This window comes from Podarcis filfolensis (genome assembly GCF_964270895.1).
Source record: "Podarcis filfolensis genome assembly, chromosome: 2".
In the NCBI taxonomy this organism is placed as follows: Eukaryota; Metazoa; Chordata; class Lepidosauria; order Squamata; family Lacertidae; genus Podarcis; species Podarcis filfolensis.
The window spans coordinates 95,327,088-95,903,803 of NC_139605.1; the positions used below are offsets into that span (position 1 = coordinate 95,327,088).

The following is a 576,716-nucleotide window of genomic DNA, read 5'->3' on the forward strand; positions in this document are numbered from 1 at the left end:
GATCTCATCGCCTTATCTAATCTATCTATCACCCAGTAATAGCTGCCCTATTTCTGAAGCTGGGCCAAGGCTATTTCCTCTGTGCCGCCCCCGTAGCTCTGCCTGTTGCGGGCGGCGGCGGCGGGTCTTCGTGCCAGGCGGCAGCTCGCGCGGCTGAACGCCGTCATGTCTGTTGCCGCGGCAACCCCGGCGCTCTCGGCCCCTCCCACCACCTTTGCTTCCAACTCCTTCGTATTTAAAAGGCGCCTGACGCGGTATGAGCCGGCCGACGGCCCGTCGCCGCAATGCATTCTGGGCCTCGGCAAAATGGCTGCCTCCTTGGTGCGCTGCTGCTGAGGGGAGTTGGGCTGTCCGGCAACCCAGGACGTTTTCCTTTTAAGCTTCCCGAACCCCGCTGTCTTGGGGACTTTTCTTCACGCGAAGAGGAGCCATCAGCTGTCCCGAGACGGGGGACACGATGGGACCAAGTGGGCGCCCGTCGCGGCAGCCGGGCACAGGGCAAGTACCTCCACGGGGGTAGGACGTTCCTTCTCGGCCACCGGAGACCATAAGCTCTCGGAAACAGGCCCAGTCCCTGCTCCTGAGCCCGACTGCACCGCCAAGGGCTGGACTTTGTCGTGAGTGAGCCCCCTTTCCCCTGCATCCTCTCCGAGGATAGGGATAGCCGCGCCTGGAGCAGAGGCGACTTCGGCTAAAGCTGCAAGCTCCATCTTTGCTTCCTATTATTTTGTCTGTAATAGGACAGACATCCCGACCCCACATTCTTAAGAGTTCTGCCCTGAACAGGGTACCACGTTGTAAGCCTATCCCGCTCTGACGGTTCCCTTGTGGCAAGAATCCTGTGCTAAGAATCTCCATATTTGAATCCAAAGTAGACCCGCTGAAACTCTGTACACGCCCCTGCAAATGTTGCCTTAACGAGGACTTAGATGAACAGCAGTTCCCACAAAGAATTCCCACTGTTGCTAGAGATACAAGAGGTTCCTAATCTGATTCTCCACCCTGGATAAGAACTTTTGTCACTCAACGTCTCTTACATTGCCTGCAGTCTTTTTGTGTGGTATAAAGCGTCAACTTTAACCTAAACAAGACTACCAAACATCCTGCAACTATAGTAGTATTTACATCTTGCCCATTGATTTGCAATGTTTAGACCACTTGGCTAGATTCCCAATCATATGTCACATTCTTCTACTGAAAATAGTTCTATGCCCATCTTCTAAAACTTTCTTCTGAATGAATATTCATTGATATCATTTCTGCTGGGTTATGTCATAATTTCTGTTGTGACCAAGAACCACATATCTCCCTAATTCTGAAATAATAGTGACAGTGAACTATATCTTATTCCTGAAGAAGGCAACAACGACAACAAAGGATTTAACATACATATCTCTAACCCATGAAGCTAGAGGGTGATAATCCATTTGCTATCAGATACTGTTACTTGTCCCTTGTTTAAGGATTGCAGCACTCCTTAAATTTTCTCATCCCAGATAGGAAACCCCCAGTTGCTGAGCAGGGAATATTGCAACACTCTCTGGAACAGTAGCACTTGCAAATCCACTTTGAAAACGGCTCCTTTCCTGCATACAGCTCCTTCCCAGAAAACATCTTCTGGGAACAAGAATTGCCAGATTCCTTTGTCCTTCCAACTACTTTTTTCTGGACATTGTGTTGGAGTGGAGGTTTCTGATCCTTGGTTACATTAGTTCCTTTTCTTCTGATGGAGTCTGACATGCTGCAGTCCCCCCTCCTAGGGCTTGGGGAAGAAGATGAGTCGGACATGACTGACTGGAATCTGCCCTTGGCCTTCATGAAGAAGAGGCACTGTGAGAAAATTGAGGGCTCCAAGTCACTGGCTCAGAGTTGGCGGATGAAAGACCGGGTAAAGATATATAGTAGCAAATTTTATTTGAAAGGGAGATTCTAATTTTATTCTTTGCTTGCTTGAAGTCTGCACGTTGTCCTTGGGTACACCCCTGGACCTTTATAATTTTGTTTAGCTTTGAATACTTATAAATTGCTACAGTCATGTTGCTAAATTATGCATTTGGTTAAATAATGCTTTAAATTGTTTGTCATTTGTCTCCAGTCTTATGCATGAAAGAAACAAAGCTAGCTGTCTTGGGGGAAGTTCACCTAACAAAAACTGTCAGTGGAAGCCCCCTGAAATTGGCTCAGGGAGGTCATGAGAACCCCCAGAATATTGCACGGGGTGGGCGTGATATACTTGCACAGACAGGATATTCATTATAGTGTGATGCTGAATTCTACCCTTGGTCCATTAGAAAAAAACTCCACAGCTGGGTAATAATTAGGTTACACATAACTGTTTATTTAAATAATTAAAAATGTTGAGGTGTTGGAATCTAAAAAATAAAAGGTAGAAATAAGATGTAATGATAGTGATAGTGAGAAGGCAGATTTTTTTCTATGAGAAAATTAAAATAAAAAGGCCTTACGTGACCCACCTATTTAACGACATCATAAAAGGGACCCCTATCCCCAAAACCTGGACCTCTTCCAAAATAGACTCTATCCCTAAACCTCTCAAAGATAGCCTCAAAATAGAATCATACCACCCAATTTCATTGATAAACCAAGACTACAAGATATTCACATCAATCCTAGCTAACCGCCTAAAAATCTTTCTGCACAAACTAATCACCCCAGACCAGGCAGGCTTTGTCCCTGGTCGCAACATAACAGACCCTGTTAGGAAACCACTGAATCTGCTGGAACACGGCAAAATGATGATCATGTCCCTAGACATCCTTAAAGCTTTTGATTGCTTAGAATGGAAATATCTGTTAGCAGTATTAACTAACATGAAATTTGGCCCCAACTTCCTACAAACCCTCAAACAAATTTGCTCCCAAGCCTTAGCAAAATGTAGAATTAACTATGTGGACTCCAATACCATAGCAATCCAAAGAGGCACAAAAAATGGATACCCACTGTCCCTATTCATCTTGGCCCTGGAGCCCCCCAGCAATCTGACTCCAAGCAGCCCCAGATATGAAGAGTGTGGAAATAAAATGTAAAACCTACAAACTAGGGCTCTCTGCAGATGCCCTGATGGTCACAACACCAGACCGCATAACACAGCAACCACCCTAATTAAAGAACTCAACACATTCGCAATGGTGTCAGGCCTACAAGTAAACTTTGCAAAATCTGAGGCTATGTGCTTCAACACCCCACCCCACCACGCACACTCAAAAGGAATTCACCAGCGTCACAAAGATAAAACACTGTTGCACCAAATTCAGGTACCTAAGGGTTCAAATAACCAGGAACCTCAACAAACTCTACCTCCACAATTACAAGTCCCTGTGGTGACAAATCAACAGAGACTTGAGGAAATAAAACAACACCAACTTCACCCTTTCATACAAAATAGCTATGATCCAAATGATCACCCTCCCAAAACTAGCCTATTTATTCCAAATCCTCCCAATCTGGATTCCCCCAAACCAACTCCAGAAGTGGCAGATAAAACTACACTTGTTTATTTTCTCACACAAAAAGCCAAGAAGAAGCCCCCAATACCTGCACCTCCCTTCAGAAGGAGAATGGGGGGAATCCCCAAAATAGAATCATATTACATTGCCAACCAAGTACGCCACATAATCCCATTTATTCTAGAAGATGAGACGAAACAGTGGGTCCACTTGTAATAAAATGAATAGAAAGAGAAACTAGCTAGTTGACGCTGACATGAAACCCCATACAAAATAATATAAGCCTCATCACCCCACCCCTTCTCTCCCCAACCTTATACCGTACTCAGCACTAACGTCTCACAACAAATGTAACTGATTTGTAAGGAAGACTGTACAACCTGAAAAAAAGAGTCAGTGCATGTAGTTTTGTAAACCAAGAAAATCTTTAATAATAAATAAATAAAAACCTGAGGAGTTCACTCAGCATTAAAGATTGTGTGCTGAATGTGGTTTCTTCGTGTGCTGCAACTGCAGTGTTGTAAGTTGCCACCTAGTTGCCTGGGGGCACTTCTTGTCTTCAGTGGTCATCAGATGACTAGTTAATGATAAAGTTACATTTTCACTATTTATCTGAAAAGTATAGATTAAGCTATGGGTTCTACTGCTATAAGAAATCATTGTCATTTTTATACTACCTGAGCACTTGTTTCATTTATAAAGCACAATTTTAGTAAGCAGATTATTGTACGATCCTTTCATTCTTTGGGTAAAATTGAGGGTACCTTTCAAGTTTTGTTTAACCTTACACACTGAATCTATAGTGTGGGAAATATTTTTGTAATACAGTATAAGAAGATAAAAGCAAACAAAATTTCTTTGTAACATCAACCTGCCAGCCCAAAGAAATGTTGTTGACATTGGAACTTTGCAGCTTGGAACATGCTATCTTTATTTTGGGATATGTGGTGGGTTGTTTTGTTAGAATTTAGGTGACATCAGTGTGAATTGAGTCCACAGATGCAGTTCACTGCTGCTTCTTTTTGCATAGCTTGACTACTAGCTTGCTTCTCTGTGGATTACAGCTAATTCATTTCTGACTTTTAATTGGCATAAAGAGCCTATGATTAGGAAGATTCCCTGTATTTAGCTGTTTTGTTTTATTTCCATTGCCCTTTTATATTTCATTTTCATTGTCTTATCCTTAAGAGTGTCACATGGCAGACATTAACTATTAGTTCAGTACAGTATTTATTTTTTTTAAAAAATATTACTTTAGTCAGTCATGGGTGGATTCATGGATACAAATGCTTAGAGCTGGAGTAGAACTTTGAGTTGATTCTTGAAAACTTTGTTTCTCCTATGTTTATATCTCTGCCACCCATGTAATTGTAGCATTGTAGTTTTTTGTTGAGAAAGGGTCACAACACAGAGCTATTATATAATGGGACACATTGAAACCTATATAAGCTTTGATTTAGGAATTCTCTCTAGCCTTTAGGTTATACTTGAGCTACATTTATCTTTTAGTGAAATAATTAATATGAGACCCTGGTTATAATATTGGAATAGTTATGGGGTAATTTTATATTATGCTCTTTTGCAAGATCAAATTATCTGAGTATTGAGCTAGTTCAGGGGTTGGCAAAGTTCTTGTGGCTTGGGCTGGTTCACGGTCCCGCAGACGCTGTGGTGGGCTGGAGTCTGCATGCACGCACGCATGCACAAACGCTATTTCCGGCACTCCTTCTGGTGCAGAGGAGGCGTGCGCAGCTTCCCATTGACCACAGGAGCTTCCTGCAGCCAATGGGAAGCTGGCCAGCGTTGCAGAAGGTGATCCTCGTTCTGCTCTGCGCCGGTTTAGCGCGGTGTATGGGAGCCTACTGAGCGGGCGTGGGGGTCCATGGACCTGTTAAATGACCCCCATGGGCTGCTTGTGGCCCATGGGCCTTAGGTTGCCGAACCCTGCGATAGTTGATACATTTGGTTTTAAAAATAAGCTATATCCTATTTTTTAATTTGGAATATAATCCAGAGTTTATATAGCACCAATTTGGAAGACACCATTTTTAATTTACTACTGCCAATAATAATTTTAAAATGTTTAATGACACCACTGTTGGTGTTCTGCAGAGAGGGCAGAATACAGATTCTGGGGTTATATAAGAGGTTTTGGATCAAGTGGATCCAAAGCGCTCCTATTCCTTTGGCACACAGCCTTGATGGGGGAGACGAATGCTAGCCTTTGTTGTACTGCTTCCCCTTCTTGGCAGCTCTCTTGATTGGGTGGCTCTATGGCCACAGATTTTTCTTTGCCACCCCTCATTAGATTAATCCTTCCATATGTAATTCTGCATATATAATAGATTCTGAGTAAACCTGTTAGCGATCCAGTGATAATGCTGTAACACTAACCTCATGACAATAAATTGTAATACTTTCTTAAAATGGTGATAGTCACTTTAGCTGTGTTATTTTGCCTGACTGACAAATAACCTGAAACCTTATGGAATAAGTTTTCATTGTGCTGCTGTTTGGTGGCACAGTTCCATTTTAAGAAAAAGTCATTGATGAATCTAAACAACATAGTTAAGTATTCACTACTCTTTGCCCAGAATTCTGTAACTTAGCAGAGGGTTTGCTCTTCGTAGCCTAGATCCAAAGTATCTGTATGCGATCAGAATGACACTCCTTTGATCTATTATTTATTCAAAGAATCTTTTTTTATCACACAGAGTAGGAATTTCACTTTGAATGTGGAATTAAATCTCATAGTTCTGGTAGCAAAGACTTCATTAAAATAAAAGGGTCTTGAATGTGTTGGATTTTTACTGACAAGTTGCTACCAAAGTCAGAGCTTTTAAATTGAGCCACATTTTACTTATATTGATTTTTAAAACAGATCGGAAGCAAAAAAAATCTGGTTGTAGTGGTTTCATTTTAACAATCCCCCCCTCCCCCGCCGGTTGCCTTACTTACCTCCTAAGTAAGAATTAAAATATTCCCTTCATGGGAACAGGCAGACCGTGGGTTTCTATGGGAAAGCAAAAGAATAGAAAGGGCTGTTTTAATGGACTAATAGAGCTGACTGGTGTCTGAATGACACAACATCTTCCTTAGAGCCAACAATAATGGATAGATTTACCTGCCATTTCAGTATCAGAACTATGAATAGAAACCTTCACATTTCAAAAGATTATTGCTGAAGGTTATAATAGTCCTGCTGATTTATAGCCTGACCTTCCTTGCTGGCCAGTACAAGTCTTCCTGTTGTACCTTTGGTTGGGGTTTTTGGGCTTGTTCAAATACTGTTGGCAAGGGGGAGAGCGGTACAACATTTTGTATGGAGGAAGGCAGGTGTTTCTTAAGGATCTTAAGGTTCCTTAAGGTTTCTTAAGGAGATTATATATATATATATATATATATATATATATATATATATATATATATATATATATGGTGCTGTACTCTACCCTTCTCCAGTCAGTGATTGGATAATGCATTGTAGTGCCAGCTTTTCTTCTCCCCTGGTCATAGAATGGTACATATAGGCCACAGCCCCAAGATTAAGAGTCTCTTGCCAGTGCGGTATAGTGGTTAAGAGCGGTAGACTCGTAATCTGGGGAACCGGGTTCGCATCTCCGCTCCTCCACATGCAGCTGCTGGGTGACCTTGGGCTAGTCACACTTCTCTGAAGTCTCTCAGCCCCACTCACCTCACAGAGTGTTTGTTGTGGGGGAGGAAGGGAAAGGAGAATGTTAGCTGCTTTGAGACTCCTTCAGGTAGTGATAAAGCAGGATATCAAATCCAAACTCTATGGTGAACTTTCCTGAGCATAGTGGTTCAGTCTGTCTTTTATATTTTCAAGAATGGGCAACTTGCTGGGCAGGAGCCAGAAAATGGAAAGCATATATACAAATATAGTTTCAATATTGATTGCTTCTTCAGATAAGTGCTTGCTTAGTAAATGGTGAATCTATCAGCTTTGCCATTTATCAGGAGCAATATTTGCATTACCGTCTGTGCTTGAGCATTGCTTAGCTGTTTGTTTTGTTTTGTTTCAGTCATCTGAATGAAGTCAGGAGTTTTGGAAGGCAGTTGCACTTGGATGTCCATGATGCAATTTCCTGAAAGCTAAACATTCTGTGGAATAGGCTTGGCCGATGTATTGATATATCACCCAGGACCGGTATGGGGGGGCAGACTGTGATGGTGGTTTTGCTCAGTGGTATATCACTAGTGAAGCAGCTGCTATTGTCCCATTGCTACCAGCGCAGTGATGGTGAAACAAGCTGCAGCTGGCTGCTGGAGGCAGAGGAACTCAGAGCCGTAGAGGTAGCCCTAATCCTTCTCCTGCTAGTATGCAAGTGGGAGAAGAATTGGGGCTCCCTCAGCTGAGGAGCAGAAGGCTTTGCACTCCCAGGCTTAGGTGCGTGGATAAGACCCTGTCCTTCTGGATGGACGAAGATTTTGCTCAGAGCCTTCGTGCAGGGCCATGCCAGCAAAGATGAAGGGAGCCCTGACAATGGAGCCTGTCAGGTTCCTTCGCAGTGCTTCCTTCGTCTTGCTGGCGGGGGGTGGGGGGGGAGCAAGCGGCCTGTTTCTCCTATGAAAAGGAGGCTGATTGCTTGCTCCCCATTTCTTGCCAGTGAAGCTGAAGGAGCCCTGTGAGGCTCTGTCAGCGACGCTGAAGGAACCCTGCGAACCGAGCCTAACAGGCTCCATTCACACAAATCCTTCCATCTTCACTGGCAGGGAGGGGTTGGTGAGCAGGCGGCCTTTTTCTCCCAAGAAAAGGAGGCTGTTTGACTGCCCCTTGCACCTTGCTGGCGAAGGCGAAGGGAGCCTTGCAAACCGAGCCTGTCAAGATCCGAAGCTGTGCTCCTTCCGTCTTGGGCAGTGGAGGGCTAGCTCAGATGGGGAGTAGGAGCCTTTGTACCCCCCAGCTGAGCAGCAGGCTGGGACCAGCTGCATTGGGCCCGATTTGCAAGGTGCTGGGGTGAAAGCACCTCAACTCGTGCTGAAGCAGTTTCACCCGGGGCCTTGCAGGCTGGGGTGAAGGCAGCTCTTTCAACATCGCAGTTTATCGCCAAACCGTGATGTTTTTGCTGGTGATACACCACAATGCTGAAAACCTAATATCTCCCAGCCCTATTGTGGAATGTGGAGGTTGAAAAAGCAAACCAAGCAGTCTCAAGCAGCTGATTGAGGAATCTAGTGCACATTGTCACCATAGCCACAGTGAGAACTGACCTTTCAGGATACATGTGGCTGTGGACTACCTGCAGAGTCATGTGAATTATTAATATTTTTCATGGTTTTGTTCATTTTTTATGCTCTTATTTAATTCATCAATGCTGAAATATTCGATCTCCTTTTTCTTAAATGTTATCTAAGCCTCTTACAGATTTTTTTCAAGCTCTTTCGGAAACAACTGAGTAAAATGCAGATAGAGTTTATGTGAACATCTTTGTTAATTGAAAATACTCGTTAATGCTTTGTTAAGAATAGAATGTTGTTATTTATTTGGACCAGCATACAAACCTCTTTGACTTGAGTCAGGGCCAAATAGCACAACGTATATGTTTGCCTGATGGAATTGCCATTGTGGATAGAGAAGCCTGGGGAATGTCAGGACTTGCTGGTTTGCTGTAGGATTTGTTGATTTGTCTTGTATCGACACTTTCACTAGAATGAAATTCCTTAAGTTGGGTATAAAGCTTTGCCAAGTTAAAATGGCAGGAGTTCCCTAGCAACTCTTTGTAGTGAAAAGACCCAAGAGGCTCATGGAATGAAGATTCCTTTAAAAATTCTGTATTCTATTCCAGGGACCTCTGAGATGTTAATTATTTGGGAGGGCTGGATGGAAAAAGAGATTGGACTTTGCAGCTTCAGCAGAACCCATCCTATTTTCGCTGTCCTTTTTTTAATTCAAAAAAATAGCCCTGTCTTATGCGTTGCGATAAACTTTGTAAGCATCTTTGATATCCATTGACTGGCTTTGTGCATGGTGCCGTGAAATCATGTTAACTAGGAATTAGTGTAACAGAACTAAACTGTCAGACTTCTTATTATGGCTTGTTTGAGTTGACAAACTAATAAAAGGTATCATATGAACACTGGGGTGTTAGAAAAAAAGACTTCAGATAATTAGGCTGTAAAGAAATGAAAAGCTATGCTTTATGGAAGCCCTAGAAAGAAAGTTTTTAAAGCACACATAAGGCAATGAGGTATCAGAACACAACTAAGCCTGTGTGGTGGTTTAACCAGCAAGGGTTAAGACTGTTCCTTTGATAAAGGACAGCTATTATTTGTAAATGATGTACTGGTAACAGAGTTGGAACAAAGTAAGCGCTGCTAAATTGAGTATTCTGTTGCAAAATGAATTACAACTGGCTATCACTGTAAATAGTTAGGTAATGAACTGAGTAAAATATTAACTGACTGATTAGGTGACTTGATCACGTATTTGTTAATATATAAAAGCAAGTTTGCATTTCACCCCAATCTGATGAGGGCAAAGGGAGATAATGTGTTGGAGAGGTATAGTCTTCCTCCTTCCACTTCCAAAGGCAGCTTCTGAGTTTCAACTGTCTGTGTCCTGCCACTGCTCTGTGTTGCACACCTACTTCCCCCTTCCTTGTGTTTGTGTATCTAATACCATATACAGTGGTACCTCAGGTTAAGTACTTAATTCATTCTGGAGGTCCGTTCTTAACCTGAAACTGTTCTTAACCTGAAGCGCCACTTTAGCTAATGGGGCCTCCTGCTGCCGCCGCACCGCCAGAGCACGATTTCTGTTCTCATCCTTAAGCAAAGTTCTTAACCTGAAGCACTATTTCTGGGTTAGCGGAGTCTGTAACCAGAAGCGTATGTAACCTGAAGCGTATGTAACCCGACGTACCACTGTATAGCTATAGGTGTGTGGTGTGTATGTTTGTTCATGACACTTTGGCTATTGCCATTGCTGGCATGCAGCTCTTGGAGAGGTGCCAAACCTTCAAGTTGAGCCATGGGCTGAAGAAGATTAGTCACCCTTCTCTTAGTCAAGCCATTGTTTCTGCAGCTCCTGTCCAGATGTTGCACAGACAGCTGCTGCCTCTGCTGGAGGTTGATCATTGGTTTTGTTTTAAAAATGTAAAAAATCCATACCTGGTCCCAGCCGGATAGTTCTTTTTATTCTGCCTACGAATAATGCTTGCTATAAAAGGAATTGCATTCAGGAAGTGTTGTGTTAACAACTAACTGTAGAACCTATCCATCTGAATATGCTTTTAAGAAGGAATTTTGCTCCAGAATGTTGCCAACATTTGAGTCATAAAGTATAAATGCATTTTCTTATTTGTTAGGGCTATTATATCTGGAAAACTATTTCAGAATCTGTAAGCAGCAGCTTTCTTGTTGCCTCAGCTTGTTTCCTTGAAATTATTATATTTCAGCACCTTGGAAAAAGGAATCAGATGAAAGGATGTACGAAGTGAGTAATATATAGTGAAGCAGAACGATTTATTTTGAAGGAGTTAAATAGCTGTAGTGTGGAGTCCCATACTCTCTCTCTGTGTGTGTGTGTGTGTGTTGGGGGTGGGGAACACAGAAGGGAAATAACCCTATTAGTCTTCAAGAACAGCCAGCTAGACTATTGCTTATCCATGCCAGTTTGGTGTCAATTTTCAGCAAAAAATGCTGCTTTAAAACACATGGAACTGAGGAATAGACAATAAATACTGGCATGCACAATGCTGGTCACAGATCAGGCACTTGAAGTGAAATATTGAAAGATAAGGCAGTGTTAGGCCACAAAGGAAAAGTAGCAAATAAATGGGGGCGGAAGAAAATATTGTTTGGCAGCATACTTTCTCTAAGAAGAATTATTTGTGCTTGTCATCTGTCTCAATGGGCAGATCTGTCATGTAACAGGCAGGGTCCCCCCCCCCGCCCTTGTGAGGTTTTAAGTAGCAGTTTTCCCAGTATATTATTACTTGCAATATGCTAATATTCTCCAACAGAGTGTTCTCTTAGACTGTCTGAACTCATACCATTCTTGTTTAGCAAGATTGCTTAATAGATAAAAACCAGTACAATAAGCACTTCTAATCCTTCCTAGCAGATTGCCCAATACTTGTGTTCCACAATGCACACATGTTAACCTTTGAAATGGCTCTTGGTTTCCAGTATGATGGGTTTTATTGGTCTTTCATGACCTGAATGACTCGTCATAATGATTAATCTTTATTAACACCCTCCCTACCATGCTTGCAGTCTTTTTGCTTTGGGTTATGCTTTTCAATTATGTAAAAGAGTGCAATATAATCCTATTCTATCCATATCCGAGTACTGATAGGAATTTGCCCAACCTCCAAACGGACCGCTATGTTGGATACACAAGAGGGGATCCCCAGCAGACAGCGGAAAAACTTAGTTTGGAATGCCTCTAAGAGAGTAAGGTTTTTAAAGCTGCAGATCTGGGATCCATATAACAATTGTGATAGTATTTTGGCAGCAAAGACCTTCGCTGATCTGTGACCGTATTAATAAATTCATTCAATCCTATTCTAGGGGTGGATGGAGTAATTCTCCCTGAACTGGGTTTGTCACCTGGTAATAGGATTATTGGTGATAGTGTCCCTTGCATGTCTGGCCAGATCTGTGGAAAGGGATAGGTAGAGTCAGCTCTGCCCCCCTCCCCACTGTGATTCCTTTTAAAGACCTCAGACCTTTTTAAAACAAGTAACCTGCCTTTTGTAGTTCAAGGGTTGAAGTAGTGAAAAAGACTAGTAGTGGTGGTGGTTATAAATGAGATTTACTGAATTATTTGTATTTTTGTTTAATTTAGTAACAGAAACTGTTGCCCTTTTTAAAAATAATGTGTTGAAGGATTTTAAGAGACTTTATGGGCAGAATATAGGATCTGGGCTGCCTTTCTTTCAGTATAATAAGTCTGGTATAGTTTAGCATGGAAACTGATAAAAGGGGTGAGGATTTCCCTACTCTTGATTTGTCATCTTCACAAGACTAAAAAGTGGGATGCTAAATTGAGTCAATAATATTTGGAGGATGCCTTGGAAGTCAAAAGACATCTAGCCTGATAAGCAAAACAGTTAAACAAAAGGAACTAGTAGAGGCAGCTCACTGTGTTTCTTATCATTTGGAAATCTGAGCAGAATACAAGATTGGAAGAAATGTTGACAAAGGGTTGCTTGACAAAGGTGAGGGATTCCTGATCAGGAAGCGTTTTGCCTAGCTTTGTACAGGGAAGCAATTGTGTAGAAATGGCTTAAAGAAATGAATTGACCTTTCTTAGATGGCCTCGTGAGTTTAGTGGTGAGCAGATCTCCCAGATCCAAGACTAGCACATGTGACTCTTCTTTTTACTGTTTTCTCTTCCTTGGGCTCTCCAAACTGGTTCCAAGGTGCCTCTTTTGAGCCATGTGCTGCTGAAGGTGATGCAGATCTTCCTGCTTGCTTCAGAATTTGAATCTGATGCCTGAAGAAATACATTCTGTGTTCACTCACTAGTTTCTAACATATTTACAGTGACTGTAGCTGCATAAACTGCATACCTTCTGTTGTATCCTAAAGTTGGAAGTGCAGGTAACTGTAGAAGGCATTATAGACAGTCTGCATTTTGAAACTGACTGTGGGAGAGTAATGTTCATACTTGATCTCAGGGTGAGGAGTATGTGGTATGAAACACCAGCTAGCTGGATCTGATTCAGTTTATGTTGATCTCCAAGTGTTACATTTTTTTATTCATCTTTGGATGATGACTGTAAAATATACTCACGGAAGATGTCGTCAGAGTGGGTCATCCTTGCACATTTCCTGTTTACAATTTGCCACTGTTTGACTCAAGCTGGACAATTTTGTGTGATTAGAAGAGAATCCATGTTCTAGAATGTTGAGGTTTTATTTATTTGTGGGATTTACATCCCACCTTTTACCATGAGTGGCTTCAAGGCAGTTCACAGTGATAAAACATAATGAAAAAAGCAACAACCAGACAAATCCAACATTGCGCAAGCAGACTTCCCACAACCCTGTGGAGCAGACTATGCAGGTACATGGGGGCTGCAGGGGGAGGAGGGGACTCCAGTCATGAGACTTCACTCATGAATGAGCTTGCACAAGGACAACTTTGGATATAATAAGAATAAGCATTTAGATAATAATAAGCCACAGTCACATAGAGAACAGCAGCACACTAACAGATAAAACCTATTGCATCCATTAAATAACCATAAATACAAAGCATGAGAGAAAAGGATAGCCTTTGGAGCCTAAAAGCTTGCCTTAGGTAAGACAAGCACTAAGCTTCGTTGTGATCCAGCATTTATTAAATGCATGCTTGTTTTCCCAAGCATTTGCTGATTCTTAATATCAAGCTTTAAGTGATTCCCCCCCCCCCTACTGTGGCTTTTGTATTTATAATCTTAATGTATTTATGTTGATTTATTATAGTATATATGCCCATGTGGCTTGCTTTTTTTTAATGAAGGGCAAGATTCGAATAATTTAAATCAATAAATGGAAGTTAAGAGATGGAGTCAGGTGAATGGGTTACATAATTTTCGGTGTACCTACATAAAAGTACCGTATTTTTTGCTCTATAAGACTCACTTTTTCTCTCCTAAAAAGTAAGGGGCAATGTGTGTGCGTCTTATGGAGCGAATGCAGGCTGCGCAGCTATCCCAGAAGCCAGAACAGCAAGAGGGATTGCTGCTTTCACTGCGCAGCGATCCCTCTTGCTGTTCTGGCTTCTGAGATTCAGAATATTTTTTTTTCTTGTTTTCCTCCTCCAAAAACTAGGTGCGTCTTGTGGTCTGGTGCGCCTTATAGAGCGAAAAATACGGTAGCTTCTTTTCCCACCTACCTGAACTCAAAAGCTGATGTCTTCAGAGGCCCTTGTTCAAGTGCTATCTTAACGGGTAGGGAAGTTCATGTGGAAGAAGTCAATTCTTTGAGCATCCTCACTCCAGGCTGCTTAGGGAATTAAACTTTAAAACCAGCACTCTGAATTGTATCCAGAAACAAATTAAAAACCACTGATGATTTTTTAAAACACTGGATTTATGCTGTGGGCAGCATGTGTTAGCAAACTATCCACTGCCTTCTGCACTAGTCAATCTACTAGTGGTAGATTTAAGAGTGGCTGGGGAGGCCCAGCCAGATGGGTGGGGTATGTATGTATGTATGTATAAATTATTTATTTATTTATTTTCCGAATAAAAAGCTTTCTTAAGGGCCAAAATGGAACACCCAAAATACCATTTCCTTCATTTGAGAATTCTTTAAAAACAGCACCTCTTTCATGTCTAGAGCTTATCTGGATTTCATTACGGTTCATTGGGGCATTTCTCTATCTAAAAATCTAGGGAGGTTATAATTTTATTGCATAACATGCAGAGTATGAATGACTACCTAAAATAGTTATGCCTGTGCAGTAGACCAAAACACTTCCTTCTTTTACTTCCTAGAGAACTTTCTTGGTTTATAATTGTGTCTGCTGCTCTAGACTACAGTGAATGACCATTTCTCAGAAAGCTTTGCGCTGAAATTTGCAGGATTTTAATGAGTGGTATTCTGGATATTAATATGATTCAGGATGTGTTAGAGCTGCTTAAGCTTTTTATGAACAGTGACCTCTTCACATCCTGAAGAAAAGTTAAGTTCCTCTGCATCTATTGCATAGTAACAGTTTTTTTCTGTAATATTTAGGCACAGTTTTATACTTAGAAAACATGCAATAGACATATCCCTGACCGTAGATTATGTTGATTGAGAAGGGAAAGTTAATAGTGTTTTCAAGTATGTATACAAATGCCTTTCAAAGACATAGTCTTTGAAATATAGGGGTATGTTTTCTGCATCATGAAGTAGCTCGAAGGTCTTGAATCCTGAACACATTTATTAACTTGGAAGTAAGTTCCATGATATCAGTGAGACTGTGTGAGCAGGCTTGTGTATATACATACACCTTTTATTATCTCCTTACTGTGACATACAGTTTGATGACTTGTAGAGGAACATACGTTGACTTTTTCCATACTGTGTCCGAAGTAATATCTAGTGACTTGAAAGCTCTGTCCACAGTGCTTGATCTGCATTGACACTCTTCATACATGCAGGCCATCCCTTGATGTTGCATCCATCACATCATGAATGTGTTTCTTTGAATTTAGCAATACTCCATGGTAAATGTGTTAAGGACCAGGATGCAGGAGCTGGGATAATTAAAGTATGCTACTCTTGTAGTGGAATGACAAATTATTCTCAAGGACAGCTTGATGTTCCTGAAAGCTCATTGCTAACATGGCACCATGTTACATGGCACAAGTACTTTCTCCTGAAGTTCTCGCATTACATTCCTTGTTTCATACAAAACCTTCAGTATTAATCTGATTTCCATTTTAAATTGGCATAGCGACATAAATGAGCATTGCCATATTAAAACTTCAAGAAGAAAGGACACTGCATATGTAAGACGTTTATTTATGTGCTGTAGAATTGGAGTTATGTGATTTCCATTGTGACCTGTGATCTGAAATAAAGTATGCCTTTTTTTTTTACGGAGGCTTTGGGTATCTCAGTTCAAGTGAGCAGATGTTAGTGTCTTAAGAATATTGATTTTCATTTATATTGTCTTCCCTGAAGGTCCTCACCTGTTGGTGATAGAGATAAAAGTGAAAATGGAAGAGAAGGGCATTTGAAACAGTTGATATAGTCCTCCACCTTTATTTGACCTGAACATGCACATGAGTGTCCTCTCAATTGAACCCTAATCCTCACTCCCCTGTTCTCTGACATTTCTCTTGTTTTACTTGTTTCAGACAATAACATCTTCTTCAACACAATATACATGTACCATTTTATTCCTTTCTTCCTATTTTTACTGTAGCCTAACTTCAAGCTTCCTATATTTTCTGTTAAGGCAGATTTAGCTTCTTACTATGAAATAGCACTGCCCCTTTCTACATTTATGTGCTTAAGCTCCAGCTGATACTGATTACGGAATAGTATATGCCTACATGTGCAGTGTTATGCTATTGATACAGATTTATTGGTACAGATTTCCCCTCTTCTCAGTTTGATACAATCAGTATTCTATGCCATCCTTACTATGCTTTACAGTTTAGCTGAACATAATTTCAGTGGTGGTACCTCGTTATTTCTCTAATTAGTAGCTATTATTATCTTTGTGGTGGCTTATAAATTCCAAGCCAATTCATGGTTTGTCCTTGAAGTATCCTAACAACAACATTATGAGGCAGCTTAAGGATACTGCATTAAATTGTATAATTAGTCCTCTTCCACAATAGCATAATTTTAGGACAAGTCTATAATTTGCATTTGTTTTTGCAGTTGGTCCAACATTGATCTGTTCCTTGTTTATAGATCTTATATGATCATTCATATATAACCATTTGATAAAAAGAATTTTATAATAGTTATGTTTAAGCTGAGCCTTTGATAAAAATAAATGACACATTTCTTCTGAAATTGAAATGTAAACTGTTCCTTCACAAGTAGTTTAGAAATCTATTTCCTCTAAATTTGTCCATGGTTTGCAGTAGATAATATATTTTAGTTAACAAGCCTTTCTTTACAGCAACTTCAAAAACTATATGTAACTTCATGAAAATTACATGCAGGTAAGATGGCTAATTGGTGCAAGTCCTTTGTTGTGTTCTAATTTCCCATAATTGGCTTGTGGTGATCAATAGCTTGCTTTCCCTTACTGTATAGGATTTGATAGAAAAGCATGCAAAGGCAGTTTTACATTAACTGGAAGAGAATATTAACATTATCTCAACACTTGAATTTGTTTTACAAGTGTTTCCTTTTAGGTCTGAGAGTATGAGATAAAAAATATTGAACCATCTTCTATTGATGGAAGCATGCCAGCTTTTCATTTAAGGGGGTTCCTTTGATACACACGCAGATTCTCTGTGGCTTGAAAGTTTGCATCAGCAGGTGAAATGGGAGACTAGTTTAATAACAGCAGCATCCTGCTCTCTCTCTCACAAAACCATTGAATTCACACCTAGGTTAAGAATAATGATTCTTAACATTATTATCAAATCTAATTCGGTAATGTTGGATAAATTAGCTTTTTCTAACTTTTGGGCCATTATTAGTAATATGATTAGTATTCTATATAGCTTATATCCATGTTACTAAGAAGTTACCGTATTTTTCGCCCCATAGGACGCACCGGCCCATAGGACGCACCTAGTTTTTTTGGGGGGGGAAATAAAGGAAAAAAAGTATTTCCCCCCCCCAGGCGCGGGGCTGGGTCGGGGGACGCCCGAGCTTCCCCCGACCCCAGCCCCCAGAACAGGCAGCTCTCCGCAAGCCTTGGGAGACCGGCGCGACTTCCTGCCGGGCTCCCACGCTTGCGGATATCTGCCTGAAGCCCAAACCAGGTCGGGGAACAGCGGGATGGCGACGCTCCGCCTCCCCGCTGTTCCCCGAGCTTGTGGGGCTGGCGGTGGGGAGAAGCGCGCTTCTCCCCGCCGCCAGCCTTCAGACCAGGTCGGGGGACAGCGGGATGGCGGCTCCAAACCAGGTCGGGGAACCGAAGCCCGGGGCGCGCTGTGCGCACTGACCCCTCTCACTCTCCAGGCTTCAGCGAAAGCCTGCATTCGCCCCATAGGACGCACACACATTTCCCCTTCATTTTTGGAGGGGGAAAAGTGCATCCTATAGGGCGAAAAATACGGTACTTCTGGGATGATTCTATGGCCCAATGGAGATAGCATCTGCAGATAACTAAGAAACCACTTATAGGAATCTGGCATGGACCCAAATAACAGCTTAGGGCCTAGGTGCTTACAAAGGTGAAGAGGTTAGCTATTTCAAGGTTCCTATCACAGAGGAATTTAGAGGGTTTTTTAAATGTAAATAACTAACCGTTGTGCAATATCATAAACTACCTTTAAACTCGACCTTAAAAAAACTCCAGTTTGTGTGGTACCGGAGGAAGGAGTGACTGTTATGGAAACATTATTATTATTTATTAAATTTGTTTACCACCCTATACCTGCAGGTCTCAGGGCACTTCACAAGATGAAATCACAATATAAATGCACAAAATACATTATCAAAATAAAAACAAAAACAACCAAATAGCAACCACCCCTCCAACACATTTTAAAAGGGCATTGGATGTCAGCCAGCCAAAGGCTTGGTTAAAGAGGAATGTTTTTGCTTGGTGCCTAAAGATGTAACAACAACAACTTATTATTTATACTCTGCCCACCTGGATGGGTTTCCCCAGCCACTCTATAATGAAGATGCCAGGCAAACCTCTCTGGAGAGAGCATTCCACAAATGGGGAGCCACTGCAGAAAAGGCCCGTTTCTGTAGAAACTCTATAGGCTTTTGGGTACACAAAGCGTCTTTGGATCCTGGCCTTTGTAATGATCAGTGCCAGGCCTTTATTAAATTATTGCAGAATGTCTATGATCTCAGTAGTGTAGTTCCTAGTTTGGTAGGAATGGGGAAGCATTATTTTTTAAAAATTTGATCTATTTAACTGAATCAGTACTAAAAGAGCTAAAATAAAACTTCCTTTGTTACCTAGCAGTACCTTTTAAAAAATGAGTACACATAGTAATTTGTCCACTAATTTAAAGTAAGATTCTGATTTGCACAGAAGATAGATATTTTAGAACCAAAACTTTTTAGAAGATTTAATTTTTATCTATTAAAATGTCTTTGGGTATTTTTTGCTAGTGAATACAAGTCAGCACTGGATGTGAGACATGGTTGTTGGATTTTGCTGCTGTAATTGCATTATGTTCCTGCTGTACTAAATCACTGCAGCTCATTAGTAAAAGCAAGCCTGTATTAGTCATAGACCATCACACTTTCTTTAGTAAGAATAAACCGCCAAGTTGTAATGTACTTGAGTGTTAATTAAAAAGTGATTAAGCTATAATGTTGCTTGCCTTCTTGCTGGCTTGGGCGGGCATTGACTCTTGGGAAACACTGTAGCAAAAGAGAAAACATAATAGCTGTGGTGACAAACACTTTAAATTCTTGAACCAAGAAGTCTCAGGAAGGTTTTTAGAACCAATCTCTCAGCTGCCTCCAGAGTTTGGCATAGAATTTCAGATATGCTCTCCAGTGAATTGCCTTTCCATCTTTTTATTATTATTAAAAAAAGAGCTAACAAACTATTATTTTTTTTCAATAAATAATATTGTTTATTGATTTATAAAAGAGAAATTATGCAGGTGAATTGACGTTGCAAAATGTTCAAAACAAAGCCTTTCAATACCATACATGGTTCAACCCAACCAAAAGGTAAAGAACAGAAAAAGAATGTTAAAATGTTTTTTAAAATCAATAAATTTATAAATTTTGATTCATGTTTGATTCATTGGTGTTCCTTTAGCTAATTGTGAGCCACTTTTAGACTACAACTCCCATCAGCCCCAGCTAGCATGGCCAATGATCAGGGATGATGGGAGTTATACTCCAGCAACATATAGAGACCCATGCTTGGTACAGAGTGCATTCAAAGGATCCAAGAGTTAGTTTCAGTGTTCAAGTTCTCCTCTCTCTCTCTCTCTCTCTCTCTCTCTCTCTCTCTCTGATCTGCATTTTACTAGCAAGTCATAGGGTTGCATCAAACACGGCTGGTTCACTGGTGCAAGGAACTTTCAAGCAGTGAGACTTTTGTTTCCTCTCCTGTCCCCTCCAGCCCCCTTATGCACCCTAAAAATCAGCTATCAGCTCTGGAGGTTTGATGGATGTACAGGTGGAAGCAGAATACAGTACAATAAATGGCAATTTCTTTGCACCAATGGAGCCTGCTGGCTCAGCATTGGATACATTCCACAATCTTTTACAATCAGGTTTAGTAGATTTTTAAACTAAGTGTGACTGTGGCACAGTGATGCCTTTTACTATTGAGTTTCCAATCGATGGCAAATTAAAATTTGCATACTTGATGCAGCTATAGAACCTGCTATTATACATTTCCATTCTGGCCTTTGGAACTGAACAGCGGTTAGTTTATTATGGTGTTATTGTGCCATTACAGTGTGTTTTTTGTGTCTACAATTTAATCCCATGATTCTTGCGCCATACCTGTAATTTATAGCTGTTTTGTTCTCCTCCATGCATTTCTCTCTTTTGAGAGCAGAATTGTGGCTGTTTGTTAAATGATGGTTTTGATTACAAATAAAGCACTTGTAAAGCTCTTTCTGCAAATTTCCAGTAAGCGTAGTTGGAAACTTAATCTGTATTCTAGCAAATATTACCTTCATTTACTGTTTTGGAGAACTATATAAATGTATGCAAGAAGGTTATGAAAGTTTCAAAAAGTGTTCCTTTTTTTCTGTCAGGGCATAGCATTTGTTTGTTAATGTGACAATAGTTTAAAAGGAAAATGAAATTCATCTTTAATAATCCTGTAGTAATATATCCTTGATTTGGAAAGATCTTTCACTGTCAGCTGAGTCACTCCTTTTGATGCATCCTGCTGTGTGAGTGCATAAATGAATCAATTACATTGACATTATTAAAACAACTTTGTCACAAACTAGAGCTCATTGCAAATAAATCATAATGTGTATTTTGCCATTATTTTCAATTTGACAGTCTAGAATTAAGGCAATATTTTTAAAAATGCTGTGCAGCATGGGATCACCTTGACAGAGTGTGAAATCACAAAGGGAGATCTGCAGCTCATTCAGGCTTTTGCATGAACATGGAATTGTTTAGATGACATTTGTCATTTGTGTCTAATTTGCAATTGTTTCCATGCTAAGGTGGTGCTGTGTTGAATTGAGTATACTATTAAATTGCAAAAAGAAGGATCACATTTCTGGACATAAGTAATAAGAAACTTGTTTTCACACATTTTTGGTGCCGATATAAGAGAGGGCAATTCATAGCAATGAAAGGGCATGTCTGACTGGCTCAGGGTGGGATTTGTCTGACTGGCTCAGAGGAGGAGAGTGGAAAGGATGCTGCCAACAGGGAGGGCCTGGAGAGGACACCCTCCCCCTCCTGCTAGTTCCCTCTTCTGGAGCAAAGGGTTTCCCTTGCAGTGGGAGACACACACCCCACGGAAAAGTGCATGCGTCCAATCTCATAGGGAGAAGGAGTCTTGCAAGTGAGCGCATCATCTCTTGCCTTTAAAAGCTGGTGAGGGGAGCATGCCCATCGGTCAAGACATCATCATAGGTTTGGTTCAGTTTCAGACCCCGATGTTCTTCTTGAACACTTAGCTATGCTGCTGGTGATCTGTACCTGTACTGGTAAGCCTTGAATAAAGCTTTATCATAAATTTATAAAGCTCTGTCATTGCATTGCGATGGGAGCCAGGACGCTTTAGGGTACATCTTAAATGAGTAAAAAGTGATTATATGTCCATATGAGTCCGCTAAACACTTCAGTTGCTTATCTTAAGTTTATCAGTAGACGTTATGGGTTTGTTCACATCCATGCTGTGAAACAGCAGTAGGGTACTCTTATCAGTAATGTAGTTCTCATTAAATCAGTTGGCAGTACAGAAGTCAAGTATATGAGATGTTGGCAGTTCTGAACCATGTATGAGGAAGAACAGGATACAAAAAATTTAAAAAATAAGTAATAAGCTTTACTGCTGGAGTAAAATACAGCAGTATGAGAATATATGTCCGAACACAGTTTGATGTAAATAAATATCTTCATACCTCATACTTTTTTCCTTTTTAATCCTTGCAGTGTGGTTTCAAATTGATATGTAATCTGTAACAAGGAATGATGGTTGGTAAATATTAAGGGGCTTCAATTTTCTGGGTCATACACTTAGAGGCTCAGATCCTGTACAGACCCTGAAGTTTGTGTCACCTTGGAATCCTGAGGAAAGGTAAAGGTAAAGGACCCCTGAACGGTTAAGTCCAGTTGAATTCAATTTTGGGGTGTGGTGCTCATCTCCACTTTCAGGCCAAGGGAGATGGCATTTGTCCACAGACAGCTTTCCAGGTCATGTGGCCAGCATCACTAATTCACTACTGGTGCACAGAACACACTGATGAGTGCCAGAGTGCACGGAAACGCCATTTACCTTCTCCTTGCAGCAGTACCTATTTATCTACTCACACTGGTATGCTTTCAAACTGCTAGGTTGGCAGGAGCTGGGACAAAGCAACAGGAGCTCACCATGTTGAGCAGATTCGAACAACTGACCTTCCGATCGGCAAGCCGGTTGGTTTGGACCACAGTACCACCCATGTCCCTTCCTGAGGAAAGGGGGAGGTTATGTGTGGTGGTTATATTTTCAATATTTTTGATTGTTCCATCTGATAAACAATTATAAATTGAGGTGAAAGGATATCATTCTCTCAGGGTTCAATACACATTGGGCTATAATACGTGGGAATAATTCCCTATTTGGTGCTGCTGCTCTGCAGGTAAAGGGAATTGCCTTGCTGTCACAGGTTAGGATATGAACAGACTGGTTTTAGAATTTATCAAGGTCAACAGCCTTGCTGTGATACATTGGTTTTTGCGGTGTTTGTACCGCTGGAGGACATCTCTGTCAGGAGCCTCTCAATCTTTGGTTTTTTTCTTAGGCTTGAATTATAATCCAGGCAATCTTCTTTCTCAGAAGAAATTGCTATTCACCTTTGGGCAAGTGGCAGACTATGCAGCTAATATATTTTATCTGCAGTACCTTTTTGCTGCTGCTGCTTCCTTCATTGGACGGCTTGCTGTATGGCTGGATAATAGTGGAATACTGTACGCCTTTCATTTGTATTGCTTTCCTCACTATTGACTAAGCTACTGCTTCAATATCTTGATAGCTTGATTCTGTGGATTGTTCCCAAAGGTTTCAGTATTTGCGCAATAGTTAAATTGATGAAAAAATGTCATTCTCTTCTTTCATAGTTTCTTGATTTTTGCCTCAGGTATGTTTTTCTCTGCATTTGTTGTTGTTTTTTAAAAAATAGTTATTTGCCTAAGGAGAATGTGGTTTTGTAACTACATCGAAGATAAAATAGACAGATTTCTTATTTCTTGCTGAATGAGTTGCATATTGGAAGACAATCATTGGAAAAATCTCCCATGACACTCAAGTTTTCTAACCAAAAGTTATTACTGTAAACTGAGTGTCTAGACCATGTTTAGAACTAGAAATGCCTTCAGTCCTGAAGAGATTAGCCAGACCCAGCAGTAAATTAGTACGAAAAGGATTAATAGGGTGGTTATCCATGTTACTTTTAATACATGGGCAATAAGCTCAAAAGCTTATCAATGTGTATGCTCAGGTTGAAAAACACACTTTTAAGAGGCGTGTGAAGAACAGGTAACATTTTTGTATGGTCTGAGACTATGTGAGAAGGGCCTCTGGTAGCCCTTTAAAAAAGCCTATTCATATTCCTTCCTATTCATAGTGTTTTTCTGGTAGTTCCCTGGTACAGATCACTTAGTTGAGAAGGTTGCCACTCTTAAGGACCAGTGGGCACCTCTTGAATTTTGAGAAAGTGTCATGGATACTAGTCACAGAATGGCTCACAGGGACCAGTGGTACAACACAAAATTAGAGGGAATACAGTCATTGCTTCTTCCCCAGACAACTTCATTTTATTGTGGGAATTCAATAGGGTCCTACTTCTTCAGTATCAGAATTTAAGCATCAAATACAATTATTTAAACAGAAAAAAATATATCTAAAAATGACATAGCTGCTAAGCACGATTTGAAACCAACATAAAACCAGTAGGGAGTAATTCAGTACAAGAATCTAAATGTATACCACTTCACTTAACCAGTGAAGAACATAAAAAAACAACCATTGCTTTGAATTGTGTTCATAAAATCATAAAATCATAGAGTTGGAAGGGACCCCAAGGGTCATCTAGTCAACCTCTCCTTAAAAACCTCCAGTGTCTGAGAGTCCACAATGTCCCAAGGGAGTCTGTTCCACTGTTGAACAGCTCTTACTGTCAGAAAGTTCTTCCTGATGTTTAGTCAGAATCTCCTTTCTTTTAACTTAAATCCATTGGTCTTAGCCTTCACTGCAGGAGAAAACCAGCTTGCTCCATCTTCCATGTGACAGCACTTCAGATATCTGAAGATGGCTATTATATCTCCTCCGAGTCTCCTCTTTTCCAGGCTAAACATACCCACTCCCTCAACTGTTCCCCATAAGGCTTGGTCTCCAGACCCTTACTCATCTTTGTTCAGAAATGGGTGAGCACTTGGTGTCTGTTCCCTGCTTTTCTCTGTACCATGGTCTGGCTTCCTGTCATCTTCTGTGTGCAAGCAGCATAAGAGTTGAGCTAGTTGGGGCAGAATTTAATTCAAGACTATAGCATTTCGTTCTGCTTTACACTACCACGTGCATTCCCATAGGGCTAAATGCCTGTACATAACATACTTCACATTTATGTGTGTTAAGATAGAATCAGACTTTGTCCAATTTTTCTTTTTCTCTGTTGCACAATAAAGCTTCTAAACTGAAATACCTGGTAACTGTGAAATTGCTTTCTCCCCTTTCCTAAGGGCTGTTCAGTCCTCTGGGAATTCCTGTAAAGTGCTGATAGAAGGAACTGCTTCAGAAATCATGAAGCTTCCTTCTGCATCCTAGAAAGCATTACTTGAACCCCTTGATAACATAAAATGAGGAAATGTGAAACATGCATAACGTCCATGATAGCAATGCATTTTGATCAACAATTTGCCTTGGGATGTAGCCCCTGTGCTGACGTGTTTTGCAGCAAGCTTTTTGGATGTGGGGAGAGGGAGGAGATAGTAGAGACTGCAGGGTTTTTACTCTAAAAATACATGGGATTCTCCCTGTTTGGTCCCTCCAATTCTTTCTTCATACAGTCTCTCTGCTGTGTGCTCCAGTTTCTAGCTTTCTCTATAAATTATACATTTGTATGGCTTCAGCTTTGCTGAAAGTTTTTTTCCTGCTCTGAATCTTAATGAGCACCCCAGGGATGTGGAGATCCAGGTGGCTTTCCTCTAGAAAGGCATGGGAATGCTGAGTACTATTTATGTAAATATTTGTGAGAGGAGGTCCCTTATATATGCGACTTTAAAATAAGGAATTGTGGTAAACAACAATCAAGGAATGATGCCATCCCAGAAATAAGTTTAGGGCAACTTTAGAGTGTTATTAATGATTGATCTTTGATTTTTTTCCTCCCGCTCCTTGCCCTGGATATATCAGAATGCATGTATTTGATCCAAACTTTCTTCTGTTGCCATTGAATTAGCAGCCCTAGGCAAGACAGAGATGTGAAGCCAACTGGCAGTTCTTGACTAGACACTACAAATCTTGCTTTATTATATAATAAAGCCCATTTTAATAGCTTTTCATCTTCATAATTAAAACACTTAATGCCCGTAGTACAAATATATAGAAGAAAGGATAGCATCCAATAAATGTTCTCTATATTTAATATCTTATCACAGTGCAAACAGAATAAACTTTATAATTTTATGCATTCTTTTTCCAAAGAGAAAGGAACTACCATAGTATCCATGCAACCTGTTGTACCTCCTGTATGTTTTATGAATGGATGCAAATGCTCATATCTGATTCTGCTTTTGGGTCACATGTTTGAACAAATGGAGTTATACAAATCTATGGTAAGACTGCATTTGGAACATTGTGTACAGTTCTGGTCACCTCACCTCAAAATGTAAGTTGTAGAACTGTAAAAGGTTCTGAAAAACACAATAAGAAGAATCAAGGGATGTGGAGCAAGTCCCTTTCAAGGGAAGGTTACAGGCGGTGACCATTTTAGGCACATTGAATTGACATGTGATCGCCCATGCACAGGTCTTTTTGGACCCGGAACAGGGCAGATAGGGGGTGGTAATGGGGTTTAATGTGCTTATGCACGCTCCTTTGCTGCTTGCGGGGGCCGGGGATGGAACCCCCGTGTAAAACGTTTGCTGCCTGTACAACATTTGGAGCTTTTCCCTTTAGTGAAAATGCAAGTAAGAGGTGACATGATAAAGGTGTATAAGATTATGCATGGCATGGGGAAAGTCAGTAATATAAAGTTTTGTTTCCTCTCTTCTAACAGCAGTACTTGGGGATGTCCAGTGAAGCTGAATGTTGGAAAATTCAGGACAGACAAAATAAAGTATTTCTTTACACAGCTTGTGGTTAAAATGTAATTTGTTCTCACAAGAGGTGCAGAATGCTTTGAAAGAGGACTAGACCAATTCATGGACGATAAGGTTGCCCATGTCTATTAGCCACAATGGCAACATTCTACCTCTGGTGTCAGAGGTAGCATGCCTCTGATTACCAGTTGCTGAGGTTCACACTCATCCTGTTTGCTTTTGGGTCCTCTTTTTGAGCTTCCTATGTGGCCACTGTGAAAGCAGAGCGTTGGACTAGATCAGGCATAGGCAAACTCGGCCCTCCAGATATTTTTGAGACTACAATTCCCATCATCCCTGACCACTGGCCCTGTTAGCTAGGGATGATGGGAGTTGTAGTCCCAAAACATCTGGAGGGCCAAGTTTTCCTGTGTCTGGAATAGATGGACCTTTGGCTTCATCTTGTATTCTTATGGCGGTAGTTTATTCAGCAAAGTTTTATCACACTGGAAAAATCTAAGGAGATAGGATTGACAATTGAATTTTCTTGGTGTTCTAAAATTAGTAAAATATCCACTTTTTTGTATTCTGTATTTTATAATGGTCTTGTTCCTCGGGCTGTAATGTTACTGTTTTATTGCATGTGCTACATCATATCTAGACTGACCGCAGTAGACCTTCCCTGCAGAAACTGTTACGGTACTTGCCTTTGGTCCCTGGCGGCATCATTTAATCACACCTTTCTTGTTGGGTTTTTATTATGAAATTATGAAATGCTTTATTCCTTTTCAGCTTTTTTTGTTACACTTTATTGCTTTGGAGTTCTGTAATTCAACTCTGAGACTGTTACTGAGTCAGGTACTTTATCTTCAGTAGCTTGAGGTTTCTTGCTCAGAGGCTGTGTTTAAAAGAAGGTGAAATGTCTGGTTTGTGGAATTTCAGGCTGTATCAGCACTGAACTTGTATTATTTGTCTTTGTTCATGCTTCTTACAAAAGATTCATCATGTAACATCTTCTTCTGCTTTTTGTCTGCATGTATTGAATTAGGCCAAAGTCCCTGTGCAATTCTTTGGCCATAGTTTTCTTGTCAGTGTCCCAAATTTATATATATATATATATATATATAAGTATGTCTGCGTGTGATTATTGTATGCTCCTGTGAGACTGGAATAGCCAAGATGTGTAATGAACAGGAAAGAGTGGGGAGAAGAGGCTGTTGTAATAGTGGACTGAGACAACATGAGCCTAAGGGCATCATTAACTCTTATCATACACCACTGTAATAGAGTCCCAGAACTATTATTAGATAGCTACAAATTGAAGTGGTATAGTTTGGCCCCTGTACAGTGTGGGAGTTCTTAAAGTATAATATTTTGGAGAGCATGCAATTACCCAGTAAGAATATTTTGAAGAGCATGCAGTAAGAATATTGCGCAGATATTCTTTACCACAAGCCATGTAGTATGCTTAGAATCAAATTCCTTTCTTCAGTGATAACATGTATGGTGAAAATGTGTCTTGTGATCTACCTGCAATATATGAGCTTTATTTTAAGAGATCCAAAACACATTTAAGGCTCTTTTTGTTTATCTGGCTTCCTGAGTGGTCACTTAAGGCAAGGCATGCTATGTTGCATTATTGATTTGCGAATCTTGAATAATGTGTTTCCATTACTTTTTAATAAAGCATTTCTGTTGGACTCTGCCTAATCCATGAAGTTTGGCAGAGATCCACTGGCAATCAGTCTTCAGTGGAACTGCACTAAGGGCTTTAGAAACAGCAGCTTTAGGAATTTAAGACACATATGCAGCCCCAGGATGTGTTTTCTGAACAAAAGATAACCTGAGGCGGATTTCCCTAATCAAGAAACAGATTTGGAGATCAATACATGAATATTTAGGGTGCAACTTTGTATTTAATAGTTCCTTAGTATAATTAGAAATAGGGTCAGTCAGCAATTTGCCACAAACAACATTTGACTTTTCTCTAAAACCATGTAGAAATAGGTTTCAGCAAAAATGTTGCAATTAAATTTTTAAAATTTATTGTAAACATTTTATGCCGCCTTTTCCCTAATTTGTACGTTTCAGAATGGCAGGACCAGCTTTTCCAATAAGTCCACAAAACAAATCAGCAAACCAAGCAAACATTTGTGCTGGTGTACCCACCCATGTTCGTTATTTGTGCACATCAGTGGCCTGAAAGAAGCAGCTTTCTTTTACTTATAAAAGATTTCTTACCTATACAGCTGGAAATTGTTTTTTCTTGCCAAAGGTTACCAGGCAAGTGCCTGTTTTTAAATACTTTGTACAGATACGAGCACAAGCACTTTGGGAGTGCATTTGGGGTCTTGGGGCTATGGTGCAGAAGGCTATCCATACTTTTTGCTAACTTGTCTAATAAATTAATTTGGTTGTTATAGATGCTATAGCAGAACTGAGAAGCTTTTGTCTGCATATTAATCACAGCAATCATTGCACAGATGGAATTTCCCATTGGAGAACGGGAACACATTTTCATGCTGAATGTTGGACTCAGTTTCCTACAGTGACTGCAAGCGAAATGTCTACTTATTGTTTGACAAGCAGGTGGCTTCTTTCCATGTGCAGGCCGTTAAACTTGCTTAAATTCAGAGACAGAATTGCAGTAGAAATACCCTCCACCAGTTGTTGCTTAGAACAGAGATTAATGGCCAGAACCTTTCATTTTAGAAGCTTAAGCAATTACATTACCTGCTAATATTCTTTCAGAGGGCTATCCTACATGATGAAAAAAAATTGCAGTAAAGATGCCTTTATCTTCTCTTGTTAGTATTTATAGATATATACATGAGTTTTTAGGCTGTGTATGCTACAGCACTGCACTTCAGCTGTTGGGTCAGGACCTACTAGTGGATCGTGGCCTGATCTGATGTGGGTCACAGCAGCAGCACTACCGCCATGCAAATATATGGTAAAACAGTAAGAAACAGTAAGAAAATGTATGTTTGGTCTGAAAAAGCTAAAGGATTGTCTTAAACAATGTACTGATCATCTCTCTTCCTTTTTTCAGATGAAGACAGTTAGTGTTGCCTTAGTGTTGTGTCTAAATGTTGGAGTAGACCCTCCTGATGTGGTGAAGACAACTCCATGTGCCCGTCTTGAGTGCTGGATAGGTGAGTCCATTTGAATATTATTTGTTTAATCTTTTAACCAGCCCTGTCTTGAGACTGGAGGCAGGTAACAACACATTAAACACAAATCCTGTGTTAAAATGCAGATTAAAGCAGGTTGATTTACTAAAGGCCACACTACCTCCTCCTGGCAGCTTAATTTTAAGCCACTGAAATTCAGCCCTAGTGTAAAAGGGCTTATCTGTCTGAAAGAGATTCAGCCTCAGGCTAGCTTTGCAGGGGAGGATTGTGGAGCAGATACCAAGAACACTTCTCTGCATGGCCACTGCTATTTGTGTGAAGCCAGAAACATGCCGCTCATAGTTGATCTATTCTAGAGGATTTCAGAGGCACATGGGCCGCAACACCTTTTGGGGGCCACTTTGAATATCCTGTTATGAATAGTGTGTGATTAGTTGTACATTATAGTCCCTCTGTTGTGTATGTCCCTGGATATAACCAGAGTTAATGTATGGAAGTTTTGATACCTGCAAGGATTTGGGTGTAATAGTATGCATTTTGCGTTTCATTGTTTACTAGAAAGAGGTTTCATAATGCAGGTTAGCTATAGGTCACCAAAAACCTCAAGCCAAATTATTTTCTTACAATTTTACATTGTGATTTTTGACTGGGGAGAAGACATATTGACATGGCCGAGTGACTGGACCTTGGGGGGCAATAATTCTCAAACTGAAATGTCTGTTGAAGAAATTGCACAACCATAATTCTTTCCTTTCTTTTTGTATTAGTCCACCTCATTTTCCTGGTATCTTAATTGAGACTGGGCATTAATTCTTGTTTGCTGACAAATAGACCCTAATCGTAATTGAACAGGGGTGCTTTGTGTATGTAAATGTTTCATTAAAGCAGCAGCTCCTTGCCAGAACTTCAGTTTAGTTCAAATGTCACAAAAGCATGGGTTCTGACAAGGATCCCAGTAATTTTGATAAATTGAATTTGGTGGAGAGAGGGAGAGATAAAACTTTCTGTGCACTGCTGTTGTCTAAATGACAATTTAATGTCATTTATAATGTCACATATTCAGTATGAATGCAGTCTGTCCCCACACACATCAGGTATTTCCCAGTGCGCGTGATTTGTATGCATAATTAACCTGTTCTGTGTGGATTTCTGGCTTTCTTAAGAGCATGTATTCTAATAGACAAGCAAAATCTAGGAAATGCTGGATTGCTCCAAAATTTTGGAATATTGCAGTAAGTGGAAAGGTCTTGTCTGAAATGAACAAAAAGCCAGAGGCATTCATATTGGTATTGTCTGGGTATTTTCTTACCCTATAAAAGAGCTGCAACATCAGGTTTAATTGCTAAGAAGACAGAAGGTTTTACAAAGTGACTTCAGCATTTACTGCAGAGCTGTTAACCAAGACTTATGTTTGCATGCACATTCAGTTATGTGAAGATAAGTATGGATGATTTCTCCTTGTATTATAACAGCCGTGGTATAATGCTAGTATTTGGGATGCTACAACAACTGTGTATTTTATTTTATTTCTTAGAAATAAGTGCACTGAGTATAGGAAATAATTGTGAGGAGTCATGCTTTTCCATTTGACACAGCATGCTGGCATTCCCAACTAGCTGAGAAGACATCACACTTTTATAATCATTTCTTGTCTGCATTTTGTACTGGGGTACTCTCCACTTGCTTGCTCAGTCTGATTTGTAAGTAGCAGAGGACCAGGAAAACCCAGGCATGGTTTTTCCAATGTCCAGGAGAGCCTGAACATGTTTTGCTCCAATCTGCTGCTTACTGGCCAGAGCAGCAGAGATCTACAGAAATATTTAGGATTTCCTGCTGTAGCGCTGCTAAGAAGATGGAAGTATTGAAAGAAGTAACTCTTTGCATCTCCTTCCCCACACATGCAGCACAGCAAGCCACTGAAAGATGAATAGTGAGAAGTGATACAGCCTTTCCCCCTGCACTCTGTGTTCTAGACTCTTCTGCATATTGAGTAACTGGGAGGTAGAAGGAAGGAAGGGGCTTTGCATCCCTGCAGTGAAACAATGTAGGAATTGAGCATTCCCCGTTTTGTCACCTGGTACCACTGTGTGCGATATTTATATACGTGAGCCCCACACAATTTATACTTTTTAAAAAACACAGTGGTATTTTAATAGCCACTAAGTAATGTTTTTGCACTCTTCTCCTTTTGCTGTGCCTTAAATCTGTCTCCCTGGTATTAAAACTGGAGTGAACAAAATGCGGTTATGTTTTGAAGGTTGAGTGAAGAATAGGTGTGCATATATTCTGTAATTTGCCTTGAATGAGCTTTGAAGCACTAGTACATTCATTTTTGAGAAGATACGGTTGTTAGGTGTACTGCTTTCACTCCAGATAATAGACAGTGTTCCTGTAATATTTCCTATCTTCTCTTAGAAAAATGACACCTGTCTCTTATTTTGGTTTTGCTTTATGACCTGGCATTAAATGTCACAATAAGTGTGTAGAAAATGTCATTAAGAAAGATGAATGCCCTGTAACATTCAAAGGGGGGGAAATCTGTTTATAGCAGTAGTGTAAATGAGTTGAATACTGAATAGAAGCAACGTAATTCAACTGAAATCTCTCTGTTTATACACTGCCTAATGGAGGCAGTGCATCAAAACAAGGCAGGAAATGTGACATGGTTTGTTACAGTCCCTAGAAATGGACTAACTGTAAAACAATACTGTTTTTTTCCCCTAAGTGTGACCCGAATGCCACAATGCATCATTAAGAGTTAATTTTAGCAAAAGGGAAAACAGCAATCCCAGGACAGTTACTTCTCCACTGTATCTGGAAACCATGCCAGCCAGTAATAATGATGTATAGGTAAAAGAGATGCGGGTGGCGCTGTGGTCTAAACTACTGAGCCTCTTGGACTTGCCGATCAGAAGGTTGGTGGTTCAAATCGCCATGACAGAGTGAGCTGCTGTTGCTGTGTCCCAGCTCCTACCAACCTCCCAGTTTGAAAGCACGCCAGTGTGAGTAGATAAATAGGTACCACTGTGGCGGGAAGGTAAACAGCGTTTCCGTGCACTCTGGCTTCTGTCACAATGTTCTGTTGCACCAGAAGCTGTTTAGTCATGCTGGCCACATGACCTGGAAAGCTGTCTGTAGACAAACGCCACCTCCCTCGGCCTGAAAGGGAAATGAGCGCCGCAACCCAATAGTCACCTTTGACTGGACTTAACCATCCAGGGGTCCTTTACCTTTACCTTTAATGATGTATGACTAAATACTTGATGAAGATAGCATTTCATGTCTGGGTAACAGCAGATACAATGCATTTATTATTTCAGTACAATAAAATTAATGGTAAAGGAATCCTGTATAACCAGAACACGTGTTCTGAGGCTAACAAGAACTAGATTTTCCATTGGAGCCTTGGAGGTTCTGGCCCTTCTTAAGCAGCTGCTCTTTTGAGTAGCTATGGCAAGAACTACACAACAGCTGTCTATTTTTTTATTATTATCCCCTTCATTTTCCTTTTGATTTTGCCAGTGCCACTGTTTTCTATTTCTCCAATCTTTTCAGTCATTTGTCTGAAGTGAGCTCTTACCACTACTTTTCTTTGCTATTGGTGCCTTTGCTGGATCCTTCCTGGGCATTTTAGTGGGTCTGAAAGGATGCATGAGAAAACATCAGAGTTAAGCAGAGTTAAGAAGATGTGCTTGATAATCACTTCTGGGTCACCTTGGAGGTCTACTACAAGGGCATAGAGCAGGCTATTCCAACATTTTGATTCTGAATGTGTGACCCGAGAAACAGTGTTCCATAGTGCAACTTGCTTATCTAGACAAAACGCCAACTGCCTGAAAGTATTTGCCTCTTGATGAGAGTCACAACTGTCCTCTGAGGTAAGTTTAGACTGGTCAGAGTTCACTCCATGAATTTAGAAACCATCCTGGTGATTGGGATATACAGTATTAAACTGTATTAAGCTACTACATTTATGGATGAAAAATGTTTTCATGAAGAATGAGATTGGCTCAGCTGAGCATTGTGTTGATTGTGTAGATTACTGATTTGGGTGTTTTCTTTGTGTCAAGTCCAAAGCCAGCTTTAAAAGCATTGACTAATAGGAGATTTCAGAAAGCAAGAATTCTTTATAGTATTTTTTTGTAAAAAAAATTGAATAGGGAATATGTCTAACCCATTCTTAGTTCTTTTCACCTTAGAGCTATTGCTTCACCAGTCGATACTAGAGTTATTCTTTTTGTCCATAGTGTCAGGTGGGTTCCATTAAGCATGCAAATGTTCCTTTGGCATTCCACAAGGACATGATTCTTCCCTGGGTGGACTTGCACTGTAACTCATTAGTCTCTCTTTGCATGCATTTTTTACAAATTAATCTTGGTGCTTCAGGGAGTAATTTGGAAATGACCCAGTTTTTCAGCCCTAGCTTTGCCAAAAGCATGGTACTGTATTGGAAGGATGCTTTTAGCTCGGTTCTTAAAGAATGAGAAGGGCCTTCTGAGGAAGATACAGGCAGTTAAGTGGGGAGATGTAAGCTTTTGTCTGAATTGTGTATTCTGAGTGTCAGGAGACAGAAATGCTAGCTTACCCATTTTCTGCTTAAAAATAGGTAAGAACTTTTCATGTTGGTTTTTAGTGTTGTGGAGCAATATTCTTCTCCCCCAAATGGGGAAGCCTGTTCCTTTAATATAGGTACAGCTAGGGCTCAACACATGAGTGAATGCAAGCAGCTGGCTTACATTAGCAACATCTGGAAATGACTGTATCTGTTGTCTCGTTGGCAATGGATGGTGTTGGCTGAGGCTGATGCAAGTTGGGAGTTAACAGCATCTGGAGGGCAACAAGTTGATTGCATAAGTCTGAGGAATTGCTATTACTGGAAATCATTACTTTCTCCCCAGCTTCAGCAGTTTTTCTCCATAACTGTGTTGAGAACTTCTTTTTGTGAGTGTTCCTTTATTGAAAAGTGGGATCCATAAATGTTCAGAATACTAAATTCTACTCTGATACTCAATTCTGTGTTTGAACTGCACTAGCCTTGATAACAACTGACCACATACTTCTCCAGAAACCTCTGTTTTGATAAAAGATGAGCAGAGCAGCTGAAGGGATTACTTTTTATTTGTGTGTCTTTTGGAATATTTTGATTTGGTCTTGGACATGCATTTGCCATTTACCTATCTGTTCTTTTCTTATTTTGAAAATAAATAAATCAGCTACTAGAATAAAAATGCTAATCGCTTCTGTTGGTGATCCTCATGCCTATCAAAATCCTGATGTTCTGAAGCTGTAGTGCTGAAATATAATTTCCTATATCTCACTGCACTAAACCCTGATTGTTAGAGAACCTCAAATACAGCTTTTTAAAAGTTTTAAGCGGAGAGCACTGCTGTGTGATGATGGGCATTAGCTTTTTATCTGTGAAAAATCCTCTATTTGAGCTGAGCTCGATGGAAATTAAGGAGATATCCACCTTGATAACTTTATGCTTACCATGGGAAGACAGCTATGACCTGCTGGTCTGGATTGTGGAGATCTCTCTCTCTCTCTCTCTCTCTCTCTCTCTCTCTCACACACACACACACACACACACACACACACACATTGTTGCTGTCTAATAACAGTACGACGGAAAATATACTACATGGCCACATCATAATCTCATTTCACAGAAATCACCTAGAAGGTACCTGCACATTTTACCCCGTAACTTCCTTTCTAGGGGGGCTGTATACTAGTTTTTGCTTAAGTAAGCTTCCATGGGTGCCATGGCACCTTGCTGGGTTGATTGCCTCTGTTTTAAGGTAGCAGTCCTCAGTTGGCTGGGACAAGGCAAGACTGGTGGAAATGCTAAGCATGTTAGTGTCTCTGCACCAAGCTCCCTTTATATCAGTGTCCTAAAGGAAGCAGCTATCTCATACTCCAGGGCCTTTTATCCAGAATTTATGCAAGTTGCCTGGTTTGCTACGTTACATCCTTTGAGATTGCACAAGGTTGGTGCAAAGTAACGTTGTGGGCTATAATCTGTATTCAAATACCCTTCCCTCTATACATATTTGGCTGAAGTAGAAATTATGTGAATATTCTTGAGGAACTGATCAAAAGTCTCATGACTCTTTTATGTGTTTTAGATCCTCTGTCAATGGGGCCACAGAAAGCTTTGGAAACTATTGGTGCAAATCTGCAGAAACAGTATGAAAACTGGCAACCAAGGGTAAGTATGATTTTTGTGTTAGAGAGGAGTTCTATGCCTCCTTTTTTCCAATCAACTGTGTGTACTACTTGTACTACATGAAAAAACCCTGGTTTCAGCTTGGAGTATGGAACATCCCTTACATAACTTAATGACTTGCCAATATTCATAACTTGTCTGTCCATTCGTGTGGATAGAACCTTGCAAGTTCTCAAAAGCTATTAGGCTTTGGTTGGGTGAATTTACTTTGAAACAGGAATAATTTTCAGTCAAGATTTTTATACTGCCATTTGTATTCAACATGGCTCCCATTGATATAACTTTCTGAGTAGTTGGAATTCAGTAGTTAGTTTCTGTGTAGGTTGGGGTCTTTTCTGCACCATCAGTTTTTTGGTGAATTTCTGCAATCTTGACCGGCTCAACTATGCTGTTTATGACTGTTAGACTTTAGATTTATGGTATGGTAATTGCCAGAAACAGGGATTACACTAGCTTCTTTCCATGGAAGTGGCAATTTGTGTTAAGCCCCCACGGCTTTGGAAGTTTTAATTATGGTAGCAAAACCATGCTCAGTGAGCTTAAAATTGTTGTACCCGTGTGGGCACCTGCTACTTACAAACGTCTTCTCATATGGAAAGATTGTCACCCAGTTCCATTTTTTGGTTGTTGTGCTCCATAAACATTCTATGTCTGAAGCTGGCACATTCCATTTCTGTACGAAATAATAATTTCAAGTAATTCTGTTCATAAATATTCAGGGGGCACAGTCACTCTTTAAGTACAGTGGTATGTGTTATGTAAACTTAATTTGTTCCGGAGGTCTGGTTACGAACTTAATTCGTTCCGTCCTTAACCTGAAACTGTTCTTAACCTGAAGCACCACTTTAGCTAATGGGGCCTCCTGCTGCTGCCGCGCTGCTGGAGCACAATTTCTGTTCCCATCTTGAAGCAAAGTTCTTAACCCGAGGTACTATTTCTGGGTTAGCAGAGTCTGTAACCTGAAGTGTATGTAACCCGAGGTACCACTGTATTGTTACCACATATTGGGGATGGAAGATGTGAGCAGACTTCACATGCTCTGTCTATATCATTTTTCTGGCTTTGGTACATTTTGAAGATTCTTGATACATTGGTGACTTAAATTCAAAATCTTTAGGTTACTTAATTCTGAATCCTGCAGACTGAGCTCATTGATTTTAAATGTACATGCATGGGTTCAAACTACTCTCACCATGCTGGTGTGCGTGTCTGTTGTGTATGAGTGAACGTCCTGGTGAAAGTACCTGCAAGCTTGGAGCAAAAACTCCTTTGCACAATTAAGACGACACAATAGTTTCTGTATATGGAATGTGTGCTGTGCTTTATCACACATAGTGGTGGTTCAGGTACAAGGCTACAGTAGCTATGAGAACTGATGTACACAATGGTCCCAAGGACCATCAATCCTTTGATCACCCTTGTAACCTGAGTTCCATCTGGGGCTGCCCCTGTTGGGCATAAAACTGGAGTATGTCTTTGGCTCTTTTCTTGTCTCTCCTTTGTGTGTGCCAGTTCATGACTTCTTGGTTTGAGGAGCCATGAAAGTATGGTTTGTCTGAGCTATGAAAGTATGGTTTGTAACCCATGACCAAATGGGATTAAACTGTTAAATATAGTTTGCTCAAATCAGGAAAATGAATAGGGCATCTCCATGTGTGAGGAAAGCTAAAGGATTGTGTGAGAGGTAGGTTCAATCCAGGCTTGTGAATACAATGCCAAACTATGGTTTGATGTTGCTTCTGAACCCTTGGCTTAGGTTTAAAGCCATTTTACTGTTGAACCTAATTTCGTGTGCATATTCTAGAGGTTTCCACATGCTTTGTGTGTTTTTCTGTGAGTTGCATAAGATTTGGTAGACTATTTTTCTTTTCTTTTAAAAATCTTTATGAAACAAATGTAACAAGAAAATATTCAAAAAAATAACTACAAGAAAAATATACAATAATAAAAAGGGGGGAAATCTTATCTGTAATCTCACAAACCTTTCAAACTCCAAGGCTCTTTTTTATTCCTCCATTTTTCACCTTCAGTATTCTGATCAGTAACTGTGTTTTGGATTTCACATGCATTGTTGATTGTCAAGAGAACTCTTGTGTTTCTATTCTGTTGAACTTACAGTATTATTGTCACGTGTGCAAATACAGATAGCAATCTTCTCTGCCTGAAATCTTGATCACTGGACAGCTGTAGGGTATGCTCCAGAATTTTGAAAATCTTCTTAGTATTCTTTTTCTTTCCCAAGCGGGGAGCTCGGATGAGAACTAGCTTGTCCTGGCTATAGCAATACCTTTAGGTAAATTTATTCCTAGTCATTCTACTTTCAAGTGAAATAGGTTACACAGAGACAGGTGGCTGTTTCATCATTAATTTATTTGTTCCCGTATAATTTATAAAATCAATAAGGATAATAAATTGCCACAGCAAACATTTTCTTTGGTAACATGAGCAGAGAGAGGCAGCATCTCTTTCTGAGCAGTTCAGAATAAAATCTTTGTTGAAGCTGATTAGTTATCAGAACAGATTTAAATATGGATTTAATATCCTTGTGATGGTATGAATATTAAAGCGTGGGATGTGAATTGCTTCAGAAGCGTGCTAAAGTCGGGAGAGAGAGCTACGGGCATTACCTTTGCATATAACTTGGCTTCTCTAGTTGAAAAGGATCTTGTGTAGCAGGGTTGACAGTACTTTGACCACAGCCTGGTGAGGAATGAGGGCTCTCTTTGAACATGCATTGACTTCAGAGAATCTCAACACAACAGGGATGAACACCCTGTCCTTACCATGCCCTTTCTAGCCTAGATCTGGGAAGGAAAGTAGGAACTTGTTTACATAGTTTTCCCAGACTATGAGTGTTTGAGGACCGGGACATTCACAGGGGAACCAAAATGCTTGTTTACAAAGCTATTGTACTACCAACCTTACTGTATGCTTGTGAAACATGGACCACTTATACAGTGGTGCCTTGGGTTAAGAACTTAATTCGTTCCGGAGGTCCATTCTTAACTTGAAACTGTTCTCAACCTGAGGTACCACTTTAGCTAATGGAGCCTCCCACCGCTGCCGCGTGATTTCTGTTCTCATCCTGAAGCAAAGTTCTTAAACTGAGGTACTATTTCTGGGTTAGCGGAGTCTGTAACCTGAGGCATCTGTAACCTGAAGCGTCTGTAACCTGAGGTACCACTGTAAATACCATCTACAACTCCTCGAAAGATTCCATCAACGGTGTCTCCCAAAAATTTTACACATCACTTGGGAAGACAGGCGAACTAATACCAGTGTACTGGAAGAAGCAAAGATCACCAGCGTTGAAGCAATGATTCTTCAACATCAGCTTCGTTGGACTGGTCATGTTCTGCGGATGCCTGATTATCATCTTCCAAAGCAACTACGCTATTCCGAACCTAAAAATGGAAAGTGTAATGTTGGTGGTCAACAAAAGAGGTTTAAAGACTGTCTCAAGGCAAATCTTTAAAAATGTAGTATAAACACCCACACTTGGGAAACACTTGCCTGCTAGCAGTACAATTGGAGAACAGCTTTACCAAAGGTGTTATATGGGCTTTGAAGACACTCGAACTCAGGACACAAGACAGAAACGTGCTAAGAAGAAGCTCCTACCTGGAAAGCAATGTCCCCACTGTGGAAGGACATGTGGATCCAGAATTGGCCTCCGCAGTCACTTATGGACTCATTGTTAAAACCGTGTTTATGGAAAACAGTCTTACTCAGCTACGAGTGCTCGCCGAAGAGGAAGAAGTAACTCAGTGTGTTGTTGCTAGTAAGACTACACCACTCCTGCTTGAGGAAGGGTCACAGTTGCTGGGGAGCACAAATTTTGGGTAACTTCCAAGGGTAAATTTGCATGTGTCGTGTTCTGAGCCCTCTCAGTGGCTGCTGTCTTGTTACTGTAATTAAATCTTCATATTAAGGAGATCCTGAGCAAAGAACCACTCTGTATCAGAACTTAGGAGAGAACGTTATCGGGATAACTAAGGAATCTGCAAATTAAATTTGCATTATATTGGCATGATTATGTACATTTGCTTGTTTCTTTTCTGCTGCTGATTTAGAATTAAATCCTGTGTTTAGGGAGCAGTGACTTATGCTTCCGTTGGCACCTAAATCAGTTTCTAGCAGTTTTAAATTTAAATAATTACAGGATTGGCATCTGGGGCCAACCACCTGATTGTTTATTAAGAATAATTATGTCCTGCCTTTCCAACAGAATGCTGCTCAAGACAGCTAACAATAAAAACAAGCTCATCAAAATACAAGCTGAAATGTAAATAAAAGTATGAAAAATAACCTTAAAAATAAGTGCACAAGTCCAAAAATAAACAGCACAAGTCCAAGTTGTACCACAGCAAGACTCTATGACTACCTATAGCATGCTTCCTAAAATCTTTGCTGTCTCCTCTGTGTCTGCCTTCCGTTTGTGGATGTAAATACAGTAGTGACACCAGGTGATTTTTCCAAGATATTTATCAGTTGTCCTGCCAACAGAAAGAAAATGGAACAAGGGAGATTAATCTTTCCGGGGTGTGAAGTTAATAAATGTTATATTAAAAAGTCAGCATAAAGGCATAGCAGCATTTTTCTGATATTCTGCTGACCAAGTATGCATTTTGTTAGAATAAAACCCAAAATCTAAAGAAGCTACAGGAAATTTAGTGTGTTTATTGACAAAATGTGTTGATGCAAAATCTAATATGTTTTCTTTTGAAGAGATTAAAAATGGGCTGCCCTATAAGTGAAATCTTCAACTGTATCAAACGGTTCACCTATTTTGATACCCAAAAGTACAGTGGTACCTCGGGTTAAGAACTTAATTCATTCTGGAGGTCTGTTCTTAACCTGAAACTGTTCTTAACCTGAAGTACCACTTTAGCTAATGGGCCCTTCCGCTGCTGCCATGCCACTGCCGCACGATTTCTGTTCTCATCCTGAAGCAAAGTTCTTAACCCGAAGTACTATTTCTGGGTTAGCGGAGTCTGTAATCTGAAGCGTCTGTTACCTGAAGCGTATGTAACCCGAGCTACCACTGTAGTTCCTTTAGGGAGGACAAAAATATTCCCCCATTAGTTGCTATTTTAGCAGCATTTTATTTTAAACCAGGTCAGTCAACTCCTGCAAATAATAGTTTGTGGGATCATGTGGTGAGGATATAGGAGGCGCCATACATTCAGGTTTGCCTACATGGTAGTGACACAAGGTCAATTGAGAGCAAGAGCAATGCTTCTTGAATCAGCATCGCATTCCCTTTTGTCCCCCTTTGTAGCAACCCACCACCCCCAATCACAGGTTGGATGCCTTTTGCTGCTACTGAAATGTTTTGCAAAAGGTACCCTGTTTTAGTTAAGTCCTAGTTAATTCTTCATACTGGCATTTCCTTCTTTCAGCATGATAACTTGTTTACTGCAATTGTTTTGAAATTGATCAGTTATGGCTCAGTTTTGGATTCTTGAATTTTTTGAGGGTTCTTTTTTATTTATCTGTATTTTAAACACAAGAACTAACTACTCTTCACAGTTGTTATCATTTTCTCATGGCCTCCCCCCCCCCCAAGAAATAAAGTAGGAAATAAAAGAACAAGATGCGCCACTATATTATTAGTTTCTATTTTGATGAGCTTGGAAAGTTGCTGGAGGCTGCAGTCTCATACATACTTCCCTGGAAGTGCACCCCACTGAACTCGGTGGGGCATACTTTTGAGTAGACATGTGTGAGATTGTGTTTATAGTGATAAAAAAGGAAAGCAGAACTGAATAAGCCACTAGGTTAAAAACAAGCAAATCAGTGACTTTTTAAAAACAACAATGTGAATTCAAGGGGAGATTCGGTTTAAATACAAGCTTGATTGCATAACCATGTATCAGTGACATACTTTTTTGCATAAGAAGATAAACCATAATAAAATGTTGGTTTCTTCAGTTTTGAAACACACTTGTTGGGAGAATGGAAGTACTGAAGATAAAAGGAAAGGGTTGATACCTTCTCACTTCCACTCAAATTATTTCTGTCCAGATACAGCAGACCTGGCAATTTCTGCTGGCATATTTGGACAAATATATAGCTAGGAAACGTGATTTCTGTAAATATCTTTGTTGTAAGATTGTTGATTTCCTTAGTGGTAACATCTACGAGAGCATGAAAGGTCACAATGGTTTTTACGAGTAAAATTGCAATGATACCACATTACTGCACATACTGATGAGTCATGCAGTTTCTCGTAGCCATGCTACGTGCCATTCCAGAGCCCTTCTCTTTTCAGCAGTAACAAGAATAATGAATCCCGTGGAACACAGCCTATTGGCTGGCTGACATGAGGCTTTAACACAGCATGTGGAACCTAAGGTATAGTAAAACCTCAGGGCACAACGAAAACAAACGAGTCTCTCTGCTGTTTAATGACAGAGCCCATGGAATTGGGGGAAGAGGGTGGGTTGGGGAGGGGAGTTGGCTTCGGGTAGAAGCAGGTACTCTGCGTGTGGGCAGACCTCATGCTGCCTTGTATAGTTTGTACAAAACATGAGGCAATTACCGAGCTCAGATGTTTTGTGTGCAAGATACTTGGTTTGTAGCGGTAAATCACTGCCCTTTGAAACATTGCAAAGCTGAACACGTACTACTTGATTGCATTCAGCCAGCTTTTGAGTTTTTCCTGCAGTAATAAAGAGAGGTTGCTGGGCTATCTGCAATAAAACAATAGGAGAATGATTGAATCTCCTAGACCTTTGCTGTAAATACTAATAGACCTACTTTGGTTGTGATTCCCCCCACCCCCACCACCCCCAGACACTTGCTTAAATGGTCAATAAGGCTGAAGAGAACCACATGCCAGGGCACTGAAATAACCAGCCTAGGGACAGAGCTTAGAAATAGTTTATCATGAATGCAAGACAAGTATTGATTATTGGAAAATTGCTACTGAGTGTATGAGCTTCGTTGGAATAATTATCCAATAAGATGTGGAGTAATGAGGCTTCAGCGTTTAATGCAATCTTGCTTATAGGATTTGTTCAGTAAACACATTAGTTGAAATATCTTCTTGGGTAAGTGCAAAGATTTTAGGAAGTAATTTTGGAGGGAATCTGAGAAACAATGTTGACAGTTTCCAAAACCAACTCTGCTCCATGCTTGAATGTTATGCCTCTTTAGTTTGTAACTACTTACACGTTTTCTAAAAATTAAATATTTTTTCATGTTGCACAGCTATATAAATTCTTGTGCTGCAAGGGTGAAAAACGCTTCAACCTGTTTCATCTGCAGAATCATGCAGTTAAGTAAGCCATTTCATGCAAGGCTCAAATTATTATTGTTTATTGGGAAGCAGGTATAGAGGCTTACAAAGTTCAAACAAATTAGAGTTCTGCAATCAAGCATGAGAAATATTTCAGTGCGACACAACACACAAATATGAGAGACTATTTAGGAATACTAGTTGCCACGAAGGGGCACTAATATCTGATAATCTTGGTTGAGAAATTGTATACAGTGGTACCTTGGTTCTGAAACTTAATCCGTTCCGAAAGTCCGTTCCAAAACCAAATCGTTCCAAAACCAAGGCGTACTTTCCCATAGAAAGTAATGCAAAACGGATTAATCCATTCCAGACTTTTAAAAACAACCCCTAAAACAGCAAATTAACATGAATTTTACTATCTAACGAGACTATTGATCCATAAAATGAAAGCAATAATCAATGTACTGTACTATAAAATAAATAAGACAGTATTGTAGATGATAAAAATTAAAATTACTTTTTTTTCTTACCTGCACTGATGATAGTCATTGTTTGGATGGGGGGCTTTTGCCCATTTCCACAGTCACACAATCAATCAATCAATCAATCAATCATAAAACAAAGAACAACTCACAGTCACAAAAACGGAAAAGCCACACAAACAAAAATGCAAAAAATAGCAAAAACAAAAGACCAAACATAAGCTCCAAATATCACCTCAGAACACTGCAATCGGAAATGGAAGGCTTTGATTACAATGGGGGGGGGGCGCAAATTAGCAGTGCAACAGTGAAAACGGAAGGAAGAAGTCTTTGATTACAATGGGGGGGCACAAATTAGCAGCGCAACAGTGAAAACGGAAGCTCAGGAGCACGTTCAGCTTCCGAAGCAAAGTTTGCAAACCGGACACTGACTTCTGGGTTTGCAGCGTTCGAGTTCCAAGTTGTTCAGAAACTAAGCTGTACGAAAACCGAGGTACCACTGTATCCTCATTCCTGTGCAAAAGCCTTTAGAATTGGGAAATGTACAAATAGGCTGAAGTCTGTTCCTCAGAACTAGCTACTTTTATGTCTGAGCAATGGAAATGCAATTGTAAGTAAAGGCCTAAAGCTATGTGACTTTACACTACCATCAAAGAAGCCCACGTATTACTGGACTGTGCTTGACCTTACTATATTTTGAGAGGTCTCTTTGTTTTGGTATTTCACATGGCTCACTGTATTTACCTGAAATTTTTGTTTGATCTAAAGAACACTGAAAGGTCATAGGGACATAATTTTAAATAAGGTAGAGAGGACCCATGTGGCTTCAGGGTATTAATTGTGGTAGAGAGCATAGCTTACTTTTTTCATTAGGAGTATGACATCTAGAGGTCAAGCAAAGTGCTGAAGTGTTTTATGAAACTACTTTTGGTATTGCACTGTTTTTGTGTTCAGGTATGTTTAATATGGAGGATTATGCAGCTCTGTCTACAGAAGATTGATTTGCGGAACAATTTGCAAGAGGAGGAAGCTAGTCTAGTTTAAACTTAATGGGAGTAAATTACTATCGAAAGAGAAGATTGCCAAAGATAAAATAATAATAATGGGAAGTAGATTGGTTTTAATTTATGAAAACTTTCAATGTCCATTTAACAATTTTCTCATAAGAGTCAACAAAATTATTAGCAAACAAGGTTGAAGAGGAATCATCTTTTGGTTATATGAAATCATCAGTCAGGACTGACAGATTCAAAGCAGGTGGATCAATGAGATGACAATACAGTATTTTTCTAGCTATGCTGTACAATATAATATTAATTTAAGCCAGGATGCAGCTCCAGCTCCTATTTGAATGGGGCTCAGCCTTGTAAATGTATGGTAGTAACTAATGAAGCCCCATGTTTAAGAGGCATCGCTTGTTTTTAGGCCAGCTAAAAGCAGGTATGTATGGTTGTACTTGAGCATGAACATAAAATATAGAATTGTATATTTAGGGGTTGTACTTGAGCACTAACATAAAATATGGAATTGTCTTGAGCATTCAGTGGAGTCTAAGAGCACATACCCCTGGTTCAATCCTAGCCATCTCCAGGCAGAACTAGGCTAGAAGCCTGACTGTAACCCCGGAGTACCAATGTCATTCTGTGTTGACAAAGATGGAACCAGTAGTCTTAATATAAGGCAGTTTCCTGTGTTCCCTGACATCCATTTTGATGCCTTTATCCAAGATTACAATATATTGTAGTACAATATATTCTACTAGATTATAATTGTAGCACTACAATATATTTTACATTTTGTCTCTCTCCCTCTTCTTTGAAATGAGTGCAGAGGTTGCTCAGGGGTTCACACTTTGAATAATTTTGTTCTCCATATACGTAGTTTTTTCCGCTCTGATCTCAGCCTTCGACTTAGGTATCTGATTGCATTGTGTTTTATGTTTTTCCAGTCTCCCTTAAAAGTGGATGGATAGATTGAGGTGCAGCACGTCCTTGAAATGCAGAATAGTGTACACACACCAATTTACATTTCAGCATTTCTGTGTTATTTGAGATAAACTGTTTCAACATCTGCATTTTAGAGGCCAGGGCTTCCAGGTGGACTCTAGTCCTATTATTTCTTTCATAGAAATAAACCACTAGTCAACAGAGTCTGTTGATGGAGCTTTATTTTTGGCTTTTGCCGGTTTCGGTGAAGTCCATTCCAAGCCACGTGTCTGCCTTGTTCCTATAATAAATATTTTTTGGATGCAGTCATAATCCATTAGCATCTGTTGTATATATTTGCTGCTTGTTTCACTGGACTGTGGATTGTATTCATTGACCAGATGATAAACATAGCAGTCTGCTACAGCAAGACAAAGATTCATGTGCATTATATATAAATGCTTCTATGTTTGCAGCCTTCTTTTGAATCCTGTATACTTGGAAGTTCTATTGAAGTGGGGCCTACTCTTAGATAAAATTTTGGTTTACCCAGTTTGCTTTTTGGGTAAATTGATACAAATTTTGTGTATTCACCGTTGCCTCATTAATGTGGGGAAATAGACTCTTGCTCTTGTCCCTCTAAATGCTAGAATAACCAAATGTCAGAAATAATGAATAAAATAACATATCTTAATTTTAATAGATTAAGCTCTTTTTTGCATCAACATATTTTTGTCAGTGCTGTTGTAAATTGTCTGTACACAGCAGTTTGGTTACGTTTTCTGAAAACCATTATGTGTCTGAGGAATTGAGACACTGATTTATCTGAGGAATTGGGAACTTGCTGATTTATTTCCTGTATTGCAACAGTGTAATTGTTTACAAAAGTGTGAAAACAATTCTTGCTCCCGTATGCCCCTCCATCTGTAAACAGTCTAGTGCAATAAGAGAGGATGCTTTAGAAGGCATCCACGGGTCAGCTGAGTCTCTTTTTCATGAAAGGTACTCCTGGAGCAATGGAGTCACATGGGAAATGAAGCACAAGAGCTGCTTGGTACAGTTGTGCTTTTACATGCCAGTGTTTCATTTCCAGTATTCTGGCTTTAGAGAACACCAGCATTTTCTCTGCAGCCAGTTGGAATTGAGTTAGAGTGCCTTGTTCCAAAAAACGTTAGCTCCTCCTTCCATATTTTGGCAGTTTTAGCATGGAACCGTCAACAAAAGCTTCCCTGCTTTAGATCTTTCCCAGGGTCATTGACAGCGAGCCAAATATCATCCCTGACTCTAGTTGTAATGGTTACTTCCTGGCTTCCTTTTCCCCTGGACTCTGAGCTTTCGCCTAGTTTGTGTTGTTTATGTATTTGTGACAAACTGCAAATGAGGTCGTGTAGCCAAAGGCAAAATTGTAGGCTGGATGGCACACAGTTTACATAATTCAGAATCTGGTGTGAAGTACTTTGCAGCATATGCTCATTAAATTTGTATGAAATTAGTTCCCCCCCCCCTGCTTTTGGTTGATGATTTCACCCACCTCCAATTTCATTTTAACTCCTCATTATCCAGAATATTTTAACTGAATGATTCTGTATAAATTCACTAATAGCAGGACTGGCCCACCCATGAGGCAAGGTGAGGCAACTTTCTCAGGTGGCAGGTTCCAAAATGTCTTGGGCCAGCCCTGACTAATAGGTTTAAATATCTATCTTAAATATCTCTCTTTAGTAATCTCCCTTCCTTGTTCCTACCTGACTTGCCTTTGAGTGACACTGTGGATGTTCTCACTGATCTAACTCTGATCCTAGAACATTCCAATTCTCCCTAGTTTGATTGTTTTTATTTTATAAGAGTATTTTTAGGATGCTTCTTAGGGCATTGCCCTTACAAAGACTACAGTGATGGCAGTATGTCTTTCTGAATATAGGTCAGGTTAATTTTCCACATTCTGGTATCTGCCATTACTAGACCGATTCAGTTCTCCACCCCAGAATCTGTAGCGAGATCCTGGGAAGTGCTTCATACGAAAGGTTGTTCTGATGTCTTGAAGCATGTGGAGCAAGATGATAAAGATTACTGTGACCATTCTTTACATCCTTGGTGCCCTGTGGCAACAGTTGAAAAGCTGTACCGCTCCAGAATTTTCCCAAAGAACTTTTGAATTTGATTCCAATGGTGGTAGTTAACCCAAGCACTGACCAGGAAGGTAATTCTCAGGTCTGCAGTGGGGACAAGGTGTTGTTAATCTAGCATGTGAACGAATGGTGCGCAGCAGACCACAGGATTGTGCTGAAGACCTACGTATTAATGGAAATGATGAATGGCTGGGCAGCTTTTCTTTTGGAGACACTATAGGGATTTTGTCCTTCTTTTAATAAACTGAAACTGTATTCAGAAGTTGAATTTCCCTCTGGCAATGGAAAAAAGTTTGAGACCTATTTATTACAAAGATTATCTAGCAGCTCCAAGAGCAAAGATTTAAAAATATCCTTAGTTTGTGATTTTATAACTAGGCTTGGAATATATGCGCCAGCTTCTTGTTTGTCAGGGCTGACAGTGTGTGTATGTGTGAGTGGGTGGGTGACTAAATTAAGTGAACAGAACTTTTGTTTTTTTGAAATTCACTCCTTGTTTTTGGTTCAGCAGTTTCTAGAGTTCTTCATTTGTTTCTTTAGAACCGGAAAATATTATGGGACATTTCATTATTTTATTGCTAATTGTTATAATGCAGTTGAGCAATCAGATTTCCTTTTTGTTAAGGTGGCCTGAACAATTTTTAAAATTAAGCAGCAGCAGTAAAATTTTGTGTGGCTCATAATAATATTGGTTAGTTACTTGTCTTTTATTTGCTAGCTTTTAAAGCATTGAAATAGCTGCTATTGGTGGTTATGGGCATTTAGAATGGCAAAAAAGCAGGGGCTCCTAAAAATCTGTGCAAGATCTTATCAATAATAAAGGAGGGTTAGGCTTTTAAAAAATACTTGGCACTACGGAAGTGGGCTTTGAGATTGATGTTTCCTTGTTGGAGACAATTCAAAGTTGAACACACAACTATGCTACTAAGTATTCTTATTCTTTGGTGATCACTCATAGCCAAGGAAGATTGTCTTCCGCAAACACGGTTTTAACAATGAGTCCATAAGTGATTGTGGAGGCCAATTCTGGATCCACATGTCCTTCCACAGTGGGGACATTATACCTTGCATTTTGCACCACCATCATCTTACTTGTATACAGTGGTACCTCGGGTTAAGAACTTAATTCGTTCTGGAGGTCCGTTCTTAACCTGAAACTGTTCTTAACCTGAGGTACCACTTTAGCTAATGGGGCCTCCTGCTGCTGCCGCGCCACCGGAGCACGATTTCTGTTCTTATCCTGAAGCAAATTTCTTAACCTGAGGTACTATTTCTGGGTTAGCGGAGTCTGTAATCTGAAGCGTCTGTAACCCGAGGTACCACTGTACTACCTTTCTCTGGTAAACCACACTTAAGGTGACTCACGACATCACAATGGTTGCATAATTCAAGAGGGGTGCAAGACACAACAAAATTTAATAAGTCATGGTAGGCTAACGAAAACACCTACTTCAGATGGTGCAATGGGCCAGCCAGTCTGGCTGTTAACCAGAAGGTTTGTGGTTCACATCATCCACCCAAGAATGGTTGTGGTGTGAGCAGGATTCTTGCATTGCAGGGGATTGGACTTTACGATCCTCAGGGTCCCATCTCTACAATTTATATTAATAAATAAACAACAAAGTTAAACAATTCATAATGTGGTACAACAATAAAAATGCAAAACCATAATCCAGATAGTAACAAAAATAATACATCTCTGAAACTAAATCTAAACCCTAGCAGCAACCCCTGAATAATACGCCCCCCACCCCTGGTAGTCTCCCTGCTTTCGCTTCAGACACACACACTCGTAAATCTTTAAGATTGTTAAATCATCTGAATGTGTGGCTTGACCTATTTTCAGATATAGGTTTCATGCTGCCACTGCAAAGTATGTAGAAAGGGAACTGACTGTCCACAGCCGAAAAGCCAATCCCATCTGTGCCTTGGTTTGTTCTATGGTATGGTGCTGGCTACTTTTAAGTGGTAGACGTCATATCCTTGATTTTGGAGGAGGGTGGCTAATAATAAAAGTGTTTCAGAATAAATAATTTTGATTAGAATTTTTAAAAAGTGTTGCATCCAATAGTGTTTGAAAGTATTTTGATCCAGAGAAGACTTGCAGTAGTGGAACAGGGCTCCCTAATAGGGTCATATATCTTTGGGCGGGGGTGGCATTTGTGGCCCCAATTTGAATAATAGATGTATTTATTTTTTTTGCCAGTTAGAGCAGTTACTACCTGTAAAACAATATGGGAACATTTATTAAAATAAGGTCCTTGGATCACTGTGTAACACTGCACATTTGTATTTGAACATGCATTTTTGTGAATATTGTTTTTTAAATTGCACAATGCAGAAATTGGTTGGAATGAAATCAGAAATGATTACATGCAAAATTGAAGTGGACTAGAAATAGGCAGATTAACCTAGTGGTGAACTTGGCAGTCAGGGACTTATGTGTTTAGAGGTAGGATGCGCTGGACATCAGTTTTTGGGGAGAGGGGAACAACAGTGTAAAAAGAGCGACTACCTTAATGCCCTGGGGTTTCCCAGAAGCTGGTTGTTCTTAAGTTCTTTATTGGTACATTGAAATAGTGCCAAGTACCTGGCTAAAAACATAAATGTGTTTCCAGCACCAATAGCAGGACAGTGCCAGGTGGCTTTCTTTGGCAAAATGTTCCCTAACTGCAGAACAATAACATGAAATTACTGGCTCAGCACCTCTGCAGATCTTTTAATATGAGCCATGCATACTAACAACAGGCCTTTGCAGCTGTTTAATTTTTTACTTTTTCATTAGCCAGTCACTTTAATGATTGTCTGTATTGTTTTAATGGTGTTTTATGCCATAATGTTGTACACCACCCTGATATTTAATGGTATGGCAGTACAGAAATGCATTTATAAATAAAACTGAGTAGAATGACAAAAATTAGTTTGCAGCTAAATGGAGCATTTGTGCAGTCTATGAACATAATCCAAAATCTTTGCCCATGCAGCCCACAGGCACTACAGAACTACATCTGCTTAGGGAAAAGCAGGTTTATGTTTTGCTGACTACGTACACATACAGGGATACAAAGCACGATCACCCGATGCCTAAAGCTCAATTTTATCCACACTTATTTGGAAGTAAAAAGAGACGCAGGTGGCGCTGTGGGTTAAACCACAGAGCCTAGGACTCGCCGATCAGAAGGTTGGCGGTTCGAATCCCTGCGACGGGGTGAGCTCCCATTGCTCGGTCCCTGCTCCTGCCAACCTAGCAGTTTGAAAGCACTTCAAAGTGCAAGTAGATAAATAGGTACCGCTCTGGTGGGAAGGTAAACGCTGTTTCCATGCGCTGCTCTGGCTCACCAGAAGCGGCTTAGTCATGGTGGCCACATGACCCAGAAGCTGCATGCCGGCTCCCTCGGCCAATAAAGCGAGATGAGTGCCGCAACCCCAGAGTCGTCCACAACTGGACCTAATGGTCAGGGGTCCCTTTACTATTTGGAAGTAAGGCCCACTGAAGAAAATTAGGCTTAATTTTTATTAAACATTCATAGGATTGTTTCCTGAACTTTCTGAAAGAAAGAGCCGAGAGACCAGCACATTTTCACATAGGATGCTATCTTATATATCACCAACATCTAGAGTGCCTATATGGATGGTCTTGCACTATTGATCTTTACCTTTAAAATAGCATTTTTTTCTGCAATCTATTCAGTTCTTAAAATAAAAACAATTATCACTCTGCTAACTAAACACCATGACCATTGACTTTATATCTCATTGAGAAACAGTTCAGTAACTACAAATTCAGTAAGAAACCCGCCATTATAAATAGATCACTTACTGTGTCATAATGTTTTATCTCAGAATGCAGATATTTCCCCCATGGTTCTTTTTTTTTTTAAAAGAAAAAATGCCTTTAAGATAACGTGATGCTCATGGCTCAGTTGCAAGAAACGTGTAGGCTTGAACATGCCTTATATGAAATTCAGTCTTCATTTTCAGCCAGGTCATTATTTAAAAAGGAGTTAAGATAGTTGATAGCATGCCTCAGTTGAATTTAAAGTAGATTTGAATTAAAAGATGATACTCAACCAAGTCATACTTACAGTTAAATCCATTGAAATTAATGGACTCAAGTTATTTAAGTCCATTATTTAAGTGGGTCTACTCTATGACTAAAGTTGATAGTCATGTACCTTGATCACCTCCTAACCATCTACCAGCAGTGCCAGATTTCAGCAACTGCAGATATTCAGGATGAGTGTAATCCTGTCTAATTGCAGACAATACATAGATGATTTGACATGAAGAAAGAGTGTCAAATTAAGAAATGTTATCATAAATGCAACTTTGATGATATGGGTGTATCATTGATCATATACAAGGTTTCATCAGATATTAAATTTACAGGATCAGATGTAGAGATTGTTAGAGATGGTCTCAAGCATTGGATCAAGGGTGTGTGTGGTGTTGATCAGGGCTTTTCTCTCCAATATCTTTCAAGCTACTGTTGCCTCCTCTTCCCAACACTCCCTAGGAATGTATCTTGGGTCCAAGAAGAAGGCAAAGGCACTCACAGTTCGAGAAGAGTATATTTTCCCATGGCGGAGAGTCACAAGTTGATTTGAGGCTATATGTCCTTGCATCTTCAGTTTCTCCTCATTCCTGTGTGGGAATTGCATGTAGAAAATCATGTCATCACTTGCATTGTTGGGATTTATAGTCCTAGTCCAGTTCCTATCAGGAAAAGGAGCAATTAGAGGCATGTGCATGCATCCTTAGTATTGGGTCCTGCCATTGGACTCTTTAATATCCCATCTGCAGTCTCACACACTCATGCATAGCAGAATCCTGTTATATGTGAAATGTTGGTCAGTATGGGAGATCCTAAGATGGTACTCTTATTCGAATAATTTATTGTTACTCAAGTACAGCAGTAATATTAAATTTATTAATGGTAGCTAGAACGTTCATTGCTAAATAATAGGAAATCAGCAAAATTCCCAATTCAACAGAATGGCTGCAAAATGTCGGGAGTATAGCTATTATAGTTACAATTGCACATTTTATTCAGCTGCATGAGGGGATCATCAAACGAAAGTATGTTGGCATTTAATTGGTCCTTGTTTATTAATAACTTGAATAGGAAATACTCCATTAATTACTTGAGCAATTTTTTTTTTTTACATTTTAGTGCTTGATGGTTGTATAATTCTGATCATCATGAATAGAACATCTGAGGTTTGAGCACGCAGTTGCAGTTTTTTGAAACTACTTGTAATGTGTCTTTTAAGTACTTGCACCAAAGAATTTCAGTTCTTCATAGTGCTTCAAAAAAAGTAAACGGTGTGCTTGGTTTCTACCTGTTGTTGAAATTGCCAAAGAAAAAATTGAATCAGGCTACTGAAGAATAGTGCAAACAGAACACTGACTAATATATTAACATAATAATTTTCTTCAAGTGACAGTTCTTTATAAACTTGGCATTTTAATTATTTTAGGCTATCTTTAATCTTTATATGCATTCCTATCATCAATTATTAGGCCCATTTTACCAACTGTAATTTTTCATAACTAAATGGATAAAAACCCATCAGGATTGATGGCCTGGGTTGTACCATTCCCATTCTGCACACACATTTGCCACCTCTCTGTCCTTACCTCTCCACTCCCATGCACTACCCTGCCATTCATCACTGAATCAGTTTCCACATACTCTGCCAGGGGCCCAGGCCTTCTTTCCCAAATGTCTGCTTGACCCTCAAACTGAACATGAGGCCCTGAAAAGGTGGCACCTAAGAGGTTTCATTTGATATGGGACACTAAATTTAGTACCAGATCAGGGTGTGTGTGCTGTGTGTGGTAGGTTAGGAGTGGCATCAAACAGCTTCCTGCACTGAGCTACGTGGATGACGTGGCAAGAGAGAGAGAAGAGGAGAGAAAGGTGTGCTGCAGCACATGCTCAGTAGCTCATCCTAAAAAGAGCAATTTTGCCCTCTGTTATGCTTGGCTTATTAGAAGAGGTGGTCATAGAAAGCCCAACTTCCTTGTCCTCCCAGGAAGAGGAAGACAAGCTTTCCTGAGCTTGCAAGGAGGGCTAGGAGGCAACAGCTGTCTCCCATTGTTGCTCACCATCAGCTGGTAGGATGGGGTAGAATTCTTATAGACATTACAACCAATAGGACATGAAAGCAGTAGCTTTCTGCTTTTGTTGTTATCCAGCAATTAATATTGAGAGGTATGCTGCCTCTGATTGTGGAGGCAGCATATATCCATCATGTCATTTATGCCCAGCGGGGCTTGGACCAATAAGAAATTACTTGGTGAGAGCAATAGACTGTAGAACCTGGCTGCCTCTTGTTGTGCAAACTGCTTGTCCTTTGCTTAGATAGAAGAACACATTCGGACAATCCATTGTGGTTTGCTCAGGCAGTCCAGAGGCTAGGGCGGAGTGCTTGACCCTGATGTTTATTCCCAGCTTTACAAAACCATGGTTTATGAAACATTGAACGATCATCCAAATCAGACCATTATGGCTGGCTCATTGCTACAATAATTAGCACACTTGAAGAATGCATCCAGAAGCCTATTCATATTAGGCTAACGTTCTAATGCATTTAGAAAAATGTAAGTGCAAAAAATGGTAGCCAATCACTATGGTTTGTATTCAACTAAGTTCTACTCATGTTGTGTGGATGCCTGAGTATCATTTTCCAAAGCAACTACTGTATTCTGAACTTAAAAATGATAAGCATAATGCTGGTGGTCAACAAAAGAGGTTCAAAGACTCTCTCAGGGCAAATCTAAAAAAATGTAGTATAAACTCTGACAACTGGGAAACACTGGCCTGCGAGCACTCCAATTGGAGAACAGCCTTTACCAAAGGTTTCATGGGTTCTGAAGATGTTCAAACTCAGGACAAAAGGGAGAAACGCGCTAAGAGGAAGGCACATTTTTGCAAACCCTCACCATGATCAACTCCCACACAGAAACCTATGTCCCCACCGTGGATCCAGAATTGGCCTCCACAGTCACTTACGGACTCACGTTTAAAACTGTGTTTATGGAAGACAGTCTTACTCGACTACGAATGATCGCCAAAAAAGAAGAAGAAGACTCAGAGTAGACCCGTTGCATTTAATGAGCCTAAGTTAGTCATGCCCATTAGCTTCAATGGGTCTACTCTGTCTATGACTAGCATTGAATAGCAGATATAGCCTGCCATGTTGTGTACCCCTAAGCTGTAAGGTAAAGCTTGTTCTTTTTTCCAATATCCTGTGACAACATGTTTTGCTTTTAGGTTTTTGCTCTTAATGTGGTCATGTGCCTTGGTATAGTAGTACCATGGGAGTAGAGGAAAGCAGTGCAGACTGCCCTCTGTGGAAAAATTTGTAGATCCAGCACTGGGAAAATTGCAAACCCTACTGGCACTTTCCACTATTACTATCTGTGCAGCGAAAAAAAGTTATATATCATGTTTGTGGGTCTTTTTTTAACATTAGAGTGTTTTCTTTGTTTTGGGAAGCTACCTTCAGTAGCGTTCGAGTCTGAAATCATTTGCAGATTAATTGGTGCAACTAATCAGTTAGTTCATTCATCATAGGTTTTAAATGTGGATTTTTAATTGGATTTTAATTGATGAAGTTCAGTGCTGATAGCAGTTTCATAAACAATGTGTGTACATCCCTGAAGTCAGGCAATGTGTTTGAGATGGCTTTCCAAAGAATAAATTATTTGTCTGTGTTATTTAATCAAGAGAAACCGTTATAGTAATTAAATATCCCCAAAATATAGCCTGTGTTGAGATGAGAGAATACATTTTAGCTGGTTAATTAATTGATTGGTTAATATTATGGCAAGAAATTTTGGCAAACTTTTAAAAAAACAATGATTGCAAGTACTACCACAATCTTAAAGAGGCACTGTAGGAATAATTTACAAATCTCCAGTGTACCTTTAAATGTGTGGTGTGCTCAAGAAGCTTTATCTCATTCCCCCCACCCACCCTCCATCTTGTGACAAATATTCTTTTGACTTTATTAATGGAAATCTGAGGCTAGGAAATGTTGACTGAGTTCCAGCAGTACATACCACAGAGCTCCCAATATGGATAGACATTGGTATTCTCTTCTATGAGCCCAAGATGCTCTTTGTATCCATTGAATGATCCCTGTGGTCAACGTGAGCATTTCCATCAACATAGTAGCTATTTTATGTGTGTCGTTTGGATTGTACTATACTGTACAGGTATATGACTACAGATTTATTAGCTTGAAGTAAAACACTGTTTTAAGTGCTGCTTGTTTCAGATGTTTATAATTTTCATGCTTAAAAATATTTAGCTATATGCATGAACGCCACAGGTCTGACTTCTTACATAGAGAGGTGTAGTAAAATACAGTATATGAAGCTTGAATGACTTTAGACACGGAAAGGTGTTCTGACCTAATGAGTTGCTGAAAGGTGAAATGATTTGAAGTGCTCAGCAAGCAAGACATTGCAGTGCTCTGCTTCACAGTTCATTACTGTGTTACTCATGTGGGAAAATGATGGAACTTCCCATGCTGAATGAGTGGAAATGAACAAAAGCAGCAGGTGACTATTGCAAATGGTGCTCCAAAGATGACTCTAGCAAAGAGAGAGGTTTGAATCTGGGAGACTCTAGACTTCGGACTCAGCTATACAGCTGCAAATTAAACGCTTTAAGTGTGTTGTAAAGTGCATTATTCAAATGTGACACTAGATGGCAACGATGAGCTATGGCAAATTCAACAGATTTTTCAAAACGTTTTTACAAAAAACATTTTCACATTTTTTATATGTGTCTGGATTCCACCTTCCTATCTGCAGAAGGTGAAAGAGAATAGAAACAGTAGTACTGAAAGTCTCGACTGTGCTCTGAATGAAACCTTCTCTGCACATGAGAAAAGGCCAAGCATATCAGACATTATTATTTGTATAGCAATATTATGCCCTGTTGAGGGGAGAGGATTCTGTGTTATTTTAAAAAAAAACACACAACATTATGCTGGAGTCTTGTATAACTGATGTTTTGGTATTCCTTATCTCTTATGGCATATCAAAGAGAGAGTGGCTAAAAGCAATTGTAACATATGTCCTTTTAATTTAAAATTACTCTGTTTGTACCATGCTCAGCACTAGCATCTGCACTGCATAAACATTTGCTGTAGAAAGCGGGAGAGGTAAGTTAGATTCCTGTCTTTGGGATCTAAACACATTAAAATCTATGGCATTCCATCTTCCTCGCTGGTAACACCAGCTAGGAGCTCTGAAGGTCGTTTGTATTCTTACAGCAACTATAGCAGCAGCAATGTCCCCAATTAGTTTTAGACTCATTCTATAAAAGGACCTCGATGCCCTCATCTTAAATCTTTCAAGCCCTTACAAGATCTTTAAATATTCTTGCATTTAACATACTATTCAGATGATGTAGTTTTTGCTACTTTTGTGTGGCCGTGTTAAAGGATTTACAGTCTTAACTTACTACTGAGAAATTGAAAGTAACGTTTCAGCAGAACCAGATTAGTTCAGTCCCTCTTGGAGCACATTCATTCATGACAACCTGGTTTTAGTAAGCATGACTGGAAGGAGGCAGTGTTAAGAACTAGAAGAAGAAGAAGAGTTTGGATTTGATATCCCGCCTTTCACTACCTTTAAGGAGTCCCAAAGCGGCTAACATTCTCCTTTCCCTTCCTCCCCCACAACAAACACTCTGTGAGGTGAGTGGGGCTGAGAGATTTCAAAGAAGTGTGACTAGCCCAAGGTCACCCAGCAGCTGCATGTGGAGGAGCGGAGACGCGAACCCGGTTCCCCAGATTACGAGACTACCGCTCTTAACCACTACACCACACTGGCTCTCTAGAGGGATAGAGGATTGAAATTTGCTACTTCAGAATAAAGTTGTTTGAAGCCTGCACAGATTATTGAAGCAAGACTGCACATGTCTACATGTGCTTACTCCCAGGTACATGAGTATGGATCGCAGTCTTAATAAGCTTGCATTCTGGAACAGTTCCAGAAAGGGCTAAATGAACAGAACATTTCTATGTGGGTATGTTCTGTTCAGCTTGATCTTATATAGATTTGAATAGCTAAATAGTGCCCCTTTGCTTTTGCTGTTTGCTAACAAAAGATAGACAGGGAATATAAGAACAGAGCTGATTCATCCGGAAAGAGTGGCAGGAGCAATTATTTGGTCTGTTAGCCATCCCCCCCATCTCAAATGCATTAGTAACATACAGTGTTTTATTACAGAGATTGAATGCCTAGGAGTAAAGAAAGGAACCGAGAGAGATGACCAAGAGCTGCTTAAGAGCCGCTTCAAACAGTACTAGTTTTCTCAATGGAATGTCCTTCTGTGTAGGAAACAATGTGCAGCTAAGGTCGTAACATGATCATAGAATCATAGAATTGGGACCCTGACAATGCAGGAATCTCAACTAAGACATACATGACAGATGGCCTTACAACCTCTGCTTAAAAACCTGCAATAAAGGAGAGTCCACGACCTTCCAAGGGAGTCTGTTCTGCTGTCAAACATCTCATGCTGTCAGAAAGTTATTCCTGATGTTTAGTCAGAATCTCCTTTCTTGTAACTTGAATCCATTTGTTCTGGTCCTTCCCTCTGGAGCAGGAAAAAACAAGCTTGCTCCACCTTCCTGAAGATGGCTTTTTAAACATTTGGAAATACAGTGGTACCTCGGGTTACAAACACTTCGGGTTACAGACTCCGCTAACCTGGAACTAGTACCTCGGGTTAAGAACTTTGCTTCAGGATGAGAACAGAAATCGCTCACAGGTGGCGCGATGGCAGTGGGAGGCCCCATTAGCTAAAGTGGTAACTCGGGTTAAGCACAGACCTCCGGAATGAATTAAGTTCTTAACCCGATGTACCAGTGTACATGCTAAAAAGCAAATTTCCTTGGGTAAAGAGATTAGGAAACACAGCTGATTCTATGCCTCAGTAAATCATTGTGTGATTGCAAATGTGCATGATTTGCTGCAGATGACTATCCTGAAAAACCATATCTTATTGTTCCTTCTCAACTCATAATATGCATGTAAATGTTGTTTGTGATGCTTATGTCGCTGTTTGTTTCCAAGTGCTTTCCATGTAAGAGTTTAGTCATGTTTGAAGCAGACCCAGAGAAGCATGCCTGTACAAATCCATATTACAAAATCCATATTATAATAATCAGTTGACTAAAAAGAATGGGTAAATGCTATACAGTAAAAGAAATCTAGCTGGCAGGACTCTGAAGTGTGTGTGGCAGAGGCTAGGGAACAGGAGAGTGACCCGGGAGAGGGTACCAGTGATTTATGGGGTTAGATGCTGCCTGCAAGGCAGGAGCTAGGGGACAAGGGAGACTTGGGGCAGTCTTGAGACGGAGGTAGGTATGCCAGATGTGATGGAAGAAGAAGAGGCTGTTCAGCTGACAGACAGGCCAGTAGACTCCCCACCTTCTCCTGCCCCATTGTCTCCTGGAACCAGGAAGTCTCAGGTTATGGGGCACAACCCATCGGGGAGGGTATATAAGCTAGCAGGGAGGTGGAGTTTCCCTGTTGATGCAACTGCTCTGCGGGGCCTAGACATGCAGACATATAAGCCATATGCTAGAAGCCTATAAGCTAGAAGCGTGTGTGCATGTGTATTTGGAGCACTGTGGAAGTGGCTGTAAGTGCTTTTCTCGTCATTAAAGAGTTAACTATCAGAAGTGTTCCTTCCATGGCTGGATAGGGCCAGTTCAAAACTGTGTTGTTTATTCTCTGTAATGCGGCTCCAGTTCATACTTTGAGTGATGGGAGGTGCTAAGCATGGTAGAAGTCTTCCCTATCCATCATGCTGGGAGCTTTCACTTATTGAGACCTATGAATGCCCTGTTATGTAGATACCTGCGTTACATGTTTCTAACCTTCTATATGTTTTTAAGGTGGAGAAATTGGGCAAATGAGGTATTGGTGGAATAGGATACAGAGGGTACAGTTGGGGCCATCATACTGTTATTACAAGCATTGCCAAACCTTAATTTTTGAACCTGGTCATAGAGTTGAAATGGGAGAAAGTAAAACAACTTAATTCTTAGTATAGGAGTGAAGGTATTCGGGAGTATGTGTTACACTGTGTTTTTAGATGTGTAAACAGATCAAGGCTAATAGTATTCAGGCTTTCATTTTCTGCTGACAAGTTTTGTGGAACTTGATACAGTTAATTTCTTATGCATAAAAACCTTTTGGAAAAGCTTCCAGCTTGGCAAATGTGTTCAATTTCATACGGTTATACTTGTAAATTTTAAAATAATGTGTTTCTCAGCCAATGTCATTTGAAGTGATCTTCTCTCTCGAACTAGAATCTATTGGAAACATTCCAGATGTTCCTACCTTCAATCCTTGGTATCTCCAGGTAAAGCTGGGAAAGACTTGTGTCCGATAGCCTGAACTGCCACCTACCAGTCTGTGTAGACAATATTGGGCTAGTTCAGTGAATGGTCTGACTCTGACAGCATCCTTTGCTTTCACCAACTGAGAGCTGGTTTAGCAAAGTACAGTCATACCTCGGGTTGAATATGCTTCATGTTGAGCGCGTTCAAGTTGCGCTCCGTGGCAACCTGGAAGTAACGGAGTGTGTTACTTCCGGGATTTGCCACTCGCGCATGCGCAGACGCTCAAAATGATGTCACACGCATGCGCGGAAGCAGCGAAAAGCGACGTGCGCGTGCGCAGACGTGCTGTCGCTAGTTTGCTTCTGGATGCGAACAGGGGTCCGGAACAGATCCTGTTCGCATCCTCAGGTACCACTGTACTGAATCACAAGAGCTGTTAGCAGGGAGGTCCCTGATTTAAATCTTGCTCTGCCCTGAGTTCACTTGGTGGGCTTAGACAAGCCACAGTTCCCTAAGTCTCAGTCACCCTAGCTGTGAAAGGTAGGTAAGAAATTTCTATCTTGACAAGGTTGTTGCAGAGATTATGCGTGTGAAGCACTTTAAACAGGTGAAATGTGCTATCTAAATGCTAAGTAGCATTGTAACTCCCTGTTTCTATGAAACTCCAGTGTGTCCTATAATATGTATAAACTTGCATTGTTGCCTGCACCATGGCTCAGTGGAAATGCTTATGCATTTATCCATCAAGATATCCTCTTTGTTCCCATCTCACAAATGTTTTTTTTTTAAATTATATTTTATTAATTTTCCATACATTCAATCCACATTACAATTTCTATTAAATTTTCCATTTTTGACTTCCTTCGGCTTCTCTGCCAATCATCCAAATTCAAACTTCTTTAATTACACATTTCCAAATTTTACTATTGCCTTTATACCTACCCCCCACTTCTATTTTGCCTTTTTACAATATTTCTTATGCTGTTACAGAGCTTCTCTGAATGCCACTAGCGTTATTGCATTATCACTTATACATTCCCAGTATTCAACTAATTTTCCCCAGTCCTCGATGAACTTTTGATCTCGTAGATATCTGATCTTCCCAGTCAGTTTATCAAGTTCTGCATAGTCCATCAGCTTCATTCTCTACTCCTCCAACGTTGGTATTTGTTCTTGTTTCCATTTCTGGGCCAGTAATATTCTTGCCGCTGTTACTGCATATTGGAAAAGTTTGTGGTCCTTTCTATTTATTTCATTACCAACAATTCCTAAAAGAAAAGCCTCTGGTTTCTTAACAAATGTATATTTCAACATTTTTTTCAGCTCATTATATATCAACTCCCAGAAGCTTTTCACTTTCTTACATTCCCACCACATATGATAAAATGTACCATCTTTTTCTTTACATTTCCAACACTTCTTAGATGTTTTGTACATTTTTGCAAGTTTTACTGGTGTGATATACCATCTGTATATCATTTTCATAACATTTTCCTTTAATGCAGTACATGCAGTAAATTTAATACTTTCATTCCATAGTTTTATCCAGTCGTTAAATTGTATATTATGACCAATATCATTGGCCCATTTTATCATAACTGATTTAACTTCCTCATCCTTTGTATGCCATTCCAACAATATCTTATACATTTTGGATAGGATTTTATATTCATTATTTATTATTTCTGTTTGAAATTTAGAATCTTTCTCTGCATATCCATGTTCTTTAAAATCTTTTTTAAACATATTGTTTATTTGGAAATAATGCAACCAATCATATACCGACTCTTTCACTTCTTCATAAGGTTTCATTTTCCATTTCCCCCCTTCTTTAATAATCAAATTTCCATATGTAATCCAATTCTTTCTCATATTGATTTTTTTAACACTCATAACCTCTAAAGGGGACAACCAGTGTGGAGTTTTTACTTCAAGTAGGTTTTTATACCTCTCCCATATTTCTATTAGCGATCTTCGGAAAATGTGGTTCTCAAAACCTTTATGGATTTTCTTCTTTTCAGCCCATAGATACGCGTGCCATCCAAATCTGTTGTCAAATCCTTCTAAATCCTTCTAAATCTAACAACTCTGTATTTTCTAGTTTTATCCATTCCTTTAACCAACAAAGACATGAGGCTTCATAATACAGTTTCAAATCTGGCAAGGCGAAGCCTCCTCTTTTTTCGCATCAGTTAGTAACTTAAATTGAATTCTTGGCTTCTATGAAACTCCAGTGTGTCCTATAATATGTATAAACTTGCATTGTTGCCAGCACCATGGCTCAGTAGAAATGCTTATGCATTTATCCATCAATATATCTTCTTTGTTCCCATCTCACCAATGTTTTCTTAATATCTGAAGTAATTGAGATTTTCTTTTTTGCTTGAAGCATCTACTGTATATTGAAAAGTCACTTCCCTCCCCTTTCCGCATGTTGTCTTCTCTTGATGCTGTTGTACTCCTTATTAGATATCGGTGTGGACTTTGATAATGTTTCTGAAGTTTTGCTCTCTTGCATTTCCCCTCTCCTTCCTAATTAAGTGGTGTACTGCCTACTGTACATCAAAGGCTGAGCATTTCCTAAAGAGTAACTAGTTAAGCATGAAAGCTAATTGAACACATGACCTAATTATTGGATAGTCTCCAAGCCATTGCTTTTCCTTTATTTCTGCAGGGTTTTTGCTTTTAAAGCTATAGCAAATGCTAATTACTGTTGTAAAAGAAAGGGGGAAATATGCTGGGGAAAATGTTTCCACCAGCCTAATATTCATGGTTTGGAAATGAAATGGCTTTCTTTTCAAAGGTTTTCAGCATATACCTCCATTCTAATAACTCTCTCCCAAGGTTGACGTTTTGAATTTAGTACATGTAAGATTAAAAACTTTCAGTGCAAGGCTTGGGCAAAGCTCAGCAATTTCCCATATTGGATCACAAGTTTCCTAGTGAAATTTAAAGCTCCCAATATTTGAACTTTCAGTATTCAATCACACACGTATTCAAAAGACTCGTACTAGCTTTCGAAAACACAAGAACTAGCCTTAGTAAATGCACCATTTCTATGTCTGTCCACTATTAAGTGTTTAATATCAAATGAACAATTTAGAGTCTGATTCCTGCCGCATGAGTGTGTAGCAGCATGGAGCACTTGCTATGAGTCCCAGTGGAGCTCTCCTCCCTTAGCACGGCAGTATAGGATGTGTGCATGTGCCAACCATTACCCCAAATTTTGTGGCCCCACTCAGCCTTCTAGCTCCAGTTAGAATTTCATTTAACCCTGAAGTTCTAATCAGATTCTGTCCTATGCTCTTGATTGGAAAGCAAGGACTGGGTTGGATGGAAAATGGAAGTTCAACATTCCATTCTGGCTAATGACTAGCATGATGTACAAATGTGCCAGCAAGGTTATAGTACAGAAAAGAGCTCCACTGGGGCCTTTGGGTATCTATCTGGTTGTGTGCAGCTAGTTCTTTGAAGCGGGAAGGAGCTCTGTGCTCCCCACTCCCTTCTGGAGTGCATGGGAAGAGATTGGGAGGTTTCACTTCTAATTCCAAACAATGGTGTAGCATTGTTGTGGGAGTTGGTTCCAAGCACATGGGACAGTAACATGGAAAGAACAGTCCCTTGATGGAAAGTGGTGGAGCTGGAGGAGAGAATGCCTTGGATAGACATATCTTGAGGTATAAGAGTGGAGAGATAAAGGAGAGGGGAAAGGTATGGAGGGTTTTGAAGATAAGTACAGTGGTACCTCTAGTTACGAACTTAACTCGTTCTGGAGGTCCGTTCTTAACCTGAAACTGTTCTTAACCTGAGGCGTTCTTTCATTAATGGGGCCTCTTGCTGCTGCTGCGCCGCTGGCACACGATTTCCATTCTCATTCTGGGGCAAAGTTCTCAACTCAAGGTAACTGTTCCAGGTTAGCGGAGTTTGTAACCTGAAGCGTTTGTAACCTGAGGCGTTTGTAACTCGAGGTACCACTGTACTGGATCTGGGAGCAGACAGGAAGCTAGTGTAGAGATTTACCACAAAAATCTATGATTACTGCTGGCCTATAGTGTATGGCTTTAAAAGTGGATTAAACAAACTCATGGAGAACAGGCCGAAAAAATGGCGAAGACGGCTTGTTTGCTGGAAGCCAAATCATGGGATGAAGTGATGCAGTGACTTTTTGAAACTGTGGGATAACAGCTTCTCCCGAGACATGATGGGAACCACCAACAGTTGCAGGAATAAAGGATACAACACTATGGATGGATGGGGAAACTTGGAAAAAATTGTCACATGCAGGAAAGAATAAGGATTACAGCTAAAGTTCCTCACTTGAAACTTTATAAATTACCGACCAACACGAATTGAAATCACAAGATGGTAGCTGTTATATAAGGGATTCTTGTATCTGAATGGAATGGAAATTATTAAAATTTTGGAATGTAGAAGAATGAACTAATCAACTATTTCATGTGATGGGGCCAGTTTAATTGTATAATTTGACATTTGAATAATTGACATTAATAATATTATTTGGATAAAATTGGTATTGTTACAATGAGGCGGTTATTGGAATGATATCGGAAAATCTCTCATGTATGTATGTATGTATGTATAAAATAGCTTTTTTGATGGTGATGAGCCAGGATAGCTAAATGGAACCCAATTCAATGGCAAGATCTTAATATATTGATATTTTTAGTACTATTTCTCTGGTACTGTTTATAATTCTTAACGAAGTTAGCTGAAGCAGGGTTTCTTCCCTCTGCACGGTAATATAGTGAGGTGCTTCCAGTAACATTGGAGTTGTTATAAGAGAGAACATTTAGAGAGCATTGCTGTGTTTACATTTGTGTTTTCTCATTTGTGAAAAAGAAAGTACATGCTAGATGGGGCGAGGGACACACACACACACACACACACACACACACACTAAAATGTTGAATGTGCACTGAGAAGCACTGCTTAAAATGTAGAACTAGAAATCTTGCAATATAAGCATGCTTCCATAATCAAAAAAGGAAAGCATTTCTGGAGGGTTTATTGGAAAGAGCTGGACAAGAGTGAAATATAGCCATTGGGCTGTTGTCTGCTGCTTTTCATGCATTCTACAGCAATGATATGACATCTTAGAACCAAACCAAGAAACTTGCAAAATCATTTTAATAGGAAAATCCTCTTGGTTTTGCTGTCCTGCTGACAAATGCAAGCACTGCAGGCAAAGTGACCTTGAGATGGAAGAATCTGGGGCAAAGAGGAAGTTGGTGCCAAAGTCTAAAAGGACAGAGTGACCAATAACCACAAGTCATTGTTCTCCAGGCTCGAAAGGAGCTTTGTTTGGGGTTAGCTTTTCTGGTTTAAAAAATTGAGTATTCTTGTTAGAATTTGAAAGCTCCGTATAAGGGAACTTGGGAGGCAAGCATAATAGCATTTAAAAGGCACTTTAACGTAAACCACTAAAGTAGTTATTGGATACTCAGAACTGACCCATCTATATCTTGCAGGTGCTTTCCCTTTGGATAAAACAGCTGAATCATTACAGTGCTGAGGTTTTGAAATTCTCCAGAGTTATTTCTTAATAAAAGCTGAGGTCAAGATTGCATATATAGTACAGGTAACAGTTTAATATTTGTTGTCCAGCTGCTGGAAACCACAGGAGGGGAGAATGCTTTTGTTCTCGTGTTCTTCTTGCTGGTTTCCCACAGGCATTTAGTTGGCCACTGTGACAACAGGATGCCGGATGTGATGTTTTCTTCAACCATTTAGGCTACACACAATTACATTTGCTTTCTGGGCTAGTCTACGGGTGTCTTCAGGCCTCTGACAGCTTAGCTGGCATGGGGGTACGTGGGACATGCTTATTCTAAGAACAACTTCCAGAGACATATTAGTCTGCTGCAGCAGAAGCAAAGACTCTTGAAGCACCTTGAGGACTGTATAAGGTTTCAGGGAGCACAGTTCATTTCACCAGATACATTGGCTGAAGTGGACTCTTGTCCACAAATGCTTAAACCATAACAACTATGTTTTGTCTTTAATGTACTTCAAGTAGTCATTCTTAAAGTTCTTTTAGGTTTTTTTTATCCAGGGAAAGCGCAATAGGTTCCGCCATGCTTTCTTGCAATAGCAATCAAGTAGTTTATTGTTGTTTTTTTAACCTATAAAGCCCTAAAGAGTGGATTGTCTTCAGAGAAGGCATAATCAGGCTAGAGTAACCGTTATTTATTGTACAGTACTGTCTTCTGTCATAAAATTTGGTAATGTAAATCACAGTTTCCACTATGTACATGAAATACTCATTTCTACTGGTCTTGAGATTCTGTTTTTGTTGACCAAAGGTTGATTTAAATGTGTAAGTGGGAGGCTGCTGAGTTAAGGACCTAAGATTTCATTGTAATAAATTGCCTCATTATAAAGCTGCTAATGTGTTGTTTTTAGTGGTCAGGGACAGTGATGGATTGATATCCAATCAAGATTTTCATCTGAGAGGGCATATCTGTGTGGTTCTGCACTCTGCACTTGTGAAGACACGTGGAAAGGCTTAATATCAGAAGAACGTAGTGAAACGGTTAAGTAGTTTAAATCTGATCCACATTTTCCTGTAATTATACTCCAGCCTCTAGTGTTTTAAAACACTTTTGCTTTGTGGCAAAAGAAGGTCTTAAAGCAAACTGTGGGTGAAGTATGTATTTGGTGTGGAGCTACTCTGACTGTGACTTGTGTGGGTAATAGCCAACTAGGGTAAATGAAGCTGAATACTACTCAAATAGGAATGGGGTTCAGCACGAGAAGCTGTTTGTTTCTTTGATGCTATGAAAAATCCCAGCTAGATGTGCAGCTGATTGTTGTGTGTGTTTATTCAGAAATTAAGCCCCACTCAGCACAAGCAATTTTCTCCCCAGAAAATGTGCATGCTTTTCCTTTCTACTGTGGTTTAGCGCACTGGTCTTCAACAGATGGGCTGAGATCCATTAGTGGGTTATGACCTGATCCAAGGTGAATTACAACAGGAGCAGTACCAACATGCAAATATATGGCAAAAGATTAAGCAATGAACCCCCAAATTCATGTTTGGGTCCTCGGTCTGAATAGGTTGAATATACCTTTTTTAGAGAACTGATGAGCTCACTTAACCCAACCCTTACCCTAGAACTTGCCAAGTTGTTGCAACTGAGCCATTTATGACCAATGTCCATTCAGCTTTCCCCCAAAAGTCCTCTATAACCTTCTAGGATAATGTACATTTTGAGAGTTATGAAAGCTGACCTAAAATTCTGCTATGTTACTCATACCTTGTGATTGATTGATTGATTGATTGATTGATTTCAACAATTTATATACCACTTAACTGCAGTAATCTGTATGTGGTATGCAGAAAATACAATATAGAAAAAGTAAAAATCTGTTAAAACTATATGACCAAACTTCAGTTAGAATGCTTGCTGGAAGGAAAACAATCTTCAGTAGGCTGCAGAAATTGGGGGCCTGTCTGACCTCACCTAGAAGGGAATTCTGTTACATTGGGCCCAATACTGAATGTAGCCCCCCCCCCCCCCAATCTCGTCTGAACTGGTGTTGCACAGAGTATCCGAGGGATAGGAGGGAGAGAGCCATGTCAGGTCAAATACTTAGTCACTAAAGGCTTTAAAAATTGATTGCATTAATAGCTGTTGCTATGTTTTCATCCACTGAATTCTTTTAGCACATTGACCTCCAGTAACATTAGTCACCACTTTTGTGTACTGACCTCTGAAGTCTTACCTAATGTTTATGCTGATTTCTACTAATCTAATTGAGAAAATGGAAGCAAAGTTTGAATTATTCAGCTTCCTTTGCTTTAATAGCTCGTGAGACCCACAGTTTCCTCTGTTACCCTCTTTTGTGTTTGGGGGGGTATATTTGAAGAATATACCGTATTTTTCGCTTTATAAGACGCACCAGACCACAAGACGCACCTAGTTTTTGGAGGAGGAAAACAAGGGAAAAAAATGTTCTGAATCTCAGAAGCCAGAACAGCAAGAGGGATCACTGCACAGCGAAAGCAGCAATCCCTCTTGCTGTTCTGGCTTCTGTGATAACTGTGCAACCTGCATTCGCTCCATAAGACGCACACACATTTCCCCTTACTTTTTAGGAGGGAAAAAGTGAGTCTTATAGAGCAAAAAATACGGTAATTCCCCCCCTCTCCTGTCGCCACCACCAGATTTGTTTCTTTAAATTTGTTGTTTTATTCCGACATCAGTAATGTGCTTTTGTCTTTAAAATTCATCCAGCCTTTGCCATTCTTTCTTCTGCAGTATTGCCATGTATGAGCACTGGCTGCCCACTTCTTGCTGAGCCAGGTTCAGATTCCTTGTACTAATTTGCAAAGCCCTAAGAAACTTAGGTCCAGGGCACCCCAGGACTGCCTAAACCAGGAGTCAGCAAACTTTTCCAGCAGGGGGCTGGTCCACTGTCCCTCTGACCTTGTGGGGAGCTGGACTATATTTTGGGGGAAAGAATGAACGAATTCCTATGCCTCACAAATAACCCAGAGATGCATTTTAAATAAAAGGACACGTTCTATTCATGTAAAAATACACTGATTCCCGGACCGTCCGTGGGCCGGATTTAGAAGGCGATTGGGCCGGATCAGGCCCCCGGGCCTTAGTTTGCCTACCCATGGCCTAAACCCTTCTATCCCAGCCTCACCACTGAGCTCATCTGCAGGATTTTCATTGGTTGTCCCCTGAGCTGGCAAGGCTTATTTGACATCAATGCGAAGTACAGCCTTTAGTGTAATTGGCCCAGTTCTGTGGAATGCTCTGCCAATTGAGGATCAGCAGACACCTTTAAACACCTGCTAAAAACATTTCCATTCTGGCAAACTTATGCAAGCATATTTCCATAATAATTAGTTGAGGGTCTCTGGTTTTTATTTTTATTTTTATTGAAATAATTTGTATTGGGTTTTCAAGAATAAGTAAATACATAAGCAGAGGAAGTTATCTGTTCAATAAAGTACGTTGATACAACTGCAATGCATCATTTATACTTCCCTCACTCAGCAAACAATCATATACAGATAAACCACTATAGCAAATAAACAAATAAAATAATTGAAACAAAACTAGACCCCCTTCCCCCCCCCTGCTACCAACAGATCCTTTGAAAGCCCTGTTACTCCTCAGCAGATAAGTGTGGCAAAGAAATAACAGTTTACATACAAATCACAATGCATACCAAAATGCATGTATCAAAAGAGCAGCTTACTTCAAGACATCCAAACCATCATATAATGTGGAGGAGATAAATCATTAGTTTTAGCAGCAACAAAGGTAATAAAATCATATCACTCTCCTACAAAGTAATCATTTTTTGCTTGTCTCCTAATTACTTTCCATTTATTTGTACATTTTCCCACTATAGCTAACCTCAAGACCCTCCCATACAACTCTGTGTTTTTATTTGTATGTGTTTTTAGTATATAGAGATAATAATGTAAAATGCTTTGATATTTTATATGCTGTAGTGGTATATAAATATTTTTTATCATTTTTGCATTTTGTAGATTGCTAACACAGCTATTGTAAAATTTCTAGCATTGATGATAAGGTGCATTTTTTGAAGCAAATTCTAATTAGAAGTGTTCCTTGGTGGGGGCTGGTCCATCCTGCAGTCTAAGGAGGAAAAAATGACTCCCCGGTGAGCTATGTGTCTGCATCAAGCTGCATGCAGTCTCACAGCCTGAACTGAATCTACAGTACTGATGAGTTTACATTCAGGAAATGAGGAGCCACATGTAGCCTGAAACTTTAAAGAGCTCTTAAAATAGAAAAATAAAAGAGGAAGGGTAAAATGTCACAGCTGCGTGGCAATTATGCAGTGTACTGACTAAGAAGGTTTTAAAGTTGTGTCCTGGTGTTTACTTAAAATCCTGTTATGGTGTTTCATGTTATATGAAGGGTCCCAAATGTCTTAGGAACTAGAGAATAATGAGACAGGAGAAGTAGATTCTGTAGTTTGTCCCCCTTCCCCTGCTTGATTAAAAAGAAGGAAAGAAATATATTTATTGTGTCAGGCCTTGAAAAATGGCTTTGCTTACCAGAAGTAGAAAGGCAGGATTTGAGAGTAGCTAAGGAGAAAGCTGCAGAATCTGTTAGCTGAAGCCATACCACAGTAAACCTGGCAATAGCCCCTGACAATTCTGCATGTCATAAGGATTTTACAAACATGAATGGAATTATATAACATAATGTATTGCTTTGCTCCTTTGTTCTTCCATATCACAAAAAAGACAGAAAAATAGTTGCTACGAAAAGAGAAATTTATCATATTTGGGATGAGGATTATTGGAAGTGCCTTATTGCATGTACCATCCAGGTAACATCAATTTGTAATTTTGAATCTGAGTAAGATAAAGCAATTTATTTTTCTGCAGTCACATATGCTTTATGTCCATTTCCCACCTGCAAATGGCAGTAAATAAGAGCTCAGTTTGAATTGTTTGCACTCCTAATAAGAATTTGTAGGTGATGCCTATACACATCACATTGCTGATGTTCACAGATATCATGACTGAGACTTGGAAGTAAACTGATTAAATTTTAAGTCTCTTGGTGCTGAATTACTTGGTACACACTGCCTATTGACTTACTACCTCTTTAGCCCAATTGATCTTTTGGCCTTGATAAAACGTTAGCATGGTCTTGCCTAGAAATTACTCTGTGTTCACATATATTCAGATTTCAGGCCATATATGGCTTCAAAATCTGGTGTGGTAATCTTTCATTCAACAAGAAAAAAAATGGATTTATAGGTAGCACAAATAAAACATTTTTGGGGGACCTACAAGCTTTTCCCTATTGTTGCAGATTCCTGCAGGTTCCTGCAGGAATATCCTTTGCTCATAGAGGGAGAAATTTATCATATGAAGCAATCGTTTCAGACATGGATTCAGGGATCCTTTGTATGGGCATCAACCCAGGTCTTAATGAACTTTCCTTAACCTTTTCTATGTTGCAAATATGGTTTGTGAACTAAATAAATGGTTTTTAGCCGTGCTATTAAATCTAGACCTTGAATTCTTGAGATACAGGAATTGCAGCGTCTTTCAAGAAAGAGCAGATGAATTCTTAACACAGTGACTGCTATCAGAAGTTGTTTTTTTAAAAAATAAGGTTAGGGTATTACATTAAATACTAAAAGATGATATAGCCAAAAAGCTATGTGTGCTACCATCCATATAGATTTTTTTATTGTTTCCCATTGAATTTTGCAACAGTAATAGGCTGTCTGTTCAGTCCTACATGTGTCTTTAGCATTTCTTCAAAGCTGATGCATGTTCAAAGCCCTTTAAGCTCTTTACTGGAGACCAAAAAAAGAGGCTCTGCACAACACTTCTAGAAATTAAGTATCAATAAATCACTTTGAGAATCTTGAATTCTGAAAGAGCAGAACAAAGCTTGAACTATTTGTATGGCTCTGCATATAAGCACAAGCCTGATAGCCATTGGCAACAAGGAATCACATGTAAGCAAGTTCATGGACTGCCACACAGGTGAATGAATGAGATTTTGGAGGAGGGGTGGAACGTTTTGCCCCTTCCACTGCACCCAGCACAGAAACCAGATGGGTTTCATGCCCAACAGAGAAATGCAGCTTTAGTCTGTCGTCTGCCATCCCCCAGCTATAACTTTTGTGGGCTCATCTACAAGCCTGATTTAATGAAGCATGTCGTAACTGTAATATCCAAATCACTGTAGAGTGGCCAGCACTTTATTCATTTTTCTGTTGGTGGGAAAGGGCAGTTGTATGGGTCTTGAGGTGTTTCTGAGTCAATAGCCAAATACAATTGGTACAAATATTCAGTTTGATTGTATAGTGAAGTGGAAGCAAGTTCCTTTAGTGTTCTTTGGAACAATAACTTAAAAGTAGTGAGTTAATGAGAACTGGCTCTTATAGTCCATCACAAGATGCTATTAAGCAAGATTGGTCCGATTGATGAGTGTTCCCTATACTTTAAAATAGTACATTAATGACTTGGATTTTTTAATGAAAGTTTGAGTAGCCAGAATTGTCTTAGTAGGTATCTGAATTTGGTTACTAAATTATCCTCACATTCATAGACAAAGTCATCCAAAAAACATCCCAAATTACTTCTGTGAAGGTTATGGGGTAAACTTTTGGTAGAGGTTTGGCTGAAATGGTAGAATTTGCTATGGTTTGCCTACAGTTTGGAATAGGAGTATTTAAAACCTCATAGATAGTGTAACATTTGTATGCCCAAGGGTCAATTGAAATGTCTATTTGAAACAAAGAAGGAAAAATAGACAATGGGAGAAAACAAAACATCAGAGGAGGCAACAATGCGAGGCAAGGAAGGAGTCCTTTGAAGATGTTCAAATAAATTTGTTGTGATGCACAATGTTTGAAGGGACAGCTATAAAAGCAAGCATTTAAACAGTTCTTTAACACAAAAACTTTAAAATTTATTCCATTATAACAAATGGTTATCATTTATACTAATCTTTGTATTAATAATATTACAGATTAAATCAGTAACATTTTTTCCAAAGTAAAGGTTACACATCCTAAAGATTATTAAGATCACAAAGGGGGGGAATGCATAGTACTACATTTAATTTATACCTTGGATTATATAGAACATTCTTTTTCTATTTCTGGGAACACCAGACACCATGCCATGTAACAAATTGAAAACTGCAGCTTCCTGACCTTCAAAAGTAGTTTGACGTTTGTGATGTTTGAGAAATGCAAGCAGACTGACTCGTGAGTTCTGGCAAGATGGAGGCACTGTGGGTGAGCGATCCCCAAGTCCAGTTAATTGATCAGCTGCTTGCTTTCATTGGAGTCTTGTTCTCCTGAAAGAACAAGTTTGTAGACTGGGGTGCACCTGGATGCATCTTTGTCACAGGTGATATCAGTGTCTAGAAGTGCCCTTTACCAGTTTTGACTGGTTAATACAACTATGGAGGTTCTCTGGACTGGCTTAACCTGGCCAGCTATTTATTGTCCATCTACTGGCAAGCTCCGCATTGGATTCTGCACTCTTATTTGGGATTGTCCTTGAGATGACCTGGAAGCTGCAGCTAGTGCACAGTGTGGTGACTTGCATGCTCACTGTGGCAGAATATCACCATTATTTTATGTTGCTTTTGAGAGAATTGTGCTCACTGTCGAACAGAAATGTTTGTAAGAAAAGCTATCCCAGTGAACTTGTTCCCACTGTGTTGTAAGCTAGAAAAAGCATGTGTTTCTAGGAACGGTTTTATAATGTCGTAGTAAAGAATCAACCCTTTAAAAGAGAGATTTGGTTGACTAGTTACCTTTTGTTCTTTTACTTTCTCTTGAGCCAGTGTTGATTAAGTATATACATGTCATGACTAAGCAGTGAGGGGAAGGTCATGGAACTATATTGGATTCTGCTGTGCAAACACCTTTACTATTTCTCCTACGTATTGTGGAATAATCAATGTTTCTGGGTTAGAGAATATATCCTTACAACAAAAGTGCCTCCTTGCCTGCTTCTGTTCTATAACCATGATGTTCTGTGTGCCTAGTGAAGGGGAAAAATCCAAAGCATTTACTGTATTTCCATTGCTCCTTCTAATTTTCACTCTCTTGGATAATTAGCTTGAACTCATTTAAGCAAGATTTCCCTCTGGCTTTGGAGTCTCTGAAGGGGTGATCTAAAGAGAATTCACAGCCATACAGAAAAAGAAACTTGGTTTATTCCGTACAAATGTAGATTAATTTAAACTGTAATGTGAGATGATTGGAAGATATAACAAGTAGTAAATTTGCCTGCCTCATCCCTCAGGCACCTACAGTTTAACTCTATAATCTGGCTTAGCTACACATCTCAGTTAAACATGCAAGAAGGCATGAAACAATTGATGATTATTACCTGTATCAGTAGTATTAAAGGATAATTGTCTCCCTTAAATTAATAAGAACTTGCTACTTATAGATTGTATAAAGCTTTTTTGAAGTTCCACTTGCTTGAATTGTGTTAATACTTCTGGACTTGCATATCCAACTCTCCCTTCCCCCATTACTAAATTTAGAACTTAGTTCCATGTTTAGTCTCTTTCTAGAATGCTTTGGTATTGCACATAATTACTAATAGTATAATATTTATCTGTGTATGTTATTTCTAAACTGGCAATTATAGCACTTCTAATGCTGAGCTATAATTGCTGTTTCTGCATCAGAATTCATAATAGGCTCTCTAGTCAAATGGCAACATACCAGGCACAGTATTAAATTGGCTAATGTAGAGCATTTTCTATAAAGATTTATTTCTATTTTTGTGCCCCATTAACTATTTATTTCAGCCCTATGAAATTATATAGTGAGAATAATGACACTTTCCAAGAGCTGTTAGAAAGCACTAATAATATAAACTCATGAAAATGTGAATGAAATATTACTTAAATGTTGATGTGTCTCACTGTGGCCACAGCAAGGAAAGTTTTTCTGCTCTTCAGGGAAAGGGTGCTGACTCAAGTTCTACACATTTGTTTTATTATGGGACAACCTGATGACTTGTTTTCACTAAAAGTTACGCATTATGATGAATTATTAGTAATGAAGGGGATGATTGGCCATGTTTAATGATGCTGAAGTGATAGTGGGGAATTTAATTTTTGATGCATAAATTAAAAGTTTTTTTCTATAACTAATTGAAGATAAAATATAAGGGGGTATGGTAAAACTGTGTATGAATAACAATCACCATCATCATCATCATACCCCGCCCATCTGACTGGGTTCCCCCAGCCACTCTGGGAAGCTCCTAGCAGAAGAGTAAAAACACATCAAATATTGAAAACTTCCCTAAACAGGGATACAGTTGTGTTAGTAATCTGATCCTGTATGGTAAAGCACAAAGCATGTATGCATGAATGCAAGGTGAATTGCTTGTTTGTGGATGTTGACTGTCACCTACATAGCCTGGTAGATAGTGTTGGGAGGAGTCAGAGGTCATGGTGCATGTTGGCACCATTGGCATGGGGAAATCTGTAGCTGTGAGGTCCTGGAAGCAAAATTTAGGTTGCTGGGAAGGATGTTGAAGGCCAGGACCTCCAAGGTAGCTTTCTCTGAAATGCTCCCTGTTCCATGTGCCATCACAGCTTTGTAGTCTCAGTGCATGGATGAGACAATGGTGTCAGGAAGAGGGGTTTGGATATGTTAGGCATTGGGGACATCCTGTGACAAGCCAGGCTTTACTAATGGAATGGGCTCCACTTGAACAAAGATGGAGCCAGACTGTTGGCATTTAAAGTGTTAAAAGGTGGTAGAGCAACTTTTAAACTGATCTTGGGGGGGGGGGGGAGAGCTGACAGGAGCTGAGGAGGGTCCAGTTCGGAACAAAGTTCTCTCTGGGATGAGAGTGATAAAACTGATGAAAATGAAAATACAGAAGCGTAGAACTAGGCATGGTGAACAGTGTTAGAAACTGAGATATGAAAGCTAGCAGCTAAATGGCACCTTAAACCTAGGTTATGGGCACAACAACGGAAAGTCTAGGTTACTTTTTTATAACAAGCATGCAAAGCTGAAAATGAATGAACTGCAGCTAAAATATTATGTTCATTTTTCAAATGGTCTAGTCCTTTCCCTGCCCACCCCTCTAATATTCTTAACAGGGTCTCTTCTCCAGCCTTCAGAGAGTAGCTGGAAGTGGGGAGGCAGAAAAAGGTCCTCCTTTCCTTCCACTCTGCAGTTTTAATTTGAAATCTTAGGCATAGTACTGTGCCCAGAACTCAGAAACTGCTTGTGCTAATGATAGTCCCTGTCGCAAAATGTGCCTGGAACAATGGGAGTTCGAGCACTGATTGTGAGTACAGGGGCGCAGTACAGCAATTCAGAGAGGCCACAATCTAAGTGCCAAAGTCACTTCAAAAGAGAGACTGTATACAAGTGTTTGTATGCTAATGCTAGTAGCTTCTGGGCCAAGATGGATGAATTGGAGTGCTTAGTCTTAGAGGAAGGCATTGATATAGTGGGCATAATAGAAATCTCATAGAATAGAGAGAACTTGTGGGAGACATACTGTATAAGACTTTTTAGTCCTTGTAAACAGACATGTGACAACCTTGCTAATGCTCCCTGATAACTGTGGTGGTGGTTTAGTAATTTCCTTTACAAAGCAAAATGAGGTAGAAGTTAAGAACTTACTTCAGCATGAAAATGCTTAGAATTTTAGTGTAAGTTCCATTGCTTTCACTGGGGCTTACTCTCCAGTGCTTAGAGTTGCAGCCTTCAGAAACCGTTTAAAATTTTAGTAATCTCAGTACATTATTTATTGAAATGCTGCTAAAAACAGCAACCCTACAGCAAAGGGCGCAATCCAGCCAAGCTAAGCACCTGCATTAACTTCAGTGGGAGTGTTAAGCATTTTTAAGTTCCAGTTATTGTAATGGTAAGAGATTTAAGCTTAACAGTTTTGTAGTGCTGAACAGGAATATTTGCAACGTGGTGAAAATTTTAATGCTTCTATAGTGATCTAAACTACCAGTTATCCTGCCCCCCGCCCAATATGCAGGTTTCCTTGTTGTAAAATGATTTAGATTCATGTTAGAATAACATTACTGGCAGAATTTCCAGTTCTAAACCTACGCATGTCTCTTAAGTTTATAAATGAACAAATCTGTGTGACTTGCAAGTTTTAGTTTTGTATAAATGTGTTTATGGAATCTTGCAGTGAAGCTGCCTTATATTTCAGCAGCTCATTGGTGTGTTTAGCTAGTAATTACATACTCTTTTACCTGGCAGCAGCTTTCCAGAGTCTCGGGCATTATTATTTTTTTGTCGTCCCTGCAGTTCTTTTGAACCGCAGATGTCGGAGACTGAGCCTTGTTCACGTGAAGCTTGTAATCTGTCACAGGGAGCCTTGACTTTTGCTCGATTGGGAGTCACCTCAGTTACAATAGTGACTTTCTCCAAACATTTCCTGGAGCTTTATGGAAGTGAAAGTTCCATCTGCTTTTTTGCATTATTGCCCAACAATGATTTGGAAATATCTTCTTGGCACAAGAATCCAAATTCAATGAAAATCTTCTTTGGGTTGCGGGATGGGAAACTGACAAAACACAAAATGCTACGGACAATTCCTGAGAATAAAGGTTTTCATTACTTTTGCATTGTTTTATTTTAGTTGTTCTTTGGGGCCATTCTCCTGTTTCCGGCTAAAGCTTTAGACAGGGACATGAGGCGCCCCTCCTCTTGGCTAGATTTTTCTTGCATCCAGTGTAGGTTCCAGTAGTGGGTTAGTTCCTTCTTCCTTCTTCCTCTTTTGAAAACTGTGAAGAAGACCTTCTATTAACTCTCTTTTGTCTTAGCTGTGTCTGACAGGAAACCCGCACCCCCCAATGGTGTAATTCACCCAATACAATTCTTGGCTGGCTTTTAACACCGCCTCCCCACAAAGAGCTGTAGCACAGTAAGTCACTTTCAAGGTATGGCACAGCTGTGGGAACAAGGTCTCTTCAACAAATGGCCATGGCTTTTTGCCTCATCTTCCAGTGAATTGTATTCTGTTTGCTGAATATTCACAAAGGCAGCATGCAAGGATGGATTCTTGTATAAGCTTTTTGGAAAAGAATCCTGACCACTGCAAGGAACTTCTGTGTTGCCTCCATAAATTGAACAGAATAAGGCATTCAGAGATGCCACCAGTGGTGTCTTTAATCTTGTCTCAGAATGACATGGTACATTAAAGAAGGGTTGACGCACCCAGTGAGTAATGTTGTATGTCTAAAGAAAATAGTATTGCAAGAAAACCCATAGCTTGTAGGAGCCAACAAAGGTTTCCCTAGAAGCCTCAATTACAGGTCTGGTGCCAGGGGTTGCCATTGTGGAGCACTTCCTGAGGCCAGTATCCCAGGTGTGGGAACAGCAAGGAAAACTTGCCTTGCCTACCTTTTTGGGTTCAGTGTTGCAGATTGGATCCAAAGAGGGTAATTGAACAGAAAGCGAAAACAGTGACAGGTAGGATGTGCATGAGAGGGGCATTGAGAAGCTGGCGTGACTCAAATAATTTGAGTTAAGCAATATAGCCAAAACGTATACAGTGGTACCTCGGGTTACAGACGCTTCAGGTTACAGACTCCGCTAACCCAGAAATAGTACCTCGGGTTAAGAACTTTGCTTCAGGATGAGAACAGAAATTGTTCCCTGGTGGCCCAGTAGCAGTTGGAGGCCCCATTAGCTAAAGTGGTGCTTCAGGTTAAGAACAGTTTCAGGTTAAGAATGGACCTCCGGAATGAATTAAGTTCTTAACCCGAGGTACCACTGTATTCATAAGGCTATACCGAAGGGACTCCATGCACACTGCCCAGGCTTGCACCACAGAGAGGTCAATTTGGTGCTGCTAACATGGCAAAAACAACATGGGAGGCAGCAGTTACAAGTTACGCATCTCAGCAGTCAGAGCAGGCGCTGTGATTCTCCAGTGGTTTGACTTCACCCCCGGAAGCGCACTCCACTGTCTCTCAAGACGGATGCCAGCAACAGTACCCAAGTATATGTGTAACACGAGTCTCTCTCCCTCTCTTTGATACGAATCCCTCAGAAGATGCAAGGAAGGCATCCTTAGCACCAAAATATGCTACCTAGGTTATATTCACCTGAGATATTGGATGTGAACCTGGATGTACCTTTGAGTCATATCTCCTGTTGTGAGCTATTCATCATTTCCTGTTTAGTCATTGTGAGCTCAAACTAACACTGAGTTGAGAATTCCTCTCCACCTTTGCATGCTGTGAAAATGGGAAAGCACTTTAAAGCATTTTGTGTGGGTGAGAGAAATGCTTAAGAATTTCAGAATATCTCACTGGGAGGCAAGGGGTGCTGGCTGTTCCACCCTTTTCTGTTTTTAAACTTCATTATACTGCTTCCATAAACAGTGGTCATGTGGACCACCATGTTCTTCCACATTATGCTATGCCATAGCAACATTCAAGTGCTATACATTCCATAAATATCTGTGTGAAATTGTGGGAAGGAGGGAGGGAAGGAATGGCCACTGACCATTACAAGGAACAATGGAGCAATTAATTTTAAAACTAGAAGGAAGAGAAGAAGAAAACAGGCGCTACCACCACACGCTTTCCTTATAATTTTCCTCAATAATTTTAAGAGTTTATTTCTGTCACACTAAGAGAATAGGCTGTTTCTGCTTTCCATTTTGTTCCACTGCCCCTCAGAAAAAAAAGTGTGTGTGTGTTTCAGCTCAGATTTAGTTCATATCCCATTAGTGTACATTTGAAGTTCCTTTTTTTTTTTTTTTGCTCTGGCATGCATCAGTTCAAAGAGATCCTTTTGGAGCTCTTTGCAGTGCACTTGAGTTTTCACCAACCTGAATAATTTGTGGAGTTTGTTGCCTCCATCTCAGAGGACCATATAGAAGAGAGCACAGGAATGATTTGAGAGCATCACAAAAAGGTTCTGTAAGGTCAGTGTTTCATTCAGATCCCAGCACTGCTAGCCTGGTGTTTGTTTGTGAACTTTAGATGGCATCCCAGCAGCCCAGTCAATGTCTAGTAGCTCAAGTTATATTTTGCTTGCTCTTAACTATATCTGTGTAACACATCTCTGCCAATGTACTCAAAGTACATATTCTGAAATTATCAAAGCAAGCCCAACAGGGAGACCTTTTTCTTCTTCTGCATCCACCAGGAAGTGCTTCTGCTTCTGTTTATCTGATCCTTTTGGTAAATACTTAGGTTATGTTTTCAAGGCTTCCCCCTCAAAACCTTAATGTCTTTAAGCCTCCCTTGATTCAAATGAAAGCCGAGGGCACGTATGATGCTCCTGTGGCTGTGGGAATTATGGTAGGACGCAAAGCTTTTCCGGCACTAATCACACGTGAATGAATATTGTGGATTGACCAAGAAATCCAGATACTGCATTGAGTCCAGATTTTCTGTAAGCTTTTAGAAAGGGAAGGAAAAGGGGAAAATCATATAATTTAGTATAATGAGCTTGAAAGGGACCACACATCATTACCATTGTCTGAATTATCAGAAACAAAATGACTTCACTATAAAGAGCAATTCCCGTTTTCCTTGGGAAGTAAAATGTATAATAAGTTCAGAGCAGCTCACAATAAAATGTGCCAAGGAAAATCTGCAAACCGCCATTGGCATATTTCGTTCCCTTTTCATTTCAGGCTGTGATGTGGACACTGAAACCCTTATGTAGAGCTGCTGATCTTGATGTACTTCACTGATTCCTTGTCATCTGCAGCCCCCTGATCTACCACTATAATGTTTCACCTAAAGAAAATAAATGAAAGGGAGCATCAATCAGGAATTTAATTGCATGAAACAGTTGCATAAATTGGCGTTTGTCATCTCAGAAGAGAACACATTTATCAGCCTTTTCGCAACATCAGAAGTAAGCAGTGCTTTGTATGTAAAGCACAGTTTGTCCTCAAATGTTTTGACATTCATTTTGATTTTCTGATCAAATGGTCTTTTGATTTTAAAGAAAAAAAGTATCATCAGGGATTTCTTCCATTCTGCTCCATGCTATATCATCATAAAAGGATGCCTTTAAACTTTCATTCTTAAACAAATTTTATTTTTCTGAGAGATTTGTTTTGCATGACTGTGAGTTAAGCAGCAAGAACCTTTTGCTAAAGGAAAAACTGTAGAAGATCTTCACCTCCAACTAGCATTGATAAAGTTTTAGGGTTGATGGGAGTTGCTGTCCAACAATGTGTGGAGAGCACCACTTCCTTTACCTCTCAGCTCCAAGTGGAAAAAAAATAGGGCCAGCTGGTGCACTCTGGGTTTCTACTATGGCCCTTTTTACATGATTTTTAATAAAGAATGTGGTTTCTATATAAAGATATAAATCTGAGCCACAGCTGCTTTGAGAATCATTGAATTAGTAATTGACTCTATGTGTGTGTGTGTGTGTGTGCGCGCGCGCGCGTGCGCATGCGCGCGAACCCAGCAATACTGCTATTTGTCAAGATATGTGGAGCATCTAAAAGACAGAAAATACATATAAGAATCTTTATGCAGCTGCCCTTGAGAATGAGCTTCTGATATAAAAGCACTGATGCATCTCTCTTTTTCTTGGTCAATCTCATTAAGTCTTGCTCCTAAGTATTTCAGCACAGTGGGAGTATAAGAGGAATCCCTAAAATGACATTGAACTCACCTTAACTGGCATAAACTTTACATCTTTTATATTGGTGTTGCAGCCTGCTTTCTGGGCTCGGTGCAAGATGTTCATTTTGCTCTAGCCGTCTTGAGTCAAACATACCTTAGAGACCATTTCCTTTCATATGATCTACTCTGACCAATAATATTTTATTGGTATCTTTTAAGTATTAGCATCTATATATTGTGTTGACTCTCAGGAGAAGAGGGATAGGGTGATTGTTCACAATTATGGGACTTCTTAGTTGTGGCTCATGCACAGGCCATTATTTCAATTGACCTTTAAAAGTTCTATCTCATATATGTGCGTTACCTGTTTCTAAGCAAGTCTCCTTTGAAATAGGGCAGGGTGCAAAGGTTTATGGATAACTTGGATAATCTGCCAATAAAATATAATCCATTTAGGTTAACAGTAAACACAGTTGAGGCAATGGAGGTGGTGTTGATTACATAACATGAGAGAGAGAGAGATTGGCACCTAGTACACAATAGTGCTCAGTGCCTACCTATTGACCTGGCTGACCTACATAAATTACAGATAACAGGAGCTGTAGTGATATGATAAGTTTTCATTGGAAAAGATTTGTACTTGGACACACACACCCATTCAAGGAACTTGCCTGAAAGTTCTACCATCAAAGAACTGGAACTGTCTTCATCCTCTTCTTACCTGCATAGTTCACTTGACTTAGCACAACCATCCTAGCAGCAATATGCTACTCAGACAACGGCAGGATTGAACCAATGTCATGCATAAGAACTGAGCTGCCCCTGTATGCCGCAAGAGAAATGGGGAAGGAGAAAGTGGTTCAGGGCAGAGGCTACTTTAGAAAGCCAGCATGATGTGATCACGCAGGAATGTGAGAGTATATGTTTCACAAGACTGTTCAAAACTTTTACGTGAAATACTTTATTTTAATTTTCTGGCTACTTCCTACAAATGGAATATTGGAAGTTTAATTTGTATTACGAAAATTCAGAAGACCTGATTCTCCCCCCTTTACCAGAATTATTTTATTTTAGTAGAAATCACCTTAAAATATATATAGTAGGAACAGGCAACTAGTGCCCAAAGGGCAAAATGTAGCCCCTCAGCATATTCCTGGTCCTAAAGATTAATATAATGGAAGCTCTTTTCCCAGACAAAACACAGGAAGAAGCTTCTTTTCTCCCTCTTCCTCAGTTTTGAATAGCAAAAGATTCTCTGTTAGAGTTCTCCCTTTTCTATACACATCAGGTCTGGCTCCCAGGTGTGAGTAACTGAAGTGGCAAGGAGGGATTACTCTGCTTAAGCCAGGCATCTCCAAAGTCCATTTCAGGGGCCTTAATCCAGACCCTGTGGCAGTTTATTCCCTCAATCCTAAAAAAAGCGGCCCTTTGGTCGGCCCTCACGGCCCTTCACTTCATCAAATCTGGCCCTCTTTGAAAAAAGTTTGGACACCACTGGCTTAAGCCCTCTAACAGCATTCTCTTATAATGTCAACTCAAATTTAGGTGTCATTGAGCTCATTACTTGTGCAGGTAAGTGGGTGTAGAATAGCAGCCTAATATTGTTTGCACCATCTCCCCCAGTGTGCAAGAGACCTTTGCCTGTCTCACAGCTCGCATTCAAATGTCAATGGAGGGGCCAATCTTGCTGGCCCTTCCACAGTTCAAATTATGACCCCTGTTGTTGTTTTTTAAAAAAAGTTCATCACCAATGTTTTAGTGGTAGAGAGTTTGTTTCTACTGAAATGTTGGCACACTTCCATTAGTTGTTGTATCTGCTTTGTGGATCTTATTTTTAAAAATGAATGACAGTCCATATAGTTAGCTTAACTTCCAAATCCTTTAAAATTCAATGTTGTGACATTTGCTGTTGAGTAAAGATGAAGAGTGATATTTAAAGCTTTAATAAATGTTGTCGTTATTAAAACATTTTCTTCTGTAGAGGTCTTTCTTCTTGCAAAAGCTTTTTATTATGACAGAATATAAGGAACATATCAGTGGAGCACTCAGGCGGCAGAAATGCAAGAGGCTCTGCCCACACCACAGGGAGAAGTTCCAGTGTACGTCATTGATTATCCCCGGGGCAATTCCTGTTTCGCCTCAGGTGGCAAAACTGGATAGGCCTCCCCTGAAATGTAACATTGACACTTGCTTTACAAATTGGGAGATGGCCTTGGAGACTCTTTCTCTTTCCTCACCCTCTCCGCTCCCTAGACATTTTCCTCCCCCATTCCCTTGGCATTGTTTTACCATGGTTTAAAATTACAAATGCACCATGCCCAGCCAGAGTCAATGCTTCCCTTGTTAATGGTCATTTGAAACTATGATTTGACATGTGATTTGTTGGGAAACTGATTAGTTTTTACCATTATTAGTGTCAGTATATGAAACACAAAACATCGTAGTTAATGTCAAGGGAGAGGGGATAACATCCTTGAAGCAGTATCTCAATTTGAAAATCATGGTTTGTAGAACATCAGCATTATGTGATTTCTTAGGCGTTTTGCTTTGGCCATGTGTCAGTATAAACATTGTAAAAGATGCCTTGATCAATTCCTCCTCAAAGCAAGGGACCACATTTATTCTTGCTATTCAAAAAATACTTAGTTTTTGTTTTAAATAGCATGTGTCCCAAACGCTGAGCAAAACAGTCATGAATCCTCCTCATAGATGTTTTTACATCTTGTTACATATATTAAGTAGCAGGTAGTTCCCACAAGTACTAATTGTTTGAATTGCTGAATATTTTTCATTGTGAGATAGGGCACTATTATTCCCTCTTTGTGGATGGGCAAATGAGACTTAGAGTGAGTGCTTTGCTATTAGCCCTTATTGAAGTAGCTTCATGATCCAGGCATCCACTCATGATTGGCACGTCTATTTGCTCCCATTGTGACAGTCATACAAGTGGTTTGTTTTGGCAGCAGCCATTGCAGAAATAACATAAACCTGACCAGTTAGTGCATGTCAGAGGTGGGACTTGCATTCAGAACTGGTCCTAGTATTCATTTAGTCAATGACACTGGCCTTTGTGTATGACGTGTTACATACACACACCTCTGTACATATAACTGTGTGGTGAAGCCCTTCTGTTCCACTGAGGATTGAAAATCAGCAGTGTTCCTACATTAATTCAGTTTCTAAATTGCACTCTGCTTTAATATCATTTGTAGGACAAAATGTAAACAAGTTATATAATTCTTAGTTCAAATGATTAGCTGAGTTTAATATACAAACTGCCTCATAATAATGAGATTGACTTGATTTTAAAAAAACATTTTTTGAAGCTTTTTTGATGATGGGAAATAAAAAACAAAGTAAATGTAGGTGGATAATGTATCATAATGACAGCTAAGCTTAGATTTGGACTGTGGTCTTGACACATACATTGCAGGGATTATGACTAAGACAACTTCATCAGCATGTATTGCAGAGTCAATGTGGTGTCGTGGTTATAGTGTTGGACTAGGACCTGGGAGACCAGGGTTCAAATCCACCAGGGCCATGAAGCTCACTGGGCAACCTTGGGCCAGTCACTGTCTCTTTGCCTAACCTACCTCACATGGGTGTTGTGGGGATTAAATGAAGAGTGGTAGACCCACGTACACCACCTTGAGCTCCACTGAGAAAAAGGTGGGAAATCAATAATTAAATAAATTTTGTACCAGCAAGGCTGAAGATGCATTGCTTATACATTGGCTACCAGTTTTCCAATGACTATACCAACTTCTCTAAGGCAAATGCTATCCAAAAAAATATGATAATTTCAAATGTCTCCCTGCCCTGGTACAGGAAAGGTATCTCAGAATACAGCCTTCAAAATATACAAGTGGCTTGAAGTCATGGTCCTATTTTAAAAATTATTTTGGAAAACTTATTCATTTATAGATGTAGCCTACCCTGTACCCTGTTGAAAACTGCAGAATGTATAACAGCAGTAATACATGAAACATAATTACATGTTTAGAGAGATAATATTATAATAAATTAATGGAAAGCTGGATTTAGTATAAAAAAACTGGCAGTGATCCACCCATTGGATTGACCAAAGTTGTTGAGCTTTTAGGCTATGTATCATCTGTGACTGTTGACCATGCTGGCCAGGACTGATGGAAGTTAGCATCTGGAGAGCACCAAGTTGTAGGCTGTAGCAACCTTTCCATCAATTGCTGGCTTTTCAATAGCAGCAGTGATTAAATATGGCGTAATGATTCTCCCTTCCTCCCCCTCCTCAAAAGGTGATGTTGCCTTATTGTGGTGCCAACAATGATAAATTGGCCATTTGGCTTTGACACACTCTCGGCTGCTAAATGTGTTGCAGCCCACACAGAATATGCATGTGTGCGTTTTTATTTTCATACTTTCTGGGAAGAATTATGGCAAAGATTTATATAAAGGGATATCCCAATTTTCCTTCAAACATATTGACTGAGCAGGCCCTTAATGGACAAGAATAAGTGCTTGATCAGATGCTTCCCCCCATTCTTTGGGGTTTTGAATCAACCCATGAATACCTGTTTGCTGTCCACCAGCCTTCCTCTGGGTCTACAAATAATACAGAATAACTCGGATTCTTTCTGCTGTTTCATCACCTTCTCTGAATGTTTTTAAATAGACCTTCAAACTTACTTTGTTTCTTCTGTTTCTAGATGTTTAGGATTAGGCAACAGCCCATAAGCAGTGCCACAGAGGAGAGGAAGGAGGGATTTGAGCATCCTCCCCAGACAAGTAGTCCCTGCTCCCCATTGCTCTGATTGAAGGTTTCCTGTGATTACCTGAAGGGAAAACACGTTTCACATGCTCAGAAATGCACTTTGCCCCTGCTGTGACCTTCCCAATAGTTGCTTTCAGGTACTTCGACTGCAACTCCCTCAGTACATCTGTGGTCTAAAAAATCTAGATCTTGACATTGCCTTTCTCACATGAGAAGACAACTTCCTGCATCCCTTTGCCAGGCAGGGACAGATGTAATCACAAGTAACCAGTGGGTATATTGAGCTGCTCTTCCCACTCTTCCATGGTCCTATATCACCCTGTATTTTGTCTGAGCACTCTATTCAGTACAAGATTATCCTCAGATGAGATCCAGCAGTTGTGTTCTGTTTTCTAGGTAAATATGTTCCTTCGTCTCCTGTTCATAACTTGGTTTAAAATTAAGTTTACTTGACACACGATCCAGTTAATTACTTGTCTGCTTCTTCTCATGATGTGACACAGACAATAGGGTCTGATTATGATCCAAATGAAATCAGTGTAAGGGGAGTGTGAATCACCTCAGCTTAAAGTCTTTCTCTGTGATTGCTCACTCTATTCTGCCGTTGGATTTTGAGAGTGGTTCTGATCTTCTGGCTGGCTGTGCATGGCTCCTAGGAGTTTGCATGTTTACAGCAGTGAAACATTTCCTAGACCTCTTATCCAAGTTGAAGGTTTCTCTACCCAAAGTTTCAATCCGTAGCTCAGATTGCCCTGATGCAGAGCCTGTTGGCAGTGGCATTGCTGAAGTGTACTCTGTTCTCACTGCATCTTAGAACAATTTGCAGCACAAAGCGTAGTGCATGATGCACTGCAGCTTTTAATGGAAAGAAGGTCTGCATTATTTCAGCTGGCACAATAATTTATAACAAGTGATTAGAAGGTTCCTAGAGGTAATTATAATTAAACCACTGTGCCCTTTGTGAGTGTTCTTGCCTGCAGGTATTCATGTCCCCTTTGTGGCCTGAAGAGAACAGGACATTGTTTCATTAGAAATACATCTAGAAATCTTTATAATTGCATTTTAAAGGAGAGAGAGGTACAGTGCATATCTAATCACATTGTTGCTTGAAGAACAAGTATATTTTAATAGTGTTGATACTTTTAATAAAATTCTTTCACTGGATGGTATTGAACTAAGTTTCACTTAGAGCAGACCCATTGAAATTAATGGACCTAACTTATCATGTCCATTAATTCTAATGGGTCTCTGCTGAATACCATCTTTTAAACCAGAGTTTCCCAAACTTGGGTCTCCAGCTGTTTTTGGACTACAATCCCCATGATCCCTGACCACTGGTCCTCCTTATTTGAATTTTAGATTTGATGTGTGTTTTTTATATTCCAAATGCCCAATTTGATTTATATTTTTTCATTCATTATGCTACTAATGATTCTTATGAAATAATGCATTTCTAAAAGTGGGAAAAAATCCATGGGAAATTATAGTACTGGAGAAATTTTCACTCTACGTCATGACTTTTTGTTTTGAAAGTTATCCAATATATACCGTATTTTTCCATCTACAAGACGCCCCCTATTTTGGGGGACTCCAAATTAAGAAAACATCCCTCAGCACTACCTGTGTATAAGATGAGCCCCAATTTTAAACCTATTTTTTTGGTAAAACAAAACAAAACCCTAGTCTTATACACAGAAAAATACGGTATGTGTGTGTGTGTAAGTTGGAATGACCTATGGCTATTTCAGTTACTTAAGTGTGTGGAATGGAGTATTTCCCATGTCAGCATTTATTGTCAGGACTTGAGTCTTCACTGGGTCTTGAACTCACATCTTGAGGAATGTTGGAGAAGGACTTACCTCCTGTGCCCGTATAAGATCTTCCAGTCAGGCTGGAATTTTCCTGTTCACAAGTTTCCTGTTCATCTCCTCCTCCTTTTTTTGCCACCATCCAATCTTGATTGCATAAGAGCTGGGTCTGACATATATTCTCCTCTTCCTTGCCAGTAGCTAGTCTTACTGTTTGGAAGTTTTCCAATGACAGCTTCAACTTTGCTGCTAGTAAACGCATTGTAAGAAAAAACATTTAAATGCTTTTATAACACTAGGCAGCAGTGTGAGCTATGAGCTGGAAAGGCATGGTTCACATCTCAGCTTGGTCATGAACTTACTTGGTGATCTTAACCAGTCTACTATCCCTTGCTCTCAACCACATACCTCAAATCTGTGGCATGGGGATAAGTACGGTGCTGCTTTATTTGGTTCTTGTTAAGATTACTGAGATAATGTACTTGAAACACTTTGAATGCCTAAAGAATGCTATATAAATATTGAATGTTTTGTTTTATGTTCTAATTTTCATCCATAACCCTGACGAGCTTCTTTTTTGCATGTGATATTGATGCTTCTCCACCGTGTCATTGTTTCAATGGAGAAAATGTTGCATCTATTTGTTCCCATAGCAGTGTGAGTCTTGATAGAAGTTCTGCAGGGGACTTTCTTTTGTTTTTAAGCTTTTGGTCTTTAAATGTAATGCCCCTTGCTATGCAACACAATGTAGCTTGTACAACCCTCTGTAGTGTTTCTACTTGTTTTGGGAGGACTGAGCTCAGTCTATATGACATTTGTGATCTCTGCAGCTTTACAATGACAGAAGAAAACCACTTATGGTAAATTCCTTTCCAGTACTTGAAAACTAATCTAGCAGCTGATTGAAATGCCTGTTTAAAAAATGGAGCGATTTTAGGATGAATCACCCTGAGGTTGTTATTGTCTAAACTTTGTTTTGCACATTGCTCCAGGTCCAAGGGGAGCTTGTTTTCAGTTGTTGTTCAATGAACCTCCAATGGCTTGGCCGGTCATTTTCTTAAAAGTTAGGAAACAACTGTTACTTCTGGGCCCAATTACTGCTCCCCAAATTGATGGTTGCTTCCTCCAAATCTCCTGATGACCTTTTCCACTAACTTCATGTAGATGTTAAAAAGCATGGGGAGCAGAATGGAACCCTGCAGGACCCCACAGTTCAAGTGCCATTATGATGAGCAGTAATTCTCCAATGCTTCCTTCTGGAACTGGTTCTGCAGGTAAGAGTGGAAGCACTGGTTCATTATGCCTTCACCTAGATGCTCTGGTTGATTGTTTCAAAAGCTTTCAAGGGAACAAGGAGAAATAATGGGATTTCACTTCCCCTTTCTCTCTTATTCTCTCACTCCAAATAATCCGCATCTTCCAAATCATCCTAGGAAGGGGATATTTGCAACTAGGTGGCAGCTGTTACAGACTTTGGGGTCCGAGGAGTGGACCTTTAGGAGAGGTCACACTACTGCCTCTTTAAAGCAATAAATACCATTTCCTCATGCAAATATGTGTTCAAATCCACGTTGGACTCACCCAGTCATATCAACCAAGATGGGCAATGATTGAGGGAACTCATGGTTGGCTTGAACACCTTGTCCACATCCTCAGGCCACAAGACCCTCATAAAATCTGACCAGACAGTGCTCAGGATACCACACTTCAGAGTCAGCCAAGACATCATAATCAACATGAATGAGCAATTTTACTCTTGAAGTGTCTCACACATTTATTATAGCAGGAGCCTGATAGTTCCAAACCACACTCCATGGACTATATTACAGGGGCCCAACTGGCCTCAAGTAGAAGTCAGGCATTTAATGTTGCCAGTTCCATGTTGTGGAAAGCTTTTCTGGCAGAGATTTGGCAGGCACCCTTCCTTTTGGCATTCAGGCATCTCTTGAAGACTTGGTTTTATGCTCACAGGCTGATCTAATTGCTTTACAATTTTCTTGAGTGACCAGTCATTTTAATGATGGCTCTGCACTGCTTTTAATGTTGCTTTTAAAAATAGGTAATATTGCTGTGCACCGCCCTGAAATTCTGGGAGAGGTCAGTATATAACTGCTTGAATAAATAAATCAAGAAATCACATATCTCAATAGGTCTTTTCTGCTTGGAGCAATTCTGCTGGAAGGATATTTGAGGTTGCAATGGAGGTGAAAAAGTAAGCTTTATTTGCCACACTTGCCACCATATAGTAGACATGATCATGCGGTCTTGCTTAGCTTTGCAAATGTGCTAGCAATTTTATTGCTCCACCACTATTCAGCTATTCTTGTTGCAAGCATTATACCACTTGTACTCCAGCCCTTGTCTGGCCTGTTTTACTGTCCAGCTCTCAATTACAGACCATCAGTCATTCACCTTGTAGCAAAGACTAGATTTAAAGCATGATCCACATTATGCACTGGGAGCAGGAGTACATTGATCCTGCCCTGTAGTTGTCATGGTGGCCAGAAATGTCTAAGCCAGCCCACCCGAAGGGGCCTCTGTGTGGGTATAGAAGCCACTCAGAACAATCTGCTGGGTATTCTCCAACACCACTTAGATCACCCTTATAAGCTAGGATAGAGAGATTGCTGGCAAGCAGGGTGTGTGGTATACCAGTGACATCCCTATTCTGTCTCTCTGATTCCGTACCAAGTACTTTCAAATTTATTCCCTTATGGGCAATGATTACTCCTGCCCCTCAAGCCTGGAATGGTACTGCACTGAATTTTGGGGCAGATGCAATTGTGACAGACATGCCCCCCTATGCATCTCTTTCACCCAGGCTTCAGTGGTTCATGCTAGGTGGGTTCCTTCACCTGCAATTAAATGAATGAGAGCTGTCTTGTTATGGAATAATACTCCAACCTTCTGTATCAATGCCTCCCTCTGCCCACAATCATTGTTATAGAAGCGCTCCTGTGGCCCTCCTTGTTGTATCCCTGTAGACACAATATTGGAAGGAAGAAAACCACCCAGCACTTTCTAAACCTCAAGGGGAGTAATATGGATGTTATAGTGCAGTAATAAACACACATCCATCAACTACAGTAATTCAGTATAGCCTCTGCGCATGGTGGGGTCTCTTGATAATGTTCCAGTTCTGATAGTCTCACCAAGGATGAGTCAGGTGTAAAGCTTTTTAATGAAAGAAAACTAAAAATCACAGCCGGCTCCACTCACTTAAATAACATGGTTGTGTTGCACATGAACTCCTCTTCTTCCTGCAGAGAGCTGGGGGTTAAATGTCAAATACCACCAGCTCTGATATATTGTGCTCACTAGACGTCTCCTCTTTGAAGATCCAGATGCAATGGGCTCTCTTGATAAGCTCCCAGCCCAAGAAGTGACAACAAGGCTAAAGCAGGTGCAAGGCAATTAGCAACAATTACAGCTGGCTTAACTTACTCACTTAGATAATTGTGGTTGTGCCGTATTTTAACTCATTCTCTCTTTATTGCACCGTACAGGCATCCACACAGCGACAGAGAGCTGGAAACTAGTTGCCAAATGTGTCTGAACAGCTCTCTGATGTTTTGTCCTCTGGGCCTTCCTTTGCTCTCCGGTTTTAAGCTGTTCTGTAGCAAAAAAAAGTACGCCAAGATTGCATCCAACATTGTGTTATGGAGGACAAACTCACACAAATGATATTTTCTCTCCTTGCCACTGTAGCCTCCTGTGCCCCACCCCTGTCAGTGCAAAACAGGCTTACGGAACATTTGGGGCTGTAATTGGAGGAGAAATTTGCCCAAAATAAGGAACTTTGCCCAAGCTGTTCAAGAGTCCTCCATCTGGTTTTTTATTATCTCCCCACCCCCACTGCAGGCCTTTAAGACAGACAAGGTTCAGTAGTTGCCCTTGACCCTCTGGGGAAGCTTTTAGGGGAAACATAAAGGGGATGTATTGGCTACAATATTGAAAACATGCACATTGCAGTCCACCTTGCCTGGGAAGATTCAGCTGCTAGCTCCTTTTTTTGCCCTGCTTGGAAAAATTCTGCTGATCAGTGTCACGTGATAGAGGAAAGAATTATAGTTAACTAAGATGAATTCCTTGCAGCATTTGTAAGGTTCAGATCTACTAGACAAGCAAGAGTTGGAATAAGTTTGTCATCTTCAGTAATGGCCACATTCTTTGTCCGTTTATAACAGATGTCTCAATTTGGCTCTCCTGTGGTTTCCTTGCATCCCTTGTCAGAACAAAGTGATGGTTTTGTATCTAATAGTCTACTTAAACTTGCATTTGTTTTTCCCCACCCTAAGGCTGAGAAACGGGCATCATTTTTTTTAGAGTATTAAGACCTGGCAGCAGATCTTAATTAAATGCACTACCTCAAGATCAGTTCAGACATTAAAGGGTCTACCTGAGTGCCTCAGGGAAAAAAAGCCATAATATGTTTGGAGTGGTTCACAAGATGTACTTCCGCACTAGTCTCACACTTACCAGGCCTGCAGCTGTTTCACATGAACATCCCCTACCATGCAATAATTTTACAGGCATTTCAGCTGCACCCACTTAGAAGCTTTACCTGGCTGGGGTTGTAGCTCAGTGGCAGAGCCCACACTTTAAATGCAGAAGGTCCCATATTTCAATCCCAAGTGTGTCCAGGTATGACTGGGAAATATTTATGTCTGAAACACTGGACAGCGCCTGCTAGTCAGTGAAGGATGGCAATCCTGAGATGGATGAACCAGTGGCTTGACTTGGTATAAGGCAGATTCCTCCGAGGGCTACCCCAGAGTAAGAATTTAAAATCTAATAAGCCCATCGATTTTGGGGTTTTACACTGTATGGCCAATGAAATCAGGGGCATATCTCTGTAGTTCAGAGGTTGAAATTGCTTCCTCCTCTTTGCAAAGTACTCCTTGGTGAACTGAATGTTTCATCAACTAATTATTGCAGATGTGAATGTTTCCTTTATCTTTTGAAAGAATGAAATGCAAAGAAAAGACGGGGATGCTGTGTTGTTATGGGACATGGAGTGGCACTGCTACATTTGCTGCAGATTTTAGCTAAACCTAATCTACCAGCAGGCTGCTTTATTGCCCATTCAAGACTTTCAGCAGCTGTTTTCTCTGACCTGTTAATTGGTTTAGAAATGCTGTGTGTGGCTTCTCCAGCACAATCAGCATGATGAAATGGATGCCTGCACAAACACAAAAAGCGTCTCTCTTGAGTGAGTGAGTTGATGAAGTGTGACAGGAAATGACATGCTGTAGATAAAATATGCAGTGCCAAAACCCACAGTGTGTAATGCCATGGTGGCCCCACTTCTCTAGGGGAGGAAAGGTATCTATATTCATAGATTGGAGATATAAAAGTTACAGAGAGGCAGGTGTGATCTCCTGTGTAGATTACTTTCTTTTTCTTTTGTTTTGTCATGAGAAGAATGAAATTGCAAGTACAAGTTTAGCTTCCTGTTTCTTTTTGTTACTTTTTCTTTTGAAAGTTTTAAATAGAAGAGAAAGCAGAATTGAAATGGAAAATTAAACTTTCCAACATTTAGAGTTTGTTATTCCTGAACATTGTTCAAAATTTTATTTAAATAACTGACTTCCACATAGGAGATGTACCTCTGAGGCTTGGCAGGTGTAGGATCATGGAACTCCCATGCCAGAGTTTTCTGAAGGTGAGAGGCCAACCCTCTTATAAAAACCAAATTTTTCTATCATCGGGGACTTTAATTAGCCCAAATAATCTGAATTATTTCGGTTAATTAAAGGCAGTGATTGTAGAACAACATTCTGGCAGCAAAATCAGTACTAGAAAGGAGTTCATAATTTATATACTGAAGATTTCTAAATTGCTTCACTCTAAAGACTTTGGATGAGCACCAATTCATTGAAAACATTAAACAATAGTTAGTTAAAATGAGTGAAACAGAATGCAACAAATGTTAAAATGGATCTTCATTTATTGCATCATGTGAAATCAATTTTAAAAAGAGAAAACAGTGCTTTGAAAAGATGATTCTACAAGACAATGAGTTTCAGGGTTAAGGGGTTAGTCTTAGGAATCATAGCAGGAAAATCTGGAGAAAGTGCTCTTTTATGAAAACTGGGTCCAAACGGTTAGCATTTAGTAATGTAGATTGTAATCCTTCATTGGGTAAGTGCTTACCCCATCATACTTCTTGCTGTCAGGACAATGCACATTGCTTTGCCTCTCTTTCTTTGTTAAGACAATAGATGGTCCTGATAGCTGCTAAGGAAACCTGTTTTGGTTCCCCAGGGGTTCTATTTCATGGAGTTCCATGCACACATGTCAGCTAAAAGTAATGTGGGAAGTAACTGTCAACTTGTCTTACGCCACTTCTTGCAAGATCCTTTGCTTTCAAATAAGGTCCCTGGCTGCAAAATACATGTAGGCAAAATAAATACACAAGGCTCCCTCTCTTTATAACAACAGACAAGAGCTATCTATTCCCTGCAACATATACAGATATTATGAGATGCTAAAGTTGGGCTCCCACTTCCACGCCTTTTAAAAGGGAAATCTGCTTTTGAAAGAGACACATTCCCATCATAATTGTATTTGTGTTTTTTGCACTGAAGAGGTCCTCACTAGTGCCACATTTGGGAGTCTTAGTTTTTGTTATACAATTCTTTCTGTCTGGGGTTTGGATCTTACCATGTTCATGATTCCCTTCTAGCCCTCCAGTTTTACAGTTATGTCATAATTTGATTATGTTTTTTTCTGAGGATTAAGTCTAGTACACAATATAGTTTCTAGGATTCTGATTTGCAAAGTCTGGACTGGATCCAAATTTGTAATTGCACTTTGTTGCCATTGGTTTAACCTTGACTTAACTAAATGCAATTAACGTAGTTTGGGTCCAACCCTACAGGTAGAATCCAGTTAGTGCCCTTGTTACCATGGAAGTGCTTTTGGTCCAGTGAACAGCTCTGCTAAAAGATGAAGAGATGAATCTTTAGCTGATATTCCTCTTTCCGCCTGCAGCCCACTCTTTGCCAACCTTCCACCCTGTTCTGGAGGAACTCCTAAGTTTCCCAAGATGAGTTTCAGGAGGCTGCTGGGGGTCGTGAAATCAGCAAAATTCCCTCCCCTTTTTCTGTCAGCACAGACACCGTTTGGATTCTATCCTGTATGTTCACATGCTTTTTTCATGTTTATGATGTAGTCTTGTTCAGATCCTATATCCTGCCTAACTGAACACTGATTACCGTATTTTTCGCTCTATAAGATGCACTTTTCCCCCTCCAAAAATTAAGGGGAAATGTGTGTGCGTCTTATGGAGCGAATGCAGGCTCCATGGCTTCAGCGAAAGCAACGCGAAGCCTCCGAAGTGCAGCGGGAGCGCTCCCCCTGTGCTCCGGAGGCTTCGCGTTGCTTTCGCTGAACCATGGAGAGCGAGAGGGGTCGGTGCGCACCTGGCTTCGCTTCGCTGGAGAGGCGCTGCACAGCTTTCCCTCTCTGCGCAGCACCCCTTCAGCAAAGTGGGAGGAGAAATGGAAGGGGCTCCATTTCTCCTGCAGCTTCGCTGAAGGGGCGCTGCGCAGAGAGGGAGAGAATTTTTTTTTCTTGTTCTCCCCCTCTAAAACTAGGTGCGTTCTATGGTCGGGTGCGTCCTATAGAGCAAAAAATACGGTAATATTTATGCTGTAAGCAGGCACTTCTAAATTATAAAGCAGGATGGAGGATTCATATTTTAGATGCTGAGGACAGATGGGATGTTGTCTTTATGGCTTGTCATCAGGATAGGCTCCCTGTCATAGCACTTGGAAACAAAGGACGATTGACATGGATGTGTGGCAAACTGGGAATAAGATAAAACATTGCTGCTTGGCAATTGATTGCAGGTCTAATGCAAAATATTTCTATCCATTCAGTGAGCTAGAACTTCTCAATTACATCAATAATTGACACTGAGTGTCTGCACAGTTTACACAAATTCTTGATTTAGTGATATTGTTTAAATGTTTGAAATCCTACGGGGGGCCACTAGGTGGCGCATCGGAAGATGGCTGACAATAACATCTCTCCGACCCACACGAGGTAATTTGGAGGCTATGATGGGGGTAATTAGCCTCCTTAACCCCCCCAGGATTGTGGGGGGGGGACGGCCCTTGCCTGCTGTGCCCTATACCACCCCCGAATTTGTGGGGGTGGGGGCACTAGGCACAAAGCCCTCCTGTGGGATTCCGGCACTCCTGGATGCCTTAAGGAAACTAACAGAAGAGATCGTAAAGGAAAAATAGAAATTATATGAACAAGATATGATGTGGAAACACCAAGATAAGACTGGATAGAATTATGAACTTTGTCTGGACTGATTGGGACATTAACGCAGTAATAAGAAGATGATTTGAATCCCCCTTTGGCTCTTGAAGTATGGGTTCCCCCAACAAAATTTAAAAATTTGGCTTTGTAATTTGGAATTATGTGATGTGATTTAATTTGATGTGATTGGCCAGTTAATAAAAATTATTTTTTAAAAAAATAAATGTTTGAAATCCTAAATTAAAATAAATGTTGCATACTTTTCATTATTTTCTTTTTTTGTGCTTGACAGAAGGTAGAACCTCGGTCCTTCTCGAGGGGAAATGGTGATGCAGTTGATGAAAAACAGATTTTATGCATTGTTCAGAAGAGAACAGTGTTAGTCTATTAAAGCAGAGTTGCCAGTAATTTCTGTTGTGAACAACCACTTTTCTTAACATAGATTAGAATTTTGTCAGACTAATTTTTTATATTTTGTTGCCATTCCACCCAGTTTTTGTCTCCGGGGCCATGTCTATGTCCATGCATGCACAGGTTGAAATGAATTCTAGTTTTTCGAAAGGAAAGCATTTGCTACCACAAACCTTTTATTAATATTTAATCTGCAACAGGACTTTATTTTTTAACCCACCATATTTCTTGTAAACTTTGGTCCCCCAAGAGCCACATATAGGTAGTTGAGGGCCACATACCAGTGGGCTAGAGCCAGCTCCTAGAGGGAAGGAAACACAGCTGCTTTGCAGTGCAAGGACCGTGCTTTGGGCTGCCTTGGGATTGCTGGGGTAGGTTAAAGCCTTCACTCTCCAGTAATCTCAGTGTAATATAACAGTGGTGGACACCTATCCCCATCTCTGCTCATCTACATCCCCTTGCTTTTCTGCCCTGTCACTGCTCCACATTCTCCCCCTCGATCAGGGTGACGGAGATGGAGAAGACACAGGCAAATTCCAGAGCTCTGCTGCATATTCCTGGCTGGGAAACAAAGCTGAGAGCTCTGGCTCAATCAGGCTCCTGCTGGTTCTCACAGCCCTTAAGACAGAAGAATTGCGCACAAAGTCCGACAGGGTAGATCCCAACATTTTCTGTCTCTCTCGTGCACACAATATGCTTTATTAGCTGTGTGCAAAGCTTGGACAGTTTGGCATTTGCTTTAGGGTCCCCGTTACTCTGTTTAAGAAGGGGCAAATGGCATGCCTGCTCCGCACCAAATATTTGCTACTTTTTTTTTACCTTTGGAGAATACCTGGAAGGTAGCTTGAAATTAGACCGATGAAGTATTTTCTTAGTCTGTAATCCAAAGAAGTTAACTGCAGATGCGACCACTCTTCCATTTAAACAGCAGCTTGTCTCTTGTCCAGGGAGACAGGGGCAGCAGGAAGAGTAAGTGCTGCCTCCACCTGTATGCATAATTCTTTCCTATGTATTCATTTCACTGACTTGAATGGCAGTTTTTTGTTTTTCCAAAGGCTGAAAAAATCGTGAGCTGCTTTTCATGCCTCCGCTTGTGACAGAGGCACCTCTTGTCATCTCTCCACAGCCTTGGAAAATCTCAGTGTCAAGCGATTTCCCCCTTCATATGTTTATGTTGTTATAATAAAAAGCTTTTGGCATATCGAAACCTGCATAGGGCAATTAGAGTGGCAATGTAACACAAAAAGTCAAATTATTCTGGAAAAATAACAGGATATTATGTTAGTTATCTTTCTCATATTTTTGTCGCATTTTTAATCAAAATAAAATTGCCACAGAAATCCCTGACAGCTGTACTGGAACACAAGAGAAACAAAAGAATTGGTTATGCATATTATAATAAGGATTTGCAAAAATGGCTTCATAGTCTTGATTAAAACTCTGCAGCTTTTGGGGGGTGTTTTTTTCTTCTATTCTAAATCATAGCCAGTTAAATGCAAAAAAACTGGACTTCTACTTTTAAGTTCCTGTTGTTTTATGATTGTTTTAGATTTGGCATTCAAGTGCACAAATATAAATTTACTTAATCCTTTGTAGTGGTGTTTTGTTTTGTTGTGTTGTGTAAATAGTCACACTTGCATTTATTCCAGATTGTTTGAAGTGCTGTCTACAACTAATCAATAGGAAGAAATGAATTAATTGGTATTGTCATTATCTTTACTCAGATTTCAGATGGATGCAGTATTGAAAGAAATAAGAAGTGTTCTGTCTTAATTTTGTAAATGGAATTGAGACTGTTCCCAATTTGGAGTTCCCCAAGGCTTTTTTTGTAGACATAACGTCTTGAGTCTCACACTAAAGCGATAATAAAAATCAGATTCTCACCACCGAAGCAGCTGACTGACATCACCACCAGCAATTTCATGCTTGTCCTACGGTGCCCATCAACAAGGCATTTTGACAACTCTGAGCTTGGTGTCAGCTTTGGAATGACAGATACAGCTGAATACCATCAGCAAAGGAGCTGTAATTGAGAGTGTCCTTTCTGATAACCATAATCAGAAGGAAAGCTTTCTTGCCAAGGACCAGGCAGAAATACGGAGGGACATATTATAGAAAAAATCAAGAAGAATTTGCTAGGTCAAGTAGACTTTGCTGTAGGTACTTCTTTCCCACCCCCCCACCCCCTAGTCTGCAGCTAGTAGGTGGCAAAAAGAAGCTAGTGCAGCCTTATCCACTAAAGTTTTAATTGCTCTTTTATTACAGTGAAATGTTGTTGAAGGATTAAAAGCCAATCTATACATCTGCAGAGATGCCATTAGTTTTGCACTCATCCTCAGCTAAAGCAGATATTTTGCCTTGAAAACGTGGAACAGAAACATCTAACAGTGGAAAATAACTGACACAGACAACAAGCAGAGGATATAATGGAATAAAAAAGGCTTTATGAAAGGAACGAACACTGGCACTAAACACTTTTAATGGGAAGTAAGGAGATCAGTTTGTAGACAAAAAGAAAGGTAATAAAATTAAACATGTGGTTGTATCTGACTAACTCATAGTCAGTAGAGCCACTGAAATAAACAGAACTGTTAGCCATTACTAGCTTGTGTATTAATTTCAACAGAACTACTCAGAGTATGACTTGGATACAACCCATAATCTTGACTACATAGTGAGGTCTTTCTACTGTCAAAAAGCTATATTTAACACCAATAGAGGAAATTCATTTAGGTGTCAGTTGTTTGTGATTTAAAATAACATTTTAAAGCTAATCAACTTTAAGCACTCTCTCAGTACCTAGGAGCGATATGGTTCAGTCTACTTAATCTTAACAAAACCAATATGATCTTGTGCATTGGTGCCCTTGGTAAATCTTCGTGTGAGGAGGGTAAAGTTGTAAACCTGTCAGCTACTAGCTTGAAAGAGTGGCACAGCAAAAATGCAGGGCAGATTGGAGGAACAAGATGTGCTGCTTTGGGCCCCCAAAGCTATGTGGTCTGAAAATTAGAATGGTTTCACTATGAAATGCATCAGATTTCTTCCTTTAAGAGTTGGAATATGCAGTTTATGTGAGAGATTGGGTGTGGAGACAGAGGAGAAAAGGAATTACTCATGTGAAATGATGTGTTTCTCTCCTCTCGGTTGCTGTCATATGAATCTACTACTATGACATTGCTACCCTGTGCTAGGCCTTTCAATTTAAGGTCTCTCTAAGTTCCTTTTGAAAGTTTTGATGGTAGCCTATTTTTCCAGGTATAATGCTTACAGAGGGGAAACAACTATATTTTCAGAGCAGCAGTGGACCACTTGTGACCCACAATATGTTTTTAACTGTAGTCTTGACAAACCTATGCCCTTCTCATTTTCTGACCAGCCTCAGGCAGCATGGCCCAGTGGTCAGGGGTGATGGGAGTTGTAGTTCAGCAACAACTGGAAGGCCTCAGCTTTCCCGTTCCTTCAGTAGAGAGTATTAGATTTTGTTTTCCACATATAGTTAAGGCAACAGCAACGTTGGTTCTCTGCACACCATTCTTCTACGAATTAGAAGTTAATCTTGAGAATGTGCATTCATTCCTTTTCCTCTCATGTGAATTTTTCACTTCCTGCTGTTGTTAAGCTTAAATGTGGGCTAGCATTACAAGTACATTAATATGAACCATGGTTCCCATCTTACCCAGATGCAAGCTCATTTCAAACCTTGGTTTCAAATTCTGATTGAGAAGGGAACACTGTTTAGCATTTATCATGGTTAGCAATGGTGACAATTTTATACTAAACTATGGTTAAGATTGACAGGAGGAGGAAGAGTCCATTCACAAATTTCAAAGGAAACAGCATGCATTCCTGAAGCTGACTCCCAACTTGTGAACAGTGGTTTACAGGGATCCAGAGTTGAAATTGTACTCTCCACTAGCATTGTAGAGTAATCTGCCCATTTCAGGTTCCATGCAAGCAATTTGCTGCTTTTTGATTATATACTGCCAGCAGGATATTCTGTCTAGCGCCGATAATGGTGTTGTGGTTGACAGTGGAAGATAGCTTCTTTGCTAGAATCTGTTTCAAAGCATGTGTCAGTTTTCTGTCAATTGAAGGATCTGTTCTGATGTACCTTTTTCCAGAAGCAATTTAGTTGGCAACTCCTGTAGAAACTACTGCTTTTCTGTTTAGGGAAGGTATGCACTCTGTTTCCACTGTAATTGCTCCCAAACTGTATTGAGCAATTCTTCCTTGTGTTGCTGGGAAAAGGGCTTCCTTTTTATCTCATAATTACTCTGGAATACAATCAATCAATCAATCAATCAATCAATATGACTTTTAGAAACAATCTTGTGCTCTGGGTTTCAAGTCTTAGCAAGACATGGTCTTTCTGAAATTGTGTAGTCTTGAAGAGTGAAACGACTCTTTACAGTTGAGAAGCAAAAAGGCTGTGCACAATTTGGCAGTTCCTAACACTGCACCATGAAAAAAAATCTAAATAATTTTTACTAAGGGAACTAGAAATTAAATTTCATTGATGGACATTTCAATCCCCAAATGCACTGAGACCTACCAGTCTGTGCTTTTGTTTCTTGGAGTTTTTCTTTGATCTCTTGTTTCTGTGATAGTCCTTAGAATCTTCCCACATGTATGCAGAATGTTCCATTTTGTTTAAATGACCTATGGGACGTCTGAAACACATAGATAATCAGTTTTATGTAAATGAGACCACTGGGTACATAAGACACAGATATCATGCTGCATGTGGGGTGAGATGCATAGTGAATTCAAGTAAGTGCTTTACCATGCTTGTAGTTTAGTGCCAAAGTGAGACAGGCAGTCCACCATTTCTTCAGCCTATGTGGTTATTCTGACTAGCACCTGGGAGACAAGGCTCAAATCCTCACTCAGTCTTGAAGTTCACTGAGTGACCTTGAGCCAGTCACTGCCTCATAGCCTAACCTACCTCACAGGGATGTTGTGGGGATTAAATGAGGAGCAGGGAGAGCCATGTATGCCACCTTGAGCTCCTTGGAGAATAAGGTATAAACAAAGTAAACAAATAAAATTAAAAATAAATGTGCCCTCAAGTTGTTGTGAGCATAAAATAACTTCCGCGTCTCATGTTTTGAGTTCATTTAAAAAGGGGTGTGATACATATGTGAAAAATAATGGGAAATTCGAAGTGTGGAATCCTAAACCCGGTCACTGCCCAGCAGGGTTTAACAACATCAGGGCTACATCTCTGCCATGTATGCCAGCTGGGAAAGAAGGGAGGTCAGACAGACTACTGTATCTACCTGTAGCTGGCACAGCTATCAGGCCCAATGCCATCATGGGATCCAGTGGATCCCAGAGCAGCTCAGGTCTTCATTGCCCTTGAATGCTTAATTTTGGGTCTTTCTGTTGTCAGTGGGCTGGGCAGAGGGACACCTCCATTCAGTCCAGCACAGCTTGGAGGGGGGTTGAATTACACCCTTAGTTTGTAGAAATCTTGTAAGCATTTTGTATTGCATACTCTTTCTTGTATGCACTGAGACAAATATAATCCCCACTGCCATTTCTTCAAGATGTATTGCCTGTTCTTCATAGCTGATTTGAAGGAGGGAGGGAAGTACAGTGAGTAGGAGAAGAATAAGATCATAGGCAGTAGTTGCAAGAAATAGGTCTGATTGGGTGTTAAGACACAAAGCAACCAAAATGGCTTATGGCACAAGAGAGCATTCATTTGGAAGGAAATGCAATTTTTACCTGCAGTTTCATGAGATGAAAACAGGACAGATAGATATTTTTTTGAACACACACACACATACAAAATTTTATTTTATTTTTTGCTTATAAGGAATCTTGCATCCCGATTTACTGTTTGCACAATGTTTGTACTGTCATTAAAATGGCATAACAGCTGTGAACGCTGTCTTAGAGAACTCATTTTGACAGAATAACATCTGGGGGGAAATAACCATGAATCAAAAGAACCAAGCTGTGCTCTTCACATTGCTTTTTTTCTTTGGTGTTGTAATCACAGGGGGCATGTAAACAGTCAAAACATAAGGTTTGGTTTGCCTTCTAGAAGGGGGCAGTGGTAACATCCAGACAATCTTTAAATGATGTACCTGTGCTAGTTAATGAAACTGATAAGTGAGGCATGTGATCAAATCTTTTTAGAGACTAAATATAGAGTTGAATCTGTGGCTTAAAGAGCGAATATTTTTGATGAAATCTGAGAAGCCTGTTTTAGGAAGGGGCATAGCTTATGGTAGAACATCTGTTTTGTATGGAGAAGGTCCCAACTTCAGTCCCAGGCATCTGCTGGTAGACCTGGGGAAAACTTCTGACTGAAACTTTGAAGAGCTCCTGCCAGTCAGTGTAGATAATACTGGGCTCTTTGGACCAATGGTTTGCCTCAATATAAGACAACTTCCGATGTTTCTAAGGACAAAATTCTGAAGCTGGAATTTAGTTTTTTCCCCTGGATGGAGGCAATGCCTCATCTCTTGTGGGGCCAGTAGCATTAGTGGTCCTATAGTGATATTCTACCCAATAAATATATACATATTGAGAACATACTGTATTGGCCCGAATATAAGCCGCACCCGAATATAAGCCACACCTTTAAAATTGATGGGGGGGGGGGAGAAAAAATACTCAAATATAAGCCACTCCCTTCCTCGCTGCTCCTGGCTGCATACTGGGCGAGGGGGGGGGGAGCTGCATTGCCGGCAGCCTTTCCCCTTCTTTTTTTTTTCTCTCTCTCTCCCTTCCCAGCTTTGGGGGACAGAATTGGGAACAACGTGCAGGGCAAGTGCCCCTTTGCCGCATTCGTGGCGCTGTTTGCCCCACGCTCCTAGCTGAGTACTGTAAGGTTGCGAATATAAACCGCACTTTAACTTTTCACGGTCGGAATTTGAGGGGGGAAGTGCTGCTTATATTCGGGCCAATACTGTACTTGAACCCAGTTTGATCTAGTATCTCCACCACTAGGCAGGACATGTCAAGGCACACCGATTTCACCCACATTTGGTTTTTTGATACTGGACTCTTTGTCAGAACTAGTCCTAGCCCAGGATGATGCCAGGTCAAACTCTAAATGTCCAGCCAGTAATACTGTTCCCTGCCACTATGGAGAACTTTTACCTCACACTTTGCTTCCCTTATGTGTCTTTGTGAACCCGTTTTCATTGCTGTGAGCCCCTTTAGGAGAAAATAATTGTCTAAAAAAGTGGGATACAGATATAGGGCTATATTCAGCTTACTCTTGGTAGACCCACTGCTATTAGTGGCCATGACTACTACTCTGGAGTAAAAGGTTAGTTGAATCAGGTATGGCCTGTCCATGAGGCAAGATTAGGTGACCACCTCAAGCAGCGAAAAACCCACCTGGTAGCATTCCCGTGGGCGCTCTGCTGTCTCCAGAGAAGTGGCACCAACAGCAGCACCAGTTTCTGGTGAGATTTCATGAGATTTGGGAAAGTTTTTGCCGGAAGCTGGCACTGCTGCCAGTGCTTCGTTGGCACTGCCACACAACACAGATAAGACAGGCTTGTTGGGGGGTGGGGGCATGTTTCATTTCACCTCAAATGATGAAACTAGATGCTCTGCCCCTGAGCTGAATACAACCTCATAGCATGCAACACAACCAAACAAAGAAGAACTGGCAATATTTGCAAGCTTTTCCTTAAAGTTCTCCCTAATCACTTTCCTGCTTTTTCTCTGCTTCTCTCTAAAGGAAATATTATTACAGTGTTGTCAAAACAAAACAAATTGCTGGTTACACCTCTCATTATGGGCAACATGAATGGAGATTTGGCTTGTCTGTACATCAGAATGCTATCTAATAATAATAATAATAATAATAATAATAATAATAATAATAATAATTTATTTATACCCCACCCATCTGGCTGAGTCTCCCCAGCCACTCTGGGCGGCTTCCAATCAAGTGTTAAAAACAATACAGCATCAAATATTAAAAACTTCCCTAAACAGGAAGCGAAGGCTAAAACTCCTTGTTTGGCAGATAGGTATATAACTGCTTATTTAGTGGCTCTTTGTTTTTTCCCCTGTTTCCTCCTACTACAGTTCAGCTCTGTAAATGTGAAAGTGGTGTTCTTTGTAGAGTTCTTCTTTCCATTCACCACTATTAATTATGAACTCAGTTTAATAGCTATGCTAGGGGGATGCGACGGAGATTCCAGCAAGGAAATTGCCCCTACCCCCTCTTCAAAGTGAGAATTGAAAAATTGCCTACCACTCAAGGGCTTGGTTATAGTGTCTTGTAAATGCGCCAACAGGCAGAATGTGATTTAAGGCATGCATTTTGCAAATCAGCACCTTCATAACGGCACTGTAAGATATGATAGTGAGATAGAAGATGATGCTTGCATTAATGCAGTCTACTGTGAGCAGCATTCTTGAGTGACAGACTTTAGCAGCATCTTTCCTGCAGCTGCTTGTCTCTTGCTCATAAACACAGATGAGTGGAATGAAATATTACACTGCAAGGCACAGTTTTAACAGAACACCCTGAAATGCCAAGAACCACTATTGTGTTAACTTGCTGCTTTATTCCTGTAAAAAACCCACAAAAATGTGAAAGAAAAACAGGCAGTGAAAGGTTACTATTTCTTACGGGAAAATGCTGCAGTACCTTTTAGAAGTTTGCAAAAAATAAATAAATGTGAAAGGACACTGTACAGCATTTTCAAAAACAGTATGAAAGGACACTGTGCAAAACAGGAAATGGGGTTATATAGTATATATTTGCTTAGAAGTAGCTCTTTGCCCTTTAAACTTGTAGCTATTGCTTGGTTGTTCTCCCCTCACCCCCATTATAAACCTCCCTAATTAAGTTATTTAAAGGACGTTTGTTCTCTGTTTTGATTCAAGCTCTGCTGAAATGAATGGACTGATACAAGAACTTTGCTATGTACCAGTGTTTTTCTGCTGTTCTGCAGTAAGCGGTGGTGGGCCAAACACGAAGAAACATTACATTAAGAGTATGCGAGTGCAGAAAATGTCGGTGAACAGGCACTTGTGCTTGTGATATTCCTCTTGGGAAGAAAAATGTTGTGTTAGAATTGGCACTGCACTTTTGTTGTAGTTTCCACTAGCTTTCAGTGGCACTTGTGCAAGAGAATATCATCACAAGTGATGCCATGTGCATACCTGTCTTTTAAATTTTGTTTGTCTTCAGGTTATGAACAAATCCTTAATAAGCAAGTTCTATTATTATTTTATTGTAATAATTATTAGCTGTTTTCAAGCATTTCAGTGAGGTTTCATATTAATAGCACTGTAGATGTATAAGAAGCAACAAGTTATTGGAGAAGTGGCGGAATAAAGTTGGAGCTATCTGTGGAGGGACATGAACCTCCTGTACATACTGTGTCAATGGTAGATTTTCTGGTTTCTTACATGAAATTGGCACATAGTTTTCTTTCTAGTAGCATACATGAGTATAGGGCACAAGCTAAGTGGAACCTCTGTGTTCAGAGGCGGTATAGCACTAAATACCAGTTGCTAGGACAAAAATCAAGGAGATCTTTTGTCTTCTTGCCCTGCTTTGTGGGATTTCCAAGAGACATCTCATAGGCTGCTGTTAGATCCAGCAGAACTCAAAGGAGGGGTGAGTCTGAAAATGGTATATACCTTTTGCTTGAGCCTAAGTAGTTCTTTGTGCCCTGGCTATTGTCTGCTAGTGAGTTTGAAAAATGAATTAGGGGCTTAACTTACAATAAACTTTCATTTGAACAAGGCTTTCATCTGGGATTTCTATCTTCTTGAATGTTTAATGACCTATTGTCTAGGTCTAAATTGTTGCAGCATCTCTAGCATCTATACCCTGTAATCATTTCAGGACTGCGGATAGTTCCTTTGGTACCAATATAATTTGTAGGAGGGTTTATGCATTATGAAGAGAGAGATGCTTTTATAGCAGGTGGATATTTTAAAGTTGTCCAAGTTTATTTAGTTGTTTAATAATGAATAAGAGGCAAGAGTTCATGGGAAATTGTCAAAGGGGGCACACAAATGTAGTTTAAACATTATAAGATATATGCTGCTTATTGATTTATGTGCTCTATTTAAATGAAAGTGAGCTTCATTCCTGTATATAGGAAAGATGTCAAATTATTGTTAATTCTCATCCATATGCAAAAATAAAACAATGTAATATATTCTCTCTCTCTCCTTCTCTCTCCTTCCTCTCTCCAACCAGGCCCGATACAAGCAGAGTCTTGATCCTACAGTGGATGAAGTTAAAAAGCTATGCACCTCATTGCGTCGAAATGCCAAGGAAGAGAGAGTTCTCTTCCACTACAATGGGCATGGTGTCCCCAGACCAACAGTAAATGGAGAAATATGGGTCTTCAACAAGGTACACGATTTGCAGATGGAGTTAAATCATGGTCCCTTTCATGTCAAATTTGCTCAACACTTATCAAGAAACCAATAAAAGCGTTATTGCTAATGTTTGATTTTAGAGCTTCAGTTTGTTCACACCTTTATGTACCCTCACATTAAGTTGTTATGAACTTCTTGTAACTCCTTTTTTTGAAAGGGTACCTGCAGTCCTTCTGGAGGAGCTCTCTCTGCATTAGTGTGTGCACATAAAGAGAGCTAGATTACAGAGATAATAATGATGCTAGCTAAAATACATAATGAATGTGCATGTCCAAATTTCCTCCTGAAGAGGATTCCAGAAATTGCTCTTCAAATTCCATAAGCTAGTAAAACACTGTTACACAGTGCCAGCAATGGGCATGGTACCTTACCTTCTAAGGAAAAATACCCCCGCCCCAACACTGAACAAATCTTCAGTGGCATACCTTTTAATGCACTTGGCTTTGGTCATTGTGATCTTGCAGTGTATGCTATAAATGTAAGAAACATGAAATGCATTGCCAGGATTTTCAGCTTGCCTTTGTGGTGTTGGAAGCCGTAACCCACTTTGCATTCAGAATCCTTATTAGCCTTACTCCAGACAGCAAATCTGCCACAAGAGCTTGTACTAGACATCAAGATGTCTTCTCACTTGCATGGAGATGAGAAGTGGGTGATAGGTTATGATGATTGATTACAAGTTGCACTTACCCAAATGTGTTTTGCCTTTTAAGTAACACATTTACTACCTCCAACAGGTGACTGATAGTGAAACAGAGACTTTTATTCAGCAGTTTATTTACCGCCTTGGGGTTGCTCCTAACTGTGTTTTATAGCTGGTTCCATATAGCTGAGGGAGAGTTGCTCTTGGATGTTTATATGGTCAGTTCAGTTTCAATTTTTTTGTTTTATTGTTCCAAGTACAAAAATGTAGTTGTTCAGTTTGCAGTGCATTTTGCAAAAAGTTACCATTTCAGCCCTGTGTGGAGGAGAGGACTTAGGTTCTTTCATTCTTTCTATGGAGTAGCCTCAAAGACTTACGTCGTAGTTTACTAATGTTGCTGGCTAGTAATTTGGCAGCAAACAGATCGTGTGTTTTTCATGCAAAGTGTCCCCGTGTTCAATTCGAGTCAATTCCAGTTAAAAAGGTCCAGTAAAATAGGTGGTAGTGAATTGCCACTGTCTGCTGAAGGAAGACTATACTGGAGCATATTACCTGGTATAAGGCAACTTCCTTCCTAATAGAGCTCAGAACTCAATTAACATTCATCCCAACACAGCACCAAATATTTAATCTAGATCTGGTGTTTAAAAACAATAAAAAGAGATCTTAATGAGTTCTGAACGGTAAATAAGATAGAAATAATGTGATGCTGAATGTGCTACAAGAATGAGGGAAATAAATTACTGATGAATGAAATTTGGATGTTGTGCCAACAGCGTTATTAAGTATTTATTTATTGTGCCTTTGCCAGCTATCTTGCCTTATCAGCTGGGGTAATCTGATGAAGACTCCACTGTCTATTATTAGGAGATGTCTTAAAGATTTGTAGCCCAGGTTACGAAGGAGGACTGGATTTGCATAGGTGGAATGTGAAACATGATATATTTGCCTATCAGAAGGGGAAGTGTGCTTTCTTTCTAACAAAAACAAAAAAAAAAAAAGCAAGACAAGGGAGGGAGGAAATGCTCTTGCCCTCTGCTTCCAAACAGCTATGTTCTGTACAGCTTGAAGTTTCAAAGATTCTAATGCAGAGTAAATGCCACTGTTTTGTTTTAAGACGAATTCTAAAAAATATAACTTCTCCCAGTGGTCCTCTTAGGTAGTGCATTAAAATCCAGTGACTGCACATTCACTAGCAATTGGATCAACCTACTACGGAGTGTCCCTGAGATGCCCTTGGTGGTCGAGATATAGTTGTGACCTTTTTTTTTTAGCTGTAGAATTGTTGCTTCTGATCAGAGGCTCTGCAAATTATCTCTTTGCCCTTCAGTGGAAGACCTGTGAGTTTTCAGTGAGTCTGTGCAAGTCTAAGCACCCATCATTTTCTAGTTGTGCTATATTTATAAGAGATTAAGGATAATATATTCTGATACATAGATTAAAAAGGATAAACCCTTCAGGAAGTATTATTTCTGTCTGATTTGTTTCAGCCAAAAAGCCAGATCTCAGTTGTTTTGTTTAACTAAGCAGACTCTATTTTCCACAGGGATCCAAGTGAAAAAGGACTATGTGGCATAGTTTGAATAAGTCACTTAAAAAAAGTTAATCATTAAATTGAGTTGATCTTTTTTTAAAAAAAAGTGTGTGTGTTGGTGTCTCTCTCTGTATGTGTGTACACACACACACACACACACACACACACACACACAAACTTCACTCTTTTCTGCCATGAATCCCCCCTTAACTTGATTTTCTTTATTCCTCTTGTCATGTTTTGCATAATGTGGTGGCTAGCTTAATTTTTCAGGACTGCCTTATAAAGCAAGCCTAGTTTTTGGATGTTTAATCTAGTCTGACAGATAAAGAGGAACTTAATAAATAAATAAGCTGCAATGCATCTATGTTCACTTAGTTGGAAGGAGAACTTGCTTTTCATCCTCTGTATATTTAAGCATGAGAAAGAGAGACAATTGCAGTGTGTTTCTTCTCCTCTTCGGCCCCCAGATTATATTGCTTTGAGATGGGGCATTTAGGGATCAAAGGTACTGTTTGTCTTCAAGGACTTCACTTTGGTACAGTACTTTCAGCACATGTAGGAGGAGAGAGTACCTCAAAAGGATTTGGAGAACATTTATTGGTACATTCTTCTCCTTCCATTCACCTCTTGCTGCAACAAGACCAATGTTCCACTGCAGTATGATAAAATGATTTCCCACTCTTTTGAAGACTTGCAGTGCTCTAAATTTGCTTTGCAACTTGGCAGACAAAGGAAAGCAGCTAATGAGATGCTAATGGATTACACAGAAAAAGAAAATTGACATTCTCCCAGCCCCCTCCGCTGCTTTCTTTTATATTTTATGATTCCATTAAAATCACAATTTTTGACCGTAAAGTCAAGAAACCCTCAAAGTTGTTATTTTGGCTTTACAGTATTTCAGGTACATGCCAGTGATTTGTATATTAAAGAAAAATGGTGCACTGTACTGCCGGGGGGAGGGGACCAGAAATATTAATGGTTGCTCTTTTTCCTTGGTTGCTTTTTTTGTAATCTTTGTTAATCACTCAGAAAGTAGCCAAGCAATTCTACAGTACCACAGGTGCACAGAATTTGCAAATTAAGTTAAACTGTAAGGCAGAAATCTGTTTTATTACCATGTAAGTAACTGGAAGCTGTTCCATGTTTTCTGATAGGTTCAGCAACTTCATAGGTGATACAGTAATTTGGTTAAAAGAAGTGGGGATTCATTTACTTGCCAGAGGTCTCAGCTCTATCTTTGTGCTTAGTTTTCAAGGCAACCATAAGTTTGCAAAATTGATGACAATTCAGTGAGTCTTCTGAGATAAGATGTCTCTCGTTCATGATTCAGGAAACAATGCATTTTCCGTACAAGGATGTGAATTTATTTTGCTTAGTACAAATATGCATAGGGACATACCCAGTGTAAACAGCTAGTAATAGTTAACATATATTATTTTCACACACTGTGTTCTTGGCTCTTTTTATGACCACAATCTCTGATACATGCATTATGATAATACATAGTAAGTGACAAGTGAGCAGAATTCAGAGTAAATTTGAGAACATTTTCACACTGGATGAACTCTTGTATTACTTTATGGGATGGTAAATGATGATTCCATAGCATCATTTATTTCCATTATATTTGGAATTGTTTCTTAACCCTGAAAACAGAAGTAGCTTGTTTAATCCTTCTGAGTATTGTAGGCAAAGGCTGCTGTTCACTGTGCAGTATAATATATGTGGGTTTTTTGTTTGTTTATTTTGCAGAACTATACGCAGTACATCCCTTTATCCATATATGATCTACAGACATGGATGGGCAGTCCCTCTATCTTCGTGTATGATTGCTCAAACGCTGGCCTTATTGTCAAATCTTTCAAACAGTTTGCCCTGCAGAGGGAGCAGGAGCTGGAGGTGAGATTGTGGGAATGTGAAATTGTGAAAGAGGGCATTATTCTTTTAGACTTTAATAGGATCAAGTGGGGGAAGGACCATTGGATCACGGCTAGTCTGAGCAGATCATACTGTGCTTGATGGAAAGATACGTCTAGCAACAAACGTGTAGGAGACTGGGCTGAAAAAAGAAACTAATTTGGGAAGAGTCTTGCAGCTTTAATTTAGTTCTGATTCTGTTTGCTTTCCAACAGTATAACCATGGCCATTAATAGAACTGTTAATTAAATGATAACGTTAATAGAATCTGCTTATGCCCTAATGGTTTTTACAGAGTAGATGAATGCAAGGTTGAAGTTGGTCTATATATCTCTTACACATTGCGTACTTAGATCTGCATAGAGATCTATTACAGTATCCTTACTCTTGCAACCAAATGTGCAACCGCTAAACTAAATGCTTGAAAGAGTTACAAAGAAGGAACTTGCTGTTGTTGCCATTAATTTTGCAGTGTGAAGAAGTGCCCTGGTGTTAATAAAAGGCGACATTTTGTGGTTTTAGTATTAAATTTATTGTGGCAAATGTGAATAGCAGAAGATGAAGCCATTAAATTTAAGAAGCTTTCACTTATGCCTTTGACACTGAATTTGGCTGAATATTTTCTCTGTACTTTGTAACTGCCAGAGATGCCTTATTAGAAACCAATTTCTTATTTTTATGTTGCTAACTCCTTTCCATCTTTTAAACTCTCACTTTGAATGCTAGAAGCTGAGCCAAACAGATCTAAATGGGATTCTATCAAGGTTGTCCATGATTCTAATATTTTACTGAAACAAAACTACATTTTTTTCCAAAGCCAGTCCTTGCTAAATGTTTATTTATTGACTTCCTTGCCTTTTAATTTCTACCTAATAATGGCTGTTGTCTCCCCATAGAATTTGTAGGCATAGTGTAACAGCACTTAATGATTCTAGTGCTTCAGTCCATCACAATTTATCTATAATCTTCTTATCTGTTGGAGTTTTCCTTCTCAAATCCTTTTATAATTTAAAATACACAAAAATCTTAGAGATGTGCAGTGACTCAGGTACTTTAATAACCTCTTTGGTCTCTTGTAGAGCATTACTGTAAATCAGGGGTGGGCAACCTTCACTCTGTGGGCCAAATTTGGCCTGCCAGGTTGTTTTGAGAAAGCCATGCCCACCTGTCCATCTGTGAGGCAGGTAAGGGCAGGACTTGGCCAAAAGGGGCTTTGGTTGATCAGCCACTGTAACTAGGGAAATGTGTGCGGCCTTTGATGCTGACCTACTGTAAAGCTGGGAACAAATCCTTTCTACGGTGAGGGATAAACAATATCTATACATTGCCTGATGAAAAACATTTTAATATTAATCCACTGGTTTTTGTAAGTTGCTTTGTTTATGGAAAACCTTTGCTCTCTGGCTGCTAATCCAACATTTCCCTCTTGGTGCCTGTTTAGATTGCAATAACCTTCAGCCTTCGCATGCCAAGTATTGCTGTGGATTAACTGGCTAAGAAATGTACTTTTCAATTTCAGAGTATACTGTTTATAGGAAATGTTACATATCCTGTTAAAAATGCACACTGCAATTTTTAAAAGTGGATCAAGGATTGCACTTTTTTAAAAAAATGCCAAATGTGCAACAATGTAAAAGTGCACTATAGGTTTCATAATTAACTTAGATTTTGATCTTGGTACTTTATTTTTAATTAAAAAGAAGAAATGCCTGTCTGTCTCCGCCTCCCTCCCACCTCCCATTAGGCTTAATATTATTGGCTATTGTTCAGATGGTTGCTTGTATAAATAACGGATATTAAAAAGACAAAACATGTCCATGGTTATCACTTGTAAATATTTATTTTGGTAAATATAAATACTTCTAATTTAGATGAAGGCAGCCCATGCATGTGGAGACTGGAGGCTATAAGCTGCATTCATTCAGTGCTGTTTGAAATTTATTTTCTGTGTTCCTTTAAAAAGGGATTGACCTACTGGATTATCGACTCATGGAGTAATTTGACATACTTTTTAAAATTTTGGCCTGTGATAGTAGTAGGGATTAAGGGATTGCCAGATGGTGTGTTGAACTGGCAGTTCAGAAATAGTTGTATAAATGGTGTTTAAAAAATATGAAATAGTAGCAATGTGAAACTTATGGTATAGATTGTCCTGTTGCTTCAAACAGTCATTAATCAATGAGCTAAACTGCCCGGGAGGCCTCTTCAGTTCAGGATTCTTCTATTCATTTTAGATGTCTTCATAAGTATAGGCCAGTGTTTTCCAAACTTGTGATAGTTTAAGGCTCGCCCGCCCCCCATGTAAATGGAATATGAATTTCACTCACATATTAGCTATCGACTACACATATGTAGACCTTTCTCTCTGTTGAGAACTACATCATCTGCTATGATTCATAGGAAACAATTTTTGCATTATGGGTTTGAATTCATACCACAAGCATGTTCCTGTCAGCATTATGAAAAGAAGCTGCTTCCTCTGTGGGTGCAGGTTGGGAATGTTTGCTCTTGTCTTTAAATCTCAATGGGAAGGCTGCAATTAGGAGGAATTCTTCCTCAGCATGAATAGTGCTCCTGAGGGACAAGAAGATGAAGGGCAGAAATGCCAGTTCAGTGTTCTGAAAATGTTAAATGCCAATTCAGCTATTTTTGTACTGTTTTGTTAAACCAAAGATGAGAACATCTTCCTTGTTACTCCACTTCTAATCACCCAGAAGGGAAGACTTCACTTTTATAAAATGCCTTGTTGACTTGACAGAATCCCAGTGGACAATCCAAAGTTCTGTGTTAAGATTCTAGCAATGTTCTGACCCTAAACAAAAGATGCAATGTGCCACTCAGTGGTGTGCAAACAGTACAGACGTCTTTTTTCTTTTTCTTTTCAAGTTAATAGGACAGTAGGGCAGTGTTGCAAGAGACCAATACCTCAGATATATTTCTTCTGTCTCCGGTGATGAAATGAGCCATTGAAACAGGCAGCCAGTACCAGTTCTTGAGTGGGAAATGGTTCTGAAATTTTCTGACACCAGCAATCTATTCCTCCCCTAATAAGTAGCCTCTTGGGAGGGGAGGATGAGTAAATGAGTGATATGAGAAAGAGAAAGAGAAAGAGAGCGAGTGTGTCAGTCCATATGAGAGAGAAAAGTGACCCCTGAAGGAGTATCCTGAGAAACTGTGTCCGTCCACAGAAAAGGGTCCCCAGCCCTTCATTAAGATTTTGTGTGGATTTACCCTGTTGAACAGGGACAGTCACCATGGTGGCATCCAGGCACTGTTGGACTGCATTTACTATCATCCCTGAACATTGGCCATGCTGTCCCCGGCTCAGATCTCAAACCCACAAGAAATGGGACCATTCCATTCCAGCTGGAAATCATACCCAAAATCCTATTAGGGGGGAACTTTATGGTATCCTTGCTTATAAGCAATATATTCTACCATCAGAAGCAAGGTCAGAGACTGCTTAATTACTTCGTATTTCCATGGTTAATTTATATACCATGATGTTTGACATAGGTCGCTCATGAAACTTTGGAATTCAGATTCCAAATATTTCCAATAATCCTTTTGTCCAAGCCCTCTTGAGGTTTGGCCAATGTGCCTTGCCACCCTTGGATGGGTTGCAATTAAGAGAGAGACTATCTTTGGAATGCCTGCTCTAGGGAAGCCCACCTGGCACTTGCATCGATGTCTTTTAGGCAGGCATAGGCAAACTCGGCCCTCCAGATGTTTTTGGGACTACAGCTCCCATCATCCCTAGCTAACAGGACCAGTGATCAGGGATAATGGGAGTTGTAGTCCCAAAAAACATATGGAGGGCTGAGTTTGCCTATGCCTGCTTTTAGGCTTGAAGGATTGCTCATTTTGGGAACGTAATTGAATTGCTGCTGCTGTGGTTTTTTTGTATGTTATTTTAATATTTTCAATATTGTACTTTTATTTTATCTGATTTTTTTTACTGCCCTGGTAACTGAAAATGACTGTTGAAGCTGTGTGGTCCAATTAATAATAAAAGCAGCAGTCTCTGTTGTTAAACGTTTGTCTTGACCTCTTCCTCAGACTAATCTTGGCCATTTGAAAACCAGATTGAACTTTAGATATATGGTCTGTTCATGTTGACTCTTAGCAGTGAACACTGGCAGTTTCAGGGAATATCAGTGTTGTCTCTCAAGGCTTGACCAGACGCATGTATAAATGTATGACTCCGGGAAAGACTCTGAATCCAAGGCAGGTGCTGGGGCAGTTCAGACAATAAATAGTGCATGTGTTCCAGTCATTTGGCTGCGCTTATTGAGGACTAAAGCCACCCTGTTATAGCTCTCAATTATCTAATTAACTAGCTTCATTGAGTTCAGAGTGTGTCTGTAAACACACCATAATTCTGGATAGCTAAATGAGCTGCTCAAGTGCACTGTTGGAACAAAAAAAGGCTGCTTAATCTTCCTGTGTCATCCCACATAATTGCGTATATCTGAAATGCCTTATTACATGTCAAGAGAAGCTGGAAAGAGGGTGGGGTGGAGAATTTGTGCATATCATAGGACTTTGCTCGGGCTATATATAAATTAATAGTGACATATGAGCCTTAGGTTCTTAGTCTCCCCACATCCCCACAGCCTTATTTTCATGTCCTTTTTTTCAGTCTCTAGGGTATTTTATGTTAGAGCAGTAGAATTTCTTGTGTTTATTCCTTCTCTGTGTGGGAATTAAATGCTACTGTGGGAGTGCTTGTTCCTTTAGCCAGAAGTACGGTACATGACTAACTGCTTCTGATCAGAACTAATGAGATCAAATTTGCAGTTTTGATTTGTTTTCCGTCTTCAGCACAGATGAATCTTTGAAGTTACAGTCCAGAGCACTGTTACGATATATGTCAGTGGTGTGTGGAATTTTCCTAATCTATCATCTTCTGGAAAGAAGAAATTGTTCTCCTTTACCTTTGTTAGTACATTGACGTAGAAGATCAGGATGCTGTCGGTTCTGAGAAATCACCAAGCCGTGCCAGCATTCAGAATGATGGGAATTGTAGCCTCAAGCCTCCACGTCCCATACTTTTGACACTATCACTCCAAGGAATAAGCAATTCTTCCCTTGTTCAGAACACACAAAAACAGCACAGTAAAGCCAGTATCTAAATAGCAACAAGTGAGAGGATCTGAATGCACTTGATTTTTCTCCTAAATATGTACTGTATTGGCCCGAATGTAAGCTACACTTTTTTCCAAATTCTGACAGTGAAAAGATAAAGGGTGGCTTATATTCGCGACCTTATGCTGCCGGCAAAGCGACATGGTTACCCCCCACCCCAAGGAAGCAGTCCAGGAGCACGGGCCATGGTGTATAGCCCACCCCCTGCTCCCAAACCTCCCCTGAGCCGTCGAGGAGAAGCAGGGGAGGCTGCTGGCCAAGCAGCATGGCTCCCCCTCCCCAGAGAGGAACGCGGGGCAACGGTGCTGAGGGCGGGAGTGCTGGGAGTACCGGGAGGTGGTAGTGTCAAGATGTGGGTTCCTGCCCCCCCCCCCCCGTTCAGCCGGGAGGCGGACTGCACCCACAAATAAGCCTTGAATTTTAAAGGTGTAGCGTATTTGCGGATGCGTCTTATTTGGGCCAATACAATATACTGGTGTAGGAAAAAACATGCTCAGTTTCGTACACCAATGAAAACCATGTTCATTAATAGGTGTGGAGTCTCAGGTGTCTACTTTGTTTTTTTTGGTTTTGTTTTTTATACCGGGGGAAAAATAAAGAAGCATTGTTTGAGTCTGGTTTGTCCCTAGGCAAATAGATTTTTCTCATATTGAGGAGCCCCTGTGCTTGTTGAGTAGTTGTAGCTCCAACTGCCTGGCAGGCATAGAGCCAAGCCTATGCCACCCTTCTTCAGCTCAGAGTCACCCATTACCTTTTCTCATTAGTCAGTGGCCCTCCATAGAAAAATGTTCCTCGTGCCTGGCATACACCTGTGTAAGAACGCGCATGTATCTGTTTTGCTAAATATGCACTTGGAAAGCTGCATTTTCCAAATGTAGTGCACTTTCCTCATCAGAATACACATGTATCACCTTCACGGAGCATATTGTACACTAATGTATGTTGGTTTTGCTATACCAGTGCTTGCCTATGTGGGAAACATCATGTGTGAAATGGAGACCCTGCCTGAAACAACCCGATCCAGTCAAACTCAGCATGAAACTGAACACATTTAATAAAAGTTTAACCTGCTTTTTATGAGAATCTCCTCACCAAGCAGAGAACTGCGTACAGTAGTAATATAGACACAATATTTAAACTTTAAACACCCCAAATCCTAAGAAACAGCCAGCATTAATGTGCAAGAGTCCTTTGCAAAAATAGTAATAATAATAACAACTCCTGGACCCTAACCATAGAGTGAAGCTGTGTATGCTAGATCACTGACCCATTCACATCTCTGCTACTTGTCACTTGTAATAAATGAGATTATCAGATGTGTGTTGTGTCACTGATCTACTGATTAGCTGCCAGGCAGTCAGCTGATTAGCAAGGGGAATTGCTGCAGTCTGCAAAGTAAAAAGACTAGAGAAGCAGCAAAATTGAGGTGCAGTAGCCAAGAGTATTTAAATAGCTTTTAATTCCAATCCTATGCACAGTCTAAATAAATCTAAATGTACGTAAGTCCTGCTAGCTTCTGTGCTTTAAGCGTATAACTCCCTCCAGATTATTTCTGGTGTTTATATATTCAGAATGAAGATTGTTCTATCCAATGGAAGGCTGCCCAGACAAAGTCAACACTTGTCCTGGAAAGCTGGCGATACTATTCCCTCATCTTAGCCCAGAGCTACTCAGCTGATTTTGTTTCATCAGAAAGCCTTTCCCTCTCAGTTCAAATGCCACAGCTACTTGGCTGATTCCAGATTCTGAACTGCTAAAAACTCATCAGGTGGTAGCTTCATATTTACAAATAAGCAAGGACTTTTACTATAACAAAATTAACCTAGAAGTGCCACTCCTTTTAGTGGGGGTAGGTAATGTGTTGATTTTGTAACATGAGAGTTGCCTTTATAAAAGTGGTGCTCTCTTACAGAGCTGTATTTTGCCCCTGCCAGGCATGTGAGCAGGTTTCATATAGGCTACTTTTCAGCTAGGATTGCTATGTGCTTTCTAGAAGTGCCTTCGTGTATTGATGTTGTTAGTAGCATAATCCAGCAGTTGTCACTACAGTCTTTATGGCATGTGCTTTCAACTTCATTTTGTGTGTTAACTCATCTACTGAGCAAAACTTTTGCTCTGCATGATATCTATTGCTTGTTGTTTGGGTGAGTGAGAAAAAAAACTCAAGAATCAGGACTCCCTTGATTCAAGGGTCAAATAGTGCTAGAATTGCACAGTATTGGCTCTTTACATTATGATGGGGGATACTAATTTGCTCACAGATAAATGGATGTGTGTCCCAATTTTTATAATTACTTTCACTTGAATAATAGGATCTTGGTTAATGTGTAATAAGTGCATACACTTGTTACAAATCAGCCCTATTATGTGTCTTCTATTTCAAATTCTTCACCTTCAGATTGATCAGAACAATAATGGCCTGGCTCGTATGTAGTACTCAGCCAGGGTTATTATACCATGGTTTGTTTTGATTTTCTAACTCACGCCTAGCTGTTTAACTATGGTTTGTTAAGCACAAACAAACAATGATAATAAGTCATGGTTTATTGTTGGCATACAATTTCTGGCTTCTTTTATCTGTGGCTTATCATTATATGTAAACTGTGTGGCGTGTTCAGCCATTGCACTCAAGTTGCTCGCCGAGCTGCAGATTTGCAAGGAAGAAAGGAATGGAAAACTTAACCACTCCCAAGATGAAGCTGCTCTCTGTAGTGCTTTGCCTGAAGAAGACTTTACTCCGAACTCTGCCTAACAACAGTTGCTTTTCCCTGCTCCACTTCTCCATGACAAGCTCTTTCCCGCAAGGCAGACAGTTTCATATTGTGGTGCAAAGGGACCTCTGTCCAGCTAGCATCTATAAAAGGATGAATAAGAAAGCAGCAGTGCACAATGGAACCGTGCATAATGATAGTTAGCCAAAAGTACTTTTATTAAAAGCTGCTTAGAGGGAAATGAAGCAATAGCTTTTGGGGTGGGGGTAATTAATAATGCAGTCATTAAAACATTTAAAACTACTAAGGTTTAAAACATTTGTACTTCTGAAAGTAGCACCATGAAATCCTAGCAGGGTAAGAATAATTTCAATCAGCACCAAAGCCTGACACCTCCCCCCACCCTTCATACCCTGTTGATTACACTTTGCAACTTAAGGATAATTAGCATCTTTTTTTCAAGAACTTAGAGAACAATTCACTTGGTGCAGGGATGTCTGTTATCTGACAATCCCTCATCTGATGTTGGGGTGAGCTTTCATTTGTTTCTGGTTTTCTCAAACAGTGTTTCTATGCCACTGGTAGGGTTTTTTTGTTTTTGTTGTTTTACACACACACACTCAAGGGAACCCCAAGGACACATCAGTGAATCTCAGCTATGGCTTGTAAATACCATGAGTTGCAGACACTCTCCACGATGGATGAAGAAACCCAGTCCCTTACACCAGTGTTCCCCAACCTTGGGTCTCCAGCTGTTTTTCGACTACAGTTCCCATCATTCCTGACCACTGGTCTGTCCTCTGGCCAGACAAGGCAGACCCATTTTCCCACCCTTGGATTCTCTGGCCAAGGAGAGCTACCAATTCTGCATAGACCAACACTGCCTAACACTCCTGTCCCTCGGCATTTACAGCTCCAAGCCTTGTGCTTGTACGGTTAAAAGCAGTCCAGGTTCCCCTGGATCCTGGCTTTTCCATGCAAAGTGGACAAAGCTGCTTGGGTTGACCACGTATAGGGTGACAACATGTCTGCAGCACAAGGTTAGTCCAAGCTCTATCTCTGAGGAGATGAAGATAATACCATCAGAAGAGCAACCATCAAACAACACCATGGTTTATCAAAGGGCTCTACCACCAATAGGGTCTACAGTGTTGCTCCAGAATGAAGACTTCAGCATTCTTCTATCTTAAAAGTATGAAGAGGAAAAGTGAGATCCATAGCAGACTCAGGAGGAACATCAGCATATTTTGCTGGACTTGGTATCGGGAAGAGAGTTCAAGAAGGCAACCCACTGGAAGTACCTTACCTACAATGTGTTGGCACTTAGGATGCTGTCAGATAAGACCAACATTGGAGAACAGATGGTTGACTCAGCAAAACTTGACATCCAGCAGGCCTTGACAGACAAACCCCTTCCTCCACCTTTGGATTTGAACAGAGAGCCATTCCTGCTTTGGAGCATACTCTCTCTAGGGATCTCTCTCAAGGTAAGCTTACTTCATTCCCAATCTAAAGTCATCTTTGGGATGCTGACTGCCAGAGAAGAACTTACCATCATCTCTGAAGCACCCTCGGTTCTAATTATTTAATTATCCTCTTTCTTACAGGATCTTTAGGTATCACAGATGAACAAGAAGAACCTGAGAAGTGCACTGTCCTTGAGAAACATGCTGAAGTAGAGCTAGCGCTAGTCATGCGAAGGAGGCCCACTGACCTAGGTCAGCTAGGCTTAGGAACAGGAGGAAGGTGGATCAGCAGCAGCTTGCCAAGAATTTAGTTAAGACCACTAAGGACACTGGAAATAGAATTGCATAAACTTTTTATGGGCTTGATGACCAAAAACCTCAACAGAGATTTCAAAACTGTCAAGTTTTGTCATAGTACGCATGTGAACACATGGCTGAAACCATGGCATCAGCTGTGAGAGAATCTGATGCTGTCTTCAAGAGGTACATGGTACAGAGAGCAGCCTTAAGACTGTATAAAGGTATGCTTCCGTTGTGGAGTGCAGTGTGGGTTACATGACATAGCACTACATGCAAGTTAGCTACCACCTCACCCAAATCCCATTCTTCAGTTTCAGCAGCATCCTCTTACCACCATTAATCTCTCTCGGAACCTTGCAAAGTTGTAAATGTGGAATATTCACCATAGGAACAACTCACTTTTCATTGCGTTTGCTTTGTATTACAAGCTTAGTATGGAACAGCACTACTTGTTACTGTTTGAAAGTCAGGTTAAGGAACTATTTAAGTAAAGATCGTGCAAAGTGTGGTTGGGGTTACTTCCCTAACAGTAATATAAAAGCACATTGCAGAAAAATGCTTAATTCTTTAAGTGAGCCATTATTGAAAGTTATCTCCTTTAAATTAGCAGGTTTAATATTTACTTTTCTGTAACTGCACTGGTTTGTAATATCTACTGCTGAAAAGACAGTGGTTTAAGATGCTTACTTCTTTAAATGTATAGGGGTAATTAGAAGTTTGCTCTTCAAAATAGTTTTATACTGAAAAATATGTACTTTGGTACTTACTCTACCTTTACTGTTTAAACATGATGAGACCAAAAACATGTATGCAGTCATGTTAATGTGTTTTCTCTCTGTCTGTGGGGTGGGGACATTGATCAAGGGTGAGGAGAAGCAACCAGAGGTGGTGATGCCCACAGCTGACTCTCAAAATTCCCAGTGTGCCCTTGGGCTCAAAAATGTTAGCAGCATTTGGCCTTTGGGAAGCAGGCATAGCCACGTTGCCTAGCTTTGTTTGTTCTCAGTAACTGTTGTATTGTAGTGAAATCTGGTTGGTTGGATGATGACAGCACTGTTACTAGGATAAGAGTCTGTTTCGAACATCAGTATGTGCAAGCTGTTTGACGTTTCTGTTATTTCTGTCTCTCATTGTGGCTCAGCTTTCATGGCAAACAGGGAATGAACCGTTCTCAATTCATACCAGTGATGTCATTCAGACCTTGGGAAGCAATTTCCTGCTTTGGAGTAGTTTCACTATGTTGGCTCTTCTTCTGGTTACTGAAGTGTTAGGGACTTGCTTTGAAATTTCTCCTGTGACCAACTGCTGTGGAGTGTTCCGAAAAAACATTTTCTTTTTTCCAAGCTGGTTACCATCAAAGGCCCATTTTAAAACTGAGCTTTGAGAAAGGATCCATACAAACTGCCTACATGCAATCTTAGCAGTTAAAGAAGACCTTTCATTTCTTTTTCTCTCTGTGTATTCATTTTCCCAAAAGGATTCTTTCCCTTCTGCCCTGTTCCCTCAAGCATAATGTTTTATCTTCTTGCAATTCTCCTTTTTATTTCTAATTTGCATATGAATATGAGTAAGGGCTAGTTTATACAGACCTTTCCTAGCTAATTAATATTTCTGATCTCCATTGTGGAGGTTTGGAAGCACTATTTCAGCTCACATTTGTAATTTGGAACAATTGCTTCCCTGCAGCCAGAATTTCAACACCAGAAATCCCATGAGATACCAGAAACTTCTTTTTTTCACTCTCTCGGAGAAACACTGTGCATCAGATATAGACAGTTTCATGAAAGGCTGTTAAACTGGTTTTCAGTATGGTTTCTTTCTAAGCATTTTCAAATGATGACAGAGAAGTTTTTCTTTCATAATAATTTTCAGCCAATTAATATTTATACTGTTGAGCTACTTCAGGTTATAATAACACTATTCATGAATGAGGTGGTGATATCTACAGTAGTTCATTGAATGGCCAATTTGGTAGTCCAGTCTTTTGTTGAGCATCCCATAGAAACTTGTACTCAAGCAACGTCTTTATAATGGAAATTGGATCAAATTATCATAGTCTCAAATTAAACAAATTGATCTTGGAGGTTTTTTAAAAAAATATCAGGGTGATGAAGGAAAAACAAGTAGAGACGACATGGATTGGTCTCCATCTATGGAGGATGGAGGGTTCAAAGGATTCAATCCAACTGACTGATCTTTAAATGCTTTCCTCATTTTCCCCCTAATGCTTTCTTAATTCTTTTTTTTAGGCCTTCGCCACAACAAAATATGCAAAAACAAACAAACAAACCCAAACCCTTCTGTTAAAAGCAAAGTAAAATTAACGCTGAATTTATATTTTATTTTGTGATTTATAATATGCTGCTTTATTGTGTATTGTTGTAACTTCATAGTTTATTGTCTATTAGCCAGCTTGGGCACTGAAGATGTGTAGGTAGAATACAAAAATATTATATTAAATAACATACCACTTAAGGCACCTGAACAGCCTGTATACTAGGCTTCATTCCTAAACCCTATCTTGGTTTTCAGTTATCCGTGTGGCCGATATAGGCAGAAGTTCAGGCTGTGCAGCTCATGCAGCCACTTTCCTGCAACCACTAAGGTAGTGCCTTTGAGAAAAATGACCTGTGCCATGACTAAAGAGTATAGGAAGACATCCTTTGGATAAGCAGTTACCCTTTGGATAGGCTAGAACTATTCATTTCTGCTTTACAATCTGCACCAGTTATCATTAGTAATTTAATTGTTGATGAGTTGAATGGTTCTTTGAGCTTTGGCATCTCCTAACTAGTTTTGTTTCCAGAAGATTTTCTAGATACTGGTAGTTAATCATTAGGAAGACTTAACTGTTGTTTGTTTTAATTTCCTATGAAGGTGGCTGCAATTAACCCTAACCATCCACTGGCTCAGATGCCCTTGCCTCCTTCAATGAAAAATTGCATTCAACTGGCAGCATGTGAAGCCAGTGAGTTGTTACCGATGATCCCTGACCTGCCAGCTGACCTGTTCACATCCTGTCTTACTACACCAATCAAGATTGCACTGAGATGGTGAGTGACTTGCCTGCTATTTGGAGGAATATTGCATGTTCTATGAGCCTTGCCTGTTGGACTGATAGACTTGTTGACCCAAATACTTCAACTGCTTTAAAATATCTCTGCAGTACTAAATTAGAAGGATTGAGGTGTTCATCTGGGAGAGTATCTTATTAAGCATACTTTCACCTTCTTGGCTTTGATTATCCTTCTGTTTATTACGTTTTGGATTCTAGCTGGATATTTGGGTTTGCTCAGATTAAGGGACTTACTGTGCTGGAAATTAAAATAGTCTGCCTTTTCACAAATCAGAAATACCATATGGTACAACACAATGTTATATCAGTAGACCATTTTCCAGACAAGCTATAGTGCTGATCCTCAAGTTCTTCCACTTGTGCATATTTCGTTTATTCCACAGGAGGTTTTCAGTGGTACTACGCTTTGAGGATTGGGGTGTAAAACCCATATGTTACAAAAATGCTTCAAATAAGCTAGTTAAGCAATAGCATGGAGTACAAAAATTCGCAGGCATAAACAAAAGAGAAGATGATTTGAAGTGATGTGGCCTTCTGCTGAGGCGGAGAGAGATGAAAGCATATTCTAAGAAGTTTACACTACCAAAACAAGTGGAACACCAGATACCTAATAGCTCTGATGCACAAACAAGTTTAAAGCTTTAGTAAATAGAAAGAGTGTCCAGTGCTTTTCTTTTCCTCTTTCTGTTTTTCATGTCACCCCGCAGAATTAAGATTCTTTTGTCAGCTCTTCTGCTTTTGCAGTATTTGTGAAATTATTGCAGTTGAGTTGCAGTGTCAGTTTTGTATGCATATCCTGGCTTTCCACTCTGAACAGCTTTGCACTTTACATGACAAACCCAATTGCTTTTGGTAGCAAACTTTTAAAAGTGTGGACAACAGCATGCATGTATTTTTAAATAGTTGTGGGGAGCTCTGGTCCAGTCAGGATTCCCAGATGGCTATATTTAAGGTGAAGGTATGCCATCCACACTTAGCATATTTTCTCAGGAAATGGTGATGTAGTGCTGGTGAGCATAGAGCAATCAGGTGTGCTGTGGGGAACAGCCCTTTGGTGAAATCTGCAATGTCTATTTTCCTTAGCTGTGAAAGTCCCACATGGTAAGTTGCCAGTCTGCTATAAACAGAAGTTAAAAGCCTTATGCTGCTATGTCTTTATGTTCACTGAACTCAAAATAATTACTGTGAAGTGGTCTTAAATTCATTTGGATTTTTTTTGGGGGGGAAGTAGTTTGAGGATTAGAATGTTAAGGATGTTGAGGTCCTAAACACTTTTTAATGCTGATGTTTTTATTATGTTTTTAATTATGCTGTAAGCCTCCCAGAGTAGCTGGGGAAACCTAATAATAATAATAATAATAATAATAATAATAATAATAATAATACTATTTATTAAAAGAAACCAGTGCTTAGTTGACAAGTCCCAAGAAGAAATGTCAGAGTGTAGCTCGTTCACATGAATTAGTGTATAAACTAGCCAATGTGATGTATGTGCTGTTTTCACCATCGGTGTCAATCGTCCTATCATCTTACATTTCTGTCCTGACTTCTCCAAAAATTGTTTTTGAGGTCTCAGCATTCAAAATGTAGAAATCCATTTATAATACCTGAATAGGGTGGTTGCATGGTATATAATATATAGGCCAGGGTTTTCTTTCATGCTTTCCTATTGCTTTCCTACAATAGACCCTGATAATTTTTATGAAGCCATTCAAAATGTTAACACAATTCATATAATAGATATGTGTTAGTCATTGTTCATTATATTAATATTTTATATCAGAAGCTACTAGCTTCAATTACTTGATATTACTTCCCATATGATGCTGTGGTGCCTCTGAGTACCAGGTGCGGGGGTTTTGAGTGGGATAATGCTATTTTACTTATGTCCTGCTTTTGGACTTCCCATTGGTATCTAGTTGGCCATTGTTAGAACAGAATGCTAGACTAGATGGGACTTCTGTTCCGATTTAGCGAGTTTTTATAATATTTTAATAACAGAACAGTAAACCAGTTGTTTGCTTTTACTTAACCTGTTCAGTAGGAGGTGATTGTAGAGTGGATTGATAGACTATTACCAGCAAACGCTTTTGTCATTTTTACCATATTAACAATTCCTTGAGATAGTTGCTCAGTATCAGTCACTTTTTTGCAAGACTGTTTTTATACACCCCATCCCAGAGAGGGAAATAAACAAGGAACAATAAAATGGGTCTGTGCTTATAAGGAAATCATATATACAGTATTTTTTTTTTTTTTGAAAAGCAATTCTAGAGAGACCTTTTAAGTTATATGATTGATGTATGGGAAATTTTTCTTTTCTGTGAGGAAGTTCTTTGTATAAAGAAGGAAGGAAATTCATGGCTATATTTCTGTGGAACTCAAATAGGATGAATAAAAACCCATCTGGATTTTCTTTCCTCCAAAACCCATATAATTATCTCAAGACTTTTAGTGCACCAAATTAAGCATAAGTACAAATACAGTTCAGCAAAACCTTTGTCCCTGGTAGAAATCTGTATTTAGTGGCTTCAGTTTAGAAAAATAAATATCAATCTATATCCAAAGATGTGGCATAAATGAAATAGTGCCATAATGTTTTTAAGAAGGGATACTTCTGTGGTAGCCTTGAGTCTGAGAAATGGATTTGCATTTATTATAAATTCATGTGATTTTGTGATTGTTTCTTTGATTCTATGGCGGGGTTGATAAGGGGTTTGGGTTTGTATCATCTGAAAGATAACACCTCTAGCATCTCAGTGCCTTCAGCAACATTCTAGTACGACATGAGGTAGTCTTATGGAATGTTTTGTTCCTTTTCTGTGTCTTGTTTTGTGGTACAACCTTAATGATATTTATATAACTTCAATTTGCTTTGACATCATTCAGTGAATGAAGAGTGAGCAAATAATACTGTGTTATACACGAGAGCCTGAGTCAATACAGCACAGCAAATAAACCATGACAATTTTTAAGCCTAGTTACCATATTCATTGTTTCTAAGTCTGCAGCTTGTTTGAGCACATTTCTGCAGCTCAAGGAATACATTGGGGAGTTAGATTGTAGCTGGATTCTGCAATATTCAAAACACCCTTAAAGTCTTTGCTTATTTTTCCTGATTTATTATGGATATTGGAGCATTTTGCTTTGTATTCAATATGTGTGCAAAATCAGTGGTTGTTACATGTTATTGAGGAAGGTAAGGGGGGGTATGTCATAAATTAATTAATTTTTATCCAACCATACTTTTCTGTTAGTGCAATATATTTCTGCTTGCAGAATTGAAGTTTTTCCTCTTCTCCTTTCCCCTGTAGCTCCCTGCATGCCATCAAAATCAGTTCTGGAGGATTAGCAGACCCTCTGGAGCAGATTTGGGAGGGGTACGGAGGAGTGGAAAGGAAAGTCTCATTGTGCAAATGGACTTCTGCCCACAGAGCATTGGCTACAACTCACAATGTTTAAGTGAATAAATGAATCTCCCTTTGTTTCTTTGATGCAACAGATACTGCTTTTCTTTATCCGCTACATTTGTCTCTTGCCCTTCCTTCAAAAAATTCAAGTCCTGGTACTTGCTCTTCCCTTCCCTATTTTGACCTTTGAGCAGCTTAGGCTGGGAGAGAGTGACTTTGTCCTTGTCTTATAAGAGGACCCACCAAGAGCATTTTGCTTTGTTTAAGGGAAGTCTGCTGACTTCCTCCCTCCCAATATGTTTCTGAGCACAATTCAAATTGTTGGTGCTGACCTTTAAGGCCCTAAACCAGGGGTCAGCAACCTTTTTCAACTGTGGGCCGGTCCACCGTCCCTCAGACCATGTGGTGGGCTGGACTGTATTTGGGGGGGGGCAGATGAACAAATTCCTATGCCCCACAAATAACCCAGAGATGCATTTTAAATAAAAGCACACATTCTACTCATGTAAAAACACCAGGCAGGCCCCACAAATAACCCAGAAATGCATTTTAAATAAAAGGACACATTCTACTCATGTAAAAATACGCTGGTTCCTGGACCGTCTGTGGGCCGGATTGAGAAGGCATTGGGCCGCATCCAGCCCATGGGCCTTAGGTTGTCTACCCCTGCCCTAAACGGCTTTGGTCCTATATATCTGAAGGAGTGTCTCCACCCACATTGTTCAGCCCAGACACTGAGGTCCACCTCCAAGGGCCTTCTGGCGGTTCCCTCACTGCGAGAAGGGAAGTTACAGGGGACCAGCAGAGGGCCTTCTCAGTAGTGGTGCCTGCCCTGTGGAACGCCCTCCCATCAGATGTCAAGGAAATAAACAACTATCTGACTTTTAGAAGACATCTGAAGGCAGCCTTGTTTATTGTATTTTTAATATTTTGTTGGAAGCCGCACAGAGTGGCTGGGGAAACCCAGCCAGATGGGTGGGATATAAATCATCATCATCATCGTCGTCATCATCATCTGGGTCTTGCTCCCCACAACCCTAAACATTTAGTGCCAGCCTGTCTCAGCATTCACTACAAGAAGCATCAAGGAATGGATCAATGTCAAACAAACAGTCCTCCTTTGTTTGAAGTAATCAGTCGTTATTTGTATTGAATGTACTTGGTATATGACATAATGAAATGTAACTTTTCTTGGAATTTATAAGTTTGGGGTGGTGACGGTGGATCTGTTCTATTTAGTAATTAAGGCCTGGATTGATTGGAGAGAGGAGGATGAAGCTGTTGGCAGAAAAGTGAAATTCCCTCGTAGTGATGATAGCAGACTGAATGCTTATTTTTATTTTATGTTATTTATTAATAAATAATTAATAAACCTCGTACATCTCAAAGGAACCAGAAGGTAGGGAGTGCAGTTCCCTTGCCAGTTCTTGCTCTTCCAAACTTGAAAATGCTATAAAAGATTATTATTTGTGTAAGCGAGTTTAACAGCTATTGAGGCAAGCTGCCCACGCTCCAATCTAGGCTTTGTAGCTCACAACCAGAGGCATAGAAAGTGTCTCTGGAAAAGTACTTTTCTGTCCTTGGTATCATTGAACTGCAAAGAAATCAGGTGTTCAGAGAACAGTAAAAATAAATGTACAAACTGGACATTTTTAGGATGGGTAGAGGGGTCATAGTGCGTCTCCCAGATTAATGTGTTCATCTTTGTACAGAAGCCTAGCTTTTATTTTGAAATTGGGCTATTGTTTTCTGGTGTTGAAAGACATGCAGGGACCGAGTAACACCCAAATGAACTGTTTCTGGTAGAGAAAAGCATTCTCTTCCATATTATGCTACAGGCTCTTAATATTCAGTGCTTTGCAACAGAGTCATTCTCTGCAGGTACGGCTTGCTGTAAGGCTGGAGGTCCATTTACATTTTGCATCACTCTGAGATTAGTATATAAAGATAATTGCTTATCACATGCCTGGATGGCATGCACATTAATAACGTGGGCTACAGACCTTTCAGTAGACATTTCAAAGCATTTGGTGTTAAATTCTCACAGCATAAACTCCATCTCTACTAAAAGTAGGTCACTAAGATACTGCAGTTGTAATGGGTAATAGAGGAATGTCCTGCATACCAAGCAGTGAATGTTAAGTTTTGAAATTCCCCTCTTATTAAGTGGAAAGAATCAATCAAAATACTGCTTCCACCAAGCTGTGTGTGTCTCCATTTTCCATATAAGCGTAACATGCTGTGCTCAAAGAGCTTGAAATTCCAGCGAACTACATAATACGATCCACAAACAAGTGTGATTCATTGATTGGAGGGCTGGGCTTGGATCTTGAGAGATGTGGGTTCACACAGTGTTCTCTTTCTGAGAAAAGACTTTTCTGCTGTTTGTTATTTCTTGTGAAGCTGAAGGGGGCTACAGAAGCTGTGTTTGGCAATGAGTGAATCACCCCCTTCCCATAGTATTCCTTGGATTGGAAGATGGTTCCCTAATGCACCAGGAGATAGCTCAGCTTATTCTGCATAAATCGGAGTCAACTGTTTCTCCACTTGACAGATCAGCAGAGTCCATCACCCACCCTTTTCACAGAAGAAGCAGCGAGTAGACGCAGGTGGAGGAAGGGCCGAAAATTTGCAAGTGGGAGGGGAATTGTTCTTCTTGCCTGGTATTTGAGCCAGACATGAGTAACTGAAGTTTGCATTCTGAACTAAGCAATTATAACGCTCACAAGTATCTCCAGTTGTGGTAGAAAGAAGATGCTGCTATGTTAGTACCCATGGCTCCTCTTTTACACAATCCAGTCCCAGACACCTGACCTGCACCATGTGGGCCTAACATCATTTCTAGGTGAAGATGGGGTGGACCCATCAACCCCTTGCTCCTAAGAGGCTTTCCATATATATCTATATAGTTCTCTATAAAATCTTATTTGTTACTTGTTCAGACTAATATCTCTGTTTGTTTCCTTTTAGGTCACAAGTGACACTCCCTCTCCCTCTCCTCTCCCCTCCCCCCCCCCTTTTAAGGTGTCTTTCCAGTCCCCTAGAATTAATTCTTATTTATCAAAGGTGAATGGCTATTTACAGGCCTAGCTCCTTAGGTAGCAACCACAAGATTTGAATTGCCCAAGGAAGGCAACTTAGTATGTTTTTAGTTGTCTACCAAATTTAGGAGGTGGGCTACTGTTTTTTAGACTAGTGGAAATTGCTATATACTAGTGTGCCTTCAAGAGAAAGTCCATGTTTTTCAGCACAACTTAATGATGAGAGTGTAACAAGATTGCGAACCGATATCTTTAAGAAGTAATATAAAAGAAGTCATGTGAATAACCAATGATAAATTTTGCAATGTTTCCAGTTGCTATGATTTTGTGCATTCTGAATAAAGTGCTGTTCAGTTTCACCCTATAAAAATGCTGCAAAACTAGAAAAAAACCCCGCTGAAAGGAATGCTGTTTCCTTTAATAAGCTGCAGTGCAGGCTACAACCCTTGGGACCCAACTTCAGCAAGCTGTTGGAGCTTCACCTTGTATAGTCAGCACTGCAGCAAAAAGCAGAATTATGTTTTTTCCCCCATTATACTTACTCACAAGTCCACCCCCTGATTGTTTTATGAGAACTTTAAAATGACAGCCTGAGAGACACCTGTAGGATGTCTTCCCTTTTCAGGATTGTGTAAAATTGCTAGCATCTAATTTGGAAAAGTCCAAAATAACTCCCGCCTCATACTTAATTGCTAAGTGCCAGTAAATGTCTCTGTATGATTTGTTCGCCCCCTGGGTTTATTAGTTCCTGCTTCATAGCATGAGAATAGGAACTTCTTTAACATTATAAGAAATTGAACTTACTCCTATAAACTTTTATCAAACTTCTATGAAGAAAGAGCAATGACATGCATATGATAAGAGAAAAGCAAAGTTTTGTTACTTTTTTAGAGAATATTTCAAAGCAAGATATGTTTATCAACTTTTGAAGAAGTAACTACCAAGGGAAAATGAGTGAAAACTTGATATTCCCCTTCCTAAACAGGAGATGGCAAATTTTCAAAGGCAGATTTTATCTAAAGCAATTGCCTTGAAAAGAGTAGTTTGTGAATATCCAAGGGCAATGATTAATAGTGGCCGGGGGGAGGGGGGCAGAATGGAAGTGAAAGGACATGGGTTTGGGGTTTTGTTTTTGTTTTGTTTTTTAGTAGAATTGAGCCAAATTTTCTTTAGTATCGATTTTTGCGACAAAATATGCATGCTTGATGAGGTAGAACCTTTTGTGGAACAGTAAAGCAAACTGAACAACAAAGGTGTTTCTCTGCTTTTTACACCTCTGGAGAACAGTGCCCGCAGCACACATTTTATGGACGCTCTCAGACTTTTGGAGCAAAGGAACTGAAGCCCCCCAACTGAACTAAGCCTTAAAATGAGTCCCAGTGCATAAATCCACCCCCAGCTTATCTGACTTGGTAACAGTCCCATTCTTAGCCCTGCAGGTATTAGCATGAGTTGAGTGAAAGGGTTACGGAGGCACAGCTCAAACCATCACATTTTCCTCTCCTTTTCTATTATGTTCCCAAATATTTCTGTCTTTCCCTTCCCTCCCTCACCCTCTTGTACCTCCTTTCACCTACTAGCATTGCATTTTGTCTCCATCTCCACTTCCTTTTCCTTTTGCTCTCTTTTTTCTGCCCCGTGTCACCTTCTCTGCCACTTTAATTCACCTCTCCATGGCCCTTGCGCCTTCCTCATGTCAGCTTGCCTGAAATCAATATGAACAGGAAATCTGGGGACAGTTCATCATCCTCGGGACCTTATACTGTTGATTGTTCCTTCTTGCTCCTCTGTTGGGTGAAATTTGAAGGAACTCCTCTGATTCTTCCACACCGAAGTAACATATAGTTGTAGTTCCATAATGAAAAGTTTGTTTTAGTTTGTGAAGTCTTGCCATTTTATCATTCAACATTCCTGCCCCCACTCCAGATCAACTCTGATAGATTAAAGTTGCAGTCCTGTGCACACTTACACAAGAGTAAGTTAGAGGAAGTCCTTGCACTGGCTTCTGCTAGCCAGGCTCACAAGTTGAATTTGAGCTGAGTTTCAGTTCAATGCAATGCTTTCAGGATTTTGGACTGGTAATATAGGACATAATCCAGCCACGTTTAAGCACATCTACAGGATTTTTTATTTGTGTGCAATGCTGTATGTGTAGAACTTTTCCCATTTGGGCTGAATTTGACAGTCAGGAGAACATGAAGATTATTATAAGCTCTGTGTTATCTTAGTTTTCAGTTGCTGTTTTGTTAAGAGGGAAATTTTATTGGGATTCAGAATAGAGACAAATAAGATCCATGTATATATGTGCAAGAGAAAAGATACTTCTTCCCCTTCTGTCCTGCTGATGCTTTTTGATTATGAAAGGCCTACCAGCAATGATAGGTTTGTGCTGAGTTTTCTAGTCCTGTTTAAAATTCTTTGCAGCTCTGCAAGAACCCAGGATTAGCTGATTTCTCCTTTTACTGGCATTATGGAAGGAGAGTCGGGGCCTGGCTTTGTGCCACTAGGCAAGTTGAGATTCAAAGCTCTGCAATAACATCAGCTTCAGACCTCTTAATGACTGGTTTTGGAAATGATACATGTGAGGACATTTTGCATGGTACAGCAGTATAAAATGTACTTGAGCGGGCTGTTTAACTCCTAAGCACTGCTTCTCTCAGCATGATTCCATATCCCTGTATTTTTAAAGGGCGTCAAATCTGCGTAAGTTGTCACTTCTGATTAAAAGGGAAAGGGAGCTTATGCTGCCGTTATATTTTGTCTTTTCTTCTTTGGTGGTGCAGTGAAAATTGGTAGCTTGTTTTGTCTGCCTTTTGCAAATATATGGTGCAAATTTTTTTTTTCCAAAAAAAATTCATGCAGAAATTAAGTATAGGTTTCTGGTCATCAAAAAGAACTTGTTGGGATCAGATGTAAAGGCGGATTACTTAACTGGATCAGCCTCTAGACATAAAAACTGCAGAATTCTGCAGTACTGTACTGTGGTCAGAGTACTTGTAAAGGTAAAAAAACCAAAACATTAGTTCAAATCAAATATATTCCATTATTCATGTTACTAACTGGAATGACTAGCTGTATACCATGACTGGCTATAAACTACAGTAGGCCACCTGAACTATGGGGTAGAAAAGAGCAGTGGTTATGGTAGCAGTGGGTGGGAACAAAAACCATAAGTAAGTTTCCTTGCACAAAGTGATTTGCCTCTCTTACAGCTTTTGTTGTATTTATCATCACAGCAAAACTGTGAAATAAAATTGATTGACAGACAGAAGCCACATTCATACATAATACTAAGCCTAAAATCCTGGTTTAGTAAGCAAGGGTATGCATGAAACTATGTAAAGGTACACAGAGCTCCTTTGAAGCCTCTTTGCTCTTCCCTTTGCATGAATGGTTAAACAAGCCTGGATTCAGCACTTCACCATAGCTTCCCATTGCATGTTAACCCAGAGCTGTGATTGTTGTTGAGAGACAATGGAGTACACCTCTGGGGGGTGAAATTGAGCCACTGGAGAATCACAGCGCCCGCTGTGGCTGCAGATACTGGTAACTCGTAACTGCTGTCTCCTGCATTGTTTTCACTGCATTAACAGCAGTGGAGTGACCACTCCGGGACACACGTCTGGGCATTATGTATGGAAGTTCTGGGCTGACCAGACAACAAGACACCCCCACCTCGGCCTTGGTTGAAATGAAAGCAGAGAAATACATTTGGCAGCAACCTGGTTGCAGGAGTTGCTGAAAGGAGGTGTGCATGACTCCATCCTAGGGACTCCACTCCAGATTTGTGTAGCGTTTACTTCTTAGCCCTTTCTTCTCCCAAAGATGTCCCACAAGGCAGTGGATATAGATTTTTCCTCATGGTTTACTCCCGAAGCCTTTCTCATGAATGGGTATAACCGCAAGGCAAGCAGAGGTTTAGGGCAGGCTTCCTCAACCTCAGCCCTCCAGATGTTTTTGAGACTACAGTTCCCATCATCCCTGACCTCTGGTCCTGCTAGCTAGGGATCATGGGAGTTGTAGGCCAAGAACCTCTGGAGGGCTGAGGATGAGGAAGCCTGGTTTAGGGCCAGAGTATTCCCTCTTCTAGGTGACTGCCTCCCAAGGCTGATGAGTTCCATCTGCTCCACATTTCCCTCTACAACATGTGCCTTCTCGACCATTGGACCCCCTATTGTTTTCATCCTCTCAATCCACCAGAACTTGTCTTCGCATGCAGGGAAGTCCCTAACTCACTGAGGGTTTGAGACCCATCAGCTATCCTCACCTGGTTTAGCCAGCCGGTCGAAGCCACTTCTTGGGGTGTGGCTGCTGTTACGTGCTGGTGGCTTCTTGGAGCCACAGGTGACAGCTGAGTGCAGAATGGAGACCAAAGGTGGACAAGCTACCGCAGGAGTACGATGTGTCCCCCACCAGAGGTACTACCCCTCCTCTAACACCCTATGACCAATGACTTAAAAATAAAGCAGGATGTCAAACCATGGTTTGAAGTTGACTTACTATCCTGACTTATTTTGAAGCTGTTAACCATAGTTTCCAGGCACACATATAACAGGAAACTATGCTTAAATGCTGAATTCTGTGGTGGGAGGAACAAAGTAGCTGTCATCTGGTGTATGCCAACCATTCATATCCTGGTTTTGCATTGTGGGCAAAAGTGTACTGCATCTTCCCCAAAAACAAATAGTGAGCTTCATAGTTGAGTAGAGATTTGAACCAAGAGGTTCTGATTTCGACCCTATCTATATATTTTACTCCTGACCCTGCTCTCTGTTTCTGTCTGTCTGTCTGTGTCTGTCTGTCTGTCTCTCTCTCTCTCTCTTCTTCAGCGCTTTGACTTTTACCATTTTCTTCTTCTTTTAACTAGCCCTATTTCCCTATAGGCACTTACTGATGACTGGTAAAAAGAAGCATTTGGAATTTAATTTTTGCTGAGTGTCTGCATTTTAAAGTACTCTAGATAAGTGGTCTGAAAGGCAAGTTCTACGTTTCATTTGGTGTACTGTTTAAGAAGTTTGAAACAAAAACATTGCCAATATAGGTTTTTATCCTGAGGCCTTTCTGAGTGCTATCTCTGTGTGCGTTCCAAGACACCCATGTTTACCGTGATATTTATACAACACTTAGACCTTTTTTTTTCATCTCCTCCTGTCATGCTAGCACATCATTGTTTTATTTCATAGCTGGTTATTTCAGAAGTAGCTATGGATGAAGAAGGAACACAAGAAAAGTGTTTTGTCTTTGTTATTCTTGAGAGAAAATGCAGGGTGTCCCTAACAGAGTGGCAGGTATAAACTAGTTTGCCATGTGGAGATTTAGTCTGGAGACAGCAGGGGCTCATTAAAGGAGAGCACTAAGAGCATTTCCTCCACTAATCTATTCTGAAGTATGATAGCAGACCTGTGGCAGTTGCAGCCCTCTGAACATGAAAGCTGTGAGTGCTTGCTGAGTTTGTGCCATTATGCTGAATACCATGGTGAACTGACTATGCCCCAGAAAGGGTGTTTTCCTTACTAATCAAAAGCAGAGTGACCTGATTCATTATTATGTTTCCCTCAAGAAGCTGAAAACCCCCTTGAAATTTCTGAAGTCAGCTTTATTTACATCCTGCTCATACGCTTTTGTTCAGTGCCCTAGAGGGGCAGAACAAAATGACAGCTTTTTAATGTGCAGAGTTTGTATGAAAATATCATTGACCCCAGATGTGCACCATATTTTGAAAGAAAGAACAAAAGAAAGAAAGAAAGAAAGAAAGAAAGAAAGAAAGAGAAAGACCAAATGATGCACTTGACACATTGTCACTTTTCCCACTCCATTAGGTACATAGAGGCCTGCCACAGCTGAACCAGCAAATCCTAATCAAAAGCCTACTGAATCGAGGTATAAGTTTTGGTAGCTCATGACAAGGGCTGTCTGGATTGAGGCAGGTGGCTGCCATTCAATCCTGAGGCCCAGGAGGTATAGCTCGGAAGAGGCTGCAAGGGCCCTAATAAAAGAGAATGGAACTACAGCGGCCAGAAACTGTTGTACCCTTTTTAAAGCCATTCCATCAGATTTCAAAAGATAAGCTGAGCGAGTTAAGGTCATAGGAGACTGAAGATTTCCATGGAAATACTATGTTCCCATTGAGTCATTGACCATCAAGTAGCTGGTCTTTAACATTTGCCAGTGCCTATAGCTGCATATCAATTAGTACATCCTTGTCAACGTTGCAGCTGAATTTCAGGACACTGAACATGCATCATTTGTGATCCTTGCCAAAGGTTACCTACATTCTTTTGCTTGGTAATCTTCTCTGTAGAGAGTGGTAGGTTGAAGGCAGAAATTTAATGGATGGTGTTAGAGGAAAGCACGAATTAGATGGATGCTGGTACTGTGGAATCAGAAACCAATCAAGGAAAACTATAGGTGTGGACACAGGAAGCTGTCTTACACTGAGTCAGACCATTAGTCCATTTAGCTCAGTACTGTTTACACTCACTGGCAGCATGACACTAGGATTTCCCCCCAGCCCTACCTGGATATTGAATATGAGACCTTCTGCATGCAAAGCAGATGTTATTCCACTAAGCTATGTTCCCTTCCCTAAATGGATGTGACTTCTTGTAGCAGCCAGCCTTGGTTCTTCCTAGCCTCACTACTCATTTGTCTGCATCCTATCTCTTTCCTCTCCCAGTTTTGGCTGTCAAAAACAAAACATAAATTTTATTTTTTTTCCAAGAAATGTGTATAAATATAGCTAAAGACATAAGCAGTGTTCAAAATTAGCCAGGTGCAAGGCACATTTTGTGTCTGGCACGGGTCCAACTATGACCACGCAGATATCTCTGGATGCCAGGCTGGTGACTGGGAAAAGCAAAATGTCACTTAGAGAAGAATCTGAAATATTTTCCTTGAAGCTTGAATTTGTTTTACTTTGGATTTTTATTTATTTTGAGATTTGAGATTTGTTGTTTAAAATACTACTACTACTAGTAGTAATAATAAAAACAACAATAGCCACTGGGTGGGAAGTGGTGCCTAGAAATTCCATTGTGGTGACTGCAACTTAGGTTTAAGGTGCCATTTGAAGATCAGCTTATATATCTGAGTTTCTAAGAAACAAAATGATCTGGTGAAAGATGCACGTGGATAAGAAAATTAAAAGGTCCTATCATGTATCCTGGTCATCACTGCACTCACAAAAATGCTTTATAGCATTTCAAGGTCAGCCAGATGAGAAGGAAAATTGGAAGGGTATGGAATATATGGTCAGAGCAGGTGATATATAGTCAAAGCAGGGACAATATATTCTGCATTAATGCAAAGTAGAGACACACTTTTATAATGTACAGAAACTTATACCTCTGATGACGCAGAGAGGCTGCCACTTAACAATTTTTTTGTCTTCTGCACAGGAATGGCATTGGCTTTATGTTTTGTAAAGCAGTTAGTGCATGACTAGTGTAAAATAAACACTAAAGAGCAGAAGTAATGCTCTGATTGCTGCATTTACAGTGAAGTGAGAAATCAATATGTATATTGTAATGCAATTAGGTATTTGGCAAAGGTGGTGAAGCCGCTGGCAGTATTTGGCTAAGCTGCCCTAACATCAAACACACACAAAAGGTCTGAGCAGTCTCTAACAGAACAGACTGAGCAGACTGAGCAGTCTCTAACAGAACAGTTTTGATTCTATGGAGATAGAGGGGTATGGCAAACAAAAGGAAATAAAAGAAAACATGGGTCTTGGAAAGGTAGAAGATGAAGGTTGGGTTGGCAGCAGGCGAAAGGAAGCTGGGAGAATGGGGGGCGGGTAGAGCAATGGAGAGCTGGAACTAGAGCTTGCTTTGTGCTTCTGCTAAACCCTGAAATTTGTTTTCAGGCTTTAATCCTGGAGAATATGAAGTGAGACTAGATGAATGTGACCCTGAGAAGGTTCAGAATTCATCTTTCTCACCATTGTATGAGGTCCTCTTGGTAACAGTTGCTGTTTCCATTTGGGCTTGAACCCAGACATTTTCTTGTACTGGCTGGAAGAAGTGCCCTAGAGTAGTGAGGGCATCAGAGAAAGGCACAGGAGAGAGAGATAAAGTTAATATTGATTTGAAACAACTTGCCAAATCTTTGGCTGGAGGCCACATCTTACGTGTTTCTTGCTTGAGTCATATGGAAGCATCTGTTCACTCCCAGGGTGGTGCACTGTTGTCTGGACTGAATAGGTTAAACTGTTGAAATTGGAGGGAATAATTACAATAAATGCTCTATTGGTCCCTTCCCAGCAAACTCTTCTATGAATGGAGGTGTTTTAGCAAGGTATTGCTTTCTTGACTCATTCCCCAGTTTTTCTTCTTTCAGCATCTGTTCTCTGGGGAACTCCAGCTACCAAACCACATTACTCTATTAGTTCAGTTTTATTCAGTGCTTATTCCATGCTCCCTAGAAGTTGTGGCAAATGACCGAAACTTTCTCCTCCTCTTGCTGTCCCTCCCTCTTCCAAACTTGTCACTATGGCAGTTGAAGCGCATAGGCTTGACACTAATGATGGAAACCACTGCAGAATCACAAGTGCAGCAAATGCTCCTTCCTGTTATGCTGTAGCAAACTTTTTTTTGTTTTGTTTTTATTTTACAAAAGCATTCTAATAATGAGGAACTCAATTACTGCCATGGAACCTTTTGGGTAGCCTGTCATTATAGGTTTAATTAGCGTGATTTACTTATATACTCTCTCTTTTTTCATCTGCAGGTTTTGCATGCAGAAGAGTGTGAGACTGGTACCGGGAGTCACGCTGGATTTAATAGAGAAGTAAGCACAATTTCGGAGACCTTTAAAAACTTCTTATTTGCCCAACTTTACTTTTTCCAATTTATTTAACTGGAGATTCTCAGGTTTCTTGGAGTGTGTCCATCCATCCCATATGGCTGTTTCGTCAAAGCAACCTCACAAATACAAAGGCTGTTTTTGTAGCCAAAGGGCAGTCCCCAAAGGTCAGACACCTGCTTATTTATTTTCTGAAAGGGGCAGGGACATGAGCCAAAGCAGAGCTAGGTATCCTGAGACTAAGTAAAATAAAGAGGAAGAGATAAGCCTGATACACACCACAATTGTGTTTCTCTGTTGTAAGGCTACATTTTGTAGTCAGCATGTGGTAGTGGTGATCTGTGTGTTTTGGCCTTCAAGAAGGGCTAGGAATCACAGCACAGCTGCAGGGGTGATCCCTACCTACCTCTGCAGTCATTACCAGTATTCTTTTTGGAGGGTGGGCATAATTATGCATGGGCAGAATTGAAATGCTTTGCCAAGAAACCCTGACACCACAGTTGCTCTAACCCTCTTTTCAGTTCTCTTTATTATTGCAAAAAGAAAATGTGACTGAGGGGCGTGGTCTTCTTTTATCTGTATTTGCCCTCGGGGATGGCACACTTGTTTTGGACATGCGCTATGGTTTCATGTTGGACAGCTCTTTGGACGGCCTTTTGTCAGCGGAACAGGGACCAAGGCAATCTTCAGTGATTCACAGCTCCCAGCAACCCCAACACCACCTCTCATGCTGCTGCAAAGGGTCTCACGGACTTCTGGAGGAGATTGGCGGTTGCCTGGAGGAGCCTGTGGGAGGGGAGGGAGAACCTCTGAAATTTGCCTCTGTCCCTGTTGTGCTAAGGCTCTGCCTAGATCCAAGAGCTTTTTGTCAGCAGAGGGGCACCGATTGGATGCAACCCATTAATCCTATTGGTAGGAAAGTTTCCTAGTGCTATGGTAGCAGGAGGATTGTTTATTTGGCAACATCACTTTATTGTGTCCTGAGTATTTTTAAGGGTGGTGCCTCTCTTTGGTGAATGTGGTGAGTGACTAGCCATCCTTCCAGGTTTGTATCTGCTGCATCCAAAGGCAAATAAATCCCACAGGAAGCTCTAAGGTTCCTCTGCGGCATCAGCTTGGATTTGGCACAGCAAACTACCCATAACCTTCCACCCTGACCAGCATAAGATCCGGGGCTTGGTATACATTGGCCCTTCCTCCTTTAGAGCCCATGGCTCCTCAGCCAGGGTTAGCATTGTTCAGTTAGACTACCTCGGACTTATCAAATGTACAGAGATTCAAAATTACATACACTAGCTTGTTTGCAACTTTATTTGTCGTTTTATGTTACTACTGTAAAGTATAGCTCAATACAACATTGACCTTTTTTTTTTAAAAAAAGTGAAGCTACTATTTGTTGGAGGCCTAAACAACGCTCATAGAAGAGGTTTAAGAAAATTGAATATTTATTGTTGTTGTGTGCATTGACTTTTTTAACACAGAACTTAAAGGCGTCCATGTTGACATTAAGGAATTTGTACAAGAATTTTGCCAAAGTTTCTGCTTGCCAATCTATGGGAAATTTGTACCATATGTTCTTAGGCGATGCTCCGAAATAAATTGATTTTGGTGGGGTGACGTTGTGTTGTTTCCCTACCACATTTCTTTTAGCCTCTGGAAAATGGCCAGCCTTTAAAGTACGCAAAGGTGCCTGGAAAGTGTTAAGTAGTGAGATAGTGCAGTGTTAGTACTTTCTGAAAGCTTGGGTTAAGAAAAGCTGATATTACTGGCACTGCAGCATGCCTGCAGATGAATATGCATTGATACAGCTCTGCCCTTTATCCAGTGCTGGAGTAGCATGGCATTGCCGGAGGCCTAATGAAGTGCACTGGCATAGATCATGATGTGGGTTGCATAGCTGCAGCAATGCACAAAAGGAAGTTTGCACTGTGCTTGCTTAAGCAACGACTCTTTTCAGCCACTGCAATCATTCTCTCTTATAATGTCTAAAATTCCTCCTGCATCTTGACTATCTGCCAAAAACTTGTGAAAAGACAAACAACAGCTTATTCTTTTGCATCGGTTAACTGCACTCTTTTGGGCTCTGTAAACCTACCATCCAAGCTGTATGGTATCATAAAAACAGATACTTTCCCATTTCAAGGCAAGCTGACAAAAAACAGATATGGTTTTCTTTCCCCAAAGATGGTTTGGTTTATGCAACCCTGACCTGGATATGGAAAGGTTAAACTAAAACCTTGCGCATGTGCATTTTTGCAATGTTCCTGTAGGTTGCTTTGGTGCAGAAAGAGATGGGCTCTTTTGAATCTTGGTTCAGTGATGATTTGCACCTTTTCTCCTTATACTTCTATTTTGTATCAAAGTACAATTGAGTGGGAGCAATTAATAAGAGATAATTTGATTTTCAATATGTCTTTCCCTTAGAAGCATTCCTTGTCAAGCAAGATAAATGGGAAGAACATATTGTGTTTTTTTAAAATGATATTTATTTAGGTTTCTGATGTGCCTCTTCAAAAGCAATTAGTCTCCCCGCACCCACCCATTCCACCTATCAAGGCTAAAATTTTGTAGCAAAGACACCTAAATGCATTATAATTGTAATGAATAGGGGTGCAGGTGCATGGGCATAATTGAAATGCTTTGCCAAGGATTCCTAAGATACAACAGTTGCTCTAGCCCTCTTTCAGTTCTCTTTATTACTGCGAAAAAGAATATATTCACAGCAGAATTTGGCAGCTAATGCAAAATACCACAGTTTTCAAAGAGTTTCTGCAGGAAATAGCTGTGACTGCAACACAATAAGCACCAAGTCTCAGCAGCTGGCCCAAATCTTCCAAGACTCAGTAGCTTCGTAGCAGATAACTGGCTAGAAATAGCAGATATTTCTAAAGGGTAGTCCAAACTTTCCTGGCAATTTTCTGCCACAAAAATTGTGCTTCTGGTTTTCCCGTCCTTTCTTCTGCCACATCTGACACTATCCTGTCACCATTCTCATTCAGTTTAAAAGATTTACAACAAAGTAATATAATTGAACAAGCATGTTCTTGTTGCATAATTTAGTTCCTTGCATTACACAATCTTCTGGGTTGTTGTTTTTAAGTGTGACTTTAGAAGGTTTTGTTGAAGATTTCCACTTTAGATCATTGTTCTTGGTTTTCTAGTTAAGAGGATTCTCCAGAGCTGCAGCCACTGGCAGGCTGTCTTAATTGGTTTACCATTGCTATTTGAGATAGAGCCAGTATGGAGGAGTTGTTAGAGTGCAGGACTAAGATGTGGGAGAACAGGGTTCACATCCCTACTCAGTTATGAAGTTTGCTGGGCCTACCTCACAGGGTTCTTGTAACTATAATATGGGAAGGAGGAGAACCATGTATGCCACTTTGAGCACCTTGGAGGAAAGGCAGAATATAAATGTAATACTAAAATAAATAACAAATGTGGACCAACTTCAGCCTTGCAACAATCTACTTTGTGTTTGACTTCAACCTCAACTGAGCCAGCAACAATTTAGCTGATCGGGGGATCACAGTCATTCACAACTGAAACTGCATCTTCGAGCCATTCAGCGTGATGCTGAAGTTTGTAATGGAATACAAACCTTGGTAAGTCACTGCCTTTAACTTCATGGCTTGTGACTGCGAAGTACTACTTGCCTCCAGTTGTGGCTGCCCCTATACTACAAAGTTGAGTGGATATCCTTCTTTTTGCACCCACACCATCAGAGCTGAATTGGGTGGTTACAGAGCAGTGGGCCTTCTTGGTAGTGGCACCTCCTCCCACCGGCGTTTTAATCCTCTGTACTTTGCTATCTTGATGCTCCGTTTGTTTTTCATTCTGCTTGCTTTTAAAACTGCTCTTGCTGTGGTGTGTGAATGATTTTGTTTCCTCAGTTACAATTTTAACTCTTTGTAAGCTACCCTCGCAACCTATTGAAGGCTGATGTATACATAAAACAATAAAATAAGCAGATTGTTTCCATGGTACCTTTCTGAGACAAAAGGAAAAAAGGAAGGGGGGACGACTGCCAGACCTAGCACATTGGTGTTCTGGATTCCAGGATGTTTGCTGCAACCAAGAAACAGCTTAGGACTCGGAGCATAAAGGCAACCATAATTTTCCTGTAGCCTTGGAACCCAGCGATTGTTCTTTGTATCTGGATTGTTTGCTGCTGTCACCACCAGCGCTCATGGAGTAGAAGGTATATCCTCCTACCCCAGGATGGGTGTGTGTGTTTGTGTGTGTGAAGATCTTCCTCTCTGTAAATGCCACTGGGCACTAATTTGCCCTAGCATCACCATTCTGAGGTTGGAAGGAAGGAAGAAACTGGCACCCTACCAGGAATTCATTGGCAGTCGACCCTATAGACCACAACTAATGCTGTGCACACCTCTAAGAATGCCAGTGAAGATTGGATTGCCCTATCTAAAATGTCAAGTTCTGCCTTGCTGATTTGCTCAAGTAGATCTCTGTCGAACAATTTGTCCATTTCGTTCCAGAACAAGTTCCAAAATGGAAAGCTGTCGCCTTAATGGCTTTATCTACTTCAGTATCAGTAAATCTTCAGTGAATAGTGCTTGACAAAAATGAAGCTGTGTCAGACTTGTGCAGATTTTCAAGTGGAACCGTACTCCCATCTGAGATTGAAGGGGTACATTAAGAATAGGGCCCATGCCTGGGCCACTGTACCCAGTTTGAGCCCTGTGCCAGACCTCTTCCCTAGCCCTGCCTTTGGAGCATTCCTTTTTACTGGAGGGCATCTAGAAAGTAGGGTAAAATGCATTTTAATGGACTAGGAAATTTTAAAAACCGCATTTACAAGTATACAAGAGCTGTATGTCTGTGATGCATTCATACTTAGTTGCACAATTAAAGGTTTATATGCAAGCTGCATGTGTATGTGAGTGCATCTCTATCCCCTGCGCATCCACAAAGCCAAGAAAACGTTTGTTCACCCTTGCAGACTGGATGCTTGTAATAACATGATCATCTTCTCAAATGCAGCTTTGGAAGCCCAGCCATAACTGTTCTTTCTTCAGTATGAGAGAGCTTTCAAATTCACAGTGACTTAGATGAAACACTGTTTTTCCACCTATCACTTTGACAGCCAGTGTGCAATCTGTACCCATTGAGTAATATTTGCATGAAACACCAGAAAAGGGTAGGAAGGTCAGTCGGAAAGTGGAAAATAGTCATTCCCCCTATTGCCCTCCTTCACTCCCAAAGCAGTGTGCTGAGAATGTGTTGAGTGGCATGGCAGATGAGCAAGAAGAATAAGAAGAGGAGGAGGAGGAGGGGGAGTTTGGATTTGATATCCTGCTTTATCACTACCCGAAGGAGTCTCAAAGTGGCTAACATTCTCCTTTCCCTTCCTCCCCCACAACAAACACTCTGTGAGGTGAGTGGGGCTGAGAGACTTCAGAGAAGTGTGACTAGCCCAAGGTCACCCAGCAGCTGCATGTGGAGGAGCGGAGACACAAACCGGGTTCCCCAGATTACGAGTCTATCGCTCTTAACCACTACACCACACTGGCTCTCAGAACAGAACAACCCTTCCATTTATCTTCTCCCTTTCCCGCTTCCATATGAACACCATCTGAGAAATTAGCTGTGAAGTTTTTGACTGGGTAGATCAATATTCAAAGCAAGCTCAGGGCTTATGAATCAAAACAATCTTACATGGAATGTTTTGTCTGCTCCCAGCTGTGCTCTGCACAAAAAGAACTGGATTGGTCTGCTGTTGGATACCTAGACCTGGATTTGATACTGCATGACCTGCACAGCACAGGCTAATCTATATAACAGAGACTGCTTGTTGCTTAGTACAAATCCTGCCCAGACTGACTGAACCTGGCAGGGTAAATAAGGCTTCTTGGTAATGACAGATTATGTGGGAAAAGACAAAGAGAAATCTCTTTGGCTCGCCACATTTGAAAAAGAAGATTGCTGCTAAGTCAGGCTTGCAAATCTGTTTGGTAAAGTAAATAAGAAAAGAGGAGAGTGACTGCAGCTCTTTCATTTGTCTTGGGGACTGCTTTACATATGAACTTTGGCCCTTAACTTAAAAGCTGTGTAGATTTTTCAGGCTTTGTTTCTCTTATGCCACCACTGAGCACATCAGAATTCATTTTTCCTGCTGTTTGCAGCATGCTTCATGTATTTTTCATCACAGTAATCTAGGTCGCATACTGCATGCTCTGCATTGGTGGTTTATTCTGAAGGTTCCAGCAAATTTTTCTTTGCAATCTGTATTTCAGACTGTAGAATTAAAAGTATGTGCTGTTAAATAACTCATAAAGCTGAGCATGGCTTGAGGGAGAAATGCCTGCAATCCTGAAATAATCTGGTTTTTTAGGCAACTGATTCGTACCTCCCTTTCTTGTCTTGTGATTGAGGAGTTCAGCCAGCTCAGGGAAGGTTTTTCCAATAACCGTTAGTTGGTTTCAGTAATCATTATATCTCAGTGAGACAGCAGCTTCTGCTTCCCCATATCGGGCAGGACGTGAATCCTATGCTCAAAAGTAAGTTGCACCTATTGTCTGTAGCTCAGTGGTAGAGCATCGCCTTTGCATACAGAAGTCCCAGGTTCAACTCCTGACATCTACAAGTAGGGCTACAGAAAACCCTGGGGAGCAGCTGCTTATGTATTTTACAAAAAGTCAAAGTGGTTTACAAAAAGCTTGTCAGCATCCATACTGGATGTACGATTGATCTGACTTCATAAACCGAGGTACCACTGTAAAAATCTTCTTGTTTGTTTGGATAGGAACAGCAAGCAGGTCTTGGATTTAGACTACAGCCAGGCATTGTGTATACTGGTATTCTATGGAAGTGTTTGTTTTTTTAACAAACCTAGAATACAGCAAAGAATCTCAGCTCTCTCAAAAGAAAGAGAGAGAACAAGTTAAGAATCTAGTAAAGATGTGATTGAAACTTGCAATCTCAGAAGCCAGTGGACTTGCTGAGTAAGATTCACAGGGGGTGAGGAACAGTTTCATGCATCACCCCACTCTAGCTCCTTAAATAGCAGAAGCAGGTCTTGCAAAACAGTGAAAACAACAGAGGAAACTACACACAGGAAAAAATGTGTAAATTAATTCATTTATTTAAAATATTTATATATTTGTATCTCCTCCTGCTCAGGGTGGCTTACAACTTGTTCTTAACTAAAACTCATTAATATTAAAATCACATAATTTAATTCACCTGAATTCCATTTTGGGGGACAGAATTTAGCTCATGGTTGCATGAAATGTTGTTTGGTTAATGTTGAAGTCTCACAGCCTCAGGGATCACCAATATCCATATTGAATTAGCAAGAATTTCCCCTGAAGTCTCCTTGGCTAGAGACTTGGGATGTCTGTTTTTTCTTGTGTTATGTGGTGAGATTGCAGTACTAAATATGGTGAGCACAGGCCTGACTAACAGTAGGAAAATACATTTCATGTTTGTGCAGGGATGCCAAATTGTGTCTCTCACCTGAGGTTCTATGCATTATCTGAAGAAGAGGCGGCATGTCAAGGGCATTGTGAGAGTCAGGACCCGGGAATGGTACTGAGACTACTGTTGGCTTCAGTGCGTCTAAGTGCACCTACTCTTCAATCATGCTGGAGTTGCTCACTTGTTTGGGCAGCACCTGGGTTGGTGATGATGGAGACTGAAAGAGTTACCATTTGATTACAATATTCCTGAGGGGAAGGAATGTTCTTGCATCTGGGCAGAAGAAAGATTGATTATTAAGTATTTAGCTCTGACTCTAGAATAGTTAGCTTTAAAGTATTGGTGCCGCTGTAACAGTTTCACCTCCTTATGTATTGTTACACCCCCCCCCCAAAAAATAATCTCTGAACCACGCGAGATTCCAGGTTTTTCAAGTGCTTACTCAGGGTTCGTGTTTCCTTTTGGAAATGAGGCACAGTGGAGACTGTGGTATCTTTTTGATATATGGTTTATTTACACATACATATGACCTGAGCCTCTGATGGAGGGGTTCAAAGTATTACAGTCCAAGAGGGTGCTGTTTCTCCCATTGCTGCAGCCTTGGATCAAAGAAAGAAAGAAAGAAAGAAAGAAAGAAAGAAAGAAAGAAAGAAAGAAAGAAAGAAAAAGCTTTTTCCCTCGGTCATATCATCACCACTGGAATCCTTAAGAACTGTCCCTCTTTTGGCTCTGCTCACTATCTCCAAGCTCAGGGAACAACTCCCTCCATTTTCTGGCTGGCACAGAGTCTTTGCATTGTTAATCGCCCATTACTTTCCTTTGGTTCTCCATGATGACTCTTCTCCTAGGCGATATCCTGAGCATGGAAAAACTGGTTTGACACTGTTAAATCCAGCGTTTGGCAACCCATCTCATTAGTGCAAGCGTAGATTAAACACCCAGGAATTTAGGGGAGGATCTGGCACCCAGGAATTTAGGGGAGTCAGAAATTAGAAGGGGAGTCCAGTTACCCACAAACTCATAATAGTATGATATCAATAAAGTGAGCAGCAGTAGTTAAAAGGATGAAAGAGCTGCTTCAGAACATCTTCTTTATCTTATCTCATCCTGTCCATAATTGAAGTGCTTATCCAACTATGTGTTTTTAATAGTGGTCTTCTCTAGACAGAGGAATTGAAGGTTTTCTACGGTTTTCTCAGGGGTGTGGGTGTTGGTGTGGGTATGTGTCAGAACCAATGAAATCAACAGAAAATGTATTTGTGCAGTGAATGCTATGTAAATTGGGCAGCTTTCTTTTGCATTTTTGTGTTATAAATAGCCATTATGGTTGAAAATATTCTCAAGGCTGCCAAATGGTACATTGAGAGCAAAGAGAGGAGCTTCATCATTAAACCACCAAGTATTGATTAAGCTGTCAGGGCACTTGCCAAACTGGATTTATTGTGTAATTGGGGGACTTGCTGTATGTCCTTATGGCAGTCATCCCCCCCTTCCCTCCTCCCTCCAAAAAACCCAGAGATTGAACCAAGAAGTCCTTCTAAAACTTTTTTATTAAAACAGACAAGACTGATTTCTCTCTCCCAACATCAATTTTAGCCCACCTGGGACACTTGCAACTTCTGTTTCTTCCCAATCATTCTCATGGATGCAGCAATAGAACCTTGTTAAACAATGAAATAAGCAGTGTCAAAGTATGTTAGCCTGCATAGGAAAGCTCAGCTTTGGGAAAGGAGTGATTTTTACCTGCTACTTTTGTTTTAACCCTCGTGCAGAATTTGGGCCACTGAAGTAATCAGTGGCACCAAAACATTCCTTGAGCCTTCTCTAAAGATTAATGGAGTTAAACGGACACTATGAAAGGTTGCAGTGTTAAAACCTAATGTTAAAAGAGTCACTATGCTAGCAGTAAATCATTTTGATTTTGTACTTACATGGCTCAGCAGGTTTCAAATGCAGCATGCACTATAAGTTGTAGCTGTCCATGGTATATATTTTCCCCTAAATGCATCTAATTTAAATATCACAAAAAGCGTTTGATCGTGGAAGAATGAAATTTAAAAACAACACATCATATACAAATAGCAGCTGCCTACTTGCACAGATAGGGGAATGCACACATGGGCCCAGCCCATAGCTGTCAACTTTCAGATTTGAAAATAAGGGATCAGCAGCCTCGAAAATAAGGGATCAGCAGCCTCACCTGTCCTGGGGACAGTCTACGGGAGATCTAACAATCCGGGATAGCAGTGGGAAGCAGCAGGAAACAGCGCTGGAATAAGGGAATTTGCCACAAAAGAAAGGAAGGTTGGCAGCTATGGCCCAGCCTATTCCTGTGGCTGTAATTTGTTTCAATATTTATTTTTAAAATATTGTGTCTGTGATATGTTCGTGGATTACACACAATAAATTTAATGTGCTTGATGGTGATGATGCTTTTAAATAATAATATTTTAAAAACTGATAATTCTTAACATATACACAGTGTTAGTAGAATGGTGAAGGAACCAACCAGAAATTGAATAGTGGTTTGTTTTCCTCAGGTACAATTTGAATACCAAATCACATTAGGCTCATCAGTGGTTATCAGATGGTGTTGGAGTCACTGTCTTGCAGGTAATTAGGATTTGTTTGTATATGCTTGGATTCCAAAAAAAAGTGTAAATGAAGAAAGAAATTCAGAGGAGGAACTGCCTCTCAGTTTAGACACTACTATTAACACAAGAATGGAATAACAAAAACCATCAACAGATTCTGTGGGGCCTTTGCAAATTAAAACTAATAGTTGTAGCTTGATACAGGGAGCTGGCATACAGCTTCCAGGTCATGTGGCAAGCATGAATAAGCCGCTTCTGGTGAACCAGAGCAGCGCATGGAAACGTCGTTTACCTTTCCACCGGAGCGGTACCTATTTATCTACTTGCATTTTGACATGCTTTCAAACAGCTAGGTTGGCAGGAGCAGGGACCAAGCAACGGGAGCTCACCCCGTCGCAGGGAAGCAGCATTGTAGTAGAAAGCTAATATGGAGTGGGGGGGGGGCTTCAGGGTTAGAAGGGAAGCTTGGAAGAGCCAGCTGTTATGTTTAAGACAGGCACACTTAAGTGTTGAGCATGTTAGTCTTCAGGACAGCAGTAATGGCAGGACAGAAGACAGAAGAAGTAAATGGAATAAAACCATGTGCAACGCTTCTGCCCTTCCCAAAGTTTCTCATTTTGTTCTGATATATCTTGGAATCACTTCAGGCTTTATATAATCATTCTCTACCATGTGGTTCAGAGTTGATGGTCTCTGCTTTGCAGTGACTTTGATAATTATTTTACTCTTATTTTAGGCTTTCAAAATGGGTTTTGCTGAAGTTGATGTGTGGGGAGTCGACCTTCCCAAGATCAAAGAGCGGTTTGGCTTTTTGATCTTTTTACTGTGGCCACTACAGCCCATGGGGCATTTTCTCTTTGCTGTAGGATAGATTAGAAATCTGACTCGTCATTCAGCATATCCTTTGGACATTTCATTGAACTTTGAAGCAGTTGTTCCCAACTGTGTCTCTTCAAACATGGGGGGGGGGGGGGAATTATACACTGTTTCTGGATAAGTAGGCAACTGACTTAGTCAGAGGGACTGGGATTGAGTGAACTAAAAAAATCAAAAATTACCGGTAAGTAATTGTAGAAATTTGTATTGCCTTCACATATCCTCTGAAATCCTGTAAAGAGATAAGTGAAATGGGAATTAATGCCAGCACTGCAAATTTGGAGAAACAACCAGTCTGGCTTTACAGAAACATGAGCCACAGGAATATCAGCTGTCAGCATGATACCTTGAATGAGCCTAGACTTGTAATGCTCTCTCTGTTGCATGGAATCACGGCTAAATTTTTAGTTCTTGGGGCACCTTTCTTTCCTTTGGTACCAGTTGTAGGAAAAGTTTGTTCCTTTTGTTTTGCAGCATTAGTACCAGACAGCCAAGCTTACCTTATCTACATATCCATAGTTTGTAGTAATCAGGGCAGTAGCTTGGCAATTAGAAGCAGCCAGATCAGGACAACGTATACAGTGGTACCTCAGCTTACATATGCTTCAGGTTACATACGCTTCAGGTTACAGACTCTGCTAATCCAGAAATAGTGCTTCAGGTTAAGAACTTTGTTCAGGGTGAGAACAGAAATCGTGCTCTTGCGGCGCGGCGGCAGCAGGAGGCCACATTAGCTAAAGTGGTGCTTCAGGTTAAGAACAGTTTCAGGTTAAGAACGGACCTCTGGAACGAATTAAGTACTTAACCTGAGGTACCACTGTACTGCAGTGGTACCTTGGTTCTCCAATGGCTTGGCTCCCGGAAAAATCGGCTCCCAAACGCTACAAAACTGGAAGTAAGTATTCTGGTTTGCGACTGTTTTCTGGAAGCCGAACATCTGACACGGCTCCCACTTGACTGTAGAAAATTCCTGCAGCCAATCGGAAGCCGCCCCTTGGTTTTGAACCGTTCCGGGAGTCGAACGGACTCCCGGAACAGATTAAGTTCAAGAACCAAGGTACCACTGTAATGTAAAAAGGAGATATAGTCATTAAAAGTTGTTTGAAGTCAGCTTCCTCAAAATTTAATATGTAAAGAACCTCTTTCACCTTAATCTGTTATATGTATTAATTATAAAGGACACGTGTTTTTCTTCTTCAGTAGTCTGAAGACAAGATTTAGATTGGCAGTTAAGGCAACACATGTCTATTGTAATTTATAATTTAGCTGTCTTAAAATCTTGAGAAGGAGTTTGTTTTCCAATTAAGCTGCAGACTTTTTGAACAAATTACCTTGCACCTTCTTTGAAGAGATGAAATTTCTCATTATCCAAGCTAACCCAGAATGAGCAGAATGAGCATGTTGTTAATGCTGCCTCCGCTGCTGCTGGAGCTGCCATGTGGATTTATTTTAAGTCCTTTGGTGGAGTGACCAAAATATCCTTGTTTTTGAGATGTTGGACATTTTGAGTATTACCAGTAAAGCTTCAAACATGTTATTGCTGTCCGCTAGTTGTGTCCTTTTCTTTGCAAAATGAATTTGTGCTCGCAGCAATTCAAAACATGGGTAGCATGATATTATACCTACAATGGGCAGGCTGCAACTAACAAACCCCATCTGCAGAAGCCCTGCTTCCACTGGAACAATGAGGCATGTCCCTCTCTCCTCTCCCTGCCTGTAACCTTCTGTACCCCCTGAAATTAGCTCTGGAGGAGTAGGAATAACCCCCAGAACAGCATTAGGGGGGATTATTCCGTCTGTCAAGCTGGTATGCTTGCACTGACGTAAAGTTCAACATAGTGTAATATTGAATTCCACCCAATATTATAAACATGAGTAGTGTGAAAATCTGCCTCCATATTTTGGTCATATGGCCCACTGCTAGCTGTGTGTTAAGACCAGCAATGTCAAAGGGGAAAATAATATGTGCCTTCCACTTCCAGTTTCTAGAAGTAATTGCTGTAGGTCCCAAGGTTATATATGCAGGAGTAACTTAAGGAGCACTAGCTTTGCTGCTAGTTGTGCTATAGTCATTCATTGGGGACTTATCTAATGCTGTCAATCAGTAACTTTTTACCAGCACAAAATTCACTTTCCTAAAATTATTCCAAATAAGAAGTCTGATGCTAAAATTACCCTTTGTTTCTATTATAGCTATCATGGAGGGGGGCAAGCTGGAAATCAGTAATTCATTAATGTCTGCCAGTCACTGATAAGATGAGTAATGATTCAACAGGAGCTAATTTAGAGATGAAATGGGGAAAACAAAATCCCCAGAGATTGCACAGGAGGAACAATGTGGGTAATTGGGAGAAAATGTGAAAATCATACTGCAGTGCTACAAAATAACCAATTTCTCCTGCATACCATCAGAGGTGCTTAATTAAGCAGCATTGCTTTTTATCATAGCAGATCTGGAAGGTAGGCTGAGGGATGTCGTTGTCTGAGACCTCAGCACTTCACCTCTGCTGAATTGGATTAAAATGTATATGTGGGTGAGTTGCTCAAGCAGAGTTTGCTGGGTTCCTTCATAGCCTTTTTTTGGCACAGCAGATTTTCCTTGCAATTTGTCATTATTAGAAGCATCTTCTGGAGGGGAAGGCCAGGCACAAAACTGAATTTAAAATACCAGAACTTTTCTTGGGTTAGCTTTTGCTTTGGGTTGGTTAGCTATAAACAGTAAAATTATTGGGTAGGCGTCCATCCATCCATCAGTAAACAGAATATGCGATCAAAATTAGGAATGTTTTACTCGTGTTCCACTATATTTCTAAGTACACCTGCACTAGCCACTGCAGAGAACATTTTGTATGAGCTTTGCAAGGACAATTGTCCTCTCTGTAGTGCTAGCTGAAAAGTCCATGCATTGTGCTCAGCTGCCACATACCACTGCAGAATCAGCAGTGCTAACTACTAGTGCCTAGGGCAATATATTTTCCCCAAAGATGATTGCACAGAAGAGCCACTTGATCAATGCCAGTGGGTGGAGGTGGGGGTGAGGGTTGTTGTTGTTGTTAATGCCACTCCCGACATCCGGAGGGGGGGGGTTGCGGGCTCACGCCCCATTCACACCCTCGCGGGGCTGGCTGCAGCCCCGCGGGACCAAGGGAATCCCGGGATCATTAGTATTCATTATTCACCGCGCCAGCCAATCGGCTGGCGGCGGGGGCGGGACTAGTAAGGGGCATTTAAGGTCGGGGCAGCCCATACTCGCCCCTTTCTTTTCCTTTCAGCAGCTGCGGTTGTTGTTGTTGTTAATTTCATTTAGGCAAGACCCAACTCAAGGCAAATCACAAAAGTAAATGCAATTAACACAAACCCACATAATAGTTAAAACAGATTAAAGCCAGTGGTGTGCAGTCACAGGACTAGGGGAACTAGGCTAGTCCCCTAAATGTTCCCCTGGTGCCTCTTTCCCAAAGCCCGGGAAGCTTCTGCCCTGCTTAGGGAGGGAGGAATGATGCTCACATGTGCAATGTTCCCCTCCCCAATTGCCCTTGCAATTTCCCCTAACTGTTCCCCTACAAAAAGTTTCACCACACGCCACTGATTAAAGCCCACACAAAAAATGAGAAACACAAAGCTGAAAGATTTCCTAAAGCGGAGGGTTTTTCTTGTCTTCTAAATGACACTGCTGTTAAGTTCTTACAAGTTCCTACCAGGACATTTATGTCAAGCTCCTGCAAGATTCCGTTGAAAATAGGCTTCATGCCGCTGTAATGGGCCCCTGCCATCACAAATGGCACCTTCTTTGGAGCGGGGAGCAATTGCTTCCTTACAGATTCCAAAAGGGTCTGGGGGTAACCCTGGACTGGAGGAAGGTCTTGGATAGACCATGAGAATAGACTCTGGATATATGTCACTCCTATTGGTACGTCTTTGTCACCTTTCTTGTCACCCATTGAGTGTGCACTTCCATAGACCCCTGTAATCTAGATGCTTCTTTATTAGTAATATGTTTCCTACTAGATAATTATGTGCCTTATGCAGACTCCCCTCCCCATTTTGCAGATAAATGTAACATTCCTCAGGGTATCTAGCTATGGGATTATATTTTAATTATGCCAAAGGGTTAAGCGCTGTATATAGACAACAACATTGCAGCCCCAGGGAGCTTATTACCTTAATTAGTCATTCATACTTAAGATAAATTCAAAACCAAGTGAACTGAAATACTATTATCCTTGGGAGGGCACCTCCCTCAAGTCTCATGACTAATAAAGGGCAATTTAAATAAGCTGGTAAATTTCTTTTAAATAAAACACAGTAGAAGTTTGCCTAAACCTATTTTAGGGGTTTACATTTTGACTGCTAGGGGGGCAGTGATGGCGAATGTCCAGTGTAAAACATGCCTTGTTAATGCTTCGGGTTCAGTGGGGAGGCAGCTTTGTGGATGATGTTCTCTAAGGTTTATGTCTGGCAGTAAATCATTTTTTTTTATTGAAATGGTGCACTTAGTTTTATTGCCATTGTTACAGAGGGAGCCAGGCTCTGAGAAGAGCCTATTGTATACGCAAAATAAGGATCGCATTCAAAAAGATGGTTTTCATGGCAACACTGTTCCATTTCCTCATATAAATAAATGACATGGTTGAAAACAAGCTTTCAAGTTTGGGGCTCCTATACAATAAATACTTGGGCTACTGTGGAGCATAGATAGGTTGGGGGCAGGTTTTGAAATGCAGCCAAAATCTATTAAGGGTTGTTTATTTTTGTAGCACCCACTTTAGAGGGGAAAATGACATTAATTTGACGTTTACTTTGGGGGTGGGGGTGGTTCTTGTTATATTAATTCAGCACTGTTAGTTTATATAGGGCTTTACAGAGGTACAGAATAAACAAAAGAAGGCCACTGTCCCCAAGAGAGCTGTATGTTGACTGTGGAAAGATAAGAAAAGATGTAGGATAGACGAGAAAGGAAAAATGAACAACGAATGTCAGCACGTGAAGCTACAGGAAAGTAGGCTTTGTTTCTGGAAAGGAAAGCAATTAAGGGGTCATATTAAAGGCTTTGTACAAAAGCATGACTTTGAGGAGCGATTCTAATGAAAATAGCAAGATGGAACCACATATGTTTTACTGAAGGGAGTTCACAGCACAAGGAGAAGACAGAGAGAATGAACGAAATCATTTGAGTGTAGAAAAAAATTATGGTGTCTGTAGCTGGTGGAATTTTAGGAGTGAAGATCACATATGGGGTTGTGTCATGGAAGCACTGAAAAATGCAGAGTTTTTAAGATAAAGACAAAGCTTGTGCTGAATGCAGAAAAAAGGGAAGCTGGTGAGGCGATATGAGTAGGGGTATCATATGATCTGAACGACTAGAGAAGTAAATATTGTAAGCAGTGTTACAGATGGAGGTGAGACAACTCTGGTGTGATAAAGAAAGGCTACCATGCTTGCAGATGTCAAAGTGGGAGTTGAGCATGCACCTGTGTGTTAGCTGAATGGGCTATGGCACAAAGTAAATATGGTGAGTAAAAACAAAGGAGAAATCAGAAAGATGGTGGTGATGTCAAAGTGTAGCAGTTATTAAGGAGCGGAACAGTTGGAAGGGAATATAAGCAGTCCAGTCATACTGAATTTGAGACATCAGGGGGACATTCACACAGAAATACCTGTTGGACAGAGAGAAAACAATAGAAAGATATAGTGGGGTATTATAAGTGGTACTGAAAGCCTATCAGTTTATTGAGAGACCACCCACAGAAATAGAGGGCGAGAGTAGTGGGGGTTGAGGATACCCAGCAAAGAAGGGGAGGGAAGAGCAACTCCTTTTGTTGCTGTAAAATCAAGAAAGCCAACTGCGAACACAGTTGCAGAGACCTAAAGCATAGACTGAGCCACGGAATGTGGCATGTTTGTTAGCTTTCAAAGTATAGTTGATTAATTTCTGATCTGCTCTATGATATATATGCACTCAGTAGCTTTAATAGATCCACATTTATCCACTAAGAGTTGGATCATACGATATACTGTTTAACATATGGCCATTCTTCATTCCCATGTACAAATGGAATGTGTGAACTGAGCAATCATTGTCATGAATATAAGCTGGTACAAGTGCCCATAGGCAAAGCGGCTCTTTCCTCAGCTGTTCTGAATATAATTCCTGCTGGCCAGGTCCAAGATTGTCACAAATCTAGTCTCCCCCCTCCCCAATTTTAGGTTTGGTTTAGGTTTTCATTTAGCTGTTATGTAGCACAGTATTACTACAGAATTCTGAAGTACCTGCTTTTTGAACTCTATAGTTCAATATTTCTTGGAATCCTCCTGTGTGTTAGTAGATAAATTGGTGCTGATTTAAGTCCGGAGACAGAAGCTGCGAATATCTTATTCTTCAGCACAATTTGCAGAGAATTAAGGCTGCCTCTAGACTATAGTTGCTGTAGTACTGAACAGGAAGTGAGCTAAAAGCTATGTGTTGGGGAGTTAGAAGTAGTGTGGGCTTAGTGCTGATCTTGCTAGTCCACTATGGCCTGTGTGTATCTGGCAAAGTGCCTGCAGAATCTTAAGGACACGGCCTTATAGCACTGAGCCATCTAGCTCCATATTGTCTACACCAGGGATGGTGACTGCTTTTTCACCAGAGGGTCACATTCATCATTGGCCACCCCTTTGGAGGCCACGTGCCATTGGTGGGTATGCACACTCTTGCCCACACTGGACAAACATGTAGCCCCGCCCCCCCCCCCGCAAGCTAATCCATGCCGATCAACTAAAGGGGATTATCATCCCCTCCTCAGCCAGCAGATGATTGAATCAATAATTAAGAAGGGGGCAATTCTCAACACCGTTTTTTCTTTCTGCTGCCACCACCAAAATCACTAGGGGCTTGTTTTTTCCTAGCCCTGCCCATAGGGCTTTTTGTACATGCTCTACCACTGACCTTACCACCCTTCCCTTCTCCCTCCCTCCCCCCCTCTCTCAGTGTAGGTAGGTATCAGAGGTGGTACTGTGGGTAGTCATACCAGAATGCCATCCTAATGTTCTCTGCCCCTTAGGCCCTAAAGTTAGTTGCTGGGGCTGAAGCCTGAGGTGCCTCAGGCAGAAGACAATGCTCTGAAGGAATTTATACCAGGCCTAGTCACTCCACGGGTTTCACACTGTCTGCCAGTTGCAGTGGCTGATGTTACCCACCTGTACTTATTTGTTTACCGTCTGTATTTCCTTCTGTGCCCCCCAAGGACTTTGTGGCCTTAGTTCACATGGTCCCTGTTAGCTTACTAGCCTCAGTCCCAGAAGCCCTCAGTCCCATGACACCAGATTTCTAGTCCAAGTTTCTGAGCATAAACTGTATTGTGAATGGCATTAGGGACTGTGCAATTGTCCTAAGAGAAATGGATAAAAGTTCTAGCAGAAGGTTATTAAATCATGCACATTGCTGGGTATGGATGCATCTGATAATATTAATCAGAATAATTTGCTGGTTTGGGTTAAGTACCTCTAGCATTGTCCAACTGTTATAGTTTTATACATACAACAGCAAATGAAGTCGGGGCAATTGTGGTGTCCAGATAAAGGAAAGAAAGGTATTTTTGGTTGATGTCAGATGCTTCTACAATTATTAGTGTGAGTCATCCAAAGTTGCTAGGTTTTCAAAGAGGATCTTTTGTCTGTGACACCTGGCACAAGCTGTTCAGTGACCCTGACATTTCCATAGTTGTTACCTCTGAATGGTCTCCAACGAACTTGAGCTCTGTAGAGAGGACTGCCAGGAATACTTGCTAAAAAACGGAAGTGAAGCAGCATAATTAAAGTGTACCTTATGGCTTGAGTCAATCTGGCCTCTTTCTCCTCGTTCCATGGCCAATGCATTTTACTTGGTCTTCTGTGTCAGAAACTTTCCTGTGAATGACAAGGTAATATCTAGGGAAACAAAATCAATTCCCTTTCCTTTCCCACTCGTCATATACTTGACTAGGATGTTCTCTTTGGCTTTTCTGAATGGCTGAACTTCAAAAGTATAAGGGGGGCAGTCTGATGTTGCTTTGCAGAGGTAATTACTGTAAATCACATTTTTCAAAAAATACAAGCTCGTACAGAACTGTGACTTAAGGCTAATTCATTTTTTTAGCAGGAGCAGAAATAAGAACTTCTCATAGACATTCTCATGGTGAGAAATCAAATTAGATTACTTTTACGTTTCTCTTCTGAAGGCTGAAGTATGTCAGAATATGGCATAGATTCCAGTTGTAATTTGCTGTCAGCCTTAGACATGTAACTGTATCATGCTGTGTTTTAGAAGCAGCCATATTATTTTGCAAAACAACAACACAAAAACTTGATTATATATCTGTATCTGTATCTGTATATCTGTATCTATATATATCACACACCTTTATATGTTCAGGAATGGCTCGTATATCCAAAAGCATGGAACTGGGAAACACAAAATCAAAAGCAGAGAACATGCTAATGTCTTTGTTATCTTTTTTAACATGCCCAGTTTAAGCATGCCCAGTTCCTTTAAAAAATGTTGAAGAATCTCATGCTGTTGCTCAAAAACATCTATATCGTATTGCTCTCGTAGTAGTGAAGCCTTTGCTACAGATTAATTAAGATAGTGCAATGGTTATGTTTACATTTTCATTGTGATTTTTTTCACATATTAGTGTCTAGGCAATACAAGCTGGACACCCTAAGATGTAGGAGAGAGGGAGCTATTACGTAGATGCTGCTGGTCTAGCATGTATAAGGCAGTGGTATAACATAGAAGAAAATTGCAGAAGACAAATGGATAAGAAGGTTAGGAAAACAGTTTACATAGAAGAGACTTCCGGGTTGGCGCCTCCAGACAATGGCGGAATTCCTCTGATCGGGAGGAATTTGCTTCGTGGAAATTAGGGTCTGGCCGCCACGGTGAAGGCGGGGACCCACTAAAAATCACAGGCGGGAGAAGCCTGTGAACGTGGGTTTCGGCTGGCACCTTTTGCGCCTCCCCTACTCGCAGGGAAACCCGGTTTCAGGGATCCGGAGTGACGTGGGGTGAGTGGCGCGGTGCTTTGAATCGACTGCTTTTTTCACGGAGTGAAGCCGCATCGCTGTTGCCGGAGAGCGCTGACTTTTTCCTGTGGACAATTTGATCTTAAAACAACTACCCGTGAGCAGAACGGAAAATTGGATTTTTAAACGTCTTAATTTGGCACCGAAACGGGGAGGTTCTAAACAGGAAGTCCGCCTTCCCCTTTTGTAAATAGACTGAAGCAAAGAGGCTGCAAGCTAAAGTCTTGGAAAGTCCTTTCTAAAGGGTTAAATTTCCATCAGCTAAAATCATTAAACCCCCCTTGGGGCAGGAGAAGAGGGGGGAAATTTTGGACCGCGCAAGCCTGCAGGAGAGAGAGTGAAGAAGGTTAAATTACCACCGCTCTGAACCTGGAAACGGGCTGCTAGCAAGTTTGACGTTTTGGAAAAGTTCATTGACTGTGAACAAAACGTATGTTGACAGATAGTTAAATAAGAGAAATACATTGTTTCCATTGTTTCCTTCTGTGTTTAAAAAGGAGTAAAAGTAACTGAAAATTGAAACTGATTTTATTGCTTGAACCGTGCTTAAAAGGATTGATACAAATAGAAATTGTTTCCCTCTAGAGGGAGCCTTTGAAACTGTTACAAGAGTGGAGCTGGGGGAATCTCCAGCTGCAAGATAAAAAACCGTGAGAACCAGGGATTGACCTTGGATTGGTAAGAATGTCGACAGAAGAAGCCTTAGTGATTACATTATGCAAGATAAGTGACTCATTGGAACAGCTTCATAAGAAGACGGATGTGATGACTATCAAAATTGATAACTTGGGACAAAAAGTGAATATCTATACAGAAACTACTCAGGAATCGATACAGGAATCTACTTTGACACGGCAAATTGTGGAGAAGGCGAGGGAGAAAGTTGTTGTTGTGGAACCTAAAGTAATACAAGTGGAAAAGGAGAGAGCCCCAGCCTTACAGAGGCAATTTGATGAATATAAGTTGTTGCCTTCCATGACTGAATTTAGAGAAAGTCAGATTTTGAAGATTGGAGCCCTGCTTGGACTGGAGAAGGAAAGTTGGATAGATCCCCCCATGCAGGGATGTATTGACATTTGGGACCTGGACTTGGGTCAGGAGGAGATTGGAGTTGTGGGGACCTTCAGATTTGGATGGATTTTGAAACACGTCCTGAAATATCTTTTGGATTTTAGTTTTAACTATGGAGATTTGGCTGAACTGCCGAGAAGGAATAAAAACATTGCTAAGTCGGAGCTTCCCCGAGACCTACTCTTCAGCATCAAAGGAAGGAAATTAAGAACAAGATTAGCAGAAGACAAAGTAAAGTGCATGTATAAATATGAAGAAGATCCGCAGAAGGGACTTGGAAAAGAGTTAAGAGCCTCGGACAGAAGATCACCAGGTTGATGGACCATATGGAATTGACGGAAAGGACTGGCAAAATCTGAGACCAGGGAGAAGAGACGGTGGAAGAAGATTGGAAAAAGTTTAAAGTTTATTTATAGAAATATTGCAAAATTAATGAGTGTTAGAAAAATGTTGGAATGAAATTCCATGGCTTTAGTAGAAATGTTATAAGGAGTTAAGCATAAATAAGTATTATAGTATTAATGGAAAATAAGGTTAAAATAAGTTAAGAAAATTATATGACAGAAAATAGTGAAAGATGGACAAGAATTGCTGAAATAATTAATAGAAGTGGAATACGAAAAGGGAGGTGAGAGGAGGTCGATGAAACGAGGGAATGAAAGATAGGGCATTGAAATGGTATGATGTATGTTTTTAAATTGTTGTTGCTTTGTTTTATTTAGCCTAATGTGTTAATGTTGTGTATTGTTTATATATTGTATTGTATTGTATTAAATTTTCTTTTTTTTTTGTTTTTTTCCTCTTTTTTCTTCTCTTTTTCTTCTTTTTTGTAAGGTTTAAAAGTAATAAATATTATTTTTTTAAAAAAAACAGTTTACATAGAAGAATCCTGTGTAGTAAATGTTTGCTTAGGAATCTGGGATCAATATAAACAATGATTCCCCCACCCCCCATCTCTGCATTTAGCATTTTTATTGGCAAATGAGCATTTCACTTTAAAAGGGCAACAGGGAAGTTTTAAGATATGGAAGAAAATGAGATGGGAAAAATATACAGACTATTGAGAAAGTAAAGGACAAATTGAAGATATAGACTGTCTGGGTGCTAGGAGATCTGGAAAAATAAGATCATTAAGACTCTAAGCCATATGGAACATGTGAAGCGGCTTTTTCACAACCCTTTTATAATATACTGGTGTATGGCGATATGTAGGTAGAAATGTGTTTGACTGTGTATGTGTGAAAGATTGTGGAAAATCTTATTTTTTTAAGGTTTAGCTGTTGAATGTATATTAAGTTAAACAAAATTAAAAAGAGATGGAAGAAAGGGCAGAGGAGGAAACAAACAAATGTATCTAAAGATGGGGGAAGTGAAACAAAAGGACCCTACCCATAGAGATTATAATTTGTTGTCATAAAAACAAAAAACTAGGGAAATCAAGATAGTGAAAATGGAGCTTTAACTATACAGACCTTTGTCGGCAAGATGATGTCTCTGCTTTTTAAGATGCTGTCTAGGTTTGCCGTCGCTTTTCTCCCAAGAAGCAGGTGTCTTTTATTTTTGTGACTGCTGTCACCATCTGCAGTGATCACGGAGCCCAAGAGCCAAGATCCCAGCCCCTTCATATGAACCACAATCTATATGTAGCTAGCCTTCTTGATTTACTGACTGTGGATGTGAATGACTTCTGAATGAGATTAAGTAACACAATGCTGCATTCCCTTTGAGGTTGTTTAAAGTGTATTATGTGATACTGTATAGTCATTGAAATCACTTTAACTGATTTTACTGAAATTTCAGTGGATGGTTGACTTTTCTTGGGTGTTGCATTTTATAATTATTTTAAAGTGGGTTTTTCTGCGGGTGGCACTGTGGTCTAAACCACTGAGCCTAGGGCTTGCCGTTCGGAAGGTCAGAGGTTCAAATCCCCGCAATGGGGTGAGCTCCCGTTGCTTGGTCCCAGCTCCTGCCCAACCTAGCAGTTCAAAAGCACATCAAAAGTAGTAGTAGAAGAAGAGTTTGGATTTGATATCCCGCTTTATCACTACCCGAAGGAGTCTCAAAGCAGCTAACATTCTCCTTTCCCTTCCTCCCCCACAACAAACACTCTGTAAGACTCTGTGGGGCTGAGAGACTTCAAAGAAGTGTGACTAGCCCAAGGTCACCCAGCAGCTGCATGTGGAGGAGTGGAGATGCGAACCCGGTTCCCCAGATTACGAGTCTACCACTCTTAACCACTACACCACACTGGCTCTCAGTACAAGTAGATAAATAGGTACCGCTCCGGCGGGAAGGTAAACGCCGTTTCCGTGCGCTGCTCTGGTTTTGCCAGGCTTAGTCATGCTGGCCCTATGACCCGGAAAAACTCTCTGCGGACAAATGTCGGCTTCCTCAGCCAGTAAAGCAAGATGAGCGCCGCAACCTCAGAGTCGTTCGCGGCTGGACTTAACTGTCAGGGGTCCTTTACCCTTACCTTTTACTCATTTTAAATGTTTGCTTTCATAATCTTGTGTTCTCTCCCCCCCCCCCAAATTTTCTTGGCCCTGAACTGGAGGAACCATATTGCTTGCCAAACTGAAAGGGAGGGTGTTATAATTGTTGGAGAAAGGAACATTGTTCTTTGGCTTTTAAGAGAGTTTTGCAAACAAATGAGATTTTGCTGAAATTAAACTCTAAGAACATCTTTGTGCGATGTTTAATTGGTCCATTCGGGGGATGGTTCCACTGATTACAGTGCTATAATAGTACAAGACCAACCTATAAAGAGATTTATTTCTGACAGCGAAGTGCTTGACTGTGCCACTTTAAGCTGCAAAGCGCCAGGATAGCCTCCCATCTGCCTTTTTATTGCATTCCAAAAAGAGCCATTGTAGTGCATATTATTGTAATGAGGTAAATTTACATTGTTATCTCTGCATTCACACATTAACCAAACTGAATGCATGTTTCACATGCTTTTAGCCCTGCTAATCTCTGAGATTTTCTCAACAGAGAAAACAGTATCCAGAAAGATGCCATGCCATGTTAGCTCTGAGCCAGGTCACAAGCATTTGATATAAAAGCATGGAGCAGGTTCTGAATGAGTTTGCTTTTTGCTTTCCCATGAGAAGCAGGTTAGTGACATGAAGTATTTGGGGGAACGCAGGAGAGAGTGGACAGGATCATTAAGGCAGTGTAAACGTACACATCAACCGTTCTCTGTAACAGAGGTGGACTCCCTGCTCTTGAACCATCTGGGTGCATCCATTTAAAGAACAATCCCACAGCAAAATCTGGTGTATATTATTGCAACAATAGCCCTGATGTCATTCCATTTGATAGTCAGAAGCTTGTTGTTGTGGAACAAGACTTTTGCAAGCAACAGTCAGTTCTAGTGGAGTTGCACAGCAAAAGTAGTTGCAGCTAATCCATGCAAACTCTAGGCTGTCTCGTTTCAATTTATGGGTTGCTGAAAATGGCTTGAGCAGCTCCCTTCATGCATAAAAATAATAATAATGCGTTTAGGATGTGAGGGTGATCTGGATGCGACATCTCAGACCACTGAACATCAGAATTGATTCAGCTAGGCTAGGCTGGTGTCCCTTTCCCCTCTCACGGCTCATTCTATGTGTGTCCCTCCTGAAACTGCAGGCTTGTTGGAAGGATTAATTTGGTCAAGGTTATAGGATAGCTGCTCTCTTCTGCTACAACCTCAAAAAAAAAAAAAGTGAAGGAAGGTTGGAAGTTTCATTCAGTGGCTGCTCCCCCCAGCATGGGCTTAGAGCTTAGACAGGAGCTTGTTTTAGCTCTATGTCTATACATTAATATATATTTAAAATCTTTCTGTTAATGCAGTTTAATAAAAGTTCCATTTCTTCCTACAGCTTACTGGGATAGGTCATTATAAAATCAGTGCCTCTGTTCAGCAAAGCTTAACCTTGCTCCTGCCCAAAATGGCAAAACAGTGAAGGGAGGGGTGAACAATTTTAATGACTGACAGTGGCCTGTTTGTCCAAAAAATGTGTAGAGGTTTTTAAAGCACAGGTTTTTATTTTGTTCCCTTGAGTGGATGGAACCTGTTCTACCAGTAAAGGAGGTTGTTCATTCTGTTGCATGTGCACTTTTTGATATACAGTAGTGATTTGCAGAAAATGCACAGTCTATTAAGCATTTAATGAACACTATCTCATGATATAGCCTTTCTAATCTCCAGCAAACTAATTGCAGAATCATTGGATGCTTTATCAACTACTAAACTTACTTTGAGCTACTGTCAGTTCTGCTTCACTGACGAAAGGGTCACTGGGTAAACATTTCACTGTTTGCAGGGATTTGAATTGATTTCTTACCCCAACTGCTCAAGCTTGTGAATCTGTGCTAGTGCCGTTTCCGCCAAGCCTCAAGGGATGTGAACAGTGTGGGCTAGAGATTGTTACTTGGGAAGCTGCCAAGTTAGGAATTGATTAGTGTCACTTTGTTCTCTCTTTCTTTAAGAACATGAAATGGAGACCCATGGTAATTTTGCAGAGGTAAGGGGAGTCACTCTGGAAGTTTACTGGGAAGAGGAGAGGAGTCTCTAGACTGCATTACACCTTGCTTCTCTCTCTCTTTTTTTTACAGGGGTTGTTTTTTTTTTAATTACATGATCAGGAAATGCTACAGTCACCCTGACTGTACTTATTCAAGCCTGATTGCACAATTCTATAAATTATAATATAAGAATAAGTACATATGTTAAGGACCATCCATGATCAAAAGTTCTCTGGCTGACGAGGAGGCTTTTTGAAGCTGCTACAATATGATGCATGTAAAAATAGAAAGTTTAAAAACCAATCTCATCAGAGAGTCATTTCCATTTGTATGGTGAAATAAATAAGGCAGCAGAAGCCATTAGTTAGAAGTGGCCTCCTTAAGGAATGCTATTAAATCTGCCCTCTCCCCTTTCTTCTTAATGCCAGCAAATATCATCTTGGTTCCTGGAATATACTTCTTGGGGTTTTCCAAGTAAACCATCAGTGTATCTTCTCCCCAGGTTATACCTTTGCTTTTGTTGGCTTCTGTGTAAGAGAAACCTTTGGCCTGACCAGTCTTTCGGCCAAAAAGACCATGCAGGTCACGGCCAGTCTTGTGCTTGCCTCCCTTCTCAACTGTGTGGCACTGCGAACACTTCAGAACAAAGATCTTCTTGCCCTTCTCAACGTCTCCCATGGCCACTGCACACAAAGTAGAGGAAGGGATGCAAAGCCGCCGCCACGCATTCTCATGTCAAGAGTTCCACAGACTGAGCCCTACACCTTATAAATGAAATAGTCCAATTTGTTCCCCTTTCCTAACATCCAAAATCAGCTGCTTAAGGCAATAGTCTCATTCAGCCTAATGGTAGGGCGGTTCCTAAACCTGAAAATAATTCCACAAAGAAAAATATCGGTCAATTGACTCCCACCTCCACTTTCACAACCATCTTTTTAGTCAAGTAGTATAGAGCTGGTTATTTAAAACTTTAAATACTCCACCTTTCAGATCAAGCACGTGCACTTGCTCCTGCAATATAATTAAATACAACGTGGTAAAACACAACCAAGGGAGGAATTCAACATCGCACGGTTACAATTGTTCCATCTTTGCAAGCACTTCTGCTTGCCAGACACAACAATCTCCCCTCTCCTCCCCCAGCTTGTTCTGGGGTTTCTTCCAACTTCCCAGAGCTGATCTGAGAGGGTGTGGGGTGGAGAGGAGAGGGGTAGAAAGCCCCATTGTGCTAGTTTCCACTGGCACAACTATTCAGTCCAATTTAGCCTTAAAACAGCAGAAATATAGTAGTACAGTGGAACCTCAGTTCCCAAAAGCCTCCGTGGTCATATGTTTCAGTTCGTGAATGCCGAAAACCCGGAAGTAAATGCTTCCATTTTCTAATGTTTTTCGGAACCTGAACGTGCAACACGGCTTCCGCTGAGTGCAAGAAGCTCTTGCAACCAACGGGAAGCCACGCCTCAGTTTTCGAACGTTTTGGAAGCCGAAAGGCCTTCCAGAATGGATTTCGTTCGAAAACTGAGGTACCACTGTAAAATAATTCATATGGATTGTATTCAATTGTTTCTCTACTCATGGAAGACTCTTGGTTTCAGCAGAAGCCTCAAGGAAGGATGGTGATTTTCACAAAACCCCCCACAAAATCCTCCTCTCTCCTGCTGTGCCGTATGTCACTTCCATCTTGTTCCCTAGAGTTCCCCAAATTTCTGGAACAGATGTGGCCCTGGGAGCACAGCAGTCTGTAAAGGGAAAGGGGAATCAACAAAAATCACTGCTCTACCTACCTTCTGTCCATGGAAACCGCCACTGAATTGAAGAGCCTTCAGTGTTTGGAGGGACATAATTGAATAGAACACTATTGGTTATATCCAATGAAACCATCCCATTAGCGCAAGAACTTCCACTTGCGCAATGGAATGTCCGTACACTTTTCTCTCCCCACACTCACCCAAATATGCTCCGGAGGGTGGGGAGAACCCCCAGAACAGACGTCAGTACGTAGGCAAAAGAGAACGGGAAGTTCCACTGTGCAAGCAGAAGTCCTTGTGTTAACAAGATTATTTTGTGGATACAACCTTATCCAAGAACCAGCCAATACCAGCTGAAACTAAGTCTCATATGGGTGTATCTTCACCATCATCCTAAAACATACTGCTCCTGAAAGCTAAGCCTAATTTAAGTGCTCATCATGTTTGCTAATCATTTGTTTTGGCTTGTGTTTGGACACCAGATCTACAGTGTTAGTGTTCCAGAAGCCCTGAAGTGTTTGAGGGTTTCTTCGAGAAAAAGGAGCATTTTATATTAATCTTTGAAAGGAAAATGGGAATCTTCTGTAGAATTTGCTTTGCATCTGAAACTTGGGGAGGGGAGAGAACTGCTTGTCTTAATGAATCTAATATTTTTTAATGAATACAGTCTCCTTCATAAGATGTCCCTGATGTATTTTAAAACTTTACACATTAGTGAAGGACTTAATGTTCCAGCTACATTAATGCTTTCTAAGAGCGCTGATATCTACGATATTGAAATCCCTTAGTTGTACCTATGCCACCTTTTGAGAAATTACAGATGCAGTATGAGAAATATTTTTTTTTAGAAATTTCATTTATTACGGCCATAGGCCTATACAGGTAAAAACAACACATAAATAACAGCTTGTGCCGTAGGGGGGAAAAAAAGCAATCGCTAAAACACCACTATAACAATAAAATACTATAAAATGGAAAGGCATACTACGCCTTAATTTGCTTGTAGTGCTCCTTGGCGTCGCTTTTGGGAAAGGACAGCAACTAGGAACCTAGCCACCTTCAGGGTCGTGTGGGTATCCTTGTCCTGCAAGATTTGGGCAAGGTGGAATTTTGGTGGGGTACCCTCTAGTTTCTGTATGATTGATCCCAACAAATTTGCCCGTGGCACATTGAACAAGGGGCAAGTGAACATAATGTGCTGGAGCGACTCCGGCGTCACCTTATCACATTCGCACACGGCGGGGGCTTGGCCCTTTGAGAACCTATGTCTCAGGACATTGGAGGGAAAAACGTTAAACCTCGCTTTGGTGAATGCCAGTCTATGGGCAACAGTCGAAAGGGAGGAAAGGTATGATGGAACGCAGTAAGTTAAAGTGATACCAATGTTCTGGGGCGAACAAACACCTCCCCCCAGCGTATAATTTCACTGTAAATCGATGTCATCCAGTCTTTGGCGGATCAGTCTTTGAGCAGTGATTTGGTCTAGTTTTAGGGAATCTGAGGGAGAGATTCCATAACTCAGGAGTTTGGCATGAATTCTACTAGTCCAAAGGCTAGAGAATTCATCTCGCCATAAGCATTGGACAAGGTAATGGTTTGGTAATCTATGCCACAATGATAACCAGTAATTGAAGACTTGCTTCCACAGGCAAGTTTCTAAGGATGCGACCTTCAATTCTAGTCGCATGGCTGCGTTGCTTACGCACAGGGGGAGCATTAGGAGCCGACGTAGGAATTGGCTTTGCAGAGTCTCAAGGGGAGCAAGATCTGTCATCACGGCCCAGAGCGGGGCAGCATAAGCAAGCACGGCAACCACTTTTGCCTTGAACACCTTTAGGGCCGAGGGAACATGCAAAGCTCCGTCCGAAAAGAAGAATCGGAGGAGCGCATATGACAAGGTTTTGGCCTTATTAAGTAGGTGTTGAATTTGAGCTTTCCATCCCAAATTGTATTGAAAAATAACTCCTAGGTATTGAAATTTTAGGACTTGCTCTATTTTTGCTCCACCAAGCTTCCATTTGTATAATCTCCGGCTTCTGGAGAAAATCAGAATCTTGGACTTGGCATGGTTGATGGTTAATTGATTGAGTTGACAATACGTGGCAAAGATCTTCAGAGCTCTGGTTAGTCCAACACGTGTATAAGATAGAATTACCGCGTCGTCCGCATATAAAAGGAGTGGGCAGCGGTAATCCGCTAGTCTAGGCGCGTGTGTGGCAGGGAGCCAATATACATCCTTGGCACACTCCCTTGTTTATTGGTATCGAATTTGTAAGGTCGCCCGCTGGAGTGAATCTCACTCTGGCAAGGGTACCTTCGTGGAGCTGGCTTATGAGCCATAAGAGTCTTCTATCAATGCCCTGTTTCGCAAGTTTCTCCCAAAGAATATTTCTAGGAACGCTGTCAAAGGCTGCCTTTAGATCTAAGAAGGCAGCACAGAGGTAGCCCCGGGGGGGGGGGGGGGAGGAGTACTTCCGTGCCAGATGATAAAGAACTATCGCATGATCAGTTGTAGAGCGTTTAGTTCTGAACCCTGCTTGTTCATGGCCAATCTGGTTAGTCTCATCTACCCATCGCAATAATTTAGTCATCAAAAAGCTGGCATAAATTTTCCCTATGATCGAAAGGAGGCTGATGTTACGGTAGTTTTCCGGCTCCGTTGGAGAAATTAAATCTCCGTTGGAGAAATTAAATGTTAGTTGATTGGTCAGTTACCTACCCAGAAAAATGTTGTTATATAATCTGAATAACAGAGATGGGTGGTTTAGGAATGTGCTACAATATTCCTATCTGATCCCACCTGACACTATTTTTTAACATGCAGTTCTGCATCTGTAATTGCAAGGCATAGCAATTTGTATCTATCTAAAAATTTGATATGACCTCTAAAATACAGGTGAGAGTACCTTGGATAGCAAACTGTGTCACTTACTATTCTAATCCACACTCAACCATGAAGCTCAGTATGTGACTGTGAGCCAATCTCTGTCAACCTAACCTATTTTACAGAATATATTGTGAGGATAAACTTGGAGTGGGTAAGAATTTATGTATGCCACTCTGAGCTTCTTGAAGGAAGGATGGGATTAAAATGCAATACAGTAAATGAAATATTAAATAACTGGGGGCAATTTTTTAATTCCCTGGAGCTAATTCATTAGAACAACATACCATTGATTTCAGTGTAGCTTCCTTCAATGTCATTTTGGTTATGCATCAAATGATGTTCACAACTGGCTGCCATATTGCACAGAAAACTAACTCTTTCTTTCTTTCTTTCTTTCTTTCTTTCTTTCTTTCTTTCTTTCTTTCTTTCTTCAATCTGATCTGCAATTCTAGGATGGCTTACATCATAAATGAATACAGCAGTAAAGCAAAATTCATTCCTATACCTTAAATAAAACTAAAATTCATTAAAATAATTCTTACTAGTTGTACTACTACTACAGATATTTACAGTTGGCCTCCTTAGCAAACATTAGCAGTCCCAACTGCATCTATTAGATTTGCCTACTGGATTGTTTTTAATATCAGGGGAAATCATCACTGACCTTTAATGGAATATTTGAGTAAGGACATAGAACACTAGATAACATGAAGTTAGACCAAAGATTTGATCTTCACAAGAAGCTATTTGTTTTGGTTTGCTTTATTTTCATAAGAATAATTTGTTCAACTTTTCCTTAGGACTTTTATTGTGAAATTTTATTTTACAGGAAGATACTATGCCTCTTCATCCAGTAACTTTATAGTTGGATTATTGGAGGGATGGTTATAGTCAACTATGCCATTTCATTTAGATGTTTAGTTATGCATTGTGATTTGTTAAATTTCCCCACATTTTCTAAGCTGCTCATTTTCAAAAACTTTCACTGGTTTATTCGTCAATCCATTCAATGATTTAGTGTGTAGTTCATCCTTACTGAATAATTAGGGGTTGGGGTTGGAAAACAGATCATAAAAGTATTCCCCACTTGCTTATTAGCATTTATTCTGAAGTATCCAGGAGATTTTGCTTCCAGTAATTTTATGTTCTTTAACATAGTTCAAAATTCAAGCCTTTTTAGTTCACTGTTTGAACTGTGAGATGGCAAGAAGCCATGGGAGATGGGAACAGGGAGATGAACGACCATGTGAAAGAAAATATTCAGGGATCAACTAAGGCTGCATTCCTAACCCCACTTACCTGAGAGTAAGCCCCATTGAACGGTCTTACTTACAAGCCCATGGAGCGGCGGGGGAAGACTGGTGCACTTGCCCCAAGGCCTCAAAGGGCTAAGCTAGCTAGGGATCCATGCCAGAGACCTGACAGACTTATGCAGTCATGCCAAGAACACCCTGTGCCTCCCAGCCTACTGAGGACTTAATGGACGAAACACCCATGGCTGTCCTTATGCACCGCAAGGCTTTGATAGTAAAATATGGACCTCTGTTACTGCGTATTAGCGTGTAGTGTCAGATCAGATCAGGCAGTGGTGCCACGGCAGAGCGTCTCATGGTCAAGACTCCCGCCCCAGGTGTCAAACAAGTTCTGCGTGTGCCTGCTTACTTACAATATAACTTACTTCTGAGCAAACATAGTTAGGATTGTAGCCTAAGTCCAAAAAATGTACATTTTACATTTAGAACATAAGGATAAAGGATAGCTTCCTTTTGCAGCACTTTTGTGGGCATTGGAATAGATTAGCATGTTTCTGTTTTAACAATAGTATTTTGTTATTCCTTGCAGAATTCCTGGGAGGCTCAATGACAGAAGAACGCCTCTGGGAGAATTGAATTGGATCTTTACAGCCATCACAGATACAATTGCATGGAACGTCCTACCCAGAGGTAAAGCTATGGCATATAAGCTACAGAATTACTGGCAATATATATAGCTTGATCATAATAGAAGAGAGCAGGAGTATGAAATGAAGCACTAATGAGGGGAAATAGGAAGCAATGAGAACTGAGATACAAAAAAAGGGAGAACATTTTGAACGGATAAAGTAGGATCTTACCAAACTTCATTTCCTTGCCATGTCAAGTGTCTTTGTGTTTGTGTGCTTTGGTTTCCCCCTTTTGTTAACCCCTTGTGGTATGCTATAGTTCTGCCCTTTGACAGCTGTTCTCATTCTGGAGGCTTTAGGATATTGCATGGCAGGTATCAGAATAACGTTCAGTGGATATTATTTCCACTATTAAAACTATGCAAATAAAAAATAAATGTTGACTCCTAAGTGTAAAGTCCCAGTTGAAGGCTCATCCAGTATCTATTAGTGTGTTTTAAACCTAAATATACAACAGCAGGCCTAACTATTGCTATAATGATTCTTGCCAGAGGACATGGATTTATTCAGGTGTCCCATTTCCTCCCCCCCCATGCTTTTTATTACTTTCCAGCTCTTTATAGGTGCCATCCATCTTTCTGTCTTTCTTGCAGATCTTTTCCAAAAGCTCTTCAGGCAGGATCTACTGGTGGCAAGCCTCTTTCGAAACTTTTTATTGGCAGAAAGGATAATGAGGTCTTACAATTGCACACCTGTCAGCAGCCCTCGTCTACCTCCGACTTACATGCATGCCATGTGGTAAGTTGCTAACCGAAATTTCCCTCATGATGTAAAGGTTTTACACAGATGCTTAGGAGAAATTTCAGGTGCTGTTGTCACAAAATGTTGTTGCCTGAATCCTTTTAATGCTTTTTGTGATTAATACATGGATCAAGTATGAAAGAAGATGTGGAAACTTACTACCCATCTCCAAATGTCTTCTTTCCTAGATATGTTAGATCATATTATTAGATATGTGTCTTATTTTCCTGGTACAGATGCTCCATTTTATTGGGACTGAGATCCTGTTTTTCTGTTGTATCGGCTACTGTTGTCCTTGTGTTTTTGTTCTGGATGTAGTAAACTGTGGTTCTAAGAAAGGCCTCAGAGACATAACTTTCACTTTACTCCCTCACTTTCCAATTAAACAGAATTATTGTTGTATCCCATTTTGCTAGGTCTAAAAGTCAGGCATTCCTTAACTAGAGCAATTGCTCATGTCCAGTTGATAGACGATGGGTTGGATCCAATGTAACAATCTGCTAACAATTTGTCAGTGCAAGGATTTCCACTTACACAATGAAATGTTGTCATTCTCCCTCCCCCGCTCACCTAAATTTGTTCTAAGGTTTTCTGCAAACCCTCTGGAGCAGATTGAGGGGTTTGTGGGGTGCATAGAGAAGGAAAGAAGGTCCCACTGCACAAGTAGAAATCCTTGCCTGATGGGACATGGTCATTGAATATCACCCCTTATTTTGATAAAAGAATCACCAGAGCTTAAGCCAGTGGTGAGAATCCTGTTACCTGCTGGGCTCCCAAATCCCATTGGCCTTCCTTAAGCATAGCCAATAGCCATGCCTGAGTCCTGGTAATGGAATATGCTTTTAGACATGTGCAAAGGGTTTTCCCCTCTCCATAGTTTTCTGGAATTATAGGTGAGCAGAGGACATGAACTCTAGGAACTCTTGAACCCTGGCATCCTTCATTTCAGAAATAAAATATTGGAAGCAAATGTACACAAATAAAGGATAAATCCATTCTTTCATTCATTTTATTTCTTTGCTGCTTTTCTACCAAAAAAAAAAAGTTATGCCTGAAAGCAGCTTACAGCAAAGAAATGGGGATGCATTTCAAACAAACACTGCAAAAACTATTTCATAATGACATAGCAAAACAATAACATAACACAGCAGAGCAATGTTGTTGTTGTTTAGTCGTTTAGTCGTGTCCGACTCTTTGTGACCCCATGGACCAGAGCACGCCAGGCACTCCTGTCTTCCACTGCCTCCCGCAGTTTAGTCAAACTCATGCTGGTAGCTTCGAGAACACTATCCAACCATCTCGTCCTCTGTCGTCCCCTTCTCCTTGTGCCCTCCATCTTTCCCAACATCAGGGTCTTTTCCAGGGAGTCTTCCCTTCTCATGAGGTGGCCAAAGTATTGGAGCCTCAGCTTCACGATCTGTCCTTCCAGTGAGCACTCAGGGCTGATTTCCTTAAGAATGGATAGGTTTGATCTTCTTGGAGTCCATGGGACTCTCAAGAGTCTCCTCCAGCACCATAATTCAAAAGCATCAATTCTTCAGTGATCAGCCTCCTTTATGGTCCAGCTCTCACTTCCAAACATCACTACTGGGAAAACCATAGCTTTAACTATACGGACCTTTGTTGGCAAGGTGATGTCTCTGCTTTTTAAGATGCTGTCTAGGTTTGTCATTGCTTTTCTCCCATGAAGCAGGCGTCTTTTCTTGGGAGAAAAGCAATGACAAACCTTGACAAGATTGCTTAACATGCAGCACCCAATAGCAAAAATAACAAGGGAGCTTCGCAGTTTCAGCTTAGTCCTAGAAACACCCCTCCCATGATGTTGCTTTGAGTCCCTCTCCTGCTGCCACTTGCAAGGCTTCCAAGGGCAAAGAGTGGGGTAGCTGGAAACCTCCCATGATACTGCTTTAAAATAGTTCAAAAATGGCCCAGAGCATCTGGCTTTGTGATGCTTCTAAAACAGTCTCATGTGGGCATAAAGCAATGCAGAGTTGTCCACAGCATTTGTTTCCTGTCATCCTGCTCCTTTTTAATATGATGGATCAGAATGTAAATGGCACAGTTATTATCAAGAGTCTCTTAAATTAATTTCTATTAGCAAACACTCAGTAAATGAAAGTGTGGGGGTGATTAGATAGAGCAATTATCTTTCTGATTCCCAAGCCTCTCTAATTACAGCCATAGAAACGCAATGCTTGGACAAACCATACAACCTAGGAAAGTCCAGGCAACATGGTTGCAGTAAAATAAACTTCACAGCTCTGTCATATGCGAAAAGGTTTCTGGGCAATAAATAACACTATTCAAGGACATGCTGTTTACTTTGATTTCCAAAGAGGATTTTGATAGAATCTCTCTGACGCAGTTGTGGAGAAGAATGACAAAATTAGTGCAATATAAGCCCTGTGATGAAAAGCAGGAGGCATATCATGTGAGGCTTGATTTAATGGGGGGGGGGATATAATGAGGAATTGGTCCAGGAAAGGCTAAGGTGAGTGTCCTTAATTAATCATTTTCAGAAGGCAGCAGACAGAGAGAAATGAAAGTAAACATTAACAGAAAGCAGAGTTATTTTGATAATGAGAATGAAGGCATAAAAGCTTTAGATTTCCGGAGAAGGTGATAGTTACTATGAGTTAGTTGGCCCTTTGCCTAAGGAGCAGGGTTGGGAACCTGTTGGACAACAGCTCCCATCGTTTCTGTCCATTGGCTGTGCTTACTGTGGCTGGTAGGAGTTGGCACCCAGCAACTTTGGATGGCCACAGATTCCTCATCCCTGCTGTCAAGTAGCAGTCATATGTATGCACATTGACATGGGATCTGTTTCTGTATGCCACCGGGCGGGAAGCACATGTGAATGCTTTGGATACTCAGCCTTATATAACCAGCATGCTTAAGTCTAATTAATGTATTAAAGTAAGCTGCCCCCCTCACCTTGGAAGGAAGTCCTCTTTATACTGAAAACAAAATACCTGCAATGAAAGAAATGTGATGCTGACATTCGAGCCCTGTTTAGGGAAGTTTTTAATGTTTGATGTTTTATTCTGTTTTTGATCTGTTGGGAGCCACCCAGAGTGGCTGGGGAAACCCAGCTGGATGGGCAGGGTATAACTAAAAAATTATTATTATTATTATTATTATTATTATTATTATTATTATTATTATCATCATCATTATCATTATCAATTATCCCTTCCTGTAATTTGGAAGGAAAATATAGCCAATCCACTTTAAATTCTTTAATTGCAATGGTTCGGCAGCCAGCAATTTTTAAAGGAAACTTGCACAGTATTTATTCTTTTATTTCATTCTTTAGAGCCTTTAACTCAAGCCTTTACTACTCAGAAGTAAGTCCTGCTGAGTTCAATAGGACTTACTCTTTGGTATGTGCCTGATAATTATCACAGTTTCTACTATTATTATTATTACTACTACTATAGTCATAATGCTTCTTATAATTCCTCAAATGATCTATTACTCTCTGAGGAGATCTACTTAATCTTGAATGAAAGCCAGATAAATACACAGACAGTTTTACTATTTGGAGAGACTATCTCTTCTCCATCCTCTTTCAAACTGCTTTTTATACCCTTTATGAACAAATGTGTTGAGGGGTGTGTGTGTGTACGCAAACACACGTGGGGGTGGGGGTGACAAACTGGGTCTTTGCTCTGCATGATGGAAAGCCTAGTTTCAACCCTGCTTAAGGTTATAGTATACCCAAAATAATATATTATTCAATGTACAATAATTGGAACACGCTTGGTTACCTGCAGTGAATAAATGCTAACTTTGCAGTGTTACCTGCCTTCCCCAACCTGGCACACTCCAGATGTTTCTGGACTACAAATTCCATCATCCCGGACGATTAGCCGTGAAGTTGGACTCCACAGCATCTGGGATTGCGGTGTGTTGTGGATGGCTGCACTCAATGTTGCCTTAACTGTTTGGGCTGCCTTTTCCAGCAGGGAGAGGGAGAAATTAAGTTCTCTCGCTTCTACCTCCTTCCTTATCCCCACATTGGGAAAATATTAAACCTTATTTTTCTTTTGCTGAGTAACAAACCCAGCAAAAACAAAAAACAACCAACAGCAGCCCAAATCATGCTTGTTGAGCCCACTGCATTTTGAATGCTTAGGAGCACTGCAGGTATGCGGCTAGTTCTCTCATGAGAAACGGTTATTCTCTGCTACAGTATAAATGGGTAATTTGGTCTGACAGTTATGTTTACAACACATTAATCTGCTTTCCTTGGGGATCTGATGTAAAGATATTCTATTCTTCCTATTGCCCCCTTGCTCTTTCATGTGTGTTTATATATACAATCTTTTATAAAATAAAATATATTTGTAGATTGGAGGGTGGTTATCCCAGCATGCCTTCTTGAGTGAACTATTGTTTTCTGTCTTTGCTCTAGAGCAGGATCAGTAACACATGACCTCAGAATCATATCAGTCCTGTCAATATATTTTCCCTAGCCCACACTGCTATTATCTGGCAATTCAGTTGCAGATGAGGCATCATTTTTAGCAGCCCAGTGCTGCCTGCAGAGTCCATATGTCACCCTATCTCTGTTCTAGATTATATTCTTTTCACCTGTTCAACATCTTTCTGGTGCAGTGTTTTATAAGATCATACGGCTCTTTCTTGTATACACAAATTGCCACATCTCTTGGTAGTGCATGCCAAACCACTAATTCTGCCTCAGATGGTGTGCCTCTATTTTAACTGCATTGTCTGTTATAAGCAAGCACATCTCTACATTGCTGGAAGTGTATATTAGTGTGGGTCATGTAAGCTTTGCATTTCAAATGCGGTGAAACCAAATGCAACATCATCCTTTTGCTAATGCTGAGGAAATATGACATTGCAATTAAGCCTTGGAAAAAAATGTAGTTTATCTTTTGTTTGTTTTCAGTCTTGAGGGACCAGCATCCCTTCCCATTGAAATGGGTGGCTAATGCTCCATCACAGATACTTGTTTTGCTTTCGTCTTTTTTGCTCTTCATTCAGGGAGTGATTCATTCATTAAAAATTTAAATGATGGGCATACCTACCCATCATCTGACTTATTTCAGGGTAGTATTACAAAATGGGCTTTTCACGATACAGGTGGCACATGTTTGTTTTGCATTGGTAGGTGCCTATTTTTCACATGTTTTCACTCAGGCTCTTTTCCAGGTATATCACATTTGCCCACTATCCAGATTGCAGCATTTTTTTGCTAGAGTAGGATTCTTCCTGCAGAGAGTTGTGCTTGCTATATAAAATGACATGGCTGTGCTGGCAGTAGGGCTCTTTGAACTTTGAATGTAGTTTAACAACTCAGCTCCGCTGTGTTCCCACAACATGGGAAATTGCAAAAGGCATTGTTTCTTGGGAAGCTGCCTGAAACATACTGCAGAATTAATACACATGGGGCTTGTATAATGTCATTTTTACTGCTCTGGTGTCTTGATTTTAAATTGGATGGGGGACTGAGATTCCTGCACTGCAAGAACTTGGACTAGATGAGCCTTGGGGTCCCTTCCAACTTTACGATTCTATTATTCTATGATCCTCACCAGGACCACCAACTTCTTTCTAGCTCCTGTTTGCTCCTCCAACGCCACCTGCCTGAGTTCCAGAGCTGTGTTAGATGCTGTTTAGTAGCTTTTGTGAAAAGGAAAACATAGCACAGTTGACAGCCTATTGTGACAGTCTGCTGTTCAGCTGTGAGGGTGCTAGAGGGATGTACATATGCTGTGAATGTTTTTCCACTTGACTTGAGCATCTCTTTATCTCATGAATAATAATAGCAGCCCCCTTATAGAAGTTTGATGGAAGCCATTTCACCCTATTGTTTTTGTATATCAATATGTGCCTAAAGGGGATTATCTCCTTTCTGCTCACTCACAATGCAGAAGGGATTTCTCTCTCCACTTTCAGTACAAATCACTTGAGATTACCTTTGATGGCTTTACTTCACCTTACTTCTCAGTCCCTATTTAATAGCATGTATCCTGCCGGGAATCTTAGTTTTTGTGATTCCTTCACCATTTATAATCTTAAAACATCCTGTTCCCTAAAGCTGTTTGTTTGGGTCTGAATTGAGGAAATGGTTTTCTTCCCTAGTACAAACTCAGGATTGCCAAATTGATGATTGCATCACTACTGTTGTAAAGAGTCCCTGTGCTTACCTTGTATGCACTCTGTATGTAATTGAATTGTCAATACCTGTGTTTTTGCATTGCATTTCTCATTGCTTACAACACCCCCACCTCCACTTAGTATATTTATATCTTCAACTGAGGGTTACGCTTTATGAACAAAAGTCATCGTAAAATTTGTTAATCTTTAAGCCTATTGTTGTCTTTCTAGGCTAACGTGGCTGGAAATTCCTAAAATTATCACGACTGCCCTCTACTGCTCCTTAACCATTGTTTGCCCAAATCTGTGTGGTTAGCCACCCTTCCTGCTCAAGGGTTTTTCTGCAGGGCATGTAGCAACATAGTGGCAGGTTCAAGCATCAGGTCAAGTTTTTGGGCTGCTTGCACACTGCTGTCATGCAGGGCAGCAGCACCGTGTTTACATTGGATGCGTCAGCTGGAGGATCACTTTCCTTACTGTCTCTGTGTGAGCTGCTGGTCTCTTGGGCTCTGGAGCAATTTCCAGAGGGGTAGCTACGTTAATCTGTTTTGGCAAAAGTGACCGAGTCTTTTGGCACTTTTAAATAATAAGGTTATTAGGCATTAGCTTTCGTAGACTACAGTTTACTTCATATGCATGAAGTGTTGTCCTGAGTTACAGAAGTGTGTGGATGGATGGACTGATGGATGGGTGGATAGATGTGGGTGTGTAAGCAGTGAGGTTTCAGGGAAATGAAATGCAGAAGTGCAGATGGTGATCATTACCGTATTAATGGTGGCTATTCTCAATACAATGCTGGAGCAGGCTTCCTAAGCTACTGCTTAGGGAGGCATGACTGTAGAGTAAAAAAGTTGTTTAGTTATTATCAAAAACTTTTCATTGGAGCATTCCAGTTTTTTAGCAGACATGCTGCTCCATGGCTGGTAGAGGATACATAATAAAAAGAAAAGCGGTTGCCTGAGAGATAGAAATGCTAGTAAAAACCTCCCTGTAGAGACATGCTGGCTGCTCCCTGCACCTTGGGAAAGCTCCCATCTCCCTCCCACCTTTTCTCAGAAAGGGTGGTAAGAAAAGTGGCGTTGGAATAGCTCCTACAGCTGTGAGAGCTCCTCCCAATGAAAACACAAATTCCGATTCAGCTCCAAATAAGCTCTGCCCCTGTACAGCAGCTGCTCGAATTAGGAGGAAAAGCTGCTCTTCAAGAAGCTGTGTCAGATCAAGATGGCCTCAGCAGCATGATCTTAGCTGACCTTAACTTCCCGTGGTGGGCAGACACAGGAAAATCCAAAGGGAAACTACCTGTGTGTATAGCTTAGTTGCTGTTAAGATTAAAATGATGTTCTATGGGACACTGCTCCCTTATTATCTGCCTGTGATTCTCGCCTGCCCAGTAGACTGTGGGCCCCTGAGCACAATCAAAGTGAACAGAGCTGCATGATTTAAAAGCTGCTGCCACCACTTCCCCCAAAAGGACTCTCTCATCTCAACCTGCGCCACCAAGGGGCAAGGCCTACTGCAACAGCAAGAAGAAATGCATGAGCCATGGAAGCATCTGATTTCATGTTTATTTCTTTAGCTAACAAACTATAGGTAGCAGAGCATTCTTTTTTTCTTTTCTTGATATAGGAGCTAGATGGTTTGGAAGGGGCCATAGCTCAGTTGCAGAGCATCTGCTTTGGATGCAGAGGGCCTCAGGTTCAATCCTCAGTATCTCCCAAGTATGGCTGTGCATGTCCCTGGCCCTGAAACCCTAGAGAGTAGCTGCCGGTTGGTGTAGGCAACCCTGAACTGGATGGAACAGTGGTCTGACTCAGTATAGGGTGGTGTCTCATGTTTTTGTGATTTCCGGTAAGTCAACACAAAGGCAGCATATACATCAATTAATTAAGTGATGACAAACCTAGACAGCATCTTAAAAAGCAGAGAACATCACCTTGCCTACAAAGGTCCATATAGTTAAAGGTATGGTTTTCTCAGTAGTGATGTATGGAAGTGACAGCTGGACCATAAAGAAGGCTGATTGACACAGAATTGATGCTTTTGAATTCTTGTACTGGAGGAGATTCTTGAGAGTCCCATGGACTGCAAGAAGATCAAACCTGTCCATTCTTAAGGAAATCAGCCCTGAGTGCTCACTGGAAGGGCAGATCCTGAAGCTGAGGCTCCAATACTTTGGCCACCTCATGAGAAGAGAAGACTCTCTGGAAAAGACCCTGATGTTGGGAAAGATGGAGAGCACAAGGAGAAGGGGACGACAGAGGACGAGATGGTTGGACAGTGTTCTCGAAGCTACCAGCATGAGTTTGACCAAACTGCGGGAGGCAGTGGAAGACAGGAGTGCCTGGCGGGCTCTGATCCATGGGGTCACGAAGAGTCGGACACGACTAAACAGCAAAAACACCTAAAAATAGCAGGTGGTTTCCCAGAGATAATTCCAAACTCACTGCCTGAACCTGTTTCACATAGTTTTTAATTCCACCATCATAAACCTGAACAGAGATTTTCAGGGTTGTAAGTGTGTGCACATGCCCACAACATGATTTGCACTTATCATACCAGTATGTAATTGACCAGTTCAGGGCGGGGGGCGGGGAACCAAATAGGACAGAGCACAGATTGATTGCTGCAGAAACAACAAACATGGTAAGAACTTGTCCAGTGTACTCAGTACAGCCTGAAATGCTCGAATTCTTTACAAAATCTATCATGCAATAAGACAGACTAGTGACAATGCTCTCAGAATATAGGTTCCTTGCATTCACATTCCTGTAGCATGTACCTATTCCAGTATTCAGAAGGAAACTTAGTAGAAAACATCGGGGTAAGAAATAAGTAATTTTTTGCCAAAACATTGAGTCGGACTAAAAGCATTTTCAGAAAACTAAAGCAAAGCCACACGTATCTGCCAAAATTCGATGTGAAAGAGGGAGGACCAAAGTAAGCCTTTTTAACCATGCTTCATTTTTGAGAACATAGTAGTGTAGGTTTACAATCCGGAACAATTTACAGCCAGCATAATAAAGTGGTCTTTAAGGAAATCTAGAAGTTCTCTGCCTTCCTTTTCTTACTTATAAAGTCAAGCATTGCTGTACCTCAAGAGACTTAAACTAGAGGCAAGTTGGAGGAGATTGGGATAAATTATTCAGAAGTATATTATACTTTTGCTGTATAGAGTGAAGGAAGATGGAATTTCAGTAGGGGAAATAAACACTTTATATTTTAAAGTAAAACATTGCTGCCATTTTCTCCAGGGGATGAGTGGGGAGTTAATGACAAGAATCACAGAGGCCTTTCCATACTTTCATTTTTGATGTGAAGTCATGGGGGAATCATTCTGTCTGCCTTCTAAAATACCAGTGTTCCTTCAGAGTAATACCCTGTATTTCACATTTTCATTCACAGTGCCTTATTTGGCTGCTTAATAAGTGCAAACAGATTCCCTAGGGCTCTACTAATTTTTTGGCAACAGAAAAACCAGGCCAAAGGGGTAGGTTTCAGGAAGGAAGTTTAAGCCCCACCAAAAAATATTCCATAGGTTTTTGGGTGTCCTTTTTGGAGCTTATTCCTTCAGCAATCTGCAGTTTCTGTACCATCTTTAATGAGTTTTCCCCCGAAGTGATCATCAGTTAGTCAGATACCATATAATCAGTACAGTGACATCAAGTTGTCATGTGGCTAGTCAGATATGGTACAACACAATGAAGTCAAATTCACAATCAGGGACTTCACTCTGAACTGGCTTCCTTGTGATGTGATGTAGCCAGTCAAATTTTCTATGTGATGACACAGTGAAGAGAGTGTTTCCTACCCTCAATCTAAATAGGTGAACATTTTCACGCTAATCACAGCCTCTCCCCTGAAAAATCCCCTCTCCTCCACAAAATACTCCCTTACCTCTTTGGTGCAGCCCTAGATTTTTGTGCTTTCCTTTTGGTGTTTCCCTTAGTGTCTTCGTTCTTTGGATAATGAGGTTTTGATTTATATATTGTTTAGTGCCGGAATAAAAAAAAAGTCTATCATTGCATGAGGCTGAGGTCCTAACAGGATTTTGTGGTTTTAGTGCTTCACGTGTGAATTGGGCCCTCTGCCCCATCCACGAAAGGGTATACAAATTTGCATATACTAATTTACATGTATAGATGGAAATTTTAGAAGTTATTGTTGTTGTTGACATCCATCTGTCTTGGGAGACAATGGAGGAATTTGCCTTTGGGAATGAAGTCGAACTGTTGGAAGTTTATAACACTTGCTGTGGCTGTAGAGACCAATACAGGAGCGACATGTTTTGTTGCAGCTGGGGCAGATGAACGCGTCCGGTTGTGCTGATGCAGATGTACCATTGAGTTTCGTCTCTTTGCACTCCTCACAGCAGTCATTCCTCCTCTGGTCACTACTATGTATGCACAACCTGACTTTCCCCAGGCACTGTAGTTGTTTACAAGGGATTTCCACACAGCGGGGTTGATGTTACCAGCCTTCATGTCACATTTGCAAATGTAGAGTTGTAACATAGAGTTGGTCTGCCAACAAGCCTGGTGCCTGAAGCCAGCTTCTGACACAGGAAAAGTGCACTGCTGGAACCTTGTCGGGAGAGATCATCACAGACCACAGCAAGCAGATGCAGCAAAGGGCAGAGCACTATCAAGAACTGTACGTGAGGGGAAACATAGTCTCTCACACAGCAAACTCCAGCATTGCGACCTTCTACAAGAACCAAGGCAACCACCATGACTGTAACAACTACCATGGAATCTCCTTGCTGAGTACTGTGTAGTACTTTGCCTGTGTAGTTCTCAACAGATGACAATCACTCACTGACAGGGTCTGTCCCAAACCACAGTGTGGCTTTAAAGCTCAGAGGTCAACAGTGGACATGATTTTCTCACTGCACCAGCTGCAGGAGAAATGCTGAGAGCAGAGGCGCCTGTTGAGCGCTGCCTTCATAGACCTGATGAAGGCCTTTGACTTCGCCAGCCCAAAAGGACTCTTCACACTGCTCCAGAAAACAGGATGTCCCCCTAAGCTTCGCAAGATGTTTGTGTCCTTCCACAAGAACATGTGTGGCACCGCCCAAGGCTCATCCTCAGAAGCCTTCCCTATAAACAGTATGATACAGGGCTGTGTTCTTCTCCCAACCCTCTTTGGGAGGGTTCCCTGTTGCTCTCACATGTCTTCAGCTTGGCTGAAAACAGGTGTGTACTTCCATTCAAGGAGTGATGGGGGGCAGATTAATCTGGTATGTCTACTGTCAAGAAAAAAAATTGTCCAGTAGCACTGGAATTTTTATTTATTTATTTATTTATTTATTTATTTATTTATTTATTTCGGCTGCATCGGACCAACACGGCTACCTACCTGAATCAAGATAGATGTGATGATGGGCCCTTATCTGATAATTTAAATAACAGTGCAAGGCATCTCACCATATTAGGAAGGATTATGACCTTTGCTTTGATATGTAGAAGGCAGGGATAGGGAACTGTTGAAGTTGTCCCCATAATTGTATTTCTATACTAGAAAGGCTAAGTCTCTTAAATTTCTGCTTGCCACACAGCTGTTAAAGGCAAAGGAGCCCTGCTCTTCCCCAGTGTAACCCTAGTGCTTGCAAAGAACTATAGTTTCATAGGTTGGTTGTAAACTAGCTATATTACTGTACATTTTTCATCCATTGATCTTACATTTAAGATGTATATCTTACCAAAGTTCAAATGCCCATGCTTGAATAAATTCAGTTCTGAATTATTGAAAAGCAGATAGTATATTCTAAGAGCATATGTTGTGGTTATTTATTTATACCTCATAATAACTACAGCAGTGTTATCAGTGCAGGTCAAATAGTCGCCCTTTTCTCTTTTGAGCAAAACATATTTAAGCCTTTGACATGTATTATACCCACTCGAATGCTTGTGTCAAAGGAAAAAGTCCTCCTGTTCCCCGCCATGGGAATCACTCCCTTTCTCTCCCCCCACCATGTTCCTGCTACAGGTAACTTAACAGCCTCCAAAATTGAATTTCCCTCTTTAAAAAATGTTTTTTAAAAAATGGCATGAGTCTGGATACTACATTGCATGGTTCTCATACACTGCTCTTTCTCCTCATCACAACCTCCAATATGCAATACAAAGTACCGTATTTACTCAAATGTAATGTACACCTTTTTTGGCCAAACAACGCCGTGAAAATTGAGTCGCGTGATAGATTTTATGGCACATTAGATTCATGAGAATACGGTAATACTGAGCTACTGTTCAGGACTGGTGTAACTTATACTTCATCACCCACAATGCCCTTGCATATATGCATATGCTAATTATGGATTTCATTTGCATCAGCAGGGTATTTTTTAATGTTTACAAATGCTGAAACAATGACTGTGTGTGTGTCTGTGTGTGTGTGTGCGCGCCTGAAATTAAACCTGTGTTAGAAGAATGTCTTTGGTGCCAACTTTTTTGTGTGGACGTGCTACTTCCCAATATTTCTCGGTTGTTGCTTTTCTGGGCAGCAACCGTTTCTCTACCACGGAAGACCAAAATGATTCAGAATGTCCCTTCTCCAAAGACTGGGTGCCAGTGACTCTGCGCTGCATCACATTTGTCCTTCAGAACAAGACTATGAGGCAGCAGCAAAGACTGAAGCATGAAATCCATGATGGATACCCAAAACTTGTTGATGGACTCTCCGACGCTTTTATGCTTTCTATTTGTTGGCAAGGTATTTTAAAATAAGGTTGACTATGATTCACAACTGCAGGTATTTATTTAGGAAACTTACAATTAAAAAATAATGGAATCTTTTGTCTAGCATTCCTTATTTCTCAGGCAGTAGAAGTTAGCCTGCAAAATAATTCTACAGATCCAAACATCATCTGGCATGAGGGGAAGCTCCATTAGTGCACAGATGACTTGCAATCTCTTCCCTCCTCTGTCTGAACTGCCTGTGCCACACTGTACAATGCTCTGAAGAATTGCATATCCCTCCACAGTGATTTTATGTCTCTCTCTCTCTCTCTCTCTCTCTCTCTCTCTCTCTCTCTCTCTCTCTCTCTCTGTGTGTGTGTGTGTGAGAGAGAGACAGACAGACAGACAGACAGACAGACAGACAGAGACAGACAGAGAGAGAGAGCTCTTCTGCTAATGTATACAAGATTTTGTATCCATGCAAATGTTATGTAATAGACTAATCTAATAAAATATTATGTATTGTCACGGTCTTGCTCTTACGAAATCCTTCTGAAGTGGAACCCCTGCCTTTATCTTCTCCTTCTCCGTTAATAGAACAGTGGCTTTCCTTCCTGGCTCCTGTTTCGCCATCATTTAATTTACCTTTCACTTTTACCTTTGGGTGGAATTTGAATAGCTCTGTTCCCCTGCTCTCTTTTTATGAGTGTTTACAGTGCTTTTTCTTGGGCAGTGGCCCATTTTACTTTTGTATTTGTATAAGTATTTAACATTTGTTCTCTAAACACTAACACAGATGAAATATTAGCAAGCCGTGCCCTGCTTGCAGTGCTTTCCCCCTCCCCAACAAAGCAGGAGAAAATGTTCTTGAGGGTAGGTAGCACTGTAAGAAAATGGATTGAACAGCGCCTGTGGAGCAATTCAGGTTAATCACCGACTCGTTATATTGCTAAAGGCAGTCATATTACATTCTGATAATGGTGATTATGCTTTTCGGAAAGGATGAATAATATTGACTGATATGACCACATTGATTTTTAATGATGTGTTTGTAGAAGTAGGAAAAGAGATTTGGGCTTAATCTGCTGAAATCTCTTTTCAAATACCATTGAGTTTCTCTCTGATAAACGTTTCTTTTAAAGCGTTCCAAGATTTGACCTTGTTGGAATGGCTGCTTCTTTTCTCTTTTCTTTTTAGAAGACTTTGTGGTTTTTACCTGAAATGCCTTTGAGGAGTTAAGCATCTTAGCAACATCTGCCTCTATCGGCTAATGACCTACACTGGTGTCTCCTGCAATTTGCAAGTAGCACAAATCAAGACTGTAAATGTGTCTCTTCCCATGACCCTCCTTCACCTCTAAGCAATAAAGTATAGATAAATAGCATTCATCCCAAAGCCCTTGGTGTTATTGGCTCTCACAAACTATTGAGATATTATTCTCTTTTGCAAGCTTTTGTCCCTCCTTGTTTTCTGGCCTGAAAGTTGGGTAATATTATTAGTCCTTCGACAGAAGTTTAAAAATATTAATGTAGTAGTAAAGCCTCACAAGATTTGCAGGCAAGTTTTATTCACAGCCCCCATTTGGGACTCAGTGTGTCCAAGCCAGAAGGCAAGTGGAAGCCCGAACCCTGGAACTGAGTTTTTGTTTTATCATCCAGGTTCCTACTGCTGTCCTATTTTCCAAAGGCTATAACCAAAGGTTATAACCAAAGGCTATAACAAGAGCTATCAGAGTGGCTTGAATAAAGTGTCCGTTGCCTTCCAAGATTGTATGAGAGGGATTCCCTGGTTCTTTAGCTTAAGGATATGCTATGATTAAATTTTGCAAGCAGGAGCTGAACAAAGCCAAGCCAACATTGAGCATCGGAGACCAGATTCATTTTGCCTTTAGTAACTGGGCCTCCTCCATGGTCCTAGCTCATGGCCAGTAAAACTAGCACCCAGAAAGTAACAGCACTACTGGGTGTTTTTGTTTTAGACTGTTGCTCTAGGGAAGGAGCCAGATCTTTTTCAGGGTCATCAGTCAGCTCAGAGGTAGTAACAGCTGCTTCAGTTTCAATTCTATGAGTCTCTTGGTGGAACCTTTGGGGAGCCAGTTGTCACCACAAATTATTTTTCTATATATCTGCAGAGTGGGAACCATCCATAAAAGCATGAGCCAAGCCTCTGTTAAATGTTTTCACATCAAGTCAGCATTGCAGGCAGAGTTCAGAAATAGGATATAGATTTAATTGTAATAATTGACTTTATCTCTTGTCACAATCTGGAATAAATATCTCCCACAACTGTTCTCTATAACCATTTTGCCTGCATCCTGGGCGTTTATTGAGCACGCGGGAGCCATTTATTGCTTTTGCTTTGAAGCTGTTTTGATTATCCCCTGATTACCTCATAATTATATAGGCAGCCTATTGTGAAGGTCATTACTGAAGAAGCCATGGGGATGAGGAGGTGAGGGAGCAAATGAAACAAAGTGTATGCTGTGAATCAGTAGAGAAGAAATTGTGTGTTTTGCAAGCTGTTCCTTTATTTTGTGTGTAGTTTTTGTTTTCTATCTGCAGCCTGAATCCTGTTACTTGGCTGCTTTGCAGTAGCTAGTCTCTTGGGTGGAACACAGTTGATTAAGATTTAATGGAGGTATTCAAACAAGCAGCTAAAATCCTGTATGTTGATTATGTACTATATCAGTATGTAAAGCCTCTTGGAAATAACATTTTTTTATTTCCATGGCTCCAATCCATTGCATGTAGGTAATGCTCCCTCCCTGCTCCTTTAAAGCAAAAGGGTGATGTGTAGCTCAGAATGCTGTTACATTATATTCAGGTATGTTAAGATAACAACGAGAGCTAAGTTCATGATTGTTAGAAACAAAAGGTGGTTAAGCTTCAGTGAATATAAATACTTGTCTGGTGTACTGGCAGAACTGTTTCAATGCATTTGTAGTTAGCATTTTCATAGAATCATAGAGTTGTGAACTTTAATTAAAAGTTTGCCTGAGATTCAGAGGGGCATGTGCACTATGCAAGCATTTAAAAATTGGTGAGTTTTTATAAGAAGGGACACCCATAAAAGTACCAACCTGTTCTCTAAATCTACATGAGGAACTTTGGTTCATGACGACACCTTTATTTATAGTAGAGCCCTGGCAAGTACGTGGACACTGTTGCACATCAGCTAGATCATGTGGTCTCCCATTCCTATGTTAGCTTGGCATTTTCCTAGGCTCAGTGTTGCGCTAGCACAGCAGGAACTCTTGTGAATCTTTAATATTTTTATTAAAGATTTCTTAGTTTACAAAAATACATGCATTGTCTCTTTTTTCAAGCTGTGTTTTCTGCAGATCAGTTTGAGACATTAGTGTGGCATGCAGTACAGTGGTACCTCTGGTTATGAACTTAATTCGTTCCAGAGGTCCGTTCTTAAGCTGAAACCGTTCTTAACCTGAGGTACCACTTTAGCTAATGGGGCCTCCTGCTGTTCTCATCCTGGGGCAAAGTTCTTAACCCAAGGTACTACTTCTGGGTTAGTGGAGTCTGTAACCCGAAGTGTTTGTAATCCGAGGTACCACTGTATTAGGTTGGGAAGAAATGAAGGGGAAAGAGGGGGGTGGTGCATGGGGTTGGGTGGCAATGCTTCTATTCTTCTACTTAGTGTATGGGTGGGGTTTTGTGTCAGTGTCACTTGTGCAGGTTTTCTTTCTATTTGCTTGTTATATTTCCTTGGTGGTGAAAGTGCTTGGCCTGGGGTGTGGTTGGTTGTCTTTGGTTGGCTGTAGTGAGATTTGTTTATTGGGGGGAGGGGGGATATTGGGGTCAGATTAGCTATATTGATTTGTATGCTGTCGGCGGATTCTTCTTGTTGTCTTGTTGGGCTATGTACATGATAAAGGGTAACCATACCGTTGTGAAGGCGTCTTCTTCTATTTGTCCCCTTGTCAGTTTCAGTTTATTGGTTAGTTTTTCTTGTAAGGCTGTTTCCCATACTATTTGATACCATTGGTCCATATTTACTCCTGACAGGTCTCTCCAGTGTCTGGCTATGATGTTTCTGGCTGCTGAGAATAGGTGGGTTATTAGCTCTTTGTAATGTGAGTGGGCATTATTATCTTGGAAGATGTTCAGTAGTGCCCATTCTGGGGTGACTTCTAATACTCACTCAGTTATTTTGCATATGTATGACTGATGTCCAGAAGAGTTGGATTTTGGAACATTCCTACCACATGTGGAGGTATGTGCCTGTAGAGGTGACCCTCTCCAGAATTTTGGTGGGGCTCCTGGGCATATCCGCACTAGTTTCATGGTGTTAGGTGAATTGATCTGTAACCTGTGAAGGAGAAGTGATGTTAAGTTCAAAATTAATATATCCTAGTATATCAGCTTTCATTGTACCTTTTACGGAAGCATGTGGACTTAAACCTGTCCAGAAACCTAATACAGAGCAAACATATTTTCCTATTTTGTTTTCTTCGGTCAGTGCTACTGAACAGTGTTTGTTAATGTTACTGTGGCTGTGTAGAGAGGAAGCATCCGAAATATTTAGAAAATCAGAAAAAGCGAGAGTTCTTTATTTTCTCTTATTGCAGCAGAGAGTATTTGGAAGAGAAAGTGATTCAAATAAAAGATATTTAGAAAATAGGGCTTAATAATAGTGCAAATACCACCTTTCTTGGAAAGGTGCTTGAGACAGTTGTGCCATGACAGTTACAATATTTTTGGATGAAACAGATTATCTTAGTCCACACCTGGTTATGGGAGTAAATAGGCCTTTATCACCTTAGTGGATGACCTTTATCAAAGGGAAGAGCAACCCGGTTAGTTGACTTGATCTCTCAGTGGGTTTTTGATACCATTCACCATGATAGCCTCCTGAGATGGGTATTATGGGCACCGCTTTAGAGTAGTTCTGTTCCTATCTCCAGGGTCAGTTTCAGATAACAATATTGTGTGATTAACCTCTTAGCCCCCTGGCAGTTGTGCTATCAAGTGCCATCTTGTCCCCAATGTTGTTTAGTATCTACATATGAAGACTTCAGGAGTGGACATTAGGAGATTTGGAGTGAGGTGTCATCGTATGCTGATGATACCCAACCTAGTTTATCTAAATCAGGAGAGGCTGTGCAAGCCTTGGACCAGTGCCTGGACTCTGTGGTGGACAGGATGAGGCCCAGTAAACTGGGAAGGCAGAGGTGCTGTGGGTGGGTGGATTCTGAGTCCAGATAACTGGTCAATTGCCTGCTTTGGATGGGGTTGTACTCCCCCGAAGGAGCAAATTCACAGCCTGTTGCTAGAGGCCCAGGTGACCTCAGGGGCTAGGAGTGCCTTTTTGGGTTGGCGAGACAGCTGCAGATGCTTCTGGATCAGGATAGCCTGACCACTTTTGTCCAGGTGCTGGTAACCTCCAGATTGGATTATCCCCATGCACTCTTATGCGGGGCTGCCCTTGAGGCTAACTCAGAAGCTGCGGCTGGTGCAAAATGTTGCAGCTCAACTGCTCACTGCAGCAGACTATCACCATCCTATTATGCTGCTGCTGAGAGAATTACACTGACTGAGAATTAGCTACCAGGCTAGGTTCAAGGTGATGGCATTGGTGTACAAAGTCCTACACAGCTTGAGACTAGGATACCTAAAGTATCTCGTCCTTTTTATACCCAACTGATCACTACACTCTGCAAGAGAGGGCATCCTGCAGATATCATTCTACCCAAAATTCAGTTCTGCACAGTGTCGCCATGTGGCCTTTAGTGTGGCAACACCAACCCTTTGGAACTCTCTTCCACTGCATATCAGACACGCACCGTTTCTGTTTTCTTTTTGGCATCTGCTAAAGATGTTCCTCTTTCAACAAGACATCTAAAATGTTGTCCCAGTTGGTATCTGTCTTGGAATTGACTTGATTTTATGTATATGTTTTAAGCTGTTTTTATATTATTGTTTTCTTTTTACAAAATTATATATGCAGTTGTTTAAACTGCTTTAAAATATGTAACTGTAAATTGTTTCAGGTTGCCTCATGGGAAGCAATAATAATTTTAAAAGCCGTGTTTATATTGCTTTCCTCATTCTCCACCCAGTTCAGTTGCTTCATATAACACAAATTAAAATAGGCAATTAAACCAACATGCAATTTAAAATATTGTGCAAATTGGTCAAGCTAGTAGGCTTTTAACAAGTGTGGGATAAACGTTTCCCCCCCTCAAGAGATCAACTGTGCATCAGACTATTCATGCAATGCTTCCTAAACTATTGTAGTTTGCCTGCTTGTTGGAGATTACCAATTTTTATCTCTTTGTGGCCAACACTTGAGAAGGTATTTGAAAGGCATCTGAATTAAAATACAGCAGTTTCAGCACAGGGGCAGCTGAATACAGAATGCACAGATTGAAGAGAGAGGTGAAGCGCTGCTTGACAGAGGGTAGGTATTACTAGCTTCCTGCATGCTCCATGTCTCAGAGACAATGTCAAGACACTCCGAGTCAGACTGTCTCCAGTGACACAGAACATGTTCAGACCTGTTAATGCTGTGCCATGATTTTGCACTGCTTTCCCTTTCCCTTCACCCTATGCAGTCATTGCATGTGCGTCAACATAGGAAGGTGCCTTTTACTGAGTCAGTCCATGGGCCCATCGAGCTCAGTATTGTCTACACTGGCAGGCAGTCATTCACCAGGATTTCAGACAGGGAGCATTCCCAGCCCTACCTGGAGATGTCGGAAATTGAACGTGGGACCTTCTGTATGCAGAGCAGGCTGCCTAACTATGGTCCCTCTTTCAAAGTGCTGAAGGAATTCTGTTCAATTCTCTCCAGAAAGACTTTCAGCCTTTTCACTTTATTTTTGTAAGAAACTTGGGAACTACATTGCAGATCTGTTTAAGGCTCACTCTGTTAATCCTAGCCATTCCTACTCAAGTAAGTCCTATTTAATTCATTTGAGCTTACCCCCAGGTAAGTGAAGTTAGGATTGCAGCTTTGGACCATATTTGAATGGGTGTCTTTTAAGAAGCCTTACATAAGAAATATGAAGGGTTGCAATCAGCTACCCTGAACATTTCACCAGCACAAGGATATAATAATAAATAAAAAAAAATTATTTATACCCCACACTTCCTGGTTCAGAAAACCGGCTCAGGGTGGCTAACAACAAATGTAAAACACTTAACTGTAATACAACATAGAAGCAGCATAAAATACAGTATAAAAACATGAATAACAATAAAATTCAAAGTTCAAAAATCAATTTGGGGAAAATCCATCCAATAAGCATTAGATAGTCACCAGGGCTAGCTGGCTGAATTAGTCCTACTTGGGCCAGTAAGGAGGCCAGGGGAGAATTAGCTGTGGGGTCCCAGAGCAGGTAATCTTCATATAAGGGAAGGGTGAGGGAAGAGAAGGGAAATAAAAGATCAGGCTGAATTCAAATTAAAGGCCATGTGGAATAGCTCTGTCTTACAGGCCCGGCGAAAGGAGGTTAAATCCTGTAGGTCCCTAGTCTCATGGGACAGAGCATTCCACCAGGTTGGAGCCATCACTGAAAAGGCCCTGGCCCAATCTTTCTAAATTTATTTGGCAGGGCAAGAAGCCAAGAGTAAGGTTTAAAGTATTGATGGAGCCCAGAGAAAGGGGTGGGTTTGCGGTCCCAGACCTCAAGCTGTATTTTGAGGCCACATGCATGACATGGCTGAAAGATTGGGTGTTATTGACAGATACAGAAATCCTAGACCTGGAGGGCTGGGACAAAAGTTTTTGGGTGGCATGGTTACCTGGGTCATGATAAAATAAAAGCACATAGAGGCTTCAGTAATCATTTGGCGAGAAAGGCCCTATTCGAAGTTTGGGAAAGAAACAAAACAAAAGTAACAGCCCAAACTCCCTGGTGGCTATCTCCTATAGAGTCATCAGCCATGGATAGAAATAATATGAAAGACAGTTGGCTAACAGATATAGGGAACTCGTAGAAGAGATAAATTATTGCCCAACAGTGAAGAAGTTTGAAGAATTAAAAGGGGGGTGAATTGGTTAGAATATTTCCAATTAAAAACAATATTTGAGAAGGATTACACCCAAACTCTTTAACGGAAGGCACTGGCACTAATTGGGCCCCCGCAAGAGAAGGGAGTTGGTCCCTCATCCCCATGCCATCCCGATCTAGCCAGAGGACCTCTGTCTTCGAAGGATTTAGTTTCAATCGGCTCCCACGAAACCATCCAGCCACAGCCTCCAAGCATCTGGTCAGTGTGTCCGGTGCTGAGTCAGTGTGGCCATCCATCAGCAGATAGAGCCCAAAACTCTGGACAATCTGGGCAAGGGGGCACATAAAGATGTTAAAAAGCATCGGGGAGAGGATTGGGCCCTGCGGCACTCCACACACCAAGGAGTGGCGTGGCGACATCTCCCTCCCTAGCGCTACCCTCTGTCCCCTACCAGAGATAAAAGAGCACAGCCATTTAAGGGCTATGCCCTGTATCCCCACATTGGCGAGGCGGTGGTCCAGAATGATTGACCATATCAAAGGCTGCTGACAAATCTAAGAGAATCAGCAGTCCTGACCCGCCTCGATCCAGTTGTCTACGGAGATCATCTGTTAGGGCGACCAGAGCCGTCTTGGTCCCAAAACCAGGACGGAAACTGGATTGAAATGGATCTAAAGCCGATGTTTCCTCCAGAAACCTGCCAAGCTGTTCAGCAACCGCTCTCTCAGCTTCTCTCACCACCCACATGCCCCTTAAATATAATAATAACAACATAATAACAACAACAACTTTATTATTTGTACCTTGCCCATCTGACTGGGTTGCCCCAGCCGCTCTGGGTTCCAGGGGTTTCTCCAACCCTCTGGGGAGAGTGAAGAGGGGGGAAGAGGAGAGGAGAATCCTGTTGCACTAGCACAAAGAAATTAATTGAATATCCCCCAGGCATCTGAGTAGAGCTTTCAAATGGTCCATCTTTAGGTCTACTGATTCATATTTTTGTTTTTTAATTGATTCTTAGTATCAGGTAACAAAGCATACCCATACAAGGAAAACAGAGCTTAGTAGTTGTACAGAAAAGAAAGAAAAATAGCAGCTGATGGTTGTAATTTTAAACATTCCAAGAAAGGCAGTAAGATGAAAGTGTCTCTCCATAAGGTTCCACGAGTCAATGGAGGGTGAAAACCATGTTTGATCGTCTTAACAAAGTCAATAAAAGGATACCATGTCATGAAGAAGTTGTGGGTCTTTCGCCTCTCCGATCGATAATTATTTTGTGAAGTGGTTAATTTGTCCTTAAGCACAATGTCCCATACTTGCGAAATCCAGGCTTCAAAAAGATTTGCATTTAAAGTTTTCCAGGGGTCCCCCCAATCACTAATCTAACTGCAGTTGATAAATGGAGGATGAGGTCTTTATTGGTTATTTTTTTAAAAGGTGAGGAGTAAAATAAGAAAGTAGGGCCAATTTTGGGTCTGGCTGTATTGTTTGATTGTTTGAAAACTTTTTCCCTAAAGGAAATAATTTGGGAGCAAAACCACCACATATATACTAGAGAGCCAGGTAAATTGCATCCCTACCAGCAAAGGTTGGATGTGTTATGATTAATTCTATATAATATGGCTGGGCACATGTACCAGCATTTATAACGTTTTCTCAAGTTCTAATTGAGATGGATTCAAATCGTAGTTTGTTCCAAATGTGTTCCCTGAGTTGTTCCTTTAATTCTTCTCCACAATCTTTTCCCCATTTAGTCTTAATGAAGTGAGGGGAAGGGGAGCTAATTGTGTGAGGATTTTATATAGTTGGGAGATGATTGATTCCCTTTCCTGATGGGTGGGTTGAGATAAACAGTTGCTCAAAACTGTTTAAGCTGCATAATGCTTGAATCCTTATATTTGGGTGATTCAGAACATGTATAATCTGGTGTATCTCTAACCAGCCACAGGGTATATCTCCCAATATAAAATTTATTTCTGGAGCTGTAAGGGGCTTTTGATTAGTGTAGAAGTCCAGACTGCCCTTTCTATGCTGCCCTTTATCTGAGGATCACAGGGTGGTTTACAATATAGAAACACAAAATATATGACATAGTAGCAAACAAAAACAATACACCCACACAAAGTTTAAAATGACATAGATTCTTTAATTAGCCAAGGTCTGGGAGAAGACAAATGTTTTTGCCTGGCACCTAATGATATTATTGAATGTGCCGGGCGAGGCTTTCTGGGGAGAGCATTCCACAAGCAAGGAGCCACGGTAGAAAAATCACGCTTCTGTGTTGCCACTCGCTGGAGCTCTTGTGGAGGAGGCATGCGAAGAAAGACCTGAAATGATAATCACAGGGTCGGTACATATGGGAAGAGAATCAACTTCCATTAGTTTTGTTGGAACTTCCTGAAAAGACCATTTACTGCCACACAAACCTACTCAGCGCCTAAGATCATATTTGCAGGCTCTCTCTCTCTCCCCCTCTCTCCCCCTCTCTCCCCTCTACTTTCTGAGGTTACACAGGTGGTAAAGGGCATTTTCAATAGAGACACCCAATCTTTAGATTTTCTTCCCCAGAGAGAATCATCTGACTCCAGTCTTGTTATATTTCCAATACCTGTTTGAGATGGGATTTTCAATAATGTTAATGTTCTAATGCAGTTTTCAAATTATTTGGTTTTAAATTGTTTGCTGATCTAGAAAGCCCTTTAGGGTAGAACTGCAGGGTATAAATACCTTGGAAGCAAGTAAGTGAATATCAAACTAAGGTTTGTTGAAGGCCACTGCCTTCAAATACAATTTGCTACTCTGGTTCCACACACGTTTTCATACAATCACTTACGTCAGACTTCTAATGTTGTCATGTTATCTTTCCTTAGGCAAGCTTGGGACCTCGCTGTGGATATCTGCCTTTCTCAGTTGCCCACCATTATAGAGGAAGGAACTGCATTCAGGGTGAGTTACTGATTTTTCTCTTGAAACATACATGGGCCCTTCCATAGGAATCAGCTAGTGCTTCAAACCTCATATTCATTCTTGACTTCTTACACCCAAAGATGTTTCCCAGCAAATGCAAATAGTTCTAGTCAAAGTTATTGATTAATGGAGGATTGGAGCTGCTCAGCATTTGAGGAGTCAATTCTGACTGCATAGCTAATACAGAGTCTAGTCTAATTTAAATCATCTTTGTACATTGTTTCTTAAGAATTAGAAAACTGGCTATGCTTTCAAGGGAGGAATAGTTCCTACTTTTATAGTATAAAAGAACAAGACATTACAGTCTGAAATTCTACATACAGAAGACAACAGAGGAGGGTAGGAAAGGCAGGGTTAATGAGAAGAACTGTGTGGAATTATTTCAGTTCCATGTACTTAGGTTTAGTTACCGAAAGACATGGGAAATAGAGGGTTACGGTCCATAATGACTAGTTACTGTAACTTTGTTTAATGTGACTTTCATCATAAGAGGCTAAATGCAATCCCTGTGCCACCACTGTTTTGGGCTGGATTCAGCTAACATAGTGCACTAGTAGAAGCCTGTGCAAGGACTTCCACTAGTGCAACAGGACTCCCTCCCAAAAAAAATCTCCCTGCCCCCTGCGGACCCTCACAATGTCCCACAAATCTGCTCAAGATCAGGAGAACCTCCAGTACAGCGTGCAGGGGCAGGAGAGGAGAGATTGTTCCATCTGACAAGCAGAAATACTTGTGCTGACATAATGATCAGTGTGACGTTGAATTCTACCCTTTCTTCCCCCACCTGCCACATTTTTTGTTCTCCCAGTCCCAGAGCAAAATAAACACTTTCTCTTGCTTATGGTAGTTTCTCAGGGCTAGAAATGCACCTGAAGCCACAGTGGTTTGCAGAAATTTATGTTGTGATGATGCTGTTTCCCTAAAAGGAAAAAGAAACAAACCAAGAACTAGACTTGCTAGCAGGTTGTCACATTTGGCTTCTTAGAGCTAACCAGCACTTAAAACAGGTAGATTAACTTGGGTACAGAGAAGACTGAATGGTATGTATGTTTTTGGATATCTCTACCATTTGTTTGTGGTGAGTGTACCATAAAACGTAGAGCATTATAGAATTGGTTGGAGAACTTGTTTTTCTTTACTGCTAACTCTGAGAGAGAGAAAAGGAGAGAGAGAATTGTGGATTCTTGTTATTGAACAGAATTGGCTTCCTGAAATAATGATGTATAATGATGCTATGTGCTCACAGAGGCCCATACTATTGTAACAAGTCTACACTGCCAAGATTTTACAATAGAACCTTTTATTTAAACTAGCGCTCCTGAAACGTGCATGATTACAAATGTTGCATTGAAGAACTATATTTTGGGAAAGTTGGAACACCTAGCTTTGTTCTTTAGAATGATTTCATGCAGAGAAATTGTTCTTCTCTGTTTTGGCTTAGTGATTTTGAAGGGAAAAACTGTTATTTATCCCTTCAAGCATCAGATGCCTTAGGCTATTTCTTTACCATCTTATGGACAGAACCATTTAAATTATAGCTCTTTTATAGGCTCATTAGCCTACTTGGTCAAATACTCTGATAGATTCTGGGCTCAACTCCATTAAAGATGCTTTAAATGGAAAACCTATGTTTTGTTTTCTCAAGTTGTGTTTGACCATATAACTAGTTGTTACCTAGAATACTATACTCAGATACTATACTCCTTTTTTCTGTCCTTGCCATTTATCTCCACATTCATTCATGCAAAAAAATTGTGTTATACACATGCAAACACACACACACACACACACACACACACACACACACAACTTTTTAAATGGAAACCAGCTCTGGGAAGTGTGATTTGCAATGGAGAAGCTACTGTGGGAGAAATGTTTAATGCTTTGTCAGCTAGCATTTTGCACCTTTACTTTTCCCCCTAAGCTACTTCTGCCACATAGATTTCTAGAGGTTTCCAAACTTTTCAAGTTGGTGACACACTTTTTGGACATGCATCATTTCGTGACACAGTAATTCAGCTTTGCATCATTTTGTGACACAGCAACTCCGTTTTACTAGTAAACTGGAGGTTAAACTAAACCTTTCCAGCCCCAGGAGGAGCGTGGGGAGCATTCACACTGCAGCTGACACACTAAAGTATTGCAGCACATAGTTTGGAAAGTTCTGCCCTAGGGGGAGAAACACGATTTCAAGGCCAGGGGAGCAATTCTGAGCAGAGAAATGGTTAAAGCACCTACCTTGCTGCTTCTCCACTCTTAACGGGTTTCTCCCAAAGCTGCCTTTTCATAACAAAGTGGATATTGAGGTTTATAAACCTGCATTTGCAAAGCTTGCATGTAATGTTTAGTTTGTCATAACCTCTAAAAAAAATGTAAGTGACCAAAGTAAGCTATCCCATTTCAGACAGACTGGTGTCTTAAAATGCCATTGTGCCCCAATTACGTATAAAGAGGGAGGGGGTCTGTTTTAAAAGCAAAAGTGAAGAGAGCCTATAGTCCTATAGTCCAGGCTTCCTCAAACCCAGCCCCCCCAGATGTTTTTGAGACTACAATTCCCATCATCCCTGACCACTTGTCCCACTGGCTAGGGATCATGGGATCATCTGGAGGGCCGAGTTTGAGGAAACCTGCTATAGTCACTCCTCCTCAGCTCTTTTCTCTGAGCCCAGTTCCGCTATTAGAACTTGACTGAAGAGTGCCATAAGGGGACTCATTATAGAGAAGTAGGATATTAGTCCACCATGCTTGGTGTCACCCTAAACTGTGGTTGCTATTTAGATCTTGCCAGTTTCCAAATGCTGAAATAACGTATTATGCAAATTCTTTAATTGAATACTTTAGCGAAACTGAATTGGCCCCAAACTCACACAATTGTTATAGCTAGATATTCAATTCACAAAAAATTATCTCACATACAGTGGTACCTCGGGTTAAGAACTTAATTCATTCTGGAGGTCCGTTCTTAACCTGAAGTACCACTTTAGCTAATGGGGCCTCCCGCTGCCGCCGCGCCACCACCGCACGATTTTTGTTCTCATTCTGAAGCAAATTTCTTAACCCGAGGTACTATTTCTGGGTTAGCGGAGTCTGTAACCTGAAGCATCTGTAACCTGAAGCATCTGTAATCTGAGGTACCACTGTATTCATTCCTTTCACATGGCACTACCACCTCAGAATTTATGTGGAGACTTGCTTATTTGGAATTATTTCCCAGTCAACATTTCTGTCTATGTGATGTTGGTATGTACACCTTTCCACACAAAGGGAGATTTTAGTATGAGGCTCTAAACAAGTATTTTTTTCACATGCAGTCTGAAGTGGTAAAGCTGTATTTCAGAGCTCTACAACATAAGCACCTGCAAATACACTCTCATCACTTCTTTCTTCTTGTCAGATGGACTGTTGTGGTTGATCTTTAGATAATTGAGCAGTGGGCATATTCATGTCAAGAGGAAGGTGCATTTGTCACCAGGCAAGCATCATGAGAAGAACTTTCCCCCCCATTTGATGAGATGGCAGTTTGCCAATGTTTGTCTGTGGCTATCTTTGGTGGGTAGGAATGCGTAATTTATTGAGTCATTTGACCATGCTATATCTATATTACTGTTGACACAGCAAGAAATGTATTTGAGAGAGAAATGTCAATAATGGTTGGCATCACCTGCAGAATGCTGTAATATGTAAGACCCGAGGCCTTTGTCTATTGGGTCGGGAATAATAACGAAGGTAGTATAATAAGGGAAATCATTCCGGAGTTTAGGAGAGTGGGTGACTCAGTCTTAGCAGCAGGCCAGGAAGACTGTCAGAGCTGTGAATGTGTCTGATAGTATAAAGGTAGGTGTGAAGAAGGCCCATAGAAATAGATTACTATAGAACAAAGGACTCTATGAATGCTGAAGGGGTGAAAATGATTTCTCAGTCTGTTTCAGTTTCTAGAACACTGAGGTGGGCAGCCACCTACAGGCAAGGCAGTGATGTATGTGTGATAAGCTCCATCTTGGTGGCTATTGCAATACTGAGCTTTTTGGACAAATGTATCTAGATATATTACACTGACTGGATGAGAGCCCAATAGAAATTTATTGGAGTGGAAAAAAATTGCAGTCAAGTTCTCTCGCAATGACAGCAACCATCTACGGCCATAAAAATGAATTATTCCTATACAAATGATTAAAGTCTTGAAGCTAATGACCAGAGGGAAAAACTAATGTGTAACCTACTGGAGAGTGTTTTGACATTTCTTAAAGATTCCTCAATACAACCTGTACTTGGCACATAATATTCCTGCCTTTTGTGGCTGAAAGGGAGTAGCACTCTGGTTACAGGAATAAAACGTGTTCTCTCCCTCACAATCTCTAAAAACAGCTGTGGATCTTTGTCTGTTTGTTCAAATGTGTTTGTTGGGCATCATTTATTTAACATAGCTTTGAAAAAGCTGCTTCTGGATTTGTCAGTAGCAAGTGTTTTAATGTGACTTGGCTTGCCTAATTGTGTGACAAACAAGTATAACTCAGAATATTACTAGGCCTTTAAAGTAAGGGCATTCACCTTTAGTTTGCTTGAGTTGTTGGCATCCATCTGTCTCAGGAGACAATGGAGGAGTGTGCCTTTGGGGTCGAAGTCAAACCATTGGAGAGAATATTGGATAATTTAAATAAATGAAATTGCTCAGAAAATGAACATTTTATAATAAATTAGTGTATCCAAATGCATATAAACAGACAGTAAGTGTGAAGGCTCGCTTCCTTCCTCCTCTTGCATGCCTGACATCAGAGGAAACATTCTGGTTTGTTAAATAATAGTTTTAATATTAAGAGGCACACAGCACAGGCAGTTGGTGACTGTGCCATGTGCCAGCCCCTCCTCCAACTTGGGAATCGTGATTGTCATATCAGCCACCCTCAGGTCTGTGGCTGCTGTTGTTGAATGCCAGGTTGGTGTGAGCATCATTGGAAACTGTAATTTAACAAATCAAGTTTCCACTTAAGTCGGGCATGCAAGAGGAGTAGGAGGAGGAGATAAGATTGGGGAAAGGAGTGTTTGAGCTTGTTCAGTCACAATGCAACAAACTGTGATTTGTTAGAGCAGCTGTGTAATGTCTGAACGAGAAGTATGTCCTTCCGAAGCTTTTGTAGTGTGACATCTGCATTGCTTATATTTCAAAAATTACTCATAGCTAATCTGGAATAAGTACTGCCTCTTACTTTTCTAGTTTTTATTGTCTGTTCTTGAACATTGCTTTCATCAGGGACCCTTTGTGTCCAGTTCTTTACCCACTACAGAATAATGTTACACAATTACTAAATAATCTCTGTGGTTAAGAAACAAACCACCAGATTTGAACCACACACACACACACACACACACACACACACACTTTGCATAAGGATTTATATTTTTCTCTTTACTTCTCTTTTGAAGGACCGGTGGACATTTAAAAGTAAACAAACAGCTCAACACTGGATTGCATTTTTAATCCATTTTTGCCAACTCCTATTTGTTTCCTGTTTGTCTACATAGACTAGGAAAGAAGTTCATCTTTCCATTAAATCCTTGCCTTTGCTGGCCTCTAGCTGTTAGTCAGCTTTTGCGTTACAGCTGCATCCTAAAACTCTGTGTATTGTAAAATTGAGGGGTTTAGTTTTCTATTACATTGCTTTTACACACAGTGAATTGAACATGACTGAGCATTCTAGATCCTAACCCCCATTTCCTAATCAACATTTTGCTCTCCAATCTATCAGGAATTATTGTGCAGCAGACTAAGTTAGCTTCTGCCAGCCAGCGGTAATCCTATAAGAAATTGTGGTTTAATGGAGGCTCAAGCGTTAGCCACGAGGGGGGAGAGAATTTAAGTATTATTAAGGTTAGTCATTCGGTTTTGTAACTGGGCTGGCAGACGTCAGAGTCAGTATCTCAGATGTCAAATGTTCTCACACAGGATTTCTTAAACATTGTCATAGCAAGTCTTCCAAGGTCAAAGAACAGTTTCAATCTCCATGAAAATACCTAGGGGAAAATAATAGGCGGAGCTAATTCAAATTATAGGGAAAGAGTGGGGTACATTAAGGGGGGAAGCGGGGAGCATGGGATGCTTTGAAATGCTCAACATATAGAAGCAAAGAGACAGGAAACAGCTCCTTCAAATTCTGATGAATTGTCCCACACTGGATCATAAAATTGGGCCCTACAGTTTCTTATGAAGTGTGATGGTAAATGTAGACAGTTACTCCTTTGCTGTTCACATTCTAGTCCTCAAAACAAACTACTTATGGGACTGTAGACCAGCACAAAGGAAAAAATAAAATAGAAGTCCCTGCTTCCCAAAAAGTATCATAAACAGACAACTAATGGGGTGGAAGCTGCTCTCTGGAACTGGGAGGCTGCCTTGTAAGGAAGGACATGGTACATAACCCTGAAGACTGGGCTCCAGCAAATTTAAACATACCACTACATCTCTAATATATTTCATTGATGTGATGACACGGGTAATTATGCAAACTCACAATACAAATTCCAGCAACTGGTAATCAATGAAGTGTTTCTTTCTTTGCTTCTAGAAGCTGGCAGGCTGGGCAGCTGGGAGACAGAGCTATGCTTGATTTCTTTTGGAATCCAAGGCTGCGGCTATGGGAGAAGCAAGACCCTTTGGGGTCTTAATGCTGTGAACCCCTCTGTCATAGGCTTAAGTTGTATATATGGGTAAATAAACCATATATAATAATTAATAATAATAATTTATTATTTGTACCCCGCCCATCTGGCTGTGTTTCCCCAGCCACTCTGGGCGGCTTCCAACAAAGATTTAAAATACATTAAATACATATCAGAAAGACACCACTGTCCCTCATTCTGAAGGAAACATCAAACCCTGAATAAGTGCCTGGAACCTCTGGAATCTTGCACTGCTGTACCCAGTAGCTTCTTTCAGGTGAGGAATTTTCATCAGCACAAGCATTTCTGCTTGCCAGACAAAACAGTCTCTCCCCCCGCCCCATCCTGTCCGGGGAATTCTCCCAACCCTCCTGAGAGGATTTGGGAGAGATGTGAGGGGAGGGAAAGCCCTGTTGGACTAGTCGGAACAGCTGTGCTGGCTTTCACCAGCATACCAGGTTAGCTGACTTGGCCCTTAAACAACAGTTCAGGGATTCTGTGGAGGCTGCTTCTGAGAAGAAAGCTGAGGAGAAAGTGGGAAAGCCGAGACAATTACTTCATACTATTTAACAGTATCAACTGTTTCAGCAACTTTTTCAGTAGCTCTTAAATATGTATTTTGAGAAACTATAAGTATGGGTGTAAGTTCACAAAGGCTAGGGCAATGACAGCTGGTTTAGGATCAGCTGGAAATTGCAACTGAAAACTGCTAGCCCGTGGGTAGGCAAGCTAAGGCCCAGGGGCCGGATCCGGCCTAATCGCCTTCTCATTCCGGCTTGCGGACGGTCTGGGAATCAGCATGTTTTTCCATGAGTAGAATGTGCCGTGTTATTTAAAATGCATCTCTGGGTTATTTGTGGGGCATAGGAATTCGTTCATCCCCCCCCCAAAAAAATATATATATAGTCTGACCCCCCACAAGGTCTGAGGGACAGTGGATCGGCCCCCTGCTGGAAAAAATTGCTGACTCCTTTTGCTAGCTCATTACTGAGAGAAAATGTAGCTTCTCTCTCTCTCTCTCTCTCTCTCTCTCTCTCTCTCTCTCTCTCTCTCTCTCTCCACCCACGTGTGAGAACAGGAGTGAGAGTCTGTGTTTTCCACAGAAGCTTATGCCATAATAAATGTATTAGTTTTTAAGTTTCCACTGAACTGTTGTTTTGAGAATGTAGGGTGATCGTCTGCTTTTCCCAGCCCAAGCTCAGTGTGCTGCTCCTTGAGGAGTTAAGCACTTTCACATTCAAGAATTCTCAGCTGGCCTACGTGTTATGATCACTACGTGGAATACGTTTGGAAAACGTGTAGTGTGGTTCCCCATCAGAACCATGGTGATGTCGTGTTTAGAGTATTGAATTTGGGCTCGGGAGACCGGGGCGGGGGGTGTCAAATCCTCATTCGGTCGTGAAGCTCAGTGGGTGACCTTGGGCCGGTCACAGCCTCTCAGCCTAACTTCATGGGATTGTTGTGAAGATAAAATGGGGAGGGGAAGAACTCTCACAAGCTCCTTGGAGGAAAAGTGGGATACAAGTACTGTATTGGCCCGAATATAAGCCGCACCCGAATATAAGCTGCACCTTTAAAATTCAAGGGGGGGGGGGAAAGAAAAAAAGACAATACCTGAATATAAGCTGCTCCCTTAAAATTCCGCAGGAGCTCACACCCGTTCCGTTTTACCATATGCAGTAATATGCAGCAGCAATACCCATAAAAGCCAGTTTTTGTAAGGTCACAAATTTAAGCCCCACTTTAACTTTTCGTGGTCAGAATTTGGGGGAAAAGTGAGGCTTATATTCAGGCCAATACGGTAAATAAAACAAAACTTGCCCCTTGGTGTGAAGAGTTTTTGAATAACTGCCAAGGAAGTCTTCTGGTTGTATATAAACTTTTATTTTCTTGTGTCAGGAACAATCTAGATGACTAGGCGCTCTACATGTGATGGTGTCACGTGGAGCAAATTTTACACTGAAGCTGCGGTGGCCTAAGCAAATAGGCCTGCCCTAATTCTCTAATAAACAGCTTGTATCCTTTTGCTGCTTGGTTGTCCTCCCTGTAAGCAGTTCTGCATTTAAAAAGCACAACTGCTTTTTAACTTAGTTTGTAGATATTTTATTCAGGGAGGACATACCCTACGTTTTGTGATGTCCTGCTTTGCAGAAATGTGATTAACTTTGAGATCTTGTTACTTATTCAAGTCTTGTGCATATTAATCTCAGTTCTCCCCAAGACCTCGTAGAGAAATATAGTTGTACAACAATTCATTGCTGTCAGTGATTCAAGCAGATAAATCTCTCTGATTCTGCAAATGAAAAAGCAGATTAATTAGGCATTCATCAGCATTATCAGGGCTCCATGCTGGTTTTCCCAATTTAAAAAATTATGCTTCCATGGCATTTGGCATAGTGAGGCACCTCTTACTTTACAAAGCATCCTTGGAGACACACACACACACACACACACAAATTCTATGAAGAGACCCATTCCTTTTGAGGAGTAGTGCTGTTTCTGGCTCTAAAAATCAAAGTGCGGTGGATGGAAACTGTAATGTGACATTCTTCTCAGCACTTCCTACCTGCATAGTAGAGAACACCATGCAGTAAGGGGGCAGGGACTGCTGTTTGGCAGGGGTGGGGAACCTAATCCAGACCTCCCCTTGTGGCCCACCAGGCCATTTTGGGCAGACCATGCCCACTTGCTCTACACCCAACATGATACATGATACCAGGTGAAGGGCAGGTAAAGGTGGAACTTGACTGAAAGCGATTTTGCATAGAGTGTTTTGCCACCCCTGTGCTTGGTGCTTGGGATGAACTGAACACAGGGTTTTGGGCAATACTTTCAAGGAGTGTTTGCACTGAGTTTGCATTATTGGGGGGAGCTATGGAAAACAGACCTGAAATATACTGCGTGTTATTTATTGAAGGAAAACCTCATGAAAATGATCCACAGATGATAGTTAACTCCAAGTAGACTAGTGAAAATGTTTAAAGCTAAGACAGGCAAATGCTGGAAGTGTGCAAAGAGGTAGAAGGATGTGGTGGTCATGTAAAGTAATCAAAGAATTCTGGGAAATGATTTATAAAGAACTAAAAAAAAGTTTAAGAGAACATTTCCCAAGAAACCAGAAGCTTTTCTTCTGAGAAAAGTAACAATAAAAGTCCCCCACCACCACCAAAAAAAAAATAAGGCAGTCAGAATTTTGCTTGTAGCGCCAACCAAGGAGGAATGGCACTTTGAGTTATTGGAATATTCGGAGTTAGCAGGTCTGACTAGATAAGAGATAAGATAAGAGAACAAGACGATCAAGAATACAAAAAAGAATTGGAAAATGTTTGTAAAGTATTTTTAAAATCAGTATAAACAAGTGAACAGATTAGTAGGACTTGAATAAATTCGGCAGTACAAGAGAAAGTAGGAGATAATAAATAAGAAGAATAGAACTTGGTAACTTAGAGTATGCGGAAGAGTGGGAAAAGAAAAGATACAAGAGAAGGAGAGGAAAGGAAGTCTTCAGGTGTTTTCTGTTGTGTCCTTGGTTTGTCGTGGCTTTGTTTTCATTTCCCCCATTTTATTCTTTACTTCTTCTTTTTTAACTCTATGTAAAAACGCAAATAAAAATTACCGTACTTTCAAAGTGTGTTTGGGAAGGTTGCACAAGGGACATAGGCAAGTGCCAATCTCCTGGTGTCATTATGATGTCAGTTGACATATGGATTGTCCCACCCAGCTGTCAAAGTTGGCCCACATGAGTGTGGGGAGATAAGTATTTGGTCTGTCCCATCAGGCCAAAAAGATTCCTCACCCTTGTTTTGGGGGATATCCAAATTGGACCCAAGAGTGGCCTGCATAGCTTTGTGTGCTCCATCCAGATTGTAATAGTATAAACAGTACACATTTTATCAAATAAGAATAAATAAAATTTCAATTGAATGTTAGTATTAACCATAGGCCTCCACATAAATAAATTAAATCAAAGTTTGCATGTGCAAAAAGAGGTAGGAGGTAGGCGAATGAGGCCCCAGAAAGGTCTTAAGATCTCTTTAAGTTCTATATAGTTCTAGTAAGACATATCTTACAACCTAGTTTTGTACTTATATCCATATATTGTTAAGGGTAGCAAAACTGGAAGATAACCAGTAGATTTCTTAGACATTTATATCACTGAAATGGAATATAGGCATTTTGTGAATATCTTTTTCTTTTTTAAAAAATGGAGAGATGAGTTTTGCTTGTGCGTGTGTGTTTTTTTGACACCATCTTACAGAATTTAAAACTGCATGTATGAATTGTGAATGTCTTTGCCAAGACAGAAAAACATTTTTCATTGTTGCTGAATCATTTTCACCTTGGACTCAGTAAATGCGGCTCCATTGCACTGAATATATGAAAGCATAGCCATGAAAAAGAAATGAATTTGTGCCCTGTCAAAGTTACAAGTGGAAAATGTGCACAGCGGATTAACCATTCAAAACTTATATATAAGAGCTTTCTCCCATTTTCCTCCCATTTTTTTTTAGTAGACGAATGATTTCGAGTAGTTTGTTCACAGCAGGCTGTAAAATCAGCGTGGAACAAACTTTTGCTAATGTTATGCTGAGGTTTTTTAAAAAAATGTTTCCCCCACTGCTTTGTACTTCATAAACAAGCAAACCTGGAGTTCCTGCATAGTTGGCATACAGTTTTCATGATAGTTTATAATGACCCACTGCCCATTGTTTCCCCAACAGCACAGCCCGTTCTTTGCTGAGCAGCTAACAGCGTTTCAGGTATGGCTAACGATGGGAGTAGAAAACCGCAATCCACCAGAACAGCTTCCCATTGTGCTGCAGGTGAGTTGGCAAGCAATAAGACTGCTAGCTTCACTGAGGCTGCTGCTGCAGCAGCAGCATGTGGACAACCAGCCAGCTGCAAATTTGCTCAGTATGTGTGTATTTGCGTGCATGCCTTTCCCTGACTGCTTTGCTCTCTGCCAGATGGTGTTTGGGTAAATAAATTATGTGGACTGCGTTGGAGACTAATTGGAGCTGATTGTTTGCTGGGCCTTTGCTGAAAAAGACACATTGCACACAAGCATAGTCCCACTACCCCACCCCCTAAGTGCTCCCCAGGTGAGCATAAATTGAGGTTGCAGGCCATTAGTCAGTGCTACAGAATTTAACTCCTTCACCTGTTTTCTTTCGGTGCATCAGCAAGGCACTTGCACAAAACAGCTAGTCATGTCACCCTCTCTTTCCCACCCAAAATTTACTGGCTACTAGTGACCAGTGCTTTTTTCTGGGGGGGACGCAGGGGGGCGCATACCCCTAAACATTTTATGAATCTTAACAGGAGAAGAAACTAAAATTTTGTTAGTTTATTCTCTAGAACAGTGAATCATCAGTGTGTGAAGCAGTGTGGAATGTGTGCGGGTAATGCATGTTCTTTGTACTTTTGTCCATTTACTGTATTTATTTCCTCTGCTTTGAACTATAAAATGGTGATTTTCTTGAGTCAAAATGAGAGTACCCCTAAACATTTTTTAAAGAAAAGAAGCACTGTTAGTGACAATAGGGACTTATCTTTCCAACAGGCTTTTGGGAACTGACTGCTTTTAATGAAAGGGCTGGTGCCATGCTGTTTTTATTGTAATTATTTGCATGGTTTTAGCAGATAGAATTAAAACTCTCTCTCTCTCTCTCTCTCTCTCTATATATATATATATATATCTCAAGGTTTAAATGTTTTTAATGGTTCTTATTTTTATCTTTAAATTGCCTTGAGTCCTGTCAGGGGAACAGGAGGAATAATAATAATAATAATAATAATAATAATAATAATAATAATAGTCTGTCTGTTGTGAGAAATGTGCATTGTCTTGCATTAAATGGATGACTCTTGTAAGCTATACAATTTTAGAAGAAGAGTGAGGGGACTGACTGACAAATCCCTAGATTTCATATCAAATGCATAAATGACTGTCTAGTCCAGAGTCGGGGACCAAATGTCAATTGGCAAGTGTGTGAAAAAATAGCTGTTTTCTGCTCAGCTTGCCATATATTGTGGTGCTGGCGTTGGTTTGTCTTCCTCTTTTTCTCTCTCTCTTTCATTTCATTGCTGTTTGTAGTAAAGAAGGAGAGTTGTACAAAATAAGTAAATGTTATAGGTAATTATCATGTAAAAGAAATAACTGCTTAACCAAAATTTAGAAGTCGTTGAATTCTGACATTAAAAATGCCCCAGCAAGTGTTACCCTTTGCATTTAATATCTGCAAAATGGCATAGCCAGAGATTAATTCACATTTGCTCACTTTCCTATGCTGAAAAAATAGACCCTTCCATTATTATTAGAAGACAGTGTGAGGGAAGGGGGTGGTGTTGCTCCTGAAGCCTGTAATTTAATAACAGTCTTGAGCTGGAATTTTGCAGATATAAGTGACTTAGTTTCTCAAGGTAAAAAACAGAATGTAAGATCATCCAGGCCTATTGAGACAATGAAGCAAAAAATAGATGTTCCAGCATTTTGGTGGAATATAGAATCTAGTAGTTACTCAGTTCTGCCTTGAGCCCTAACTGCAATGCACAAGTTTCCTGGGAGACACAGAACAAAAAACAACAAATATATCACCATTGTACTATCCCATACCTTTGAGAACTATACATTGATGCTTGAGAACTGTTCAGTTTTCTAATAATCTGCACAGGCAATGCTGACTGCAACCAAAGAGTGAATCGTTATTTCCTGCAGTTATTTGAGGACACTTGGTCATATTTTGTTTTCATTTACTTGCAGTTAGCCAGTCATAGACTCTTCCTGCTTAGAGGAATGGGACTATCCAAGGGCGTCCATTTTCCTCTCTTATAATAGGAGAGGACTCTCATTCCCACTTAGATCCACAATCTTGCATCATGGCTGGCAGTATCATCAATCTTTGTGAATCTGACTCTTCATTTTGTAGAGCCTCTGAAGCCTGGGAGATCATTCTTGGAAAGGGGTGATAGATGGGCAGTTTATCTCTGACAAAGCCATGGAGACAGGGAGATTTCTTATCCAGCATCAAATCTGTTGAGAGAATTGACATCAGAGGGATGCTACGATCATTAATTTTGCAGCAATATTAAGATACCCACTTGCTTCCTATTGCTTCTTAGGGAGAAGTGACTAAGCCAGTGGAAAAGTCAGCACAGAGGGGAGGATTCATTAGGGCCACCAAGTTTACATTGTTTCATTAGATTTGAATCACGATGCCATTTAATTAAATTTGGCAAAGCTTGTAGATGTTTTAGCCCCATGAATGTGCCCACTTGCATAGTGCATCTGAACTTAAGTAACTGATCTAGAAGAGAGAGACTTCTGAACTTTGGTGGTCTCCAGCTGTTATGATAAAGATAATGGGGATTATAATGGTTTTTGTTACTAAATTAAAAAAAAAAAAGTTGAGTGGAAAATAAGGTGATATTTTAAAAGGAATGTTAAGAGATTAGGATTTGCTGAATTAACAAATTGAACTAGAGAACAAGAAGGGGAGGTATGAGGAAGTCAAAGAAACATGGGACTGAAAAACTGTTATTGAAACTGAATTGTTTTTAATATTTTTCTTTTTCTTTTTCTTTTTGTCTTTATATAAAATTGGAAAATTTAATAAATATTCATTTAAAAAAAAAATAGAAGAGAGAGACTTCACTCCCACATTTCTCTCGCTTCTTACTCTTTTGCATTATATTTTCCTTGAAATGGTTGTAATATTCACAGGAGGACGATTCTTTTGTAAATGGCCTTTTATTGACTTTTTAACAATGCAGTTCCTATAGAATTTCTGATCTGTTGGGAAAGACTTGGCGGAAAGGGATTACCCATGTAGAGAAGGGCGGGAGGGAGAGACAGCAATTTCATAGTGTAAGGAAGTTGCCCACTTTGGTACTGTATATGCTTCAACCGTTGATGGTTAAATCTTGATGAGGCATTTGCTTTCCGAACTGTATCCAGTGCAGCTCAGTAGGATTAGTAGTTGCCTTGTGGATGCAATGCCTAATTGCAGATGCAGAGGAAGGTTTTGTTTTATCTACTGCTGCCTTTTAATAATGGCATCGGCTGCTGTTTGACGTGTGCTATCCTGCAATTTTAATTTAAAACCACCTTGAATGTATTCATTCCTGCTTTGGGTAGGAAGTCTGATATTTGCATATACATGGAATTTATTTATTTTTTTAAAGAAATCTCTGATCCCCTGCCTTTTCTGTATATTTGCCTCTCTGGTTTTGCAAGCAGTGTTTTTCTTTTCTTATCAGACAGGGATCAGAGTTTGCTAGGTCTCAATTGAAAAGTTCACTGTTGTTTAGTATCAAACAAAGAATAGTTTTGTTTTCCATATATCTGCAATATTAAGAATCAGAATATTAAAGCATAATTTTTCAAAGACAAGTTTCTGTGCCCATTTCTAGCAATGAGTACCGGTATATGCAGCTTGTGAGGGAGTATTGCTTTTATTATTAATTGTATTGTCTGCTTTATGGTAGCCAACCATGTCTTGACAAGGGCTGAATGTATCTTGATGGTGAAAATCATTGCCCCACGCCCAATGTAACCACCCAGTTCAACTATTTACGGTACTTTCTGCCTTGTTACTCTTGCTGCTTGACCCATTTTTTACTCATGTGCTCCTAGAAGGCTAAAAGCACAAGATACCAAGGTGGCTTTCTTATATGACGCCTTGCAAGTTTAAAATAAAAAAATTTTTAGATCTCACTAGTGTGCCACACACACTCAGTATGTATGCTCTTTTGGAATCCCTTTCAAAGGCGCACCTTAGATTTTCTCTGTGTTAGAAATTGTCAAATAAGATCTTATCAAAATTACTGAACAACTTTTCCAATACATGTAAAATATCTTGAGTGTAGAGCTTTCCTCCTGCTGAATTATCTCCCTCATCTCCAAACTACCTAGTTATATTTGCTGTCTTTGCTTATTATTCTCCTGCCTGCTATATTCTTGATCCTCTCCAAACTGGTTTTTACACGTTCTGCTGAACAAAAAGTGTTAATACAGAAATTTCCAGTGCCCTTTGCATAGCCAAGTTGTGTTTGTCTAACTTCATTCCTCCTTTTCATTATCTCCAGGATTATAATTTCCTTTTTGTATCTATTGCTGAAGCTATTGTTCATGTTCTGTTTATCTCCTGCTGGACTACGATAATCTCCCCTTTGCAAGTCTTTCCTAATGCCTTATCCACTCCTTCTAGTCAGTTCAGAACACTATCTAGAAGTCTGGAGCCAGATGCTGTTCACATGAGAGTTCTTTAAGAAATCAAATGTAAAATTGCTTAAAAGCCAGTGCTCTTACCATTGGAAAGGAAGATGCTGAATATAACACTCCTTTTTAAAATGTCTTGGGTATATCCAACTAACCTCTGTCTCAGGTAAATTGGGAAAAAGTTTTATAAAAGGCAGAGTTATTTAACCTATAGGATAAGTCCTGCTGAGAGCTAAGTACTGGTTTGCAAAGGGAAATCTTGTTTTTCAACACATATAGAGAGGGACAATCCAGAATATATTTGTGTTCTTGGATTTTCCAAAAGCTTGACAAAGTCTCTCACCAAAAGCTTCTAAAGGTTATGGGATAAGAGACCAGCTTCTCTTATAGACTCGTTAAAAAATAGGAGGCAAAGAGCTACAACAGATAGAGTATTTTTACAGTGGAGGAAAGTAAACAGTACAGGTCACTTAATTACAAGTGAGGTGTGCGGTGTGGTAGCCAGTTTGCAGATAACATCAATTTATTTCGGACAGTGAAATGTTAAGCAAATTGAAAATAACCCAACTGGGGTTAAACTGGGTGACTGAAATGAGTATTTGGCCCCTGTCATGATTCCCTCTCATGTCTCTGGTTCAGATCGGCACTTGAGGATGAGGACTAGGATATGGGAGGGAGGAATGGAACTATGCAGCACCACTTGATGAACACCCTCCCTGTCCTAGATGCTCCTTGACCTGTTGAGGCAGGAGACCCCACCCTCTCCTGCACCACTGTACCCCAGAACCAGAAGGGGATTGAAAAGAGATGAGTAGAGGAAGTTGCAGTCTCTAAATGTGTGCACGCATCCCATGGGAGGAAGGTACATGAACTGGGGAAGGGGGAGGAGTCCCCTGTTGCTGCAACTGCTCCATAGAGCACAGACCTGAGAATAGCTGCCTAGTTGCTAGATTGGTGTGCATAGCTATCCAGAGCTGCAGAAACGACTGTGTTATCTTTGACAATAAAGAGTTAACTGTCTTCTATTTGCATTCCTATGACTGGGAAGCACCCTTAACAGATAGCTCTTTTATGCTATAGTAACTGTCTCTATGTAGGGGCTATGTGAGTAAGGTCGGGAAAGGGTACCCACAATAACTGTAGCATTCAGAAGATTACAGTCTACACCTACAGATTTTATCATTCAAAGGTATTGATGATCCACTAAGACAATGAAGGGTAAATGTTGATAATATTTCTGTGCATCTGACAAGCACTTCAAATAGGTAAACTCCCCCCAAAAAGTCATTTGACTATTATTGTGGTATACCCATTTCTTAGAATTTTGTGTTACGGTTTAGCATCTGTTATATGGGTGCTAAGTTCCTAGTAAACATCTCAAAGTGATTTAAACATCAGCAGTAAAAAACATATAAACTGATTTCATATGTAAAAACAATTAAAGCAATTTCATATCTCCGCTTAAAAGACTTGTTGAAATTCCATTGTAGCCTAATGTCCTAAAACGCAGACAACCAGTAAGGATTGTTGACTATAAATCCAGTCATTTTTAGCCAAAGCCATGCAGCATACTATTGAAATATATTGGTAAATGATTACTTTATTCTTTAATGCCATGTTAATATATAATCATGTATTTGGGAGCCTTCATACTTTAGAGGTCTGTAGATCTACCAGCTCATTAACATAGCTGGATGTGGTTTTAATGAGTCTGTATTAAATTACTAATGTGCAGCTTCCTCCTGCTCCTTTTCTCTCCACTCTGACCTCTTAGCATCTATTTGCCAAGGAAAACAAAGACTGATTACTGCTTCCAATTCCTTTTGAATAGCTTCTTGCTGTTCATTATATATTGGACTGGAGATGCAATTTTCAGTTTAATCTCTCTGGTCTCCCCTCCCCAGCTTCTCTCTCTCACACACACACACATCACCACAGATTCAACCTTTTCCTTAGCTTCATCTAGAAAGTCATCCCCTGCAAAAATAGCAAAGTGCTGCCCTAGCAGGAACAAAGAACTGGAGAAGCAGGCAGCAACTGGCAACACTTGTCCTGCCCGATGCACACAGTTAAAAAAACCCCACAATGTAGATTAACTGTTCTGTAGCTTACATGGCCATGATCCTAAGGTTTTGAGGCTCCAGCACACTGCAGTAGCACAAGAGCACAAATATAGTCTGCTGAGTGCACTCCCTGCCTGCCCTTATGAGTTCCTCTGGAATGTCCATCAGACACCTGCTCCGCCTAATCATGGCTGTAGGGCTGTAGGGAGGAAGTTGACCAACAAATGGGGTAGGCGCCTGCTGATTAGGTAGCTGCCCATTTGCAAACCACAGTGCCATTGCTTTCCCACCTCTGGGAGCCAGCCTCTTACACTTTGAATGAGAGACTAAAGGGGAGACAGAGCACCTTAGCTGCCTGGCCTTGTTGTTGTAGCATGTATTTTATTTTATTTTTAAATGCTATTTCTAGTTTACCTTCTGAGATGGGTTGTGTTGCAACAGCAGATGTGAGAGGTGGTTTCAAAAGAATTGTTTGGGGCTTGGGAGCTCAGACCCTCAAGTATTTCGTTTGTGACCTTAAGCAAGACACTTCTCTTCTTCTAGTCCTGTACTTGCTTACAACACTGACTGGACAAAAGCCTGTGGAAGACTTTTAGCAATGCATGATAACACAGCATAGCCTTCTTTTTGGGTTCTCGACATATGGTATTCAGATACAGAAAGAAGGCAGTGCCTTTGATGTTCTCTTAGACTTTATGTTATGTTTCCATATCTGCAATGGGTAAGAGTTTTCTGGAAAGCTTAATTCCTTGATCATATAATGCAAATCATGTGTGACCTTACATGTATTCTGTGGTATACTTTGGTATTTTTTCTTAGTTATCTGCTCTGCAAGTGGATTATTTTGTTTCTGATCATGGCACAGTTGTACTCCACGTTGTGTACAGTAATTATATTTTTCTGAAACTGAGATGTTGGTGCTTGAATATAACCTTTCCCTGATCTTGCATACGCTCCAGAATTTCAAAATTTCAGGTGCTTTACAGTACAATCTGTTTTTTCCTCCCTCTTTCCCTTTTTCTGCAGGTGCTGTTAAGTCAAGTGCATCGGTTGCGAGCTCTTGATTTACTGGGACGATTTTTGGACCTAGGTCCCTGGGCTGTTAGCCTGGTAGGTACCTATTATGGCCATCTTTTTGGAAAATGAAAGATGCTGGCTATATAATGAACATGTATGAGTGAAGAATTCATCCTTGCAGGTTATAAAAAAATAATGTCTCACAAATTTGAAGAACTGGACACTAGTTTTCAGGAGTTGTATGACCCTGAGGTCAACATAAATTAGGCTTCCAGAGCTTCGGGTGGCTATAGAACTGATGAGAATTCCTTTATTTGTAGTACACATTAGCTGAAGATGGCAATCCCATCCTTGTTTGGCCTCTCCAATTTCATCTGAGGCTACGGATAGTGATAATAAGAGAGGCAATGTGAATGTTTATACAGTTTTTTATGGACATGTTGGATTTATTGAACAAGCTGCCTGAGTAAAATGAAAATAAACTAGATTCTTCCCCAGCTGTTGTAAATTTTATCCATACTTCAAACATGGCCTACCTGGACCTTAAATGAGAAAAAAAAAATTGGGTCAAAAACATTTGAGGATTTGAACTATGTATGGCTTGTGCACAAGCCATTGGTGGAATAACTATGTACAAGTAAAAGTAAAAACTTAAATTAAAATGAGAGAAAGCAAAGAAATGGAGCACTGTATCCATTAGAAATAACGTTGTTTGGATTGATTAGATTTTTTTTTTTGCAAGCTGCCTCCTAGTAGAAGCAAGAAGAGTCAAATGAGAGATGTGGAGAGCAATGCATTGTAAGCACGTTGTGCACTGAGCGAAATGTGGTTTTAAATTAAGTCTCAGTTTTGGCAATCCAGAGGAGATTGAAAAAAGCAGCTGATATCCTTGAATAAAACTGACCTGAAACAAATATGCTGAGATTATGTCTTTAGCATGATCATTGTGATTCATTGTCAGGCGTTTGCCATGCTATTAAAGTTCGTGCTGGGTTCACCTACTCCACACTCCTAAGTTTATTTTTGGTTCTCAAATTCTCTTCCTCTAGGCTCTGTCTGTTGGCATTTTCCCTTATGTGCTAAAGCTTCTCCAGAGTTCTGCTCGAGAGCTAAGACCTCTTCTGGTCTTCATCTGGGCCAAAATCCTTGCAGTGGACAGTGTGAGTAACCATGAAATGTTAATTTAGTGATGATGCAGAATATGTTAAAAGGGCTGTCTTGATTCATTACAGAGCCAACACGTGAGATAACTTGTTCATGCTTAGGAATGTCATTAATATGAGAGACTTGCCCAAAGGGAATTAATGTGGAACCATGAGCAAGTTGGACTTAGGAGTGTATGCAATCTGCAGGCCATTGAAGAGGGACCTAGTCAGCTCCTGCAATTTGTGGAATACTCTTCCCAGGAAGGCTTACTTGGCACCTTTAGACTCCAGGAGAAAAAGTGTCTCTTCAACCAGGCAGTCGGCTGATTAACATTCTATGGCTTATTAAATGTGGGAGGTGGGTTATTGATTGATAATACCCCACCCATCTGGTTGGGTTTCCCCAGCCACTCTGGGCAGCTTACAGCATATACAAAAACATAATAAAAAACATAATAAAAGATGAAACATTAAAAACCTCCCAATACAGGGCTGTCTTCATGTAGCTCTCCTGGTCTGTCTGTCTGACCATCTACGTTGAAGCCAGTTGGGATTTACTGGAACTTACTGGTAGATCCTGCTATTAAAAGCTCAATGGTCATTTTGTGTGTTGACTCTGTATGTCTATGTCTGTCTCACTTCCTAGTCTCATTTTTAATTCACCTAAAGGTATATCAGCTTGCATTGTGCATAAAGGTAATTGCAGACAGAAATGATTAACCAATATAAGTATTACAACATCAAAACTAGATATTTTTTTACAAGCCTGACATTTACAGTATTTGTGTTGACTTAAGTATTTTGATTGCCTTTGCTGATTAATGCTTTAAGCACAAGCAGGAGGAAAGAGCCATGATCACGCGCTGGCATCCTTTCCTGCTGATCCAGAGTTATGTTTAGTGTTATTAAATATATTTTGGATAATGTTTTAAGAGGATTTTGGAATGCAAAGAAAATGAAAAGTAATCTTCAAGCTGTTCTGGGGGGAAAAAAGCTCTTTTTTGATACATGTTTTTGTTTGGCTGGAGATACAAGCCTCCATGTATAATTCAGAATAAGAATATATTCACTGAATCTGGCACACAGCACCGTGGAGGCCAATATGCCAATGAAATTGTTGTCAGGGAGTACAGAACACATTCCCATCTTTAAAAGATAAGGCCGGATGTAGCCTTCCAGCTTAGACTGAAGTACATGCTTTAGAGTGCCAGAGATGTAAATCCTTTAGAGTTTAGACCTCATTTATGCATTATGCTTTCTATGATCCAGCATTCTGCAGCAATTCTGGGATTTTGAGACAGGAAGCCCTTTCCATGTTTTGTTCACTCCACTGGATATAATATCTTAGGCTGGGAAACATTTGTACTTTTTCCTCCTTTATCATTTGTGAAACATCATCTCATGTTCACACACCATCCCCCCCCTCCCATTAACCATAAGTATAATAGCAAACGTAGGGGGTATGTCCATCACAAAAGGATTCCCTGTCAACCTGTGATCCCTAAAGGTGACAATGCCCAACCGTTTCTTTCTCCGATCCCTTAATGGGGAATTTAACATAAAAATGAAGGCATAGAAGCATTTGTGTTTGCCGTGTATATCCAAAATCCATTACATATTAGATTTCCATGACTGTCCGTCATAGTGTGACAAAGAATGAAATGCAGTGTGTTAAAAGTAGAGGAGGGGGCTGGGAGGGGCATAGGACACGGTCTGTTGCTTAACAGCCCAGTAGCAATTATCCCTTAAGGTTTAGGCTCTTATGGGTATGTTTCTTGCATGGCCATGGCATTCCAGAGGTAGTCATTTTGCAAGATTTATGTCAGGTAACAATGTCTGCAGGGGAATGTCCTTTGAATGTAAGTGAAAGCATTATCCCAGCTGCTGTAGGCAATCATGAGAAGCTGTTGTTTTGGTGTGTTGACTGAAAGATAGATGTAGTGATTAATTGTTCAGCTGCAGTGAATCACATCTGTGCGACAGAAGAAAAAGAAGGTAGAAAGTGGAGGAAAGCTAAAAGTGTATTTCTGTGCAGTGTAGTGGCTAAGCTATGAACTGTGCCTCGGCCGTGAACTTGCTCGGTGACCTTAGGCAAATCACTATCTCTCAGCCTCAGTCCCACCTTCTGCAACATGGAAGACAGCAATGCTGACTTTCCTTATGGACTTGTTGTACGGATCACAACTAGATTACATGTGAAAGCACTTGGAACAGTTGAAATATTTTTAAAATATCAGTGAGGTTTTAGTAGTAGTGGGTTGCTAGACAGAACTACCAGGTTAACATAATCCTTTTCAGATTGTACAGCATATACTTAATTTCACATGGTTGTACCTCAGGGCCCAGCTAATGTTTTTGGGAATACCTGGATAGCTCAGTTGGTTATAGCATGGTGCTGATAACACCAAGGTTGCAGGTTCGATCCCCATACGGGACAGCTGCATTTTTCTGCATTGCAGGGGCCTGGATTAGATCAGCCTCAAGGTCTCTTTCAACTCTACCATTCTATGATTCTTTCATTCTGGCCCTGCAGAATTTCTAAAGCTAATTAATCGAGATTGGAGTCCTATATGAGAACAGGATTTAATAAAAATCATGTTTAAAACAGACTTTGAGTTCAAATGTTTCCCTGGTTCTGATTCAATTAGAGCTGTTGTTTTTCATGTTCTCTTCAGCGCATATGCTATGGGGCAGCTTTATGGTCTGGAGCACTGATCCCTGGATTATGGCTTGGTTGCACACTCTATGTATACTGTTGGACCATTGAAGACTCAGTGTAGTCTACTTACTCATTCTTCCAACTAGCTTTTCTCTTACATTCTTCTGAACAGAAAAATATTATGCATTTCATGGTTTTGTCTGCAGGATGAACAAAGAACTAAAAGATCAGAAAAAGAGGAGTGAGAGGATGCCACAAGTATGCATGATTGTGTGTTATATTGGAAAGCTTGGTTTTGGACTGTGTCTAGTTAGTGCCTTTCCTTTTTTAAAAAGATTGTTTTACGTTTTGACTGTGCAGAATGAGCAAAGTGGCAAAGCCAGCAGGAGTTGTATCTTTTTAAAAACTGTCTATGGGCACTTTGTGTGGACATCTTTTATTTCTATATCCACTTTAGTGTTTGAGTACTTGGTTTGGTGCTGCAGTATTCATAGTATTCATGTTTAGTTGTGTTGTGTTGTGTTTTGCAACTAGACATACTGGATAATGTCCATCTAGACACACACATAGTAGGCAACAGAAGCAGAAGGCCTGCCAACCCTCTTGAGCAAATATGGGCACAGCTATTGTTGACATGGGGGGCATTTGGGGGTAGTGTATTGACACAGTGTTGTAATATGACTCTTCAACCATATGGGAACATAGGAAGCTGCTGTATATTGAGTCAGACCAGTGATCCATCTTGTTTAGTATTGTCTACACTGATGGCAGTGGCTCTTCGGGTTTCAGGCAGAAGTCTTTCCCAGCCCTATCTAGAGATGCTGGGGATTGAACCTGGGACCTCAGCTGTTCCATCACAGAGCTACGGCCCTTCCCCTAGGACAGGCACAGGCAAACTCAGCCCTCCAGATGTTTTGTGACTACAACTCCCATCATCCCTAGCTAATAGGACCAGTGGTCATGGATGGTGGGAGTTGTGGTCCCGAAACATCTGGAGTGCCGAGTTTGCCTTTGCCTGCCCTAGGATGTTGGGGATTAAAGTAAGATGCCCAGAAGGAAAGAAGCCTATGCTGTTGGGCTCCATCTCCATGTATTATTCAGCCAGTGCAAACCCAATGAATGACTGTTGAAGCAGTGGTTTTAGGAGTGCACGTAATCTCTAGGCCATTGAAGAAGGATCTACAGTTTGTAGAGGGAGGCTTGCGTGGGGCCTTTGTGACATATTGTTAGGCTCCAGGTGAAAAAGTTTCTCTTCAACCATGCATTTGGCTGATTAACATTCTATGGCTTTTTAAATGTGTTCGTGGGAGGTGGGTTATTGGTTTTGTTTGGTTTTTGTTTTATTGTGTATTTTGTATTCTCATTTTGTATTTTTCTGTTGGGAGCCTCCCTGGGATCTTTGGATGAAGGGCTGTGTACAAACTTAATAAATATTAATAAAATAATAATAATTTGTATTGTGGGGACTTTTGCTAGGCCAATTTTTACTGGGAATATTAATGAGCTGGGGGGGGGGGAATCTTGAATGAAATTTCCCTTGACCATCCTATGGGAGTAATCATGTGATGTGCCAATCATTAAGTCATTGTAAAGGTATGTTAGATCAAGTAATGAACATGTATTAACATCAGGTTTAGATTTGGTGGATAATACATTTTTAAATTCCCAATAGTATTCATTCATAACTTTCCTACATAATCAGAATGTTTGGGCAGCTGAAATCAGACCACTGGATCTTCCAGCTCTCCTGTTTTTGTTTTAATAATTCTTTCTTAAGGCCATAGATAGACAAATATAAACAATATCCTTTGCTAGCCTGCAGGCACTGGAATTAAGGAGTTGTAACTTAGAACTGTGATCACCCCATTAATGATAGTATAATTGACCATCACCATCCAGCTCCTGACAGTACATAAGTTAACTAGTGTTAATTTAAACTCCATGTAATAATGGTGCCAGTGGGATGCTTATTGTAGAGATAGAAATAACCACATTAGTAAAAGAGCAACTGCTCAGTATTTTACTGCATTAATGTCAATGCCCATTTAAATAAGTATACTGAGGTTTTCAAAAGGGAAGATGGTGACTCTTTAACCTGTGTAATAATGTACTACTGAAAAATCCCACTAGTAGAATTTTAGGGAAGAGTGAGATCTTGTGACCAAACAAAATGTTCCCAACACCCCTTTATTTTAGATTGTGCCCTTCAATGATGAATCTAGCATCTTATACTTGAGCTTAAGTAGGTATGTGCCACCCTCAGATTTGTGTTTCAGCATCACAAGGTTCATATTTTTTCTTCCCTGCTGAGGGAGGAAATATGCAGCTGATAATGAAAGCCCATTGTTACCTGCCCTCTTCTGCGTGCAGAGAGGTCTTTAATTGCTCACAGATGTTGGCAGTTCATACCACCTTCACAGCAAGCTTGCCACCATTCTGTTTTTACTGGTATGTCACGATTGCTTGAAGGAGGGCGATGCCATTGATGCTGATGTACGTTCAGTATTCCCCCCACCCCCAGGTATCATATTGAGAGTACAGATTAATGCTCAATGTTATCACCAGAGTCTTCCACTGCAGGGTCTGTTTTCCTCAGGCAGGCAGTATACTGTTGGAATCTGGTGGAAGTAGTAACCAGTTTCTGGACAAATAAGTGGCCACTTACCTAATTGGCATCAGTATTAAAAGAGAGCCCAAAATAACCATTCATTGGAAGCAGCAAGCCCCACCCCCACCCTCAGCAAGAGTTAAGCCTGCTTATACATACAGCTTGGCTTCAGTCATTTTCTCCTACTTTGCAGCTGTCTGCAACAAGCAGCTTTAGTTACCTGAACAGTGTAGTTATTCTCTTGAATCTTTGTCTCTCCCACCCGCTTTGTTTGACCCCCACCCTTCTTGCATTTTCAATCAGGAATAAAGAATGGTTACTATTTACCTACCTGGTGTTTAGCATCCTGCAGAACTCACTGGAGAGAGTTCAAAGCAAAGTCAGCTTCCTTCCTTTCTCTTCTCTCTACCTATTGTCACTTTAGTCTTTCATATAAATGTATGTATGTACGTACGTGTGCATGTGTTCATTCATCCTCTTTTTCTGGCCTTAATATGTCATCCCCAATGCTTAAACTGGCATGCAAGTGCACAATGTTTCAAGAAGCAGTTGCTAATGAGCCTTATTAGCACTAAAAGCCAGCCTGCTTGATTCTCATCTAATTGGCATCCAATATGAAACGTGGGGAAATCTCACTTTCAAAGGGAATTATTCTCTTATCAGGAGAGGTGGGCTATGTCATTTCCTTATTATCAGACACAGCAAAATTCTGGGAAACATTCATTTAAACTGGAAATGAATAAAAGGGGTTGAATCAGGGACGCCATCTGTGTGGGGGAGCTTAACCTGTTTCCCACCATGCCAACACCAGTTGTTAAGAATCAAACCTTCTCCTAACAACATTGGGCCATCCTATCATATGTTTCTTGGTCACAGTATGAAAGGATTTTAGGTCCATCCCTGTGATTTAGGCCAAAACACATGCTATCAGGTTTAGTTCAGTCTCTAGAAGATTATATGCTGCTTCTGTGTCCTTGATCCTGAAGTTCCTCTCCATATTTTGCCATTTCTTTCCTGTATGCCTTTCTCCTCCTGCTGCAGTTTATCCAAGACACAACCCTGCCATGATTTGAGATTTGTGTTTTTGCAGCCATTTCTTCAACTTCACTCTGTAAATTAGCATTTTGTTGACGTTGGCTTGGCCTGCTTTTGAGATGATTTTCGTCTGGCAATAGGTCCCAGCTTAACAGTTTCATCTCATAACTACAACACCATGCTTCTCAACCTAGTGGCCTTTAGGGGACCAAACATGAGTTTGAAGACTTTTTATTAGTGACTTGTGCCCTTTTCTTATTTCCTCTACATTTTTCTACACAGTAGAACATTTGGAATAATTAGCATTGAGGAACATGCTGTAGAAAGGTTACGTTTGGTTTGGTCATCTCACTTGATATTTCACAAAGGGTCTGTGAACAGAAATCTAGTATCCTGCAGTTTAGGAAGAATGCTCACTGCTCAGACCATTGCAGGTTTGATATGACATAAACAACTAAATTCTACAGCCTTGTTGTGAGCATACTAAATAGAGTACTTTATGGTTGTCAAAATATTGACAAGTTTTTGTCTAATAAGTTAAATCATGGTTCATTGGGCACAAGCTGTGTTCACTGTTGGCTGTAATTGTCACTGGCTCACCCAAGCTGAGTTAGGTACTTCTTCCTCCTTGCAGAAAGCCCATTAGTAGAAGCCAAGGAAGAATGGAACACTCTAAATAAATGTTAAAGGCCAGTACGTAAGGACAGAGCAAATGCACTCTACTCTTAGAGCAGGGAAGCCAACATGATGCCCTCAAGATGCTTCTAAGCTACAAGTCCCAGCAGCTGCAGCCAGCAGGGCCAGTGGTCAGGGATGATGGGAGCTGTAGTCCAACAATATCTGGAGGGCATTGTGTTGGCCATCCCTGTCTTAGAGTTTTAATCAACACTGTTGTCATACTGCTGCAACAGTAATGGCTAGAAAACTGCCGGAAGCCAAATTCTACCATTCATGGTACAGTTGCTTTCATGCAATAAACTGAATCCCTGTGCCTGTCCTTGGGGCTTAGACCAGAAAATCTGCAGGATCTGTGTTATGGTGAGAGGCGTATGCAGAGGGGAGCAACATCTGCGTATCACTGATGTACGTGCATCTTCCAGACAGCTTTTTCTGAGTTTTCAGAACAGACCAAGTTTCTTTAAGCTGGGTTTTGTGGCATATCCATCTCAAATTGCCTCATCAGATACAGAGAACAGAGAAGAATGCCAATGCCAAATGAGCCACCTGGTTCCCAAGGTAGCTGCTGAAAAGGAAAGTTTAAAGTCATTCCCTTTCTCCCCATGGCTGTGTTTAGCATAAAAGTCAAAGGAAGTATAAAAGAAACAGGAGGACCCCGAATTTTGTCAGTTACAGAATAAGTATAGTTATGTAGTCTGGGAGATGTTGCTTCTTTCTACACCTGGCTTGCAGATGGCTGTACTCCCAGTACATTGCTTAGGCGGAATGAGCCAAAGCTGAGTTGTTATCTGTATAACTGGCTTCCTGATTATTGCTTTCAAGGACTCTCTGTACACGTGCAATTGATGAACTAAATGGAAATCATTCGAAGACTAAAAATAAATTATCTTCAGCTTATTGCTCTCTCTCCCCCCACCCCATCTGTCTTGTTTTTCAGTCATGCCAAGCCGACCTTGTGAAGGACAATGGTCACAAATATTTCCTTTCTGTTTTGGCAGATCCCTACATGCCGGTAAGGTCAAATAATCAGTCTTCACCACCATCCACCATCCCACCTCTCTGATTAGAACTTATGCTGATTCATGTGCTGCACTTATGAGGCAGCCATGCTGTTGATTTTGTAGGTGGTTAGAAGTTACACAAAGTTGTAACATGCAACTGTCCTGCTGATGAGTAGCATGGAGAAAATGGTTAGAGGACACTTTCTCCCTTTTCCTTAAAGGAATGAAATGGTTTGGCAGTATATTCAGGACAGACAAAGGGAAGTTATTTCTTCACACACTGCATTTGTGGACTTCATTTCCAAAGGCTTAGATGACTTTCAAAGGGGTTTAGATAAATTCATGGTCCATCAGTGGCTATTAACCATAATGACTAAATGAAACCTCCATGTTCAGAGGAAGTACGCCACTGAATACCAGTTATTGGTGGGGTGGGCATTATCTTCATTCACTGCTTTTTGGCTTCCTGGGGGGGGGGGGTCAGGTTGGCCACTGTTGGGAAAAGAGAACCTGGGCTAGATAGACCTTTGATGTGGTCCAACAGGCTACTCTTACAAGGTGGGACACATAAATCAAAGAAGAATCTTAAATTGCACACCTTTTTCTTTTGCTCAGTATTAATTTCTTCTTGTGAAAGAAACCACAATAAATGAGCTAAAGGGGTTATTTATTGTCAATAAATGTATTTTAAGCCTGTTAAAGAAAAATAATGTTGCAGTAAGGGCCCTGGTAGGTTTTTTTGTATTTTTTAAAAACTTCACTACTGTTGCTAGCATGAATCAGTCGGGCACTGTTCTCTTCTCTGTTATTATTTTTGTAATCTTGCACTTAAGGGAAAATAAAATGTCATACAAAATAATTTCCAGTCTTCCCACACTGCATGTGAAATGTACTGTCTTTGGGAAATGTTTATATAGTTCTTTAAATGTATTGGAAGCACAAAAGGTATTTGACACATGGAGAGGTAGAGATGACAGAAAATTTTCAGAATTCTTTTAGAGAAGGATGCAAATCCTGTGCAACCTTTTTATTTTGTCTGAAACGTGTCTGTCTATTTGTTGTGGCAGACGTTGTGTTTTGTGATTTAAAGTTAAAAGCACTTTCCACCTTTGTACCCTTAGAAAGCTTGAACCCACAGTTAAATGAATTTACACGCTTCTATTTGAAAGGGCAGTCATACAAGCAAATGAGATTAAGTCATTTTCATGGCCATTTTCATTATTTCATTTAATTTGGATTGTTAAGTTAGGGAGACCTTTGAGAACCCTCAGTGTCAAAAGAGGCAAGTTCCAGCAGGAAGGATTTTTTAATAATAATAATAATAATAATAATAATAATAATAATAATAATAATATCTTTACCTTGAAATATTCAAGGTAATATTATTATTTTATCTAATCCTCAATCTTTTGTGTGTGTTTTCAGGCTGAACATAGGACGATGACAGCTTTTATTCTGGCAGTGATTGTCAACAACTACAATACCGGGCAGGTGAGTAAAAGTTGAGGAATGGTGTGGATGGCTCTACATCTGACCTCCTTAATAATCTTGAATAAAAATGTTAGGGACCTTACCCCATGCATCTATGCTGCTCTAAAAGAGTTGTTTTCCTTAGAATTGTTTTATCGGCAAATAACGCGTTAAAATATCATGCTCTGCCCTTTGTTATAGGAAGCCTGTCTTCAAGGGAACTTGATTGCCATTTGCCTGGAGCAGCTCAATGATCCACATCCTCTTCTGCGCCAGTGGGTGGCTATTTGCTTGGGGCGAATTTGGCAGAATTTTGACTCTGCGAGGTGGTGCGGTGTGAGGGACAGTGCCCATGAAAAGCTCTACAGCCTTCTCTCTGATCCAATCCCAGAGGTAATACAGCATCCAGTGGAGAGAGTGGTTCATGTGCTTGCCTTAGCTACCCAAAACCACTTCCCTATATTACTTGATCTGATCAGGGTACACAACACTAAACTTTGAAAGTATTCTTTCATTTTTTAAAAACAAATTATTAATGAAAGTATTTCTGTACCACCATGTAACATATGTGGGCAAGTGTACAGCAATTAAATATAAAACACCTTTTAAAACAATTCAAATAACCATTAAAGTGGCTGGCTAATGAAACAGCTGCAAAGGCTGTTTAATTTATGAAGATCTTAACTAATAAGGCATGAACATGATTAAAAGAAATCTTAGTCAATTAATTTCATGAGTTTTGAGTGATTTATCTAGTAATTAATTCTATATATGGGTAAAAATAGTAATTCTGAAGGAAGCTTTCTTCATTGTAGCAGATGTCATATTTTAATATGTGTTCCCTTCTATGTAAAAGAAAAGACAGAATGCCTCTTTTAAAAGAGCACTCACCACTTGTAGCTTTTATGAATACTTGTATTAGGCAACATCCAGTGATGTCTGCCTTCTTATGCAATGGAAATCTGTTGGTGCAATAGAACCTCTGGTCTTTGTCTCCCTGTACATGCCCAAAATCCACTCCAGAGGATTTCTCAGTTTTCTGGAGCTGATTTTGCAGATTGGGGGGACTGTAAGGTGGAAGAGAAGGAGAAGCCCATGAATACCTGCCCAGTTAATTTATTTGATTAAAGCTTATACTAACTTATTACTCTATTAACTATTGCAGCCCTGTAATCTGTTAACTATTGCAGATTTCAGCTGATGTGTTGAGGGTCTACTGGCCATGTGAAAAAAACATAGTTCTCATATGTCTGCATTTACTTACTAGATGTGTCCTTAATGTTGGGAGTCCTTTCCAATAGGATGGATATGTTATCTTATGACATCTTTGCACTAAAACATGCAAGTGACAAAGTGCATGCTAAGAGTTTAAGTTGGACAGAGATTATTTATGTTTCTTTTTCAGGTTCGCTGTGCTGCAGTCTTTGCCCTTGGCACCTTTGTAGGCAATTCGGCTGAGCGGACAGATCATTCTACCACTATTGATCACAACGTTGCCATGATGCTGGCTCAGCTCATCAACGATGGAAGTCCCATGGTCCGAAAGGTATAACATGGGGTTGGGAGGGGTAGGTGCTAGAGCCCCTGTGTTGCTGCTTGTTAGTCCTGTCCTCACTGACTTTTATAGTTCATTGCAGCTGTTCAAAACTTTGATTTACTGAAAACAGGGAAAACCCATAGCTCAGTGATAATGCACATCCTTTGCATGCAGAATGTTCCAGTTTTAACCTCCAGCCTATTCCAATTAGCAGAGCTGTGGGTCTCACTGCCTGAGACCTCAGAGAACCTCTGACAATCAGAGTAAACGATACTGGACGAAATGGACCAATGATCAGATTCCTTATTCAGCAGCTTCATCCTATGTTTATATGATCTGTTCAGACTGTCCCTTGGCAATTTGTGCTTAGGTTTCCTTTTTCCTCCCTTGAGCAGGTCATGAACATGTGAGGGCCCTGAATGACAACAGCTTTAAAACATTACAAGGTGAATCCTTGCACCCATGACTATTGCCAAACATTAAATGGCAAAAGACGCATAGTCTTCAGAAATAGCCCAATAACTATTTCATGTATTGAAGAGAAAACCCAGGTTAAAATATAAAATCAGCTGTGGACTCACTGTAAGCCTTAGTTTGATGACATGGAAATAATAGTGGCATGCCTTCAAGATAAATTATTTTAGCTTCAAAGTGCTGTGTTAATTGCAAACAATAAAAAAGTATTGCTGAGTTTCCCCCTTTCTCATTAGAAATTCCGTAGGGATTCTTCAGGTCAGGGGAAACTACTTAATGTCTGTTCTATTGAAATACAATTCTAAAACCGGGCATTTGAGTTGTTTCTGTACAGTGTATTGTAATCGCAGGGTAATTTAGGATTCCCAGATGTCTAAATCTAGCCCTCTTATTCCACAACATGATGGGTGTCCATCCGGTATGGACTCTGCAGAAAAAGAGCACCATTATAAGACTTTAACTCTGAAATTCTGTTCTGGCAGCATTACGCAATAAAGAAAACATGGCATGTCCGCAAACTGGCACTCTCTAGGCCATTATTTGAGAGATTCATGAGGATGAATATGCATACTTTGTGTACATGTGGTAGTGGCAATGGCTATCCGTCCTAAAATGTGCTTTGTTTTTTGGAATTGGCTTTTGTTCGTGGTGTACAGCTTTCACACACTGCTGCTTCTGCAGGCAAGTCTTCTTAGATCTTTGTGCCAGTAGAATCCTTACAGTAAATTGATAACACAGCAGGCTTCCCCATTTTACCTCCCACATGGCCACTTCTCATTGGTTTCTCCTTGTTTTAACATCTTGTCTTCATCAGAATGGTTTGGGGGGGGGGGTAGTTAGCCAATGTGAATCTTTGGCTGCTGAGACTGCTTCATCATATGTAAGCAAGTGCCATTTCCTCAATGTGAGAAACAGGGAAAGTTTTTGCACTCCTGCAGGTCATACTGGTTCTCTGTTTGTTGACAATTTCTTTGAATCACAAGCCCTGTCGTGTCAACCGTTTTGTCTCTCCGTTTCCTGAGAGGCTTACGTAAATTTCAGTTTGCACTTGCCTTTCTGTTTTCAGCCTGAAGAATAACATTGTTCTGCTTTTCTCCCTGACCTGGGGGAAATAAAATTAACTTCATCACCCAGAGTGTGATAAAGAACACTTACTGCAAGAGGTGGTATAGGGTCAGTGGGGGGGAGTTGACCTTGAATTGAGGGCATACACGCCATGGATCCCTTTACCATCACAGCTCCCAGGGGCCATCACTCTGAAAAACAAAATGCTTTTTCTTGTCTGACCTGAACGTCAGGCTGCTTCATTTTGCCCAGTGGGGCCAGGCATGAGGCCTTTATCAATATGGCATTTCATTTGCTGTACAGTATGAGAAATCCCTTTGCAACAGAAAAAGGGCATTGCATAACAAAATAATGAAAGACCAGGCATTAGAAAAGGATTATTTTAGACCTGGCACCATATCCATCATTGAAAAGTGTGCTGCTGAATGCCAAAGGAAAGTGATATCTGTCAGCAGAGAGCTGTCAGGCTTGTATGCCACTACTTTCATTTTGGAGCTGCTGCATAAAAAAAAAAGAGGACAGGGAAATGAGATTAGCTGTCCTGGCCTCTCTCTCCAAGACCTCAACACTTTGCAGAATTTCTTGATGCTCTTGCTACTTCCTCCCGAAACAGAAGCCACGTTTTGTCTCTGTAGTCCTTTCCTATTTATCACCCTTTTGATAGCAGAGTCTTACATTACAATCTACCAAATTAAATATGAAATATTAATTTGTTACTGGAAACAAGAAGTATGTGGCAGCCCTCCGAGAGGAAGAAGGATGAGTTTTGCAAGTGCAGGAGGGAAACAGGACAGTTCTATTCAGCAAAGAGCTTTCCATAATGGGTTGGTGGGGAGAGGGTTGAGATGAAACAATAGTCCCTTGAAGATTGTTTTTTCTAACCTCCCACTTTAGAGCAGTAGCACATCAGTCACTTGATAGCACTGAGAAGCATTGTGACCAGAGCTTCTTGCCTAGTCTTGTCAAATTTATCATAGGCAAAATGCATTTCATCTTTTCTAGCGTCTGTTTGGGTAAATAGGACATTGGTAGTACTGTGTAGGGCTATTAAGAAAATGCCTTGGTAAGTTTCTGATCCTTTTGTACAAATGACTAAACAACAATAACAAGAGACTTTGATAGAATAAACAAAATTCTGTGCTAGTCTTGCAGAATTCAATATTTCCCACCAAGAAATCTTTGCCTTTTTCACGGAAAATAAGTAGCAGGTTGTGTTGCCCCTAAACCACCAAGGTTCTGCTTGCCCAATGTCAGATTTGATTTCTTTTTTGAGCTGACTGTGAACCACTGTGAACAGTTATGCATTTCTAACAGGGCATCATGCTATTTCTGTAACTCTTGGAATCATCATAGAAAAGGTTGGCAAGGCTTTAAGGTCTGGACCATGACCCAAGAGGTCACACAAGAACCTTGCCCTTTTTATGATTCATTATGTCCTACAGAGGAGCTTGAATGGACCAGAGAAGAATGGCACAATGTTCTCCCATCCCCTTCAGTTCTTCCAGTAGCAGTAGATCAGTTTGACAATTCTCGGCTGCATCAAAAAGTTAGAGAGTAGCCAATAATGAAAGATCTTTCGTTGCAAAGAATTCACTTTGGAGTCAAATGTTCCAGCTTTCTTAAGATCGTCACACTAAAGTGAAGGAAAAATCAATGCTTCACAAAGCCAAGTATAAAAAGTGCCCTCGTCCCCACTTGAGGTGACAAATGGGTATTCATTTTGTCAGAAGGCTGCTTTCACAGGGACTTGATTCTGTTGCTTGCTTTATTTAAAGTTGCTCACAAAATAGACCTCCAGGTATAGGTATATAAATTCAAATAATAATAATAATAATAATAATAATAATAATATAGAATCTTTCTACAGCATTTTCACAAAAGGGAACTTTGTAAAGTACTGTACTGCTGTATGCTATTTTGAGGATTGATAATATTTGCTGTTGGTACTTTATTTTTTTTTAAAAAAAATATTTATTGAAGTTTAACAATTACAAAGAAAGAAAAACGAACAGTAATAATAATAATAATAATAATAATAATAATAATAATAATAATAATAAATTACAATACTTCAAAAATACAGAAAAATACAATGCTAGAAAAGAAGAGAGAAAAAAAGAAAAAAGAAAGAAAAAAGAAAACCCAAAAACAATACAGCTAAACAATAACATTTAAAAACAATAACATCCAGTATTTTCATATCTTTATCTTTCATTTACTTATTTCCATGACTTCCTCACACCTCCCTTTTTGTATTCTTAATTCATAATTGTTTCAGCAAGTCCTTTCCCTCTTTTTCAAATTTTATTCCATAGTTTATCTTAACGCAATTTAACCTTAAATTTTACACTTTAACCCATCAACAATCCATTTTAACTTAATTCTTTATAACCTTTCTGCTAAGACCATGTAGGTTCATTCCAGCATCTTTCTAACATTCATTAATTTTACAATACTTTTAAAAATATATTTTAAATTTTTTCCAATCTTCTTCCATCGACTCTTCTCCCTGGTCTCGGATTCTCTGGTTTCTCTTCAGATCGTATAAATCTTTCGCCTTTTTGCTGTTGGTACTTTAAAGTCAAAATGTTCAACACAATAAATAAAGCAGGAGAGATGGGGGAGCCTGTCACAGCCCAGATGTTGTTGGATTCCAATTCCCATCAGTCCCCCCAGTATGACCAATGGTCAGGGATGGCAGGAGTCATAGTAACAGGTCCTCCTCCCTGCTTTACAAGATACACTGAGCTGTGAACAGAATGTTTCAATAGCACTCTTGCTCCTGGACTAGCTAGGTTAAATTCAGAAATATATTGGCTTAACCTTAGAATTTGGAGTGGAGATTACTGCATCAATTTGTTTATTTGCCTTCAAGACCCGAAACATTGTTATTTGAGTAGTCCTGGAACGTTGACTTGCAGATGGGTGTCTGCTTTTCCGTTATATTATCAGGTGAATGAGATCTTCCCTGGTTTTTTTTGCAGTTCTTTGCTGTCAGTTATTTCACATGCACACAGTGTTCAGAAGTCTGTTTTTCCTCCATTGCCCTCTCCCTAGGAGTTGGTGGTTGCACTGAGTCACCTTGTGGTCCAGTATGAAAGCAATTTCTGCACTGTTGCCTTGCAGTTTATGGAGGAAGAAAAGAACTATGCACTGCCATCACCAGCTGCTCCAGGTAATACATCATTTTCTTTATTAAAAAATTATAATAAAACTGTGGAAGGTAATTCTATGAGGGAGGGCAGTTTATTGGCTAAATCACATATTTTTGGCAACCCTTCCCCCCCAAAAAAACTGATTTTGTGTGTGAAGGTCAAATGAGGGCTTCATATTGGCTCCATTCACACATCATGGTAGATTAAAGATTTATTGTGGAAGGACAAATAGTTCCCACTTCAGTTCTCCCCTAGCACAAGCAGGAGCAACAAACCACAGTCCCTGCTTTAGCATTACATCCAAACGAGGAGTCATGGTTTGTTTTATTCTAAGCAAACTTTGATATGAAGCTAGGGTTTATTCTTACTGTGACATGTGGACTGGGTCAGTGTTTTCTATCGCTTCTCCTCTTCTCTTCCTTCTCTTTGTACATTCTTCTTAATTTGGGAAATACAGAAATCTGGATAAATTGTTGCTGGCCTTTTATTTCGTGAAATGTCATCTTAAATATTAAATATCCTGGATAATCTCTGGGGACTTGGGAACCTCTCCTGTCAGATAATTTAGATGAAAATACAGTTGTCTCCCTGCAATGAGTAATTCAATAGCGCCTTTGTCTGAAAGAGTGGATTATATTAAAAAATATGAAAACCTACTCTCCCATTCCCTTGTCTTTCTTGTTGCCGTTGAATAAAATAATAACGTGTTTACTCAGGATAAATTAAAGCTGTTATGTAAATAAAATGCACAAGAAGCATCTTATCTACGGCATCAAGACCCAGCTATATCTGGCACAGAATTTCTAAAGCTTTTATACAGCACAAATGCTTCTTGGATCTCTCTTAAGGAGGAAAACAGTTGAAATGCCAGGCTCTCATAGTATACTGTAACTCCTGCAGCTAAGCATTTGGCCGGGGGCGGGAGGACCCTAAAGCTTTGGTTGACCTTTTGTTACAGAAAAGTTAACTAGCCTCACACCTCACCATCATACCCCGCCACATTCCTTTAAATTGGATTGTCATGTTAGTCCCATTAGAGTTAATGGAGCCTGCACAGCACTTGGTCAGCAAAGTCTAAAATGAACAGATAGAAACAGTAACTCAGATTTAGGTCTTGTTTGCAGGAGGATGTATTCTCCTAATGCCAAAGAAGGGTACTTGCAGTAGTTAGTTTTCATCTCCATTTATGGACTACCAAGGCCTAGCCCAACTTTGTATAATATTAGGCCACAATCATGCTAAAAACAGAAAGTTGTGATCCTCTTCCTGGGTGTTAGGAGAATGGGGTAGGAAATGAATAACAATATTGTCTCCATAGAAGGTGGAAGCCTGACTCCAGTGCGAGACAGTCCCTGCACACCAAAACTCCGTTCTGTCAGCTCCTACGGGAATATAAGAGCAGTCACGACAGTAAGGAATTTGAATAAGTCTCTGCAGAATCTCAGTTTGAATGAAGAATGTAAGTTTGCTTTTCAGGATTCTCTTATCATTTACTCTTTGCATGCATGTATGCAAAGCTTACTCATATGATTGCTTCCAACCACAGCAATAATGAACCGACTCAGTGCCTATAAAAGTTTGGATGGCATACCTAAGTGATGTGATGCAGGATTAGATCCGGAAAACATGAGTGGAAGAGAATTCACAGAAGAGCACTTTCCCGCCTCCTCCCACTCTCCTCCCACTGCCGCCCCATGTTAAAGAGGGTCAGGGAATCCTCCAAAACAAGGTTGGAAGGGGCGTGGGAGGTGCTGAAAGGGGACAGGGAAGTTCACATGATGCTTGCATGTGATTTGGGGTGATTTCCCCCTCCTCTAGAAATGCACCCATCACATTCTAGAGGGTCCTCTGACCCTCAGGATTAGCTTTTTGCGAGTGCAAGATGGAAGAATAGCACAGTAAGCCCCTTCTGCTTGCAATTTCCAGTGTACCCAGTTGTTTTTTTAAAGAGATATTAAACTAGCCTGTCTTTATATCTTGGGGTTGCTCTTCCCATAACTTGAGTAGTGGTTCCTAATTAGCGCTGTACTGCAGACACCCTGTTTTTCAAAAGCCAAGCCATGGACCTTTGAAAATGTTCACATCTCTGTGGTAGTTTTGGATATGTTATTGGTGCCACCATACCCTCTAGTGTAAAACAGGGATGTGCTCACGTGTGAGTCATGTGACCAATGCAAGAGCACAGCACCAAAAAGCACATTTTTTGAGTGCTGTGCTCTTGCATGAGAGCACGGCCCCCCAAAATGAGATGTCCCAGACATCCCATTGGTGGGTATGTTGGTGGGTATGTGTGATGGACCTCCTATGTGGGCCCCCTGGGGTCTGCAGGCCACCAAGTGGGAACCACTGCTCTAGAGCAAGATTTTCCACAGCCGCTAATACCGACACCCTGTGGTTGATGCAATCATGCAGGAAATGAATGAAGACCTGGGGGTCAAGAAAAGGGCCTAGGAGTGAAAAAGAAGTTTACAAGGCATAATGCCAAAAAATTAATTGAGAGCTATGAGCCTCAGAAATATAGGCATAGGCATTTACAGAGCACACCTCCCTTGCCAATGATGAATCTCTATATTTAATAAGATAATATTACAACACATCAATTTTATGATTTATGGTCATGGTGATGGGTGATTAAGAAATGTTAATCATATATTGATATTTCTTGACTTTATTTCATTTATGTTCCTAAAAATTTGGGTTGGAGTCAATGACAACTTTATTGGCACATCGAGGGGTCAATGTACTCGAAAGTTTGGGAAATCCTGCTGTACACTGATACTCCAAGGAATACTGTCCTTGCACACTTGCTTCTCTCAGTGTTTCCTTACTTATTCTTTGTCTTCAACAGCTGGGAGCTCTGTTGCCTTTTCTCCTGGGAACTTGAGCACCAGCAGCAGTGCCAGTAGCACCTTGGGCAGCCCTGAGAACGAAGAGTATATCCTGTCTTTTGAGACCATTGACAAGATGAGAAGAGTCAGCTCCTACTCTTCACTTAATTCACTGATAGGTGAGCCTGCACATTTCCAAGCCGCCTCATCTCTATTCTGCAGAGTATGGTAGGAAAGCTTTGAGGAGGAGTTCTTTGTAACGGCACATAGGCTCTTAATGTGAGTGGACAGCAACCTGACAAAAGGAGATGGGAAATTTGTTTGAAGTTTTTTGTGTGGATGCAGAACAATGACACAGCTGCATTTGTGTGTGAGAGTGTGCCAGCTTTTTGAAAGGGGATGATGCATTTTCCATGGTTAACAATCCCAGCAAAAGAACCAAATGTTGATTGGAATTTGCAGCTGCTTCCAGCATTCTTACCTAGAAAACTGGGTGTTTATATTTGACTTTAGTTTTGATGCACTGCCTTGTTGATAGTAACACCTATGTTGGCTACAATATACTAGAGCAGAGCTTTCCAAATTGTGTGTCACAACACATTAGTGTTTTGGCTGCAGTGTGTAGGTGTGTCGCACAATGTGTGTCCGTATCTCTTAAAAGGCATTAGTTTAACCTCTGGTTTGCTAGTAAAACTGAATTACTATGTCGCAAAATGATGCATGGCTAGGAAGTGTGTCACCAACATGAAAAGTTTGGAAAGCTCTGTACTAGAGAGTGGGGCTGACTGTTACTTCAGTTTCTGTTGCCCTGTTTTCTAGGGCTTATGGAGAACTCTATATGAAGCCAGTTGTATTCATGTTTCAGTCTGAATCTGTGCATCAGTTAACTAAGTGATCCATGGAGCTTGTGCAAAGATGAGCAGGGATTGGGATGGAGACAGAATTCTTGTACCTTGCTTTCTTATTTCTCCTCCACTACCATTACAACCTTCCCTGCTACACCCACCTCACCTCATTTCCAGTCTTTGTCTGGGCAGGGCAGGAAAGCACCCAATTAGAACAACTGCTCCTTTTGCATCATAATGGACATGGTTAACTCATGTGCCACAGACATTTCCTCGACACTTAGCTCCTGTGTTTATGTGGAGGTGAAAAGGGGGAAATAGGTCGAACCACCCAGATCAGGAAAGAAAAGTGCTACTGGCTTGGCCCTGCCCTAGTTTCAGTACCTGGCACCTCCTGTTATAAGGCTGAGTTGTAAAACTTGAGGCCTTGGGAAACCATGGGCTAGATGGGCAAATAGTCTGACCCAGGTGTAAGGCAGTTTTCCATGTCTGTTTTCTTATAAGAGTAGCATGGCAGGATTACAGTGCTTTGGTTCCTGTAGGATTGTTTGTTTGTTGTAGCTAAATTACTCAGGCTTGCTATGTTAATCATCCCAGTCCCAAGACTAAAGTAATGTAGATTTTTAAGGAAGAGTGAATTGGTCAGATATTAAACTCACACAGACCGTTCCAGAGCATAAAGCACAATATTGCTCCTAGACTATGATTCTAACTAATCATCGATCACATTGAGATGATGACAAATGGTCACACAGCCATTGAAATTTGGCTACATGATAACATTGCAAAGCCAAGTAAGCGAGGACAGGAAATAATTCCATTGCCTTTGTGCTTATTTGGAGCCCTGCCCGCTGATAAGGCATAGTTTTTGAAGGGGGATAAGAGTTTCTCTTAAAAGTGGGGGCCCCCCACTTTAGCTCAGCCCCATAAAATGGCCCACTGTTTCAGTTCCTGTGGGTATTTCTCCATAGTCTTCTGCTAATGTAAAGAGGTGCATATTTTGTTATTTACATGTGTCTTAAAAGAGTTTTAGAGCACAGCTGAAAAACATAGCCTAGGAATGAGATGAGTGAGAGCATCTTGAAGCACAAAAGCAGCTCTCTAGTGCCTTCCTCATTCATATTCAGACAGGAACAGCTCATATCCAGCTGTAAACGACATAGCTTATGGAAGTGTTTAAAATTCATAACTTACACGGAATCCCATTACTTTCAGCACTTACCTCTTTAAGGCCGGGGTTTTTCTTCTTCCTCCATGATTTCTTTTTTTCTCCTCCTTCCTTTTTCAAATGCATCTTCCAGCCTTGCCTCTGCTGCATCCTAAAGGAAATGGTAAAAAAAAAAGGAAACCTGAACTCGGTCCATAGGTTTGCGCTTGAGTTGACCTGAATGGCAGATTATGTAAACTTTCGGAATCTTGTCAACTCCAACCCATTCTCTCCTGTTTAAATTTCTTCTCAATTACACTGGGCAGGAGGGGGATAACTTGTTCAGGACCAAAGGCCACAATAAGAATTTCATGAGCTAGATGGACTCAGACCATTTACACATAATTGACACTAACATTGTAAGATTATTATGGATTTCTAGGCAATGAAAAGTTGCACTTTCTGTGTGACACCATTTGTGCAGTTGGCAGTGTACTGTTCAGGGTAGACTATGAGCTCATTCTGGGTGCTGAACAAGGTCTAGAGGAGACTGGCTTGGGATATGAGGCAGTATTGAGAAGCAAAAAGCAAGCATAGACTCCTGGGTATGTGTGGCTGGATCAGGTTGTTCACAGTACCCAATAGCTCCCTAGGCAAACTCCCAGGGAAGAGGGATGTTGTCTAACAAGAGTCTTAGCCCATCCAAATAGGCCCAAGCTCCAACCTCTTAACGGAGGGCAAGTAACTTGGAGCATGGCACTCCATTGTTGTCAAGTGGGCTTCCAGGTGTGTTATCTCTGTTAAGAGCCTTAATGGAAGTGAAAGTTATGGGTGGCTGGTGCGGTGATGGAGTTTTGGATCCTTTCTTGAGATGGGCCAGTGTTTGACTCTGTATAGGGCACCTTCATGGATGCAGTTAGCTTTTTTAGCTCATGGCAAGTAGCTGACTAGCCTAGACTAATTCTCAGGTCAGCCATAGAGTCTCTTCAGTATATGGAGAGTGGGGAAAGGCAATATTGAACAAGTAGTAATTTATGCATAGAGAGGGGCAGGTTGGAGATAAAAGCATGTGAGGAATGGCTCCATAGCTCCATGGTAAAGCACATGGTTTGCATGCATCTGTTCTCAGGTTTCTTTCCTGGCATCTCTGGTTCAAAGGATCTCAGGCAACAAGACTACGAAAGCCCTCTACCTGAGACCTCAGTGAACCACTGACATGCAAAGTAGACAATACTGGGTTAGACAGAGCAATAGTCTTCTGACTCCATATAAGGCTGTTTCATATGTTCAAAGCCTTTTGATGCTTTCGTGCATGGGGCCTTTTCTCTCAGTTGCAATCTGTTTATTATCATTTCTTAATATGCACCTTTTGTTATGCTGCTAAATGTGAAATTTATTGTTATTTCATAGCAGTTGGTGGGGTGGGGTGAATCCAACCCTCCTGACCCTGACATCACAGCTGAATGCTGCAACGAATTAGAATTTTGCAACAGTCTGCTGTAAAATAAATATCCTTAGAATTATATAATTCTGAGCCCAGGAACTTATTTAGAGCTCCAGAACTGAACTGAGCTCACAATAAATCTACACCAAAATCAATTTTGGTTACACCCACACCCACCCACACAGACACACACCCCTTTCCAGCTTTCTTCATTCTTTCAACATAGTTTAAGGGCAAGGAGTCAATTTGTTGTCATCTTTGTAAAACAGCTGGGGGTCAGAAATCTGTGTTGATCTACTTCAAATCACACAGTGATCTACCATTAGATCCTGATCTGTCTTCTGCTCACCCTGTTCTAGCACAATAGGCATAAATTCGCTTCTCCTCTGCAAATGCATGCATTTTAACAATCCTCTCCCCCACCCCACTTCCGGTCTATGTGAGGCCATAGCACTCCCATAAGTGGGTCAGGCTGAGGCATTTTGCTTCTCTAGAACACTGCAACTCCACCAAATTTTGTGCTTAGGTCTACCTTTTGCTACATATCCAAATGATATCTGAATCCCATTTTTAGCCCTTTCTCATCTTGAACATACTGTATTTGTGCTTTTATGCTAATGCAATTATCCAAGCAAAATGTGGTTTGCCTTGGAAATGAGTTTTCTGAAACCTCCAGGATCCATCAAGCCTGGGGTTTGCCTGATTTGATGGGGAAACGGGAGTTATAAGCAGTGTACTTAGGAATCCACCTATACATAATGCTATTTACAGAATAATGTAACTGTTCAGAGAGTGAAGTTATGGTCTTTGTAGGGCTAGGATAAGAAAAGGTAAAACATGAGATGCAAAGGAGAGGAAAGATAACATTTATTACATTTTATTATTATTACATTTATATCTTGCTGTTCTTCCAACGAGCTCAAGTCAGTATCCACTGTCCAGTTTCCTCCTTCTGCTATTTAACCTCACACAACATTCCATTAAAGCTTTATAACACTAAGAGAGAGTGACTGGCCCAGGGAGCTTTATGGCTGTGCAGAGATTTTAATTCTGGTCTCCCTGGTCCTAGCGTGGCACTTTAGCAACTACAGCACACTGGTTAGGCTTAAGAAAAAGTGGGGAACTTTTCAAAAATGATGTGTGTTGCCACAAGCATGCATATTTAGATTGCTTTTCTCATATGCAGATTTAACAAGTCATTTGTGCTCTCATTTTAAAGCAGATGAAATGTCGGGTGTATCACCCAATTAAACAAATCTTAGTAAATTAATTGTATACACTTTAGGTGGCATAAATGGGAGTACCTCATTGAAGATGGCACTTGCTATCAGCAGGTTTTACATTTGCACTTAAAAATAAAATAAGTTAAATAAATAAATGTGCTGGTTGATTGGTCAGGACACCATTTTCATAAATAATAAAAAATTGGTTAATCATTTAATTCACTAAATGTTGCAATCCTACTTTAATTGCCTGCCATGTTGGCAAAATATGCATGATATAAAAGAGCAATTTAGTTAACACAACAAAATAGTAAAAGAAATAATAGCTGGTAGATTTTTATAAAATTTATTTTACATATGTCATATGGCTATTCACTCTCACTGAATCCCATGCACCATAACTATCAATAAGCTCTGGTTTTTATCTTTGCCAGCTTCCCACCATCTCTAGTTTTCCCTGTGGCCTTTCCCAGTTTTACCAGGGGTATGTGTAGAGGAGGTAAACTGGCATCTGAAAAGGTTCTCACTTTGTTCCTGATGACACAGTTGTGTTGCCAGGAATGCTGGGATCTGTAGCTCTTAATTCCTCCCTGCTCAAACCATCAAGACAAGAAATTAAACTTGATTTAATCTCCACTGGGTTGCAGGGTCACAGTAATAACTTAAAGGTGGGTTCTTCAGGGTCCCTAGCTTTCTTTAGCTCTAGTTTACCTACCCTTTCTCTCCCCTCTCCCCAGCTCAGTAAATTTGGGGTGGTAGGAAAGCAGGAGGGGATATGAAGATGACTGACACTTAGGCATGCTAATTATGGGCCAGGACAAACTTGGGTTAGTTTGTAATTAGAATGGAGGAAATTCTGAATTTTGGCCCCATCCATTGTTGTGCAACTAGGGACTGCAGTGTTGGATTCCTCCAGCTTCTGATCTCTGACTAAGCCAGGCACTGGTGGGAAATTAAATGACAGCGCAGCTATCTCAACTTTTGTGTGCCATGCCCTTTTCAGTACTTAGCGTGGTGAGGCAGAAAGATGTAAACCATTTGTACTGCCCTAATCATGGCTGTTAAATTGAATGAAGAGCCATGCATATCTGAATAAAAACCAAAAACTATCAATGAAGAAGGCAATTTACTTCCCATGTTCATTGCTAAAAGGAATCATTTTGCAACTCTGTACTGCAAGGTCCATTTAACCAGTGTTGAATTGGCCCAGCTAATTACAGAGCTGTCATTTTAGATGAACTTGCAGCGTATAACACTCCTTCCTCACGCTTTGTTTCTGCATCCCTTTTTTTATTTATTATTGTACTCCATTATGCAGAAGTAGAAAAGCTTCCCCACCCCCCCTGCTGCTAGTATTTCCTTTCATCAGCACACTGACTCAGTTGGTTCAAGCTTGACACGAAGCAATTTTGGATGCGTCATTCATGTGAATCAGTGCTATGAGCAATCCTTTCACTAAAGGGGGGGGAATAAAATAATGTATAGGGAGGTAGGGGGTACACTTTCTAATGAGTCAAAAAATTCTTCATAGAAATTCCCTCTGTTCTCCTCAGTGAGTGAGTGAATGAGGAATTGCAGTGGTGAATTCCATTTTTTTAAAAAGATCAGATATATTAAAACCAAGTCTTTTGTGTGAGCTCTTTCTTTCTTCTTCTGTCATAAGAGAGTGCTGGTGTGTGTTAGTACAGAGTGCTGGAATACTGAAACACAGATTCCTTCTCCACCTCACCCCTGGTCTTTCATGAACTTTAAAAGGAATCTCAAACAGTTGAGATTTCCCAGAAGTCCTTATGTAACTTTCTGCACAGAACTAAGAGCACAGGAGGCAGAATGCTGATCAGGGAGAAGAGGGCTGTAGAGAGCTCTCCTGGTGGTACAAGCTGCCTGATGCATTGACAGCTGGCATCTTCTTGACTTTCATCATTTTTTCCTGTGCCTTCCAGAACACACGTGCCAAAAGTCAGGTTTGTTCTATGATCTCAAAGTCTGGCACAACAAAAGATACAAATTGTGTGCAGAAAGTTCTAGACTAAGTAGGGTGAGAAGATACTAGCCAAAGCTGAGCTTTGTCATGACCCTGGGGTCAGACTCCCCTTATTCAGCTGGATGAGGCTGGGGATTAAAGATGGGAGAGTGAATTGCTCTCAGGACCAACCCCAGATTACATACTAAGAAGCATTTGTGCAAGAGAAGCCCATTGCACCAGTACCTCTACAGCCCAAGAAGATCATGTTGTCCTCCTCTGATTCAGCTCAGTGGAACCTCTGTCTCCCACACTCAGTCAGAGTCCATGACTGCTAAAGCAAGCTGGGCACCTTTAAACAAAAAGTCTCTTCACACAGTTGGTGGAGCAAGTACTAAGCAAGTGAGCAAGTTTTAAACAGGGGAATGTAAAGATTTTGGTACCACATTGCAAAGGAAAAGTTAGGCTAGGGTAACCATCCCCTCCCAGATAATATAGACTACAACTCCCATCATCCCTGTATATTGACCATGCTACCTGGGACAGATAGGAGTTGCAGTCCAAAACATCTGGAGGACACCACATTCATTAATCCTGGCTGTATCCAGGTGGACTAGGAAGCATGGGAAGAGATGCTTAGATGCTTCTGTGCATGGTTGCAGCAATGGCCAGGCTGTAGTTTGTTACATTTTGATGATTATCTGTATTATTCAGAGCAGACCCATTGAAACAAATGGATAATTTCAGTGGATCTTATCTGATTATGACTTAGTTTAGATATCGCTCTTTGTACATTTATTTGTAACCTACCTACAATCTGAAGTAATTGAAGTGGCTTCCTCCCCAACATCTCACACATCTCACCTGGGTAAATACAGAAAAGGAATGGGACCATGAAGTTTGAAAAGGGTTGCCTTTGCGACATGGTGAAGAGGAGCTAATATTAAGTTTTGCTAGAACATGTACTGCTAAATCCATTGTGTGTCAGGCAATCAAACAATCATTTGATCTGCATGAGCAAGTGAAAAGTCAAGAAGTTAGGCTGAAAGCTTTTTTTCCTGTCAAAAAGGAAACTGACCCATTTAACCAAGGCAGAGACATAAATGAGGGTGTAGTCCATACACATCTGACTAAGTCATTGGGCAAAAGTTCACAACTAAACTATCAGAAGTCATTCTTTTGCCCCAAACGTTGTGTAAAAATTATGTTAGGTGCAATCACAATACTGATGAGAGGGATTTTCTTTCCAATGTGTATTGTTTTTCATATTCTCCTGGGGAAATAACAGTACCATTTCATTAGCAATTAGTTATGACTGTTGGTGTGTGGTTTTTTTTAAAAAAATCATTGTCATCATATTACAGCATCTATCTTAAATGAATAAGAGAGCTCAGCTTTCAAAGATCCTGTCACAGTTATGAAATACAGTCTAAATCTGGGTTGTAGATTATTTGAGACTGCTAATGTGCTCATATTCAAGTAAAATAACATGTCCAGGAATCATTACCAGTCATACAACTAGACTCTATTAGCATTTATAATTTGACCTCTGAGTCTCTATGTCTAGTAGTAAATTGAAAGCATACTCATTAATTAAAGAGATTGTAATCTCCTTCTGGCAGGGATTTATCTTTTGCCTGTGAATATATGCAAACCAGCATATATCCTGATGCTGTTATATAAATAATAACCGTAAATAATAAAATGAGTCTGGGACATTGTCACAGTTATAAGATCAGTATATAATATGATAAATTGGCCATAGGATTTAATTCAGAAATACATTCCTTTTTTTCCCTTTTGCTTCTAGGAGTTTCTTTCAACAGTGTTTACACACAGATTTGGAGAGTCCTCTTACACTTGGCTGCTGACCCATACCCAGATGTTTCGGACTTGGCTATGAAAGTGCTCAACAGCATTGCTTACAAGGTAAACTATTGAGTTCTCAAGATTTCGCAAACTATAAATAAGTGGCTCTTGCACTTCTCCTTTTGGAAGGCTTTCTGTAATAATGTTACCAGTCAGTGAGAGCTTGTAGAATAGATTCTCACATAAATTTGCTTATTTTGGTTGTTACTTTTTATTTATAGTCTACTTTAATCAAAGAGCTATAGCCTGAGGAATAGCACTTAAAATGAAAAGAAATAGTTAATTCTCCATACCCTGCAAACAAAACAACAACAACAAAAACTTGCAATTTAAATCAGGTACAGGTCATACAGGGGGAAAGGGGAAATTTTTAAATTATGCATTATGTTATTAGACTGAATGTCTTAATCCCATTAATAAACTTGTTCTGATTTCCTGTAGCAGTCCCCTTCCCAAAAACACAATATACAGCTATTCATCCTAGTTCAGCTCTGCTTTTGTGGAGGGGTTGAAACTTAACTCTTAACATTGCCCTTCTTCGCCTTCTGCAACTCTGCCCTCTGAGGGGAGAAAGAAAAAGGAGAGTAGATGCTCAAACAGCTCCAGAAGAGCATAATAGGCAATTGCTAGCAGGAAGGTAGCAGTTATTAGAAGGAACTGAATTATGTAACATGAATAACCCTGTAGATAGGGCTTTCCTTTAATGTCTAGCTAGTAAATTTGACTTGCGGTTTTGGTTATTTTCTTTGCAAACTCATTTAGATTATGCAAGTGAGAGTAAGACTGGATTGCAGATTGAAGCCACAACTGCTGCCCAGTGCAGGTGATCTAGTACATGTGAGTCAGCATGCAGACACCCCATCCCACTCCTCACTTCTCCTGTATGGATTGAAAGCACCACCATTATTGCTATTCTTCATTTTGCAAGGATGATGTGTGTTTCACTCCAGAGGCTGCCATCACTGCTGTTTTTGGAATTATTAGCTCAAATAGTGTTGATAAGTGGGCTGTTTTGGAAATCACTTGTGATAACAAATCTTCTACCACAAACAAAGCACTACCTAAACATTTAGATAATATTTGCTCTTGAAAATACTACCCCCATCACTCTCTAGATTGCAGCTAGGGGCTATTTGCATATTGTCTTTGTTATGTTCTTGGCTCAAGCCCTTCTGGTTGCTCCAACAAACAAACAAGCATGAACCAGTCCAACATGAGGTGAGATCTCTTGCTGATTATTCATTCCAACAATGTAGCTCAAGAACTTGAGGCTAAATGTGCTATGAGAGATGTCACTATTTTAGTGTGCTGAGAGGTGTCATGTTTAAACCTGTTGTTCTCCTTGCAGTGCTCTTTTTTCTTTTAAAATGTTTCTTTACTGGCACCCATGACCCACTGATTAATCTCAGCTGATTGGCTAAATCTCTTTGGGTAGTTTTACGACACTGTACCAGATGAATTTAAGCATAAGGAATGAAAAATCTCGTACCTGATACCGAAAATGAATGAAGGGGGAGATTTATATTTTAAATCTCTGTTCTTGCTCGTATCATTGCTTTATCTTATGAATGTAAGTGTAACAACCAACAATATGGATCAACAGTATGGATGCACATATACAATGCACTTACCTGTAAACCAGGTTTCTGCTACTTAGATACAATAGAGTATGAGTATGACAGTTCTGGGTAATCCTTTCTTGCAACAGGGTGATTTAGCAAGCATGGCCTGCAGACTGAGTCATCACCATATTAAGGTGGTGAATTTTTCCTGTGGTGATTTTTCTACAGCTCTTCCTTTCAACCAGTGTAATAATAGGATTATTCAATGATGCCTCTGGCTATTTGCACATATTGGAATTAAAGCTGATGTACTTTCATGTGTGGCATAACAGAATTGTAAGGTGGACAGGATCTATCATGGACCCATGCCATTCCCGACCTCCAGGAAATATATAGAGATGATATATAACAGGAAGCACTACTCAGCCATATGATTCGCTTTTCCCATTGTTCACTTTGGTTATACAGTTGCTGCTGCCAAATCAGTTAATGGGTTTAGTATGATAATACTTTAAATCATTGTTGAACTAGTGGCATTGGCATGGCTGAGAAGCAAGGTCTTCCAATAAGTGGCTATATATGCTCATTCAAAGGGAGCTCAGACAGCAAACAGTGAATAGTGGTATTATCTACCGTCTCTGTCAAAGTTGCCTTTTCTCTCCATCTTGAAAGTCCCAAACTTGATATGATAGAAGCTGAGGTGTCCAGGCAGTACCACATTTTATATGGTTGGTAGGCACACATGTGCTATATGTTTCTGAAGGCGGAGGAGGAGGAAGAGGAGTCATATTGTGACTTCTTCATCATAATTATGGATGGCATCACCAGGTAAATAAAAATTTCATTATATTTCTGGACACCACAACCTGCATTTCTGTTTATATTTTATACAATATACATCACCATATTTTGGAGGGAACCATTTCCTTAGCTTGCAAATAAATTACACACACACACACACAACCCAAATGCTTTGTGGTTATATCGCTAAGGAAAACCCATGGCAATTGTGCAGGTGCTCAGACTTGGGAGGGGAGAGGCCATGTCCCACCACAATCAAAGAAGCTTGGGATAGCTCAAGTCCAGATGGCCTTAGAATTTGCAAATATGATAAGGTTAATATGTGTGACTGCAGAAACCAGGGATTGGGAAATAGTAAAGGGAGCAGAAAATGTTCTTTGTGGCCAAGGATTTTAGCTGTTGCCAATTATTCACCTGCCATTCATCCTTTGTGTCTCCTACTCTTTGAGCTTTTACAACATCATGTAGAATAAATAAATTGTGGCATTTCACATTTGGCGTACTTGTTCAGATAGTCTTTTAACCTGGTGGTAATAGATGTTTTCTGCTCACACAAGAATTTCTGGATCACATCCCAGAATGTACTATGCATTTTCTTGGCTCCATAAAGAAGACAACGGAAAATGGCTACGCTTTTTGGCAGGGTGTTGTTGAGCATTCTTTGGTGGAATGGGAAATGCAGTGGAAACCTAAGTGTTTGATACATAACTGACAGTTATCATATAGTAAAAGGAACTGTTGCAGTGACCTCTTGCGTGTCCCATTAAACAGTGCTGACATAACACTGAGCACTGATTGTGTTTACCTCGTGATGATTACTGGTACTGCTGAGCAGACAGGATATCTGCACTTGTGATAGGTCAGCAAAGGTTCATTATAAAGTGTCGATTCATATGTTTATCATAAGTAAACTTCATAAACAGTTGCAGCTTGTGCTTGAATCTAGCCTTTTGAAGTCATGATAGAACTCATGCATCTGAGCATGAATGAAAACCAGCCGTTTCCGCTTTAAATTTTATGTTCAAAGTTGAATGTCTGCCACTTCCCCATTTTTGTTGAATGTGTGAACTAGCTCCAGGTTTTTCAGTTGAATCCTCAGGAGTTACTAAAAATTTTTATCTGAACTGCCATTGTTATGTGCCTAGGTGAACTTTGCATAGTGGTCTTCCTCATCTCCTTTCAAAGCTTCCAAAGCACCTGTTTCTAAGTGACTGAACTTAAAAGGGTCATGTTTAAACCCTTGAAGATGAAAAATTTCAGACCATTACATCATTGCCTAGGTTCTAGTTTTATGGCATTTCATTATAGTGACTGCCCATACAACCTTTATCTCTCATCTCTGCTTTTTAAAATTTAGGATGATTTGACATCTCAGCATAGGTTGAATTGTGCTTTTGCTGTTGAGCAAATTTCATTCATCACAGAGGGCTTCCAGTGGGACAACCATTTTGATGTGGTTGTAAAAATATTATGTTATATTTTAGCACCTGGAATGATGGTATGAATACCCAGAGCGTTTCTAACAGAGATTCCTACTTGCTATGTTCCTGAAAAGATGTGAAGTATGATACACTTGATCTTGAAGCATCAGATCAGCTTTATTTATACAGCCATTGGTCCATTATAAAATTCAACTGGCATAGCAGACCCCAAACAACATAGAATGCTGCCCATCACATGAAGTATGATATACACTAAACACCCATCAATCCAAAACTCACTCCTAAATCATGTGAACTCTTATCTTGAAGCATTGCAAGGCCAATTACCATGGTAAAAATGGAAACTTTTCATCAACACATCAAACTGTTCATTTAAGTTTGCCCTGCCTGTCTTTTTTTAGAAGCTAATAAAATGTGGACTTGCATTGAAAGTTAGGATTAGCTGCATGACTCTACACATGCACCAAAACAGTAAGGTTTGGCTCTGTTCAATGAATTAACTTTCATTCTGGGTAGAATTGAAATATACACGATGCCAGTGTACATGTTGGCACACTAAAGAGTTTGTGTTCCTTGGCCCTGTCTACCCAGGCTGTCAACCTTCCTTATTTTAAGTTTCTAAATTTAGCTGTAAGGGGCTACCTACGAACTACTATAATCATATATGCAATCATACATTTGTTTCGCCTTCTTTCCTATGAATAACTCCAAACCAGCATGTCAAAAGATTTTCCCTCCAGATTAGCAAGATTGTAAACCTTTGACATCAAAATATATAACAAGAGTGTTAACAAGGCCTTGAGCTTTTTCAAGGGATGTATTGCTTCAGAAGCTGCTGTACATCTTGGCTGTGGTGTTAGGTCAAACAGTTTAGGGGCCTGTTAGGTCAAACAGTTTAGGGGCCTGAACATCTTCTCTTCTTTCAGAGCACTGTATTGTGTACCACCAAACACAGACAAATACTGTTGTTGAGTCATAACAATATTGTTATTAATGCTAAATATTTCAGTTCCGATCCAAAGTTCCTGCTGCAGAAAGCTGTCCTCTGAAAAGCCTCCCTAAAAAGTCTCCTAGTTTCCTGAAGTCAGTTTTATTTGCAGACAAGGAAGGAAAGCTGTTTTCTCCTATGTTAACATAAGTGCCTTCCATATTGCAAGCTAACCTGTGGCCCTCCAGGTGTTGCTAGACTACAGCTTTATAGCTTCAACCACCCCTGACCTTTGATCATGGAGTCCAACAATATATGGATGTATCCTAAAAGCCTTTGAGGATTTCTTTGGAATTTTGGGAAACATAAAGTATGTTTTTGCTCAGATGGAGAAGAATCTTTTGTCCGGTCCTAGAAGACCATATAAAGGTTCTGGGTTTTAATAACTGCATGTCCTCAACAGAAGAGAATCAGCAGGGGAATAAGCGTTAGACAATAAGGGTTTCAAAAATATAATTTACTGCTACACAAATTCCATAGCCATCTAAGACATGATGGAGAGCCAATTTGATCCCAAGATGTAACCTGTCACGCTGGCTGTTCCAGCAGCAGCTTCTCACTCTTATAGATGTGGCTGTTATTACATCAACTGCAATTTCCCCGATCAAGGGTATAGTGCTAGTGATGGCCTTGAACCTTTTCCTAATGAGCTGGGGAGGAGAGAAGAAAACTGCCTCAAAAGGCCAGCTCAACAAGGGGAAATCTGAAGGAGAGAGGCAATATGTGCCCTCAAGCACGGCTGCTGCAATCATCCAGTTTGCACCCAGCAATTTTGGGTGTAAAGTGCAAATGCAGGTACAATTGGAAAATGGCCTGCTGTTCATGCTATTTATTTCCCCGAGTTCCCAAATGCCTTGTCAGTGGCTCTTTACACCTTTTCTGTAAACTGCAGAGATATTAATGGTCATAGTTTCAGTCTCTTTTGGATTTGACACACCCCTATAAGTGAAGTATCTGCTGAATAAGAAGCCTGGTTTTTCACACTTCTTTGCCTGTTGTTCCCATCTCTCCCTTATCTAAGATTTCTAAAGGCAGTGAAAGAAGCTTATCTGAATACCTTTTGAGAATTGCAAGAGCTGCTGCACATATTTTCCTGCTTCTTTGTTGTTATGGTTGTTGTTGGTTTTAAAGTTATTGCTGCTGTTGTTTCTGAAGTTATTGCCTCAGCATCTATTACCTCACGCCAGCCCAGTATCTCAAGTGAATTTGGGGGGAAGTGCCTCCAGTTATGAGGTCAGAAAGTAGTTTTTCTTCCCTGAACGCAGAGGGAATTTTATTCCATCTATGGTTTCAGGTGGGTTAAGCTACTTTTATAAAGCACCATTTGTCCATTTGTTTGCAGATTTGAATGTTCTAGTTTCTGGTAATCTGTCGCCACAGTATATTGGAAGGGACTTTTGCTGAGGCATCAAGTTCAAGTTGGGCATTTTGGTCAGATTGGTCATTTTAATGAGTTTTTTATTTTATAAAGGTAACCTCATTTGCCTGTTTTCCATTGCCAAATCCTGCCCCCAAAGTACCAATGCAAATGTTAACATATTATATCTTGCATATGAATTAGGAACCTTTTATTAATAAGCATCAGATGAACCCTTATGTCAGGCCCTCTAGCTGTTTTGGGACTACAGTTCCCATCATCCCTGACCACTGGTCCTGTTAGTTAGGGATGTTGGGAGTTGTAGTCCCAAAACAACTGGGGAGCCAAGTTTGGCCATGCCTGCCTTATGTCGTAAGTGCATATATCTAAGTTGTATAGCAATACTATAGCAATGCTGAAGACTGCTTCCACTTCCCACCATTGATATTGAGCTTCAGTAAGGTTATTCCTGGTGGTAAAAATAATTTTATTCCTATGATTGGCATTTGTTCTTTCTCAGTTTTTCCATTCTTTCTTTCCTAGGCGACGGTAAATGCCCGCCCCCAGCGCATCCTTGATACTTCTTCCCTCACACAGTCTGCCCCAGCCAGTCCTACCAACAAGGGCATGCACATACACCAAGTGGGGTAAGTACTACATCTTAAATCCCTTGTTATTCATAGCTGATTTTGTGCTTAAGGAGCAGTGTGTATCTGTGTGCCATGCAGACATTCAGCTGTCTGGAGAGGTAAGCTATGGTATATTTCACATAAGGGGATAATTTAGGACAAATTTCTCTCTCTGTAAAACTGATCTGACAATCCTTGCAATGATGGCTGCAACACTGCGAAAGTATCCCTCTAAACTGACCCTGACTCATCCCACATTAGAGATGCTTTCAAATCCCTTTGCCAAAAGTTAGTCAGAAGTGACATATACAGTGTCCTACGTAACTCTGTTGAAGCCATCAAAGGAGGAGATTAATCTCTGTGTTGGAAAAAGTGTTGATCTCATCCTATAATGTCTGAAATGTGACACAAATGGTTTTTCCCTCCCTGAGGCTAGGAGAATGTATTGGGAAGTTGTTGCATTGTCTGTTTCCTAAAACTTATATTCAGTTATTTAAAATGCTACCCTTCAGACATTATAGGATACACACTTTTTCTTGGTTTTTGAATGACCATAACTCTGTAGTAGAGCATCTGCTTTGACTGCGCAAGCTCCTAGGTTCAGGCCCTGGTTATCTCCAAATAAGGCTGGGAGACCACAGTCTGAAATCCTGGAGAATTGTTGCCAGTTGCCAGTCACATGAATGGTCTGACTCAGTTCCAGATTGTGAGATTGCGGGGTAGGGGATAATGCACCAAATATAATGCATGGCTTTTAGGTACTAATTAGAAGTGGAAAAAGTTTCTCAGAACATACATTCTTCATTTGTGCTTAGTAACCCTCCCGTCAGAGAAGGGTTGCAGATAGGGGGACATGATTTTACAACTGCTGCATCAAGGCTTCCGCAGGGATTTCCAACATTAATTTCAAATGTCAGTTTTCCCTTTATAATCTCAACTGGCCAAAGGCCAACTGGTACCACTTGGGGGGGTAGGGTGGAAAAGCACCTAGTGTTGAAAAACAGAATGGCTTCACCCACAAGAATAAATAAAGTGGAAAGTGACAGAGAAAACTTAAATTTGTAGTTGCAAAAGGCCATCTTCTGCAGCAGTCTGATTTCATACTCTGCTGGTAAAATGATATCCAGTACAGCAATATTTCCACCCATATTTGATTTCCCATTTCTAGAGGATCTCCACCAACCACCAGCACCAGTAGCTCCAGCTTGACTAATGATGTGACAAAGCAGCCGGTCAACCGGGACCTGTCATCTGTAAGACCTGCAAATGTGGGCAACATGGGGGTGCAATACACTCCACACTCCCACCAGTTTCCTAGGACAAGGAAAATGTTTGACAAGGGCCCAGATCAGGTAAGATCATAGTCTTCCCTGTCTCATTGTACTCCAGTCCCTGAAATAACTCTCATTTGTTTTGCTTCTTCTCCAGTTTTTGCTATGTCATCTTTAATTTTCCTGTAATCCTGGCAATACAAATAAGATATTTATTTATTGTTGTTAGCTTTACAGCTTTAAAAAAAAATCAAAATAAAAAAACCACCACCACCATGTGACTTAACAACAAAACAAAAGACAATAAATGCAACAGATTTATTGCATATAACAGATTTTTAAAATTGCCCCCCCCCTAATTTTATCCTTGAAATGACCTGTGAAGGTAGGGTAGGCAGAGAGATAGTGACTAGCCCAAGGTCACCTGGTGAGCTTCATAGCTTGAGTCCTTCAATCCTTTACACCATACAGTGACAAATGCAGCAAGAAAATAAATGTAGAGTACAATTTCTGGATGCGGGTGGCGCTGTGGGTTAAACCACAGAGCCTAGGGCTTGCTGATCAGAAGGTCGGCGGTTCGAATCCCTGCGACAGGGTGAGCTCCTGTTGCTCGGTCCCAGCTCCTGCCAACCTAGCAGTTCGAAAGCATGCAGTGCAAGTAAATAAATACGTACCGCTCCGGTGGGAAGGTAAACGGCGTTTCCGGGAGCTGCTCTGGTTCGCCAGAAGTGGCTTAGTCATGCTGGCCACATGCTGTACGCCGGCTTCCTTGGCCAGTAAACCGAGATGAGCACCGCAACCCCAGAGTCGTCCTCGACTGGACTGAACTGTCGTGGTCCCTTTACCTTTACAAGTTCTGGTGCTGATCAATCTGAGCAGAAATACAAGTGAAGGCAGTCCTTCAGATACAATAGTCATAACCTAGTATAATAATGTGATACAGAAAAAATCTCTGGCTGCTAGAAATGTGATACTATGCCTACAATCTTTTCCAGCCTCTCTTCCTCAGTGCATATTTTTGCCATTCTTGATGGCATGCAATTTTTCTCCCTGAAAATACGGTTTCCTTTTGTAACCTAATTCTGTTAATGCATCTTGAGAAAGGCTTCTTCATGCGCTACGCTTTTGTGTGAACTTATAGCTTGCAGAATAAACACTGTGGTTTAGTGTTTTAAAACCTTTTTGAGATAGGTACATATGTCAGGGATCTTTCAGTTGGGCTCTGTCTCTCTGCAGTGTTGACTATAAGGGGAAACACTTGCAGCCGTAAGTCTCAGGAGCCATTCAGGTTACCAGATGCAATTTAGAAGCGGGCTTCTTTTTTCTGTAGTATTTTCATAGAAAGGATATTTGAATGTGGACATGCCAGTTTCTCTTGTCATTTTGGTGTCATTTCACCTTCTGAAATTCTCCCTTTTATACTTCTACTGAAGACACAGGTGCCCTGTTCAATATTAAAATCGGCACCCTAGAGAATACAGGTCTCTGCCTCTTAGACAGCATTAATATACTTTTCACTAGGCCAGTGTGTGTGTGTGTGTGTGTGTGTGTGTGTGTGTGTGTATTTCCTTACAAAGGCCTAAATTCATATGGTTCTTTCAAACAAATACGTACAGCATTTTGGGACAGCACATAGTCCTTAAATTTATTTATTACTTATTATAATATTATAGCGATCTTTGGAATTCTTCTATGGCCCCCTTTCACCTCCCATTTGCATAGTTGGAAACATGTGTCAATGTTGTCTTTTCTTATAGGCAGTGGTAGAATTGGAAATAGCACCCGGCTACCTGGTTCATAGGTAGCAACTTTCATAGAAAATACTGTAAAGCTTGAGGAACCAAGCTGGTAAAAGTTAGGATGGTGTATTAGTGGTTAGAATGTTGGACTAGGACTGGGGAGATTCAGTTTCAGTTCCCCACATAAATCTCACTGGGTGCTGTAAAAGCAGTAACATCAGAAGACAAGGACACATCAAGAATGGCACATGGGAAGTCACTTAAACAAAATTGTATTCATTTGGAAATAATTTGTATAATTGGGTTAAGACCTGGAAAATCAATTTGAGAAATTGGCAAAAATAAATAAATCTTGCCCAAGGTCACACAGTAAGATTTTTTTTTTGCCAATTTTTACAATCTAAGCAACCTCACAGGGTTGCTCTGAGTATGAAATGGAGCAGGGAAAACCTTGGAAGACAGTGGCATATATAAATGTAATGAGCATTTTCATATATATTTTTCATCCAAGTGGCCTCACCACCATTTTCAGTAGTATGCATATATGACTGCAAATATGATTGGAGGGCTCCCTCAGCTACTTTGTTCATTCCCGGCTTTGTGACTCTTTAACAGTATTCTGTACTTGTGTTTGTGAAAAGAGCTTGACTTTATTTGGTTGAGCTTAACAGTGTACGTTGCCCTTGAAAAGCATCACAGGAGAATGTTGGTATCTACCACATAGAAAGATACAAAGGTTGTCAGCCCTAAGAAGTGCTTCCCCTAGTTAGTGTTACCGAAATGGTCAAGATACTTACAAGATACTTTATTACAGGGCATAGCAACTTCTGTGGCATGTAATATTTGAGAGCAAAATATGGCCACATTCCCCCATGATTTGCTTCAGAAATAATATACAGTGGTACCTCTGGTTACGAATGTAATTCGTTCTGGAGGTCTGTTCTTTAGCTGAAACCGTTCTTATCCTGAGGCGCGCTTTCTTTAATGGCACCTCCCGCTCGCATCCTGGAGCAAAGTTCGCAACTGGGAGCAACTACTTCCGGGTTAGCGGAGCTAATAACCTGAAGCGTTAGTAAACAGATGCATTCGTAACTAGAGGTACCACTGTACTAGGCTATCTTCTGATTTGGCGGCGGGGGGCGGGGTTGTTCCAATAGACTATTATTGGATGGTGACATCCTACTGTGGTTGATGTGATATACACTCAGAGAAACCAGATGTACAGGTACTGTAACTGAAGCACGTGTACCTTTGTTTCCTCACTTTTCTCTGGACAGACAGCTGATGATGCCGAAGATACCGTGGGGCATAAAAACTTCATGTCAGCAACAATGCAGACGGGGTTTTGCGACTGGAGTGCCAAGTATTTTGCTCAGCCGGTGATGAAGGTACAGTCTGCCTTTCTTCTATAAGCCCTTTTTTTGAATTGCAGAATCATTTGAATACACCTCACCCTAAAAATCAAATTACTGTTTGCACATGTACACATATGCGCACACACATGCGCGCGCACACACACACACATGCATATTCACACTGCCAAGTTCTCATTCATGGTCCTCTCTCTCTCTCTCTCTCTTTGTTCATTTACTTTCTGTTCCAGGAGTTGAGCATTTATTTATTTATTTTAAACACACACACAAAAAACACCCAGCAGCTATTGATTCCTTTTCTTCAGTAATAGCCTGGCATGCAGATGGATAAATATTGCAGGCTTCATTCACAGAATGCTTTGTAACTGCTTGTCAGTTTTGTGCTTTAGCTAACACTTCCCAGCTCATGCTGAATCCATCCCGTATGGTTTTATCAGCAGTAGGAAAATAATACATGTGTGTGGAAGGGGAGTGGTGGTTTGTATTGTACTCAGTGTTTTCATAAGCATGCCCCTGCTTCTGCCACATTCAGAGTCCTGCCATTGGAACCCTATGATTGTGCTGCAAACTGAAGAAAGGCATGGGGCATGAAAGTCAGAGGTTACATATGTTTATAGCCAGTGCTGGATTAATGCACAAGCTAAGTAAACTACAATTTAGAGCTCAGATTATGAGGGGCCTGTAAATACAAAACACACATACAAATCCCCCCCCCCAAAGATTTCTAAAGTTTTTATGATCTGTTAAAACACACAGGAGAACATACATTTTTGTTCTGATGTGACAATAATATATTTAGTACCATATTTAGCATACTGTGATTATAAATCAGCTATCATTGAGTGACATCCATGGCTGTGCTCTCAAAAAAAATCATGAAAGAAAGTGTTTTACATTTTGTGTTATGTGCAGAACACACACAATAGATGCTGTGTGGACTCTTCCACTTAGTAAGTGATAGACTGCATGTTTAACGGCTCTTGTACTGCTCTAAAAACAAATCATATGTGCTAAGAGGGTACATTATATAGAAACAGGAATACTGCAAGATAGTTTGTTAGTTTTTAATTGCATCCTCACTTATGTACCAGTATAAATTCAAATATAAAAGTGTATTATTTCATTGTCTTTTCTGTTAGAATAGTACACATTTGGAGGTAATGCTATGGGCTCTCTTGATCATGACACAGTTTAGGGCCTCCGTCTTAGCCCTGTTTGTAGTGCCACTTGTTGCAAAAAGGTATAATGGGCCATTTTGGGTGGTAGCAAGAACCTATATGTGGATCAACAGGATTGCAGGCTCCCTTTCCACATACACAGCACACCATAAAGGATGGCAGATCTCTTTCCACAGCCATGGGATCCCATTCTACCATACAAGATTCTGGGTACTTAGTGTGGCAGCCACTCTCTGGTTCAGGCATGGAGCAGGTTATGTTATCAGGGCAGCTTTGTTGCCTACAATCAAGCAGTCATAGTAGAAAGTAAAATGACTTGCACATCCTCTGTACCTAATGATAAGCCAAACTGTGGCTTAGTGCAAATGCACAGACTCCCAAAGAGATTGTGGCCCCTTAGCTCCTCCCTGGTTGTTTTCCTGCTGTGCTGCACAGACCTAAGCATGACATAGTGTGTTTTCCAGACCTGGACTCGTGGTTTAGCTCTCCTAGTCAACCCATGAGCTATAAACCATAGGGCAAACCTTGGTTCATGGTTAGTCTGGAGAGATATAAACCATATACTCAAGTTCAGTAGACATGCCAAGCCATGGCTTAGCTGCAGCAGCAGAATGACCAGTGAGGAGCAAAGTGGCTGCAATCTCCTCTCCTAGGGCTCACATATTCACCGAAAGCCATTGTTTTTGAAGCTGGTGATTCAGAGCTCACAGGGCACAAAGCTAGTGGTTTGGAGCACATATAATCTGAGGCTGGTGGTCCTGAGCCCACACAGCCTAAGGCAGAAGCTTCACATATGCTGTCACCTGAGCCTAACCCACCAGAGGAATCTAGTGCCTTCCACACTACCACAGCTGCCCCACTGTGCAGGAAGCACACCAGGCAGGAGGCCACAGAATTCACAGAAAATGTAAGCCAAATTTACCATCAAGTATGCATTCAATGGGACACGGGTGGCACTGTGGGTTAAACCACAGAGCCGAAGACTTGCTGATCAGAAGGTTGGTGGTTCGAATCTCCGTGACGGGCTGAGCTCCTGTTGCTCGGTCCCTGCTCCTGCCAACCTAGCAGTTTGAAAGCACGTCAAAGTGCAAGTAGATAAATAGGTACTGCTCCGGTGGGAAGGTAAACGGCGTTTCCGTGCGCTGCTCTGGTTCGCCAGAAGCGGCTTAGTCATGCTGGCCACATGACCCAGAAGCTGTACGCCGGCTCCCTCAGCCAATAAAGCGAGATGAGCACCGCAATCCCAGAGTCAGCCACGACTGGACCTAATGGTCAGGGGTCCCTTTACCCTTTACCTATATGCATTCAATAGAAAGCTGCAGCCAATCCTATACCATGTGTATGGGAAAGACAACAAGGCAGTTTGGCTCCTTGTGCTTGCCAGCTTCCAGGTGGATTGATGGGGTTGGGGGGGTTGGAAAGGAGATGAGCTGGAAGGGACTGTTTCCCTTTTATAATCGGCAGAAAATTCCAAGGAGGACAGCAAGGAGTAAGACGACACCAGGACAGAGAGAGATTGGAAGGGAGGAAATGTCGCAGCAACATCAGAGAAGGTGTAAAAGTGATAGATGGCTTGCAGGAGGGAGGGTAGGCAAGCCCCTGTGATGAACTGGCCTGTAAACAAGGCTTTTGGAGGCAGTGTTCCCCAGCGATTTTTGATGGCCCACCAAGAAGGAAACAAAGTAAAAAATGAAGAAAACCTCATGAGAAAGAGCCCAGCTATTGCACAGTGCAAGTCATTCAGTCTGCTTTCTGGACCTCGAGAATGAGGGCTCTAGTCCCATTCAGCCATGGACCTTGGATGACAACCTTTCAGCCCGTATTTCCATTAGTAAGAACAGGAATAATAGCAGCCTGCCTCACAGAATATGAATGAGAGGTGGGTTGTATGCCAAACAATGCTATATAAATTATGTATAATAATGACACCAAAATCATCACAATGGTACAGGGAAGGACAGCTTCTAAGCAGCTGTCTGCATACTTGCTGCAAACAGCTGTGTTTTCTGTATCTTTCCTTGCTAATTACTACAGAGATTTGTGTTCAAAGAAAAACTTGCTCCCTCCCCTCTCATCATGCTTCTATTCATCTCCACAGTAAAGAGGCAGTGCTGAATTCATGATTCTGGAATTTACATCTAATACTGTGAGCAAGCTAATGCTATGCCTCTGACTGTTGCCGAAAATGCCAAACCTTCATTGTGCATTTTGCACATTATATCTAACCTACACACAAGCAAGGTGAAGTGGGAAGAGAGCTGGGCTGGGGTGGGTTCAAGATTTGAGCACAAGAATGTAGGCCAAATACAGCACAATCTTTCAGCTCACATGCTATGTTGAGCAACGTTATGTTCATATTTTATTTGTGTGCCATGAGGGTTAACAAACAATTTTTCTCTGATCCAGATAGCACTTGAGCTTCCTGGGAGAGTTGCAGTGATTAAGTATTCTGCCTGTCTGTTGTCCCAGAGGGACATCAACAACAAACTTTTTTTAAAAATGCCAGTTTTTGCTTGCTGTGTAATTAAAGCCTCTGCTTTTCAACAGCAAGGGCAGAACTGTTGGTGTCTCACTCTCTTTGCTGTTTCTAGCTGTATTAATGTTGAAGCAACACTGGAACATTTTGCCTTAAGTAAAAGCTTTCTAATCCAGGAGGGAGGTCAGCAAGTCACATAATCTTCTTGGACCAAGAGTTGACCTTGCTTCATTTCATGCATCTTTGGGGTTTCCATTTGTCACCAGGCTGTTTATCTACAATCTAAATTCATTGGCATCCATATGTCTTGAGAGAGAATGGAAGAGTGTGCCATTGGAGTCAAACTGTTAGAGAGTTACAGTGCTTGCCGTGGCTGTAGAGAACAACACAGAGTTGGTCTACCAATGGGCCTGGTGCCTGAAGCCAATTCCCCATAGAATTGGGGGTCCTGCCATCTTTCATCTGTGGACATTACCAATCTAGTGGTAGACACCACTGAGACAGAAGTGTGAACATGCTGGGAAGGTAACATTGGAACAACACATCTTTGAGACTGTCCTGCCATGTGGTACCCCTGGTTCTTCCTGATACAGTGCATGTGGAAAGCATCAATGGAAAAGGTTGCTGGTTATTGTGGAGCCCAGTTAAACAAAATTGTCTACCACCTCAAGCCTGGGGTCAGAAATGCTGGTGCATGGTGTGCTAGCAAGACCCTGACCCAAGATGTTAGGCTGATGGTCAGGCCAAACTCCATGCAGGCTTGGAAAAAGATTTGATGAGTCTCTGCAGAGCTTCCTCAAGTCTTCGTCATCTGCAAACAACATCTCTCAGATAAGAACCCACCACACTTTTGTCTTGGTGTGGAGACATGCCACATTGAACAGACCCCCCCTCTCCATCTTCTGTCAAGCTGAAGGCATAGAAGAGCAACAGAGGGAAGAACATGCCAAAGAGAGTTGGGGCAAGAACACAGCCCTCCTCCATACTGCTCTTTAAAGGGAAGGTGTCTGAGGATGAAGCATCATACTGGATTGTGCCACACATGTTCTCGTGGAAGGACATGGCCATTTTGTGGCGCTTAGATGGGCATCCTATCTTGTTGAGCAGTGTGAAGAGTACTTTTCAGCTGATAAGGTCAAAGCCCTTCATCAGATCTATGCAATCTGAATTAGAACTCAGGAAACTCAAGGGCTGGTATTCTTTGGCCTCATTTTAAAATCAGAAGAACATAAAAAGCACCCTTCTCGCCCCCATAATAACATATCCTCATGCATCACAGATGCATTTATAGAACAAAACTAAGGAGACACGCTGAAGGTTCTCATGAATTAGACTAGGCAATTGAAATTTGAATTGTGAGCATCCATCCAAAGCAGCACAAGTTTCTGGATGTAAGGTTGTTAGTTAGAAGTTGTGTTCATAGCGATGAGTTGCCAGAAATTCATGCCAATTCATACTGGCATGACAACTTCCTGTGTTGCACTTGTGTGTGTATGTGTGTGTGTACACATGTATGTCTTCCAAAATTACTCTGCTACAGTATTTTATGCACAGTCTGTCAGCTGAAGAGGGAGCAGAAATAAATGTCTCCCTATAGGCAGTACAATAGGTTTCTTGCATGCTGGGTAATGTAAAAAGGCTGAAATATGTCTTGCAATGAATTCATATAACTTTGCTTGCAAGAAGCAGGCACATTCATCGCATTAGATAGGCAAGACTACAGTTATTAAAATAAGAATTATGTATGTACTTTGAGTTGTCAGGGGGTGGTATTAACTGGTCCGCTGAACGTGCCCCCCTTCCCAGTGCTTTGAGAACCACTTGAACAGGCAGATTCATGGAGGATGAGTCTTATCCATGGATGACAATATAGAACCTCCAGGTTCAAGATAAGCTTCCCCCTAAATTTCTGTGGAGCCACAAATCGGCAAAGGCTGTTGGTTCATGTCCGCAATCAGTGACTGCAGTCTTGGGTTCAAAAATGTTAAAGTGCAGCAGTGCAAGGCACTGAACAGCCACTGCTGCTGCTCCAGAAAATACTTACTAAAAAACGAACGAACAGAGGAGGGCATAATAAGATAACAAGTGGCAGCGGACAACTAAACAAAATATCGCAGTGCATTTTGAATAGTGCTGTACTTTATAGGCTCGGGGTTGAGAGAGCTTTTTTTTCCAAGCTAGCCCTGAAACTTCATATACAGTTGTATGGTGGGTAGTTGGGTGTTGTGTGAGTGTGAAGACCTCTATTTTCATGCTTCAACATAACGAATCCCAGAGCTGTGTGGTATGATATGTACAGAAGAGTTCAGCAAAGGGGGGCGGGAGTGGGGATATGTACCTGAGGGCCTCTGTTAGCTGATCCCATTTTCAGTCCTCTATTCCAGCTTCTTCTTTTCTTTTCATTACAGTAACCTACCTTGTTGGTAGTGAGCACACATAGCTCTTGCTGGGCTTTCTGGGGGAGAAATATTTTGTGAAGTAACAAAGACACGGACACCCAACAGACCTGTGTGCGCTTAGTGCCTCCAGGAGGCCCAGAGTGGACATGTGAATAATCCATGTATTTCTCCAAAACCAGCATTTATAAGCACCAGCCAAAATATGACGAACTAGTGAGCTAAGTTTTAGTTCTAGCTCTTCATCTGGGTAGGTGGTATCCAAATAGGAGGTGGGGGCAAGGGAAACAAGATTTAAAAGTACAAAAATTAGACTGCATGTTTTAATCACGTGATCAGCATTACATTTCTATTCCAAGATTAAAATTACAGAATTAGTTTCTGCTAGGTGCTGCAGGTATCAGGTTACACCTGGGTTTTGGAATAAAGAAACAATGGCTGACACCCCCCCTTTTTTTTTAAAGAACATAAAACTTGTTACTGAGATCTCTGTCAATATTTTTTCTGTATACCCAAGAGCCCTACTGGTCATCAAAGCAAAACACTAACTGGCTCTATATTCAAGCAATTTTTTTTCTTAATCGCAACATGTTTTACAGGTGGATTTGCAGTTCCCCAGTTTTTTGTTTTTTTTTAATTGAACCACCAAGAGAATTTGCCAGGTAATAAAACATTTAGTACTTCATCAACTACAGCACAAATGCAATTAATTTTCTCTTGATACCCATAGCTACGCAGGCATTGAAACATTTGGAAATGTTACTACTTTAATTACTAATTAGCTTCAAGCTGTTGGTCCAACTACTTTGGCCAAACTGACTTCTATGTGCTTGTTTCCAAGTCTAGAGAACAGTACGTAGATGTTTTAAAAATAAAAGAATTAGGATAATGCTATCTTTATTTTACCATTCAGAGTGGGTAATATATTAACTCCCAATGATTATTAAAAACATTTATCTACTTTCTGAGAATAGCTGTTCGCCAGAGTGGTGCCTTATTAATCTAATAAATCACTCCAGATGGCCAATCAAAATGCATCTTTCTGTGCACACAGGGTGTGTGTTTTTAGTGTGAGTACTTCAGTTTGATTTTTTTTTTTAAGTAGAAGTTTAAGAATATTTGGAGTGCTTTGAATAATTACTTGTTGCTGAATGGAGAATTACAACACAGTTCTAGAGAGAGATTTGTCCAGCAATAACTATTTACTACCATAGATATGAGGCACATTCCAGCAAGAATTTTCCTTCCACAAGCTGCACTGGAAATAGATGTCCCATTTATTTCATCAGGGTTTACAGGAATATATATATATACAAAAGGGTTTTGGGTAGTAAGAGAATTTTATCCATATTTTAAAATTACTGCAATCCTATATAACGTGTTCATTTTTACCTCATATTCCCTATCACCACTAATATTGAAGAGTTATAGCATTTCCCCCGGAACCGAATTTTGCTGAGATGTTTGAAATAAAACAGGTGGATTGATATCTCACAGATCATACTCATAGGGCTGTCCCATCATTTGACTTGCTTTCTTGGAAATAGAATTTGGTCTGCAGTCTGCTCCTATGCATATGTACTCAAAAGTGTGCCCCATCTGTTCTGTGGGGATTACTCCCAGGTAAGTGTACTTAGGATTGCCACCTTAGAAACCTTCAGCCAGCATTGTGGTTGATTTTAAATACCCATGTACACAAATAGCCCAAATCAAGGGTGAATCTGCTCCTCACACTGTCTCTGCCCATCTTTCCCTCCCCTGCACAGTCCTCTCCCTCAACCATCTCCTTTCTTTGCCCTTCCACCACCATCCCCACAATCTCTCATGAGTCCACTCACTACTTCTCCACTCTCCTGTCCATCTCTCTTCTTCTCCCTTCTCTCCTACCACACAATTGCTCATCCCCACTTGCTTGCTTTCTCTCACACACAAAGGCAGGTCTTGTTCATGACAAGACATCACGAGCAATATAAGCATACCATCACAAAGGTTTGGCTCTAATTCAGGAAACATTAGAAAATGCTTATCCAATTTTGGGAAGGTGTATTGGCAGTTTTTACATAATACTGGTGAACTCTATGAATCCAAACGCCACCTGGCCACAGTTACAGCCTGGCATTCAAAAATGAAATGTTATGGGGAACAATAGTGCATCACCATCTTTCACCATCCATTGCTCCCCGCCCCATAACTCTTCCTCCCCCAAACTGCTTTTCTAGGAGGAGTTTGAGACCTGTGCTTCCAGTGGAAAAACCTGTGATTCCATATAGAATCATACAACTGTAGAGTTGGGACCCTGAGGGTCATCTAGTCCTGGAATCTCATCTAGATCATACATGACATTTGGCCATTCAACTTCTGCTTAAAAACCTCTAGAATCCAGTATTAAAGATCCCATCCAAGGGATGTGCAGTATACCTTTATGCTTGCTTCTTTCTCTACCTACCACTATCTTTTGCATTTTGCTCATGTTGCATAAAAAGTCGATTTGGGAGCCTGTTAACAGAGGTTTCATGGACACCGCACATGCTGTATCCTACAGGGTGTTCTTCACCAAAGATAGTTAAAAAAAGAAATCCTAACGCTACACTGAACAATAATTAGTGTCTATGAAACAAAAGCTAGCACTGCACATATCCAAGGAGCAAAATTGGTATATGCCATCAGTTGCAGCTGTGCTGTTTTCCTGGTTATTCCATAGTTCATCTAGCTGAGCTTGACATTCTTACAATCTATATAGTTCTCTAGAGTTATGTGGAATAGTCTCCTGAAAATGCTGCACGTGGCACATTCAGGAGTAAAGAATCCTGTTTTGTTCCTGCTGCCTTCTGAGAATTTCAGCTGCCTGCATTTAAACACACACACCATGAAATGTGAACTAAATGTAGATAGGAGAGAGAGCCTAGATCCTTATGCCAAGACTCTGCTAGGAAACACATGCAGCAGGCAGGGTGACTGAGTAGATGCTCTTGTGAGGAATACATGCAAAAGGGGCTGCAAGTACACCTAATTTCTGTAAGGTTTGGTGTGGAAGGGAACATTCTTTCCCTGAGAAATAGGCATTATGCTTCTATGCACTGACTGGTGGCATTACAAATCATTGGCATCAGTCAGTGTTCGATTTATGGAAAAGCAGAACAAGGTTTGTTTCAGAAAAGAGTGTAGTGTTTTGCTGGTAGTGCTTTAACTGATACTTAACAGCAATGCTCAGGTAATCATAGATCCAGCCCCACTCCCACCTCAAGAGTTCTGAAAACATTTAAAGTCGGGGAAGTGCAGTATTGGTGTTGCCCCTGTGTCTGACTGCAACTTTTAGGATCTTTTATGTTTAATGCTGGCAACATATGAACAAAAATATACACTCACACCCTAGCCTCAATAGCCACAGGTTGCCCACCTCAGCTCCACAGTGGCTCTGGCTCTGTTCAACTGATGGAGGATTTAGCCCCTTAGGAAATTGTTTCATCACTGTGAAACCAGCAGAGATCTCCCTATAACATTATTTATTGCTGCAAGGAGAAAATCCATCCTCTGTCCTTATTTCCACAACCCCTTGCTGACTGTTTCCATCTTGATATGGATAAGGCGGAGAACAACTTCATTGGCTTTCACATGGCACTGCTCAGTGGGATACTTCTGAATTGTAATTGGTTTCTGTCTGAGTGGAAGCCAAGAGGTGTTAGAAATCTGTAGTGTGTCATGATCCTAATCATGTAACACTATTCCAGACACCCACACACCTCTGGGAGACCCACATAGAAGTGAATAGAACAGAACAGAAGCTTGTCTTTTGTTTACTATAGACTTTTCTAAAGTCAAAAAAAAATGACTGCAAGGAGAGAACAAACATAGTGTGAGAATAGGCCTGCTGGATTGAGCCAATGGTTCATCTAGTCTATCATCCTTCATCTGGGAAGCCCACAAGTATGGCATGAGCGCAACAGCCATCCTCCACTGATTGCCCCCCAACAGCAAAAACTGGTTTACAATTCCGTTACTGCCCCGGAAGGTAGAGATCGCAGTAGATTTCATTACTAATGGCTGTTAATAGTCCTAACACTCAATAAATTTGTCCTGTCTTTTTAAAGCCATCTGTTGTTGTTGTTTAGTCGTTTAGTCGTGTCCGACTCTTTGTGACCCCATGGACCAGAGCACGCCAGGCACTCCTGTCTTCCACTGTCTAGCTTTGTAATCTTGTTGTGATTTGTTTCCAGAGGATGGGCTGCTGTGGATTTTTTTTGCATGGCAATATGATTTGGCATACTTTTTTCCTGTACTGATAGGAACTAAGTGTGCCCTTTCAGTCTTTATTGATATGTCTTTCTTTCTGTTGTGAACTGGGAGGTTCTGATAACCAATCTAAAAGAAATGTTCTTCCTATTGGTCTAGAACAAATTTAACGGCTACCACGCCTGTTTTCTCAGTGGTAACCAATGCCTGGTCTCTAAGGCTACAGTACCAACTGATTAGCAGCACTGTTTTATATCAGCAGAATCTTCATCATGGCATGAATAATAATTTCAAAGGATGTCGTCATGAAAGCAAAACACCTGAGCTGAGTGAGTGCTTGGTTTGAAAACTGCAGGCCTGGCTCTGAAAATCCAAAGTATACCTTTCTCTGCACAGAAAGCCAACTCACGTTTGACATTTAATATGTATGTTTTCATGCCGTTACACTTCTGCCTAATTGTTTTCAGCAGCCATTCCCAAAATATGAGCAGCATCTACTTCTTGCAATTGAGTGTGCTTGCTTCCTTAAATAACGGGGCAGAATCTTTATGATCCCCTAGCTGCTCAGGCCCTCGACAGGAAGAAGTACAGGATCTCTACATGTTGTCTCCAATTTTGAATTATACCTTCTGTGTTTACACTTCCCTGCCACATACTTTATGGAGCCCTTTATTCATAAGGAATTATGCAGAAGTTGCACTCCTTCCATCTAAACAGAAGAAAGCCTTGGAGACAAGTGTAAAAATGGTCCTGTACTAGGGATGAGCTTGCGGGTTCGTAACAGCAGCCACAAGATTCAAATATATCTGCTGTGACAAGCCATTTATATGAGCTTCATAAATTTACGTCGCTGTTTAAGAAAATGGGATATTCATTTGCTTTCTGTGAGAACTTCTAGCCTGAATGAGACAAGACAAAAACAAATAGACCTTTTCAAAAGAGTGAGTAAAGAATAGGTTTTGGAATATTTGTCAAATAACGGATACGGTTTATCAGCCATAGGCTTAAAATGTGCATTTTAAAATAAATGTCCCGAGTGAGAGGATTTCAGTGCCAATATCATTTTTGCAATTGATCTATGTATACATCTGCATTCAAGCAGTGCATTCCAGTTGAATTCCCTGTCGTTTGTCAGTGAAAAATTATCTGCATTAGATTTCTTGAAAATATTGCCTGTGTAGACATTTTATCATATTTATTTTAATTGGTTAAAAGAAACAACTGACGCTTTGATCACTTGACAGCCCTGGGGCCCAGTGGTGGATGATGTGCAGTTCAGAAGGTAATGAAGTGTATAAGAACAGAAAAACCTCATCTGCCCCTTGCTGGTTTTGGTCAGATTGCATGGGCTGAAGGGTCCCTGTTCTGGTTGAAATTAGCAGGCATTTGGAATCGCAAGAAGCCTTTCTTTACCATTATCCTGTTGTATTCATTTTTTTAATTATTATTTATTGGCAGATTCCAGAAGAACATGATTTGGAGAGCCAGGTCCGCAAAGAAAGGGAGTGGCGGTTTCTGCGCAATGCCAGAGTCCGAAAGCAAGCACAGAAAATCATCCAAAAAGGTAGTCAATTTTTTCTCCCTTACCCACCCCACTTTATACATCTCCCAGCACCAAGGAGAATGCTTATCCACTCTTTACATGAGGCCATGAACAAGAACACTGTTCATAAACCATTTGTTTGGCCAGTGTTGACCTCTTTAGCGTGAGCTTCTGCTCACAACTTCAACTTGTTTTGTTGTAATGGGGTTGTTTGCTTTTGAGAGTTGGACAGCCTTTTTCTCCTTGGGTAAAGCACATGCATGTGGAGTCAGCAGGCTGCTAGTTACAAGAGTCTGGGAGATACATATTGCCAATATGATTTGTGGTTGTCCCACTGTTTCCTAACCCAGGAATTTAGGAGCTACACAAGGATCACTGCCATGGAATATCTGAATGAACAAGGCTGTTCTCTGCTCCTGACTGTTTCCTGACTAACCCAGGAGTTTCAGTGTGCTCCAGTTATATTGTTTTCCTGGGGTGGCAAGTTCTTTCCCTACAAGTTGTAGCCCCTTCTTCCTATCCTTGTGTGCCTGTGTTTTAAACAGGTATTTTAGTCCTTGCCTAAGTCAGCTTTTCACTACATTCATTCCACTTTGCATCACTGAGGTCTGGTTTTTAATGTGAGCCGAGAGAGAGTGACAGACAGACAGACAGACACAGAGGGAGAAGACTAATGTGTCTCTCTCAGCAGCAGGACACTTGCCCTCAACCCCATCTCCTCTTGCGTCCTGTGTACATGCTCCTTTTCGCACGTATGTTGCGTGGGTGCGTTAGTTTAGTAGTGGTTAGAATTAATTAGCTAATTCTCCCTAACCCAGGAAATGTGCATGTTGTAGCTGAGCTATTCCCCACTGACATTCGAAGCATGTGCATATTTTGATTGTGTGTGCGTGCTCAGTAATCCTTATCCCCATGTTAAGATCTGTGCGTAAATGTAAGTAAATCTGCACATGTAATTCTATTGCTGCTGTCTAAAGGTGGGATTCCGGGGGTGGGTGGGGGGTGCATATGTGAAACATGTGCCTACCAAGGAAGCTTGCTAACACTGAATGCTAGCAGCAGAGCTTTTGGACAGTCAGAAATGGCATGCCCCACCAAAAGCAAAATATTCGAGATAAAACGAATTGCTCAAAGACGTTGAACATATGCTGCTGAACATAGCTAGGCTTTTCTTCCATCCGGTAGAGTTTAGATGGATGCGGCAGCTTGTTTACAAGGGATGGTGTTGCAGGCGAAATGCCAGCATTTTCACCTTCTCCAAAGAGCAGAGTCAGAGTTTGATAGGTGTCTAATACTGCTGGGGTTTCCAGCAAATTAGCTTGTGATCTGCAAGAGTCTGCTGTATCCCCTTCACATTCACAAGGCACCTAAAGGGTTTCAGTATCCTTCGGTTTTATGGGGCCCCATAAATGATTGTTTATTCATATCCTGTCATGTTTCTGCAATGCTTTTTTATGTGTGGCCTCTTTTACACTTACAGCTTCTTTCCCTTCATATACATTGGACTCACGTTTCATCAGCATATATATTCAGTGCTGTACTGAAAGCGCATCTTGCTTATTTATAACTCTTTATTCATTTACGAGGCAGCAGTCAGGCTGTGGGCTTTATTGTTTAATGACAGAGGATATTTGAATTCCCTGTATCTTGCTGAAGTGGCCCCTTAATTTTGCATAGCTGTGGTTAGAATTGACATTTCTACTCTTTCTGCAGCTTGGTTGGCCAGTGAATAAGAGCAAATTTGTGCTGTTCACCTATACTGCCATTTTCAGCATGACTCAAGATTGCTCTCACCAGGGATGAGAAAATTTGGGGGGACTTTCCGTCTACAGATGTCAGCTGGGGAAAGATTAGTGTGAAATATTAATCTGTCGAGAGAGATGGTCTGTCTCTCACATATAGCTCAGTCCTTTGAGACCTAGTAGGCTTGAGTCAGCAGAGAAGAGAGCCTTACATTTTTATTTTAAAGGAACAATGCATACAACTCTGCAAACAGTTAAGGATGCCAGTTTCAGAATTTTATTTTGCATGCTCTTAGCAGTGGTAGAAACACTGGAGGATTTTTTTGGTGCTGTCCATTTTGGAAATCTGCCTCCACTTACCTGCAAAAAACATTTTGTCACAAGAATATATTCAGATTTGCTTTACTCCAGAAAATGATGTTCTTGTGTGAACTTGCCATTAATATTTGGGGGCTTTGAGCCCTATTTAAGTATGAAACTTCGGCTCTTATCGTAGTTGAGCATTATATTGTAAAGGTATCTCTTTTTTCACCTGCCCATTCAGCCTTTATTGGCATAGTGCAATAAGTATTTAACAAGGCACAAACATTTTGCCTGCTTAATCCAATCTGTTCTCGTCTTAACCTCCTTAGAGCGCTGCTATCAAAATCTGAAAAGATTTGCGAGATCTCCAATTTGTCAGGAATGCAAGGCAATGTCAGGAGAGGCTATCAAACAGTGAAGACAACTTGGCAGTCTTCCCCTGTGCTCTCACACAGAAAATAGACATGTAATGCAGGAGGGAATCAAGTACAACAGTTGGGCACTTGCTGAGTGATGTTTTCATTTTCTGTGTGGACTGAGGACAAATAAAGATAGCCTGGACAGAAACAGGGTGGGTTCCCTCCTTTAATTTGAGGAGACCAGGCATAGCATATTTCAAGAACCTCCGTTGCAGAATACTAAATTATGTACATTCAATGTAGTCTTGCGTATCAGAATTTATTTTTTATGATTTTGAATATTTATTACATTTCTACCCCGCTCTTCCTCCCAAAGGAACCCAGAGCAAACAAAAAACACACCAAAGTTCTAAAACAATATAATAAAAATAAAACATATTTATAAGCAATTTAAAATATTTTAAAACATAAAGCAATCACATATCCTTACAGCTTAATAATTTTAAATTTGCCATGAACAGTCTTTCAGCAGTCAGGTACTTGGGTAAACAGGAGTGTTTCTAAGTCCCTACTGAAAGTTACTAATGAGGGAGGGAGATGTTCCTCCCGAGGGATGGCATTCCACAAAGAGAAAACCACTAGCAGGAGAAGGCCTTCTCATGAGTTAATGCCAGTCAGACAGCATATATTGGCAGCCCCACTGATAGGACCTTCCCTGCCAGTCTTAGGGCTCAGGGTGGCTGGCATTGTGAGAGGTCCTGATACCACTATTCATGTTGTTTTTCTCTTCCTTTCCCCCCTAGGTATTTCACGACTAGATGATCAAATCTTCCTGAACAGGAACCCTGGCATGCCGTCAGTGGTCAAGTTTCACCCATTCACCCCATGTATAGCGGTGGCTGACAAGGACAGCATCTGGTAAGGCACTAGCATTTTAAACACCCTTGAGCTGGTGCCCTGTTCTTGCTGCTAAGCAAAAGCCTCATACATTCAGTCGTCTTGTTGTGCCTGGATTTGTTATAGACCCTGCTAATAGAATTTCAGCCTTATTACTTTCTCTGCGGAAGCCGGAGGTGTAATGAAGAGACATTAATCAAAAGTTGTTAAATACTCAAAATGGGGTGGGTGGGCTGGAGGAATACATTTGATTTGGAGCCAGTGTATAGAATAACTTTTTTTTTTTATCCTTAAACTTAACTTAAATCCACTTGGAACCTGAATCCAACTTACCTATTTGTTTCCCCCCCCCCCCCCGCCTTTCCCAGTTTTTGGGATTGGGAAAAGGGAGAAAAGCTGGACTATTTTCACAATGGGAACCCACGCTACACAAGGATCACCGCCATGGAATATCTGAACGGACAAGACTGTTCTCTGCTCCTGACTGCTACAGGTGGGTATGGCCTCATTATTTTTTTTAAGGGAGGGCTAAGAAAGTGTTTTCTGCCCTGTCTATGGACCTCATCTTCATTTCAGTCACACAGAGGTGTATTGTTATACATGCTTCCTTATTTTATTCATCTGATTTAGTAAAGGGACCACCTTTTAATAAAGGTTGTATTTTTTTGAACCAAGAGTGAAAACTTCCATAGCCTTTTATTTTGCACTTTCTTCAGTGCATCCTGCCAACAAACTTATTGAGTCACTCACAAAACTCTTCAAGCACACTGGAGCTTCTCTGTTTGAGAATCTTCCTGTGAGCTGTCTCTCACCATGTCTGTTCCCCTCACCTTCATTTCATCCCAAGTTCGGAAAATGCTTTGGGAATCGGGACAGTCTAGCACTAGCCTGTTCCCTCATACCAGTTTTTCTCATCCTGACGTCAGGAATCCTAACCATCAGTTTTAACCCCTGTGCACTTTCTTTGGCCGTCACAACTCCAGAGTAATCCTCTGCTCCATAGGACTTCAGGCCGGGTTAACAGATAAAGTAATCTTCTCCAGAGACCATTATTCTTGCAGGGTGTGTCTTCAGGAATATTGTGCTATGTGACAATCCCTTCCAAAAGCAGCATTATTTTGTGCAGTCTATTGCCCAGCATATTTTTCCTAAGCATATCATTGTTGTGCTAGTGAACAACACTAATGTTGAGTGCATAAGCAAGACTCCAGGCTCCCATGAACTAAGTTTATGGTACAGTTAATGAATAAAGCTTTGTCCATAACAAGCAGGAAGAAGCTGAACTACTGAGTCTATCTTCATTAACCATGTTTGAATACTGCTGCTATCACCAATTTAGAGAGACAGAGACTTTAAAAAAACACAAAACAGCATCAAAACAGCACTTCAGACAAATTTGCTTGGAAGGATACAGTTAATCCCATTCATTTATTACAGTGACTACTGAAACAGATATATTAAGGCAAAATGTTTTGGCTTCTATTTTCTGTGGCTCCCTTTGACTCTCGTGTCAGTCAAAGGGTGCTGTAGTCGTCTTACCACCTTGACTATAGCACCCTTGATTTATATGAGAGCTGGTGAAGAAAGTGGAAGCTGAAATGTTTTGCTATAATACCTCCATTTCAGTAGTCCCTCTACAGATAGATATGGGGATGGTGGGGAGTGAGCACTGTACTATTTTTAGATTAGAGCATCTTCAATGTTCCTGTCTAGTCTCAAGTATATAAACTAATAAAACATGTGCTGCTATATACTGTTGTAGCAGCAGCAGCAGCAGCATAAAGTGCTGTTTTCCCTGTTTCCTTAAACAGCTGGATTTTTTTTATTGCTGTAGTGTTTGACTTAATAAGGAAAATTGGGCCAACGAACTATGATACAGCTAAAGCATTACTCCCATAAACAGTGGGGGAAAATGTTTGCTGAATGACAAGAGGGAGTAACAAATAAGATGAAGGTTTGGAGAAATAAGGTGCTGCAAGCAGACTGGTCTTAAAGATTGCCATGCCAGGCTAGAATCATTCATAAGATCCTTGCTCATTTTCAGGGGGAAAACACACTAAAAGAACACTTCAAGGAAATGAATAAAATAGAAAGCCAGCACAATCTTTATATTACATGTTATCCAGTTTTGTCATAATGTGTGCCTCTAATTTAAAATCAAAAGGAGCTTCCTGTATGGTACCTATATGTTTTGCCCATAGGGCAAATAATGGTTTGGGAGAATATTTCTTAGGAAAGTGTTTCATGGATAAAACTTTAACCTACCTACCTTAATGCTGCAACGCAACCTAGATCCTTTCCCCCTGCCTTTAGTGGCTACTGTTACACCAATGGGAGATCCAGTCCCCATCTCTTCTTGTAATATAACTCTCAGTGGGTGTTTCCACATTGCAGTTATTGGAAACTCTGTGTTGCTCCTGCAGGGCACATACAGTCTCATTCTCATCAAAATGCAACCCCATATTATTTTTCCCCATTTAATCCAGATTGATTGTTTACCCCCTCCTTTTTTTAACTTATCAGAATTTTCACAGAACAGGTAAATCCAGATTAAATGTGGGGAAATGTGGGGTGGCATTTTGATGAGAGCAGTTTTGTGTGGATGCTGCAGAACTGTTACATTCATGGACAGCATAGAGTACCAGTGATCGTCTAATTCAAAATCAAAACTGGGATAATGCTAGGACCGCAGGAAGCAAAATTCCTTCCAAAATGGCTGACTTAATTACCAGTAAGGCCGTCTGGAAATACATAATCTATATTGCTGTCAAGCTAGGTTGCTGCCTGTGACTCTGAATGTGGCAGAGGATAGTGGAGCTTGGCATATTACTCCCTTACTTAAGAGGCAAACAGACTCAACAATATGATTAGAAAGTGTCAGATCAAGCTTTCCATAGTAACAATTGATCTCTCCATAAGGATGCCTGCTTCCTGTTTGGAGAACCATGGTTTAGTGGAATCTGTCTGAAGCGGCATGAATTTTCTGCTGGAGCCAAATCAGTAATGGTGATTAACTTATGGCACTGGGTAAGCCCAGCTTCTGGGCTGAATTCCCTTATAATTTTCTTTCTGTCATTCCTTCAAGATGATGGTGCTATAAGGGTGTGGAAAAACTTTGCTGACCTGGAGAAGAATCCAGAGATGGTAACGGCCTGGCAGGGCTTGTCAGACATGCTACCAACAACACGCGGTAGGTATGACCTAGCATTCTGTCTGGATTTGAAGGGGCAAAAGTAGTTTGCCATCATTTGGAACAGGGTTAGGTAACATGGAGTGGTCTTCACTGTCTACAGTAATACCTTGTTAACAGTGTTTTGGTCTTGATGGAGCTGGTGAGAAATTTCTGCCCTGCAATACTTTAAAAACAAATAATAAATGTAAGATTAAGCAGAGATGCCAGATGGGGAATAGATGCAATCTTTTTCATAGTGCTGAACAGAGGAGTACAGGTGAGTTCTCTTCCTGGACTGCGCTGGAGTTTCATCACTGGAGGTCAGATCTAACTTTTTTGCTTCTAGATAGAGAATTGTGTGAGGCTTTTCTGAGCACTGCCCTTCCTTGGACTCATTATTGCAGCTGGTTTTCTCCTCTCACTTTGGGGTTTTACCCCAAAAACTCACCTCTTGCCACTATCCTTTTTTTTGTTTTGTTTGCTTGTTCCCTTTTGCCCCAGCTCTGCATGCTTCCCATATTACCTTGCTCAGCCTGCCTTGACTTGGGCACACCGCTTGCAGTATTTCCTGCTGTTCATTGTGGAGGGAAGGTCAAGTGAAACGTCACATTTACAAGATGGTAGTGCAGGTAGATTTGAGTGTCCCGAACATGTTGAGAATCCAGGCAGGGTTAGGTGTCAACAAGAAACCCATCACTTAACAAGCCCGGCTGAGAGACTGAGGTGCAGTGTTAGGTGACCAAAAAAAACCCACTATGCCGGATGTGATAATGAAGGATACTTGCTCTGCTTCCAAGACACGAGGAGTCATTAATGCTCTGACAGTTCTCATTTCTGAACCTGTGCATCTCAGCACTGAAGCCTGACAACCGCTTATTCGAAAACTTCCTGTTGCTAAACCAGCACTTTGCATTCCCTTTAAAATATTTGTGCTGGCATAGCCAGTAAGTGATAGTGGTTTGACACGTCAAAATAAAAATCTCTGCCCTTTGAACATTAAGGGTTTTACATTTCAGTAGCGCTGCCTACATGTTTTCCTTTAATGTCCTCTTCCTCCCTCACATTGCCCTGCTTTTCCTGTATAATGTGCCTTCTAGCTATTCATTGGAATTCACAGACGATGCCTCACTCAGATCTTAAAACTTTGACAGACCTTCCTCTGGTTCTTTCCATGGAAAGAATATTACAGTGATTCTGTTCCTCTTCCTTTTGGGCCAGGTAGCCTGAAATTTGAGGTGCAGCTGCTGCAAACCCGAGCTTCTGTAGCGTGCCATTACATGTGCACAGAACCGATCATAAAGTATGGGAAGTTAGATGTCTGCTATAAACATTGCTGTGAGTGAAATCCTGCCATTTACAGGAATATTGTCAATAAGAGCAATGGGGAAGCAGCTAAAAGATGCTTATCTTGCGGTTCTTGAATTCCCTCTGCTGCTTTGGGTGGAGAGTAGAGTACCAAAGTCAAATCTTGTTGATCTCTCCAGGTCTTGTCTTCACAGTCCCTTTACCAAGCTTTAAAGCTTACTTGATGTTCATTAAGCACACGTCACCCTAAAGCATCTTGAAAGCGCATATTTGAGAATCAGCATAGCCAGTGCTGGATTACCCAGTAGGTAGACTTAATATGTGCTGCTTGGGGCACCTGCAAAGTAGGCACACCAAAAATATTAGCGTGGTGTGTGTGTGTGTGTATCAAAACAAGCACTGAATTGGTCATCGTAGGAGAAATTAGAACTTTGTTAGACTTCCTTATGCTCCACTACACGCTCTTCTCCCATTTTTCTGTTATTTTTATTACTTATCCCCACCGAAACCAATGAATTTATCCAGAATTTGCAATCAGAAAATCTAGAAAGAAATTATCTTAACTTTAGCATACTTGTAAGGTTTGTGTCACACACACACACACACACACACACACACAGTTACATTAGCAAATAGTTCAAGTACAAATGCACTAAGCAAAAAGGCTAATTTAAATTGAATACGTATAAAGCAGCCAACCCCATCATCCCCAATCAGTGTGGCCAAGGCTTAGGGGTGATTGGAACTGTAGTGCAAAACATGTAGAGGGCACCAGTTTGCTGGAGGCTGATATTAATGATACTGCGTCCAACGCTGGCAATAATATTTGAGAGCTGGCTTTGAAGTCCAAAGAAAGTGCGATAAATCCTGTGTTACATTTTGCTTCATAAAAATAGACAAGCAAAGTTCATAACTAAATTCTGAAAATATTCGTCTAAGACACTCATAGTCTGATAGCCAATGCATTGCTTCTCTCAACAATCAGTAAGTTAAACTGGAAATGTAGTTTTCTAACCCATGTAATTTTAGGTTACCAGACGTCCCCTTTTCCCGGGGACAGTCCCTGGATTTACAAATCAGTCCCCATACAAAATCCATTGAAGTTGAAAGGTGTCCCCAGATTCATTGAAAAAAATCTGGTAACCTTAGTGTAATTCCTTTAAAGTAGGTGACGAACTTGTGGCCTTCCAGTTAATGTTGAACTTCAACTCCCATTAGCCCCTGCCACCATGACCAATGGTTCAGGGATGATGGGAGTTGTAGTGTATCAGCGTTTGCAGGGTCACAGGTTCCCTAATCCTGCTTTAAAAGGTTTAAGAAAAGGCGAAAACCTGCTATCACATGAACACAACTTGATATGTATTTCTGTACTCTGATATCCTCAGTTCTGATGTTAATAGCCTATAAGCCCTTTGTTATAAATTCTGAATGAGAGTGACCGTTTTTGGCTAAAAATATACTCTGTTTAGCTATCATCTCTTCTCTTAAAATAATTCATTTTTATTGTTTTGAGTCACTACAAAAAAAAAAGTTTGAGGCTGAAGAGAAGTGGCATTTCATTGATTCAGTTCAATAAAATGTGTACAAGCAAATGTTGCTTTAACCCTTGGACTCCAGCAGAGGCTGGTGTGTGCAGTCAAATCCAATTGTATCCTTGGCTCTTCCTTTGAAGTGTCTGCCACTGCTGTTGTCTGTGGCTGCAGTTCAAAAGATGAGAAGACAGGAAAAACCTGCCCATGTAACAACTGCTTTTAAATAACATTCAGGCATCATAAAAAAATAAAACGTGTAAGAGTAATGAAAACAGAGCCAACCAACATGTTGACATAAAAAATATACCCACGAAGCATTGATTTACAGATGCAGCCTAGTCTGGGTAATGGGCAATGGTTTGTTTTTTGATAGTAAAGATCAGCTGTTCCTGGTCATCCCCTTTTCACACTTTTCTATAGCATGAGCAAATGATTTCTGTAGAGAAGAGTTGCCCAGGTCCCTTGTGACTGTTGTTTCTGATTTCCACTATGGCTTGGATTTTCTCCCAGTAATTTCCTCACTGTTTCGGTGAATAAGAAACAGCACTAAGGGAGAGTGATTGTGCTTCCTTTACAGAACTATTAAATTTCTCTTTCGGTCCTTGATTTTGTTACTACCTATGCATATTGCTGTGGGAATGAGAGGGTTAGTTAAATTCACTCTGTGCAAAGGTGCAGGGTGAATTAAATGAGTCCTCTGTAGAAATGAGATTGTTGTTAGAAGTGCTGGCCTTTGCTGTGGAGACTGCTGGTGCAGTTTGGCACAGGGCTGTAATCTGACTCCTGTCTCTCTGAGACCATTGTGCTTGTGGCCTCGATTTTCTGTATGGTGCTTCCTCTTCCTTCCTCTTTTTACATGCTAGTGGAACGATACCTGAATTTTAGCATCCTCTGCTGTTGGTTGTTTTTCCTCCATCTTTCTCCTCCATCTTCTAATCCTCAGTTGGTGATGTAATCATCTTGATGAAAAATGGGTCACTGACCTCACAAGGGGATTGAATGAACAGCAGGAGCAGAGGACACACTTAAAGGAGTGGGTGGACCTGACCTCTTTGTGCAAGCTTTCTCATTTGTGAAGAACAGGCTGGAGTGGATTAAGAGGGATGGAAGGAAAGGAATCTTATAAAAGTGTGTGTAATTCTCCAGCAAAACATTCATGTGCCTATATATAGGAAACCCAAAGGCTTCAGCTCTGTACTGACTACGTACTGCAACAGCAAACAGGTTTTTTTCTTAGCATTGGTTATGCCCTTTCCTGGCTCAAATCTACCAAATACATTCATTGTCCATCTAAAAGTTAAAAGGATTAGGTCTAAGAAAGACAGGAGCAAATTTCACATTATGCAAAGTCGTAATATTTTGGATCATGTGAAGATTCGAACAGCTGTGTGAGCACTAGAGAATCAGGCAGGGGGTGGAGGGAACCACAGAATCTATGCACATTATTATGAGTCAGCTCCAGGTTGGTGCTGAATTGGTGTTGATATAATGACCATTTTAATGAAAGCACCCAGGCACCACCTGAAATAGTGCAGGCACAGTTCATATTGTATCACTCCGAAAGAGGTGGGGGGAAGTTGCTGAAATGAACATCCGAATAAATTCAGCACTTGGCTGTTTTGGCCAAGCAGATCTGTCATTCTGACTTGGTCTGTTCCTCATAACAAGAGATGGACCGGTACTAAGCAAGCCCCTTTATTCTCCAGGGTTTTCTTTGTGTGTGTGTGGAGTGGTTCTCTTCTAGATGGTTTTGTTTGCAGTTGAACCAGTGAGAAGGGTGACATGGAGAAATAGGAAAGATATAAAAGCAGGGCAAGCCTTGTGCAAGTTAGTGCTTCAGTAGGTTACAGTCTCAAGGTGATTCCTGAGAGGATGCTACTCCCACAGGTGTCCATTTTGTGATTCAGACACTATTTCAAAAGGTCTTGGTTTATGTAGATTGCATGCGAGGTTTCACATGGAATAGGCAGAGTGACTTTTTTCTTTTCTTTTTTACAAAGAGGATGTTTAAGATGAGTGGTTTAACAGAAAGCATAATGCAGGCTCCTAGGTCAGACTGTAGACTGGTAGGGGAAGGACATGGCAGTTCCCATCAGCATAACCACATCCTGTGTATTACCAGTTAGAATTAGGAAGAGTGAAGAAGAGCGTTTTGGATTTGATATCCTGCTTTATCACTACCTAAAGGAGTCTCAAAGCGACTAACATTCTCCTTTCCCTTCCTTCCCCACAACAAACACTCTGTGAGGTGAGTAAGGCTGAGAGACTTCAAAGAAGTGTGACTAGCCCAAGGTCACCCAGCAGCTGCATGTGGAGGAGTGGGGAAGCGAACCTGGTGCACCAGATTACGAGACTGCCTCTTAACCACTACACCACACTGAAGAGAAAAGAAAAGCAACAGTATAAGGAACATCTTTCCCTGAGGTCAGATAGGCAGTCCATCTAGCCAAGGAGAAAAAAGGTGGCATATAAATGTAAATAAATAAAGGACTCTGACTGGTGCTCTCAGACTACCGTACAGAACAAGTGATGCCTTACAATGGAGAGAATGGGCTGTCACCTCCAACTGGTGCATCTCTGACCTCTTTGCGGGCATCCATCACCACTGCTTTACTTCCTCCCAGTTTTGGGGCTTGTTTTAAAGGTGAGCCCATGGTGTTTGAGAGTGGCCGATGCAAGTCCTGCCCTGGAAAAGGTCAAGCAGGTTCTTTTTCTAGAGTTCCTTGGGCAAACCAAGGGCAGCTAGGCTCAGCCTAAGCTGCCCTGTCCTTAACAACTGAGCTGCTGCTGCCACCCTGCAGCTCCTCTCATTATCCAGCCTTCTTCCTGATGGCTTCAAATGAATCCCCTTGTACTGCTAATTTCCCCCACTTAAACAGTTGTTTGAGCAGAGTCCTCTGTAAATTGTCCTTCCTCTCTGAATGAGTGCTCATTAGCAAATCATTGAAGTGTGCTTTGTTGCTGCCTACTGTATTGCTTCACAGCTGAGCTGGTGGCTCAGTGAGGCCTGAGCAGCACATCGCTTGGCTGTTTGGATTCACCTCTCCCCTCACAGGGTGTTGGGTTTCTTTGTGGGTTTTTCTTTGGTGAGGGGTCATTTGGAGCGCAGCTTTCATTTCTCACTCCTCCGCTGACAGCAAGGTGCCTTTCATTCTAGGTAGAGTATAGCAGGGCCCTTCTGAGTGGGATTTGAGCACATGAGCAAAAGAAAACCGGTCTTGCTTTCCTCCTCATGGCTAATGGCTTCCTAGGATGGCTGCTGTGATCAACCTACTCGTCTTCCTTCCTTCCTTCCTTCCCTGAATGGAGGCCTCTCTGCCGCTACTGCTTCTCTCTAACTGTGTTCTTTTCTGTTCCTTTTGGGTTGCTTTTCCTAATCCTTTTTTTAAGATTTGTTTTGCTTTGGCTGACCAACTTACCCTTAGCATCAACCCCTTAATCCCTGTCTTCTCACAGGTCTGGCCCGAAGGGTTTCAATCTATCTTGACAGAAGTAAACAGGGAGGTGAGTGCTCTCTTTCCTCTTACCTACAATCAGCGCGGGAGGGGTGGTCCTTCTAATCATATGTGGTGTTGTTGTTTTTAAAATGGCATTCCTTCTAACATCTCCTGGGTCCTGTTAATTCTTGGAAGGCAGCCTAGCTTCTCCTGGCCTTCCCATTCCTTGCTTTGTATTGCTTGTCTGTACTATGCACTGTGGGCTTCTACATCTGATATTCTGTCAACATGGGCCTCAAGTGTCCACGTGGAAGAAAGGCAAAGGGAGGAGATTCGTGCATTTTCCTTTGCTTCGGGAGCCTGATCACAAAATGTGGAAATTGGAAAGTGTTTTCAAGATATGCAGAGGCAATATTGTTGTGTGATCACTTTATACAAGGATCGCAGCAGGCCAGCCATGCTCAGGGTACAGCAGCTTCTCGGCCACCACCATTACTCTTAAACAGTTCAAGAGATGGTCTGAAATGTTTGAGCATCTCTTCGTGAAATGCCTCTGTCTTTGTTGACTGCTACGTTTCTTTGATTTGTAATTATGGGATGCTGAGTGGAAGTAAATGGCAGGTGTGACCTTGTTTCAATCTGGAAAGTTGGTTTCCGCCTTTGGCAATTAATTGTCTGGAAAAGGTTTTGAACATTTCCAACCTACAGTAAAACATGTATTTAGCTCTTTAGACTGAGACTGGGGGGAAAAAAACCTGTGGAGGGATGGGACTTGAAATCCTTCTCTGTTGCTTCAGCTTTTGAGATAGTGACAGATGGCTGGCACAACAGGACATGGTATGTGTGGTATGTGTCAGAAAGCTGATGTAATCTTCTTAGGCGCTCTATGAATTATTAATATTCACTAGTTGATAAGGGCTGGAATGTGTCTGCAGTGATTATCAGAACAAAGGTGGCTGTGTGTTCTGTGATTCAGGCTTCTCTTAGGTTGGGGCCTTTAAACTTTCTCTGGTTATTGGGAAGCAGTGGAGAAGAACATGCAAATACAATGGATTACTATGAGCATCCCATCTTTTGTAGAAACTTGCTGGCAAGCTGACAAAGCTAAAATTAGGAAGGGTGGAGGCTGAAGGGGTTTCCTTTTGATAGGCTGAGCACCAGACCAGCTTGTTGCAACCACCATAGAGAATCAATACTGATGATGCTTTGGAAGCAACAATCTGTCAGGAGCACACGGATAGATAGCTCCGCTTCAGAGCTAGCCTGGCACACCTGTTGAGGTCTTTGAGAACACATTTCTTTCTGTGAGGAGTTGGAGAGTTTCAGAGTGGCAAAATGACTGCAAAAAGCACAGAAATATTTGCTCCAGATTATAAAGTGCAAAGACACTGCCATCCCATCTGATAAATGTGACTAAACTTGTCTCTGATTCATTATTCTATGTCAAATGTAACAAAAAAGTGAGAAAAGGCCCATTTGGGGATGTGAGATTGCCAACCAATAGTATCTATCACAATAGCATAACTATGTGGTCCAGCCTCATTTCTCCTCACTCGCTGGATGATGGCTAAAGGCAATGCAGGGCTGTCTGTAAATGGGTTTGCTTTTTGTTGTTGTACTGATATTTGAAGGAGTTTAGCAAATGTGGTAAATGTGTCCTGGACAGTTGTTGGATCCTCTTAGGCTATCCTCCATCTTGCCTCAGTCTCACAACTAACAGAAAGTGTGCTCCAGACCTCCCACCCCTGCTACCCACAACCTTAGAAATTTACCAGGGAAATACCACTGCATCAATTGCTTCTGGGAAATTAATACATTCTAAGGTCCAAAGCAGACTTGACCAGGAAGAACTGTGATTAGGATCTTTTGTAGTTTATTTGCTAATTAGCGGTCCCATGGGCCTGCTTTGAAGAGTGGGGAAGTAGTACTCCAGGAGAAAGAGATTTATTAAACACTATCCCATGGCTTTTTCTCCAGTGTAATTCTTCTCCTATTACTATTAGCTTAGGGGGAGAGCTGCTGTCCCAGTCTGTCTTCTCCACCCCAGTCATAGCAGACTTTATGTAGGGAGGGGGGAGTTTGCTTTAGGGGTAGGGTATGGAAGGAAAGAATTACAAATCTCCCTGAGCACCACTTCCACATTCTTCAAAGCAGTCCCATGAGGCTGCTGATTAGCAAAACAAAAGCCACAAAAGACATTAATAACAGATTTCCCTGGTCAAGTCTGAGGGTCTTATTCCCTTCAAACTGACACTTAAAGTAAGCAGTGCTTAAAAATCCAATTTATTTAATTATAAATAAATGTTCAAATCAAAGAAGCTCCAAGCGAGGCCTGGGGCTGGATTAGGAGCTTCCCCCAGCCCAGGAGCTCATAAAAGTTATTGGGTCTTGTACTCTTTTTTTTTTTAAGAGTAAGGGGTGAGAAAGCTGGAGGGATGAAGTTTGGGGGGGAGGCAAGGAGAGAAGCAGGGCAGAGAACAGGAATACTACTAAGTAAGGAACACAATAAGGAGTTTTGTTTTTGTAAGGGAGACATTTTGAACTTAAAAGGCAGTGTTGAAGCTCCATCTAGGATAGACCTTAGTAACTCTGCTTTGTGGGGCGGAAAACGTCTAGGAGAACTGCATGTCATGCCACATTTGTGCTGTATCAGAACCAGCATCCAAGTGCATTCATTATCCACCATGATATGGATGAGACAGAAGGAGTCTCATGAGGAGGTGATGTGTTATTCTTTTTAAAAAGGCAGTAGGTGAATCCCAGCATTGATTGGTCTGTGGGATTAACTTATGTTGTGCCTCTGTAGTCAGAGACAGAGCATGATGCCTTGAGAGAGGTCAGGTCTTTTATGAAAATAAAGTAATTAGGGGAGCGGCAGCTCTATTTTGAGGCACTTTTCACTTGGTAAATTAAGGCTCCCGGTGTTCTAGAGAGTCTTCTTTTGTCATTTGGGTGATGCTTGGCACAGGAGTGTCACTTGAAGGGGCATTTTCAGGAATTAATGAATAATGAGGTAATGCAGCCTCCCCACTGCTGCCTGGAAATTAAAACAGGGACATGGCTCGTTTATCAGCCAGGAGGGGGGGCGGTGTATAGAAGATCAGCTTTCCTTTTCTTGGATACTGTTGTGTTGTGGCCTGTGCACACATTTCTGAACTAATCAAAATGCCAGTTAGACAAAGACTGTGATACAGCAGTGATTTTGGGAGAGGGGATGGGGGTGGAAACATGATTTAAATAGAATGTATTTGGAATGCAGCTGTTTCTGATGCCAGGGTTCTTTGCTGAAACGTATGCAGGGAACTATTCCACTGAGATGCATCTCTGACTTTGGGGGAATCCTACAAGAAGTAGCTGTGGAAAGTTCCAGTGGCTGACATGTTTTTAAATATGCCCTTTCATATCACGCAGAACTGCTAGTCCTTGTGTGAAGAAGCCAAGAGGAATTATATTTAAAATTAGCTTTCTGCCATGTGTCTTATGCACTCAACTTCATGTACAGTGGTACCTCGGGTTAAGAACTTCATTCGTTCTGGAGGTCTGTCCTTAACCTGAAACTGTTCTTAACCTGAAGCACCACTTTAGCTAATGGGGACTCCTGCTGCCGCTGCAACGCCACTGCACAATTTCTGTTCTCATCCTGAAGCAAAGTTCTTAACCCAAGGTAATATTTCTGGGTTAGCGGAGTCTGTAACCTGAAGCGTATGTAACCTGAGGTACCACTGTAATGCCTTATGGAAATAAGATGGAAGTTCATTTACGCCTTGTCTGTGAGAATATATCAGCTGTCGTGAACCTTGCCTCTTTGGGAACAAATTGTGGCAGTAGGCTCCATTACAGATTTCCTCATGAGCACATAGCAGCAAGCTCTCTAGTACCTGAGCAGTACCTTGCATCATGAGCCCTGTGGGAATGTCACGGATGGGGTCGTTGGATCTGGGGGGAGCTTCACAACATCATAATCAGAAACCACAACAAATATTAAAATGGTAACAAATGCAATCAAACATCATCAGCAGATAGATGTTAAACCAGCTGTAACACAAAACAAACTGGAAAGCAAAAAGATGCTGAGTAAAGACCATCAAATCTAGCATCACATGAATGGATAAGGGGAGAAAAACAACTGAAGCATCGCTGCTGAGAGAGCCCTATTGCCAGTAGGCACCCTCATCACCTTCAAAGATAGGGGTATCCAGAGAGAGGCTTAAACAACCAGTTTCAAAGGTTGGTTTATGTTGTGTGGTGTTGTGCTGCTGTGTGTGTAAAATCAGGAGATATATACATATATAAAGATAGTTCACAACATGGGAGGACATTGCTGAGAAGAGGAAGGGATGGTGTTTGTGCATTTGAGTTGTACAGCAGAGGAACATTTAGCGTATAAGGAAGTGAAAGAGCAATAATTTCTCTTGGTTTTTCTAGTCCTCTTCAGTCAGTGGCTGTGACGCTTATGCTGCCACACTTCGCACTGTGCTCATAACTATGGATGCATTTTCACATGAACAAATACTGCTATTTGAGTGCTGAAAAATGCAATATACTTGCAACAGAGAGCACTGTTTTGCAAACAGGCATTTGGACTCCTGGAAGAAATAAGAAACAACTAATTGCACACAGATTTTATTGTTTGCAAGAACATTGTTTGGAAAGGCTCCAAAAGATCTATCTTCTTGACTCTGTGCCCCACATCCCCCAATCCCATGGAAAGGTTGGTTTTCTTTTTTAAATTAAAATGAAATCAAGAGTCGTCAACGAGCCTCTGATCCGCAAGACGCAAGGAACTTGAGATGTAAACATGAGTCAATAATGTTATGATAGTTCCCTCTTTGAAAACCACCAGAAACCTCAGGCCTACTTTAATAAACATTAGTTTGCCCTGAAGTGGGTAATGCACACAAGCTACTTTGCTCATCATCATGTAGCGTTTTCTATTAGCATTTCATAGCATTCTATATATTTATGCACTTATGAATGAGTTAGATTTAATGCAACGGGCGGCTGTCTCCATAGATCTTTTTTTGCTTTTCATGTCTCATGAATGGGTTTAAAAACACATCTTAAACATCTCAGATTCCGCTTGTCTGCTGCAATCCTTTGAGAGTGGAGGGAAGCTGTGCCATCCTAGTTCTCAGCACATGGGCACCCTCTGGTGGCAAGAGCTACATAAACCTCCACGTCACTACATGGAGGAAGAGCGTATTCTATATTCTATCAAGGGCCAAAAAGGGTTCCCCTGCTTCCTTATATTGTAAAATGGTTGTTATCACTGACGGCTTCGTTTGCCAGGAACTATGTAGGAACAGGCCAGGTCACTTCCTCTTGAGCATAGTTGCCAAGGAAGTTGTCAAGATTTAGGAAACAGAAAGCAGCTGAGAATCCAGAGCACACTACTTACAGAGGAAGGCAGTTCTCAAAAAACACAAGCGACTGAGGAAGGAAGCAAAAGGCAAATAAGCATATTGAGAAGCAATATTTGTCATTAACTGTTAAAGATTCAGCAGAACCCCCATTGCTCAGTCAGTGACTGCTTCCAGTTTTATAGAGCAGCATAAAGAAGGGAGTCCATCTCACCCATGTTTGCAGAGGCTTACATTTTTCATTAGTCTTCAGGAAGAAATCTGTATATCGTCCACTAAAGAGTAGAGTCTTGTTCATTCCACGCAGTTAAACCTTCAAGAGAGCCAACTCCTTTTAAGTGATGTATGATGAACATTATTTTTGTGCTTCCCTTCCCACAAAGGAGAGAGAATTAAGGTACTTTATTAACCCCATTTCACAGTTGTAAGAAGTGAGATTTGGGCAAGAACAGATGTCTTACTCAAGGTCAGTCAGACCATGGCAGAGCCAGGAATTTAAATCCTACCTCCTTTATTTAGCATTCTGTTCACAAGGCAGTTAAATGTTGAACACTTTGTTTTACTTTGCTTCTGGGAAGATGGGAGAGCAGAATAGCTCCATACCTCCATGGAGCCCCACAAAGAGACATTACAGTAGTTGATCCAAAAAACTATAAAAGCATCAATCATAGGCAGCTTAGTTTCCCCCAGGACATTGTGATTACCCACCGGTCCGTCTAGTCTAAAGTCAGACTCATCTACCTGACAACTTCCTCCAGACACTAAGTAAACAAAGGTGCCATGCCATACAAGCAAGGAGAAAAACCCACATATTGTGTATGTGTGGTCTGCAGATTATGTTGCTGCTGAAACAGTGTTAAGATTCTTGTGCTAAAATGTAAGTATGAATGACTGAGAAACTGGCAGCTTAAGCATCTCTTCCTAGAGTGCTGCCTGCTTAAGATGAAAAGGCATCATCCATCTCAAGCCTGCTGGGTTTATCTTGTCATACGGACCATAAACAGGATGACAAACGCAAAATGCTTTAGAGGTGGTTATAATCTAAACTGCCGCCTTTTTTGCTTGCTCTGAATCTGTAGCACCCCTCCAAGTTGCCAAGGAAGCTGAAGAAACAATAAGTTTGTATGTCCAGATAAAAATATGCACTGTCCGTTTTGCTGCCATTCTCTCCCTCCCACCCTGCGCCCTATTGCTTGCAGTAAGAGCAAACGAAGGGCCCAAGGGCAGCCCCCAAGTTCCATACTTGCACAGGTGTTTTGGCAGCCGGCAATTCCAGCAGGCCACAAGAAACAGTAAAGTGGGCCTGGGCATGGCCACTGGATGAAGGGAATGAAGACAATGATAATTAGGAAGATGCTTTCAGAGCATATACCTTGATCATACTCATAGAGTTGGAAAGGGACTGGGGGGTCATTCAATCCAACCCCCTGATAAAATCAGGATCTGCAATGTGATGTGCAGCAACAGCACCTGTAGCAGGTGACAATCCAAGGCGGGCAAGAGAAGTAGCTTCCCTTTTTTTGTCTTACAAGACCCTTAATAGGTGCTTGTGTTTATAGCACTAGGAGAACGTTTGTGCTGCTGTTATGATGTCTTGATGTCCCAGCTGCAGGCACTCTTGGAGGATACTGATTATCTCTAGACACGTTCCAGTCTGGACTCAGGCCTGTTATGGGGACTGAATCTTCCTTGGTTGTCCTGATGGATCTTTATCAGGAGAGGGGCATGGGATGTATGACCCTGCAACTTCTGCATGATCTCTCATTGACTTTCAATACCATTTGCTGTTTATATAGAGTTGTATATAGACCTTGGTTGGATAAAGCTAATTGTTTTTATTATATGATTTTATTATTTTGCTGTACCCCGCTTCAAAAACTTACTCAGTACAAAGCATTATAGAAATGCATTAAATTAAGAAATAAATGTCCCCCTGCTTTATGGTTCTACTGCCCTTACGGTGGCAGTTAGCATCTAAGGGAGTGCTACATGTTTTTGCTGTTAAAAGATTAAAAAATGCAAGAGTTTGCTTTTATCTTTTGACTAGATATCTGGTCTTTTTGTGGGGCTGGGTACTTTTCATAGTACTTCCCTTTCAGAAGATTGGTGCATTAGTCATTATTTGGGTTCTGTTTTGTTATCCTATAAAAGGCCCTGGTGGAAGTCATAGTGAGGTTGGCAGGAAGAATCAAATGCTGCCTTGTTGGGTTAAGGAAGAGACTGCTATGAATCCTAAATTGTTTCAGAGTCATTTGTCATTGCAGCCCAAACTCCTTATAAAGCAGCCCAGGTGCAGAAACCAGAGAAAAAACACATGTTGCATTGGATTTTGTTGATTAGAAACAAGAGAAGGTCGTATCACTGCAACAAATTCATTTGAGTATTTCCATGCCTAATGCAATTTACTGCTTATCTCTATGTTAAAAAAGCAAAGCAAAACAAAAACCTTATGGCTATATTGGAGAGGAATGGTCTTTTTCTTCCCTGGGTACAAAAACAGGGGGACAGGTAATTACTAAAACACTTTCCCCTCACTTTTGTGTATCATACAAGCAGTTCGTGACTCCTGTGAATAAAACATTTCAAATGAAACCAGCTAGAAACCACTGTTGAAGGCTGCTGCCGCCGCCACCACCCTGCACCCTGCTATATTTTTTTCTCAAAACCTGCCACTTCCCAAAGTCCACAGTACCTACCACATTCTAACATTGATGCACAGTGCACTCATTGTGTTGGATTGCTCTGCTTGACCGGAAGATTTCATTCTCACAATGTTCTGACTTATTTCATCTGTCCACATGTACCAAGATATAAATTTGTATGGCACACCTTTTTCTTTCCTCAGGAGCAGGGATGGTGGTGGACTGGGAACAGGAAACTGGTCTTCTCATGACTTCTGGAGATGTACGGATTATAAGAATCTGGGATACAGACCGAGAAATGAAAGTTCAGGTAAGCACAATATATATTGCTTATGGATCTGGTATTTAAGCAATCCGAAACAGAGAAATGTCTTGTGCTGCTAATTTCGCCACTCAAAAGGCTACTTGTTAATGAGATAATTCCTGAACTCAATACAGAAGGTGTCTGTGGAAATGCTTCTCCATGGATGTCAAAAAGTTTATGTGGGGTGGAATGTGGGGCCAGGGTTACTTACAAATGGGGTGAATCATGCCTGTGTACCTGTGATACATTTTGTTTACAAAGCATGCTGAAGTACCAGATACCTTGCAAAGATGAAATGCTTGGTGCACCTCAAGCACTTTCAGCCTAAGCCTTGAAACATCATTTCCTGTGAACATCTGGACCATGGGGACAAATCTGTTTTCCTAAGGCCATCTGAAAGGATGCGGGTGGCGCTGTGGTCTAAACCACAGAGCCTAGGGCTTGCGGATCAGAAGGTCGGCGGTTAGAATGCCCACAACGGGGTGAGCTCCCATGGCTCGGTCCCTGCTCCTGCCAACCTAGCAGTTTGAAAGCACATCAAAGTGCAAGTAGATATATAGGTACCGCTCCGGCAGGAAGGTAAACGGCATTTCTGTACGCTGCTCTGGTTTGCCAGAAGCGGCTTAGTCATGCTGGCCACATGACCTGGAAGCTGTACACCGGCTCCCTTGGCCAGTAAAGTGAGATGAGCGCCACAACCCCAGAGTCGTTCGTGACAGGACCTAACGGTCAGGGGTCCCTTTAACTTTACCTTTAAGGCCATCTGACATTCACATATGAGGAACACTGAAACTAGTTCCAAGGACAATCTAAAGCGAATCCCTTTTAGAGTACTGAAGGAAATACATGCAGAATACATAGCTCAAGAAAGTCAATCAGCCCTCTAACTACAGATCATGCATTATGTGATCAAGGAATTTAACATTACTCATTTACACAGGCACAATGCAAAATTGCATTTTCTCTTACATATATGTGCACATTCTGTGTTTTTTTTCTAGCGAAAAAACATCACTGTGCACATGACAGATAAAAGAAGCAAAGATGCACTAATACCATCTCTCATGCAGACACAGACAAGAAGCATACAGACAAGCACTTTCTCTCATGTATGCATTCACACACATGCACACAATGGCAGAGGAAGCTGGCCCCGATTGGCTGTTGCTGGCTGTAGCTTTTCTTTGAGCTGTTCCTCCTCCTCTTGCTTGGCAGTGGTGAGCTCCCATCCTTTTCTTCACATGCATCTCTAACCATGATCCAAGGAAACTTTAGGAGTGCAGGCAGCTGACACATCCCACAGTGGAACAACAAGCCAGCCAAGCTTTTTCCTGACTGTCATTCACTGCCAGGACTAAGAAGATCCAGCTTACAATGGCAGAGGCTGAGTGACAGCAAATTTAAATTCACTATATTGAATGCACAGAGCAGTGTCTGGGCCAACCCTGTCTATGTGTGCTAGAAACTGACTAGTTGGCAAGCCTAAAAGTCCCTTATAGCATCTATCTGCCTTTGGCAGCCCCCCAAACGCCATTCCTCTCTATCTGCCACCTAAAGTCACCTACTACACTTCACATCATGACAGAGCTGGCCTTGTTCCTCCTATTCTATAGGCATGGAGACTGACAAAGGAACAGAGCAGTTTTAGCCGCCTTGTTGCTTGAGCTATCGTGCCACTCACCTTAGCAAAAAAACCATGTACATTCACGTCAGTTGCCATTAAATCAAGCCACCTCTTCAGCCACATAATGAGAGGTAACATCTCTGTCTAAGCTGCTGTGGGAAATAAAGTCTAGTCTACAAATCTTTTGGAAATTAATTACCTCTGGATGAACATTAATTATGGCACTTTGACCCAGCAATGCAGCACAACTAAGCCTATGCTAATCTTAATTATTTTCAAATATTATTTTATCTGTGCAAATTAGAGAACATCAGAAATCAGCAGGGTGAAAATATTTTAAATTAGAATGATTAATGATTGTACGGAGAGCATCTTAAAGGCATTTTATTTCTTAAACAGTGCAAATTGGTTTTTGCAATGATTCGGGGGATCAAGACTTAATCATACTGCAAAACCCAGAGCAGCAGAAACATAGTAGTCATATTCAGAAATGCCACTGCCCATTATTTGAGCCACTGAGTATATGTTGGGTACTAGGTTGGTAGGAGGTGGTGAGAATCATCATAGATTGTGGGTGGGTGCATGGGCTTATATACTTGAAACAGATGTGGGGGGCAATTTTAGAATAGTTTGTTACTAGTTTAATGGTTTCCTTGCAGAAAGAGAGAATTTGGAATTACACTTCTATTGATTCAACAGCTGTGATGATCTAGCACAGTTGGTACAATAAAATCTCAACTGAACTAGTCTGCATCCCAGGAGTGGATGACTTTTTTTGGCCCAAGGTCTGCATTCACTCTTGACCCAACCCTCCCAAAACTGCAAGGCAGCAGCAGGTGCAGCTAGACCACACTCCCATGTGTGATGCTGTCTTCACAGCAAGGCAAGGCCCCCTCCCCGTCCATTAAATGATTGACCTGATCACCAGGGTGGACACAGTTTGCATCTCTATCAGGGAACTGGACTGGGGGATGGGGAGAAGCTTAAACCTATCTGTTTGCCCCAGCACTGTGTTTAATTTGACCCTCCCCCTTCTTTTTGCTGCCAAGGACTTGGGAGAGTGCTTGGGGGTTAGGTACTGCTGCCATAGCTTATCTGGGTTATTAGATATCTGCCAAGAATGGTGGTCTGCAGCAAGCAGGCACCAACTAAGCCAAGCTAAGGGTTCAAACAGGAAATCAAGTTGGCACATGGGTAAGCAGGGATGAGCACTGTGAAAGCAGTGCATCTGTGCATTGGGTTTCTCATGCTGCGGAGCCAGGGTAGACTTGGAAGCTTCTTGGGACCAGAGGGAATCCTCTTGGCCTATTGAGACATCCAATCCTTACCGATACCGGCTGTTAGTGCAAATAACAGGTCAAATCTGAACACTTTCTCATTTGGCAGGTTACCACAATGAGAAAGATGCCTGGGTCCACTTGCCAGACTTCTAGTTCAAGGCTCCACTCCACTAATTGGATGGAACACTAATTTGCATATGAGCTTCATGGTAGAAAATTCACTCACTTCCCCCAAGTGTCATCACGTTCCAAATTGACAAGTTACCTGAATAGCTGCCAAGATGCTGTTTACATATTACTAAACTCAGTTGTTGGATGGAGCTGGAATTCTACATGCAACATTAGGTGCAGAAAAGATCTTGTTGGCAAACAAATTGCAGAAATACTCCCGCAGAAATACTCAAGGCAAAATTGCTTTCCTTTGCAACCTGAAACTTCACTCAGTAATGTCAGTCAACTGGAACTATTTGTTCCTTAAGCACCTTTTATCCACAGATTCTGCTCTTTGCCTGTGGCATGCTGTGGATGGAACTCTAATCTGGATTATAGTCTGATTTGAAAGAATTTAATAGACACCATTGTGGCCCTTTCTCAACCCTCTGCAAGTCTACAAGAGAGTTGATTTGGAGACACAAAAGTATCTTAACTTGCAGAGCCACTATCTAGCTACAGTTCCATTTCAGTCTAGGATTGCCAGATTTTTATCTCCAGTAAACTGTTAATCTAATATTTTTTTATGAAGCAAATGCAAAAAAAAACATCAAGAGAAGGCGGATAGGCTCACAGGAGCAAAAATAGGAAGGAGGTGTGAAATTAGCTAACATAATTTTGCAGAGCCAGTTCTGATTATTATGCTAGTTTGAAAATGTTGCTCAATTTTTTGGTTGCTTAATTGAAACTGTTTTTCTTTTTCACAGCTGCACTCTTATTATTCCACGCAGTTCTGTTATGCGTAGCACATAAAGAGGAAAGGGCTATAGCCTTAGAATAACGTTGTCGGGTGTCTTTCCAACAATATACCAGCATTGCTCTTTGTGTTTATTATTTTCCAGAGTTGTTCTTTCATAAAGTACACTGCCCTTGGTTTCTGTTCTTACCATTTTTCTCCAGAGCATGAACACATGCAGCATAGAATCTTGTTGCAGCCTGTCAGGACTCCAGGTTTCTATTTCAACCTTGACCATGGGCATGCAATGTTTCATCTTGCACAGTTTACTTTCCATAAAAATATGAGGGAGAATTCCTCACTCCAAAGAGATTATAAAGGGCTGTAAACCTTTTTGCTGCAAGGCTTGGGGAGCAGCAGCGTGTCAAAGTGGAACAGCTTCCATCATTTAAAAGGAAACACTTTTTGGTAACGTCTTTCTCCCCAGAGGAAATGCAGGGCTTTAGAGTTCATGGCAGGCTATGTACTTTTATAATCACCCTTAAAAAGCTGCACAAAAAAATGTGAAGTAGAAAGGCTAGTTGCATTTGCAGTTCTCTTTGTAGTTCTGCCACTTTTAGTAATTCACCTTTGCTATTTGACTGGGTGCATAAGAAGTGTCTCCTTCTCACCAGGCCTTCCTGCTGTTAGTTCCCTTCTCAGTGCTTTCTGCTCTTAAATATATATTTAATCTGCTTTTGTGGCATTTGTGGCCTGATCTAATGCCCAATAAACAGCTATTGCCCTGCAGAGTTCTTCCTTTAATAGGTACTTATTTAGAAAGCAATGGCTGCCATAACATACCTCTCTTACATGCACTAGTTAGCTGCCAGGTGTATTTTCAGCTGGAGCAGATTTATTTCCCTCCAGGGAAATGGTGTGTGTTTGTTTAAACAGTACTCATCTATCCATCCTGCCCTTCAATGTAGTATTTATAGCTGGTCAGGGACAAATATGTTTTTGCTGAAAAGAATCTCCTCCTGGACATTTATCTTAGTTAATTAGGACTTTTTAATGTGGTTAATCAGGGCTTCCCTTCAAACTGAAGGGCTAAGATCACATGCTACTTGTTCCAATGCAAAGGTTTGCTTTAGTGAGTAGACACATCAGGAAGTTGATGAACACTTGTGTGAAATATATACCACAGTCAAAAGGAAACCCATGACCCGATTTTCATATATACCAGTATGCATATAGGTGTAAAGTAGCCCAGATTACATTTTCCAAAACAAACCATGGGTAGGCAAACAAAGGCCCAAGGGCCAGATCTGGCCCAATTGCCTTCTAAATCCAGCCTGCAGATGGTCCAGGAATCGGCGTGTTTTTACATGAATAGAATGTGTCCTTTTATTTAAAATGCATCTCTGGGTTATTTGTGGGGCATAAGAATTTCGTTCATTTATTTTTTTTCAAAATATAGCCCGGCCCCCCCCCACAAGGTCTGAGGGACAGTGGACCGGCCCCCTGCTGAAAAAGTTTGCTGACCCCTGATTTAAACCATGTGAAACAGACCTAAGACATTTTTTATTAAAATTAGTATTATCCAATATAGATATTTTAATACATAATAAGGCATAGACCCACACAAGTTCCTGAATCTCACCATGGAGATGATGCCGTTCTGATAATATTTATGCCTTCCTCTTTGCTTGAAGAAAAGAACCAATTAGCCTGATGCTGCAGCTCAGAATAGGTGTCCTTGATGTCTTCATTAAAAACTTCAGCCCTTTTCACTACCAGAAGTTAGTTTGTTCCCAGAGGCAATTTGTTCACCCCCAGTCTTAAGCCAAAATCTGAGCCTGCATGGTAAAGCTGTCACAACCACCTTGTTACCATTGTTCAGCATCAGTGCTCATGTGTGGAGCCCACTGCAAGGGTAACACTGGGCTATATATATGGCCAGTGCACTTAAAATCCCGCAGTCGTTTTAGCTTAGGCGTGTGTTTTTCTCTCCTAGGATATTCCCACAGGGGCTGACAGCTGTGTCACCAGCCTGTCCTGTGACTCGCATCGTTCGCTCATTGTAGCGGGGCTTGGTGATGGTTCTGTTCGTGTTTATGACCGGCGGATGGCTCTGAGTGAATGGTAAGAGACTTACCTAATTTTTACAACTAGCAAGTTGCATTCACTTTGCATTCAATACTACTATTCTTGCCATTGTTTCAATGCCTCCAAACACACTAGAGATCTGGCTGTTCTTGGAACCCCCATCCTATTATTATTATTATTATTATTATTATTATTATTACAGCATGTGTGAAAATGTAATGTGAAAAGGATATTGGGTTGAATCCAGCTAAATTATTGTGTGCGTGCAAGTGCAGTGGAACTTCCTTTCCCTCTCCAGGTCCCATGCAGCCCTATTCTACTCCCAGGTATGCTCCAGAGAGATTGGGGAGTCCCTAGAGCAAATTTGGGGATCACATGGCATGGTAGGAGAGGAAGGGGAAGTTCCATTGCACTCACTGGAGTTGTTCTGTGCATGAAGTTCAACGTGGTTGAATGCAACCCATTGAATGCATCCATTTTTTCCAGGGAGTGCAGAGTGGGGGGTGGGGAGTCCATTTCTAATGTTTGGGCAATTTCTCTTGCACCACTGCAGAACTTCTCTTTTAAAAAAAACTTTGTGATGGCATAGTGGAAATTGTGCTATATGAATCTTCTCTGGTAAGAGGCCCTTTCCCCCATCGCATCCTGTCTTCTGGTTTGCAGCACCTTAAGAAGATGTCTTCCCATATTTTGTAGATTACATTAAACAAGGGGCACAATCCCGAGGGTCTTAATTTCTAGAATCTGTACATTATTGTCTAAATAGAATCATAGAATTGTAGAGTTGGAAAGAACCACGATAGTCATCTAGTCCAATCCCCTGCAATTGTGTGAAGCATGTCTATCATTTGATGGCTCTGTGGTTAAGCACTCATGATAACTTACCTCAATTCAAGCCTCCATGTGTCCTCTAGCACCAACGTTATTCAAACCCTACCATAACCTTCTATCACCATTTGCTCAGGGATTACCTGTCGGACTCTATATTTCTCACCTACTCATTTCAAAAAAGCTATGACCTGGAAACAAATGCTATGAGGTGATGCAATTTTTATCAACTTGAGCTGCAAGAGAAATAACTTTTTACAGTTTTGTTTTGTTTTTTAAAGAAGGGGAGAAGAATATTGCATTGATTTTTCTTCTTCCTGAAATACATACGTTGTAAAAGACATCAGAGCTAAGTTTTTACTAAGACATTTACTTATTATGTCCTAGAGCAAAAACATGGGGTCATTCCCTCCTACCTTTTCTCCTCCCCTCTCATTTCCTCTTATGCTTTATCTGACACCAGGGCACATGTTGGAACATGCAGTTGCAAAATATAATGCCCGTACTCAAAATCTCTGGTTCAAAGTCTTGCAACTTACCTAATTGGGAACCTAGCCACAGCAAGGAGATGATATCCCTTTCACATTTATGGTTCATGAGTTGGTTTATGGCCTTTTTCCAGCTTTGTCTTACTAAGTTTCGCCTCTCTCTTGTAGCCGAGTGATGACCTATCGAGAGCACACAGCCTGGGTGGTGAAAGCGTATTTGCAGAAACATCCTGAAGGCAACATCATGAGTGTCAGGTAAAAGAAAACGAAATGAAAAGGAACAAGGGCCTCTGAATATTTATGCGACATTTTCCTGTCAAAACAGTATTTTGCCCTCTCTTGTTTAAAAATCTGTCTCTGGTATTTAAACAGTGATGAGATTTGAGCTCTTCACTTTGGCATTTCTACTCTGCAATTAATTCCTGCTCCCAAGATGGGAGAGCGGATGAACGGGTAACCTTGTTCCTTAGAGCAAGGGTTTTCAAACTTGGTCACAGCAAACTTCAGTCAGGAAAAACAATCTAATCCTCCTCGAATTAGATACATTCTTCTGATGATGATCAACCATTTCAGGTTGCGGCCCACCAGACTGGAAGAACTGAGTGTGGGAACTGCATAATATTGTAGGAGTGGTACCTCAAAGAAAGCAAAGCCCCACAAATTTAACGCTTGATGCAGTGCATTCTGAGTCATTATATGTACACAAATGGGAGTGCAAAATTTACTCTGCTTCCTTTCTTACATGGCTTAATCCTGTGAGTGAGGGCACTGTGTTCTAAGTCAGCTTCTATTGACTTTTGGGAAGGGTCACCCATAAATTTGTGGCATTATCTTCTGAATGCTCAGCCTTCACTTTAAAGTTAAGGATCCTAAATAAGATCATGCCATGCTCTGGCTGGAGTTTGTGAGCTAAGTGGAGGCAGGTCCCCAGTGGAACCCACTGCAGCCTTAGTCCCACACACAATATCACCAAACGTTTGGAAAGAGAGTCCAGAAAGCAAGGCTCAGGTCAAACCAAGGTCAGAGAAATCCAATCTGGATCCAAATGTAATCAAGGGTCAGCATTAATAAGCAGGAGTCTAGGGGTCAAAAACTGAAGAGATTCTTAAGAAAGCAAGGCAGGCAAAGGAGTTGGGTCTGGGAGGAGGGAGCTGGCTGGCTTGTGTTGTTTCCAGTAACTAGCAGACCAAGTGAAGCTTGATATACAGTGGTACCTCTAGTTACGAACTTAATTCGTTCTGCAGGTCCATTCTTATCCTGAATCTGTTCTTAACTAGAGGTGTGCTTTCACTAATGGGGCCTCTTGCTGCCGCTGCGCTGCCAGCACACGATTTCCATTCTCACTCTGGGGCAAAGTTCTCAACTCGAGGTAATTCTTCCAGGTTAGCGGAGTTTGTAACCTGAAGTGTTTGTAACAGGAGGTGTTTGTAACTCAAGGTACCACTGTATAGCCTAGTGTCTCAGGCCAGGCCCAATACCAGTTCAGGTGCTTGAGTCTGCTCTAAGAGCCTTTATTGTTGAGGAAGGTTGTTACTCAGAAAGAGCCCTTTATGCAAGAGTTGTGTTGCCACATTGACTCTCAGGCATGGACTCCAATGTTGACCAGCTGCCAGGGCTTGGACCTTCTGGTGCTGGTGTTTCCAAAGAACTAGGCGATGATTCAACCTCCCTCACTTGAGTTAGCCAAGGTGGATCAGGAATCCACTCCAAGGAATCTTCTAATACATCCCTTGCAGGCCCCTTCACAGACCTCAGGGCCCTGGCATTGTGGGGCTTTGTCTACTCACTTAGGTCATTGATCATTGGAAGGTCTAGATGGGGACCAAGGTGCGATCAGGGCCTGGCATGACAGGTAACAACACTGGAGACAGGGATCCTAATCTTAAACAGAAATACTTATCTGATAGCTGTAAAGTAAAAGGTAGGAAGTAACTGGCTAGAGCAAGACTTGCTACTGAGACAAAATGCTTAAAAAACACCAAGGGATAGATTGTATTGCATGTTCTGGGCTTATTGCTATGCAGAATTATTTCCCCATCTAGCAATTTTCTGTGCATAAATCCATTTCTCATGCTTCATAAATATGGTGGAGGAGCACTGTGTTTATTTATTACCCCATTCAAAGGACAGCAGACTATAATTTACTACCACTAAGTCATAGTTTGTTTCCAGAGAACTTCTTCCTTGTATACAGAATTGAAAGAAAATATAATGCTGTAAGAGGTAATGCTTTTCCACCCCCAAAGAAGGGGCAGCAAATGTTATAACTTCTGTTTTTCCTGGAAGCTGGTTGAAGTAGTTCCTCTTGCCAGATGAGAATCTATTTGACTCTGAATTTATTTTGGTAGGCTCCACCTGACATTAGATAATTATCTTATCTTTCAAACAAAGGGTGCTTCTCACAAGATTCAGAAAGGGATTGGAATTTTACCTGGAACTGGGCATGTTCCACATCAATTAGATCAGCCTAGCAAGCCATATTGACTCTCAACAGCATGCAGTATGTAGTTTGATGTTTCAGCAAAAGATTATGCACTTCAGTTTTAGATTAATTCAGCTTGCACAGCCTAAAGAACCATGATTCAACGACCTTACTAAAGCCAAGACCTGGGTCAGTTTGTGCCTGAATATGAGAGCAGCTAGGAACCTATGTAGTACAATGCTTTGAGCATTGATTAATTATAAATTAACTAATAAACTAACATGGAAGGCAGTAGTCTATTGTAAGATAGCTGTTCAGCAGACAGAGTATTGGCTAGGTTGGAGTAACTGGCCTTCACAGCACTAGCCTATTTGAATCACCCTCTTGCAGTGGGTGCATATGTAAAATGTGATTCTTTCTAGTCATACATCAGGCACACTCCATGATTCTGTTCAAGAGTGAGTGGCATACTTACTATAAGGCTTGTACTTCACAGTGGGTGATAAACATTTATACTGAAACACTAACACTAAGAACCCAAAGAACATCTGTAGGGAATAGGATCGTGAATGGTGTTCTTAAGAAGGCCAGCAGAAGCTTGACAAATGATTTATGTACCAGGAAACGGAGAGATGAATGATTGTGGATAAAAGTCTGTACTTCTCACAACAAAAGCAGCTCTCTGAAGGTCAGTTCTAACTTTGGGGTCTTGATTTGCATAGCATGGGCACCTTACAGATGTTGGCTTGGGTTCATCTTTTTGTTACTTAAGGACACCCTTTCCTCCTTCTTGCATGTACCTCTGTTCCTGAAGGACTGGAAAAAAGATGCTTATGTACTCTTCCCCTTTCTGTGGTTAGAACAGTTCCAGGATGTTTCTAGTAATAGTAGCCCTCTGAGGTCGAGCAAGTTTCTCATCACTAAAATAAAATGTAGCAGTAGGCACAGGTATTCCATCCAACATCTCAGCCTCAGGCACTGCTGTGGTCAGAACTCATTGAAGAAGCTGAAGGATGAATCATGGTGCTGTCTCATCCTGTTTAATCCTTTTGAGAAGTTTGTTGCGTTTCCTCGATTACTTCAGCACACAGGCAGCTTCGTTAAACTCAACTGTTGGGATTCTACATTACTGATGTGCGTACTGATTATGCTGGCACACTCAGGATCTGCTATTAGATTTTCTCCATGGTCTGGCTTAAATCCGTCCTGATTTAGTTGTTCTTACTTCCTTTGTCCCAATGCAAAAGGCATATGCAGCACACCATAAGGCCTAATGGCATAGCACATGCAGATGGTGTCTCAGGTTAGCCTATTCAGTCCAAAGGATCCGAGGTAGCAAGTTTGTTAAAGCCTCTGCCTGAAGCCTTGGACAGCTGCTGCAGAAGCAATACTGTTAGGGCAGATAATATTAGGGTTGCTGAACCGATCAAGTAGGAGACAATGGCCTAGTTTGTGTGTAATGCTAAGGCAAACCATGGCTGAGCATGAACAAGGAAACACATGGGCTCCCAGAGAGGAGGCTATAATCACATTGCTCCTCCTTGGTCATTTTGATGCTGCACTATGCTGAGCTAATCCATAGTATGGTTTGGTGTGTCATCCATACCCCAGGCTCATGGCTTAGCTCTCCCAGACAAACCACAAGGTATAACCAAGGTGTCTCCTATGGTTTAAACAGCTCGTGATTGTCTGGGACCTAGACCAGGGAAGAGTCAACTGACCACCATCTCATCTCTGGAAGCCCATAGGTTTGCTTGTTCATGCTCAGCCATGGGTCAGCTTAGCATTGCATGTGAATGAGAATAATATTTAGCTGGGTCAACATATGAATGAGAGTAATATTAGGAGCAGCTGGACCAATCAAGAAAGAGCAGCAGCAATCTGCTACCCAAAAAATAAATACAGTTAATATCACTAAGTGCTCTGTCTCTGTCCCCTCAGCAAGTCTAACATCTTATTAATTGCATATTTTATACCCTGAAACGAACCTTTCACATTGTTTATTATTCCATTCATTACTTTTATATTGTTTCACTTACTTTTAATGCACACTAATGGATATAAAAGAAAATACAATAAAAGCAATTTTTATAAGATAAATAAAGGGCAGCAGGAATTAAGAACATGGAATAAATCATTTCATGATTAGATTTCACATACATTAATTTACAGTAAGCCTGAAGACTTATTTTTAATCAAAATGTTTCCTTATGTGTTGTTTTTTGTGTGTGTGTGTTTTTTTAGAATGTTTCCTTTGCCTCTCTCGGATATTTTAACCCTGGTTCTGCCCTCTCTAAGTGGTGCTGCAGACGCTTCCTGAGGATCCTGCCACATCTCTGACAGCTTAACACTAGGGAGTGACAGCTGGAGTGCTTTTCTCTGTAGTTCTTCATTTTGTAGCATTTGGTATTGACCTTTGGCTTTCCAGATCTGACTGACTGTGAGGTATTAGTTTCTCTTCTGCACCCACAGCTTTTTTTGGAATCAGATCTTAGAACATGGTCTGTACTTTTCAGCTGTGCGTGTTGCAGATGGGCTGTAAACACTCAGCCTTCAAGTGGATCTTCACCAGTCTCCATTAGCTTTCACCAGTTCCATTAGCTGGATGCATACAAGGAATCAAATATTGGTGCTTTCATCTTCAGTCTTTTTATTGCTGTGTCTTCGTTGCCGTTTTGTTTGGCAGTACAGCTGTAGAGTCTTCTCCTTGCACCAACCAGAAGTTGGTGCAACTTAAAGCCCTGCTCACTATTCTTTTTTTGTACTATGTTTTCCTTTGCCTTTTTTTATACTGTCAGGCTCCACAGGCTGTAACCAGCCATGGGTTACACTATGAAGGCTATTAGGTCTTTAATTAAATTACAAGGTTCCAGAAACAAGAGAGATATAATGAACCCTAAATGAAGGGAAAGTTCTAAGAGAGACGGGGCATGCAGGTCAGATATTTGAAGTATCACAAGAGAGAGCGGAAGGATCTGAACTGCAGTAGGGAAGCCCCATGTTGAGTCCTCATTATGAAATGCTGCAGCTGGAGACTAAGGAAGTCATGTAGGGAAGAGCAGCATGAGATAGACTATAGGGTTACCTAACGAGATCCAGATCCCAGTTACCTGAATGCTGCTTCTTAGCAGGCTCTGTTACATCCTCAGACCAGCAATTGTGGTGATGCAGGGAGTAGAGAATTAGTTATAACCAAAGTTTAAGGCCCTCCGACTAGATTTTTACACTTAAATAGCCATTCTCTGTAATCAAAATTATTTATTGAAGAAATTTTATAAACTGCATTATAAAAAGAAAAAGAAACCCTTAAGCATTGTACATAAAATAGTAAATTCTCAATAAAATACAGTCATTTGACTGAATTAAGATAACTTCAGCTGATCAGGCTTTGGCTACAGTTTTCTCAGCAACATTTTCTCATTTGCCTTCCTTATTCTACTAGTTTTTCATTAATCTCTCTGCTCTGAAAACTACAGACAAGGACTGTAATTCCTCCAGTTTCTTAGCAGACCTGGTTTTATCCATCTCCCTTACATTTTGCCCAAATCCTCTGCTCAAGAAACAATCTGCTCAGTGAGTGCACCCCATGTTTTAACCTTGTTTTCCTCATAGAATCATCACTTGGACACACCTTACAGCATTTTAAGGATTAGGAGGGAAGGCCAGTTTCATGAGCTATGAACTGGAAGGCCAGTTTCATTAGCTATGAATCCATTATATTTATGACAAGACAGTAATCAAGCTGAAAGTTAGAAATTTCACTTCACCAATTATTGTGATCTTAACCATTCACTGATGCCACTATAAAGCATCTTGTCCAGTGTTAAAGGTCTTCAACCTGCCAAAAATCTGTCACAGGACCATTAGCCCAAAGTCACAGGATGTTTGCATATGGTTAAAGTAACCCTGTTATCATTTACCTTGTTCCAGGGGAATACAAAGGGTCTTAAAGTCCAGAAATCAGTCAAACAGCAAAGCCAGTCAGTGGTTTTCTAGTGGTATTTAATGCCAATGAGTTGAACAGGAGGAATAATGAATTGATTCGTGTACACTGATTCCTTGTGCGTGAGTAACCTTATGTTTGCTTCTGCAGCATCTAGGGCTGCCTGAAACAGACTGCAGTGGGTGGCAAGTATGCTGGTTTTCACAAAGGGACATTGCTGGCAAATTGAGCATTGATACTAATACTCTCCTAATTTTAGCCAGGTTCTGGGATAAGTAGATCTGCTCTCCTTGTTGGAGCAAACAGGTAATAGCCCCATGTTTTATCTCTTTGCAGTGTTAATGGAGATGTCCGTTTCTTTGACCCAAGGATGCCAGAATCAGTGAAGGTCCTGCAGATAGTAAAAGGACTGACAGCTCTGGACATCCACCCACAAGCCAACCTGTTTGCATGGTAAGTTCTAAATGCAGCCTGCATACCACCCTGCTCCATTGTTAAACACTTGCATTTATTTTCCTTGGCATAAATAGTGTGGCTTATTTCACGTATTTGCAGCTGAGATATTTCAATTCTTGTATGCTTCATTGAACCTGCAGCACATGGATTTCAATTATGGTGGGTGTTGCAGCTCACCGTATTATGTGGGTTTCCCTTCCTTAAGAGCAGAAAGTGCACTATTTGGTAGGGACTTGCTGTCCAGTGTCAGCAGTTTGGTGCCTGGGGTTTTCACAAAAGACCATCTCATAGTTATATTCTCCCTGCCTGCTGTTGTGTCTCCCATCCTGCCTCCCTAAATCTCCTACTGAGCATGTGAATTTTCCACTGTGCACCTGCTAATAGCTGAGATTGTGCTGAAGATTTCATGGCTTAAAGAAAATCCCATTTGCTGTTGTAAGCTTACTTGCTTCTTGCTCCACAAATGGTACAAGAGTAGGAAACCTTCATCTCTAGGACTTAACCACCAGTTGTTTAATGTCACCAATATCCTGTGTTCTCTGTTTCCCTCTGCAGTGGCTCTATGAATCAATTCACTGCAATCTACAATGGGAATGGTGAGCTGATCAACAATATCAAGTACTACGATGGATTCATGGGCCAGCGAGTGGGTGCCATCAGCTGCCTAGCCTTCCATCCACACTGGGTCAGTCTCGTTTCTAAACTGTAGAACATCTCAATTGTTACCCTTAATTTGTTCTGAATAGCTATTATGAAGATGACTTAGTGAAGCTGTTGAGAGGGGGACACACACAATATTTCCAAATTCAGAAAACTCAAATTCAGTGAGAAAATTCATTGAACTAGCTCATTGGGGGGTGGGGTGGGGAGCATTTATTTATTTATTTCAGATTACATGCAAGTTCTAGTAGGGTTCTTTTATTTGCTTAGACAAGGTTCCCAGAATCTACTATTTTCTAGTAGCTGTCAAGTTACAAGTTCACTTGGTCAAGCCATGGATCCATCTAGTCCATGATCCTGTTTCTGACCACGGCCAAACAAATGCTTCTGCTCCAGGTGATCAAAGGAAGAGATGCCTGATGAACAGTGCAAAGTAGATACGAGGTTGCAACTAGGTATACAGTCAAGTCACATCATATGTGCATTTTACTTTCACAAATTCAACTTTACACACTTGGCTGCAGCTCCATTCCAGATCCATTAGAGCCTTTTTCTTCTGCCTGCATCTCTCTCTGCCTGCTCCACTCCTCCTCCCTTGCAATGGCCATTCACACCTGGAGGGGGGGCAGCAGAGACACACACACAGGGGAGACCTTCCCATGGGACTCTCCACACCTTGCCAAACAAGTGGAAGTTGACTGTCACTGTAGAGGATGAAGCAGGTAGGTAAGAGCTTTTATGGCCACAACTCAATAAAACCATCCAACTTCGTAATACAAAATACAATAATTAAAATCAATAAAAGCAACATAAATGTTGCCTAACAGAAGCAGAATAAAACAGATTAGTGCCTTAACTGTCAATGTTTTGCTGCTTTCTGAACCTCCCTGGGCTCAGAGCAAGTGGTAAGAGCTTTGGCCCATTATATCCAGCTTGAAGCTGAGAAAGAGGGTGAAGGGGCTTGCCTCTGTACATAGGCTTCAGTGGCAGTCAGACAACCTGGTGTGACATCACAAAATTTTATGTGAACCGCCCTGAGACCTTCGGGTATAGGGCGGTATAGAAATTAAATAAATAATAATAATCAGGACTCTAACCCCTTCCCTCTTGAGTGAGGAGCAGGGCTGGTGGCGAGTATAAATTCTGACTAGCTTCAAAAGCCAATCAAAACCAGCAGAACCCTGCTATATATGCACTGATTTTATTTCCCCTCTCCTTTCCACAGCCTCACCTGGCAGTTGGAAGCAATGACTACTACATCTCTGTGTACTCGGTGGAGAAGCGAATCAGATAACAGTGTGTGTGGCTGCTCTGTCAAGAGCAGGACATCTTCTGGCAGGTGGGACCGTGTCTCACTCATGGTGTACATAGTGAAACTATCGACTTGAATGTTTAGTGTTGGCTGCTGCTGCTGTGCAACCCCCCCGTAACTTGAACACTTTTTTCCCTCCTGATTTAGCTACTGATGATTTTGAGTCAGAGGGGAGAGGAGAGAAGCAGCCTCTTGCTTTTCTTCCGAGCCAGAACCTTCAGGCGCAGCAGAAAACGAGTATATATATTCTCACCGGGTTTCACCACCACTGCCCATGACTGCTTCTCTGGTTGCTTGGCGTTATGGCTCCTTACAAACTAAGAGGATGATTCCTTCCTAGAACAGGGGTGGGTTTTCCTTTGAATCAGGAATTAATTCAGGACTCACCTAGTGTTCTACATACTCTACCTAGAACGTCTGTGGCTGCTACCTATTTTGTGCCAAGTGCTGGCCCTGGCAGTCGCATGCTAGCAGGCTGCCGGTCTTGGATAGTTCTGTGTGTATCTTACTACTCTATATGCCACCGGCCACCTTCTCTTGCATTTACTGTTCCACTGGTAAAAGACGAAAGGAAAGCCCTAAGGAAGAGAGAGTCTCTCGGTGCTGCTGAAAATACTACAGAGTTGGCTGCCACTACGGAAGGGAAAGCAGGAAACTTGCCCCCACTTCCTGGGTGTCTGTTGGGGAAATCGGAGTGACACATTTGAGAAGCTGCGTGACAGGACAGGAGACCTTCCCCTCTGATGTCCATTCAATCTATAAGTTGCTCCAGCCATCCTCTAACTCCTTTTGCTCATAGCAGAACCCCATAAGCACAAGAAATGGCCTGCTACCTCCTCATAGAGAGCAAGGAGTTCACTTATCATTGTACCACTGCCTTAAATCCTACCCCCACCTCCTGTTCTCCTTTTGCAAGAAGTGCTATTATTCAGCTTGGTAATGGATGCAGATATTGCAGCACACATACAGAACAGGCCTGTGCAGAGGGTCCCTCCTCCCATTCACCCCCCCCCCACTTCAGGCACTTGCCCCCTAGACCGAACACAGGAGAAGCTATATGTATACCTGGCACCCTGTGATTGCATGCATGGTGTGCTGCCTGCAAGAGAACTACTGATGTTCCCGCTCTCTAGAGAATGCTGGTTCCATCTCACATGCCACCCATCTCCCATACAGTAAAGACTTCGGTCTCTTCAGTGTCCAGGGGAAGAGATTCCCAATTAAATGGCTGCCTGAGTAGGGACACAAAGACAAGAAGGCTCCTTTGCATTATGTTGTGCCAGCATTGTGCAGCTATTGGCACTGGCTCCAAAATCAGTTGTCTACAAAGCTGTGGAGAGGCATGGAATTCTGTCGTCGTCTTGCCAATAATTTTGTCGCTTGTGATAGCATTAAGAATAGAGATAGCATCCAATTCATCTTGCATTGTGGATGTCAGCTTTTCCTTGCTTGCAAAATCCATCTCCTGGCTCTCACTATGAAGCCTGCTATATGTTTTTTTCCCCTTCTTCCCCACCTTCTAGGCTGAGAGCCACCATGTAAGATACTAGGCAGAGGCCAAGGGAGGATTGCTCATATAGCTAGAAACCTATACTGAAAGCTGCCAAAATTAAATGATGGGAATAAACCCAAGAGGTGACTTGACACATTAGTTTGCTGATCCCCAGTGTCAGTTGTGCTGAGATGCCACAGCCTTGGCCCCATTGCCGTGCCTGTCCCTCTGTAAGTGGCAATGAACTCAGGGAAGGGCAGATAGTTGATGGATTTTGCTAACAAGCATCAAGCCAGAGTCTGAAATCCATGTATAACTGACTTAACCTACGCAATTAAAAGCAAATGAGAATATGATGATGACGATTATTTTTTGTAATGTATATCCTATATATTTTGTTTCAAGAACAAGATCCCTTGTGCTTCCCCCCTCAGTTTGCACAGCCAGGACTATGGTTGTGGTGGTCTTTTTCTGTTTTAATCTGTCAGCTTCCATCCAAATTGGGGTGGGGGGGGGGAGGGAGCTGTGTTTTTTCACAGGTCTGATGTGGAGATCCAATCATGAAGTTTAACCAAGGCTCCAGAAAGTAATCTACCTATATGGTTCACTTATCTCTTTATTTATTTTCCAAAAGCAAAATTTAAAGGAAAAAAAGTATATATATACATTTAATAATAAACCACCACAAGATTGTACTGTGAGAGTAAAACAATTAATGAAATAAATGGTTAATAAAATGTAAATGCCGTAACAGCCTCTGGTCAATGGGATCTGACTGTTATCAGACGGGGGTGGAGGCGAAACTTTGGAGAACAGATGTCAAGAAAAATGTGGTGGACAGGTGGGTGAGTGAAGGGGTGGGGGGTGTTGCAGAACAACAAAGCAATTCCCTGAGGGAGTGCCTAGCTGCTCCTCCTGACAAAGAAGAAAAGAAGATAATAATTGCTGTTCTGACAACGCACAGACAATGCACTCCTGGCTTGTCTTCATCTCTGGATAGCTGCACCTGCTCTTGGCAATCCTCTTCTTTCAAAAGGGTGGATAGAGGAGGTAAGTAAGTGCCTTGCAGTCTGGAGAAAGTACCTAGCTACTGCCTCCAAAACAACAACATCTCACAGGTGAGTGTGCTTGGAATTGCAGCTTTAAGTCCAGAAAAGGAAAACAGTAATTCTCCCACAATTCCTTGTATGATAAGTGACTTAACTATGTGGCAAGAACTCCCCCCCACCCCTTTATAGGATTATAATTGTTCTTCTTAGGAGTACAAAATTATTTCAAGCCATTTTCTTATTGAGGCAATTTAAGAATGCTGTACCAGGAGAGGGAGAGAGAGAGAGAGAGAGAGAGAGAGAAGGGGGAAGATTGCTGCATAAACAGTCAAACAGATGAGTTGCTACTTATCTAGATGAGTGGAGTCTTACTGAATGCTTTCTAATGTCATACCCATCCCAGGGAAAATGGCAAAAGAGCTGATCTTTTAATCAAATTTGATATAATGATATGTATGTTGACCTGTGGCTCAGTCTGTTCCGATTTTCTCCCTCTGCCCCAACCTTAGAAACAACTAAAGAAACAGGGAGACTATTGTAAAATAGTGAAACCATGTGCATCTTATTAGCTATCTGCACCAGGCAGGAGGGAACCATGACAAAGAATGCTGTGTAGCAGGAAAACACAGAATGCTGAGCCGTATCACACTAAAATAGTAGCAGTACCTGAAGACATCTCCTCTGAAATAGCTTTTTGCTTGTCGAGCTGGACAGCAGCCATTTAATCGAAGATGGCCCTGAGACATGACATGATTCAAAAGACTAGCTTCAAACCTTCAGCATATTTTCCGAGTGAAGTGCTGTGCTCAAAAAGTCCTTGGGGACCCGTGCTGTAGGTTGAGCAGAGAGCCACAGCCATGAAAGGAGAAATTTTATCCTTTTGTAATGTGAAAGGCATGTTTTCATTCTATGAAAAATGTGAGAGCTGGTTTACTGTAGCAGCTAAGTGCATCAACTACAATAAGCCAGGAAGTCCTCAGTTCAAAGCTCATGTCAAACATAAACTTGCTAGGTAGACTGAAGCAAGCCACTGCCTCATAACATCAGTCCGCTATCTGCAAAGGGATCATGAGAATGGCCAACCTCACAGCATTATTGTTCTAAGTTATTACTGATGACATATGCGAAGTGCTTTGAAACCTTTAAAAGCATCATACGCATTTAATTTTAGCTCACTTATATACCTACCCTAACACAGAAAAGCATCTGTAACTTAAATGTTCGTGAGGAACCCCAAGACCTGGCTTTTTGTTTTTCTGAAGGATGCATACAACAAGGAAAACAAAATGTATGCTTTGTTCCTTACATTTATATTCTACTGCCCTCAAACTGAAGATGTTGTTGTTGTTTAGTCGTTTAGTCGTGTCCGACTCTTCGTGACCCCATGGACCAGAGCACGCCAGGCACTTCTGTCTACCACTGCCTCCCGCAGTTTGGTCAGACTCATGTTTGTAGCTTCGAAGACACTATCCAACCATCTCGTCCTCTGTCGTCCCCTTCTCCTTGTGCCCTCCATCTTTCCCAACATCAGGGTCTGAAGATGGTGTGCATTGTTCTCTCTCTCCCACTCCTAATCCAACACTCTAAGCACTCTAAATATTAGAAATTGGAATACTATTGGTAAAGAGCAGGAGGTGACATAACAGACTTAGCTCTGATTGGGGAGTGCGTCACTGCACAGATAATTTTTTCTTTTTGTAACACACTCTTGTATGCCTCACCCAACAAGAGTAGCCAGTCCCAAGGGTATGGGGTGGCAACCCGCCAGCAAGGGAAGACAGCTTCCATCATGGGCTGAGTGAGAACCAGATGCTCAGCCCCACTTCCTTGCTTCAGATTGTTTTGATGGGAGCTGCTACCTGATATGACATCAGGGAAGGACAATGACAGGAAATGCTTGAATAACCCTGGTTCTGAATGGACACTATATAATTTATGCTCCTGTACTAGGTTTGTGTATGATATTATTCTGAGAATATTTTGCAAGTCATTTTCAACAGCCTGCAGGACTATAAAGCAAGGATTTAAGTATTCCTAAATATGAAAGCTAAAGTTCTATGGTTTCAGCAAAACTGCAGAATAGTTATACAGGGATTGCCCACCACAATAACTATCAGGCTGCCTTCTTTTATACACTCTTGTTCTCAAAATGGGCTTTTCACAGTCCATACAAGATGAATGGGCTGCCTAAATCGTTTCTAGAGTTGTCATTGGTCTGGCAAAACATTTGTGCACATTTCATGCAAATAGTATTAAGTGTGGTTGTAGGAGAATGGAAAGTCTTGAGCACACATTGTTGGCATCCTTGAAATACAGTCACAGTAAAGGACAAAAGAATAATGTGTCTTCCTTGCTTGTCTGAAGCTGTTTAAGATTAATTGACATGGTGCTTAGCTATGTCTTAGTGGAAGTTGTTGCCATGGGAACCTTTACAGAATTACTGATTATTTTAAACAAGGCTACCAGCAATCTGTTGAGTCCAGCATTTTGTTCAGGAAAGTCATAGCCTTGTGCTGTCCAGTAGCTTATGGCTGTTATCCTAGATTTGTAGCAATTATTTCTCTACAAATTCAGCTGGGCAGTATTCACAGTGACCACATACTGTCTAGTTTAAATAATGCCCCATCTCTTATTGGTCCTTCATAACTCAGCCCCCTTTTCATCACAACTTCCCCATATCTTCTCCAGAGAGTTGGGGAAAACCCTGGAACAGCATGTGGAGGAAGGAAAAGAGAGATCATGCCATTGGCAGAACACTATCCTTAGTACTCCGTTGAATGCAACTCAGGTTTGTAGCGTCCACAGAGTCTTGTGGGAGGTGGAGGACTGATCAACATGGCATGCATGTAATGTTCAGTTCCTTGGTGTTTGTTTATTGTGATAATAAATCTACTAATGTTTTGGATCGAGCAGTGTTTCCCTATATTGTGGTGGTTTTAGGACCTGGGATACCAGGATTCAAATCCCCACTCAGCCATGAAGCTCACTGGGAGCTAGGGGAGTGTGACCAGTGCAGCTGCACTGGGCACAGAGCTTCTGGAGTGCCAGAGCAGACTTCATTATTACTCCAATTCAAGGCAGGGGGAAGGAAGAACATACCGGGGTTTGGCATAGCACAGGGTGCTACTGAAATGTGAGACACCAAGGTTCACCTTGAGCCAACCACAGTCCCTTGACCTAATCTGTAAGAAGAGGGACCATGAATGAACCCTTGAACTCCTTTGAGAAAAGATCTTTTAATAAGTAACTCATTTGCAGGTAGCATCTCACACCTTGGATGAACTTTGTGTTGTGGACTGTTGGCTAGGAGCTATCCAGGGTTCTGAAGTAACCCACAGCAACTCTGCATCCTGGAAATTTACTTCAGGTTTCTGCCATCTATCAGATCAACATACATGCTTATGATGGGCAAGACCCACATTGCTGCTTTTTAATGTTAGCATGGATTCATTTGTCAATACATTAGTAGCTGCTAAAGTCAACTACACATAGCATGTGGTGGGCCATGGTTTATTGTACAAGTTGGGCAACGGTGGTCCTCAGTCAAGTCACTCTTGTCTCTGTTTCCAGTTAAGAATAATACTTCTGTCATTTATTTTCAGAAAGCCTCTTAATGTTTTCAAGTGTTTTGGTAATGCAGCTAGATTCATGTCCATCTGGCTTGCATTAGTAGGGCTAATGAGCAGCAGAGGCTGGTTCTGTGTTTCCAGCGGGTTTTAGTCAAGTTACAAGCATACAATGACAGCTGGATAACAGTCTGCCAACAGACTGCTTTTCAGATTATCTTTGGCACACCATGTCCCACATGAATGAAATATGCTCAAAAAGAAGAGTGCTGTTGTATGAGACCAAAGGTCCAACTAACCCAGCACTCTTTCCCATAGTTGCAAGTCAGATGCTTCAACAAATCCTAGAGGAAGAACAGTAACACATCAACCCTTCACTCCTCTTGCCTTTCCCCCAGTAATTATTAAATTTGAGGCATATAGCCTCTGAAGTGAGAGTTTCATTGTCATCACTGCCCCCCCCCACTTTGGCCCAATGAGAAAAGCCTTTGAAAGGATGGAAAACAGGCCACTTTTTGGCCTCCCACCTTGAGACCACACACCAAACATTGCTTCAAGATTCAAAACATGCCTGCAACAGGATGAGGATACACTGCAACATTTTGTTGCACTTGTCCCCTGCCGGTGATGGCCAGTAGCTATTTGTCATCCTATCTTCTGGTTTTATGAATTCAGGAGAAAGAAATACCTCTATCCACTTTTTCATACAATGCACAATTTTATAAATTCCATAGCCCCCAATCATTTATTTTTCCTTCTCTGCAAATGAGAAACACTGATTTAGCCCCTCTGTTTATAGGCACAAACAAAGCTGTCCTTATTTTCTTCCCTGTGTTCCCATCCTCTTCCTTAAACTCCTCATATGAAAATGGAGTCACAAACTCCAGGTCCTAAGGTCCCTGGGCAGCCCTTTCCGGACAAGGGCATGCGTACCCTAACACAAACAGCACAACGGCTGTGTGGAAATTTAAACATGCACTTCCCTAGTTCCAGTTAGTTTGTTTGATTTTCCTGCTGGAAAGGTACCCCTTATGTAAAATAAGTTTGCGGTAATGTTTGAAAGGATTCCAAAGAATGAGAGCGTTAGCAGCTGTGACATTATTGCACTCGGAGGAAGTTGCCACTAAATTTAATACAGTCCCACTAGGACGCGTCACCTGAAGTTGTAGCATACTACTGAGCCATAGGGAACCAAGAAGTATATGATCAAGAGAAGCTGCTCCACAGGCATGGCAGCTATTTTCACTGTATAAACAGCTTGTGCAAGAGGAAAATCTGGCCACTTCCGTATAATATATTCTACGTGCACAAGCTGCTCTGCATAGCTTATCACTCTCCTGAGCATCTTAAATGGCATGATCATTGAAAGAGCCATAGGTCAGTGGTGGAGCACCTGCTTTGAATGAAGATGGTCCCAGAATCAATCCCTCCCATTTCCAGGTAGGGCTTGGAGGGAACTCTACTTGAAACCCTGAAGGTCCGCTGTCAGTCAGGCAACACGAGCTAGGTGGAACTGACTTAATACCAGACAACTACTTATTTGTGTACAAACATAGAGAAGTGCAATAACCTTTCTGAATTTATGCCAGTTTCTTGATAAAGCAGGGACATTTTGTTTGGTATTATGTAGGCCTGTGCACAGATAAAGAGAGTTGGGCATCTATGATCAGTATTTTATCTGACAAATCTGTTAAGATGCTTGATTGATACATTTAGCATATTTAAGCAAGACCTAAATAGACCTTAAGGGGACGCGGGTGGCACTGTGGGTTAAACCACTGAGCCTAGGGCTTGCCGATCAGAAGGTCGGCGGTTCGAATCCCTGCGACGGGGTGAGCTCCCGTTACTCGGTCCCTGCTCCTGCCAACCTCGCAGTTTGAAAGCACATCAAAGTGCAAGTAGATAAATAGGTACTGCTCCGACGGGAAGGTAAAGGGCGTTTCCGTGCAGTGCTCTGGTTCGCCAGAAGCGGCTTAGTCATGCTGGCCACATGACCTGGAAGCTGTACGCCAGCTCCCTCGGCCAATAAAGCGAGATGAGTGCCACAACCCCAGAGTCGGCCACGACTGGACCTAATGGTCAGGGGTCCCTTTACCTTTACCTTTAAATAGACCTTGGCATAGTTTAACACTAAGCTGAACTACTGCTTAGAGAGAACAGGCAAGATAGATATCTGCAGCCGTCATTAGCTCAGTCATAGAATTATAGAGTTGGAAAGGACCCTGAGAATCATCTGGCCCAATCCCCTGCAATGCAGGAATAGGCAGCTGTCCCATATGGGGATCAAACCTGCAACCTTGGTGTTATTGGCACCACGCTGTATCCAGCTGACCTATCCTCAGGCTATTGCAATTTGGGTACAAAGTAGAAACTAAACAAATACAATTGCCAAGCTAAACTAAAAGTCACATCCTTAGTCTGGGAGCAAGTTACTGCTCATAGTTTGGGGAGGAACAAACCATGAGCCGAGGTTCATCTGTAATGCTCAGTGAAACCATAGTTTAGCTCCAAGGTAGCACAGTGGCAGCAGAACTGAAGGAGAAGCAAAGAGTCTGCAATTTTCCTTCTGGATACCTGCATACTTGTGCATTCACGCTAAGGTTCAGCATTAGGTATCAACAAAGCAGATGTATTATTTAGAGAATTGTTTTCAGCATAACGCTTGAACTGAGAGATGCACCAGATTACCCTACCTGAATATCTAACTGCATGATCCTATTCACATCTGCTCAGCAACACATCCCACTGAGTTCAATGGAGATTATCGTCAACTGAGCGTGTATAGGATACGATACAGATATTCAGCCTTGTCTTTATAAACATACACTTTGAATAAATTACTTATGATTGATTAAACAGATGCTCTTCTCCGTATCATTTCCTTACTATATTCCCCCCTCTAATCACATTGTTATTTATTTGTATTCACAAATTAAATTAAATTAAAGGTTAAGAATAGCCTTACGGTCATTCTGAGAGCCTAACTGCACTATAATTTTTTTAATCCATTTTAATCCTGTCATGGCTTCCTCAGAATTTTGGTTCGAAAAGGGGTGTTGAAAATCCTGTCAGAGATCCCGAACTCCTGTCACAGCAAATACATATGCCAGGATTCCCTGATGAGAGGAAATGGCTTTGAAAGCAGTTTAAGTCTGTGGTGGTAAGATATACACTGAATGTCTAATTTAATTAAAATTTACATCCCAGTTTATGTAGCCCCAAGGAACTCTCAGAGTAGTTTGCAACAATAGTTATTATAAAACACAGAAAGTCCACAATAAAATCAATGTTTAAAATTATTGGAAGATGTAGGAAACGGGGCCAAAGGTTTCCATAGTGCTGAATTCTTCCTCTTGAATCTCGCAACCTTCAACTGATGCCTGAAGCTTGACCAATAAGTGTAAATTATTCTGTGTTAGTCTGAATTAAGTGTAGGATTAGTTAGACCAATATCCTGATTACAGTGTTTTATTTCCATTTTGACCTGCATGCTTGCTATTTCTCCTCCTCCCTTTTTTTTTTTGCATTGACTCCTTTTGGAATGAACTGTTTAATTGGATTTCTGGGCTGTATTGGTTTCTGCACACACCAATTAAACTCCCACGTGTTTGGGCTGCTACACGTAAAAGTAAAGGACCCCTGACAGTTAGGTCCAGTCGCAAATGACTCTAGGGTTGCGGCGCTGATCTCACTTTACTGGCCAAGGGAGCCGACGTTTGTCCACAGACAGTTTTTCAGGGTCATGTGGCCAGCATGACTAAATCGCTTCTGGCGAAACCAGAGCAGTGCACAGATTTTTTTGGGGGGGGGGTTGTGGGGGTTTTTTAGAAGAAGAGTTTGGATTTGATATCCCGCTTTATCACTACCCTAAGGAGTCTCAAAGCGGCTAACATTCTCCTTTCCCTTCCTCCCCCACAACAAACACTCTGTGAGGTGAATGAGGCTGAGAGACTTCAGAGAAGTGTGACTAGCCCAAGGTCACCCAGCAGCTGCATGTGGAGGAGCGGGGAATCGAACCCAGTTCACCAGATTACGAGTCTACCGCTCTTAACCACTACACCACACTGGCTCTCCAGTGCACAGATTGTTAAAATATGTGGTACTGCAGACAAGGTGAAGCTGGAATTCAGCTGGCTACTCCCCTACTCTCAAGAAAACCACCATTGTGAGGTAGGAATCTTGCCCATTCCCTTGCCCTAGGGACACATGAGTGGTTGGCAGCAGCAGAGAGGAAGGACTAGGCTGGGTTCCTCAGGGCTGTTAGCCTACCTTGCAAGATTGGTGCTGAAATGGAGGGTTGCCCTATCATTACCAATTGCCACTACTACTGCTATTTAGATTTATTACCTGCCCGTAGGGTGGCTGCAATTATCTAAAAATGCAATATTACAATAAATCAAAACCAATGTGTTCTGCATTGCACAGTGTCCTTTACTATTTTCCTCTTTGGTTATTAGTGCTTTTCTTATAGCTCATATCTCTTACTGCTTCCAAAATGTTGTTTTGCTTCTCCTCCTGCATTTCCCCCTTCCTTGCTGTGCCTCTATCAAAGCCACTTTCCACACAATCATCTCCCACAAGTTACGTGATATGTGACAAATGTCCAAGTATTGTTTTGCAATCTCAGTGTACGAACCTGAATTTTATGAGGAAATATATAGAATTGTAGCCAATGGTGGCTTTGTGTTAACAGAAAGCACTTCAACTTATGTAAGGAACGGGCATCAGCTTTTTGCTGATTTCTCCCTGCCCCCATCTACTGCAGCTCTCAGCACCGTATCATATACTGTTCCATATGGTTACCATCCCTCAGGAGCAGTGATGGGTGAATATGCCAATTTCAGCTTCTTTCCCTTTCTTATTTATTCCACTATTCAGTTCCGTTCTCTATACTCCTACACCAGTTTGTTTGGTGTGTGTTTTTAAGTCCTCATGAAAAATTCATCAGCACAGTATTTTAGTTCAAATTTTTATTAATATACACATTCTTATAGTTGCCATTGCAAGGCAATTTCCCTCAACAGACTGCATTTTTGTATGTTATTTTTTACTGTTATATGCATTAACACGCACACTTTACACTAGAAGATGCACTTTTTGTACGGAATACTGGACTGGAGAACTGTACTTCAACATTCAGAAAAGTGAGATTTCCAAAGGAAGACTGTGTTTTGGTTTGCATATCATTTTGGAAACTGCAAATCAGGGAAGATCACTTTTAAATGTGAACCGAGTTGAACTGAATTGAACTTCTCCCCCTTCCATACTAAGGAGTATTGGAGGGGGGCATGGGGGGGCTGTACTGGACAGGGGGGTTTGGTTGTTCTACCTAGCATAAGGGATTTGAACCCTGCTTTCCCAGGTCACAGTCCAATACTCTAACCATTACACTACACTGGCTCTTTATTTATTTATCATTTATACCCTGCCTTATATACACTTGATGTCTCATCCTCCAACAGCACAATACCCCGGGGGGGGGGGGGAGTGATGCAAATCGTAGTTGGAAGAGGTGGTGTTATGGATCCCGAGTCCCTACTGAGTTACAACTCTCATACTTTCCAAAGAACTAGGTTTGCTTATTTCTTGTAATGTGGTCTTCTGAAAGTGTCTAGAAAATGTAGTTGGTATATAAATAACCCTGCAACCAGATTGCTCTCAGAAGTTCATGGCATGGTTCAGTGGTTCAATCAACTCCATTAATTTGAATTGTGTTAGGAAATGAACCAGGAGCCCTGCAAAAGGCTGATCATTATCTTCAAAGCTCTGAATAGTTTGGGATCAGGATATTTAAATGTCAGGCTTCTGCCACATGAACCTGCCCATCAGTTGAGATCTTCAGCAAAGGTCCAGCTCTGTGTCCCACCTCCACTTGTCGATGTAGTGGGGCAGGATCTTTTTGGTAGTAGTGCCTAGCTGTCCCAGGGTCCCCCACTTTACAGGTGTTCAGATATTCAGTTAAATCTGCTTTGTTTAATTAGTCCTTTGGATTGGAGTCGTTTTTATTTTCTCACTAGTTTGCTATTCTGGTGCTATGTTGCTGCAGATTTATGTTAAGTTCTTTTTGTGTATATTGATCAATATTGTTGCATTTTTTTAATTACTTTTGTCTTTTATGTTGACTTGAAAGCCTTTGGTGGAAAAGCAGACTAAAATGTTTTAACATGTATGTCTACTCAGTGTCTTTTTTAACACAACTGGGTGCACAGTGCATGCTGTCAGGTTTGGCTTGTGTGGCATGAGTTTTTGCCTCTAATTGGTGGAACTGGCTACCTCTTTGTGCCTGTAGTTTGAAGAGCAGAGGTGCTTAAATTGAAGCAAGACTGTGGGCAAAATGCTATCACAAAAATAACATTTTCTCCAGCATCTTTTATCTTCTGCACAGTAATTGTTTGACAGAGCTTTGATCACTTGACAGAATGTCACATAACAATGGTATGTTGCTAAATATAACCTGACTTGAAATCTAGCAGCTCCAGTGGGAATTTTGGTGTGAAACTAGTCACACTTCCCCAGTGGTTAGTGTGGTATATTTACTACTAGTCGTTCGTTTTTTAAGTTATAGAAATAATATAATCATGTACTTTGGCGAAACTTAATAGACTGATCTGTCCTGGGGGAGGGAGGGAGTCAAGTCGGGGGTGGGGGTAGGGGACTCTTCGCAAGAGGACAATTGTATGTTTACTTCTGACAAGAAATGAAGAGCTCTTAAGAGGAGGTGATTAATAATTCTGTTCATGTTTATTTCTCTGGATACAAGACTTTTCCCTATCTTTATTTATTTTTTCCATAGAATGTAGGAGACAGAAGCGTTCTTTTAAAGTGAGAAAATTTGCATTTCAGAGGAGAAAATGTGTATTTCTAGGAGAGGTAAATGCAAGCCACTGGGACCATTCCAAATTCTTGCTGGCCCAGAAAGTAAGTTTTGTTGAAAACAAACATTCTGTCAGGAACTGTGAAATCGAATCACCTGTTTACATTCAAAACTAAATTGAAAAGTTGCAAAGTATCTCAGGAGCGGGAGGAAGTGTTGAAAACTTTTCCTTTGGATAGCTTTCAGAAATTTAAATTCTGGCACTTCACATATCTTTGGGAAGGTGGCAACAATGATGCTTCTTGGTTCTCTGGCATCTACATGGAACATCTGTTCACCTATTCAAGTAGACCAAGGATTTTCTTGATGGCAAATGACCATTAAAAATGAAGTAACTGCTATGGGGGTGGGGAGTGGGTATCTGTGTGAGTGTCAATGAGAGGGGAGGCGTGAGGCTTGCTATAAGATAATCAGTCTCTGAGCACTTTTAAAAGCAGAAAAGCTTTGTGATTCATTCTAAAAGGAAGGACAGATCCCTACAGATAGTGCGCTCTGAAAAGTAAGGCTTACTTCACTACCTTTGCATAAGAGAATTTGGAGTAGTCCACCCCATATCAAAGGATGCATAGGCTCACCTTTTCAGGTATGCTAGACCAAGACTAGGATGTACCCTTTTTTAAAGGTCACATACTTCATTCTACTTCCAGTTCTTCTCCAAAGCACTCTAAGAACTAAGTCTATATTTCAGTTTAAGTACTTTCTTTATTATGCTTCCAATAAACAATTCTCTCTCTCTCTCCCTCTCCCTGTTTCTTTCTCTTGTGGTTAAGGCTGCCATCTGGTTCAGCTATGAGTAAATCAAGGGAATAGAGTTAATTTCCAGCCTATTAAAATTATTTTGTTGGCTGTTGCAGCAGCCCTTGGTATCTATATGCATTGGCCTAGAGCAGGGTAGGGGAAACATTTGGCCCTGCAGATGCTGACCATGAGCCCTCCTATCTGGTACTGCTGGGAGTTTGGAGTTTCAACAACATCTGGGAGGGCCATAGGTTTCCCATCCCCTGGCTAAAGAAATGGCCCATACTACCAAAGACTGCCAAAATTATAATTTTTGATATCTTGATATGTGTGTAGATATCCTTTCAGAAGAGTTACATTCCTCTGCAAGAACATATGCCTAGTATTCATAGGTGCAATATATTTTTGTTTTCAAATAGGTGCAGATGAAAGATTCACATGGATGTTAAATAGCATGGGGAAAAGGATGGGACCTTGAGGAACCCCATAGTCATGGAGCCAAGCACCACTGTTCTTGGTATGTCCAGCCTTATAGGACTAGAGTCATTGCAACAGAGTTCCTCGCAGTCCCATGTCAGCCAGAAGTCCCAGAAGGATATCAGCGTTAATGGTATTGAAAGCTGCTAAAAGGTTCACCAGCACCAAAATGTTACACTCCCCCGGCTAGCTCCTGGTGAAGGTCATCTTCAAAGGGCAACCAAAGTAATTTCAGTCCAAAACTAGGTTGGAATCCAGATGGGAAAGAATCTAAACAATCACTTTTCTTCAACAAAGCTTGGGAGTTGAGTAGTTACCACTCTACCGCCTTCCTCAAACTAAACAAATTAGAGAGTAGCCAGGAATTACCCTGCATGGTAGAATCAAATGAGGGCATGTAAACTAAATGCAGCACAACTGCTTCCTTTATTGCCACAGGATTACTGTTCTCCTCTGGAGATAGATTTACAACCTCAACCATCCATCTGGCCTGTCTTCCTCTGGCAGCTTAATCGGGCAATATGGACATGGATCAAACAAGAAAGTAGTTGGCCTCAGTCCTTTGAGCAAGCTGCCCACGTTCTGAGGCTGTGCACGCTGAAAGCTATCCAACAAAACAGAAAAGCAGCCGCCTCTCACCATCATAGATCCTGTTCTCAATGTGGAGCAAGACAGAGCTAGTGTGTACTTGCAATGTGCTGTGCATAATAGTTCCAGTACGCTGCCAAGGGTTCCTCCTGTAAGAATTCCTTCACTACTTGGAATAACTCCTCTGGCCAAGCCAACACAGCAGGGCAATGGTGATGGCGAAGTGTGATTTCTTCGCTGTTGCAAAAACAGGTCTAAAATGAGCTCTAACCAAGGTTCAGCTGAATTCATTCCTAGTCTTTCTCCACGGTCACTCTAGCAGCCTAGCCAACCATTGTGTCACACTGAGCGCCACCAGTTGAAATCTCCTTATAACAGGTCCCCAGCCTCTGCAGAGGTCAGGAGCCCAAGATCTCTAAACCCTGTTGGGTAGTGCAAGCCAAGTTGTTGTTTCTACTCCCTAACCACAGGTCCCCTTTGTCCTGTCTTGTCAATACTTTAGCTTAGTTTACACAGATAATAAAGATTGCTAGGCCCCTTTGCTCTAGGAAGCGATGAGAACACCACTGGTAATAATGCACTGCTGGTGTCCCTGCCTTGAGGGATTTTCACACACAATGCAGAGTCCAGTAGCTCTCTTAGACTGCAAACCTGATCTCATTAGGGAAGGGGAGACACTACTAATCTGTGGCAACGTTAGCCCTCCTTAGAGCACATGGATCCCCAGCCGAGTGAAGGTGCTATTACATCTGTCTTCTCTGGATTCAGTTGCAACTTGTTCACCTTCATCCAACTGACCACAGCTCCAAAGCACTAAATAGATGCTGTGATTACTACTTCTTGACTGGTGGTAGGGATGGACATTTTAAAATAAGTTTATATGCAAATTTGTATTTATATATGCTTGCATATTTTATCTCAGTACATGAATTTTAAGTACCGGTATTTAATTTCAATGGATAATTTTCTAAACATTACCTTATCCTATATATATATATATTCCTACTATGCAGTTTAGTGCATTCTTTGAACCAAGAACAGTATTACAAAATCTGAAGTGTGAAGGATAATTACATTCTGATCCACGTATCAGTCCAAAAGATGTGTCTGAGGTCAGTTTGCTTTAAACTGCAGACCAAATCAGCTGGCTAAGTGGTTAATCTTTAATTAATAAGCAAGCAGGACTCTTATAATTAGGGAGGGTAGACACATACACACACACGGAGAGAGAGAGAGAGATTGAGATTATAGTAGTATTTTAATAAGAAAAGATACATATCTTACAAAAAAGGTGAAAACAAACTTTTAACTGTTTATTGTAAGAATATTTCAAACTATAACTACATGTATGTCTTGAGTATTAATTTTAGACATACATTTCTATGCTATTTAATTATTGTACTGTTATTATCTCTCTCTCTCTCTTTAATATATTGTAATATATACCTTATATAAATTTTTCATTGCCTGTATATATCATGCGAATAATAAAAGAAGAACTAAAAATGTACACCAAATGAAATTCTCCTCCTTCCCTTATCGATTGTTTGCAGGCATTTGAGTGTCGCCATCTGCAAATTGATGGCGCTGCCCTGATTCCAAACCCAAATATTTAACCCTGCATTAAGATATATACATGGCTAACCAGCATCCTGAATGAAGGCCTTAAATGGCACCCTGTGTGTTTTAAGTTATCCCCAGGATATATTGTGTTAATAATAAGAATCAGGCTTTTGGTGTATGGGTATGCGGATATGTTTTTCCCCCCTACCTTGGCCTAATTGCTATAAAAAGCCTTGCTTGTTTACCCAGTCTGAAAGGCAACTGCTATCGTGAATCCTATTCAGGCCAAGGCATTCAAAGTGAATGGCTTTCATCTCCCTTTCTATACCAGATATAAAAGAAGTGGGTGGCAGCGCTGCAATGATGAGCTAGGCAATGTGGGTGGAAGTCCATCTGTGTGTGTGTGTGTGTGAAGCTGGCAAATGAAGGGCATTTCTGCACTTACAATTTATAGTGCTATAATTGTATGCTGACACCCAACATTGTCTTTATTCAGCTAATATTTTGGAATAATGGTGTTTTTTTAAAAAACCAACACTTTTTTGTCTACTGCAAAAAACAACAAAAATTTGAGAAAGTTCAAGATGGGCTGGACCTTCCATGTTTGTGTGGCATGTGTATATATAAGCATTGGCCGCCCAGATTCTGTGTGGACGGGTTGTGGTGCTCGTGCAAGTTTTTTTGGGGGGGGCGGTCATCTGTTTCGTGCCACTTCCCTCTGTCCAGTACAAACTGTCAGTATGGGAACTCCGTTAAGAAGAGAGAGAGGGCAGATTGAGACAATGGTGCCCAACTATAAGTACTGTACTGTTCCTGACAGCAATTAAACAAAACTCCATCACAATAAGCATGTTCACCATTGCTGAGGCAACCACGTGGTTCCTCTTCTAATCTGCTACGGTAAAGGTAAAGGGACCCCTGACCATTAGGTCTAGTCGTGGCCGACTCTGGGGTTGCGGCGCTCATCTCGCTTTATTGGCCGAGGGAGCCAGCGTACAGCTTCCGGGTCATGACTTCCTTAGCATGACTAAGCCACTTCTGGCAAACCAGAGCAGCGCATGGAAACGCCGTTTACCTTCCCGCCGCAGCGGTACCTATTTATCTATTTGCACTCTGACGTGCTTTTGAACTGCTAGGTTGGCAGGAGCTGCGACAGAGCAACGGGAGCTCACCCCATCGCGGGGATTCGATCCGACGACCTTCTGATCGGCAAGCCCTAGACTCTGTGGTTTAACCCACAGCGCCACCCGCGTCCCCTTCTAATCTACTATACCCCCCCCTAAAAAAAAGGATAATTCTGCAACACTAGGCATTAAATCCTTTAAACTGACATTTACTGGCTGAAGGAACATGAGGGCACATAAGGACTGTGACCACATCCACTGAACTTTTCCCCCATTCGCGTGGAAAGGAAAACCACACTCTCACTCTCTAATATTAAACAGTGACATGTGACCAAAGTTGCAGACAATCAGCTACAAATTCATTCTTTAAGATGTCTGATCAAACAGCAACTATGCTGCTGTAAATACAACTATATATGTTATGTGCTTACTAATGAGGTGCACATAGAGAGCACCAGGGATCCTTGGTTCATTTGATACTGAGAGATCACAGAAGCATAATTTCCCATCTAAGGAATTCTTTCTAAAGGTTTTGTTCCTAAGGTGAGGAAGAGAACACGTCTGCTCTTCCAAACAACTGTCATCTTGGGTCTTTACTAAAAGGCATATTTGAGTAACTCACCAAATCTTAACGTGGGCAGCCTATGACAGAAAGGAGAGCAAATGGGAACAAGAAGTCCCCAAACTGTGCAGTGGCACAAACTGGTGTGCTATAGGAGAGTCTGAAGTCTACCTTGGAAACAGTAAGCATAAAGCACTTTGGGACTCTTAAGGCAGCAAAGCTCCCATACTGCAGTGGTGGTTTCACATCCCTTCTGCCAATAGCCTATCACCTTGAGGGAGGACATAATGATACATTAGAATTTCCTGGCACAACATGCAGTAGATCTGATGGGGACATGGGGATTTCAGAACATCGCCATTCTCCAGAAGGAGAATGCTCTAGCCAGTAAGACCCAATCCTAGGTTCTGCCCTTTACTTTGAACTGACCTTCTCAGGACATCACCTGCTTCCCCTGTGAGCCTCAAGCTCCCATGGAACCGGATGATTGAACTTAAACTATGAGGATCAGGGCTGAGTAGAATCAGCATTAGTTGCCTCTCTCCATATTAATTGCGATAGTTTAACATTCCGCAAGATCTGTAAGAGTCTTGGGAGCCAAAAGAACAGATTTGCTTGCTGAAGGAATTCCCACCTTTGGCGTGGTGTGTTATCAGCCACTGCATGCAGTGATTAAGGAATGAAACAGAGGGCTGAGGGGGTGGGCCCTTTGCTAATTATTAGGTCCCTTCCCCTGTCTTGCTTATGGTCTTCAGGCCCAACTGATAGTGCCAACCAAGTACTTAGGGGTCAGGAGTGTTGAGGAAGCTAGCTGCATAAAACTCCCAGATTACCAGTTTGTACAAATCTTTTGCTCAGATTAGCGGCTGTCCCAGTGAAATCACCTTGGCATTCTTTTAATTTGTATTTTTCACAGACAGTCAAAAATTGATTAAAATTTCCTCAGTCAATTTCTCTGACTAAGGAGCTCATCTGGGTCCCTGCATGTATTAATTAATTCACTTCATTTTCTCAATTAGGTAGCATTCAAAGTCAGGAGGAACCCAGAAAGCGATTATTATGAACTGTTTTCTCCGGGAAGAATAATTCAACACCCTTCCTATATTTTCTACCAAGTGAGTACCTGAGATTAGGTATTGTTGAGCACTGCTCTTGAAGATGAATGACACATTCTTATAATGTGCCAGAATCCATAATAACTCTAGATAGAAACAACACACTATTTGGTTTCAATCAGTTATGCTGCATTTTTAAAACAAAGAAAGGAGTTTTTGTGGTGGTGTTTTTAAAGGAACACAATTTTTCTTAAATTTCCTGGGGCATGAATGTTTTCTGCAAGGAAACAGGGGCTATGAAAAACAGACATGGAAGAAAGAGTTCAGCATTTTGCACTTCATTGTTATTAAGCAATTTACTGAAAATCCCTTACTCTGCTCATAGAATGAATCAATACTGGAAGAAATTAAAGCACATACTTTCAACCATGACAGCCTTGTAAGTACTGTGAAAGAAACAAGTTATAGCCGTAAGAAAGTGCTGTGAGAGATGTCCAAGTCTGACAACCCTTGCCTTAATAGGAAAAGTAAATGAAAAGTAGAAACAAGATTGCTCCTTGGCTAATGTGAATAATAGGATTTAGACTCCCTGTGTTGAACCATATTTTACAAACTCTGCACCCATAAGATACTCCTCCTCTGTTACTATGCACAAATGTGGATATATTTCGGAATAATTTTGTTTCTCATTTGTAGCAGGGTTTTTGTGTTCCTGGTTTGCCCAACCAAGAACATGCCCACTGCTGTAATTACAGTAGGCTCCAAAGTGTTTGAGTGGCTTCAGTTAGAAAAACAGTTCAGCATGGGCTAGAATTCTATGGCAGGTATATTATTGTTAAGAGCTGGAAGGTCAATTTCCTTTGCTGCCTGCTCCTCTTTGCATCACTTATAAAATTTACAGAATAAAATATTGCAGCTACTTCTCTTACATGTGTTAGCTAAGTTGGTCGCCACCATCTTTCTGAGTTAAAGCAAAATTGAGGCTATAATTAAAAGGTAAAAGTACAGTAAAGGAGCCCTGGATGGTTAGTCCAGTCGAAGGTAACTAAGGGGTGCTATGCTCATCTCGCTTTTCAGGCCAAGGGGACCAGCATTTGTTCACAGACAGTTTTCTGGGTCATGTGGCTAGCATGACTAAACCGCTACTAGTGCACGGAGGACTGTGACAAGTGCCAGAGCACATGGAAACACCGTTTATCTTCCTGCCACAGCGGTACCTATTTATCTACTTGCACTGGTATGCTTTCGAACTGCTATGTTGGCAGAAGCTGGGGGACAGCAACAGGAGCTCACCCCGTCATATGGATTCGAACTGTCGACCCTCCGATCGGCAAGCCCAAGAAGCTCAGTGGTTTAGATCACAGCACCACCTGCATCCCAGTAGGCTATAATTACATTTACCTGGGTGTATTTCCCATTGAAGTCAGAAGGACTCACTTCTGAGTAACAGTTGAGTCGGCCTGTCTAGGTTGAAGGGCAGCAGTGGCATATGTGTGATGTCACAAATGCGTAACAGCCCACCCCCCAAAAAAAATGTTGGGTGCAACTCAGCGCCTCTGCTCCAGCCAGTTTCCATACTGCACAGAAATTGCAAATTCTTCTGGACAAGAGTTGTATTTTACATAAGCGGTCAAAGCCATTCTAACTGTTTCACCAGTTTGGGGGGGCCACACCCAAAGACATAGCAGTTTGAGTGGCCTATATCAAACAAAGGCCAATACAGTGGTGTTAGTCAGGCAGAACAAATTTGTAATTATATCTGGCTGGGAAGCATGCAGCTATCCTTTGTCAGTCATTTACACTATATTACCAAACCCTCAAACGTCATGCCAATGAACTGTTAGTCAATGCTTAGTTTTGGGTTATCTGTCCTTTGCTTCAGTCCATGCAACACCATTCTTGTGTTCTCTTCAACACCAGCCTCTCTGACCACATTACAGTAATGTCCTTCAAGTTCCAAGCATATGCTTTGCTCATCCAACTCTCCGGAGCCCGACAGCATGCCTCTGAGCAGCTACCCTTGTGTCCCAGGTGCCATTGTAATGCAAGCAGTCTGCAAGGTGTGTTTGACTTGATGCTGATCTGAAAAGAGTATCTTATTGACCTGAATTCTGGCTCTCATGTGTCAACTCTTCTTGGATGCCTCTCTCAAGGTAAAATGACAAATCAAATTAAGGGGTATTGTCCTTGCCCAAATTTGATTCTGGCTCCATTTATGCCTCTCTTAGTGGGAAATCAAGGTGTGTTAGCACTTCACATTCATTCTTGGCTTTCAGGCAAGATCTGAAGGAATGGCCAATTATATGCTTTCTTTAAGAGGCTGCAATCTAATAAGTTTGGTGCTTTCTCTTCTTATTAACTTCACCAATCACTTTGCTTGAACCTGCTAATGGGCAAGAATATACATTACTTCTCCCCTTTGGCACTAATAATTTCCTGCTAGTAGCAATCGCCTTCAGCATGAGTTTCAAGTAAGGCATAATCCATAGTTTAGTTTGCTGCTATCTATACAGCCTTGGGCTGAAATTGCAGTCTTTTGTCATTGGTTATGCAGAGTTCTTGAGCACAAGGAAGAGAAGGGAAAAAAGCAAAACAGCAGGCAGCACCAGAGCGAGCGAGAAGAAAAGCAAAGAAAATATGCACAAAATGTTATTAAAAGAGTGAACTGCAGAATAGCTTTTGATTGAAACCTTCCCAGGAGCACAATAATTCAATTAATATCAGGCATTTCTAGCAATGCAGCATCTCTTAAGAGTTGGAGAAGGAAGCAGGACAATGTGATAAAAGAAATAGGAGCCTTAAAAAGCATGAATAGAGGGCAGAGGATTGAGGAAAGTGGTCACTGGTAGGAGAGTCAGCAAGTTCACACTGAAAGGAAGAGAGGCAGAAGAGGTCAAGGTGACTGAGAGTAGAAACTGAAGAGGCAGAGGGAAGTGGTTCAGAGCAATAAATAGAAGATGTGGAAAGAGATGCAGGATGGAAGTCTGAATAAAAGTGGGAAATGAAGACTGGAACCAGTATGTGGATACAGGTGGGAGCAGCACAAACACATGCTGACAAAAAGAACATTTTAACGCAACTCACTTCCACGTTCACACTGAAATGTTAAGCAAAACTGACATTTGCTTTATCAGATTTGTTAATCTTGATTCCATACTTGGGTTGGTTCTGATATCCGAAAATCAGAGAGAAACTGATGCAATACTTCGATATAATTCAAACTGCATTTTGCATTGGAAAGATCTCCTGAAGCATTTTGCAGACAAGAAGGAGGAGCAGAGACAGCAGAGAGTTCTGTTGGTAGCAAAATCAGGTGAAGCTCAACGTTCTCTGCTTCTCCTAAACAGACACACACACTCTCTCACACCTCTACCTGATAGCTAGCATATGCGCACGTATGAGTTTCTGAGGCTTATCATCCTAACTTACAGACAGTGATAGACTGTTTGTTCAATTTTTATTTGCTCAGGCATTTCATATGATCTGAAGAATCAATTGTCCCCTTAGCGTGTGATACACATTTTGGCAGGCAGGCAGGCAGTAATCAACAACAAGTGACAGCTTCCATTAGCCCAGGTAATAGCACGTGGGGTAGCCGTGGTGAAGCGTCACATTTCTAGCTCAGTATAAGCTACAGGCCAAACCTGGCTTGTTTCCCCTTCCAGCTTTTGTGTGCCTTTAGTCCACTTGAATACCAAACTAAATGCCAGTCTCAGATTAGAATGCCAAGTCTCAAAAAAAACCAATATAGTTGTGATGTCCCCGGCTTCCATCAAATTATGCCTGAGCCCTAATGATTGCCTTATGAAGAACCTATATCAGACATACAATCCTTAAAACCAAGTGTTTGCATAGGCCTTGTCCTGCCACGTCTCCCTGTCCAATGTGCTTCTTTGACAGTACTGCACAGCCTCTTCCAGCTTCAGTGTGAAAGTTTGCCTTCTTCCTGTTTTCTCCTTGCCCACCCCCTTCCTTTAACCCTGTATATTCACCTCCAGTAGCCCAATACATCTTCCTGGCCATGACCAAGCAGCAAACAGTGCCCCTACTTCAGTCAAGGTGCAAGGACCCTCGTACCTACAGGACCACCTCTCCCGGTATGTCCCACAGTCTTCAAATAAAAACATCTTGGAGATCCTGGGCCACAGAGAGGTTAGGCTGGCCTCAACCAGAGCCAGGGCTTTTTCAGCTGTGGCCCCGATCTGGTGGAACGCTCTGTTACAAGAGACTAGAGCCCTGCGGGACTTGACATCTTTCCGCAGGGCCTGCAAGACAGAGCTGTTCCACCAGGCCTTTGGCTGAGGCACAGTCTGACCCCCTCCTTTTGTAATCCGTATAGAACTCTAGGCCAATGGTTGCCATTAATTTGACTCTGAATTGATTTTAGAATGAATTGATTTTAGAATGTATTTCAATTAATTGATTATGATTTTATGTAAACTGTGTTATTTTTACTGTTGTTAGCCGTTCTGAGCCCGGCTTTGGCTGGGTAGGGCGGGATATAAATTTTTTAAAAAAATATTATTCTTTAATATCAGAGACAGAAAAACTGTCACGTGCCTCTCCCTTGGGACAAAACCTGCAATGAAGTCTTCCCTTACCATTCCTGTTTCTCAACTGTTGCCTAGGCTGAACTTCATTGCACCACCCAACTTGTCTCTGGTTTCCCTGTTCCTGAACCTCCCTATCTCCCAGAATCTTGTCCCAGTCCTCAAGTCTATCCCACAAGAAAGCTACAATTGTCTCTAAGGTCTGTTTGAAATCTTAATCCCAGCCAAACAGCGAACTTTCACTTCTCTCATGGAAGATGGACTACAAGCATTCTGAAAACTTTCCCCAAGGGGAAAATCAGTGCAGAAGGCTTCACTGCCACAAGCACAATACTGTACATAAAATAAGCAAATTGGCATTCAAACACAGATAACGGAAAGTTAGAACTCTTGATGAATTAAAAGCATCTGGCATTATTTCCAAACTTTACATTTCCAAAAACCAAATTGAAATTTTGTTTGCCTACACCTTGAATTGTTTCCTGTCAGATACACTAGGTGGCACTATTGCTGGAGACAAGAGAGAAACTGAAGAGGGCTGTCAGCCTTGGAACAACTTTGCTGAGAATGCACATGGAAGTCACACGTCCGTGACTCTGGAGCAAAGCTCCTGCCCTGAGCAGAGAACTGTGACTTTAGAAATAAAGGGTTTGCTGAGCCACAACCGCACAGCGGTGTCAGCTGCAATCTCAGGCTAATTTCCCAGTTGTGCAATCATATCTTGCAGCCTGGAAATCTCCGCATTGGTTGTTTATATGTATGAGATCTTTCACCTCAGCTTGCTCTAGAATATACTGTGTACATAATATCCTCTGAGCACCATTTTTATGGCAAAGCTGCTTCTTGCACTATTTAACGACACAGAAAGGCAGCCACAGCAGACACTGGGATGGGGTGGGGAAAAGGTAAGAGTTGCTGTTCTTTGGTCTTTACCACCTGCATTACAGTTGAACCTTGGGTTGCGAACGTGATCCGTGCAGAAGGCTCGTTCATAACCTGCAGCGTTCACAACCCACAGCACTGCGTCTGTGCACGGGCGGGTCGCGGTTCGGCACTTCTGCGCATGCGCAAAGTGCGATATAGTGCTTCTGCGCATGTGTGAGCACCGAAACCCGGAAGTAACCCGTTCGGGTTCGGCGCAGTGCACAACCCGAAAACACGTAACCTGAAGCGTCTGTAACCCAAGCTACCACTGTACTACTGATTTACAGCAGTGAGAAGAATTAGGGCTACGTAATAAAAATGTATAAGAAACCACTCATGGTCACTTGCCAATGGAAGCATCTTCATGCATCACCATTGCTAACTGGTAGTTTTCACATAAATGCAAATATGGCTGCAGCCTCAGTTCACCTAGCCACAGGAAGGCACATACTTCCTCTACCTCTTTTCCTAAAGCACATGGGCTGGAGTTTGTGCAGGATATTGGATCCTTGATAATTTTAAAGGATCTTTTTCCTAGGTCCTCTGTGCATAAAGTAACATGGAAGGCAAGTAGGCATTTTCAGGGCTGTGCTGTCTCCAAAACTCAAAATTATCTACCACGTTATCCTGAATTCTAAGCATATTTCTGTATATTGATGTGCTTTGCACTATTTATTTTGCTTCACAAGGAGGAAAAAAAGGACTGCACCCGACACTGAAGCTCTGCTGCTCTAACCTGGAGATTTCAGCAGCTCCTGCCCACTTACAGACAATCCTTTCATCACTCCCAATAAGGACTAGAAACTTGCTTGTTATAAAAACACTGCAGTTCCCAGGATGTTTAATTGTGCACACTCAATACCAAAATCCATGTTTGGGTTTGTTTTTCCTGCACTAATGCAGAATTTTGGGATATGCACAGCCCCCCATAAGTTCAGTCTCCAATGGCTTCAGGGGCCAATGCTGACTGCTTGAATTCAATCATTATCTTAACCTCCTAATGATATCTGGTGGAAAAAGCTTTAAATCAATATGAATTAACTTCTGTTTCACACCTGCCAATGCAACAAATATTCACAGATATATGCACCACCCTGGGACTTCCTTATTGATATACTTCATTGTATTCCTTTATGCAAACTTACAATTTGTTGGTTTTGTATCTATGTTGGCAGATATGCCATTTCTTGTCCATCTGAGCCACAGATCCATTCTTTGCTACAAATAGCACTGCAGTAAACTCCAGCTTCTGAGATGCAGTAGTTGGTATTTCAAAGGTTATGATGATGGATCCATTCTGCCACCTAACGGAAGAAAGGGTATATGTCCTTTGCATAACTGCACGAACTGGAGCAAATTATAAACATTTTTTTAAAAAAATATAATACTTCATTATAATGCACAAGCGTCTAATATTTATGAAGAGGCCACTTGTAAGTTCAAGTTCCTAGTGTCTATAAGAGAACATTTGTCTATATTTAAATAGGAGTATTGTGAACCTGATAATATTTGCCCAATATTGCACAGGCACTACATATCGCCATGTTCATTTAAAGGCACAAAGACAGGAAAGAAATAAGCAAAACTCTCCGGGCTAAGCAGCTGTCAGGGGCTGGGCTTTAAATCAAGTTGCCACTAGGAAAAGGAAGAAGTGCAACCAACATTCATATGGGCAGCCCTGGTTAGGGAAGTTTTTAATGTTTGATGTTGTTGCTTTCTTATTATTAATATTCTGTTGGGAGCCGCCCAGAGTGTCTGGGGAAATCCAGTCAGATGGGTGGGGTATAAATTATTATTATTATTATTATTATTATTATTATTATTATTATTACCACCATTTAAAAATATGCAGACAGGTTAGACATAATAATACAGCTGAGGGGCAACTCCACTCACTTAACCTTCTGGGGATGATTTGCAACCAACCATGTTGCAATTGCAGGTTTAGCCATGCCTGGTAAAATAAGACTCCAGAGTTCAGGTAACGTTGGGTGGACCTAGGAGGCTTCATTTATTTAAAAACATGTGCTGAGTGTGCAGAATACTACACTGTAACCCAGGGCTGGATTCAGGTTTGATAAGGCCCTAAGCTACTGAAGGTAATGGGGCCCTTTATATGTCCAGCTGTCCTTTGTCAACAACAAATTGTTGCTGTTTTTTGTGTTGAATATATGCTATATGGTAATTTATGGACCTAATAGGTATCTAAAGCTATTTGCACATAAAAAATATGTATTTTATCAAAGTAATTGTTGAACTGAAATACAATTAAGAAGAAGTATATTAATAGTGGGGGGGGGATTTTGGAGGGGCCAAGAGAGTGGGGCCCTAACCTATAGCTTGTTTAGCTTATACAATACGTAAATCCGGCACTGCTGTAACCCACTGCAAAGCTTCACAGACCACAATTTTGCTCCTTTATGTCTGTCTCCAGAAGATTATCTGCCCTTAGTGACCTTCTGAATGCAGAGCATGTATTCCCTGACCACAGCTGCCCTTACGGACACATACATCCCTCTTTTAAAGGGTGGAGCCAAATGCCCATAAAATGCAAGAACTACAAGTACATACAGTATAAGCCATATGAGTCTATATGAAGCTGAAAAATGTATACACAATAAGCCAAAGGCCACTCACAACGATAGAGATTGGTGATAACACGGTGAATCCCAGTCTCTACGTCAAGCCTAAACAAATGAACTTCTCGATTAGTCCTTGGCTGAAGGACTGAAAAGGTTCTCTCACGGAGGCGCTGCTGTTTGCAAACTCACAGAAAGCAGGAATAAACCCGGCTTAGGGTTGGGGTTGGGGGAACTAAGGAAGAAACTAGGAGGCATTTTTTTAAAAAAAGAGTTATTTTTAGCGCGGAGGGAGTGTCCAAAAAATAAGCCAAACTCTCGTACTTTGCAAACCACTCTGAGAAGCCAACAGAAGATGGCGCGGGTACACGGGCGTGTGGGAGGCGTGGGAATCACCAGCTGTTCACCGAAAGCCTCGAGACAAAACTCGCCTCTCTCCTATTGGTCCCTTTTCCTATCTGCTTAGAGATAAGCGCTACCTCTTTTCCCCTCCCGATGTTGTTAGTTGGCTAGCTCGTGGATGTAGTTGATACTGACAGGACAGGGGCTCAAGTTCTCTCACTCTATATCTGTATCTAAATCTGTATCTAATGGGAGTTCTTCTCTATCACTTTCTCCAGGTTGGAAGTAATAGATGCTTATAGACGTCCATGTAGAGACCACAGCATTTTAATGTAGCTGTGGCCAAGTGTGAGCCTCTCCACTCAGAAACAAAACATGTTTCTGACAATGTTTGTGCCAGTTTGGTACACTGCCCCCCAAACTGAGAGGGAGAAGATGAGCTGCCGCTTGCAAGACTTGTGGCATCTTTGCGTCCTCTGATGCTGTGCATGTTTGCTCAGAAGTAAGTATCACTGAGTTATATTATTATTATTATTATTAATTCAATTTATTTACCACCCTTTATCAGAAGATCCAAGGGCAGTGTACAACATTAAAAACACATAAATACAGAATATCAGTGATATAAACATAATAAAAACATAATGACAGACAGCCTAATCACCATCATCATAATAACAGTCCACTCCCCCACACTTTCACAGGCCATAGATTATATTTGGCCTGGCTAAAGAGGAATGTTTTTGCCTGTGGCCTAAGGTTTACGACAAAATAAGCATGTTTCAGCCTTAATGGTTCAGGTTAGAGGTGACCCTGTGGTCAAATAAAATCAAATTTTATTAAACGGTCACAGACCAGATTAACTCGTTTAGACCCTGTGGTCTAAACCACCAAGCCTTGCTGACGGGAAGGTTGGCGGTTTGAATCCTCACAATGGGGTGAGCTCCCGTTGCTATGTCCCAGCTTCTGCCAACCTAGTACAATGGTACTTCAGGTTACATACACTTCAGGTTACATACGCTTCAGGTTACAGACTCTCCTAACCCAGAAATATTACCGGGTTAATTAGAAATATTACTCGGGTTAAGAACTTTGCTTCAGGATGAGAACAGAAATCGTGCAGCGGCGGCGCAGCCGCAGCGGAAGGCCCCATTAGCTAAAGTGGTGCTTCAGGTTAAGAACAGTTTCAGGTTAAGAACGGACCTCCGGAACGAATTAAGTACGTAACCAGAGGTACCACTGTAGTTCAAAAGCACACCAGTGCAAATAGATAAATAGGTACCGCTGGGATGGGAAGATAAAAAGCGTTTCCATGCGCTCTGCCTTCTCCATGTGCCAGTAGCGATTTAGTCATGCTGGCTACATGACCTGGAAAGCTGTCTGTGGACAAACACTGGCATCCTCAGGCTGAAAGCGAGATGAGCGCCGCACCTCATAGTCGCCTTTGACTGGACTTAGCCGTCCAGGGGTCCTTTACCTTTTTACCTTGCCGGGGCTCATGCCCCAAACCCCAAGCAATAAAACACCCTTCCAGTTGTAGTAAATGTCAGTCCCTTTAATTATCCTGTCAGTCAGCTCCCTTCAAATCCAGAGCGAGAGTTCGGTGGTATGCAGAAGTTTATTTTATTTAATAAAATTTATACACCACTTGATTTTTTTTAAAATAAAAAAACTCTCAAAGTGGTTTACAAAACATAAAACAGTGACACACACACAGTGCTTTTTTCTGGGGGGACACAGCGGTACACTAAGCCTGGGGGCAGGAGAGTACCAAAGCTTTACTCCTCAGCTGATGAGAACAACTGCATTGTACATGTCCACTTCAAGTTCAGCCCCAGACTTTTTTAAAAGGAAGGAGAGTCTGTGGTAAGGTGAAGTCACAACAGCAGCTGGGCCAAATTGCACCACATGCCAGTTTATTGTGAATCTAAGTTTGGCCTCATTGAGGGGCAGTATTTCAATAGGAGTAGGAAAATAAGAGTACCCTAAACATTTTTTCAGATTAAAATTTCCTCAAGCATCTGGGTAGGCTACAATTCCCAGCACCGTTAAACTACAGCTCCCAGGATTCTCTCTGGGGAAGCCATGGGCATGCAGACTTATACAAAAAAAAGTGTCAGGCGCGTTCCGCGAGCTAGTCTGTATGACCACCCGGAAGCTCCCTACAAAGGAAACGCGGCGGCGGCGGGCTCCTCTACTTTTTTCCTTAGCTCTATGAGCCAAAGCCGTCACTTTCGCTCCTCGCCTCCTTTCCGCGTTCGCGTTCCGGCAAAGCGGGAGCCTCCGCGGCCGCCGTACGGAAGCCGAGGGGGCCGGGGTGGGGCCAATGTAGGCCAGGGCCGCGCGGGCGGGGCCGGGGCGATGGGGAATCTGTTCGGGCGCAAGCGGCGGAGCCGGGTCACCGAGCAAGATAAGGCCGTGCTGGTGAGAGCAAAGAAGGGGCTGGGAGGCAGGGAAGGCGGCGGCGGCGGCTGCAAGAGCAGGAGCAGGTTGCTGTGACTTGAGTGCAAAAGGCTGCAAGGTAGCCAGCAAATGTGTGCTGCAAAGGAGCCCCTGTGCCTTGACAGAGCCCGGACCCGCATTTATCCCACGTAGACCCATGTTTCCACCGTATGTGACATGCCCAATTCCCCTGTAATTATTTATTTATTGGCAGTTTGTTTGGGTGGGGAAGAAAAGTGATTTTTGGCAGGTGCTGTTTCTCCTAAATGGGGTGGGAAAGCCAAAGATCTCTTTCTTAACACAGCTGTTGAAAGTTAAAGGAACTTTGGCTTCTTTTCGGACTGGCTACACTTTCTGTTTCTCTCTCAAAAGAAAAAGAAAGAAACCCGAGCAAACGAACGGAAGTCGTGGTGGCGGCTGTCGTGTTCCGGATTACTTTGGCAGTCAGGTGGAAATACTCCCAGGCGGGTACTTAAGAGCAGCAAAGCACTATAGAAAAAAATCAGCCTTGAATTTAACAGCTTGCCTAGTAACAGCCATAGGTGACCAGGAATTGCATGCAGGCGAGTTCGTGGGGTCGGGCAGTTGGAGAAGGGGCTACAGTGCTCCATCTGCCAGCCTGCCTAGTTCCCAGGCAAGCTGTGGAGGAAGGAAAGCCTATTTGCCCATGACCAAGCTGCTGGGAGAGGGACAGGTTGTGCTGCCTCTCTTCCACCAGTCTGTTATAAAAACCACTACTGAAGAGGTTATTTGCCTGCATTTCCTTACTGTCTGTGGAGGAGTATCATAGAATCAGAGTTGGAAGGGACCCTGTAGATCATCTAGTCCAACCCCCCTGCAATGCAAGAATATGCAGCTGTCGTATACACGGATCAAACCTGCAACCGTATCATTATCAGCACTATGCTTCTCCCTTCTTCGCCGCCATGATAGAAATGCAGCCTCGTCATTTTGGGGGGGTTCATTTGGAAGGCTATTATAAAATAGTAGCACACTATGTAGAATGAGAAGTTTCGAGGTTGAAATAAGATGCCCCCAGACTGAGGGGATAAAGTCACAGTGCTTTGGGAATGATGGGAGCTCTGTCTGGTGAAGTCTTGAGATTCCACTGGATTATCATTTATATAGAGCTGGAATATCTAGGTCAATATCTTAGCCACAAATGTGTTCCCTATCCTTGACCATAGTTTGTGAAATAGGAGAGCAGTTGTGCAAGCTGCATCCTAAACACAGTTACTAAAAGGTTTTCAGAACCCTTTGCTAGTGGGAGAAAAATCTCCAGGAGTATGGAGAAAGCTGAGGCCTCCACTACATTAGAGACACCCACCCCCACAGTGCTTTCTCCTGCTGATGGAGAGGATTTTGTGTGCCATCCTGCTCACCAACCCCCATTCATCAACATGGAGAAGGGAGTAGGATTGCATTCTTAAGTCCCTTTGAACTGTTAATGACTTATGAACAAGCATGTTTAGGATTGTGCTCCCATGGTATCTGTAAATGATTGAATACCATGTCTATGGTGTGGAAGAGTTTTCTGAGTGTCAGAAAGACCAGTGTTTTCAACACAAAGAGCCTGTGTTCAGCCTGTCACATTCCAGCTCCTTGAACTGCACCAGAGATGGGGAACCTGTGGCACACCAGATGTTGGGTTCCAGCTCTCATAATTTTGGACCATCCAACATGCTAATGGAGTCCCAGCAACATCTGGAAAGCCACAGGTTCCCCATCCCTGGTGTATATAGACTTGTGGCAGCTCTCCAGGATTTCAGACAGCCCTTATCTGGAGATACTAGGGATTGGCTGCTTTGTCATCACACCACTTTATTTCGCCACTGCATCTGGTGTATTCCAGCTGTGGATTTGTTTTCTGCATTTTTCTCCAAGCACATTTGAAAATGCTTCCTATCTTGGCATCCATTGCCAGTCTCACTTTCAGCAGTGATCGGCTCCACTCAGGATCCCCTATCAGAGAATCATAGAACTGTAGAGTTGGAAGCATAGCTGTCAACGTTTCCCACTTTTAAAGGGAAATTCCCTTATTCATAATAGGATTCCTCACAAGAAAAGGGAAAAGTTGGCAGGTTGGAAGGGAGCCTGGGGGGGGGGATCAGTTAATCCAACCCCCTGCAGTGCAGGAATCTCAACTAGATCATACCTGACAAATGGCCACCCAACCTCTGTGCAGATGGTTCTTCCTGACTAAGTGCAGAACCTTACATTTGTCCCTACTAAAATTCACTTTTGGTCCAGTTCTCCAATCTGTTAAGGTCAATTGAACCCCGATTCCGTCTTCTGCAGTATTAGCTGGTGTTTGGTGTCATCAGCATATTTGCTAAGTACCCCCTCAATTCCTTCGACCAAGACATTTATAAAGACATTGAACAACATTAGCCGAAAAACAGAACCTTGTGGCTACTCACTTGTCACGTTTTTGAAGATTTGCGTTCAGCACAGATTTACTCTGCAGTATCCATTCTAATATTTAGGGTGCCCCTAATAATGTAGAGGTGTCAAAAGCTAGATGTAGTCATCGGAATTGGAACTGTACTCAGTAAAGCATTGCAGTGAGTCTGTCCCTTAACTACTGAAGGGAGGGTCTTTGCCTTAATACAGTTCTTACTTAAAACCAGCTGCTTGCCAACTTTTTCATTTAGTTCTTAATAGTCTCATTTAGTTTGCATACTAACAAGAGGTATAAATGCCTAGTCTGCGTCTCAGTGGTGAGAAATCCATGGCCTTTTAGTTATTAGCATGGCCAATCATCAAGGATGATGAGAGCTGGAGTCCAGCAACATCTGGAGGGTCAAAGGTTTCACATCTAGCTGAACATCCCCCCCTCCACTAGCTATTGCCCTGGGAATACAACATCCCTATGCTCCACTAGCTGAACATTGTGCCCCAAATCTGAATTCCACATACTGTTTTGTAAGTCTGGAATATCATCAGATAGATGCTGCTAGTTTTATTATGCTGCGGCCTGAGAGCAAAAGCAATTTGACCAACTTGAAGGAGGAAACACATGGTAAAGCACTCTAAAACTTTTATTGTCTCTCTCCCACCTCTCCCATCAGGTACGATGTTTCGTACCCGAGAGCCAAAGGCAGTGAGTTGGTGTTTAACTTTGCAAGGTGGAACTTTAAGCTTCTTCTGCTGTTTTTGCAGCAAGCCAAAAACGGGAATAACAAAGTAGGTTTGAGGGATCAGGCTGCTGGGCTTATAAGCAGGTCTGCCTTAAAGGGAGATTTTGGTTTCTCTTTTCCAGTGGTCATCCTAGCAAGGCTTGTTGGTGCAACTTCTAATGGCCAATTTATTTTCTCCTGTAGCAACTGAAACAGCAGCGGGACAAACTAAAGCAATATCAGAAAAGGATATCGCTGCAGCTGGAGCGGGAGAGGGCTTTTGCTCGGCAACTATTAAAAGATGGCAAGAAAGAGTAAGTTATTCCAAGTCACTTTGCACCCTTTCCATACGGAGGTGCTCAGTTTATGGGCTGGTTCAGAAAGTTAAGGTCTCCTCAGTGAGATGAACCTAACTGCCCCTGTGGCCTCTCTTGTATGGGTAAAGCTTGAATTGACATATTGCATTCCACTGATAACGGCTAAATGATTCCCATTATTTCAACACGTGAAGCATTTACTTCCACACTTGAAGAAACTGCCTATGGAAAGCTTTCTTTACAAGTGCATCCCTGGAGGAAATTGAGGTGCATCATGTAGAAACCTTAAATCTCTGACTGGCCATGGTTTAATATTTAAGCTGAATACTGTTGTTGCTGGTGAAGCGTTCTAACTACCTTGGCTCAGCCTGCATAATAACGTAGTGCTAAAATGAATATTTTCATGCATAAGGTTCCAGGTTCAGTCCTTGGCATCTCTAGTGAAACATGGTGTGGCTAGGAGCTACTTTGGTACTAAATGTACCAGGAATTGATATAACACATAAGGGAAAGGCTGTAGCTCAGTGGAGTAGCCTGCACAAGGTCCCAGGTTCAAACTCTGGCATGGCCAGATAGGGCAAGGAAATAATCCTGTCTCTAAGGAAATCTGCTGCCTGTCAGAGTAGACCAGGGTGGGGAACCAGTGGCCCTCCAAATGTTGTAGGACTCTGATTCCCATCATCTAGCACAGGCATAGGCAAACTCCAGCCCTCCAGATGTCTGGGACTACAATTCCCATCATCCCTAGCTAATAGGACCAGTGGTCAAGGATGATGGGAATTGTAGTCCCAAACATCTGGAGGGCTGGAGTTTCCCTATGCCTGATCTAGCATATCCATTGGTCCAAGAAACTATGGCTATTGTATATGAATGATAGAAATAACCCCAACAACAACACAGGTTCCCCATTCCTGGTATAGACTGTACTGAGTTTGATAGATCGCTGTTTTGACTTTGTATAAGGCCACTTCCTGTGCTCCTAACTCCAGTGAGAAGAGTGATTTGAAGCTGTATAAGCTTTGTTAAAATTTCTAAACGGGTACTACTGAGCATTCTTAAAATGTTCCTTTATTGCATCCTGCTGGAGAGAGGAGTCCTTTTGATGATCGGTCACACAATGGGCAGCTTCATTCATGTGACACAACCAGCAGAGAAATAACGAATCTTTCTCACAATGCCAGGACTTAGGCATCTAATGAAATGGATTGCCCTAAGCCTGCAGTCAGACAGAAGGAAGCACTTCACATGTTGCAAAATTAATAATTGAAAAATTAAATATTGTGATGACCGCGAGCTTTAATAAAAATTTTAAAGGGTCAAGTAAGTAGAGAATATACATATTAGTTATTGCTGGTCATAATAACTAAAAATGGGACTTCTGGATCTGAGGCAGCCTATCTGACCATCTTTAACTTATTCCTTGCTTCTGAGAATATTGGAATCAATGGTTTTTTTGTTATTTAAAAAAATCAAGATCAGCAAGGCAAGGCAGAAATGGCTTTGGTTTGAAGGATTGTTTTCTACAGCCGGTGCTTTTTTTCTCCTCCTAGGAAAGCAAAGTTTCTGCTGAAGAAAAAGCGGTATCAAGAGCAACTGCTGGACAAGACAGAAAACCAAATTAGCAACCTGGAACGCATGGTAATGGAGGCATCCAGTGTCATTGTTTTCAGGGCTTTTACAGCTGTCATATCTGTATGCTGCTAAATTTTGTTTAATTGTGCTTAACTTCTAATTCAAGCTGTCTTAGTACTTAGCATTAGTTGGACATCTTGGATTACAACATGAATGTTTAAAGTGTTATTTTGTTTTGTTTTGGGTTAGGTTTTTTTGTTTTTGTTTTGTTTTTTGCTGAGTTCCGAATGCAATGTCATGTTTTAAGCTGTAATATCGGCCTGTGCTGCAGTGTTCTGCAAGCCAGTTTTGTCTGTTCCTCTTCCATTTGGCTCTGTGGTGGCCTGTGGAATGTAGAGCATACTGTCTACTGTGGCTGCGGTTGTCTACTCTCCGTACTACATATTGATGAAATGCATCACTCGCTGACCCCCTCTGTTGACTTCTGTTTCCTTCAGGTCCAGGATATTGAATTCACACAAATTGAGATGAAAGTGATTGAGGGCCTCAAAATTGGTAATGAGTGTTTAAATAAGATGCACCAGGTGAGTGTGAGCCCAGGGTCCTTGGGACTATTTCATATGGGACACTGGTTGGGACATCTCTTCTGACCAACCTTCTTTTCCTGTAGGTTATGTCAATAGAAGAAGTGGAAAGGATCATGGATGAAACCCAGGAAGCTGTGGAATACCAGAGGGTATGTATTGTCCCTGTGTATCATCATGGAGATCCTTTTAACCATTGCACTGCTTCATTCTTATATTTGTATGACAGCAATTCCACCCACTTAGATGCTTGAAAGTGTTTCCATCGTGCCACCTAACTTGCTTATGAAGAGGAGTGGAGACCCTATTTTGCTTTAACATATTGCATTGCAAACCTAGAGACTAAACTGTTCTTCGTCATTGCCCAGGTCAGAGATGACATTTGTTCATGTCAAGAAGACTGTCATAGAAGGAGGGAGGGAGTTGAAGATAGCTTGAGTGCCAAGTGGCTGGGTTTCAGCGGAGTATTTTGTAGCTTTGGGTCTATGTTCCTATGTTACACTGACCCATAGATGTTCTCATCTTACAATGCTTAAGGATATGGTGCTATTCTGGTGTTCACCATGCATTCTGCCCTTTTCCTTTGCAGCAAATAGATGAAATGCTGGCTGGCAGCTTCACTGTAGAAGATGAAGATGCCATTTTAGCAGAATTAGATGCCATTACTCAGGTGAGTGTTTAATCAGCAACACTGGTAATTCATTGTTGGGCTACATTTTGCAGTGGACATTTTTCATCTCACGCGAGGGGATTATCCATCCCATATACCTGGCAGGTAATAAGGGGTCCTTATTATAGCTGCCTTGCATTTATGTCTTCTGAAGCCTTGAAGAGGTCAGCCCAATCTTCCCAAAGAAGCTTAAAAACAAAGAGGGTGATACCCAACCAAGTCGTACTCAGAGGTGACCTATTGAAATGTATGGGCTTAAGTTCATTGAGTATCGCAAATGCTGGATGCTGCCAGTATTGAATAACTTTTACAACATGTTTGCTTGGTTTACCCTTTGTTTTCTTTGCCTTCAAATGAAAGATTCTTCCACACTAGTGTCTGAAGATTCATGTGTCCCCAGTTACTTCCGTGGATGCAATCTGTGGTGGAGATTCTGGCCTGCTCCTCCTCCTATGGCTCCCTTCTTAGAAGGGGTGGAACTTCACTTTGAGCCATTAGACTACGTTCACGCAATAAATGTCGGTTTATGTGAATGGTTGGGTCATCTGCCTGATGTAACAACAAACCCATCCAGGGCAGGCAATTGATCAGTTTCTTGCACATAGGAACCAATGTCTCTGTGCTGCCAGAGTTCAAGCTCTGCTTATTTTTCCTCATCCACCCCACCACTGCATCCAAGCACCAGTGCACAACCTCCTCTAATTCAGATGTCATGTAAGAAACACAGCCCCAAAATTAGCTTGGAAATGGAAAAGTGGATAAAGGATTGTTCCCTGACCTCGTGTAGCAAGGTCTGATGCTAGGATAGTGGCAGGGTCCTGGTGATCCTAATTTTTGGGTTGACCACCAAAGCCAAAGTTTGTGGAACCCCTGCTGCCTAATATCCAACTCCACCACCGATCTGGTGGTGATTGTAAAGCATTCAAAATATTAAATCTTTTGATGCTTTCCACAAAATTCCATTGCTTATCAGAGTGCACAGATGAGCATATTATAAGCTGCTGCAAACGCAAAATGTGGTTGCCTGATTACTGGTGGGTGCCAGACACTCAGAACATAAATGGTTTTGTAACAGTTGCACTGGCTGCCAATGCTTTTGCAGACCCAATTCAGAGTTCTGGTTATTACCTTTAAAGCACTGAGCTCTCTGGAACTGGGTTACTTAAAGGACTACCTACACTCATACTACCCTGCCCATATCTTGAGATCTTCATTGGATAGCCTGCTTCAATGTCTGCCAGTGAAAGCAATCAAGCTGGCAGGTGCTCAGACTAGGGCGCAATGGTGGCCCTGCAGTTATGGAATTTGATTCCTTGGAGATCAGACCCCATATCTTGTATCCTTTAAAGAGGGCTTAAAGACCTTTCTCTTTTCCAAAGCTTTTAATGTGACTCATAGAGAACAGCTGCTTATTGGAATTTGGATTGTGGTCCTGTTGCTGGCATTGATTCCATGGTTAATGTTGATTCCGTATTGTAAACATGATATAAGTCGTGTTGTGGAGGACTTTCTCAAAATGGGATATAAATCCATTAAATAAATGAATGAATAGATTGACACAGTTATATTCCCAGACCAATAGCTGCCACCCAACATGATTAATCAGGGTAACTCGCCAAGGAAGCAAAAGTGCTGCTAGAATCTTGTTAGTAACCCAGAACCAAAGCTCTAGAGCCCAGCCAAATTCTCAGCTTCTGAGGTGGTACAGGGAGCAGCACTCCTTCCTATGCGCTTGGAAGTTCTGGTTTAGAGTTGCTTGTTATCCCCAGAACATTTGTTTCACAGTTTGACTTCTTTTCTTGCAGGAACAGATAGATCTTCCAGAGGTTCCATCAGAGCCTCTCCCGGAAAAGATTCCAGGTAGCGTTGTCTGTCTTGGTTTCTTTCCCTCAGTTGTGCAGGCTTGTGCTTTTGGTTGTGCCTGCATGAACCACGTGGCACATGGGAGATTTAAGAATAAGCTTGGCAGGTACTATGCAAGCACCAACTCCGCAGAGCGCTCTTAAAGCAGCTCTAGAGCACTGACTATGTCAGACTCCACCAAAGCTTTACTGTATGTAATCATGCTACAGCCCAACTCTTGACATTTGTAGAGTGCTTTAAAAGGTCCAAAGACCTTCATGTGTATTAAAGCTAAAGGTGAAGGTACCCTTGACCGTTAGGTCCAGTCGTGGACGACTCTGGGGTTGCAGCACTCATCTCGCTTTATTAGCCGAGGGAGCCGGTGTACAGCTTCCGGGTCATGTGGCCAGCATGACTAAGCCGCTTCTGGCGAACCAGAGCAGCGCACAGAAACACCATTTACCTTCCCGCCGGAGCGGTACCTATTTATCTACTTGCACTTTGACGTGCTTTTGAACTGCTAGGTTGGCAGGAGCAGGGACCGAGCAAAGGGAGCTCACCCCGTCGCGGGGATTCGAACTGCCGACCTTTTGATCAGCAAGCCCTAGGCTCTGTGGTTTAGACCACAGCACCACCCGCGTCCCTATGATTTTCACAACAAGTATAAGTTAGATCAGTTGCACTATCCCAGTATGGGGAGGGTGGGGAGAGTGGATTCATGGTACAGATGATGTTTGAACAAGACAAAAAAAGGAGGCCAAGCTCTGGTTGAAAACCCTGTTGTAGCCATACAACTGGTGTTTGGTTTGGGTGTTTAAAAACAAACTCAGTCTGAAATACCAGGTAGTGGACTTGTGGAGAGTGGAGGTGAGCAGCCATAGGTGTACAAAAATGACTGGCTTGGGAACTGGAAGTTATATAGAGCATAGGGAGCACTCAGCAATCAATGTGTAAGTCATACAGATTCCTGGACCTCTAAAGAAACAAATAACAAAAGCTGCCATTCTTCTTCTTCTTCTTCTTCTTCTTCTTCTTATTATTATTATTATTATTATTATTATTATTATTTGTATACCACCCTATACCCGGAGGTCTCTGAGTGGTTCACATAAAAAGATCACAGTATATATATAAAAAGTAAAAGCAATAACCCAATACCTCCCCAAAGGAGCCACATTTTATAAGGGTCTGGGGTGTTGATCGGGTCAACCCAAGGCCTGGTTAAAAAGGAATGCCTAATGGTGTATAATGAAGGTGCCAGGCAAACTTCCCTGGGGAGAACATTCCACAGACGGGGAGCCACTGCAGAGAAGGCCCGTTCTCGTGTTGCCACCCTCTGGACCTCTCAAGGAGGAGGCACACAATACATTAGCCAGTATAGTGTTATATCCTTCACAACTTGGAAGAATATCCTCACTTGTTGGTACTGTAGTAGTTTCATCTTTCTCTGCAGAATCTCTTGCCTCTGCCTCCTGTAATAAACTTGTATGCAGTGCAGTTTGGCCCAGCTGCTGTTGTGACGTAAACTTCAATATACCTTACCACTGTCTCACCCTCCTTTTAAAAAGGCTGGGGCTGAACCTGAAGTGGGCATGTACAGTGTAGTTGTTCTCATCAGCTGAGGAGTAAAGCTTCAGAAGTCTCCTGCCCCCAGGCTTAGCCTCTCCAGAGAGATTTGGGGAAAGTACTATCTCAACTTCCTTGTTGGCTGCCCTTAGAACATACAAGGCATAGAACTGTATCAGGGCAGCGACAGGGAGTGTTCCTGCTCTTGGCACAAGTATACAGACATTCAGGAGCATTTCAGATGGAAAATCACAGTCTTCCCTGAAACATGAAGATACGTTTGAGAGATGTTGCTTGGGATTGGGAGTGTTTGCTTGCATAGCATCTCCATTGTCTCCTCTAAAGGGAGCAGGTAGCAAGACAGACCAGTTGTAAGACTAGATAAACCATTGGTCTGAATTTGGTTAGCTCTAACTCCAGTTGAGAAAGTTAACTCCTTCCTTTTTCCTTCTATTTACAGAAACATCGCCGGTCAGAGTCAAACCAAAGCCAGAACTGGTGGCTGCATCTTAACTCCATTTCCTGGGGGATCCCTGCAGGCTATCCTGGACTTCCAGCATGCCTAGGGTGCAAGAGGCTTCCGTGGTGTCCCATTGGCTCTGAACAGCCACGCTGGAGCAGGTTTCCTGCACAGAATGGAAGCTGTAAACTGGTTAATATCCCATATCAAGATTATTTTGTAGTGTGCACACTCCTTTTTTTGTAACGTAAACTGGATTAAATGGTGACTCTCAAAACCCTTCAAGCCAAATGCTTTCTACAGACCTGATGTCAGCTGCAGACCTGCCTCAGACGCCAGCACAGCCTCTTGCTAACTCTGCCTAAGCCCCATGGTGCCCTTTTGAGCTTGTGGGCGCTGTGAAAAGTTACGAGCTTTCTGCTATCGTGCGGGAAGAATTGCTGGGAACCCTCTTGGCCTTCCTCTTCACTTGCCTCTCTTCAGTTCTCTGGCTTTTTCGAATGGGTTCTCTCTCTCTTTTTTTCTTTGTTTTTTTGGAAAGAATGGAATTTACGGAACTTTGGCCTGTACCTGAATTAGACCTTGTTAGCTTGATGCTGAGATGGGAGCGTCACTTCCAATGGTAGCAACAATTGCTTGTGCTGACGTGGTAGTGGAAATACAAGAAGATTACCCCGTGTCCAGTGTGCTTCTGAGACAAATGCAGTTAATAGTTCTATGCACCACCAGGTAGCGATGCGAGGCTGCTGGCCTTGATCTTAGAAAACTGAAGGCCTGTTTCCTACAGGGGTAGGAATCTATAAAAAGTGCTTGCTAAGGATTAATTCCTGAAATCCTATACAGGCATCCTGTTTCCCCCTTCGTTTTTCTTCCTTAACAAATCCATGGTGTGAAGAGCTGAACACTGTTTCAGTTGAAACTTCTCAACAGGAGAGGGGTTTGGTAGTTGCAAAGCAGCTTCTTGATTAATCTTGCCCTTCCCAGCTTATCACAGCTGTGAAATGGGCTGAGACAGGAGGCACATCGCCTTTTCTCATAGGTGGAGGCTGCCTGCCATGTCTGCTTTTCCTCTGTTCTTGTATGGAGCAGTCAGGAACATGGCAAGCCAGTGGGGCTAAGTATTGCTTTCCTCTTAATTATAGAAGACCTGAATGTGCTTCCCTGCCCCCCTCCTGAATGCTGAAAAGGGCTGGATCCCAGTTCGTTCTGATGGCCTCCTTGCCCTTAAAAGAATGTCGAAGACTTTGCCCCAGATCACGCGGCTTCAGGAACCTTGAAACATGGGTCCGACCTGCTTTCACAGTTGCAGCCCACCAAACTTGTATCCCAGACTTACTGCCTTTTGAGAGCCAGCTGGTCTGTGCTGAGCACGACCCGCAGGACCCGCTGAGATGGGGGCCAACCATGGCTGAGTGGTTGGATGGGTTGATGCAGTGGGGGGGTGGGAGAAGAATGATATTGAAGGCTCATTCTACATATAGAAGTAGTAGAGGTTGCCACTGTCTGGGGTCTACAGCTCAGCGCTGATAAACATTTCCTCTGATTGACCCCACTTTCTCTCTGAACCCTTCCCCAAACCGCCTTGTTAGTGAGTGGAATTGTATCCTCAGGCTCCTGGGATTCAAGCCTCTTTGAATGTAGTGGGTTTTCCCCAGTGGGTTTTTGACTAAGGCCCTGCCTGTTTTGCTGCTGCAAAGAACCCTGAATGACTCGTCTTCAAAGTCCTCTGCTAGCACTTGCCCATTACCATTCACAGGGAGATGGAGCTGCTTCATAGTGGCCCTTCAAGGTACAGCCAAACCTTCCCCCACCTAGGCACTCTTTGTTAGCATTAGGAAGGCTGAGCAGTAGATCAGATTGAGTTCATGGTTCGCACTTAAGTCATCCTTTCTATATAATGTGCTCAAAGACCATTCGACCAGCCTTTACATCTGGGAGACAAATAATTACGGGAAGTGTGCTGTGATTTCTTACAAGTTAGTTTGCCTGTTGCCAATTCTGTCTCAGTACTGCTGTATTCACTTTGTTCACCAGGTGGCAGTCCTACCCTTACCTGTTCCATCACTGTGGCTGAGAACAAACATTCTCCGGCTTTAACCTCTTAGTTGCTGTGGACTGCTGTCATTGATTGATTGTTACTACATTTGTGAGCAAATGCCAAGGCCTGCTTCTCAAGCAGGACTTTTTCATTGGTATTAAGGGTACTGTAGAAGCATTCAGCTTCCCTACAGGGATCCCCAGTAGGCTCCATTGCGCCCAGTTAGCTAGGTAGCTCAGTGCCCAGGGGAAATTAACGGGAGTGCGTTTTTCTTCCTCTTCTTCACTGCCAAGAAGTACAGGAAAGAAAGCCAGCGAAAGAGCCTGCCAGCTCCATAGGAGAGTAAGGACTGCAGATATGTAAAGTGGCCTTAGAGAGTAGCCACAGTGCTAACTAAACAGCTTCCCTCTGCAATATCCCCAGTCGGTGACATCTTTGGCTAAAGCCGGGTAAGATTAGGGCTGCTGCCCAGCCTCTCCAAACTCTCCGCTTCCTGCGCGTGAGTCAAAAATTTCCATCTCTTGGCTGAATCTCTGTGCAGCTCCTCAAACAGTAAAGCCAGCAGGAGCAGTTCAGGGTAGCAGCAATAAAGTGTTTCTGACGCCGTCAATCTCTGGTGTCCAGTCACATACCTCCATCAGCAGCCAATGCACTTCCCTCCACCCCACCCCACCTTGGGACCTGAAACGTATAGAGGATGTTGGCTTCCTAGGATTGCTCTTACAGAGCAGGAAGGGTCTTTCTGAAAGAATCCTTGTTGGTTAGAAAGTTAAGGAGAGGATTGTGAATGGCACTCTCCTGTTCTAGAATGTATGCAAGGGGCAGTTTTGACTTGCTAGTTTGTTAGAGAGCAGCTGGACTACTCCATGGCATTGTTGGTAACCTTTGGGGAGACTGAAACTGGTGCTACAGAAAGAAGGGACACAGGTAAGAGTGTTAATGTCAGCCTGTCTTTTGTTTTTGTTTTTCTGCAGTGGGTCTGCCTTTTTGGTGGGGAGGAAAAGCCACAATGAGTGTCCCTCCCATCTGCTGGTGCTTTTATCCCTCTGGGTCCAGAACTTTCTGTCCCTGCCCCAAGGAGTTGTGCTCCACACGAAGCATCCTCACCCCCAGGGGATGGCAATCTCAAAACAGAGAAGAAAAGAAATTACTGGGTTTTCTTTTTTTCTTAGGTGTTCCTGGGAATAAAACTCTTCAAATGGAAGAGACCAAAGTTTAGCACCCATTACGCAAGTGGCAAGACTCTAAACAGGGCATTACTCAAAAGTTGTCCACGAGGGAACAGTGCTTCTGCTAGATATCAGCTTGATATGGATGTTCTTCCCGCTACCTTGACTTCAGGGAGTTGCTGCCTTTTAAACTCTGTGTGAGTGGGCACCTTGCCTCCTGAGCTACTTATCCCTTGTGGCCTCCGTGCATCTTCCTTAAGAAGAGTTGCTTCTTTATTTTTATTTCCTCCTTTCCTTCCTTGAGCTTATGTAACTGCTGCTGTGTGATGCCTGGCCCTGATGTGGTTTCTATGCCAACCCAGTGCAATACTGGGCTACTGGGAGAAGGAAAGCAGGGAGAGGATTTTGCTCAGGTATTGGCCAAATCAGCGGTTCTGGGGGTGTCAAAAATCAGAATGGCTTTTCTGAACTCCTAGCCTGTCTTATAGATCAGGAGTGGCTAACCTGTGACACTATTTGTTCTCGGACTCCAGCTTCCATCCGCCTCAGCCAGCATGGCCAGTGGTCAGGGATGATGAGATGTCTGTAGCTCAATAGCATCTGGAGGGCTAGACGTTTCCTACCCCTGTTCTAGATAAATGAAGTTTTTTGGGCATTGAAGCAGTCAACCACCCACAATTAGATTCCGGGTGGGGACCAGGGGTGAAGAACTTGTGGTCCTTCAGGTGTTATTGGACTACCAGCCCCCTAACAGCCTCAGACAGCATTGCCAGTGTAGCTATTGATGTACCTATTCAAGTTGAAATCCAGCAACATCTGGAAGGCCGCAGCTTCCCAACAAGGCTCCCACCCCTGGTTGATGTTCCATTATCTCTTTAGCTTTTCTAGAGAAGCTACAATTTCCATTGAAGGATGACTGAGATGTTCTTCCCCTCAGACCAATAGAGATTCCTTCCGTTTTTCAACCTTACCTGTCCCTGGTACGTTGTATTGAGTGCTAGAGTTTACAAACACCGTAAAAGTAGAGCAAGTACAGACTCTGGGGTACACCAAGGCAGCTGATGAGGGAAAGATCATTCTATACTGCAGCTTCCAGTACTACCACACCATGCAAGTTCCTTCTCACAGATACTGAAAGGAATCTTGCAGAAGTTTGGTATATTTTATTTTATTGCTGCTTATAGTCTATACTCTTAAAGGCAGGAAAGGGGGGTTCTGTGTCAAGACAAAATAAACTAGGCCACATCCCTAAATTAGCCAGTCACAGGGCAAGAAAAGTATTGACAGGTATGTAGATTTTATAACCCACCCTTCTGTGTAAAACCAGAGTAGCTTCCACTCAAACTATGGCAAAGCTTTAACAAATTAACAAGAGTAGTCTAACCAATAAATGATCCAACTGAAGAAATCTGAATGCCTATGAAAACTGGAAAGCTTGGGTCAACAAAGACATTTTGACTTGCTTCTGAATGCAGGGATGGGAGTGAATGGGTAACATCCCCCATGTAAGGAAACATGGGTGCCATTTTGCTAGTTAATACATCCTAAGTTAAAACTTGGATCAGCGCCTCTCCAGGGCACAGCAATGGAGCAGCAAACTCTCCCTAATGCAGGGATGAGGATTTCTCCCCCGCCCCCCCCCCAAACCAAGGCCCATGTTATATCATCTGAAAACTGTTAGGGCTCACATTCATTCAGTGGATGTGGCCAGATAGAAAAGTAAGTGGCGCCAGAGCAAAAGTGAGCAGGAATTGCAGATGTGTCTCTTAATCTTTGTCCATTCTTCTAGAATGTACATACAAGACGAGGCTTGGGCTGTTGATGATCTTAAAAATGGTACCCAGAAGCAAATGATAAGTTATTGCATATCCTTCAAATGGGCTGCTGCGTTGTGTCAGGAGTGGTTTCTTTCAAAGTTCCTCAGTTTTAAACCTGGATGTTGACAAAAGCATAGGCAATGGGTTCCAAAAACCTTGTTCTCCAATGATAATCTTTTTTACTTGGGGAAATGTTTAGTTCCGGCCACAGTTTCCATCTGGGAATTGAGGGTCTTTCCAGGATATGGTAAACACAGATGGGTCTCCTCCAGCTAATGTGGATTTCTGACCAGTGTTACCTCTGTGTTGTCTGGATTCCACCTAAGGTTGTTCCACTCTGCCCCACGCAGCCACAGTCGCCAGGAAAGAAGCAGCACTTGAATCTGATATAAAAGAAGCCTGGCTGTTGTCAGCATGTTGATGACACTTCAACCCTGTTCTTTGGATGATCTTGGGAGCTTCACGAAGGTGTTAGGGAGAAAGGGAAATGACAGGATTCTTCCGCACTCCATAGGAGAACAGCCAGAGATGCGAGGAACAATTTCTCCCAACAGAACTCTCTCGGTGACTGGAGAGGTAATTTTCCTATAACATGATTTGTTAAGCAAGGGGTGCATAATTTGAGACTCTGCTCAGTTTTCTAGCTGTTAAGTTACATTGAACTCACTGGGACTTGCTTTTGAGTAGACCTGTATGGAAGTACACTGAGAGCCTTTCAGATATTGACCCCATCAGTAAAGGGAAGACCAGCTTGCTTCATTGGTTAGGTTCAAGAAGTCCAGCTCACTTGATAACAATCCAGAGTAAACATTGCACCCTTGTTTTCAGAGACAGTTTCAGTTACCAGACTGCGAAAGGAAAGGAATATTAGCAGGGGGGGAAATGACTTCATACTTGAGCACTTACTCGTGGGCAATATAACTCAGCATCCTTTGCACTTAATTCTTTTGCTGTCCAAATATCCCAAATTGGTTATCCTTAGTTAAAGAGCATGACTTTTAAAAACAAAAGCCCTATCCAACCAACCAATTATGCAAATTGCATAAGCTATTCCCATCTTCCTAAGGGATCCCCGGAGAGCAATGTGAGGTTCTGCATTTACTGGCCTATAAATCAATTTAATATACAAGGTGTGGGGAGTGTAGGTTTGGAAGTCTCTAAGGAAGTGATACTTATATCTATTTTCTAATTCTTTTCCCTTATATTATTTGCTGCATTTCACCAAAGCCATCAGGAAACCTCTCTGCAACATTCCGCTGTGGTCCCCCTTAAACCATGCCTAATGGAAAACTAGGTTGAAGAAAGAGTTCGCTTACCTGTATTAGAAGCTCATTCCATGTATTGATTCAAATTTACAGCTCACCCTAAAGGCTTCAGACAGAAACACGCACATACCCACACCTATTAAAATGCAATGAAACCTAATAAAATTACAACACTAAAATAAACTCTGCCAGATCTCCAAAAGCCAGTCTAAACAGGTCTTAACAGTGCTCACAAAATATGTTCAGGCTTGGACTTTGGGAAACTTTTAAGCGGAGGGGGTGGAAATCTAAGCAGATTTGGCAATATGTCGAAGTTTCATTTTTTGCCTCCAACTGCCTAGGACTTGCCAATCAGAAGGCCGGCGGTTCGAATCCCCGCGACGGGGTGAGCTCCCGTTGCTCGGTCCCTGCTCCTGCCAACCTAGCAGTTTGAAAGCACATCAAAGTGCAAGTAGATAAATAGGTACCGCTCCAGCAGGAAGGTAAACGGTGTTTCCGTGCACTGCTCTGGTTCGCTAGAAGCAGCTTAGTCATGCTGGCCACATGACCCGGAAGCTGTACACCGGCTCCCTCGGCCAATAAAGCAAGATGAGCGCCGCAACCCCAGAGTTGGCCACGACTGGACCTAATGGTCAGGGTTCCCTTTACCTTTACCTTTAAATTGCTTCTGGACTTTATCTTTTAGTGGGAATCTATGTACAGAAAACCTTCTGACCTCCTTCCCTTTACTGCTAACAGTTACAGGGGCCATCCTTTTATTTTGTACGTAGCTCCCACCCCCAGCCACATTTTCTCTGTTGTCTAGGCAGCGGTGACTTTACATAAACACCACAAGGCACAGGAACTAAACAGTAGCAAGCCCAGGTCCCTACTATCCCGTGTGTGCTGGAAAAGGCTGCACAGGCAGTGGCGTAGCGTGGGGGGTGCAGGGGGGGCGGGCCGCACCGGGCGCAACATCTGGGGTTAGGGCAAATCCATGGGTTAGGGGGCGCAAATCCACGGGTTAGGGGGCGCAAATTACTTGCCTTGCCCCGGGTGCTGACAACCCACGCTACGCCACTGTGCACAGGCCTAGGCTTAGCAGAAGCTCTGTTTTAACCTTTAGGCTGAGAACAACAGACAAGGCCAGAAGCCAAGAATGTGTTCATTCACCACCTAGAGAAACTCCTAATGCTAACACAGCAGCAAGATTAACACCTGTATCAGCTGAAACACCGCTTTAAACTGTGTGTGTGATGGCATAACCATGGAGACAAGGTGAGCCCATTGTAGCACATGAAGGTCAGGTCAGTGGAAGTTTTTCCACCAACTGCCCTTAAGGTTGCAGACCATCCAAATGTCCCTGTTTCCCAGGGACAGTCCCGGATTTACAGAAGCCGCCCCGGTTTCTGATTTGATCCCAGAATGTCCCGCTTTTCCTTAGGACGTCCTTATTGCCATCGGAGAAATGTTGGAGGGGATGGAGTTATGCGACCCCCAAGCCAAGGAGATATGCAACCTTTAGAAGACATCTGAAGGCAGCCCTGTATAGGGATGATTTTTAAAAAATGTTTAATGTTTTATTATGTTTTTATATATGTTGGAAGCTGGGGCAACCCAGTCAGACGAGTGGGATATTATTATAATTATTATTATTATTATTGGCGTCCCTATTTTCATTGGAGAAATGTTGGAGGGTATGCAGTTCATGACAAATTACCGTATTTTTCCGTGTATAAGACTAGGTTTTTTAACCAAAAAATTATGTTTAAAATTGGGGCTCGTCTTATACACGGGTAGCGCTGAGGAGTGTTTTCTTAATTTGGAGTCCCCCAAAATAGGGGGCGTCTTATACGTGGGGGCGTCTTATACACAGAAAAATAGGTAAATGCAGCAGTCTTAATTTGGACAATCTATTCTGAGTAGTATTCTCATGCACAGATTCCGAAGAAGATAAAAAAAAGTGCTGCTCCTCAAGCTGAAAATGGTTGCGATTGCAGGATCTCTATGTCTGCTGCATGAGGCAGCTGCCTCACTCTACCTAACGATAGGATCATTACTGCCTAAGGGCAGGCCATTGAGCAGGTGAGGCACAGATATGCCAATATGTCGTGGGGAGTTGGTAGTCACCTGATAAGGGTCTGGCCTTGGATACTTATTCTTTTTCATTCAATTTATTACCCACCCTTCATCACATTGGGATACAGCAATTTCAAACACACTGTTTTGAAAAGGTCGGGGGGGGGGGGCGAACACTGTCAGAAGAAAAGGGTGAGCCACAAAAACATACATCTCAGGTGTCCAAGCCCAAGGCAGGGTGATGTGTCTTCCGCATATGATGGAAAGTGAAAAATGAAGTTGCCGTAAGCACCTTTGTGGGAAGGGGATTGCACAGTTTTGGGGATTGCACAGAAAAGGCCCTGTCCCAGGCTGCCACCCTCCCCTAAAAAAAACCATCTGAGTGGGGGTGTGGAACTACCAAGAGGACCCCCTCTGCTGATCCTAACACCTAAAAGGCTCTGTAGGGAAGGAAGCAGTCTTTCAGATATTTGGGGCCTAAGTTGTTTACGGCTTTAAAAACTAATGTGAGCATTTTGGATTAGGCTCATAAATAAACTGGCAACCAGGGCAGAGGTTGCATATATTCTAAATGGAAGGTGACCCAGTAATCTGGCTGCTGCATTTGGTGGGGGGGGGCAGTTTAAGTTTTCCATTCATATTCCCCACACAGAGTGCATGACAGTAATCCATCCTGGATGTTCCCAGAGCACAGAGGTTAGGGGTATTGCAGTGGCCAAGTCAGATTTATCCAAAAAGGGAGCATAGCAACAGCAAGGCACTTTTTCATGTATTGCTAGCTTTGCCCGCTAGAAGCCATTTCTGTCTTGTCTTTGTTCTGTAGTCACCATGGTTTTCAAGCTCAAGGAACATCTTGTGGTTTGTTTTTTTTACCTGCTTCTAGATTTTGCATGCATTTTTTTTAAAAAAAAGCTACTCAGCACCAGTTATGCAAACTAGACTAATGCACATAATTCGGCATGAACTGTCACAAAGGCTCAACTATTATAGCTGCGGAAAAAATCCATCCTGTCATCATATGCTATGGTCGGTTCTGTTCATTTCCACGGTGATGCCAGCAAGCACATTTATTTAAAATGTGTTGCAGCGGCACTAGTGTTATCTTGTTCTTGAAGTCTCCACAGAGGCTTCAACCAAACGATGAGAATTTGATTACTGTATTCCTCTTATAAATCTCAGCAGGATCAGTTCATCCTACCTTACACTTGACATGCCACAGAAAGCAGATGGACGAAACTATAACTGGAGGGGAGGTTAGGGGGCCACGTGAAGCTTATGTATCATTGGTGAATTTGTCTCTCACACATGTGGGCAGGATAGCTCAGAGACAGCCTCCCACTCTGTACAGATCCACTGCTGATGCTGATGATACCCAGAATGCCCTTTAACAAAAGTTTATTCTTTCTTGCAGCTGTCACTATTAATCTCCAACATCATCTTCTGATGGCAAAGGAGGCATTTATTATTTAGAAAGTCAGACAAAGGTCCTTCCATGTACTCATGTTCCGAACTCCCAGAGATTGGTAGGGTACGCAGAAGGTTAAAGCAAGAGACTGTTTCTCTGAGGCCATGATAAGCAAGAAGTGGCCTCTGAAAGCAGAGCTGGCTTTAGACATTTTCATACCAGAAGCAACATCAAAACACATGTTTTGTTCACCAACGACAGTCCCTATTTCCCAGCACCTTCCCTTGATAAATCACTTTCTTTATTTTGGCCTTTTTTCCCTTTGGAAATGCCTTACGGAAATTAGTGTTTTGGTGGTTTTCTTCAGAATGCAAATCTCGGGAACAGGGAAACAGATTATCATATTGTGTGTCAATGCAGGCACATGAACACAAAGGCGCCACGCTGTGCACGGCCTCCCAATTTGCACATTGCAGCTGCTGAGCTGTATTTTGGAACTTATGACAATCTTATTGGGAGTACAATAGATTTTTAACCAAACAAATATCCTCTTCCCATCAGAGACAGGCGTTTGCAGATTTTACGACAGCAAACCAAAACCTTCAGCTATGTGTAGTTAGTCAGGGATGGAGGAGACCAGGGCAGTAAAACTTGGGTCAGAGAATATGAGTACTTGCTGCTCCTATTTCCCTCTGTGAAATGGTGGAGGATTTGAAAACAGTATTCTTTCTCTCTGTTTTAAAAATCTAGCGACATGGAGTAAAGGTAAAGGGACCCCTGACCATTAGGTCCAGTCGTGGCCGACTCTGGGGTTGCGGCGCTCATCTTGCTTTATTGGCCAAGGGAGCCGGCGTACAGCTCCGGTCATGTGGCCAGCATGACTAAGCTGCTTCTGGGGGACCAGAGCAGCGCACGGAAACACAGTTTACCTTCCCGCTGGAGCGGTACCTATTTATCTACTTGCGGCACTCATCTTGCTTTATTGGCCGAGGGAGCCGGCGTACAGCTTCCGGGTCATGTGGCCAGCATGACGAAGCTGCTTCAGGTGAACCAGAGCAGCTCACAGAAATGCCGTTTACCTTCCCGCCGCAGCAGTACCTATTTATCTACTTGCACATTGATGTGCTTTCAAACTGCTAGGTTGGCAGGAGCAGGGACCGAGCAACAGGAGCTCACCCCGTTGCGGGGATTCAAACCACCGACCTTCTGATCAGCAAGTCCTAGGCTCTGTGGTTTAACCCACAGCGCCACCCGCGCCACCTAGAAGCAATTTACAACCCAAGTATTAAAAGTAAATCAAATAAACATAATTAAAAACAGATTTAGCAGTACAATAACATATCAATGGTACTCCAGGAAAGCAAAAAGTCAGAAATGATGACAAGGTTGAGTCTAGGGAGATGTCTCTGGAGACGGCATTCCATAAACAGGGACATATGTGATCAAACACTGGTGGGATGTGGTTAATAGTACCCTGCCTTGTTTCGGTTGTGTGGTGGAATGAAATTACCAACAATTATTTTTTTATGTTTTGGGGGAAAATAAGGGAAGCTCTACACTACATGCAACAGACTTGGTGGTTCAAGCCATGCTTTAGAGAAATGTGGCTTCGAAACCTCCTTCCACTACCTCTGTTTTGTGGCAATGTGTGTGACCCAGGAAGGCTGGAAATTAATATATACCTTCTTCAACTGCTCCGTTAGGTGGTGGTAATTAAAAAAAATTAAAAAAGCAAGTAGATTCACACCCAAGCACATGAACTACTTTCATGAAACAGAGGTAGCATTTAAATATAGGGCTCACAAGCCCATATTTCATCCTCACAACAATAACATAGGTCCAGACAAGTATTATTCCCAGTATACGAACGGGGGAGGAATTGTGACTGAACAGTGCCGGATTACAAAAGCCATAATTAAATTTGAGCCTCGGTTTTGCAAGTGCAACGCTCCGCCCACCAGATTAGATTAGGAGGGGAAACCTCAACAGTCACAGTTTACTAGGCTGCCAGATTAGACTGCCATAGGCCCTTTTCTTCCTCAACCCTCTTTGTACCAATATAATTTTCTCTTTAATCTATTCCGTTCCCTCTAATCTAAACTATTCAGATTTCCCTCTAGTCTGTTCAGTTTGGTTTCTGAACATGTCAGCTGCTGCCCAGAGATCCTGGTTGTCTGCGTGCAACACCCATTCATGCTAAGACTGCATTTCGAGCTAGGCCAGTTGCGCCTGTAACATTTTCCAAAAAGCTGATCCAACTCTAATTAGGGAAATAACCCCAGCGCTATGAGCCAGTTAGTGGCCAGGAAGGGTGGCAAATAAAGTGCCAAAGCTAGGTTTTTACTTTAACAGCTTTTATTAAGAATAAAAATAAGAGATAACAAAAAAAGTAAAGTTCGACATCTAAGTAACCTATGGAAGTCTAGTTATAATTGTCCACTACTAACACAGGGAGGGTCTTCTCAAGTATAGAAGCAGTGTGTGGCTTCTCTCAATGGTCACAAATGAGGGATAAAGGCAGTGTTTTCTATATTTATGGTCCGTCAGGGCCCAGGTGCTTTTATGTGACGGCTTGCCTGACACAGCGAAAATGTACCTTTGGGTCATGTTGCAGGTACACAGGAAAGGAGCCTGAAGTGTCTGGGAAAGTTACGCAAAAGGAGGTGTAAATTAATACAGAAATTGCACAGGCTATCCCCAACAGACAGGATATTGCAAAGCATTGCTCAGCTTTACGGATCTAAAATGAGGGTGAAGATATCACATCCCCACTTAGAAGGAATGGGGACTAGAAAGGTGATGTGTCTTAAATATAATGCCCTTGGCAGGATAGATCTACATCTGTGTGTGTGTGTGTGTGTGTGTGTGTGTGAATGCATATGTTTATTTAACACACCCCCCCCCCAAAAAAAAATACAGAGCAGGCCTTGGTATGGGATATAAACAAATGTCAAATATTCTGGAAGCCTTCTGCACCCATGGATGCCAACTGTGAGCATTTGTTCTGAAGATCAAAAAATATTTGGGCTTCTCCACATTTACCTTTCCTCTGTGTTAAGTTGTGGGTGAACATATCAGACGACACAGCGATTCTTCGAACAGCTCTTCTTTATTCAGAGGCCACAACAGAACTGAACTGAAGGGCTCAGTCAGCCTGCTTATATAGAGCTCCAGTACAACGTTACTGTAGCAACATTCTAAAACTATCCAATCACTGAATGTCACTTTCGATCCTTCATTTGCATAACTATCTACAGTATCCCCCACTGGCCCAGGGTGAGAACTTCAGTACATAACACTCTGCTCTTTCCAGGCACGGTCCAACTAAGCACTAAAGAGCAGATTTTTGCTCTGGGGAAAGCTCCAGGGCAAAAAAACCTCAACAATGGTCATACACAGAGTTTTTAAGCCTGGAAAGAGCAGGGCAAAGCGTAAATGTGAATAAGACCTTAGTCTTAGTCCCACAATAAGGTAGTCATAAAAGGTAAAGGTACCCCTGACCGTTAGGTCCAGTCGCGGACGACTCTGGGATTGTGGCGCTCATCTCGCTCTATAGGCCGAGGGAGCCGGCGTTTGTCTGCAGACAGCTTCTGGGTCATGTGGCCAGCATGACTAAGCCGCTTCTGGTGAAACCAGAGCAGCGCACGGAAATGCCGTTTACCTTCAGCATTGCTGAAGGCTGGTAAATAAATCTTTTCCCTTTTTATTTTTTTTAACCAAACAAGTAAAACTCCTCTACACGCCTCACCTCTCTTGACTTGTTGCCCCGATGCAAAGGTGGAGAGGTGATGGAGAGGGCAACTGTAGTCTGGTTGGACAAAGGGAAGAAAAAATCTCTAATGCACATTAATTCCAGTGTGCACTGCCCCCAACAGCTGCAATTTCGGTCATAGTCAAGGATTCCCGGCAACTGGATCTTTTCTTAATACGTAAAGTTAGGTGATAGATCTGTTTCACCTCCTAGGTTCCTGCTTCTGTTTAAAGCACAGGAGGTGAGCTCAGAGAGGATTGGGAGCTCAGGCAGTGGGGTGGGAGTGGGGGGTCTTCATGCCTGCATTCCGTTTTCCACCATTCAGAAACATTAAACCAGCCCCGTACAATTGATGTGTTTTGTGTCCTTCTAAATAAACAACTAAATTACTGCAGTGTGGGAAAACTGAGGATTGGGGGAATATTGAGTGAATAAGGAGACTCCCTCAGCCGCACAGCCTGGCTGAGTGTTCCTTCCATTCCATTGTTCTTTTGACTCCAAATTGCCCCAGTGATAATTACGAAATATTAGAACTGCAGGAAAGGCTGGTGGCTGCATAGAATGGATGCTGAGTCTTAGACTTTTAAGTGCTGGTTTTGACCTCATAAATGAACAGTATCAAAAAAGAAAGAAAGGGAAAGTTAATGGTCATGTGAAGAAAAGGCAACCCCAGAGATTTCTGGCAATGTGCCAGCTCCGTTTAAAATGTCCCTAAAAGTCACTGGAGTTTTTTTTTCTCTTCATGAAACGAAACCAACCCCAGTTCGCTCTGCTAGTTAACAGCTTGTGTGCCCCTATTAGATTAATGCAGTGTCTCTGTATTGCTTGACTTGGTCACTAGATGGCAGCAACCATCTCTCTCAGAACTTTCCCCTTCCTCTTAATAAATCTTTAGGAGAGGGGGGGAAGGTGTGAAGTTGTTTCTGTGAAAAGGACATTTCAGGTGGGCGTGGAAACTACAGCGACTCTCCAACTCTCTGTGAAGGTGCGAGAATGCAACTTTTTCAACATTCCCCTCATGTTAACTCAAGCTAGTGTTGTTTATACATGCCCCTTCTCACATTAGGCATTGAATTGATGGCTAATCCACACAGACAAAACAGCGGGTCGAAACTGAGTGAAATTGTGCCGGATAACAAAAACCAGCTGTGCGATTGCTTCACCTCAGATTCAGAGCACAACTGAGCCCACTACACAACACATTTTCAGTAATATGAAAATAAAAGTGGCTTGAGCTTAATACCTCCAGGACCGCCTCTTTACCTATGAACTCACCCGGACCTTAGACCATTTTCTGAGGCCCTCCTTTGTGTGCCCCCTTCTTCTAGAGGTTCAGAGGGTGGCAACATGAGAAAGGGGCCTTTTCTGCAGTGGCTCCCTGTCTGTGGAATGCTCTCCCCAGGGAAGTTTGCCTGGCTCCTTCATTTATACACCTTTAGGTGCCAGGCAAAAATGTTCCTCTTTAACCAGGCCTTTGGTTGATCGACATCCAGTGTCCTTTTAAAATGTGTTGGGGTTATTGGGTTGTTTTTATTTTTATTTTGATTATGTATTTTGTGTTTTTATATTGTGATTTTATCCTGTGACCTGTGGGTATACGGTGCTATAAAATTTTTAAATAATAATAATAGAGCTGTGAACAGGTAAGAGGTAGAACATTAGCTGCTTTGCACAGGTTTCTGACTTCATATTGGATCCATTCAAGGACAGGTCCTTTGGACATGCCAACTTGGTGACGTGACTGGAAGAAAGTGAAAAGAGAGAAGTTTTTCTTCCCTCTCCCATCAGTCCTAGAACAGGCATCCAATGAAGAAGAATGGTAGAAGATTCAGGACAGACAAGAGTACTGGTAAATACTTTATCACACAGCACATTGTTACCCTGTGGAACTCACTTCCACAAGAGGCAGTGATAGCCACCAGCTTGGACGGCTGGATCTGGATTAGACAAATTCATGGAGGACAAGGCTATCCATGGCTGCTAGGGAAGATGACCATGCCTTGTCTTTAGAATCAAAGAAGGGTCTGTCTCAGAGAACCTGTGGCTACTGCCCTAGACCTGCTTCTGAGCTTCCCATAGGCATCTGATTGGCTACTGCAGGGAACAGGATGCTGGCGTTGATAGGCCATTGGTTCCATTGGCTTGGTTCTAAAATGGGCAGGTGGAGTCAGAGACCCAAGAGATCACATATGACAGGCAGAAGTATTTTTGCTGTCTCTCTCAGAGAGCCAGTGTGGTGTAGTGGTTAAGAGCGGTAGACTTGTAATCTGGTGAACCGGGTTCGCGTCTCCGCTCCTCCACATGCAGCTGCTGGGTGACCTTGGGCTAGTCACACTTCTTTGAAGTCTCTCAGCCCCACTCACCTCACAGAGTGTTGTGGGGGAGGAAGGGAAAAGGAGATTGTTAGCCGCTTTGAGACTCCTTTGGGTAGTGATAAAGCGGGATATCAAATCCAGACTCCGACTACTCCTCCTACTCCTCCTCCTCCTCCTCCTCTTCTTCTTCTTCTTCTTCTTCTTCTTCTTCTTCTTCTTCTTCTTCTTCTTCTTCTTCTTCTTCTCCTCCTCCTCCTCCTCCTCCTCCTCCTCCTCCTCCTCTCTCACCCCAAGGTGGGTTACAGAGCTGACTACTATTGAGGAAGTGTTTGGTCAAACATCAGACATAAGGTAACGTGGACCATTAATAACTCAGTCTTATGTCAAGGAATAGCTTGCAAAGCTAAGCACCCTTGCAACTGTACAGCATTTGCACGGCAGCTTGCACTGCTTCAGGAATGCAGTTCTGGCATCACAGACGTGCAGCTGTATGATACCTGGCATAGCATGTGAGGGAGGAGCATCTAGCTGGCCCACTCCCAATCACCTTATTGTGCCAATACCGTGCCTTCAATCCAAAAGCACAGCTGCTGGTTCAAAAACACTGCAGTATAGTCAATGCACAGCTGAGCAGAACAACCAGCAGACACTCCCCACATGCAAGAGTGTTTATTAAAAATGTTTCTATGCTGCTTTTAATTTACAAAGTAACACCAGAGCAGTTCACATAATAATAAAATATAATAATAAGCCAAGCTGCGCCAATATGCTTTACACCCGGTCTCTATATCCCTGCCCAATCTTTTTCCATTTTTCCACTGAGGCACATTCGACACTGCCTGGCAGTGTCGGAAAACAAGAAGTTGGGCATCTAGTGTGGTGGCACAGGCATTATGGAACACTCTGCCTAATGAAATTAAGTTGGTGCCTTCTTTAATGAGTTTTAGGTGCCAAGTTAAGACTTGATTATCTTGGCAAGCCTTCCTATGAAAATGACCAATGGTTTCTATCACATTCTTGTCAGGTGTTATTCTGTTTCTTTAATGTACAGTGGTACCTCGGATTACAAAAACCTTGGGTTACAAATATTTCGGGTTACGGACGCCGCTAACCATTAAGTAGTTAAGGTAAAGGTAAAGGTACCCCTGCCCGTACGGGCCAGTCGTGTCCGACTCTGGGGTTGCGTGCTCATCTCGCTTAAGAGGCCGGGAGCCAGCGCTGTCCGAAGACACTTCCGGGTCATGTGGCCAGCATGACGAAGCTGCTCTGGCGAGCCAGCACCAGCGCAGCGCACGGAAACGTTACCTTCCCGCTGTAAAGCGGTACCTATTTATCTACTTGCACTTGGGGGTGCTTTCGAACTGCTAGGTGGGCAGGAGCTGGGACCGAACGACGGGAGCTCACCCTGCCGCAGGGATTCGAACCGCCGACCATGCGATCGGCAAGTCCTAGGCACTGAGGTTTTACCCACAGTGCCACCCGCGTCCCTACCATTACTAGTACCTCGGGTTAAAAACTTTACCTCAGGATGAGAACAGAAATCACTCAGTGGCAGCAGTGGGAGGCCCCATTAGATAAAGTGGTACCTCAGGTTAAGAACGTTTTCAGGTTAAGAACAGACCTCCAGAACGAATTAAGTTCGTAACCAGAGGTACCACTGTACTTTGCTTTGATTTTATTATGTTGCTTTGGCTAATTGAGTTACCCTTTATATAGGTTTGTGATATAGATATTAATAACTAAAAATAAAACTGGTAAAATCAGTGACCAGTGTTAATAATATTAACAGGGAAATTATGAGTCAACAGATATGTCTTTGATTGGGAATGAAACCTTCCCCCCTACACACAACTGATACTTGACCTCAAGGGGGGAGCCTTCCACACGGTAGGTGTCACAGTAGAGAAGTGACCCAAAAAAAAGGATGGTTGGCCCACAGCATGATCCCCTGCAATGCAGGAATCTAGGTTTGCCATATTTCAAAAAGTGAAAATCCAGACACAAAAGTTGTTGAGCTTTGAGGGGATTTTTTTTTGGGGGGGGGTCAAAGCTGTTTGTCCTAGTGCCTTTCAAATTCTGGCTGTGTCCGAAAGAATTCAGAACATATCAAGGTTCAGAGGTGAGAGGAGTGACCAGCCAATGTCTGGAACTACAGCGCATCAGTGCGAGTAGAAAAATAAGTACCGCTGCGGCAGGAAGGTAAACGACATTTCTGTGTGCTCTGGCTTCTGTCACGGTGTCCCGTTGCACCAGAAGTGGTTTAGTCATGCTGCCCACATGACCCAGAAAGCTGTCTGTGGACAAACACCGGCTCCCTTGGCCTGACGCAAGATGAGCACCGCAGCCCATAGTTGCCTTTGACTGGACTTAACACTCCAGGGGTCTTTTACCTTTCACCTTTTTACAAATAATACTGCTTACTGCGTTGAAGCAGTTCCAATCAATGCAGGAATCTATTTCATACTTCTTAATTCTTTATGACCCAAACATACACACACGTCAGTACAAGGTATTTTCCTCCCCTCCCTGTTCCATGTAGAGAAACCAGCTGCACTGGCAGTGAAATCTTATTTCATTCAGCACCAGTGGCGTAGCGTGGGGGGTGCAGGGGGGGCCGGCCGCACTGGGCGCAACATCTGGGGGGGGCGCGCTCGCACTCGCAGCTCTCTGCCCCTACCGGGTTAGGGGGCGCAAATTACTTGCCTTGCCCCGGTTGCTGACAACCCATGCTACGCCACTGTTCAGCACTGTTGATGTCTTCCACTGTGCATGAAGAAAACAGGTTGGTTTAGGTGGGCTGAGGGTCACACAAAATGCTCTCCCTTTAACACCTTGCCACCATTCCATTCACCCCTAGCATCTGCTTCACTTTGCCTAATGGTTGGGTCAGTCCTATGAACATGATCAAATTAGCTTTAACAATCAGCTCCAGGCGTAGCTGCCCCATTAGCTGATTGCCCACCTATTAACCTGAACAGAGTCTCTGCCCCATTTCACACTCTGGTTAGATCTCAAGGCAACCTATCTATTGGTAGTCTGTATGCACAGGGTACCACTGTTGGCATCACAATTATTTGCAAAGGGGCTAAACAATCAAGGTGTGCTGCATAATGTACCCTTACGCTATGTGACTGCTTTTCAATTTTATCTCTGCCCACAAGGTCTCTTTGATGGGAACTGCTAACATCAGACTGAAGGTATTTCATGCACAAACTTATGCTTATGCCAATTTAATTTCTCCAGAACTGCCTGCTGTCTTCATCGCATTCTGACTGAGAAACAAGCTAGCATGTATTTGTACATGCTAAGTTATCTTCAAGTTACAGCTGGCAGGGTAAGCTGGGAAAACAATTATTTACACAATACCTGTTCCTAATTATTATTATTTTACATTGTCAAATGAAATACGGTAAATGGTAAGAAAGATCAAAGTTAATTTGGAAACAACTCTTCAAAGGCAAGACAACAAACAGGCCTATTCTTCTGGGAATGGGAAATAAATATTTACTATAGAGTCAGAGAAAATCAGACAACAGAACAGATGAAAATGATAATAATGGCGGGGAGAGTGTACTCTGAACCTCTCACTCACTCACTCACTCACTCACTCTCTCTCTCACACACACACACTTGCAGGGAAAGTGATTTAAGGAAGGGGATGTTAAGGAGATATAAATGGTTTCCTACTCCAGCATATTTGGATGATCCCCAAAGGGAAACATTAGAAAACCATGATCTGAAAACCGTGAAAATCTTATTTGAAAGCAAACACCTTTCTCTCTCTTCTGTTGATAATCCCATAGATATCCAGGTTGTGTGCACAGTCAGTGCCTTTGGATTCTGTAGGGAAGCCACCTGCATGAGGGAGATGCGATGCAAATTCGTCTCGTTAATCTCATTAAACAGCTGACACTTGCAGGTACCGTACCATTTCTACTTCCTGCAGCAGTACTTTGCGGGCATGGGGAGGGAGCAGAGTTATTATGCAGTGCTTTGTGTTTTTCCCCAGAGTATCCTCCTGTTTCTGAGGAAGGAATATTGGAAAAAGCACTTTGGGTTTTCTAACAGTATTTGTGTTTATATGATCAAAACTCAAAATGTATATGGAAACACACACACCAACGACTACAACTCTAAGTCCCAAACATTGTCAGTTTCACACAATCTATTAATCAATGAAGCCTAAATTCCACTTAGCTCTGTGTGAATGCAATCGGTGTATAGGACATCATTTCTTATTGGACTGGGTGACGTTCTGATCTAATGGCACAGTGTTGCAGTAGCGCATGCCAGCAGCAGGAGGAACTGCTGCAGCAGTGAACACCAGTATCTGATCCACCAAAAAGTTATTGGGTGTGAGCCTAAGTTTAGCTGCGCCACGTGGCATTGCAGTGGAGGTGGAAGCAAAGAATGGCAAAGCCCTTTCGAGATGTTTTTGCTTCTGATTATTTACACACATCAGAAATCATTGTACCACCTACCACCACTCCAATCCAGAAAAGACAGGATTCATGGTAGTGCAAGTTTTGCCTGTTCCATATGGGGTTACACTCCTCTGTAAGGATCAGGCTCATTGTGTTGGGGCGCTTTGCAGTTTGTTGTGCTGACTCTGCTGCTGTGTATTGAGAAATTATTGACTTGATTTGTCTGCTTTATTGGGTGCTGTTTTTATTGTTCAGTATTGTAAATGCCTATGAGAGTCTATCAATAGCAGCATAAAAATCTTCTAAAATGGCAATAGTAGCTATAGAGCTGCAGAGACACGGAATACAGCCATACCTCGGGTTACAGCCGCTTCAGGTTGCGTTTTTTTGGGTTGCAGACCGCCGAAACCCAGAAGTACTGGAATGGGTTACTTCCGGGTTTCGGCGGTCATGCATGCGCAGAAGCGCTGAATCGCAGCCATACGTGCGCAGACGTGGGTTGCGAACATTGCGGGTTGCGAATCTGCATCCTGCACAGATCACATTCGCAACCCGAGTGTCCACTGTAGATGGTTTGGGCATGCATCTGGCCTAGGGATGTTTTTTAAATGTATATATAACACCAGAGCATAAGCAGCACAGCTTGGCGGTCAGGCGCATAGTTAATATTTCTCACATGGAATATATCACAGAGGGCTTTGCACCTTCTTCAGCAGAGACTTGAGCCAAATCAGGCTTACCTGGAGGGATCTGGGTCTACAGGTTGGGTTGAACAGCCCAGACTGATGGTTCATACAGTATTTATGTTGTTGTTTATACAGCGACCACAGCTTCCATGACTTGCATTTTGTATTCTATTCACATATACTTGCATATGTTTTCATCCTAATGTTTCAATCTTCGCTTCTGTGCTATTGTTACTTGGGTTCCTGTGATGTTGTCTTTTTTTGTTACTGGCCTCATCTAAAGCCTCATTGGAATGTACTCTGAGCCACAACCACCTGCTGAACGAGTGGGAGCTGATGCTGCCATGCCCCTTATCATAGAATTGTAGAGTTGGAAGGGACCACTAGGGGCATCTAGTCCAACCCCCTGCAATGCAGGAACCCTTTGCCCAACATGGGGCTTGAACCCGCAACCCTGAGATTAGGAGTCTTGTGCTCTACCAACTGAGCTACCCCAGGATCCATAGCTAAGTGATCTTGTCCTCTCCATCTTCTCAAAAGACTCTTGCACGGTGCTCCTACACCCTATGGGAGCATTTCCTGGCATACAGGCCAGCAGCAACTACTTGTGTTTCTGTCGCCCTTGACTAGGGGGCAAGGATAAGCTCCTGGCGCTGCAGCAAAAGATGGCAAAGGATCTCTTTGTGATGCACCAGCAGGAAGTGGTTCTTGCAAACACAAGAATTAGCCCCATAGCTTGTAATATTAAATGGAGGGGCCTAAAGGTTTTGCTCATACGGGGTAATTTGGGTGCTTGAATACAGGGGCCATTACACACTTGAGGGATGTGGCTAAGGACTGGACTCTATGCTCTCCCAAAATAGGCTCAAATCCACGTATTCCAGCTGAACTAGTTTGTGGGTTGGGCTGTTGACTTCCTGTTGACTTAGTAAGTCTTTTCCCCATAGTCACTTCTTTAAAATGTGTCACCATGGTCTGTTTGCACCTCCCTTCCTAAATATAGATGGTTTTAGCACCTCATGGATTATTTGGTGGTGAAGGCAGTAAGGCCCTGAAGCACAGTGGTAGGTTGTGAGAAAGGTTTAAGGGGAACTAAAGTAATGCGTAAGGTAAAGGTAAAGGGACCCCTGACCATCAGGTCCAGTCGTGGCTGACTCTGGGGTTGCGGCACTCATCTCACTTTATTAGCCAAGGGAGCCGGCGTACAGCTTCTGGATCATGTGGCCAGCATGACTAAGCCGCTTCTGGCGAACCAGAGCAGCGCATGGAAACGCCGTTTACCTTCCCGCCGAAGCGGTACCTGTTTATCTACTTGCACTTTGACGTGCTTTCGAACTGCTAGATTGGCAGGAGCAGGGACTGAGCAACAGGAGCTAACCCTGTCGTGGGGATTCCAACCGCCAACCTTCTGATCAGCAAGTTTTAGGCTCTGTGGTTTAACCCACAGCGCCACCCGCGTCCCTAATGTGTAAGATACTTGAGAGCAAATGGTGTGCTTTGTCTCAACTCCATCCTTCACAAAAGGCTGTAATAGTTGGGGTTTGTGTTCCCACCAAGGAGAGTAGGAGATGATAAGTTTAAGATGACGGAAGTGAAAGATGAAATACAATACAATTTAGAGTCACGATGATGAGTAAGCAACAGGGCAAAATTGTGTTTTCAAAGCATTCATCGTTGTAGTTGCTCTTTCACCTTTCAGACTTCTTTCCAAGCTTTTGCCATTTTTGGGTGGGGTTCAGTCACATCCTGGCACAATTCAGAGTGTGCATTTAAAGCTGATTTGGAGCTTTTACACAGCAAACCCTCTTTCTTTTCAGGCAAGGAAAGTGACTGGGGTGGGGGTGGGGAAGCAATCAAAATGTGGCTTTAACACTTGTTTTGACACAAAGTCTAGCCTTTCCATGAACAAATGGGAGTGGATACTTGTGAATAACCAACTTCATCTAATCTCCCTGCAAACAAATCAGCATGAAAGTCCATTAAACCAGTCTGCCAAAATCATCAGCCACAGTGCTGCATCCTTAGGGCAATGTCTCTGTCACTGAAAACCTTTAGAAATGGTTGGATCAAAATTTTTGGGGAAAGGTGAGAGAGATTTGTATGGCACCCTATTTTTTTTCAAGAAATCCAGTCCTATTTCTCTTTTCGAATCTTAAATAGCTCACAAAATGGCTTATGTGCAATAATGAGCAAATGCATGAGAGATAAAGCATGACACCAGTGTCATAAATTGCAGAGGAACGAGACTAATTAAACTGTTAAAGAAGTGCACATACGCAACACAGACCTCTCTCTCTCTCTCTCTCTCTCTCTCTCTCTCTCTCACACACACACACACACACACACACACACACACACACACGCTCACACACCTGCAGTTAAATTGGGTGGATTATATAATGTGGTGTGTTGCTACAGTAACTCCACTCCACCCCAGTGGCAGCTGGGGGCGGATGCTACTGTGCTGTGAGCCAATGCATTATAATTTCTTCTTCTCCCAATAGAAAATACCCTAGACTAAAAGGGATTTGTGGGGAGGAGGAGGGGAAGTTGAAACCTGTGGCAGGAATTCTCCAGGAAGTACAGCGTGTAGCTGCTGATGCTTCTCCTTAGGAGTTGTTTTTAACTACCGCCGTTTTGATGCTGCTTGCATAACTTGATAGATCATCTCTAAATAAAACATTTTTCTCTCTCTCTCTCTCTCTCTCTAGCAGGTAACCAAGGTCTGTTTCCATGCTATACCTGTGTAAACCTTGGGTCAGAACCCAGGACTGGGTTGAGTGTCAAAGGGATATTCTCATAGCTCTCAGCTTTTCCCTTTTCTTGCGAGGAATCCTATTTGGAATAAGGGAATTTCCCTTTAAAAAAGGGAAACGTTGACAGCTATGGATATTCTTATATTAGGTTATGGCTCAAGCCTCCAACCCCCCCTAAAAAAACCCCACCCTTGGACTCCTATTTGGATGTCTCAGTATCAGCCTCCCCGTACTTTTCCGTGTATAACACGCCCCCATGTATAAGACGCCCCCTATTTTTGAGGACTAAAAATGAAGAAAATGGGGGGAGATTGTGCAGAGTTGTTGAGCTTTTTTGGGGAGGATTGCCCAGAGTTGTTGAGTTTCTTTCCCCCCCCCCGCCCAATCACTGCAGCAACAACCAATCAACACCACCCCTTGCCGCAGACACCAATAATGTCCCCCCAGGCACTAACTTTGTATAAGATGACCCCCCTATTTTAAACATTATTTTTCAGTAAAAAAAACCACCTAGTCTTATACACGGAAAAGTACGGTACACTCAATTATAACGTATGATATTTACTCAGCTGATGAATATTAATCAACAAGCGTTTCACAATATGGAGAACAGTACACAAGTGTATTTTAGCCTAAAATGCCCCAGCTTCTACCAAGGTCCAAAGCATGGGGCTCTTCAGCACTCTCAGGGCACATTGCAATCGGGAACTCCAACAGGTGGTAGCAGAGGGGCTGCTAGAGCAGCTGGCAGGCATTGCAGGTAGGGGATATTTCTGGGCTCCGCAGCTCCAAGCCAATAGGGCCAAGTCTAGGGTAGCTTTAAACTTCCCCTCAGTGGATTTCAGAAAGAGTGATTTCAGCCGGTGAAGTTTAGCAGTCACCTGGCTGAAACATTTTACAGGCACCCAGTCCAGCCCTCCCTTCTTCTCTCCTTCATAAACAATAAAGCTTTTCCTTTCCCTGACCAAGATCTGTGCTATGCAGAGGCTACATGTGGTCAGGTCAAATCAGCACTGTTCTCTTTCTGAGTGACAAGGAGTTAGCTGGTGAGGAGGCACAATTCGCCCAGGCACCTTTCTGTGCGTTAACTTGCTCCAACGGTCGCAGTGAAACATAGATTGCAACTCCACCCAACGTGCAAATGATGAGTGTGGCATGCTGCGTTTGGATACTACATTTTCTTTGCACTCGCTGTTTCCACCACGTGGTGGAGTGTATATTTTGTTTTCCCTACAGCTTTATCTCTGTCTCAACAATAGCATAGCTACAAGATGAGTTTGGTTTTTTTATATAATAAAAAATAGCTACAAGATGTGCAGGGCCTCGGGCAGCTGATTATGAGTGTCATGAAAAGGGCACAAAATTATTATTTACTTTATTTTTATTATTATTACATCAAACCTTTCTGTTTATGGTAGCTAATTCTTATACTGGTCAATGTTTTGTTTTGTTTTGCATTCAGTGTACAATGAATACAGTATCTTAATAGTCTACTTTTATGCTATCGCTACCTTAAATTGCAGGGCGACAAAGGAACTTTTCAACCTAACTCTTAAGTATTTGTTATATGAATTACCATATTTTTCGCTCTATAAGACGCACCAGACCACAATAAAACACCTAGTTTTTGGAGGAGGAGAACAAGAAAAAAACTATTCTGAATCTCAGAAGCCAGAACAGCAAGAGGGATCGCTGCGCAGTGAAAGCAGCAATCCCTCTTGCTGTTCTGGCTTCTGTGATAGCTGCGCAGCCTGCATTCGCTCCATAAGACGCACACACATTTCCCCTTACTTTTTAGGAGGGAAAAAGTGAGTCTTATAGAGCAAAAAATATGGTATATTGCAAGGGATGTACAGACAATAAAAGGTTGATATCTATTAAATATTGATTGGTTGAATGAATCTTTATTTGCTTCAGCCATCGGCCATAGCAATAAAACAACAATATGATATACAAAGAATAGAAATAAAAAGTAAATTATGTAAAATACATTTTAGGGTTTTGAATCAGTAGTCAAATAGTGGATCTTATTCTAATTGCCCCAGCTAAAAACCTTGCAAACTTTGCTGTCACCTGCTCATCTTGATAATATTAGTATATTATCGGGTCCTACACCAGCAAATGTATTAGTTAACCTTATAGTTGGTTTTGAGCATCTCCTTCAATTAAAGGTAAGTTGCATTTTGCAACAATCCATAATCTCCTGCTGTTCAGGAGTTCATTGAAATATAGCTCATCCCATCTCAAATCAAAACACTTTTTAATAATCCTGTTGATATGAACATGTGACATTGCATTATATCGAATTGGCCCATTGGTCACTGCCAGTTTTGTCTCTAATTTGCAGCACCTCTCTAAAATCTTGGTCCTAACGCTGCACCTTGTGTTTCTTTCTTCGGAGATGCCAGGGACATAACTCAGAACCTTTTGCTGCCAGGGAGGCATGGTGCCTCTGGTGTGGAAGCACGAAGTATAATGTACAGACTGGCCCAGAGAATGACTCTGTTAGCTCTGTCTGTATTTGTCTTGGTAACAGATGCTCCCATAAGAGCACTCTTAGAGGCACTCTGAGATCCTAGAGGCAAGAGGGGAGAGCACAAATGTTTGATAGTGTATGGGTGCTACAAGGCTATTATTTCAGTACTGGGTTGCAAGAGATCACAGGTGGCCAAAACAAACACCGTCTTCATTAAGGGAGTTACCATCATTTTGGATGAATGTATATTTGATCCCCAAATGTCCTAAATCCCAAGTCAGTTCCTCTATCTAATCCACCGATTGCCTTACTTACACTCTAAAATTCAGCACAGGAGAGATCGCAATGAAGGCCAGGGCAAAGAGAAAAATAATTTCAGTTATGTGTACTTAGAGGGTCAGTTACAGCAGGGCAGGGGTAGCCAAGGTGACCCCCTCCAGTTGCTGTTGAACTCCTCTTAGTCCCTGATGATGGGAGTTGCAATTCAGCAACATGTGGCAAGCCACAGGTTCTCCAACCCCTGCAGTAGGTCATAGGAAGTAGAGGTTTGCAAAAGAGGTGGGTTTTGATTAGGGATTAGAAGGAACAAGGAAGTAAGAGAGATGAGGCAGCCCCAGACATAAGGGAGAAAGGTCAGAGATGTATGGGGGTATAGAAGAGCTTTGGGCAGTTAGCAAAGGCTTTGGGCAGGAATGCATCAGAATATATTAGCATCAGTATTGGAGGTGGGGAAGGAAAGGATGAGGAAATGCTCAAAATGGGAATGGGCAGGAAGCTAGTGTAGGACTTTAAGGAAAGCCTTCTGGTTCTGGACATTTCCTTTGGACCAGTGAGAGCCTCCCCATCCAATAAAATTGTTGATTTGCTGCCTTCACTCCCATTTTGGATACTTTTTATTTATTTACCCACCACCACCAAGCATATACACACATTGGTGCCTGAAGCTTCTTCCTCTTTTGTTTACTTGCTTATCTCCTGGAAACCAAGGTTACACCTTTTCAGCGACTCTTTCGAAACCTTGTTTGCAAATAAGCAATTTTAAAGTGATTGAAGGAAGTCAAAGAAAATGGAGTGCGGCAATGAAGCTACATTGCAGTGACCCTATTTATGGTGCATAAGCAGCCCTGGTGTTTGTAGAATAATTTGAAGAGGAAGAAAAGGACAATCAGGGGAAACAAAAGAAAATGTTATGGCATGATGCAAAGATGTATTTACCATGAGTGCAATGCCACACCCCAAAAGCACTTTGCCAGCTTGCACAATAGATCCTATTTCTGGATCAGCCAAGGCGCTTTAGGCAGAACAATGCTTTATGAAGCAAGAGGCTAGCTGGGATCTTCCCAGACACATTATGGCCAATGTGATTCCTGCTGCTCTCAATCTTGGGGGGAAACAACAGGGGAGAAAATAAAATCAGTGAGAATTAAAAGAACTGAGGTAGCCTGTTAACCTGAAATCTAAGGATGGAATTCCCTGCGTTTTAAGTTTTAGACAGGAAAGATATTGTAAAGCACCATCAGGAAATAGTAAGAAAAACACTTTCCGTATTGGTGGGGAGATAAGAAAGTGTTTAGAAGGTAGCGCTCCTGATGCTAGAGATTCTACTATGAGAAGCATCCCAAAAGACCAGCTTTATTATGGGGAATTATTGCAAATCCTTTTATCTCTCTTGCCAGAGGAACAGCTTGTTTGAATTGGTAGGCTGTCACTCTGAAATTAAATGCAAGCATCCGCCACTAACACCCTCCCCTGGCCATGCACACCCATGACGTAGTGAAGAATATCTTACATAACACCCCTAAATATAATATGACAGAGATTCATGCACAGCTTCCCTCTGATCCGAAATCTTTGTCTTGGCTTTCTCAAGGGATATTAATTAAATCTGGAACTTAAAGTCATCAAACAGAGAGTGGCATACTCTCAACACGTCCCCTCCCTCCATCAGAATATTCAGTTAAAAATAATTATCTGCCTCTCCCTCCCTGGGTTATTTCTGAAAACAGCAAACATAGCATTTTTGTCCTTTTTCGCCGAAGATTTGGGGACCACACTTTAGAACCTTGTGCATCTTTTCCAACGCAAACTACTGATAACATTTTAAGTTAAGTCATCTGACAGACCCTCATGCTAGATTAAGACACTGTGCTGTCTGAGGCACAGCAACAAATGGTATCTGTTTCCCCCCAAGTCAAGAAGTATAGTGCTCAGGGTCAGCCCAGTTATTTTGGCAGAAAATCCCGCAGGTGTCTCCCCTACTCCCTAACAGTAATAATAATTATTATTTAATTGCTGTCCTTTCATAACAACCAAAATCAGCTGCCTGACGTGGCTACCCCACTCCTCCCAATGTAGGGTCAACCCTGTGAAAGAAGGTATTTTTGATTCACATGAACCAAAGACTCGGGGCCATAGTCAGATAGAAATCAATAATTTTCTAATTTTTTCCCTTTCTTTCCAGAAAGACACACACAAAAGTCAGATTTTCCAGAATTCCTTGGTAAGTATGAGTTCAGGTCCCCAAGTGGAGTTAAATATGTCCCTCCCTTGCCATAAGGTAACATTTTTTGCTATCAGTTGAATAGTATTACAGTGGTACCTCGGGTTAAGATTTTAATTCATTCTGGAAGTCCGTTCTTAACCTGAAACTGTTCTTAACTTGGGGTACCACTTTAGCTAATGAGGCCTCCCACTGCCGCCACGCGAATCCCGTTCTCATCCTGAAGCAAAGTTCTTAACTCAAGGTACTATTTCTGGGTTAGCGGAGTCTGTAACCTGAAGCATCTGTAACCCGAGGTACCACTGTAGTAGTTTTCACTGGCCTAATAATACATTGTAACCTTCAGCTCATCTTTCCCTTCCCATAGCCCCATTTTTACTCCTGGCTTTCTCTGCTTGCTTGTAAGGCAAAAGCAGGCCAAGGTTTTCTAGTTGTCATCTCTTGAACGTATGTCCCTGAGCACCGAGGAAGATGCTTTATACCAGCCTATTTGCCCATCAAGCCCAGTATTCCTACTCCTGTGGCCCGACAGATTTGTTAGACTTCTTCTCTTCCACCAGTCTCTGCTGGTATGGGCCACACTGAGGAACAATGGGAGTTGTGATCCAGATCTCATTAGTCCTACAACACTCTCAGGACTGGGCTTGGGTGGATGGCCTCTGACAGAGGAGGAGGAAAAAACAGAAGAGGGGAGATCGCCCCTTTCCACCACTCCTTCAGTTGCTTTTGAAGGGGAAGCAGAGGTACTAACTCTCTCCCCACAAGCTTTTTGTGGAGCAGAAAGCCTCAGTGGAGCTGGAAAAGGGTTTGATTGACTGAGGGAGGAGGCTAAACACGATGCAGCTGTAAAGGAGCAAGAGCCTGAGCAGGAGAGTGCAGTCTTGTTCCCTAAAACCAGGCACCACCTTCACAGATGGGAACACACCCACTTTGCTCTGACAGAGCCCATGCTTGCAATCCCAACTTTTCCAACCAGGCAAGAGTGTCTCACAAGTGAGCTTTCCATTCCTCATCTTTGAAAGCTTGGCAGGAGGGGCGGAAAAACTTGTTGGGACATCTTTGCTGTGACTCCTGAGCACTGTGCCTGCTGTTGAGCCTGTATCGTTAAATGCCTGAGTAAAGATCCGTCTCCTACTTTCAAGTCAGAGCCTCTGTCTGTGTGTGTTGGGTAAGAGCCATGACAGCAACAACATCTGAAGGCGTCACAGCTTCCCCATTGCTGGCTTACTCTGACTGGCACTGTTCCTCCAGCGGCTCATGCAGATTAAGTTAAGGTTTCCTCCATGGTTTCTCTTCCAAAATCATAACTTACTAAAAAAATTTAAGTTATAGTTTCTTTAGTTCTACTAATTCCTATGGCACACTTCTAGCTATCTTTTAAATACCTTCACCCTGCTGTTGTGGTGAAGGGCAGGTAAGAAATCTCATTATAGACAAACAAATATAGATTTCTTACACGCCCTTCACCATAAGGTCCCAGGGCAGGTTACAGCAATAGAAAACACAATTATAAAAACAGATAAAGTAATGGAATGATTCACTATTGAAACACAGGTTTGTCTTGATGTACCGCCCTGGAAATCTTCTCTCTGGTACTCCTACCAGTCACCAAAGACGAGCATTCAAAGCTGCTTCCAATTTCTCTCCTTAGTGCTGTTCAGTTGTTGTTGTTGTTGTTGTTGTTGTTGTTGTTGTTGTTGTCTCCTCCTCCTCCTCCTCCTCCTCCTCTGCTGTCTTCTTCTGCATGACTCCATGAACACCAAGCACCAACAACTCCAACTTTCTCAACCAGCTAACCCAACCTAACCCCCACTCTCCTCTGCTCATCAGCACCTGGTCATATACACTTTTGCCCACCCCCACTCCAGATCCAGCCAATTATACTGTCAAGCATAAAATTATGAGCCTGCACCCACCAATCAAAACACACCTAGCTTCTTGCCTCCTTTTGCTTACCAACCTTTCCTGAAAGCTGTCAGTTAAGGCCCGTGGCCATTAAAGTAACCCTCACCAGGCCACACAGAAATCCTCCCACATTAAATATATTACAGTGTACAACTGTTGGAACACCTTACACAATAACCATTAAAACATAATTAAAATAAGCAGGATTTCTTCACGGGTTTTTCAGATATTTGAGGCTGAAGTCATTTAGGGCTTTCAGCACTAATGTGAGCATCTTGAATTGGGCTTGAAAATGAACTAGCTGCCGGTGTAGATGTTTTTAAATGGAGGGGGGGTTATAAATGGGACCCCAGCCTGTAATCTGGCTGCTGCATTGTGGACCAGCTGAAGTTTCCAAACTGTCTTCAAGGGCAGCCCCACTCAGAGCATATTGCAGTAGTCAAATCTAGAGGTTACTGGAGTGTGGAGTAGAGTGAGCAATTCATCTCTCTCCAAGAGCAGCCATAGCTGTAGCTTAAAGTAGGCACTCCTAGACACCAAGGCTATCTGAGGCTCTAGTGACAATGTCTGACTAAGCAGCATCCCCAAGCAATGAACCTGTTCCTTCCAGGCAAATGCAATTCTGCCCAGAGTAGGCCATCTCCCAGACTCAAGAACTTGGGACATAGAACACCTTGGCCTTTTCAGAATTCAGTTTCCATTTTTTGGCCCACATCCAGCCATTTACCACTTCCAAGCTCTGATCTAGCATCACAACAGCCTCTCCTGATTCAGATGGAACAGATAGAGAGAGGTTGATGTCATACACGTATTGGTAGCACTCATCTTAAAATCTCCTGATGGCGTTCCCCAGGGCGGGGGACAAACTGGAACCTTGTTGGATACCACAGGACAAAACCCACTATGGTGAACAATTACCCCTCCACCCATAACTGCTTTCTGGAAATGCCCCTGGAGGTAGGAACAGAACCACTGAAGTACAGTGCCCCCCCTGAACCCACCTACCTGAGCAGCTCCTGAAGGATATGGTGCTTAATGGTATTGAAAACAGCTGGGAGGTCAAGGAGAATGAGCAGGGTCATGCTCATTCCTCCTTTCTCCCAACAAATGTCATCAACCAAGATGACCACACTGGTTTCAGTGCCAGGCTTGGAGCAGGACTGAAATTAACCCTGATAATCAGTTTCCTCCAAACATGCCTGAAGATGGACCACCATCTCTCAAGCATCTTGCCCTAAAAGGGAATATAACCACTGGACAATATTTGTTTAACAGTTCAGGGTCCAGGGATGTTCTCTTAAGGTGGAGGACATACCACACACCTTCTTCAAACTAAGTCTCAACTAATTAAAGCAACCTAGAAGGATTTTTTTTAATCAAAGCCATTAGATTATAAACGCTAACATAATCTCAGGCCTCTGTCTTATCCTTCTGTCTTTTTTTCTAATAGACTTAGACATCCCCAATTGCCTACACTAAAAATCCCTAATCCACAAATGAACATTGCTTATAACAGCCACTATATTCGAAAGCACGTCAAAGTGCAAGTAGATAAATAGGTACCGCTCCAGTGGGAAGGTAAATGGTGTTTCCGTGCCCTGCTCTGGTTTCGCCAGAAGCGGCTTAGTCATGCTGGCCACATGACCTGGAAAAACTGTCTGCGGACAAACGTCGGCTCCCTCGGCCAGTAAAACAAGATGAGCACCACAACCCCAGAGTCATTCACGACTGGCCTTAACTGTCAGAGGTCCTTTACCTTTACCTTTTATATTCTAAGCCCAGGAGCTTCAAGTCAGCACACGCCCCCAAGTCTTGATTTGTGAAGACTTCCAAATTCTGATTGGTCTGTGATTGATCTGGACATATACTGAACCATTCACAAGAATATGATGTATGTGAGCAGAGTCCCTATACAACCGGGGGCATACTTTTATTGGAGAAAAGTGAATTGCATTTGGCAGTGAGAATCCATATGAATGCTAAATTGTTTTGGAGAATTGCTCTTTTCACTCAAAAGAAAAGTCTCACACAGGAAGTAACTAAGAGGTTAGCTCTGGGTCTATGACTCTTGGTGCCAATACTATTTAACAGCCAATTCATACCATATGAATCAGCTTTGATAACCATGAGTATGAGCTCTCATGAGCCATCTTCTTGTATAAGTGGTATAATAGCATTAGGGAAGCTTAGTCAAGAAACACCGGCAATGTCTGTGAGGAGGGGGGCTATGCACCCCCCATGATCCCAGCTGAAGAAAGCTGCTGCTGCATCTTCTGTGAGTAAACACCTAACAGGCTTTAAGAATTGCAAGACGAAGATGTCAAGAGGTAATAATGCCCTTCAGTTACAGATGCATCCAGACCACAGCATATCCAGCTTAATGACTGCACTGCCATACATAGTGAGATGAAAGGTACCTTAAGGAAAACAAACAGCTTGCAGACTTTCTGCATTCCTCATTTGGTTGGACAGTGCTATCAGCACTGATCCTTCCAGGCTCTAGTTTTGCAAACAAGCGTGAGAGTAATCACAGCTTCCTTGTGGCTTGTGGCTGACAAGTCCTGTGTAAGGAAGCATCCTAAGGGATCCTATTACATGCTATTTATTTATTTATTTTTTAGATTTATTCTCTAGGCAACGTGCAATAAATTAGTATTAGGGAAGCACCTTCACTGTATAGCTTTTGTTGGCTGCTGAAATCTTTGTTTAGGCAAGCCTACCCAAACATGTAATTTTAGCATGCATTTTTATTTTTTTACGTATATTTGTTTTTTAAAGCTACTTGTTTTACTTATATTTTGATAAATTTTAGGTCGACTCCTTTTTAATGTTTGATTTTATTGGTCCTTTTTAATTAACATTCTATATTGTTTTATGCAAATCTCTTAGCGGCTCTTGGTGATTAAGTGGCATATAATTCCTGTTATATAGGCAAAATGAATAAACAAATAAGTGAATTCTAGCCAGCTAGCCTGACTTTTAGGTTTATGTTTCCCGACAAATTCTCTGTGAAGAAATGGGGACAAATAGCATTCCCCACCCTACCCCGGCTTGTAAACTGGCTCAGAGTTTATTTGATCATAATCATGCTTCTTTTCAACAGTTATTCAGTAGGACAAAGACTCCTATCAGGAAAAACAACGGAGAGGGTAGGTAAAAATCTCCTGTCTCTAAGGATCTACTATATCGGGACTGGTGCTTAACTCATTCACCTGTGTTTCAGACTAATGAACTGATCACTAGCATGCAGAGGCAACACTGTGTACATCCAAGCCAGCCTTTCTCAACCTGTGGGTCCCCAGATGTTGTTGAACTACAACTCCCATCACCCCTAGCTAGCAAGGCCGGAGCTCAGGGATGATGGGAGTTGTAGTCCAACAACATCTGGAGACCCACAGGTTGAGAACCGCTTATCCAAGCTGTCTCATCATAGTTTGGATAATTGTGGGTTCCATTTAGCTCCAGATCCCTATTTTAACCCATATACAAATATTTATGAGAAACAGCTATGCTTATTAGAAGGTACAATTGGGGCCCTGCAACAAAAAGTTGCCATGTGGAGGGCTTCTGTTCAGGGTTCCTAAGCCATTCCATTCCATCCCACCTCCTTTTTGGGTTTTCCCATCAGCCAGTATTTCACGCCCTAACAAGCATGATCAGCCCTCATTGGGCAGTGTGGGGACTTGTTCCCCCCCTTTTGGTTTTTTTTTAGGGGGTATATATACTTGTGTTTAATCCCAATTCCATTAAATTATTCCCCCCCCCCCCATTGATCTCTATAGGTAGATGTCATCTGTCTGTGGGGATGTCTAGACAACCCTGTTGAATGAGCATTCATCCTGATCTGTTTGCGAGATTAGATCATGTTGCTTCAAAGCAAGTGTTACCCTAAACTTTCCAGTGTATTTCCCCATCACTTTCCTTATTGCAAAGAGTCTGGTCTTTTGGAGAAGCAGGTTTGTTTTGCAGTAAGTTCCAATCTTCTTTAATTGCGTATCCTGGATTTGTCGGGATATGATTGAATCCCTCTGCCCTGAAAATAGAGACAGTCTGCAAATGCCTTATGTGTCTCTGCCCTCCTGCTCCAGGCCATTTAAATCTATTCGGCTCTCCTATGCGGGTATCGGGGATGCGGGTGGCACTGTGGGTTAAACCACAGAGCCTAGGACTTGCTGATCAGAAGGTCGGCGGTTTGAATCCCCGCGACAGGGTGAGCTCCCGTTGCTCAGGCCCTGCTCCTGCCAACCTAGCAGTTCGAAAGCACGTCAAAGTGCAAGTAGATAAATAGGTACCGCTCCGCCGGGAAGGTAAACGGCGTTTCCGTGCACTGCTCTGGTACGCCAGAAGCGGCTTAGTCATGCTGGCCACATGACCCGGAAGCTGTCTGCGGACAAAAGCTGGCTCCCTCGGCCAATAAAGCGAGATGAGCGCCGCAACCCCAGAGTCGGTCACGACTGGACCTAATGGTCAGGGGTCCCTTTACCTTTATGCGGGTATCAATGGCCACCAGCCCTGTCTCTCAACATTTTGTGTCACTGAATTATTATATGAGGCTGTTTGTCTTCTTCAGATTTTTCATCTGTTATCACAGGTTTTCTGGTGCTTCCCTCTTGTGCATTGGTGGCTCAGTTTTGGCTACATAAGCACAAGAATGGGAAGACTGAAATAGGTACTGCATAGATAAAACTGTGTGTTTGTTGTATATACTGCTTTTTTGTAATGTAATCCATTTAGTTTTCTTTAATTTTTATTATAGTTTCCCCAATATGTAAAATTATATATATCCAAGAGCAGGTTTGAAAAACTTGCTATGAATAATAATAGTATAATACAGTGGTACTTCGGGTTAAGAACTTAATTCGTTCCGGAGGTCCATTCTTAACCTGAAACTGTTCTTAACCTGAGGTACCACTTTAGCTAATGGGGCCTCCCGTTGCCGCCACGCTGCCAGCGCACGATTTCTGTTCTCATCCTGAGGTAGAGTTCTTAACCCGAGGTACCACTTCGGGGTTAGCAGAGTCTGTAACCCGAAGTGTTTGTAACCCGAAGTACCACTGTAATAATAATTTTATTATTTATACCTCACCCATCTGGCTGGGTTTCCCCAGCCACTCTGTGTGGTTCCCAACAGAACACTAAAAACAGAATAAAACTTCAAACATTAAAAACTTCCCTAAACAGAGCTGCCTTCAGATGCCTTCTAAAAGTCAGATGTTTATTTCCTTGACACCTGATAGGAAGGCATTCCACAGGGCGGGTGCCACTACCGAGAAGGCCCTCTGCCTGGTTCCCTGTAACCTCTCTTCTCGCAGTGAGAGAACTGCCAGAAGGCCCTCGGAGCTGGACCTCAGTGTCTGGGCTGAACGATGGGGGTGGAGACACTCCTTCAGGTATACTGGGCAGAGGCCGTTTAGGGCTTTAAAGGTCAGCACCAACACTTTGAATTGTGCTCGGAAACGTACTGCGAGACAATGTACGTAGTTCTTTCAGGACCGGTGAAATATGGTCTTGGCGGTTACTCCCAGTCACCAGTCTGGCTGCCGTATTCCCACTAAAATCCCTCCCTCCACCCACATAAAAACCTGAAATCATGCTCTGCTGGTGGAGAGGACTGTCCAGACTCAGTTCACCATTAGGACTCTATTAGAAACATAGGAAGCTATGTTTTTGTCAGTATTATCTATACTGACTGACAATAGCTCTCCATGGGTATAGACAAAGGATATTTCCAGCCCCAACTGGAGATGCCAGGAATTAAATCTGGGAATTTCTGCATGCAAAGCACTGAGCCACAGCCCTTCACCCAAGGGATAAGAATATTATTTTAGAAATTATTATTATTATTATTGTATAGCAGCATGGCAATGCTATTGCTGGCAGGGCAACTATAAGAGACATTACCTGGACCAGGGCTGACTCAAGTTTACTGGTTCTTCATTGCCTGGTTCAGGTGAGCTCCTGTTGCTTTGTCCCAGCTCCTACCCACCTAGCAGTTCAAAAACATACCAGCGCAAGTAGATAAATAGGTACCACTGCAGCGGGAAGGTAAACGGCATTTCCATGCACTCTGGCCTCTGTCATGGTGTCCAATTGTGCCAGAAGCGGTTTAGTCCTGCTGGCCACATAGCCTGGAAAGCTGTCTGTGAACAAACACTGGCCTCCTCAGCCTGAAAGTGCAGATGAGCGCCGTACCCCATAGGCTAATTCAAGTGGACTTAACTGTCTGGGAGTGCTTTACTAACCTCAACGCTGTGAAAACCAAGCAGGCCTGTAAAATATTGGCCAGATGCTGATCTAATCTAGATGGACCTTCGGTCTGATTCAGCTAGGCCATGCTTATCTTCTTAAGGATGTGCTAATCACCCCTCAACGTCTCACCGCAATAGTCATATTTAGCTGCTACTGGTCTGGACCCTCAGAAGTCTGTTTAAAAGAGGGGAAAAATATTTTTCCAAATGTACATTCTTTCTAATGTTCAAATGCCCTGTTTTCATTGTCCTTATTTGTTAACATCCTGAGAATCAGTTTCAATTTTAAAAGGACAGGTTATGATGTTCCTTAATGACCTACGTAAGGCAGGGCTGTGTAGCAGAAGGTACACTGGGATTTACTGGTAGATTTAAAGTATATCAGCAAGGATTTCTATCTCCCAATTGTTTAACAATGGCAGCAAAAAAGTGGATTGCTCCCCAACTATACTACTGAAATAAGGAAAACTGGAGGGTGGAGAGTGGGAACGGGATAATGGGATGGGTTTTTTTTTTGCAGATGTACTGTGAACTCATTTCAGTTCTGGTACTCAAAACAAATTCCTGAGCTCATAATTATGTAATTCTTAGTGGGGGTTTTTTGTTTTTTGTTTTTTTTTGCACCTGTCTGGTAGAATCTGATGGATAAAATAAAGAAGGTTTGTTTCCACCTTCAGCCTAAACAACCTCTTCCAAAAGCAGCTACAGGAGAATTAACATACCCGAGGTTGTTTTTGGGTTTTTTTAACTCTCAGGTTTGTTAACCATATGTGCTTTAGAAATTATAGGTAGACCACTTCTGCCTCCAATTCTGAAGAAGGATATAAAATATCCATGCTGAGTAAGACCCACTGGGAAGTTTCCATTGAACTGGATCAGAGATGCCTAGCTTGCCAGAGAATGCTCACAATATTGTATTGGAAAACAGCCATTTGCCCACCAGTGCCAAAATCTACCAGCTGCCACTGGTAGAGGTAGCATCAATCTGTCTTGTTTGTCAAACTATTGAATGTGCGGTGCTGCCCACTGTACATTTAAAACACTTTCAACGCACATGACTTTCCCCCCAAAGAATCCTAAGGAACTGTAGTTACTCCCTCACAGAGTTGTAATTCCCAGCATCCTGGACAAATTATAGTTCTCAGGATTATTTGGGGGAAGTAATGTGCTTTAAATGTGTGCTGGATGTGATATAAATGTATAGTTTGGATCTGTCCTCAGTGTGGTGTTGACAATAGAGTGCTGTAAAAAGTGCTTGCTCTTGGCCACTGATGTTACTTGGGGCTCTAGTGACAACATCGATCTACAGACATACTCAGATTGTATGTGGCAAAGTTACATTTTGCTATTCTTGATCGGTGGGGGCAGTTTCTGATAAAGGAAGAAATGTGTAAACCAGACTGAGTTTCAGCAGAACTCTGTAGAATGGTTGTAAAGGAAGTCCTGTCCATATTTGAGTCTTCCTGTGTGCATTTCAAATGTGAATTTATCACAAGTGATGTTGAGAGAAGTACATTTGTATTTGTACAAAGTCTTCATCGAGGCCTGTCTTATTTATTTCACCAGGAGCTCTGACAGTGCTTTAAATGCCAACAATTTCACAGCCTATCAAATAATTATTAAGGAAGAGAGGAAGTAACATTTGCAGCGGTGCCTTCCTAAGGAGCGGGGGTGGTGTTAGTGAGGTTGCATGTGAAAATCTAACCCGCAGCTCCAAGAAGATGCCGGCATTAAGGTGCATAGATTTTTAACCCATAATGAGGCTACAGCGAAACAGCCAGATCAGATGCAGATTCCACCTCCTGAATTGTCAACATTTGAAAGCTTGGAGAAAGGAGAAATAAGACTAATAAGCACATCCCAAATAACGTATCTGAAGAAGTGTGCATGCACACGAAAGCTCATACCAATAACAAACTTAGTTGGTCTCTAGGATGCTACTGGAAGGATTTTTTTTATTTTGTTTCGACTATGGCAGACCAACATGGCTACCTACCTGTAACCCAAATAACTTGTTAGAACTGTTGGGTATTGTGTTTGTATTTGTGAAACATACATATGGTATGTGTGGTGGATTTACATTCAGGTGTATGAGTGATAGTGCTGGTAACACAGCATATTGCTTTGCTTGTGAAAGATGAATACATTTGCATTGTTCACATTGTTTGTGGCAAATTCATTGCAGCAGAGCAATGGCAGTGCTACTGGTGGCTATAGCTGTGATTTAGGAACACCGGAAACTAACTTATGCTGGGTCAGTCTATTTGTCATTTAGCTCCGTGTTATACACATTGATTGGCAACTGCTCTTCAGGATTTCAGACAAGGAGCAATATCCCTACCTGGAACTGCCAAGGATTGAGCTTGAGACCTTTTGCAAGCAAAACAGATGCTGTGCTATTGAGCTATGACCCATCACTGATTGGGCAGGTTCATTCACCTGTGGTCTAATAAATGGACCTGTGTGCATAAAGGAGAGGTGCTAGTACGAAGTTATTTCTCCCCCTTCTTGCAGAGTGTGCAGCTTAATTTCTAAAGAGGGGTTGGGGGAAGGCTTCCAACAAAAGATTATAAATACATTAAAACATCAGTCATTAAAAACTTCCCTAAACAGGGCTGCCTTCAGATGTCTTCTAAATGTCAGGTGGTTGTTTATTTCCTGATGGGAGGGTGTTCCACAGCGTGGGTGCCACTACCGAGAAGGCCCTGTGCCTGGTTCCCTGTAACCTCACTTCTCGCAGTGAGAGAACCGCCATAAGGCCCTAGGCATTGGACCTCACTGTCCGGGCTGAATGATGGGGGTGGAGATGCTCCTTCAGGTATACTGGACCGAGGCCATTTAGGGCGTTAAAGGTCAGCACCAACACTTTGAATTGTACTCGGAAACGTACTGGGAGCCAGTGTAGGCCTTTCAAGACCGGTGTTATGTGGTCTCGGCCTTTTAAATTATGCCTTTTAACCCTAACCACTGGTGTTGTAGAAAATATGTGCTACTCAGGAGGGAGAAACTCTCTGCGCATGTAAAGAGAATTATTGTTGTTCAATATTATTACCTTGGGGAGGGGAGGACTCAACCCTGCTGAGCCCTGTTTCAAATTAAGTCGTCCTCTTTATGTGTAAGGGGTAGTAATTAAGTCCTCCTTATGCGCAGGGGTTACTAATTAAGCCCTCTTTCTGCCTAGGAGGTCGTGGCAAAAGGTGGCGCGTGCCTACAGCTCACCTAAGCCTATGCTGTCTGGGTGAAGAGGTATTCGAAGCAGGAAGAGACTATGGTGAATGTGGGTGGGGGGCTGCCTGCCTGCCTGCCACCGCCACCCGGAAGGTGGGCGCCATCCCGTGTCCTTTGTATTCGCTGAGGAATGTGTGTGATCTGTAATCCTTGTCATCGTCGCCGTCGTCCCCCCCCCCCCGGTCCCTTTCCTTGTCTTTAATTCCTCCGCGGATCGGTCCTTAGCAGTGTACCTTTAAGCCGGCGGGGGCTGGCAGAAAACAATGGCTGCCGCCGCCATGTGTGAACACATGCTAGGGAGAGTTGGGGTGGGGTAGGGGAAGAAAGCGAGTTAAGTGCTGGCGTGCCTCTCTGAGGTGGTCCGAGTACATAACCTGACCGTAAACATTGCTTTCGCCATTAAATAAGGGCGCGGGGGCGTCGGGGCAGAGCCAGCTTCTACTCTCTCATGTCCCTTCCTCGCCCACGTGTGGGTGGGCGCGTGTCTGAGTGAGGCATCGCGCGTGAGGGCAGAGTTGCCCTTCTCCCTGCTCGGTTGGAAGCGGGCGGGGACGCCGACACGCCGACATGCGTGGACTGGGAAGCAGACGGCTGTCGTCCTGGATGCAGGCAATGCGTGGCTGAATGTGTGTGCTTTTGTGCCAGCAACACCCGGTAGCGGCGATTCCCGCCCGTCCTTTCCCGCGGCCCCTTCGCTGCCCCAGCCCTGCCTCTCGCTCCCACCCACCACCCGCCTTCCTTCCCCATTCCCCGCCTTTCCCCGGCTGCGCTCCTAGAGGCTGCCGCCAGGGCAGAGCAATACAAGAGCAGGCGGGGCCGGGGGCGGGCGGAGGCGGAGGCGGCTTGCCGTGGGATGAGCCTGGCTTCTGGGAGGCGGTATAAAAGCGTCGGCGCCTTTCCCTGCCGCGCTGCAACGTACTCGGATCTTAGCTGCAGCGTTCCCGGTTTCTCCCGCGCTGCTCTCGGCTTGAGCTCTGCGGCCCCTGCCTTGGTCTATGGTGCTTCCCGGAGCCCCCGGCACCGTCATGTCGCGCTCGGAGGAGGTGCATCGGATCACCGAGAATGTCTACAAGGTAAGATCTGAGCGTCCGGAGCTCTCGGGGGGTGCGGGGGAGGTCAGCGTTGCATTCCGTTGCACTGCACTGTTTGCTTCTGGAGCAGCCTTTCATCTTCCGAGCCTCTTCCTTTCCCTCTCCCTGCTCCCCCTTCAGCTGCACCGGGACTCCCCGTTTTGCGCACACCTTCCCCCTGCCGCTGGCTGGTAGCGGGGCTGGCGCTGCATGCCAGCTTTGCTTTGTGTGCCTTGCCGAGTGGCACTCACCTGTTGCAAGATATTGTAGCTTTCCTCGCTTCCTCCCTCTTCTCACCTACATTTCTTTTCTCTTCTCTTTCCCCAACCCCAATCGAATTTCTAGTTATTTCATTTATCCTGGGGATGCACCAGGTGTTTCTAACCCTCCTTTTCTTTTGCCCTGGAAACAAATGATTTTAAAACACCTGGCTTGCATAACAAGAGTGCCTTGGTTGCCGCCTTCTGTATCCGTCCAAGTGTGGAGATAGTCCTCTTTATACTGATCGTTTTGTAACTACGGGAAGCTCCTTCCCCCGCCGCCCCAATCCTGTCTCGAACTCCTTAATTTAATACTGCTTTCCTCTGAGGTTATAAGGTGGAGATGGCTAGAATATCATACTTCCTAAGGCGAGAGAGTTTTGTAAAGCACTTGGTGAGAAGTGTGTGTTGTACACTTCCCCGGAGAAAAAGAGCCCCAAATAGGAGAGTCATTTATTTAAAAAAAAAAACAAAAAAGCAAAAACAAAAAAGCAAACCAGCAACTTTTCTCCTAACCCCCTTTTTTTCAAAATGAGTTTGTTTTTAGTACAGTACTGGATTTGTTTCAAAAGAATCCCTGTTTGTAGGGCAAATACCAGTATCTTAACTTATTATTCCGACTGGCTAATGCTAGTTAGATTGGCCTGAAGCAGTAATTTGCTTTCTCTTTGTCAATTATTATTATGAAAGTACTGTTTATTCATTTTTAAATAAGGTTCCTTCCCTCCCATGCTAACATGTTTGGCCTATCCCCCCCCCCCTTCTTGCTTTCTAAATAGGGGAAACAAATTGGTTTTGTTCTAAAATGGGTATAGGAAGATGTCTTATGTAAGGGCAGAGCTGACAGGTGACTTGTGTGTAGGAGTCTTTTTTTAAAAAAAAGAATTAACTTTTTTCTCTTATATGTAAACCTGGTCTCCTATATTAGATTCTTGGCAGTTCCTATCCTGGGCAAGGGTAATTCACAAAGGATAATTCACAAAATAATCCTATACACAATCCTTGACTTACTTGGAAGTCGGTCCTACTCATTTCAGTGTTAGTCATGCCAAGGTAAATGTGCGCAGGATTGCAGCCTGTAACAGAGGAAAGAGAATAGATGAGAATGGAGAAGAAATCAGGATTATCTTCCCCTGAGTACAGGTATATGTGTTTTGTACGGCTTAAAAATTTTAAGTGCATCTTCAGACATGATCTTTCCATTAATTCTAGAGAGATCCATCGATTTGCTAGGGTGTCTTTAACTCTGAAACTGTTGGGTTCTTCTGAATTTGGAGACTTGTAGTTCTTTGCAGCTGTTCATGGCTTTCTAAGTAGATATTCTAAGGCTTCTGTTGAATAGTTTTAATTATAAATGTTCCTTTGCTAAACTACTTCTCTGCTAGGTCAAATCAGCGTGGTATATTAGATGGAGGCAGGTGGTACCTAAATAAACTGTTTCTTGCTTTAAATAATGTCACACTTTCCTTTTTATCCTAAGATTTAATCTCCTGGCTCATGTAAAATGTTTGAGTCTGTTTAAGTAAACGAAGAACAATAGAAAGAAAGAACTACTTGAGTTAAAGGGGCCCTGGATTGATAGAGGCCCTTAACGTACGTGTATGTGTCTCTGTGTGTGTTATTTTCAGATATTGTCATACAAAATTGGCCAATATTATGTTCACTTATGCTGGGATAATATCTAGTTAAATATCATGCCATTCAAAAGCACGTGTCCCTCAGTAAACACACACCAGTTACTTGATAATTTCTGGGCAGTTGTTCAAAATCTGCTGTCCCAAGGCATATGTACATGGTGTTCTGTTTTTTTTAAAAAAATAAAATAGTAGAGGTGCTGTTGCACAGTGCAAGCCTGATTTCCCCAATGCCTATGCCACACGTAAATGTTCTCCCACCTGCACATATTTCAGATGCAGGAATTGTCACCTATGAGTACAGATGGTGTTGTTGATGTAGTGCTTCTGGCATCATATCATCTGGAACAAGAAGTGTACCTCCTGTGTTGCGCATGGAGCATGGAGTATTGGAATTTCTAATGTAAATATTTGATCCTGTCCCCTTGCTCCCAATGGCACCCAGAGACAATGGAGCAGTTTCCGTTTTGTCATAAAGGCTCAAAGGGGGGCTGAAGCTGACCTATATCAGATTCCATGTTTGTCTTGAGAGTGGCTAATTTGGGCCAATTTTTATATGCTTTGAAATACCCTTGGCCTTTGTTTTTAAGTTAGGCACACTTCCACAAGCAACCTTATTGTTATGACCGTAATTAGTTCTATGGCTGTGGTTCTGTTGGGGATTAGTGAAGCTCTGAAATATTTCCCCTCTCCCTATCTTTTGAGTTTGACAGCTAACTGAAAATATTATTCTGCTGTAAGAACGAGGGTAAATTAAAATGGTTCTGCTCCACTAGGCCTTATGAGCAACTCTTAATAAAGTCTTGCTAACTTGAGAATGTAATGCGGGCTCTCATGCATTAAACTAGAGCCAGTTGCACTATTGTCTGGGGTCAGTCTCTGCAGTCTCTGTTCCTCTCTTTAAATGATTACAACATTAAGTTATCTGTGAAAAGCATGAAGTGCCTCAATTATTAGGCTCGCACCATTTAATCTTGCAGGATGTCTTAAAGCTGCCTTTCTTGTCATTTTTCTCTCTCTTGTGCCCCACCTTTGTGCATTGCTTGATATATGAGAGCCATCCTTAGCCACTGAAAATTATTTATTTGTTGAGAGAGCGAATCCATCTCCCACTCATTTTCCCCTTCCCCTCGCACATTATTATTGTTATGAACAGGCTGATAAATTTCTTTGTTTCATAGATTAATCAGGATCCAAACAGCCATGGAAGTAATCCTCTCAGACTGTCCCAAGCTGCATGGCAAAGTGCCTTTGAAACTGGGGGTGGGGGCGGGAATTTCGAAAGCTGCTTGTGATATGGAAACTGTTCAAAGAAGAATGGCCAATGCATGGACCTAAGCAGCTCTTTGGATGGGATGAAATTCTACTTTTACAGCCATAGGCATGCGGTATATACATCCCCTCGTCCATAAAGAGTCTGATGATAGCTATGGGATCTGCCAATGGCTTACATTGGAGATGATGGAGGGGGTGGACCTATAACCCTCCATATCCCATTAGCCCCAGCTAGCATGGCCAATGGCTGGGGATGATGGGTGTTGAAGTCCACCAACACCTGAAGGGTCACAGATTTTCCAACCCTGGCTTACTGGAGGACTGGTCTAGCTACAGAGAGCTCTGTGTGATATTGGGAATGAACCTTTTGTTTGTTTAGGAGTCTGGAACCGCAGCACAATTATGTGTCACTGCTGCTTTGCAGCTAGTGAGGCAAAAGAGGGGTGTTTCTGCCTCACTTGCCAAGTACAGAATATTGTGTTTGTTCTTAACTCAAATCTATCTAATACTAGGCTGCCACATCTGTATCTTGAAGAGTCAAGAATCCTTCTTTAATTATAGGAAAAATTAGTTGGATATGCTTGCTGTAAACTTCAAAATGCTTGTCTCCCGGCACAAGTACTGTTAACAACCATCCACATGCTGTCCTTTTTTTATACTAGCAACCAAAGTGTGTCATTACACTTGACTAGTGTAGTTTCTGCTGAAAAACAGCCCCATTATGCATTTCACAAGTTGTTTTCATTGGTAGGATCTGGTCACTTCACACTCCATGGCAATAGTTGTGATAATTCAATTGTATTGTCAGCACTGGTAGCGTTGAGCCTGGAGCTGAGAGACCCAGTTGCAAACCAAACACAAACGCATTTATGTAGTAATGTTTATTAAAAACAGCTGTAGACAACTACATGGTATATGGTAGATGGACAGAAGAGAGGTAAGCACTATGGCAATGCCTACGACAACTAGGAAGGCTATGCAAATACCACAGATATTCTCTGAACTACACAGAGCATGAGGTTACATCCCTCTGGACATGCTGGAAGGAGCTCTCTTTTGGGCAGTTACCACTTGTTCATTAATTTCTCTAACTTTATGAACACATCTTCACAAGTGACCTCACTGTTGTCCGTGGTTTGTGTCCTCTTACAACACATTTCCTCTTGGCTCCCTTTCATGGGCAACTAATTTTCAAAAGAACTTCAGTGGATGTTACCTTTGGGTGTATCCCTGTGTTAATGATGATAGATGGTAATTTAGCATTTGTAAAGTGTGTTTAAAGTATTTAGACCTGTTTGTCATAGCTGCGTAATTCTTGGCAAGTGTACAGTAGGCCAACACTATAAGTCACAAATTGCTGGTGGGTAAAAGCTGAGTTTAAGAGACGTTTACCCAAGAACAAGATTTGAACTAGGGATTTTCCAAATCAGACTTACTCATTATACTGCACCAGTGGGTCTCTTGATGCAGTACTACATGATGCGTGCATAGCCTTGGATTCCCTGTTAGTTTGCATGGCCAGTTGTTAGTAGAAGGGACATAGGTGAGGCATTCTGTACAAGAGGAGAATACGGGAGACACTATGCAATACTTACTACTGTTGGGGTGTGAATAGATGCTAGGAGAAGATATATTTATTAGATGTTACCCTTCCTTCCTCACGTTTGCAAGTTCAACAGGGTGCCATCCCTTTGCATCTTAAAAGGGAAGCTAAGATAGGTTAGTTTTTAGCCTTTTAGTTTAAGTAATCCAGGATGCTTTAAGGCAGACTGGATTTCCCCCTTTTCTCCCCCTGAAAACAACAATTACACAAACAAGTATTGTAAAAAGTAAAAATAACATTTACACACAGTGCAAGTGTTCTTTGTTGAAGAGTAACAGATACAGCAGCTTTGTTCAGGCAGGCTTAAAATGGTAATTCGGTTACAAAGACGCACTTAAGTCTATCTTAAAATGTAGACTGGGCGTGTAGCTCAGACTTAGCAGTTGCTCTCGCATTGCTGGCAGAGCTGAAGGAGATGAAGAGGAAGAGGGGGTGCCCAGGGAGGTAGGAGAATATATAGCTATGTCCTCCCCCTCTAGCAAGTTTATAGAAAAACTTTTGTGAACTTCAGCTCCTATCATGTGCCTTATTTAGCAAAACATGAGTTGTTGGTTTGACTGCATTTTAAATATTCCACCATTACATTTCAGAAGGTTCAGTAAACATATAAGGGGCTAAATGTGGATCAGTTACATGATTACATAGATCTTCTCCTAACCCTGTCTGTAACAGCTCACAATGGCATTTGTGGCCAGGATGATTATTTTCTAATGTATAGCAGGCTAATTCTGAAGCAACACCTCTTTGTTCTCTTGTGCCTTAATGGGGACATGTTTTAAATTTAATCAAACCCCTGCTGCTGCTTGCTGAAACATTTTTAGTCCCAGTTACATAAAAAACGGTTAAGCTTGTGTTGGAGATCATGTTGGCAGACTCTTCACTTGCGGTCTGAATGAATGGTCTCTTGTTGAAAGATTGCCCTAATAAGTGAGCTGGGGCAAGTTGGGTGACTTGAAGATTGTGAGTGCTTAAGCTAAGCGAACAGGAAGAGAAATGTAGCTGAACAAGTAAACTGGATTCGGCCCGTCCTCTGAAATAATAAAACACCGGGGCCTCTGAGGGCCATTGCTTCTGAATTATAGTCGCTGCTGTTAAAGTTGTTGTCTTTTGAAGAGCTGTGCTAATGGCATGTTTGCAGCAAAGGTAACAATTTCTCTGGGAGTTCAGGAACAGGGCTATTGTGATCTTTCTTGTCCTTGTCGTGTTGGCAAGGACTGGAATTATTTCAGATGCAGATTTCTAAGAATTATTTGCCTCCCTTTATTCTATCTTTGTACTGGGATCAGAGGGGCGAATTGCCTACAGCTTCTCTACCACAAATAATAAAAAAGGGAAACCTAGGCAGGGCCATTGTATGGAAGAAGAACTCCATCACCTTTCAATCTCTGTTGGGCTTGGATTGCAGGGACTTCAATCCTGTGCATGTTTACATTTTAGTAAGACCCACTGAATTCAGTGGGGCTGATTCCCAAGTAGACGTTCACTGGATTGTGCCATCAGAGAATTCACATCACTCTTCCAGTGTACAAGATTCTTTTGAACAATTAAATTGGATGTGGTTGAAATGACAGCAGATTTCACAAATAAGGTTCTAACCTATTAAGTAAAGCTAATGAATTTGTAGCACTGTGTATAGTGATTAGTGCTACAAATGAAAGGATCTTTCGCAGTGTTTGAAATGATCTAGGCCTAGCTAACTATTGACCAGTGAGCTTGACATCGATACCAGGAAAAGTCCTAGAACAGATAATTAAAAAGCCGGTCTGTGAACACTTAGAAAAGGATGCTGTCATTACTAAGACCCAGCATGGGTTTCACAAACTGGGTTTGGCCAGTTAACCAGCTTCAAATCCACCTAAGAGTGCTCACTAATGGTTCCTCAACATCCTAGAAAAAAGTGACACAAGGGATGCCACAAGGTTCTGTCCTGAGCTTATTGTTGTTCAACATCTTTATAAACAACTTTGATGATGGTATTGAGCAGATGCTCAACAAATCTGCAGGTGACACCAAACTGGGTCCCACAATTTAAGAAGGGTATTGACATGCTGGAAGGGCATTCAGAGGAGGGCAACCAAGATGATCAAGGGTCTGGAAACCAAACCTTATGAGGAACAGTTGAGGGAGTTGGGTATGTTTAGCCTGGTAAACATGATAGTCATCTTCAAATATCTAAAGGGCTGTCACATGGAGGATGGAGCAAGCACCTGCTCCAGAACCTAGGACCCAAACCAATGGATCCAAATTACAAGCAATGAGATTCTGACTAAACATCAGAAAGAACTTTCTGACAGTAAGAACTGCTCAACAGTGGCATGGACTCCGTCGGGAGGTGGTTGACTCTCCTTCCGTGGAGGTTTTTAAGCAGAGGTTGGATGGCCATCTATCATGGATGCTTTAGCTGAGATTCCTGCATTGCAGGGGTTGGACCAGATCACTCTTAGGGTACCTTCCAACTCTACAATTTAGGTATACAGTAACACCCATCCAAAATATTCTCCCTTAGCCCAATGTTCAGTTTTAGTTTCTTCCAGGCTGTTAAAGATGGGGACATACCAATTGTTGCTTCTGCTCTGTCATTAGCCATACATGGTACTTTACAGAGTAATGTAATGTACATGGGAGGAATTCAGTGTAGCACTTTGACCATTGTTCCATCAGTGCAAGCTTTTCTGTTTGCCAGATGGAATGACCCACCCTCTCTTCTCTCTTGCATGCTTTTCTTTGGGTTTTCCCCACTCTCTCAGAGGCAGTTTGGGCAGGGAATGTAGGCAGGGACAGTTCCCCTTTTGTAGTTTTGGTTACAGTTAGGAATGGAAGTTAAAAGGTTAAGCAAAATACTTAACAGAAGAAGGGGAGGTCTGAGCTGGAATCAACAGCATCCTTCCATCATTTTTTTTCTTCTAGTTGTTGATATTTCTCTGAAATCATCAGATTTACAGTTTGAAAGGCAATGTCTACAACCATCTGCTGTTCATGATCGTATACACTTTGGAAGTTTACAGCATGCCTGAAACATAGCTGATAGAACATTGAGTGTAATGCACTGAGGGTCAAATCCATGAACTTGTTTGTACTGTAACACAGTGATTGGACTTCAGCCAATAATAGGGGGCTGTTGAAATGCTCAGGTTTGGCTTACTGTGTGAAAGTCCTGTTTGCTTTCTTCTTCTGCTATTTATGCATGTTAAGTACAGGAACAGATTTCAACAAAAGATGATGAATTTGGTGCAGTAACATGGCAGATGATAATTATAAAAAGCAAAGACACTTTCCGTTCTTAGTCCATATTGGTTAGGAAGATCAAAAGAAACCCCAGTCTTTTGTAATATTGCACCTCGTAATATGTGCAAGTTTTGGGGTATAAGGTAATAGTTCCACACCTTTTGTCTGAACTCCAGTTGTTGGGGTTTTTTTGGTTTTTTTGGAGAATAATGCAAATGGCTCCAGGATTTGGCACAATTTTATTTCCGCTTCAAAGCTAAGAATAGCCATCCAGCCATGAAATAGAGCATGTGAGAAACTCATTCAAGACCATTATTTTGTTTGGTGTCTTTGTTTGGTGTCCATGGTTCCATGGCACCCTGATATATTTGCCGCCAAATATTCAAACTAAAGGATGTCTTGACTTACATTGTTCTGCCTAGTGTGTGAGCAATTATATGCATAGAGATTTGTCTTTGTTTCTCATGCTATAGCTGTTCTGCTACTTTAAAAATAAATAATTCAAATCTGTTTAAACTGGAAAGTAGGAAACCTGTGGCCCTCCACATATTGTTGGACACTAATTCTCATATTTGCCTCTGCTAGCATCGGTGTATCTGTCACCCAAAGCAGTTAATCAGCTCTGGCCAAACTATGTCCTTTATGTAATTCCTTTAAAAAAGGTTCTTAAGATAATACAGGCAAATATAAGGAGGAGTTGGTGTTCTTCTCCAGAGTGCATGCTCTCTGAAGTTTAATGACGACTTAAAAAGCTATGTTTATCTAATTGCAAAAGGTGGTAAAGATGGAATTTGCTACCAGTTCTTATGTGATGGTATTCCAGTTTTTTTCTGAATGAGATTCACACGTTCATGTCATATGTTTGTCAGGGAATTAAAAAGAGTTAAAAATAAACCCTGCATTTTGTAATCCATTGACACTTTGTGAATGCTGTTTGTTATGTTCTAATGAGAGCTCTTCTCTTTCTGGGTGTGTTAGATATGTGGCCGGGACCTGTTGCGGGTGTGCCATAGTGTAGGTTTTATAAGAGCAGAGAGTGAATAACTACTGACACTTCTGAGGTAAAGACTGGAAATCAGGAAGGAAGCAGCGGGTGATATTCAATTATGTTTTCTTCAAAGCAGACCCATTGAAATTAATGAATCTAACTTTGGGCATATCCACACCTCCGTTTGCCTTGCTGCCAAATTAGACCAAGCAGCAACTGGGTTTTCAGAGGATTGCCATTTGTTCCAATTTTGCACTAAAGAGTGTGTTTTCTCGGGGGAAAGCAGTGGGGCAAAGGCAGAACTGCTCAGACCTGTGCCTAGAAAGCATGTGACAAAGTGGAAAATCACTTGGACCCGTACTTTCTAGGCAAGGGACAAGCGAAAATGTAGACGAGCCCTTAGTTAAATCCATTAACTTCTCATTAATTTCAATGGGTCTACCTTTAGTTAAAACCTAGTTGAATACTACCCAATATTTTGATCTTAAAGAGAAAGCCATTTTCCCCAACTGCATAGTCATCTATAGGACTCCTTTGTGGAACATCTTTTCTTCTGGTTGGAAATCACCATAAGCTTTAGTGAGTATGGTTTCAGTCAGAAAGACTAACAGATCCAACTTATGCAAGCCATAAGGGTGATCCTAACTTCTACAGGAAGTAGGAACAGAATGTGCAGCTTGCCAGATGGAAAGTTCTCTTCTAAGCTTGTTAGATTGGCAGTGAATTTGTCTGTTTCCGGTAATCTGTTGCATTTCATCTTGCTCTTGGCTTTCCATTTATCATGATAGCATTTGGTCGTGGTATGCCTTCTAGGGTTGATTGCTTCACTTGGATAGCTGCGTTCAGAAATCCATGGTATGGCAAGGATACCTAGATGGTCTCTTCATACAGTAATCTTTCTATATTGAGTGACATCAGCTCGATTTTTATCAATAGCTGATCATTCTAGAGAGGGAAGACAATCTTGTGTAAATGGTGTAATGTGGGATCTTTCAGCAGTTCTCCTGACCCTTTGCTCTGAAGTCTGTTTAATCTAGCAAGATCTAGCGTATATCACCCCCTTTTCTCGCCCCCCCAACAGTGGTCCTATTAAGACCTTGGTGGAATCAATTCATGGACCTTAGCATGGGTCTCCAGGATCAGGAATGCTAGAGAGAACAGAAGGTTTGACTCTATCTCTATTAGAGTTTTTGGCTACTGTTATTCTTTTATGCTCTCCAAACTCTTCATGTGTTCTGTTTGATTTGGCTTAGCCAGTACTGTGCTATGCTCCTCCATCAAATACACCTATATGTTCTTTCTCTTGTGTTCCAATGATAAGTTGCAGAAGCAAAAGTTAAATGTTGTACATGGATGGAAGAAAAGGCACTTCTACATACAGTATATTTGATTGTTGCCTTTGGTGTGGTTTGGAGCATATTCCCAAAATGACAAAGGCCCATGTTGACTCCTGGTCTACTGGTCTCGCTTCTCCCATGTAGTGCTCACTAAGGTTGGCGGTTCGAATCCCCGCGACCGGGTGAGCTCCCGTTGTTCGGTCCCTGCTCCTGCCAACCTAGCAGTTGCAAGTAGATAAATAGGTACCACTCCGGTGGGAAGGTAAACGGCGTTTCCGTGCGCTGCTCTGGCTTTGCCAGAAGCGGCTTAGTCATGCTGGCCACATGACCTGGAAAAACTGTCTGTGGAAGCGGACAAACGGCGGCTCCCTCAGCCTGTAAAGCGAGATGAGCGCCGCAACCCCAGACTCGTCCGCGACTGGACTTAATTGTCAGGGGTCCCTTTACCTTTAACTATGCTGTAGCTGAACCTGGTATTCTAAGGAAGGCTACAGCAATACCTAGCTGCCTTCCCTCCTCTGTTGGGGATGCAGTTAGGAAACCAGCTGCTTTCTGCAGCACGTATCATTGCACATATCAGATGAGCTTCAGCTTTCTGCTTCCGCATGGTAGTCTTTCCTAAGCCACCCTTCTTAAAACGGCTCTGATTCTAGAGAACTGCGATTACCAGAGCTCTCCCTCAGAATGATTACACTTAATGAGATAGTGGAAGGAGCTGTCAGCCTCCCCTTCACCACTGCTGCCACCACAATTGGCTTGCCTACACATGTGGAATAATTACAGGGGGAGATGGAGAAAGCTTGGCACCTACCGCCAACGTAATCCCACCTCCCCCTCTACTGTGACTCATCCTGGTGGACTTCTTTGTAACGGAACAGATAGCATTGTGGCACCGATAGGAGTCTTATCACCTCTGCTGGTGCTTTCTGAAAATTTGCATCTGCAGCGCATCAGAAATGTACACCAAGGAGAGATGCGAATTCGTCATCCTATTCACAATGTTTAAAAGTGTACTGGAGTTTTGTGTGAGTATAATCACAACATTGGGGGTTATATATTATGTATACCCAGAATTAAGAGTAGGAAAATGACCCCCACCCTTCATAATAAGTTTGTAATTTAATGGTCTGTTCAGGGAGCTATATCTCAGCTTTGCCATTATTGGAAACTTCTACCCAGTTTGACTTTGAAAATAAGACATTTTCACGTGTTAAGAGCAGTGGGCTGCTTCATCCTGGCATTTATTTGGAAAAAACCTTCATCTTTCCACTTAATCTTTCTTTGCTTTGGATGAGTGTAGCCAGAATTCCTGATCATGACTTGCTGCACATCAGATGCAGTAAATGTCAGCCCAAGCAAAACAGCTGATTGCCTTATTATCTCAAAGTCCAGAGGGAAGAAGAGAGATTCTTTTTCAAATGAAGCTAAATTAGAACGGTGGGTGGCTGTCACATCCTGGCAGCTAGAGGGGGATATGCAGGTTGACAGAAGAGAGCCCGCCCCTGCCCCCAGGCTATAGTTATGCCACTTTGTATATGTCATGCTTTATGATCACCCCTTCATGCCTCTGGCTGAAACTGTGCTCATCCCAGGAAATGTTATGCAAATATAATGGCTGAGGATGGTTGGGGTGAAAAAGGGTATGGCTGCATCACTAGGAATGCCACATTCTGTGTTGTGATATGGTCCACTTTGCATTTTGGCTTAATTATCTGCTAACAAATTTTTGCTCGGTGTTTTGCTTGTACTAAAATGGATGGATGAGGACTGACAAAAGTCAATCCACTAATCCTGGGATGAGGAGCCCAAGGCTCTCCAGTTATTCCTGGAATCATAAAATCCTGGATTTGTAGAGAAGGAATCATCAAATGGTAGAGTTGGAAGGGACCCTGAAAGTTATCAGTTGAACTCCCTGCTGCAATACAAGAATATTTTGCTCAACATGGGGCTCAAACACACAAAACCCTCCTCCAAAGCAGGAATTCCACGGCCCACACAGCTTGATTTCTGGTGGCATTATGGCACTGGTTGATTTGCTGGTGGGCAGCTCTGCCTGCTTGTGACACTTGGCTGTGAGGATTGGTCAGGATAAGAATCTGGCCCACTGGTCAAATCCAGTTCCCCACCCCTATTGCAGTCTTCCGCTGTAGAGTTGCTGAAAGATGTTCTAGGCCAGCTGCCGTTTGGAGGAGAAAGCTGGTCAAGGTGGGCCTTTGGCCTGATCCAGCCAGGTGGGCACTCCTTTGGTCTGCATCCAACCACCATTAGTCCCAGCCAACATAGATTATGGTCAAGAATGATGGGAGTTGTAGTCTAGCAGCATCTAGACAGCCACGGGTTTCCCATTCCTGTACTAATACATTTCAATACTTCTTTTCCTTTCTCCCATAGGAAAGAATTGGGATCCATGATGTGGGTTTATCTCCGCCCATCTCATCACTGGCAGAAAGTCTTTTTTAAAAAAAACAAAAAACTTTGAGGATTGTGGCGATCACACAGGACGTTTAACGGTCTATTGATCCCTGTGCCACCACTGTGCTCGCTTCCCCGCTGCCACCAACCAGTTACTCTCTGGGTCCAGTCAGTTGTTAAAAGTGAACCAAAAAAAAAGTTTATTTTACAAACATTAACAAGTTTATGGTTTCTCAGATAATATTCCTGTCAGTATCTTAACTTTAGTTTCTTTACCGGCCTATACCTTCCTACTGATTATCTGAACTGTTTGACTGACTCCTCTTAACAAATTCTCTCTCTCTCACACCAGACTAGCCCAACCCACAGACTTCTCCTCTCTGTCTCTTCTAACTCCAGACTATCTTCTCAACAACTCTAACTCTCTAAAAAAACCTCTGTGCTTAAACCTTATACACAGTTAACACTGCCCCCTGGGTTCCCATTGGTTAGTCATTTTGCAATTAGTTAACCCTTTTGCTATGAACCCAGTATGATGCCACACACATAGGAGGGCAAACGCCACAAGGATACTTCAGGGGAGAGACAAGCCTCTTGTTGCAGTTCCATTCCTTGCCTTCACCAAGGATCTCTTGCCTGCTCTAGGCACGGCAAAAGAAAAAGGCGGGAACACCATCTTGGGAGGGATTTTTCTTTCCCCAGGGATGCCTCCAGTTACCTCTGAGTGGAAATGCCTGGCTAGGACAGGCTTTGAGCTTGCCTGCGGCCACCACAGCACCCCTTCCCCCGCTTGCCACAGACCCATCAGGGTCCTTCAGCCGCGGGGGCTGGGGGCGGGCCTCAGGAAAGTGCTTACCTCCACATCCTAGTTTACTTAGCCAATCACCAATTTCTGCATTTTGCATACCAGAGCAATCATCAGTACACCTGTCTGGCTTTGGGATTGGCCCAATGTCTGAGAACGTTCTCAAAAGTGTTGATAACTGTGGCAGCCCCATCTACGGAAGAAGGAGAAGTGAATGTTGGTACTTACCGTGGTAAGTTCCTTCTCTGTAGGGAGAATTGGGATCTGGGCGTCCCAGGTGCGGCTGTGTGCATGGGGGAGGCTATCGGACGCTGAATCTGAGGGTTGCCTAGAGGACTATGAGACTTCCCCCCCCTAAGGTTCAGGGGCCTCCTATCTTTCCTTCCCAGCTTTTCTTGCCTTCTCACCCCATATCAGGTTTATTTCCCTTCTCCCCTTGACTTGTGCTAGTTAAAGGGGCCAGAAAGAACCTTTCCTTTCATGTAGTGAACAGAGGGGGCATGTTCCTTTGAAATCACTGTGTTCCTCTCCTATTCCTTAGTTGTTATTGTATGACTATACAGTTACGGTACTTGTTTAAGCATGAGTTGATCTGGAGGAAGGAGCTTGTCTCTCCCCTGAAGTATCCTCAAAGGTGTTTTTTTAAGGACTTTGTGTCAGTGGTGAGATGAGCAGAAACAAACCCACATCCTGGGTCCCAATTCTCCCTACAGAGAAAGAACTTACCACGGTAAGTACTAACGTTCGCTTCACTGAAAGTTGCCTTATGGCCACTTTCTGTAATTCTTTGAATGTATTACATGGTTCATTACCTGCAGAAGAGGTAAAAGGCAGAATCGTCTCTGGACTTAACAAAGCACTTCAGCTTAACAAGAAACTTTCTGGGAGCATGGCACCTGTGGAAAAATTAAGGTGTAGCTAGACTGGCTTCCAGCATGATAGTGGTAGTGTAAATACCAGTAATAAGCCATGAGAAAAATAATAAGTCCCCAGGAACAAACCACAATATACCTGTGATGATTAAAACAGGGGAACACACAAGGTACAGTGCCTCTGCTTGGGGAAAGTTAAAAAGCATGCACTTCATTATACCAATTTCTCATGTCTAGTCCAAGTTGCCTGCTTTCTGTGGTTGTGATTTTTGGGGTGTGGGGAGTAGGGGAGGACTGGGGAATTCAGTATGGAGATCTACCCATGCTTTGTGGTAGCCCATGTGCTTTGCATTCAGAACACTCCTAGGTCCAATCCCTGGCAACTCCAGTTCAAAGGATTAAGTTGCAGATGTTGTGCGGAAGACTTCATTCTTTATTTTCTGTGAAACACAGGGCGGGTGGGCTCTGTGATAATGTTTTAGCTTTTAGTGGAGCCATGGATTTGGTGACCTGGAAGGTGAGTTCCAGTCCTCTTATCCAGTAGCGACCAGTCCTTTAGATAATTACAACTAAGCGAAACCAATTGCATGTTTGCTTCTCGCAAAGGCAGTTGGTGACAACATATTCTAAGGAGTTGGGGCAGGATCTCTGAAACAAAGCAGTGTACCAACGAGTAGTGATAGTCTGAACACTCCCAAGAGGCTTCTTCTATTATGCAACATCTGTACCAGATGGTGAGACTTGGCAATGCATAGATACCAGCATTCTCCCGAGTTATGTAACTCTGTCTACATCCTCCTAAGTTGGTTAGTGTTGCTACAGGCAAGAACAAAGGGAGTCCTTTCTGAGCCCTCTTATTGCTGTCAAACTGGACTTGACCTTAAGCAGCAATTAAGTTTCTCCTCTGTGGAAAGACTCATCCCTCTGAAACTGGGATGTGGTGTTTTGAACTCAAGGGGTTGGGAGTGACCGATGTAAACAGCAATATGTTTGAGCAATAAATATTAATAACGAGGTGGAGTTCTGAATCAGGATCAACCAGTTCAGACGCTGGAACTCTTTATACCATGGAATTTGGAAACTGCCAAAATGTAGCTCTCACTTCAGAGGTTTCCAAAGGCTTTTGCTTTCGCACAAGCAGGCCCCCTTCTATGGCATTCCTGAGCATTGTTAATCCTCTGACTAGTAAGCAGATAAGCAAAAATGTCAGTTGCTTGGAATAAAGATTGCATTGTTTAAGTTTGAAGCAGGTTTCTTACCTCTTTGTACTTGTCACATTGTCAGGCATCATGGAGCTTAAACCAGGAAACCTGAAGATCTGGTTTTCAGCGGAGTACCCTGCTAGGGACAGTTCTCAGGAAGCGTTACGGGACAGAATGCTCCTTCTCGATCCTGGTAGTTGGATGATGCCAGAGAGACAATCCCATGCTACTGCCCTTTATTTAACTTCTAAGGTTGCATTCCTCAGCCTCAACAAGTCTTGGCCTTCCATGTTCTCTCGTTCAGCTTCCTTCAATCATCATTCCTTCTGGCCCTCTCCACCGGCCTTCTGATTGCCTGGTTCCCCGTCATTTCACTTCTCACAATGAGATGACCACCAGAAGGCCCTTGGAGCTGGACCTCAGTGTCTGGGCTGAAGACACTCCTTCAAGTATAAGAGTCCTAATGGCAAAAGTACTAAGAAAGGGTGAAAACCTTCCAAGGCGTTGGGTCTTTGGAAAGGTAGCCTGCTTTAGTAGCTCTGCAAGATCAATGAGCTTGACTTGCTCATTTACCTAACAGGTGGGGCCTGCAAAAAAAAAAAAAAAAGTGTGGAGTGCTGCTCCATTATAATTTCCCTTCCTCTGGCTTTCTTCTAACAGCCGGTCAATGTTCTGTGCCCAGTGATCATTCTCAGTCCTCATTGAAGGGGATTTTTATTTTTTATTTTTTTTAAAAAAAACCCTTTTAAATGCTGCCGATACCTTTCTCTTGTTTGTGTGGATAGTGCCATTTTGGCTGTATAAAGATAGGCACTCAGACAATGGCTTTAACCAGTGTTTGCTACTGAGCTAGAAAGGACAATAAAGCATATCTTTCTATCTATTTGTCTCAAGGAAAGAACACAAAGACATAGTTCTGGGTCCACTAAAAATGGTTTAGCAGACAGACATTGCTACGTCTGAAGTGTGAGCAAGTTGCTTTGGGTCTGTGAAATATGAATTTTATTATATATTATCTTTCTGAACCTTGTTATGATTAAAGCAACAGGGGCTGTAGAGTACATGCAGTGTGTGCTCTTACCTTCATTTGTTTTGGAATTTGTTTTGCTGACATCATTCAGATTTACTTTTAACTAAGTGTGCTTGGTACTGAAACCTTTGTACTCTACTGCTAAGCCACTTTGGGAAGCTTTGCCTCACTTTTAGTGCTGGGGTGTAAACTGATGGTTGAAGTGAGCCACTGGTGGGATCTTAAGTGCTTTAGGTTCCCATTAACACTCTGTTACGCTGACCTAACACCTGCTGATCATTGTCTTAGCACTCCCATCTATAGAACTTCCATGACCTACTGATGTGTCCGGGTTTCAGCTCTTTGGAATTAATTTTTTTGCTGCTATAATAGCATTTTTTCCATCTGATGAGTTTAATCTGAGCCAACTTTGGTGACAAGATTTTCACTGGAATGTGTGACACAGCAAATAAAGCACCTTAGAGCATGTTCAAAGTGCCTTTATTCTACTGGTTAAGTAATGACAGGCAGTTCTATACTGTATGGGTTTAGGAGCAAATATTCCAAGGCCCAGGGATCTTCAGGTAAGCTCCGAAGATCTTGTTTTTAGAAATTAATTGCCACATTCATTTTAACCAGTTCTGCACTTCAGGGTGAGATTACTGTTTTGCAGTAACAACAGTTTGCATGCAGCGAGTAAATGTTTGTCTTGCCAGCTTGATTAAGCAACTGCCATAGGCCATGGGCTTTTGGAGTAGCCCTTGAAAGATGATGGATGATTTCTCCACACTGAAAACACTGGTTTCCTTTTTTAAAAACAGAGAAACCTTGACATTGTATCTGCTGTTGGGTGTGTGTGTGTCTCCTGTTCACAGTATTCCAATCTTTATCTGCACTAGACTAGAATTGCTAATGTTTCTATTGTTAATCGCTTTGGCATGTTTCATGGGAAGTGATTTATAAATGAAATAAATAATAAGAGTTCTGGAGGCTTGGTTCTCTCTGCAAAAATGCTAGCATTCCCTCCTCTTGTCAAAATGAAAAAATGAGATTCTTTGGATTCCAGAGCCTGTATTTGATTGGGAGTGTTCGAGACAGGTGGTATCCCAAACGCTGGTATGTGCATATTCAAACTGAGCTCTAAAACGTCAGTTTGGTAAAACTTATTTGTTCTTGATATTTGCAGCGATGCAAAATGGGGAAACCCTGTCCGCACTACAGAGTCATATATAGAACTGAATTCTAGGAAGTGTCTGCCAGTACCAGAGAGAGACTGTCACACAGGAAATGAGAAGAAAAAGAAACACGAACAGAATAAAGCAAAATTGATGGGGTTCCCCCCCTGCAACAATTGCAAAACATGCAGATTGATGCAGAAAGGAGGCGAATCAAAGCCACAGGTGACTGCTATAGGCTGAATAAGGCAGTGTTTTTGAAGTAAATACAAAAATTTAAGATGACGATGATTACAGCAGCATAATGTTTATGTACTGCTGATTGTAAGGAAAAAAAACTTGAAGTGGTTTAATATGAGAAAAGTTTCAATATTTGATGTAGCTGGAGGAAATTCTGGCTCTCCATTAGGCTATGGAACTGTCACTTACCTGAACATTACATAGGCTGTCAACCAATTAGGCCCAGGAAATAAAAAAACAACTGGGGGGGGGAGCTGTTTTTCTTCCACTCTTCTCTCCCCCCCTTCTCTAGGCAAAAGAATAAGCATTATTGCAGCATATAATGTTGCAAAGGGTATGCAGACTAATTTAAAGAATCTAGGGGAAGTAAAATAAGAACGAGAAGCTGGTCATATAAGTGTATACTGCTTCATATCAGAAGGGGAAAGCGGAAGAGGCTTCTGTTTGTTTTCCTGTTGCTCATGCCATAGCTACAATTTATTTGTTTATATTCTGAGATGGTTATCAACAATGTTTGTTAGTTGCTTTTCCCCCACAAAAGTGACTCAAAGCAACTTACAGAAATGAACAGTAAAAAAACCAGACTGGTAACATGTATTAAAGACACACACACACACACACACACACACAGATGTACTTAAACATACAATGGCCCACATTTTTAAGGACTGAAACTGCACAACTTACACACAGCTTCTGCAAACCTTTTAATGTAATAAAAGTTGCAGAGAAAGGTAATGGCGTACAGCTGGTCTGCTGAACGGCTACTGTAACCTTAACACAATAAGCGGAGACATCTTGTGCCCACAAAAACGTACTTGGTTTGCAGGGCATGGTGCACTAACCATGGCTGTGCAGGCTCCCATAGAGGAGATTGTAGTCACTTTGCTCCTCATCTGCCCTTTTTATTGCTGTGGCATGCTAAGCTAAGCCTTGGTTTGGCTTAACTGTATCATCCAAACCTAGGCTTGTGGTTAGGCGCTCTCCTCAATAGCTGCTAGTTGTAGCCAGGGAGAGCTTAACTGTGAGCTTGGGTTCAGATGGCATGCTAAGGCAAACCTTGGCTTAGCTCTGCTGCTCCCAGTCCTTTTTGCTCCTAATGCAAAGTGATTTCATAGTCCTTCTAAGTCAGGGGTCATCAACCTTTTTCAGCCATGGGCTGTTCCACCGTCCCTCAGACCGTGTGGTGGGCCGGACTATATTTTTTTGGGGGAAATGAACGAATTCCTATGCCCCACAAATAACCCAGAGATGCATTTTAAATAAAAACACACATTCTACTCATGTAAAACACGCTGATTCCTGGACAGTCCGTGGGCCGGATTGAGAAGGCAATTGGGCTGCATCCGGCCTGCGGGCCTTAGGTTGCCTTCCCCTGTTCTAAGTCATAGTTTGACTTACCATGTTGTGTGAACCAGACCATTAAGTAGAATGTAGGTAAAACTGATGCAGCTGTCGGGTGTGCATTGCATACAAGAAAACAACTTAATCAGGGGAGTGTAGAAATAATGCAGCTTTTTAAAAAGTGGTGCTTTGAGGAGAAGGAAGTGAGGATCTGAAAGAGAGAGTTGTAAGCTAGGATAAATGATCCGTGAGGTTCAGCCAAATTAGCATTTGAAGGAACTAGGGTGTCTGTGAAAGCCTATTTTAAAACAGGATATGCACCACCCTGGGCTCCCTGAAGGAAGTGTGGGATATGCATGTGATAAATGCTCTGAGAATATGTCACTTTGTCTTAATACCAAAATGACATCACAGAAAATACCCGCTGCAAATCTGTGCCTGCGCTGGCCAGAGCTGCCTTCATCTCTCCCTTATTAGAGATTAGACTGTACATTGCTGTTTGTTCCAGCTGACGCAGGAAACCGCGCTCCATTGTCAAGTGGTGCCTAGGGCCAAGGAAGGGGCAGCCTATGGCCAGTGGTGGACCTTGGGGTCTCAAATTTCAGCGGCGCCTGTGCAATTACAAAATTTAGCACCCCCTTCCTCTTGTCTTCCATTCTACATCATAGTTGTGGTGTCTGGTGCAATCAAACTGGTTGAGGGACGTGGGTGGCGCTGTGGGTAAAACCTCAGCGCCTAGGACTTGCCGATCATCAGGTCGGCGGTTCGAATCCCCGCGGCGGGGTGCGCTCCTGTTGCTCGGTCCCAGCGCCTGCCAACCTAGCAGTTCGAAAGCACCCCCGGGTGCAAGTAGATAAATAGGGACCGCTTACTAGCGGGAAGGTAAACGGCGTTTCTGTGTGTTGCGCTGGCTCGCCAGATGCAGCTTGTCACGCTGGCCACGTGACCCGGAAGTGTCTGCGGACAGCTCTGGCTCCTGGCCTATAGAGTGAGATGAGTGCACAACCCTAGAGTCTGTCAAGACTGGCCCGTACGGGCAGGGGTATCTTTACCTTTACCTCCTCTTGCCTTCCATTCTACATCATAGTTGTGGTGTCTGGTGCAATCAAACTGGTTGAGCTTCCCTAAATCTGCCTCTGCTGTGGCCGTCCAGATGTTGTTGGGCTCCAGTACCCATCAGATCCAGCTAGCATGGATGATGGGAGCTTGTAGTCCAGCAACAGCTGATGGGACACAAGGATTTCCATCCCTGAACTCAAGGCTTGTTTTCAACCCTCTTCCATGCATATCCAGGAATAGCTTTGGCCAACCTGGTGGCCGCAACTCCCACCAAAACATCTGGAGGGAGTACCAAGTTGGTGAAGGCTGGCCAAGAATATATAAAACACACACACACAAACCAGCATGATACATACAGTGTGTAGGATTTTTTCACAGGTATAGGGTTGCTATATGTCCTCTTTTTCCAGGACATGTCCTCTTTTTCATGGGTATGTAAAATGAGAATCGTCATAATGATCCATAGTTAAAAGTAGAAGTTGGCAAATGCGTCCTCTTCTTTGCTCTTCAAAATATGGCAGCCCTAAGTCCAGCTAGAAGACCATCTGAAATTACTGGGTTGACAGCTTTCAGAGAGAAACATTTTCTACTTGTCTCTTCCCTCCTTTGGTTTCATTAATAAAACAGTACTTGGAGGGCCTGCAGGTTGGAGTTATGGTTTTTTAATTAGTTCCTGTCTGCTTGAGTCCCTGTGCAAAGCTGAGATGGGCTGTCCTCAAATTCTTTCTCCCTTAAACTTTCTCAAATGACTTCCCCAAAACTAGCAGTCATTGTATTCCTCTAAGGTACTGGGGAAACTTTTATTCCCTCTGCTGTTCACTCTATTGCTTTTCATCTCTCTCAGCATAAAACTTTCCCCCGTTTCCTCTCCTGGAGCCCTCGTGTTTTGCATTAGTTTCAATTTTTTGGCAGCTGAATTAAAGCTGTAACAATCCCAAAGAGTTGAGCAGTAATGCCAGGGGGAATTTAGAGCAATGAAACGAAACCACAAAGCCCTTTCAACCTTTAGCTGCCAGGGGTTTTGTGTCGCTCCCCCTGCTTTCCCAAACTCTGCCTAGGCAGCACATAGAAAGCAAACAACTTGTGGGTGATGCTGATGGGGCAGAATTCAAGCAAGAATGCTGTTTGCTTTCATTAACCAGGCTTTTGCTGAACATAGGGCTTTGCTGTCCCATCCCGTGAATCTGAATGCATTCACTGGGTCAAGAAAAGTGGTGTTGAGGTCTTTGTCTTTTTAGATTGCGATCTTTGCTTCACACACTTATCGTGCAATCCTATACAAGTCTTCTCAGAAGTCTCTCTGGGTGGGAAGAATTCAACATCGTACTAAGGCGATCATTCCTTCAGTGCAAGCATTTCAGCTTGCTAGATGGAACGATTCTGCCTCTTCTCCTGCTGCACACTTTTCTGGAGGTTATCCTGACCCTTGGAGCCAGTTTTGGAGAGGTGGTTGAGAAGCTCAATTGTGCAAGTGTAAGTTCTTGCACTGAGCTTTCCCTGTCAGGAATTGTTAGGTGAATCCCTCCCAGTGAGTTCATTTGGGCTTATTCCCAGGTATATTGGTGTGGTGTAAGATTGCAGCTTAAAGCTTTTGAAACCTTGCAAAGTCTGCAGTCATAGGCATGTTCTGTACAATATACTACAGTGAAAGACCTGTTGAACTCAAATTCCAAAAAAATGTTTGGGAGCTCATTAGAAACTACAGAGGACTTTGCTGTCCTAAAGGTGTTAAAGGCCTTGTTCATAAAAACTATATAGCAGCCTTTGCCAACCTGTTTTGGAATATATCGTAATCCTCACCAGCCCCAGCCAGCATGTTAATATAAAACTGCCCAAAGATGTCATTACTTACTGAACCACAGAGCACTATGATAAATTACAGTTGTGATATTATTGCCATTATAGTTTGTCAAATTTACATCTTGTGTATGGCAAGTGAATGATATCAGCTCCACTCTGGCCACAATATATGCCAGAAGGTATTTATATGGTAGCTGTCACATTGAATCAAGGTTGCAGTTGTCCGTAATGGTTACATATTTGTAAATATTAGGAAAGGAGAAAGTGATTATGTCATCTAGTTATTTGCTGAGGTGATGGCAAATCCTGAGACATACTGCTGCAATTTTCATGGGTGCAACTATCTAGCAAAAAATAATCCCCCAATAGTGATTTCTGTACCTTTTTGAACTTGCATATTAAGGCTCAGTTTCTGCAATAATGAGGTCTATATGTTTTCTTAATGCTCTTTTGAAGAATAACAAAATAAGAATTATAATACCTCACATCGCACATCTCCATCACCAGGAAACTCTTACCTTCAAAATGCATTATCATTCTCTGGCACAAAAATGGTCGTTTCTTGTGTAGTTGCTATAGCTGATGGTGTTAAATGAAATGTTTATTTAGTTTGCCCTGGACATATGTGGTCTAACATTTAAGATAAGTCACCATAATGATCATCCATCTCCTCCTCAAATAGATGTCATTCTGAACTTAAGACCTGGCTACCACAATCAGTGAGTTTGCATATATCAGTAGATGTGAGCCCATTTTTCATGCACAAACAATTTGGTCTCTCATACTCATACTCATGTGATTGCAGACTAGTAGAGCATGTTCTCAGGTGTTGGCAGACTCACTCATTCACAGCTAACTACTCAGTTCCATCTTTGATTTCCAACTTACCGCCCCTGCCAACAGGATTCTGTTCTTGGGTTCTGCACTAAACATCTTCTCCATATCTGCATGTTGAACAGTCCTTTGCAAGAGAGCCAGTGTGGTGTAGTGGTTAAGAGCAGTAGACTCTTAATCTGGGGAACCAGGTTCGTGTCTCCGCTCCTCCACATGCAGCTGCTGGGTGACCTTGGGCTAGTCACACTTCTCTGAAGTCTCTCAGCCCCACTCACCTCACAGAGTGTTTGTTTTGGGGGAGGAAGGGAAAGGAGAATGTTAGCCGCTTTGAGACTCCTTTGGGCAGTGATAAAGCGGGATATCAAATCCAAACTACTCCTCCTCCTCCTCGTCCTCCTCCTCCTCCTCCTCTTCTTCTTCTTCTTCTTCTTCTTCTTCAAGGTGGCTACATGTAGCCCTCTACCTCTTCTTTCCTAACCCAGAACAGGTGGTACCTTAGATCACTGACATTCTCTGCCCAAATTTTGGGAGCGTAAATATGACACACGTTTCAATAAAGAGGTGATGGGTGTGGACATAACCTACAGAGCATCACCAGTGCACAAATTGTAAGACAGTGGGGGAAATATACTGTATGTCTGGTTTCTAGGCTAGAGTCAATACAGCCATTTGAGACCAAGGGGGCAGGATTCTAATCTGTGAATGGGGAAAAAATGCACATGATACTGTTGCAGAAAAGTTGCTCCTACTATAGGAAGCCCAAAGTCTGTAGCTATCAGGAACTCAAAAAGGCATTGCCTTGGAAGAACAAGGAAGTCTGGGAAGAAGATGAATATATTTAACCAGGAAGGCGAGGTCATGTAAATAAACCTAGGAAATGAAAACTAGGATGATAATTCATGCATTCCAGGTTTCTCCTGAATCTGATATTCCAAGTAAACTTTAGGAAAGTGTAAGCATTAGCTAATAACAGCATGGGAATTGATATCTCAGAATCTGGATACATAAAGGTTGAATAACCATTCTAGTATAAATGGTTACCTGGCAACATTTGTCTGTATTTCTGCATTCAGAAGTCAAGTCAAGAAATGAACTGTGGGTTGTGGCCAAAGTTGAGAATGTAAAGAAACAAGCTGCACTTAATGTTTATGTTCTGTAATTGCAGTCTCCTTTGTTCTTAAATATGTACAAATGGTGAAATATATCTGTTTGTTCATAAATATCTCATCTGAATGTTTGGCTAAAAGGAGTGGACTGGCAAGAAGTAGGCTTTTTTGTTTTAAAGAGTGAGTTTCTGTGTCAAAACAGGAATTGCATGAGACTTCTAAGCTGCAGCTGACCTATAATTCAGATGTATTATTGATGACTAGAAAGTGAATCCCCCGATGCCAATATAACACTTTAAATCTGTGTCGGAAATAAAATTCAGTGTTTTTGTCTTGTGTTGATGATCACATCTTAAGCAAAACCATTGTGTATCCATTGTATTTTACCTCTTATTTGCAATGTCTTGTGATTCTAGAATGTAACTTACCCTTGGTTTCACATTTACGAAAAGCATAAAACAGATTTGAACCTTTTCAGTTGTTAGAGGTTTTGCTTAGAAAAGCAGGTGTGGGGATCCATTTTATCTCATGCAGGCTAGATGGAATGATGGGCTGCCTTGGTATACAGCAGTTTCACATATGCATCTCTTTCCCTGTTTTTCTTCTTTAAAAACTGCTTTCAAACAAAGAGAAAAGGGAGGATATATAAATATCAATTTTTAACATGCTTTCCTATAAATTAAGTCATTTCCTTAACAGCAGGATAGTTCTAGCTCTTGCTTCTGGGTCAATACTTCTCAACACAGAATTGTGGAGACAGTTACTTTTAAAGCAATTATTTCACTTTAAAAGCGTCTGCATCTCCCTTGTGAAGATTCTCATTTTGTTCCGAAAAATGTCAAGGTGTGTCTGTGTGTTTCTGTAGGAAATGTCAATGTACTACATTATTTGAAAATTCCAGTAAAGCAGTGCTGTTGCGGCACTGTGCCGTACCATTCTCCACCTGCATTTTCCTTGATTCATGTGTGTAGAAGTAGCTTGCTGAGTGGGGTGGAGCCACTGCACTAGGTTCCTGGTTCGCAGTTGCTTGCTGGGAGGGATGAGGCAGCAGGAAGTTCGGCGTGGTGCAACTATACAAGCAGTAGTGCTGGCTTGTCTGACCTCCCCAACATCTCTCTTTTCCTTTCATCTCATGGTAGCTCTGCTACATCCAGTGATCTGCTTCTGCATATCTGTGCATGCACACACATTATATGAGGGAGCAATTTCTGCTTCCTAAATATATCTATATATACTGTATATAGAATGTAAACTGACAACCATTATTTTATTTAACATGTGACAGCTGTACTCAGTAAAGGTGTTCCCTGTATTCACTGTCTTCTTGAAATATGGAAACTATCCTACAGTTCTGGGAACCTATAATCCATGGCTTACCACTGTTTCAGTATATGTTCTCTGTGGCTTTGTAAAAATGTAAGGCAAACTCATTGTAAGAAAGGGCACTAATTTCCCTTCCCTTCATTTCCTACACATGATTCACAGATGATGTACAGGTTTTCTTCTTTGTGATGTGTCATAGTTAAGTGCCTTATATAATTATGGGAGATAAACCACAAAGCACCTTGTTTCAATATTATTTATTTCCTACAAGAGCAATTGATGCAATGCTGTAGAAGTTGTTGGATGACACATTTGAGTTGACTGGCAGTGTGAAACGTACTGTTAGTGATAACATTTCCATCAGAACCCTTAAGTTGCTGGAAACAAGTATGGTGAAGCTATCCTTCAGGGTGGCCAATTATCATGGGTGATGGATGGACGGACGAATGATTTGTCAATTTCAGTTTCTATCAGTTGCTTATCTCCCCGGTGTTAAGTTCAGTTCACTGCATTTCTGCATTGGTTTGCTGCTTTTTAAAAACAGTCCTCATGAAAACTGGTCAGCATTTTAGTGTGCATTTCTTTTAACACACACATTTCCCCCCCAACAAGTTCCCCTAATAGGATGCAATGTTGTATGATTTTTGGGTTAATATATGCCTCTTAGAAACTTTGTACTTGCTGCTCTGAGCTCCTTGGCAAAATGTTAGAATTAGGGTAGATATAAAGCACATTATAGCACTGCAATGTTACATTTCTTGAGTGTTATAATTACCGTATTTTTCGCACCATAGGACGCACTTTTTCCCCTCCAAAAATGAAGGGGAAATGTGTGTGCGTCCTATGGTGCGAATGCAGGCTTTCGCTGAAGCCTGGAGAGCGAGAGGCATCGGTGCACACCGACCCCTCTCGCTCTCCAGGCTTCAGGAAGCTATCTGCAAGCCTTGCAAGCCCGGCGGGAGTTCCCGCGGGCTCACAAGGCTTGCGGGCAGCAGCCTGCAGCCCCGGCAAGTGTCCGCAAGCCTTGCGCGCCGGCGGGAGGTCCCGCCGAGCGCGTGAGGCTTGGGGCGGCAGCCTGTCACCCGAAGCACGGGGAGGCCTCCGGAGGGCTCTCCGTGCTTGGGGCGACAGGCTGCAAGCCTTGCGCGCCCGGCGGGAGGTCCCGACGGGCGCGCGAGGCTTGGGGCGGCAGCCTGTCGCCCGAAGCACGGGGAGGCCTCCGGAGGGCTCTCCGTGCTTGGGGCGAGTGTCTGCAAGCCTTGCGCGCCCGGCGGGAGGTCCCGACGGGCGCGCGAGGCTTGGGGCGGCAGCCTGTCGCCCGAAGCACGGGGAGGCCTCCGGAGGGCTCTCCGTGCTTGGGGCGACAGGCTGCAAGCCTTGCGCGCCCGGCGGGAGGTCCCGACGGGCGCGCGAGGCTTGGGGCGGCAGCCTGTCGCCCGAAGCACGGGGAGCCCCCCCAGGGCTCTCCGTGCTTGGGGCGACAGGCTGCAAGCCTTGCGCGCCCGGCGGGAGGTCCCGACGGGCGCGCGAGGCTTGGGGCGGCAGCCTGTCACCGGAAGCACGGGGAGGCCTCCGGAGGGCTCTCCGTGCTTCGGCGAGTGTCTGCAAGCCTTGCGCGCCCGGCGGGAGCTCCCGCCGGGCGCGCAAGACTTGGGGCGGCAGCCTGCACCCCGAAGCATGCGGAGCCCTCCGGAGGGCGCCCCGTGCTTCGGGCAGGTGTGCGCAAGGCTTGGGGCGGCAGCCGCGGCTGGGGGAGGAATAATTTTTTTTTATTCATTTCCCCCCCCCCCCAAAAAACGAGGTGCGCCCTATGGTCCGGTGCGTCCAATCGTGCGAAAAATACGGTAATTTGTTGCCTAGATTAGGACTGGGCTTGTAAAACTTCATAGAGAATTTTGGAAATACAGTGGACCCCCCAGATACAAACTAAATTCATTCTGGGGGTTCATATGTACCCCAAAAAGTCCACATCTAGAGGCGCGGCTTCTGCTCATGCGCGTGGCACGATAGAGTGCTTCTGCGCATGTGCGCAGGGCGAAACCGGGAAGTATACACTTCCGGGGTTGCCGTGTTCGCAACCCAAAAGTTACGTTACCCAAAGGTAACATAACCTGAGGGTCCGCTGTAGACACAATTTAGAAACAGACACTAGACGCTTGTTAACTTTATTATATGCAATATAAACAATACATGTATTTATTTTGTGGCCAAAACATGGCAACTTTTTAAAAGAGAACTTGCATCTCAACAACACTTGATAAGGTAGTGATAGTCAGGAAGTAAAAGATGAGCTGTTGGTCGACCTCTGAATGAACGGCAGTAACCCAGCAAGGGTCTCAAACTCCTTATGCTTTAACAATTTAATTTTTTGTGTATAAATCAGACTATTGGAATCCATGACCTGTAGCTACTCCGGATGCAGAATAGTATTTGTGTATGTAAGTCATCTGAGTGTATGGTTTGTGGAGTGTAGTAGAATGCTCTGAGTCTGACCCCCTTGAGCAACCATTTTGCCTCTGGCTCCAGCTAGTGGAATCTATTACAGTGGTACCTCAGGTTAAGAACTTAATTCGTTCTGGAGGTCCGTTCTTAACCTGAAACTGTTCTTAACCTGAGGTACCACTTTAGCTAATGGGGCCTCCCGCCGCCGCTGTGGCGCGATTTTTATTCTTATCCTGAAGCGAAGTTCTTAACCCGAGGTACTATTTCTGGGTTAGCGGAGTCTGTAACCTGAAGCGTCTGTACCCCGAGGTACCACTACAATAGGGTTTTATTAAAATACAACGTATCTTTAAAGCCTGAAGTCTCCACACATGCAACTTAAGGCACAGTTCCTGTTGGTAACCATGCCTGATATGGAAGCCCTAATATTAGCAGCTTATTGCTTTGAGTACAAGGTGACCTGCATAGCACATCAGAACTGGTTCAAGCGGTGCAGCAGGCCTCTTCCCCTGCCCTTGCAGCCAGCACATGACTTTTCTTCTTCCCATTACTCAAGCACTTCTTCCTCTGCTTGCAAGTGCTGCAGCCCTATTGCCGCCTACCATGTTTCTTATTGTGCACACAGAGGACCTGGAGTCCTTGGGTGGCATTCACATGCGTTTTACTCAGAATAGACCTGTGGAGGTTAATGGACCTAAGTTAGCCATGTTCATGAATTTCACTTAGTCTACCCTGAGCAAAACTTAGTTGAATACCATCCCTAGTTTTTAGTCAAGCCATAGGTACAAAAATGCAACAGGGTTTGGGTCTCTAGGATAGCTGGTCGGTGGGTTGGATCTTGGTTTCTCTCTCTGCCCCAACCTGCTAAATAAGTTCATGTTGAAAGGAATTTTGAATTGGCTTCTTAAGAGCTTGGCTCTTCTTCTTTCTTGAAACATCCCTGAATGCAATTATTCCTTGTCCTAAGGAGAAGATCAGGGTGGTCCTCTTTGCCAGCACAAATGTCTCTGCTCACTTAGTAGCCTGTCAAGAGAACTACTGGAGCAAGGCCATTGCTCAGAACTAATCTGAGGATTTAAAGGAAATTCCTGAGCTAACCAGCATTTTTTAAAGTCTGTCTATGTTACTTCCAGACAAAGCACACTACATTGAAATTTCCAAGCTAGTATATGTTGCCACGAGGAAGTTTTTTTGCCTGTTATGAAATTAATAACCTGCTGTTTTGAACACCAGAATGGCAGATGCTCTGCTGCTCCTTGGCATTAGTTGACGGGTTGCATTTGCTGAAGTAAATTACAGTGGTCATGGTCTCAAAAGAACAGGATCCAGAAATGAGGGATAAAAACGCTTCAGGCAGAAAATGAGCTTTATAGTTGCTTGGCCGGCTTCAATTGAGGTGGCAGATGTTTACTCAGCTTATTCGACAGAAGTGTCTTGTCTCACTCTTCCCTCCCTCTCTTGCTTTTAGGGGAGTGCAACAGTCAGAACTATATCCTGCAGTAATGGCCGGGACGGTTGGGGGGGGGGACAGGAACAAGAGGTAAAAGATAGATTGGGATTACAGCGGTCTTATTTCAGTTGTACAGTGGTACCTTGGGTTACATACGCTTCAGGTTACATATGCTTCAGGTTACAGACTCCGCTAACCCAGAAATAGTACCTCGGGTTAAGAACTTTGCTTCAGGATGAGAACAGAAATCGTGCTCCAGCGGCGCGGTGGCACCATTAGCTAAAATGGTGCTTCAGGTTAAGAACAGTTTCAGGTTAAGAACGGACCTCCGGAACCAATTAAGTAATTAACCCGAGGTACCACTGTACTTGGGCATTCTACCTCCCACATGGGTTAGTAGTTAGAGTTCCAGTTCTACAAAAAGCCATTGGGTTGCAGTGAAAATCCAGATTCTCTTTGAACCCTTGTTCTGTAAGAGTTTTTTGCTTCCCCTGAGAGATGGCGATGGTAGTGGGGAGAACCCAGAACTCTTTCTCTTCCTGTGGATAACATACACGTGATTTTTATAAGGAGCTCAAAATGAACTTGAGAAAAAGCTCTCTCTGTGTGTGGCTTTTCTGAGCGGCATTTTTTAATGTACGCATCCAGGAAAATTCATTCTTAAACTGGAATGTTTCCAGGTGTCCAAACTGCTCCCCAGTGACTTGATCTCATCAAATAATACAGACTAGAATATTAGTAAAATGGTTGATAGCATTGGGTGAGGTTATTTCCCAGCCTCCCTCCCTTGCTGTTGCTACCATTACCAGGTAAGCTTGGGCTTCCGTTCATGTCTTAAGTACTTTTATCAGGATTAAAAAACCCTTGGCAAGTTCACATGGAAGGAAAACCTATTGTGGATCGGATGCAGTGTTGGTGAATGCCAGTTCTGAATTCCAGTTAGTGGCCAAAACTGCCCCAGCATCTTTCCCCCCGTTGCCTTTTACTTACTTGTCTTGAAGGGTCCATGTGCATGGTATGTTAATATCCTAGGATAGTATTTCAGCAATAGAGAAGTGATAGGAAAAGAGAATTTGTATGTGACTGGTCGGGTCGTAACTGTGGAAATGCCCAGATGGCTTGTTTTTATTAATTTGTAAGAGAGCCGCTGGTCAGTTAGCCAATGTGTTAATTCATTAAAAATGTAGTCAAAGTAGAAAATTAACATTTTTGAAAATATTGAGGAAAATATCATCCATTGTAGATGCTAACCTATGAAGGAAAAAGAAGACAAAATTCATGCATTAGAGATCACACAGACTTTTAATATAAAAGTTCCATGAACTATGCAGTGAACTTGTTGTTCTGTTACTAGGCTGTTTCCCAAGTCCTCTGTTATCTGCGTGTGGCTTTCCGTACTGCAATATGAAATTTCCATTAGTTCAGGGGTTAGATTCTCAATCAGAAAGCACAGAATTAGTTCTGCTTCCTACAAAGATCAGTTAGTAAATTCCTCATCTCATTTTTAAGGTGCCATAGTTACAAAGTGATTGAATGACTTTCTGGATGGTAGAGCTAAGGTAGGCAAGAGACTCATTCACAGCTTGTGACACACTTAACAAAGAGCCATTCTCTTTGGTGATTATGTAGAAGTCTAAAAGTACATAGTTTGGTAACTGGAGGTGAGAGTTCTTCTTGTCCTTGAAACCTCTCATTTTGTGGCTTGTTTCCCCTCTCTTTCTTGGTGCCTTCAACAGAAAATATATATATCATGTATAAAATGGCAATCGTATTGGCTAGCCTTTGAATCTGGCCTGTTCAAATTCTAGGTAAGCTTGGGCTCAATCTTTATCCAGTTGTTTATCAAGTTTCAGCATTTTCTAATGAACTTTGCCATTCTTTGTCTAAGACCATAAAAATGAGGTCCATAAACCTACCTAAACCTATGTTTCCCCTTGCTAGCTAGCAGAAATCCTGTCTACATGTTTAAGGGTCAAGAATAGCAAAGTAAAATGTCCTGGCTGTGGATGCATGCTTTGTTCTTGCACTTTGATCTATGAGCAAGTTACTTAATGAGCTGCTGCTTCAAAAGTTAATTTTTCTGGCGAACAAAAGCACTGGAAAGTCTTTGCTGCAGACCAATGAGGCGAGGTCTCCAAAGAAAAATAGTCACAGTGCTCAACGGTTTGCCATTTTTTCTTACCTGCTACTGAGCCAGTTTGGTGTTTCTGTTATTCACTCATGCATTCAGTCAATTAATTTCTATACCATTCTCTGTAATAAATAACCTCAGAATAGTTTATGGGCAAAAATTATTAAAACACAATATAACAAACTTAAGACTAGTCCTAGAATCCATTCGAACAACAGAAAGCAGTCTCCATTACAAATGGGCAACACTGATAAACTGTTCCCAAATGTCTTGGTGAACAGATACCTTCCACCCATGCAATGTAGATGTTTTTCTGACGAGGAGTTCCACAGGTAGAGTGCCGCCACAGAACATACATTATCACCACCTGATGTATCACCTCCAGAAGGTCCTCTCCTATAAATCTGAGGGGTCCAAGGAAGTTGATACATGGAGAGGTGCTCCAAGTATTTGGTTCCCAAGTTATTGCCATACAGGTGGTAACCAGTGCTGCTCTCATAAAACAGGTTCTGTGGTTAGAATAAGCCATGCCATTCAACACTCTGGTGGCTGTTTGCAGCTTCTGTTTGCAGTCTTCAAGGTAACTCCATGTAGAGTGTATTACAATTTAAACGGGAGGCTACCACAGCATGGGTTACTGGGTCAGTCTAGGAAGCACCACAGCAGGAAACTGGCATTCTGTGTCACCTAGGCATCAAGCGACAGAGAAGCACTTCCATACTATAAAGCTGCTCCATGAAGGGGAGTGCAACCATGTTTAGAACAGGTCATCTATCTGCTTCCTGGACATGGGAACTGCCCATCCTCAGCACCTCTGTCTTATGTTATGGATGGGTTTGATGCAAAGTAATGGTGGGAGGAACCAGCTAGGGAACCCCCAGTGAAAGAGGGCTCAGAGCTTGGGGATTGGTGAGACAAAAAAGAGGGGAGAAGAAGGAGAAGACTGAGAGGAGGAAGTGTCAGAACTTGAAGAGGTAGCAAGGATTAGTGAGCTTGGAGAGTCTGTGGCAGAGAGAAGTCCAGAAGCTGAGGCAGGAGAGTGGCATGAGGGAGACCAAGAGGCAGAGACGAAGAAGAAGAGGAGGAGGAGTTTGGATTTGATATCCCGCTTTATCACTGCCCTAAGGAGTCTCAAAGCGGCTAACATTCTCCTTTCCCTTCCTCCCCCACAACAAACACTCTGTGAGGTGAGTGAGACTGAGAGACTTCAGAGAAGTGTGACTAGCCCAAGGTCACCCAGCAGCTGCACGTGGAGGAGTGGGGAATTGAACCCAGTTCACCAGATTACGAGTCCACTGCTCCTAACCACACACCACACTGGCTTGTCAGGCTTGTGAAGAATCACGGGTGTCTCCCCCTCCTGCTGTGACAAGCTTGGTAATGCACAAACACAGTTTCTGATAGCTTGGGAAAAGCCATGGAAAAGGAGAGGACTTAGTCAGCTATGGGGAGAAGGGGACTTTCAGTCACAGCAACTGCTTCATTGGGGCAAGGCCTATTGGAGATGAGTTACTGTGCTCATTATGCCTGGCCACTCCTGTTTCAGTCGTGTTTTGCTAATAAAGAGTTAGTTCCAACTTGCACAGTGTGATTTATTGCTGGCTCGCTTCTGATATCTTACCAGGAGTCAGTCTCAGTTTCTTGGCCCTCATCCATCTCGTTACTGCCTTCAGGCACTGGACCTGCTTCTCCACAGCGTGACCTGATTCTGATGGCAAGGAGGAATAGAGCTAGATTGTCTCCCAGGTATTTTGTCAGGACTTAAGGTATACATTAAAGTGTATTTCCAGTTAGACCACATGATATAATTCCAACTGTCTTTGGTCATGATGGAATGGCGGTGACTTTTATGCAGAGTGGCCTTATGCAGCCAAATTGTTTTCCTTCCAGACTCCCACTCCCATTAGCTCTTGCCAGAATGGCCATTGGTTAGGGATGATGGGAATTGTAGTTCAACAACATCTGGAGGGCACCACATTGGCCATTCATGAAATGCATTGTTACTTTGTAGTTGGTGCATGGAGCTTAATCCTGAAGCCTTTTAGAACTTTGTGTCTCTGCTGATACTGTTTTTAATTACTGTTTGTATATTGCTGTCTTAACTTTGAATTGTATTTATTGCTTTTATTGACTGTTCTGCAGCTTGCCTGGATAGCGTCTTAATTCAGAAAGGGAGGGTATGAATTGTTATCCTTAAACTTAAACGAGTTCTCCAACTGTTAAATGGCACCTTTAAACCAAAATGTATGAACTCTTCTGCTTGGCACACTATGTAATTCTCGTTAGACACTGTTGCCCTGCATTTTCTAGCCTGGCCAAACATAGCAGTATTGAATGTGTTTCTCCTTGTCTGTTTTTACAAGAATAAAATAAGCTAAAGAAGTTGGTGGATGGAAAAACCATTTTCTTAAAAGAGCTCAAACTTAAATGTGAAGGCAGATCTCAGGGATGGGATATTTTGAAATGAACTCTCACATGTTCTCTGTCTCTCTCACATATCCATTAGGAGTAAATATGTACGGTAATTAAATAAATTGCATTGTTCGTATATTTACAGTAAATGGTAACAGTTCCACATGTATAACAAGGTGTTAAAATCTGAAATCCCAGTATGCTAACACTGCCTACTAGACAGCATGGGTTAAAAATTTGCTAAGTCGAATGCTTTAATTGCCTATAAAGAATCTCTGTCAGGAAGCCAGTGATGACTATAAAAGAAAAAATGAAGGTTCCTCAATTATTCTTCCTCATCATGAGGTGCTAAATACAGAAGCAGGCTTCTGCCTTGCAGTGCTTTGCCCATCCAGGGCCCTTGTATTTGACTGGAACTTGCAGGCATGGTTTAAATGTATAAAATATATAGCAATGTTAGCCAGTCCCCTGCACAGTGTTCTGTAGGAGAACTGAGGTGAATACATATAACGAATACAAATAAACACATTTCCAACTCTGGCCAAATTTAAGTTTGTCAATGCTTTTCCTTGCTTTGTGTCTACAGATTGAAGAGTTAGTGCCCAATTGCCAGCTGTTCTAATCCTACTTCTGATTTTCTTCTTCTTCTGCTGCTGCTTCCTTATACTGGTTTATGCTTCATTTTGTTTATGCTCTGGCAAAATAGTCATACAGGAGAGAGCTTTGTGGTGTCTGGAATTCCTCTCGTACATAACTGCTGACTTAGAATCCTGGACCGAATTGTAAAAATGCATCCATTGCCTTGCAAAATGTCGTTTGACTTGTTGGCTTGTGTTGTCTCTGTCACATGGCGTGTGTTGCGTGTCTGTGGGAAGATTCTGTTTCCGAGGCTGTATTTCGTAGGATACTGTGACTCAGCCTCTCTCTTGTATTCACACATGTGTACACAAAGAGTACAAGAACACTTTTAGTCACTTTCTCGGCAGAGTGTTTGAATTGCTAATGCATTGTTTGTTTGTGTGTTTTTCTTTCTTTGTAGACTATAATGGAGCAGTTCAACCCCAGCCTCCGGAACTTCATTTCCATGGGGAAGAACTATGAAAAAGCCTTGGCAGGTAAGCAAAGTGTAATTGTGCATGTTGTTGTCATGGTTGTGGCATCGCGTGGTAGCAGAGGTGTGTGTGTGGGGGGGGAGAATGGCAAAATCTTGTTCACTGAGGTTTTTGGCATTGCTCTTGAAGTTTAGAAAATATGTCAGGAAATGCTCTCGTCTGCCGAAGGCAGCCTGCAAAGCAGCTCTTTGAATTAAGACACAAGCGCATTATCGTTCTATGACATGTGAAGCATGAAGGGCTGTCACAAGGCGCACTGCTTAAGAAGCTGTGACATGAAACATCTTCCTTACAATGATGAGCCAGATACAGGCTGCTGATTTACTGACAACTAGATGATAAACACAACTTGTGATTCCACCCCTCCTCCCGTCTCAAATAGCCTCTTTGGATTGCCTAAATAATAATAATAAAAATCTTCAAACCTATCTTTAATAGCAAAGAAGTTCCAGCACTACACTTCACAGTGTATAGATGTATGTTTCAAAGCTACATTAGCAAATCCCAAATGAGTAAACAAAAAAAAAGTTTGACAATTATCAACCACTCTCGAATGTCCCCTTTGGGGGCAAGGCACTTTGAGAGGGAGGTGGTGGTTGAGCTTCAAGCATGCTTGGAAGAAGCTGAGTATCCAGATCAATCTGAATCTGACTTCAGGCCCACCCATTGCATCAAAACTGCTTTGGTTTCCCTGGTGGTTGACATGTGTCGGGGGAGAGATGAAGGGAGTCAAACTCTCCTCATTATTCTTCATCTGCCTGCAGCTTTTGATAATTTGAACCTCAGTACTCTCCTGGACAGACTCCAGGTGGTGGTGGGGCACCATTTTGTGATAGTTCTGCTTTCGATTTGGGAGTTTTGTTCCATAGAATAGCTATTAGAGGGGGGTATTACGTTGTGCCATGGGCACTGACTTGTGCCATGTTTCAGGGGTGCATTCTGCCCCCATGGTCTTTTAATATTCACATGTAGCTGTTGGGGAGGTAACATCTGTTCTGGAGTAAGGTGTCATTAACACATGGATGTAATCCAGCTCTATCTCTCCATACCTTCTCATCAGAAGGCTGGTGCTCAATGGGCTGGGTGTTGATGAGGAAATTGACATTGAATCCAGACAAGATGGAGGTGTTGTGTTCCTGAGCACAGAAAATGGGGGTGCAGCCTGTTTTGGACGGGATTGCACTTCCCTTGAAGGAGTAGATCTGCAGGAAATACTCCTGGCTTCAATATTGTCACCACAGCCTCAGGTGGCCTTGGTGGCTAGGAATGCCTGTTTCCAGCTCTGGCTGGTTTACCAACTACAGTCCTGTTTGGACTTGGTCACTGTACTCATCCTCTGGTAACCTCCAGATTGGATTACTGCAGTACATTCTACTTGGGGCTGCCCTTAAAGACCCTTTGGAGACTGGCTACCTCATTCTGGACCAGTTGCAATCTGGTATGACTGCAAAGAGTCATATCATACCTGACCTGAAGCACCTGTGCTGGTTGCCTATTTGTGTTTACATTAATGTTTAAAGCTCTAAATGACTTGGGGTCCCAAATAGCTGAAGAAACTTCTCCCACATCCACCAGTTTGGGTATCAAGATGGGTGGAGGAGCACTTGTTGGTAATGCTGCCAACCACAGAGGTGTATGTGGCAGCTCAAAAATTGTGGAATTCTCACCCCATAGTGAGAGTCTGGCACTGACATTACATCTTTTGTTGGGTATGCCTGTTTACTCTGACCTTTGGAAGCGGAGTATGAATTTTTAGTTGTCTTCCCCATAAATTTTGCTATTAGTTGTATCTGTTTTGTGGTTTTATTTTTTAGACTGTACTTTTGTTAATGTAACCTGTGCTTGGGACCAAAGGATGAGTAAAGAACTGGAAAATAAATAAATAATAGAAAGTAGAGCATTCCAATTTTTAGACAAAGGCGTTCAACCAGTTTAGTTAATAATGACTGACTTGTTGGTGCAGACTTGATCCATTGGCTTCATGGGGAATTCTAAGGCTATAATTAGGGCATTTGAATCCCATTGACTTACGTGTCTACTTAGCAGCCTATCTGTATGCAGATGTAACTGTGGCATGAGCTTTTGTAGGCAAGATCCTGATTCATCAACTGTATCTTACAAAGTTGACTCTTTAAAGCCAATGCCTTAATTCAAACAGTCGAGTCTTTAAGAGGTCACAGGATTCTTCCATCCAACACAGAATAACACAATTAAGAACCACTTTTAAGTCATACAATAGGCAGCAAAAAAAAAACCCCACCAGGTTTTCTTCCACATTTACATTTCACAGGGAACTGCAGCCAATCTGACCTGCATGCTGAGTGTATCTGTATGACACACAGATTCTTCCAAACACCTGCCCGTCACATTCAGATTGTACGTTTTTAAGTGAACACTGAAAAAATCTTAAGGGCAAAACCAGAGAGGGTTATGTGAAGTGGTATTTTCTCATGGACGGTGTTTTTTTTACCTTCAGCTTGGCAGTTTGCCCAAAAGTTAGTAGATTTGTAGATGCTGTTGTGCTCCTAATATGCCTGGTTTCCTGCCCTGGCTGCTTCAGCTGGCCCTAGGCAGGTGTGGAAAATCTCCTACATGTTTCGGCCAACGTCATTTGTTCAAACCATATCAGAGTTTGGTCAGCCATGTACATTATTTCTCTTATGTATTTGTGCTGCTAGTTTTTGTGTCCCGTAGTGCAGGTAGGCTACTTTCATCCCTCCCACCCCCTGGGACTTGAGCTAGCAAGCAGAACTTAATTGCTTCTTGCTTTTTTATAGTTGCTAACACCTGAACCTCGATAAAGCCCTAGGGGAAAGCTTTCCCTGAAAGCCTTTTCCCCCTTTTAGATGGTCTGAGGATCCCTTTGGCAACTTCACTTACTGACTCTGCCTGCTTGTTTAAGTGCAACACCAATTCAGTAACATTCCTGGGATTTCCCCACCACCCAACCACCTTAAATAAAAAGAATAACTATCTGATGAGTCAGCTTTGTGAGCATTGCATCACTTGAGCGAGACTTAAGGGAAATGTTCTCAAACCAACTGCAGCACATTCTGTACTACAGGAGTGCCAGCTTGGCCCTGCGACTGTGGGTGCCCAGGGCATGCATGGCCCTGGCACCAAAATTTGTGGGTGCCCGGCCCCTTCAGAGGGGGGATTTTGTGGGTGCTCAGCACCCAGGGTCCCAGGGAGTTGGCGCCTATGCTGTACCACATGGAACTGCTTTTCACACACCTTGCACACACTTTGGACTGATCTGCAGTCTCCAGTGGCTTCTCAAGGAGAAAAAGAGGTACTGGGTGTCTTTAACCTGCTTTTGAAATCCAGTGCTACTCAGTAAAGAACCAAACTCCACACATTCTCAAGGCTTGCACTCCCTTTCTTATTACCATTTCACGGGTTTCAAGGCTGTGTCCTAGCATTCGCAAGAACCTGGAGGAATGAAGCCCTGGTCGGAATCATGCCCTGGCAATCTTTCTGCTAAAATGGAAGCTTAGATTAAGAAGAACCCCACCAACCCCTTGATATGCAATTAATTATCTTGAGGTTGACCCTGAAAAGTTGTTAAAAGGAGATCAAAATGTTACCTAAAGAACGCTGACAGAATTTGAAGTGTAGTGGTTTTCATCAGGGAGTCATGGCCCATAGCTGATTTTACAGCACTGTATAAAATACTTTGAAATATAGCCCAAGTGTTACACACCATGGAATGAATGAAAAGCAACTCCATAGTGGCCCTGTTGGTTTGGGTTAACAGAAAAGTGTTACATACACCCACCCACACCCCAAAATATCATATTTGTAAGGGTAGGATTTGTGTGCCCAACACATAATGGGCTGGTTCACATCACGTGTCATAGTAAACTGTGGTTTTTAGCTTACCATGATTGAGCATCATGCTAGTACATACTCCTGAATTGTTCCCATTTTGCTCTGCTCTGCTTGGAGACGGGAACAACAAACCATGAGTCTTGACTCAGTGTTGCATGCAAACCAGCACTTGTGGTTCGTTTCTCTCCAAACAAAGCATGAGCAGAACCCAAGTTTTGTTCTTGGCTTACCACTCATGGTTTGAGAGAAACAGACCACAAGAAGTAGTTCATACATAGCGCTAAGCTAAATCTTGAGGCTTCTTTCTCCTGGCTCCAGAGAGGTCAGAGTAAAACAGGAGCAATATAGCAGCATTTACTAGCACACATAGCACATTCATATAAACCGTGGCTCATATTTAAGTGTGAAGAAGCCTAGGGTTTCCACATGCGCAGTTTGACTTCCCTCTCCCCTCTCTGCACCCTGTGCTCTCCTGATATTAGCTATGGAGGATTCAAATTCCAACTTTTAACCTTAAAAAAAAAAAATTATGGTTGGGGTGTTCTTTAGCTCACCTGTGATTTTAGTTCTCTGTGATTTGATTATGGCTGAAGTTTACTCCCTATCTGGTTCTAGTTTGTGCTTTGCCTTTTTCTTCTTCTTCTTCTTTTTTTAAGGGTTGTACTAAATGGCATTATAAGGATTTAATGGTTTAAATTGTTAACATCCTGTTGTTTTTATGTTGCCGAGAGAACCATGGTGTGGGGAGACTTAAAACAAAATGACCAAATAAATAATATAATAAATGCTGCTGAAAGCTATTCTGATAAGTGCAAATAGATATTATTATCTGATATGTCTTGCATTTTAAGAGAAATAAACTCGGTGAAGACTGAAACACAGAGTGCAAATTTTAAAGTAAATAAAAGGAAATTATGGTTGGTTTAGTAATGTTCTTGTTGCAGAGGCTGTGAATTTGGCATTGAGCAGGCACTCAAGAAGAGTTTTTAGCAGTGCATAAATAGGGTGATACATTTGAGCATTATTTATTAAATTTGTATCCAAGGCAGCATTTATGCTAATAAGAGTGTTGATAAGTACACAATGTCCCTACGTGCACCTGTTAAATGGCGGAGGGTATGTGTTAAGCAATGTATATCTAATGAAGAGGAAGAATAAGAGTAACATGAAAGCATGGTTTACTTTACTATTTACGTAAAACTATATACGGCTAACTGAGAGCTTTGTGAGCTCTTCTTGTAACAGTTAAAGATTACAGACCCTGAGATTTATTGAAGAATTTTCAATAACCTTGTAAAATTTATGTTTGCAGACCTGTTTAGTATTAAAAAAACCAAACACCAATTACATTTCTAAAAGAGACTAATCGTCTTGGCAGCCTTTTAAAAAGACAAAGCATTTTAAGCCCGTGTAGCTACATCAGTGTTAGTTCTTTGTCATTTTAGTCTGAGTTAGATCTGTTGAATTTAGTGGAACCTACTTCTAAGTAGACATGTATACTACTGTTGTGCTGTTGCTCTCTTTCACATTTAGATTTTTGACTTTTATAAAGTGCTGCAACTAAAAGTAGATTTTTAAAAACGGAGGTTCTCAAACTTTCTATCACCAGGGCCTACTTAAGATGGCTGAAAACTACTGAGGCCCACCAGTTAAAAAATGGAGGCAGAGTTTGACATAACCAGTGGGCAGTTAATAACCTTGCTTTCTGCTGATGTTCAACCCATCTTTGAAAATGGCTAAATTCTTTGCCACAGCATTGTTCCTCAGTCTAAGTGCAGAGACTTGCTCTGGAGTTACCATGACAGCCTTCTAATTTTGGCAGAATTTGCTGATCCAGCGCAGGGGTCAGCAAACTTTTTCAGCAGGGGGCTGGTCCACTGTCCCTCAGACCTTGTGGGGGACTGGACTGTATTTTGGGGGGGAAATGAACAAATTCCTATGCCCCACAAATAACCCAGAGATGCATTTTAAATAAAAGGACACATTCTACTCATGTAAAAACACGCTGATTCCCGGACTGTCCGCAGGCCGGATTTAGAAGGCGATTGGGCCGCATCCAGCCCCCGGGCCTTAGGTTGCCTACCCATGGTCCAGAGGCTCCCTAAGTGGGGGCAGAGGGAGTCTTTTTCTTTTATATTTCCCCCTTCCCACTCCCATATGCTTGTGAGAAACTATTTTTAGTCATCATCTGTGATTTCTTCTCCCCTTCTTCTTTCACACTCGATTTGTACCATATTCAGCCCCCACCAACTTCCAGGTTTCTTTTATACCTCCTCTATGGTCTGCTTACCTTCACTTATTCCTCCTACAACATCTTTCCTTTCGTACCTCCTCCTTTTCTGTTCCCAGTTTATTTACTATTCATAATTATAGTAAATGCTAACCACGTACCTCTCACTTCCTTCATCTCTTCAACATGTCCTCCAGCCCTTTCCCTTTTATAGAAGGGAGACTTTTCTTGCCACCTGCCTGCTCCAAACTGCTCTTCCCCCAGCCACCCTTAATCACCATGCAGGTAGTTGCTGGTGCTGGTGTTGGTCCAAGCAAAAGACAATGGCACACCTAGGAGGTACAGGGTGGGCTGTGGCACTAAGGCCCACTTGAAAGTAGCCCAAGACCCACTGGGTTGATCCTGGCACACTCTCTGAGAAATGCTGCTCCAAGACAAGGAAGTGGGTTAATACGGTATCCATTCTTGAGAACTAACTCCTGCAATCTGGTTTCGTTTGCTTCTGTTTTTGATAAATGCATTGTATCTGCAGATCTCAACTCTGTAATCTTAAAGGCCATTCCATTTTCTCCCGCTCTCTTGTCTCTTGATCCGTATCCTTATGAAACGCAGGCAGTTTAATCCAGTAGCACTTGCTAGAACATGTAGTTTTGCGGTGTTAAACAAAATCTATGCAATGTGTTCTTGTGATTAAGTGGAACCCCCTTCTTATCTGATTAAAGTGACGTGTGCAATTGGAATGTCAACAAACGAGCTAAAACTCTTGAGCTGCATTTGAAAGTCAAGTGATAGCTAGCTACTTAGTAAGATTTTTGGAGGCTTGATAAGCTAGTACAGTGGTACCTCGGTTTTCGAACGTAATCAGTTCCGGAAGATGGTTCGAGTTCTGAAACTGAAAACTCAACAGCCGACAGCTAGGCCTCAGGATCTTGAACTCAGTGGAAGCCACATGGCATGTTCTACTTCCGGGGCATGTTCAAAAACTTAAGCATTTACTTCCGGGTTTACAGTGTTCAAAAACCGAAATGTTTGTCAACGGAGACATTCAAAAACTGAGGTACCACTGTATTGTCAAAGATGTGTCTCCTCCCAGAATAAAAAAATCAGGTTTATACCAAGGTAGTGGCCTATAATCAGAATAACCTTCTCTAATCTTGCAGATTTTTATGCGTTTGCATGATTCTGCTTCTCATTTTCAAGGAATTTGGAGCTCCTAACAAAACCTAGGAGAAATAATGCAAGATCTTGATGCAGAGCCCATATTTAGGCTTTTCAGTGTATCTCTCCACCGTCCCACACCCGACCCCATAAGATTCTTGTGTTGTCCTATCCTGCTCTAAACACAATACCTGTTGCCCAAACTACCACTTTCTATGTTGCGTTCCACATTATTCATGTGTCCCTCCACTCTTTTAAGATCTGAAGTAGCTCATGAGAGTTTTATCTGAATTATTATACAATGAAGCTTCTTTCATTTCAGTGACAAAAATTGTTATGTGACATAAGCTGAAAATTTCACCTTGATGTGGTAGTGTGTGTCCAAGAAGCTCTTATTGGAGTTTTGAACATTTCAGTATTATGTCATATGGTCAAATCACTCCATAATGCTTGGAGGTTGTTTGGAGTGCAAAATTTGAAGCTCAGCTATAGAAGCTGGTTAGGGAGGGGTTGGACCCTTGGATTACAAAGGAATCAAAGGTGTGCTAAAGGAGGATAAGATTGCAAAGAAGCTGAATGAATTATTTGCATCTGTCTTCACAGTGGAAGATATAAGGCAGATCCCTGTGCCTGAATTAACTTTTGCAGGAAGGAAGTCTGAGGGACTGAAGGAAATAATGGTGACAAGAGACTAAGTTCTAGGCCTAACAGGCAAAATAAAAACTGACAAATTGCCAGGTCCAGGTGGCATCCATCCAAGAGTTCTCAAAGGAGTCAAATACGAAATTGTTGATCTTTTGACAATACAGGTTTTTTTAAAAAAATGGGATCCAAGGGGCAGGGTTCCTGGAGATTACAGACTGGTTAGGTTAACGTCTGTCTCCAGAAAACTGGTGATGTATTGTTAAAGGTAAAATAACCAAGCATACAGAAGAACAAGCTTTGCTAAAGCAAAGCCAGCATGGCTTTTGCAAAGCTAAGTCTTGCTTCACTTATTTATTGATGTTCTTTGATTCTGCCAGATTTTGGTGACAACACTAGCATTTGGATGGTGCAACAGGACTTGACAGCAGTTTATAGCTGCCTTGTAAATCAACAGGGAATTCCGTATTTAGCAAGTACATTCAAATAAATTAAACATTTTCTGTTGTGTTTGTTATCCCTGAAGCAACATTGGAGGTAAAAACGTACATGGCAATAATATACATGTGTTTCGATTTCTAGGTGTGACTTTTGCAGCAAAAGGATACTTTGATGCTCTGGTTAAAATGGGAGAATTGGCCAGCGAAAGCCAAGGATCTAAGGAACTAGGTAAGTCAAGTACCACACTCACTGCTGCCATGTGGCTCTCAAAGGTTTAGCCAACTGTCAACGCTGCCCTTGGGCTGAAAAAAGGTAGCCACTTTGGTTAAAAGCTTGAGATGATGTTTGCTAAAAAGGGAAGGATGAACTCACAACACCTCTTTGTCTTCTCTAGGGAAAGAGCAGCCCTCATTATTCATAAGGGGTGAGAGGAGTTCTAAAATATCCTCAGGTGTTGCCTGTGTATTGCTTAACGTGAGCTGTTACACCCCTTTCTCAAACATGCAGGTTTTGTATTCTTAGGTTACACTCTCCTGTGTTTATTGTTGGAATATGGATTCCGTAAATTATGCTTAAGTGACAGGATGGATGTTTATTTGCACATGAGATGCAAAATACCCTAATTCATTTCCATCTGTTTGAAGTGCATCCTGTTCAAGGCACTAGATTTAAGACATTGGCATTTTAGAGTCAGGAGGGTTTCCCCCTCTGATCAGGACCATGATCATTGCAGGAAAAATATAAATGTGTCTGCAAAGGCAACCAAATTTTTGGCTCCACCAGCCAATCATGCTTGACATGACTTGATTGGGCATTCAAATAAAACTCCTTTATTTCGCTGAGGCCCTTCTCTAAGGAAGCAGCTTTGGAACCAGGTTAACTGAAACACCTCTTGCACCTGTATGAACTGGCCTTCCCTTGAGATCAGTGCCAGAGGCCCTGCTTGCTGATGCACATTTCTTAAGTTCAGTTAGACTGGTGAGCAGTTTGGACAACATGCCAGTTAAGCATCTTTAATCATGGTTTGGTGTAGCGTTTGAGTTGAGCTAGTGTGAGCAATCCCCAGTATTTCATAAATGTGTTTACTTTGCCTGAAATATCATAATTGCAGGTGCTGGAATATTTTTTTCTCTCTGCAATAAACATTGTTTTATTGGTCTCATGCTGGTGAGTAGATAAAAAATAAAAATCCACTTTATGAAAAACAACAACATGGCAGTACTAGTTGTGGGCTAATATTGGGAGTCTTATGCAGTTTAATTTACGGTCTCTTGCAAAATACAAAAACTGCTTGTGCAAGCCTTATGATAATACTCTAGTGCTATTATACATACATAATCTCTCCACAACTTGGTTCATAAGCACTCCTCTTTCTTGGAAAAGGAAATGGGGTATTAATTGCCCCCCTAAACGATTTCCTTCATGCTTACCTAATCTAAAGATAGATGAAAGTAGTAGGCTGTCCTTTAGCAAGACACATTTTTGCTTGTAGAGAAGTTTTAGCCTTCACTGCTGCAGAGTTAATCACAGAACTTACGCTAACGCCCTAACTTTGGTGGAACATTTTCCCCTTGAGGTTCAGCTTTCATTAACATCGGCTGTCATTTGGCACCAGCTGTAGACCTTCCTCTTCTGTCCAGCCTGTGGGTGAAGAGATCTTTGGCTTAAGCTAGGCAATTATAGTTCTTATTCTGATGAGAGTATTTGATGACTTGTTGTATTGTGCTTTTATGTTTGTATATTTAAAATACTGCCATCCGCCCTGAGGTCTTTTGACAAACAGTGGTATATACATTATTTTTTAAAATAGCCAAAGTGCCCCCCCCCCGCCATTGCTTAAGCAATGACAACTCTGTCAGTTCCTGGGAACTGCAGGGTCACCTGTGAATAATAAACACTTAGGTTTTATTTCTGGGGAAGTGGCGCTTCTGATGGGCTGCCACAATAACACCTCTGTGTTCCTTGCGGTGTATAGATGTGGGGAAAATCTGTTTTTGGTTCTCTGTGAGTGTTACTTTTGATACATAGGTGGGACTCAGGCAAATGCTAATAAAACACAGGGCCTGAATAGCCTGCTACCTGTGCATACTACATGGAGGTGTTTTTTTGGAAATGCAAGCATGTATCAGGACATGGCAGTTTCACACAAGCTCTGAAAAGTCAGACATCTTGCTAGATGTTTTGCTGTTCCAAGTAAATTCTTGTCAGCGTAATGAGAGTTTGTTTGGGTTTCTCTGCAGCCTTTCTAATCCCCATCAAGCAACCACCCACGTTTTAATTCCTTCCTTTTTGCTCCGTTTCCAAATTCCCCCTCCCCAATCAGTCTTAAGTAAATGTGCACAGCCTGCATGATTTGTACTGTAAAAGTAACAACACAGCCTTCTGGCTCCAATAAACTCTGGTTTGCTGAGTATTTGGGGAATCATCCTGAAGTGAAGGCTGTTAGGACTCTACAAGTCTTTCCAAAACCTTAGCTAATCTGATATTCATACAATGTGCTCTATTTTGCCCCAAGTCAACAGCTCACTTGGGTTCAATCGCAGCCATGTGCACATAGACGGCATCCCCTGCACAGAGCAACAGAGCCAATGTTGTTGTCATCTTGCCCTGAAGGAGCCCTTTATCTACTTAAATACACCCAGTAGAGAAAAATGCCAGTTCTGTGTCCTTTTGCGCTTGCCTTTTTATATGGAGTAAAGAATCTAAGTGTGTTGCTCTTTTCTGCCTTGAAGAAATCTGAGAGATAATGCATGGCGTGCCATTAGTTGCAGATCCTTGAAGGAACAGCGGATTTTACATTTTGCTCTGAGGCATAGCTGTAGAATTTGGGATGCTAGCTAGCTAGCTGCAGATTATTATTATTATTATTTGCATGGTTCTGAAGTGCTGTGCTTGCTTAGGTTTGCATTCCTTCCAGCATACTGAAACATGTCAGACATTGTGCATGCTGAACTATTCTTGGGTTGTTGTTTTTTTTGAGATTTTATTTAATATGGGTGCAATCCTTTGCCCACTTTGGAAGTAAGGATGCAGCAAAACCTCTGTATAAGACTGTGAATGTGTACCAGTCTTGTTTAATATGTTAAGCCTTGAGATTGGTAAGTGATCTTGAAATACATTAGGGCCACAGTGACTATAGAAATTCCTACAGAAAGCCTACTTAGTTCAAGTGATTAGTCCTACTCATGTTGCTGCAAGTCAAGAGAGTAACATATCAAGCTTGTGAATTGATGGACTCAAGACACCCAACTTATTCAGCAATCCCCCTGGCTGAGAGAAGCAGCTTTGGGGTCGCATCTCCTCTGTCAACATGCATATTCTTCACTGCCCACTATTTTTGAAGTTCCTTGCATTTCCCAAAAATTTGAAGTGCAATTCCTGTATTTAGAAAAATGTTGAGAAGAAATGCACATAGCTTCAGTAACTTAACCACTTTGTAGATTGTGTGTTTCCTGTTGCAGAACTTGTGGAACCCATCCTCTCCAAATTAAAGAAAATAAAATGTTCATTCCTGCCATGGTTCAGCATTGTGGGTGAAATCCAAATGTGAAAGACTTTACAACTATCTACTACCATGGATTTAACCTCCACCCCCAATCAAGTGTGGGACCATAGTAGATTGTGGTTGTATTCACACATAATACTAAGCCATTGTGTAGAATTATGAGGACAGCAAATTTAGGCTTTGATTTCTCCTGTCCTTCCTCTGGCACGTTGTGAGGATGAGTGTTTGGAAGTTTTCGTTTCAATTTAAGATTTACGATAGCTGCTTGTAATATCAGAAGCTGAACATGCTGGTTAATCTTAACTATGGTTTGTTGAAACAAGGCGACTTCAAAGCCTAGTTAATTAACCAGAGTTCAAGATTAATCAACGTTTAAGGATTTGGATATAATACCAAACTGTGGTTAAGCATTGGAGGAGCAGAAATGGGGAAAACCCATGAATCCAAGGCTCACCTTGGTCTTCGCCTTATAGCAATTGATCAAGGCCGCTCTTTCTGCTTTGTGTTATGGGCCCTCTTTGGCTGGATAAGGATCTTGCTCACCACCAGGGAAATGATCCGTGTTGCATTTGGCTCTGTGGTAGCTCCATGTGACACAAGCATAGTTCGGGGTTGATCACTTGGTGGCAATCAAGTCCAGCTGGTGCTAGTGGCCTCACCTTGGATGTCTCCAGGACACTCACTGTTTTGCCTTAGTAGAGAAGAATGTGTTCACGATGTAGAGGTTGTGAAGAGTACAGTTCAAGCAGCTTTTGTCCATTCTTGTTCATGCTGCCAATACCAAAGTGGCCTGTGCAGTTGTCCTATGTGTGATGATCGTCCCCAGCTCTGGTACTGAAATCTCTGGCGGGAAGAATTGTTCGCAGGCTGGGACCCTCCTGACAGCTTGGTCTAGTTCTGCGTAGAACTGGTCTTTGATATGTATGTACAGTATTGTGTTCCTATAATAACTCACTTCTTCCTAGTTTCATCTTGGTTTCAGATGCATATGATTCCTTGCATTCCTTGTCAGTTATATCTATTTTTTGGGAGGGGGCAAGAGACTATAATTTTGTGAAATTTGACAACTACTAAACTGTTCTTCTACAGAATACTTGCAACTGGGAAGAATGGGAGGGTGGCTTTTACTGAGCCGTAAATGGGGTAAGCTTGGCTACAGATGCAGTTATTTTTAGTTACTTAAGATAATGACCTGATTACAAAACATGTCCTTTTAAAATTCCTTAGAGAAATCGGCCCATTGTCTCTTTCCTTTCGTCAAAGTCATGAACTTCAGTTGCTATGCTGCAACTCTTAATGTTGATGTTGTTGTCGTTACACAGGTTTGCTTGTTAGGGAGGACAGCAGATGGGTGGAAATGTTATAATGCCCACAAGTGAGTACCTGTGCTACAGTGTCGATACTAAATGCCTTGACAAATTCCTGGGAACTGAGTCACTTCGCTTAGGTGGAGCGTCAGAATTCTTTCCCTCTTGGTAGTCTCACTTAGCGTATTCTGCCTCCTGCCACTACTATTACTGAGACAGGACAGGGGTGTGTGTTGATGTGGGGGCAGTTGAAACTACATCTTCAAAGGGAAATCTGGTATTTTCTTAGTTTCAACTTTCACTCCCGCTCTCCACCTTCTGTCTAGGTAAATATATCTGCACCTGTAAGCCAACCTTGCTCCATTTATAGCTCAGTAAGAGCTCCCTCTCTATTCTTCTTCTTGGCTACTGCAGGGACATGGAGATTTATTCAGAATAGACTTCCACTTTCCCTTCTGGCCTGGAGGTGACTTTCACTTCCTTTACAATTTTCCAAGCAGATCCTAGAAATTGAAGAAATTGAGATGTATGAAGAAAGCAATTGACAGTGACTCTGTGGGGGTTTTATTGGGGGGGTCGGGGAGTGGGGAACACTTAGGGCTCATCCAGACTTCTACTTGTCCTGCAGCTTTCACCCAGGAAAACCCGCTCTTTAGCACTGCATTGAACCAAACGTCAGTTGGGTTTTCTGACAATTGATGTTTGCTCTGATGCAGTGGTAAAGATTGTCCCCCGTCCTGTCCCCCTGGGGAAAGTGTTGGAGCAAACAGGAAACTGCTTGGATCCATGACTTGGAGGAGATGATTTGTTTAATACTGCTGATATCATATGAAGAGAGAAAATGGCTGGATTTAAGTTGGACAAAAGGGTATCCTCAGCTGAGGAAGTGGGGCAAAGAAGAGGACAAATGCCCAAGGATGGTTCCATCTCCCCACCCCACCCCCCAATTTTTTTTTGGAATGAATATCTAAGTTAAGAGAAGAGGAAAACTAAGATAAGATTTGGTGGACCAACCTACTGGCAGAAGTGTCAAAACAAAAAAAACAAGAGCAGAGCTCCAAGCAAAACAAAACAAAGTTGTACTTGGCTAAGATCTGGGAGCATGATCTGGGTGGCTCCCTGCTAACCCAGCTGGGTCCTCCCAGGTAACTAACTTCAGCACCATCACAGAGGGCCAGCTGTGTGCGTCATGGCCATCCATAAAAATTCCGCTTTCCTTGCTAGGAAACCAGTCTGCGATAGGTATATCAGAACTGTCCAGACTTCACCTCCCTCCAAGTCAGTTTTTGCATTTTCAGCTTGAAATGTGTGGCAGCTGCTTGTTAGTGCTGTGGATGGCAATACTAAAAGTTGCTGAAGCCTACATGTTCAGGATGCTTTGCTATGGTTTCCTACTCTAAAGGTTCCTTTGGGGAAGAAACATTTGAAGGCAGCTCTCTCAGATGTGAAATTTAATGCAAAGGTTCACTGCCAAACTCTCTTTTCTGGCAGTACTCCTGTCTCTTTTTCACAGTTGTGACACAGGCAAATTGAACAGGTAAAAGCCCTTTTCTGGCATCCTGATGCTACAGCTAAAATTTTATCGGTTGAATTCCTTGCATTTTAAAAATACAAACAGATTGGGTAGCTGGTGGAAGTTGGCTGGTCTACATATTTAGTGTCTAAGAAGTATCTTGGGTGAGTGGGAAGGGAGGGTGCACAGTCCCTACATTTCTGAGCAGGCTGCAGGTAGAGGGGAAACTCAAAAATAATTTCAGCATAAAAGGATTAGCTAAATTCTGGTGGGTTTCGATTTTATCTAGAAGAATGCTGACATTCATTTGGAAAGGAGTTAATATGAAATGTCAGCATGCATTTGCTTCTGGCAAACATTCAGCATAAAAGTTATGGCATATTAAGCTCACTGCAGAAACTTCCCGCATGCTCCTTTTTTACCAAGGTAGGTCCAGGTTGAATCAAGGGTGTAAAAACTCTCCTGAACCCCTCAAACTTAGAAAGATCAGGAGATGTGAAACTGTTGGGCGACTATTTTAGCAATAGTTGTGCAAATATTTTACCTATCGCTTTTTTGTGATAGATGCTGCACGGCAGCTTGTGTAGAGAGAGCAGTTCCTTCTGAGCATGGAAAAACTTACATGGTGCCTGTCATTGCCTTTGACCCAGATTGGAAGCCCTTTTGTAAGTGCTTCTTTTGAATCCTCCTCCGGGGGGATTAATAAATCTCTTAATTGGATTTGTACTTGTCTCAGGTATCTGCTTTCTGTGGCAGCAGGAGCAGTGTGGTGATAAACACGGTGAATGCGTAAAGGTCATTTGTCTGAGTAAGGGAGTTAATATGACAACAGATGTATAACAGACTAGGGACATGTGCTTATTTGAGCGGACTAATGTCGATTACAGTGACCTGTGTTACGCTGTTCAGAAATTGCCGAACAGATAAATTTGCATTCCCATCTCAGAATTACACACAAGGGAAGCCAAGTCTTGGGGAAAACTGCTTATCTTCTTGTTCAAAAGGTAGCTAACATTAGAAGTGTTTCAGGAGCTGAAAGGCTGCAGCTGGCTAGCAATTTTCTACATGTGTGACTTGCATATGATTCCAGCGAATGTGGCGAATGCCATGAAAGAGAGCTGGGAAGTCACAATGCGTTCTGTTATGTGGCTTTGAAATTCTCTGTTCCGGAGGTGAGATAGGCAAGAGACTCTTATCAAAGATCTGGTTCACACATACAAACCCATAATCTTAGGTTCCCTATGCAGTTTCTTCCATAGGCAAAACCTCTCTGTGAACCTGCCTGTCTATTTGACGCTGGAAAGGTGAAACAGTCTGCCCTAAGACCTCTGTTAAAGGAAGTGGGAGGAGACAATGGTAAAGTTTTGGAAAGTTTTTGATGACACAGTATAATCAACCAGCATTTTGTATATTCCAGTAAAAAACCACAGGATTCTCGGAGGAGAGCGCGTTGCAGAAAAATGTCTTTTATAGCAGTGCACTCAGGTAGGGCGAGATTGCCAGCCGCTGTGTGATGTGCCATCTGCTGCTGCCAGGAGGTGTGCAGGCATTAATCTGAATTAGATCTGGATTAAAGGCCCCATGCGGAGTCCATCATTGGAAACATGTACCGTATTTTTCCGTGTATAAGACTCCCCCTATTTTGGGGGACTTGAAATTAAGAAAATGGGGGGGGGGAGATTGCCAAGAGTTGTTGAGCTTTTTTGGGTGGGGGTTGCCTAAAATCGCTCACCCACCTGATCAACGCTGACAGTACCACGTGCTACCAAAGCCACCAATTGCCTGCTCACTGCCAGCAGCTGCCAATCGCCCGCCCAGTTGCTGCAGCACCAGCCTATCAACAGCAGCCCTTGCCACAGCAACCAATCACACACCCTATTCTCGCTGACAATCTCCTGCTCGCTGCAGCAACCAATCCCCAGTCTACTCTCTGCACTCTCCGTATATAAGACGACCCCAAATTTTATACAGTGGTATCTCAGGTTACAGATGCTTCAGATTACAGGCTCTGCTAACCCAGAAATAGTACCTTGGGTTAAGAACTTTGCTTCAGGATGAGAACAGAAATCACACGGTGGTGGCGCAGCGGGAGGCCCCATTAGCTAAAGTGACACCTCAGGTTAAGAACAGTTTCAGGTTAAGAAGAGACCTCCAGAACGAATTAAGTTCTTAACCTGAGGTACCACTGTATATAATTTTTTAAAAAATAAACGTCTTATACACAGAAAAATACGGTACTCTTAATAGAGAAGGAATGCCCTTGCCACAAAACTAACTTCAAGCTGCGTTCTGGGACAACTTCCCCGACCCCCTTTTAGCTTGTCACTATAGGGACATATGACTCTTCCCTCTTATTGCAGCATATCAAAGTAAACATTTATATGCACAAGTGAAAACAGTGGCTTCCATACAAAGCTATGCATTTGCAAACTAGTGTACAATCACACACGTACCCCGCACTTAATAGTTCCTGATCGAAAAGCAATAAAGATTGTCATTTTTTCAGTGTACGTAATCAGAGGTTTCTGTTTCGGCTGAGGGTCTTGGTTGAGCTAGTCTCTCCTCTTTGTTGCATCACCTCTGCACAATGCTGGCAGGGAAAAAACCAAGGAGGTGAGGAAAGAGAAATTGAACAATCCTGAAGTAACTTGAGAGCTGGAATATTGAAGATGCAGCGCTTTCCCCTGGTTTAGAACGTAGCTGGCAATTCTGTGTTTTAAGAATCTGTGTGACTCCTAGATGGGTAGCTACAGCTTCTCCCATCCAATAGTTCAGAAGGAAGCCAAGGAATAGCTGTGGTTCTGGGAAAACACAACAGGTGAAGAAGCTTTGTGTTTTTTAAAGAAACTTAGTTCCTGACACTGAAGACTTAATTGGCAGGTTCTGAGAATATTTGCTCTGAGTTGTTCGGATTCAACAAAACTGCTTTTTCTGTGTTTTGATATTCTCCCTAAATAAGCAGCATCAACTGCATTTTTAACTTAAAGCACAGCAGGCTGCTGCTTACCTGCATTTCAAAATGCTGCTTTGATTCATTTATAACTGCTTTGGAATTGTAAAAATGAAAAGTGGCCTAGAAATATTTTAAAATTAAATTAAACAAAGTGATTACTGCTAGAGATAACCTGCAAAACAGAAGTAGTTGTTTTAGTAAAATTTATCTAGACAGCTTAGGTTTGAAGCAAATAGTATTGATCGCACCTTGGAAGGGGTTAGTCATGGAAACTTCTCTTTAGATTGAATGTTCCCTGCCTTTTCTTGTTGTTATGAAACTAGCTGTACATGGGTGGCGCTGTACAAATAATAACTCATGGGTTCTAAGGAGTGCCTGGGATCTGGTGTCAAGTGTTGACAAACCACCTGGAAACAGTGACCGAGACACTATCAAAATATGCATGCGAGTGGGAAATCGCCCTGAGAATTCAACAATACCTGGGCACTGCCAGCCATAGAATCCTTGAGCTCTTTTTATAATAACCGTTGTTTTGAGGACAAACTCTAAAAGTTAAATTTCTCAACTGCAGACAAGGCCTCTGTTTCTGTTTAGTTAAAAGTCCTACGGATTGAAAGTACGGTTGAAAAGGCGACACCCAGCCTTCTGTCAACAAATGTATTGTTCCTGAATAGGTTTTGAATGTGTATGATAGAGATTGTTCTGTCAACAGGTTAAGCTTGCAGGTAGGGTGTTTCTGCTAAGGGGGCAGATCCTGGGAACTAGAGATGGGAGCTGAAAGGATTCTCAGAACCAGATTATGTGCTTGTCTCTCTTTCTCCCTTCTCCCTCCACCCACAATTCTGACCCTTTCAATGGCTATTCCTGCTTTTTGGCACAGCAGACTTCTGCTGGCTGGCTGCCACTAAACCTCTATGCTATCCTGTACCTGTTAATTAGTTCTTTACCCTCGAAAGAATCACTGCCTTTCCCCTGTGTTAAGTTGCCTGGGTAATTGGGCATTAGAGACCTGCTGATACAAGCAATCCTTTCAACATCTTTTTTGGAGAACAGTAGCTTCGTAGAATCAAAGAGATGCTCCTTGATGTATAGATCTTCTTAAACACGCAGTTGGTAAAAAGTGGAGTCTATTAACCTCTCATTTTAAATGTATGCACTTTTCCTTGATATTTCTTCAAATGCATTTGGGAAAGCTTTGATCTAGCCCACAGCTGCTTTTCAAATTTCAGAGGACGAGCTTGTTAAATGTTGCTTGAAACTTGTTTATTTTGAATTTGTCCTCATATGAGTCTCCTAGGCTATATATTCAGCTGCTGGGGCCCCTTATTGTCTGGCCCATTGATAAGATATGGTATTTTGGCAGATAAACAAGGCCTTTTCAGTGGTGGCACCTCTCTTTAGAATTCACTCACACAGGAAATACACGTGGTCACAATTTTTTTGGGGGGGATTCTTAAAACATTTTTATTTCAGTCCACATTTTATTCACCACTGTAATAAATTAATTGCTACTGTTAAGTTTTAAAGCAATGGGATGTGGTTGAATCTTTTGTGCACTGGAGCAAAATGTTTGTCATGGCTGAGTGTTAGCATAATAACTCCAGCAAATTCGTGATTTCAGGTGGAGGCAAGCAATTTCCAGAATCTGGAAGTGAGCTTTTAGCTGACAGGAAGATAACCTGGGGGCTGCCTGTGGCACCTGACCTAATTTTATGTGGCCACAGAAGTGTCCTGAAACCGTCTCACTTTTCTATCCCATCACATTCCCTTCCTGTTCATTTCCTCCTTAGTTATGTCCATGGACAGCCATATTTAGATGTTTGTGGCATAGCAACCAATGCATATGCAGTAAACCATTTTGTTCTGTACTAGAGAGGGAGCAGCTTTCCATCTGATTGAAGGCTGGGTGTTCTTTATGGGCAACCTCACAAACAATTGCTGCTGAGGAAAAGTCCTGCTGAGACCCACTTTCATTTTTCTAGATTTGAGTTCTAGCCTTAAGGATGCTACCCTTGAGGCTGCAGAAGAACGTCAACAAGGGAATTGTTCTGCTGCACACACCCACACACCCAAATACACTACAGCAGGGATGTCCAACAGGTCGATCGCAATTCCCTAGGTCCCTTTACTTAGGTTGGTAAAATTGAATCCTGCCCCGCCCCTTTGCCTTGCCCTTCATTGTTATGTGATCTGCAGAATGGAAGACTGAATTTACTCAGTGATTTACCCCCATCAATTTGTTGGTGAGTGGTTGTTACTCCTTCCCCACTAAAACCCTTAAAAAAAACCTTTGACCTGAACCCCCCTGTAAGTAGATCGCAGTCTCTTGGGAATTGGCCACCCCTGCACTACAGGAACACTACCATTTGTGTTAATTATCCACCACTGTGTGGTTACATAATGATGTTTCTGTCATCTCCTGTTTGTCTTGTCCACAGCAGCAGTTTTTCATGCAGTTTTGCTGATGTTGACTGTACGCTCAGCTGTCACTGTCTTTTTCTTCACTTGTTGGATTTCTCATGCAGAATCATAGATTTTGTTAAAAGAGGTGCAGGAATGTGTGACGAGGCAAGAGAGGGTAGCATATATTTTGCACATTTCAGGGAAAAAACCATTTGGTACCTGTGAGCTTCCACAGTATATGAAATTGCCCTTAGCATGCATAGGTGGATAAGCATAGTTTGTAGTTTTTGCTGATCAAAACATTGATTGCGGCATTGCAGTAGTGTTATATTTGTGTGTGCTGCTTTTGTTTTCCTGAACCTTTAGTTCTGACTAGCCTCATGAATATTGAAAACTTTTCCAAAACTTTTTATACTGCTTGTTGAAAATATAATTGATCTTCATGCAGAAGTCCAATAATTACAATATTTAAGTCAATTTGCCTTCGTTTATTTTTAAAAAAAATGCATTAAAATGTCAAAAGCTCTAAAGTATTGCTGATTTGCTTTATAGAGGCTCTTCAGCTCTATAAATTAGGACATGATTGCATCTGATTGCACGTGAACTGAAATCCAAGTTGGGAATAAGCCTTTGGGACGATTTTAAAGTATCCTGGAAAATAAGATTCGTTTGCAATATTTATATCCTGCCCTTCACTCAAGGTTTCAGGGTAGGTCATCACACAATGCAATATACAATAAGTAATACTGAATGCTTATCTCCAATAACCTTTTATTTGTAACCTGCCCACCTTTGACTTGTGGCTATTTGCTCCTCCCCATCCATACAAATTGTGTCTGGATAAAGACACTTCTTCTAAAGATCGAAGTTGACTTCTCATATGTGCATTTATGTGAAAGGGATGTGACATGTATGTATCTAAACCAGGCTTTCTCAAACTCAGCCCTCCAGATGTTTTGAGACTACAATTCCCATCATTCCTGGCCACTGGTCCTGCTAGCTAGGGATCATGGGAGTTGTAGGCCAAAAACATCTGGAGGGCCGGGTTTGAGGAAGCCTGCTCTAAACCCACATGCGTGTCCGGCACTAATGTGTATTCATACACATTCATAAGCCAAGAGGTTTAGGATCTTTTGCTAGAGTTATAACATGCATCCATTATGAATATATGTTTTACCCCATAACCTTACGCCCACAAAAGGAATAAAGAAAACTGGATTTATTATATGAAATGGAAGTGATGGAATATATAAATGATGATTCAGGCAGGAAGAATACAATTTAAGCAAGCGGCAAATCCTGCAAAACATACACACCTTGATCTAAAGAGTGAAAGAATCCCTAGCTATTCTCTTAAGCCTACATAAAAGTGAGTGTGGCAGTTTTGCCGCAGAACTCACACTGATAGCAAGTTAAGAAATGGAGAAGGTGGGGGAGGGTATATACCTGTCTTTAAAGCAAAGTCTGTGTGAGTTCATTGAGAGCGCTGAGTAAATTTATTTGTTGGAGTTTGGAAAAAGCTAACTAAGTATTGAACTTTTAGGGGGTCTGTACTAATTTTAGCCAATGCATTCTAATGGAGAAGAGAAGGTGCTTTGAGAGAGAACTTCCGAGAAGTTCCATAGTTCTTGCACTATTTATTTTATCCTGGTTTCTTGCCTACCTCCCATTCCATTCATTTTGCTTAATAAAAGGTTGAAAGCAGATGATTCGAGTGAGCAGTGCTTAAAAACTGGCTATCCTTGTCTGCCTCATGTCTCCAAGTGATCCCACCATTATTTTGATGGCATTCATTCAGAAGCTAAGTAGATTTTAAGGGTAGCTAGATTTACATGGGCTGACCTTTATGCAAGGTATTAGAAGCTCAGGATGTTCCCTGAATGGCTTTCAGGACACGTGGGCTGGTTCCAGTGTCTAGCAAGTTCGTGTCATATTTAAGTTATTTAAGTTATGTCAACCTTTTCTCATGCATCTACAGTAATAAACCACAGAAGAAGTTCAGAATGACACACACCTGTTCACAGGAAGAGAAGGGGGTGTTCTGTGCTGGTACATATAGCAAGGGATGGTAGCAGAGTCAGCCCAAGGTGTTCTACTACCTGAAGGGAGCAACAAGGTGGCACTTCTCACTTTTCCATGTACAGAGGCCGACTGGGCTGGCAGTATATTCTTATTTTAATACTGGCAACAAGAGAGAGTTGTCCACCACACAGAGAAGATCCAAGCTACTCTGAAAACTTTGTGGTCCTTTTGAGAAGAAGCGGCAATGGAATTAAAGGAGTTGTATGACTTTTTGTACAAGGAGGCATCTGCCATGGCCAAAATAGATGAAGAGAAGGATACCGTAAGCACATAAGCTTCCCGGAGAACAAGTTGCTGGATGAAGCCAAGAAAACTGTACTAAGTTTTGGAGCCAGCAGACAGATTGCAGCATGGTTGGGGAACCTATAACCCTCCAAATGTTACTGAATTCCAACTTCCAGCATCACTACCCATTGGTCATGCTGGCTAGGACTGATGGGAGCTGGGATCTAGAAAGATCTGGGGGAGTCACAGGTTCTACATCCCTGGATTGAAGGCCTTGTTTTTGTAGACTGCATTTGCTCGAGACCTGTGGAGCTGCTTAGCATTAAACCATTGTAAATTTGCCTCCCTTGCATATAGGAAAGTGAGTCCACAGCATTCTCTCTCACACTCTACATCTTCATGGCGGAAAGCACAATCTATTTTGCACATGTGTGATATAATTATTTTGAGCACTTTGGTAACAACTAGAAAAACAGGCAGGATTTTCCACTTCCTTTTGCCGATATAGGCTTGAAAAGATTCTTTGGTCAAAATGTACATCGAAAAATCTTTTTACCAGACTAGAGATAGACACTTGTCTCTGAAAACTCCTTTTAAAAAGAGAGGGGGAGAGAGAGAGAAATACTGTACTGGGTTTCATCCTATGAAGTTGTTAGTACAGTGACTTCTTCTCCCTTTATCCATGTCCCCCCTGCACCCAGCTCCCCAAATCTGCTATGGAGGGTTGAGGGAAGCCTCACGACATTTCTTTTTGGCGAGGCGAAGAGGGAAGAGGAAGGCCTGTCACAGAGGTCTTTGTGTTAACAGGTTGACTTTGTTGGATACAACCCACATTTTTATTTATTTACTTTTTTTTTTTACATTTCTGGTCAGCTGGGCTTGGGAATAGTTTTATTAGCTCCAAATGCCCTGTTCCCAAGTAGCAAGGTATGTAAACTATCACTGGAACTCAGAAAATTTTCTGTAGAAGCTAATCTTCTGACATGGTAAAACAATGATGGTGACATGTGTTAGTTACATTTAAGAATCTGACTCTGTTTACTAGCTCGAAAAGGATCTACCTTCAGTCTTGACTAGTATGGACTTGTAGGCACCTGTTTTGGGTTGTAAATCTTTTCTTTTCTAAATCAAATTATGTAATAGTGCTTTATTGTAATTTCTCATTGTGAACCACCTTGAGATATATTTGCATGAAGGGCAGTATAAAAATACCATTAATTAAATAAAATATTTATCAGTGCCAAGAACATCTAGAACAGGATTTCTGTGGGCTGAGCAGGAACTTTCCCTATCACTGGTCCTCTTCTGAGATAAAATGGAAACACTCTGAAGCAGGGACATATGTTGTTTCTTTACTGATTCTGTAAAGGTCCAACTAACTTAATGTTTTAATGGACACAGATAAGAGCTGTTCTCCATACTAACTGTCCGTATTCACACAAATCATCAATGGGTGCACCTATGCTTCAGAAAGCAGAGTCTGGGTAATTGCCTCAGGACATAATTTCACATGAAAGCTACAATTCTCAAGATTTGTCTGCAAAACTTCTAGTCTTCAAGCGATCTTAAAACTGGCATTTTGCTTTGTATACAAATTAAGCCAGTATTGCTTTGTTATTTTGAAAGGGACATTTTTTTTCTGCGGAGTATGCAGCAAAATTTCCTAAGTTATATTGCTGTTCTCCTGACAACAAGAACCAGTCACTTCCCATTTATTTAGCATCTCAACCAGAAAGCAATTTCCTGTAGGTTTGTGGCTTTAACCTTTTTGCCCAGACCTTCCTTTCATGCATGAAACCATACACTGCATGTAGACACGGTATGCTTAATTGCAGTGGGTGACAGCCAGAGTTAAGGATGGCTTTGATATGTTCAAGCTCATACTAAGCAGATAACATGACTTACAACTTCATTTTGTTTCCCTCATATGCCGCCCTGTAACTACAGTGTGCGATTCAAAGCCCAGGAAGAAAGATTACAGGCTGCAAATTAGGAAAATATTGCTTTAGATAAGCTTTTTCAAAGGGTCAATATTGTTACAAAACTTGGGTGCTCCCCCCCCACGCCAAGCGGTAACAAGATTCCAGAGGGTTCCAGGCACTCACCCAGGGTCTGTGTGAAGTTTTGCATAGCCTAGCTGAGGAATTCTTCTGCAGCTTGTATTTCTCCCTTCACATCCCAAATACAGTGGTACCTCTGGTTACGTACTTAATTCGTTCCGGAGGTCCATTCTTAACCTGAAACCGTTCTTAACCTGAGGTACCACCCCAGAGGACAGGATCACACTTCAAAACCTGAGGTACCACCCCAGAGGACAGGATCACACTTCAAAACGACCTTGACAGATTAGAGAACTGGGCCAAAACAAACAAGATGAATTTCAACAGGGAGAAATGTAAAGTATTGCACTTGGGCAAAAAAAATGAGAGGCACAAATACAAGATGGGTGACACCTGGCTTGAGAGCACTACATGTGAAAAGGATCTAGGAGTCTTGGTTGACCACAAACTTGACATGAGCCAACAGTGTGACGCGGCAGCTAAAAAAGCCAATGCAATTCTGGGCTGCATCAATAGGAGTATAGCATCTAGATCAAGGGAAGTAATAGTGCCACTGTATTCTGCTCTGGTCAGACCTCACCTGGAGTACTGTGTCCAGTTCTGGGCACCACAGTTCAAGAAGGACACTGACAAACTGGAACGTGTCCAGAGGAGGGCAACCAAAATGGACAAAGGCCTGGAAACGATGCCTTATGAGGAACGGCTAAGGGAGCTGGGCATGTTTAGCCTGGAGAAGAGGAGGTTAAGGGGTGATATGATAGCCATGTTCAAATATATAAAAGGATGTCACATAGAGGAGGGAGAAAGGTTGTTTTCTGCTGCTCCAGAGAAGCGGACACAGAGCAATGGTTCCAAACTACAAGAAAGAAGATTCCACCTAAACATTAGGAAGAACTTCCTGACAGTAAGAGCTGTTCGACAGTGGAATTTGCTGCCAAGGAGTGTGGTGGAGTCTCCTTCTTTGGAGGTTTTTAAGCAGAGGCTTGACAACCATATGTCAGGAGTGCTCTGATGGTGTTTCCTGCTTGGCAGGGGGTTGGACTCGATGGCCCTTGTGGTCTCTTCCAACTCTATGATTCTAATGGGGCTGCCCCGCCGCTGCCGCCGCGTGATTTCTGTTCTCATCCTGAGGTAAAGTTCTTAACCCAAGGTACTACTTCCGGGTTAGCGGAGTCTGTAACCCAAAGTGTTTGTAACCCGAGATGTTTGTAACCTGAGGTACCACTAATCAAAAACTTACCATTTATTAATTTCTAGGCTTTAGCGGTGGGTGTGTATGTCTCCCTCCAACCTATAACATCTTAGTGAGATTTTGGGACAACTTGAATGTTCGGAAGAAGTCGTCTTTACAGGCTTGTGACATTCTCAAAGGATGGGGCAGTTATTAAGATGATAGAAGGCTGTCTTGCAGCAAGATGGAATGAGAATGCATGAACCTGCATTGAGTCCAAGATAATTGGTTCATCTAGCCTAGGTACTAGGTAAAGGTAAAGGTACCCCTGCCCGTACGGGCCAGTCGTGTCCGACTCTAGGGTTGTGCGCCCATCTCACTTAAGAGGCCGGGGGCCAGCGCTGTCCGCAGACACTTCCGGGTCACGTGGCCAGCGTGACAAGCTGCATCTGGCAAGCCAGCGCAGCACACGGAAACGCCGTTTACCTTCCCGCTAGTAAGCGGTCCCTATTTATCTACTTGAATCCGGGGGTGCTTTCGAACTGCTAGGTTGGCAGGCGCTGGGACCGAGCAACGGGAGCGCACCCCGCTGCGGGGATTCGAACCGCCGACCTGACGATCGGCAAGTCCTAGGTGCTGAGGTTTTACCCATAGCTCCACCTGCGTCCCAGCCTAGGTACTATCCATGCCCAAAGGCCTTGACTTTCTAGGGACACTGTTGGAGGTTCTGGGAAATGAACCACCTCCATTCAAAGCATGCACTCTGCCTCCGAGCACATCCTCGACTTTGCCAAGGTTTTTCCTGTTTTAAGACCTACATACTTAATGCTTCAAAGTGGAGAGCAATTCTACAAGCTGAAGCTGCTTCTGGCCAAAGGCGGCTACAGAATCTCAGCAGCTGGAAAACTTCAGAGGAGGCTAGGCAAAAACTATTTGTGAGGAATGCTTTAGGTATGCATAGTGCTCTCTGCCTTAAGGCAATGACTGTCACAAAATGTTTCTCAGAGTTCCCTTCATCCTGATAAATGCGAGGGAAGACAGACTAGATTAAGTTGCCTTCGTAATCCCCGTGTTTGCATCAATATTTGGGCGCCGTGATGAAAGGTTGGGATAGTGTCTTTTATTGTAGTTGGTACTCTGTTGATAATCTGAGCACAGGGAGGTTTTGTGTGCAGTGTGCAGGTGTTGTTACAATGACTGTATAGTTCTCTACCCAACTTGTTCAAGCTACGCTGTGTTTTAATCCTATTTTGTGGTTTTATATATTCACAGGGGCGTGGGGAAAGGCTACCTCCAGGGTTGCTATTCTGTAGGTAATAGGACAGGCTCTTTTTTCACAGCAGCTGACTCACTGGCGTGTATTGCTAAGTCGCTTTGAGTTGCCATGTCAAAAAGGCGGCTAATAAATGTAATAACAATACAGTAGTTGCCTCTTTTTTCAGTGAGGTTTGTGTGCTTGCTGCTTCTCCCTCCACACCCTTAAGAGACAGGGGTATGGTTTTTGTGTGTATTGCACTGAGTGAGGAGCCTCTGGCCCTATTTGGCACACCCACCTGCCTTACACTTAACATTGTACTGTATATGTGTGGAGTAGGTAAAAATGCAGCTTCCTGCCAAAAGTGGGGCTTGCAGGCAGCTGGAATCAGCTGGTGGCTGGTGCTTGCAAAACCTGGTGCCTTTGCACAGGCTGCCATGATCATTGGGGCTTGCATAGGCACAGTGCTTTGCAGGTTCTGGCATTTGGCAGACGGTCAGCACTTGCAAAGCCTCACCCTCCTGTCAAGAGTTTCCTGCAGGAGGGCACGGGGCAGGCAAGGATCTGGCCACCTGGATGCAGTTCCCAACCCCTGCGCTAGATTATTGTCCTTGTAAACCTTCCCTGCCAAGGGTCTAATGGCACAATTGCATTTAATTACATTTCTACTCCTGCCTTTTCCCCAGGGAGCTCAAGGCAGCATATAAACCCCCCACCCCTTCACATTTTATATCCTCTCAACAGTTTTGTGAGGCAAGAGAGGCTGAAAGTCACTGGTCCAAGGTCACCAGTGGAAACCATTATTTGTTTGTGGGCTTGATCTTAGTCACGCATAAGCAAACTCGGCCCTCCAGATGTTTTGAGACTACAGTTCCCATCATCCCTGACCACTGGTCCTGTTAGCTAGGGATGATGGGAGTTGTGGTCCCAAAACATCTGGAGGGCCGAGTTTGCCTATGCCTGATCTTAGTGGTTTCTTGCGGAAAACTACCGGTAAGCTGTGGCCCTGGTTTGGACCTTCAAAATTGTCTGATGTGTTTATCCACCTTGTGCCACAAGGGGCGAGCAAAGTGGGAATGGTGGATCTGTATGTATGAGTGCATTTCTTGTGCTCAGTAAACCACTATGTGGCTTATGACATATGCACACATGGCCAGCATGTGGCTCCACGTGCTTGGGCACCATGTTCTACTAGATGTAGGAAGCTGCATGGCCAAAGGGGGATTTTAATAGGTTGGAATAAAAGGGAGAAGGAGACACAAGTCTGGTGAAGCCATTCCCTGCAGCAGTGGAATAATCCTCCCTTCCCTAGACTTGTCATGATTGACTAACTTTATAATTGACTTCCTCACTTGGCAGAAAGTGGAAGAGTACACCTCTTTAAAGCAGAAAAGGAAGAGACATATAAGGCAGCTGTCAAAGACCCCCTTGGCTTCACTGCACTCCCACAATTCTCTGTACTGAGGTATTAATTCAATAGTCACTTGGGCCTTCCATCCAAATGGCGGCTCTATTTGACCCTGATTATCTTTATCAGCTCTGGCAAGATCACAGCCAGAGCTGCAATGGCTTCAGGTTCTGAAGCTAGAAAAGCTGTACAACATAAATTGCATCCTATACTGTATTGAGTACTAATAATAATAACTTTCTTGACTGAAGAAAGCTTATAAAATTACAGGGCATGTTTCCAAAATGATGATCTAATAAACTGCCTCATGTAGATACAGTAGTGAAACCATTTTCTTACATCCCCTGTGCAACTCTTGTAATCAGCAGTTGCTGTTTGTAGTTTTAAAGGAATAAACCTTTGGCATTTTCCTCCCCAGAGAGTTTTTGTCTATTTACTTGATTCTCTTGTTTATCTACCTTGTGCTATTTTCAGTGTCTTGGTAGAGAGCAAAAACTGCCTCTAGTGTCAGGGATTTGGGGGGGGCGGCGGCATTCAGTTGAAAGCCGGTGTGCTGTCTTAAACATGCATTTTGCACCCTCTCCAACTTTTGGGAGTTTATAGCTCACAGTAGTTAATTTAGAATGCAGTTTTCAACATAGGTAGCCAAGTAAAAGGTTGTGTTATAATGGTAGCTTTCTGAATTTTAGGGAACTGTTAAGTAAGAGTGTCCCAATGTGCCATATTAGAATCTCAGACTTGTAGAGTTGGAAGGGACCTCCTGGGTCTTCTAGTCCAACCCCTGCAATGCAGGAATCTTTTTTGCCCAGTGTGGGTCTTGAACCCGTGACCTTGAGATTAGGCGTCACATGCTCTGTTGTTGTTGTTTAGTCGTTTAGTTGTGTCTGACTCTTTGTTACCCCATGGACCAGAGCACGCCAGGCACTCTTGTCTTCCACTGCCTCCTGGAGTTTCGTCAAATTCATGTTGTCAAATTCCATCAAATTCATGTCAAATTCATGCTCTTAACAACTGATTAATCATTTTCAAATACTGAATCCTAGATCTGGCTCTTTCAGAGAGTCAGCAGGTAGCCCTGGGCAACACTTAATGCGTTCTAATATAGTTTTCAATCTGTTATAGGGTTAAGAAAATACAAAAACAGATCTAATTGCCTGAGTTGGTTTAAACTGCTTTATCATCACAAAGCAGTTTGAGAGGTATAAGTGGGGGGGAAAGAATTTGATACGATGTGTGGGAAATTGAGCAAATCAGAAGCAGGATGATCTTGCACTTCAACAGTGCCTTTCTTTTTGCAACAACACAGTGTGGATAACTAGTGGGTAGAGTTTAGCTGAGAAGCTGTTTGCTATTGAGATCTGCATGTGGGCATATAGCTAAATGAGGAGAACATAAGGGGACAATGTATGCTATTACAAAACCTGCTGGTTTCTGAAAGTTCACTACTTCTAAGTTCTACTGAACCACCTCTTACTTAACACAATTTTCACCAAACTGCAAACCACCGTATCGTTCTGGACCAAATAAAAATAAAAATGGAGCCATCCATGTTGGGTTGCTTGTGGGGGGGGCGGGGGTGGATAAAAAGAACAGCAGCAGCATAATATTTTTTATTGGGATCAATGGAAAAGTCACAAAATAGAGAGCCAGAATTATTCTTCAAGCTGGATATTAACCAACATAACAAAAGGGTGAAGTGGTGGGAGGAGAGAGAATTGTTGGGTCTAATGAAAAATCCAGCCTAAATTAATAATAGCTTTAAGATGGAAAAGGAGAAAGTTTAAAATGCATGTCTACTGCAAAAAGATATTGGATAGCACCAAAAGCTACCAGGGCAAAGGAGCAAAGGTTTTTTCCTCCCTCTGAAAATATTAAAAGGCAGCCGTTATTTTGATGTGCCTCTAGTGCTAATTGGAGCACATGGGACCCTTTTATAGATGGCGCACGTTAATTAATCTGCAACTTTGTCAATATAACGGCTACCAGGTTCTGATTTATTTCCATTCTCTGCCTTAAGAGGAACCTGTGTGTTCCAATTAGTGCCACAGAGAGAGCTGAATACCCGTTGGCTCTTAGATTTTTGAAGGGAGAGTCGCCATTGCTTCCTCAGCCCAGCATGCCTTGCTGCAACATGCAAGCTTTTTGTACCAGGCATGATGTAATCTAATTAAGTTGCCTTTAAAATTCCCCCTTTACTTACACACACACCCTACTTACTTACTTACTTACTTACTTACTTACTTAAACAGTAAATTGGTACATCCATTTCACACTATTCTTCATTATCCTTCTACATTATTCGACTTCCACACCCCTCCATGGGTTCCTTTTTACTCTTAGTTGTGCTACGTATCTTTCTACACCTTCTAATTGATTTGACTGCTACTTGGAGATTTATGTAACTGTTACAAATCTGAGACCTCAGGGTATGGGGCGGTATATAAATTCAATAAATATATATATAAATAAATTCTTTAAATGTTCTCCAAAGTTTTCCCATTCCTCTCTAATGGTATGTTTTATCATGGTTTCTTATCTTTGCAGTCAGCATCGCTAACTCCACATACTCCATTAACTTATTCTGCCGATCCTCTAAAATTCCCCCGTTCCATCTTAAGTCTGTTACAAGCTGCAGTCTTGGGAATTGCATCAAGCTCAACAACATTCGGGGTGTCCTGGTTTTTTACTTTTTGAAATATGGCAACCCTACACTCTGCACCTTCGTTTGATTTTTGGGGGTCGGGGGCTTAATATGCAACCTGAAGAAGAGTTGTGGTGAACCTGAAATAACCTTTTTTAAAAAAACAACAACCACCCCTGGTCCTAATAAAGGTATTACGCTGCTGTTGCTTTGGGTCCCCCCCCCCAATAATCTGGAGTATAATTAGCAAGCTGCCACTAACCAATGGGCTTGGAAATGTCCACATAGCATGTTATTTGAAAGCAAGGCTACTACTGCTGAGCAGCCAATTGGTGTGAAATATGCTCCTACCAGTTTGGGGGAAGTGACACTTGTTTAGCAAATGAAATGTTTTAAAAGATTGCATTTGTGCTTCTTCTTTTGTTCTGGAAGTGGGAGCAATGTTCACAGAGTCTCTAAGGAAATTCATCTGTTGCTGAATGAGGGTCTCTAGGGAAATAAATAAGCTTGCAGAGAACTTGAGTTGGCTTGTTGTCTGCACGAAGGATTTGTCAATCAGCGCAAAGCGTTCTGCACCGAAGACTGTTGAAACTTGCACACAACTTTTAGTATACCCAAGAACCATTAATAATTGGTCTTATTCTACCATTTCTGTATTCTCTATTTAAATGCTTTATTATTTTTTGCATGTAAAGACAAACCTTATAGAACATCACAAGATGCTCAACCTTTTATAATACGCTTTTGAGAAAGAATAACTATCTCCTGGTGAGAGATAGACACAGCCAAAGAGAGAAGCAGAGTGTAAGGTGCTGGATGTCAATTTTTTGCCTAACTCTGCCTAACTGACCATGTATTCTGGGGTAGCACGTATTGTATGTGTAAACTGAGTTAGTCTTAAATGAGTCTCAGAAAGATGTGTTCCTTCCTCAGGCACCAGCAAAACTGAAGCGATTTTTTAAAATAAAAACAACTGCAGGCCTGTAGTTTGAAGGGAAAGGGAAGAGAGAGAAGGTTGATGCAGAAAGGTCTCTAAAAATGTCTCCTTTGGTCTCCCTCCCTCCCTGTTTTGTCTTTGCCTTTTTTTAGGGGAGGTTCTGTTCCAAATGGCCGAAGTCCACAGACAGATTCAGAATCAGTTGGAAGAGATGGTAAGCACTTTACTTCCTGTTGACATGTCCCTTTTACAGAGGCTGGCCAAGAGGCAGTCTGTTTGATACACGTGGATCTAAAATACATCTGTTGTGAAATAGTTGCCAAGTCCTTTAAATAAGAATAAGGCCCCCTGTTGAATAAGCCATGAGGCAAACAAAATCATAAATCATATGCTGGCCTCGGCAATGTCAGAGAAATAATTGAAGCTGCAGGGGAAAAAACCTGATTGTGGACCAAGATTCTTGCTTGACCGATTGATTTCATGCAGCGCCAGGAAAGCTCTTTGCTGCAGCAAGGCAGGTAAACTTTCCTCATATTTTATTCAGGGGAAAAATATAGGCATTTCCACTTGATTTGTGTTGTTGCAGGTACACCCCATGTCCTATAACTGCTCGTTGCTTCTTTATTGTGCTTTTACATTTTTAAAAACTGCTTTATTTTAACTGATAATTTTACTGTTCTGTTCTTTTTGTGAACAGCTTTGAGGTTTTATTACAGTCAAGTGGCATATAATTGTTGTGAAATAAATAAAATACACCTGTCTTCTCAGAGCTGGCTTGGCTGTTCTGGTGCTTCTTTGTCCTACGTATTATATTATTGTACTGGTTCACGTTCTGTTTTGTGTACACATGCCCAGATGCAAAGGTCCCATGTGGATTAGTTGCCCTTCACAGCATGCTTTCTCGTATTCACATACTGATATTATTAAAAATGTTATCTCCCCCCCCTCTGTTCTGTTTGGTTCTCAGCTGAAGTCCTTCCACAATGAGCTATTAACACAACTGGAGCAGAAAGTAGAACTGGATTCACGGTATCTAAGTGTAAGTAATATGTAATCTATATTTAACGTAAATCTGATCACCGGCTCAAATCTGATTGCATTTATAGTAGCATTTAACTGGTTGATCTACTACCATAAATGTTTGGGCTGCTCCAAGACAAGGGGTAGATACAAGGAAGATCATGATCTGGGTGCACATATCAACCTACCGGTGGCTGAGTTTCTTGCAAATTCTGCTGGACTAGTTGAACCTTGATCTGACCCTGCAAGGCATTTCTTAAGATATGTTCTGAAGGACAAGTTCTGAACTACATTCACTTAATTCAGATTATGCTTTATCTGTTAAGATATCATGAGTGTGTTCATCCTTTGTAAGTTTAAAACCACCGGGATTCAAATTTATGTGGTTCACTTTTTCAAAACCCATTGCATTGCTGCAAGGTTTGTGTTGTAGTTTTGGTGTTTTGCATTCAAAACAAGAGGCATTTTGGACATGATAAGAGGGCTAGGAGAGTGCAGTTGACTTTCACAGTCTTTCTCTGAACTTCTCTCTGTTGAAGGGGGAACTTTCACATCTCACTCAGTTAGTTCCCTGTACCCCAGAGATGCAAAAAAATCCATTTCAAATATGTTGGAGAAGCTTGTGAAACAGGAAATGAAAGCCCATTGTTTGTCTTGTCCTCCCCTCCCACCACCTTCCTATTTATGGTTGTGTCTGCGAAGAGTTTGAGTTGCACTAAATTTTTAAAGAGAGAATACAAATGGTTTCTGAATGTAGACTCTGCTCTGTTCTGTTAATCTGAACAGAACTAGATAAATTATCCTCAAATCCAGCACTTTCTAGTTCTCATTTGTGTGGGAGCATAACCAGACCATCTCTAGATATGAAATGAACACGGGGAGTTATGAGTCATTAAATCTCAGTGGGATTGTGAATGTTTATGCTACTAAAGTTGAAGTAGGTAACATTGCCATGGAAGCAGAGGTGATAATTCTTTACATTAAAAACTCAGCCTGTGTGTGTGTGTGCGCGTGTGCTTCTTCAGTTCATTCTGTTATCCAAAACTTTGACATGACCACTCTCCCTTCTCCTCTCCTTCTGAACAAAATGGAAACTTCCAGAACTTTGAAGACCCAGCTCACTGCAGCTTAATTTACAGCCCAGATAAGAAGCCTAGTTTCTAATAGTCTGCTTGCCACTGATTTGCCAAGCATTAGTTTGGTAGAAAGGAACATATAGTAATTAGAAGTGGACGTTGCTTTAAAATAGCAGCACCAGCCTTACAAGTCCCTCTTGGGAAAACTGGGTGGTTCTTTTTGAGCTGAATTCTACTGTTCCAAACTGATAAGGGTGGTGTTTCTCTCTTAGTTCCTCCCTCTGCAGACTCTTTATTATTATTTTTTAAGGCTTCCAAATTCAGGGTTAACTACCACGCCCAAAGAAGAAGGGCAAAGGGTTTCAAAACCCAAACACAGCCCTTTTCCCAAGCATGTATGAGCATGCTGTGTTGACTTTCCCTTCTGCTAGGACTCCTATTCTCTTGGTTACTGGGAATGTGTTTTCTCCACTTCCCCCAGAGGAAGCCAGTTTTTTTCTCTAAACATGTATTCATTCAAAACATACCCTCTTCAGCAGGTGTGAGGTCAGGACCTTCTTGCCTGTAGGGAGGATGTTAGCTGCGCTCATTAGGAGCAGGGGAAATCTCTGCTCAACTCCTTCAGCATATTATTGTTTCAGCTACTCACACCTCTTCCACATACAGGCTGCTCTGAAGAAGTACCAAACCGAGCAAAGGAACAAGGGGGATTCGCTAGAGAAGTGCCAGGCTGAACTGAAGAAGCTCCGGAAGAAGAGCCAAGGGAGCAAGAACCCTCAAAAATACTCTGACAAGGAGCTGCAGGTAGGGCGCTGCTTGCTTTTCGTTTGCCTGTAAAGGCCTCTGGGTTAAAAAATCACTACTTGTTCTCCTCACTGGTGCTGGATTCCAGCAGGATCTGTGTGGTACTTCTTCTAACTACATATGGAAATGCTTGTATCTTAATAGGCAAGCTATACGTTGGCATTACTCCCATAGTTTGGCCAGTTTCAGGTCAGATCATAGAAGCCGCTTGGATTAATAATAATACTTACACGTTTCTCATCCAGGAGGGCTTGAGCCATCTTAAGTGATAGCTGCGTGGTCATCCAAGTGTAAAGCTGCAACCTTTTATTTATTTTTAAACTTTTACAAGCCACCTTTCTGGATAACGAACATTTTCAAGGTGGCTTAAATAACCATTGTCACTAGTAGCTACTACAGACAATCCCTGAGTTGCGTTCTGGGTCATTATGTGCTTGCGTGCAATTGAGACACCCCGTTATGCCCACCTTGCCCTTTTAGTGACTGGTCACTTCCCGGTTTGGGACTGTGCACATGTGTGCGCCATCACATATCAGGGTTCCAAGCCTTAAAGGCCACTGGGTGACCTTGGGCCAGTCACTGTCTATCAGCCTAACCTACCGCACAGGGTTGGACAGTGAAATGGAGTGGGAGAGAACTGAGCTCCTTGGAGAAAAGGTAGGATGCAGAGATAGTGGAGGTAACAATAATAACAATTTTAACGTGTGTAAGTCTGCACTGGGACTCGGGTGGCGCTGTGGGTTAAACCACAGAGCCTAGGACTTGTCGATCAAAAGGTTGGCGGTTCGAATCCCTGCAACGGGGTGAGCTCCCGTTGCTCGGCCCCTGCTCCTGCCAACCTAGCAATTCAAAAGCACGTCAAAGTGCAAGTAGATAAATAGGTACCGCTCCGGCAGGAAGGTAAACGGCGTTTCCATGCACTGCTCTGATTCGCCAGAAGCGGCTTAGTCATGCTGGCCTCATGACCCGGAAGCTCCCTCAGCCAATAAAGCGAGATGAGCGCCGCAACCCAAGAGTCGGTCACGACTGGACCTAATGGTCAGGGGTCCCTTTACCTTTACCTTTAAGTCTACACTAAGCTGTAGTAGAGTACTTTGTGAAAGCTATAGAGTAGAGTTTCAAAAAAACCAAATTAGTTGATGTCTTTTTATTAATGAATTAACTACTGAGAACTTTTCACTCCCTTCTTGCTTCCTATAGCATTGCGTGTTTGATAACACACACAGAATATATCAGAGTGCCTTCTGTTAACAATATTTCCCTGGTCTCTTAATTTTCATTTGCTCTTTCCTCACTTCCAAGCTTAAGTATGTATGTATGAATAAATAAATTACTCTTGCCTATGCCAGAGGGGTTTTTCATTTGACAAGACAAATACCTAGTCAGTGACTTCTGATTTCAAGCACACTTGATAAGCGCCATGCTGTGTTCTAATCAGATTTTGATAGTGTCCCCTAGAGATTGAGACAGGCATGAGCGTCTTAAGACAGACTGTCTCTGTTGCCTGGTGAGAGCAACCAAGTGTCATTGCATGAATCTTGAGGAAAGGAAATTGTTCTTTTTTGTGGGGGGAAACACACACACTGTTTTCAAGAAGTCTGATGCACTAAAAAAGATGAAAAAGGCTACTATCATTTTTTTTTAAAAAAAACACACACAAATGATTAGGCATGGATGCTGTGCAAAGAGGACCTGTTTCACAGGCATTGATAGACTAGCGACACTCAAGGAGTAAAACAAGCATGTTTGCTTGGTTAATCTCTCTCTCTCTCTCTCTCTCTCTCTCTCTCTCTCTCTCTCTCTCTCTCTCATATGGGTTTAAGGTCGGTGCCTTCTCCAGTTGGTGCCTCACCTGTAAACCTGCAAGCACAGCAAGTCTTAAGGATATGTTTGTAGGGATTCCGTCAACATGCTCTGGCTTAAAGACATCATACCTAACTTTTTGCTTTCTATTTTTCCTTGTCATAGACCAGAGTGGCATATGAAATTAGAGGGTATAACAAGAGTTCTAGGGAACTTGCCTTTGCCTTTATAGTTTCGTCACCCTATTCCTTGGGAGTTCTCAACCATCCCTAGCTTGCTCTTGAACATGAGTGAGGCACTTGGTTTTTCCAGCGTTTTTGTGCACACCACTGTCACTGTAAGTTGCAAGCAAGTTTTGCTTCAGTGCAAAATTTGTGTAGTGTGTAGATAAGTGGATGGCTAATCTGCGGCCCTCCAGATGCTGGACTCCAAAGGTCCATTAGTCATAGCCAGCATGGTCACTAGACAGTGATAATGGGAGTTGTAATTTGCTTCACCAGCAATTTGCTTAAATCTGGTTGGATTAGGTGGATGAGTTTATTTTTCAGCTGTTCGGTGCAAACTCTTCCTACCTTGATATGCACTGTGTAACCATTACCAGCTACTTTATCCTGTAGAGTCGGGGTTTAACCAAATGGTAACTGGAGGTTAAGACTAACTATACTTTTCATATTTTCTGAGCTAAGCATAGAGGACAACAGATCCTAGGGCCTTTTTCAGTTGTTTTAGATGCAGGTGTAAGGAAATAATTGCCTGGTGATTAACCTAGAGATTATGCTGGGGAAGGCCACATGTTTTAATTGCATGAAAAAAACAATGAATTGTTCTTTAATTGGTTGTGCGATTTGAAAAGAGTCGCTGAAGGGAAATAGGAGTGTTTATCAGCAAATGAGTCTCAATCTGGTTTGAGCTATTTGATGGGAAAGAAAATGCAACATAATTTAATTCTTGATTTTTAAATTCTAAAAGTAGTTTTAAGAATCTGGTCTCCCAGTTTTGGTTTGAGATGCTGTGCTTGTTGCCTAGCATAGTTCCCTTGAAGACTTAATTAAATTTGGCATGCACCTGAGCTTTTAAACCCGTCTGAATGCCTGCTACTTAAATACCAGTAGGAGGACTGTCATAAGGTGCAGCTATCTATGCTTTGTTTGAAAGAATCTGTTCATCCATCTTGCTGTGTTGGCAGGTATAAGATGGAGGTCTGTGCCAAGAATACTGTTACTGTACATTATTACATGTTCCACCCAGACAGTACTTGTGTATTTGGTATTTGTCATTTTTCTTTCTCTTTAATATAGTGTAGATTTAAAAAGGAAGCAAAGCCTTTCTAACTTTCTCTAACAGATCCAGTCAGTGCTGGGCCTGCAGTCTGATGATGATGATGATGCCCTGCCCATCTGGGCGACTCCCAGCAGGGAGTTGCGAACGTGATCCATGCGGGAGGCACATTCACAACCTGCAGCGCTGCATCTGCACACGTGCGGGTCGCGATTTGGTGCTTCTGCGCATGTGCAAAGCGTGATTTAGCGCTTCTGTACGAGCGCCAAAACCCGGAAGTAACCCGTTCCGGTACTTCCGGGTTCGACGCAGTGCACAACCCGAAAACCGCATAACCTGAAGCGTCTGTAACATGAGGTACCACTGTAAAATATCAAACATTAAAAGCTTCCCTAAACAGGATTGCCTTCAGATGTCTTCTAAAAGTCAGATAGTTGTTTATTTTTTTGACTTCTGATGGGAGGGCGACTGAGAAGGCCCTAGTGCTTTGTGCTTTCGCTTGCTACCATCTGCACACTTGAGTGGATAAATTTGTTATATGAATTGTTATATAAATTTGTTATATGAATTGACCCTGAGCAGCTATGTTCAGGCCAATTAAGCTCAAAGGTGTATTCTAATTCAAATGCATTGCAGATAAATATTTGTTGGGTAAGAGAAGTGAAAAAATATATACATAAGAATGCAATATATTTATGTGGATTATGCAGTTTTAGGTATGTTTAATATGCATCCATTCACAAATACTTTTCATAACCTGAAACTGTTCTTAACCTGAGGTACCACTTTAGCTAATGGGGCCTCTCACTGCCGCCGCGCCGCTGCCTTGCGATTTCTGTTCTCATCCTGAAGCAAAGCTCTTAGCCTGAGGTACTATTTCTGGGTTAGTGGAGTCTGTAACCTGAAGCGTCTGTAGCCCAAGGTACCACTGTACATTACACCAGGTGTGTGGATGACTTGCTGTGTTGTAAACCGCCAGATTGAACAAAAATTTCCAACATTGATGAGATTGACAGACTTTTATAAATATTAGTACTTCCACTCTATATTGTTATCATGGGAGCATGAAGCAAAGCCAGATGAATAGATTTTAGTACTGGAGACGCAAAGTCCCCAAATAACTGACAAGTTGCTGCTTTTAATGGTGCCCAGAATTTGCCATTTCACCCTACCTCATGGTAGCACAGAGTTCTTTTTAGGTTGTATTTTAAATGTCTGGTTCATGTCAGCATCCTGTTCAAACACAGAACTGACCCTACTCTTGGCACCTAAATTTGAGTGCCATGAAAGGGCAGCATGATGTTATTTATTTTTGTTGCTTTTTACTTTCTGAAGAGTGGGGACTGGGGAGAAGTGCAGATGGGATTTTCTGCCTCAGGGGCCCAAAAAATTTGGGAGGTAGGAGCAGGGGAGAGAAAGCTGGGCATGAAGTTGAGGCCCAACAAAGTCTGCAGTCTGTAACTTAGGATAAAATTCAGGAGGTGTTTATGTACATTTTAGCTGCAGTCTTTATACCCAGTTACCTGGAAGTAAGTTCCACTTAACTCAGTGGGACTTGACTTCTGAGTAGGATTGTGCTGCAAATTAGATTAAACTGTTAGGTGGGAAACAGATTTCATTCTGAGGCAAAAAAAAGGGGGGGGCAACTTTCACCCATTGTAAAGAAATATAAAACCTTTCTGTTTTTCAGGCAACAGGAACTAAACTGAGAGCGGAAGAATGGGTGGATTATATTATCACTGCTTGTTGAGGTGAAAAAGAAATGGCTCAGACTTTCAAAAATCCTTCTTTATAGCTGGAATTTAGAAAGTGCTGATCTCTTTGGTAGTGTTTTGGGTTTTAACAGTGTTGCAGAAGTTGCTAAATTGCAGGATTTCCTCCCCCCCCCCCCAAGCACTGTTAAATAAAGTGCTCTAAAGTTTGCTCAGATGGTATTATCGTTTTTTTATGTTCCTTTCTTTCGTGGTTTGTGCTCTGATAGGTTTGCAGGCCTTTCTTAAAAGAATTTTGGCTTTGTAATAAATTTTTAAAACTTGGGCACAATGCAGCCAAAGCGGTGCCATTTTAAAGTATAATTTGTTCCAATGGAAGAGTTGGACATATGCTTAATTCTCCTGTTGAAATTGGTGAAACCTAAGTGTGTGTTCCTTAAGAGAGGAGGAAAACTTTTGAGATATGGTCTGCTGAGGTGCCTTATTATCTGCCTGCATGTAGCAGCTGGTGTTTCCTCCCCTCTTCCCTTTCAGTAAGGAAAACTTTGTCTTAGGTTTACATCTAGATCCAGACTTGTGGCTCGTTTCTCTCCAAAAAAGCATTGTCTGGTAAAGCAAAAAAACGAGCCTTAGTCGTACCTTGGTTCTCAAACATAATCCGTTCGACTCCCGAAACTGTTCGAAAACCAAGGCGTGGCTTCCGATTGGCTGCAGGAGCTTCCTGCACTCAAGTGGAAGCCGCGTCAGATATTCAGCTTCCAGAAAACGTTCGAAAACACTTACTTCCGCGTTTGGGAGCCGATTTGTTCATCAACGATGCTGTTCGAGAACCAAGGTTCCACTGTACTCTGTGGTTTGTTAGGAGAGAAATGGTGAGACAGATCCTGGTTTGTTTCTCATCAGCCACAACAGCAGCAGGAGCAGGGGAGGAGTGAAGTGCCCACGATTTCAGCAGCATGCAGGAGCACAGTGCATGTACACATTTCAACCATAGTTTAGTTTAACTATGGTTGTAAGCAGCCTGTGAATCAGACCATTTTGTGCTGATACCCACATTACCAAGCAACTGTTCTGCAGCCCATTGTACTCTACAAACTCCTTTGATCCAATCTAAATGTCTGTGGACTGTGAGCAGCTGGTTGATAACAGGGTATCCTGCTGGCCATAACCCATTAACAATGTGTGCAGAGAGAGGATTTCCTTTTTGACTGTAGACTAAAGAGATGCTAAATATGGCTATGAAATGCAATCTTGGCTTTGTATCTCCTGATCTTGCATCGACACCCAATTTTGTTCTACGAGCGTGTGATCATGTTGACAGTAGTTATTTTAAAAACAGAGTACCGCTCCCTTCCTGGCAGCAGAGTTAGTGTTTGGTCCAGATGCTCCTGGCTTATGGAATTATTTTTCTCTTCCCAATTTCCCCCACCCCCCAAAAAAAACCCTCAAACCAAGCTAGTGGAGAAACATCTTTTTGGCTAAACTGGAGATGTAAGTGGGATACTAATACTAGAGACAGAATGTACCAATCTTTGTTGCTTTTTGAAGGCTTTTTATTATCGGCAAAATACCGTATATTAAACACCCATTTACTACCACCCAAGTCTTGAAAGTTAAAGAAAAGCATAATTCTGTTTGTTGCAATAGGAATCCATTACAACTTAGGAAGACGCCTAGACTTTACTTTAGTAGGTACGTTTATTTAACTGGCTGTTAAACATCCAGGATTCAGACACTCTGTAATCTCTTGCTTTCATATTTTAGAGCCACAGGAAGTTTAAAAGCTTATTTTGTATGTTGCCATTGTTTGCAGAATTGCAGTATTTTGTCATTGTCCTGAAGCTTTTTTTAAAAAAAAAAGTCTATTCAAGGAAAAAGGACAAATGGCTGTGCTGGAGATAAGGTAGAATAAATATCCAAATCTTGAGTTTACACTAGGCAGGTCTAACATGAGGAATTGGAAGGGGTTTTCTGTGGCTGCTTTGCCAAAATGGCATATGAAGATTTCATTCAGCATACTAAATCTTATGTCAAAGAGATAGCTGACATAGAAGAGAGACTGAATTTTCCATTCTAGAGAGCGATGCCATTTCCCAATGGACATGTGTTTTCAAGTCACAAGGCAAAAAGTGGTGGGAAATGGGATTCTTTCCTCTCCATATTGATGTAGAAAAAACCTGCGTCTTTTCCCTTATGGGGTATCCAAGAGCCCGTATAGAGTCCTTAAGTGTGTTCCCTATCGGTAGGAGAAAATAACAGAGACCAACCAGAGAATATTGAAAAGCAAAGCAGGTAGTAAGCCTGATCTTTATTAAACTGTTGCAACTCACCACATGCAGGAGGGAGGAGGAACCCAGAACAATGGTGTGCAAGCCCTTATATAGACTTTTGAAATTGCCCACCCTGTAGCTCAAGGCCACCCCCAAAAACATCATACATACATCACAGAAGGAGGCAGTCTACAACAGAAATCCTGTCCGCTAGGATCATCATCTTCTTTGGCGGTCACTCTTAGCGGAGTAAGATTGAAATACCAGGATACTTGACAATGGTCACTGGTTGCTTTACCTGGGCTGCCCGGCCATTCTTTTGTGATGGTAAATACTTTAATTCCTGAATCCAGGTCAGAGGCTCACCCTATGCATACACAAAGACTCCCTAAAGACAGGTAAGCAAAAGACAATGGAGAGGCTTTCCCATTTCCTTTCTCCTTGCAGAGAAACATTTGAGGTCAATTTGGAAGAGTCAAAATGGTTTCAGGATTGCTCTCCTGTACTATTTCAGACACGTGGTTTATATACTTATGTATGTGTTTGCCTTGTAAATTTATGAACGTTTAATTTATATATTTGAGAACTTAAATTCTTACAACAATAGAATCAGGAAGTAGGATATTGAACTGGCATGAAACCCAGCGCACCCTCATTTAGAACTGCTAAGTTGTAGGTGGGAGGGAATGAACGTCTTTGGCATCCCAGGGTCCGAGCCCTACTTAGATCAAATCTTTGTCCTTAACAGAGCTTGGAAAAGTCACAAGTTTATACATTAAGTACAGGTGTTCTGTGCTGCTTTAGGGATTATTAATTCCCTGCCTTAAAATTCCTAATTCTGCTGCTCTGGTGTTTGCAGGATCAATAGTCAGACTACTAATTGTCTGACTATTGAAAGATACGGAACATCTGTTAGGGACAGGAACAACCTTTTCACAACTAAAAATAGCTATTTTAAAACTTCTTATTTTATACTACTGCAGCTACACCATGTTGGGATGGTATGAATACAGCACATTAATAACACTGCTCCCTCCCCTTTTAACTACTCAATAAGGTACAATTTTTCTCAATTTATACATTCGCCACGTTTCATTTGAATATACAGCCGTACCTTGGATCCTGGACGCCTCACGAGTCGAACATTTTGGCTTCCGAATGCCGCAAACCCAGAAGTGACTGTTCCGGTTTGTGAACTTTCTTTGGAACCTGAATGTCCAACACGGCTTCCGATTGGCTGCAAGAGATTCCTGCAGCCAATCAGAAGCCGCACATTGGTTTCCGAACTTTTTGGAAGTCGAACGGACTTCCGGAACAGATTCCGTTCGACTTCCGAGGTATCACTGTATGCTAGATGTGTGCCCAGTCTGATACAACAGGAGACCAAACTCCTGTGTCTTCAATAGTTTGTGTAAAGGTAAAGGTAAAGGGACCCCTGGCCATTAGGTCCAGTCGTGGCTGACTCGGGGGTTGCGGTGCTCATCTCACTTTTTTGGCCAAGGGAGCCGGTGTACAGCTCCCTCTGGGGCCAGCATGACTAAGCCGCTTCTGGCGAACCAGAGCAGCGCACGGAAACACCGTTTACCTTTCCACCGGAGCGGTACCTATTTATCTGCTTGCACTTTCACGTGCTTTAGAACTGCTAGGTTGGCAGGAGCAGGGACCGAGCAACGGGAGCGCACCCTGTCGCAGGGATTCGAACCCGCCTACCTTTTGATCGGCAAGTCCTAGGCTCTGTGGTTTAACCCACAGCGCCACCCGCGATAGTTTGTGTAGGAGAAAATAGGCAAGTACCTTGTCACCTACCATTGTAGCAGTGTGATTGGGGGAGTGGTGAAATGTTGCTTGATGAAATGCAATAAAGACGTCTGAAACTGTTGGTTGAGAGAAGCAAAACATTGCGAGAGGCTGCACTGCACTTTTCCCACACCCCTGGCCCCTTAAGCACATTTGCTGTAGAACTAATACGGATGTCTGCATTTTGTGAGCTGACTTAGTGGCATGAATACTCATTAAGAGTGGTGTTTAATTCTAAGCAAGGTGGAAAGAGAGAGACTAGTAAAGCCTTCTGTTGTGTCTGAACACTGAAGTTCTGGCAAAGTTCTAACCACTCCCAGCTTAACTGCAATCCTTGTCTGGATGTGAGCAGTTGGAGTGTTTGTTCCTCCGTGAGAGGATTGCCTTTTCTTTCTTCCTGGCACTAGACAGCTTAATCTTTAAAGCTTGTAGAATGATTAACATGTAGTTTGGTATTGGTTAGAGCAGCTTTCTCACATTTGTATCCACTGGGTGTTGTTTTGTGATGCTATCAGTTGACACCATGTTTGTGCATTGGTGGAGGTATGTCAGAAAAGGGTCATGTAAGCTCTAGAGAGGCATCTCCTCAAGTGCAAACAAAATTTTCCTGTCCTATCACTGCTTAATTATATCTGTTTACAGTGGTACCTTGGGTTACATACGCTTCAGGTTACATACGCTTCAGGTTACAGACTCCGCTAACGCAGAAATAGTACCTTGGGTTAAGAACTTTGCTTCAGGATGAGAACAGAAATTGTGCTCTGACGGCATGGCGGCAGCAGGAGGCCCCATTAGCTAAAGTGGTGCTTCAGGTTAAGAACAGTTTCAGGTTAAGAACGGACCTCCGGAATGAATTAAGTAATTAACCCGAGGTACCACTGTATTTCATAAAATTTGTACACAGTTTACAAAAAGATTAAGACAAGAAAAGCAAGAAAAAATTACAACCTAGTCTAAAACATACAAATGTTAAAACATTAGAACAGATTAAAATTTCCTCAACTTTCTAAGCGCCTGGGTAGACTTGTCTAAACAAGGCGCCGGAAGGAGTAGAGTGAAGGCGCCTGCTTGATCTCAACAGGCAGTGAGTTCCAAAGTTATTACAAATGCAGAATGGGTATTATGTGGCAGCTATCATAGTGCCAGTTCCACCAATCCAAGTGGGCACATGTGGGGTAAATCAATTTCATAGGTAAAATGGTCCCCAGTTGCTATATGATTCTTAATTAAGAATCTGCACTTCACAACTTTTTAAAAGCCTGAACCTGTGCATGTTTATTCAAGAGGTTAGTGCCACTGAGTAAAATGTTGCTTATTCTCAAAAAAATTCAGAGGAATAGCCATGAAATCAGTTCTCTGTCTCATCAGGAGGGTGTTTCAGCGGCTCGTAAATGGTGCCTCTTTTTTTAAATTTAAACTAGTGCAGTTCACAGATTCCAGCATATTCTCGTATGTACTTGCTAGATTAAAGTATTTTCATCTGCCACTCAAGATGCTTCTGCATGATTACATTGTCATTTCTAAATGGAAACGAATTGACTGCCTTATGTTGATTACCGTGAGACTTCCTGACTCAGCTCTCTGTTATTAATATTCTTTGACGTTATGGGAAGGGGGAATGTAAAAAGGTTAACAGCATAGCTAAACAATGCTCAGCTGCTTATTAGCATTGCATGAAACATACTTGAAAATCGGTTTAGTACTCTAACTGGACTTAAATCTGAAGCGTCAAATCCTAAAAATTTAAAAAAAGCTTTTCACCTATATCATTACTCACCTGCACTCAAGTTTGAAAGGTCTGCCAATTGGTTGAAGCTAAATCAACTGCCTGGTCCTGTGATTCACTGCATTTATATTGTCTCACAAGTGCAGGTGTTGGAGTCCAGTGACCATCTCCAGCCCTAAAATTGGCATGGTAGCAAACATCAGTGCCATTGTACCTGTGCTTTATGCCTTTCTTCAGGGGTTGGGAACCTTTTTGACCTGATGGAGCAGATCTTTATCTCCTCCACCATGGCATGCCAACTTTGACAGGTGGGTGTAACCACTGACCTGTCAATCATCTGATATCATATGGATGTCATGTGGTTGATAGGTGGGTTCTCTACCCACCTCTCTAGGTTGGTCTGCCTATGTGGGGGAGATGGAGAATGCATGCTTAGGGGTGAAAATATAGAACTTTGTTTTTCTGGAAGATTTATGTGGATGGGCTGAGCTGAATCTTCACACTGAGCTTAAGTATCTAGGTGTCTTCGAAGAGGCATGGGAGTCCTCTTCTCTGAGCATTTTCTAATGCTTCAGCACTATTTGCTTAAATAGCCCGGAGTTCTTATAAAATTTCCATAATTGAAGCCTCATTTTGATATTCCCAGAAGGAGAAATAATTTTAGTTATAGGTCAGGGAACTCTAATGAACGGGGAGTTGGGCTTGAACCAGGCCATATGTGTTTTATGTAAAAGAGACATTAGGAAAAATTATGTAAAAAGCCCAGAGGTACTTAAGCTTAAAAAGAGTATCAGTTTTTGTTCCCAACACCGAAGTGCTCATTCTCTAGAGAGTAAAGGATGAAGAGTAGCCCAATTAAAAGCTTTTTAGTGCTAGATTTAAACATTCTTCAGTGGCCTTATTTCATCAGACTTGCTTCTGTTCCATCATTTCTTCAACCGGGGAAGCGCTGGCCAAGTTTGAATATAGAAAACCCTCTCCTAGAGTTATAGGCGGTATTCTAACACCATGCACGTCTTGTACAGAAGTGTTGGGAATGTTTGTTCATGAAAATGCTTGGCACTGCACAGATAAGAAAATTAAGGCAAGGCTCTGCACAGGCTTTAAAATCTAATCAAATGTAAGCTTGCATCACCCCAAAACTTAGTTATGAAATTGTTTCAGTACCTCCAAATTTATAATAAGGTGCATCCAGTTCCACACTTTTATGTCTGAGATTACTCAAATTTACTAAGGTTCAAGAATGTTAATGTGCTTCTGTTACAAAAAAAAAAACAACTTACCAGAATATCTGCTGGGTTTTCTTAGCCATGGCTCTACAAAGTGTTTGCTTTGCCAATTAGAGTAGTAGCCCAAACTGGGGTCCACAATTTCGCAGCCTGCCATAATCTGTTGTCACCTCTGATCCATTGCCCCATGTTTTCTGGCATGTGCAAATATTGTGATGATCTTCAACATTGCGCCCGCAGGCTGATAGGACTTCCTTTCCTCTTTCATCAGTGGTCTCTAAAATAGATCTACTTAGTTTGGTTTGCATGTAACATTAAGCCAAACCATGGCTTAGCATGAATGAGACAGTTTCCAGAGAGGGGAGATTGCAGCTGCATTTCTTCTCCAGTCCTTCAGGAGCTGCTCTGCTGTGATCTAAGCTATGGCTTGGTTAACATGTCTTCCTAACTTGGGCTCATGGTTTGTCTTGTTTGAGCTGAAACCTAAGAACTTGATTTTTCCCCACCACAAAGTCATATATTGCAACTACAGTGGTACCTTGGTTTAAGAACAGCTTAGTTTATGAACAACTTGGATTAAGAATGCTGCAAACCCAGAAGTAGGTGTTTTGGTTTGTGAACTTTGCCATGGAATAAGAACATATTCCGCCTCCTGTTGAGTGTCTTCCATTTGTAAATTGAGTCCCCCGCTGCAATGGGAAAGCATGCCTTGGTTTCGGAACGCTTTGGTTCAAGAAGGAACTTCCGGAACGGATTAAGTTCATAAACCAAGGTACCACTATAGTTGTTTCTGCATCCATACCATAAAATCCCCCAATGGATGCCAACTTTGTTTGCTTTATTGTAAGCTATTTGGTGTTAGTAGAGGCAAACCCAGACCAAAACATTGTTTAAATCTATACCAAATAATTAAATATCATCAGGATTATTGAACAATACTTGACTTTTTGTTTTTAAAATCATAACCGTGAAACCACGGCCAGCATATCCTTGTTCTGCTTTCACATTTATATCTGGTTGAAACTAGTCATACAAGACGTGGCTGATTTCATTGCATAACAATACTGGGTAAGATTCAGAACACCTAATACCTCCTCTACTATTTTCAGATAAAAGTACACTAACTCAGGCATGCGTAACCTGTTGCTCTCCATATGTTTCTGGACTATAAACTCCCATTGTCTCTGGCCATTTGCCACGCTGGCAGGGGCTGATGGGAGTTGTAGTCCAACAACATATGGAGCAGTGTTTCTCAACCTGTGGGTCCCCAGATGTTGTTGGACTACAACTCCCATCATTCCTAGCCAGCATGACCAGTGGTCAGGGATGATGGGAGTTATAGTCCAACAATATCTGGGGACCCACAGGTTGAGAACTGCTGAGGGTAACAGATTCCCCACTCTGGTGTGGCTGAAACCGTTCAAGTTTACTAAGCCAGACGTTAAATAGCAGCCCCCTAGTTAATAGTTTAAAAGGACACTATTTGCGGTATACAGGCAACCCCCCATTTACACAGGGGTCTCAGTCCCCTTAAACTCTGTGTGTTTAAGTGAAATTGTTTATATTTGAAACACCATTGAGAAAGCTTGCAAACTTCCTGTTCCGCCTCTGCCCCACCCTGCATTGCCCCTTGGTGTGACTTTTGGACATGATGCGCGTGTGTGCAGTCATGCACATACTGAATGCGCGTCAATGGAGTGTTGCCTGTATTAATAAAATACATTTGCAGCAGGTTTTTTTCTGCCTCTTTTTGCTTCCACAATTTGCATACTTGTGGAAGCAGAAGAGATGCTTACGCCTTTAAGTCATCCATGTAGGTCTCTTTCTCTTCCTGGAATGAAGCAAGAGACCCCCTTCTTCCTTTCAGTTCTCTGAAACAGGTAAGGACCTGTGGGGACAAGAGCATCACTCATGGTAAAGGTAAAGGGATGTTAGGTTCAGTTGCAGACGACTCTGGGGTTGCGGCACTCATCTCGCTTTACTGGCCGAGGGAGCCGGCATACAGCTTCCGGGTCATGTGGCCAGCATGACTGAGCTGCTTCTGGCGAAGCCAGAGCAGCGCACAGAAACGCTGCTTACCTTCCCGCCGGAGTGGTACCTGTTTATCTACTTGCACTTTGACGTGCTTTCGAACTGCTAGGTTGGCAGGATCAAGGACCGAGCAACGGGAGCTCACCCCATCGCGGGGATTCAAACCGCTGACCTTCTGATCAGCGAGCCTAGGGTTTAGACCACAGTGCCACCTGCGTCCCTCCCTCGCCCATGTTACGGTAGTGAAAATGACATCCAGAGAGTAGCAACCTGAGCATTTGTGGAATCCCTGCTTACAATGCAATCTCTGTTTCGTCCATGTGAATTGAGTCACACTTCAGGCAATTGCATTAGTTATGGAGCTGTTAGTATGCACACTATAAAAAATCTGCAAGAAGGCTCCCCCCCCCCCCACTTTTAAACATGTGACAGTTTGCTGGAAGACAATGTGTTTCTGTATCCATATGGTAATAGAAACTCATTTGCTGTTGGGGAAAGAATAAGATACAGCACTGCAAATGTTTAAAGCAGACAGAACCTTTGCTGTTGGGTTTGTTAAGCTGCACAGAAAGAAATTGTTTCTTTGTATGTGGTGGGGGGTGGGGAGCAATGTACTAGTCTTCTTTCCTATGGAATAATTTGGGGAGGGACAGAGAATGGGACAGAGAATATAATTTATTATTTGTACCCAGTCCATCTGACTGGGTTATCCCAGCCGCTCTGGGCGGAAAACCTGTCATGGCAGCAGAAATTTGCACAGTATTGGATGTCACCCAGGAAGTTGAAAAGTGGCAAAAGTTATATAGACAAATAGAAATACTGTGTTTCATCTTCCACAAAACCAGTTAAAATAACGGTTCCCTAATTTGTCAATTGTCTTACTTCTGGAAAATTCCTCTCCACTGCTAGCTTTATGAAGATGGATCCCAGATGCTTTTTCTGTGGAAGGGATGGTGCTTGGTGGCAAAAAATGAAACACACACGTTGTCAACAAATGGAGTACTTTGGGGGCTTCAGTTTTTGTTTTTTTACAATACTGTGCATGCGTGGCACTTCAGACAATAGTGGGATGGCTTCTGTTTTGTCATTCCTGCCAATGGGTCAGCGACCTTGTGGAAGAAAAGGACTTAATTCCGAGAAATGCTAAATCTATCTATATATATTGGAATTTGCACATGTTTTATATTTGACAAGCTGAAGCTAGTACAAATTTCTGTCAATGTATGATGAACAAAATGTTCCATGCAGGGAGAACCTGATTTGTCTCTCACATTGCAAATTAGCCATTGGTTAAAAGGAGCCGAGCAAAGGAAGATGAGAGGAGTAGGTGGGGATGGTCAATGAGGTGGGGAATAGTTTGCTGCAAATTATCAAAACAAGGAGAGGGACAGGCTTTCTCCTAAGGGGTGTTGCTGTAAAACACTGGGGAAAGGGATGGAGGGGTTGGTATAGGTATCTGTTTTAAGCAAAAGCACCTGTAGTTAAAAAGCAGGAGAGCTGGAATGTGTGATGTTAAGAGTGTGACACTCAAATTGCATTATATCCTCCACTCTTTGTTGTATGTGATGCCAATGGAAGGGATTATCAAAACTGAGTAGTAGTGGCATCCACCATTTGCCCTTTCTATTTCTGTCACCTGTGATTAGAGACTTTAAGAAACCAGAGATGAGGGGCAGGTTTTGTGTCTGTGGAACTGGACACAGTGTAGTGCTTCTGAAATAAGATGATGTGTCTTTTATTATTTTTTTTTTTAAAAATGTCTATTCTGCCTGATTACCCAAGGAAACTCAAGGGAGCCAACGAATCACTAATGTTATAAAACAGGTAAAGATCCTCAAATTAAAGCTAATTCCACAATAAAAAATGAACATAAGACTAAAAACAAATTTAACAATTCCAAATCAGCCATCGAATGAACACGAAGCTAAGCTAGTAAATGAATTAATTCATTAGCTGAAGGCCTTACCCAAAAAAAGCGCCACATCTTCATTAGCCGCACAAGGCAAGATTATGATGGGGCTTAACAGACCATGCTTGGCAAAGCATTGCACAGTGGGCTCCACAGTAGAGAAAGCCCCTAAGCCTAGCTGACATCAGCTTCATCTCATGAGATTGAGGGACCTGGAGCAGGGATCTTGAAGCAATTGGGGAGGAAACTATGAAGGCGGCTGCTATTAAGGTAAACAGGTCCCAAGCTATTATTTGCTTTAAAGGTTAACACCACTTCCTTGAAATTCAGCTCAGAAGCCCGCTCTCATTGGCAACTAGTGCAAATTCCACAAACTGGTGTGATGGATTCAAATCGGCACCCTAGCTGCTCTGCAAAGTTTCAGAGCTTTTTCCAAGTGCGGCTCCACATAAAGCATGTTGCAGTATTCCAATGTGAAGGTTGCTAAGGCACAAATGACACTGGCAAGTCTGTCTTTGTCAGGAAGGGACCACAGCTGATGCAGCAGCTAAAGCTGGTACATATGGAATCTGTGGGAGGAATTCAACATAGTGCTATGGCAAATGCTCCATCAGCACGAGCTTTTCAGCTTGCCAGGCAGAATAATCCCTCCTTCTCTTCCCACACACACTGTTCCGGGGGTTCTCCACACACACACATACCCCAAGACTATTTCTAGGGATATGAAGAGGGAGAAGAGTGGGGAAAGCCCCATTGCACTAACTTACTTCCTTTGACAAACCTTCATTAGGCATTACAAGTATGGGCTATCATAAAACATCCATATATAAAATTTTAAAATATATACAAATAAACAGCCATGTAAAATATATAATGACGAGGATTTTCATTGGGATTTCTTCCTGCTAAATAGTGCCATTCACCACTCTATAAGAGATACTATTGACAAAAACTCAGCCATCCTTGCAGTTACTTCCAGATTAATGTCAGACAGACAGAATCTGATATTTTCATTGTGCCGTAATGTTAGACTACCCAAAAAAGGGGGTAGCACATGTTTGCGTAGCTGGTTGTACAATGGACAGTAGAAAGGAATATGTTCTACAGTGTCCAGCACATTCAAAGAACATCCACAACGTCTATCATTTCTGGGGATGTTTAAATACCTGCCCTTGACAAAAGCTGAGGGGAAAACGTTCATTTGGGCTAACGTAAATGCCCTGCATTGGACTGGAATTATTAATTTTAAGATATAAGTGACCCTGTTATCTGTTGTATTTAAACCATAGAACTTGGGGAAGCAAATTTTTATTTACAGCTGACTCGATGTTTTGTTTTTCAGTGTCCCTTAATCTGGTTTGAACATTGCGATAAATATATTGCTCCCTTGAATTATACAAGAGTTCCAAGTCAATACCAATAGATCTGATTTTGCTATGTAAAAGTTGGAACCCTCTGGATTTATAAGAGTCCTTAAGTAAGTCAGAGAGCAAACTTGAAGGTTGGCAACAAGAATGGCAACACAACCAGTATTTTATAGTTCTAGCCCACACCCAGTATTCCATCTTATGTATACCTGGTTCTGCACACATCTTGCCATACTTGGTTGGATACCATTGCACTAACGTAAGTCTTCATGTGGACTTCTGCCAGTGGAGCTAGTTAGCTGAATTCTGTCCAGTCTATATACAAAAGTGGCGCCTTCCCCTTTTTTCAAGATTATAATCCTCTTTCAAAATTAAATGAGTAGTGTTACTATCCAATATCTGGTTGGTTTAAGGTATTAGGGTAACCACTGTGAACTCTTACCCCAGCTGTAAACATGCCCAGGCAGTCACTTGCAATTGTTTGATGGGGTTTCTGATGCCTCAGATGGCTGTCAATTTAGGGAGATGGTGATATGTTGGACATATCTGAAAACCTTAGGTAGAAGAACCTGAAAACATGCATAATAATCTCTCTCAGGAGAAAGCTCGTTTTCTTAGCTACAATGATAGAACTACCAATCTTGGCTCATCTTATTCATGCTTTCAAAAGCTGATTATCAAAGGCTCAATCTTGAAAGGGCTTTTTCTTTTTCTTTTATTAGATTACTTCTAGCTGTCTGACCTCTATTTACTGTTTGTATCCAGATACATTATACATGATGGGAAAAGATATGGCTAACCATACTTGGTCAAGCCAATAATGCAAATCTCGGTCAGTAGCTCATCTCTCCTTTTCGCCAGTATTGGATGGGTTGCAGAAAGTGCATATTTCATAGGGAAATGAAGGGTTGGTGGGATTAATTCCTTTTCCTTTTTGGCTTCCAGCACCCTGAGCATGCTAGCTGTTACCTGACATCCATTGTTGTACTTACCCTAGCAAACTTTTCCTAGGTATACGTGAAATAGTTTCTGCAAACACGTGTTGAATAAACCTCCGTTAAAGACCCTCTCTTCAAATCTTCCTCGGTCTAAAGCCATGGTCATTGCAAAAAGATCCAGGGAGATGCTAATTATAGGTGTCATTCAATAGTACTTTTTGTTACACAATTTAAGCTACCTTATATGGCGAGACATCATCTCTTAGTACTGATTTATCATTTCCTAGTTCTGCTTTTTGGGGGCGGAGACTGCCCAGAGTTTTTGAGCTTTCTTTGGAAGGAGGTCACCACCGCCAATCACTCTACAGCCTGCCCGCCAAAGCAAATCGCCGCTGCCAGTCTCCTGCTGACTGCTACCACCAATCGCCCGTCCCCCCTCCGCTATCCGTGTATAAGACGACCCTCAATTTTTGCCTGTTATTTCTAAGGAAAAAATACCGTGTTATACACGGAATAATACGGTACTTGTCTGTTTTTAATTAACATTTTTAATTAACATTCTAATTTTAAGTTTTGATTTTGTATCACTACAACAAATGACAACCACCACAACAAAAATAAACAGGCTGCTAGAGGGAGGAGGGTAGCGGGCCACTTCATTCTTATTTTTTAACTGGCTGAACAAAGTGGATGTGCAGGCTATATCACCTTGAACTGAATGGTTCTTGAAAAACTTGCACTCAAAAGCTTTCCCAGGGGTTCACAGCCTAGAGAAACCTGCATAAACCTCTGTCTTCCAGAGTTTTGACTTCTCCTAACCTTGCTGCCTCTCATTTCTGAACTAGTTCCTTGACTGATCAGTGCCCTTTGTTCAATCACTGTCAATCTTGGTCTCTCAATATATTGCTTAACCTATCTCTTCACCGCAGATACCTACCTGCATTTCCTGTCCCACTCTCTTTCCCCTGTAATGGTGTGGGATTGCATGTGAGATTGTCTTCCAGGAAGTGAGGAGGGTCTTGTTGTATGTGCTATGTGCGCGTAGATGGTGGGGTCTCCTCCTCTTGCCTCTTTCAATTCCCTTGTAATCTCATTGCGAGCTGCTAGTCGGGAATAATTGTTAGCAGCAGCAACTGATGAAGTGCAGAGTAGACTTTGATGTCATTCACAAACCGTTTGGTGCTCTGAGTAGCAAGTCTGTTTTAAGTAATGATAGTGAAAGACACACATCTGTCAGCCTGCCAAGTGCTTGAATCAGCTGTGTTTTATTTTAACAGTGGCATATTATGTTGCCTTTCAGTCATCTCTTCCTCCACCCATTGCAATGCACAGAGTAGATCTCTCCACAGTTTTCTTGATAGTGGTGCTTGCATGCATATATATAACAGCATACACAGCCCATACCTGCTGTTTAGTAGCTTCCTACATGTTGGTGTTTTCCTTATGCTGTCCTATCTGCTCTCGAACCTTCTAAATTTGAAGTGAGCTTACAATGTATTTATTTTAAGAACCAATTGTCTTCAAAGTGTGTGATTATTGTGATAACCCAATAGACATGCTTGAGAGGGTTTTGCTTTAGTTTAGCTTTAGTTCTGTGATGCCAGATCACCTTCTAAGGCTTTGTCCATTTTATAGAATTGCTGAGTGATTTAAACTAACAGAATTTCTCTGGAAAGATTATCGCATAGCACATTCCTTGCTGGCAGTGGGTGGTTCTTTCACAGCCCCTCTTAGGGGGCTGGGTGTAATATTTACTTTAAAAATAATAAAAAATAAGTGTCATGACAGGCACAGAAAATCTTGCTCCTCCACCCTATCCTGTAGTTTTGAGACTTCACGGCGCTGTGCTGAGACCTGTCTTCAAGTACATGAAATGCTAGAAACATGAATTCTGCACTCAGTATTCATTTCTGCCTAATTATGTCCCTAGTTTATGCGCCTTCCTTCCACATTCAACATTGACCCCGCTCTTTGGTTCATAGCTTTTGAAACTATGTGCATGCTTCAGTTTTTAGTTCCCTCCCATTTTTGTCCTTTACTTCTGATGGTTCCATATTGGAAATTATTGTTTTGACTTCCAGAGTGAAACTATATTTTCTTTGCTTGCTGGAATTTATGAGGGCGGTGCAGATGTAATACTCTTAATCCAGTAACCAAGGTTCAAGTTTGGGATCATGCTGTAGAGCTGCGCTTCCCTCTCAGCTATCCCCATCCTCCTAATTCACAAAAAAAAAACCTTACCTTGCTGTCCTTTAAATGTGGTTAAGTAAGGGTTACATTGGCACCAGCTGACATAACCCTGGACAGTTGAGCAAATCTGGTTAAGAGCAAGTTCTGGTTAGTGCTGAGGCTGGTGAGGGAAATTCACACACAGGAGGGAATGACTTGGGCTGGGGCAGAGAGAGAGTGTGTGGTTCTGTAGCCTAGTCCCAGTAGCAATTCCTTTATTATAATAAAATGAAATGTTCCAAAATAGTGAGCAAGTTTCTGAGTTTTTAATCAGGCTGGATACTACAAAAAGCAGTGTAGCAGGGAGGGGGGTAAACAAAATCAAAAAGAGACAACAAATTGCCTTTGTTTATGGGCATATTTGCATTCAAAGTTTCCAGTCCCAAAGATGGACTTGTTCTCAGTAGGATGACTGCAGACTTGACTGGATTAGTCTTTGCTGTGTGCTTCAGGTCCCAGCTACGCCTAGGATTTTAGAATGAAAAAAGTGATCTCTGATCCCCATTTTTGGAAGCAGAAAATCCAGCAGTTACCCAGACCTGTCTTATTTTAAGGACCCAACACCATTTCACCTGCTTGGGGTGTGGTGGCTGACAAATCTTTATAAGGTTCCCACCAGAGTGTTTGTCGCTTTGCAACAAACCTGTGCAGTAGGACACGTCAAGAGGTTGGCAGTTGGCTTGAAACTGTCCAGTGAGCTTCATTAACTAAGCAGACTCTAGCTGCTATACCATGCTTTTACTGTGGATATATTCTCAGGTTAAGCCACAGAGCCTAGGACTTGCCGATCAGAAGGTCGGCGGTTTGAATCCCCGTGACGGGGTGAGCTCCCGTTGCTCGGTCCCTGCTCCTGCCAACCTAGCAGTTTGAAAGCACGTCAAAGTGCAAGTAGATAAATAGGTACCGCTCCAGCGGGAAGGTAAATGGTGTTTCCGTGCGCTGCTCTGGTTCGCCAGAAGCGGCTTAGTCATGCTGGCCACATAACCCGGAAGCTGTACGCCAGCTCCCTCGGCCAATAAAGTGAGATGAGCGCCGCAACCCCAAAGTCGGCCACAACTGGACCTAATGGTCAGGGGTCCCTTTACCTTTATATTCTCAGGCATGCTAAATATAAACACCCTATCATCACTAATGGGAGTAAAACTAGAACGTTTTAGGTGGGGTGGGGAGAATAGCAACCATTTTGTAATTATCATGTGCATGTGATAGATTTCAAAGAAGAGGAATGTGCATTCTCCTACGTCAAACCACACACACACACACACACACACACACACACACACAGAGCACATTTGTAGCTACTGTAAATAATTCACAGTAAAGTAATAACAATGCAGTTATGGGGCTTTTCTATTTACATAGGCATTCCCTTACTGATCAAGAGAACAGTAATTGGGGCATGGCACATTATTTCCCTGGAGTTGGAGGCAATGTGTTTTCCACTCCCCAAACAGGAAGCACATTCATCTCTCAGCTGGATCACCTCAGTGATATTTATGTGACCATAGATGCCAGTCAGGAATTCAGCAAGTCTGTATTTCCCCTGCTTTCTTTTTGAGTGCTAATTTAGTTCCTTCCTTTCTGAGAACTCTTCTTTTTTCTTTTTCTTTTTACGTTTCCACGGCACTGTGGCACATGGCATAGAGATAGCCAGTCACAAGTTAGTTACATAAACAAGTTGCATCATGCTGCTAAACATGTGAGCAACAAATGGCAAACTTGAGTCCACACAAGGGATAAAATAATTTTCCTCTATATAATTAAATTGGAGTTGGGGGAGAGAATGGTTGCAGCAAAAGATAAACATAAGTTGAATATGAACCTTGTGAGGATTTTTTTTCTTGCTAAATTTAGACGCTCAGCCTTGAATAATGCTTTCAAAATGGAGTTCCTGTGCCTGGAAGACTTAGCCCTTTGCTGCACATGAAAATGCTCTAAATACTTAGGTAACTGCTTACCTTTTTGCTGCTCCGTGGATCCCCAGTTCATGGAAGGAAAATGTGCACAAAAGCTTCACCGCTAACTCTTCCCCTTAAAGGGCAGGAACTTCACCAGAGCTGTAGCTGCAACCAGCTGTTGCAATGAGAGGTCATGTCACCATTGACTATGGGTCGCTGATGATGAGGAAACCCCAAAGGGAAAGCCCTTGGGATATCTCATTTGGGGTAGAGTGAGGGCATTCCCCTTCAATGTTTTGATTTTGGATAGGATTGCTTCTAAGTGAGGCATCGGAGCAGCAGGGCAATGTTTGTGTGTTTGTGTGTGCAGGGATGTAGCCAGGATTTTTGTTGGAGGGGCATGCCTTTTGTTAGGGGGGTGGGACAGAACCTCATTTAGCTGCATTTTTATTGATTTGGGGGGGGCAGCTGCCCCCCTGCTACACATGTGTGTGTCTGTGTAAATGTAAATAATGTAAGTTAACCTGGCTGCCAAGTGAGACTGGAATGCTGTGGAGGTGCATCTGTGGTAAAAAGCGTGAATGTAGCTCATGAACTGAAATGTGTGATTGGTGGGTATTTTGCGACTTTGCTACTTCATAGTTTTGATTGATGTGTTGATACGGTGCTGTTCACAGCTTTTGGGGGCCTTTGAGTCCAAAACTGTTATATAAATGAAGAGCAAGACTTTGTTTTAACAGATGAGCGAAGGGTTAAAGCTGTATGAAAAATTTATATTGGGGGAGGGGGGGTTAGAGACTCTGCTTTAGAGCAGCCCATTGCTGAGGTAGAGATAATGGCTTTTACTTTGCTTGATAGCTATGCAAACAGCACCATTCTTCCCCCTCCTTTCTATTCTCACTCCCCCCCCCTTTCCACTCCCACACACATGCAGAACAATGGAGGCTGCTTACAATGCAACAGGCCCCTCAGGATAAGCAGAGCAGCTTCTCATGAGTGATTAGTCACCGGCTTCATGAGATAACCCCTTTCCTGCTCTCTCCCAAGATTCAGGGTGTCCTATTTTATTTCATTTTATTTTTTTCATTTTTGCTGATATCTAAATTATACTCCTTGTTCTCCAGCCTTTTGCTATCTCCAAAGTTCATTCCTGTTTTTGCTAGGGGGTAGGCTCAGGTTTCTACAATACAGTCGTACCTCGGATCCCGAACGTCTTGCAAGTTGAACGCCTTGGCTTCCGAATGCCGCAAACCCGGAAGTGACTGTTCTAGTTTGCGAACGTTCTTTGGAACCCCAACGTCCGATGGGGCTTCCAATTGGCTGCAGGACCTTCCTGCAGCCAATCAGAAGCTGCACTTTGGTTTCCGAATGTATTGGAAGTCAAACGGACTTCTGGAACGGATTCTGTTCGACTTCCAAGGTACAACTGTATTAGCTCAGAGAGACTATAGTCTGCTTATCTATGTAAATGAAGAAACGGGTGTGCTTTAAAACCAAACAAACAAGCTATCCGCATGCCCCATTAATTTCAGCAGAAGGTTCTTCCAAGTCAGTGTGCTTAGGATCACAGCCTTACTGAAAAGACACGACTGACATAGCTAATTGGAGGAAGCCTTTGCTCTGGATGAATTTTTAAGCAGGAGCCTTGTCCTGGACTCAGAGGGATGTGAATTTATAAATGGTCACGTTTTCCAACCTAGAAATAACAAATGTGAGTTCTCAGGAAGGTGCTGGACTGAAGTCTCTGGAAGCAGTGTTTCAGTGTTGTTGTTGTTGTTGCTGCTTGTCTATTTACAAATAACGTTGTTGTTCCTTTTAGGCAAGTTTAATCCAGTTAGCAAATGAAACAATTAAGGGACAGTGCTCTCAGCCGTTGCATATTAAATAACTACATATGCATTGGTACGAGTGGTTAGTGTATTTTACGTGGATCTCCCCCCTGCCCAACATTAATAAACCCTGTGGCAGCAGCCGGCCACCTTATGAAACGGATGCATGAAGCAGGGGCGTAGCTAGCTGCTCTGGCACCCAGAGCGGTGGGGGCGGGGCGATCCGCCCATGGGGACACGGTGGTGATCCATGCACAGAGTCCGCCTGGCGGATGCAAGCCCTACGCTGCCATTTCAGACAGCGCAGGGCCCCGAGCCACCACATCACTCCCAGGAGAGATGCGTGGATCGGGCACGCTGCAGACCAGGCTCCGCAGTAAGTGCCGCCACCGCAGTGTTCCATTTTGTCACACCCCTCCTCAAGGATGACACCTGCACCGTGCACCCCCCTTCCTATGCCCCTGGCATGAAGAGAGACATGTAAGGGGTCCTTGTCAGTACATTTCCCTGTTGACTGGTGGGTCCAGTCACTTTGGATCCAGGTTGCTACATGGGAGAAGAACTGGTCACTATTCATACCCTGGGGCTGGCTTTAGGCTTTTGGAGACAGACAGGGAGAATAGAGTCATTCCTGTCCCCAAATCCCACCTTTAGTCTCCTGCCGTTTGTATGTGTCTAACCCTGCATGTGGTGGCAAGACAGAAGCAGCATGCTGTTGATGACTAGGCTGGCGCCCTGGCCGAAGTGAACGTAAAGGCTGTTCTATTTTCATGGTCCAGCCAAATTGGAAGTGGCATGTTCTCCCTTCCTTTCTCTTATGTGGCACCACCCTCTCTTAGGTGAGACGCATGCCCTGTCCTACTTGGAGCAAGTGCATGGTCTTAAATGATTGTGGACCTGGGTAAGCTGCAAGTGCTGGTCATGCTGCCTTCAGCAGCTGGCCAAGGAACCACATAGGATGTTACCACGAGATTGAACACCCCACCAGCAAGACTCTGTTGGGTCACAATAATCAATATCTGGGAATTTTCACTGTAACCTCTTCAAGAAAATGATGGCTTCAGAGATGTTTTTAGTGGGTTGACCTAGGCAGCTGGGCGTGGACAGTTTTCTTTTCTGTTTGGGGCAGCTTTGCCCCCATTCCTCCCATGCTTCAAAGCTTCCATAGGAAATTGTGGATAATGTTTCTCCCAGTGTGTGAGTGTGTGTGTGTCTGTCGTGTCTGTCTGTCTGTCTGTCTTGGCTTGTCAACAGCCATATATCATCTCGGAGCAAATTTCCGAAACAGAACAATTTTTTCTTGTGGTTTGTCTCAGTGAGCACAGATGTAAATGACTCCCCATGTGTCGCTTCTGTGTCTCTTGGGAATTTCAGTTTGACATGGCTGGGGTGTGGGGGACTGCTGAAGACAAGCTGAAGGAATAAACAGCATCTCCTAGTAGGCTCTGCAGTGGCTGCTTATTAGTGCAGAACTCGAAATGAAATTCATTTTTAATGGTCCTTAATGTGGTAAAGAAATGTTTCCAATACTGTGGAATTCAGGAATTCCTGCTTCTCTTTCCAAACCATGACATTCTTCATGGGATGGATATTCTGCTTCCTGATCCTAACTTTAAACATAGACATAAGATCTGTCTCTGCAGGACAGATGTGTGTTCTTCACAGTACAACAATGAAGACAAGAGAGTAGAACGTGTTGGGGTGCCTGTGGCCTTCCAGATATTGTTGGCTCCAGCTCCCATCATCCCTGAACATTGCCCCTGCAGGCTGAGGCTAATGAGAGTTGGAGTCCCAACATCTGGAGAGCCACAGGTTCCCCATCCCTGTAGTGTAAAGGAAGTTGGGTGACTGGTGAGGAACAGGCGAGCTCTTCCATAGGAAACAAATTAGAATGTCTCCCCCCTGCCCAGCCTTCCCCCCCCCCACCTATTCTTTCTGGCAACAGCTGTGGGTGTAATGCAGTATTCCCCAAACTTAGGCCTCTAGCTGTTTTTGAACTACAACTCCCATCATCCTTAGCTAGCTGGACCAGTAGTCAGGAATGATGGGGATTGTAGTCCAAAAACAGCTGGAGACCCAAGTTTGGGAAACACTGGTGTAATGATTCCATACATGAGGGTTTTTTTTGGGGGGGGGGTGGATAGACAAAAGTAGGTGGTACTTTACACAGTAGACGCTTCAGGTTACAGAGCCTACACAGACGCTTCAGGTTACAGACTCCGCTAACCCAGAAATAGTACCTCAGGTTAAGAACTTTGCTTCAGGATGAGAACAGAAATTGTGCTCCGGCGGCGTGGCGGCAGCGGGAGGCCACATTAGCTAAAGTGGTGCTTCAGGTTAAGAACAGACCTCCAGAACGAATTAAGTTCTTAACCCGAGGTACCACTGTATGTAATTCAATTTATGCCCTGTGATGACCACTAGCTTGGATGGCTTTAAAAGGGAAATTGGGAAATGGTTGGCCATGATGGTAGTAGTATGGAACCTCCAAGCACAAGTCTTGGCCACAAGGCCAGTCACTGAGAGGCAAAAATGGATAATGGTCCTTGAGTTGGTCCTTGAGTTGAGTTCTGCTTATAGGCTTCTCAGGCCCATCTAGTTGGTGAGAAACAGGTTGTTGGACAAGGCATGCCTGTGGTCTAATCTAGTACGACTGTGCTTACGCAGTTAGGTTGGCGCTGTTTTTTCCCCCCTTTGATTTGTTAAACTAAGGTTAGAGAAATTCTGCCTGAGGAGCTGACAACTGTTTCTCTCTAAGGAGTCAAAATTTACAGTCCACCCAGATAGCCCACGTGGGCTGTGCTAGGTTTGGAACGATGGGTAATATAACAATATTTATATAGTGCACATCAAAATTGAAAGCACGTGAAGCATGTAACTGAAAGCCTTCCCGCCTCACACATCTCTCTCTTGGCACTTTGCATGTGCTCCAGCATATCAAGACATAACAGCTGCTGGCCTGTCTCAAAGTTGCTTCATTCCTTGATCTTTTCTGCCCCATCTCAAAAGGAATTGACACCTGGAGTCCTTCCACCCTGTGGAATATGTCCCTAGGATTTCTGATGTAGCACAATTGGGTGGCCATGCTGGTTTTTTCCTGTCTAGTTTTTCAATCGTTCGTTGCTCAATCGTTTCCTGACACCTTGTTCCCTCAAGAGTACAGCTCTGGAAAGAATAATGGTTTAACACAAATACTGTCGACACAGCTGGGAGCAGCGCTGGTATTGTAGGTGGCTGCTTTTCATGCACTCTCTTGTTGCCACCTGTAGATACCCCTGACAGCTGTGAGTTGCTCCATTATCAAAGAGATAGGGGGAGTTTGTGGCTTAGGTGATGAACCGCCAGTTGCTTCACTTCCAGAACAAAGAAGCTAGTATTGAAGGAGAGCAATAAGGCCTATACTCTTTTAAGAGTCTTAATAAATTTATCTTTTCTTGCAACCAGGTAATACTGCATTTAGACTTTTTTTTTTCAAGCTTATGCATGATAACAAACCAGCTGGGTCTTGGTTCAATTAGGCACATGCACAGAAAAATAACTTAAGAGTCGAGAGCAACAAGAAACAAATTACAAACAGGGGCATGGATTCCTGCGAAGGGTCTGCTTCTAGGAAGCTGTTTCCAGAGACACTGGATGTAGATAACGTATTTTTCGCTCTGTAGGACGCACCGGAACACAAGACGCACCTAGTTTTTAGAGGGGGAAATCAAGAAAAAAAATATTATTTCCCCCCCAGCCCCAAAGTGCAGCGCAGCCTGTCCGCTTCTCCCAGAGCTTCTTGGGGCTGCAGGGGAAGCCCGGGTCCCCCCACCCCCAGCCCCAAAGAGCAAAGAAGCCCAGACAGTGAGCGGGATTCATCCTGCGGGCTTTTCTACGAGGAGGGAGAAGGGACTGACTGGCCGTGTCAGTCCCTTCTCCCTCCTGGGGAAAAGCCTGCAAGAGCCGCGTGAAGCTTGTGTGCGGCTCTTGCGGGCTTTTCCTGCCTGCCTCCCCCCCTGCATTCTCTCCATAGGACGCACAGACTTTCCCCCTTAGTTTTTAAGAGGGAAAAAGTGCGTCCTATGGAGCAAAAAATACGGTAGTTGCTTTGGCTAGTTCACAGCCAGGGTAAAGGACTTGGAAGTCCCATATATTTCAGTGGGAGAGACTAAACTTAACTCTCCCATTGAAATAAATGGAATTCCAAAATGCTTCACATTGGCTGGATTGGAAACCTGCCCATTAAGATGATAAATGCTTGTGCATAAATCTTATTTTGGATACTAATAGCTGGGCCTTGGTGAATGCCCTATAATGTTGAAACAAGTTTGCCGGTAAGTAAGCAAAATGAAGATAACACTTGCCAATTTACTTCTTCACAGAATATGTAACCTTTTATTCTGCCCTTTTTTTTCCTGGCACAGTGAGTGATAAAAACAGTTGCAGAGACATTTGGCAGAAACATGAATGTGTGCACAAAATATTTAAACAATTTATATACCACTTAACTACAAGAATCTCTTAAGTGGTTTACAAGGATCCAAAACAGAAAGCAAATAAATAAAATAAAATCAGTTAAAACTATAAAACCAAACTAAAATTGAAATATCTTTTGGAATAACATTTTTTAAAGCCTTCAGTGGGTGTTGGAAATTAAATAGGGAAGGGGCCCATCTGACCTCATCTGGAACACAGGACTGCAAATCAGAAGCCTTAAGTAAATTTACTCAAGGCTATGTCTGGAATCTGTAGCATTGCAGGGAAATTAAACTCCAGGTTTATCTTTTGCATAAAGACAAATGCTTCTATATGTGAAGACAAATGCTTGCAAAAAGCATCTCCCACCCAAAGACTGGGTGGAACTGCATTCTGCAAAACAAGCTTGGGCTGGCATGATAAGGCAGACAGAAGACAGTAAACCCATTCATTGCCAGCTCAGAATGGAATCCACCTTTTTGCAGGGAGCAGCAGAGGTGTCAGTCTTGAGTGATTTTGAAGCAAGTCTGAGACTGCATTTTGCGGTGTGTGTCTTTCAGAAGAGGCAAGTCTGGAGCTGTTTCTTTCTTTTTAAGCCACATGCTTGGTTGCTTGCATCCATGTGCAGAAATTGGCTGTCATCCAGTTCATGAAATATGAGTTGATAGATCATAGGGAGTTTAATCTACTACATGCCTTGATTAAATATGCATGCATTTACTGCATGTGAATAAAAGAAAGAAAAACATTTATGGAGAGAGAAGCATGCTTCTCTTTTTGTTTTAGATCATCCATGCTTGTATAACAGGCTTCATTCTAGGAAAGGCATAGCTGCTGCTTTTTTGCCAGGGGGCAGTGCTGCTTCTGCATCAGGAGCCTGCCTGAAGGTGCCTTGTTGTTGTGGCTGTTGTTGCTGTTGTTAAGTGCTTTTCTCTTTCAAAATTTTGCTGCCTGGTTAATTGTGGACACCTTTTTAATGGATCAGAAAGATTTTACATGCAGCCCTATTGGAAAGAGGTGCTGCAGAACAAAGGGTTCTTGAAATCAGAAGAGAGCATCAGCTTTGCGCACAAAAGGTCCCAGGTTCAGTCACTGGCATCTCCAGTCAGGCAGGGCTGGGAACAACTCCCTGCATGAGACCTAAGGTGGATGGACCCAGTGGTCTGTCCTTGGTATAAGGCAGCTTCCCATGTTCCTAAAGAAGGCGGCTAGGTAGCTTTTGCAGCATTAATTAACAGCACAGGCTGTCAGGCAAGGGTTGCTTAGCTTGCATCCCTTACGCAATGAAATATGGCTTGCATGCACCTGTGCAGAAGTTTCACACTGAATGCAAGAGGTGACAGTAGCTGCAGCCCTGTACAGAACATGAACTTAGAGGAGTGTCTCATTCCCACTGCAGTTAGAGAGCGCAAAGCAGCACACAACTCGTGGCAACGAGTGTCCAGTCTGCATAGGTGGGAATAATTCATACTTCCCCAATAATTAAAAAGAAGCACTTCCAAACTTTTGAGCTGCTCAGAATGAACGCCCGGTGCAGGAGGACTGTAGCTGGGAAGAGGGAGTATCCTGGATTTCGTAGAGACTCGAATGCAGATTTCTAGCAGCTGATGGCCTGAGGTCGAGGGACTTGGTGGATGACTTTTTGTGTGGGTGTACGGGGACCAGGCGTGAGTGGGTATTGTTTGACACGGCGGATAGATGTTTGGAAAAGGAACAGTGGGCTCTGTGGGAGTGTGTCAGGCAGTCATTTGTTCTGCCTTCCCACAGGAGGGGGGTGGGTCTGTGGGCTGTTAAGTACAAGCAAGGAAAGGTACATATTCATTGCTCATGCTTTCTCTGCCCCCCCCCCCAACCCCACGGACATGACAAAGTTCATTTCCATCCGTCCGGATTGCAACAGGTGAGATGGACAGCCTGTGTTTCAGCCTCCTCTCACATCTGAGTGGAAGCCCTTTCAAAGGGATTTAACCTCATGGCAGCGGCACAACCCTTTTTTTTTGTAACAATCGGCACTAGAAAAAACGAGCACTACCCAGGTGCAGGCGAAGTAGGAGGGAGGCTGAGAGAATCTCTCTCTCTCTCTGCTCTTCTGCCACCCACACAACATCTGAAGCCCACGTTCTGAGTCAGGAGCTTTTGTGTGGGGGAGGTCAGATGACTAAGGATGGTTGGCGAGGGGGGAAAGAGATGCATTCTCTCAAGCCTGCGTATACTCCTGTTGCCTAGTGCCCCCTGCCGTCCGGCCATGAATGGAACGATGGAAATAATTAAGAGCCTCGGACAGTCTGCAGTCACAAAATGACCACACTCTCTGTTTTCCTCTGGTCCTTGCCATGCTTGATGCAGACAGTGAAGGGAATTCTGCTACAGACCAAGTGATGTGTTAATGCAGAAGGACAGCCCTCCCTTCCACTTTGTGCTGCGGCTCAGACGGGAACACTTGGGTAACCTCTTTTGCTTTGTGTTTGTTTCCCTCCCAGTTCATTGAAGCTATCACCAACAAGCAAGGCGAGCTGGAGAACTACGTCTGCGATGGATACAAGATGGCGCTCACAGAAGAGAGGCGAAGATTCTGTTTCCTGGTAGAGAAGCAGTGCGCGGTGGCCAAGAATGCCCTCACCTACCATTCTAAGGTGAGCGAGTTGTTGTGTCGGGGTGCTGTACCCTTGGAACCATCAACTTGGGAAGCGGTTGGACGAAAAAGTCCCTCCGTTCATGCAGTCCCTCGGGAACCCAGACACGGGCAACATTTGTGTCCTGGCTGACTTCTAAACTCCTAAAAACCGATGTATGAACTCAAATTACAATAGCAACTTCTCTGCCACCCCCAGATTGCAAGATCGGTAATTGCAGGCCACAAATGGTTGCTCCCTTTCAAGGAACTTGAAGGGAAATAATGTTCCTTAATTCTGATGGGGATGTTGCACACCTTCCAGGTCCAAGTACTTCGTCTCAAGTTGTTCACAAATGTACACATGTTTATGAGTGAACCAAGTGTTGATGCCGGAGAAAATGTGCTTGCTTCAGTTTGTTCCGAGCTTTTCACCCCCTTGGACTGTCTTAATTTCCTATGCCTACTCCTGCACTATGTCTCCCAACAGAGATGCTATCCCCCACACTCCATATCTAGTAGTGTTTGTACAAAGCTGCAGTAAGCATAAGGAGCCTTATACCTGTGGGCCCCTGCAGTAGTTTCCAGGATAATTAAAAACGAGTGCTTTCCTTTTCAAGAGCTGTTTCAATATCTGAAAACAATTGCAGGTAATTACCTTCCTCAGACTGTAATATATCTGCCCAATTCTAGCACAACAATAAAAGCCCAGAAGCTCTGGAGGCCAGGTGCCTAACCCATTCAGATTCATTTCAGTCAGAACAATGCAAGAGGTTTGGGTTGGTACCCACTGCTGCAGTACCAATATCAGCATCAACATTTTCAGAAACGTTTTAGGCCACTGGGGATGTTTGTTCGGGTAAGATGTTCCCATCAAACCCATCCACTATGGCCTATTGCTCAAGAACGATTGGCCCAGACTGCATGTTATATGAAGCATGCTTTAAAAAAAAAAAGTTGTTGGAGTGGCCACTTTTCTTTTTGAAGGGGGAAAAAAATATTTAGCTGCTCAACAGTCTGGATCAGGGCCTTGTGTTGGTTTCCCCACCAGAAATTTCCCCAGCTATTAACTGCAGTAAGATGCATATAGCAACCAAGGGGGCAATTTTCTGCGAAAAACTGGTGCAGGGTGCTAATCTGCACTGGGAGAACTAACTCAATCAGGACTCCGCATACTTCCTTCCCTTCAAAAAGTGGTCAGCTTAAGCATGGTTTTTAAAGCTTGTGCAATTTAACGTGGGTTAGCTCTTACGTCTCAACAAGGTTTAGGTATTCTAACACATATTAATTTGGTACTGTTAATTGTTTCACAATATTTAGATACCTTGCTGTCCCAACCCCTAAGCAAAGATGTTCAAAAGTGCCCCAGCCACACAGGAAGTGCAGGCTTCAAGCTTGCTAAATCTACTTTTGTATGTATCTAAAACACTGCAGGGACACGGGTGGCGCTGTGGGTTAAACCACAGAGCCTAGGACTTGCCGATCAGAAGGTCGGCAGTTTGAATCCCCGCAACGGGGTGAGCTCCCGTTGCTCGGTCCCTGCTCCTGCCAACCTAGCATTTCGAAAGCACATCAAAGTGCAAGTAGATAAATAGGTACCGCTCCAGCGGGAAGGTAAACGGTGTTTCCGTGTGCTGCTCTGGTTCGCCAGAAGCGGCTTAGTCATGCTGGCCACATGACCCGGAAGCTGTATGCCGGCTCCCTCGGTCAATAAAGCGAGATGAGTGCCTCAACCCCCGAGTCGGCCACGACTGGACCTAATGGTCTGGGGTCCCTTTACCTTTACCTAAAACACTGCAATCCATCAACTAAAGCAAAAGTCAAGGCTGCTTCCAGATGGAAGTTTGTTGTAGAATCTGTGCAGCTCACGCACACACCTTTTTTTTTTTTGCAAGTGCGCACACGATGTCATTGTTGTCAAATTGCCAGCCCAAACTTTAACATGTAATTTGGATTTCACCTCAGAGCAGGAAAAAAAGTGAGTAAAAATAACCCATTATATACATCTGCAGTCGCTGCTGGTGTGGAATTTTGTCGGCATGTTTATGAGGTGATTGGTTTGTCATGGGGTGACATTTCTGTGGGCGGTCTCCAAGGCCGCACCCCTACTTATGTGTGCTCCTCACTTGAGCACAACCTTGCTATTTTGTTTTTGGCAGCCCGAATGATGCAAGCATGCCTATTTCTATGAGCTGTTGCATCCTGGAAGGCCTATTCAAATTTCAACAACCCATTTAAAGGGAGCTGTTCTTTCATAATCTCCAAACAAGTACATGTGTGAGATCTCCCTGGAGACTGTAATCTCAGAACACGCACCAGATTTTAGAAACAGCAAGAACAACACAGAGGTCTTGCGCAATACAGTCATACCTCGGGTTAAAGTTGCTTCAGGTTGAGCGTTTTCGGGTTGCGCTCCGCAGCGACCCGGAAGTAACAGAATGCATTACTTCCAGGTTTCGCCACTCACGTATGCGCAGACGTTCAAAATGACATCATGTCCATGCGCAGAAGCGGCGAATCGTGACCCGCAGATGAGAGTTGCATTCGCTTCAGGATGCGAACGGGGCTCCGGAACAGATCCCGTTCGCATCCAGAGGTACCACTGTACCTCTGTTACCCTTGTGCAAGCTTTAGTAAGGCAAATATCACTTTTGAACAAGTTCCCCTTAAAAAACAATTGAAAATGGATATTGTAATCCATCCCCAGCCAAAAGCACAGGCTTCCATTTGGCCGAATGTGAAACATAACCATAGGAGCCAACTTCTATGTGGGGGCCAGCCCGCCGGCCCCTGCCCCAGTTGATAGGCATTGCCATTCAAATGGTGTGCATGCACTGTGTCATGTGATCAATTATGCAGGGCGGGGCTTATTCAAGTTGGCATTCCTGAACACAACTCATGGTATATCCACATTTACCTTTTGCCTTGCTCTTTCCAAGAACAGGTCCATGCTTAAAAAGTTGTGTCCAAGCCCCCACCCCCTGCCCACTCTTCGCCCTGGAGCTTTCCCCATGAAAACCCATTCTTTAGCACTCAATCAGAGCAAACTTCAAATTTTCTTGCGGATTGAGCACTAAAGAGCAGGTTTTCATGGGGAAAGCTCCAGGACAAAAAAAGAGTGCTTTGGATACAGAGCTTTCAACCATGTGTCCCGGAACAGAAAAAGGCAGGGCAGGATAAAAGAATCCTAGAATGGTAGAGTTGGAAGGGACCCCAAGGGTCATCTAGTCCAACCCCCTGCAATGCAGGAATCTCAACTAAAGCATCCCTGACAGATGGCCATCCAACCTCTGCTTAAAATCTTCTAAAGGAGAGTCCACCACCTTCTGAGGGAGTGCATTCCACTGTTGAGCAGCTCTTACCGTCAGAAAGTTCTTCCTGATGTTTATAAAGTCAATAAATAATAATTCAGTCTCCTCTTTAGGAGAGGGACAAATCCCATACATTTCACTGGATGGCAGGTGGTGGAATAGCAATGAATATCCATGATGCCTCTGAGCAGCTTAGGGGAGTGCAGGGATTTGTTTTGAGTTTCAGAATTACACCGAGTCCAGTCTTTCCCCCACACAAATCCATTCCTGGTCACCCCAAGCTTTCTTCCTTTCAGCAGTCCATTTTTGTTGGGGTGGGGGAAGAGTCATTTTGTGGTTATTGTTAAAAGATTAGGAAGTGGGGGGTCAGAAACCCTTGCCAATCTACTGTAAACTTTCTAGAGATGAGCTGTAGATCCCAAAATACCTTCTGCCCACCTTTGCCAGAGATTCATCACAGACATATTCAGTAAGTAGGCAGCAAGAGAGCCATCAGGCGGTGGGCCTGTGTGGATTATGACTCCAGAATGCCATACTGCATGTCATGTTCCACCATATTTTCCCTTGGGTAGCCAAATAGCGAAATAAATTCTCTTGTAGATGCCCTTGATGGAGAAACAGCCTATATTTCTAGGCTGTCGGTGGACTCCTGCTGGTATTCTGAAGAAACATGCTCTACCTTTTAATTACTTCTTTCTCTGTATATCACTCATTTCATTTAACCATATCCATCTGGTAAGATTGAAAAGGTGTTTTTCAGATAATAAAGGGATTAGCTGAAAAGTCCCGCTTAGTCATAAGCATCTTCAAGCAGTAGTGTGTGCCAAGCAAATTGACAACATATGCTAAGGGCCTTTTATATGTTGATGATATATGTAAAGCACAAGTTAAGAAAGAATTCTTTTTTTCCCCCATAACAAATGGGCAAGCAGAATTGTTGGGGTTTTTTCTTTTTTTGTGGTTTAATTTAGGGCTTTAGGGCACTTTCCCCCACCTCCTTTTTATTATTATTTAGACTTGTAGATAGGAATATCTTCCCTTAAAACATTAGCTTTGTACTGAGGAGGTACATATGAACTTCAAGTAAAATGAGAATAGTAGCTGTATGGTATATACATTTACATGTTTGTGTGTGTGTATCTGGGCATTGAGATCTTTGGGGGGGGTTGTGTATAGTATAGTATAGTATAGTATAGTATAGTATAGTATAGTATAGTATAGTAGACTAGTGGTGGTGTTGTTTAATCGTTTAGTCGTGTCTGACTCTTTGTGACCCCATGGACCAGAGCATGCCAGGCACTCCTATCTTCTACTGCCTCCCGCAGTTTAGTCAAACTCATGCTGGTAGCTTCGAGAACACCGTCCAACCATCTCGTCCTCTGTCGTCCCCTTCTCCTTGTGCCCTCCATCTTTCCCAACATCAGGGTCTTTTCCAGGGAGTCTTCTCTTCTCATGAGGTGGCCAAAGTATTGGAGCCTCAGCTTCAGGATCTGTCCTTCCAGTGAGCATTCAGGGCTGATTTCCTTAAGAATGGATAGGTTTGATCTTCTTGCAGTCCGTGGGACTCTCAAGAGTCTTCTTCAGCACCATAATTCAAAAGCATCAATTCTTCGGCGATCAGCCTTCTTTATGGTCCAGCTCTCACTTCCATACATCACTACTGGGAAAACCATAGCTTTAACTATACGGACCTTTGTTGGCAAGGTGATGTCTCTGCTTTTTAAGATGCTGACTAGTGACTTGAGTGTTAACACTGTGCAGGAAAGGTGGATACATACCTTAAATCAGACATTAAGGGTTCTCCAGCTATTTCAGTGTGTGAGCAGACCAATTTCTGCTCTTGCAGTGGAACTTGACCTTCATCTGCTCCCCCATGTTCTCCTTACACTTCGATATGGATTTAGTTGGTATTCTGATAGTAAATCTTCCCTACTCCAAAGCTCTTTTCTCCCTCTCAGACGTTGGGGAGGGAGACAATGATGTAGGGAGACTAAGGACATATCCCGAAAGGGACCAAGATGGAATTTTCTTCCTTCATCTCCCATCAGAGTGGGAAGAAGAAGAGTATGCAGTTTTTATCCCAAAGTTGCACATCTAGTCATCCAAAGTAGGCCAAGGCTGCTCTGCTTTCCACACGCTCTGGCAAACCCCTCTGCTGTAGTTGCCATACCCCATCGCTGTCAAAGCATGAGACCGGCCCTTCTCCTCCTTTCCGTTTTCCCTGTGGCTTATTGCTTGGGGCGAAAGGAAGTGGAGCACTACAGCACATGGGAGACTTGCTCAGAAGCACAGTGTGCTCCCGGCGCATTGCTGTGCTAGCGGTAGGGTGCTATCAATATACCACGGTGGTTACTAGGCTGCAGAGACCAACCTCTCCATAGCAACAACACTGTGTGCAAGGAGGCCCTAGAATAGCCTTTGGCAGCCTCCAGGCAAGCATTAGGTTAGTTGCGCAACGGGGGGGGGGGGGGGTTGATAACACAGCGGTGGATATGCAGGTGCTTTGGGTTCTGAATAGGAGTGGGAAAAGATGGGGCTTTTCATAGAACTGGGAGTTTTGGAATGTCTGAAGCAGCTGAACAAGCAAGTAATAGTTAAGTGGAGGAGGGAAGCTCCCTTTGCCTGAGGATGTGGTACTCAGTGGCAAACATCATTCCTGTGTTGCAGGGGGTTGGACTAGAAGACCCTTGGGGTCCCTTCCAACTCTACAATTCTATGATTCTATGATCAGCTTTATTAGGGAGGGGTGGGGTTTTTTGTTTCGTTTTTTGCAAGGGTCACGACACGCACGCCTAGTTAAACTTATTCTGAGATTGCTCAGGCTTCACCTCTGCTACTATTTACATAACAGAAAGCATTCATATTGAATTGCGTTTGCGTAAATAATAATAATAATAATTTATTATTTATACCCCACCCATCTGGCTGGGTTTCCCCAGCCACTCTGAGCAGCTTTCAACAGAATATTAAAATACAACATTAAAAGCTTCCCTAAACAGGACTGCCTTCAGATGTCTTCTAAAAGTCTGTAACGTGTGACTGGTTAGGGGAAGTGGCAAGCAGGCAAAAAGTCTGCTGGACTCCAGTCAATGGCAGTCAGGTGTTCCGAGGCTTTCTGCTGCCTGATATTGCCAAGTCTTAAACCCATCTCTCCTTTTCAATACAATAGTAGTAATAGTAGTAGTAATAATAGTAGTAATAATAATAATAATAATAATAATAATAATAATAATACTAAAGCTCTGATATCCCAGAAATAAGTCAGAAATATCACACACAGAAAAGAATTTCCCAGCACTGGGAATACTGACATCATTCATTCATCCATTCATTGCATTTATATCCCGCCTTCATTTCCAAGGAGCTCAAGGTGGCCTAAAAGGTTTTCTCTCCCTCCTCGTCTAATCCCCACAACAACCCTGCGAGGTAGGTCAGGCTGGGAGGCAGTGACTGGCTGAAAGTCACCCAGAGCTTCATGGCCAAGTGGGGGTTTGAACAGCAGGCTCCCAGCTCCTTCCGTGGCTCCGCACCTGCTTAGCAAGTACAGACAGTTTGGTAGTGGGGATAAGTTCACCCCTTGTAGGGAAAAATCCTGGGATGAGAACTTGCCCAGACTTTGAGCTCACTTTATTTCTCAGATGTGCTTTATCTGAGCAACTACATCCCAAACTATATTTTAAGATGTGCTAGGGGGAACTTATTGCTTCCCTTCCATTATAAATACTTCATGCACCTTATTTCACTGGCCTATCGGCTGCCATTACCTACGTATTCATTGTCTTTTATTGGACTTTATCTTGTTTATAGCTCACACGGGATCAGGGTGAATCTCATTCACTGTCTTTTAACTAGACAAATGGTGAACAACTTGGAAGAGTGTCCATGTGGTACAAATTCATAAGTCTCAATTCTCTCGGAAGCCAAAAAGCTGTGGTGCGGGGGTTCAGCTTAGAAAGGGGTCTTGTTGTCGTTATTATTATTATTATTATTATTATTATTATTATTATTATTATTTTACACAAAACCTTCGATGGAAGCACTCTCTGCAGGTACACTGTGCTTTCTCTCTCCTTTTCCCTCACCCTGCTCTCCATTGTTTCTTCAGGGGAAAGACATCTTGGCGCAGAAACTCCCTGTGTGGCAGCAGTCCTGCTCTGATCCCAACAAGATTCCAGACCGCGCTATCCAGCTCATGCAGCAAATGGCCATCAGCAGCAATGGGACCATCATGCCCAGCCCTCTCTCTACATCCAAGTCAAACCTCATCATCTCGGACCCTATCCCTGGTGCCAAACCACTCCCTGTCCCACCAGAGCTGGCCCCTTTTGTAGGAGTAAGTACTGCATGTGTGTGTATGTGGGGACCCAGGCGGGCGGGCAGGATTTCATGTTTCTCCTTTCAGTGAGGTGCAGTAGACCTAGAATAACGTTTTGCCAACATGGTGCCCTCCATATAGCCCAGCCAGCATGGGATTATGGAAGTTGCAGCCCAGCAACACCAGGAGGGCATCAAGTTTTGGAATATTCGTCTTGTTCTGAGTCAGATGGTCAACCCACCTATCTCGGTATTGCACGCTTGCTGGCTGGCAACAGCAGCTCCCCAAGGTTTCTGGGCAGGGGTTGATGCCAGGGTTTGACGCTGGTGGGGGCACTTGGCATGCAAAGCACGTGCTCTACCTGTAAGCTATGGGCCTTCCCATTTACCATCGCTTGCACAGTTAACAGAACACAGGATATTTCTGACTTCAGGGTTACTGCCATTCTCTGTTTGTGGTGCAGTGGGTCAGTGCGCCTGGCTTTTAAGCAGGAGGCTAGTGGTTTGAGTCCAGGCAGGGACGGCTGTGGGCAGGATTCCTGCATTGCAGTGGGCTGGACTTGATGGCCCTCAGGAGTCCCTTCCAACTCTGCAATTCTATGGTTAGGCATCCCCTGCTAAAGATGTATGCTTTTGCATGCCCCCTCCTGATTAATACAGTCGGTTATATATGACTTTCTAAATATAAATATATATACTAAAAGGGGGGAAAGGCATGTTTTGATGTGTTTTGCACTGAAGCAATGGTGGGACACTTGGATTGCAGCTCCCATCAGCTCCGGGCAGCATGGCCAAATGAGAGGGAAGGCATCCAGCAATGCTTTGAAGGCCAGGAGTTCCCCAACCCTGCACCGAAAAGGTTTCATGGATGTGGCTGTTAGAATTCCTGCTCCATGATTGCAGTCATGGGATTGTTCTCTTTCACATGACGGTATATGTTTTGATTCCACAGGGTGGGAAGTGACGGAAACAGGATGTTTGTGTTCCTGTGTTCTGTGAAGTGGGACTATTGTCCTTTGTTCTTTTTCTCTTTGCTGTCTGATGCTAGAGAGAGAGGGAGCCATGTTGCAGTGCTCTCTGTGTGTTTATATGTAAATAAAGTAGATTAGCCAAAATGCTGAGTTGCTGAGGTCTGTCACGCAAGTTGCGCAAACTCAGCGGATTCCTAAGTGTGCCGAAGTCTGTTGGCATCAGTCGCTGTGATGTTCGGGCAGAAGAAAGCTTTTGAAGCTCCTGAACAATCGACTAGGAAGGAGAGAACATGCCAGTTGGGCATGTGTCTCTGCCAGGGTTCTACTCGAGTGTAGGCTGAACTCCTGACAGTGGCCACCTACTTTGCAGTCCTTGTGTACTGAAAGCTAACTGTCCTTCCTTCCTTCCTTCCTTCCTTCCTTCCTTCCTTCCTTCCTTCCCCACCCGACTACAGCGAATGTCTGCACAAGAGACCATTCCAGTAATGAATGGTGTCTCCAGCTCAGAAGGCGAAGATTACAACCACTGGTCCGACAGGAAGCCTCCTCAGCCTAAGTCCTTATCCCCACCCCAAACTCAGAAGCAGCTGAGCGACTCTTATTCCAACACGCTTCCCGTGCGCAAAAGTGTCATGCCGAAAAACAGCTACGCAACCAGTAAGTCAATCTCTCTCTCTCTCTCTCTTGAGTTTACTGGCATGTTCTGTATTCTGTATATTTGTATTATTTCCAGGGCTCTGCATTTTGATGTTTGGAATGTTTGCTGTAAGCCGCTTTGGGCACAGCTCATGGTGCAAAAAGAGGCATATGAGTAAATCCAGCCATCATTCTCTCAGCAGGCAGGTGGATATTTAGACAACCTTGCAGCAAATTCTCACCTTTTTTTTCTTTTTTCTATTTTTTTGGAGTGAACCATCCTTCTGATGCTGGGTGGAATAGCCACTGATATTGTTTCAGCATCAGTGAAGTGGGAGAAGGGGCATCGAAACACATGGAGGAGGGTGGCACAAAACTCCCTCACCTGGATTCCCTTCTGCCCCATCACCTATAGGACAATAGCACTAAGATCAGAGCTAAGTCCCTGCCTGTTGCCTTTTGCTGTCAAAAGAGCAGGCAGAGGCTTAGTGCTTAGATCACAGTTAGAAGATTCCTGTGCCTGATGTCACGTGACATCAGGTGACTGGCAAGTGGGCATGGTTTGCCCAAAATGGACTTGTGGGGCAAATACAAAGGCTTGGCGCGTCTAATTAGACACACAGCCTGGACGTTCTCAACTGTAGCTCCAAATGGTTCTAGCACTCTGCCCATTTCTGTATAATTTTAGAAGAAAAGAGCCATATAGGGATAGCATATTTTTTGCAGCAATGTTCATAACAACAGGTACAAGCTAGACTCCCGTATCTGCTGCTGCTTGGTTGTAGCAGTGGATGAGTAATCTCTCTCTGCAGGGTAAGGCAAAGTTCATGGCATTGGACAATGGGTTATCCTACTGTGTTGCCACTGCTCCTTTCTGTGCCATGACAAACAGACATATACCTTAAACCTTATTTAATATTTGTTTTAACAAGGAGATTGCACAGTGCTCCATGTCCATGTGGGTATTCCATGCCAGGAAACTCACCCAGCCTTTCTTTTCCCTCCTGTCCCCGCTCCTTCGCTGCCATTCACAAGCAGGAGGGAAAGGTTTAGGGTGATGAATGAAACGTTGGGTGCAATAGCGAGCTTTGTTTTGCACAGCAAAAACAAAAATAATAGTGGGGTGTTGGGAAAGTTACCTTGACCCCAAAGCCTGCAAAATAAGGACTCTTATGGGAGAGTGGTCCATTAAGTGGTCGATATTAAGAATTTGCTCAAGGCCATGTGGCACAATTATGAGGGATGCAGATTAAAACACTGGGGGTTTTTCTTGGACACCTGCATTACTGTACTTGTGTTGCCAACAGTGAAGTAAGAGATTTTATGAGTATGTATGAGTAATATGTTAGTTAGGTGGTACTGGTGGCTTGGGAAGCAAACCATTCAACGCTGTTCCTTTTAGGAGGGCTTGTTCACAATATGTCTCCCATAGATCACGGCCTCGCTCTTTTGTTGTTAGCTCATTCCTTGGAAACTCGCTCTTAACAGAGGGACTGCATTTACTGACACCATCTATCCTTATTTTTCATTAGAAACAAAACTTGTTTGTTAGAAGAATTTTCTTCTGCAACAGAAACAATTCCTCCAAACCAGCACAGAAAACAATGTAAAACCTGTTCTTTGTTAACCTTTTGCGTTGAGATGGCACCCGGCATTTTAAAGTAAAAAGAATGGGCGACATTGTCAAGCCTTGAGTTTTCTTCACATTGAGGGTCCACTAGGAGGGGTGGCGCTTACCTGACCTCCAGTCACCAAAGCCTCTGTGGCTTACCAGGACAGAAGTGGGAGGGGAGAGGCAATAGCAAGGTCAGCAGGGTGCAAATGCGTTGGTGAAGCCAATCCAGTGCTCCCCCCAGTGCCCTTGCAACACACTGACCTCCCCACTGCCTCACCCTTCCCCCTCTTGTAAGCCACAGCAAAGCTGGCGATGGGTGGTCCAGTAAATGCCCCTTGCCACACCAGCCACTGCTCAGTGTAGACCAGCTTATGAAACTGGCGAGAGCCAGTTCTGATATTCCAGGGTGAGAGTTCCAGTCCTGCGAGCCAGCTTCGTTAATCCTTTTCTTTTCCCACGCCAGCTGAAAACAAGACTCTGCCCCGTTCCAGCTCCATGGCAGCAGGGCTGGAAAAGAACGGCCGGACAAGAGTACGAGCCATCTTCTCTCATGCTGCCGGGGATAACACCACCCTGCTGAGCTTCAAGGAAGGGGACCTCATTACGTTGCTAGTGCCTGAGGCCAGAGACGGGTGGCACTACGGAGAGAGCGAGAAGACAAAATTGTGAGTGTGGTTGCTTCTGAGTCTTGAGAATATGTGTGTGTGGGGGGGGGTCCCTCTTAAAAGTGTTCATGGGGCATCTTCTTTATCCGAGTACCTGGAGGCAGTACTTCTGCCTTGCCTCTCTTGCACTCAGGTGTCTTGGCTTCTGAACATTCGCACGCATACCATAGCCCAGATCAAAGCTGGGATGATGGCGTCTGTGTTGTTGGTCCAGTATCTTATAAGAAGGTAGGGTCAGAAGGCCAAGCACGAAAAGTTCCAAAACTGTGCAAGCCAGTATTTATTGGGGGGGAAACAGTGTATTTTGTGCATGGGGCTCTTCTTCACACTCTCCTTCTTCGAAACACATCTTGACTTTCCAGTAAATCGGGGTGGGTAAGCATTTTTTGGGCCCAACTCTCTTGAGAGCCACAGGACAGCAGTGGGTATGGCCAAAAGTGGTCCATTCCCCATGCATGGACGTACATCCCAGTCACCCCTTCTCTGGTATACTATAGCGCTGGAGCAGAGAATGGGGGCTTATTCCCTATTGCCCCCTCTGTGCTGCAGCCCTCTAGTGGCGAAGGGGCATTAGGAATAATAGCTACAGTAATACCTCCGTGAACGTCCGCCTTGACTAGCGTCCATTCCGGCGAACGTCGGCAGCAAACCCGGAAGTACCGGAACGGGTTACTTCCGGGTTTGCCGCTCGCGCATGTGCAGAAGCACAAACCTGCCCTGCGCCCTTTTTGGCTAGCGGCCGGGGCTCCGGAATGGATCCCGGTCGCAAAACGAGGTATGACTGTAATAGGGAAAAAGATAATCAGATCGGTCTTCTGATGAGCAGGGGGAGGCCTGCATCTTAATGGCGCTAAACTGGGCAGAGAAGTTGAAGCCTAGCACCATGATGACAATGAAAATTGCTTGGTGCTCTGATCTGATTATCTGTTTTTTTTTAAACCCCCTGAGGTAACCAAACTGGGCCAGGGGGCTGGATGAGGCATGCAAGTTCGCCACTCCTGGCAGTAAATGATGCCTATGACCATTTTGGAAAATATCCTTTACACTTTTTATCTTGTGTGTTGCACTGTGGTTGGAGTTTGGTGTGCCAACATGCGGAACGCATAATGAACAGCTCTGCCCTCTGCTTTGAAGCTCCCACACTGTGGAAGGAAGAAGTCTTAACCGGTGTTAAGCATGCCAAAGGGAAGTTAAAAGGAATGGCAGAAATTGCAGGCCTTTTCACTCCTAGAGTGTCTGTGGCATAACATAGAACAAAAGCTGTTGCTGGGTTAGACTGCTACAGCAGGGCTCGCTTTTTTGCACAATGTGTTTGCTAAGGAGTAGAGGAGAGCTTGTTGCTTGGCAACGGTTGTGTAGGTAGGTAAGCTCCTCCACAATCCCGGAGTGTTTGTGAGCTCTCACATAACCAGGATCTTGAGTCTTAAAAGGTCCTAAATCTGGAGCTACAGCGTTCTCCAGTATTTCTCCCAGCAATTACCATTCTTTCCAGGGGGTCTGGGAAGAACTGAATCTCTAAGCGCAAGATTCAGGTGGCCTGCTTCAAATGGCAATTGCCCAAGTAAATTGCTGGCCTGATAAGCAGAATTGGGCCTTGAAGCCTTTAAGGTCAAAGGAGAGTTCGCTGACATGCACTTGAGTTAATAATTTAGCCCAAATGGATGCCCACACGGTGAGAGGTGATACTGGCAATAGGGGCAGTTTGGCTGGTGAGCCTCTACAGCAGGGATGGGTAATGTTTATTCGTTGAAGGGCCACATTTACCCTTTGACAACCCTTCAGGGGCCACATGTCAGTGGTGGGTGTTGGATGCTGATCAGCTGAGGAGGGGGAGTTACTGCTGCTCCTTTTTCATTTGGTGTTGATCTCATGACTGCATCCTGCCACCCCCGAGTCAAAAACCCCTCACCTATCAAAAATACAGAACATGCCGCAAGAAAGTGTCCAAAATTACTTGGTTTGGAAAACATGGTTTGGAATTTGAGGCTCATACAAAATGTACAAGAGCCTTGAACCTGGGCAAATTCGACTGAGGGAGGTAGGCTGCCCAGTGCTGTGATTGTAGCAGTTTTAAGTGGGGGTCCCCCCCCTCCAGTGTAAGAGAGAGAAATGACTTTTAACTCGTCCTTCTGTTAATCTGTACCATAGGAGAGGCTGGTTTCCTTTCTCCTACACACGTGTGCTGGACAGTGATGGGAGCGAAAGGTTGCACATGAGGTAAGAAGGTTGTGTTGTCTGCTGGCTTCCACAGAAACATGTGGCGTTTGAATGACGTTTGTATTTATAGAGATCAGCCCTGCCCTTGCTGAGCCAGAATCAGTACCTGTCTTGCATTGCCCTCTTTCTGGCTCCTCTTTTGTCATTAACCAGCCGTACCTGCCTCAAGTTTGTCAAACCAGTATGGCAGGCTTTGCTGCCAAAATATTTGGTGGGTGTCTGTCTGCCCCCCCCTCTCTCTCCCTGTGTGTGTGTGTGTGTGTGTGTGTGTGTGAGAGAGAGAGAGAGAGAGAGAGAGAGAGAGAGAGAGAGAGAGAGAAGGAACAGCCCAAAGCAAATATACTTTTGATGGAACGACTCCTACCGCAATGTTTTGTTAGTGATAAACACAATGGGCACGGATGACTAAAATTGAAAGAACCCAGGCCTGGGTGTGGGGGAAAGAATGAAGAAAAATCTGCATAAGTAGATGCTATGGCATCTAGAGAGAGAGAGAGATTTGCTGGGCTTGTAAGTCAGCATTGATTCCTCAGCTGAAAGTGAGGAAGGGGTCATTTCAATGAAAGCATTCAGATGATTTACTTATTTGTTTTATTTAAGATGTTTCTATACCCCACCCTTTGGTAAAAAAAAAAAAGAAGAAGAAAGCTCACAGAGAAGCTTACAGAAGTCAATCCGAAGCTGGTCCCTGCTCCTGGGTTTGCAGTCTCGAAACGCACGACACTAGAGGAAAAATGAATGGCAGGGAGGAGGGTTAAAACAAGCTCAAGCACGATTCCTTTAGTGCACTCACACTGTTCTGTCTATGCAATTTCTGGCGGTCTAGAAGACAGAGAGAGGGAGGCCTACATCCTAATCAAATAACAGTGGCAGTTCTCACTGTCTTGCCCTTGATAAAGAGCAGTCCCTCCCTGGAAGCAGCTTTTGCTCTCCCCCCCCCCCCCGCCCCCGGTCATATTCGGGAGCAGAGCAGGGAACAATATCCAGGCCAAGAGGGACAAGGTGGCTCCTGTCACACAATTCTTCCCTCAAGTCATCTGACAGTTGGAAAATTTCCAGGAGGGGACTTGATGGATTTATCTCCCTCCCTTGCCAATTTCAGTTGTGGCTGCCTTGCCCTCCCTTGAAGTCCTCTTCTCCCCTCACCCCAAATCAAATCCAGGATCATAGCTGGTGACAGGCCAGGAGCACAAAATAACTCATTTCCTCAGGCAGCGGACTTAATGGCAGTTAGATATGTTAGTAATTGGCTTCTCTGGCCATCCTCAAGTAAGACGGTCATGAAGAGAGCAAGTTGGTGGCTTAAGTGCTGGGAAAGTACTCCTAGCAAAAATTCTGTGAAGTAAGGAAATGTTGTCGTTGTAATCATTGCCATCAATTTATTTATATCCCGCCTTTTCCTCTGACGGGACTCAAGCCGGCTTACATATAAAAATGAGAAGTGATAAAAACATAGAAAGCCAATTTTCCTACGTTTGCTAAGCAAATTTTATCTATTTCTTCAGCCAAGGGAAAAGCAGTAGCACAGGGAACCTGCTGGACAAAGATGACATCCCCCCTCCAGATTACAGCATGTCTTCCCGAGCTTTCCAGTCACAGAATGTCAACACCTTCAAACAGAGGCCGTACAGCGTGGCAGTGCCTGCTTTTGCCCAGGTGAGGAACCTTACTGGGAGGGGAGAGGCACTGTCTGTTGGTGGATGAAACCTGCCTTAACTGCCTGCAGCAAATTTGAATTTTCAGAGCATGAAAGTTCTGCTTTTGGCAGCGGCATTTTATTTTCCTGATGTCAAACTGCTGCTTTTCTTTTTTTCAAAGAAAGCTTATTGTTACATCTAGAGCAGGGTTTCCCCAAACGTGGGTCTCCAACTGTTCTTGGACTACAACTCCCATCATCTCTAGGTAGCGGGAGCAGTGGTCATGGATGGTGGGAACGGCCTGAGATTGGGCTGTGAGTGTTAAAAGTTGCTTTTCTACTTCACAGCTCTGAGCAAAGAGCTTGCAGCTTCTGTCTAGACCCGGGGTGCAAATGTTGGCGGACTACAACTCCCATTGTTCCTGGCTCTGCTGGGAGCTGGAGTCCAGCAACATCTGGAGGGCCCACAGGCTCCCCACGCCTGTTCCACTGGCTGGCTAGAAGTTCCAGCATGCATGAGAGGGTTCCAAAACTGAGAGAGAACCTGCAAGATGTGTGGGCCTGTGGTTGGGAGAACTAAGCTGCCTCACCTAGGCAAGAAAGCTGAAAGCACCTATATGCCAGGGTGGTTTTAACTGAGCAGCACTAGCAACATCTGTTTAGGTTTATTCCTCCCAGTGGGGACAGAGGAGTAATGGTGGATGGATTTTACTGGGGGTGTGAATTATTTGCATTTTGTGGAATGTTCACTGGGCTGTATGCAACAAGATATCCAAGCCCTTCCCCCCAACCTTTCGGGATATATTCACTTGGGTTTCTCCCCACCCCCACGTTTCCTGTTGCCCATAAAGTATTTGGAGACTTCTCCAGGGTAGAATGCTGGGAGGCAGTAAAGCCACTCTCTCTCGATGCAGCAGCTAAACCTAGCCTCTCTTTATGGCAGACTCTAGTTTCTTGCATGTGCCGCACCTGCAGAAAATGAAGTTGCCCTTGTTTTCTGTAGCCAAGCAGCAGCAGCAGAGCTGGGCCCAAAGCACAGAGCTGCGTCTGCGCCTTGGGTGGATGGGAGGTCGTTTTGCTAAAAGGAGTCCTGGTTGAGGCACTGCTGAAGTGAACATTCTCCAAGTGTCTGTTTTCTAACCTAGGTCTTTTTACGAGCAGGTGAGGCTTAACTTGCCAACAGGTGCTTATGTTCATTATTTGTAGGAGTACGTTATGCCCTACGGTTGTGCAATTAATGAATATTCCAATGGCCTCTGCCAACTGCTACCTGCCTCCTACCAGCCTTATCCTAGGTCAACAGCCGTAAGTCCCAAGAACGCAATGTTTCCATTGGGGTTTCTGGGGCCTGTTTTCTGCCTGTTGCGTCTTTGTGGCTTACCCAACCTGGGTAATCCTGCCCCCTCTCTCCTTCCCATCCGCATTCTTCCAAAATAATGCATTTTTGGGGAAGTGGAATGAATCAGAAGGAGAAGCACGAACAGAAACTATGGAGAATAAATGAACCCATTGGGAAATTATTGATGGGTGAGGCACAAAGAGTGGCAGTAAAACAGCAACGCAAATACCCAACTGGTAACATTTGGCCGTTCTATGAGTGTCTACTGCTAGAAATGGGTTGCTCACCCGTCAACAAAGCTTATTCCCCCCCCCCTTTCAGGTTTTTAAATCATAGAGAACAGGTAGCTAACATGGTGTCCTTCAATTGACTAGTTGAGCAGCTGTGCTGCTGTTTGGTTGAGTCTAGTCTTCTTGACTCTTCTTGAGCCACAGCGGTTGCCATTGTAGTGCCCTTCAGAAACAGCTTGATTGCCAAACTTTGGCCATGTGGACTAGGGCTGATGTGAATCCCGACAACTTCATCCGTTCCCCCTGGCACAAGTGAGCCTGGCAGACTCGACTCAACCAAATAAGACTAGTTGTTAAGTAAAAAGGTTGAGGGGATGGATGGAAAGATGCAGATAAAATCAACCAAGGTGACTGGAAAGCAAAAGGAGGCTCACTAGTTGGAAAACGTTTGCTGCTGAAGCCAGTATTTTGCAGAAGGTGTCATATTTTTCTGAGCTGCTTTGAGCTCAACTTTGTTGTTAGTAAAGCAGGATACAAATATTAAATCAAAGGCAGATAATCGGGGACGCTTATTGCTGTCTAAAGATATTTATAGCTGGGACAAAACAGCAGTATTTTGGTTACAGAAGAAGCTAGGGCAGTGGAACCGACAAAACTGCAATTTTTAACTGAGCATAACTGTGATAAGATTAAATTACAAAATAATGGTAGTTTTGTTATTTGTCCGGAACAGGAAAATAGTTTGGTTTCTTAAATGACTGGTTCTGAGGCTTTGACTTGGAAGCCTCCCTTCCCACAACCCCGGCCCCATTGCAGATAGATGAAGCTTTGTTATTCCTGCCAATAGGTTCTATGGCTAATGACCCTTAGTGAGACTTGGCTTGGGTTAAAAGCTAAACATGGAGTTTAAACTTGATTGAGTGTTGCCCCAGCATTTATGCTACAGACCATCAGCCCTGCGCAGCTGAAAATTGCTGCCTGGTGGGAAACCTTGATATTTTTGTCCAGAATAATAAGTGGTATTTTTAAGCAAGGAGAAGGAGGAAGTGACTGGAGTTTTCCAGGGAACATCCATAGTCCTCCTTGGCTTGCTGCATTTGGCTTCGCTGCAGCAAGCATAGCCCAAAGGGTTTGAGCAGGGCTGTGTGTTCAAAATGTAAGGCACATGCATGCCTGCTGGAGCTCCCCAAGCTCACAATATCCCCCTTAAATGTTGATGGGACTTTGAAATGCATCACATCCAGGCTTGTGATTTGACTTCTCCTGGGACCCATTCGAGCAGGAAAAATAAGTGTCCGTCGTTTTCTTTATATGTACCCATCGGAGCATGGGGATGAAAGAGGCAGGCTGCATTTCTCTGTGTGCTGCTGCTTCTGTTTCATCCATCTCGCTGATGCTTGGAAGCCATCGCTTTGGCATTTTCTTTTGAAGACAATCCTCAAAAGAGATGAGACTATGCAGAGTCCTGTGCTTGCTTCCACCAGACATTGCAATGCCACCAACCTGCTTTTTCCACAGGGTGTTTTTGCAACAGCCCAGCAGCAGCAGCCTGCACTGCAACTAAAAGTTAAGAGACCTCTTCTGTCCCAAGTCAAAGCTGAAATGTCAGAGCTCAGTTTTTATCCTTCTCCTTCTACAGCTTTTGCTGCCCAAAGTCATATTCTGGTGAAAGGGACGTACCTTCTTACCATTCACTCTATGGCTTTGGTAGCTAAATCCTTCTTGAGACCCAAACACTTTGACTCTGCGCCAGAAAACCATTGATTGTCAGTGTTGCTTTTATTTTTCTTCCATTGCTGTATTTTGGCAAATGTGGTTTCTTCTGCTGAATGACACCCTTGCTTTCTTTTTGTTCTCATCCACAGGGACTGGATGACTATGGAGCAAGACCCTCAAGCAGGTAAGAGGCTTGGACTTTTGAACCCATCATAGATATATAAACACACACACACACACACACACACACACACACACACGAGACAGCAGTATCCCTGGATTGCATACAACCACTTCCCCAAGCATTTGGTGCACTCTGAAACCGGCAATTTCCAGGGCTTAACAGCCACCTGCCTTTAAGTGCAGGATACAAGGAGTTTAGGTTTTGATGTATTTACATTTATTTTATCCCTTCTTCTGCCTGGAACCCAGCATGTGCATGGATACCAGGTGGTCTCCCATCTAGACAACTATGGTTTGTTGAAGCAGCAGTGAGCTCAATTGCCTGCCCTGCTTTTCCCTCTCTTCGTGAATTCCAAGCATTCCTTGCAAACCAGAGCTAAACTGTGGTTTTTCTCAGTCTTAGTTGGTAGGGAGCAGCCAAGTACTGTACATGAGAGGACGGAAGGTATTGGGGGACAGGACAGCGCTGGTAATAGCTTTCTGGACTGTGAAATATCAGGCATGTAAAAAGAATTCACTTATAGCAGAAAGCTTTCAAAAAAGCTATTTATTATAGGAATCAGAGACTTCAAAACCCACGGTAAAACAATACTTTTTATTAGATCTAATCAAAATGTCACAGAATAGTGAGCAAGCTTTCAAATTCTCCATATTTTTTTAGTTGTTAAGCACATGGCAGCGGGCAGCAGGGTAGAGATGCGCGTTGAACCTGCAGCAAATCTCAAAAGCGCAGTGGGGCAGCCTAATAGTATCTTTCGGCTTTTAGTAGTCTCTTCCCCCGGCCCCCCGCAAGCTTCTAGGCCAAAGGGGATACTGCATGGCACTCGAGATGTGTTGCTGCTTTGGTTCTTGTCCATCGGATGCTTTTTCCTTTCGTGGTGCAAGTGCGGTTTGGCAGTATCCTGTCCTTTTTCTTTCTATTCCACAGCGGCAGTGGCACTTTGGTATCAACAGTGTGAGAGAAGGAACCTTGACTAGAAATGGCAGCTGCTGCTTGGAAGAGTTTTCTGCTTCTCTTCTCTTTCTTTCTTTTTCTTTTCTTTTCTTTTCCTTCTGCACAATTTCCTCCCAACTACCCTCTTTTTTTTAAAAAAAGAAAGTCGCTCTTCTCCCCCACCCTGGATTTCTAACTCTTGTGATCGTTAAGGAACCCACGGTGCTGCAACCTTCTCCACACTCCCTGCCACTTGCAAAAGCAAAAACACCCTTCCGAGTAGAAAATATTAAAACGGGAATTGTTAGATTTCGCAGCAGCAGCTGCCGCCGCCTCAATGCAGTTTACATTTAACTCGATGGAAATCCTGCATCTCTCTCTTTCTCATTCTCTCTCTTTGTACTTTGTAAATGGTTTTTTTAAATAAATATATATATATATAAATATAGTCCACAACCCCTTTTCAAAGGCTTTAATGTGAGCTGCACATTAATAGCAAAATACATGGATATTTTTTTTCCTTAAAAAAAAAATTTAAAAAAAAGAAATATCTATATCTAGCTATCTATCTAGATGGATAGTTATAGATAAGATATATCCAGGAACAAATATGCATGGCCTATGGTGTACGTACTGTTATTTCAGATATCTTTATTTGAACTTTACCATGATGCCAGTTTTTTTCTGTCAAAAAAAGGGGGAATGTGCACAGACTGGTTTATAGGGAGGCTGGCTGGAGCAGAGGCTGGTCTCTCAGTGAGGATTGGACTGTTAACCTGATCCAACCAACTGAACTGAGCACCAACCCAGTATTCCTTTTTAAAAGGGGTTTGTTTTATATATACATATAATATATATATATTTTTTGTAGGAAAGTATTGTTACCTCATGGTTAGCACTTTGGGGTAGTGGAGCCAAGTTGGGATTTTGGGGTGTGGGGGGGAAGGAATATTTTGTCCATTTATGCAGCTTTCCAAATCAGTCCAAAGACTTTTTCTTTATGAAAGTGAAGGGTTGGTACTCCCCGCATCCCCCTTTTGCGCAGAGGGGAGGGGGCTGGATGGAAAGAACCACGTGTGTTTTGGGGGTGGGGCGGGGTTTTGAACTTTTGGTGATTTCAGGCAAAGTTCAATTGCTTCATTTCCTAAAACGCTGTCAATCTTCTTTGTGTATTCTTGATTAACTTCAGAGGCAAACCGGGTAGGATTGGAGTTAATGGCTACTGGTATTGCTTCTTCAATCACTGAACTCTGTGAACGTGGCCCCCCTGTTAAAGACTTTCAACACTTTCAGTTCCTGTTGCAAAGTCTACAGTGCAAAGCTGTATTCCTATGACCCCAATGTGATTAAAAATAAATAAATAAGACAGACAAAATGAAACTCAGAGCAAAATATTTTATCTGTATTGGAGGCTGCTGGCAATATTATCTTGACTATATGTATATATATAAAAGATCTATCTCTACACACATAGTAAAAGTTTTATTTGTTTTCTATAATAGACTTGGGGCATATGTAATAAGAACCTCCTTCCATTGTTGTCATAACTTTGCTCAGAAAGACTTTTTACATCCAGGGTATTCTGTAGTAAAAGAATCGATGTAGAAAACAACAAAGCAAAAAAAAAAAAAATAATACACAAAACTTGTGTTAAGGATTGTAAAAGTGATGGGGGAAAAGTTCTGTGTTGTTGTTTTTTAAAAAAAATAAAATAAAAGCAAAGAGTAATAAATAATGATGATGATGACAAATAGTCGAAGAGAAATGTGCCCTGTACCGAGATGTTTGAATAAAAGTTTGATTTCCTTCATCGAGTTGGGCTTGGGTGATTTTCTTCAGGTTTTTTTTTTTTTTAATTGCCTTTGTCACAAACAAGCCCTGCAGTCAACAGTGTGTGTTGCAGGTATTTTCTACACCTCTAGGATGCTGAAAGATCCCATCCTGCCTTCATCAATCTTTTGTCCTCTTTCCTGCTTCATCCCTGTCCAACTGTGATCTCTTGAATGCATGGAGTGCTTTTAATAGCTGTTTTCCCAGTAACCTTTTCAACAGTCCTAAGGATCAAACCGTAATCATTCCCGTATTACAGATGGAATGCTGAGGCCGAGAAAGCAACTTGCTCAAAGGGGCAAGTGGGGCATCTGCCCTGAACCTGAGCTTTTAACGCTGATCTCCTAAATCCAGCAGAAAATTCTTTCCAACAAACCACACGGGTCAGCTGGCAGAATATTAAACAGGATATTTGTCAGGGATTTATCATGGGAGAGCTTAAACCCTGACTAATAGGGGTTTTATCCAGCATCATATGGAATAACCTGTTCAACTGAATTGTCAGGGTTTGTTGGTTGGTTGGTTGGTTTGTTTGTTTGTTTGTTTGCTTAACCAGTTTTTGTCCCTGCAGTTGGTTGTTTTCATCACAGCAGCTTGTTATCGTATCACTGCATAGCAACTACTTTAGTCTAGTGAGCAAGTAGCCTAGCTTCACTAACAGCTGGTCACTACCATACAGAATTGTGAGGATACTTGAGGGTGCAGTAAGCTCAGCCTCTCCCTGTGACTGTATGAGATAAAGCTGGAGCAAGCAGTTGCTTTTCTTCCCACGACCATGTTATATCCATGTGACGATCGAAATTATTACACAGTTGCTTGGCTGCCTGAAGGTTTCAGCATGAAGAGGCTCTGTACAATTATCACCATGTGATCTTTGTTGTGATTTGTCACTCCTTTCCCAAACGCTTCACGAGTCTTGAAAGTTATGAAGACCCAAGTAAAGGGCGACTGTTCTGCGAATTTTATAGAAGAGGAAATAGAGTGTGGGATGTTTTTGGAGGATGACGTTTAAGCCTATATTCCAAGGAGTTGTCATTTCATTTTAGCCTCTGACCAGTCTAGAAAGGACCAGGGCCTCAATTTCTCTTCCCTACAGTTAATCCTTTTAATTGCCATTCATTAGCCATAAGTTGTATAGTGCAGTAACAAATGCAGCTTGCTCAGAGGAAACCCCTCCCACCTGAATGTTGCGTGTCGAAGGGGCATCATCACCCCCTGCTCTAAATAACTGATTCCTCCCCAATTGTTTATGGAGTGTGCATGTGTGCAAAGTACAAATAGCCTCTCTATTTTTCCATTTTTCCATTACAGCTCAGATGTTGAAGTGGCCAGGTTTTGAGAGGTGTCCCCTGACTGTGTATAGTTGTAAGTTCATCATTTTTTTCCCCCACATGCCAACTCCTTTCCCTTTGCTCCCACCTCATTCCTAAGAGCGCTCTGGACAGACTTTTTTTAAATGCTGGTGAAGGGTGGAACCAGAATATAGGGATGGAGGGATGGAAAAAATTACCGCTGCTAAACAGCACTATTGGTGAATTCCGTTCTCCACCGATGATCAGTCAGTTCAGAGCTTGACTCACTCGCTTGCCACTCGGTCCACTGGTTGAAGTTTCTTTGCCTTTTTCTGGCTGACGGAAGCTGGATTCCCTTTCCTCCTCTGACCTTTGGAGCAGTGCTTCCCTTTCTGTAATCCACTCCTACGTCCGCACAACTCCTAGCATAATGCCTACCCCAAACCTCCATGCTCAATGCTCCCCACCATTTTCTTTTCTGCTACATCACTCCTAGGGTTGAATTTTTCATTGGGTGCATCTAAATCTGGGCAGCTCTGGGGTCTCTATCTGGTTTCTAGCTTATTATTAGGAAGCTTTTTGCACAGCCGTAGTGATAATCTGCTAAATTCACTGGACCTCGGGGCCACTGGCTTTCTTACCCCTTTAATGTGATGGACCCCCTCTGGTTTGTTCCTGTTTGGTTTCCTGTCTTCCTGCCAGGGCTCTGTCCTGGAACACAGAAGATCCAGTCCTAAAGTGCAGGGTATGGACATTCATGAACAAAAAGAGCCCTGCACCAGCAATGTCTTTCCATTGACTTATGGGTTACAACAGCTCCATGTGCATGCTGGGAAATGTGTGTATGGAAATGAATATTGAGTTGCTGTCCCAACACTTGAAATCATTTGGTATATCCTGTATGCACAGAGGGTCCCCATACATGTAAAGATATACTGACAAAGAATTAAGTAATGTTTTCTGCACAGCTGCTCATGTTTTCAGTGATCTCTTTGTTTTTGCCCTGTGATTCCTACACCAATATATGTATATACACTTGGGTTTGTACTCCCCACTAGAATTCAAGTCCTAACTGTGTTGTTGAACATGTTGATCCAGGTTACATTAGCCAAGCCAGGTATGTTGATCCAACAGAGTGGAACAAAAGAAGTAATCTCAGAGCCAGGGAAGAAGTATGGTGGTGATAAAATAGATTTAGTTTCTGCTCTCCCTGCCACCCCAACTCTGCACTGAACCTCAGAAACTCAAGGAAGTCTCTATGCTGCTTCTATCAGGCTCTTGGAGCTTACCCCTCCTTTTCTCGTTTGCCATTACAAAAATAGTTAACTATTCTTTGATGAGTCACAGTGTGAACAATCTTCAATACTTTCTCCTCCTGTTTAAGTTCCTTTCAGCTTCAAGAATCTATTTTAGCATCCCCTGGGAGAAAAATGATCTTAGCCTCTGCATTAATTAAGTTGGGAATATTAATTGCCTGTGCTTTAAAAATAGGATAATTAATCTTTGCTGCTGTGAACTGAGCAGACCTTTTTAAATAATCAGCTCTGGCTGCAAAGAGGTGCTTTGCTCCGGAAGAAGGGTGGCACTCCTATCCATACCTGCATTGGGGTGCCTAGTTTCCCCCCCGCCTCTCTTTTTTGGACTGGGGTTTGGGGCTGCTGCCTTAGCTTTTTGTACTTAGGTGTGATGACAGGATTCAAAATCATTGAACTGGAAGGGACCCATGAGGTCGTTCAATATTCAAGATCTGCAATGCAGGGTTCAGTTATAGCATCTCTGGTTAAATACCTTCAGCAATACAATCTGTTCTGTTGAACAGCTTCTGCTGTTAGCAAGTTTCTTCTAATGATTAGCCAAAATCTGTTTTTCCTCTAATTTCTAACCATTGGATTTTAGCCCAGTACCCTGGAGCAATAGAGAACAAGTCTTGCTCTATCAAAATACCTGTGGAACCATTATAATAAACCTGTGTTTTTATTATTGTTTATATTTTGAATTAGATATATGTGGGGGCACCAAAAACTTTTAAGTACTTAGAGCTTCTAAAGGTCTTAATCCAGCCCTCCCTAAGAAATGCCTTCTCTCTTCAGTGATTCTGGTTTCTAGGTCTTCCCATACACTAGAAACTTGTGGAAGTCGCTAAAGCCATTAGATTCCTGTTTGGAACTGCAATTGCCTTTAAGTGCCCTAAACTGGTGTTTTGCTGTGTGAGCATCAAAACCTAATCTTGATGTTGTGCTAACGGTATCTCCAGAATATACTCTTGAGAATATTCTGTTAGGGCAAGACCATCTGTTACCATTATTATTTATCAATAATCTGGTGCTGTGAGTGGATAACATTATTTTGCACTCCTCATTCATTTGGACAATAACATTGAAAAAGGTCACTATTATTATCTGTTTGGGAAACAAAGCTCATTTCTCTGGCCAAGGCCCTTCTAAGAAGTGTTGGTCAAGCATGAGTTTAAACCCCTGGTGCAATATTGGCTAAAAGGTAAAGGTAAAAGGACCCCTGACCGTTAGGTCCAGTCGTGGATGACTCTGGGGTTGCGGCGCTCATCTCGCTTTACTGGCCGAGGGAGCCGGCGTACATCTTCCGGGTCATGGGGCCAGCATGACTAAGCCGCTTCTGGCAAACCAGAGCAGCACACGGAAACGCCATTTACCTTCCCACCAGAGCGGTACCTATTTATCTACTTGCACTTTGACGTGCTTTCGAACTGCTAGGTTGGCAGGACCAGGGACTGAGCAGCGGGAGCTCACCCCGTCGCAGGGATTTGAACCGCCGACCTTCTGATCGGCAAGCCCTAGAGGCTGAGTGGTTTAGACCACAGCGCCTCCCGCAATATTAGCTACCAGTTTGTAATTCTAGATAAGATTAAGCCATTGCCATACATGCCAATTCCCGCTTTATGAAACAATTGCCCAATCCTCTCTTTTAAAAAGCAAAATACTTGTTAGTTTTTGAAGCATGCCTTAAATTTTAAACTACAAGGCAATTAGTTCTCCATAAAATAGGACGGGTTTCTGTCTTTTCTCAGCGTGTTCTCCTTGAGTCAGCTGTACGTGAGCCAGCTTGTTATGCTGGTATCTCAAGTTTTATATATTGGTTTTGTGCATGCTGTGGGGATGCTCAGCTCTTTTTTGTGGGAATTGTGCATCACACATGGGTGCGTAAGGCCTTCTTTTCCTTCATAATCTGCCCTTTCTCCCACTTGCTCCTTTGATGCAACACACTTTCTGTCTACTGTGAGAGACTTTGCAAAAAGCTGAATTCTATCTTGCATCTCATTTAACAGGTGGTTCAAAGCTGATCTGGTTTGGGTGCCCTAATTTGAGCGTTCATACTTGCCAAATGTCTGTGTCCCCAAACCCTTGGGAGAGTTCACCCTACCATTGTGACAATGACATATCCCTCAGAGCACTCTTAACATTGGGAAGAAGAGGGAACAGTGTGTTTTTAAGTCTGATGGCAAGCTAGGGACCAGTGCTAGCCTTCAAACATGGCCTTCGCAGAAGTTGCAGCATTCTGACTTTTGCCTGCATCATGGACATGACTGTCACTGAGAATTGTAAACTTTGAAGCTCAAAGGAATGTAAACACATTCAAGGTAGAAATGGTTCATAACCCAATAGGTTCTTGTGAAGGAGAATTCTGCCTACCTATATATTGGGAAGTTTAACAACATCTGGAGGACCAGATGTTCCACCCTTTGCCTTGACGCATTCTGAACCTGGAATATAATGTACGTTGGTGTTGTATCTACCTGTATGTTTACAGTGCAGTAATACCATGGGGAAATCATGGCACAAAAATACGGGCTGCCTCTTTAGGACAGTTGTGACAACAACAGAGGGCTGGGTGTGAGAGAGATATAAAAATTAGACAAATACAGGTTTTGGCGATTCAAAATTCACCAACAGAACTAGGCAAAAGAATGGTTCCCCCTCACCTTGAAGAAATTGCCTGCCTATTACAATAAGCACCAGTCGGTATTTTGCTTTATTTCTCCTTTAGAGATAGCAGGCAATGTGGTCTTAACATCTGGCCAGTTTTGTGTCACCTGTTTCCTTTCAACATGTGGCCATAACTTGATCTGTTCAGCAATAATCACTTTCAGTCAGCCTTTTTCGCCCTGCAGTTGTAACCGTAACCGTGTAGAAATGGTATTTCATATTTCTATGGCAAAGGAAATAGGTCAAGAGCGGTTCTCCTTAAGCCAGAAAACTGCTCTCGGCTAAATATGGTAAGTGTTAAGACAAAACGAGCGTCTTCGTTTCTCAGACCCTTGCAACAGTGGTAGCAGCGTGGATTAATTCTATTTACTTCCCCTACGAGGAATCACCAGAGGGCAGTTTGGCAGTGCCATTGATTTTCTTGGAAGTGGGAAGCTATGTATTAATGGCTCCCCGCTCAGGTCTGGGGAGTGATTTCCAACAATGCTCCATCACCTAAAACTGCGAGAAACAGCCCTTCAATCCCAAGCAGCGACACAGAAATGGCAAGTGTAAATAAGCACTTAATTTCAAGCGTATTCCACCTGCCAGTATGTTGAGACCACACTGGATGGGGAGGGACAAGAAGACACCGCACGAACTCTGGAGCAAAAAGGCATGACTTCGATAAAAGGGAGTTGATCGTTTTTGTGTGTGAATGTTGTGCTGCCAATGTCTTACATGGGATGTTATGTCTTAAAGACTGCCGTCTTCAGAGGGAAGGCTGCAGGATCTGAAATTTGTTCTTCCTGGCTCAAAACCCAGCCAGTTTGGAGAAATTTCAAGCACCATTTCTAAGCTTGCAGAGCCATGCTCCGCAAATTGTTGCCTGTTGGTGAGCAGCTGAAGCAACGCCCCCTCAGATCTCTCTGTGCCAAGATAGTTCAGGAATGCAGTTGGCTATTGGCTGGAAAGGCCTCCCTCACACCCACCCGGCGACCTTAAGTCAGGCTCTAGATTTGTCTGTGGCGGAGCAGCCTGCACCTGAGAGTGTGGCAGGCTCACAATAGTTACGTGTTAGCAAGTATTTGGAGAGCAGCAGCTTGCCCCGAATACATGCAAGATGTTCTGGAGGAAGCAATGCTGTGCAACGTGGGTGTGGCGTAAATATCAACAAAATGTGACTTTTTGCTTGCAGGAGGGAGGCACGGGTGCAGAGGGAGAAGAGCAGCATAATCTGAAAATAGTTCAGTTGCTCGGGAGAACCTAGAAAGCAATGATTCAGTCCTGGAGCAAATTCCTCCAATACAGTTTGGACGGTGAAAAGAAAGCCGGTCATAAGGGTGTAGACCTTTCTGTCTGCAGGCAGATCTATGCCAGCAGGCCACCTAACCTTGCCCAAACTGAGCGACGGATAGTCATGCCCCCCTTAATTGCAAAAAGGCATACCGTATTTTTTGCTCTATAAGACTCACTTTTTCCTTCCTAAAAAGTAAGGGGAAATGTGTGCGCGTCTTGTGGAGTGAATGCAGGCTGCACAGCTATTCCAGAAGCCAGAACAGCAAGAGGGATTGCTGCTTTCACTGCGCAGCGATCCCTTTTGCTGTTCTGGCTTCTGAGATTCAGAATATTTTTTTTCTTGTTTTCCTCCTCCAAAAACTAGGTGCGTCTTGTGGTCTGGTGCGTCTTATAGAGCAAAAAATACGGTAATTAAAAAGGCCATTCTGTTTACAGGTGGCTTGGATTTGTGGAAGAACAAATGGGACTTGCAATGAAATGGTGCTGGGGGGGAGGACTCCTGTTCAGGGTTCCAGTCTGTCAGCCGTGGCCTGTTCCATTCCCCCTCCCCACATGGTTTTCTGTTTGCTCCACAGCAACTGCCAGCCTTTTGTGATCAGTGAGCATACTTGGTCCTCATTGGGATGTTTCCACCTTAAACAATTTCCCCCCTAAATAGTTTGAGCTTCCCCCAAGCTTGATGATATCTCTTGGATAGTGCCTTATCGGCTACAAGAGGACCGGCACTCATGCCTGAACACTAGAAGCAGTTGTGGAAGAGTCCAGCAATTCTTTTTTTTGGGGGGGGATTGGTGTTCTTTTAATATTTTAATCACTGGGACTCTCCAGCTTGAATCTTGAAAGGACTCGTAGTATTAAATATATTGAATGCCAATGTTGAAATGCTTTGTCATTAAGATTTGGCCATCTAGGGCAAAGATACCTTCCAAGTAGTTAAAAGATTTTTGTCTGAATTGATGCTGTCTTGATTTTGCAGCAGGAACTGTGTTTTCTAGTGTGCACTGTGCAGGCATCCTTGTCGTCCCTGTTGCATCTCTCATTCTTCCTGTTGTCTCATTGGGTGTAGGCCAATTGGTTCCTAAAGTTCTTCCCACTAAAGCTGAGCCTTGCTTTCTCTCTGCAGGAATCCTTTTGCCAATGTCCAGCTCAAACCAACGGTGACGAACGATCGTTCCGCTCCTCTCATCAGCTGATCTCCAGGGATATTGGGCGACGGCGGGTACCTCGCACCTTTTTGAGTTTCACCTGTGTGGCATTTCTGTGGTGTCCTTGTAAAGCACACGTGTCTATCTTTCCACAACTCTTTATTTTTGTAGTTAGACTGAATCTCAGCCTCCTGCTTGAGAAGCAGAAGTTGGCGCACTCATTTTCTTTATTTTTGTCTTTAGAGCAGAAGATATACCTTGGCCTTTGGAGTGATAAGTACCTCAAAGAGTACATGATGTCTCTGTTGTGAATGGAGAGCTAGAACGATGAACCAGGCCATGTAGTCTGTTCTGTTATAGACTTACGTTCAAAACCTTCTAAGGGTGATAATAAGCTAGGAAAGCTAGTATGAGCAGGATGAGACATTCCGTTTTGCAATTATCTTATTTCTCAATTAATTTCTTGTGGAGGTCTCTCGGCACAATCAAATGTGTGGATTTGAATAAATTGAGCCTCTGGACTTCAGTGGTTGTCAATAAAAACTTTAGCACTGCCCGGTGTCACCAGACAGCGGCTGCTAGCAGCTGCAAGTCTGTACTGCACAGCTCTACAGCCAGAGCAGCGCATTATATAGATGGAAGACTCACTGGCTCATTTTGACTTGTGCTGCGCTTTCACTGGGTAGCCCACTCTCCTTAAACTTAGCACAGCCAGACTCCAAAAGTTACCTCTAGTTACCTCCAAAAGTTAGTCCTCTAATTACCCTTTTAATTTTCATGACCAGTCCAGATCACTGCAAGTATGGAATGAAGTAAAAGGCAGGTCGAACTTCACAAGGCAGTCATCCTGTGCCTGATCATAGTCAAATTGTTATGTACACATTTTTCATGTCGTGTGCACATGGCTATGGTGCACCAAGTAGGGAAACGCCCTTTTGAGTTGCTTTTCAGTGAGCACCAGCCCCCTTCTCCTTGCTAATTAGCTAGGCTGGGGGAGAACCCCAGCAGTTAACAAAGCTAGCTTATCTCTCTCTCTCTCCTGCCCACCCCTCTTTCTGCCCTGAACTCCTCTTCCAGTGGAATTCTTCTCTACACATACTGCCTGGCGCAGTGTTTCAGTGTCCATGCCACAGGAAGAGGCCATCTTAGGCAGCCTGGCCCCAGTTTGGTACTGCAAGTCAATGCCATTAGTATTACTCTTGGGCAGTGAAACAGGACCTTGCAGAGTTCCTCTTTTTGTTGCTCTTTATAGCCTGCTTTTCTTTCTAAGATGCCCTTGCCTTTGCCTTAACAACAGGGGTGGCTAAGCTGTGGCCCTCTAGGTTTGTTGTACTCCCTTCAGCTCCAGCCATCATGGTCAGTGGTCAGGGATTATGGGACTTGTTGCCCAGAAATACCTGGAGAACCACAGGCTAGCTGCTCCTGCCTTACAATGTGAATGTTAGAATGTATTCATAAGAAGCTTTTGCATATGCTGTTGAGCTGGAGAGACCAAAGTTCCCTAAAGCTTCAGTGCACAGCACTCAGTGTTGCATGGCTATCCCAGCAAGGTGATGTTAGCGTGCACTTCCAAACTGGAAAGGCGGGATCTGTACTACTGTCTCCCCTAACAGCAGCAGTCAACTTGCAGATCACTCTTGGGGGTCACAGGATTGGCTTCTGATGCACATTCATCATTTCTGGCCAAGTTTCCTCTTGCTGGAGTTCATCCGCAATCTGACTTCTAATTCAGCCATCCATCCTGGGAAGTGGCAGCTGTCTCTCATCTCTAAACCTACCATGAGATACTGCAGGCATCTTGGCACCTCCTCCAAAATCCCAGTCAGAAGTAATTTGGGGGCAAGCTACGCAATGCATGTTGTGATGTGATTGCTAAGGAAGGCAGGCAAGGCAGGACTATCAGGAGTTTCTCTGGGAAGTGGGGTGAGAAGATGAGCCAGGGGCCTTGTATCTCTTTCCTCCATGCATGGAAAAGCAGCTTGGTGTGTTTGAGTAGGCAAACGTTTACCAAAGAACGGTTAAACGGGCCCTCTCCTTAACTGTTGCCAGTACTCTCTAATAATAATAATAATAATAATAATAATAATAATAATAATAATAATAATAATAAAAATAAAAATAAGCATTAGGGGAAAGAGAGCAGCCACATGTGGATTCAGGTTGAAGAACCACAGAGCTGCCTTGCGTCGTTTGGTTCTCAGATAAAACACACATGCAAATTGAGAAGGTTTGATGATTAAACTCTGTGCCCTCACTTTACATTAGAGTCTAAAATAAATAAATAAAATAAAATAAATGCATCCGCAGTGCCAGCCTCACATTTAGAGGGGCTGAGATCTCGCTAGTATTCTACATGGAAAGGCATCATTGCTTGCATTTTTACTGATGCTCATGATGTGCTTCCATACATGTCTGTACACCTTTATTTTTGTACAGAGATAATGTATTTTAAGTACAGACCAATTATTGTTTGTTCCTGTTTGGGACAGATAATCTGGCAAATGCCGACCTTGGCTGACAGCTGCAATTCTAGGCCGTTCCTTGCTTATGAGTAAACATGCAGGTCCTGTGTTGCAGCCAGCGTGCCTGAGTGTATCCAGCCTGCTTCTATTACCTTCCTCCCTCTGAAATATATTTCTTTCTCTCTATTGCGCTTAATAATTACCTCAGGGCTTTGTCCACAGGAGTGTGATGAGGTTTCTCAGCCAGAGCTTAATATTTTGAGAAATGGCACAGAGCCATACTATGCAGAAAGGTCAAATTCTACTTAGATGAAGAGACTCTTTCCAGATTTATTATTATTATTATTTATTTCTAGCTCTTTATTCACACTTATCTCAGGCCAGCAACAAGGGTAGAAAGTATCCCATCCCAATGTAGTAATGGTTGCAGGAGTGCAGCCCAGTTTGCAGAGTAATGTTACACTCTAGTTCTGGCAGAAGTGATCAAGATGCGGGCAGCATAAAGACACCTGGACTTAAATCTCCTCTAGGTTTCCTAGGTTAAGAATATTATCATGCCCTCTGACCCTCTGTGCAAAGGCACACCATGTGAATTCAAGGCTTTGAACACCATTATGTACCTAAGGGACAAAGTACTAGTGTTACATGACAAAAGGGAGGGCGGTAAATCTCCAGTTAAAATGCAGCAACTCAGTGTTTGAGATGGGCATGTTTAATGTGTTTTTGAGAATAGGGAACAACCGTACAATTGACCTGTTTCGATCCAGAAGTGCGCTGTGACTTGCCAACATTTCATGCTGGAAGAGGGACACTGAGCAGCTGCTTGTGGTATCAAATTTATCTGTCTGCATCAGCAACCACCACTGCCACCCAGAACAGAAGGAAATACAGCAGTCAGCAGCTGGCTCGTAGCAAAAACGAATAGAAGGTACAAGCTACCAAACACTTCAGCTCCATGCGGAACACTGAAAAGGGTAGTGGAAGCACCTATCTACAAGATTACGTAGGAGAACTTCATGAATACTTACCGCTGGCAGGCCCCCATATCCCTTCTCTGTTGCTCCAGCTTGAAGGCTTGTGCATGCCGGTCGTTGCTGCTGTAGCCACACATGCCCTAGGGATTAGTGCTCAGGAGTTGTCTCTCTTTCAGAAATGCAGTGTGGCAGCCATTTAATGCTCCAGGTAAAATGTGCTATGTGGCTTCTCAGCAGTTGGGTCTTCAAAGGAGGCCCAGCACTGCTTTCCTTCCTTGCTTGCTGCTACAGACTGACCCAATTGCATTTGTGAAGCATTTAGAATGTCTGTAAATTAAACACTTATTTAAACTGCAGGAGACTGAGGCGTTCCTTCAAACACCTCTCCCCTCAACACTGTGCCTGTTATCCTTGACCCTTTATTTCGTGAATTAAAATTAAGGAAGAGGTGGACTTGTTTGTATTGGAAGAATTCATACTATAAGCTAGATAACAAGGATACAAACCTCTCTCCCCCCGAAAAAAAACCCCACTGGGGAATGAAAGTAGTGCTTCAAGAGGTTGTACTCAACATCAGATTAACAACAGGCCAGGCCTAGGTACAAAACTGATAGGAATCTGGTGGTTTAGCCTGCTCCTCGCTAGCAAATCAATAACAAGCCCCCAAAGGTCCCCTGTACTAATTAGGGCACAACTATCTCCACTCAAGTGTTTCCACTAGCGCTCTGTAAAATGGGGGTAAAACACTGCCTAGGAAGCAAGCTGTGGCTATTTGTTGTGTCACATGTGGCCTTTGATCTGCAAGCTTCGCCAGTTTGCTCTAGAATTCAGTGGTTCTCAACCTGTGGGTCCCCAGATGTTGTTGGACTGCAACTCCCATCATCCCTGAGCTCTGGCCTTGCTAGCTAGGGATGATGGGAGTTGTAGTTCAACAACATCTGGGGACCCACAGGTTGAGAAAGGCTGCTCTAGATGCTGCTTAAAAAAACAAGCCCACAATAGCAAAACCTCAACCTTTCTGCTACCTTCCCAGCCATCCTCCTGTGCTACTAAATAAGGTTCAGGTAGGGCACTAGGAAGTATTTGAAAAGGCTCCATGTGCTGCTGAGCTCACTCACACTCACAAAGCCCCCTTGCTGGCTTAAGGTAGGGATTGACTACAGCTGTAAAGTGGTGTTTTTAAATTTGCTTGCTACCATCCACAAGAGCAGTATAGAACTCTAGAACACAAAGTGACTAACGGACGCTCTCATGAGTATTGGCACAACACCAGATTCATGTGCCTTTAGCGTGAGTCAGAAATCCAGCAGGTACAGATTTTCCTGCACCTCTGAGTTTGCTTCCTGAGAAAGGAGCAGTGCCTGTCGCAAGGTAGGCTCATCTGCCCTCCCTCTATCACAGCCTCTGGCTTAACCTATGAAACCCCAATAAATTATGCTGGCTTCAACGCATAGTAGATGTTATGATGAGAGCAGGCAGAAAATGGCTTATTTTAAAAATGTTTTATTTTTAGTGTTATTATTATTGGACCAATGGTATTTGACACACATGCTGGGAGCTGTATGGAAATCAGCACTGATAAAAAATACAGCAATTATGACCCGTATCAATAAAATATACACTGTAAATAGCCTCTCTCTCTCTCTCTTTTCTTTTTTAAAAAAACAAAAACCAGCACAATCTAAAACATAGCTCTCTAGCTCTGTCTTCATGCAGCCTCTCAGGTGCTGAATGCATTTTGATGCTATAGACCACACACACCCTTAAGCGTTTCTTGTTCAAATGCAGCGCCCAAAGGAACGCGGCTTGGAGGCCGAACTGCGCTGTAGCCACTTAGCAACACTCCCATCCTCAAAGCTGCGCTCCACGGAACTCATTATGCCTGTGAATCTTCCACTCTCCCATTTCACCGAATGTGGAAGGAACCCAAGTGTAACGGATAGAAACCCCACTCAAAAACACCCCATGTTGATACCACCACCACAAGCTGTGTATATGCCCAGTTGCACCTGTGCCATGCCTGGCAGCTGCCTACGACGGAAAGAAATGTGGGGTAGTTATACAGAGTATATCAGGTGAAAACGGGGCCCATGCAAATAGCACTGCCTAGTGTGCTTGCTTGGAGGTGCCAGTAGTGTTCAGCAGCCTATAAAGCCTACCTTCCCTTGCGGAATCGCCTGGAGTTTTGTACCTCAGTGCTGGGAGGAGTACCATTTCTGCCCGTGGCTGCTGTTCCTCCAATCCAAATGTCTCCCAGTTGGAGAATAACAGCACTCAGTCCTGTTGGAATGAAAGCCAACTCTTCCCATTACATAAGAGGCATATTGCACCCATGTGGATAAAGGGATTGGTTTGTTGTTGTTTTGTCATCTTATGCCCACCACTGACTTTTGCTCTGGATATTGCATCTAGATTAACCTGTCTCAGGGGTTTAGAAAAAAGAAACGCTGCACAACTCTGGAGCAAATGCTGTTTTACAGTATTTCCACCACCCAAAGCCAGCATTGGTGGTAGGCAACTTCCACAAAAGGAGAGAGGTTTCATGGCCTCAGCTGCTTGTTCTGTAGGCACTTAAGCACTGCTCTCTCATAGTAAAAAAAATCTGTTCTGAGCCACATCTGCTTCTCACAGAGGAAGGGGAGGCTGGACAACGAAAACTGGTGTAAAGTGTGAGCAGGCTCAATCTGCTTTACAACCATCTTGGATGAAGGTCTCTTGCTACACCCTCCTTGCTCACTAAGGCAGTCAATGCGCGACACGCTTTAAAATAAAAAAAAGGTAAATTCTGCATCCTATATAAATCATGCAAATTTGCTTTATTTGCACAATTTGTTTACTTTGCATAATTTATTCTGCTGCTGATCCTATAGAGTGGCATAAGCACAGAAACCCCGAACACTGGAAATGGTACCTTTCCCCTCCACTTCTGGCAAAGCTTTCTTCTTATTCCTGACTTTTACCGATCGTAACTTTTAACATAATGTTTTGTATTTTATGTAAACAGCTTAGAGGGTTGTTTTTTTTTTAACAATTTAAATGGAATTGAAATAAATAAATAAAAATGCAAGGTGCCCTTGTAGGAATATGGTAAGAAGTGTGTGTTGTCTCACTATTGGCCGTGGATGATCTTCGGAGCAAATGTTGCTTGGAGCACTTGGAGTCACCCTTAACTGCCTCTACAGCTTACACGGTAAGCCTGGTTTGCCAACTATTAGCTCTGCTGGGACCGGCCTCCCATAACACTTACAGACGGGAAAAACCGAGGCCAGGAAACAATAAGGTTGGGAAGCACAATAAAGCCCAAAATGAAACTCAAGCCTCATGGTAAGCTGGGCCATTCACCTTCCATCCTAAACTGATAGAAAGAGGGCTGTGTATGACAAGCTACATAGGCTATATATTACATACATCAAGCGAATTTGCAAGATCTCCCTGATGGTCCCTGTATTCTGTTTCCCTGCCCTTTCATGGCAAGGAAAGAGGATATTGAAGCCCTGTGGCGGCAGCAGCAACAACAACTACTAAACCTCACCAGGGAACCAGTAGCCTCTCCAGCTTCTGAGGTTTGTTCAGGCTTATCCTTGCAATCATAATGGCTAGAAACTTGCTTTTCTTTCCAAGTGAAAGAAGAGGTTCTTACAAAACCACATTCTGCTGCAAGTATTGTATTCTGTGGCCTTAAGAACAAAAAAACAAAAAAAAAAAACATTTTCCACTGAATGGCAGTACACACAAAGCCCTGGTTGTACTCACCAGGGTATGGCGAGGGCAATTTGAAAAGACACACCAGCGCAGATGGATGGTTAGTAGACTTAACTCACATGCCCATGGTGCCAGGGAGAATCCTGCATTTGGCAACAACCTACTTGCTTTCCATGCATGTGGTATGAATGGATGGGGCTTCAAAAGCCACAAGGGATGGAAGGATAGCTGTTTAAATAAAAACAAATGTTGATTATTCCTGATGCTATTAGAGGCAACATGATAAATAATGTACTCCTAAGCAGCAATCCTTTACACACTTACCTGGGAGTAAGTCCTACTGAACTCAGTGGGACTTACCCTGAGTAGACATGCATAGATAGGACCGCACAGCTAAGGGTGCTTTCAGACTGTGGGCTATTAGTGCTACCCAGTCATTACCCTTTTGCTACATGCACAACTGCAACAGGCTTTCCCCCAATTCAGCTGGTGCTGTGTTCTATGTGTGCATGTACATCCTGCCATGTTCTGTTCACAACAATGAGCTTAACATAGCCATGTGGGTGGGCAGCTAACAGTGAAGCTAATGAACCCCTTTAACGGTATTTAATTTTATCACCAACATTTAAATTTGGGCTAAAATGCTCTTTTCACTGAAGCGCTGTTGCTCATATATTTTATTTTAATGTGAAAAGGCATTCAAACGCTTTGTTGTTGTTTTTAAATGTACGCTGCTCAAATGGCACCGGCTGAAAAGGTAATAATGAAAGAGTGCCCCAGTTGAAGAGGTACAGCAATAGGGTTCAGTTGCTGGAAGCCCCACTGCATGTGTCAAAAGCAGGTCTCTGAGGAGGAGGGAGCAAGGAACATAAGGGCAGCACCAAGGTGGCTTAACCCTGTGCTGCTGTTCCATTTCTTCTTACATCAGATTCTCCCAGAACAAAATCATAGAAGCATAGTGAAAAGCAGAAGAGGGGATGGGAATGATTTGATTGCAATGTCATGTGACTGCCCTGTAAAAAGTGAGTGGATGAAGAATGGCCATCCCAGAATAAACGCAATAGTGCGGAAGCATCACTAATCCAAATGCAGAAACCCAAGTGTGCTGGCTTTATAGCAAACCCGACTTTATAATGGTGCAAATAGCACAGTGGGCTACAGCACAGCCTGGCTCCTAGCCACCAATACATGTTGGCACAGGTGCTAGAAATGTATGCTTCGCAACCCAAAGCAGCTGGCACTGTAAGAAAGCAGGCTTTCTCCACTTTGCCCACTTGCAGTTGGCTCCGGCTCCGGAGAATTCCTGAGCCAGAAAGAAATTAAGATGAAGGGGTAGCCAATGACAGTTCTTCTGTTCTTCCCACACATCTTGCAAGGTGGCAGTTAGCTGCTTCCAGCTCTGCTGGTAAAACTGTAGCAGGAGTGCTTGCAGGCGGTGGTAAGATACTGGAGCAATTTGTGCGTGGTCCACCTCAAATTATACCCACAATGAATTGACTGGAACCACAGAGGCCAAAACCCTTGGGCCATCAGTAGTTGTGGGCACATTACTAGTGTTCATGGCATTCCCTGCTTCTCTCTTTTTTTGCCCAAGTAACTATTGGGTAGAGAGTGGAATTCTGGCCATAGTGTGTGGCAAGAAGAACACTCTGCCCCCTTTCGCCCAAGTGGCTTCGTGTCTCTACAGCTTATACATGGTTCTCAGTTGTCTTCCTTCCATTCCCAAATGAAGAGCAACTGGGAAGGGCATGATCCCTCTGCACATCTGTGCACATGCAGAGAGGTTGCCACAGAGCCTAATAGAGCTCTCCTCCTGTTTCCCTCCAAGATGCACGTGAACTGCAGAGGTCTGGCTGTTGCCCAGCACAAGAGGTAAAAGCCGCTTCTGTTTCTGCATCAAACCTTCCTTCTCTAACACAGGGTCCAACCTGGAATTCTGTTGCATTGTCAAGCAAATTCTAGTGCAAATGCCTGGACTGTGAAGTGCCCTGGATTCCTCCTGTTCTAGTTAATGGCTAGTGTGCTCTGATGCAGCAACGAGGGGGGAGAGAGAGAGTTCCACTGAGCCCCTATGGCAATCCCACCAGCTGCTCACAGCTGCACTCGTGCCAGGATGGACCATATCCAAAGTGGATGCTACTTACTGGGAACACTGTCGTTCTGATATGGAGACAGCTGGACATCTTGCATAAATATCTGCCCAAAGCCATGGGACAGAGCCATTTTACAGCTTTGGAAATAATTCATTCAGAAGGCTTTGCCCGGACTTGGATTCTTGAAGCTGCGATGTTCTGGTTGGAGAGGTTAACAGCTAACAAACCACTCTTTCTTTTTTGCAGTGTGGGAGAGGGGCCCCTTTTCCCCAGCCTTGAGGTTCCCATTTTGGGTTTCCCCTTTTAGCCACTGGAAGCAGTACCTCATTCTGCTCAATAAGAAGGGGTAGCTCTTGTCCGTAGGTGGCACTTGTGTGTGGCTGATGTAGCAAAGCAAAATGCAGAAAACAGAAGTTGCAGAAGTCCCTCTTGCACTCTGTCCTCTCTGGCTCCTGGGAATAGGCATGTGCTGGTGTGCATGGAGCACAACTCACTGGGGAAATGAGTTGCCGCACCCAAATGAAACTGGGCAGGAAAGAAAATGTGCTGTGGTCTTTGCAGTTCTTCCTGGGTCAGACCTGCTGCCCCTGCTCTGGTATATCCAGGCATCAATGCTAGAACTGCTTATTTGCTGGCTCCTCCTCCAGTTCATTATTTCCTTCGGAGTTCTCTTCCCAGTTGGCCACACTGGCCAGAAGTGTGGGTGGCATCACAGATTCAGCTGTTCGAGCAAGATCAAACAACAAATACCTGGCGGTGAATGCCATGAAGTCTGGCAGCCCCGACCAGGAGAACAAGCTTGAGCAACAGTTTTCTGGTTGCCACATGGAGAGGGAACTGAGTCAACAGCAATACTATCTCTGTCACCTACCCAGGCATAATGCAAACTTTAGTGAAGAAAAGCCGGACAAGAGCACTGCTACTTCCGAAGTCCAGGGCTATCCAGTTGTGTTTAGGGACTATACAGCAAGGAGATAACTGCAGGCATCGTGTATATGCTGGTCTGCAGTAGGAGAGGGACTAAATATGTGTATTTGACCTCGGCATACAAGGAGGCTGTGAACAGAGCATGGCTAACTTTCCATGCCTGGCAGCTCTTTCAGCAAGGACAGCAGATCTCACAAAGACCAAGGAAGCACAGTTCCCAGCAAGGAATGCCATGCACATGACAATATTCTGGCTTCCAGGGGAGGGAGGGCAGGGAGAGACAAAACTATTGCTTCAAACACACTTCTTGGTGTCCTGGTTGGTGCCCAGGATGTGAAGAATCAAGAAACCACCAGCAGGACTCTTAAGCAATACTCACTTAAAATGTTAAGTTCCACCGAAGTTTATAACTGTGCTTAGGAATGCAGCTTCACTGATTCTCAGCTGGCTAAAATTGGTGTGTGGGGAGCAGGTTGGAAGAAGATGAGAAGAAGGGAGATCTTAAAGCCACCCCCACCTCTATTCATCCGGTAAGATGAATGGTGGGGGCATTGTGCGTGTATATAAATTAATACTTAAGCATGGGGGTGGGGAATGAACAAGAGGTGAGATATTAGATCGGCTTGGGTAGCTCAGCTGGTTACAGCATGGTGCTGATAATGCCAAGGTTGCAGGTTCGATCCCCGAATGGGGCAGCTGCATATTCCTGCATTGTGAGGGCTTGGACTAGATGATCCTGAAGGCCCCTTCCAACTTTACAATTCTAGGATATATAATAGAAGAGGTACATAAAATTATGCATGGTGTGAAGAAAGCAGATAGGGTATTACCCTCTGATAACACTAGAATTCGAAAATGAAGCTGAATTTTGCAAGATTTGGAACAGACAAAAAGAAGTACTACGTCGCACAGCAGCGTTAAAGACTATGGCACTTGCTCATAAGAGGCAGTGATGGCCACAAATCTGGATGGCTTTAAAAAAAGATGAGATAAATTCATGGAGGTCGGGGTTATCGGTGGCTACTAGCCACCATGGCTATGCCCTGACTCCACCATCCGACGCAGTGGGGAATCAGAAGTGCGGAGAGTACTGCTGTACTCATGCCCTGCCCTGTGGGCTTCCCACCGGCATCTAGTTGGCCACTGTGAGAACAGGATGTTGGAGTAGATGGGCCACTACCTGAACCCGCAAGTGCTCTCCTTCTGCTCTTAGAAGTGCATTATGCCCCTTGCGGAGCTAAAAAGAAGAGTCATCGGCCCTGATGTCAAGAGAAACAGCCAGAGACATGAAAGAGAAAAAAGCCCTCTTAAGAAAAGCATGTTTTGCTGCTGTCTTGGGCTCCTGTGGCCATGGTTGTCCTCTAGCCCCTATTTGGAAATGGTCCACAAATACAGTTGTTAGCAGCTGCTACCTGCACCCTTGATTTCCAGTATCTGTGTTTGGTCTATAGCCCCAAAAGGCCACAACCCCCGAGTGTAGACCCCCTCATTACTTCTCCTCCCCCCCCAATCCAAATTGCACAATTATCCTAAGGTTTAAACTGATAAAAGATTTAAACCAAAAACAAAAGAAAGCAACCACAATGCTCTCCCCCCCCACCCCGGTTCCCTCCTTCCAATCCTTTCCCCCACCCCATCCCCAAGAAACCTTGATAAAAGTTAACTCTTTACATCTCTTTGGCAACAATAACTTAAATCTGCCGCTCTGTTAGGACAGGTGATATAGCGCAGGGTAATTTTTTTTTTACAAAAATAGTCCCGGTAGCCGTTTGACCTGCTTTTGCTACACATCTCGTCAGGAGTCTCCTCCTGTATGTTAAGTTCCTCTAGGAGTTGCGAAGGGAAGTTGGAGTCTCTCCCCACATGACCAAGATTGGCATTTTGACACAAACCCAGCCTACCCACTTGCTGACGGGACACAGCTTGGCACCCCAGAAAGCCTCCACCTAAACAATACTGTGGCAGGGAAAATAGGAAGGATCTACAGCGGGTGTGGGGGGCAGGGAAGAGAGGTGGGCATCTGCACCACAAAATTCCCCCCTGCTTATAGGGTTTTGTTTTGTTTTTTTAAGTTAACCTTGCATTTCCTGCACATCCCCTTTCTTTCCTGCTTACGCAGCCACTTCCGAACAGGCAGGGAGACTTCCTAACAGGCAGGGAGGCTGCTTTCCCCAAGGCGAGGATGGAGAAAGGATGCACCAAAGGCCATTAAGGCACAGCTCCTATACCACTAAGTGCTCCAGTGGTGGTGCAGCTGAACAGGGGGCCAGCAGTAGTTGCCAGCAGTAGTTGCAGAATCTATACGTGGGAAAAGGAGGGGGCAGCAGAAACACAGTGTGGAAGGGGAAGACGGCTACTGAGCCCGTCCCACAAATGAAATTGCCACCTGAACCTCGTCTAGCTCCCCTACGTGCCACTTGAGTTTGCCTACCATCCATTCTCTCACCTCTCCCCTTATTTGATGTGCAGCCGAACAGCAGGCTACACCCGACACAGCCAGGTGTAGAGGGAGGGGGGCAAGAAGGGACTTGCAGTCACAAGGAAGGGAGAGAAGGAAGGAAGGAGTACTCAGCTTTCAAGGGCCAAATTTAAGCATGTCTGAATGACACGGTGCAAGGCTATGTGCTCTCTTGCTTCCGCTCTCTATTCCGTGCTGGGCTTGGAAAGCACACATGAGAAGCTTACAAGAACAGGCAGGAGGAAGAAAAGGTGGTGGTGATCTCAAGGCAGTGCCCCAATTTGGGAAGCCAATGTGGGTCGAAACATCCAAGAGGCATGAGCTGGAGAGGGAGGCGGGGGGTATCAAAATGGCTTGGGTGGAGGGGGCAGCGATGTTAGCGAGGTCACAGCTCTACCCTTTAAATGCTATTGGTTCTATATGTCTATATGTCTATCTGTACATATACACACCCTCACACACACACACACACAAGCACACACCCTCACATCCACACGCTTGTCACAAAATCGCCACGCCGTGGGGCATCTCCAGCCTAGCAGCAGTCAAGAACTGTCCAATAAAATCCGCCTCTTAAAAAAGAAATATATATATATAGTAAGAGTGAGCCCCCATCACCACCACCATGGAGTTCTCTGCTCCACCCAAGTTCTGGGCCTCCGTCCTTACTCCTTAGCCCCGATGCAGAAACCGATGCTGAAGGGGGCAAGTCCAAAATCAAGCCCATGGCTAAGCTCATTCTCTGTCGCCTCTGTTTTCACTGCTTCCTAAAAAAAAGGAAAAAGGCGGAGTTAGTAATGCAGCGTCACAACCTTAAAGGAGGTTCTCCTCTCTGCATAGCTTTCCAAGTTGCAGAATCCATTCTTACCGCATGAAATGCAAGGCTGTGAAGGCTGTTGAGAAGCAAAGGAGAGACAAATTCCCAGCCCAGCCCTCATGACTTAAGCCAATTTTACAGTTCACGCCGCCAGCCCCTCACCCCACTCTACAATTATTTTTGTGTGTTTTTTAAAGGACGAATACAATTAAGGTTCCCCAACATAGAACAGAGTGCAAGCAGGCTTGCATCTTATGTTGCTTTGGACACAGAAGCCCCATTCAAAAAATTCCGCCTCAGGCACTCAGCGAAGGTAGATGAATGGGGTTTTGCCCTCAGCCAAACCACATCTACCTACCTTGGTATTTACCACCAGTCCAGGCTACTGTCATTGGCTCTGGCTCCCCCTACTGTTGGCCTCCCTGCCGTCCTTCCTACCACTCCCAATGGGTGCCAGTCACCATTGCATAACCCAACCCAGATTATGCTGTGCAACCTGACCCTTGCTGGCCAGAGCTTGTAATCCAGAGAGGAGTCCATAATTTGCCTGTAGTTCCTTCACTTGCCTATCACTGATGGTGCACCTGAACATGATCCCAGTGGGTTTAACAGAACGGGCTGTGCCCAAATGAACATGGGCAAACATCCTTAGATGCTTCCAGAGGAGTTGTTCATTCTGGAGTGTCTTAGGTCTTCCCCCATTCAGTTATATTTTGAGAACAGGAACACACAATGTCCATCCCAACAACCATGGATCAATTCAGTGAAGTTGTAGGGGAATATTCTCCTGGCCCTACTTCCTACAAAGCGAGCAATCGCACTCTTTTTCGGTAGACAAAGGCACCTTGGAAGTGGGAGCAAGGGCCTCTAAGGTCCATGTGAACAAAAGGTTCTTAGAAAGGATCTCTCTTAAAAACAGATCTATAGCCCTGTTGTTTCCACCTATTCAATTGCTGTAAACATTACAAAATGTGGGGTGTTTTATTTAGTGCACTTGGTATACTGAAATTATTTCACACAAACATGGCCTTGGTTGAATTAATCCTTATGAACTGGTGGTCCAATTAAGTGCCATCAGTAAAATCACTCAACAGCATTCCCACGGAAATCAGGACTGCTCCCCATTTCCTATCAATGTTTAACTATTCCTCCATTTCCCGGTGTTGATCATGTGACATCTAGGCCAGGCCATGTGGCTTGACAGACATTTCCTCCAGACCCAGGGAAAGAAAGAGCTACAGTCTTGAGACTTCTGGGCTCACCCCTTCTCAATGGGGCCCCCTTCTTCTGCTACCTGAATGCCCCTTACCTCCTACAGACCCGGCGTCCGAGTCAGTGACGTGTGTGATGGAGAACCTTGACACGGGGGCAGGTGAGACTGTGAAGCGTGAAAACTGGATGGGCAGCACCTGCTTCTGAGCTGGCACTAGTGTGGGTGGCAGTCCGGGGAGGGCAGGCTCAGGTGCCGCCGACGTCAACGATGGCATGACGGATGCTTTCACTGCCATGAGGGGGAAGTCATCTTCCCACTCAAAACCACCACCTGAAGAGGGAAGACACACAGTGGAAGGGTAAGGAGCTGGGCCCAAAATCCCACCCCACCCCCGCTTGGCCAATTGTCCTCTGCTGCTTCCTGTTAGCCTCCTGTCCAATTGCTGCATCGCCAAGTTCCTACTAGTCCAAAAGGTCTTGCTGTGCAGGACCAATTTCTATCCCCCTCTAGTGGCCAAATGCAGGTTGCTTTACATAAGCTGCTGCTTGGAGCAGCCTTTCTCAACTTGTGGGTCCCCAGATGTTGTTGAACTACAACTCCCATCACCCCTAGCTAGCAAGGCCAGAGCTCAGGAATGATGGGAGTTGTAGTCCAACATCTGGGGACCCACAGGTTGAGAACCGCTGGCTTGGAGCAATGCACAGAGGCTGGAATCCGCAGACCATAATCTGTCCAATCAAGTGACACATGGCCTTCCAGCTGTCATCGACTACAGCTCCCATCATCCCCAGGTCTGACCCAACCCAATGGCTATAAAGGCTGCTGGGAGTTGACAACATCTGGAAGGTGCCCCAACTCCGTTGCATAGTGAAGCGGTGCAAAAATATTGCACCCAAGAGCAAACCTAGATGGGCTGAGCTCAGAAAAGCAGCCTGTGCAGGTGTTGTGATGGAAAAACATCAGGGCCCTCCCAGAGCCTGCTCAGTTCCCTTCTGGTTTCCTACCCTTACTCTCTTCAGAGGTGCTCCCTTCCGAGGAACTGCTGGGGGCATCTGTTCTCTCTGCTGGGCTTGGGGAACCGTTGCTGTCCTTATGCACAGGTGGCGCCACAGGAGGTTCTGTTACTCCCGGGAAAGGATGCTCTGCCAGTTCCTTCGTGGGGCTTTCCTGTGTGAAGATACAAATGGGCATAATTATCTCGTTGTCTCTTAGGAGCAACTTCTAGGATCCAGGTTGCCCTCTAGGGAATAAACACATTCCTACCCTTATTTGCTCCCAGGGTAGCTGCCATAATTAACGCCCCCCCGTCCCCCGCTCTCAAACCCAGGCCTTGCAAAAAGTTTGGGTCACTCCCATATTAACGTAACTGGTTTTTTTAAAAGAACAACAACTGAGAATCATGTTCAAATTAAGATCTGAGGCTTATAGGATGAAGGTTTCTTTGTCCGGACTTGCAAGACTACGATCAAGATTAGGGGATGTTGGTAACCAGCACCTTTCGAAACAAATGATGAAAAATATACTTAGTTAAGAGATCAGCAGATGCTTATAGCTGTGGGGTGTTTCTGTTGCTTGCAGAATGGAAATTGCAGAACGCACAAAAAGTGTGCGTTTCCTACAAAAGAGGCACACAACTTTTGATTTGTGAGTATGCCAAAGCATACTTGAGGGCCTCTTCCGGTTGTCAACTCCAGGCCACCAGAAAACAACTCACCTGGTCAAAGAGGTAGACGGTGACATCTTCGATGAAGGAGACGGCTTTCTTCTTGCGTTCGAGGTCATCGCAGAAGGTCTCCACCAGCAGGCTGGGCATCTTGAGCAGGCTGCGCAGGTTGCGGGCGCTGTGGCTCTCGGCCACCACAATGGGCACAGCGGGCAGCTCCTCCTCGCTCTCCTCGCTCTGGTCCTGGATGTTGTAGCACCGCAGCTCCTCGTCCGACTCATCGCTGTCCTCCGTGTCGTCCTCCTCTTCCTCGAGCTCGGCAGGGACAGACGGATGCCGAGATGGCGCCGACGAAAGGTCCAGAGAGAGCCCAGGGCTGCTCTGGGGCTGCTCGCCAGGGCAGCATCGTTCCTGCCCTCCCCCGGGTTCCTCTGCTGCCCTTGCCACTGCATTGCTCCCCGTCCCCACATCTCCCTCACAAGCCCCATTCGGCACATCCGGACTCGCAACCACAGGAGACAAGAAAAAGGACCTGGTGGCGGGGAGTGGCACCTGGGGCAGGGCAACAGCCTCGTCGCTCTTGCCTCTGGATGAGTCCAGCTCAGCAACAGTGACTCCATTCACTACCAGCTCTTGTGACAGGCTTGTCCCCGTGCCCTGGTCGCTAGTTGCTGGAGGAAAGGTACACCCCATGCCGTCTTCCTGTGGGCAAGTGGGCTCAAGCAAGGTAGGCCGAGACTCGCCTGAGCTATTTTGGGCGGGGTCCTTCCCCGACACTCCAACGTCCGCCTGGGGGAGCTCTGGCTCATGCCCCTCAGAACCATCACTGTCCCCTTCCCCATCCTCCCGAGTCCCCCCTTCGGTATCGTAGTCGGAGAAGTAGGCTGAGTCACGGTAAGGGTTCTTCTCGTCTAAGGCCTGCAGCTCAGCGCTGAAGGAGTTGGAGAGGCTCAGCTCTTTGGCTGGGCCCTCGGGGCCATCCGGTGCCTTTTCTAGCTGGGTGAAGGCCTCGGGCTCCCGTGGCTCGTGAGGCTCCTTCAGGACAAATTCAGGCGACTCGTAGTTCTCTGTGTCGTAGCCACTGTCTAAGGCTTTAGGCTGGCTCGAGGGCACGTAGGCTGTGGGGCTGAACGCCTCGCAGGAGCTGGTGGTGGAGGGGATGTCCAGCGACTCCAGTGAGTCAGGGGTCTCCACCTGCTTCTGCAAGGACTTGAGGGTGACGATGACGTCCTGCCGCTCGGTACAATCAACTGGGAAGTCAGTGAAGACCCCGGATGTGAGCTCAGCTGTGTCCTCGTCACTGGCCTCATCCAAGTCAGGGAAGCTGGCGCTGGAAACCGTCTTGTCTGGTGTCCTGTCCTGCTCACTGGTCGTGGTGTTCTTGCCACTGTCCACGTTGATCTCTCGCGGCACCTTGGGTGAGCATTCGGCCGAGGCCTCTTCCACCACGACGGGGTCTTCCCCAGTTCCTGGTGCCTCCTCCTCTGGCACGGTGGCATCCCCTGCGTCCGTGTTGCTGACAGGTTCCAGCACTGATGCCACTGAATCCGTGTCCCCTGGTGGTGGTGGAGTGGTGGCAGCCAGGAGGCACTCCACCCCGCTCTCGGTCAAGGGATTCGTGGCATCGCCTGCGCCGATCTCTACGCTGGCAACCTCGGCTGACGCTCGTTCCTCTGAAGGCAAGTCGGTGTCCGGGCAGGGGGAGCCCGTGTGAGATGATGCCACCCGCTCCTCGCCCAGAAGGGCCGCTCGCAAGTCCTCGATGCCTAGCGTGGGGCCGTCACGGGGTACAGTACACAGCGGCTCTGCCATGAGCCCCTGGAAAGTGATCATGTGGCGGTAGCACCAGCTGTCTTTGGCAGGTGGCTCACACGGCGGCAGCAGGTGGCAGCTGTTGTTATTGGCGGAGGTGTTGGACGTCCAGTGCTTGCTGGAGGAAGGGGACCTGTTGTTCTCATCCCCTTCGCTCCCAGGACTGCCACACGAGTTCTCCTCCTCTTCCTCTTCCTCCTCCTCCTCCTCTCCCAGTTCCAGAGTGACCGAGTCTGCCACTGCAGCCTCCTCCTTGTAGGCGTAGCCCACCGAGGGCGAAACACCAAGTGGGTCAGCAAATATGCTTTTCTGAGGAGCTGCCACAGGCCACTCGGAAGCCCCGTGCTCCTCAAGCAGGTAGTCCTCAGGGCCATCTTTCAGGGAGGCCTCGTAGTACGGCGAGGCCTCCTTGTCCCCTTGCCCTCCATAGGAGTAGTAGTCAGGGGGCTCCCAGTGGCTGCTGTCCCCATGTGCACCAGAATGCCCCAGCAGGGGCTCCATGGTGAGCGAGACGGTGGGGCTGCTGTTCGACTCGTAGCAGCCCTCCTTGGCTTGCCAGTGGGAGGGGCGGCCAAACTCCGGGCTGTAGGAGCACATGGTGTAGTCGAGGTCTGTCCCGCTGCCCTCAGAGGCCGCCTCCTCGATGCGGATGTAGTACTCGCTGTTCAGGGAGGGGCTGTGGGCGCTCAGCACGGGCACCACACCCGGCGTGTGCAGGCCAGGGCAGCCCTGCACTTTGCACTCGTAGCAGGAGGGCGAGACCCCCAGGCTGAGGTGCCTGCCGTCCCCTCTTCCGCCGCTGCTGCCGCTGGCGGCATAGTAGAGCTCGTGGTAACGCGCGGCGTCGCGAGGGCTCATGGCTGAGGCCGGCAGGTGCTCAGTCTTCCCTTGGTCCCACTTGTACTCAAAGTTCAGGCCGTGGCTCGTCTCCATGACGGTCAGGACGTCGTCGCCATCGTTGGAGAAATGCTCCAGGAGGGGGAAGGACGAGAGCTCAACGCCCACGTGGCTGGAGCCCGAGCCCGAGCCGCCTCCTCCACCGCCACCGCCGCCAGGCTTCATGGAGTTCCAGCGCCGCTCAAACTCCTCCTCAGCCTCCGACGCTCCCTTGGCGCACAGGTACGAGAGCAGGAGGTGCACCTCCTCAGCAGTGGGGCGCTGCTCTGGCTGCAGCCAGCAAAACTGCATCACCTCGTACCTGTGCATAGGGAAGAGCAGAGGAGGGTGAGACTCGGTTGCTCCTTTGCTCTGGGGACAACGGTCAGCAATTACATCATTCGCAGAGCCGGCCTTCCTCCATCCACAATCTGCTCCTACTTGGCAACATGCTCCTTGCTACCCCAATTCCCTAGTGAAACTCTTTCTTTCTCTTCTGCACGCCCCTAAAGCCACCCTTTTAGACCAGGTGTGGCTAACCTTGCGCTAGGGCTGAGCAATGTGTGGCTTTCAGCGTTGTGATATATCCCCAGCTAAACAATGTGATGTACCAATATATCACAATGCCTGAAATAAGGACGTAATCAGTACTATTTTTCTAGAAATAGTCACCATGAATGCCTCCCTTGGGTGCCCACCTGAGAGGTGCTAGAACTATGTTAGAGAGTGCCCACTGGCTTGTGGGGGTACCAACAAAGCTTGTGCTCTACCGACGGAGTGGCAGCCTTTTTGTTCCTTACTTAATGGATACATTTACCAAGCTTGCAATTTGCCAGTCCTGGTGGCTTGGTGTGCTGTTTGCTTAGCAAGAGGGCTAAGATGGGAGTCTGGCACCAAAGACGTTTATCAGCATCTGCCTACCCACACACCTGATCCCACCTGCCTACGGTCCAGCCTCCTCCACATTTGTCCTTTAGTGCCTGCTGGCCACCTCTGCCCCTCGTGGGATGCCGTGCCCTCCCCCCAATTTCCCCGCTTCACTCACCAGCGGTCAGACAGTGAGAGTGGGAGCTGCGGCTTAGGAAGTTTAAGCTGCTGCTCCTTGATGGCGTAAGTGAGCACCTGCCGGTCCGAGTAGTGGCAGTAGGGCTGGCTGCCCAGCTCAAAGAGCTCCCAGATGGTCACGCCCAAGGACCTGCCAAGAGAGAGGGGGCTCAAAGCACACGCGGGTGGCAGGTGGCACAACCATAGAGGAAGAGCGCCGGGTCACCCAGGCCCTTTGAACCCAGGGCTGTTGCATTTATTTGTTTGGCAAATGCACAGCTCCCCCTTCAAAAGGGACAACTATCTTTAAGTGGGGGGGGGAGAGACACAGAATCAAATTACAATGAAAATGCAGGTAAAACTGTGGGAAGGGGAAAATAAGGTGAAAGGAACCCAAACAATTACACCAGCCAATAAAACCAAATACGTGCTCCTTGCAGCTACCAAGAGAAATTATTCCAGCTGCTGCATTCTGGACCAGTTGCGCCTTCGGTAGTCGTCCCATGTAGAATGTGCTACGGTAGCCCAGCAGGGAGATTTACCAAGGTGCACATCACACAGGAGGAGCAAACTCAGCAGGCGTATCCCATGTTGCACTGTAATCGCAGTTTTCCTGGCCAAAGGTTTCCGTTTGGTTGTTTTCGAGCAAAATGTAACCTAAGCCAGAGAGTTGCCTGCTGGCTTGTGGGGCTACCAAAATAAAACTTGGATCGCAGCCACTGTAAAATATTACTTAGTGATGAGATGTTGTAAGAGATGTTTACCTGGCTTAGTAAAATCACTGCCCCCCTTCCCAAATCTGGCCTAAGGGTTCACGTTGCTGCTATCCCACCCTCCCAAGGTCACACACCCCAGGAACAGCTCCTTCCCACCCGTACCACCCCTGATTTTCTCACCAGATATTGCTGGTCTTGGTCTGGTCAACAATAAGCAGGTTGCCATGCACCTCGTCGATGAGTTCAGGCGCCACCCAGCGCAGGGGTACCCACAGTTGGTCAGCCGTCACAAAGTAGTCATCCTGCCAGGCATGCAGGGGCAAAGCAAGACAACGTCAAACCGGCACCAACAGAAACAGCAATCGCGACCTGTTGTGGATGCTTCAGCTGAGATTCCTGCGTTGCAGGGTCTTGATGACCCTTGGAATCCCTTCCAACTCTATAATTCTATGATAAAGGTGACCTAGTCCACTGCACCCAAGAACCGCTGGTGATGGAGAATAGGACTGTCTCCACTAAGACTGTCCCCTACCTCTCCCTATCCCTTTTGCTTGGCCTTAGACATGTTCACACTGTTGCTGGGAGAATAGCAATCCCCACTTTCCAGCCTGTCTCCAGGCGAAGCAGGCACAGTCCTGTTTGCCAACCACTTGTTCCTCCTGCCTTTTCTCCCCTTAAAATGTTTGCACTCAAGAGAGCCAAGTTGCCCCTCATCCCCAAGAAGGCTGCTCCCACCATCAGCCTTGCGGGGACCCTGAACACAAACCCCACCAATGACGCTGGCTTCTGCTCCCTGTCCGGCTCCCGCCCCCAAAGCAGACTTACTTTGTATTTGCAGTGAGAGAGGCCGTAGTCGCCGATTTTGACTGTCAGGTCAGCCGTGAGTAAGCAGTTCCGCAGCGCCAGGTCACTAGACAAAAGAAACGCCCAGCGAAGATTACACAGCGGAAGGCGTGAAGCGACGAGCCGGCCAAGGGAGCTCATGCATTGTGACCCAGATCAGGCCAACAGGAGCTATGGGGCCGGGGAGTGGGAAAGGGCTGACCAGATGTGCCAGGGCAAGGTCCCAAATATGCCCTCATCGGGTTTGCTTAGCTCACCAAGACCAATAGTGAATCTCTGGCTGGCCATTGGTTGACTAGCCACTGAAATGCACCAAGAGTCAACTCCATAGAGAAAGGTGCAATCTGAGCTTCATCGACAGCAGTCTGAATTCACAGCCAACTGCCTGCCTCCCTCTTGATTCCCCAACAATGTCCCTCCAGCAAAGCTGTATCTTTGAAGGATGTAGCATTTCGATCTGCTCTTGCCCGTGCAGACTTGCAAAGTCTAGTTCCTAAAAACACCCTTGTACCTTTAGGGAGCGAGAGGGATAGGTGGGAATGTTGGGACGGACTCATCTAAGACCACAAAGTGAGATCATGGCAGAGGCAAAATTCAGCCTCGGGACATCCAGTTTGTAGCTCAATGCACTTCCCCGAAAGGAGGAGGACTCCCATGCTCAGAAGATGGCAGAGCTCAGCCTCTTCAACAAAATCACTGATGCTGGAGTCTCTTGAGTGCCACTCACTCAGCACCAGGATATTGTTGGGGAGGAGGAGCAGGGTGACGGGAGGAGATCAGGATCTGCAGAAGGGCATCCACAGCGGGATGGTTTCTTCCTGGAGTGCAAGTTGCATGCTGGAGCCCCACGTTTCCGGGAAGGGCAAACAGGAAGAAGACAAGAACGCCGTTGCAGAACAAAGCTATCAAGCGACACATGCCATACCTTGCACACACTGGCCATAAGTACACATAACTTCACTCCCCACATAGGACCTTAGGGCTTGCTTTCTCCCTTAGGCCAAAACTTCCACCGCATGAACCGAAGGCTTCCCATTTCTCAGCCCATGAACCCTTCAGAAAATCCAAAAGCGGAAATGAAAGCCTCATCTCTGCTTCTGTGGATCATCACCACCTCCACCTCCAGCCACCAGGAACCAGGAACCAAACACCCCACCTCATGCTGCATTCATAAACATGGCAACACCGTCATATGGAAAGAGATCATCAGTGGTGGAATTGGGTGCAGCAGATTCCAAGCTCAGTCCTCCTAAGTAGGGCTGGGAAATACTCCAGTCTAAAATTACAAAGAGCTGCTGCCAGTCGGTGTAGACCAGTGTTCCACAAACTTGGGTCTCCAGTCCAGCTGGTTTTTGGGACTACAATTCCCACCATCCCTGACCAGCTTGGGGTGATGGGAGTTGTAGTCCAAAAAAACCATCTGGCGACCCAAGTTTGGGAAACACTGGTGTAGACAAAACTGAGCTATATGAACCAATGGTCTGGCATGGAATACAGCAACTTCCACAGGGTGGCTTTGACAGTGACACCTGCTGCTCCGTGAACCGCTGCGTGCACATCCCATTTTATTTCCTGCTGCACTTTGGGCTTAGCGCTTTACTGATACCACTGGTGCTCCCCTGTCAACCCCAATGAAGAACTGGGCCCCTTTCCCAGGATTCTTCCCCACCCCTCCTCCACACACTCCCATGTGAAATTGTGGCAAAGGAAAGAGACAGGAACTCTGACTCACCTGTGCACGTAGTTGTTGCGGTGAAGATGCAGCAGGCCGCAGGACACCTCGCAGGCCATACGTTGCAAGGTGAGGGGGTCTGGTGCCAGTGCCTCGGCCGCATGGCAGCTCCGCAGGTAGCCCTTCAGGTCACCCTGTCAGGGTGGCAGCAGCAGCAACAACGTTACCCATGGGCACCACTGCCTACAGACCTTTCTTGTGCGGTCTCAATGGGTGGGTTGGAGGAGAACAAGAGAGAGAAAGCATCTCTGCAATGCAGCCAAGGGGGTGGGAGCCAAGCCCCAAAGAAGGCCTGGGGTGAGGGTGAGGGAGAGCCATGTGCACCAAACCCAGGGATAGGGAAGTCTGTGGCCCTCCAGGTGTTGCTGGAGTCCAATTCCCATCAGCTCGAGCCAGCATGACCAATGGACCAGGGGTGGATGGGAGTGAGAGTCCAGCAACACCTGAGTGGCAGGAGCAGGGAAGAGGTTTACCCAGCCCTACACTAAACCGCCAGTACCCCACAGAGGAAAAAATACACCACAGAATTCAAAGATGCAATGGTCTCTCAGTCAAACCCTGTATCTAAAGTAGGAGCATCCACCCACCATCAAACTAGGTAAAGGTAAAAGGACCCCTAACCATTAGGTCCAGTTGTGAGCGACTCTGGGGTTGCGGCGCTCATCTCACTTTATTGGCCGAGGGAGCCGGCGTACAGCTTCCAGGTCATGTGGCCAGCATGACGAAGCCACTTCTGGTGAGCCAGAGCAGCGCACGGAAACGCTGTTTACCTTCCTGCCAGAGCAGTACCTATTTATCGACTTGCAATTTTGATGTGTTTTCAAACTGCTAGGTTGGGCAGGAGCAGGGACCAAGCAACGGGAGCTCACCCTGTCGCGGGGATTCGAACCGCTGACCTTCTGATTGGCAAGTCCTAGGCTCTGTGGTTTAACCCACAGCGCCACCCGCGTCCCTTCCATCAAACTAGGTAAAACAAAGCATATTTGGGAGAGAGTACATACACCTGGCATACAGAACCTTGTATCCTTCCGGATGTTATTGAACGGCAACTCCCATCATTCCTGACCATTAAGGATGATGGGAACTGGAATCTAACATTACCCAGAGAGCCACAGATTCCCCCAAAGAACGCAACAGCAGGAAAAAAACCTCTGGAAGTGAGCAAATGGTTTCACGTGACCCAAGTGAGAGTCAGGAGAGAGATACGGCATGAACCTAAACAAGGATTTGGCTCTCGGCCAGCCACGGTCTTGTTGCTTACCTGCCCCCCAAAGCTCAGGGGAGGCCCACAGCAGCAGGGGTTTTGGGGGGGTGGGGTGGGGGATGGAGAGGAAGCGTGCAACTCCCCTCTAGCAATGACTCACCAATGGGCAGAACTCCATCACCAGCAGGTAGGGCGTCACTTCTGCACACTGGGCCAGGCACTGAAGGAGATTGGTATGCTGGAGTGCCCTGTGGAACAGGGGGAGAGCAGGAGAGAAAGCAGGAGAGTGAAATGGGACTGAGAGGGGAAGGGGAGAAAGGAAAGGAAAGAGTCCAGGCAGGGAATTGCATCAGCAGCACTGCAGATCAAAGGAAAAGGAGACTCAGGGAGCAAGGCGATAGGAGGATCCTTACGGGAGCCATTGGGGCCAGGGCAGCCAAGAAGGAGCAGGCTGGGCCTACAGGTGAAGCCCCAAGTAGGTTAGCTGAGAAAGAGAGATTTGCTCCAGGGTGTGCTCTCCTCTCCCCTCCTTTCCAAACAACTCACACAATAGGTTCATGCGGGGACAGGGAGGGGCTCCTATGGCACAGCCCTGTACTGTCCGCGAATAAATGGGTCCTAAGCTGTGCCAGCCACCACAGCACGGCCAAGGACAATAGGGGAGTTTGTTCATGAGTCGGTACGGTAATTCATCGCTTTCCCAGCACTGTCCCATCCCTCCCCTTCCCCCGGACAATGCCTCTCAAATCCAAACGGCAGCCCCTTTGACCTCCTTCCAGCCCGGGGGTATACGCTGCAAATCGTTTTAACACAGAACAGCTTTCCCGGCAGGTGATACAGAGAATTGGGTTGCTTAGGAGGAGTACATTTTCCTCAGGTGCCTCAAGCGTGTTAATGCCTTGGGGGCCACCGACACAAAACCAGGAAATATTAGTTATACTGGATTAATTGTGTGGGGGGAAAGGTGCAAGGATACTTTGAAGTTATCAGGAAAGAGAAAAAACACGTTTTAGGTGTAAGTCCTGCACGCTGCTAACAAAAATTCCCAAGCACACACCTTTGGGCAACTGGGCTATACAGTAAGCATTTGAGATCAGTCAAGCTCCGTCTAAATGTCTTGTATAATAAGTTGACGCCATCATTTTTACTAGGATTTTACATTTGTAATGCCTTAACTACTTCTGCCACCGGTTTCGACATTTTTTAGTTCCAAAATCTGCTGCTAGTTTTCATTGTTGGTTGATTCTACAGGGTGTATCTCACTGCTTGTAGTTTGTTTTGGTCATTGTGTTGTATACAAGGACAACACTGCAATGTGTCAGGGTCTAAATAGTACAGAGAGCCTAGTCAAGCAGAGCAAGCTCCCTGCTGCAGGCAACTGAGCCCCCACAACATTCAGGAATGGTGGCAGGGACCTGCAGGAAGGGGAACGGGTCAATGGGGGCTCATCTGTGTTCCCCCAATTGGGCATGGAAATTAAGGTAGAGTGTGTGGGGGGGAGGATGAATGAATAGCTCTTACGATCGTCTTATATAGTTTTATTCTTTAACATTGTCAAGTTTCTCTGGGCACATCCATGGGAAAGTGGTACTTATTTAGAAGGCAAGCAAGTTTCCAGAAGCACATTTCCACTCCGGCTCAGGGGAAGACTTAAAACCCCAAGCCACATAACACAGGTCCTCTTATAATCTTTCTCTCCTGGCCAAGGTCATCAATAGGGCCGGCCCAAGACGTTACACTGCCTCAGGTGGAACAGCAAGTGGAGCCACTTCCCCAGGACAAAGTGCATAGCGCCCAAGTTTGGCCAAGTTACTTTGACACCTGAGACACAAAATCCCACAAGCACACACCTGGGAGTACAAATACAGCAATTAAAAACAACAACAATGTTTCTTATTACAGAAAGGCCCTGGGGAACTTACCTGTAAGGCTGGGCCTCTTCCAGGAACTGCATCTGATCTTGAACACTGGCACTGGCTTTGAGTTCCTTCACTACCACCTGAGTGCTGCTCAGCCCTGCATTCACCTCACCGAGGAACACCTGGGATGGGAGAGACAGAGGGCATTAGCCTGTTGGACGGGGACCTTGGGCTCCTGCTATAGGGCAGTGCCACTGCATGGGCCAGGAAGTGCCATTATCTCTCAGTATCTGTTAAGATAGCAAGGCTATCTTAAGTATCTGTTAAGATAGCAAGGCAAAATGCCAGGTGAGCAGCCTAGCAGGTGACCACTGCAGCTGCAGCTCAAATCTAAGCTTCTGGTCCATTGTAATTCTCCAGTGAATATAAGAAATTTATTTCCCCTCCCTGCTCTCAATTCCCCACCCCCTCCCCACTTTTCCATGTCATCCATCCTCTCGACCGAGCCAACGCATCAACCGAGGGGTATGCAGACCCATGGTTTCTGACGCTGTTTCAGCAATCACAATGTGAGTTGTGTCCAACTGCTTGAGCAAATGGGACAACTCCCCAAGTGACAAAAGCAACTCGGGGAAAACTATGAACAGGCTCAGCATTCGCAGGCCTACATTCCCCCCCCCCCCGCCAAGCCCCAGACCTGAGCTGAAGTTATTGCACACTACATTTCAACAGATTTCACATCTTGCCTTCTCCCTCTTTCAATGCATCTTACTTAAGTTTAAAATGTAACATGAAAAAGAGGCCTCTCCTTGCTCTACACTCCACCAGCATTTGCAAGGACCTGGGACACAACCCATGTCCAGTTAGGGGCACCCCATGGCCAGCTCTCACAATTGGCTTTGGGGTCACTGAGGCAGGCACTATTTAAAAAAAAAACAGATGCCAAAAAGTAAGTAGGCAGGCAGGCAATATAAATAAATATACAAAGGGCTGTTAATTGTCGTCTCTGACAGGGGTGTCAAACCTAATCTATTCCTTAAATAACAATATGGGATCAACAATATGGGATCAGTATAAATCAACAATATGGGATCAGTCTCAGGTGAGGAGCTTACCTTGCCAAACCATCCATGGCCAATTTCCTTGAGGTATAGCAGGCTATGGCGTCCCAGGTCAGTGGATTTGAGCAGCTGCACTGTGAAGGAGCATACAGAGCGGTTTGAAGTTCTGCATGCCCTGCCAGCTTGTTCCCTGCCTGCTGCCTCATCCTAACTTTCCGCAGAAGAGCGGGGTCTGGGGCAGGAAGCTTCCCAAAGGATCAGGCACACGGGGATCCGCAGAGAGAAGCGGACACCTCAGCTGCTCCTGAGGCCAGGCTACGTGACTTTGCTGCATCTCTACCCTGTTGGTAGATCCAGGACTGAAGGTGAGCGAGACTCTCTCTCAAACGCATATACGCAGGAGGAGCCTTCTGCTATAGACAGGCGAACTTCCAAGCCTCCAGGCAGCAGAAAGTGGCTGTGTCGAATCCACCCTTCTGGGCAGTCCCATGTCCCTCCTCCCCCCAAAAAAGCAGGCGGTGCCACCCCTTCGCCCCCTCAGTGCCAGACGCCACTGCTCCCCATCACACGGAGAAGCAAAGGCCCCATTGTTGCGCCCAGCGGCGATGGCTGTATCTGGACACTGGACCCATTCTCTGAGGGCCCATTTAGTGCACAGCAGGGCCGCACCAGGCAAGAATTGTGTGGGCAAAGCAGAGGGGAGTCGCTGTCCAGCTAGCTGGCTCAATCCCACACAGCAGAGCAAGCCTTGGATTCCTTCGCCACGTCACATGGGAAGGAATGCAGGGCCTGTGGGACTTGGGGACCAAAAGGCCTTTGTCTCCAGAGGTAGCGGAGGAGAGGAAGTGATCTCAGGCCACAGGAGCAGGGAGTGACTTCTGCTGAGGGGGTCAAACACCTACACTGAGGCTTGGAGATGGCCTATCTCCCTGTTCCCTGCCTTGCCTGATCATGGAGGGAGCCTGGGTGCCCAGGTCGGAATGCCTGCTTTTCAGGTACCGCATCCCATTTAGGAAAAAAGTGCCCTGCATTCCTATTTTGTGTCCCATTTCCTCCCCTGCCACCTCCACCCCACCCCGCCACGGCCTAAATGGGAGGTTGCCCTGCCATCCCGAACCCACAAGGTGGCACTGCTGAGTCACTGGCTAGGGTGCCCATCTAAGAAGCCGGAACAATCCGGAAGATACTAGTTAAAGGGGGAATGAAACAACAGCAGCAGAGTGTTGCATCTGGTGTGGAGACAGGCAAAAAGCACCAGCGCCTGAAACGTGGGCTGCTCGGTGCTTAACTAAAGAAGGTCAGATGCTGCCACTTCTGCTCCCGGCACTTTCACCTGGCGCTCTTGCACCGGAGCTTTTCCATGCTGGATTTGGAGTACAGTGGTACCTCAGCTTAAGTACTTAATTCATTCCGGAGGTCCGTTCTTAACCTGAAACTGTTCTTAACCTGAAGCACCACTTTAGCTAATGGGGCCTCCTGCTGCCGCCGCACCGCCGGAGCACGATTTCTGTTCTCATCCTGAAGCAAAGTTCTTAACCCGAGGTACTGTTTCTGGGTTAGCAGAGTCTGTAACCTGAAGTGTATGTAACCTGAAGCGTATGTAACCCGAGGTACCACTGTATCTTCCCTTGGAGGGGGCAGGCAGAGGATTCTGAAGTAGGTGCGGGGGGAGCAAAAGCCCCCAAATGCATAACTGGCAGGTGCCGTCATACAATACGCACTGCATACAGACTCTTTTAGAGGTGAAAATGCCTCTGGTGAAGAACAACTCATGTATGGCAGGGCCTTGGAGGGGCAGAAAGCAGCTCCCAGGAAGTTGCAAACAAACCCGCACACTGCGCACGTAAAACCAACCCTGCCGGCCCCCCTCTGCTGCAGCTGCTGTGAGTGCCAACAGAAGCATCTACATCATAGAGGATAGATGTGGGCGAAGGGAACCGAACTCCATGACTGGAACGAGGACTTGATCCACCCAGACACAGTATCCACCAAGCAGCTGCAAGTGGGCTGTGGGCAGCAGGAATGAGACCATCCATTGTGTGGAGGAGAAGGCGAGTGGGGGGCAGCCTTGCAATATATGGCAGACAGCTGAGCTAAAAGGGCTGCAGACAGAAGGGATCTCTTGGAGCTTTTATCTTGCTGGGAGGTGGGGGGCACGGACACTTGGGGAAACCCAGATGTTGCAGCCCCCTATGGTGACCTTTGGATCCATACCATCGTAAGCATACTGCCTTGTTTTGGCCGCTTTAAGATCGCCTGCTCATTAGGGGCAATTGTTGCTGCCTTAGGTCCCGGTGGGATGAGACAGAATATACAACAGCTTAAGGTGTATTTTTCTTGGACTGACATATTTTGGCAAAAGGACGAGAGCTTCTGTGTTGCACGGCACATCTGGCGTTCTGATTGTATGCTCTGCACAGCTCTAGATTTTGCATCTTCCTATGCCTACAAAAGACAACATCTAATCTGTTTTGCATTTCTTCCAACTCTTCAGCAGATCACATGTTTAAGCCTGAGGTTAGAGGTTTTAAAAATAAAATAAAAATGTGTAATTCCACTGTCCACGTTCTTCTGATCACATCTGCCTCTTCTCTTGAGGCTGTAAGCTCCTGGGGCAGGCTGGGCTTCGGCTTCTCATTTATGTCACTCTACAAAAAGCACCAGATAACGATAGTAGTGACCACAACTGCACCTGCTTCACTTTTCTCTGTACACCTGTGACAGCTTCCTCTAGGAAACAACTCATATGTAAGATCACTGAATGGGCATGGCGAAAACTTCCAGAGGGTGGTAGCTGTATTAGTAGCCTCTTGCAACAAAAGTAAAAGAGAGTCTTGAAAGACTAACACCTTTATCATGGCACTCTAATCAAGGAAAGCATATGTCATAACAAATGTGTTAGTGCCATAATAAATGTGTCAGTACATAGTTGCTTTGAGGGTGCACACAGGCAACCCATTACATCTTTTCAACCATAGTGAACAGTGCAAAATCACGAAGGTTAAAGGAAGGAGTTTTCTGTCCACTTTTGTGTGGGGGGGGGGATTCTAATCCATACTCATTATTGCAAGAACAGAACTTCTGTTCCATACTCATTATTGCAAGAATGGAGATTCCAGGTTTGGTTAGCCGTGTGAAAATCGAAGGTCGTGCTCTTATTTTGCATGTTGCAAATGTGCACCGTTGCTAAAACTGAAAGGGTGGACAAAATCCGAAATGCAGAGGGTTCAGCAACTTACCTGAGCGCCCAGGTTGCCTGGACATGGGCAAGGAGACTTCGGTGAGAGGCAGAATGTAAACTTCTGGGCCATTCTGGGTAGCGGGTGAGCCCTGGGCTGAGAATTCACTAGCATACTCTTCTCCCTCGGCATTATCAAATTCCTGGGGTGGGGGATAGGGGTGGGCAAGACAGATAGGGAGAGAGAAAAAGGAGCCCAGCACAGGGCAAGGAAACATTTTTATACACATGTAGAAAAGGGAAGGGTGGAAGCATGCATTCCCCATCATTATACTCGTAATGCCAGTCACGTAAGGATTATTGCAATAATGCATGTGAAGCAATCATTACTCTTCTATAACATCTTCATCACTGTCATCATCGGTGCCATCTCAAACACAGATGAGGAGGCACAGATACATGTACTGAACCCATAAATAAGGGACGAGTTGAGGCTCTGTAGCAGAGCACCTGCTCTGCATGCCAAAGGTGCCAGGTTCAATCTCTGGCATTTCTAGGTAAGGAGGGGAAAGGCTGCCTGCCTGGAATTTTGGAAAGATGCAGCCAACTGGCATGAGATAAGCTAGATGGACCAATAGTCCAACATTATGTGAAGCAAAGCATACACAATTACAAGGCCCAGACTATATAAAAAAATCCACTGTATTATAATGGTGATCTATAAAACATAAACTGCACCAAGGAAGATACAGAAACACAAAACTAAATAATATAATTCAGAAGACAGCAGACAGGTAGATAAAAAGTCAATTCTGACTATTGAGAAAGCAGAATTGAAAAAGATTGAGCAGGCAAAATGGATTTTTCTCTACTGGCATGCCTTCCTCTGATTTGTATCATTTGGTTTTGTGTTTCTGTACCTTCGCTGATGCAGTTTACCTTACTCATAAGAATAATGAAATACAATTTTCATATTCTGGGTCTTGCCATTGTTCATGTCTTGGATTCTAAGGATCTTTACTGCCATTGTTCTTTATCCCAACCTGGTAGACGGCAGCTTCCTAGTTCCAAAATACACCCAGGTGGTGGGTGGCAACTCCCTTGCGTTCTTCTGTACGCTTAAAAGGGAGCAAGCACACAGGTGGGGAGGAACAGGCACACACATTCCCCCATCCCATAAACAGCCAGGGGAGGAATACATGTATAAACATCCTTGAGCTACACACAATGGAAAAACAAAAGCACTAAGCACAGCCTTCTCATACATATGCCCAATTTGCACTAAAACCAATATTGGCTTTAACCATTTTAATTGTCAACCCAAGACAATGGGGAAATGCCCTTTGAAAAGTTTGCTTCGAATTCTCTGTTAGAGATTGCCTAATTCTTTTCCCGTCTCCTCCGCTACCCCCCACCCCCATCCCACAACAATTCCTGGAGTTCCCTGGGGGAGGGAGTTACTGTTAGGAGTCTCTGTAGTGTCTATAAGCAAGAGGAGAGTAAACACTGGCCAGTAACACAGACCTATAGAGCCCTCTCGCACACACGGGCCTGGCTCATCCTTGTGGTATAACAGCTTGAAATGGGAGTTGCAGAATGCAGCTCTATGAAATAGCAAGCAAGCAAGCAAGCAAGCCAGCCAGCCACTTGTGTGAAGCAGACCTCCCTCCGCTCAGACGGGACAGCTTCAGCCATGCCCTGTTCTTGTAGAGGGGATAGCTGCATGGGGAAGCTGCTTCATGCAAACAGCCTTGCCATCTGGGACTGTGCAGGTGCAATTCAACTTCAAGCAGCCACATACACCGTTGAGCACACGCATGAACCATGCCACAGCCATGTGAAGGGCGCAGCTGCTCATACGCTCCCGTCCAGATCCAAACACTAAAACTTAGGGGGTGGGGTGACAGAGATAGCAGTGCACTTACTCGCACTCTTTCTTTACACACACACACACAAACACAAATTGGGAATTGGCGGTTTGCTAGCTCAAGCTTGGTTTCACGGATCCAGGGCAACAGCTCCTAGGACATTTAATGGCAGCCAATTTTCAATTCCCTCCATGAGCGGTGCAGCTGGCAAGAAAAGCTTTGATGAACAAGGACAGAAGCAGCAAAAACTCGCAAAGCATCATCTGCCCAGGATTCTCTGCAGACTCAAGAGATGGAGCTCAGTCCCACAGGCAAAGCGACAAAGGTTTAAGGCTGGCTTTCCCCACCTGGTGTCCATTTGTTAGCTTTTTGCTGGACTACAACTCCCAGCATCCCTGACCCTTGGCCATGCTGGCTGGGGCTGATGGGAGTTGGGAACCAACAGCATCTGGAGGGCACAAGGCTGGGCTAGGGGGCAGGTTAATGGCCGGCACTACAGCTTCCAGGCCTCTGCCCCCAGTCCTATTTCTGCATGGGAAAGCTAGGAAGCCCCAGGGGACCTGAATGCAGAGCAACGCAGCCCATTGTGCCCACCCCGCCCTTGGACGGATGCTTGTTGTCCCACGCTGGTACCCCTGCTTTTGTTTCGGCTTGTGTGGCCAGTGGCGGCTGCTCTGCTCCTTCCACCCTGCCCCCAGTGAGAGAGACACAGTCATAAATACAGTTGAGGGAGAAGCAGCCTCACCTTGGTCAGGGGGCAGGGGGAGGGCTGCCCAGGGTTCCCCAGTTCTACATTACAGGCTGTTTTTGGCACTGTGCTGGCCCCCGTGCAGGGCAGACACCTCAAAACCATCCTCAGCCTCTTCTCCCGGGATTCGCTTCTCCAGCTCTAGGCAAGAGTGCCCAGAGAAAGAGTGTTAATAAATGCACCCTCCCTGAAGTGCCCTTCAACACCACCAACCCCGGCAATAGCACGCAAAGTTCAATGCGCCCACCTCCCCATCCACACATGCACACACCCCCCGCCTGCAATTTGTGGCCGCAGCATCTCCCACCTCCCCATTCACTCCATGCAAAAGCCAAGTAGGCACTTCCAGTTACCTGGATGGACTTTATCCCACCGAGGGCTGCCCCGGCAACCAGGTAGGAAAGGGTGAGCATCACCCTTGTGCCATGACGCCCTTGCGCTGCCGCAGCATTTCCACGGGGAAAGCATGGAGGCTGCTTTGCAAACCCTCCCTGCGCCCCCTATATAGGCAGCGTAGGGGCCTCTGAAGTGCCTCATTGTTCCCACGGCAAAACCTGGCCGGTGCTGCACAGCCGCCAGCCCACGGGACTGTCCATAGCTTCCATTCCAGCACCCCACGGCTGCACCGTGGCCTGGCTGCCAAGAGCCCCCGCAAGAATCTCAGCAACACATTTCTCCAGCACATTCTGTGCCTGTGAGGTCAGGCTGGCACTGCCCACTCCCTAGTGGGGCATTCCAGGGCCGGCCACCGCCAAGACTGGACAAGGATGCCAGCCAGCCTGGGAATCTAAGAAGGGACACCCTGCCACTACTCTAGCAAGAAGGGGATGTCATGCGTGGCTCACAAACTAAGACTCATGTATTTCCTTCAAGACAAGAGGCAAAAAAAGAGAGATCCTTCCTCTTAGGACAGGGGTCAGCAAACTTACCGCACCTTGGGCCGGTGTCTCTAGCGCCGATCACGTGGCGGGCCAGAGGGCGGGGGAGTGTGTGCCCATACGCATGTGCACATGCTATTTCTGGCACACTTCCAGGTTGGAGGAGCACTGGAAATAGCTTTTGTGCATGTGCACAGGCCTCCTCCAACCCAGATGTGCATCGGAAATAACGCTTGCGCATGCGCACAAGCTATTTCCGGTGCTCCTCCGACCCGGAAGTGGGAAGCTGCACAGCACAGCGCCGGTAAGAGTGAGTGGTAGGGCTCGCCGCGGGCTGGATAAACGAGTCCCTCGGGCCTTATTCAGCCCGTGGACCTTAGTTTGGGGACCCCTGTCTTATGCCATCTCAGTACCCTGAAATGCCTAGTGCACCATTGAGCTCCCTGTTAGAAGTCGACAGAGCTTATGCTGTCAGGGAGAGGAAAGCACCTTGGGAGTTTGCGCCCTTACCTGCAAAAGGTGTGCACGGAAGAGCGTGTTAAGGCAGATAGTTTGCACAAACACTTATCTCCTCATTAAAACTTGTTCGGTTGCTGCTGATGACCTGAAACACGCTTTGATGTTGTTTCAAGGGCACCTATGGACTTTTGCTACTCTCTTTGTGTGCCTTTTCATATTTCGTGGGCTCTTCTTACCTGCTCCTCACAGCACGGCACCAGACTGTGCAAAGGAGGCTTCCAGAGAGAATGCCCTCCTCCCTACTGAGCTCAGCCCCACCAAAAATCCCCACTGCTTCTGCCCTTCCTGGAGGCTTTAAAGACAGCTCTGATTTACTAAATCGCCCCACTTGCAGGAGTGTTCCTTTGTCGCACGTACGAAAAAGGGCATTGGTGTACAAACCTGGTCTAAATTCTGACACAGTGCCTCAGGGAAACAGGAGCCATCACACTGAATCCCACTGCCTCCTGGCCCAACAGCAGAAGCTGTTATTTCACTGGAAGAGCACTTGCATTTCATTTGGAAGGTCCCTGGATCACTCTCTGGCCTCTCCTTTTAAAAGCCTCAGGAAGCAGGGGGTGTCAATGGCCCTCCTGAGACCCTGGTGAGCTGCTGGCACTCAGGCCTAGGCAGACAACAGTCTGAACGTAATAAGGCAGCTTCCTATGTTTCTCCACCTGCCCATCCGCCTCTTCTTCTGGGTTGGTTAGGACTCAACAGGGTCTCCTTCAACCCCAACACCCCCACTTCCAACAGAATGCCAGACAACCCTTGCTGTGTTCTAAGGCTTGCTAGCTCAGTTGGTAGAGCGTGAGGTTCTCAACCTCAGGGTCACGGGTTCGAGCCCCACATTGGGCAAAAGATTCCTGCATTGCAGGGGGTTGGACTAGATGACCCTTGTGGTCCCTTCCAACTCTACGATTCTCAGCAAGCCCCTGACACCAGGCTTTGTTGGAGATGTTGTTGCTCACTAACCTTGCCCACCCCATTTCATCTTCAGCCCATGATGAATTCCTTGCTGGTTCCTGTCACAGCTAAGATCCGTTGCCTGCTGCTTGGCTGTTGCCCTCTCTCTTTCACACACACACTTCTCTCTCTGCCCCTGCTTTCTCTGAGCAGCAAGGGTTTGTGAACAAGGGTGCACCCCCAAAATCTGCTTCTCTCCCACACGAATCTTGCCTCCTTGCCACGGGTGTTCTAAGAAGGGCTACCCAGAGCGAGGTTTGTTCTAGCCCAATGCTGAGCACCCGCCGCCTCTCCTTGCAATCACAGACCCCGAGGAGACAGAGAATGACCTCCCTCTCTACCGCAAAGTCCAGTGCTGTTACACAGCTAGCCCTAGGGAGGACGTGGGCTTCCCACAGTGCTTACCTTGAAGCCAATGCCCCCCTTCTTGCAGCACAGACAGGCCAACATGAGGAAGATGAATGTGAACAGCCCAGAGAAGGAAACAGCCACAACCACCAGAGAGGAAGACCAGGAGAGCTCACTCAAGGGAGTGCCGTCTGTAGGGAGACAAATGGGACACAGAAGGGGGGAAAGATTAGAAAGGAAGTGCAGGGAAAGCCAAGGATGGAGATGAACTTTTTTCTTTTTAAAAGGGAAGCATTTAGTTGAAGACGGAAAAAGGACATCCAGGAGCAGAACCCTGCAGGATGGCACTTGACTACAATTTCACCTTTCCCCCCTCCTTTGTTACAGGCTCAAAGTTAGCCCAGAGGTTCTGGGCTTAAGGAACCCTTTTGCTGTGACAGCACCAAAGCACGTTCGCCCCCTGCTCCAACCAATACACTTAAAAAACACTTTCTCAGACAAAAGGCTCCTTCCCAACTCCTGGAACAGAACGCAGAAAAAACTCCCAAGCCCATTTCACTGTCCCTTCTGCTCAGAGATCAGGTATGATACAGGAAAGGGAGGGAACCAGAAATGCTATTCGACCCATGTGGACTACCTGGCCTGGTCCTACATGGCCTACAGCCTGGAAAAGATGAGGAGAAGTGCAAGTCGGAGGCAACCGTGCCATGCAAGAGACAAAGGTACACACCGCATTTCCCCTCTGCTTTTAACATGTAGTTTGTCCAGGTTGGGGCAGCACTGGATGCTGCTGGGTTAACATAAAATAGGCCCCTACCTGTACTTCCCACAGCCCTGCTGATCTCCATCCATCTCCCTCACATACTTCAGATTTCTAATTTGTTAATGTATTTATTTATTTATTTTCTGAAAGGAACTCAAGGTGGTGTACATGGTTCTCCCTCTCAAGCAATCCCTGTGACAACCCTGTGAAGTAGGTGAGGCTGAGAGACAGTTATTGGCCCAAAGTCACCCAGTTAATGGGGCGACTAGGGATTTGAACCCTGGTCCTCCAGGTCCTAGTCTGAAACTCCAGCCACTACGCTGCTCGCTGTTGTTCATAGTTCACTGCTCTGTATGAAAGCAGCATGGTGCCTGTGCTTCTCAGTTTGGACCCATGGCACCCTGCTGCACACACACAGTGTTTGGTGAAAAGCACAGTCATTTCCATTATGCTCAGGGAGAAGCTATCGCCAGTTTCAGACAGTGTGGATATTCACGGAGGGACACTTCCGCTTGTCCCTTGCCTAGAAAGCATGAGTCCAAGCAGTTTTCCTCTTGCCCCACTCCTTTCTCAGGAAAAACCCACTCTTTAGCTCTTAATTGGAACAAATAGCAACCTGCAGAAAACCCAAACAGCTGCTTGCTCCGAATGAGCACTAAAGAGTGGTTTTCCCTATGGAACAACAGAAAGTGTGCATAAGACCTCAGTGCTTGGTTGGCAGACCACTGTCTGCTAGCAGCCAGCTGCTTTGAAGAAGGCCTGACTTCTGGTGGTTCTGAGCACCCCCTCTGTTAAAGTAAAAACTGGCTTGCCTCCTGAAACATAAAGGGATGTTGGAGACTGCACACATTTCAGAAGGGGGGAAACAAGCAAGAGGGAGAATTCTTGTTGTATCCTGAAGGCCAGTACGGCAGCTCCTTTAAAATAATGAAGACAGCTGGCGTTCAGAAGATTAAAGGGGAAATGAGACAATCAGAGCAATAAAAATTAATTTCACAGCAAAAAGGGGAAGTCAATAAACAAAAGAAATATTAAAGGCATCAAGATCACGGAGCCCAAGATGCTTTGTAATGCAAAAGAGCTAATTTGCCAATTTAAGCTAGCTAATACAGTCCCGGGGGAGCATTTAACTGGTTGCTACAATGGTATGTTAAGAAGCACATACGCGTATGAGACAAAGCATGTACATAGGAGAGTGTATGGGAACATGTAAATGCTTGAAGATGAAAGGATAGGACAGGATATTGTGTGTGAGTGAGAGCACACAACTGTGTGTAGGCACATTAAACAATAGATGCTGCACACACATGCATAGTCACAAACGCTCGCTCTCTGTTCTAATCCCACACATGCCGTGAAATGGAGCAAAATAACTTGTCATGACACCATCGCCATGGCAATAAGCATCCCTTGCCTGACTCCTCACCCCAGCAGTGGGATTCCTGGCTTTCTGTAAGGATGCAGCCCTGCTTCTACCAGCTAAAAGAGAGGCCGGTTGACTCCTGTGTTTCCACGAGGCCCAAAACTGGCAAGAGTGTAATCCATCTGTCTGCTGGCATTTGCAATACCACAGAGCCCAGGCGTGGGGGTGGGATTGAACTGCTGTGCGATTTACCATAGTAGTTCTAGGGCAGTTTGCGGGGGAAACGTTTGGATTTCCCGAGAACCAGAACAAGAGTTTTGAGGGAGCAATGCTGCAGAGAACTGAATTTTCTTTGCAAATTGTCTAGGCACCAACAGAACATTTTTAGGTGCCTAGGCAACCAGGAGCCTGGGATTTTCTCAGCACTTGTTCCAGATGGACTTCCCACCTAGGATCTGGAATCACGTGTGGGGCTGGACGGCGTTCCTCATCCAGCTACGGAGAGAGGAGGGAACCTGACAAAGGTGTTTCGTCCCCTTATTTCCAAGCTGTGGTTCACTGGGGTAATTCAGTCTCCCTAAGAGATGCCTCTAATTTATCTCTCGCAGGAACAAAGCCCTGCTCTGAAGCCATGCAGCTGCTCTTTCAGGGGGAAGAGTCAGTACTAAATCAACAAGGCGAAAGGCAAGCATGCTGGTGGTGGGTGGCGAGGAGTAATGAGCGCAGCCAGAAATGCCTGAAACAGCATTATTGTGCTTCGCAGGGCTAGATTTCAGAAGGGTGCATGCTAGAAGCAATTTTAACGACACAAATAAGCAGGCAAGGATAACTAAGGCCATTTAGCCACTCTAGTGGCTGTTCTGATAGGCAGGACTGAGCACAGAATCCCATTCGCTAAATGGAATATAGTTCATAATTAGCCACTTTGCTCTAACCACTTGATCACGCCTCCTACCGTCAGAGCTAGAGCTATTCATTCAGAGGCCGGGCTGGGACTGTGCCATCTCAACAGCTGATGGGGGGGGGACTGCGAAAAAGAACCCAACAACCTCGCTGTGCTCTGAGGCAGTAATGCAAACACACCTGAAACTGAGGAGGAGGAAGCTGGCAGGTATTGGCACCTCCTGGACTGGTTCTAAGAAGTCAGGTAGGTCAGGCATAGAACAGATGGGTTTTAGTGTTTCATTTGCCCTGATGGACCACCCCCCCCCCCCCGCTGACCCCAGCCTTCTTCTTGATGTGCTCACTCGACACAATGGTTCTTCTGAGCCTGAAAGGGTGGGATTTAGAACACAGGAATCCCTGGTGGCTCCCAAACACCCTGGCAGCTTTTGCTTCTGAAATCCCCTCAACTGCAGCCCCTGGATTTTCTACTGACCTACAGCATCCGGCCCATGTTCTCAATCCATGTCTTTCCTCCTGACTGTTTCCACCTGTGGCACGTCTTTCTACACGTGCTGCACTGTTAAGGCATCTCCTTGAGCTCTGTCCCCATTAAGCTTGGGTAGTGGGGAGGACCTGACCTCTTCCCTTCAGTCCTTAGGGCAGGCATAGGCAAACTCAGCCTTCCATATGTTTTGGGACTACAACTCCCATCATCCCTGACCACTGGTCCTGTTAGCTAGGGAGGATGGGAGTTGTAGTCCCAAAACATCTGGAGGGCTGAGTTTGCCTGTGCCTAGCTTAGAGCCAAACTACAGATAAACAAACAATGAAGCTCCTGCAGTATTTTTTAAACCAACAGCAATTTGCAGAAAAAACGATTGCTGTTTGTTGTAATTCAGCGCTAAAGATCGGGTTTCCCCAGGGAAGCAGTGGGGCAAACGGAGGTCTGGTTAAGTCCTCAGAGGCAATTTCAGGTTTTTGTTGTTGTTTAAAAAAACCACACTAGACAAACATGGGAAGGAGGAGTGCTTGCCGAAGTGTCTCATTTAATTCAAATAAACCAGTACAGAAAAGGTTCCCAGTGGATTATTGTTGACTGTAAATTCTTCTCTTTCTTCCTGAGATGACAGCTGGAGATGGTTACAGATCCCCTGCTTGGATTTTTGATTTTTTTTTTTTTAAGATATTTGCCCTCTTGGTGAGTGGGGAAAGAGACATAAGCTACCCATATGGCTCTTTAGAGGATGCAATTCAAAAAGGAAGAGGGTGCCCTGCATCCTCGACTCAACAAAGTGTTGGAGTGAACAGGTGAGTGCAATAAAGATCAGAGGGTAGATTTTTATGCCCTTCACTGCCTTCACTTTCCACGTGAACATAAACCAGTCGCTTCTCCATATTGTCCCTCTTGAACTCTGTCTCTTGAGGATCTCAAATGGGAGTTACTTTTTAGAATAGTTAGTGGAATAATAAGGTAAAGGTAAAGGTACCCCTGCCCGTACGGGCCAGTCTTGACAGACTCTAGGGTTGTGCACTCATCTCACTCTATAGGCCGGGAGCCAGTGCTGTCCGCAGACACTTCCGGGTCACGTGGCCAGCGTGACGAAGCTGCTCTGGCGAGCCAGAGCCGCACACGGAAACGCCGTTTACCTTCCCGCTAGTAAGCGGTCCCTATTTATCTACTTGCACCCGGGGGTGCTTTTGAACTGCTAGGTTGGCAGGCGCTGGGACCGAGCAACAGGAGCGCACCCCGCCGCGAGGATTCGAACCGCCGACCATGCGATCGGCAAGTCCTAGGCGCTGAGGCTTTTACCCACAGCGCCACCCGCGTCCCTAGTGGAATAATAAGCATAGCAATAATCACAATAATAATAGGCCACAATGCAACAAGAAATAGATGCAATCGATTTATGTATGCTACTAAAGCAGCTAGGATTTTGTTAGCCCAGTAATGGCGGGTGAGTGAGGTCCCAAATAAGGAGGCTTGGCAAAAATTAAAGGAACCAGGGAAGGGCAAGAAGGGAAGTCATAAATGATTGTTTTATTTTAAAGAAATATACAAATGGGATTTTTTATTTTATTTTAATGTGAATGTGGTTTTGGAAATTGTGAGATAGATAGATAGATAGATAGATGATACAAAATTAAATAGAAGATGCAAAGATAATGTGGCAAACTAACTCTGGGATAAGGTAGGATAACAATGACAGAGTAGACCTTACTTGGCTATAGACTTCATTAGAAAATGATAGCACCATATGTTTAAAAGACTCCAATTTCTCCTTACATTGGCTGATGACAGTTAGTTATGAATTTGATCCATGCCCCCTACGATACATACAGAATATCCCTGCAAGCCTTGGTTCAAAGGCAATGATGAAACATTAAAATTCACTCTGAATGGATGAGAAGGCGTCATGGTGTGTGTGTGCAAATGCACATGTGCATATGTGCAAATGTGCAGACATGGAGAGGGAGAGAAAGAAAATGACTTAATTTCTGCTCTCACTCAAATCTTTTTTTAAAAAAATGTATAATTAGAGAGTTTATTATAATAAACATAAAAAATACAAAACTCCAAACATGCAATAGAAACATTTAATGTACTATTTCAGTACTGCTCTTATTATTTCCATAATCTTCTATCAAATCTATGGTAACTCCATGATATATTACAGGCATAGGCAAACTCAGTCCTCCAGATGTTTTGGGACTACAATTCCCATCATCTCTGATCACTGGTTCTATTAGCTAGGGATCATGGGAGCTGTAGTCCCAAAACATCTGGAGGGCTGAGTTTGCCTATGCCTGATATATTAGATGGCCGGTATGCCCTTGGAGGGATATTTATGAACAAAACAAAAACGTGGATGAGAGGCTCACTCCTTTCTTAAAAGCTGCATGATACTCTGGATGTGCAAAAGCGGGAGGAATCCCTGAGGAAAATGGAGACTTGCCGTGTGAACCCAATGGGCTATTCAAAGCAAAACCCCTTCAGGTAGCAAGCTCACCTAAAGTTACAAAACAAATCTAAAAAGTCACAGCAAGGAGTGAGAGCAGGGGCAGCTTGGGACACGTCACTGGAAGGAGCAAGGAAGAGATACGCAAATGATATCTGCATCCCATTGTTTACAGAAGAGTATCTATTGCATAGGTATAATCTGCTTATTGTAATTAGCGTCAAAAAAGAGGGTTCAAATGATTCCCCACCCACATGCACTAAAAGAACACACGCGATGTGGTTGTCTAAAGCCCCTTATAACAACATCAGATCAGGGGAAGGATAGAGCATGCTACCACATTTGGTACAGCATGCCAAAGGGCAATGGTCCCATAAGGAGGAAAAATAATCAGTTTCCCCTAACAACTATATATTGATGTTTGGGTACCGGGAGAAATACAGTCCTCTCCAAGACAGAAACAAGTTCCATGTGAGTAAGTTTCTGGATCCCGTTCAACAAATAAAACAACACCTGCACATTTTTATTTATTTTATCTGCACTTTGAACCAGCCTCCTCTCGGAAAGGCTGAATCTTACCTCTCTCTCTGGCATGTCTTTTTGATAGTAAGATACTGCCTCAATTAAATTGCTGGGCAATATTCTCCCTGGAGCAAGGAGAAGGGACCTGTCCCTTCCTCCAGGGCTGCCAGCAATGAGAATAGTACAGATCCCTAACAAAAAGAGCCTTCATGCACCAGGTTTATGGGGCATCTGCAGCGAGAGCAGCCCACGGCTTTTATTGCTCAGCTGTGAGTCTGCTTTTGTGAGCCATTGATTGGGCTGCTTCCCTTCACAGATCCCCTGTCTTAGAAGCTGCAGCTGGGCTATCGCTACTCTGTTCTTCCAGAACCTCTCACAACAAATGAAGTGTTTAGAGCTGGAGGAAGCAGGAGGGCAGGGATGGAGGAGGCAACCACTCAGAGTGATGCTGCCAATTTGAGTTCCATAAAAGCATCAAGGGAACAGAGAAATGGCTTTCCTGCTTCCAACGGGATCCTATTCTCCTCCTTCCAACATAGGCAGGGAAGTGGGAGGTGGGCTTTCCCAGAGCACACCTAATAGTTTTGCAAGTTGGGCAAGGACAAATGAAGGAGACTCGCAGCCTAAACTATGAAGTTCACTGAAGCTCCAGGTAAAAAGGACAGACGAGGGCCCAGCTAAAAATAACACAGTGTGGCCAAAAATGGTCATGGTAGAATCAGGAAGGAATATAGGGTAGGAACACTTGAACATAATACTAAAATTCTGTTAAGGAACTAAGGCATTGCAATTCTTAATGCTCTTTGCAAAATGTGCTGATTGCCCAAGCAGCAGCCATCAAACCACCCATGACAAAGAAGACATCATGGACCAGTTCCACTGGGTCCAATAAGATGGTTAAAAACTTTATATAAGTAGAGGAAAGACAGCCCCACATCAAGGTATACAGGGGCACCATGAAAATAACACAGTATAACCTCAAATCCATTTCAAATCATGTTTAGAAGAGGATGGAACCAGGGAGATACAAGACAAAAACCTTGAAAAATAGCATGTCACACTGCATCAATTTGCTTGCCTTCCCAGCACCAATTACATGCTGGCAAACAAGATGAAACCAGTGAGGTCTGAATGAATATAGGCACCCAAGTGAAATTCCAGAAGGTGGTGACCCTAAAGTAGCCTGTGGACTTCAGCATCCAATATTCTCTTCAGCCAAAGGAATGAAACAGTCTGAATGTATTCAGCTTAGAAAGAAAGCAGACAAATTATTTCCTGCTTGCATCTTACTGCGGCTTCCTCGCGTTCCGTCTACATGATTAAATACCACCAGTGGCACAGGAACAGCACCACAGGGTATTCTTGCTGGAAAATTGCCTCTGTTTCCACTAATGGAAATTGCTGTACTGGTGCTGAAATGGTAATTAAATTCCCTTTGTCATGGAACTTTCTGAATGCTGTTGTGGCCGCAGGGAACATAGAACAGAGGAGGTGCTACAGTTGCCCATCCCAAGAAGAACCAATGGACTCCCCTGATGATCAGCTTCATGCTTTCGGGGAGAGACCATTTTACTTTGCTTCGACCTCTCCAGTAGCATCAAAGAACATCAACTCCCAAACAGAAGAGTGGTTCATATTCTATATATATATATAAATACTGTAGTGCAAATTCATCAGAAGTTTTTTCCCCCTTTTTAGCTTTAGTTAATACATCAGCTGTGTTCTTTTAAGTAATCTGACATGATCTTAGACAGCTTTCACAAACCTGGTGCCCTCCAGATGTTATAGACTATAAATCTTAGCCAGTTCTGGATTTTATATGATAGAATTCATCCACCTGCTAACAATGAAAACTGGAAGGGGAACTGACATGTGCAAAACTGGCATATTTTGACGATGAAGTCAAGCAATCTTTTTACATATATGCTAGTATACTCGGCCCAGTATATCTGAAGGAGTGTCTCCACCCCCATCGTTCAGCTGGGACACTGAGGTCCAGCGCCATGGGCCTTCTGGCGGTTCCCTCACTTCGAGTCGTGAGGTTACAAGGAACCAGGCAGAAGGCCTTCTCGGTAGTGGCGCCCACCCTGTGGAATGCCCTCCCCCCAGATGTCAAGGAAATCAACTGCTATCTGACTTTTAGAAGATATCTGAAGGCAGCCCTGTTTAGGGAAGTTTTTAATGTTTGAAGTTTTTTTCTGTTTTTAGTGTTCTGTTGGGAGCCGCCCAGAGTGGCTGGGGAAGCCCAGCCAGATTGGCAGGGTATAAATAAATTATTATAAATCATCATCATCATCATCATCATCATGACCCCATTAGCTTATATTAAAAAGTTTCACTGAATTGAGGGGGAAATTAGTAATAACCACCACCATCACTTACGACACAGAAGTTACTATGCACAGAATTTCTATGGAACTCAAAAGTGACTTTGATGAAATCACTGCAGTGTGAGAGACTCGAGGAAACAGTTTAGGAGCAGGTTCTCATCTTCAACACCAAGGCAGCTAAGGATCAGCCTCCAATTGCTCACTGAGAATCCCCTCTTCTGCCCCTTATGTGCAAGATTACGTTGGGTTTGGATGATTTCATCTGCATAAGTTTCCATGTTCTACAATTCTCTGCTGCTACTGGTGGTGATAAAAAAAAGGTATGCTAAGCTGAGAAGCAGGTACAGTGGTACTGTACCTTGGGTTAAGAACTTAATTCGTTCTGGAGGTCCGTTCTTAACCTGAAACTGTTCTGAACCTGAGGTACCACTTTAGCTAATGGGGCCTGCCGCCACGCTGCCACCACGTGATTTCTGTTCTCATCCTGAAGCAACGTTCTTAACCCGAGGTACTATTTCTGGGTTAGCGGAGTCTGTAACCTGAAGCGTCTGTAACCCGAGGTACCACTGTATATGTACAACTCCCCTCCAGCTCTCTACCTATAGCAGGTGTGGGGAACTTTGGCCCTCCAGATGTTGTTGAACTCCAGCATCCATCATCCCTGGCCATGCTTGCTGGGGCTGATGGGAGTTGTATTTCAGAAACATCTGGAGACCCAAAGGTTCCCCACACACGATCTGTAGCATGTAGACTCTGTGGCATGGTTCTGCCCTGCCCCTTAAGTATTACTCAGTTTTGCTCATTCTCCATCATGCACAAGCAGCCAAGTCTCAGCTGTGCCAGGTCTGAACACACTGGTTGCAGATTACTACATTGGCAGTAATTAACACTTTGGTAGCCCTTGTTTGCTGTACCTGAATTGCCTTTGCCTCAAGGTTAAGTGAGGGGAAAGAAGGCTGTTGGCAGCATACCTCGGTTTTAGAGACCGCATCACTCCTGTTCCCCAGGCAGAGAAAAAGCAAGCTCGAGAACTTACAATTACAGACCCTTACACAGACCTTTTGCTGCCATATATCCCTGCATTTGTTCTCAGACTAGTTCAGTAGTCTGTGGTGCAAACACTGACATGCTTGCACTCAGACCAACAGATTTCAAGCTGCTAATACTGGCATCCCCAGAGCCAAGGCTTTTTGTTTCGTTGTGGGGCCTGGCTCAGCCACTTCAGACAATTAATGGGATATTTGGTTCAGCAGGGAGCTAGGCACATACTCAGTAATCCTTTCTGCGAGTTCTGGGCCAAACTCTGGGAGCAAAAAAGGCCATGAGAGCGAAATGCTACTCAGCAGTCAGTGCTGGGGAAATCGTCTCAGCACACAGAGGCTGCTTTATCGCCCACCAGCAGGCAGTCCTAGCAGAAGGGGACTAAAGCAGCAATTGTTTCCTGTCCAAAATTTCAGAGCCTTTGACCCTTTCTCAGATTTGCAGGCATTTGTTTTGTTTCTTGAGCTATATAGCCAAGGGCTATAAACTATGTTTTTCAAATAAGACTTTTTTTTTTTTAAGTAGGCTTTAGTCCACTTACATTTGAGAAGGGCACAGACACACAATGATTTATTCCAGCTTAATGCCTCCCTTAAACTCTTTAACTGCTCCTATTCCCCTACCTGGTAGTGCATTTAAAGCAGGAACGACAAATCATTCTGCGGAGCTCCAACGGCACAAAGGAAAATATATGACTTTGGTTTGGACACGGCTGCATTTGTTGCAACCCTCAAACCTTGACGCATTTACCTAACAGTATTTACAAGTACAGTCATACCTCAGGTTACAGCCGCTTCAGGTTGCGTCTTTTCGGGTTGCGGATCGCCAAAACCTGGAAGTACCGGAACAGGTTACTTCTGGGTTACGGCAATCGCACATGCGCAGAAGTGCTAAATCGCACTTTGCACATGCGCAGAAGCTCCAGATCGCAATCCGCGTGTGCGCAGATGCGGGTTGCGAACGCTGCGGGTTGCAAACGTGCATCCTGCTCGGATCACGTTCGCAACCTGAGCGTCCACTGTATCCTCATCATTATTATTTAAATTTATATCTCACCCCTCCTCTCAAAGGAGCCCAGGGAATAGGAACAGAAGAGCACAGAAAGTTTCATTATATTGAGTCACACCAATGGTCTTTTTAGCTCAGAATTCTCTGATTGGCAGCAGCTCTCCACGGTATCAGGAAGCCTCTCTGAGTCCTACCTGAAGATGCCAGGGGTTGAAGTAGATGCCCTATCACTACACTACGGCCCTTCCCTAGGGCGGCAAACAATGAAAGGTCAAAACCATCAAAACTTCTATAAACAGTTCCAGTACAGGTGCAGACTAGGAAAGATCTTTTTGGGTTTTGTTTTTTTGGAAAAAAGTTTTGTTTTGAAAAGGGAATGTCTCAGTAGGTGCCAAAAGGAGAGCAAAGACAAAGGGTAGGTGCAGCAGTAGACTTTGGACTCTCAAATTTCAGCAGTTCCCTGTGCGATGCTAAAATTCAGTTCCCCTGCCTCTTGGGCTCCGTTCCACAGCATTGTTTTGGCGCCCCCTGCAGGATAGTGCCCAGTGTGACTGTACTGGTCACGCTACCCTAAAACCACCTCTGGTAGGTGCCACAACACAAAAGGCCCTGATTCCTATCTTTTTTGTGAGGAACAGACCTCCTGATAAGATGGCAGTGTTGATTGGGCATTTAAGGGGTGAGATGATCTTTCAGGTATCTACAGGGCTTTATCCACCAAAAAGAGCACCTTGAACTTAGCCCAATAGCTAACTGGCAGTCAGTGCAATTCTTTCAGTAGCCGCTTAACATGTCCCATGTTGCACTACCTGCAACTTCCAAACAAACCTCAAGGGCAAGGTGGATTTGATTTCAATCAAATCGATTTAAATCAAATTGTTTTAAATCACTCATCTGTAAAACTTGATTTAAATCATTTTTTTACAGAAAGACTCATTCTTGCTGGTATAATCTTAATATTTACAACCAGATGAACGTTTCATTTTTGGAATAATAAATTTTTGGAGTAGTTTTTACAGTTATATCAAAAAATACTGATTTGGTTATACTATTAGAAATACATAGACAGATAATTATGAAATTGTTGTTTATATTTGGACAACTTTTCTGCTGTATTTCATTGGAAGGAGAAATAATTAATTACAATTTAAACAATTTATTTAACTAAAACAATAACATTATAGCATATGTATCCATGTTTGTTAACTGATGTGGTTAAACGATTTTTAAAAAAAAAAACTTAGACTGAAAGCACACATGAAAAACTTAAAACAAATCCTTATTTCCTGATGAATAGCCTTTGGAATATAATCTAATTTAATTAGAAAACTATTTTTAGAAAGATTTTTCCTCCAAAAGCATTTTATTTTAAAAATCTGATTTAAATCAAATAAATCCGATTTTATTTTATTTTATTTTTTTAAAAATCATTGATTTTTATCCACCCTGCTCAAGGGTAGTACTGCATAGAGTACACGGCAGCAATCCTTTTGTCTAATACCCAGTGTGGTGTCATAGCTAGACTTAGACATGACTTAAGTCATCTCACTGGATGACTTTGGGCAAGTCACTCTCTCTCTCTCTCTCTCAACCTAGCCTACATCACAGATATTGTTGTGAGGATAAAATGGGAAGGAAAGAACCATCTGTGCTGCCTTGAGCTTCTCAGAGGAAAAAGTGGGATATACATTTATTAAGTAAATAAATATAAATAAAATGGGTTTGCAATTGCGCAAGCTTAGCTCTAGGTTTGAATCTGAGCTTCCACATAAACCAAGGCTAATTCATACCAAAAAAAAGGGAGGGGGGAGGAAAACAAGCTTTGCTAGTATTTAAAAGTTTGAAATCTACAAACCCACCCACCAAGTTTTCCTAACAGTCAATGCCATTTCACATATTAATAATTTCTGTCAGTTTATTCCAGCCGGATTTCTGTGCTGCCACTACCTCAAGCAGAGCTGCTGCATGACAGACTATATGACTGACTGCCACCCACACAAGAAACCATGATATTTGCTTTCACTTAGAAATACTGACGGAAGCATTTAAGTTCAGTTGACTCAAATCTCTGCAAAGGAGACATGTTTTTTATTTGGCCACCTAAGAGCAGCTGCCAGCATTACAACAAACTTTAAAAGCAAATAATGTTCAGTGCAGAGCTACAAGTTATTTACTGTACTAGGCTCATTATTTTTGCCATGTAGTGTCAATTATGAACTACTGTACAGCAAGGATTCTGGCTTCTTGAAAATTCCAGCTCTCGGGTGTTAAAAACAGAGAGGCAGGCTTCTGTTCTTCACAGCCACAGAGGAAAAGGACGAAGCATACATGTAGACAGTACCTGGCTGATCTCTCAAATAAGGGATCCAAAAGGCCCTTTTGGTCAGGGTTCCAGTAATCAGGAAATGGAACCAATAGGCCTGTACAGTGGTACCTCAGGTTAAGTACTTAATTCGTTCCGGAGGTCCGTTTTTAACCTGAAACTATTCTTAACCTGAAGCACCATTTTAGCTAATGGGGCCTCCTGCTGCCGCTGCGCCGCCAGAGCACTGTTTCTGTTCTTATCCTGAAGCAAAGTTCTTAACCTGAAGCACTATTTCTGGGTTAGCAGAGTCTGTAACCTGAAGCGTATGTAACCTAAAGCGTATGTAACCCAAGGTACCACTGTATTCCAGCCCAACTCCTCTTCCACTAACCATTTTATTTGCCAAAGACCCAAACAATCTTTGCCAATTTACAAATTCCAGCACAGCAGTAAGAACAACGTACACTATTTGCATGCATCTGCGTAATATAAGCAAAATGGGCAAAGTTTGCTCTAAGAAAAATTTGGACTCTTTTGGTTCGGAATCTGGGTATTATTACATTTCTCTGAAGTGTCAAGCACATCCACTGGCATGTAACAAATGGTGTGTCCACCCTTACTCTAGCTCAGCAGCTTTGCTTCCAGTACAAACAGAAATAAATGCAAGAAACAGAGAGAGCTGAATAAAGATTTGCAAACTGGGAGTTTAAATTACTGCAGAACTGCTCTCAAAAGAAGCTCTTCAAATTAGCGCCATCTGTACTATCAGTGAAAGAAACTAATATCAGCTGCTTCTCTACAGCAGAAACAGTTCACAGCCCAGTGCACAGTTGCCCTTCCTATCAAATGTGGTTCCATTAGTAAAAGCTATGAATCTTCTTCAGCCAGCCAAAAAGCATCTATTTGCCTCATGGTTCTTCTGGGCCAATCCAGCAGAACGCAGGATTATTACATGTAGGTTATTTAAATGACAGTGAGTCACACTGAGAACATTTTGAGTGAAGGGCCCACCAACCATTCGGCTCAACATTTCCTTTTAAACTCATGCACAAACAACACAGTGTTGTTTGTGGCATTCTACCAACCAATGCAGGACGCAGGTGGCACTGTGGGTTAAACCACAGAGCCTAGGACTTGCCGATCAGAAGGTCGGCGGTTCGAATCCCCGCGACAGGGTGAGCTCCCGTTGCTCGGTCCCTGCTCCTGCCCACCTAGCAGTTCGAAAGCACGTCAAGTGCAAGTAGATAAATAGGTACTGCTCCGGTGGGAAGGTAAACGGCGTTTCCGTGCGCTGCTCTGGTTCGCCAGAAGCAACTTAGTCATGCTGGCCACATGACCTGAAGCTGTACACTGGCTCCCTCGGCCAATAAAGCGAGATGAGCGCCGCAACCCCAGAGTCGGCCACAACTGGACCTAATGGCCAGGGGTCCCTTTACCCTTTACCTCTTTACCAACCAATGCACAAGGAAAAGAAGTTTACTGTATTTTTTAAAGTATATTTCTAGTTCACTGACTATAAAAATTGAAGGAAGGAAGGAAGGAAAAGAAGTTAAGGAAGGAGTGGGAGGGGCGAATGTATAAGGCATCTCTCCATGAGACCCAACAATACCATAAATTAAACAAATGGAAAAGTTTAAATATATGATTCAAGGAGCTTAGGAGTTCATGGTTTATTTGCTGTGTGAGAAAATGGTTTATGGAAGGCTAAATATCAAGCTACCCTATGGGACAGGGCACAATTCCATCGTCCCAATGGTGTGGTAAGATGAGGTTGTTAAAAAACAATCAAATCAGCACCATGGACAAGGTTAGATTGTGACTTCAAGCAGACTGGGGACCAAACCAGATGATTTGTGGAAGAAGCACAGCCTGGCTTGCCTCTCCCCACCCACCCCCTACCCCCACCCTGCTCCACCAAAGCAGCAGTGCCCCAAAATTAGGTCAGCAGGGCTCTTTGCCTTCCTCAGGAAAACAAACATGTGCCCATGTGTTTTCAGCAAGGGGCAAATAGGAGCACAAGGATATCTCCCTTCTCCAGAATCATGGTCTCTTAATCTAGTCTGTGAGACCTCTCTGCCACTTTGAAGAAGAAAAGAGAAAAACCAGAAGAAGGACCATTCACAGATCTCCTGTGTCTTGTCTAGTTGGACCCGAGGTATAAAGTTCATAATTCATGCTGTCTATATTAGCTTCTTCTCCTCCCCAAAGCTAGCAGAATAAGGACAGATTATGCAAAACAGTCAACACTGAACAATGAATTATGTAAAATAAAAGAAATCCTGCTTATTTCACATAATTTATAAATGTTACAGAATTCAGCTTTTCTTGGCAGAGAATTTGGATTGTCTGGGCACAGATTTCTAAGGGTTTAAAAAACAAACAAAGCCAGGTATATATAGCCTGGGCTACATAGCTTAGGAAGGGGTGCTGTGGAATCCCTTTACAGGGAACTATTACGGCTATAGATACTGTAGGTAGAATGCCCATCCTCCATGTAAGCAATGGACATTATTATTATTATTATTATTATTATTATTTTAATTGTTCTTAGCCACGTAGCTCAAGACTCTCCACTCACATCACTGCTTAGAGACTTTAAAATTCTAAGTGGTTTATAAATGCTTTTAAATAAATAAATAGCAGAGAGAGAGAGAGAGAGAGAGAGAGAGAGAGAGAGAGAGAGGGAGAGCTGCCTACAGCGAAAGCAGCAGAAAGATTTGGCTAAAGCTTCACTCTAAGAAGAGATGAAATATGATCTATTGTATTGTTTGTAAGAGATGTATCGTGCTTCTTTTGTCTCTCTTTCTTTTCCTTTTTCAAGCTTTTGTTGTGCGTATAAGTGTTGGTATTAAACCAATAAAAATTAATTTAAAATAAGAAATATCCTTTCATCTTCTGGCTAAGTCCTCAGCAGTGGACATAGCAAGAAAAAAACCTTGTTGTAAGGAATATGAAGAGAAGCTGCCCAGCTGAGCCAATTAAAAACATTCTGCCCCTCATATTCCAAATGGGAAAAAAAATGTTTTTTTCTCTTTCTTAAGTATTAATCCTTTATTTCATGAAATAATGCTGCTTTTCTACATTAGAAGCGCATGCACCTGCACACAAAAACCCCATCTCTTCAACTGGCAATGAGCAAAGCGAGAAAGGTGAACTTCAAAACAACAGTGAACAGTATTAGTACTGGAAGGTGAGGATATAGTATAAGCCAGAACTCTGTCAATTATTGCTAACAAGCTAAGTTCTCATTTGTATAATGTGAGGGGTGAGGGATGCCATAAGATCAACGAGAGAATTGAGAACGGGTGAGCCTTGATGCAAAGGGTGCCTGCTCTTCTCATGGTGCCTCAACAGCCACTTCAGCTTCCAGAAGGCTACAGGAAGAATAAGAGGAGCACGGAAGAGCTGTAATTGCACGGCCCAGCGTTGAGCGCAGCTGTGCCTCCTGCATGTTCCAAAGCATCTACAGAACATTGCTGTGCTGTGCATGGAAGAGAAGGCCGCCTCCTTCCAGCATGAGAGGCAGGCAGCATACAGTGCTACCTTGGGTTACAGACGCTTCAGGTTACAGACTCCGCTAACCCACAAATAGTGCCTCAGGTTAAGAACTTTGCTTCAGGATGAGAACAGAAATCGTGCTCCGGCAGCGCAGCTAAAGTGGTCTTCAGGTTAAGAACAGTTTCAGGTTAAGAACGGACCTCCAGAACGAATTAAGTACTTAACCCGAGGTACCACTGTATATGCTCAGAAAGCAAAAAGCTGCATAGCAGCAGAAGGCAAGAGTCAGTGGTGTAGCGTGGGTTGTCAGCACCCGGGGCAAGGCAAGTAATTTGCGCCCCCTAACCTGTGGATTTGCGCCCCCTAACCCGTGGATTTGCGCCCCCTAACCCATGGATTTGCCCTAACCCCAGATGTTGCGCCCGGTGCGGCCGGCCCCCCCTGCACCCCCCACGCTACGCCACTGGGCAGAGTAACCAAATGGCAGAAGCTTGGGGTTGTTCTGTCCAAGAGACATTCAACACAGGTCTCAAGTTTCCGCCTTTGCTCCACTCCATATTACTGTCATGAAACCTAGAATCACCTCTGAGAGGAAAAAAAAATACAGCAGCCACATTATTATTCAGAAGTGTAGACCATCAGAAGCCATTTGCTGCTGGGAAACTGAAGCTGGAAGCAACAAGAGGCCTAGGCTGCGTGTTACATTCGCCATAGGAATGTATCCTTAGGGACTGCTGGAGCTAATCACACAGGGGGCCATTTTGCCTGCGCAAAGAGGCCACAAGAGGCACACTAGGCATGATGGTGTACATATAGCTACTGCGATCACTTCCACTTCCCCATCAGTAACATCTGGCAAAACATTATCTTGCACCAGGGGTTTTTGACATTCCCCCTGGCCTACTCCATGTCACCAGGGAGGGGGGATGCAAAATGCTGTGATGTCACAATGTCAGGTAAATTCTATGACACAATACAGAAGGGAATTGTTGATGGCATTACTGGCAGCTGCCACCACGTCTAGCTTGGTTTTTATTTAAGTCAACTTGCTTAAACTGTTAACAATCCTTGGAATTCACAGTAAAAATAGGGGAACAAAATGATACTACTACTACTACTACAACAACAACAACGTATGCACTGTACAGTACATTTGAGAGGATATCCAAAACACAGTGAATGTGAACAACAACAACAACGCATATATGAAACAACTCTCGTTTCATATATCAGTTCTCTCAATTCAACATGCATAGAATAGGCTTTTTAATTCCATTAGCCTTAGGCAAATTTTAGTTTGTGCAATACTACTGTGACTCCAAAGATCCCTCGTTACTCAAATGTTTAAACATAATCAATATTCCTCAGTACCGCACAGTGTTGTATGCCCCATAGGCATTCCAGGATACGCACGCCTGCAAAAATACAAGCTAGCTTGCCTAGAGCCAGAGGGAACCATGCTCCTAATTAATATTGATGATTTTCCTTGATTACATTCCTAGAAACACATTTGAAGTCTTCTACTCAGTGAATTAAAGGGTTAATCGTGCCTAAACCAGTATCATGTTTATTTGTGTTTGGTGAATATTTTAAAAAATAAGCATTAGGAGATTTTGACATAGAGCCAGAGAATGGAAAAGGACTCAAATGTCACCAACCCTGTGACTGCAGGACTTAATCTATCGCAAATGTTATCTGACAGCCAAAATAAATAATTTTTTGAAATATAGGAACACTTTGTTTAATAGTAGTCAATCCTAGCCCCCTTATATATGCAGGACCACAACATTCATGCTGTAATGGCAAGATGGTACTCCAAACCTACAGAGACTAAGGCTGGATAGATAAAGCTCCCTAGAACATACTGGGTCTGACTCCTAAACAAACATGCACAGATATGTATCCGAATACTTAAATGCTCTGGTTTTTTAAATCATATTTGCTCTTCTCCTTTTAACTCTTTCCAAATTGTCTACAAATATGAAGCCCAAACAATAGTTCCCAGATACCTAAGTATGGGAAACAGAGTAAGGACAAAACAGTGTTATAATCTACATCAGCCTTCCTCAACCTCAGCCCTCCAGATGTTTTGAGACTACAATTCCCATCATCCCTGACCACTGGTCCTGCTAGCTAGGGATCATGGGAGTTGTAGGCCAAAAACATCTGGAGAGCCGAGGTTGAGGAAGCCTGATCTACATCTTTTCATGTTTAATATGCGGACATCTTTAGCACTTCAAGTTATAGCAGGGCAATATGCTAAATATTTCCTGTTTATACTGTGTAGCAAATGCTTTTCGGAGTGTAAATACATATACAAAATCAGTTAAATGTAGGACCTCACTACTACAGCACCCAAATCCCGAAGCTAAGGAAATGCATGGGGGAAACAACTGCTCAAAACAAACCATGGTCAGTAACATAATCAAGAACAAACCTTGGCTACAGATTGTGGGTTGTCAGGACTGAACCCAACCATGACTCGCAGTTTAGACATAATACTATTTGACAGACTGCAATAAATTTTCCCTGTGCAATAATGGTGAGGAGCAAAACAGACCAGATTGCTGCACTCACAGTAAATCAGTGACTATGATTTACTGAGAGATACGTGAAATTGGCTTATGTAATATCAAGTTGGCCAGCAAAATTGTGACATTTAGAGACGAAGGAGGCTGCGAGCCTTTAATATAACCAGGAAAGAATAACCCTACTGGATCAGCTCAAAGATTCATCTAGCCCAGCATCTGCATCCAAAACTGACCAGCCAGATGCTGGCATGAATGCAGCTGAATCCTATTTACCAGTGAGTTGCTCCATCAAGGCAAAATCTTTTTGCAGCTCTTCACAGTCTGCTTGGGCTTTTAAGTTCTGCCATCCTTTTCGATACTTCAGATGACTTATTACGTTGGAGCAGGAAATATTAGGATGTTGTGGGCATGCATGCCTGCCCTTGCCCCCAATATTCCTGCATGTGACCCTCCACTCCAGCCTCCTCAAACTGAGCAGAAAGGCCTGAAGGAAGGGTGACCCAAAGCACTCAGATGCCTCCATATGATCTGGAATCTGGTTAAGGCTGGGTGGTCAGGGTGGTCAGGGTGCAGCACCCTCATATAAGAGGACCTCAAGGATAGTGAGTAGATGTATACACCAGCAATATCCACTCCCTAATTTTTGCTGGCCTGCTCCATGCCCCTTAAAATGTTTGAGGTGTCATAATGTGTAAAGTAATATTTTCTTTGTAGGAAGCTATCTTAATAATGATTAAGGGAAATGATGATTTTTTAAAAATAAAAATAAAATAGAAGGCTATTTTATGCATTTCCCCATAAAGGTGTCTCTAGCTTCACAGGAATTCAGAGGAAGCAAGTGCCTCTATTGGTTGGTGGATGCTTTCAAGAATCATCAACAAGAGTTCCTTGACCCCAAGTCAGTCTTTGCAGTGAACCCCACATCTACACCCCATTTACAATAGTTACGCAACTAAGTCATCGAGTGCGGTGGTTTCCAAACTTCCAGTCCATCCTGTTCATCTTCTGGGCAGACCACCAAGTTCCAGGGAAGATGGATCAGCCATTGTGCCTACTGTTCTTCACAAACTCATGGCAGGCCACTAGAGTGAAGCTTGCAGACCACCATTGGCCTGGTTAACCACAGTTTGGGGACCCCTGGTTCAATGGTATGATACTGGATTGCTTTCGACTTCCCCAACCTAGCGGATTCATATCCAAAATCACAAGTTTCAGATGCCTCAACCCTTATTTTCTACAGCTCTCCAAGACAACTTCAATGTAAGAAATTAAGACCACTGCTTGGCATACTGGCATCAAAGCTCAGAAATCCAGCACCAGGGTGACATTTCCAGCCAGATGTTCAGACCCGTACATGTTCTCTCTCTAAAACGAACACAGCCACATAAATATCTTAATTCCTATGGAGGCGAGGAGCCAAAATTTGTGTGCATTTCCCAGAATAGTAATTTTACACCTCAGAAGGCAACCACTCTGTTCAAATGAAGGGAACAAAGGCTGCCAGGGGAAAAAAGAGAGAGATTGGATCTTTCATTTGTTCATACTGATTGGCAGCTGAGACTCTACCTAGTCTCTCTCTCTCTCTCTCTCTCTCTCTCTCTCTCACACACACACACACACACACACACATTCTTCCACTTTCCATAACCAATGAGTCTACAGAAGATACCTATAAGAGATTAACTTTTATACTGTGTGTGGTTTGTTTGTTTTAAAAAAGACCCATTCTTTAGCTCAGTGATTTCCTAACACAATCTGATAGCGTTTTATGGTTGTTTTCTGTTTATATGGTGAAAACTAACTGGACAGGAAAATTATGTGACTCTAAGAATGTATTATATCCCTGTTAATTTCCTCACCCTCCACAAAAAAAATATTTAAAATATTTATATCTCCTCTTTTAACAGTGAAGTAATTTACAAGGGAGTTTCCAATGACTCAAACAAACAAAAAGCCACAATCAATATCAATAAGAACTCCAATAAAATACTAACTACAAAAATCCATAAAATTAATAAGACAGTAGAAACACAGCATAAACAATGAAGACAATAAAATTTCAAGGCAACTCTAAAGTCAACATCGCTGTTCATTAAAAGCCTGTGCAAATAAAATAGTTTTGATCCAGAGACTAAAACTTGAGAGAGTAGGCGCCATCTCTGCTAAGGATGCTCCACCAAATGAATGTCATCTTATACCCAACTGACATTTTACAGCTAACTAGAGATGCTCCCATCCACTTCCTTCAGTAAAGTCCCCAAAATTATATCTAATTTATATATATAGGAGATATAATTCTGGGGACTTTACACACACACACACACACACACACACACACACTTTTTTATTAGTATTTTATTTTTTTAAAAAATACACAACTAATAAAAAGAAAAAGGGGGTAAGTATAAACAGGTTGCCACATCAGGTGGTTAGAAGGGGGGGGTGCATAGGGAAAAGCTAATTCAGATTCTATCCCATTGAGTATAAGTCCTCTCCAAAACTATTTATGAGCAGTAGGTGGACATTTATATCTTTACGTATTTATATCCTACATTTGAGCACCTATTTCAAATTTTTCTATAGATAGGGCTTTGGTATCCCATTGTGAGCTTTTTACAGACAGAATCTGGGGGGGGGTGTAGCACAGCCCCATCTAGGGATGGAACCCTAGCAGTTATAAACCCAATGACAATTCACAATTATGTATATCACACGATCACATGACGATCAAGAGTCCTTTCACAACTGTCCTTCTGCACTTCAGAATGAAGATCTGCTAGCCAATGAAGTGGGACTTGGGCAAAGCAAAAAACTGGGTTCGGTACCATCAGAGACTCAAGTTGCCTATCCCCCAACGTTACTGGGTTGGTGTCATACCAGCTACTGAAAAAAGAGGTCCCGGTTTTAACTTCAGTTCTGAAAGGGTCTGTCCATAGAATTAATTATCACATGATACCCAACCTCTGAAGTCATTTCCGTTTGTTTACACACCCCACAAAAAGAGAATCAACAATCCTTGAGAAGATCAGATGTAACAATCAAATTGGTCAGAAAGTGAGACTGCACTCCAAATGCACTGGGATTCACCACATCTACAGAATAACCATCACTGAATCCCAAAGTAAGCCAAAATAAGATGCTGCTGTTACAGACTGAAATAAACTCCCATCCAGCACTGGATCATGCCAGCAGGGAAAATGGACCACCACTGGCAGATTCAGCCTGGTCATACCTGCCACATGAAAGGCTTCAAGCACTAAATTTAGAAGGGAGAAAAAACCACCCAGAATTTGTAAGGTATTGAGATGCAGAATTGGCAAAGGATAACTAGAACCTAACACTTGTGACTGGAATACGAGGGATAGCAGGATTTGTCATGTCACACTTCTACTCAACATTCTGGAATACCATCCCATAAGTTTGATGTTGTTTAAGTTTTATATATTTTGGGGGAGGGAACCATGTGTTTACAGAGGCTCTTTCTGATACTTAGGAAGGTTATCCTGTTCAGTAGCTGACTATGTTGTCTTCAACCAACAGATTTTTCTATGAAGTATTTGTTATTTTCTGGTATTTCCTATGATATTTGTAAGCTGCTTAGCAAATACATTTTTAAAGAAAATCTAAGCAATTTGCTAGTATAATATATTTTTAAAAAGTCAGAAAACAGCAAAAGGATTTTTATAAACTATTTGCTGATTTTTATTTATAGCCTCTTTACTTGCAAGCTACTTAAAAGCTTTCCCCCCTGAAAGTAAGTATACAAGTTTATTTATTTATTCAGATAAACAAACATTCCCCTATCCTCCTCTGTCACCCAGCACTATACTATTGTATTAAAGCTGCAGGAGATTCGAGACTGTCTGATGCTTAGTGAGCATTGCCTATGCACATTATATATTCCAAGCAGCTTCCGTAGTAGGTCCTGTTTGAGGAAGGCAGGCCTGCTTGTGGGAGAAGGGGTTATTAGAAGTTAATTACACACCTCGTAAGTGACTCACACAGCTCAGTGCACAACAGAGCACTTGTCTCCTGCTTGCCCACATGCGCCAGAGCTGCTGCCATCGGGTCTGTCACTAAATTGTTGCATTTAAGAAAGGAAAGGAGGCTGTCTCTTAGCTGTCATCAAGCTGAAGAGTGCAGTACTAACGAGCTGCCGTGGCAGAAATCACACCGGGATGAATTTTCCAATTTTCCTATTGTACTGCTGCCTCACACACCACTTGATCTCATCCATCCACCATGAAGGACTGTGTGTGTGTTATTATGCTCTCATGTGTATCATGACTGAAACCCTCATTCTCTAACACACACACACACACACACACAGAGAGAGAGAGAGAGAGAGAGAGAGAGAGAGAGAGAGAGAGAGAGAGAGGACTGTGTGTGTGTTATTATGCTCTCATGTGTATCATGACTGAAACCCTCATTCTCTAACACACACACACACACACACACAGAGAGAGAGAGAGAGAGAGAGAGAGAGAGAGAGAGAGAGAGAGAGATTGCCACAACGGTTGTTGTTCTGGAGGGATGTTTAACATTCTTTTCAACTAACCATGAATTCCATCTGGCCTCTGAAGTCACAGTTGAAATGCCATGAAGACTGATGGCCCTTGGCTGTATTATTCTCCCTTGCTCCTTTTCATTTGTCACTATAGTATTTTTTATATGATGAAAGAAAATATGTTAAAGATGGTATATAGATGGTATCAAACACCTACGAAGTTTGCCAAGATGTATTCAAAAAAGGTCAAAACTATGCTGGAAATGTTCAAAACTGGAAGGATCTTTGATACACATGTGGTGGCTTTGCAAAAGGGCAAAAAGATACTGGGAGATGATATACGAGGAACTTAAGAAAATGTTTAAACTCACATTTCCCAGAAAACCGTAAGCATTTTTAATTGGCTATTACAGGAGGGGAGTTGCCAAAGGAAGCTCATAATCTGTTTCCATATGCAACAGCAGCCATGAGAATAGTTTACGCAAAAAAAATGGAAAGAAGAGGTCATCCCAACAAAAGATCAATGGCTGTGCAAGTTGATAGAATTCGCAGAGCTTGAGGCTATGACAGCAAAAATAAGAAACTTTGATGAGAGGAAAACAAAGGGCGAGTGGGAATATCTTAGTGAATATTTAAAAATATATGGCATTAAAACTACTTTGCAAGTGGGATGAATTAAGAACAATAAACAAAGAAAGATGGAAATGATAGGAGATAGGTAGGGTGTTTACTGAGTTTCAGCTAAATCTTGAAGGCCTAGAATGCCAGTAAGGGATAAGTTGGGAAGTCCGTATGGGAATAATGTAAGATGAAAAAAATTGTATGAAGTGTAAAGTGTAAATGGAAAACTGTATAAACAATAAATAAATAAATAAATAAATGATTGATAGATAGATAGATAGATAGATAGATAGATAGATAGATAGTATTTTCTATTGTTGCATGACAGAATAACTGTGCAAAGTGCTTTATGGTCCTCATCCAGTTTTATATCAACTACTACATAAGGTAGGATATTATTAACTGTATTTTACAGTACAGAAATGAAGGATCATAGCACAGCCAGGATAAACAGTGAGTCCACTCCCGGTGAGTAAGAATGGCAACTCAGAAGCAAGTTGAGCAACAGGCATGGTTCCCTGACAGAAATAGCTGCCATCTCCAGAAAATGAAGCTATTTTCTCCCTCTCTAATTACTACCTCATTTGGTCCATTTATTGTTAAACCTTGTCGTTTGCCATCCTGGCAGAAAGTCCTTTCCTCTTGTTGTTGGGACATAAGGGGGAACTGCCATTGTCCTGAAAGATACTTTCTCGCTCTATAAGACACACCAGACTGTAAGACGCACCTAGTTTTTGGAGGAGGAAAACAAGAAACAAAATATTCTGAATCCCAGAAGCCAGAACAACAAGAGGGATCGCTGCGCAGCGAAAGCAGCGATCCCTCTTGCTGTTCTGGCTTCTGGGATAGCTGTGCAGCCTGCATTCACTCCATAAGACGCACACATATTTCCCCTTACTTTTTAGGAGTGAAAAAGTGAGTCTTATAGAGCAAAAAATACGGTAACTTTTCTTCTGAGCTGGATTAGGAACTCAAATGGTCTAATGAGTTGGCTCAAGGACACTAGTTATGAAAAGAAACTTCTGGTCATTGTGATATGTTTTTGGAAGGGGAGAATACTTCTTCTTCTTCTTCTTCTTCTTCTTCTTCTTCTTCTTCTTCTTCTTCTTCTTCTTCTTCTTCTTTAAATTTGTATACTGCCCTTCATCTCAGGGCAGTTCACGACATAATTATTTCCATGGCAGTTTTATATCAGCAATTAATTGAAGGGAAGTTATTACTGCTTTCCACATAACCGAAACAAGCAAGCACTGCAATATGTTTATAGTGGTACCTCAGGTTAAGTACTTAATTTGTTCCAGAGGTCCGTTCTTAACCTGAGGCACCACTTTAGCTAATGGGGCCTCCTGCTGCCGCCGCACCACCAGAGCACAATTTCTGCTCTCATCCTGAAGCAAAGTTCTTAACCCGAGGTACTATTTCTGGGTTAGCAGAGTCTGTAACCTGAAGCGTCAGTAACCTGAAGCGTCTGTAACCTGAAGCGTCTGTAACCCAAGGTACCACTGTACTATGAATACTTTTTTTTCGGGGGGGGGGGCATCTCCTTTCCATCAAACACAGCCAATGCACACCAGCACTGGAATAAGATTGTGGGCCAAAAATAATTAGGGCCAGATTCAACGAACAAGTCCTGTTAGCAAAGACTGCCACTAGCACATCAGGGCTTTCCCTTTCTCTCTTCCGCCCATAAATTAAAATTGGCTTGGGGGCTGTGTGGAATCGGAACAGCATATGGGGGAAGGAGAAGGGGGAGAGAGGTGATCATTCCCCCTGGCAAGCCGAAATGCTTGCATTGATGGAACAATTACCGTAATGCTTCATTGCATTCCTCCCTTAAAACTGCCAACTGCACCTCACTTTTGTTTTGATGCTAGGAGGGGCTTCTTATAGTTTCAAGTCCAAGACCTCCGCAGCAAAAGGAAAGCATCACAGAAGAAAAAATAAGGGGATGGGGGCAGCACAGGTGTGGAGGACCTCAGGTCCCTCTCCATTTGACTCACAAGGCCATCTCAGTCAAGCCACACTCACCTGGCCTTCTACCTGACATGAGGTATAGAGCAGCTCTTAAAGACCTGGCTCAGCCAAAAGGGGTCCAGCTGAACACTGGGTTTTGCACAGCCCTGTGTACATCATTTTGAAAAGTCTATATTGTGGAAGGACAGATCCTGAAGCTGAGGCTCCAATACTTTGGCCACCTCATGAGAAGAGAAGACTCCCTGGAAAAGACCCTGATGTTGGGAAAGATGGAGGGCACAAGGAGAAGGGGACGACAGAGGACGAGATGGTTGGACAGTGTTCTCGAAGCTACCAGCATGAGTTTGACCAAACTGCGGAGGCAGTGGAAGACAGGAGTGCCTGGCGTGCTCTGGTCCATGGGGTCACGAAGAGTCGGACACGACTAAACGACTAAACAACAACAACATATTGTGGAGAGCTTTGTAAAGTGCTATAAGGCCTGTTCGAGGACGGGGGAAAGGAAAAGGACATATAATGTCAAATCAGAGCATACAAAGCAGCCCATTACTGATGTTCGTAAAATCCCCTATAAACAACTAGGGATGGAGGAGGAATATGCAGAAGCCAGATTCCAAAGCGGATTCACCCAATATGATCTGGATGGATCATGACCCAGCTGAGATTCTGAGGAGCGCTTTACAAGGAATCC

The 576,716-nt window shown here is 42.6% G+C and overlaps 5 protein-coding genes and 2 long non-coding RNA genes across 17 annotated transcripts in view; 4 read left to right on the forward strand and 3 right to left on the reverse strand.

Moving 5' to 3' along the window:
* The first annotated feature begins 273 nt into the window (after positions 1–273).
* On the forward strand, positions 274–304,789 carry RPTOR (regulatory associated protein of MTOR complex 1). 2 transcript variants are annotated; one of them, XM_083598574.1, is made up of 35 exons: positions 274–1,888; positions 29,563–29,665; positions 35,773–35,855; positions 106,599–106,757; positions 110,716–110,862; positions 123,383–123,558; positions 138,760–138,819; positions 170,844–170,944; positions 171,537–171,681; positions 195,328–195,403; positions 206,800–206,901; positions 214,388–214,471; positions 215,428–215,538; positions 223,441–223,515; positions 224,930–224,995; positions 225,176–225,367; positions 226,380–226,520; positions 231,108–231,225; positions 232,524–232,664; positions 234,054–234,212; positions 242,466–242,584; positions 249,218–249,321; positions 250,472–250,655; positions 253,591–253,701; positions 265,425–265,530; positions 268,717–268,831; positions 269,179–269,303; positions 271,896–272,000; positions 278,276–278,323; positions 286,462–286,568; positions 292,349–292,476; positions 293,925–294,011; positions 300,458–300,574; positions 301,133–301,262; positions 302,463–304,789. In XM_083598574.1, the coding sequence occupies exons 1-35, from the start codon at positions 1,727–1,729 to the stop codon at positions 302,529–302,531; spliced, it is 4,056 nt and encodes a 1,351-aa protein (XP_083454700.1). In that variant the 5' UTR covers positions 274–1,726; the 3' UTR covers positions 302,532–304,789. The 2 variants fall into 2 exon arrangements, with proteins under 2 accessions (XP_083454700.1, XP_083454701.1); XM_083598575.1 differs by lacking the exon at positions 278,276–278,323.
* On the reverse strand, positions 164,445–165,119 carry LOC310753664 (cytochrome c-like). Its single transcript, XM_083595025.1, has one exon. The coding sequence runs from the start codon at positions 165,042–165,044 to the stop codon at positions 164,727–164,729; it is 318 nt and encodes a 105-aa protein (XP_083451151.1). The 5' UTR covers positions 165,045–165,119; the 3' UTR covers positions 164,445–164,726.
* A 10,567-nt stretch (positions 304,790–315,356) lies between the features above and the next one.
* Positions 315,357–326,032, forward strand: LOC310754193. Of its 2 annotated transcripts, XR_014543673.1 has the most exons (4): positions 315,357–315,574; positions 316,688–316,785; positions 321,602–321,697; positions 322,715–326,032. It is a non-coding gene; the product is annotated as an uncharacterized lncRNA (long non-coding RNA). The 2 variants fall into 2 exon arrangements; XR_014543674.1 differs by lacking the exon at positions 315,357–315,574 and having other exon boundaries at positions 316,350–316,785.
* A 6,276-nt stretch (positions 326,033–332,308) lies between these two features.
* On the forward strand, positions 332,309–342,881 carry CHMP6 (charged multivesicular body protein 6). Its single transcript, XM_083599044.1, has 8 exons — positions 332,309–332,456; positions 335,798–335,907; positions 337,461–337,548; positions 337,980–338,066; positions 338,153–338,218; positions 338,656–338,736; positions 340,542–340,596; positions 342,605–342,881. The coding sequence occupies exons 1-8, from the start codon at positions 332,394–332,396 to the stop codon at positions 342,655–342,657; spliced, it is 603 nt and encodes a 200-aa protein (XP_083455170.1). The 5' UTR covers positions 332,309–332,393; the 3' UTR covers positions 342,658–342,881.
* Positions 342,882–344,696: 1,815 nt separating this feature from the next.
* On the reverse strand, positions 344,697–349,788 carry LOC310755782. Its single transcript, XR_014544541.1, has 2 exons — positions 348,945–349,788; positions 344,697–348,213 (listed from the first exon to the last, which is right to left on the reverse strand). It is a non-coding gene; the product is annotated as an uncharacterized lncRNA (long non-coding RNA).
* A 33,697-nt stretch (positions 349,789–383,485) lies between these two features.
* Positions 383,486–520,886, forward strand: BAIAP2 (BAR/IMD domain containing adaptor protein 2). 4 transcript variants are annotated; one of them, XM_083598785.1, is made up of 15 exons: positions 383,488–383,718; positions 418,693–418,768; positions 427,209–427,295; positions 450,680–450,741; positions 451,495–451,566; positions 453,290–453,427; positions 484,379–484,531; positions 491,926–492,153; positions 493,561–493,762; positions 495,820–496,021; positions 498,170–498,238; positions 499,744–499,894; positions 503,309–503,343; positions 507,418–507,471; positions 513,759–520,886. In XM_083598785.1, exons 1-14 carry the CDS (start codon positions 383,641–383,643, stop codon positions 507,443–507,445), a joined length of 1,581 nt encoding a protein of 526 aa, XP_083454911.1. In that variant the 5' UTR covers positions 383,488–383,640; the 3' UTR covers positions 507,446–507,471; positions 513,759–520,886. The 4 variants fall into 4 exon arrangements, with proteins under 4 accessions (XP_083454908.1, XP_083454909.1, XP_083454910.1 ...); XM_083598782.1 differs by lacking the exon at positions 507,418–507,471 and having other exon boundaries at positions 383,486–383,718; XM_083598783.1 differs by lacking the exons at positions 507,418–507,471; positions 513,759–520,886 and adding an exon at positions 505,466–506,086 and having other exon boundaries at positions 383,486–383,718.
* AATK (apoptosis associated tyrosine kinase) overlaps positions 518,704–576,716 on the reverse strand; it is an 86,159-nt gene continuing 28,146 nt past the window's right edge. For 2 of the 6 annotated variants that reach the window (XM_083598567.1, XM_083598569.1), the window contains exons 2-15: positions 549,778–549,911; positions 547,028–547,171; positions 544,476–544,617; positions 541,291–541,370; positions 540,239–540,357; positions 538,477–538,564; positions 537,113–537,246; positions 535,363–535,447; positions 534,718–534,839; positions 533,823–533,972; positions 530,141–533,099; positions 529,431–529,593; positions 528,523–528,756; positions 518,704–527,163 (exon numbers count right to left, since the gene is read on the reverse strand). In XM_083598567.1, coding sequence (XP_083454693.1) covers positions 527,132–527,163; positions 528,523–528,756; positions 529,431–529,593; positions 530,141–533,099; positions 533,823–533,972; positions 534,718–534,839; positions 535,363–535,447; positions 537,113–537,246; positions 538,477–538,564; positions 540,239–540,357; positions 541,291–541,370; positions 544,476–544,617; positions 547,028–547,171; positions 549,778–549,911 — 4,586 coding nt within the window. In that variant the 3' untranslated portion in view covers positions 518,704–527,131. Of the gene's footprint in view, positions 527,164–528,522; positions 528,757–529,430; positions 529,594–530,140; positions 533,100–533,822; positions 533,973–534,717; positions 534,840–535,362; positions 535,448–537,112; positions 537,247–538,476; positions 538,565–540,238; positions 540,358–541,290; positions 541,371–544,475; positions 544,618–547,027; positions 547,172–547,383; positions 547,546–549,777; positions 549,912–576,716 lie in introns of those variants that run through there. The other 4 variants (XM_083598566.1, XM_083598568.1, XM_083598570.1 and 1 more) reach the window with 4 other exon arrangements.

Bases quoted from the DNA above. Each gene is read 5' to 3' on its own strand.
- RPTOR (XM_083598574.1), top strand. From the start codon at position 1,727: ATGGAGTCTGACATGCTGCAGTCCCCCCTCCTAGGGCTTGGGGAAGAA. The intron at 234,213-242,465 runs GTGAGCCTGCAC...TTTTGCTTCTAG, and splicing joins TTCACTTAATTCACTGATAG to GAGTTTCTTTCAACAGTGTT. The intron at 294,012-300,457 runs GTAAAAGAAAAC...ATCTCTTTGCAG, and splicing joins GGCAACATCATGAGTGTCAG to TGTTAATGGAGATGTCCGTT.
- LOC310753664 (XM_083595025.1), bottom strand. From the start codon at position 165,044: ATGGGAGACGTTGAGAAGGGCAAGAAGATCTTTGTTCTGAAGTGTTCG.
- CHMP6 (XM_083599044.1), top strand. From the start codon at position 332,394: ATGGGGAATCTGTTCGGGCGCAAGCGGCGGAGCCGGGTCACCGAGCAA. The intron at 338,067-338,152 runs GTGAGTGTGAGC...CTTTTCCTGTAG, and splicing joins GTTTAAATAAGATGCACCAG to GTTATGTCAATAGAAGAAGT. The intron at 338,737-340,541 runs GTGAGTGTTTAA...CTTTTCTTGCAG, and splicing joins AATTAGATGCCATTACTCAG to GAACAGATAGATCTTCCAGA.
- BAIAP2 (XM_083598782.1), top strand. From the start codon at position 383,641: ATGGTGCTTCCCGGAGCCCCCGGCACCGTCATGTCGCGCTCGGAGGAG. The intron at 418,769-427,208 runs GTAAGCAAAGTG...TTCGATTTCTAG, and splicing joins CTATGAAAAAGCCTTGGCAG to GTGTGACTTTTGCAGCAAAA. The intron at 492,154-493,560 runs GTAAGTACTGCA...ACCCGACTACAG, and splicing joins AGCTGGCCCCTTTTGTAGGA to CGAATGTCTGCACAAGAGAC.